Source organism: Ambystoma mexicanum, chromosome 2q (assembly GCF_040938575.1).
Source record: "Ambystoma mexicanum isolate Mex_15411 chromosome 2q, UKY_AmexF1_1, whole genome shotgun sequence".
NCBI lineage: Eukaryota > Metazoa > Chordata > Amphibia > Caudata > Ambystomatidae > Ambystoma > Ambystoma mexicanum.
Window position 1 is genome coordinate 27,107,666 of NC_090924.1, and position 576,716 is coordinate 27,684,381.

The following is a 576,716-nucleotide window of genomic DNA, read 5'->3' on the forward strand; positions in this document are numbered from 1 at the left end:
GGGAGCAAAGTTATAAGCCACCCAAAAAATGCTCTTCCTATGTAAACACCAATTTAACCACAACTACATGGACGCTACCTTGTAATATTTTTAAATGAATCCGAGTATATACTTTTAGGTAGACCACTGTATATATTAGAATGGATATGGATATGATAGCTCTACGATATCTCGTGCAAACTATATGTCAGCCCGAATAAAGTCTGCTGTCAGGTAAATACCATTTTAATAGCAGACGGACCTGAGTAAAATTACTCATACCGGGGGATACAGAACGCAGGTTTGCGGCTGGCAGGGTGTGCCCATAATAATAAGGTGCAGAATGCATTAGCTGGAAAATTAGCTAATGAGCCATGAATCGGAATGTATGTTTATGGCTGACCGAAAATTGAATAATTCAATAAAGTGCATAGTGCTCGAAAGTGCTAGGTGCTAAATATAGCATCTATTGCCATATATAGCAATGCTTAAAGTGCATGGTTATATTAAAACCATCTTTTACTGTCAAAGCTAAAAACATTGAATTCTAAAACATGGCTCATAATACGTAGGCAGCATTGTATATACAAATCATATTTATAAAATAAGGCTTAAAATCATGCACGTGTGATGGCTATCAATATATAAAGGAACCAGCTTTAGCATAGAGGCATCTTGTTTTAGACAACCATAGAACAGAGACTAGCCAATTAATCACACCCTAGTGAATTAAAATGATGACAATGTTTAATGCATATATATATATAAGAAATGTATGTGTGTTTTCAAAATAATATATTCGAAAAGAAATATAGAACAAAAAACATAGAACTCAATGCTATTTCATTCTCCTTTCAAGTGACAAATGTATGTATTAGGACGCCGATTTTACTGTTTTTCCATGTTTCAACCTTTAAGACAAAAGATGTTTTCTGAGCCACTGTTAACTTCCCTTTGTCACTGTTAGCGTTCAGTCTAAGTAGAAAGGTTGTTAATCTTCCCATCACTGGGCTGCTTTGGGTTAGCCAGGCACCCCTAATAAATGATGAATAAGAGCCAAGCATAGTGGGTGGAGTAGTGGAATTTCTCTTAATGCTTAGGTACTCTACACTCTCCATGTTCAGACAATCCATGGTTTCTTCTTTCTGAAGCCGGTAAACTTCAAAATATGGTCTGTGATCTCTTTGCTTTCGGCAGCTCAGAAACAAACACGGCCTTTTGCTATTTTCGGCACCCCTAAATTGTGCGTTCCCCACGCCATAGTCTCTCCAGGGTTATGACGTACACAACTGCTTAATGTATGTAATGTGTAAATTTAAGTCCATTTAGCATTTGCCTTAATGTATCTGTTGTTGTGGTGCTAGATGAGATCTCAATGGGCTGCTGCTTCCCCAGTTAATCTTGAACCACTGTAAATCCGGAAAGTAGATGCCTTATATCGAATATTTCAGCCCGTTTAACGCAAAATAAGTCACCTGAGGATTTCTTTGCCGGCACTTCACTTTAACCCAAAAAGGATTTTTTGAACTCACAGGAGAGAGATGCTATTTCTGGGTTAAAGTGGACTCTCACCCTGGCTGCGCTGAACAATAGCACTTAAATGCATTTTGTCATTGACCCAGTGTTATGTCAATCCATAAACCTCCTCTTTAAATGGGTGCATCTTCTGGCATGTATAAGCTCCTGCATGGTGAGCGTCTCTGCCAAGAACCGTGTTCCAGACATTTCTGAAACGGGTAGTGTAATGTTACCATGACGTATTTTTGGCAATGAAGGGGAAAGTCTGTTCTTTTGCAGAAGGTGGAGTCGAAAAATCCAAGTATTGTTTATTTATGTATTTATATATATTGCCATTTATATAGCACACCGAACCCGGCGGCATCTGGGTGCTTACACTTAAGAAGGTGGTACAGTAAATTACAAAGAACAGTAATGTTCAGGTACACAAGTTAGCAAGCCAAGCCTCATGTTGCAAGATGGCTACATCAAAACATTCAGTAACAAGTGGGCAAAGTGCAGAATTGTCCAGGTGCACAGTTGGCAAAGCCTGTCCTCATGTTGCAAGATGGCTACATCAAAACATTCAGTTACAAGTGGGCAAAGTGCAGAATTGTCCAGGTGCACAGAGCAAAGTGCAGAATTGTCCAGGTGCACAGTTGGCAAAGCCTGGCCTCAAGTTGTAAGGCACCTACTTCAAAGCATGCAGTTACTAGAATGCAAGGTAAGGTATTATTCAGGAATACAAATTGGAAAGCCAAACCTCATGTTGCAAGGTGGCGACATCAAAACCTGTAGTTACAAATAGGCAAAGTGGGGTAATGTTCAGATACACAGTTTGGAAAGCCTGGCCTCAAGTTGCAAAGCGGCTACATCAAAGCTGTACTGTACCGTGAAGACTTGCCAAAAAATATGTTGAGAAGGGACCTCCTGACCAAATTGAATATGACCATCTCTCCTTTACAGATAGTGTGCTCCACCCCAGGGGTATGTCCCGTAAGGGCCATGTTAATGATCATCACTATGACCAATATAATTGCAGTACGAGCGGTACCCATTGATATTGATATGTTCATTTATGGGATACGGGTACTTGCCAAGGTAATGCCCGAGATAACACGGAAGGAATGGAGAGTGCCGTCTGACTTTGTGTTCCGCCCCATTGTATACTCAGATGTTGTGCCAGGGACAATTATGTCCATTGATTTGGAAGCAGTGCAAGTTTCAAGCAAACATATTGCAGTAATAGGACTGGGCATGCATGGATGCGAGTGGAGAACAGTGTTGTGCATAGACCCAAACATAGCTTTGCGTGATTTGACTGATGAGGAATTGTTCACTGACAATGATACTGATGGGGAAATTATAATGGAAATAAGTGTACCTTGTGACATAATGATACAGCATAGAGAAATGCATAACCCTCTCATGGCTAGCATTAGTGCACCACCCACCATATTTGATGAAGATATGGAAAAGGTACTGCCAGAATGATGGACTACCGGCCCACATGATGTAGGGCTATTACAAGAGGTCACGCCCATAAAAATAAAATTGAAACCTGGTGCAGTTCCGCCTAGAGTAAAACAGTACCAATTGTCAAGAGAAGCAGAGGAGGGAATGAAGGAAACTATAACCGCATTATTACAACAAGGCATAATAGTGCCATCCAATTCACCTTGTAACACAGCAATTTACCTGATTAAAAAAGCAAGGGGTGGGGCTTGGAGGATGATACAGGACCTATGCCCACTTAATGATGTCATACAGAAAGAGTTCCCATTTGTGCCTAATCCTGCATCAATTTTGCGTACCATACCTAAAGAAGCCACTTGTTTCACGGTAGTGGAGTTGAAAAATGCCTTCTTCTCAGTACCCCATTACATTGGGGTGCAAGAGATATGAACATTGTAGATTGCCACATGGGTACTGTGTGAGCCCCAGCATCTTCAATAGAATTGTGCACGAAGACCTTGGTAATGTGGATGAAGAGAGCACAATAATTCAATATGTGGATGACCTCCTCATCTGCAGTAAAAGTGAAGAACAGTGCAGAGAGGACCCGATTTCATTACTAAATTTACTGGCCACAAAACGATACAAAGTGGACAAGGGCAAACTTCATTACTGCCTAGCGGAAGTGTTGTTCCTGGGACAGTTCATTTCAAAAGATGGGAAAAGAATAATACCTGACAGAGCGGCAGCAATATCCCATGCAATGATGCCAAAAACAGTGAAAGACATGCAGACATTTCTTGGCATATGTAACTATTGCCGTGCATGGATTTTGGACTATGCCGCATATACACGTCCATTTCTGCACACATTAAAAGAAGCACAAAAGAGCAGCACCCCAATAAAATGGACTCAGGAAATGATGACACAATACTTCAAATTGAAAGTTCTCATCACACACGCCCCAGTATTAGCGAACCCCGATTATGACTGGGAGTTCTACCTCTTTTCACATTGTAATGGAATATGGATGACAGCAGTGCTGACACAAAAAACATTGCTAGGTCACAATCCATTGGCCTACTACAGCAGCACATTAGACACAGTGATGCAGGGCCACTTCGCAGCAGCAGCCTTCATGATAGAAAAAAGTGTCACTATTGTAATGGGATGCTCAGCAACTGTATGCAGAGCATTCATTATTTGCCATTCTTGAAAGAACAAAATCGACACTCACAACACAGAGAGCAACAGCTTACAAAATAATAATCTCCAGCCCAAACGTTCATGTAGTTAGATGTAAAAGTGTGAACACCGCTACCTTCATTCCTGAGCACTGTACAGTAGAAGATATGCAAGAACACGATTGGGCCACGTACGAGGGGGAGGGAGATGATATCCGAAAAGTGAGCGAAAATGGACTGGAGGAAGGGGAAATGTACTTTGTGGATGGTTCAGCATCAATTGACAGCGAGACAGGAGAAAAAAATGCAGGAGCAGCAGTGGTAAGAATAGAAGGAGATGAGTACGAAGTTATAGTGCAGAAACTCCTCCCATCACACTACTCAGCACAAGCAGCAGAATTGATTGCGCTAATTGAAGCACTACATACAGCCAAAGGGTGTTCAGTGACAATATATTCTGATTCGGCATACGTGACAATGACAGTGCATTCAGGGTTGTCACGATGGCGACGAAGAGGGTTCAGGAGGGCAGATGGTTCACCAGTACACCAGTACAGTATGCAGCACTATTAAATGACCTAATTGAAGCACTAGAAGAACCGTCAGTGGTAGCATTGGTAAAGTGCCAAGAACACACCAATAACACAGACGTGATCTCGCTTGGGAACACGGCAGCGGACGCTGCTGCGAAAGAAGCAGCATACTTCAATGTTCCCCAAACACTAGAGTGCATTGTAAAAACAACACATTCAGAAGTACAGGAGGAAGGATACAACTGCACACCCATTCTACAAGTTATAGAATTGCAGAAACGTACACCATTAGAAGAACAGGAGTTATGGGAAAAAAGAGGATGTAAACAAACACCAACAGATTTAATATGTCGGCAAGAAATGACAGGGAATGTAGTGATACCTGTAGAATTGTTACTGATAGCATTTCAACAGCTCCACTTCCCAACGCATGCAACAAAGTAACACATTGCAGCAGACATTCAGGAGGAATGGTTCATCCCAAATTTACAGGAACATCTATCGAAATTAACAAATGAATGCACTACATGCCAAACATATAATTTAGGAATGACTCTCAGAACACTACGAGGAACACTGCCACATCCTGTGGGGCCTTTTAGAGAGCTCCACATAGGCTATGCAGACATGTCAGACAGGTGTAATGGGGCAAAGTATCTCATTCTAATAGTTTATTTCTTCTCACGGTGGGTGGAAGCTGGGCCATGTCCCCAACCAGACGCGAAGTGTGCAGCAAAGTTTTTAGTATGAGAGGTTTTCTCGAGGTGGGGTATATGCGATGTGATCAGATCAGACAGCAGCACCCATTTTGTGAATGACCTCTTCAAGGAGGTGACCACATTGTTAGGTGTTAAGCACAAATTATGTTTATCACCTGCAGGCTAACTGTGTGGTAGAAAAAATCAATGGCCTGCTCAAAAACAAATTGTCCAAGTTGTGTAACACACTTAAAAAGAACTGGGTATATTGCTTACCCCTAGCACTGTTCCAGCTCAGAATGCAACCAAGTAAGGACCATCATTTCAGCCCACACGAAATAGTGACAGGACGGCGCATACATACGCCATTGTCACCAGTAAGAATGGCATCATATGCACACAGAGCTGCCACAGTGCTAGGGGATGAGTTTAAGGAATATCTCACGTGCGGTTAGAAGTATAGCAAGACAAATAGAACCTGCATTCACACGGAATAATGAAACAAATACCACACACCAACACAAGACAGCCCCACAGAACAGTAAATGCCAGGATAAAATGTATATGTGCGTAGTTTCATGCAGAGATGGAACTCCCCATGATTCCATGGCTCTTACAAAGTTATTTACTGCACACCCACTGCAGTAAAGGTTAAGGGGTTAAAGTATTGGGTGCATCTCTCAAATGTGAGAAGAACACACGATATCACAACTCCGCAAAGTGAGCAACAACAGAGCCAAGAAGTTGCAAGTGATTAAAATAGAGATATAAAACATGTAATAAAATAAGTAAGAATTTTAAGAAGTATGAATCAAATAAAATTGTCTGATAAAGAAACATGTGTAAAGGATTGCGTTAAATGTTTACAGTATCTCTCTCTCTCTCTCTCTCTCTCTCTCTACATCTTTCTGTTACTTACTACTTTTTCATGTTTTATAAATAAGTTAATCTTTTCAAAGAATATTTATGAATTTTAATAGAAATGAAAGAATTAGAGGTAGAAAGAGCAAAAAGCTGAAATTGTGGTATTAATGCAGTAATGTTTGAAAAGAAAATGTGTATAGAAGTATGAAAAGTTTTTTGCAATGTACTTAACCGTTTTATATCGCCCCTTCAGGTGGAAATATGATGGAATGCAGGGCCCTCACTAACAATGATTCAAATGTAGATAGCGATCGAGTAGATAATAGAATAAATAAGTAGTATAACTACGAATGTGGATTATCGTTTGCAGCAATAGTATTTTCTGTGATGTTATGTTGTGTTGGCTTGTACTGGACATTTACTTTCATAATTGGGGATATGAGGGGGGGGTGTGGTAAACCTAATACTGGAAGGCTCAAGCCTCATATGGGCTGGAGTTACAATTTGGAAACTTAATGGCTCTGTAAATGATCATCTCACCACGCTGTGTAAAAACCTGACTGTCAAAATCCCTGTTTTTTTCACTTTCTGCTATGGGTTTGACAAAGATAATGAGACTAACAAATATGATGGTGATTATTCCTGGTTCAGTGAGTAAGACATGACATATACCAATGCACATGCAATGACAGAACCTACCTCACAAGGCACTTTAACACCGATACTCCAATTACACAAGACCCTCCAATACCACAGGTATGGCAAGCTGCTAGTGAATTAAGTGACAACATTTGGGCAGATGTCTTTCTCATAAAGTATCTGAGAGTGAAAATGATAGATAGTAGTGAAGGGGGGAGGAGGAGGCGGAAAAGGGTGGCGGGAGGCAAAAGCTATGATGCATACCATGGCCTGGCATTAGATGAGATTGAAGACCTCTGTCACCGGACCAATCAAACAAATGGTACTCAGACATGAGTGCAACAGCCAACCAAGCAATGAATGAGAGCTGTTATTTCTGCTCTCTCATTCCGCATGCTTCAGACACACCTAAAGTCCTTATACCTCAAGAATTGCCCTTGTCAGTTGCCCAATGTTTAGTTCATCTTGTATTATGTAGGATTCGGAGCACCTTCCAGTCACACACAGTTACAATAGAAATGCTGCAGAATGAAAAAACCTGCACGAGTAAGCCGCAAGGAGTGATTTGCATCAAAGAACCAATTTCTGTTATCAGAGGGACACGGTTCACAGAAAACAAATGGCATGATGAGACGATCACGTGCAAAGCAGAGGCGTTGCGAGGACTTAATGAGGAGAACTTTCAATGGGTCAAAGAAACATGCACTCCGGCCTGGTCCCAACACATCGCAAAGCTCGCATGGTTCACAGCTCTCGAGAAACCCATCCAAACACAGAAAGAAATTGAACATGAACTTTGTTTCTAAGGCGAGGGAAAGGTACACATGGGCTCGAAAATGCAACAAAAAAATCATCATTCCAGACATTAAAAAGAGTACAGCAGCACTCATGGACACGTATTGGGTATGTGGCAAACAAGCATACCTGCATCTTCCACCATCATGGATGGGTACCTGTGCCCTGACCACACTGCATTCAGTGCTAATGGTGATTCCAGAAAGCAATATCCAAGGGGGGGAAACATTTGGCTCACATATCGACAGCACCCCAGCCAGCAACAACAGAGCCTTCCACATACGACATTCTGTCTGAAAACCAACTACAAGACAGGATGTCTCGCAATCGGCGGTCATCCAACTATATCTCCAGCAAGTCATCAGACCTCCTGGCTGAAATTCCAAATAAATACAAGCTCCTCAACTCTGCTGAAACATTCTTTGCTTCCCTCCTGTTGCCAGGACTTCAAGCACGGACAAACGCCAAAATGGCTGCTGATTGTGCAGTGGGAGCTGATCCAACTGCCCAACGACACTGAAGAAGGTTTCAACATCATAAAAGTGGAGCGGCGAGCCTTGCGCCTAATGATGATGCAGAACCGGTACATCCTGGACCTCCTTACAGCTATGGATGCAGTGTTTGCCGCAAAATAGGGAGTGTCTGCTGCACATTCCTACCTTCTGAAGACGCAGACAATGGGACCCTCTCCCACATCATCTCAGCTGTGCATAGTCTGGGGGAGAGAATGCGGAAGGAAGGAGGAATAGGGCCAAGCAATTGGTTCGACGACATCTTCAACTGGATACTGTCTTGGCTCAGTGTGATGATGAACATTTTTGTCCCGCTCATCGTTTTTGTACTGCTATTTTTCTGTGTGTGCCAGAAGGGCCTTCGATGTTGTGCAAAATCAATGCCTAGTTCTGCAATGATGATGGTAACAATGGGCAAACCGACAATGGTAGCAAATGTAAAAGATGCTCAAATACAAACAGGAGAGTCAAATCCCCCTTAATATTGTGTATCATCAGCGGGAGATAGGGTGGATAACTTATACCATACGACCATCAAAGAGCCACGTGAATTAAAATGGTACAGGGAGGTGGACCTGGATGGGGATGGGGGAATATATATGACCTGCACTTACCAAGTGTTTGCAGGCCTTGGATGCCAATTAAAGGGACACCCACATGGGATGAAGCAGTGCAAGACTCCCAACTGAGATACCATCGCTCCACAGCCCAGCCCCAGGACCCAGTTGCCCACCCACACCTGCCTCTGGGGTTGCCATGTTGGGCACACCACCATCTGAACCACTGGCAACCCCCAGCCAGAGAGGCAGAGGGCCACCAGCTTCACTGCCACCGAAGTTGGTGTCCTGGTGGAGCAAATCCTGGGGCAGTATGATGCCCTCTTCGGAAGTCCGCGTGCCAACATGTCATCACAATCCAGATCCCTGGCTCTTATGGCCACACAAATCCCACCCCACAGCACCCCAGTCCAAACACCCAACCAAGCTTTACATCCACTCCAAATTGACATCCCCATTACATGATAGATCACAAATAAGCAGTATGCGCATGAGTACAAGTCTGTCTGACCCACACAATGGCAACACATGAATGAGAAAACCCACATTGTGACATGCATGAAGTACCCTGATGCTTGTGTTCTATGTCTCCCTCTACACAGCGGCAAGTGATGAAGAGGGCGGAGACAGCGCTGTGGAGCAAAGCTGTGGGGATGCCCCCACCGGCCGGCGACACAAGGCCCAGTCACCCTCCCAGAATTTACCATCGTCCGGGAGTGAGGGGACTGGTGCTGGGTCTGCCACTACGGCTGCAGCGGAAGGGGTGGGTGAGCCCCCACAGGGGCTTGCAACGGCGGAAGAAGGTGTGGAGCCATCCAGGTTGGTGGTTTCCACAGAGGAGGAGGCTGCTACTGAGCCGCACATGGGGCCTGGTGGGGGTGGTACCACTGGTGCAAGTGGTGCAGTCCAGGGCCAGGGGCAGGAGGCAGCACAGGTCACCACGGAGGGGCCTGTACATGTCGCTGTCCCTGACCCTGTGACTGCACCACCATGCACCAGCAGGGATGCCCCATCCCAGGCCCGTCCGCAGGTAGCGGGGATGTCCATGTCATCTGACACTCCTCTACCTGCGAACGAGGGGACCCGTGGCCGTATGGAGATGGTCCTGATTTGTGTCGCATTGTGCACGCGTGACATTTGTGATGACGTGCGTGCTTCCCGGGGGGAGCACGCACGTCATCACGAAGAGCAGCGTGCCAACGTGTCTATGGTCAGGGGTTTTGTACATGTGTCGGCCACTCTGGCGGCCCTCTCCTCCTCTGTGGAGACTATGCGCCAGTTGTTCTCCATGCCGTCTTCCAGCCCAGATGCCACCATGGCCCCCTGTGGACCTGCCCTGACCAACGCAGCCAGCTCGGTGGGGATCTCATCACTGCCACAGTCGGGAGTCGGCGGTCCAGCAGCGGTGGACACCACAGCAAATGGACCCCAGCAGATGGAGGATGTGTCGGCATCATCGAGCAGGGCACGTGCACGATGGTGTCGGTGGATTCCATCCGCCTGGATGCCGTCATGCTGGCAGAGGCAGTTGCGTCGGAGGCAGCGGCAGGCTCAACGTGGGAGGCATCATGGCTCGGGGCAATCTACATCAGAGGGGCAGGCATCGGCTGGAGGGCAGGAGGACCCTGGAATGGGAGTGTCTTCCGTGTGGCAGCGGTTGGGCCAGCAGATAGGTGCAGAGCGGCGGCGGGCAGAGGAGGCACGGCTCACGATGGTCAGGGCGGAGAACTCCATGCGCAGGGTGCTGAGGCGGGCTGAGTGCCTTGAGGGAATTCGCAGGGAGTTGGAGGTGGACATGGCATTATCCCTGGGAGACCTCGGGGCCAGAGAACAGGCCCGCCTCCAAGACATTGAACAGGAGTTCGATGATGCCCTGGCCCATGACATCAACAAGTGAGCCGTTGGACTTGCCCGCCGCCATTGTATATAGTTCCTTAGTGTTAAGTTTCATTTCTTTTTTCTTTCATTTGGGGCGCATGGACTATGCCCCAAATTTTTGTATATAGTTAGTAATTAGGCAGGTTTCATTGTAGGTTTCATTTATGTCGTTGGGCTCATGGACCCTGGATTTGCTATTTGTACATAGTTTTACAGTGGATTTTTCTCCTTCATCTTTATTTTTCTTCACCATGGAGCAATGGATATTATGTTTTTCTTTCCATTTGGATTTGCTTTGTTGGACGGTGACTTTGGACACATTTTCATTTGGATTAATTTGGATTCTCATTTTTTTTGGGACATGCTGCATTTTCATTATTATTGGCATTATTGTGTGTTTTTATTTCATTCCCTTCATTTTGACTTGATTACATTTTTGTTTCTTACTTCAATGTGTGGTCTTCTCTCATTGGTTTCATGCATTTCACAATGTGGGTTTTCTCAGTCATGTATTGCCATTGTGTGGGTCAGACAGACTTGTACTCATGCGCATACGGCTTATTTGTGATCTATCAAGTAATGGGGATTTCAATTTGGAATGGATGTAAAGCTTGGTTGGGTGTTTGGACTGGGGTGCTGTGGGGTGGGATTTGTGTGGCCATAAGAGCCAGGGATCTGGATTGTGATGACGTGTTGGCTGGGGGACATGTGTCAAGGCCTGCTGGCAGGTGCCTGTCAATGATGGGGGGGTGGGGGTGCAGGGGGACATGTGTGGGACATGTGTGGGGGCCTGCTGGCAGGTGCCCCTGACTGCTGGGGGGTGGGGGTGCAGGGGGACATGTGTGGGACATGAGTGGGGGCCTGCTGGCAGGTGCCCCTGACTGCTGGGGGGTGGGGGTGCAGGAGGACAGGTGTGGGACATGAGTGGGGTCCTGCTGGCAGGTGCCCCTGACTGCTGGGGGGTGGGGGTGCTGGGGGACATGTGTGGGGGCCTGCTGGCAGGTGCCCTGCACTGCTGGGGGCTGGGGGCGCAGGGGGACATGTGTGGGGGCCTGCTGGCAGGTGCCCTGCACTGCTGGGGGTGGGGGTGCTGGTGGACATGTGTGGGGGCCTGCTGGCAGGTGCCCCTGACTGCTGGGGGGGTGGGGGTACAGGGGGACATGTGTGGGACATGAGTGGGGGCTTGCTGGCAGGTGCCCCTGACTGCTGGGGGATGGGGGTGCTGGGGGACATGTGTGGGACATGTGTGGGGGCATGCTGGCAGGTGCCCCTGACTGCTGGGGGTGGGGGTGCTAGGGGACATGTGTGGGGGCCTGCTGGCAGGTGCCCTGCACTGCTGGAGGGTGGGGGTGCTGGGGGGCATGTGTGGGGGACTGCTGGCAGGTGCCCCTGACTGCTGGGGGGTGGGGGTGCTGGGGGACATGTGTAGGGGCCTGCTGGCAGGTGCCCCTGACTGCTGGGGGTTGGGGATGAAGGGGGACATGAGTGGGACATGAGTGGGGGCCTGCTGGCAGGTGTCCTGCACTGCTGGGCGGTGGGGGTGCTGGGGGACATGTGTGGGGGCCTGCTGGCAGGTGCCCTGCACTGCTGGAGGGTGGGGGTGCTGGGGGACATGTGTGGGGGCCTGCTGGCAGGTGCCCCTGACTGCTGGGGGGTGGGGGTTCTGGGGGACATGTGTAGGGGCCTGCTGGCAGGTGCCCCTGACTGCTGGGGGTTGGGGATGAAGGGGGACATGAGTGGGACATGAGTGGGGGCCTGCTGGCAGGTGTCCTGCACTGCTGGGCGGTGGGGGTGCTGGGGGACATGTGTGGGGGCCTGCTGGCAGGTGCCCCTGACTGCTGGGGGGTGGGGGTGCTGGGGGACATGTATGGGACATGAGTGGGGCCTGCTGGCAGGTGCCCCTGACTGCTGGGGGATGGGGGTTCTGGGAGACATGTGTGGGGGCCTGCTGGCAGGTGCCCCTGACTGCCAGGGGATGGGGGTGCTGGGGGACATGTGTGGGGGCCTGCTGGCAGGTGCCCTGCACTGCTGGAGGGTGGGGGTGCAGGGGGACATGTGTGGGACATGTGTGGGGGCCTGCTGGCAGGTGCCCCTGACTGCTGGGGGGTGGGGGAGCAGGGGGTCATGTGTGGGACATGAGTGAGGGCCTGCTGGCAGGTTCCCCTGACTGCTGGGGGGTGGGGGTGCTGGGGGACATGTGTGGGGGCCTGCTGGGAGGTGCCCTGCACTGCTGGGGGGTGGGGGCGCAGGGGGACATGTGTGGGGGCCTGCTGGCAGGTGCCCTGCACTGCTGGGGGGTGGGGGTGCTGGTGGACATGTGTGGGGGCCTGCTGGCAGGTGCCCCTGACTGCTGGGGGTGTGGGGGTGCAGGGGGACATGTGTGGGACATGAGTGGGGGCCTGCTGGCAGGTGCCCCTGACTGCTGGGGGGTGGGGGTGCTGGGGGACATGTGTGGGACATGTGTGGGGGCCTGCTGGAAGGTGCCCCTGACTGCTGGGGAGTGGGGTTGCTGGGGGACATGTGTGGGGGCCTGCTGGCAGGTGCCCTGCACTGCTGGAGGGTGGGGGTGCTGGGGGACATGTGTGGGGGCCTGCTGGCAGGTGCCCCTGACTGCTGGGGGGTGGGGCTGCTGGAGGACATGTGTGGGGGCCTGCTGGCAGGTGCCCCTGACTGCTGGGGGTTGGGGATGAAGGGGGACATGTGTGGGACATGAGTGGGGGCCTGCTGGCAGGTGCCCCTGACTGCTGGGCGGTGGGGGTGCTGGGGAACATGTGTGGGGGCCTGCTGGCAGGTGCCCCTGACTGCTGGGGGGTGGGGGTGCTGGGGGACATGTGTGGGATATGAGTGGGGGCCTGCTGGCAGGTGCCCCTGACTGCTGGGGGATGGGGGTGCTGGGGGACATGTGTGGGGGCCTGTTGGCAGGTGCCCCTGACTGCCGGGGGATGGGGGTGCTGGGGGACATGTGTGGGGGCCTGCTGGCAGGTGCCCTGCACTGCTGGAGGGTGGGGGTGCTGGGGGACATGTGTGGGACATGTGTGGGGGCCTGCTGGCAGGTGCCCCTGACTGCTGGGGGTGGGGGTGCAGGGGGTCATGTGTGGGACATGAGTGAGGGCCTGCTGGCAGGTTCCCCTGGCTGCTGGGGAGTGGGGCTGCTGGGGGACATGAGTGGGACATGAGTGGGGGCCTGCTGGCAGGTGCCCCTGACTGCTGGGGGGTGGGGGTGCTGGGGGACATGATTGGGGGCCTGCCTGCAGGTGCCCCTGACTGCTGGGGGTGGGGGTGCTGGGGGACATGAGTGGGGCCTGCTGGCAGGTGCCCTGCACTGCTGGGGGGTGGGGGTGCTGGGGGACATGTGTGGGGGCCTGCTGGCAGGTGCCCTGCACTGCTGGGGGGTGGGGGTGCAGGGGGACATGTGTGGGACATGAGTGGGGGCCTGCTGGCAGGTGCCCCTGACTGCTGGGGTGTGGGGGTGCAGGGGGACATGAGTGGGACATGAGTGGGTCCTGCTGGCAGGTGCCCCTGACTGCTGGGGGGTGGTGGTGCTGGGGGACATGTGTGGGGGCCTGCTGGCATGTTCCCTGCACTGCTGGGCGGTGGGGGTGCAGAGGGTCATGCTTGGTGATCAGTAGTTCAAGGTGACATGTGGCTTGGCTGGGGGGCATGCCCATGGTGGATGGGCTGCCTGCGGGACATGACCAGGGGTGCAGGGTAGTCCCCTGTGGTGGGGGCTGCCTTCAGGGGCCGTGGAGGGTGTAGAGGGAACACCTGGGAGGACCCACACTGCCAATTCACGTGTAGGACTCCCGGCACCCCCGAAATACACGTACCCTGCTGAAATTGCGTGTGAGACTTCCCCGAACCCCAGGAATACACGTACCCCACTCGCACAGGGCCTATCGCGTGTGTAACTCCACGCGTACCCCAGAAATACATGTACCCCACTCGCACAGGCCCTTTCGCGTGTGAAACTTCCTGCGCATCCCAGAAATACACGTACCCCACTCGCACAGGCCCTTTCGCGTGTGAAACTTCCCGCGCACCCCAGACATACATGTACCCGGATCCAATCGCGTATGAAACTCCACGCGAACACCAGTTATACACGTACCCCACTCGCCCAAGGCCTATCGCGGGTGAAAATTCCCGTGCACCCCCGAAATACATGCACATGCTATTTTTCACACAGCGGGTGTCCGTGTTTGTCGCGTACCCCTTTGTACGTCATTTGTCCTAGAGGGACACAGTATGGGACATTCATCATAGCTGTATGTACGTGATTTTTGTTAGCGCACATTTTTTTCATGCGCAGGGACGCTACCGCCTGCCTTCATGTGGCGGACGTGTTTAGGCCTGTGCACGTCTTTGCCCGAGCGCTGGTTTGCCCTATTCGATTCCATGAATACGTGTTGTAGAAAAGCGTGTGGGCGTTCTGCGCACTTGCCTCCTGTACTTCCCCCGTGACGCCCACATTTTCATGAGTTGTTCCCCATTCCACGTGTCACGCCCCCTGTTCCTCCTACTTTTGTTGTGTGCGCAGCGCTATGTGCGATTTCGCTGTGCGCTTAGCGCACGCTGTTTGGAGTCGTGGCACACATCCGGGAATTTCCTCGCGCACAGACTTCCATGAATCGCTGTGCGTGGGTTTCGCTGCGATTTTCGCACTGGCACTGCGATTTGCATGCTTTCGCGTGATTTCACACGCTTGCGCCAGAAATTTCAGCGCACATTAATTCCATGAATCGGCCTGAGAAAGTCCTCTTCATTGCCAGCAACCACCTCATCATCCCCCACAAAAGAGGAATTTACGGGGCAAATCATGCTTCCCTCTGAAAAATGCTATCAAGCACTAGGAAGATGGAACATTCTACCAACAAGGGATAATGTACACAGACTCCCCTTCCCCCATTCAACATAGCAAGATGTAGACACCTGCTATGCATCAGGACAAGAAAACCCATTGCAACATGTCAGAACGCCCATCACCAGGCCTCTAACACAAAGAACTGATATACCTCTGTAAGGGAGCCCCCAGGAATTCTTGGGAGACCAGTGTGGCACACCCAGAGAAAGAACGGGAAGGAAGAGTGCTAATGCGTAGAGTCACTAACCCCCATAGCATCATTGACGGTAAAATGCTGACAGTACACCCAGAAAATGGGTCCACAACATTTCTACTCTCTAGCCAGCCAGAGCTGAATTATATTGACTAGGACAAAGTAAACCATCCCACAGAAGAGCCCTTCCAAAGTTTAGGGCACCACAGAAAATCCTCTCCTGTGGTCATGAAGTAGGTGAGACACAGAACCCTTCACATTTATCTAAGTCCCCATAATGTCCACACTCGACATATTCTCCTCGAACATCAATGGCCTAAACAGCTAAATAAAAAGAACGCAAAAACCACAACCATAAATCTAAAAGGCCAGATGTGGTGTTCATTCATGAGACTTACCTGGCCACCACTGAGACATCAACACTCCACAGCAACTTAGTGGGATGGGTATTGTACAGCTACACCAAAGGAAGCATCAGGAACAAGCATGAAGTGGTCATATTAATACACAAATCTGTTTACCATAAACTCTTACTTATGTGACAAGATGGAGAAGTGCAAATTATTCTAATTAAGCTAGACCTCAGAATACATACAGTAATCTTTGGGTATATATATGCACCAACAGGAACCACAAATGCCGTCCACACCTATTTAAACAGCCTCCTAACAGAAACAGGGTCTACACAAGTCATATTGAGATGGAATTGGAACCCATTTGTGACCCTCTCCTAGACAAGTCATAAAGAAACATTTCCAGGTCACACAAAGTTGAAGGAGCTCTATGCACCATCGTGATAGAACATGGGATTATCAAACCCTGGTTCCTACCACACCCCAAAGGTAGAGAATGCATGTACATGTCATGCATTCACGGCACCTTGATGAGAATTGATTATTTTCTCATCTCAAACACTTTAGTGAAAACAACAGTGGACTGTGCTATAATCCTGGAAAGTCTCACAGAACATGCCATGTTAACACTCATAGTTTGTCTAATGCCCCCCCTAAACCAAGAAGTAAAATGAACACAAGAAAACGTCTGGCAGACAAGATATCCTTCAAAGAAAAAATAAAATAATTATTGGAAATTAATGAGCCAACATCACCCTCAATAGAGATTCTGTGGGCTACTACCAAAGAATACACACGAGGAATAATGATGAGGATCTCTTCACAGAAGAAAAGACAAATGGAAAGAGAAGTAGAAAATTGCTTACAAAATCTCACAGCCCAATTCATAGCATCCCCAACTTGTGATCTACTTAGCGCCAAATATGAGCAATGCTCATAATACACTGAACAGGGTCTTATTCCATCTAAAATAGAAAAACTACGAGCAAGGTGAAAAAGCCAGCACAATTTAATACCTCAAGGCTACATGGGGGAGGTACTGATTTACTCTCAGATCATGATCACACACCCATCAGAGACAATTAATAATAGTTAAGATAATTAATGAACCTGCTGCATTCAATAGCACCCTCTGCTCCAATGAGATACCAGCCTTCAGCCCAGCAGAGACTGACTTTATGGAAAATCTCCATCTTACTTCCCTGGATGAAAATGCTAAATTTAATCTAGGTGCCCTTTACACAGAACAAAAAGTAAGCAAAGCCCTACGAGGAATCCTCAGGGAAGTCCCTTAGTGAAGTTGGGCAACCAATGTAATAGATCAAATATTGTGAACCCACAATCCTAACTCTCTTCACTACCCTTTAAAATGAAGCAGATTAGAAAGGAGGCTTTCCCTTTGAACTCAACAGGGCATTAATATCAGGTCTCCTCAAAGCGGGCAGAGATGACACCAAATCCTGCAAATACATACGGATCTTGCTTATAAATGTCAATGTAAAAATGTTAGCCAAAGTACTGCCAATCCGGTGAAGCCAAACCTACCAGGCTGATCGACTGCATGCCAGTGGGCTTTATATCAGGCAGGTGGATACAAGATGGTATTGGGGAAATCCTGCACGTGCTCTGGAATAGGAAAGATGCCAAACTCCCTACTCTAGCCCTGTCCTCAGACATAGAAAATGCTTTTGTCATCATGTAATGTGAGTACATGTTTGGAACCCTGTCCAGATCTGGCCTAGAAGAGCAATTTATAAGGAAAGTGATGCTATTAAATGTTGGACCGACAGCTAGAGTATACTGCAATGGGCACTGCTCAGAAGAATTTTGCATCAGAAGGGGAACATAGCAAGGTTGCCCTCTCTCAACCCTCATCTTCATATTAGCACTAGAGTCACTCTCTGCCACCATATGGAAAAACAAGCGGATTAAAGCAGGGAATCTACACTCAGGAGAGACAACATTTAAACTAAACATGCATTATATCCTGCTCACGCTAACAGAATCACAGAACCCTACATAGGCTTTAATGAATACTATAAATACATTTTCCAGATTTTCAGGATGCAAATTCAACTGGCAAAAATATGAGGCAATACCAGTATCTAGTGTTAGCACGAAGACCAGCATACACTGGCTTCCCTTTCGCTTGGTGCCCAGAGGGCAGAAATATCTAGGCATCAAATTAAACCCAGGGCTAAAAGACATAGCAGCCAATAATCTTCGACCTTTGAGGAGTATGATCAGAACCGAGAGAATGCTGGAAAGGATTTAAGGGCCTCGTTATGAGTTGGGCGGTATTCTGGCAGTTAATCTGCCTGATTACGGCCCAATGGAATTACTGTTACCGCCACTTGGTCCGGCAGAGTTACTGCTGGATTACAAGTGACAGTGGCAGAATGAATCCGCATTTTTTGAGAGTCCTTTCGACTCTATGGGGCATTTTTGGCAGAATTACCACTGGCCGAATTACCTTTGCTGTAATTCTGCTGATTTTTGGCAGAACGTTGGAAGATCTACCTTCAGCATGATGCTGGATGTAAATCCCCCACTCCAGGGACATTCTCGTAGTATGGCGGTGTGGGAAATGTGGTAGTAATTCCGTTACCGCCAATTTTTCCGCCCCACCTCCATACTTCTAATGAGCCCTATCCATCTGCAGCAAAATACACAAAGTGAAAATGACTGATTAAACCAGAAAGATATTTATAGAAACAACTAATGGCAGAGATCGAACATTTCATTTGGACTCTTTGTCCAAAAGTCACTTCATCCAAGCTCTATGCAAAAGCATTGGCTGGGTGTCTGGCAGTGCTGAATGCAAAATTATACAGCTTTGATTTTCACATTGCACCATACACAACCTTGTTTCCGAGGGCCAAATGCAAACTGCCTTGGAAAGCTTTGGAAATAAAACTCCACTATACAAGAAGGTAGGGCACAGAGACAATCCTATCTTAGTGAATACGACATTCTGTTGGGAGAGAGCCCAACACAATATTGAAAATCAACACCTAAATACCTCTTAAAGCATCCATATGGATCAGCCAAGGCCTCAGATTAGCAGGCAAGGCTTTCCATAGGCAAGAATGGGTGGGTATGTGCATCAACTTCATAAAAGATAACTGGGAAAAAGATACACAGAGAATTATATTGTTCACCAAGCTACGGGCTAGTTTCCGACTCCTAAAAGAAAACATACTGGGCCTCATTAGGACCCAGGCGGTAAGGGGTTTACGGCGGCGTAAACAGCGCCGACCCTTACCGCCTGATTCCGAGGTCCCTTAGCGCCATGCTTTTAGCAGGTGTTAAAATCCATGGCGCTAAGGGACCTTGTTGTTAATTACGCCACCGTTAATTAATTACTAACGCCTTCCCCACTCCCATTATGCCCTATGGGGCAAAAATGGGAATGGGGAAGGGTAAATGGGTTAATGGGGACTTACCGCCCCACTCACCTCGGAATGGGGCGGTAAGTCCGCCAACCACCATGGCGTAAACATAGTTTACGCCATGGTGGTAAAGGTACGACCCAGGCGGTAACTTACCGCCTGGGTCGTAATGAGGCCCACTGTAAAATGTACAAAAAAGAAGTCTCAAGAGGGTGACATCAGGCTATGCATCAAATGTATTGAGCTTCCCACTCGCAGCAAACCTCATGAGGGACCAACTTCTAGATGACACCACCTTCTGCCGATCTTGACAGAACATTCAACAACCTCATGAGCAAAAGCAACAGAGCCAAATCTCCAGCATGCCACTGCCCACAAGACTTATACCAAACTATCCTCACCCAGTAAACACCCGCAGAATATTTCCGCAACCTCTTCAATCACTCACTAGCAACAGGAACCATGCCACAAGCCTTCAAATTGGCTTACATCAAGCCTCTCCTTAAACTTCCATCGGGAAACATGGAAGACCTAAGCAACTACCGACCGATATCAAACATCCCATGCCTGGCAAAACTACTAGAAAGCTATGTCTAAGAACAAACATTGGGACATGCAGAAAACAATTGGTTTCTAGACTAGGCAAAAGTAGGCTTTAGACCCATGAGAGGAACAGAAACTGCATTACAATCTATATGGGATAATCTAAAAAACAACACAGATCCCAACATTAAATCAGCATTAGTAACCCGGCGAGAGTGAGGCAGAATGCAACAAGCATTCTGATTGGCTCTCGCCAGGTCCCTAACCGGCCGGGAATCCCTCAGTCGGGATTCCATGGGCCTTTGTCCCCGGCAGGGGGCGTTGCAGCCCCTCAGCCAATGAGGAGGCTCGAAGTGGGGCCATCCCCGCTCTGAGCCTCACCGCGGCTGAGAGGCTGCCTTCGCCCCCCGCCAGGGACTCGGGTAAGTCTTTTTTTAAAAACATTTTTAAATCCCTTCCCTCCCTCACACCCGCCCCCCAACTTACCTTCTTGGTCCTATGTCCCCAGTAGGGGACGAGGGAAGCCTCCAGCTGTCTGGAGACTCGGAGCGGGGCCATCCCCGCTCCGTGCCTTCACACGGCTGGAGGCATCCCTCGTCCCCCGCCGATGACGCAGGTACCTTTTTTTTTTTCCTGTCCCACTCCCGCCCTCCCAACCCCACTTACCTTCTTTTTATCCTTTTTCGGGAGCGGACGCGTCTGCTCCCGATGGCCGCCATGGAAAGGGAAAACGGACTCCGTTTTCCCTTTCCATGGCGGCAGCCATTTTCTTTTCTTTTTTTCTCCCGAAACGCTGCAGCGCCAAAACGCCGCAGCATTTCGGGACAAAAAAAAAAGCTTTTAGTGCCCCGGTCACGCAATTTTTGCGGGCCGGTGTACTAATAACAATAGAACCCTTGCATCGGGGCATTACTCTCCCAGGTAATGCCCTGGGGCCTTCGGTAAGGCCCTCGCTTCGCTCGGGTCCTTACCTATGGGCCCCAAGGCATTACCTGGGACGGTAATGCCCCCGACGCTCGGGTTCTATTGCTTAATTAATACTGCTCAACTTGCCAGCAGCCTTTGACACAGTCCACACAAAATACTTATCAAAAGACTCAAAGGTATTGGAATCAGCAACACATCACTCCTCTGGCTAAAATACTTCCTGACAGAAAGAACGGAAACAACTTGGATAGCACTATACAAATCAGCACCTTGCAAAACAACATGTGGAGTCAGTCCCACAGGGTTTATCGTTCTCATCACTACTCTTCAACATCTACATGATCCCCTTCATTAACCTCATCAAAAAACATGGGTTACCTGCTACACCTATGCAGATGATACTGAAATCATCCACAAAATCAACACCAATCGAGAACAGGACCCAACACTCACCTACTGCCTCACTGAGATAAACCAGTGGATGAGCACAGCCTTAAACACAATCTGGACAAAACAGAAATCATTATTGCAGCAAATGATCAGTTAAATAACCACCACATAGCATGGCCTATCAAACTAGGAAACCCACCAGTATCATCCAAAGTGATAAAACAACTCAGAATACTAATGCACAACAAATTAACCCTAGATCCACAAGGCAACTCAGTAGTTAAGAAATGCTTCTTCCACTTACAGACAATCAAGATGATACTCCCCGTCTTCACCTTCCCACACAGAACACTTGCTGTGATATCTCTCATCATGTCAAGAATAGACTGGGCCAACACCATCTACCTCAGAATGCCAAAATCTCTTTTAAGAAAAATACAATTAATACAAAACACAGCAGCAAGACTACTCCTCAGACTCACTAAGACAGCACCCATCACACCAGCATTGAGAACACTACATTGGATAGCAGTCAAAAAACAAATCTCCTTCAAAACACTCCGTGTAACACACCAAGCAATTCAGGGCCAAGGAGCGGAATTCACACACGCAAAACTCTCCATCTATAAACCAACTGGAACACTGAGGTCCAACAACACCATTCACCTTGAACTGAAGCAATATGCAAAACACACATTTGGGGAATCAGCATTCTTCTGCATAACAGTGAGTCTCTGGATCTCGCTTCCAAAGGAAGATCACCTAAAATTCAGGAAACTGTTGAAGACATGGTTGTATAACTCACCAAGCTAAAGAGAGAGAACACTGGAAGAATATGATTAACCCAGTGGATCAGCTCAAAGCACATAAAAAAAACTCAGATGACCCCTTACTAATCCTACAAACGCCAGTAGCTACATGCAGTAAATATACATAAAAAACAAGCGGGAAAGAGAGCTAGTATGCACATACTCAGAGAAGCAATGGTCCCAGGAACTGGCCCAAAATGTTACAGAAAGACCAGACTGAAATCATATGCACTGAAGCCCATTTGGAAAAAAAGGCAAGATCAAGCATAGCCAGGTGGAAACAAGATGGAACTGTACAGAAGTGGGACTCACTATATCACATCACATATCCTTTGGTCATGTCCCACAATACACAAGTACTGGTCAGGTGCCTTTTCAGCGATAAACTACTCGGATCTACATGATCCAACCGTGGTTGATTTGCCCTTTGCCGTAAAGTTTGCATGAAAAGGGGCAAACCACCAAAAGTTTGTACCTTTCTCATGCGAACACACGTACATACCCACACCCCCACCCACACCCACAACACACCCATGACACTCCCCCAACCACATCCTTAACACACCCCCACCCACACCCCCAACATAAACAAACCCCACTTACCTTTTTCTTCATGCTGAGTCCCTGCGGCACCAGTTCCCTTTCTCTTCCTTTCCTTTTTTTTTCTCTTTTATGGGGCTGCAGGAGTTTCCCCCACAAACCCCGCTCACTATACCGTGAAGTATAGTGAGCAGGGTGTTGCGGGGGACAACCCTGCAGCCCCCGTTTTGTTATTTTTTGTTTTGTTTCATGAGTGGGCTGCGGGGGTGTCCCACGCAACACCCCGCTTACTATAACACACAATGCTACCACCAAAGGTTCGAACTTTTGGTGTTCAAACCTTCGGCGGTAGCATTTTTAGACCTTTTTGTATGTGCGACCATTTAGATACAGTCAAAACGTACAATACCAAACCCCTCTTTCATCACCCAATAATGGTGACCCAGTGATTGGTCCTCATACATGACTTTCTTGATCTTAAAGAGCTTCACAATCACAAGAAGCAGTGACTGGTCTATCATGCCCAACAGTGGCCCTTGGTCCCGAACCTATTCAAAAATAAGTAAATATCCAGAACCTTTGGACATTGCTTCACATTGATGTAGGATCAATAACTCTGTACTTAAAAGATTGTATTTATGATGTTAAATTGAGTGAGAAACTTTTTTTCTTAATAATCAATGTGAGCACTAATGTATTGTTCTGCTCATGTGCGGTTCTATCAGAAAATGTCAATAAAAACAAATGTAATTAAAAAAAAAGAAAGGGGTCAATTATCACAACCCACCATGGACATTTTGGCAAGTGTGCACAAAGAACTCAGTACTCCTTAGTGAGTGTATTGCTGACTCCTTTACTAGTCACTATTGTGCCTTGATTCCTCAACACAAACACAAAGAGAAGTATTGCCAGCATTTACTTGCCTTGTTCCTGAAAATGTGTCAATGATTGCAGATACCTGAACTATGGCCTGCATTCAACTGACAACTTCTTCAATATTCCTTAATAATCTCAACACAATGTCTTTTGATTTGTATTCTTCTTTTAATTCATATATTTTTTCTTCCTAATTTGAACCCTGGACTCCCATTGTTGTATTGGACCTCTTGGTTTGGACTATTTTCAATGGGAACTAAATAGAATCTCTTGTGGGAAACTTGTGTTTTGTGGACATTTATTTTAGGTCTTGAATTGGACCCTCTCCACCGATGCCCAACTGCCAGTGATGTCTGCTTGTTTCTGCATAAGCCTTCTGGGGGGAGGTAATTTAGGGGTGCAGTCTATTGATTTGGATAGGAGATGGATAGACTATGTCCATGGTCCCTATTCTGTTGGTCACACCCAGCGCTTCTATGGAGGCCCTAAGGTGTACATTTTTGTTGTCAAACAGTGCTGGCTCCCTTTCCAAGCTGCCACTTTTCCTGTCTCACTTTTAAATGCAGCATTCTTGCTGTCCCGTCTGGATGGGATTACTTCAGCCTGAGAGAATCCATTGTTGGAGTGAAATATTCTGCTCCCTTAAAATTTTGCAGCCCCCACATCTGCCTTGACTAGGATATTTGATACCAGGAATCATTCCGAAGCCACTGATCTAGAACTCCTGTAACTTCAGACCTTGAACTCTTCTGGTTGAATTGGACCTCATTGTTTGGACACTAAGAAGACTCTCTTGTGAGGAATTTGATTTTTTTTTAAAACTTTTGTTGTGATATTCCTTCCAGATTCTGTATCTCAGTCCTTATCTAGTACCCTTCTCGACCCTTCCCACCTTTGCCCATCGGCCAGCAACACCTTCTTGATTGTGCTTAAGCCACCTGAGCAGGTAATTTCTTAGCACACTCCACTCTTCCATTTTCTGCTGCTTTGCGGAGAAGTGATACTCGGTTTTTCCTTATTATCATCTGAATCCTGTATTGTGTTGTAGTGGTTATCATTTCCTTTATTCTTTCTTCTGTATTCAAGGTTGATTGTCTGTGGGACACAATGTTGGAGTTCATCCCCATGTTTTGAGACCCAAGAGATAGGTAAGAAACGGTTTTCAACACCATCCCCCTTTTGGTACTTGAGAGGTCTGTCAAGGCTTACTTTGGTCCATCTAATGTAGTTGAGCAAACCCTGATGGGGTCCTGACAACGAATGCCTAGAAGATCCCGAACCTTTATTTTAAAGTCATCTTGGCTCTGTAGGCACTTTCTCAGATGAGGCTATCCTATCGCTTGAGTTCTTTTTTTTTTTTTTTTTTAGTTTGACCTAGGAGGTACACCCTTTATTTTAACCTCAAAAATGTATTCCAATTTTTTTGCGGACAATATTTGTCTATTTTCATGGTATCAACATTACCTTTTGACTGCTTGAGTTGGGAGATCTTGGGAATTTGGGGCAAGCATGCCACCTAGCTCCAGATGTTTGGCCTCGTGCACACCTTTGGGCTTTTGATTGTGTAGCAGTAAATTACATACATTACTCCTGATGTCTAGCGACTTAATTCAGTCACTTACTCTTCCTTGCATCCCCACGGGAATGGTATCATATGCTGCACTCACATGTTCATTAATGTTTGCATGCCTTGCAAAAAGTATGTGTCTCCTTCCACAGTGGCAGTTAGTGGGCGTATATTTTTATTCACTTCTAAAGAATCACACACATTTTCTGCCTGATGTAGTCAATGTGCTTTGTTGACTTTATGGTGCTCTGTCTGGTTAACATATCATTATACATACAGAATTATGAATAGTCCACAACCCTGTCAGTGATTAATTTGAATCACTTTTCATGTGGATTTCAGTTCCTTGTGCATACTTTAAAAAAGGTTCAGTTAGTATAGTAAATGTAAATCTTCTTCTTTAGACTTCGTATTTGTCCTTGTACTCATATATACATACTATTCTCACAATAAAAAAAATAGAATAGGCCCTTATCTATGCCGTCAGGGATATGGGTCTTCAATGCAGATGGAAGCTTGTTTTTTCGCTCTGCCACTCCAATATCATCCATGGCTGTATCAGTGTTGCCTGATTGTCGGTTCCAGCGGTATCGTTCTGGCTCCTCCTACATGAAATCGAGGCATTGGATAGGGGCTATCTGTGATAGTATGCACATATTAACAGATATTTTCTCCTGATATAGTGACACCTTGTCCAATATGGTCAATGAGAACACAAGGAATACTGAGATCTGTAGTGCCAATGGGCTGTTATATTGTGGGGCATTATGTTAGCCTTATTTTGTTGCACTAATGCAAACTAGGGGACATGTTTAACAACCATGATCTTCTGGCAAGGCAGTGCCATTGTTGGTGATACCAAGTCAGTGGTGGTAGGTACGGCAATCTGAATCCTAACGCTTCAGAGCAATTGTACATTGTAGATTTTCCTAAGCTGCTAACTGACTCATTCTAGGGGGGCACTCATCCACTCAAAGGTTTTCTGGGCCCTTCCAAAGTCTCAACAATACCCTATTTTCCACCATCAGATGATTTAATATACATTGGGCCTCATTACGAGGTTGGAGGTAGCCATGCCCTTAATAAGGGAATGGCAACCCCCAAACTCGGGCCCGGCTCTGGGTCTCGTGAAAGGGGAATTAACGGGCCATTCTGACCTTGGAGGTCCCGGTAATTTCCCTTTCGTGGGACCCAGAGCCTGTACATACCTATATGGCTCAATGGGAATGGGGAGGATGGTAGCAGTGGTACCGTTGCTACCATCCTGTCCTGCTTGTGGGTGCCGCTCTGAACACCTGGTCTGACCAGGCATGCAGAGCGGCACCCGCAAGCAGAACTCATAATGTGGCGGCATGGTACACCGGCGCCGGGAGCACTACTGCCGCCGTTGTTGCCTTACTGCCATAGACGTAATGAGGCCCATTGTCTTTACCCTGTGACAAAGTCACAAGTGAACGGTTAGAGGGCAGGAATGGGATGACACTAAGTTCTAGGGATCAGACTGACACTCCATGCTGCGTGACCTGGAGACAAACCACCCAAATCACCAGTGTATCCATAGTCTCATATGTATGACAATACACACTATATTGGGAACATTGTGTCTGGGAAAACACAGACACAGTGAGGAAAGAGCACAAATCTGAACTAAAAGCAATGCACCTGAAGATCCTCCTTCAATCATGCTACCCTTTGTGTTAAGACTGATTTCTGAACTCTGTCCTGGAGGCGCAGAGGTTCAGAAGGCCAACCTAATTACTTGGAACAGGGTAACCTCTGGACAAGCCAGACCAATCAGGGTAGCGATCGCGGCGGTCAAGACTAGGTCTCAAAAGGGGTGAGGGTGACTGAAAGCCCGCAATGAGCACACAAAGCAAGGACACTTACAAATTACTCCAAGCAGGTGTTATATTAAAAATATATACACATTTATTCCAAGGCCTTTGCAACAATGACCGTAGCAAGAAATCACAATAAAACTCTAGTAAACCAACACATACCAAACCAATACAATATATATACAAATACAAACGAGTCTAAAGAGTTAGACGCACGAAATGTGTAGTCCACCTAGAAGGGGAGGAAAACAGGCAGTGCGAAATAATAATCAGACACAGTCTGCCTTCAGAGGCACCTAACTAAAAGGAGGTCCAAGCCCTACGAAGAGTGGAGCCTTGTGCTCAAAAGTACCTCCACACGCTGGTGCCAACGGGCAAAAAGGGGAGTCTCTTCGAGGGAATCTGGCAGTTCAGTTCGGCGCACAAAAGAAGATGAACAGAGTTCCGCGACTCAAGCGCAGCCTCCACTGTGGGCAGAAGCAGAGCGCGAGTACGGAAAGGCGTGCTGTTTGACACAGCGGGGAAAAGCTATGGGCTCCTGCAGGAGGGCGACCAGTTCCTAGCTATGCTACTCACCGGTCCCCGATGCAAGCGGACCCAGGCTTCTCCGCGTCAGTTTCAGTGCTGGCAGGTTCAGGGGAGCAGGGGAAGTCTCGTCGTCGTGTAGATTCTGCAGCAGCAGAGTTGAGTTGAGGGCGTCCCAAACGCAGTGAACCCGCACAGTTTGTTACCACAGCAGGGCAACGGAGCGGCCGTGTGTATTCCAGCCAAATGTACACTCCTCACTTCAGACCTGGGAATGCCAAGTGTACGAATCGGTGAGAGTGACAAGGACTCGAAATACAACACAACCTGACGGCGTTTACAGAGCAAGCCTCCTGGGTAGGCTGGTCAGTCTGCTGGATGGCCCAGAGACACTTCGATTGGCTTACGTGCAGGAGATGGTGAAGATGCCGAGAACAGCTGTCCCCGCTATTCCAAGGGTCGAAGTACCAGTACAGGCCTTCTGGTTCGATCAGAGGTAGAAAGGGTTTCACAAAGCGACAGCAGTGCAGAGGAGCAGTCCTTCAGTGGGTCACCAGCGATTCCTCGGTTCAGCCTCGTGGTTGCAGGATACTTGGCTCCTGTATTCCTTTGTTCATGAGAACTCAGGAGATCGACCTGGTAGTGGCGTTTCCAGCCCTCCACGGTTCCCTTCGCGCCAAAACGGAGGGGACCCAATGGGAGATCCGCTCATCAAACACTCACACCATTCATGGACCTATCACGGACCACGGTGGTCCCTTGCATTCATACCACACTAGACTCTCTGGCACCCAGGATGTGTATTGGGACCAGACATCCCAGCCCACATCCTGGAGGCACACAAAAGGCATGTAGAAGCCCGCGAAAGCATCTGTGTTTTGCGGGAAAGTACATGCCCAAATAAGGAAGGCCCCGGGTCGGCTCGACCTTGGGAAGGTGAAGGGGGCAAGACGGTCAGCGGACAGGACAAAGAGCCTCGTGGTCTGGCCATTTTGGGAGTCAGGCCACCATTTTGGGCTAAGCGCGAGAAACGCGCTTAAAACTCCAAAAGGAGCTCAAAAACACAAGAAACGATTGCTGCCACCATTCCCGTCCGTGATTCACTTGCACCGATCATTTACAATCCAAACAGAGTATCTAGGGCCTGTAGAAGACTAGAGACCCAAGAGAGCAGTAACTTAGCTTACAGTGCCCTCTTGTGTCATGTTGCACGAAAGCTGGAACATGATAAAGAAACTACGGAAAACAGCGTTTCCCGGTACTGACTGTCTTAAGGGCATGTCAGTTTCCCCGTAAGAATGGAGCGAAAGCCCAGAGGAGTGCGGCAGAAGGCTGCACTTCTCTGGCAAAGTCTAGATCATGGTGAAAACAACAGCAAAAGTGTAGGGGTTGCCACATGGAAGGAAAATTACCCACAATTAAGAAATCTTTCCTAACACTTTGCATTCAAGGAACCATACTGACAAAAAGAGAAGACTTTAGGCACATTGCTAGAGGTGAAGCCCCAAGCCTTTCTGGCAGCCAATTCCTTGGGATCTTATAGTGGTTGTGGCATGAGGAATCCCTATAGGGATGGTGACTGGCCCTCTGCCAGGTTGGATGCCCACCTAAACACGTTCCTATCAGTACATCTATGAATTATTCTTATACAAAGGAGACAACCTTCACTTTCTGCTGATAACCCTGCCCTATACATTGGGCAAATGTCAGAGAGACAAGGGAGCAAATGTGAATGTTCCAATATCAACATTTTCTGTGAACCTTCCCGTTGTGGTAGCACTCTTCAAGCATGCAGATGCCACTCAATTCTGCGGTGGCAAGCTATACCCTGAAGCAGAAGCAATTTTACTTTTCCTTTGGAGGCTTGAATCGATACTCTGGTGCAAACTGCAATGTATTGGCCAAATCTGGGTTCAGTTGTATGTCGTTAATCACTGATTTCAAAACGTAGGATTTCCAATGAAAATTCTGTTTCACCGCCATGGATAGTTACATGATCTTCCATCAGTGTTTGGGTCCAGACATAGCAAATAACACAATGTGTTATGCACATGTGAATATTTGATCAAACTGAGTGTTGATATGAACTTTTAAAGTTTCAGGGCTCCAAAATATTTAATTTCCAGTGCATATAAACTAATATTCAATGCTATTTGGATGATGTGTAAAACCTATTTCTACTGTACCTCAGTGGGTTTGATCAAACTTGTGTTCTTTTGTGCAAAGTATAAATAATAAAGTACCTACCAGATGATTTTAGTCAACATCTTTTGACAGTTTGCTTTATTGTTCATTTTCGCTGCTTCTAAATGGCTGGAACATAAGGGACATTATATACAAACATCTGTGTTTTTTCCTCCAGAAGCCGTCAATGATGAATGGCTGATGCAGAAATAAAATCAAAGTCATAATTGAGTGTTTTATAAAGTGCTGTCAAGAACTTTCATTTATCATTGCCAGCCAGCGCAGGGTTCCATTACTGCATTGGTGTACACAGATTTACTAAAAAAAAACACTACCTCCGTTATAAACATTGTGTAAGTTGCAAAACTTGTGGTGGTCGAATCACACCTGAAAACCCATCTTGGATTTTCTGAGAAGTAAAAATCTGGTTTTCAGTGAAGTCATGGGAGAATTGTGATGGAACAAACTTTTCAGGTGAGAGCGGGAAGGTCATATTCAGATTTGGAGCTCATCTTTGTATTCAGCTGAGATCATGAACTTCACATGGAATTCGGATATGCTTCAGAGGATTTAGGCAAGTTCCTAGAAGGAAAGCGAGTTTGAATGCCTCTAAATGAAATCACCAACTTCATATTTCCTTTGAGGTTTGAGTTTGGCTGAAGAAAGGTTTGGCAGGATTGATCCACCCCACAGTAGGTGAAGTTGGGCCAGTTGTGTGCAGAGATTAGGCACCAATTTGTGGTCTTGCCTGAGAAGATTGTGTGTTGTGTGTAACCTTTATAATTATAATTTTTGTAAAGAAACCTTAATTGTTTCTTTGTTTGGGAAGCCATTTTGGTTAGGGAATCTAGAGGTTTATAGAAGGCAGAATGAAAGCCCACCTTGGTATCATTCTGTAAAGACTGGGATTTGTTAAGGTGTCTGATGGGGGTATACCTAAAAAGGATGAAACCATAGAGTTCACCTTGCATCAGGTGGTATTGTCCAATTTGTTTGAATTTAATGGAACACATGGTAGATTTGTTTGAATTTGAACACATTGGGCAATGAATACCGAACATGGGGAGTGGGGTTGCAGGGGTGTCCCCCTGCTTCCTATGCTTGGTATTGATTCCTTAGGGGTTGGTGGGGTTGTCCCCCACTTCCAGAGGACGGGAGGTGGGGGACAGAAAAAAAGAAAAAAAGAGAAAAGCGGACCCTGAAGCATAAGATCTGACCCGCATAAGAGGGATGGATCCGACACTGCAGGGTCATAAAGAAACAAAAAAGCAAATGGTAAGTGTGGGTGGGGGAGAGGGGATCAAGGTTTTGCTGGATTTGGCCATGGCAAAATGGTATTCATGGAAAAATTGACCACAGTCAATTCCGCCTTGAACAATTCTACCATGGTCAAATCACGCATATCCGTACCAGGTAACCATCAAGAGGGGTAACATTTTTGGCATCTAATTAACTGGACACAATAGCCATCCTAACTCGCCTGTGATTCTGGATCAGAGAAGTTCATGACACTTTCCACATACAGCCTCACATAAAGCCTCAAGTACATGAGGAGGATAACCACTCAAAGGAAACAACATGACCATTGCAAGTGAAAGTGAGTGAGTCCTACTCCAACATTAACAGTGTCATTTACTGAAGAAAATTCCCCGAAAATGTATAGGCAGCATTCAAATATGTGTAGGTTCTGCACTAGGTGTACCAGGGAGCCGTAGCACAGACAGGATTGCCAGGCACCTTGAGACATGCTGCATGTGGTATGAGTTGGTTGCAAAGTTTTTGTTGGAGGTCAGTTTTGCTAGTAGTCTAGAGCCTCCCATTTCACATCAAAAACTCAGGGCATCCTGTCCTCACTCTCCTCCATTGCCATATCCACTCCCACGCCTGATCCCATGCCTCCTTTGGCTTCCCACATTCTACCCCCCTCACTCTCCTCCCTCCTGCCCATAGCACTGGACAAGATAGATATCTAAATGTGTCTGCTCTATGAAGGTCTCCTCCAACAGTTGCTTCTGTGCTCTTCTAGAACCATTAAGGGCAACATCTCCTCTCTCGCCGTGGTTCTCGTTGACTTCTGAAAACACTCCTTCACTACTGGTTCTTTCCCTCTATCCCTCAAGCGCTCCCTTGTGCACCCTCACTTAAAGAAGCTGTTTGCTGACCCCTCCTGCCCAGCTATCTATTGCCCTATCTCCACTACGCTCTTCCTGCGTAATCTCTTGGAGAAGCTGGTCCTCTTCCAACTGACCCTCCACACTGAACTTGTTGGTTGCCTCCATGACCATTGATCAGGATTCAGGGCACCCAGAGGCAAGGAAACTGCACTCCTGAACACCAGTGAAGTCAGGCTCGCAAATCGTGACTCTAACTCTCCCACTATTCTCATTCTCTTTGACCTCTCTTCTGCCTCTGACATGGTCAACCATTCTATCCTCATAAAACAACTCTGTGATACCATCAGCATCACTGACCAGGCACTGGATTGGCTAACCGCTTTCCTCGCTAATTGCCCTTCCCAGTTGCAACTGGGCCCTTTCTCCTCCACCACCACAGTTCCTACCTGTGGTGTCCCTCGGGGCTCTATCCTATCCCCATGACTCTTCAATATCTATCTCGCCCCTCTGGCTCACCTGATCTTCTCATTCTCTCCTCCTCTCCAATGCTATGCTGATGAAACACAGCTTTCCTTCAAACTTCCCTCACCTACCTCTTCTTCCTCCTCTCTCATCCCCGATTGTCTGTCCACCATTCAGGTATGGTGTGCAGCTAACAATCTCTGTCTTAATGCCAGTAAAATGGATATCCTTCTCCTTGGGACACCTGCACCCTCTTTTCCTCCTAACCTCTGACAAACCCTCTCTGGGCCCTTTACCCCCACCATCCGGTTTGGCCAAAACGTTGGGCTCATCCTCAAATCTGGTCTCTCCTTCACCCCTCAGATCATGGACCTTACCAAGAAGGCCCACTTCCAGATCCAGCACCTCAAAGGCATCCTCCCTTTCCTCACCTTCCGACCAGAAGGTCAATGTCTCCAGAGCTCTGGTCCTCTCAAGGCTGGACAATTGCAACAACCTCTTTTTAAATCTCCCTCTTTCCTCCCTGTGCCCCCTACAGCTAATCCAGAAAAGAGCTGCAAGCCTTATCCTTGGCCTCAAGCCCAGTAACCATATCTCTCCAGCCCGAGAATCTCTCCACAGGCTCCGTCGCTGCAAGGATCAACTTCAAGACCCTCTGCATCATCCACAAGACTTTCTGGGGTCTGGGACAATGCTACATCCCACTTTCCCTCCCTAAATGTTCCCCTGCTAGCGCCCTCTGCCCCTCAACCAGCAGCTATTTATTTGTCAAATACTTCTCCAAGCAGAGAGTGTGGGCAGGTCTATTTCCTCTACTGGTGCCTCCCTTTGGAACAGCTTCCTGCCCCTCTCAGACTCGAGCTGTACCACCTAATGTTCCAGAAAGTGCTCAAAATGTGGCTTTTCTCTACCTATTTCCCTCTCTCCCTTCCCTGCTAATAACTCCACTGCCGCTGGACCAGTGGTTTGGTCCTCATGAATCTCACAGGATACCAGGCCCTTCTACCCAGTTGATACCCAGTTGATACCAGCACCCCCCCACTACACTGCCCCGCGAGCCCCTGATTGGCGGCTCCACATCCCACCCTTGGAAGTCACCTGCACTAGCACTTAGTCTGAGGCACCCTCCTTGGCTCCCTTGGCACTTCCCTCCCAGGGCCCCCAATAGCACTTGTCCATTCCTTGCGCCCATGCATCCCTATATCCTGCACTTCTTCACTACAATTGCATGTCCAAATACCACAAGACCGTGTAGGACCACAACTGTATATTTGCTGTTTTGCCAATGTTTTCTCACCTCAGTTCCATTCCAATTAAACCTTGTGGTGCTTTGAAACACAATTTTGTTGTATAAGCGCCTAACAAATGCTCAATAAACTAAACTAAACCTTTTTTTAAACCCCTCAACAATTGCAACTTAAGATACTGCCTTGTTGTGGTGGCACTAAGGGGGAGCGGCCAATACATTTCATTTTGTGTATGAAGGAGTCAGATTTGCTGTTTTTCTATTTTCGTTCAGTTCCTTACATTTAAATAAAAAAATGAAAAGCTCAGGAAGCCTATTTCTGATAATAGTAAACCACTTACTGAGGATGTTATAGTCTACAATCTTCTGGGTAGTTATAACAACATTAACATGCCTATGAAGAGAAGGCACTGTAAATATAGCAAAGTATCTTTCCAAACACAACAGAGACTAATGCCTGATGCATATGATACTGTTGTGGGAGTACAATTCAGACAGTTGCAGAAATCAGTGAAGAGAGGCCAACTATACATCACCCATCCATTCTCTCTTGCTCTTGTCTCATTGGTATACTACACAAAAACATGTTGAAGTTCCTCCCCAATGCTAACATCTCTCTGTGCATGTGAATATATATATTACATAGTTATGGTTAAGTTGCTTTTTCCATAGGAAGAGCACTTTTTGGGCGGCTTATAACTTCGCTCCCCCTGGACGAATCCACACCAAACTGCACAAAAAGTATATGGCCCACTCTGAATTTGGTGAGGTTTGGTCCAGGGGGGGGCAAAGTTATAGGGGGGGTCCCACATTTTTTTCTTTTCCCATAGACTGAATGGGAAAAAAACTTTGCTCACGCCTACAGCCCAAACCGCTGGATGGATTTTCACCAAATTTGGACCAGGAGCAGCAGCCTGGTCCCGAAAGTGTGCTTTTGCAAATTTGGTGAAAATCTGTCCAGTAGTTTTAAAAAAAATGACCAAAAAGTAGGTCAGAAAAAATTTGTGATATCTGTGTCCGCTTCGCGGACACACTTCCCTGTTCGCTCCGCGAACAGGACGGGGATTGGGCAAGTGGCTTGCGTGATGTCCGCGGACATCTGACGTGCCCTCTCATTGGCTGCAGTAAAGCATGCAGTGCGTCTTATTTTCAGAGACGCCCGCCATCTTTGTTGATCGTTTCAGGAGCGGGATCTGCCGCCTACTTAGTAAGCTCAGGCCCCGTGTCTTCCTCCTGTTCCCCCCAACCCCCGCTCATGCCCGTGTCTTCCTCTCGTTCCCCCCACCCCCCACTCATGCCCCATGTCTTCCTCCTGTCCCCCCTCATGCTCCATGTCTCTCTTTTGTTCCTCCACCCCCCGCTCACCCCATCGGCACACGGTGGCCTGCGGAGGGCCAAGGAGCGGGATATGCTGCCTGCACAGTTAGATCAGGCCCCGTGTCTTACTCACGTTCCCCCCGCTCATGGCCCATGTCTCCATTGTTCACCCCCACCCCCCGCTCATGCTCCGTGTCTGTCCCCCTCCTTTTCCCCCCACCCCCGCTCATGGCCCGTGTCTCCCCTGTTCACACCCAGCCCCCGCTCATGGCCCGTGTCTCCCTGTTCACCCCGACCCACCACTCATGGCCCGTGTCTCCCCTGTTCACCCCACCCCCGCTCATGCTCCGTGTCTGTCTCCCTTCTTCCCCCCACCCCCTTTCATGCCCCGTGTCCCCATTCTTCCCCCCCCACCCCCCGCTCATGCCCCGTGTCTCCCTTCTTCCCCCCACCCCCCACTCATGCCCCATGTGTCTCTTCTTTCCCCACCACCCCGCTCATGCCCCGTGTCTCCCTTCTCTCCCCCCACCCCCCGCTCATGCCCCGTGTCTCCCTTCTTCCTCCCCCACCCCCCGCTCATGCCCCGTGTCTCCCTGTTAGGCAGAAACCTGTGCAGTTCCCTCTGGGACCACTGCAAAAGATTTAGGACTACAGGTGTTTGGCAGTAAACCCACTTGGTAGCAGTCTGTACCACACAGATTCACTTGGTAGCTGTAGCTGAGCAGTCAGACTTCCCTCAAGAAAAGTTAGGCAGTATGTGGAGCATACAAGATAGGGCAATTTACACAGTAGAACAAGCAGACACGGAACAGAGCTTCGGTGTAAAGATATATAATTATTTATTGTAAAAACACATCTATGAAAAACACACTGGCACTAATACGGCAAACAACTTCAATTACAATTACTATAAGTATATCGATCCCCTAACAATATTTCGACAAGTCTAGGTTCAACTGCACCACTTATTTGCAGACAGAGGTGAATGCTTTAACCTAGATGGCACTCTAATATTCGTTAGAACGGGAGAGAAAAGACAGGGTATGAAACCAACTCGGTACCAACGCTTTTACGAAGCAACTGCAAGGCAAGTAAGGCAGGGTCTACTGTAGATCACAAAGTTCAGAGGCCAGGCCCACTCGGAGAGAGGCAAGGCGATATGTCCCAAAAAATAATCAAAGTGGAAATGCACTTCGAGTCTTTGTAGCAAATTGTCACAGAAAGGTTGGACCAGTTTAGAACAAAAAGATAAGAAGGTCTGGAGGTGACCCAATGGAAAGACACCTCACGCTAACTGTCACAAGGGAAGCCAGGCGGACACAGTACCTTGTAAGTGAAGAGACAGCTCCGACGGGGGCAGTTGTTCCTGGTGGTGGATGCAAGTCGGGGCTTTGCCAAGAGATGAGATGGTCTCGTCGTCGAAGGAAAGTTGAAGATCGTTGCACCACCAGGGAAGAGACCAGCCGTGGAGTGCTCCATCACAAGGCACCACCTTTTGGTCGTGGTACGGGCTAGTGGCTATCCGGTTGCCGGGGTGCTCAGCACGGGCAATTTGACCACTACGCCCTGGAAGCGAAGAAAAAGCAAAGGGGACTGGTTTTTCCCACCAGTCAGGGGAAGAAGACTCTCCAGCAGGGAGATCTCCTCTGTCGTTGGGAAGTGGTGAGTCGGTTCAGCAGGGCTCCACCGGAGGTGTCGTCATTGCAGGTCGGCTCAGCTTTACCCTCGTCGGATTTTTAGGTCCTGTGGCGACTTCTGAAGATCCAGTCCCAAAAGCCCTGCTTTTATGCAGAAAACCCGCATTCATTCAGCCTAGCTGTCAATCAAACCACGCTAAGTGGTGAGCGGGGTGGCTCACCACTTGGGCCAATCACACCAGAGTGCGACTTGAGTTGGCAAGGCAACTCAGTCCAGGGTGCCTAAACCCCCTCCCACACCCCCTGTGGTACCCAGACAGAATGGCACCACTTTGGAGGGCTTCTCTGCAGATGCCTGCCAAAAGTGGAACAAAGGGCTCAACCTTTGGTTCGGAGTTACAGAGGCAAACACATACGCCATTTTAAAAACTGAGTTCTGGCAGAAAATACCAACCGGTGGATTTATTTAAGATAAATAAACCGGCGGTATGTTAGAGACTAACGTGAAAAGGCATTAGCCTCCAACAATGGGAAGAATCCCATAGGAATATATTCGGGGTCGAATATAAAAAGTAGTTTCCACTGCCACCAGCCAAAACTCGACGAGGGGGGACGGGACAGTGCCCCCTCAAACAACAGACCAGGGGTAATCGAATTACCCCTACCAGTACGTCCACAATAGGATGGTTTGTACGGGTTCTGTTAGTAAATTTAGGTCTAGAAAAGCCAATGGTGACTTTACATGCCCTGGGAGACAGTAGTCAGGCCCAGGGTATGGAGTCTATGGTGGGGGTCACCTAGAACACCCCAGTGTTACGGCACAGAGGGTGCTGTGTAACACACATAGCAAAACACATGAGGCCCTATGGAGTAAAAGACCCCATAGCCATCGAACACATTGACATTCAAAGCAATTTACCACAAATCATGTCCAAGAGTGGGAGAAAAGAGTCTCACTCTTGGCAGGATGACAAAAACAAACTCCAGGAATCCAGCAAAGCTGCTGGGGGACTCACTAGGTTAGGAAATTCAGCCTAAACAGAGAATTCTCCCTAACACTCCCTTCTCCCACCCACCCCCCGCTCATGCCCTGTGTCTACCTTCTTTCCCCCCTCCACCTCCCGCTCATGCCCTGGGTCTCCCTCCTGTAACCCCCAACCCCCGCTCATGCCCGTGTCTCCCTCCTGTACCCCCCACCCCTGCTCATGCCCTGTGTCTCCCTCCTGTCCCCCCCACCCCCGCTCATGCCCCGTGTCTCCCCTGTTCACCCCCACCCCCGCTCATGCCCGTGCCTCCCCTGTTCCCCCCATGCCACCCTCATGCCCCGTGTTTCCCTTCTTTCGTCCCCCACCCCCCGCTCATGCCCCGTGTCTCCCCCCTGTACCCGCCACCCCCCGCTCATGCCCCGTGTCTTCCTTCTTTCCACCCCCCCCACCCCCCTGCTCATGCCCCGTGTCTCCATTCTTAGCCCCTCACCCCCCGCTCATGCCCCGTGTCTTTCTTCTTTCCCCCCACCCCCCGCTCATGCCCTGGGTCTCCCTTCTTTCCCCCCACCCCCCGCTCATGCCCTGTGTCTCCCTTCTTCCCCACCCACCCCCCGCTCATGCCCCGTGTCTCCCTTCTTTCCCCCCCACCCCCCGCTCATGCCCCGTGTCTCCCTTCTTTCCCCACCACCCCCCGCTTATGCCCCGTGTCTCCCTTCTTACCCCCCACCCCCGCTCATGCCCCGTGACTCCCTTCTCCCTCCCACCCCCCGCTCATGCCCGTGTCTCCCTTCTTTCCCCCCCACCCCCCGCTCATGACACTGTGTCTCCCTTCTTTTCCCCCACCCCCACTCATGCCCCGTGTCTCCCTTCTTCCCCCGACCCCCGCTCATGGCCCGTTTCTCCCTTCTTCGCCCACCCCCTGCTCATGCCCCGTGTCTCCCTTCTTCCCCCCACCCCCGCTCATGCCCCGTGTCTCCCTTCTTTCCCCCCACCCCTGCTCATGCCCCGTGTCTCCCTTCTTTCCCCCACCTCGCTCATGCCCCGTGTCTCCTTTCTTTCCCCCTGCTCATGCCCCGTGTCTCCCATCTTTCCCCCACCCCCCGCTCATGCCCCGTGTCTCCCTTCTCCCCCCCACCCTCTGCTCATGCCCCGTGTCTCCCTTCTTTCCCCCCCACCCCCCACGCATGCCCTGTGTCTCCCTTCTTTCCCCCCACCCCCTGCTCATGCCCTGTGTCTCCCTTCTTTTCCCCTCCACCCCCTGCTCATGCCCCGTGTCTCCCTTCTTCCCCCCACCCCCGCTCATGCCCCGTGTCTCCCTTCTTTCCGCGGCACCCCCGCTCATTCCCGTGTCTCCCTCCTTTCCCCCGCTCATGCCCCATGTCTCCCTTCTTCCCCCCCATCCCCGCTCATGGCCCATGTCTCCCTTCTTTCCCCCCCATCCCCCGCTCATGCCCCGTGTCTCCCTTCTTTCCCCCCACCCCCGCTTATGCCCCGTGTCTCCCTTCTTTCCTCCCCACCCCCCGCTCATGCCCCGTGTCTACCTTCTTCCCCCACACCCCCGGCTCATGCCCCATGTCTCCCTCCTGTACCTCCCACCCTCCGCTCATGTCCTGTTTCTCCCTCGTGTACCCCCATCCCCCCTCATGCCCCGTGTCTCCCTCCTGTACCCCTCACCCCCCGCTCATTCCCCGTGTCTCCCTCCTGTCCCCCAGCCCCCGCTCATGCCCCATGTCTCCCCTGTTCACCCCCACCCCCTGCTCATGCCCCGTGTCTCCCCTGTCCCCCGAACCCCCGCTCATGCCCCGTGTCTCCCTTCTTTCCCCCCACCCCCTGCTCATGCCCGTGTCTGCCCTGTTCCCCCATCCCCCGCTCATGCCCCGTTTCTCCCTCCTGTACCCCCCACCACTCCCTCATGCCCCGTGTCTCCCTCATGTTCCCCCACCCCCAGCTCATGCCCCGTGTCTCCCTCGTGTACCCCCACCACCCGCTCATGCCCCGTGTCTCTCTTCCTCGTGTCTCCCCCACCCCCCGCTCATGCCCCCCCACCCCCGGCTCATGCCCCGTGTCTGCCCTGTTCCCCCAACCCCCGCTCATGCCCCGTGTCTCTGTCGTGTTACCCACCACCCCCTGCTCATGCCCCGTGTCTCCCTTCTTTCCCCCATCCCCTCTCATGACCCGTGTCTCCCTTCTTACCCCCCACACCCTGCTCATGCCCCGTGTCTACCCTGTTCACCCCCACCACCCGCTCATGCTCCGTGTCTGTCTCCCTCCTTTTCCCACCACCCCCCGCTCATGGCCCGTGTCTCCCCTGTTCACCCCCAACCCCGCACATGCCCCATGTCTCCCTTCTTACCCCCCCACCCCCCGCTCATGCCCCATGTCTCCCTTCTTCCCCCCCACCCCCCACTGATGTCCCTGTCTCCCTTCTTTCCACCCCCCGCTCATGCCCCGTGTCTCCCTTCTTTCCCACCTCACCCCCCGCTCATGCCCCGTGTCTCCCTTCTTTCGCCCCCCACCCCCTGCTCATGCCCCATGCCTGCCCTGTTACCCCCACCCCTGCTCATGCCCTGTGTCTCCCTCTTGTTCCCCCCACCCCCGCTCATGCCCCGTGTCTCCCTCGTGTACCCCCCACCCCCCGCTCATGCCCCATGTCTCCCTCGTGTACCCCCCGACCCCCCGCTCATGCCACATGTCTCCCTCCTGTCCCCCCACCCCCGCTTATGTCCCGTGTCTCTTTCCTGTTCCCCCGCTCATGCCCCGTGTCTCCCTCACAGTACGAAAAAGTCTGATACAGAAGCATTCACCCTTGTATTATATAACTTTGGAAAATTACAAATATAACACCTCTGTAGTGTATGCTGCAGCCAATACCTACATTTCTGTATGAGTAGGTTACTCTACTAGAAAGAACACTGCAGTGGAATGTTCTTTAGAACGCTATATTGTGTGATGAAGTATGTAATTTATTACACATCTCCCGATAATTCCTGATACTTTTTTGCCAACATTACATTCACAACCCCTTGTATAAAAAGTAAATGCACATGTGAAGTCATCAGTGATGTCATCAATGATTTTTGTGATGTCATCTTTGATGTCCTGGGTGTTAGTCTTAGCAGTGCACGGTGGTGGCGCGAGTTATGGTTGCTTAGCTTAGCATAATTGGCGAATTTCAAGGGTTTTTCGGTTTTACTTGGAACCATAACGTCCCTTTTACAAAGTTTTTTCACTGAATTTCATAGGTTTTTAGTAGCGCAACTTAACCATAACGTCCCTTTAACAAAGTTTTTTCACTGAATATATATTTATATATATATGGAGAAGGAGTACTGACAGTAGAGAATGGTGTTTTCAGGGTGCTAGGTAACTGAAAGGCTTAATCTTTTCTTCTGAGGCACTGGTTGTTACATCCCTGCCTTTTAGTCCTATACAATAAACAGAGCTGCTTCTTTGGAACATGTATGACACTTTCCACCTTCCGAGTGCTGCTTCTACGGGGCATATATGACACTTTCCACCTGCTGAGTGCCTATCCTAATAGCCCACCACCAATGACAGGGAGGAAAAGGAGGTGTTGTTGCTGGGACATGTAAGTATAATGGAGCAACACACATCACAATCTAGGTTGCACCTGGTTCAGGAACTGTATGACAGACCTATTCCCCTTACTCCCCATCCCATTCCCAAACTGTGGCTGTACATCACAGTGTAACTGTTATTGATAGAAAAGCCAATGAAAATAAACATTACGAAGCTATAGCAAAGAGAGATAGCTTAGTGGCAGTGGTAAACAAGAGCATCCACCCAGGTGTTGTTGATCAGCTGTTGTTGTCTGTCACTATACCCTCCTGCAACATTGTAGTATGCCTTGTTAATATTTGTTAATGGAAGTTTGCATTGTATGGCACCTTTTGTAGGTATATTTCTGGACTTGAAAGTGGGTTTATAAAGAAACATATCGTCATTCAAGCTCATGCCTCTTGTGTGTGTGTGTGTGTGTGTGTGCGTGTGTGTGTGTGTGAGAGAGAGAGAGAGAGAGAGAGAGAGAGAGAGAGAGAGAGAGAGAGACCCATCCCATTCTGGAGTGAAGTGCCTTCTTTCCTTATGGATTGCATGAGAAATTAGCTGCACTAGTTCCTTGCGGGTGTGAGAAACAAATAGGTTTTCACTTTAACTTCCAGTACTATGACCAAAAAATTGGGTGTGCACCCCTTTCCTTGAGGGAGTGTGACAAAGGCTGTATGTGCGCTCCTTTGCCTTTGGGAAAGGAGTAGACATGTGTTGTTCGCTACTTCATTGCAGTAGTGTGGGAACATTTGTGTGTACAGTCTCTTTCCCTTCAGGAGTGATGCAAACTTTGCAGCCAAAACTATATGTGTGAGTAGTTTATTAATTGGTAAATCTAGGTGGTTGGAAACATTCTCATGTACCCCGGTGCTACATTCTTATCAAATACATACAGAGTGCAGGCTTTTACTTCACACTCTCAAGCATTCACAAAAAATCAATTACTCATATCCTCAGTCTTTTTCACAGTATACATTAATTCTCAGAACCTCGGCCTGAGGTATCCAAGAAATCAGTAGCCACCAAATCACTACTATGCCCTGCATATCCTACCTACCACTAGTCATGGGGTCATCATTTACTGACTTCTCTATGATGAGATGCTGAATTTGAGGATACAGATGTTTTACTTGTAGATGCACTGTACATGCACTGTTTGGATTTGCTTGGATACAGTGCTCTTTCACAAGGAATTGGTAACCACTATCTTTTAGCAGTAAACCAAAAAGGAAAATTAGTTTATCTAACCAATTATTATTTAAAAGGCTGTTTTAGTCGTTAGAGAGATATGTTTATATATGTGTCTCCATTGCCACAACCTGCATGCTAACAAAGTTATTTGACTCTATTTGATGTGGATTTCCCTGTTATGGCATAACTTGACTGATTCAACAGCACCGATAATACTTCCCGTAACAATTCTAACCATGCTAGACCAAAGCAGTGCTTGAAATAGTGGGTAATACCATTTCCACTCAGCACCTGCCACTCAGAGCCAAAAATCTCATCGTCCGTGATAAAAATGTTCCCAGTCAATACTATCTGATTGCAGATAGAACTTGATACTTGCTTAGTTCACCTTTCTCCCTAGCATCAATCTCTGCATCGGCTCAAAATAATAGATAATGCTCCAATAGATATTTAACATTTAAACCGATCCTTCTCCCCTCACACCACCTGCACTAATACCCATACACAACGGACATGACAATATTGCTTTCCATCATGAACCATCAATACAAAATCCTTTCCATCTCCACGGGCCACCAATCTATTGAATCATCTGTTGTAATGCAATGTAACCTAATGAAATGTAAAGTTCTATCACTTTTTGGACAGCAGCCTAAAACAAAGTGCTTCAAAAAACAAGATCCTGGTCCTCCAAAACAAAACCTCTTTAACATTGTAATGCCATTGCTCTACTTTCATATTCTATTGCAAAACAGCAACCATCAAGAAAGAAACTGAGTATCATGTCCAATGGCGACTTAAGCATAAACCCTAATTTTTTTACTAATCATCAAATTGATATCCTATTCATTTTGAAGATAGCCATGCACATGGTCAGCCCAAAAATGTACCTCATGGTTGCTTTTGCCCCGATCAAGTCTCAATGTTGCTATGCCAATGTATTCTATGCTTGCCTGAGTACAGAATAAAACCATCTATCTGGACATTCCTTAATACCATAATCATCATGAACAAACATTATTCATTAATTAATATCCATACAAGCAGAAACCATAACAAAAATACAAATAACATCATTTGAAAAGATGATGGTATGGCAAGAGCATTCTTAATATCAAAGGTATATATTTGGCATCCAATCATGATCCAAGCGTTGAAGATACCAAAGTTGCTATGGAAAATAAAACTAGTGAAATAGAGTTCAGAAAGCCAAGTAGCCCTCTAACTGGTATTTGCCAACAAAAAGACAACACAGAGTGGATTGTGCTATGCCAAGTGCAAGGTTTAATGCAATATAAACTGGGGAAAAACAAGCTTAACAGCTAAGCTCTCACTCAATATTTTCTCTACATCTCAACAGGAAACAGCAGTTTTTATAGACATTTTGATGTCACAGTTATGAAAACCTATCACTCCTGCTCATTGGTTCCCTTTGCTAAGGTATATATATAATTCTATCGGCCTCATTACGAGTTTGGAGGCAGCCAGGGAGCTGTTAGCCTGGTGATGGAATATTCTCCTGTGATGGGCACCATGTTAAGTACCCGTTTGCTGTCACATTACACATGGGTCTGCAAAATAAATGTTCAGGGTTCGGGATAGCCTAGGTTTTTATACTTTACACATCATTGCGTTACTTTAATGAATTGTCTGTGCTTATTTCTGTTGTGCAAATATATAATGTATGATTAGAATACATGAGGGGTCAGAAATGAGAGACGGACACAGAGTTGTAGTTTTCTCAATGTTTGTTCACATTTATTAAAAGTAAAAAGGGGTGAGATAAATGCCTATCTGTCCCTATCCTAACGAGAATGTTTCTAACTAGCAAACCAACCTTATGTCTAAATGTGTCTGACCTTCACACTAGCATATACAAAACAAAGTTAAAAAGGTAAGTTTATCTGGTTTCAGTTTAACAAAAACGGTGCAAAAGTTCAAACTTGTAATTCTCATTATTTTCCTTATGACCAGGATTTGGTTCCCTTCCCCTGAATCAGTTCAGGGAGGACTTTGCAAAATATCGTATTCAACAAAGTATTATTTGGTTCAATAAGAAATGTATTTTTCATCCAATATGTCTTTCAACTTGTTAAAATAAATGTCTTTTTCCCAAAACACTTGTTGAAAATCCAAAGCAACTGGTCCTCCACTAAGTATCCTTCCCATGATGTAAAGCAGCTATGAGAATATAACAATGATTCTTCTAGTGGAATACTTTTGTCAGGACAGCACAGCAAATGTCTTTTGTTATACAACCGTTTTTTCAGGATGATAAAGCTAATAATTTCTTTCTACAGCACTTTTTCTTTTACCACAACCATATTCTTCAAAGCAATAGCTCGCCTGCCAGGATGAAATACTCCTACAACTCTAAATGATCTCTTCTGCTAGCGGCAATCTTTGGTTCAGGTGTCTCCACACCAATACCCCAAGTGATGAGGGTTGCCTGTTTTTAAAGTCTCTTGAAAGCTGTCAATGTGGGTTACAGGTTTCCCACACTGATATCTCACGGGAGGAGAATTGCGCCATTAGATGCCCTTTTATCTCTTCTTTATAATTTCTTGGCTGTTCGCAATATGGATTACAGGTTTCCCCAAACTAATATCTCATGAAAGGAGAATTGTGCCTGTGTTGCCCTTTTATCTCTTATTTATAGTTTCTTGGCTATTGGCAATGTGGGTTACATGTTTCCCCAAGCTGATATCTCACGAAAGGAGAATTGGGGCCGTAATGCCTTTCTTTTCTACTTGTTCAGCATTCAAGACTGTCTTTTACTTTTAAATGTTCTGCTTGGAGCACCTCAGGGTTACTATTTTCTCCAGGCCAACTTACTGGCTTCTTTCAGCATCTTTGCATCTCTCCTTGATGCTGGGTTGTAGTACAGTGAACGGTCAGACCTTCTGCGGTCTAGCAATACCGTTGATGGCTCTCCTGTGACAGCTGTTGCCTACACAGCCCTTCTATGGAGCTCCTCAGGCTCTGTTGGGTCTCTGGAACCTCCAGCGCACCAGAGAGACTCACATCAGGTTGGTAGCATGTCTCCCATACAGCAGGGCTTCTTTCCCTGCAGCCTTCTTCCAAAATTCTGTTTCCTGCAGCGCATACTCTGCAAAACGGCATGCCATCACTTCCTGCATCAGCTTCTGCTGGTGCTTACGCTTCTGCTTTAACTTCAACTGCTTTTTTGGCCTTCTGTGGCTTTCCTGACTCCAATGGTTTCTCCCCTGACTGTTTCTACCATTTATTCTCCTTCTCTCACCTGTGGATCATTCCCACATTTAAATGTACCGCTTAGTTGACATGAATTGAAACAAATAGACAGCACAGTCTTTTTAGTAGCACCATTGATCATCTTTAACTCTTTGGCCCTCTTTCGCATCCCAGTATCATAGGCATTATAGAACTTAAAGTCCATAGTGATTTTATGGTTATGGTGATTAAGTTTGGATTGATTTGTGAACTGAAAGTTATCAGAACTTGGACATATGTGCTGTGTCATTGTTAGGACTTTTACCTAAGATAGAATAATGACAATTAGAGGATGCCACATTTGATTTTTGAAATCCCAAGGTACTAAACCTATTCTCTTTAGGTGACTTTTCAGAGAATGTTGAGTTTTCTCGTGGGAGGGACTTTTTGGGTATTATAGGATCCTCCTCAGCATAAGACAAATACTGCATCTCTCCAAAGAGAGTCATCACTTTCCCCTAACAGTCATCTCCTCCCTTGTGACCCTCCCTATGATGCCACCCCCAGGGTTCAGATCAGGTAGCAGCTGCCTTCCCAGGCCACATGGGAGGAGATCTTAGGCAGGGGTTCATTGATGACTCTGCAGGATTCATCACAACTCACATTTGCTTCAAATTTGCATCATACCGCATTCAACAAAAACACATAATGAAAACACTATGGCCTTCGAGATTCTATATTGGCACAAGCAAAGAATTTGAATTATTGATGCTTAATATTCAAAAAGCAATATGCATTCAAATGCAAAAAATGCTGTCTTTAAATTGTGCCACTGAACACAAAAATGCTTTGGTTTAAGGAAATTCAATCTCACATGGAACTCAATTTAAATGGGAGACAGATGGTCCCATATTCAACACTAGACCTGTACCCTTGTCACATTTGAATTCCCCTAGATTTACAGACCTCTAGTTCCAGGATTTTACCATGGAAAGCACTATGGATAATATGGGGTTATATCGGGGTTCTCTTGCTTACGTTTTAAAGGTGACTTGTTATTTTGGGGACACCACTTTTACCCTCAATCTGGAGCTGCTGCCTCAGCAAGGTCCCTTTTCACCTGGCCATCTGTAATCCAGTTTCCAAATGGGCTGATCACCTCTTTCTGGAAGAGCTTCTGTCTCCGACCTGCCGAGGAAAGTCATCCAAATGTTGTCAGCTCTGCTCACACAACCACCATCTTCTAGTTGTCACCAGAAATATTCTTCAATATTAATCTACCAATATTTCTCTTTAGAAGTGTGCAAGCTATTATGTTTTCTCCAACTGTTCCTCTAGATCTTGTGACTGAGGTGTGGCTTCCACCTGCCCCAGGACCTAGGGGTGAGGGGTAACTCACCCTAATGTAAAATGACAATTTTGTATTTGTTACATTACTTTTAATTAACATTGCTAGTTTAATACAGTACAGATCACTATACTCTACAAGTCAGACAGAAAAAGATAATTACTTTTCCCATCTCTCTTCATTCTTTTCCATTACGCCACAGGTGATTTTCATATAGGTTACAAGTTACAATTGTTATTGAAAAAATTCAATTTCTTATAAGTTTGTTTAACTTGCTGTTCTAAATATATGAATTTTCAAATTATATATTTTTTAATTTAAATTGCACACACAGAACAGTTTGACAAGTCAAATACATATTGATGTGAGCCTATGTCACTCGTGGTGCATGGGAAATGGGTTATTTTCCATTTTACTGACATAGCTCAACATATTTTTTATTCAAAGAAGCATGGTCTTATTACTAGAGCCAAGAAAAAGAGTTTGAACAGGTGTTGCTTGGCATGGGATTCTTACTTGAACACAATAACAGCCATCAGGGTCTTATGACAAAATTCCTATGGTGGATGCTACTGAAGTAAGATTAATTTAGTTACTTGTTCAAGCATGTTCTATTTTGAGTTAAATAATTGCAGTGATATTCAAAGTTAAATGAAATATATAGCAAAATAAAATGAAGCCTTGAATAAGGACTCATTTCTAACTTACACTTCATATGATTTTAGATAAGAGGAAACATTTTGCAAAATACCATCATTTAAAAAACAAATGAAGGTTTGTAATACACCAGTTGATTTTTCTTCTATGCTGAAGATTCAGGAACATAGAACGTGTGATTAAATCCTTGAATTTCCCCTTGAGGCCTAAATCTCTGAATATATGTTCTTAAGACTGAAACATTTTCTTGGATGTAGTAAACAAACCTTTTTTACGTGTCTCACAGTTACAACTTTTGTTTGCTTGTCTCTACATTTCCTTAAAATGACAATAAACTGTATTGAAAAGGGCCTTCAAAAAGGCTGCTTTCTGTGAAAGTTTGTTTTACCTTCTAAAACATGTTTTGGGGGCACGCACTTTTATTTGCACATTGCAGCAAGCAAAAGGCAGAAATTACCTACACAAAAGAAACCCTTTCAGGCAATGCCTCTCTCACCCTACAGACACATTTCTGTTATCATCAGCACACTTTAATCATGTTTACATTAGGTACACCATTTCTTACACTCCAGAGTCTTTACAAGCAAATTAATAGAAAAGGCATTTCACTTAAGCACATGGAACATGATGCTTTTTGTTTTGGAAACATTTGTTGCAAAACCTGTCAACAGGAGGCCATGCAACTTGCATTTGCAAACCAGACAGCGTTTGTAACATAAGAGCGGTATTATCTGCTGCAAACAGAAGCAGTCTAATTCTTGATTTAACTAGCACAGTGGCCTCTTGTTCAGCTCATAGTTCATTTTTTTAAAGATGGCTTTACCAAACATGCTATAGAACAAGGATGTAGGACTGTGGTTAGATTGCAATGTGTGATGCTCTTTTGTTGTATGTTGGGATTTTCTTGTACTTTGCCAGTTATCCGTGGGTTTATTCTGATAAATCACTCTGTTAAATAGTTTGGCTAAGGAAGAGGCCCATATTGCAGAGCTAATCATTAAAAGGTAATTTTGAATGCTTTTGGGACAAAGGCCCATTATGTTTTTTCAGTGTCATAATATGATGATGAAATTCTAAGACCAGAATCTTAACATGGTTCCGAAACTATCCTCAATATTGGTAACAAGTTAATTTTGTGAGTCAATCCCACATTAGTTATAATTTGGCAAAATGTTAATTCCACCCTTAGATCTCCAAATGTTATTTCCCCAGGACCTCTACTTAATATATTTAGACATTTCTTGTGCATTAACATGACTGCTCCAGCAACATCATCCAATACTCGGGTAAAGGTTTTTTTTTAAATACAAAATCCGGCAATCAAACAATATCATTGATGAACTAACACACTACTGGCCTCATTCCAAATAGAAGATTATATCCCCTCTGATGCAGACTGAACAGATAAGATTTTTGATGAATGTTTCATGAAATCCATCAACACCATAATCAGAGCACAAACAAAGCTCAACTATGTGGTCTCACATTTATATTTGGTGAACTTCAGCCCTCAAGGAAACACAACTAATGAACATAATATTGGAAAATAAGTGGAGGGACAACCACAAAGAGAGGCCAAATCTTAATTCCTTCACCACTCGGAAATTAAGAATGTACAATTTAAGTGTTACTCAAATTATGTGAAACCAAATTCTCATTGAATTTGGCAACCCTGCATCTCATAGACAAATACTGTACCTTCCCCTTCCATAAGCAACTCACTAATTCCATATCATTGTTTGAAATACCCTAGCCTAGGTGTGAAAACTAAAGACAAGCCACACATTTCTCCTTACCCTATCACTTTATTCTAAATGTACACCCCTTTGAATTAGTTCCCTAGTATTTCATCCTCTTTCCTTATAGAAGTTCCACTGCATATGGCTTTGAGCAGGCCTGTATCCTCCTTCCTGTTGAAGTGTTTCTTCAAATACTTCTGGTGGCTGAAACAGTAAGAACACTTATCAATGGTTACTTCCTGTCCAGGATTTTCTTGATATAATTTAAAGAAGCATTATCTAAACTGTTTATTACAAAATCTGGCTTGTACTGGACCAATCTCAACAATGTAAAAGTCTGCACGCAATGTGGATTCCTAGCAAAGTTACTCTACAAAGCAACAGGGCGAACAGATGCACTTCACAAAGATAACAAGTTGCCAGACTTGACACAAGCTGTTTTAAATGTTGGCACAACACAGAATCATTCCTACTTTTGATTTGGTGTGACTTGGAAAGAAGTGGTGATCAGAATACTGTGAAGATGCAAATATTCCTCAAATGATCTGCGGCTTTTGATTTGGTCTTGAACAACATTCTGGAGTCCTGAGGCCTCATTATAAGTTGTGCGGAATGCGTTTAGCGGCGCCGGTAATGGTGCCAGCACCATTAAATGCATTCGCACTATTAAGAGGTCCCCTTGCGGTACCCGCTCTGGACATCTGGTTTATACAGACGTCCAGAGCGTGTCCCGAAGGGGACCAGGGAGCTAACAACGGGCCCTCTTGTAATGGGCCGTTGTTAGCTCCCTCCCTATCCCATTGAGGCCTATAGGGGCTCGAATGGGAATGGGGAAGGTCCGGGTTCCCTGAATGGGGAAATACCGGGCCCTCCATACTCGGAATGGCCCGGTATTTCCCCATTCAGGGAACCCGGACACGGTTTTGGAGGCAGCCATGGCACCAATAGTGCCATGGCTACCTCCATAGTCATAATGAGGCCCCTGGTTTTTGATTTAGATATCATTGAACAGGCACTAAATTTAAAAACTTCTGTTGCCAAAACCTGCTCACAATCTATCACCATGCTGTATTTAGCCCTAGGCTGCCTACTGCCTGGGCTGCCTACTGTTGCACTTAGCCTTATTCTGCCTACTACCTGATTGCTGCATTTAGCCTCACTTTGCCTACTATCTGATCGTTGCATCTAGCCTCACCTTGCCTACTACCTGATTGCTGTATTAAGCCATAGGCTGCCTATTATCTGATGGTTGTATTTAGCCTCACCTTGCTACTATCTGATCATTGCATCTAGCCTCACCTTGCCTACTACCTGATTGCTGTATTAAGCCATAGGCTGCCTATTATCTGATTGTTGTATTTAGCCTCATCTTGCCCACCACCTGACTGCTGCATTTAATGTTGCTCATTGTCCAATTTGTTGCATTTAGCAGTATGCTATAGCCTGACCACCTTGTTCGCTCTTTGCTCTACCTGCCACAAACACTATGTACCTCCATCCGCCAACCCGAGTCTATCCGGCCGCAATCACCAACCTGACAGTCTTACTTATTAGCACTGTCTATATCACCATGTCCTCCGTACTTCCTCTAGAGAATATAGGAGCCTAATCTATGCAACTTATCCTTAAATTCACATGCAACATAGCACTGAGAAATTTCAGACTCTGTGCACGATTACCCAAAATATTTGAACCCCTCAACAAATATTATATTAACCTAGATCATCTCCAACCTAAAACTTATCACCCTATGGAAATCATCCCACTTCCTAGACCCAAGCCTACCGCCAAACCACATGCCACTCCTAACCTACGACCAATGCCACAGTCAGAACCTGACCTTAAATGTGCATTAATCAATGCTAGATCTTTAGTCACCCATGCTACAGACATAGCAGAGACCATTTTGGAAGATTACCTTGACTTCATCGCCATCATGGAATCCTGGCTCCATGAGGCAGCAGGCCCAGCATTAACGTTAGCAGTCCCAGACAATTACACCATCCATAGAGCTGACAGACTAGATTCACGAGGTGGAGGATTAGCGATTATCGCTCAAACCAATCTCTCTATGAGAATGACCTCAACACCTAACATAAAATCCTGTGAGTCACTATCCATTAAACTACCTACCGCTAACTCCCAAGCGTTAAACATCCATCTCCTTTACAGTCCCCCGGGCCCGATCAGCACCTTTAACGAAGATATTACTATTATCACAGGCTAAAAAACTCCTCACAAACTATAGTGCTAGGAGATTTTAACCTAGTGTATGATGATACTAACGATCACCAGGCTACCTCCGTAGCTAACATCCTGACAGAATTAGGCTTCACTCAGAAAGTGATGATATTTTTTGGTGCATGTTACAAAAGATTGACAATCATCCACGCGGTGGGGACCGTGATTTGAAACTCAGCAGAATGGAACAAAAGTGGATATATAACCTTGACTCAGTGAAATATGGTTTAAATCTATACATTGAGTGGGGATTATTCATACGTAAATGATCACACATCATTACAACATCAATCAGTGAGGCACATGCCACACTGCTTAGGGACACATTGAGCAGCACTATATAGTATGTATATATATATACATACTATTTCTTAGATTGACCCTTGTGTTGTAATTACACACACCCCCTTTTGGTGTACATACATTGTTCCAGCAGCAAAAGTACATGTGTTTTTTCTCGCTGTACATTTATGTAATCAATGGTAGCCCCACCACCTGCGCTTATATGTAGCGTTTTGTGCACCTAAAAATCTGAGCTCTATAAGATGGCAGTGGTGACAGGACGAAAATATCGTCCTGCTACGAGCTAGCGTTTTCTGAGAATGGAAATCACGTGACCGCACCATAATATCTTGCAGTGGTATCACGTGACGCACAGCCTTCAGAGGAACATGTCAGTTCCCGGATACCGTGCGCAGTTCGCCTCCAATGCTGATCACTTCTCATACTGCCGAACGAGTAACAAGTAGGCCATTCAACCCACATGAATATGCACTCCTCCACGCGGAACGATACTAATTCCGTCCGCGTTCATCTCCCTTTCCTTTTTTGTGCCTTTCACTAGGTACTGGCGCATTTCAGCCACCCAATACGATACAGCTCTATCCAGAGAAGAGCACCTGGGGCGACAATAGGTAGGCATAACTAAATATAGAGTGCCCTCCTTCCTGCCAAATAAGGATTAAGTAATATATATCACATTTGACTAATAGAATACGTCCAATTCTTTTTTTAGTCGTAGGTATACTTTGAATACTTGAAAATGGCGGATTTTCCAGTAAGCACCGCGACATTCCGTGACTCATGAATTGACATATGACTTATAAGAAGCCATAATGGTACGTCCGAGTCCTAAAATCAATCTGATAGGTAACAAGATATGTAGGCAATCATTGGAAATGAGTAACCTACGCTTGTCTGTAGATACTTCTGTGTGCCCACCCTTTCCTCCCTCCCTTTTGTGTTTGCTTCCCCGGTCGCATCCCCTTGTTGTTTTCCCACATGTCTGGCACTTGTAACTAATCCATATTGTATATGGATGAGAAGCATGAAATATATGATACTCCTTGACGGAGGTAAAAATATGAGAAATCATGTCATGTATGACATAGAGTTGAATTAATTTCAAACAAACAACTGACACTACTGTATAAGCTAGATACTACAGTTATATTTAATAAAATGCCTGATGCGCACCGAAATAGATTATGAGGTTGACAATACGGCCTCTTCCACTGCCTGAAAAAAGTGCTTAGAATAAGAATGGGTTCTGGTTGTCAAATTTTGATATGTATGTCTCTGTTCATATAGATATTGTGAGACATCTCTGCAACAGCACTTGTGAAATTCTGCCCCCCCTGAGATGAGGGTTTGATGTGTCCTGAAGAAAGCCTTCCACATACGACTAATCAGTACAAGAACAAGCAACAGTCTATGTGCCTGTGTAGTATTAAGGCTGGAAACAGATTTACTCCTGTCGACACAATTTAGATGGGGATTTTGTATAAAAGCAAACATGCATGGGCTATTCTAAAGTCAACCACGTGTTACTAACATCACTTAATATATAATGTACTCCATGAATGAACACAAGGACAAAAATTGTTGAATAAGTGTCTCTATAATAACCAGTTTTATGTTGTTTTGATTTGCAAACGTGACCTCTTGGTCTTTTTTATCTATCATAGAACAATAAATATATGATATATTGTTTGTATAAACCTGAGCCCATCATCTTTTTGTATTTGCTAAAAAAGATGTTCCCACAAATGGATGTGGGGTGAGACCTAGTTTTGTCACCTTTGGTGTAGACATCGAAAGGTAGCTTGTTGGGATCCCCTTGTGTTTCCTTAACTCAGAAAGTGAATACCTCCACTCACACCAAAGGGAGAATTCTTGACTGGATTGCCAGTCACAATTGCAACCTCTCCATCACTTCCGTCTCTCCCCAAATATGGACTGACCATCACCTAATCGCCTTCACGCTCAATACTAAAAGACCTACTGCACGTACCCCTCCGCCCGCCACACCTACCTTAACTAGAAAGAAGAAAAACATCACAGCTGATAATATCTTACCCCACATCCTCCCTAATCTTAACTCCTTACCAGACCATACAGACCCAGGCTTACTACAGGAAGAATATAACAATGCCATGACTACCTCTCTTGACAGCATTACTCCGCTAAAACTTAGGAATAGCAAACGTAAAAAGCATCTCAACTCTTGGTTTACAGCTCACCTAAAAAACCTGAGACTACAGAAAAGAAAACCTGGAATCTACCTCCTAATATAGAAAATAAAATTAATTTAATACGTATCTCAACTCAATACAAAAAGGATATCATCATGGCCAAACAAGAAACGTATAACAACAGGATTACACAAGCTAACTCTAGCATGAAGGAGCTCTTCTCCATCCTAAAAGAATTGGAAACTCCAATTGTAGTACAGAATGACTCTATTAAAGACAAAACCTGGTGTACTGAAATTCAGTTGGTACTCACTAACAAAGTGGCCAAGCTCCAAAACAAAATAGCCCTAAAGAAAGCCTTACTATCGGCTCAAACTCAAGCTCCCCCTAGCAAAACACAGAAGCCCAAACCAATAGAACATACCCAATTTAACTTCTCTAATGTCTCAGTTATTGAGGTAGAGAAAACGATTCTTGCACTTAAACCATCCAATAGCAAAGGTGACCAATGCCCAGCTCAACTGATCAAGGACACTGCTAGAGATCTAGCCCCCTTCATCACCAAACTCATTAACGCCTCCTTCACGACTGGCACCATCCCGCGCAATCTGAAGGAATCCTGGGTACTCCCTCTCCTGAAAAAACAAACACTGGACCCGAACATACCCACCAACTACAGACCCATCACCACAGTGCCATTTCTACTAAAAATCCTAGCTAAGGTAGCATACACCCAAATTCAGAACTTCCTTGAGGTGAACCTACTTTAGGCACCCGCCAATCTGGTTTCAGACCACAACATGGCACAGAGACAGCCCTTATCGATTTAAAGGCCCAAATAGACTCACTAAGAGATGAAGGAAAACTAGCACTTCTCCTTCTACTAGACCTTTCAGCTGCCTTTGACTTGGTGGACCACAAAGTCCTGTGCAGTCACTTGGACTCAGCGGCACACTTTTCAAAGGAAGCTATAGTTTGGAAACAGTCTTTCCTTAGTGACAGAACTATGAGGGTCTTCTCACCATCGGCCGCAGCAGACCCGATACCCATTAGTTGCGGGGTGCCCCAGGGATCATATGTCTCACCAACACTCTCTAATATCTTCACCAAGCCACTCTTTGGCGATCTTGATAATCTGGGTATCACCTATACCAACTAAGCAGACAATAGCCAGATTTTCCTACCACGTACGGGGGATTATGGGGAAGATCTGGCTCTGGTGAATAGAGTTTATAGCATCATTCAGGCACGGATGGCTAACCATGAGCTATGTCTGAACGATGACAAAACTGAGCTCATCATCCTGGTCACCGCATCTCGCATCTCAAAACTTAACCTCAATCACTCGGCATTCATTATTGATGGGAATACTATGAAGGTCGCCAGAGAAGTAAAAACCCTAGGCTTTTACCTCGACTCAACCTTATCCCTCACCAAACAGGAAAATTCATCGGCTTCATCTACGGCCTACACATGTAAACTATTAAGAGCAGGAAAACAATTCCTGTCAGTTGACAGTTGCTTAATCCTTTCTAGAGCCCTCATCTTATCAAAACTTGATTATTGCAATGCTCTCTACATAGGGGCAAACAAACAAACCATTAACAGAATACAAGTGCTACAAAATAATGCTCTCAGGGCCGCCCTAAGCATCCCTAGAAGAGCACACATCTCCAAAATAAGAAGGAAACATAAATGGCTTTCGACCCAAGAAAAAATCAATCTCAAATTGGCTTCCCTCATCCACAAATGCTTAAATAACAACACCCCTCGCTACCTAACAGAATGATTTATCAGAAAAAAACGCCATCAGACCGCTAAGAATAGCCAACCCCAACTGTCTTCAATTGCCAAGATTCAAACTGTATACCATTGGAGGATCCAGTTTCCCAGTTAGGGCAGCACAATTGTGGAACTGCATGCCACACACACTCAGATCTGACCAAACCTTTTCCAAATTCAGAAAGAGCACAATCAAATGGCTCATAGAGAAGGATATGTAACCTACATTCCCCTACCGTACTAATGTAGCCCGCATGCATGTAATGTATTTTTGATATAGTTGTGTTAAATATGTAAATATCTGTAAATTACCTCATGTTGTCTACATCTATATGCTACTATGCTTGTTCTATGCTGCTCACCTTCATCCTGTAACGCTGAGGAAACCTGTCTTTACCTTGCTCCTAACTTCTGTAACTAAGCTGTAAGTTCTCTTTTCACCTGCACCCTGATACCTCTGGGTCCGGCGTGCATAACAAATAAACAAACAAACAAACTATATAACTATTCTTATCAGAACCTAAAGAACACATTTTTTTGTGTCACACATGGATCCTGCATCTGCCCTCTACTTTTCAATCTTTTTCTATCTCCCACTCAACTTTCCAAAGTTCTCTTAACATATTCTGCCACAATAAAAAAGATAGCACTCAGATGATACTCAAACAACTGAAATCAACATACAAAAGTGTAACCAGCTACATGTCAAATGGATGGCATCTACCTACATACTATTAAACCCCTTGGGAAAAAAGAAAGAGATCAAGATCACTGGTCATCATCTATTCCTTCTTCCATTCTTCACCTTGCTAGTTTGTCTCCAGTACTTTGCATTCTTCCTTGTCCTTATCCCCATGTTATGATTTTAGGAAATATCATGGACTCTGCCTTGCTGCTGGTCCCTCAGATTACAATAGTGAGGCGAGGATTGTATCATCTAAATACCCTGAGAAGAATCTTTCCTTTCCTAGCATTTCCCAAAACATACTCCCAATGTTTTAATCAACTTCTCAATATTACATTATACAGACAGTGTGTACTTTGGTGCTCTGGTGCATCTAATAGCAAGACTACAGAGAGTTGAACACACATAGAATCTTGTTTGAAGTTCACATTTCTACAGCTCTTTTCTCTTTATATCAGTTCTGAGTATGGAATAGAATTGCCTGCAAGGGCCTTCATTTTATCTTTAAAGCATTTGGAGGGAAGGTCTGTTTTCTTTACATGAAGCTAAATTAGAAAACCACTGATGACCTATAAACCCCATGTTATTCACAGACCTAGATCTAGTAGTTGTTTAATCTATTTCTAAAAAGCATCTGAAGTTCTTATCATTCTCAAATTGAGCACCGCAACTTTGAAACACCTTGCCACCTTTATCAGGCCTGGGGCCAGATTAAAGGAACTTTATACCAGTGCAAGTGCAAAGTTTGCACCAGTGCAAGTGCAATGTTTGCACAATATTAGCACTCGGGCAAAGTTTGCACAATTTTTAAAAACACTGGGACATATAAGAAAACAACTGCAACATGATAAGTACAGTTTCACATGGTATAAGCACCAGTGCGTAAATTGCCCCAGTGCAAAAAGTTATACTTTTCAAATCTTCTTAGTGTATTTCAGCTGTTTGCCCACCCTAGCATAATTATGAATTTTGTCACAATTTCATCGGCCTAAATAATTAGGCTCTATGTTTATTTTGAACCGTGGATGAATATATCATTTTGTATACTTCTCAACTCTCACCTCAAACTAAACATTTCTACCTGACAGAAATTATATTGCTTTCCCTAATTTAACTCAGAATTTAATATGTTCTGATGTGATCTGGTTATTTCATGTTTCCTATCAACTAATTATCAAAATGTTTGACTTCTCCTTGTGACTAGTATTAGGGATTAATCACATACAAGAAAAGGTTGGTTTATGATAAAAGTAGATATTCACAACCAATGAAATAACTCTATTCAAATCCAGCCAAAATGCTATATACACATATTTGAGTCAGCTAGACATTTCAGTTAGTGTTCCGTATTTAACAGCTCTTGAAACATTGCAAGGTATATCCCTGACTGGCCATTCAATCTCCAACATTGATTAGACTCACTGATACAATATGGTACCAAGAATTTATAGCAGACAGAAAGACAGAATCCTGCCCCATCCCTTATGAGTTTATACTTAATGTTCCCTTCAATATTCTCCTTTAACACAGTCTACTCATGACTCTGGGACTCTTGCCAGTCAGGTTTGACAGTTTCCTTAATTATTAATCTGGTGCGCATTTCCGGTTAGTAAATTCAAGGTTAAACAAATTACACTCCATACGTCATAGTCCAACTTGCTCACATCTTGAGTCTATCACACAGCCAAATACCACTATCAGCAATCTCAGCCAATCATTTCGAAACTGCCTCCATGAATATTTTCCTACTAGTACAGATTCATTATTACTCACAATCTTGTTGAATCAACATCTTCCGAACGTTTTCACAAACATTTTCCCCTTGCCTTATCGCTGATTGTATTATTTCAAATCTCTCTCTGTTCATCCCATCCTGTGCCGGTTTTGCCCCTTATACACCCTCTCTCTGTTCTTTGTTTCCACCCAAAGAGGCACCACACAAATGCAGGGTAGTCCGGATGTTCCTGAAGTAGCACAGCTTAACAAAAAACCCAGCAGTCTTGAACAATTTCTCATTCTTTCCTTTGTAGAAAGTCTGCCTTTAGTCAGGGCTAGGAGTCTGTAAAGAATAATGCAAGAGAGCCAAGTTACTGGAACACATTTTATAAGGGTACATGTAATGCTACTTGAAAATTGTGTTAGTAGTCTAATGATAGGCTGTATCAGCCTGGAGGTTCTTAACAGGTTAGCAGGTTCTTAACAGGATGTCGAAGTAAAGCCACCTATGGCTTACCCTACACAATATGACAGATTGTCACGCACTCCACACACTCGCCCCTCAGTGTTCCTAGTGTTCCCCTTGCCTGTCCTCGCACCTTCCCCCCATCCGTCCTCTTGCCCGGTTCCGGGACTCACTTGTGCTTGCCCCGAGTCCCCATGTGCCACCGCGCACGGTATGACATGCTGCCTACTCGCGGAGACGCCCGTTCCATTGGCGTGTCCCTTGGCGATTGCGAGACCGGCTTCTTCTGCGTCACATGACCAGCATCTCCCGCTCACGTGTTTCTAAGTTACGCTCACGTGATGCGGTTGCGGCTCATGTGACCGGAAGGTAATAGGCAGCGCCAGTATTTAAACAGCCGCATCGCAATACTTCAGTGCTTCACAGCTGTTTATTTGGACACCTGTTCGGCGCTACACTTATTCCTTCAGATTACTTGGACATTGACCTCGGATTATTACTACGGACTGCTATTGGATTTCCCCTGGCTTCTGGCTTTTGCTTCATTGTATTCCTTGTTATGATTCACAGACTGCCTTCTGGACATTCTACTTACTTAATCCTTTCGTACTACGTTTCGCTCAGCTTCCTTGTCCGGATTGTGGCATCAGATGGGCCCGGCACACGCATCTCAGTGTCATCTACTGCCCTGCAAAGGGAAACAGCCTTGCTGGGTCCCGGAACCTCCTCTATAGGTGCAGCAGAGACTCCACCGCCACTTATTGGTAAGACCATTCCACTTCCTTGTTGTCTGGTTTGTTATTGCTGTCTTAGGCTTGTTACTTAACCGGTGCTTTCTTTACAGTGGTTCGGGGTTCCCAGAGGTCCACGGTTCTGGAAGATCATCTCCCACCTGTGGCCTCAAAGGTTATACAGAGAGTGATTTAGATTCTCTCTGTGCAGCCCTTGTGGACAGAGGACTCTTCTGACTAAACGACAGTCAAGACACAACAGAGATGAGGCGACACACAAAAAGCCTACCACACAATCATAAGCAAATTATGTCTTAGCAAAGCCTTCTCTGCATTTGACCATTTGACAACAACTGAGAATCTCTTCATTTTATGACTATGATGTTAATGTCTCAGTAATTTCCTGTGGACGCTTTCTTTCAGAACTATGGTTTTCAAACATGTTTCCATATGTGTTTGGTATACCTGTCTAACACCCAGCAAATCCATAACCATTCAGATATTCAGTCTTACCAGTATTTATTCAGAGAGACTCTTTCTCATTCTTAGGATTGACATCTAGCAAGGATGTAGACTCTGTGCTATTTAATGTATAAAATGATGCAGGTAATTCCATCTCTGAAAGAGAAATCTGCTGATCAGATTCCCCTTTCATAAGCTCCATGCCAAAAGCACAGTGTACACCCGTTCACTACTGCATCAGTATCCTGATCTGCAGCATCTGCTCCCCAGTTGCACAGAGCAGGTTTGAAGATCACAAGATGCCCATCTACAACTGCAGTGACGGACAAGTCTCAACAGCAAAGTGGCTGCATTTAAGACATGCATCTCTGTTCCAAAACCCTATAATTATGAATTACTATTCTAGTGTCAGATACATCTTTACCTATAAGTCATGCCTTGGTTATGGTATGGTGGATGATTGTAAATCTTAGAACTATTAAAGCCACAACAGTTTAATATCGCACATATGTCAGCCCAGCTCAGCTGTGAGAGGGTTATGTGCCTTCTTCCCAGACACAGCTGGCCCTGCTGCTTTTAGCAGGACTGCAGCCAGGGGGAATGTCTCTCTTTGTTCTTCTGTGAGTGCAAGTAACATACTACCCAGAAAAATAGCAACTCCACAGGAAGCTGTCCTGGGAACAGGAATTAAAGGGCAGACCAATTCACACAAGGCTTTGTCTCAAACCAGGGTTCTGATAGCTAAAGGCCTTTGATTCTATTATGAAGGTTAGGGGAAGCGTTAGTGTACACAGTGGGAGCTCTTTACAGCTGGAGGAATGATCCATCAATTAGTTTCTTTCAACCTCTTCCTTTCCTTCCTTTCACCTCCACTGCCTGTAGCACACATATATTTGGGTGTGTTGTCAGAAGGCAAAGACAGCTTGCTCTTAAGACAGGGATTGGGTCCCTATAGCAGGCTAGTTTTACTCCAATAACCTGGGGGGTTTGCCTGTAAAATCAGGGGTATCCCACTACTTCTCAGATTCACTTTGGAACAAACATCTAAGAATAATTTTGTTGCATCTCTGTTGGGAGAGTGCCCAAAGCAGAGGTGAGCTATGTTCCCCACTCGCACATTGGGGTGAACCTTTAGCTAAAACAATACTTTTATCTCTGTCAATTACACTGCTGCCCAGGACCTCATCCTGATGAAAGACCCCTGACAATTTGCACCTGCCTACCTTGCTGGTATCCCAAGAACAAGGACTAAACTTGTTCCTAAAACTCCAAAGTGAAACTCAAAGCATCCTTAGAACTAGGCGCTCTCCTCCTCTACATTCCCCTGATCATTTGTTCTGTTAATTAGCCCTTGATCTGCCTGGTTGTTTCCGCACATTGTACTGCCTCCACTCCTGTTGTGTTCCTTTTTCCTTACATGTTCCCTTGGTCATTCGCTCTATTAACTGTGTTTTGTTACTCACGGCTGCTTGACCCTTTGTCTTCTCCTAAAGATGTACCACATTGTTTTGATTGCCTACTTTTTCGCCCTTACTTTCATCTAAGTCTATCTTGAATTGTATTATTTGCCTATTTATATCCTCTGTCTTGTTTATTTGGCCTGTCTGCTTGCACCCTTCCACTGTGTGCCCATCACTAGTGTCTCCTACCCCCACCTTTGTTTCCCCCTCCACTGCCCATTTCCTCCTCTCCCGCTCACCCTTTCCCTCTGCATCCTCTATGGTGTTCTCTGTCTCTCCTATATTCTCTAACTGTTTTTCTATTGACTATCCTGTCCTTTTTACTAAGTCTGATGTGAAGAAGTTTAAGAAGGATATGCTGGTCTCCAACCCAGGCCTCCCTGTCGCTGATACCTACACCAGCCCTTCCTATAGAAAGACCCTCACCGACATCCTCTTTGTCGTTCCCTCGCCAGGCCAATAGACTACACATGCTGTGCTCTCTATTTCCTCCTCTGCCATTAATGTTGGCACCTGGAGAGAGGCCCTCCTGGCCCCACTACATTCCTCTAAGACCATCATTAATGTTTATCTACATAGCACCGTCTTGGTCCAAGGCCCTCAGACCAACCTCCTCCTTTTTGATAGACGCTTCCCGTGCCTCATCAACTTCCTTCCTAATTCTGCTGTCCCTTCTTTCCTTTCTTTGGTTCCTCTGCCTCCTCCACCCTCTGCCACCTCTATGGCTCCTGCTACTTCTTCTCTCGCCGCCCTGTTGCTTCCTTCCTCTGCCACCTCTCTGGCGTCTTCATCCTCCTCTTTGGCTACCATGCCCTCTCCTCCTTCCTCCTCTGCCCACCCTCGGGCTCCTTCTAAACTTCTGCAGGATGCTACTCAGAGCTGTACCCTCCACGGAAGTCTTTCAAACGTGGCATCCTTCTCCACATTAATGCCAAAGTAGGTGAGTGGGCACCGCTTGTTTAATTCAAAAGATTGTCAGTATTGTTCTAGATAATGGTACTTTTTTCTGAAGTGTGCGTGGGGTGCAGCCACTTAAAATTGCCACAGTGTTCAGCAATATATACGATACAAAAAGGAGAGACCAAGGTCAGTTAGCCTTCGTTGTGGGCCGCACACTCTATTACCCACCAGGGGTTTGCTTGGTTTGTAATATATCAATAAGTTCAACATTGCTTGTGTGTCTTTAAATCACTTGTCCATCGGATTATATGTGATAAAGGATTTTATTGAGTAAATTTCAAAGTGAAATTAGTAGCAAAAAGAGAATTGGCCTACGCATTTCGAACCCTAGGTCCTTCATCAGGGTCTTTTATTTTCGCCTGATGCAAATTGTCTAAAAGTAGTCCACATATTGTAAAAAACAATCAAATTAATCAGTGAGTGCAACAACCGAGTTCTATTACAAGAAAACCATGTCATTTACAAAACCTGTTCATATCACATTGGTGTGAATTATAGCTAATTTGGTACAGGGCGCCCTCAACACACACAAGAAATACATTTACATAAAACATATATGAGAAGAAACATATATATATACATTTCAAATGTTAGTTCTTTCTTTCAAACTCTGGCAATTGTCACATTATTCGATAATCAGGCCTTTCCATTATGCGCCCATTCTACTGGCATGCTTATCGTTTATCTTATCTCGCTGTGTGTCCAAAACTATCTTATCATCAATGTGTGTTATTATCCTACTCTTTGGTGGGACCAGTTGCCATGCCTCTTGAGCGCTATGACTGTACACCCAACAGTGAGTGTTATACCATAGCTTAGTAACGCAAACGTGCATAATACTCCTGCCGTGTTTATCATGCAGGACTTGCATAAAGTGCCTAGTTGCACATTGATCTGAATATATTAGCCATGTCTGGCAATATTTGTGTCGCTACTGAGATCACGCAATAATATAGTCACATCATTTGGATGTCATTTTAGTGTCGGTTTGGTGAATTAACTCAATCATGAAAGGGCTGATATGTATTAGCTAGCTAGTTATGGCCTGGGTTTCTCCACAACAACCACATAGGACTCTTTCCAGGAAACTGCTCCTTTGATTCCCTAATTTAGGCCAACATCTTCCTATAAGGAGTAGAACCCGTCCTTGGGAGGTCCTCTGGAAACCGGTGCTTCAAAGACTGTACTGACATAACAAAGACACTCTCACACAAGGGTGATTTGCAATAGGAATACATGGAAGGGGTGGAGTTACAGTTGCACAGAGGAGAAGTTTAGGCTAAGAGAGGGGTTCCAACCTCTTAAATTCTGCTAGAGTCCCCTAAGCATCAAACCACCTCCTGCAGACAAATCACTATGCATATAGCATCAGAAGGGCAAAGGGCACTTGTTAAAGCAGCCTGGATTGGAAACTTTCAAGAGGCTTCATTTGGATAAATCCACTGAAACATTTTGCCTTTATAGGAGGAGGCGGGGGGCAACCCTGCTCTTAGTTGATTCATTATTGGACTACTACCATTGGGACAACTTCCAATGGTGCTAAATGCTTTTTCACCTACCAGGTTAACATATAATTCTGAAATCCATTTGCTGGGCATTAGACAAGCTATTAAAAAGGTTGAACTGGCACAATATGATTTGTAGGATGCAACACCAATTATGAGGCTGCCACATGAGTTGCATAGAAAATGTGGGTTGGTGGGTTTTAAAGACGATTATATAGAATATTTAAAAGACAGTCCATTTATTTGCAACAAGGCATAGAATGACTCCTTTCTTTCATTTTGAAAATCCTATTGTCTTGCAGGTAGGTGAAAATGTATTCTGCTCCATTAGTACCTGCAATTTCCTAAGCATAGGCCAAAGGTCACTAACCATCAGTGCCTTAGGACAGGAGCTCTTGAAATGCAAACATGTTGTTATCAAAATACTAATCAATGTGTTTAGGTTGTTTTTGTGTACAACGAGAAGGCAAACGCAGCTCTCTTCATAACACAGAGAATAGACATTTGACTGAGGGCATTGTAGGAGGGTTACAAAGTAGGCCTCTCTGATGTCAACCCTCGAAGCACATTGCCATATTTTGCATAAAAAGGTGTTAATAGAACCTTTGGTACATTTAAACAAAGAATAGTATTAGTATGAACCACTAGTACACAATAATCAATTGTATCATCGAAAATAGGTTGGGAATGGTTATAAAAATAAAAATAAACGTACAGCAAGTTGTTTTTGTGAGACACCTCTTGCTGTATTCCATCAGTACCTCCAACGTTACCAACGGGGCAGTGGCACATTTGTAAATGTGCATATTTTTTTCAAATAGCACCAGCAGAATTTGTGATTACCTCAAAAGTATTACTGCAAACAATCGGTCTGCCCATTTATAATGACAACAGAAATAGGTTTGGAGAGATGAGATGCTAGAGTTTTTATGGGAGGGCTGAGCCTCGACATTAATTTAGAAAAAAACATACAGACAAACCCATCCATTAACTCAGCACAGGTGGACCGAGTGCAACATACAAATGTATTCTTTTCTCAAATTGTCATCTTCATAGAAAGATATATAATGTGATTAAGACTACAAACATTTAATATAATACACATGGATACACATCCAATTCTCTCTTATCACATTCCAATATAACTATATTATCAATGTAAATACATCCCATTAGTAGTCATCTTTTACTCTGAAACAATTAGCATATCAAGTCATCATGTTGATCTTGACTTTTGTGTCACATTTTCTGAAACATTAACATCAACTAATTGATGTCATCTGTTACTCATTTACTGATCTACAATGGCTTCTAGTCCGTGCAATCTGTACAATGAGAGACTAGAAGTATTAAAAATATACTCAGATTTAAATCCATATGAAACAACATTAGATATGGAAGTGCTATATTGACAACGTTCCAGTTTTATGGACAGGAGCTAAGAATGAACTGAGTTCCTTTACTAATTGGCTGAAAAACCATGATAGAGATCTACAGTTTACAGCCAATTTTAGTAGTATGGAGATCGACTTTTTTAACATTACAATATGGGTGAATCTATTACACAGAACACACCAAGGGCTAAATTTGCTACAGACAATGGGCCTCATTAGGACCCAGGCGGTAAGGGGTTTACGGCGGCGTAAAAAGCGCCGACCCTTACCGCCTGATTCCGAGGTCCCTTAGCACCATGGAGGTTTTAACACCTGCTTTTAGCAGGTGTTAAAATCCATGGCGCTAAGGGACCTTGTTGTTAATTACGCCACCGTAATTTACGGTGGCGTAATTAACGCCTTCCCCACTCCCATTATGCCCTATGGGGCAAAAATGGGAATGGGGAAGGGTAAATGGGTTAATGGGGACTTACCACCCCACTCACCTCGGAATGGGGCGGTAAGTCCGCCAACCACCATGGCGTAAACATAGTTTACGCCATGGTGGTAAAGGTACGACCCAGGCGGTAACTTACCGCCTGGGTCGTAATGAGGCCCAATAAGTCTTTCATACTATCCAACCGTTAATGTTAAACGTTTTACCACAAAAGTACGGTGGCGGAGAAAAAATTGATTGCTTACGACAGCAAAATTACTCTTATACTATCTTGCACACTCCTACAGAATATCCCTACTGGAAGAACACTCTGTCCCTATCCTTATATGGGATCTCTCCCTGGGCAGCGGGTGGTGTGCCACCTATCTAAAAAAGATAGGAAAAAGAATATCCCTGTCGAACCTTCATTCATACATCAATATAGTACAAAACATAAAAGTCAGGTTAAGGTCAATGAAACACTTAATCTAGGGAGAACCAGTATCATATCCTTATGTCTCTATCATGGTGACAGTGTCCTATTCAAGTCTGGAATTTACATCTGAATTTCATTTACCAGTTTACAGGGATGGCACTGATCACTGAGGACCTTATTCTGATAGGGGCTTAAAAACTGTCTCTATAGATAGAAGCTGTCAGGACTTGAGGGTAGCATGGAGTATAAATACTTCTGTCCCTAAGCAACCAACAGTGACATACAAGATACTCGCTGTTCGAGGATTAGGGCCACAGGTGGCAGGAATAGGAACAACAGGTCCTCCGAGTGCCTGCTGTAAGGAAAACGAGCAGGGTTAGGTTAATGGCCAATGCAATTCTCTAAATACACAATCAGGGGTACCAATAAAAGCACCTACCGGTAGATGGAAGACTGGGCAGTGCTGTAGGATGTATAGATGGTCAAGGTATTCTAAATGAAGTTCTCGTTCCCTCAGTGAGCTATGTGGAATATAAGGAAAGGGGGTGTACCTGATGATAAGGGTAGCCCCTGTAAGCTCACAATCAGCACCTGTGCAATATTGTGGAAGAGCCTGAGGTCCGGGATCTATGAAGTACGTGGTTGCAGAAGCAAAAGGTCCAGAAATCAAGTCTGGTCTATGAAGGACCCAAAGGAAGCACCAAACAGTCCGTGGAACAGTCTGTGGTCGTAAGCCAAGGAATCAAGATGTGATGTAGCAGTAAAGGGTTAGGCAAAAGCAATCCAGAAAACACAGTCCATGGTCAAAGTTTCAGTAAAGCAGAATCCAGAAGTTCAGAACGCCAAACGCCAAAAGATCAGCTGAGAAGCAACGATTGCAGGGAAAGCCGCCATTTTTATGACGTGGCTGCGTGGTTACGTGATCTTGATGCGAGCATCATGTCGCGGGATCGCATTGCATGTTGCCATGGAAATGGACATGAAGCAGTCTGCAATGCCATGTCAGGTGATTGTCGTCCTCATAAGGAGCTCCTCCTGAATCTCGTTACTACGGGCGGTGTCCAGTCAACTGGTCGACAACAAACTGGTCGACTGCAATTTGGTCGACACCATTTGGTCGAATGCCAAATGGTTGAATTTTTTTTTTTTATATATATATATGTGTTTTGTGGGTTTTCGTGTGGGGAAAAAAAAAAAAAAGAAAAAATTCGACCATTTGGCATTCGACCAAATGGTGTCGACCAAATTGTCTGTCGACCAAATGTTTTCGACCATTTGACTGGTAACCGGCCCTGTCACTCGTGCATACAAACGCCATGGGAGTTACCATGAGCGACGAAATCCTGCCCGGAATCTTGGCGGCGCACCTCCAGACCTCCGATGCTGCAGGTGAGCAACAGGACACCCACAGGGGTGTGCTGTCTGGTTTTTTGTGAGGGGCCAAGCCCGGGACACAGAGGGCATACTAAGAGGGGTCTGTGAAGGAGACGATGTGTGCGTGACAGAGGCTTACTTGTTAGAGGCTACCAGAGCTATATAACACTAAAAAATCTGTTTATAAGCGTGTCCAAATAGCATGTCTGCGGACATCATCTTCAGCATGAGACCAGTCATGCCGGATGGGGTCGACCGGTTTCGATGATGTTGGCTGCTTAGATCATCGTCTTCAGGACCAATCAGATTTGATGGAATCTAATTCTTGTTGAATTCTATGTAGTAATTCAATAGATGCCTCCACTTCCTGCCGAGAAACATAAGGTAGAGGGCAGGGGGTAATTATCCCCCCTGAGGTAATCTAGTAGACATCTGGCTGCAGGTTACTAGTGTGCACATGCCTTAGATTTGATCTATTTAATAGTGGTGGTGCTGTTATTAAAAGGAACTAAATGCAGTATCCTTGTACACACCAAACGCGTGCAAGGTGGGTTGAAGGGGAAAAGGGGTGGGAAAGTGGGGGCTTTTTTATCATCTATGCCTGTGGTCAAGAGTCCATAGGTGTATCGAATCCCTCGGTCACCTTTTGTCCGTGTAGGTGAATGTGTTCTACACCACCTGCTTGCTTGTAGTGGTAGAGACATGAGGCACTCATCCATCTACATACCCTCAAGTCGTGTAGTACCTTCCTACCACGATACTGGCGGTTGTTGTGTCTAGTCTTTTCCAGCTCTGTAGCCCTCTTGTTGTCCAATCTGTACAGATGTGTACATATATATCTTTACTCATTAGCCACAAATGCCTGGGTTAATAAATAGCCTGCAATTACTTAATAGTTTCTACAGTAATCATCGCTTACCTTATGTTACTAATATAGTGCTTGCAAATGACGGATTTGTATGTTATACTCCGTCTAGGCTGAGATTAGCTGGGCTCCGCAGCAGCAGCTGGAACGCTTGTCTCAATGTGCGTCCTATAAGAAAATGGAAGGACATGCCTTAATGCCTCGGACCATACTGGTGTCCAGACTTCAAAGATTGAGCATTCTTTTGTGGAAAAATGAATCAATTACACCACATATTAAAAGTTAAACCTTTCATAAGCCAACTGATAGGAACTGTCTACCACTTTATCCTAGCTTCCAATCAAAACATGTACGTCATAACCTCCCCTTTGGGCAATTCTTAAGGTTAAAAAGGAACAGCTCAGGCATACAACCAAGGCGTTAAGGGTTTAACGGCGCCGTCGGCGCCGTTAAACCCTTAACGCCTGATTACCATTTTAAAGCCTGCTTTTAGCAGGCGTTAAAATGCAAGGCGCTAACCCGCCCTCTGGAGCAAAAATGGGAATGGGGAAGGGTAAATGGGGAATGGGGATTTATCGCCCCACTCACCTTGGAATGGGGCGGTAAATCCGCCATCCACCATGGTGTAAAGGTGATGAAGGTGAGAAACTGGGTACTAAACTAACTACATGAGGATACCCAAAAAGATTGATTCATAGGTCATTTAAGTAGTGCCTAATTTGTAAAACAATAAGTGCCGGGGCTCACATATTTACTAACATGCCCATGACATGTCAGGATGGGCAGCTCCCTACCCACTGTTGCCGCCACTCATGGCTGCTCCCCATGCTGGCAACATATATTGGGTTTAAACTGCAACTCCCACCAGTGTAGTGTGGTTGATGGATGTACTCACTACAGCAGATGTGTGATTTACAAATACCAATTGACATACACATAAAAGAACATATTTGTGTCTTGAAATTAGACAAATGTTTAAGTGTGTCTTTAAACACAATCATCATTTACATTTTGCTCTGATTCTATGGGTATTTATTATGTGACTGGCAGTTAAAATAATAAAGATGCCAAAACCAAATTATAATCGAACTGAGTCTGAGACAATAAGTTCTGGGGCTCCAAAATAAGTGCCAGGGAAACATAATGACAGGGAAGCACTTTTGGAATACAGCAATGCTCACAAAAGTAAACATTTTGGATAGTGTGGAATTTGCAAGCACATTCTCAGATTTGTTGAACAAGATCAGTAAAATCATACAAAACAATGGGGAAATACTAGAAGGACAAACTGCCAGTCTACTCCAAAAGTAATACCGTGCGCAGCGTGTTGCGTGTGAGGAGGTGGTTCGCTGCATTCTGCTATTGCAGTTTTTTTACTGTGCTCATTACTGAGGAGGAGGACCTTGTCATTTTTAAACTAATCCATGGAGCGGAGCGAGTCGGAGTTAGCAGAGTTTTGCCAGTGTTTCTGGTGGTTTCCGTTGACACTGTAAGCACTGTTAACTTTGCACATTATATAATACAAAGCCAGGCGTGCTAACTTTGAACCGCAATCAAAATAATGAATTTCAAGTAAAGTGAACCCCTATCTAGCTGCAATAAACCCAAAAGCACTAAGTGCAGCACGGGTGCGGTAACCCCCTGAAACACCGATTCACCAGCGAAACGGCAGAGCAGCGTATCAGTGCACTCGAATTCCAAGCAAGTTAGTGCTGTTACTAAGAGTACTTTACTCCAATTGACGGGAAAATTACTAAATAAAAATGAAATTGTTAAAAAACATCAGCATAAACCATATAATAAAATGCCAAACACACGCTCACATAAAAATGCAACAGAACCTTCTAAGGTAACAGGTACAAAAGATGGAATGCAACTGGGTTCAGCGAAAATAACTGGTGCTATACCCCGAGGAACAATTACATAATTCTTTCACCATGAGGTCGGTCCAAGTACCAAAGAACATGTGCTCTGAGGGCAGGAGCAAGGAGGTCGACCTGCGACAGCCAATCTCGAACTTTCTTGCAAAGATTCTGGCAGCATTGATAACAGTTCTTTGCTTGACAGGTCTTATTGACTGCACAAAACTCTACAACCAGGATTTTTTCAGATGCAAATGCAAATGGATACAAATACATTATATCAATATGTCCAGTCTGAGCAAAATCCCATTCCTTCTCTACCAAGTCAACCACCTGCAATATTACATTCTCCTAGAACGCCTACTACGCCAGAGCTGTACCCATCTACCGAAGATCCAGAGCCTTTGGAAATCTTCTAAACTACAAATACCAATTCTAATAGTCACTGTCAAATTGGGAACGGAGACACCAAATTGTGGTTAACATTCTACTGAAGTTATGTGGCACTATTCTTCAAGAATTACATTTACAGAGCAGTGGCTGACCAGATTAAAGAAAAATCTGTAGGGTAGTTTAATAGTAGGAAGGCCATAGCGAAATCGGCCAGGATTCTGTTGTCGACCTACCATGTTTTTAACTAGAAAACAGCCGAGAATGGCCAAACGTCGATCGCATGGACAAACAAAGTCTAATAAAGGAGACAGACGTGTGAATCCATTACCACTTACGGGTTCCTGTCCGATTGAACCCTTTAACTCAACTATAAATTTGGAACCTTGTCCTAAGAAACATAAAACAAGAATAGGGAAGCCAGATGCAGGAAAAGGATACAAAGAGATTTTGGGACCCTAACTAGCTTGCCATTAAAAGATAAAATAACTACTTTCATTGAGTAAATAGGGTCAGATGACACTGGAGGCTCACTAGAACCATTGCCGAACGACATGAGTAAGCCTACTGGTGCCCTGGTCATAGAAGCAGTGGTATGAGGAAGTGCAGTCACAGACCTAGGGACCAGTGATATAAAGGAGATACTTAACCCAGTCCCAAACATACAACCTCTGGTGGACCCTAAAACATTTAAAATAGCTGCCGATCAGATTGGCAAAACCCCAAAATTAATCAATCGTAGTTACTTGATTCACATCCTTCAGAGAGTCTTTTTCCTGAGCGTTTTGAACTCCACTGACTTTGAATTTGTGGAACCCCTACAAAATGTCAGCAGAAATGCATCCCACATACACTATCTCCTGCCAGAAATTGCGTTTGTGCTACACACTAGACAAAGAAATCACTAGAGAAGTTTCTAATGGGTGATGTGTGAAATGATATGATACGATAGGTTATTGATAACGTGCTTAATACCCAGAGGTTTCTATGGGGACCCAGGGATCAAAACTGAGCTATTCTCTCGTGTGTTGTAAATTCTAGGTGTGAGAGGCCTACAGTCAAAGCCGCTTCTCGGTCATTGATAATGAAGACGAAAAGAGATGGGCTTGGCTGAAGGGTGTTTTACGCACACAGGGAATTGTACCGAAGTGAAACATTATAATTGAATTTTGGAATACAAGGGGAAACTCGCATCTGTTGACAAGGAACGGTTCTATAAAAATGTTAACAGAACATGACATTTTTCTCTTACAAGAAACCTCGTTAACCTCAACCATTGTGGTAGATGGGCTTGAGATATACAAAGTATTGGCAAATAAGGGCACGCAGGGAAGGCCACTTGGTAGTCTAATTATTAGTTTTTCCGACGCCTTCAAATCTAAAATATTGCTCTTAGTACTACCAAATGGAAATGTGATGGCAGTTGAAGTGCAAATGGGAAATGCTAATATCGATGACAGAATAGTTATCATCAATGTGTATGTGCCACCAGATATTTGTAACGTTGATGAATTTTACAAAAATATAGAGGAGATTCTCTCCACATGAGAAGCTGGGGTGGGAAAAGATGCCATCTTGGTAGGATGTGACCTAAATGCTAGGTTTACAGACCAAAATAAGTGTGATAAGTATAAACATGTTGCAAGTGAAAGTGTTATGTTGTAAATCAATGGAAATGGTAAAGAAAATTGATGGGTGACGTTCATGCGTGATTGGGAGATGATTTTATTGAATGGTATCGCAAAGCGTGACATTGCAGGACAACTGAAAATGACCCCCTAATGTCCCAGTGGACCCTGACCTTACACAAGTGTGGCCAGTGAGGATTAACCCTAACCTGATGGTTGAGGCCATAACTAAACTGAAAAGCTCTAGAGCACCAAGTCCTAACGGATTGTCCAATTTTGTAATAAGGAACTCAACTGAAATATGGGCATTTATTTGCTCTGTATTATTTTTGAACATCTGCATTACGCATCAAATACCAGCATCTTAGCAGCAGTCTGTATTGGCCCCAATCTACAAAAAAGGAAATGGGAGACTCCCGGACAAATACAGGCTGCTATCAATGCTCGTTGTTGGTAAAGACAGTCCTTCCCTATATGTAACTTTTGTGGACTTCAATGCCGCATTCGGCCGCTGGACTGCGAGATATTGTGGAATAAGTTACATGAAATTAGTTGCCCCAAATGGTCAATATATGCAATTCAGCTTCTACATAATAACACCCAAGTTTGAGTCAGTCTGGATAACGAGGGGAGTACATTAGGGCTGATAAGTATATGCAGGGGAGTCAAATAAGGATGTGTGCTGGCTCCCATGCTATTTAGTCTTCATCTTGTGGACCTCCCGGTCCACCTTCTGGAGAGGTCAAATTGCCCTCCAAAATTGACATCTCAAGCTATTGGGAGCGTGGTGCATGCGGAGGATTTAGTTTTGTTCAACCACACACTTACTGGCATGAAAAACATGCTAAACGAACTTCCTGAGTATGCGGACGAAAACAAACTTAAGATAAACATCACAAAAACCAATTGTATGCTCCTAACAAGTAAAAAAATTTACAAGACAGATATTACTACTGATTTGGGTAAGATTGAATACCTAGAAAATTATATATACCTGGGTATTGAAATTAACAACAAGAATACATATTCAGGTATAATTGAGGCCAAAATGAGGAATGCATGCCAATTGATGTTTCTACTCCGGAAAAGTCAGTATATACGATGCAAGGGAACCTGACATTTTATAAACAATGTTATAGTCCCATAATTTTGTATGGGTTGGAAGCCATGCTAATGAGTGATCTCAGATGGTTAGACCATCTGGAAGGTAGGTACTTGCGAAGGGCACTAAGCCTACCGGCTGCTACTCCCAAGGAGTACTTAAAGCTCAAATTTGGTGTAGTGTCTTTAAGCACCCAATTGCTTAAGAGACGAGGGGTCTTATACGTGAAGTCAAAAATATCGCTTATATGCCCACTATTAAATGAGTTGGCCAAGAATTCTGTACGTGAACAGAGCACAGGTGAGAAGAACTTTGAGACTTTAAACTTTGAGTTCTTCCATTCTATTGACTAGATGCACAGGTCTGAAAATTGGTCTAATTGTGCTTCATTAAAGGCCTCTCTTTTTAGTAAGGCTAATAAATGGGATTGAATTAGAAATGTTACCAACCTGACAAGCCCACATAATAATGGCCTAGTCACTCAGGTTATCATCGGTTACATGAGGCTGCAAACTTATCTCCTCTTTAGCCTAGCTTTGCAGTACTTCACCTTATGTTAAGCCTGAGAATTAACCAATTGCTGATATTTTTAAGACTCACAAATGGCAATTCCTTAAGAGTTGAGGCTATGTCGGATATTTAAATCCTCTGAACATTTGGAAAATGCCAGACACGTCATGACAGAGTGCAGTTTGCTTGGGTCTGCTTACATGTGCTTATTATTATGAATATATCATATCAGATGCCTTTTGGGAATATTGTTTAAATTCGGATTCAACTCAAATGCACATTGCACTTTATTCAGTTTGGAAATTAATAGAAAAACGTTTGTGTACTAAGATATTGTAGAACTTAAACTGGTGCTGTTGAAAACAGACCAGGTTGAAGGGAATCCTGAAATTTTATGAATTTTCATGAAACTGGAGAATCCTGATGTGAGTTCCCTAAAAGTCAAGACACGTTGTAAATTCCAATTTGAGAAATTATTTTAAATAAGTGTTAAAATATTGTATTCTATACAATAGTTGTGTTTGTTTGTTTTAATGTTTGTTTTAATGTTTTAAATGATTCATATGCCAAACACCCTTAATTGTGTGTGGAAATAGTCAGAAGTGTTTTATATCACCAACTACAAGATAGAAATCATCCAAACCAAGAAATAAGTTTACAATGAAAGAATCTCCAAAGCATGTGCCAACACTAAGGAACTATTTGTGATTCTGCGAAAATTAGAATCTCCCATACCTCCACCGGATAATGTACTCAAAGATAAGCAATGGTGTACCAACATTCAAAATGCCTTAGCAAATAAAATAAAAACACTGCAAACCAAAATTGCAATAAAATAAGCCTTACTTGCACTCATGGAAACTCCTATTATTTCCTCTCCTATTAACAAACCCAACCTAGCACCATATAAATTGTCTAAGGTATCCATTCAGGAAACTGAAAAAATCATTGCCTCACTAAAGCCATCAAATTGCAAAGGCGACAACTGCCCTGCCCAATTAGTTAAGGATGCAGCCAGAGATTTGGCCCCCTTTATCTCTAAACTCATCAACGCCTCCTTTCTGTCTAATACCGTCCCAAGCAGCTTAAAAGAATCCTGGGTTCTACCTCTTCTTAAAAAACAAACCTTAGACCCCTCTATGCCAACAAACTACAGGCCCATTACCACAGTCCCATTTCTCCTGAAGATAATAGATAGAGTGGCCTATGTTCAAATTCAAAAGTACCTTGAGACCAACCAACTATTAGGCTCTCGCCAATCTGGGTTCAGACCCCAGCACGGCAGAGAGACTGCATTAATAGACCTTAAAGCCCAAATCGATGAGCTTAACGACAAAGGAAACACAGCTATGCTACTCCTCCTTGATCTCTCAGCGGTATTTGACTTGGTGGACCATGGTGTACTATGCAAACACATAGCATCGGCCGCCCACTTTTCAAGTGAAGCTATAGCCTGGGTCCAATCATTTCTTGCCAATTGAAGTATGCAAGTCTTCTCTACTTCAGCATCTGAAGACCCAATCCTGACAACATGTGGAGTCCCCCGGGGCTCATGTGTCTCACCAACCATGTATAATATCTTTACTAAGCCTTTATTTGACATATTGGACAGGCTGGGTGTCACCTACACCAACTACTCAGATGACACTGAGATCCTCATTCCCTTTTAGGGCAATTTCACTTCAGATACAGCCTTAGTGAATGCAATTTACATCCTCATTCAGGCATGGATGGCAAACCATGGCCTCTGCCGGAACGACGATAAAACAGAGATCCTGATCCTTGGCTCAGCCAACAACTTTAAAAAACTTGACACCAACTACAGCGCCTTTAACATCAACAGCAATATAATTACAGTTGCTACATAAGTGAAGACTCTTGGCTTCTACCTGGACTCCACGCTTTCCCTAAAAAAAGAAGTAAATTCCCTGGCCTCATCCACTGCCTACACTGGCAAACTTATTAAAGCATGCAGACCCTTCCTCTCACTAGCAAGCTGCATTATTTTAGCCAATTCCCTCATCCTATTTAAATTGGACTACTGCAATACACTGTATGTAGGAGCTAATAAATACATCATTACAAACTTCAAACATTGCAAAATAATGTGCTCAGAATGGCCCTGAACCTCCCTACTAGAGAGCATATATCTAACACCAGAAGAAACCACAACTGACTAAAAATCAGCGATTGGATCCTTTTCAAAACTGTTACATTAACCTTCAAATGGCTAAATAATGCAGCCTCCACATATCTGAAGGAAAGAATAACTAGAAAGTCCTCTGCTGGAAAACTTGAAGCTACAGTCTAAACAGTTAATCTAGCTAACAAATATATTCCCAACTTTTGGAGTGCTTGTTTGAAAAGCAATGGCAAAGCCTAAGTAATCAAAACGTTTCTAAAAGTTGCCAAACTTTTAAAAGGGAGTAAAGAGGTTCAAGTAAGTATTGCTACAAATCACCGGCCCCCTACCCCAATTCTTTGCAGGACTTGGCAGGTCGATGAATAGGGTGCAAGGTCACTTTTCCCACCATCAGTCTTAGCCCTTGATTCCCAGAGGTTACAGGTTCTAGCAGCTCTCCAGTCGCTGTCTAATGCTGGCACAAGGTCTCCCAGTTGAAAAATGCAGCAGAACTCAATGCAGGGCCTGTCTCAGGGCAAGAATGGATGCAGATAAGCAGTTTCAGGTGATCAGCACTGCTGCACAGTGACTCAAAGGGATTAACTTTCCGCGGGCAGATTGTCTCTCCTATCTCGGGTCCCCTTGATGCTAGGACCATGACATTTCACAGAAATAAGTCTGGTTGTACCAGCTGAAGATCTCCCAAGTTTGATGCCTCAACTCGGAACAGAGATGTCAGGGAATTCTGAAGACTGCCCCTTTCCCTGAATCAAAACCTAATTTAAGGCCTAGTTGAGGCATGTCTTATTTGAAAGGTGTTTCATCCAGTTCTCTTGGCTCTGAAATAATAATATTGATTAGAGTGCTGGATTAACAGCTGACAGAGAACAGTTGAATGTTGGATGACTCGCTGCAAATGAGGAGTCCGGTCATTTCCATCGAGCAGAGCATAGTCCTGTGCATGCAGAGATTGCCAATTGTTACCCCGTCATCTCCACTGCCCATCAGCTGTGGGCAGAAGTTTGTGCCCACATACTTGCCCACATACGTGCCCACATATGTATTAGGGGTTCCAGGTAATTGTGTCAGAACACCAAGTGTGCACTACTTATCTTTAGCTGGTCATTCTTGACTTACAGTGGTGCATGTTTTGCAATACAGGAATTGTCGTTTCTTAAACTCTTAAATGCCAAAGATGAGGTATCTCGTCCTTGACATTACGTTTGCAGTGCCAAGGACGAGATAGCTTGTCCTTTTTGGCATTCTGTTTTGTGGGTCACACAAAACTGAAATCCGACCCCCGGCCTATGTGAGGAGGAGGTTCATCTTCACGCGGGTTGGATTTCGGTCAGTTTAACATCAGTTTAACATCAGCATGCATAATTGACGTGAAACTGAAAGTAATTATCACTGTGGCAGCCATTTTGGATGCCTCAGTGCAAAAAAAAGGTGAGTTTCCACCATTATCTCCCTCGATCTACGGCACTATTGTGCCTTTCAGATCGTGGGAGGTGTTGTTGGAAAGGGGAGACTCTCACCTTTCCAACAACACCTTTTTTGAAGCCTTGCTGGCCACGGATTGCTCGATCCACGCCGAATAATGCCCACTAGACCACCAGGGATCTGTTTGTAAAGTGGGGGTTGCTTACATTGTACGTGGCCCTCTCCCCCATCCCCAAAAGGATGGGGCAACATGTATTGGCTTTTCTCCACCAGGGAGTTCCGGCAGTGTGCCAATACCCCCCGAAGGGAAATGTTGTAACGCAGCCCAGCCAGAACTCCAGGACGGTAGGAAGTGATGTCCCCGACCTTGGACATCCATTTACCATGTATGTGTACCGTCCCCAAGCACAGCGGCTGTGCCAGGGAGCCCCTGTCAGGGTCCCTTTCCTTGCTCTGTGGCAAATTATGTAACGCAGCCCAGCCAGTGTTCCAGGATGGGCGAGGGTGATGTCCCTGGCCTTGAGGGGCTGTCTCCAATGTGGTTTGACCGTCCCCAAGCTCAGCAGTGGTTCTGGTGAGCCCCGGCAGGGTCACCCTCCATTCCCAGAGGTAAATTCTGTAACGCATCCCAGCCAGACCTCCAGGATGGTCGGGGTGATGTTCCTGTCCTTGGCCGGCTGTCTCCCATGTGGATTGATCATCCACAAGTGCAGCAGCAGTCCCAGAGAGCCCCGGCAGGGTCCCCAAACTTTTCCAGAGGGAGAAGGTGCAATGCAAGCCAGTCGGAGGTCCAGGATAGTTGGGGGTGATGTTGCTGGCCTTGGATGACTGTCTCCCATGTGGGTCGACCATCCCCGAGTCCAGTGGGAGTTCGGGCAGGGTCCCCATTCTTCCCCGGAGGGAAAGGCCAGAGCTCCAGACAGGGCTTTGGGATGGTTGACCCACACAGGAGAAGGGTCTGCAAGGCCAGAGTCATCACCCCCGACCACCCTGGAGGTCTGGCTGGGATGCATTAAAGAATTTCCCTCAGGGAAGGGATGGGGACCCAGCCGGGGCTCCCTGGGACAGCCGCTGCACTTGGCGCTGGTCGCCCCATATGGGAGACAACCCACCAAGGCCAGGGACATTACCCCTGACTATCCTGGAGCTCTAGCTGGCCTGTCTTGTAGATTCTCTCTCTGGGAAAGGTTGGGGACCCTGCCAGTGCTCCCTGGGACGACCGTAGAACTTGTGGACGGTTGACACTTTTTCTTTTCCACCGAAGTAGGTGCACCCACACATGTGAGGTACTATTTATGTTGGGACACATGTGGGAATGCGGGAAGGTAGGACATGTGGTGTTGGTAGCGTGTTTCGGTGGGTGAGCAGAGGGAAATGTTGGAAAATTGTGTTTTTAGCACCAAATTTCGGACATTGCTGGGGATTGTGGGTAATACATTCTGGGGCGATTCACGCAAATCAGACATCTGTGGATTCCCACGGGTGTCTTCTTTTTGGAAATGTATGGGGTTCCATGTTTTCCTTAATGGCTGCAACTCCCCAGGCCCAAATCTGTAGGTTGTCCACATGAGCAAAATTCCTCAAAATTTGCTCTGCATAAAGGTTTGAGGTTAAAAGTGGTTTAGCCTTTTCCCTTTGTGACCAGGAACGTGGGAAGGTAGGACATGTGGTGTTGGCGGCGTGTTTCGGTGGGTAGGCACAGTTAAATGTCCAACAATTGTGATTTATTCACTAAATTTGGGATTTTGCCGGGGGTTGTGGGTTATAAATTCTGGGCCGAATCACACAAGTCAGACCTCTGTGCATTCCCACTGGTGTCCTCTTTTCAGAAATGTATGGGGTTCCCTGTTTTCCTTGGTGGCTTCGACACCGTAGGCCCAAATCTGTAGGTTGTCTCAAAATCTGCTCTGCCAAAAGAGTTACCAGTGGATTAGCCTTTTCCCTTTGCGTCAAGATAGGTGCACCCACAGATATGAGGTACCATTTTTGTCAGGACACCAATAGGAACGTGGGAAGGTGTGACATGTGTTGTGTTTGTGTGTTTTTCATAACATTTCGACACACTTGCTGCTGACGTTTGTCACACAACCCTTTCATTTGTCAAATCTGACCTACATTTAGTCACTGCTTTAGGCAGTGTACACTTTTGTAACCTGCACATGTCACCTACGTGTTAAAAGGTCTGCCTGTGCTCTTTCAAAAAATGTATGCTTGCCCTTTCTCACCACATTCGTTTTCCTTATTTACACATGCTAAGTACATCTATTTAGGGCGTAAGAATAAAAATCCTCTGTACCATGGCTCAGTTTTTGGCTTGTGGTTTTGCTTGTTTTGTAAAACATTACGAGAAATGTGTGATTTCCTAACTGGAAGATTCGGGAGAATGTAGCGGAGCATTGTTTTTCTCAAAATTCACAGAAGCCATGGCCTTACCGGGCCAACCATGTCCACCACAAATCTTTTTTTTCTGTCATTTTCCCAATTTTTCCCCAAACTATGACATTTTTCCCTACATAGTTGTTGCCTGACCTGCGCAAATCACCCCTACCTCTCACAAAATGGCTGGTTAGCATATCAAAATATGTTTTTTTGGTTCCCACTCAACCTGTTCTTGAAAACTCATGGCAGTTAAGGGGTGCCATTTTGTTTAAATAGATATGGCAAACAAGTAGTTTATCTTCATTATTTCTTAAGAAGACATGGGGTAGTCACATTTCGGACCAACATAGTGTCAGTTCCAAAGCAGATGCATGGGTTAAGTGCTCACCTGACATGGGGCATGCCTGGTCTCCACACATTTGAATCATGGCAGAAACGGGTCTGCCCTTCAGCCTGAAGCGAAGTATGATACACTGAGTACAATTAACTTGGATGATAACACAAACACAACATATTATCAACGCGGTTAGCAGTGGGGGGAATGCTGCATGGAGTGCAATATAAACATCTTGTTTAAAAAATATATGTCTTCCTTGCGACCCCACTGACATCAACACCCAGCTCTCCTACGCTGCTGTTCACTTTCTATCAATGCGAAAGAACCAGATAACTTTGTAAGGAATGTTCACTTGCCTTGTACGCGTTTTGAAAATGAGCAGGCATCTTTATTTTACTCACTGTTTTCATCTTTAACTACCCTGCTCCGATTTCGGAGTACATAACCGAGGACCAGAGTGTACTGGGCAGCAGTTAATGATTGTGGTTTTCGAGCATTACATCACATCACAAGACACAAGTTGTCCCAGTTGAACGTCAATTTGATGCAACTGAAATCATATGTATCGGCAGTGACACCAAAAACACAGTAAATGAACAAGGAAGCATTGTCTGTAGCTCGACACATTTGTATACATAAAAGTTGTGACTGATTGTCGAATTGACTGCTGACAGTGTCCCAGTTTCTTTAATGAGGGAATTTGACTGCCGTTTATGGGGCTATGGCAACAGTAAATCACAATTGGTCATTGATGGTCCTTGACAGTGTCAAGGCATAGTTGACAGGCACCTGGTCTAAGGGTCAGTGGCTTTAAAAACCCAGCAAGTGCAACAGCTGTCTGTTAAGAAGAGTTCCTTGGCATTTGATTGCTAATACGCGTGTGGAGAAACATGTTTGGGAAGAGAGCCATATATTTAATGGACAGTTTGACACACCCATGTGGCCAATTTATTTGTACAGTGGCGTGCCTGAGAAGAAGAACATGCTGGTTCGGGGCCGGAATTCCCTTCGGTTTCCGCAACGGGCACATTTAATCTACAAACAAATGGTTCACTTCACAGTGTCATTAATCACAGCTGAGCGTAGTGTCTTTATTTGGAGCTCTTTCCGACATCCGATGGGGTAAACGAATGAATTGGACCACAGGTCCCTTTTGTCTCTGCTCCTCTCTTCCCCTTCCAATCCTAGCATTCGTCAGCCCTATCGATTCCTGCACAGCCGTCCACCGCTATTAATGCCATGCTGTACGAAGTCAGTTGTACCTTCTCTCTAAACTTTTAATGTGCCTCTTCAATTTGCAATTGATCAGTGTTGTATGTTTACTTCATTGTAACGTCCAATGATTTGACTTGAGAGTTTACAAAATCCGCTTCATATGATTTCGCATAGAACCCAAAAAGAAGCCTTACCCTCAGAGAATCGCATGTTCCTAACATCTAGATGCCTTAAAGAAAACGTTTGCACAGAGTCACTAATGGTCAGCAAAATCAACCAACCTTAAGTGCATGTTATCTCCTTGTGTTGATAATTACATTTTCCTTGAATTGGGCTACATTTACATGTTGGTCCAGGTGTCTACAGTTGCATTGATATCATGGCAAATATACTTATCTTCAAGGGTTACCAAAGTGAGGCCATCACTGCAAGCATAGAGCAGAGCATTTATTTTAAGTTGGGGCCTGCGTTTTTCATATCCCTGCGAACTGTCCTTCTCAAAGGGGCCTGATTTACAAAAGCATTTGTCAAAGGGAAAACCATGTTGAAAAATGCTATGCAAATATGCCCTCAAGCCTCCCAGAAATCCACGTCTGGCACTTAGGAAAATCACTCGCCAGTCCGTGATCCTTGGTGCACAGTGTGAACAGTGCATTTTCTAAGGAGAGAGATGGAGGGAGAGAAAATTAAAGAGAAACAAAGTACTTATGTTCACAGAGCTTCAATCATCCGTCTTCCCATGTGCAACGCTTTGCTTTACTATGTTGTGATGTTTGCAACTTTGAGCAATGCTTGCCATGTTATATCGTGCTTGTGTCGTCTCACTACGACTGTGACATGTTGTAACATTTGTGAATTTATTCGGTGACTAACTGTTAACTCTCATCCTCATACCCAATAGAAGCCCAAATGCCTAAACCCATGTCTGGGAATACGTTTTTCAGCAAACCCACAGGTGGCCATTTTAAAACAAAGGGTAACTGAATGCAGGGGACCACCAACTTTAACACTTACTTGCTATTTGGGCCCGCACATGCAATTTTAAACATTTGGTATGGTATGCTATGATACTTTATTTGTATTGCGCCCACACACAAGTGTTTCAGAGCCCGGCAATGCAAGGGAGGCGATACAAGGGTAGACAAAACAAAGATCTTACTAGGCCCATTGACATTGAGAACGTGCAAGTGCTGGGGAGAGGGAAGGGGGACAGTGCAAGGGGCAGGAGAGGAGTGGAAAGGGCTGAACATGTGATAGAACAACATTAGTGCGGCCAGCATGTGGTAAGAGCAAGAATAAGGTGTAGACACCGGGTGTCTGATAGGTGCTGGAAGGGGACTTTAGTGTAGAAGATACAGACCCAAGTACAATGGTTGCCAGGAGGCAGTGCAGGTGTGTGGCTGGGCAAGAAGGGATCTGGGCCCGAAATCAAAGGGTAAACAGGTGCCCGGTGCCAAAGCAGACAGATAAGCAGAGCAGAAGAAGAGCAAAGGCAGAAGCAAAGACAAAGGTCTTGAGATGCTTCCGGAACCGAAGATGGTTCTCCTCAAGTTTCAAAGAGGTAGGCAGGCTGTTCCAGAGGGAAGCCCTAGCCGAGGAAAGGAATCTACCCCCAACTTGTTCCTTGGAGAAGAGGCTGACCCTGAGGGAGTTAGAGGTGAAGGAGTGGAGATCTTGAGTAGGAGGGTATTTAAGGAGGGACAGTTGAAGGTGTTGTGGACTCAGGCCCCAGAAAGCCTTGTGGACAATGCATAGGGTCTTGAATTGAATCCTTTCAGCCACTGGGAGCCAATGAAGAGATTTCAGGGCTGGAGAGATACGATCCAAGGGCTTGAGGCCAAGGACAAGTCTCTCAGTCCTGTGTTGGATAAGCTGCAGAGGGCGGAAAGTGGTTGCAGGCAGATTTAGAAAGATGCTGTTGCAATAGTCCAGCCTTGAGAGAACCAGAGCTCTGGAGACTGTGAGCTTCTGGGCGAAGCAGAGGAAAGTGAGGAGTTACAGTTGGCAGTTAGATTTTTTTGAGACGTCAGAGATGTATGGGAAAAGGAAATCGTGGAGTCGAAGATGACCCCGGGGTTCTTAGCCTTGCAAGTAGGAGCAGGGAGAGGGCCAATGGAAGCCAGCCAGAGAGTGACAGGAAAGGAAGGTACAGGTGTGTCAATGAGGTGGTTCACTACCTTACTGGCATTAAGGCATAGGTTGTTGGCGGCATACCACACCTGAATTGTATACAGACAGTCATAGATGAGAGAAGGAGATGAGGTAGGAGAGATAAGCCTGAAAACAAGTTGAGTGTCATCCGCATAGCACTGAAAGTTTGAGCAGAGAGCAGCAGTGCAGTGGGCGAGCAGTGCCAGGTATTGGTTGAAAAGCCAGGGAGAGAGGTTAGACCTCTGGGGAACACCATAGGTAGAAAGTGAGATAGAGGAAAGGAAGGACCCCAGTTGGACCTGGGAGGGTCGGTTGGAGAGGAAGGAGGTCAGCCAGGACAGGGACTGATCAGTGATACCCAGTTTAAGGAGTGATAGAGATCGGGCGCTAGTTAGCCAGGCAAGAGGGGTTGACTGTGGGTTTCTTGAGAAGAGGGTGCACAAGAGTGTCCTACTGAGGGGAGGGGAAGGTTCCAGGGGTGAAGAAGTGGTTGCAGAAGTTGGCCAGGGCAGGAGCAAGTGTGTCAATGTGGTCCTTGATGGTTTTGGGTGAACAGGGAAGAACCTGTTTTGATGAGACTTTCACAGATCAGACTTATCTGGAAATCTTGTTAGCGGGGAACAGAGGAAAAGATTACCATAAACCTTTATGTGTCAAAATCTCCAAACAGAGGGTGGGCCTTAACAATAAAACCAATATAGATCAACTGCATGCAACACCACTGTGTATACAGGGGACTGTCAAACAACGAATTAAGTGGACCGACCTTGACCTGACATTAGTCAAACCCAGGATATATAAGGATATAGTCCCATTAATAAATAACTTGATAAAGACAAATATGAGGGATGTAGACCTTATAGCTTCCTTCTCGCAAGTCATGGGCACTATTCGCCCCTTTGTGTCAAAGCCAACTAAAAGTAAAAAAAGTAAGGCACCCATATGTTGCCTCTGGTTTGAAAGGGAATGTAGACAGACAAAGACTGCGATCCTTAATTGTCTAAAAAGTACACAACCTAAGGACAAATTGCAACTCAGAGTGCTCAGGGCTGATTACAAAGCCATATTTATAAAGAAGAAAAATACTTTTTCCCAGACAAAACAGGAAGCCCTGCTGGAGACAGGATCCAAGGGGGATACTAGAACATTCTGGAGGTTAGTCAATGGCTTAGACGAGGACAGGGACAAGGGAGTGGTTATCGAAATAAGCCCATCCACATGGACCAAACATTTTGGATCGTTATACACAAAACAAAAAGATATGGAAGGGCAGTTGCCTTGCATGGTTTTAGGAGAGGAGGTAGATGTTAAAAGTAGGCCCCTCCAATTAGAAATGAAAGAAGTATGTGAGGCAATAATTAAACAGAAGTGGGACAAGGCTCCAGGCCCCAACCTTATCCCCACAGACCTCTTTAAGGATGAACTGACGAAATGGGGCTCCATGTTATGGCTCCTCTTTAATGCATGCCTGACATTGAATTGCTCCCCCCCATATGGTGTATGGCCATCATAATTCACATTTATCGGAAGGCAGGTAGGAGTGACCCATTCAACGTAAGGCCCATATCATTGCTGTATGGAGTGGGGAAAATTTTCACCAGATAAATTTGTATCCACCAGCATGAATGGGCAACTCAAAACTACATAATTGACCACCTCCATGCGGGATTCCAACCGAGAGTTAGCACATTAGATCAGGCATTAAGACTCCACCTTGTCACTCAGAAGTATGCGGTATTAAAGAAGATGAAGGTGTATTCCACCTTCGTGGACTTGAGGACCGCATTCAATTCTGTGTCAAGGATAGCCCTTCAGAAAATCTTGCCTAAAAGAGGAGTTCCCCGGGGCTGCTTCAAATAATAGTACAGCTTTACACAGAAAATAATGCAGCTGTAAAGATGGGGCCTTCTATGATGGGGAGTGAAGTAACAGAGCTGTTCGATGTCGAAAGAGGAGTCCGACAGGGTTGTATGTTATCCCCAATACTTTTCCTGTTATACATGGATGAGGTGGTGCCCCATGTAAGACCCCCCAAATTGAGTGTAGATAAATGTCCCCTACTGCTTTTTGCCGATGGCGCAGTTGTTTTGTCCATCTCCCCTCAAGGACTTAAGACCACATTGGAAGCATTCCAGGAAAAATGCACTGAGTTATCTTTGGAAATGATTAGGTTCAAGAGTAAGATCCTGATATTCCGTCTGAAGTTTTGTAAGTACACTAAAATGTTGGATCAGGTCAAGAACATTGTCCTAGAACAAGTACAGGAATATGACTATTTTGTCATGCATTTTAATGACCAAGGGAACTGGCCCCCACAAGTGAAGAAAGCCACCGTGCAAATGCAGAAATATTGGGGGAGGAGGGGTATAACGAGATTTTTTTATGGGCAAGGTGCGGTCTCAACAGCAATTAAAATGTTATCTACCCAGGCCAATGCAGCATCGAGTTATGGAGCTGAATTATGCTGATTGTCATATTTTGGGCTCAGCAGAGCAAGCAGTCCTAAAGAAATTACTAGGCCTACCCAAATCTGCTCCAGCTAACCAAATATATTTAGAAGTGGGACTTAGCCCAATACAACGAGAGGTTTATGTTAGACCTGCTCTTTTTTTGGCTCAGGATATGGTCAGTCAGGGAGCTTAATACCTACCAAAAAGCAAAAATCAATGTACTTGACTCTGAGGGTGGTAGATCCCTCCTGTGGGCACGACATGTAAAAGACTCATTGGACTTATGGCGCAGCCCACATTGTATAACAGAGGGACATCGAGGTACCACCAAGAATAAAGTAAGACAATTTATTGAAACAGAACTAGTTGACAATTGTAGTAATTCTACTGGGGGAATTTTATATCTGGAAAGCAAGATGGGCTGGGGTTTTGAAACTTACCTTGACATGGTAAGGCCACCTAGCACTTGTAAAATGTATGTTAAGTTTAGAGTCACCAACTTACCTCTGGCAAATGTCACAAAGAAAAGGTGTACACACGGTAATGGTACCTGTCCCTTTTGCTTATCAGTGCAAGATTCCCTAACACATTTTCTGTTTTTTAGCAAAGCCTATAGTGTGCGTAGGCACAGATGTTTAGTCCCATTGTTAATAGCAAGTGGCATGACAACAACATTAGATGCAATAAGGTACCTCAAAAAATGTTATGTGATCAAAGTGGTGTATTGTGTATCTACTTTTCTCACATGCCCTTGGTGGATAAGAGCAAAAAACGTCAACGAACGTGCCCTAATGGTTTGATTTTTTTTATCTGTGAACGTATGAACCTTTTAACAATATTATGTTTATTGGACATAAGTATTTGTAACTGGAACTTCGCCTGTGCTACATTTTATGATGTGGTGATGGTTTTTTACATCTGTAGAGGTGGCTGCAGGGGGGGCCAGAGATAGCGGAGAGAGAACGGGGAGGAACAGGAGAGGACGTGAGGGTGGACAAGATGTCCTGGGTTTTTGAGATGAAATGAGAGGCAAGGGCCATACAGAGTGCCTGGGGGGCGACAGGAGAGTAGAGAATGCAGCAAGCTGGACAGCTCCTTGCAGATTTTAAAGAGTGCACCGAGTTGTTTGATGACATCAAGACGCGGGCTTGGGTATCGGCTCTCTTCTTAGTGCGGACCAGAAACCAGTATTGCCTTTAGAGAAGGCGGCAGGCAAGTTTGTCAGAGGATGCACAAGATCCCGCCATTTCCTCTCAGCCACCCTAAACTTGCGTTTAAGGGTAACTAGGTCAGAGTCAAACCAAGAGTTGCACTTGGCTTTGGCAGATGACAAGGTCAAGAACATCAAATGTATCTGAAATAGAGGAGAAGAGCATGGAAAGGTCTGTGTCTTGATGTGAGTCAGTCAGAGGAGGAGAAGGAGGGGGAGCGAAAGTTGTAGCAAAAGCCTTAACTGACACGGGCTTCATGGGTCAGAGGCCCGAGAAGGTAGGTGGCAGTGTTGGAGTTGGTTTGGAGAGGGGCAGAGAGGGAGAGATGGGAGGAAAGGAGAGAAAGATCACTCCAGTAGAGAGGAGTGGTCAGAGGTATAGAAAGGGGGAGGGAGGTCTGAAGAGATCAGAACATCCAGACTGTGCCCTGCAAAGTGAGTCAGGCCAGAAGGGAGAATAGAAAGAGAGAGAGAATCGCAGAGGTCTTAAGAAAGTCCAGAGGAGGGACAGGAAGCTTCCAGATGGATGTTGAAGTCACCAAGAAGGAGGAGATGAGTGATCGAGGCCAGGAGGGAAGAGGAGAGGTCTGACTACTCAAAGAGGAAGGGGGTGATCTCACCAGATGGCTGATAGATAGTAGCCATGATAAGAGAGTGGTCAGGAGAGAAAGCCTGCAGACAAGGCATTCGAAAGAGGAGTAGGCCTGTATAGGAAAGACAGTGGCAGGAATCCACTTCGAGAAGATCAAGGCTACACCCCTCAAAAATGGTAGGATCTGGGCTCAGAGAGGATCTTATAGCAATCGTGGAGGAGAGTGCCAAAGCTCATGACAGAGCTGGCCGTGAACCATGTCTCAGTGAGACTGAGGAAATCGAGGACAAGTTCTTCCAGGAGGTGGCAGATGTCAAATGAGTGTTTCACAGCTGAGCGAGAGTTGGAAGTGGCAATGTGGAGAAGGTTGCCACCCTTGAAGGACTTCCGGGGAGGGGTACAAATCAGATGTATGCCCTGCAGAGGTGTAGAAGGAGCCCGAGGGGGGGGCAGAAGAGGAAGGAGGAGAGGGCAAGGTAGCCAAGGAGGAGGCAGAGGGGAGAGGCACGGAAGCCGAGGAAGGGCGGGAGAGGACAGCAGGAGAAGAAGGGAAATTGATGAGGCGTGGGAACCATAAATCAAAGAGGGGAAGGTTGGCCTGAGGGGCTTGAACCAAGATGGTGCAATTCAGGTAAACGGTAATGATGACCTTATAGAAGTGGAAGGTGACCAGGAGGGCCTACCACCGGGTGCCACCATTAATGGGAGAAGAAGTGAAAGGATAGAGCACAGAGACCATATGAAGAGTCCATTGGTCTGGTGAAGGAACGACAAAGAAGATTGGTTTGTTGTTGAGTGTCTGTCTGGAGGATGCGCTGGTGTAGGTGTCAGAAATAGGGAGACCAGGGTTGGAGACCAAGATATTCTTTTTCAACTTCTTCCTGACAGACTTAGTGAGAAGGGAATGATAGTCAATGGAGAAACAGTTGGAAAAGATAGGAGAAACAGAGAGCACCATGAGTGAGGTGGAGAAGGGTGAAGCGGAGAGAGAGGGGGAAAGCAGGGGAGGTAGATCGGGATAGGAACAGCGGGAGAGAGTAGAAAAATGCAGTCACTGGACACAGTCAAATTCACGAGAAAAACACACAGTATAGCCAGAAGGGCACAGCAAAGTGTGAATTGGTGGCAAGTGAAGAGCTGCCACATGTGCAAACAAAATTTGACTTGGCAGCAGGTGAAATCATCCACAAGGGCAGAACAAAGTTCGAATTGGTGGCAGGTAAAGTACAGCCACAGGTGCAAACAAAATTCGAATTGGCAGCAGGTGAAATCAGCCACAAGGGCACAACAAAGTTCAAATTGGCGGCAGGTAAAGTACAGCCACAGGTGCAAATAAAATTAGTATTGGCAACAGGTGAAATCAGCCACAAGGGCAAAACAAAGTTTGGAAAGTCAGGGAGAAAGTCAGTGGAGCAAACTCGGAATAGGCAACTAACCCATGGCTGTTACAGTGAACCGCATACCGTAGTTCTGGCTCCACCGGGGAGAGAAGGGGCGCAAGACCCATTGAGCTGGTGAGAGTGTGGTAGGAACTCCAGGAACATCCAGGCAGTGGACAGGGCCTTAGGAAGTGGGCCTGCCGGTCCCCAAGTATGTCAGTGTATGCTACACAGTGCCAAATCAGCATGCAGGGGGCAAGCTGGGAGGCACTAAACAGTCTTTTTTTGCTCGCTGAAGACGCCGGCTATCTTTAAATTGCTGCAAGGTCGGCAGGAAAGGGATACTGGATGCACATTTATGTAGTCAACAAACCAGAGAGATTATGGCCATGGAGAGAACATGCTTTGAGGCACAGCTGAAACGCACACATTTTCTTTTTTGCTTCCCAAAGGATTTCAGCCAAAAATTACATTTTACTTTTTGTTTTTCTTTTTTCAAATTGGTTTTAAAACAATGATTTTGCAGAACGTCAATATTTCCTCCTGGGTCCTCCTACCTTAAATAATGAATGATGGAAAAGCAGGAATTGCGATCTCCGGGGGAGGGGAGCAGCATCCACAAGAGTTCAAAAGCACATTGTAAATAAATCAAAATGTAAAACTAGAGAGGAAAACCAGGTATCTTTACTCTCCAGGTTTACGCCCTGCAGTTGTAAATAAAAAAAAAGTGTTTACTAATGGATTCCTATAGACCACTCCTGCTAATTAGCAGGGGCTAATCTTAGGTGGATTTCATAGCAATACATGTTTTTTATGTCTCCATAAATATGTAATGCTAGTGTAAAACCATGGTAAAACCATGGTGCTGTTCCAATAGGTAGTAGGAAAGCAGAGTGGAGATACAAATTCCTCTCCTTCAAGCCTCTCGTACACATTGGAAGGAGAACAAAATTGAGTTTGAGCACAACATGAAGGCTTAAAACCTTAATACATTTCTATTACAATTTTGTTTTGCCGGCCACTCATGTTAAAATGACCCCCACTATGTCTACAATTGTTTTCTTCTCAACTAGTGAATCAAACATATCAGTTTTCTCGAGGAGGCAATGGCTATAGGCATGTTGGTGGTCTGTCAGCTCACTTCACATCTTTGTAACTCCTACTGATGCACATTACTCTGCTGCTTAATGTACTTAGTTTTGCAGTTATTAATAAATTTGATAAATGCATAAAAACACATAAGCACAGACCATAAACCACATCGCCTATGGGGAGCAATCACATGCACCTACAGTTAGTTGTCAGGCAGATGCTAAAATGCAAATGGATATTTCCCCATTGGTAGTATACACTAAATATCTGGCTGTAAAATGTTTTTCAAAAGATTTGACTCTCAGATGCTGAAGCATAACATAGTCACCCACAAGAGCCTTGAAAGTAGCAAATGTCTTCAAAGAAATAACATGCATTTTTCATATTGATATTTACCTTCTAATAATGCCTTATGCTATGTTATGTAATGTTATAGTGCATTTATATAGCGCTTTATGTACCATTGGTATGATATCAAATTGCTGTTGGTTGAACGCCTTTGGGGACCGCGGTTGATATCAGTTGAGAGAGTAGTGTAGCATATAGTGGTTGGGTGCATTTGGTATGTGAGCAGCCAGAGTGGTTTTCGCGGGTTGTCTGTATTCTAATGCTAATTGTGGTGCGGCGGATGTGAGAGATCAGTGTAATCTGCACAGTGGTTTCCGAGTCTATATTCTCGCTGCCATGAGGCATGTGTCAGAGAATATGTGTGCCGCTTGACAGATTTTTTTCATGGGGTATAGCTGCTTTGTACCAGGTTGTTGAGGTGTTTTCTAGGCTGAATTGATTGAGGGGTATAGCTGAGTTCTATTGTGTGTTGATGTAAACAGGAGTGTGATAATAATGGTATGAATGAATGTGGTTATCAGTGGGTGGTGCCTTTGTAGTGAGGGTATTATCATTTATTTTGGATGGACAGTCCTTTCCAGTCCCTTTAGAGACGCTCTGTGGTTGGAAGTGGAGGGCCCATTTTCAGGGTCCTTGCAGGCATTTTGAGTTGGGTTGTTGGATACTTCTTGGGATATTCTGCAGTGATATTTTGTTTCAGGTTAGTGCGATTCTCCCAGGACAAACTCCTACCACCCAGATGAGGGCACAGTATTAAATGCAACAACACCTACATTTGGGATTCCTACAAATGGGGCACAGTAGCAAATGCAACAAAACCTACATTTGTGATACCTGGACAGTGGGAAAAAAAACACCTAAGATGGGGGCACGGTAGCAAATGCAACAACACCTAGATTTGCGATACCTGGGCAGTGGGAAAAGACACATAAGATGTAATTGTAATGTAATGGGTTATTTATATCGCGCTTAATACCCAGAGGTTTCTAAGCGCAGACACAGGGATCGAACTTGTGTTGCTGCACATCGTCTTCCAAGCCAATTGCATTGCCCCTGAGCTATCCTCCCGTATGGGGGCAGTTTACCTAAAGCAACAATACTTAGATTTGGGATTCCTACAAAATGGGCACAGTAGCAAATGCAAAATAAATCTAGATTTGTGATACCTGGGCAGTGGGAAAAGACACTCATAATGAAATACAACAACACTTAGATTTGTGATACCTGAAAAGTGGCAAACATCACCTAAAATGGGGGCACAGTAGTAAGTGTAACAACACCTAGGTTTGTGATACCTGGACAGTGGGAAAAAAACACCTAAGATGGGGGAACGGTAGCAAATGCAACAACACCGAGATTTGTGATACCTGGGCAGTGGGAAAAGACACCCAAAATCGAATGCAACAACACCTAGGTTTGTGATACCTGGGCAGTGGAAGAAAACACCTGAGGTGGGGGCACAGTAGCAAATGCAACACCACCTGAGATGGGGGCACAATATTAAGTGCAACAACACCTAGATTTGTGATACCCTGACAGTGGGAAAAACAACTAAGAAGGGGTGCAGTAGCAAATACAACACTACCTAGATTTGGGATTCCTACAAATGGGTCATAGTAGTAAATGCAACAACACCTAGATGTGTGATACCTGGGCAGTGGGAAAAGGCACCCTAAATGGGATGCAACAACACCTAAAATGGGGGCACAGTAACAAATGCAACAACACCTAAGATGGGGGCACAGTAGTAAATGCAATAACACCTAGATTTGTGATACCTGGACAGTGGGAAAACACATAAGATGGGGGCACAGTAGCAAATGCAACAGCAACTAAGATGGGGACACAGTAGTAAGTGCAACAACACCTACATTTGTGATACCTGGACAGTGGGAACAACACACAAGATGGGGGTACAGTAGCAAATGAAAAAACCCCTAAGATGGGGGAACAGTAGCAAATGCAGAAACACCTAAGATGGGGGCACAGTAGCAAATGCAACACCAACTAAGATGGGGGCACAGTAGTAAATGCAACAACACCTAGAGTTGTGATAGCTGGGCAGTGAGAAAACAAACCGAAGATGGGGCCACAGTAGCAAATGTAACAACACCTAGAATTGGGATTCCTACAAATGGGGAACAGTAGCAAATGCAACAACACCTATATTTGTGATACCTGGACAGTGGGAAAAGACACCCAAAATGGAATGCAACAACCCTTAGATTTGTGATATCTGGACAGTGGCAACACACACCTAAGACGGGGGCACTATAGTACATGCAACAATGCCTAGATTTGAGGAATCTAGATAGAGGAAGAACACCTAAGTATGGGAAGAGTGAATAACACCACTTAAAAGTTGGTATACAGCAGTGATAGAGGTCATTCTCCACTAGCTGGCTGATTTTTGTATGCTATGTTGTATAGGTAATAAGAGAGGCAGGGTGTTTTGGAGTACAGTGATTGCTGTACTCCCAACCCAGACCACACGTATCTTGTCAGTCGTTGCCGGTTTATGGCTGGCTGCTGGCTTCTCAGGCGAAAACGGGCAAACACAGCATGGAGCTGCTTCTTTGGGAGCAGCCTTTTGCCTGGGCCCCTAAGCCGAAGAGGCTGCACTGGCAGGGGACTGCCCTGGGGGATGTGGTAAAAAGCTTACTTCCTGGAGGGAAACAGTCAATCAAGGGCACAGGGTGGGGGTACGGAAGGGGCAGGGGAGAGGTCTCACAGGTGCAGCAGAAACATGGAAAAAATTCTAGAATGCAAGTGGTAATGGCTGCCAGAAAAAGAGGCAGAGACACCTGACTGTTTAAACCAATAGCTAGGTGGAGGGTGGGGACATGGAAAAGCCAGAAACAAAAAAGGACTACACTCCAAGGAACTGCATCCTCTAGATGCAGGCAAGCTCAGAAAATGGGGTGGGAGGCCATAGAAAGCACAAGATAAAACAACCAGAACAGCACAAACTAGTTAAACAATGATTTAAAAAATACACAAACCCTCCAGAGGAGCACATGAAACAGGCCAGAAAGGGATTGAAATCAACATTCAATTGTTTCCTTAAAGGATGCTTCTAAATTTCATCCAGAAGGCAAGTGAAAGTGGGTGCCAGGAACAGAGACAGAGAGACACCTGACTGTTCCATCCAATTTCAAGCTGGAGGGCGAGGACAAAAAGAGAGCCAGAAACAAACAAAGGACTACAGCCCCAAGACTTCACCCTCTAGATGTAGGCAAGCTCATAAAACAGGGTGGGAGGCACCAGGAAGCACAACATAAACCCACAAGAATAGCACAAACTATTTAAAAACTATTGAAAAAAACACACAAACCACTCCACAGGAGAACATGAAACAGGCCAAGAAAAGAGTAAAAACAATTTACACTACTCACTGCTCATCAACCAGCCCCTAATACTGCTACTCAAGTGGTTTCCTTAACAGATGCTTCTAGATTGCAGTCCAGAAGGCAAGTGGAAATGGCTGCTAGGAACAGAATCAGAGATACACTTGACTGTTCAAATCAATTGAAAGGTGGAGGGCCAAGACAGGAAGAAAGCTAGACACAAACCAAGTGCTACACCACAGGGACAGCACCCTCTAGATGCAGGCAATATCAGAAAACAGGGTGTGACCACAAAAAGCAAAAGATAAACCCACCGGAATGCCACAAACGTGTCCAAGAATGATTGAAAAAAACACACAAACCCTACACAGGAGCCCATGAGACAGGCCAAAAATAAATTAAAATCAATGAATCACTACTCACTGAGCACCAACCAGCCCCTAAGACTACTCCTCAAGTGGTTTCATTAAAGTATGCTTCTAGATTCCAGTCCAGAAGACAAGTGGAATTGGCTGCCAGGGACAGAGGCAGAGAGACAACCTTACAGTTCAAACTAATTGCAAGGGGGAGGACGGGGATGGGAAGAAAGCCAAAAACAAACAAAGGACTGTACCCCTGATAATGTACCTTCTAGATACAGGCAAGCTCAGAAAATTGGGTGGGAGGCTGCAGAGAGCACAAGTTAAGTCCACCAGAAAACACAAACTAGTCAAAAACGATTGAAAAAAACAGACAAACCCCTCCACAGGAGCACATGAAACAGGCCAAAAGGTGATTAAAATCAATGTATAACTACTCACCGAGCATCATCCAGCCCGTAAGACATCTCCTCAAGTGGTTTCCTTAAAGGATGCTTCTAGATTTCAGTCCAGAAGGCAAGTGGAATTGGCTGCCAGGGACAGAGGCAGAGAGATACCTGACTGTTCAAACCAATTGCAAAGGGGAGGACTGGGATGGTTAGAAAGCCAAAAACAAACAAAGGACTGTACCCCAGATAATGTACCTTCTAGATGCATTCAAGCTCAGAAAACAGGGTGGGAGGCACCAAAAAAAAATATATTAACCCATTAGAATAGCACAAACTAGTCAAAAAATGATTGAAAAAACACACAAACCACCCCACAGGAGCACATGAAACAGGCCAAAGCAGATTAAAATCAATGTACACTACTCACTGATCATCAACCAGCCCCTAATACTGCTCCTCAAGTGGTTTCCTAATAGTATGCTTCTAGAATGCAGACCAGAAGGCAAGTGGAAATGGCTTCCAGGGATAGAGGCAGAGAGACACCTGACTATTCAAACCAATTTCAAGAGAGGGCGACAGAAAGAAAGCCAGATACAAAGGGCAACACCCCAGGGACTACACCCTCCAGAAGCAGTGAAGCTCAGAAAACAGGATGGGAGGCCACAGAAAGCACAAGGCAAACCCACCAGAACAGCACAAACTAGTCAAAAACGATTGGAAAAAAAACCCTACCAAGCCATTTTCCCATGGACCAGATTGGACATTAATTTTCTCCCTACCTCTCTAGTCTCACCTCTGCCTGCGATAGGGCAAGGTTTTTAGGCGGTGCAGGTTTTGCATAATGAGGAAAAAGAGAGAAATGCATCTTTTTTAAATTACATTTGAAGTTGCATTTTTCTTTCTCAGAAAGTCTCAACATGGCAACTTTCTTCAATTTACAGATAACCACCATACAAAATATTTTATGATTCATCGATTTATGCCGGGCCTGGGGACACTACTTTGACCATGGCATGACCGTCCTAGAGTGAGCTATCATTCTTTGCAGTTTATTCATACACCCAAATAGTGATGAACATCAAAATTCACAAAACACATATTATTTTTACTTTAAATCACCTCACCGACTTTCAGGTTTCTCTGATTTATGTGCCAGAATCACAGTTTTCTTAATAACTTAAATTCTACACAGTCCTGAATGAACTCATTACTCCCATGGTTCTCCCAGTATTAATGAAAAGATGTCCCAAATTATTTAAATGGCAATACGTTAATATGACCATCCTTGAGTTTTCATCTCTCAAACCCCAGGCAGTTTCATTTTCTCCAAAGTCACATGACCTGGACATCTGCTTATCAATATTGGCTGTTTATGTAACAGTCTGTGAAGTTCCACTACCATTCTCTGTTTGAACAGTTTATTGGGGCCATGACAGTCCTGATAGGTCAGGCCTGTTTTTCCTTATCTGACCCTTCAACAATTTTGATCTGAAAACAGTGTATTTGTTTAGCATTTTGCTGAAACAGACCTGCATTCCTGGTAGGCCTCAGCCAAAGGTCTCTGGGTTCAGAGATCCAGCTGCACAGCCCAGAAGTTCAAAGGGGGAAGCTGCAAAAGCAACCTACTTGTATAATTCTATACAAAATGGCATTTTAAATCATTGAAATGCAGTGTTTTACATGTAACAATTTACATGTAATCTGGGCTTTCTGTCCATGTATGATGTATTTTCTCTAGTCTAACAGTTGAAAAGACATGGGTATCCCTTCTGTATTGTCCACATATAGGCCATTATTTACCATGGGAAAACAATGTCCACTTCAAAACTCCAATTAGGCCTTTCTATTTAAATGTTAATGTATATGTTGGAAAGTAAGTGTTTCTTTTATTGTCAAATTAAATGTGTTACTTGGCATCAATTGTAGATATAAGTTACAATGTCACTTAGATTTCTAGATCACAGTTTTGTATTGCATTTTTTGTCTTCCTCTGAAATGCTGTTGCGATATCAATCGCCTCCGCTAGAGTGGGCCTATGATGTTGACGTACCCATCTTTGCATCGCGGAGGGTAAAGCCTCTATGAATTGTTCGAGTTTAACTTTCTCCATTGTTTCCTGTACTGATCCGGAGGCTGGTTTTAACCATTTGTCACAGAGATTGTGAATTCGATAATACAGTTGTCTGGGGGTCTCACCGGTTCTTAGGCGGGTATCCCTTAGTCTGGCTCTGTAGGCCTCGTCGTCGACCCCCATTCGTTCTAATATGGTTTTCTTGATCTCCGCGTAAGTAACATCTCCTGTTGGATTTGCCGCCTGATATGCTCCTTGTAAGGGACCAGTCAATAATGGAGCAATGAAGTGGCCCCATTTCTCCAACGGCCACTGCGAATTTCTTGCCACTCTCTCGAAGTTGGTAAAAAAATACCCTGGATCTTCACCTTGCTGATATTTTTGTAGTACATTAGTTGGGGCTATGTAATTACCCCTTGTAGCTGTCATAGTCTCCGTGATGTGCATGATGGCATCTTGCGTGGCTGCCTGTATCTGTAGAGCCTGCTGTAACGCCTGTCGGTACGTTTGCGCTTGATGCGACTGCACCTGCATTGCCTGTTGCAGTTGTTGCTGACCATCTGTAAGTGCTTTGATTATGGCCTCCATAGCGTTCTCGATCTCACCGCTGCCACCACTGATGTAATGGATCACTATGAGCAGGAGTTAAGTGAACGAAAATTTGTCTTTATTGACTTCAAAAATCATAACAAAAGAAATTAAGTTGGGTAAAATCCCCTGTTTAGAGTCCAAAGTTCGTTATCAGCAGGCTTGGTTAGAGTATAAGGGAAAAACCTTAGTTCAGTCTTCGTATGCCCACTGGAACCTCTCGGCTGCTTCCTTACTCTCTGCTGGCCTCTGCAACAGAAAGGAAACGAATCCGTCAGTTTTTCCTTTTCTCCTCCCTTATATAGGGGCTTGGACAATTGCACCCAATCGAGATGCTTCCCCGCCCGAAAGTTTGAAAAGCCCCTCCAAGCCCGCCCCCTTCCCTGGAGGATCCTGGTCGCCATAATGGAGCCCGCACTGATGCCTCGCGGAGAACGCTGGTTTTCATTGTAAAAGTACACGGTATGTTCTGTGATACAGTAATGCTGTTTTCTACGGTTTTCTGTGGCGCGCTCTTTTGTTTATTAACACGCTCGTATGGTTTTCTGTTCCGGTCATTATAACTGCGGTTTGACTTCGAAAGGAACTTGCCAACCTTAAACTGGAAACAAGTTTTTCCCTCGGCTGCCTGAGCTGGCGTTGACTTCAGAGGGAATGTGTTGCCTTTGATGTGTAAACTATTTACATGAGTCATGTCTTTTCCCGAGGCTGCCTGAGTTGGTGCTTTTATGAAGTCTGTACTTGTACGGTCGCAGCCGTGAATATCAGGGCCTGTGTGTGTTTCGTTTTCATGATCCAGCACTGTTTTATTTTCTGTCTCTTGTCCCCACCAACCCTCCTTTGGGTTTTCCGTGTCTGGCGCTTCTGACAGGTTGTCACAGTAATACAGTACTATGGAGCAAGGAAACACTGACCAAAGTTTTGTATTAAAAAGAGAATATATATTTATTTTATACACTTCTAAGGCAACACATAGATCACAGTTAATAAAGTAAGTTAAGTTAGTCAAAAGAAAAGCATATACAATTCCCTATTCAATTGTAGACACGTTTGCGGTAGAGTGAAAACTGAGCAAAATGGCACAGTGAAAACCAACTACAAATGGCACTCTAACAATTCAACGAAAGGGAGGGAAAGTACAAGTTAAGTCGAAATATCTTCAGACACCCCCTAGCAAAACTTCCCTGAAGTTTGGTGGACATGTAATGCACAGTAACACTTTAACCAAAAGATAAGTGAATGAAAACTGAGCAAAATGGCACTCCACAGGTTAAAACAGTAGGAAGGAAGAGGGGTTTAGAAGATTTCAGTGCATCAACACATTTTTCATTGAAAACTAATCTAGTGAGAGGAGATCTAACAAATCAGCCAAAGTCAATAGGCCTGAGCCAGAGTCAGTGGTACAGGATCAAGAGTTTAGGAGCACAAATGTTCTTGTAGCTGCAGTCAAGTCTTTAGTAGAACACTTTTGAAGAGGTAGATGCAAGGCTAAAGACAATGTTAAAAGAGAGGGCGGCCGACCCCACAAGTAGTTAAAGGATTTCAAACACCTTTAGGGTTACCACGGAGAAAGGGCGGCCTGGCGGAACAATGTACCTTAAAAGTGGAGAAGTGGCTCCTACAGTGGCGGTTGTTCCTGGTAGTTCCTGCAGGTCAAGGGTTCCAACAGAGGAAGAGAGGCTCTTGTCGTGGAGAAAGGTTTGAGTCGCTGCACTACCCAGTGATGAAACCAGCCGCGGTGCTGCCAAACAAAGTTTAAAAGGTACGCTCCTTTTAATCGCAGTCCGGGTCGATAGCTGCCTGGCTATCCGGTCTCCAAGTGCGGGGCACTGTCGATTCGACCAAGGCAGGTCCGAGGATGCAATAGGTGAACTGGTTGACCCCACCAGCTCAAGGGAAGGAGGCTCCTCGCTGAAGATCTCCTCTCGTCGTGTGGAAGAAAAGTGGTGAGATGATCCGGCAGGGCTTCACTGGTGGTGTAGATGCTGAAGATGTCTCTGGCTTCTCTCCCCTTCGGTTCCGTAGTTCCAGTGGCGACGTCTTGCTCTTCCAGTCTCAGGACCCTGCTTTTATGCAGAAAGAGACCCATTCATACAGCCTAGCTGTCACTCACGCAGTGGAGTGGTTTTCTTGGCGGGAGGCCCTCCAGCCTATCAGGTTAGAGTGCATCCTGAGTTGCTGTGGCAACTCTGTCCAGGGGTTCTACTCCCCCTCCCAAACAACAGACCCACCCCAGACTCAGTGGCACCGAAAGGAGGGCTTCTTGGCAGAAGCCCGCCAAAAGGACAAATACAGGATCCCCGACCTGGGTTAGAAAAATGGAGTAAGACTCGAGAAAGAAGTTTTGTCAAAGTTCTGGCAAATAAAACCTACCGGAGTAATGTTAATAATAAAATAGACCGGCGGTATGTTAGAGGCTGTCAGTAAAGGTGGTAGCCTCGAACAATGGGAAAATCCCATAGAGAAATATTCGCAGTCGAATATAAAAGGTAGTAACCACTGCCACCAGCCAGAATCTTTGTAGAGGGGGACTTTAAGGTACCCTCTCGAAAATGAACATAGGGGAAAAACTATTAACCCCTTCCAGTACTTCCATATTAAGATGGGGTGCACTGGTTAAGTTCATAAAAATTGACTAGTAAAGTCAATGGGGACTTTAAATGCCCTGGGAGCCAGTAGTCAGTCCCAGGGTATGGAGTCTATGTTTGGGGGTCGCTACGACACCCCTGTGTCATGGCACGGAGGGTGCTGTGTGACACATGTGCATAAAGATGGTTCCTATGGGTGAGAGAAAAGATCCCATAGGCATTAAACACAAAAATAGCCTAGAACACACATAGCAAAAGTGCCTAAGAGTGGGAAAAAGAGTCTCACTCTTAGCAGGTAAAAAGAAACAAACCCTTCAAATCCAGCAAATCTGCAGGGGGACTCTATAGGTAAGGGAAATTAGCCATGAAATGAGAATTCTCTGTAACAGAACTCTGTCTCAGGAACTTCTCATCCATCTGCAAGAGGGAAAAGACACTCCAGGTTAGCGTGGAAACATCTAGAGGCACCGCATACTGCACTTACCCATCACATTTGTTCTTCATAACCGGCATCCACGCTGAAAACGTTGCGGCACCTAAAAGACACAGAAAAAGAACTCAGTTCAATACAAATACGACAGGGGTGCATCGCGCATCGCGCTCTCATTCACCTTCAGCGCTACTCATCTCAGCAGCACGCCGCCATCCCCGGACGCCAGCCATCATCCAAGGAAGGAAAGAAACGAAGTTAGAGAACTGTTCAAAAGACTCATTATACTTACCTGTCAGACTCTTGCCAGTGAAGTAACTAGGCAGCAACAAGCATGCATTAATCAACGTGCCCCTGCGCTGAAGGCAGGACGGAGAGCACACTATCCAAGAAAACAAGGTGAGCTGTGGATCCAGGGAGGGTTCAAGGTTGTAAGAGGTCAGAACAGGCTGAGTGACATCCCTGTGGATACCAGGTGAGCGTTACAGGTAGTGGATGCATTTAGCAGTTTCTGCTCTTGGGTTCTGTAGAGCAGATGCTGAGGTAGCACCATTTTTCATTCAGGCATGACTGAAATGGAGAAATGTTTGTTGCTGAAGATGGTGTAGACCTAATCATCATCAGGACAAGTAGTAATCAAATGTCCCAACTGGGTCCAGAGTCTGCCACAAATGTTTTCAAGATGACCACAGTAGTCAAGCTCAAAGCTGGGTGGTAGCCAATATGGAGTTTTCTTTTTACCCCTTAAATCTCCCATATCTTTGCCATCACCTCACTGGTAAAATTACTTCCTCGGGCTGAGTCAATCCTTTGTGTAAGGCCAAAATGCGAGAAGATTTGGTTGATCATTAGTGCGGCAGCTGTCTCCACCTTACAATCCGGGGCCAGGTGACATTCTACCCACTTGGTAAACAAGCGTGTTATTGCCAGCATGTACTTGTTTTCCCGAGAGGAGCGAATCAATAGCCTGATGAAATCAACATGCAAATCTGACCAAGGCAGTGTCATTCCCCTTTTCAGTAGAGGAGCTTGGTGTGTGAGAGAAATTGGCTGGAATTTAGCACACACAAGGCACCCCTTTAAGTAGATGTTGAGGTCCTGACCCATGTGGGGCCGGTATGCAACCTTGTGCAAGATTTCTAATGTTGTATGAAATGCCCTACGACCGGCAGTGGCAATGTCATAGGCGTGTCTCATCATCAGGCTTCAGAATGAGGTAGGTACCACCCACTGATCACATCAAGATAGGGATCTCTGTACCAAAAAACAATATTGGATTTGAAACATTTTGGAAAACATCATCAACACCTGGAGATCTTCTTTCCCTGTATAATCTGATTCTGTCAGAGGAAAATTCACGGGGTCTTCAATATGTTGATAACATTTCCCAATGATTGGGTCTTCTTGCTGTGCAGTGATCAAATGTGCATCTCGGGTAAACTTATTCCACTGGGCAATTGAGAATTCGCTGTTTGTTTGAGTTTGTGACCTGGTGACAGCAACAGCATGGACTTCACCCAGCAGGGATTCTGTTTCTATGAAATCCCACTGCAGAGCAGCGGTTTTAGCCAGCTTGTCAGCCAGGCCATTCCCAGTCCTATCTGGCCCCATTATTTTCTTCCAATAGATGATCATTTGATTGGATGCCACCAGACCGTCAATTGACTGAATCAGTTTGGCATCCTTTAAGGATTTGCTGTTGGCATGAAGCATGCTTAGTTTCTTCCATTTAATTAGGTGCTCCACAAACCCATATCTGACATGATAAGCGTCAGTAATTAGGACCAGTTCAGTGAGTTTGTGGTGCACTACAGTGAGGATGGCTTGATGAATCGCCATCAACTCTGCAACCTGACTACTTCAAGGTCCTTTTTAATAACCAGCAGAGGGCTCCATGGTATCATACACCCAGGTATTCCCAATGTCAGAAACCAGTTCTTTTCCCCCATTGCTATCAACATGGTAGGAGCACCCATCCACATAAACTATGGGTATCCCTGACACATGTCTTCTTCGTAGACCTTGTATGGGGAAGTTAAGTACACCTCCATGTTGTTGTTGGTCATTAGACTTTCGTTCTCAAGACAGTTTTCTTGAGCACAATCATGCAAGTCCACCAACCTTTGTATTAGGGGACTCTTCTTGTTTTGGCCATATCTGACCTCCACAGGAATGCCTTGCATGGACAAAATTCAGGGCAGTAATTCTGAAATTACTAACGTTCCTTGCCCGGATTCGGTAATTTTATAGCTATTGCAAGGGTTGGTGAGGTGTTTCAATAATGATGTGCTCCCACTGACATGAGTATCCTTTATGTATTGTCCACACATAGGCCATTATTTAAAATAAGAAACCTATGTCCACTTTAAAACTCCAAGTAGGCCTTTAAATTAAAATGTCAGTTTATATACTGAAAAGTAAGTGTTTCTGGTCATGTGAAATTAAATATGTCACTTGGCTTAACTTGCAGATATAAGTCACAGCTTAGATTTCTAGATCACAGTCTTGTACTGCATTAGAAGTCCATGTAACATGCTGCTGTTTGCCCCCCTCAGTCAAAATGTGCCTTTCCCAGGTTACATGAAGTCAGCATCTGCAGCACAATATGTCTTTTTGGAACCCATTGGACACATTTAGCAATACTGTAGCTCTAAAGCACACTTTACTTCACCCGAGTGCCTTTCCATTTTGGTAAAGTTGAGTGAGGCCCATTTTTACAAGGCTTCATTTTGGACAATAAGTGTTTTGGGGCAGCATGCATGTTCCAATGGGTCTCATCCCTCAGCCAGCTTTAATCTCGCAGTAGTGGCCGTGCATGGGCTCTCAGTTCATATCATTCTGGGGCTGAATTTACACCCCACAGACCTAATTCACCTTAACTGATCCTCAGCAAGCTTCTTTTCACTGAATTTAAATGGTTTTTGCAATGTTATATTTCACACCACTTCCAGTACTTAAGCTTTTCATTTTGATAGCAAAATTCATGTCATAAGTATGAGAAAGAGCTTCCTCCCTATTCCTCATCCTGGTTCCCTATTAGCGATTAATTACACCTCTGCCTCTCTTTTTCTCACCCCAGTACCGCAAGTCAAGATATGAATTATTAATGGGTACTGGAATTAGGGAGGGAGAGACTGGGTGCTAATGTAAGGATTACTAATGTGGCAATGGAACAAGGAAAAGGGAGACAGTTAATGTGATGGATTTAAAATGGGTTAACAGGACAAGGATGAGGGAGGCAATGGTGTGATGTAATATTTCTAATGGGGTATGGGATAGGAAGAGGGCAGTGTGGGTAATGTCATGGATTACTAATGGGTTATCAAGAAGAGAGAGAGGGAGAGGGGGATAATTTATTGAATCAATAATGGGGTACTGAGACAAGGAATAGAGCATGGGTGTATGGAAAGGATTACTAATTGAGTACCAGAACGAGGAAGATAGAGTCAGGTGTGATGTTATAGATTACTAATGGGGTCCTGAAATGAGCAAGAGGAGGCTGAGGTATTGTAATCGATTGCTCATGGGGTGCAGGGGCAATGAGAAGGGAGGCAGGGCACTGTATGCATGTCTAATGGGTATAGGGATCATTAAAATTAGGCAGGGGTAACAAAATGAGAAAGGAGGAGTCAAGGGTAATATAATACATTACTAATGAGCTACCAGTTCGAGGACGAGGGAGACAATGCTAATATAATGAATTACTAATGAGTTACCAGGATGAGGTAGAGGGAGGTTGGGATAATGGAATATTTTTCTAATAGGGTACTGGGACATGGGAGATAAGGGCAGTGGAGTGGGTTAATACTAGTGTTGTTAACACATATCAGCCCAGTAATAGTCATCTTCTGGCAGAAATGTGTATTGGGACTAGTTTCAATCAGTTAAGACACACAACACACTTGTCCAGGAGCCCTGCATAGGATCTTTTGAAAGTACGGGACTTATTTGTGAGTTTGCATCTTGGGAGGACTGAGAATGGGGCCAAAAAGCAACAAGGCCAAAGGACAAGACTTTGACCATGGGCAGAAGCCCTTTTGGGTATATAAAACTGGAAATGTGAAATTTGTGGAAATAAAAGATGTATGGTTTTGCACTGGAATGAGTTGTAATACACAGTTGCACTGCTACCAGCTTCTCCTAGGCACAAAGCAAACCTATACAAAATGTTGTCAGACAAAAAGGAATAAAGTATTCCTGTAACACTCCACTTGAATTGAATTGAATTGATATTTTATTTATATTGCGCTCGTACACCAGGTGTACACCAAGTACTTAAGGTGCTGTGTGTTAGAAAATACACCCACATGAAACATAATTTGGATTAAATGTCTTCCTGCAGTGGCAGCCTTTGGTATTGACCAGTGGTTCCAAAATAAATGAGTTGAGCAATTAAATGATACTAACAGTATTTATTTTCCTCAAAGGTCAGCGAGAATTGCAAAACATGTCAGATATGATGGGGTCTGGGGAAATCAATAGAGTCAAATCTGTTTAAAGTAAAATATGCCTGAGTCTGTCTACCGTGCTTTCTGTGTGAGGTGGAGCCTACATTTACCCACACCTACCGCGGAGCAGTGAGCGGAGTTGGGAAGCTGAGTTGAGAAGCAGTCTGCACCAGTCCAGCAGAGGAGTCTGTCTACCGTGCTTTCTGTGTGAGATGGAGCCTACATTTACCCACACCTACCGCGGAGCGCTGAGCGGAGTTGGGAAGCTGAGTTGAGAAGCAGTCTGCAGCATTACACTGCAGATGCAGAGTCGGAGCCGCATGGAGCCCGGCGTGAGACCACAAAAGTCTTCTAAACCCACGTGGCTGATGGCGCCAGAAAAGAAAGAGAGGAGCAAGTCGGAGTCAGCAATGAGACGGGCAAGGATGCCCCTCAACGAGTTCGAAGAGCTCAGTCACCCAGCTCAAACGAGCATGGCCTCGGTGACTGGAGAGCCCAGCGTGCCAAGAGCCAAGCTCCCTCCCCATTGAGGGTTGGTTGATGGAGACCCTAACGCCACCAGTGAGAGAGAGGCTGGTGGGCAATTGAAGTCGAACGAGAGGATCCCGGCTTTAGGAAGTTCTGCCGGGATTATGAGCACGGCACACTCGGCCCTAGCACAAGCACAAACAGAACCAGACTCTCCAGAAGTTGCAGTGTCTCAAACACCGATTACACCGATTACACTGATTACTGAGGGTGTACGGGTGGAAGAACTTACCAACATACCCTCCCTCGCAACCCTGGTTGGGCCCACTGCTGGATTCTCGCTGCCTGCCGGTAAGGCGAGTGGCGACTGTGCAAGCGCGGTCAGAGGACGGCACCCGCCTGACGCCAGGCAGAAGTCCAGTGGCGGTGAAAAGCAGGGTGCGGGAGGGAGGCGGAGGGGGGACACCCGAACCAGCACGAAGATACTTGGGAAGTTGAAGGCAGTGCCCCCACAAGTAAAAGTCCCCCTAGATCCACAGACTGCCCCGAGAGGGGAGACATAGAGGTGGAGTCGAACGCCAATACATCTCCCAGACTGGCTCTAAACCAGCAAAACTGCCGTGAGGGGACTACACAAGAGCAGTTGGGGCATGAAATGGCGAGATCGGAACCTGGAAGGAAGGGAGAGTCAGAGCCTAGTTGACAGTCAATAAAAATAAAGGCAATGATGCACATCGATACCAGTGGGAACTCGATCACCCCTCAAAAGAAGGAAAAGCTTTGCATAAGGACTAAAAGGAGATCTCATGAACATAAGCACATTAGGGGACCAGCGGCAGCGATACAGGTTCCAACACCAATATGGATGCGGAAGGTTGCAAGGAAACTGATGAGGGAATCATTGAAGTAGCCTCGCACTCGGAGATTACCGGGTCTGGTGACTCAGAAGACGAAATCAAGGCAACAAATGAAACTGAGGCAAATAAACTGAATCCTGAAGAAGAAGAAAAAGGGGAAAAAAAAGGACCAAACCATCAAACACTCATAAAACTGGGAAGGCGAGGTGCGAATCAAGGGGCAATAAAAACAGCAAGCAAAAGAGCCCTGAGTAGACAGCCACAGAAAGTACAGAAGGTAAAGAAGAAAAGGAAAATAAGAGGAGCCATAAGGAAAGGGCTGCCCATGCCTCTCCTGTCATGTCCATTAAAGGCTTTCTTTACCCAACACCATAAAAGAAAGCTACTCACAGAAGATGAAGTGTCCGACGCTGAAATGCTCGAAGTAGTGTGCGAAACATCACCAGCACTAAAGAAGAGAAGAACGGAAATGGATGCCACTGCACCTAACAGCCAGGAACAGGCTAAAGAGGTGATACCAGAAAAGAGGGTAAAGGACAGTGAAGTACCTCATAAGGGCGGAGGGGAGATGGTTGGGGATGTATTGGAGGAAAGGGGCCAGCTCAGCGCCCTTCCACCAAAGCCCCAAACACAACCCCAAAAAAACGGGATCCAGGAGATCATATGTTCAACGGAAGAACCAGGGGAGGACAACGACATAGCGACGGGTCCGGCAGGCCAGCCACCGAGGAACAGAAACCACCGTCCTGAGTGCCAGATTGATAGGGAGCAGCGTGTGGCTTGGACAAAGCCACATCTGGTGCTGGGCTCGCCTAACAATTCGTCCATCGAAGCAAGTGAGGTGTCCAAAGTCCTCTGGGAACACGTCCTACTGAATAAGGGGTCAGCGGGGCCCAAATCGAAAAAGGACAAAAGTCAGAGTCCCCGTTTGGATGTTTTACATACAGAGCCTCTTGCGGCTACACGAAGAAAGGAACAAATTCAAGAATCTCTGAAAAAGAGAAGACTAAGTGACATTGCAGCATCAATGTAGAAAGAGTCTCCAAATAAGAAACCAGACATGATAGCAATTATGTCAGCGATATCAATTGTGTTAGCTCCATTCTGCAAGTTATACGAGGCAATTAAAGAGGATGTCAAAGACAACACCGCAATCTTATCAAATACGATAAGCAAATTGGCCCATGTGGAAAGCTATATCACTGCTATAGAAGACCGAGTTGGCCCCCAGCCTTTCAATTGGGAAAGCAAAATCATAATGCTGGAAAAGAAGATCGAAATCATGGAAGCCTTAAATAAGGAACAAACGGAACAAATCAGTATTCTGAAGTCCAAAGCCCAGGTGGCGCAGCCACAGCCAATGAAAAAGGGAAACCGTCTGCTACACATTGCATGGAGAAAAGGGAAGTCAACTCGGGCCAAAGCACAAAGAAAACAGTCCAAGTGCTATTGCATCAGACAGAGGAAATAAGAAGCCCGATAAAAGACCTGAGCCAGGCCTGCGACCAATCAGAGATAATCTTCATCCAGTCGGGGCAGCAAGAAAATGAGAAACACGTCAAACCAACTGAAAGTGGGATGGACGATGGCACCGCTAGATCACCAAAAACCGCAGAGGAATTCATGGAGAGTTCTGATCTAATGAACATGTCCACACACGCAGAAAAGGAGCTTACAGAACCAAACAAAGATTCAAGAGACGTAGTGAAATCAGTAAACCAGTTAAGCAAACAAAGGATCTGGATGGAGTAAACAGGGTGGCAGAAAAAGAGCATGCTTCCAAAGAGCCTACCACGGCACGGCTGGCAAATCCAAAGGATTTTGAACCCAAAAATAGACACCAGTCAACGACGGAAAATATAAAGAACAAAGCAAAAGAAAACACCATAACAGAAAGCCTGCGGAAAGCGAGAGAGCAAAGATCCGAAAGGGTAAAACAAAAGAGCACTAAAGAGGAGATAAGAGTGTTCAAGCTGGAGCAAATGGACACAGAAGGAGGATATTTGATCCTTAATAGACCAACAGTTTTGAACATAACGAAGAAATGAAAACATTTGAAAAAATCAGAACGGAAGCTAGTACAGCCATATCACAGGGAAAAGAGGGCAAAGGCCTATCTACATCTTAAATCAGTGGGAATTGAACACATCGACCAACAGGCCTATGATGAAATTGAATCTTTGGGCTTCCGCCTGACGGAGTTAACCAGGATAAGGGATAAAAGGCCCCCCTCAAAGGAAAAGGCAGGAAGTCCTAAACTACAAAAACACTATAAATCTAAGACGGAAGAGCTATATTGTCAAAACCGCTAGAATCATGCCAAGGAGCGGGACTCAGCCCAAAAAGACCACCGCGATTTCAGATGGGAAGGAGTCCGAAAGAGAGATAGCAGCGGGAGTGGGAAAGAAACCCACAACGCAATTTGGACTGAAACACTAGGCAGAACCGGCACAGGGACCATGGACATACATGGGACTCCCCGAGTGAAGACAAGCATCGTTAGTCGCGGAGGGCCACAGTGGAAGAGCTAAGGAGAAGTGATGAAAAGAAAAGAGCCAGGGCAAACAGCGAGGGGGTTGTATCGACTGAACGTAAAACAGGCCCGTGGAAATGGTTAACGCAAAGTTGGAACAAAAACACCAGAAAATAGCAACGACCAGGGTCACCCAGCGTCCGTGACAAAAATTACAGCATTGGCGCGGAGAGGCCCGAAAAGGAATATTTCAGCTTGGGGTCGTGGAACACAAGAGGTCACGTACATTTGACAACAGTCGGAGAGGTAGACTTGGGCCTCTCTGACATATGTCTGCAAGAAACGTGGTTGGTGGATATACTGTGGAAATCTCATCCACGGTGAAAGGTCTGCTAGGTAGACCATCGTCCGGTCTCCTTGTGGCTATTAAAACAGGACAGGGGCTATCGGAACCAAAAAAATGTAAAGAGGCATTCGAACTGCAGGTGGGTCTGACGTCATGGAGAAAGTGGAATGATAGGAAGCAAGACTCGCACCGAAAGTCCCTAGCAATAGTAAACTGCTATTGGAACCTGCAACGGATGTCCACAAAAACGTTCTGTGCTAACATGAGCGCCACGATCGACCAGCTGTATGAGGAATTCGAGAGGATTGGAATCATAATTTGCGGCGATTTCATTGCAAAATGCATGGATCCGGAGACCACACAGCCGGGAATCGAGCAGGGGAGGGGGATAATAGAAGCAGCTGGAGAAAGAGGAAAGGCATGGAATGAAGTCATCAGAGTGAGGAACATACAAAACGCAGCCTCCCTCTTCCCTTCGCAATCAAACCTCCCAACGTGGGAACACAATTCCTCAAAAGCGACCCTGGACTACATTTTTATTTCAGAGGGTCTTACAAGTGACATGATGAGCTTCGAGGTCATAAAAACTCAACAAAGCGACCACAATTTACTAACTTGCACATGGCAAAGCAGCAGACCAAGCAAAGAATATTACGAAATAGTTATCGAAGCTAAAGCCCAAAGAACACGACTCAGGATAACTGAAGCTGACATCGCAAAAATCGAACAAGCTTGGGCCCAAAAAGTGAACAATAACCAGGTGAATAATATCGAGGACAGGCCAAACTACCTACCACTGTTACTGGCTTTTCGAACGCAGGCTACAAAAAACACCAGTAAACCAATCTCTGCAAGACACGCATTTGTCAAAGCTTTGGTCGATAAAAGAAAAGTGGTAGGAAGATGGAAAAGAATAGCCAAAAAAACTAATGCTCAGGAAGACTGGGAGAAATGGAAGCAGGAAACGAAAGGGTACAAAAATTGATGAAAATAGCACAGAGCATGCCAATACTAAAAGGACGCAGAGGAGATGATGGGCAAATTGCAATCAAAAAAATTCAGTGAGTTCTGGGGCCTAATAAAAGCAACGACCAGCACACCAAGCTCCGTGCAGAGTAACGCTGTGCCTGAAGCAAGCTGGATACGGTACCTAACCACAGAATTTAAGAGCACGGACACAGCTGTGGATATGGAGAATCAATGGTCCAACACACCCTGGATAGATGTATCCGATCCAGCTGATATTGAAAGGACAATCAACAAATTGAAAACATCCAGAGCCCGGTGCCCGGATGGCCTAACAAACGTGGACCTCAAACGGTGCCCGAAGGAATGGTCGGAAGTGATCAGTAAGATCTTCGAGGAGTGCGGCAGGAAAAAAATGATCCCGAAAACTTGGCTGAATGCGGTCATAGTTCTAATTTACAAGAAAGGAGCCCGAAGTGAGGCACAAAGTTACAGACCTATCACCCAATTGGATATATTAGGGAAGATTTTTGCAACACACTTGCTCTCACATTTCCGAATCTGGGAAGAAAACGGCCCATCGAAAGATTTCCTGCAAATGGGCTTCCAAAAAAAAGGCATAACCGTGATCAACATTCTATTTTTGAACATCTTGAAAGCCAAAGTAAAGGAAGGGGTGCCTACGATCTTTCTGGCTTTTGTGGACCTATCAAAGGCTTTTGACAGGATAGACCGGAACAAGCTATGGTCTAAACTTCAAAATTGGAATTGCCCGGAAGAGGTGATGGACCCAATAAAAGCTCTTCATGCTGAGACAAAAATCAGGGTGAAATTAAACCAACAGGGCACCCTATCTGAGGAGATTGAGGTTAACAGAGGCGTTAAGCAGGGGTGCCCATTGGCCCCGGCCTTATTCATACCGTTCCTGGGAGATTACCAGCACTCAGAAATTAAAATAAGAGCATTAAATCGGAAAAACTGAGATTCCACACCTGCTGTATGCTGATGACGTGATCCTGATCGATCAAACGAAAGTGGGGCTTCAACGGAAACTAGCCAATTTGGTAAATTACATCAGTGAAAATAATCTGGAGATAAATAAATCGAAAACAAAGATCTTGGTCATAGAAAAAGGCCCAAGTCAAACGAAAAAAAATCAGTCATTGTTTCTCGAGAACAGCAAAATAGAAAACCGTCAAGAGCATCAAATACCTGGGCGTTTTGATGGATAGTTCGGGAACGGACAGCGCATGGCAAAGTCAACTGTGGGAGAAAGCTAAGCGTCTGACCGCACAAACAAGAGCAGTGGACAGGAAGTACGGAAAATTTTCATTAACTCTGGCGATAACCTTTTAGAAAACAAAGGTAGTGCCATTGTTAGTCTACGGAACGGAGTCTTCATTGTACATACCGTGCAAGCTATGGACATAATTGGAGGGGTACGTATGGAAAACGCTGTTAGGTCTTCTGAAATCGAAAGCCAGGCCGGCGATCAGGAGAGAATTGGGCCTGGTAACCTTAGTGTCAATGGTGGATCAAAGCGCGATGAGACTATTCAGGAAAATAATCATGTCTGACACTCTACGCACCTATGACATCCTGAGAGAAGAAATCGAAGCAGGAAAATGCACAGCCTTAAACAAATGGGCTAAGGCAAGAAAAGACGACCTAACACAGATAGCCTGCTCAGAAAACGATCTGAGGGAAAACCCAGACCGAATTAAACAAAAAATGGAAGAGTGGGATTGGATCACTAAAGTGGAAAAAGCAGCTGGAAATAAACTTCTATCCCATTTACCTCCCACTTTCAACAGTCTGAAAAAAACACAAAATTACTGTGTAAAATTCCCAGACAAAAAAATGAGAATCTTGTTTCTGAAAGCCAGATTAAATCTGCTACCAACACGGGAGATCATAGCGATCCGCGACCCTAAGAGTCTCAAGTCGTGTCGCCTGTGTGGAAATAAAGCGGTGACAGAATCTCTGAAACATCTAGTGATGGATTGTCCGACAACCATGGAAAATTGAAAAACCTACCTCCGACCTCTGCTTGCCAACGCTTGGATCCTGGAGCCCGACGACTGGTGGAATAGACTGATCTCAGGCGAAAAAACGAATTGAACGGTGGCCATGGTGAAGCTAATAGACTTAGCTATGAAAAGAATCAATTTACCTGTGGCCTCAGAGCAAACAGTCCAAAGAATTGAACCAGCATAGGGAATTAGAAAAAGACGCAAATCCCCGGGACGTGTCTACAATATTTACCCCGACTACGAGAAGATGGGGGGGTTGTGCGTGAAGACGTTCCCTAATGAAGGAAAAGCAAGCGCGAGGAAGTTTTGGATAAAACTCAGTTCTTTTTTTTTGTATTGAGTAAAATTTCAAATAAAATAAATATGCCTGACATCTTCCAAATCACCACCATACCAGTGCACGTTTGCCTAGGCTTGTTTGAAAAATTGTGCATTGTGAATTAGGGTTTCCAGACTGTAGTCTGTGAGGAACCATAAAAGTGAAGAGCGTAGAGGAAAATTAAAGTGTCACAAATGTAGGACGAAATTGGGGAAGCAAATGCTAGTAAGTAAGTGAATGAAGGGAGAAGTGCCGGAAAAACAAGTAAGATCTCTGTAGATAAGGGCACAGGTTCTTGAGAGAAGGTTTAATATGGCGTTCTGGCTGTACCTGATCGAATCAATATGGTGCTCTCTTCCTCTCTCTCATTCTACCTCTACCTGTTCTCTTTCTCTATTTGTCTCTCTGTTGCTCTCTGTCGCCCACTATGTCTGTGGCCCTCTGTAGTTGAGTATCACGTTGTCAGATGCACGTTTGCTGAAGCCATTCCAGCCTTTTAATGATCACCTATAGAATATACATTATTCATTGGTGATTGTTTTTTATTTATTTTTTTTTTTAAGCGCTGGCGCTGTTACAGGAATTGTTTGTTATTGTTGCATAATTGCTTGTCTTAGTTGCATATTTATAACGCACTTAAATACCCAGAGGTTTCTAAGCACGGACCCAGGGATCGAAGCTGTGTTGCTTCATGTCGTCTTGCTTCCAAGGCGAGCACATTGCCGTTGAGCTATCCTCCCAGGACTGTTACATTTGTCTTACCGAGAAAAGGAAAATCACACAACCTAAAATAACCATATGAATCATTTTCTGATAAAAGGTTATCAGTCCAAGATAGATGGTCTTGGGCACTCCTATTGCACTCTTTCTACATATGCGTATTGGAAATATGAAGGGGACAAATAACAACACCTGTTTTGTCAAAATGTAAAAATAAAAATAGGAGTGTATTTTTGAATGCCCAAACATCATTATAATGAGCATGTATGTTTATGATAAGAAGTGGTTGTTTGCTTTAATCAGAAGTATAATTCTCATTTAATGTTTCACCTTAGCACTACAATGTTTATAACACTGACCCATATAGTCATATTCAGACAACCTCAACAATCGGATGTGAAGGCAGAATGGCTACATTATTTTCTCCAATGAGAGTCAAGGGCTAGAGGTAATGCTTCCTTCCCACGTGCAGAATTTTAGCTGTGCCTCAGCGAAAGGCCTGCGTGTACACGCTCAGTTGCCAAAGCACAGACATCCTAAATTAATTACATATGGAGGAGAATACATTTTGGTTTATAACTGTGTGATGCATTCAAGAAGTACTCAAAATTACCCCCTGATGCTTTGAGGCGTTTATTGTCTACGAATGCAGTTATTGTCTCTGGCTAAAGAAACACCAGCATAGTAATTTTGAGATGGCAGAGTCTGGACTGTGTGGTAGGTGAATGTTAAAAGAAATATGAGCCATGTCCAAGAAGAGAGTGGAAAAATGTGAGTGCTCCTGGACAGATGGGAATATCTGTGTAGTTGGATAGAAGACAAGGCATGGTGCTGGTAGGGTCTGCCTTTCCGCTTCTTCTTTTCTCATACCATCATCGTTCTTTAGGAAAGTATGGGCAGAACAGGAAAAATGTGATTGCTGCCCAGTTACCACACAATGGCACTATTTACTGATATGCAGACTTTCGGCATTACAATAATGTTGCCATGCGTACCGTCAGTAATGCACAACTCTTCCAGGCCATGTCATCTGTCTTATTGTGGAACGGAAACAGGACCATAGAGTTGACTCATAGGACTTTAAAAAGACCATAAACGAACATGAAAGATAAAACAAATAAGAGAAGGAACTTGAAGTGGCACATACCCAAGGGCTGCAAAATGTAAATTCGATATGCCATAGCGACCTAAATTGGAGAGTATGTTCAAGAGGGGTATCAGCATCATCGAGGAGAAGGGTGGGGGTGGGGGTTCATTTTGTTTCCGTTGATGGGAGGGGAAACAGATTTCCCAAGCACATTTTACTGCATACGATGAAAATAATGGAATGTTTCCTCCCTCTGGGCTTCCATGCTTTATCTCATCACACAGTTTGTATAAATAATCGCAGTGGAAGAGGGGGGACTTGGGATGGGAGCGCCACTGCAGCAATGTTGGCCAGCCTGTGCCAGCACAGAGAATCCATCTTCCCGGACTAATTGAGAGGTTGTCCTCCAGTGAAGCCATTATATCTTCTGTGGCGTGGCTGCCCCAATAAACAGCATACTTTACACTTCCCATAGATCTCTTCCCAGGACTTGCTAAAAAAATAAAAGCAAACGTTTACATCAAATTACCAGTAGTCCTCAGCCGAAGCAAAGGGAACGTGGTTTCGTCACACACCTACTTTTAAAAAGTGAAAGCAATTAATCAGCGTGACAGCATGCGTCATATGAATATTGATCTTAATCTACTCAGCCTGGCAGTTCGCTTTCTACCTAATGACTGCTGATTTCAGTATCAATTATAAAAATGCATTTGCAAATCCATACAAAGGTTGATTACTGGGCTGAATTTCTTTGGAGAAGGTTGACCAGAGAGCACAGGAACTGGAACTTAAAAATAAATGGAGTTGCATTCTAGCATAGAACTATAGGTTAGAATTGACAAGCCTGAATGCTTGAATCTCCCACCGATCGAGGATGCTTTATGTTAAAAATACAAAAACTTTTCCATTGAACTTTCTAACAATGATGACTCATTGCAGAAGAATTAAATACAATAATAATAATAATAAAACTCTGCTCTGGGCATGTGTTCGCTTTTGGGCAAACATCTATTTCAGAAACGTGTTCACATACATTTCAGGCAAGGGCATGTTCAGAGTGTGCTTAGTCCTCCGGATTGGCTACGTTTGCTGCTGGTAACAGAGCTCGATGATGTAATGCAGCTCCAAAGAGTTTCAATGCAAGCCCTCACTACACTACTGGTTAGAGTTTCGATTATATGCAAACCACTGCATTTCACATAGTATCTACATACAGCACGGGGAACTTGAAAGAGATATATTGTAATGCATGACCACATAGCATAATGTCTTCAGGCTCCACTATACGTTTCTGAGAACCCATCAACCATAGACAGATGCAAATACGAGACTTGCTGAAGCTCAGCGATTATGCCATTATGGTGCCAGTACATATGGAGAATGTATCATAACTTCAACGATGTTGGATTAGACCTTTCTTAAGATGGTCAGCAGAACATGAAAGACATCAAGTATAAGGAAGTACTTCTGACAACCGTTCAAACAAGGCAGAGAGAAAAAAGACAATACAGAAAACTAGAGAGGTACCAGGACAGAATGCCATCTGTGGGGGCAGAACAGCCTGAGCTTTTTTGATATTTAGTAAAATGATGCAGGTAGATCTGTCTCTGAAAATTATGACGAAACTGATGACAAGGAGCACCCTAATTTAGTTGTGTTAGGTATGGAAACCCTTTGATTAGGAAAAGTCAGGCATTTTCTTATTATTTATAATAAATACGTCTTGAAATGGCAAGCACTAGTTGTCTCCTTCATCTGAACCTCCACAATACATACCAATGAGGAATTGACACATTAAAAGCGTGATTCACTGAAATTCATACTAAAGGCAGGGTAACATAGCACAGCATAGCATACATAGTGCAATAAAACTCTATAAGATAACATTTTACAATGCCAAAAGGTAATCCCTCTGTGTCAGCAAAACATACAGATGGGGAATTATGCCTTAAAAGTGTGATTCAGTAAAGTTTGAAATTAGCCGTAAAAGATGAGAAAATTACATCATATAGCACATGGGGTAAGGACCAAGGCCGTTAAGCCAGCGGTGCGGGCTGCACTCCCAAACACCACTCGTGGTGTATAGATTCAATGTGGCTCAAAGCACAAAATAATTAACTTCTGTCAGTTTACTGCAAAAAATGATAGTTTAATACTTGATTTTCGTCATCAATTTAAGTAATTGTACATCTTAAAAAAAGCAGATGTGCAGGGCGAGCTCAAACAATTGGCCAATGCATTTCGGAACACTGTTCCTTCGTCAGGGCCAGCTCATTCACAAACTAATCAGATTCGAGTGCTAAAAATTGAGCAAACGAATCTGTTGGATAACCCACAATATGTCAGCAACATTAATTAATTGAACATACAGTAATTATAAAGCAAATCCACAGGGATCATAACATAGCAAGAAAATAAAGTCATCAACGTATACATCATCATCATCATGATTTAGGAGTTTTTCAAGTATGCCGGGTGTGGATACATTATGCCCAAAGTGGCCATATGGATGCACATGTTCAATGACAATAACCGCAATGAACAACACGATTTCAACACATACCAGGAGAAAGGTTACATGTAATAAAGAGTCCATACATGTCATGAACCATAAGATTACCAACGGATACCAATAGTAAAAAAGTAAAAATAATGTAAAAAATACATACGTGAAATCCCATTTTATGTGCATCATGATAAACCGTGAAATAACAGCAAAGAAAGAAGAAAAAAAAAAGGTAGAAAAATGACCACCAAAATGCCATATATCGTTTTATCTAATAGGCATAAAGTAATGACGTGACTATTTCAACACTGACCTTGCCAAAGATACAGCATGGACTTGAATTTCACACCAACACTTCCAAAGTAAACGTGCTTGACTGGCGTTTCTATGCGTGTGCCCGCGTTTCACTTTGCGTGCAGACTCTTGTCTGGAAGGGACTTGCAACGCGATTAGCAGTGTGTCAAAGTTACCATTTAACTAAAGACGCACGGATGCCTACGAGCATAGTCGCTCATAAGAGAGCCATGCAGCGCGGCACCCGGTGTGTCATTATTTAATCTTATAACAAAGGCTCTGAAGTTGACATGTAGCGCGGTGCGCGCCTTGTCAGAGTTCCATTCCATTAGAAGGGTTCAGATGCCTACGAGCACCATAACGCTCAATCTTGCTTCTTACCTGACAGTAGAAAGAAGGCGAGCCATGCGAAGACGGCACTAGGACGCGTTTGCGGTAGCCATAGTGCTAAATGTTGTGTTTGTGTCACGTTGCCAAGCAACACATGGAGCCGCGAGTACTGAAAAACGCCGACGGCCATGTTGGAAAGGCTGCTGGTGTGTATCCCGAGTATTACATGTCTTCTAAGGTGCACACTCTACGTGAGCTTGTAGTAATAATGGTTGAGTTCACATTGCGAAATAAAATAGGAGCGTAATTACATAACATTTCTACATGGATGAAAATAATGACAAAATAATAATATAGAATCATAAAAAAATCAAACTGGGAAATGTGAAACCAAGCATAATGAGGGAGAGAAAAATTAAAGAATAAAAAATAAATGAAATCAACACCATTTCTATAGTTAAAAATACGCCTACCTTGTCGTGAAACCTATCGCCACAGTGTGCACTGGCACAGGCGAGAGTAGTTTAAGCTGTAAGCTCCCCTGTAAATATCCTTAGTTAGAGGTAAAAGAGGTAAAAAGAGAGTAAAGAGCAGATCAACATTGCGAATGCCCCGGGTACTATATCTAAGATTATCATCAGATGAAATAATCCTATGAAAGCAAGAAGGAAGAAAAGAAGGAACTTAAGACAAAATTCTCCGACAGTATGGAGATGGTAGCCTGGATGAATCCAAAGCGAGTATACAGTACCTTATTGGTCATAAAGGCCATGTTGTATATCTTTAGAAATAAGTACATACTTGACCACACCCCTGTTGGCATATCCTAAGCGAGCCTAGGATTGGCTCAATGTCATGGTAAATTCTGACATATCATACATTATCAACTCCACAGTATATCATAATACAGTTACTCAAGCATCAAAGGAAACAACTGAGGTCCAGTTCCTCGTTCATTCCATTCAGTGACAGCGAGTCGAGTTTGTTGATCCAAAAAGCCTCCTTCTGCGCTCGCCACTGTTTGATGTCTCGAGATTGTCCTTTGGGAAACATAACTTCTAGCACGAGAAATCTCAATTGGCTCACCATGTGCCCATTGTCATTGAAGTGTCTGGCTACAGCTGACATCCTGTTGTTATTCCTGATGTTTGATTTATGCTCGTTTATCCTGATCCTGATTTTGCGTGAGGTCTCTCCCACGTAATACTTTCCACAGGGACACTTTTTCACGTAAATACCATTCTCAGAAAGGCATGTAGCATGTTGTCTTAGTGTGAACCTTTTGCCAGTTCTTGGATGTGTAACTGTGCTACCTTTGATGATGCTGTTACAATTCCCACAGATCATGCAAGATTGAGCCCCAGGGAATTTGTCTGGTCTCTTGGCGGGTATTTTCTCTTTGGTTTGTACTAATAAGTTCCGCAGGTTACTGCTCTTCTGATACGCAAATGTTGGTGGAGTAGGAAACAGGTCAGCAGTCCGTTCGTCGCTTGTGAGAACATTCCATCTGTTGTGTGTTATGGCCTTAATTTGCTTACTTTGTATTGAATATTTGGTAACGAAAACTAATTCAGGACTGTCTTTCACAGGTTTCTTCAACAACAGTTGCTGGCGTTCCTGTGCATTGGTTTTGTCACGGGCAATAGCTAAATCAGTCTCTGGATATCCTCTTGCTTGCAATTTCTCTTGTAGTTTCTGTAATTGCAAGCGGCAGTCCTCAGGGTCACTTACAATCCTTTTAACCCTTAACATCTGCCCATAAGGCAGATTCTGAAGAGTTTCGGGCGGGTGAAAGCTGAGCCGATGGAGCAGATTATTACGGTCTGCAGGCTTTGGGTACAGCGTAGTGGTAATTCTATTGGCTTGGATGACTGTTTGTACATCAAGATAATGTACATTAGTATTACCTATCTCAATAGTAAACTGGATACGTTGGTCGATCCCATTAAGGAATATCAGAAACTCTTGAAGATCTTGTCTACTGCCTGACCAAATGCCAAAAATGTCATCTATGAATCTGACCCATGTCTTCAACTGGTGTTGCCATCTTGGATTGGATAGCACATGCGTGGTTTCAAAATGATGCATAAAGCTGTTAGCATATACTGGTGCCATGGTTGCTCCCATTGATGTCCCCGATATTTGATTGTAAAACTTTCCATCATACCTAAAGCAGGAATTCTTGGAGATGAAGTCAAGAAAAATCATTAAGAATTATTTGGTAGCTCCAATTTCTGTTGTACTAAGCAATAGAGATTCTACTGCTTGTTGTCCAAGATCATGCGGAATGCTCGTATAGAGGCTGACTACGTCAATCGTAAATAGGATGTCTTCCGGGGCCAAAGAGATGGTGTCTAGTATTTGGAGAAAGTGCGTTGTATCTTTCACATATGTGCTTGTGGCTTGAACGATTGGCTGCAAAAAGAAGTCTATATATGTTCCAAGAGGTTGTAGCAAGCTGTTTGTGGCTGCTACTTTGGGCCTTCCAGGTGGATTAATCAAGCTCTTGTGGATCTTAGACAAGGTATACAGATGCGGCATTACTGGAAATGTGGTTGATAAGTACGCCCTAGTTTTCATACTGATCCATTCTTCTTCTACAGCGTTGTCAAGAACTTCATCTAGTTTCTTCTTGATCTCTGGAGTGGGATCTTGCAGTAGCAATTTATAGGTGTCTGTGTCTGAGAGCTGTCGTAGACATTCTGAATGATATTGTGATACATCTTGGATCACCATTGCTCCGCCCTTGTCGGCCGGACGGATAACTATAGTGTCATCGCTAAACACGGCCCGTATCTGTGAAAGTTCTCCTCTGTTGAGGTTAGTTCTTTTTGGTGCTTGGAGCTGAACCTTCTTGAGGTCACTCAGTACCATTTTTTGAAAAATGTCTATCGCTGGTACTTGTATTGGTGGACAAAAAGTACTGTTCGGTTTGAACTCAAGATACTCTGACTCCATTGTTGCAGCAGATGGTGCACTTTCAGCAAAAAATGCTTTCAACTTGAGCTTCCGAGTCAGTTTGAATAGTTCAATCTCCGTCTGAAATGTATTGGTACTGTAAGTAGGTACAAACTTCAGCCCTTTCTCTAGGGAAGCAGGATGACAGAGCAGCGACAGATCCTCAACCAGCCAGTACATCAGCCCAAGAAACGAGGCCAGCGCAACCCAAACATACTACTAACACTGTTTTTTTAGAAAGAGGAAGAGGACAAGGAGGGGGAGAAAGAGGAAATCAAAGGATGCAAACACGGTTTCAAGTGAATCGCAATTAGTGGTTAATCTATCTAAGCGAGCACTTTCCTCTCGTGAGATACAAACCCTAGAGAAAGGGCTGAAGTTTTTACCTACTTACAGTACCAATAAATAAAATCGTGCCAAAACGGAGGGGACCCAATGGGAGATCCGCTAATCAACACTCACACCATTCGTGGACCTATCACGGACCACGGTGGTCCCAGGCATTCACACCACCCTAGACTCTCTGGCACCCAGGATGTGTATTGGGCCAGACATCCCAGCCCACATCCTGGAGGCACACACCAGGCATGTAGAAGCCCGCGAAAGCATCCGTGTTTCGCGGGAAAGTACATGCCCAAATAAGGAAGGCCCCGGGTCGGCTCGACCTGGGGAAGGTGAAGGGAGCAAGACGATCAGCGGACAGGACAAAGGAGCCTCGTGGTCTGGCCATTTTGGGAGCCAGGCCACCATTTTGGGTTAAGCGCGAGAAACGCGCTTAAAACGCCAAAAGGAGCTCAAAACACAAGAAACGATCGCTGCCACCATTCCCGTCCGTGAATCACTTGCACTGATCAGTTACAATCCTAAACGAGTATCTAGGGCCTGTAGAAGGCTAGAGACCCAAGAGAGCAGTAATTTAGCTTGCAGTGCCCTCTTGTGTCATGTTGCACGAAAGCCGCAACATGATAAAAGAAACTACAGAAAACAGCATTCCCCGGTACTGACTGTCTTAAGGGCATGTCAGTTTCCCCATAAGAAAGGAGCAAAAGCCCAGAGGAGTGCAGCAGAAGGCTGCACGTCTCTGGCAAAGTCGAGAAAAAGGTGAAAAACAACAGCAAAAAGTTTAGGGGTTGCCACATGGAAGGAAAATTACCTACAATTACGAAATCTTTCCTAACACCGTCCGGCCGACAAGGGCGGAGCAATGGTGATCCAAGATGTATCACAATATCATTCAGAATGTCTACGACAGCTCTCAGACACCAACACCTATAAATTGCTACCGCAAGATCCTACTCCAGAGATCAAGAAGAAACTAGATGAAGTTCTTGACAACGCTGTAGAAGAAGAATGGATCAGTATGAAAACTAGGGCGTACTTATCAACCACATTTCCAGTAATGCCTCATCTGTATAACTTGCCTAAGATCCACAAGAGCTTGATTAATCCACCTGGAAGGCCAATAGTAGCGGCCACAAAGAGCTTGCTACAACCGCTTGGAACATATATAGACTTCTTTTTACAGCCAATCGTTCAAGCCACAAGCACATATGTGAAAGATACAATGCACTTTCTCCAAATACTAGACACCATGGGCCTCATTCCGACTCAGGCGTTAAGGGGTTTATGGCGCCGTAAACGGCGCCGACCCTTAACGCCTGATTACAAGGTTCCCTTTGCGGGATGGCTGTTTAATGCCTGCTTGGACCTTGGCGATAATTACGGCAACGTAATTTACGGTGCCGTAATTATCGCCTTTCCCTATTCCCATTATGCCCTATGGGGCAAAAATGGGAATGGGGAAGGGGCCATTGGTGAATGGGGAATTACCGCCCCACTCACCTTGGAATGGCTAATAGCACCATGGTCCTCCGCCAAGGTTGTAATGAGGCCCCATCTCTTTGGCCCCGGAAGACATCCTATTTATGATTGAGGTAGTCAGCCTCTATACGAGCATTCTGCATGATCTTGGACAACAAGCAGTAGAATCTCTGTTGCTAAGTACAACAGAAATTGGAGCTAACAAAGAATTTTTAATGATTTTGCTTGACTTCATCTCCAAGAATTCCTGCTTTAGGTATGATGGAAAGTTTTACAATCAAATATCGGGGACATCAATGGGAGCAACCATGGCACCAGTATATGCTAACAGCTTTATGCACCATTTTGAAACCACGCATGTGCTATCCAATCCAAGATGGCAACACCAGTTGAAGACATGGGTCAGATTCATAGATGACATTTTTGGCATTTGGTCAGGCAGTAGACAAGATCTTAAAGAGTTTCTGATATTCCTTAATGGGATCAACCAACGTATCCAGTTTACTATTGAGATAGGTAATCCTAATGTACATTATCCTGACGTAAAAACAGTCATCCAAGCCAATAGAATTACCACTACGCTGTACCCAAAGCCTACAGACCGTAATAATCTGCTACATCGGCTCAGCTTTCACCCGCCCAAAACTCTTCAGAATCTGCCTTATGGGCAGATGTTAAGGGTTAAAAGGATTATAAGTGACCCTGAGGACTGCCGCTTGCAATTACAGAAACTACAAGAGAAATTGCAAGCAAGAGGATATCCAGAGACTGATTTAGCTATTGCCCGTGACAAAACCAATGCACAAAAACGCCACCAACTGTTGGTGAAGAAACCTGTGAAAGACAGTCCTGAATTAGTTTTCGTTACCAAATATTCAATACAAAGTAAGCAAATTAAGGCCATAATACACAACAGATGGAATGTTCTCACAAGCGACGAACGGACTGCTGACCTGTTTCCTACTCCACCAACATTTGCGTATCAGAAGAGAAGTAACCTGCGGAACTTATTAGTACAAACCAAAGAGAAAATATCTGCCAAGAGACCAGACAAATTCCCTGGGACTCATCCTTGCATGAGCTGTGGGAATTGTAACAGCATCATCAAAGGTAGCACAGTTACACATCCAAGAACTGGCAAAAGGTTTGCACTAAGACAACATGCTACATGCCTTTCTGAGAATGTTATTTAGGAGATAAAGTGTCCCTGTGGAAAGTATTACGTGGGAGAGACCCCACGCAAAATCAGGATCAGGATAAACGAGCATAAATCAAACATCAGGAATAACAACAGGATGTCAGCTGTAGCCAGACACTTCAATGACAATGGGCACACGGTGAGGCAATTGAGATTTCTTGTGCTAGAAGTTATGTTTCCCAAAGGACAATCTCGAGACATCAAACAGTGGCGAGCGCAGAAGGAGGCTTTTTGGATCAACAAACTCGACTCGCTGTCACCGAATGGAATGAACGAGGAACTGGACCTCAGTTGTTTCCTTTGATACTTGAGTAACTGTATTATGATATACTGTGGAGTTCATAATGTATGATATGCCAGAATTTACCATGACATTGAGCCAATCCTAGGCTCGCTTAGGATATGCCAACAGGGGTGTGGTCAAGAATGTACTTATTTCTAAAGATATACAACATGGCCTTTATGACCAATAAGGTACTGTATACTCGCTTTGGATTCATCCAGGCTACCATCTCCATACTGTTGGAGAATTTTGTCTTAAGTTCCTTCTTTTCTTCCTTCTTGCTTTCATAGGATTATTTCACCTGATGATAATCTTAGATATAGTACCCAGGGCATTCGCAATGTTGATCTGCTCTTTACTCTCTTTTTACCTCTTTTACCTCTAACTAAGGATATTTACAGGGGAGTTTACAGCTTAAACTACTCTCGCCTGTGCCAGTGCACACTGTGGCGATAGGTTTGAAGACAAGGTAGGCGTATTTTTAACTATAGAAATGGTGTTGATTTCATTTATTTTTTATTCTTTAATTTTTCTCTCCCTCATTATGCTTGGTTTCACATTTCCCAGTTTGATTTTTTTATGATTCTATATTATTATTTTGTCATTATTTTCCTCCATGTAGAAATGTTATGTAATTACGCTCCTATTTTATTTTGCAATGTGAACTCAACCATTATTACTACGAGCTCACGTAGAGTGTACACCTTACAAGACATGTAATACTCGGGATACACACCAGCAGCCTTTCCAACATGGCCGCCTGCGTTTCTCAGTACTGGCGGCTCCATGTGTTGCTTGGCAACGTGACACAAACACAACATTTAGCACTATGGCTACCACGAACGCGTCCTAGTGGCATCTTTGCATGGCTCGCCTTCTTTCTACTGTCAGGTAAGAAGCAAGATTGAGCGTTATGGTGCTCGTAGGCATCTGAACCCTTCTAATGGAATGGAACTCTGACACGGCGCGTCTCGCGCTACATGTCAACTTCAGAGCCTTTGTTATAAGATGAAATAATGACACACCGGGTGCCGTGCTGCATGGCTCTCTTATGAACGACTATGCTCATAGGCGTCTGTGCGTCTTTAGTTAAATGGTAACTTTGACACACTGCTAATCGCGTTGCATGTTTCTTCCAGACAAGAGTCTGCACGCAAAGTGAAACGCCGGCACACGCATAGAAACGCCAGTCAAGCACGTTTACTGTGGAAGTGTTGGTGTGAAATTCAAGTCCATGCTGTATCTTTGGCAAGGTCAGTGTTGAAATAGTCACGTCATTACTTGATGCCTATTAGATAAAACGGTATATGGCATTTTGGTGGTCATTTTTCTACCTTTTTCTTTTCTTCTTTCTTTGCTGTAATTCCACGGTTTATCATCACGCACATAAAATGGGATTTCACGTATGTATTTTTTACATTATTTTTACTTTTTTACTATTGGTATCCGTTGGTGATCTTATGGTTCATGACATGTATGGACTCTTTATTACATGTAACCTTTCTCCTGGTATGTGTTGAAATTGTGTTGTTCATTGCGGTTATTGTCATTGAACATGTGCATCCATATGCCACTTTGGGCATAATGTATCCACACCCGGCATACTTGAAAAACTCCTAAATCATGATGATGATGATGATGTATACGTTGATGAATTTATTTTCTTGCTATGTTATGATCCCTGTGGATTTGCTTTATAATTACTGTATGTTCAATTAATTAATGTTGCTGACATATTGTGGGTTATCCAACAGATTCGTTTGCTCAATTTTTAGCACTCGAATCTGATTAGTTTGTGAATGAGCTGGCCCTGACGAAGGAACAGTGTTCCGAAATGCATTGGCCAATTATTTGAGCTCGCCCTGCACACCTGCTTTTTCTAAGATGTACAATTACTTAAATTGATGACGAAAATCAAGTATCATTTTTTGCAGTAAACTGACAGAAGTTAATTATTTTGTGCATTGAACCACATTGAATCTATACACCACGAGTGGTGTTTGGGAGTGCAGCCCGCACCGCTGGCTTAACGGCCTTGGTCCTTACCCTCTGTTTTCGTTGTGTGCTGTTCCACGGAGGCACCTTTCCCAGCGGGTTTGCACCCTTCTTTAAATTCCAAATTTCAAATTAGTAGTGATTTAACCATAAGAGTTATCTAACAAAGGAAAGTTGTGAGCGTTCACCACACACAATCATATAGCACATGACATTTTGAACGATGAATGTTAGAGGTCCAGAATGGAGTCTCTCACTTGGGAATATACCTTTCTTATGAGTATGGTCACTGGAATCCAAAAGGCTGTCCGCTGTATTTCTCGAAAAGAGAGCTAACCAGCCTCCTCACTTAAATCTAACAAGTCTGTATGAAAACCTAACCTACAAACAGGAAAGTCAACTACCTGTAACCCAAACCTTATGCAGACTACCCTACAAAATGTACTTATTGGGCAGATATCCATACAATTGCATTCTCTAACAAACATTTAGGAGGAGAACTATTGGCTCACCCACACAACTGAAAAATAAATAGCCTGGAAAAAGAGCCCTGCAGAGCTCAAGACAAATGTTGGCTGAAAGACGTGTTTCCACAAAGAATAAACATGACTGAAGTTGTCTATGTATATATACACTCTTATACTAAAATGTGATGTGAGCCCGTATGTGCTAAAAGTTAAATATCTATACATCTTTTAATTCCAAACCAATGTAAATGTATGGATCACTCCGTCCTTTCTTCCCCTCCCTCCCCCTCTACCCCCCAGGCCAAGCCTACCCCAACACCGCCACCTACCTTCTCGGACATTTGGCCCTTGAAGCGTATGTCAGTTGAGGCTTTTGCCGCCACTTTCTCCCCCCGCCTCCCGCTGACTCACATCCTGACAACACTTTCCATGCTCTACTCTTCCATCTCCGATACTCTTGATGGTCTTGCCCCTGCCATGAGGATCTGTTTGAAGCCCAAAGCCAAGTACAATTCTTGGTATGACTCTGACCTAGTTACCCTTAAAATTAAGTGCAGGGTGGCTGAGAGGAAATGGAGGGCTTCTTGTTCATCCTCTGACAAACTGGCCTGCCGCCTGCTCCAAAGGCAATATCAGCTCCTTGTCCATTTTAAGAAAAGACCCCACATCCAAGCCTGTGTCTCTGTGGCATCTAACAACTCAGCCAAACTCTTCAAATCTGCAAAGAGCTGGCCAAACCTGCTGCAGTCTCTACCTCTCCTGTCACCTCCCAGGCCCTTTGCACAGCCTTGCCTCTCACTTCATCTAAAAAACTGAGGATATCCGGTCCACCCTCTCATCCCCTCCATCTCTTCCCCTTCTCCTTATGCTAACTCTGTCCCTCCTGCAGCCACACCCACCCTCTTTCTCTTCCTTTCCTCTTTTCTTCCCTGACAAGGTTTCGAGACAAGTCCGATCTATGAAAGTCTTGTCAAAACAAGTTCTTCCCTCTTCTTCCAAAACCATCAAGGACCACTTTGACACTCTTGCTGTGGCCCTGGCAGATTTCTTCAACATCTCCTTCACCTCAGGAGCCTTCCCCTCCTCTCCGAAGCACTCTCTTGTACACCCTCTTCTCAAGAAACCCACAGCTGGCCCTTCTTGCCCAGCTAACTATTACCTGATCTCCATCACTCCTTTCCTGTGCAAACTTCTGGAAAAGCTGGCCATCTCACAGCTTATCCTTCACACCGATTCTGTTGGTTGTCTCCATGATCATCACTCGGGCTTCAGAGCGGCCAGAAGCACAGAAACTGCTCTCCTGACCATCACTGAAGACCTTCTCTCCAACCTTGACCCTAACATCCCTTCTGTCCTCATCCTACTAGATCTCTCTTCTGCCTTCGACATGGTCAACCATAACATCCTGCTCAACATTTTCCGTGACAAACTGGGTGTAACTGATCAGGCTCTGGCCTGGCTGGCTTCTTTTCTCTCTGATCGACCCTCCCAGGGCCAACTTGGGTCCTTCCTTTCCTCTATCTCCCGCTCTCTACCTCCGGTGTTCCCCAGGCATCTTACCTCTCACCCTGGCTTTTCAACCAATACCTGGCAACTCTCACCCATCGCATTGCCACTCTCTGCTACAATTTACAGTGCTATGTTGATGACACTCAACTCATTTTCAGGCTTCCCTTGGCCACCTCTTCGTCTTCTCTCATCTAGGATGGTCTGTCTGCTATTCAGGAGTGGTGTGCCGCCAACAATCTCTGCCTTAATGCCAGCAAGACAGAGATTCTCTTCATTGGCACACCTTCACACTCCTTTCCTATGACTCTCTGGCTGGCCTCCCTTGGACCTCCTCCTACCCCCACCTGTGAGGCTAAGAACCCTGGGGTCATCTTCGACTCCACGCTTTCCTTTTCTGCCTACATCTCTGATGTCTCTAAAATATCAAACTTCAAAATGCTCCTCCTCAGAGGTATTTTACCTTTCCTCTCCTTCCCCCAGAAGCTCACTGTCTCTCGAGCCCTGGTTCTCTCTAGGTTGGACTATTGCAACAGCCTCTTTCTAAATCTACCTGCTTCTACTCTCCACCTTTTGCATCTCATCCGGAACAGTACTGTGAGACTTGTCCTTGGCCTCAAGCTCTGGGATTTTATCTCTCCAGCCCTGAAATCTCTTCTCGGGCCCCCAGTGGGTACAAGGATTAAATTCAAGGTCCTTTCCATTGTCCACAAGGCTTTCTGGGCCCGGGTCCAAAATACCTTCAACTCTCCCTGCGTAAATACCTTCCCTCTCAAGCTCTTCACTCATCCACCTCCAAATCCCTCAGGGTCAGTCGTTTCTCAAAGAAATTAGCTTGGCGTAGATCTCTGTCTTCGGCTGGGGCCTCCACTCTGAAACTTGAGCAGAATCATCTCTTGGTCCGGAAGCACCTCAAGACCTTCCTCTTTGCTTCTGCCTTCTTTCTTCCTCTCCCCTGCTGATCTGTTCTGCTTCGGCATCATGTACCTGGTTTCCCTCTGATTTTGGGGCCAGGTACTTGCCCACCCTGCCATGCACCCACACTGCCACCTGTCAACCCTTGTACTTGGGTGTGTATCTGTAACCCTACAGTCCTCCGCCTTTTTATGCACTAATCAGACACCCCCTGTCTGTGCCTTGAAACTAGCACTTGCCACTTGCTGGCTTCACTACCACTTGTATTTTGATACTTGCTTACCACTTTCCACTTTTCCCTTCCCCCCTGCACTTTCCCCCTTCCCTCTCTCCTGCACTTGTGCATTCTCAATGTCACTGGGCCTATAAGATTGTTGTTTTGTTCTCCCTGGTTCCCCTCCCTTGCCTCGTTGCACTCTGAAACATGTGTGTATGAGCACAATACAAATACATATCCTCTCATATAATTACAATAACCAATCGTTTAATTTGGAAGTGCTGAAGCATTCCAGGTTTATGAAATTACAACTTAAAAGTTTGATACAGTGAACTTGGAAATTCACATACAATCTGAGTAAGGTACCATTACAAAACTTAAAGAGCACTTGGAATGCAATAAGATGACATTTCAAAGGTCCAAACTAAGTCACTTTGTTACTGTAAAGTTTATTGAATAAGAATTATTGTGTAATCAGGGCTATTTCCTTGAGTGTCATTTATAAAAAAAGAAATGAATACATTGTGGCAGTCTATGCATTGGCATCTATTCATACCCAACACAAAAGTCATGGAGGATGATGAGGATGACATTTTGCCCGGTTCATGTCAGACACGGGACCATGAAGTGAGTTGTTTTGTCTTGCATGCCAGTGGCAAACAGATCATTGTAGAAGTGACTGAGTGGTTCCGATGTGCTTCTGACTTGCTGATGACAATATACCATTTCCTTGTGTACAGTGCTGGTTTTCAATCCCACTATACTACAAATGCTACTTGCCAACAATTCTCGGTTACACACTCTGATGAATCCTGTGGAGTAATCACGGAACCCCAGCCTAAAGTCTCCTTCACTGTGGCCAGGGGAAGGCAGCCGATACCTGATCCTAACCCTTGGAGTGTTATCATGAGGGAGGATAACATGGAATGAAATGGCTGCCAGGGGGAAGTGATGACTCCCTTGGGGGAAATGCAGTATTGAACCTCTTATGAAGATGAAAGCCTTATAATCCCAAGTACCTAATGGATTACTGTTATTGTACCCTCCCATGAAGCTGCCCAAATAATATGCTATGAAAAGTTTGGGAGTTCAAGAACTACATCTGATATCCCCGAATTGCCATGATTCTGTTTTGAGTAAAGGTCCTCATCCCAATGGTAAATCACAAACTTCTTTTTATAACATTCCCTGACTCTAACAACTCTCAGCTCGCCAAAATCATCACAACCAATTACATGTCAAAGAATAAATGCCACTATGGACTTCAAGGTCCATACTGCATGTGATACTGGGACGAGGAAGATGTACTCAAAGGCAATGAAGATCAAAGGTCCCATTGAACATAATGATCCATCTAGTCATTGTAGTGTAACACACTTGAGTGGGACATTTAAATCCACAAAGAGTTGCACCTGAAGGAAGGTGTGGAAGTAGTAGAAGAGGCAGAAGCAGTACAAACTCCTGAGATTGCTGAACGAAGAACGCCAGCTGGAGCTGATGCAGACAGAAGAGGCAGATGGGATTGCAGAGTTCACGCAGCAGGAAGCATGCGTCGTGACCGCTGGGGGGAAAAATAAGCCTAGTTGCAGGAGAGACGAGCTACTAACACGACACAAACTGCTCTGGTGCAGAAGTGGAAGCAGAGAAGCTACATATCTGTCAGAGCTCCAATTAAAGAGCAGTACAGTCCGCTATACTTATGTGGGAGCTGGCAGCTAAGACAGCGGAATGCAACAGGTCTGCCAAAGAAGCAATAGAGACCTCACAGAGCACCAGTGAGTTGGCCTAGATAAAAGGTGACCCCGGGGCTCTTCAAAGAGGACATTGGGCCATGTCCAATAGATTTGAATATCTAACATATAAAGCAAAGAGGCAGCAAGGGTGAAATTCAAGGGACACCAATCCGAGGAAACCTGTAACCCACATTTCCAGCAGCCCAAAGATTTTGAAGGAGAAGTAAAGAAACAGTAAGGACCCATTTACCTTTTCAAGGGTCACCTATCTGGGGAAACCTCTAACCCGCATTGCCACCAGCAATTATGTTGTAAACGAGAAGTAATGAGACAGGAAGGGCACAATTATCCTTTCAATGTATACCTATCTGGGTAAACCTCTGACCCACATTGCCAAAAGCCAAGAGGTTGTGATCAAGAAAACATAAGAAGGCAAACTGTGCACAATCCTCCTTTTTCGGGCACCAGTTTGGGGGAACCCACTACCCTCATTGTTAAGAACCCAGAGACTATACAATTAGGCTACCACTGTGCAGCCTTCCTCTCCAGGGATACTGTTGGGGAAAACTCTGGAACAGTTAATGTCACTGAAATTACTTGTAGTTGTATGATTGTATCTTCCTGGCAGGAGAGTGAACCAGGAAAGGGATCATTAGTAATCATTCCTGGCAGGTGAGTATACCAGGAAAGACAAAGGCATTTTTGAAGAAGTGATCTTGTGACAAAAAGGTGTGGTGAAAAGAAGTAATTACTTATCATTTGACAAACCGGTACATCACCAAAGGCAGTTATTATGCTATCCTGCCAAAAGTAATTCAGCCGAAGAATAAGTAAGATGTGCTAAGAATTGGCTTTTTTGCAGTTTATTAGGTGGTCACACTCAACTCAGGGAGTCCCCTCCCCACACCAAGAAGGTGGTGTGCCCCCAGAGCGCTATTTCAGATTCACTTTGGTAAGGCCTCCAACCCGTCTCGCACCCACCCCAACAAATACTCTGTGTCTCCAATGGACTAGGAACCAGGCCGGTGTATACTAAGAATATACATGTATTTATTTATTTAAGGTTTGACAAAGAAGACTAGCAGCCAATATCAGCCATCAATGCTGTGGCAACACCCAATATCACAACTCCAAATTTGTTTCTGCTGTTAAAACAACACAGGTAACATTTTGAGACATGCAGTTACAATTTACAACACATTTAATTTCAATTTAACCAATAGAAAACATTCACAATACAATGGAAAAATTGTTTTGCAACATACATTCAAAGGACAGGCAGTCCTTCTGGATTCTGGTATCGGAAGCAAGGGAATCAATGAGATGTAAGGCTTTGTAATTCGGACTTTAGAATCACTGGGAATAAATGGGAAGTCTTGTTTTGTAGCCTCTACATTCACTTGAAAGGTAGTGTTTAGGATTATTTATTTTGGGATTATGGACACCCCCCTATTCAAGGCACAGGTCAGGGATTTCAGAAGGACAGTCACCCAAGCCTTTATGGTCTATAGAGGCTCTAAAACACTAGGCATGAAATTTGTTAGTTTTGAATTCTAACAACACTAATCCCGTGATTATATATATGGGAATTAATTGATTCAACTTCAATTCAAGGCACTAAGGACCTACACAGCTTCCCTCACCCCACAATGTAATGGAAATGATTAAGGCGGGCTGTTCCCAACACAATGCAATTTAAATGGATAGGTTGATTTTCTAACGTGTAATTAATTTGATTTGGCTTTCATACAATGTTGCAAGGGCCTTCCCAGTTTCACCCCTGCCCCCCACTAATGAAATGGGATAAGTCAGGTAGCTACCCACACAATTTATGGCTTTTGGATTGGTGCATGGGAGGCATTGGTCAGGTTGATCCTTGAACCACCCTTGCCATCCCTGTATGAAGATGTGGTGGTTTTACTACAGGGATCATTGAATACCTTTCTGAATAAGCTGAGGGAAAAATGCATTGACATATTGACACAATCGGGTAGTACACTAGAAGTTCACTAGAAGTATTGATCCAGAATCCCCTCAAGGTTAAAGACTCCATGAAATTAATGGATTGGATTGGGACCACTAAGAGGATGAGGGCCGCAAAAAATATCAGCATCCATGACCCCGACCGACAAACCAAGATCCTTTCTTCCCAAATACGTAAAGCAATCACCAGCCCCAGTGTTAGATCAGACTTCCTAAGATTCCATTTAAACCTTCTGCCAACATAAGAAATTCAACACATTAGAAATAGTTCCGAGATCCCATCTAACCTCTGCCAAAAATGTGATAGGTCTGAAAAACAGTCCATTGAGCATCTGTTATCTGTATGCCCAGGGACATGGGACCTGAGGGCGCAAAGAGTACAAATATGTGTGCACAATCTGTGGTCCTTGGAAACTAATACCTTCTGGTTAAGACTAGCCTCAGGGAATTAACCTTTCCTGATAGCAGAAGTGGTAACATTGTTGAAAGATTTGAAACTAATTGATTAACAATGAAAATGAAATAGTAAGCCATTGCCAAACAATATGACTCCCTTAAAGAAGTGTTAACACCTGAATAACTAAAAGTGTTGTATATCTTCCTCATGTAGATATTTCCAAGATACATACTATGAGTATCGTGAGATGAAAAACGTGTCACATTGTTGTCTGTATATATTAGCAATGGCTAATGAAATGGAATTATTATGCTGCCATGTTTCTTATTTGATCTTAGATAGATTATTTTATTGAGCACATTTGTAACTGCTTTATTTTCTGTTTTATTTGCTCTTGTTAAATGTGCAGTTTTTTTTCTTTTATATTGAATGTTTCAACTGTTTATAGAATCCATCTAGTTTAAAAATATTTTTGGGTGAAAAGTCACATTTTGACTAAAACACAATAAAGGAAAACAATATAATTGTCAGGGAAAAAAGCAAGGCTCCTCTGAGGACAGTGCATATCTGGTCAAGGGCTTTCAGTCAAGGATTTTCTCCTGCACCCATACTCCTTCAGCTCCTCTTAAGGGGTCCCAGCTAGCTTCTATATTTCCATGTCACTGTTTCCCTTGCAAGGATTGAGGCCTCTCTGCTAGTTGTTCTTTGCAAGGGTCCATCAGCAGGCTATCTCCCAGAATAAAGTGAAAAATCCCCTGTTCTGATGCAAACATGCCCTCTTATAGAGCTTATGACACTCCAACATTGTCATTATTCCCACGGTAATGATTGGATAGCACTATTCCTTCACCTCCCACCAAGACGCCCACTGGATGCTGAAAAGACCAGAAGTTGGGGGATGTGTATGATATAGACTGAGGGAGGAGAAAGATTTGTCATCTCAAAATGACAAGTGGGTTTAACCTTTTTGTGTTCTGAAAATCTCATAACATGACCGTTATGCTAATAATTCTGATAACTACATAAAACTATATATTTTTGTATCCTACACTTTATGGCAAGTCGTAAAAAACACAATTTTATTTTGGCACGCCCTTCCTGGGCAGAGCCACACTTTTTTTGTGGTTTGCTTCTGCGCCAAAATAGTTACATCTCTGACACTACATACTTTCAACAATAATTTCACTGTCTATTACTGTCAGGCATGGGAAGTTGCGAACGGGTTTTCGTGTGTCTTCAGCAGCAAGACAAGGCAAACAAAGGAAAGCGCTGGGACAACGGCATTTGGTTGCCAGAAACGCGATCCGTGGCGGAGCCTGGAGGTTGCCATGGAAGCTTGGTGACACGTTGCTAAGGAGGGGTAACGTTCGTGCACGATCACAACGTTGATCAGGTGATCCTGGGCATTTAGCCCTTCCTCCTTAGTTACTCAGCGCTTCTGATTGAGCATTTTGGCGTTTTGTTTCTTGTCTTGTATTTCTATGGTTTTCCTCGTGTTTTGACCCGGAATTGTACTTGTTTTTGGCGACTTCTCCTCATAGCTTTTCATGGTTTCTTGATCTCTGGCTTCTGTGACCTGGATTACGTTTTCGCAATTTCCTTGACTGTTTGTTTGGTGCCCGCAAGGTGTTTTTTTGGACTCGGACCGGCTTATGGATTAACCTTTTGGATTCTGAATTTACGTCTCGTGTGTTTTGTAACTTCCTAGTACGTTGTGCTGACTTTCATATTCACCTGGATTAAAGTGACTCACAAGTTTTTTCCTGCGCCATAGGACAGCCTCCGCTGCGCAGTGGGACAGCCTCCGCTGCGCCGTGGGACAGCCGCCGCTGCGCTGTGGGACAGTCTCCGCTGCATCGTGGGACAGCCTCCGCTGCACGTGGGAATACAAACTCTTGGAAGAACTGTTCCCCGCGCCGTGAGATTACCGTTTGTTATCAGGGATTGCAGAAGGTGGCTCGTGTTATTCATTCTATGGATTCACTCCTGGATATTCCCTGGTAAGAACATTCTTGTGGTATAAGCTCATTAGCTCAGTATTCTTATTTCTTAGGCACATAGTGATACTCATAGTGAATATTGTTTTGCAGAACTTCTCTGGGCTCTCTTCTTAACCTGATCGTGGTAGTACATTCCCTCCTATTCAGTTCACTCAGGTTAGTGTTATTGGGTTTAGATTAGAATTGTGATTTTCAATCATCAGTCATTTGGTACTAATTGTGTTCTATTTCCTTCTACAGCCACGTGGTCTCGTGGGATATCCATTCTTTCAATTAACTGATTCCTTTGCACTGTGTATAACTTACATTCAAAGGAGTACATTGGTGGGAAGAATTCTTCTTCTACACTACGGGTTCGAATCTGTGAAGAGGAATTCTGACAATTACTCTATCAAAATGTCCAATTCCTCAGATTTATGAAAATGCCAGAATCATAACCTAAGTTATGTACATTACTCACATTTTGTTTTTTTCATGGTCCCAACTGGCTTTTTATCCCCTTTACAAGTATCCCGACATGGGCCCAATAGGACGCACATACTCTTTTTATTGAGGGAAATATGTTCAATGTTTAATCAATGGCACTGCATGCTATGAGAGGTAGTTTCTTTTTTCCTCCAAGTTTTTATTTCTCCTTAAGCATGTGACCAGCCACCTGCTAAGGCCTATGTTTATGCTACCCTTTTCTGCTGAGTTTCAAAGGATCTTTGTTCAGAGCTAATGCACATTTTATGTGAAACCCAACCTTAAAGGTCATTTCTGTTGGTCATGTTATCTGTAAATCCCATAATTTCAATCTACTTCTTTGTATAAATTAGCATTTAAATTGACAATCAGACATGTTTCCTTGGTGGGCCCAGTCCCAAAGGTCTTGGGGTCAAAGTTCCAGCTCAAAGAGAAAAAATGTTGCAGTTCACAATTCTGAAAGACTAGCATATTGCACTGTGTGCATGTAACTTGCAATACTGCATCAGGGCCTGTTGTTCACAATATAATCTTTCTTTATGTACTGTATAAACAGAAATAAGTTTACTCTTGGTATGTTTCCCAAATATGCCACAGTTACATTGGAAACCAGTGTTCATTTATGCAAAAACAAAATAGGCCTTTCCTTATAAATGTTGTCATTTTTATGTGCTGAAATTGAGTCTCTTTATTCCTGAAACACAGGCAGTCATTCCTCCTTTTTAGCTTCCAGATGCACAGTATTTCAAATGTATTTATTATTTCCATGTGCACTGTTATAGTTTTGAATCTGTCAAAGGGGGCATTTACACAAAGTCAGCATCGGAAGTGCCCCATGTCTTTTGCAACCCATTTGACGCAGTTAACAATATTTCAGTTCTATGTTGCACTTTCTTCCGCTGAGTGCCTGTACATTGTAACAAACCTGAGGGTGGCCCATTTTTGCATATTGACTAGGCCTCATGTTGAAATCACTGTTTTGTACTGGCTTTTATGTTTTAATGGATCTCCACAATGAACCAGCTTCACTCTGACAATGGGGCCTAGAATGGCCTCCCCATCTCGGCCACCCTGGGGCTGTCTTTTTACCCCACACCTTTAACTTTAAAGAAAACAATTGCCTTGGTTTATGAACTTCTGTTTTTTTGGAAGAGACATTTTGCCTAATCAAGAAGGATACTGTGAAAGAGAACAAGTGTTTGATTTTATGAAGAAGAGTTTGTGGAAGAGACAGTTGCATCATTGAGTGGAAGGACGCAGTTGAAAGAAAAGACATTTTGTATTGAACTGAATCAAACTTGGTTGAATCTGAACTTTGTCAAGGATATTCAAGAACCTGGTGAAGCTAGTTGTAACCTGATCCCATGGAGTACGTGCTCATATCTATAAATTTGAACTTTCATTCATTCTGAAATCAAAGACAGCTAAAAATACTTTTTTTTTTGTTTGGTTGTATAAGTGTGAAGGTCACAGACCTTTTGGACACTATGGGCCTCATTACGAGTTTGGCGGTAGCCATGGAGCTGTTAGCTCCATGGCTGCCGCCAAACCGGGCTCCTTTACCGGGTTCCCTGAATGGGGAATTACCGGGCCATTCCGAGTTCGGAGGGCCTGGTTATTCCTCCCTCTCGGAACCCAGACCCGGACCTTCCCCATTCCCATTTGAGCCCCCATAGGGCTCAATGGGAATGGGAGAGGGAGCTAACAACGGGCCGATTACGACCGGCCGTTCTTAGGTCCCTCTTACCCTCGCTGGACCCGGTAACAACGCTGTGGTGTCATGTGCCGGGGAATAGCCGTTCACGTGACACTAGTAAACATGGAAGGAGGGGAATAAACAAATCCCCGGAACTGACGTAATAACAGCAGTCCGGGTCGGTTAAGTACCACAAACAGTCGTGTGTCTCTGTTTCTGCGCAGCAACGCGTTTCGTTATAATATTAAGGCTGAATTGCAGTCTGACTAGAAGACCGTTGGTGTGTGATGAAAACACCACATTGGCGACGAGGGATGGGATCAGAGCCCAAAGTCATGAACGTGAAGCAGATGATGTGAGAGGCTTTTGATTAACTGTGAACGCGTACGAACGCAGAGCCTCGTTGTCGTGCCCCTAACGTTCTGTCACACAGTTGACTGCATAACGAATATAATGCGCGTATGCAGCGTGTTTGTTTTACTGACTTCAACGTTCCATTTTTATGAACTGGGCATAAAAGAAGGAACACGTACATGTACAGAAAGTATTAGTGTGCCCAACGTTCTGTTTACATAACCTAAGGAAACAGATTTCACGCATCGTGTGGGTTCAATGTTTTCAACGTTCTACTTTCATGAACTAAATATCATAGAAAGAACGTGTGCATTTACAGAACTATTGTTGAATTCCCAACATTCTATTGACACGATTTGAAGGAAAATATTTCCATTTTTAACCAGCTGAATGATATAAAGCCACAAACAAAGAGGAAAACACATATACAGACACAGAGTTCAGTCAGAACTTTATATATCATTGGGCAAAGAGACAGTTGTAAAGGTTCAAGAAACTTCATATAGCACAAGAAACACCAACCCTAAATTTTCTTTTGGTGAAACATAACCAAAGCATTTTGAGGCCAGTTTTAGTTTATTTTATCATTCATTTATCTGGCTGTAACAAAATAAAGACTCAATTTGGGGAAATATCACAACGCCAACCATGTCCAGCAATGAAACAAGTCCAGTTAGGACTGATCCAAGCCCATCTACAAGAAGTGTCAACTCAGAACACCTAGACCCAGCATTAAACACACTATTGCCACCTTTTGACCCATTCACCACAGGTGTTGCCATTCGGTGGGTAATATGGTTACAACAATTTGAAATGCACCTGGATGCGAGAGAAATCACTGCAGCCAAGAAAAAACACACTTTCCTTCTACTCAATATTGGATCAGCAGCACTACGTCTATTCAATGTGACTCGAGACCGAGCAGCTGAAGATAACTATGATGCTGCAAAGAATGTGTTAACTAACATGTTCAAACCTGAACTCAATCGAGACTATGAACGTTTTCACTTCTGCATGGCTAGACAACGTGAAAAAGAAACAGTAGACAAATTCCATGCATGACTGCGTGAGATGGCAGTTGGTTGTGAATTTCCCAATGAAGAATTCTCTATATGTCTTCAAATTATAAATGGAATTTCTTCTGAAAAACTAAGGAGGGCCATCCTGTCAGAGAAGAATGTAAGCCTGTCTCGAATTTTAGAAATGGCACGCCTGCGTGAACAAACAGAAGACCAAGTAGCAGTAATTGAGGCGGCAATCCAAAGACTCCCGATTGACAACCCAAAACCAACAGAAGAAATTGCTGCTGTATCAAAAAATAAAAATACAAGAGAACAAGGAGAACGAAGAAGAAACTCCAACAGAAACCCAAGGCCACAAGGGAGAGATTCTACATGTAAATGGTGTGGAGGCCCGTGGCACAGAGGAGAATCCTGTCCTGCGTGGGGTACAACCTGCAGAAAATGTAATCGTCTTAACCATTATGCAGCTGTCTGTATGAACCCACTGAACAAAAGTGAAAGAGATCATACACCATGGCAAACTTATGGGCGCAGGAAGAAATTTGCCCCCCGAGAAACACCTCATCAAACAGGAAGGAAAGGAAGGCAAGAGCTGTAAATCATTCCCAGAGATCACCAGATTCAAGTGAAAGTGAAGACAGTGAGGATGATACATCCCCTGACGGAAGAGATCACGACAAGTGGAAAAAAAAACAGCAAACAAGTGCATCGTATACACCTCATATCCGCTGTAGAGCCAAAACGGTCTAGACAACGGAAAAGACCATCATGTACTGTTATTTCAGATGGAGAACCACTGCGTGTAGTCATTGATACTGGAGCAACTGTCAATGTAATGCCAGTGTCAGTATTTAACAAGCTTCATGTCAAGCCTAAACTTCAAGAAAGAAAGGTCCGATTATATGCCTATAGCTGTAGGAAACCTCTGCCTGTGCAAGGATCATTTAAGTCTGATTTTGCCCACAACAATGCCACGTACAGAGCCCGAGTTTATGTAGTTGATGCTGGTTGTGAAACATTGCTAAGCTGTAGAACCGCTGAAAAACTGAAATTAATTCATTTTGCTTTTAACATCCAGTGTGGAAAGATTGACAAGTTGATGAAGCAATATCACAGCGCATGTCAAGGAATTGGGTGTCTTAAGGGCAGATCCATTAAACTCCACATTGACCTCACTATTGAACCGAAAGCAGTGCGCCATCGCTGAGTACCATTTCACATGAAGGAAGCTGTAAGGAAGGAACTAGAGAAACTTGAAGCAGCAGGTATCATAGAGAAAACGTCAGGACCAACTCCTTGGGTGTCCCCCGTGGTGGTTGCAAAAAAACCAAAACAACCCAATGCAGTACGAATATGTATTGATATGCGGCTTCCCAATGCAGCCATTGGAAGAGAATGACAAATCACACCGACTATCGAGAACTTATTGTTGACCTAACAGGTGCGACTATATTCAGTAAACTTGATCTTAGATCTGGATATCACCAGCTCAAACTGGCCAAGGAGTCGAGATATATCACGACATTCTCCTCCCACCTTGGGCTACGACGTTATAAAAGGTTAAACTTTGGAATATCGTCAGCTGCTGAGGTATTCCAACATGAAATTAGGAAAGTCCTCACTGGCTTGGAAAGAACGATGAACATTAGTGACGATATCATTGTATAGGCATCCAATGAAAATGAACATCTTGAGCGCCTGGCAGCAGTGTTACAAAGACTGAGAGACTCTGGATTAACCCTAAATGCAGAAAAATGTGAATTCAGAAAAGAAGAATTAAGCTTCTTTGGGTACATTTTTAATGCACAAGGCTTGTCGCCAGATCCTGCCAAAGTTAATGACATTAAAAACACCCAACCTCCAACATCACTCACAGAAGTAAGAAGTTTTATGGGAATGGCGACTTATTGTGCGAGATTCATTCCAGATCTGGCCACTATAGCAAGTCTTCTCCATGAACTAACCAAGAAGGATAAAAAATGGGAATGGTTGCGTGTTCACCAACAAGCTTTTCAACAGATCAAGGATACCCTGTCGTTGTCTACAACAATGGCTTTCTTTGATATTAAAAGACATACAGAACTTCTAGTTGATGCTAGTCCAGTTGGCCTCGGAGCTGTACTTACACAAATTGACAAGGATGGAAATGTATACCCAATCGCTTTTGCCAGTCATGCATTAACTAAAACGGAACAGAATTATGCACACATAGAAAAAGAGGCCCTCGCTATTTTATGGGGATGCAGACATTTTAAAGTTTATCTACTTGGAAAACAGGCAAGAGTGTTTTCAGATCATAAACCACTTATTCCAATTTTTAGAGGGTCAGCACCTCATCCACCGGCACGCATTAAAAAATGGATACTTCAACTACAGCCATACAACATAAAGGTGGAATACTGACCAGGGACAGCCAACCCAGCTGATTATTTGTCTCGCCACCCACGACCTGCCACAGAAGAAGAAGAACATCATGCAAAGGAAACGGAAGAACATGTGTGTCACGTGGTGGCCTGCGCCCTGCCTCGAGCTTTAACGTTGCAAGAGATAGCCAGTGAAACCAAAACAGATACTGTCCTGAACCACACCATAACTGCCATCCAGTCAGGGAATTGGAAAAATGTCCTTGCTTCCATGACTCAACGCACTGCAGCAGCCCACGTCAAACTACAATCCCTTTTTGGTATTCGTCATGAACTTTCTATAGCTCCTGAAGGAGTAATATTGAAAGGACATCGCATTGTACTACCTACATCATTAGAAGAGCGAGCCCTCAGATTAGCTCACAGCGGACATCAAGGTATTGTGAAAACAACTGTAAATTTGAAATCAAGAATGTGGATGGATAACATACAACAGAGAGTGATGGAACTAGTAGGTTCATGTGCAGCTTGCCAGGCCACTCGGAAAGTGGAGAACCCTGAATCAATTATTAGTACCCCAAGGAGCAGTAAAAGGTGGGAAGCTGTTGGTATAGATTTTTGCACAATTGCAAGAGAAGGATACTTGTTGTAATTGATGACGTCCACTGACGCTGACAACATGATCCTTGCACTAGAGAAAATGTTTGCCATACATGGAATACCATCAGAAATCAAAAGTGACGATGGACCACCTTTCACAAGCCAAGAACTACGCCAGTTTTTTCAGAACCTTAACATTCGGCACAAGCGAATCACCCGATGGTGGCCACCGGCGAATGGTGACGCTGAACGATTTATGGGGTCACTCAACAAAGTAATTTGCATCGCCAAGGAAAAAAGACATTCATGGCCAAAAGCAGTGTATCGTTTCTTGGGAACTCATAGGCAGACTCCACACTCCTCAACAGGGATCAGCCCAGCAGCACTCATGTTTGGAGTACCTATACAAGCAGAACTCCCCATACACCCTCAGTGGGTAGCACCTGAACCAGACATTCCAACCATAGAGTCAAAAAGAGTAAAACGGAATGAACAAGAAAGCATTTCTCGACGAGCCAGGTATCGAGAATTAATACCTGGAGACATAGTTATGGTAAAGAACCGAGCCACTCCTAAAAAGATGTCACTTAATTTTGAATACCAACCTTGGACAGTCAGTGCTGCCAATGACAGTATGATTACAGCCACTCGTGGAAGTGAAACTGTAACGAGAAACATTTCGCACTTCAGAAAAAAGTACCGCCGGAATTATGGGAAGAAAGCCAAGAAACTGTAGGAGAGAGACCTGGATCGCCTCAACGACCTTTAAGTCAATCACCTTACCGACCGCCAAGTCAATTGAAACCTGAACTTCATAAGGCTCCAAGAAAACCGAGAACTCCAAGCCGGCAAGAAGAAGAGATACAATCTGAGAGCCCCATGGCGGATAGCCCTGAGAGAAGCAATACCTGATACCACTTGATGGAAAGACCAAAACCATTGTCTCGCTTACAAGGTTATGTGGTAGATGGAATATATAAACAAGTCAGCTTGTCCAGATAATGCCGAGAGACTGGAATTGACTAAACCTGTTTAATATATACTGTTTTAAATTTTGTTTTTCTTTAATTTGGAGAGGAATGCGGTGTCATGTGCCGGGGAATAGCCGGTCACGTAACACTAGTAAACACGGAAGGAGGGGAATAAACAAACCCCCAGAACTGACGTAATAACGCCAGTCTGGGTCGGTTAAGTACCACAAACAGTCGTGTGTCTCTGCTTCTGCACAACGACGCGTTTCGTTATAATATTAAGGCTAAATTGCAGTCTGAATAGAAGAGCATTGGTGTGTGATGAAAACACCACAGACGCCTGGCTTTACTAGGCGTCCTTACCGAGTCCCGCGAGGGGACCTTGTAATCGCGTGGAATGGTGTTAACGGGTCCGCATCCATTAGTGGAACCCGTTAACCCATTCCGCACGGGTCATAATGAGGCCTTATGTCTTCTTTATTTAGTTTACTTTGCTTGGTAGGGACATCCTTATTATACAGGGAAATGTATGTGTTTATCCCACCCCTTTTTATTTTAATAAAAAGGTGAACTTTGAGAAAACGATACCTTTGTATCCATCTTGTATTTTTGATCCCTCAAAACCCACAGAGCACAGCTGCTCCCTTGGGTTCTCTGGCTTTCCAAAAGAGTGTAGTTATCACATATAGTTATCTATATCTCTTACAGAGTGCAGCCACCACTAAGGTTCTCAGGCTCTTCCACCGGGTCCACAGAGTATATTTCAAGGCTTTTGCCACAGAGAGCTCTCACTCCTAACATGTGTGGAGTCTCCCTTAGAAGACATTTGCCCTGTCATGAATACCTCATTACTTCCTCCCCTGACTAAGCACCTCCAGGAGGGAAGGGATGAATGGTGGGCGTGCACCATATGCCTCTCTATGGCAGCCTCAATACAATGGAGCCCATCTCCACCCAAATGAGAAGCAGCAAGCAATTCCAGCAGTATCTGTATGCTTTCCTTGTCAGTTGGTCCTGAGATTCTGGCCTACTCAGGGCACTGCAAGTGCCATGAGGCCTTCAGTATTTGATTTCTGCACCAGCGACACAACCCTGCGGATGCTCACAAACATCGGTGCCACTGGCACTGGTTGGACAGGCTTTATGGGTGCTGAGATTGCCAGCTTCTGTACTTTAACAAGGGGGGTCCTGGGAGTCCCTCTGCCAGACATTAGTCCTGGTTACGGGAGACTTGCCCAGAGTCTTTAGCTCACTATCTTTCACAGAGAAGAAATATCTCAAACATATCAGTCTTTGTCCTGCCCTCGGGCAGTCCAGTACCGAAATGCTAGGCAATTCTCCTCTGAACAAGAGTACCAACAGAAACCCCAGACACGTGTTTCGGTCTGGTTGGACCTCATCAGTAGGGTGGATCTGTGCCTCTCTAAGAATAATGAGCAAGGGGTCCACATCTGGATTCCCCTACTAACTTAGGGTGAGACCCAAAGTTACTTAAATATGCAAATTAACAAAGGGGGTCCTGGGAGACCCTTTACCAGACATTAGTCCTGGATACGAGAGACTTACACAGAGTCTTTAGCTCACTATCTTTCACAGAGAAGAAATATCCCAAACATATCAGTCTTATATTACCTGCCTGGCCCTCTCTGTAATGCAGGATCACAGCAATGCTACTCCTTGCCTTATACTTTCTGTACTCTATCTCAGTTACATACAGTGCCTGCTGGGTCACCACCATCATCTGTAAGCAACCCTGAGTCTCTTCCTCAAAATGAGGCTCCTCAAAGACATCCCACTCATTTGCACCCTGGTTTTCCTGGCTCAAGACCACTTCTTCCTCAGCAATGACCTGCAACCAGACAAGAACCTTCTCTGAAATCTCCAGGGTGCTTGCAGCAACTTTGCCCTCTGCCACATGAGGAACATGAACTTGCCCACTTACTTTAAAGCACTTTTCTGCCTCTGTGGTGCTGCCACCACACTGCCAAACCTGCGTGAAATGTCAAGCCCTCCCCATATGACCCTACCCCTTCTTCCATTTTAATAAGACCACCCACAATGTGTCAGACTTCTCCCAGACAAAAGGAGGCCTGGCTATGCTGCATACACTCTACCCCTGTGCCAGCACAAACACAGCATCAAGTGAATACCCTCCGTATAAATCATAGGGGAAACCTTGCGAGGAGAACATAAGCTCTTTTTCTCTCTTACACCCCCTCTTTGCCCAGTACCACAAGCATGCCATTAACCTCCTTAGTTCCACCTCTGACTGATTTTAACATCTAGATGAGAATGAGAAAAGAGAACCATAGAATATGAACAAAATACATCCAGAGATCCAATGAAGCAAACATTCCCAAGGAATAAGACACAACATGGAACACTACAATACTCTCAATTGTCTACGGGTATGCAAACCAAAAAAACAAGGACATGGGGATAGGGCAACAAAAACATTCAGGGTGACACTGGAAATGAATAAGCAGCATTATATAGTTTATATGTATTTATTTTTATTTATTTATTCATTTTAATTCTTGATAGAGCAGCAAATAGCCCAAAGGCCTCATGGCACACAAAAAGACAATAAACAAAACATACAATCAGGTACAGTCAAGAAACCTAAGTCAAAAAGAAACTGAAGGAGAACTAAGGAGTCGTAAAGAGATGGGTCTTCAGACTCTTTTTAAAGTTAGACAGGGAGGTGGAGATCTTGAGATGAAGGGGTAGCGAGTTCCCCAGGACAGGAGCGATGACAATGAAATTTGTCTTACCAAATTTGGCCAGGTGAAAGCGAGGCTGGCAGAGCATAACCTATTCAGATGACCTGAATGCTCATCCTGGGACGTATCGTTGGATATGTTTAGCCAGATAGTTGGGTGTAGAGGCTTTCAGGCATGTAAAAGTGAGTGTTAGTATCTTGAAAGATATCCTGTTCCTTATAGGAAGCCAATGCAGTTTTTTCCGGGCTTCAGTAATAGGATGCCTCCTGGGCAAACCAAGAACGGCTCTGACGGTGCCATTTTGGGTAGTCTGAAGAGCAGAAATGTTGGCGACAGAAGTGCCAGCCAAAAGGCTGTTACAATAGTCTAACCTGGTGTTGACTAAGGCAGAGGCGAGGAGAGACATATTGTTAACAGATAGAAACGGTTGCATTGAGGAAAGTTGCTTGTTGATCCAACGACGTAAAGTGCAGGTTTTAGCCACCTGAGAGCGCATAGATAGTTTGGCATCAATGGTGATAATGAGCGTCTTAACGCTCTGAACAACAGGGATAGAAACATTACAGATTATAAATTATGCATAGTCTCCTTGGAGATTCTTTAACATGTGACTGGAGCCGGCTATACGAATCTCGGTTTTGTCGCCGTTCAATGCCATGGAGTTCTCATTCATCCAGGAATGGATGATAGAATAGATGGCTGAAATGGTCTGGGAATCGGTGGAATAAGAGCCAGAGAGTTCAAGGATGACCTGGGTGTCATCTGCATAATTGGTATACAGGACATCCAGGTCATCGAGCAGAAAAAGGAAAGAAAGAATGTAAATGTTGAATAGAGTGGGGGGATCCCTGGGGAACACCAGGTGTGAGCAGAGAGGGAATTGATGAGAAATTTTGAGAGACAACACGCACCTTCCTGGGCACCAGGAAAGAGGCTAGCCATTGAGTGGTTTGCTTAGTACAGCCGATGAGAGATTGGAGCCTAGATGCCAAAAGCTTGTGGTCTACTAAATTGAATGCGGCAGAAAGATCCAGCAGCCTAAGAAGTGCAGGGTGGCCGCAGTGGTTATAGCTGGCAAGTTTGATTTTAAATCAAGCATAGCTGTCTGTGTGCATTGATGAGCATGGTAGCCGGATTGACGAGGTCCCAAGATTGCGTTGTCATCTATGAATTCTTGCAGCTGTAGGTAGGCAACACGGTCCATAACCTTCAGCAAAAAAGGGACGTTAGTTATTGGTCAATAGTGCTTTGGTAGAAGGGGGGTCAAGATTAGCTTTCTTGAGCAAAGGTGTAATCCATACTTCCTTCAAGTTTGTGGGTACTTGACCCTCAATGAAGGATTGATTAATTAGCTTGGAAAATCCAGGGACTGGTGGTCTCTAGGGATTGCACCAATAACCAAGAGGCACAGGCATCACCCTTGCAAGAGGTGGGATTCATTTTGAGAATGATTTTTGTCACCTCGGCTACAGTACAAGGAGTGAAGGTAAAAGAGGGCTTTTGACAGAAGGAATGGTCAACTGAACCTTTACCAGAGGGGGTAGTGTGGCCGCTGAACAAGAGGATGATTGCTTGGTGGTCTCACTAGATAACAACAGAGGGCAAGGATGTTTCAGCATGCCAGTGGGTGGTGAAATAGACACTGATGGAGAGGGAGCAGATGTAATGATGTTGGGTGATGAGGTACTGGCCTCCAGATGTGAGGCGAACTTTGCAGAAAAGGTGTTGTGAATGGTCTGACACCAAGTGGCATCTTGTGTTATCTTGTGTATTTTAGGGAAGAAACAGGGACATGGTAGATATTTTATTAGCTTTTTAAAGGTTTGTCAGTTGTGAAGGCATCATGAAGCAGAAACATACAACAGGTCCAAGTTTGAGCCACAAGATTTTATTAACTCAAAATGCAGGGTTGAATAAGGCATAACTTGCCCTATTCTAAGGTGGGATTTCCCTACCTAAAGAAAACTAAGGATAATCTGTGTTAGGAAGTCGAAAGCAAAGGTCTGTCTGTGTCCAAAACCTATACTTGCCCTCACATCGACCGGTATACAATGAGTAGGGATGTCATCATCAAAACAAACAGTGTTCAAAGTAAAGTTCAGAATTTTTTCCAGCTCTTGTCTTGTAATCAGATTCCCCTTCTCCAAGTTCAAAATAGTTCAGAAAGTACTAGGGTTCCCTTCCCCAAGTGTTCAAATCATCAGGCTTTTCAAAACAACCCAATTCCTTGGAACACTTCTCAGCTCTTATGATATTTCGACTTTTCACTAGTTCACATAGACAGTTCAGTTTATTTACTTCAGAAACAAAAACGAGGTTGTTGTAAAACACAAGCTTCTTTATAGGTTCTTTCAGTGGACTTTACATACAGTGGTGCTTTCCGTCTAGGCACAGTTGTCGGAGCTCACAATCCACCCACTACAGGTCACGGAGCCTATACACCCTCTTGGCTGCTTTTCCATCAACACTATGCTACTGCTTCAAAGTGAGAGTGGTGATTGGTTTATTCAGCTATGTCACACTCTGCTGCCACTGTACCATGGTTTGTTTGGCCAATATGCCTTTGTTACACTTTCTTGCATTGTCTTGGCTGTTGCCAATATGCAGTTCTTTGGATCAGGCAGATTCACAAACTTTCTTTCACTCTATTTGGTATTCAAAAGTACTTTTATTAGCATTCACTTTGTAAGATGTTCAAAATTACTCATATTGACTTTAACTTCATTTGATACTCCAAAGAACTTAAATTTGCTTTCACTTTGTTTCGTCTTCAAAAGTACTTATATGTGCTTTCCCTTCGCTCTGTATTCAAAAAAGAACTTGCATTTGCTTTCATTTTTAAATCAATGTTGATTGCTTGTTTTGCATGTGCACCTGCCAGCCCGGTGTTACCCCTTCTAGGTACACTCACCGATTGCAGCTTACAGATCATCTGCAAGGTCCTCTTCACCACAAGTTCTCTTCTTCCCATGCAGTGTCTCCCTTTGTCTCCCAGTGACTTTCCGTGACTCCACTCACCCAGCTATGCTCCTCCTTCAGCTTGGGATTCTTACAACTGCTTTGCTTGGTCGTGCCTGTCTCCTGCTTGCGGTCTGCCACCTGCACCCAGCATCCTTCAGCTTTGCTTCCCTCTGCATAAATTCTGCATCTTCAAATGGGTATTGAGCACTCTGCTTGCCACACTGCCAATCTAGAGTGGTCTGAATGCACCCAGCAGTCCATAGCCCTGCTTCAACAGCTGACTCAATTTCTAAAAGAATGCCATCTTTTAAAGTTCCTGCCAGAAAAGTCTAGAGCACTCACCATTGGAACAGTAGTCCAGCCTTACTCTTGCTGTCTACCTCCTCATCTCAGTACACAGCTGGAGCTAATATGCTGTGTATTAACAAAATGAGTATGTGTCTTTCTAGTTTGTCTGTTTGTCGTCCCAGTGTCGAACTGGTGTTTCTTGGGGAATGTTTTAAGGGAAGAACAGGAAAATGGCTGACAATAGCCTAAGGCTTGAGGGATAGAGGGTTCATTTTGAAAAGGAAATGGAGGATACCATGTCTCACCTAAGGATGTCCTCTCCCCACTCCCCAAATCTGCTCCACCCAGGAAATCCTCCCTTGCATATCCACCCCTAGTGTCAGGATGCAAGAGATATGGCCTTTTACTGGCTGCCCAAGAGGAGGATACAGGGGGAAAAGAAGTGAGGATGCGATCAGGTTCATCACATACGCTTTCCCTATGCGGGTTGGACCTAGATGTTTCACAGGGAAACCAGGAAAGGAAGTTGACGTTTCCCTGATCTCAACCCTTCCTGTGTTACTGTAAAAGCAAAAGGAAATATTGAGGCTGAGTACCACAAAAGGAAATACACCAAACATGGGCTTATAAAGATTCACAGATCTTTATTCTACTGCACAGTTTACAAAAAAACAAAATCAGATAGCTACCTGGCCCTCAGTACACCACAATGAGTACCAGCCCTTCAGAGTGAGGAGTGAGAGGTACTGGACATCTGGACATTCGCTTATTTATACAGTTCCATAATAATGTCCAGCCCCTCTGGGCTTAGGACAATATACATTAGAAAGGAGGCACAATATGATTTCCCGTTTAACAAACCCTCCTTTTGACCTAAGCCAAGTGCTAAACTACTTCTAGTCACTTTACGAGTAACTCCACGTCTCAATGTCCATACACCCTGAATCACAATCATCAGAGATATCGATCGCCATAAGGTCTGAAACAGAAATATCTTTCAACACAAATGTGTTTGTCATTCTTTCCGGGGCACGTACCTTTTGTCCTAATGTTCCCATCGTCTGTGCACAACATCCTCCTAACACTGAACATAAGCCAGGAAGACATTGTATACAACAACAGAAAAACAACAGAATACCCAGAATTATCAATAAGACTGAGTAGCTGCCGTCCCCAAGATTGTAAGAAGCCCCAGAACCAAGTGCTAAGATTCCAGATTCCCTCTGGAACGTGCACTTCTGAACTAAGGACGTGCAGATTTTGCATAGCCTTAAAGATGGTTGGGGAGGAATCTGGTATGAAAACGCAACAAGCGGACCCCACTAATTTACATACTCCACCACGCTCAGCCAGGATGACGTCAAATGCCATCTGGCTCTGAAGTGCCACTAACCTTATCGCTTTCTGTTCTAAAGTCATGTTATAGGGCCTCATTACACGGATGGCGGAGAACCATGGCGCTATTAGCGCTATGGTTCATGCCGGTAAAATACCGGCACCGCCTTGGCGGAAAGGGGAATTACCGCCCCATTCCAAGGTTGGCGGGGCGGTAATTCCCCCTTCCACCATTGCCCTTCCCCATTCCCATTTTTGCCCCATAAGGCATAATGGGAATGGGGAAGGTGCTAATTACGGTACCGCAAATTGCGGTACTGTAATTAGCTCCCTGGGTCCCTTTGCGGGTTGGTTTTTAATGCCTGCAAAAAGCAGGCGTTAAATCCCCCAACCCGCAAAGGGACCTCGTATTAAGGCGGTAAGGATTTACCGGTACCGGTATTTTACCAGTACCGGTAAATCCTTACCACCATCCGTGTAATGAGGCCCATAGAGTATGTCAGTGGTCCGGTTGATGGTCCTCTCCAGTGCTCTCGCTAGTCTTCTGATATCCTCAGAGTTCAATATTTGTCCCCAAAAAGGTACAAAGGATTTAGCTACGTCACCCAGACCTTGTGATGAAGTATCGTCATTCTCATCCCGCCTTGGACAAGCCTTTGACATTTCTATGGTGCTTGCATGAATACCATGGGTAACAGAATTCCTAAATAACAGGTTCCCTGCCAATTCCTAGGTAACCACGGGAAAGCTTCATTATCGCAAACGAAATAGACAGGTTTGCCTACATACAAAGGTCTGTCCTCACTCGTCAAGTTCGCAACGTTGGTGCAGCCCTTGAAATCACCCATTGACTGAGTACCATTCCTCTGTATGCAGAAAGAAACTGAATCAAGGCTGTGGTTAACAGTGTAGGAAGGTGGAGTGGCATCCATATTGCCTATAGGAGCCATCTTAAAAGAGATCAAAGATTGAAAAGGACGAGACAGCTTATCAGAAGGCCTAATAGAAGCAACATTAAGCTTGCTCCTATTTGCGAAAAGTGAGCATCCCAGTGGCATTAGAACTTGGTTCTCAAAATCATTCACATTTTTTCCATCAAAGTTCCCCGAGATGCTCTTGTTCCATCGGCCAAAGAATAGTGCCCTTAAAGAAGCATAACATACAGTAGTCAGAGGTAAAGGATGAATATACCAGCCCAACCCCTTGTCTCAGTGTTGCGGTAAATTCGAGCAGATCCAACAATTAGACCTATTAAAAATGGCATATGTGGCATTCATTATGAGTAATAAAGTGTTATTGTGGTAACTCTGTCTGTGCTGAGAGTCTCTAGAAGATAGAGTGTGCAGATGCACGAAAGGTGTACAAGCAGTAGGTACATTTTCTGTGGGCAAAAGAATTTCAAGCGGATGTACTTCTTCCAAATACCAGAATCCCAAAGCAATTACTATTGTGAAGCCGGTTAACATGATTACAAGACAACAATATGTTTTAAGAGACCATGCATTCGATTGTCCATTGTTTCGGTCGGTCACACAGTCACTTATTTGTTCCGTATGAGTGAGAGCGATTGCAGGCATTGTTTCTTCAAACGAAAAACTCCAGAGTTTATTTGCTGGCGATCTCCAGATCGTGCGTTATCTTAGTCCTTCTCTATCCCTAGCAAACAGATTTCGTTGCGTGCAAAAGACAGGGCCAAAAGACAAGCCCTATGATGAATTTCCCATGGCACAGCCGAACCCTGCAGTAAGTCTAGCTCCGTGGACACAGATCGTACCTTGTGACTCCTGGTACTGCGTGATCTACGAACAACGTGTTGTCGCTTCCTGATGGAAGTGGTGGATACGTAACAGAACCTGACAATGGTGAAAAAGGATCTGTAGGAGAGCGTGGAGATAAAGCGGCTGTTTCCTCAGGCCCCACGGGCTCAGGGAGAGTCTCTGAAGCACTCTCGATGCTGCTCAATGCTGCGTGATCGCTGGGAGCAGAGCAGGTAGGATCATCTGTATCTTCTGTATCGTGTGGCAAAGGGAACGGAATCCTCTTGACATGTGACGTGTGGATCCAATGCTTTCGTCCAGTCACTCGTATGGCTGTCTGTGTGGCCAGTATGACCTGATGAGTGCCCTTCCAATGCGGTGCCAGACAGGATGCTCTTTTGAATGCTTTTATCAACACCCAGCTACCAGGCCGAATGCTGTGACCTGCGCCCTCGTACTTGACTGGGAAGGCTTCTCGCACCTGTTGATAAAACAAATACAGATTTTTAGTTAACCGGTCACAGTAGTTGGAAAGAAGTACATGTTCAATGTCCTGCAAGGATTTTGGCTTAGGTAAATTCCAAATGTTAGCTGGCCTACCCATAACCACCTCAGAAGGGGAGAGCCCAGTCCTAGCCTGTGGAGTTGTTCTCATTGATAATAACACGATCGGTAAGGCGTCTGGCCATTTTAATTTGGTGCCGGCACACGCCTTAGCAAGCTTGTTCTTTATGATTCAGTTGTGTCTCTCTACCAATCCAGCACTTTGAGCATGTCTAGCCGAATGGAACCGTTTATCGATCTGTAATCCAGCACATATCTGCAGAATTACAGCAGCGATAAAATGTGGACCATTGTCTGACCAGATGACCCTTGACAAACCAAACCTAGGAAAATATTCCTTAAGCATGGTTTTCTCCTTTGTCATTGCTGTAGCATCTTTAACAGGAAAGGCTTCAACCCATTTACTAAAGGCGCAGATAACAACTAATACATACTTATAGTTATTATAACACTCCATTACAATGAAATCAAAATGTATGACCTCGAATGGGACAGAAGGTGGACCAAAACTACCCCTTGGTGTTGATGTGCCCTTTCCCATAATATGCTGTAGACAGATCATACAACTCTGAACAAAACGTTCAGCTGTTTTCAGGATTTTATCATTCATCCAGACATTGTGTAACATTTTGGAAACCTTCCTTGCACAGATGTGGGTGGGCCCGTGAGCCATTGCGACCATCATTGTAATGTACGGTCTGGCAGCAACCATTTTCCTTATAACTTGTCCACCCAACACCCGTCATCATCCAATCTTGCCAAACCCTCAGCCCATTGCTTAGATTCCTCAAATGTGGCATTGGCTTGAATATTATTTACAGATTCGATACCCTCATCCATAGTACAAACATTGGTGGCTTCCCTTATAGTATAAATTTCTGAATAGAGATCAGAGGCAGTTTGTTTGGCTATCTGGTCAGCGAAAGCGCTCCCTTTTCCCACATCATCTATGATTTTCTGATGTGCTGCCCATTTCATGATCGCTAACTGAGTGGGGAGTGCAAGCACTGTACTATCAAGGAGCCATATTGGATCTTAGTTCCATGTGAGGTCAAGAAAACTCGTTATGCCTAAAGTTTACCGAAGTTGTGAACCACCCCAAAAGCATACTGGCTATCAGTATATGTATTTACTCTAAGCCCTTCGGAAAGTTCACACGCTTGAGTCAATGCTATAATCTCTGCGGCCTGCACGGATTTATGCGTGATTCTCTTGGTTTCCACAATCGTGCTTAATGTGGTGATGGGTTAAGCAGCCGGGGATGTACCATCCGGAAGTTTGACACAGGAGCCATCACAAAACAGCTCCCCTTGTGGGTTATTCAAAGGAGTATCTTTCAAATCGATTGTGCCTTTAGTCTCTTGCTCTGTGGTGTAGAGGCAGTCATGTGACGCTTCGTCGTGCAAGCAGTATCTTGCGGGAAAGGGAAAGGTAAAAGTTCAGCCGGATTCAATACACAACACCTCTGAATTTTGATTTGCGGTGCGAACAAGATCAATTTGTATCTCGTTAATCGTGCAGAGGTAAGGTGTTGCATTTGTGTTCTGTTTACTAGAACATCTACACAGTGAGGTACCATTAGGGTTAAAGCATGGCCTAGGACCATACCCTCGCTCTGTTTTACAGACGCAGCAGCAGCCTCGACAGCTCTCAAACATCTTGGCAAAGCGCATGCAACAGGATAAAGGGCGGAAGAAAAGTAGCCGCACTGCCTATTCTTCCCTCCATGTTCCTGAGTTAATACAGCCAAAGCACATCCATCACGTTCATGCACGTACAACACGAAGGCCTTTTCATAATTTGGAGTGCCCAAAACTGGTGCTGAACACAGTGCAGACTTGAGTAGATCAAACGCTTGCTGGTGTTCCAAGTTCCACGGCAATGGCAAAGAAATGCCCTTCTTTGTCAAAGCCAACATTGGTTTAATCGCTAACGAGAAGTTCGGGATCCACTGCCTACAGTAAGAAGCCATTCCTATCAAGGATCTGACTTCCTTCTGTGTATTTGGGACAGACATGCTAGAAATGATTTTAATCCATTCAGGCTTCAACCTTCTTCCCTCCTTTGACAGGAGATAGCCTAAATAGGTGACCTCCTGTCGACAATATTGAAACTTTTTCAGTGAAGCTTTGCGTCCATGTTTTGCTAGGTGAATAAGCAAGAACATGGTGCCCTCCTTACAGGCACTCTCTGAATCAGCAGCCAAAAGTAGATCATCTACATATTGAAGCAGTGTGCAAGTGGTAGGCAACTCGAATGTATGAAGCTGCTCTTTCAAAGCCCTACTATAGATGTTCAGACTTTCCGTGTAACCCTGAGGCGGACGGGTGAATGTAAACGAGCGTCCCCCTAAGGTGAACGCGAACAGGTATCTGCTATCCTTGTGTATAGGAATGCTAAAGAAAGCATTCTTAAGGTCTACAACACTAAAGTGAGTAGCAGTGATAGCGCGTAAATCAATGATAAAGCGAAAAGGAATTGCATTATCGCCTTTCTTATACACAGGCAAAATCGGACTATTGCACAAACTACCTGCAATTTCCTCAATTACCCCACGATGTACAAAATCGCAGCCTATGCACTTCAAAGCTTGCTCACCATCAACCGAAATCTTATACTGAGGAATACGTGGCAACTTTACTCTGTGTTTTAAAATAATCCTAACAGGCTCAATTTGTAGAACACCAACATCATTGTCATCAATTGCCCACAAACACTCCGGAACATCACTAAATTCCGGCAGCAAAGGTCTAGTCAAGAACTGAGAGACAGAAAGTTGCTGTGGTGAAATCATCAAACACACTCCATCGGAAGAACAATGAATTACCGCATTTAATTCCTTCAACAGATTCAACCCCAACAAATTCTCTCCACAGTTTGTAGTCAAAAGAAATGGACAGTGGTTCCTGAATGGACCCAATGGGGGTCATTACGACCCAGGCGTTAACCATGGCGCTATTAGCACCATGGTTGATGCCGGTATTTTACCGTTTGCGCCATGGTGGATCGCGGAATTACCACACCATTCCAAGGTTGGTGGGGCGGTAATTCCCCATTCACCATTGGCCCTTCCCCATTCCCATTTTTGCCCCCATAGGGCTCAATGGGAATGGGGAAGGCGGTAATTAAGGTACCGCAAATTGCAGTACCATAATGACCTCGAAAGTCCCTTTGCGGGTTCCTTCCTTAACGGCTGGTAAAACCAGCTGTTGAGGTGGGACCCGCAAAGAGACCTCGTTATTAGGCGGTAAGAGGTTAAGGGCGCCTCCAACTTTTACGGCGCCATTAACCACTTACCGCCTGGTTCGTAATGAGGCCCAATGTAATTGGTACCGGCTAAGAAACCGGACAAACTACTGGTGTACCAGAAAACCCTACAGAAACATCGGTTTGCCCTGACAGTGGAATGTTTGGAACCTGTGAATGGTCAATGGAAAACTTCTGTGCTCCTGTATCTATCAAGAATACATGTTTCCTATTTCCCACTATCATTTAAACGTAGTGACCTTTCTGATTAACGGGAATAGGCGTTTGTTCCAAACCCTGCTTCGGGCAATCCTAGCAAAACAAAATGCCATCAAAAGAAATGTCTTCATAGAGATATGCAGCAGAAGGATGATCAAAACTGTTTCTATTATCCACACTCAATGCCTGATTATCCTGTGAAAAAGGTTGCAGATTTTGAGAAAACTGACTTCTACCAGTACGCCCTACCCCGGGGCGGCCTCTGGATCATCTAGCCATGTTACCAAATGTGTTATTCGACCTCTGCTGGAGGATCGGGCATTGTGCTCGCCAATGACCCACTTGTCTGCAATAAGCACATTGGTTTATGTGTAAAGGACCCAACGGCACATTACCCTGTGGAGCATACTGCCCCCTAAATTGTGAAGTACCGCCTCTAGGGCCTCCAACAATTTGTTGTAATAGAACTTTAGTTTTCAAGTCTCCCTTTCTCTTTTCAATTCTCTCTTTCTCATTATTGGCTCAGTTCCCATAGTACTAAGCCATATGCAATACTTCAGACTGAGATTTAGCTTGCCTAGCGCTCTAAGAAGACATAATTTTGCGACTGGATGTCAGGCAACAATCCACGCACAAATTTGTCTACAAATAGTTGTTTTCCGACTCTGTGCTCAAATTTTGTCCACTGAAATCTGAAAAAAATTGTTCAAACCGATTAAACCGATTAACAATTCGGTAGCACCCTCAGGCTTCCCTTGGAAACAAGCAGTAAATTTGTCCGAAATAATCCTTCTTTCTGGAATGATGACTTTTAGTTTTGTCACTATTCTGTCAGGCAAAGTCAGTATAACATGTGGCGGTCTCTCACCAGCTGGCCTTTCTCTATCTAGTCTAATATATTAACCCATGTGTCCCCCAACCCTGGTAAATCATCCACAGTCCTAATCTGTTTCCACAAATCAATAGGTAGAAGCACAGGAAATAACAAATCTATGTCATTCAGAGTAAATACTGACGACTGCAAGACAGAGTCTATCTCTTTATAGAACCCTGTCGGATTCTTCCTAATATCGGGAATGGATTGTTTAATGGTGTTCACTTCCTGTCTTGAGAATGGGACGTAAACAAACTGTGATACATAATGTGCAGGAATGTCATAAGCAGCGGCGCCCATTCTGGCATCAGCTGGAACCTCGACTTTTGGGACAAATGTTGGCAGAACCTCCCTCATAGGCAACTGAGAGATTGGAAACTCTGAATGCTTACTGAGCAACAGAGCTAAATCGAGCACTAAAGTAGCTAAAGGAGTGTCAGACGAAAAAGCTCTCTTATAGCTTTTCAATAATTCTGCGGGACAACAAATCTTTCTTTTTATACATTCATCGTGCAGGTATTCTACCATAACCTGTATCACTTTCCTCTGCATTTCTTGCGTATACTAACTATACGTGTCATATACTTCTACGGGAGATATCGACATATCTGAAATCCATCTAATCGCATCCTTTGTGCAAATTCAAGGAAGGAACCGTTTCTGTACAAAAATAGTATTCAAACTACCACCATCAATTTCTTCATTCTGTAACCTTTCCAACTCCCTTCTATACTCAAAAAACCTCTCGACGTGCTCATATACTTTCTCCGCAGTATCTCTTGAATATGCTAAAACATTCAGATCCCTCAACCCTTGTGGGAGACCTATATCATCCAGTCTATTCCACATTACACATAAATGAATTCCCAACCCTTCGCTAAAAACATTTTTCTCAGGAAAACTTTCTAAATTAGAGAGTGTGGCAAAAACATCAGATTGTTCACCCTTCTCCATGCACTGTCTAGCCCATGCATTCAAATCGCGCTTTCTCTCTTTAGACACAGTATTACGAGTTACAATCTTTGATTCCGTTCCCTTATCAACTCCAAGCGAAGCAGAACCACTCGGAAGAGGAAGAGTAGATAACATATTGTACAATTGGTAACACATGTGCTATCACTGGTGCAGAAGACAAATCTACCAAACCCGTAACAATAGGCAAAGGCAGAGGTTCAGGTGGAGGAGTAACGATAGAGGAGGTACAACAACCGGAGGAAGAGGAACAATAGGAGGAATGATAGGAGGAGCAGGAATTACTACGGGAGAAGGAACAACAGCATGAAGAGGTAAAACAGCAGGAATAGGTACATATGGAGGTGGCGCACTGACAACAGGCCTTCGTTCATTTAGAAGCTTGTCAATTAATTCATCAGATACATGAAAGTCTTTAGGCGGATACATTTTCTGAATACCAAGTTGAAAAGCCCTATCCATATTTCTAACTAACTCAGACTGTTTATTTTGATCGTACAACAACGCTTTTTCGACGTTGGACATGTGACGGCGAGCAAGTTTCTCTCTATTTTTAAGTTGCTGCAGAGCTTCTTTCTTCCAATTTTGTAATACATCAAATGCTGCAGGTCTAGCCTTTTTCTTTAACAATATAGACTCTAAATATTCTATACAAGGAATTTCAAAACTACCATTGGTTGGCCACTGAAGTTCGGAAGCATGTCTAGTTTGTCTGTGCCAAATATCATTAAACACTACACTACCAATGTCTTACAATACATAGTACATGCCAGAGACCCCTCATGTCACGCCGGTCGGCCGAATTCCAAAGATTGTCTGTCACTGCAGAATAACACACTGAAGCAGGCAGACAATTTCTCAGGCATATCAGATTCCTGGTGTTACCTGGCCAATAATTGTACTTCCAAGAACAATACGCCAAAACAAATTATCAGGATACTTAAGAATCGGGTCATGAGTCACCTGATCAAAGGACAAAGGAGGTTGATTGGATTACAAAGGACTACAAAGTACCCATGTGGTTGGTGATTTTGGCAAAACTGCCCGCCTCGATATATGGACCCTCGTCAAGATGCCGTCTCGGACTGCGGGCTCACCATCCAGGGATCGGGTCGTGCAGTACTGTTGAGGTATTGCGTCTCATCCAAGAAAGGGGCCCCCTTTTTCACCGTCCGATCGCGGTCCGATAGCCACTTCAACCTTCAACGAGATGGCATCAATCTTGAGGGTCCCTATCCGGGCGCCATCTGTAAAAGCAAAAGGAAATATTGAGGCTGATTACCACAAAAGGAAAAACACTAAACACAGGCTAATAAAGATTCACAGATCTTTATTCTACTGCACAGTTTTCAAAGAAACTAAATCAGATAGGTATCTGGCCCTCAGTGCATCACAATGAGTACCACACCCTTCAAAATAAGGAGTGAGGGGTCCTGGACATCTGGACATTCGCTTATTTATACAGTTCCGTAATAATGTCCAGCCCCTCTGCAAGTTAATAATCTGTGGTCTAAAGTTCGTGCTAAGTTCACTTATGGCTCATACAACAATATGCACACGGATTACATTTGGTTTACATTACAAACAAGTTATAATGGCAAAGTGTATTCCTGGATGTAGCAGTAAGCCTTAGCACATATCCCTTCACAATGCATTACAGCCAGTGTCCACGCTCGATATTTGTATAATATAGTCCTCGATGTATGTTCGTGGATGAGGCTTGTTGGTGCAGACAATCCTAAAACCACAAGTCATGTATGGGACAAGGTCTCTTTACCCAGGCTAAACATTCGGCCCGCGGACAGTCTAACCATTAACTTTGGGCACAAAAGGCCAGGAAGGCTTGGTTTCAAGTTGGAAACACAGTCCACCATTTTAGTACACAGAATTACAGATGAACAGAAATCAAAATGGCGGATGATCCCAAAATGGTGGTGAAGTCGATCTAAAATCGAAACTTTGCAACACGGTTTTCTACGCAGAGCGAGTGGGTTTAGGCCAATATACATTAGAAAGGAGGCACAATATGATTTCCCGTTTAACATTACAGTATGGCTAAAGGTCCAAGAACCATTGCATAATTCTCAGATTTGTCTCTTTTCGCTGACTTATCCACACTAGAGGATAATGATCGGTAACTAGTCTGAATTTGTGCCCCAGCAAGTAATATTTCAGATGGAGTATGGTCCACTTGACTGCAAGGGCCTCAAGTCCAATAACTGAATCATTATTTTCTCTGGGAAATAACTTTCTACAGATGGACAGTATGAGGTGTTCCAGCCCATCATGATCTTGAGAGAGGACAGCTCCTAATCCGATTAAAGAGGCCTCCGTTTGCACGATGAAGTCTTTTGAGAAATCAACTACCTTTAACTTGGGTCTCTAACACAGGGGTTCCTTCAGTGTGGTATAACATTTTTGATCCTCTTCATCCCAACTGATCTTTTCGGGCTCAGCATTTTTCAGTTTATCTGTAAATCTTGCAATTTTACTTGATAATGTAGGGGTAAACCGGCGGTAGTGGTTTATCCTTTCTAAAAATGCTCTACGGTCTTTCTTTGTTCTTGGTGTGGGGTTATCGAGGACAGCTTTCACGTTTTCCTGTTGTGGTTGTACGGTGCCATTCCCCACGAAAAAGCCTAAATATTTGATTGCAGATTGAGGCACTTTTTTACATTATTTGGATTGGCTGTTAATCGTGCCTTTCTTGAGACTTGCATGACTGTGTAGAGGTGATAGACGTGATCTTCCCAAGTTTTACTGTGTATTACAATATCGTCTCTATAGTCCTCACAGAAATCAGAGTATGGTTGTAAGATCTTATCCATTAACCATTGGAAAGTTGCAGGGGCCCCATCTAGCCTGATCGGAAGGACTTTAAAATGGAACAGACCTATGGGTGTGGCAAAGGCAGTTTTGTCTTTGTCAGGACCGTACAACAGAACTTGCCAATAGCCCTTTTTAAGGTCTATGGTAGAGAGATAGACAGTCTTACCAGGCTGGTCAATCAGATCATCAACGCGTGTCATCGGGTGCACATTAAAAGCAGATATGGCATTGACTTTCCTGAAATCAATGAAGAATCTCCATCGGGTTCTGCCACCAACATGATGGGGGAAACCAGGGGCTAGTAGATGGTTCAATAATGTTAGCCTCAAGCATCTTCTTGACTTCCTGGATGACGGTTCGTTTTCTGGATTCAGGTAATCTGTACAGTTTTAAATGCACCTCTTTGCCTTCAGGAGTGCGGATTTGGTGGTAGATATCTTTAATTCTCCATGATTCCATCAGTAAATTGGAATGTGAAATCATATAGATCTTGTTTCTAGTTATGACTAAGTTCAGGTAGAATCAGAACTTTGTTATCAGAGTCTTCAGGCAACAAACATGGCCGAATTGTGGCAGTAGACTCCATAGGGTTTTCTTTCAATTCCTTTAAAAGGTTAAGTGGCTGTAAGGCGACTGATGGTGGTATGTGTTCTGGTCTTTTGTCAGATTGCACAGGACTGAACAACGGTTTTAATGTCAGCATGAATTTCCGGCCCATGTAAATTGTGTTGAGGATTTGGGCCTGAATTTTTGTTTGTCCCATATTACCTCCTGCCAGATGCTAATGAGCTATCTCCAGGACTTCTTAGTTATGACTTTTAAGGATGACTAGCTGGGTTTTGATGATGCCCTCTGAAGTAGTGTCTACCCGCTACATTAAACCATGTTTTAGAAAAAAATAGTCCTCCTCTTTCACGGCCCTCTTGTTCAGGTACAATTTGCAAAAAGGCGTCAGCTAACAGTGGGCCGTTCCTTTGGGCAAAGGCTTGGTCAGGAAGAGCTTTCTTTTTCTTCTTCAATGACCTTTCTGGGTTCTGGGTTTCGAGGGGTGTCAGTTGCATCGTCCGCATCCCTGAAGCCGAAGATACCGCAATCTGTTAATTTCTTCCCGGACTCATCCTTTACCCTTGGAAACACTGCTCTCGCGAGCACTCCTTGTGCAATTGTATCCCCCTGATGGATCTGAAAGGGGCTCTTTCCATGATTTTGTAATAACACTTTGATGCCACCCCTGAAGTCTGGATCTATAACTCCTGCTAGCACATCAATTCCATAACTCCATTCTGAATTGGGAGCCAATCTAATGTAGGTATTAGGGGGTCAAAGTAGAATCAGATCAGTGGGTATTAATCTTCTTTAACCTGGAGGAATATCTTCCCTACTGCTGCAGATATCAAACCCAATGGAGCCTGCTATGGCTACTGAGGGGTCTGATGTTTTGGGATGTACCTTCACAAACTTTAAGTTTGCTTAATTTGTATCTGTTAAACTGCATCCAACTTCTGACACCATGTGTGAAGGCATCATGAAGCTGACAAAGACCATAGGTCCAAGTTTGGTCCACAACATATTATTAACTCAAAATGCTCGGTTGAATAAGGCCTAAATTGCCAGATGTAAAGGTGGGATTTCCCTATCTAAAGAAAACTAAAGATAGTCTGTGTCAGGAAGTCCAAAGCAAAAGTCTGTCTGTACCAAAATCTTTACTTGCCCTGAAGTCTAACCGTATACAATACGAATGGATGTCAGCATCAAAATAACATGTTTTCAAAGTAAAGTTCAGAGCTTTTTCCAGCTCTTGTCTTGTAATAAGCGCCCCCTTTTGTTAGGGAGAATTCTCATAAAAGTGCTAATTCCCTTCCCCTTAGAGATCCCCAGCAACTTTGCTATATTTTTAAGACGTGATTTGTTTACCTGGCGAGAGTGTGAGCCTTTTTTTCCCACTCTCTCATGTATTTTGATGTGTGTTTTACTCTTGTGTTCTTTGATTATGGAGTTTTAGACGACTCCATAGGCATCATATTTTCATGCGTGTCACACAGTACCCTCAGTGCGGTGACACAAGGAAGCCTTTTAGGCTGTCCCAAGGTTTAAACACCTTCTCTTGGATAAACGTATGTTTCCCAGAGAATATAAAGTTAAATTGGCTTTACTATTCTTTTAAAATTCCTATACCCAGCCCACCCTATCTTCCAATAGAGTGCTGGAGGGGTTACCTAGTATCCCCTATGTCTAGAAACTCATGTAGCAGTCACTTGATACTCTTTCCTATTGAAGTGGCTGGTGCCAGCAGTTTTACAACAAACTACCATGATTTTTCCCGACCGCAAACACCGGTAGCTAAGAATCACAGGAGCCATGTTTTTCAAGATGGCGTCAGAGCCCCCTTTGTTTAAATAGGTCACAATCTTTTTTCTTCTGCCATTTCTTTTTGGAAAGGTCCTTCTAGAGTTTGTCTCTGCGCTCCAAACCAGGTTTGGTCCTTTTGTTCCTACACCTTTGGCAGGCTTCAGGATTGAAGAACGCCTTTGGCACCTGAGTGTCTGGGTGGGCAGGAAGTGAGGGAGGTGCCCAAAACTCCCTGTGCTTAGTCTCCTAGGTGACCCAAATGTACTTTGGCATGGTTGGCTGGCTGACTGTCCGGCATGGACAGCCACTCTGCTGGGTGAGTGGCACCTAGGCTGGAATAAATGGGAGAAAACTGTTTAAAAGGTGAATCTCTTGGCTTGGAAGGCAGAGTCGACCACTGGAACGAAAGAACCGAAGACCAGCTGGAAGATGACGGCTGCTGCAACTCCTGGACCATTGGTTTGCCCGGTGAAGCCCTGCTGCAGGTCCGAATCGCCAAGTTCATCTCGACAGAGAAGCCCTTCAAGGACGACTTCTCCCTTTGAGTTGGTGGGACCAATCAACTCGTAAGCCACCTGGACACCATTCTCGGAGCTGGTTTTATTTTCCTGAGAGTGCTGCAGGAAAGCAAATAGCCAGGGAGAAGGACACCAGTCTATGTGCTTTAAGACAGTTACCAGAATTTAAGATTTGCCAGTTTCCCAGCTTTGTGACCAGTCTCTGTGCAGTGCAGGAGTCCCCCAAAGTCCTTCCTCTTGTCCCCACGACTGAGGCTCAGGAACAGCGAGATCTGCAGGAACTGCCAGGAACAGAAGTCTTCAGCTGCATCTTTATCTTCAAAATAAGGTACTGTGAAAACCCGACCGAGAGAACTTACCTCTCTCTGCGAAAGTGCGTACAACTTTGGCAACTTGCAGGCCTAGTCAGCTTGTGACCCGACATATGAACCTTTCTTCTGTGAACTGCTTCTGAGAACCGTGGCAAAGACTTTTTAAATCCCAGAACCGTTTTTACCTATACAAGACACAAGTCCATTGACTTTGGCCTACCTATTGCATTGAATCAGCTCCTCTGGTGAACTCAACCTATTTGTACTGTTTTAAAGTAACTCTATTGTTCGTTTAATTAACTTATGCCTTTTTGCTCCTACTTCAAATGCTCTGAATGCCATTTTGCTCCTACTTCAAAGTAGTTTAAATGTTTCGGAACTGGTTAGTGTGAAGTACTGTAGTATATTTTTGTGTGATATTGATTGCCTCCTTTTAGTGAATGTTTTCTAATTGACTGTGTAATCTATATAAATAAAAATGTAAATGTTTGTTAGTTTAAAATCTTAAATCTCCAAAAGTTCTTCACCGATTGCTTTGACATTTTGCCACAATGTTGCATTTAAATAGGCGCGTGTTTTTATATACCTGCTATACATAGATGACACACCTGTGACAGGTAAAAACATGCTTTTTCTGAAAAACAGCACCATCTGTTGGACGTAAAAGCAGCACACGCTATACTTAATATTTTACTGAAAAACAGCACCATCTGTTGGACGTTAAAGCAACACAAGCTATACTAAATATTTTATGATTCCATTTCAATGTTTCCGATTTAGAATGGCTCAAATACGTGCCTAGGAAGCAGCAGAGCGACGTGCAGCCAGACTTCAGGATGCACGGTTGCAAGCACAGTGATCACGTTCTGCAGCTTTAGATCTGCTTCGTTCTCAACAGAATGAACGCGACAGGCTGAGAGTGGCTGAAAGACGTCAATGAGAAACAGCAGATCAGCATCAAACATGACTCCATGCTCAGCAATCACGCGATTACAATCACCTTTCATTCCAGTACAACCCATCTGATAATTATAGTTTGAGCAGGCATGTCCTCACCGGCACCATGACTGAATTTTGTCCTTATTGCAAGGCTCTGAAATTTAATGGAGAAACAAAAGGAATGTGTTGTGCCGCCACGGAAAATTAAACTGGCTCAACTTGGAGAACTGCCAGAGCCATTAATAACTACCCACAAGCATTGTGAAATTAGACATTTCAGAAGCGTGCACTTTCTCTTTTCTTTTTTTTTTTCCATTTAACCAGACTGAGCCACAGCAACGCGTGGCCAGGCACAGCTAGTAAATTAATAAGTGTTTTACCAAGAAAGCTTGAGTATAAGTGTCTATCTAAATACTTGTAATTATAGACCTCTGTGTAACACCCTTACAAGCTCACATTCCCTCTTGAGATAAGCCATGCTGCTCAGCATTACTACCAAAAACTGTGTGGTGCAGACTTATAGCAAAGGTTGGTTTTGCTTACACCTGTAGTCCTAGTTGTGTGTAGTGGTCCTAGAGGGTACTGCATACAAACTTTGCCTAACACCTTTCCCAAGTTCACAATAGTTCATAAAGTACCAGGGATCCCTTCCCCAAGAGTTCAAATCTTAAGGCTTTTCAAAACAATACAATTCCTTAGGACATGTCCCCCCTTATGATATTGTGGCTTTTCGTAAAATCACATAGACAGTTCAGTTTCTTAACTTTCAAAACACATAAGAGGTTGTTATAAACACAAGCTTCTGTATAGTTGCTTTCAGTGTATTTCCCATACATGGGTGCACTCTGCATAGGTGCAGCTGTCGGATCACAAGGTCTACCCATTACAGGTCATGCAACTGATACGCCTTCTTGGCTACTTTTCCATCAACACTATGCCATTGCCTCAACTTGACAGAGATGCTTGGTTTATTCACCTGTACTACACTCTCATTACACTGTACCATGGCTTGTTTGGTCACTTTGCCTTTGCTACACTTTCTTGCAATCTCCTGGATCTTGCCAAAGCATGTTTCCTCATAACCTACAGTTCCTTGAATTCTCGTAGCTGTTGCCAATGCTTGTTTCTCATCTATTACAGTTATTTGTATCAGGCAGCTTCACAACATTTCTTTCACTCTGCTCAATATTCAAGAGTGCTCAAAACTTGCTTTCACTCTGTTCGGCATTCAAAAGCACTTACATTTGATTTCACTTTGTTCGGTATTCAAAAGTACTTATATGTGCTTTCACTTCTTTTGGTTTTCAAAAAGTAGATATATTTGCTTTGACTTGGTTTTAAATGAATGTTCATTGCCTGCTTTGCATAAGTGCCTGCTAGCCCTGTGTTCGCCCTTCCTGGTACACTCACCAGTCAGAGTTTACGGCTCTTCTGCGAGGTCCTCTGCCACCATTAGTTCTTTCCTTCTCATGCAGTGCCTTTCTTTTTCTCCCAGCGGCTCTCTGTAGCTCCGCTCACCCAGCGATGCTCCTCCTGCAGCTCTGGACTTTTACCACCACTTTGCTCGGTAGTGCCGATCTCCCTCTTGCGGTCTGCCACCAGCTTGCAGCATCCTTCAGCTTTGCTTCCCGCTGCATAAACTATGCATCCTCAAACGGGTCTCGAGTGTTCCACTTGCCACCCCGCCAATCCGGAGAGGTCTGCCTGCACCCAACAATCCGTAGCCCTGCTTCCCAAGCTGACTCCTAACCAAAAATACATTGGCTTTTAAAGTTCCCAGCACATTGATAATTGTCGAAAAGTCTAGGCCACTCACCATTTGAACAGTATCCCTGCGTTACCCTAGCTGTCCTCCTCCTCGTCTCAGTACACAGCTTGGGCTGAGATGTGTGTGTATTAACAAAATGTGGATGTGACTTTCTAGCTGGTCTGTTGCTCATACTAGTGTCAAACTGGTGTTTCTTGGAGAATGTTTTAAGAGAAGCACAGGAAAGGGCTGACAATAGCCTACATAGGCTTGAGGGATAGAGGGTTCATTATAAAGAGGAAATGGGGGATACCATGCCCCACCTAAGGAAGTCCTCTCTCCACTCCCCAAGTCTCTTCCGCCCAGGTGATCCTCCCTTGCATAACCACCCCCCGTGTCAGGATCCAAGAGCTATGGCCTTTTCCTGGTCACCTGAGAGGAGGATACAGGGGGAAAAGTAGTGAGGATGCCATCAGAATCCTCACTCAGTGTAAACCATGGAAAAAGCACCAGAGAAAAGGGTGTTAATTTTAGAGGAAACTAATAAGAAAACAGACCAAACAATAAACAAAAAAAGCAGAAGGGCGCAAAACACAAAACACACGACACTCCAAACTACTACAGAAAAAACAGTCACCAATGGGAAAATAAAGTATTAAACTGCTGTGAACACTCTCTAATTGTGTACCTTCCCTACTTTTCTCCCTCTCTCACAGAATAAAAAAACCCATAAAGGACCATGAATTGATCTGGGTCTTTTGTAGAGCACCCTTTTCCCTTAAGGAGTGTCAAAGCGTCTGATTGGCTGATTGAACTATGGTTTGTGTTGTCATTTCTATGCTGATGACTCTTCTTTTCTGCTACCCTCATGGTAACGTTTCTTATTATTGTAGTGCTACAAAACGCAGCCTGCTTTCCCTCTCATACACCCCAACTCATCTGAAAACGATATTCTATACTTCTCTTACTTTTCTACCTGTAATTATTTCTTCCCATCTTCCATCCTTCCCTTCTAATCTTCTGGCCACAATCTCAGAATCATCCTTGATCCTTCTTCACTTCCTACATTGCATATGTCTTCTCTTGCCCACATCTGTTGCTTTCATCTCTACAAATTGCTAAAACAGCAATTTTCTCACTTTTAATACACAAACTCCAACTTTTCTTTCTTTGCTTATGATTATGTCTTTTTACTCAGTTTGCCTTGCTATGTTCTCACATCCTTGCAGTCAATCTTTTCCATCTTCCCCAATGCTCTCGCATTTTGCTTCCCCTGCTATTCAATTGCTGTATTTCCAACCTAGTTCCAATGTTGCTATTTTTGTATTGTGTTTAAATGTGTACAGTGTTTCACTTCCCCTTCTATCTTCTCTTGTCAGTCTTTATTCTCTCACTCATCTTTACATCATCTGTTAACTGTACCTCACACCCCTGTGCTTAATACCATTTCTGCTTTTTCTTTACTAGCCCACAAACTTTGAAATGGTTTGACCCCCCTCTCCTTCATCCCTTCTTTACCCTTATTAAGTCTAATTATCTTCCTTGTGATCTTCCATTAAGGTGGCTAGTCAAGGACCATCGCTTTTGGATCCCGAACCTTGGGGTGGACAAGGAAGGCAGGATCACCTGAGTGAAGGTTCACAGGGGATTGGGAGGAGGATACCAAAGGGTGAGACATGATATTCCCCCAGTTCCAAAAAATACCCTAACCTACTCTCCCACAGCCTTTTTGAAGCATCTCCAATCTCATCCCATCTCCCCCTCCCCATTTCCAACAAATACTGAGACGAGGAGGCAACTAAGATCAGTAAAGTTTGCCCACAGGAATAATATGGGGAAAATAAGCAAAACCTACCCTAGAAAGAACTCAGGTTGTCCCACTAATAGAGTCAGACATGTTATAGTGACCACCCACACCTGACTCTACTTGAGTCGTTTGTTCACTATAGAAGGTGTGGTCTTGCACAAAGGGATGAGCGAGTTGTGTAAGTATATTGGACCAGAGAAGCCACTAAGCTGTGAGCTACAGAAAGAAGGATCCAGAGTAGAGCGTCATGCCGCAATACTAGCCCAGTATTGGTGAAGGGCTGCAGCATGACTGGGGAGCCATGCTTCCGAAGTGCCAGAGCAAGGCAGCTCTTACCCTTCTGGTGGTGTCCATGAACTTGTGTGTTGCCTTGGGCAGTGTGCTGGGCCCAAGGGTGTCTGAAAGGCAGGTGGTGAGACTGTGACCTCGACTCAAAGCATCTTGGAGAGATCACTCACCCGCGCTACACTACCCAGTGAGTTTAGCATGAGAGAGAGAGAGAAACTTGGGAGCGTGCGGGTGGATGGAGCGGGAGAGGGGGAAAAAGCAAGATTCATAAAGCAGCACAGAGCAGAAAGCAAGAAGGACAGTTTTAAGAAAACAGAAAATAAGAAAGAAGGAGAAAGTGTGGTAGTGGCACAGAAGGAAGGAAAAAAAAGTACATTAGCGGTGCAGAAGTAAAGTTATATGTTGTGTTTATGTGGGGTCAGTTAGCATTGCCAATAAAAGTGACACAAGCCCATATCCACTAAATCAACTGCAAAAAACAAAAAGGGCCACCCCCCGGTTCTTTAGATGCTAGGCCTTAAATCAATTTAATTCAGTAAAAATGACTAGTCAAATGTTCTTGTGTCTGTTCTTTACGGATTAGACAGCACATGTTTCGACCTTTTAACTCAGGTCTTCCTCAGAGCTTCACTATGAAAATCACATTTGAATATCACATAGGAACATCATACTACATGATAATTGGTACGCCCCCCAAAAGAAAATGGACACTTACATGATTTTTCTGTTCATTACTGCAGATGCAGAAGATGCCTAGAGACAATGTTTCGGCAATTTGTGCACATCCATGCCTTATTGAAAATGGGAACGATGTCAGAAAATGTGCTCTGTGTGTTTTTCCTCTCTTGGCATGCACTCTGAATATGCCTTCACAACACTACTCTGATGCCTGGCAGAGAGAGCACTGGTCTCTACAGCATTTTCTACCGAAGGAAAAAGTTGGGCAACTTAGCCTCACTTGTGATTTATAATACTATTCAAAAGAATTTGAGGTGAAGATGGGAAAATAAATTCTGACGAATGTAGGAGACAAATTTTGATGACTAGATTTAGGGGGTAATTCATGGATTATTTGCGCCAAAAAAACAGGATTTGTGTGCCATTCTGCCTGCAAATCCCCATTTATTAAACAGGGTTTTGCGGGCAGAATGGCCACAAATCCTGTTTTTTTGGCGCAAATAATCCATGAATTATCCCCTTAATATCCTCCATTTTAAGGCCTGTAGGAGATGGAGAGGGGGACCATGTCTCTGAGGTGCCACTTTCAAATTGTGGTGCATGAATATAGGGGTAATTTATTACTAATTGTTAAAGATATATTGATTTGGCTAAAGCCCCATTTTATGACATTTAATACCAGATTTTTCGGCCTCATTATGAGTTGGCGGTAAGTGGTAAAGTTGGCGCTAACTTCATTACAATACATTCCTAGAGTTAATTCCTCCAACCCACCACCGAAAAATCTGCAGAATCTGCGGAATTTCCACAGTGGAGATTGCACCATGTTAATTCAACCAAAAAAGCCCCATTGAGTCCAATGGATTCAAATTAAATGGGGAATTACACCGCCAACACCACTTGTAATCCAGTGGAAATTCTGTTGGACCAAGTGGCAGTAACGGTAATTCAGTTTGGTGGTATCTGACCAGATCTACTGGCCAAACTGGTAATGAGGCCCATATGGAGGCATTCTTTTTAATAATAAATTGCAATAAGACTAATTGTTTATGTTTATGTTTATGTTTGTTAATTTGTACCATGCTCCTGGTACTCGAAGGCTTATGGGCACAAACAAAAAACAATACACGACAAGACAGAACATATCATGAAGCATTGGAAATCAGAGAGCTTAAAGAGATCTAACAGAATAGTAAGGTCTTAAGTTTCATCTTCAATACTTCTGTGGATTCAATTATTCTAATATCTGGGGGCAAGGCATTCCAAACTAACGGGGCTGCTATGTTGGCTGCTCCATTATAGACTATAGTAGATTCACAGCAAGTGGCTTTTAAGACGTTCGTATTGTCCGATCTTAGGGATCTGATGTTTTGCTTTTTTACAATCGCTTCCATCAAGTAGAGTGGCATCTGACCTTTAAGGCATTTATGGGTGATAAGCATCATCCTGCACTCTGGCCTGTACAGGGAGCTAGTGCAGGCTCCGTCTTGCATCCGATACATGGTCCCTACAGCAAAGTCCTTTCACAGCCCTTACTGCTCCAATCTGGATTACCTGAAGATGGCGGAAGTCTGCTTGCAAGATACCAACTAGGAGACTGCAGCAATAATCCAATTTAGAACCAATAATCGCTCTGGCTAGGGTCTCAGAATTCTTTGCCGAAATCGGTGGGCGGAGGTGACAGAGCAACTTAATGAAATAGGATGAAGAGGAAACTAAACTGTTCACCTGAGCTTTCATGTTCAAGTTGTTATCCACAAAGATGCCTAAAGTCTTCACCTTATTCTTGACCTTGATATTGCAATTATCTATGTTGAAATTATTATACAATGTACCTAACTTTGCAAGCCTGATATCACAGCCGACGATCAAGAGCTCTGTCTCGGCACTATTCAGTGCCAGACCATTCAAAACCATTCAGCATTGAATGTCTCGGTACGACTTGTTGACATTTGTTTCATCATCACTATGTGAACCTGAGATGGGGATGATACATTGAGTGTCGTCAGCATAGTTGACGAAAAGAATCCCTTCTTCTTCTAGCATATGGAAGAAGGGTATCATAAAGATGTTATAAAAACATGGTGACACACAAGCTCCCTGTGGAACCCCGAACTGCAAAGGTGTTGGTTTTGCCTCTGTGGAGTCACTGGCCACTCTCATCTGTCTGCGCTCAAAAACAAAGCAACCTATCTGGGGGCCTGAGCAGAGAAGTGGGCAAAATCCCTTAACCTGGTGGACAAGATGGAATTGTCCACCAGGCCAAAAGCTGCAGAGAGTTCTAAAATCATGAGTAGGGCTGTTTGGCATCCGTCCAAAACATGGAAAATCTATGATTTTAAGGCCAAAATAGCGGTCCTTGTCCCATGACATTGACAAAATCACGACTGATATTTGTGGAGGATCTGAGTGGTATCAAGGTGGTGTGAGATTTGATTGTACGCAACCCTATCTAAGATCTTCAAAAGGAAGGCAGTATTAGTAATAAGTCTGTAGTTGGTAGGCATCATAGGACAGAGATTTTATTTTTTTCAATAAATGAGTGATCCAAGCATTCTTAAGTTCAACAGGAACACCGATTCTGCACAAAGGAAGCATTGACACACTAAGTGAGAGCTGGAATAAGTATGGGAGAACACTCTTTAATGAGAATAGCTGAGCAGGGATCCCCTTACAGCTGGTGGTTTTTAACTGTGCAATTATTTTCGATAGTTCTACTTTTGACACAGGCGAAAATGTAAAGTCTGAGGCTCCTTAACCTTTTTAGGTACTATATGGAGATTAACTTCTGATTTTTCTTTGCTCAATAGCAATTTATTTTCCTTAATGCAAGCTTTTATCTTTTCCAGTTTATTACACATCGCTATTTGAATGTTTGTATACCAAATCTAATTTGTTATTATAGGATCTTGATTTGGGACCTTTGGGTGTTCTTGTTCTTTTAATATTTTAAATAGCTCTTTGCTATTCGACGTGGCATTTATTATTCTGAGATTCAGTGATTCCTTTTTGGCTCAGATGGTTACTGTGGCGCTGCCCGATGACGGTGCGCGCACGCGGCAGCGTGACGTTGCACGCCGCCGTGTGCAGCATAAATAAACGGGGCGTTTCCTGGCCACGGCAGAGCGACCGGGAAGCCCGAACCAAGAGGATGTGTGAGCGTGAGTCCTTGGGGGCTCGGGGCTTATGGGCAGTGCTGGAGGGACTCCAGTAACCCCCAACAGTGGCAACGAGTGGGGGAGACGATGTCTGGGCCCGGCGGTGAATATTTCTGCAATTTTTCACCGACACGAGGTCGGACTAAGACTTTGTTTCAAGCCGCAGGCAGTGCGTCACCCACGTGGCTGGCGGCCATTTTGTCTATCAGTCCGTGGAACTTCACGGAGCTCCGGTTCGAGCTCTGAAGTACATCCAAACCTAATTTTTGGAATTCCTGTCAGCAGGCAGCTATACCTGCCTACACATGTGCCCAATTTGTGATTTCTTTATTTTCTTGGGTCTCCTACATCGAGTGCAAGCAAGGAGGAGGGCTAAAATGGCTGGGCCTGCATAGCCCATTATTCTTTCTTGTCTCAATTTATGGAACAGTGGAGGGCTGGAGCATTCTTCATCCTCTTCATCATCACAGAGGTGTGCTGCAGCGATCTTACTGTTCTCCATCAGGCTGGAGCATTCTTCATCCTCTTCATCATCACAGAGGTGTGTTGCAGTGATCTTCTTCAGTGCGACTGCTGGATGCCCTACTGTTTTTCATTCTCTTCATCATCACAGAGGTGTGTTGCAGTGACTGTTCTCTCCTGCCTGGAGGTGGTTCTGAGTCTGAGTTGCGGCCCCCATCTTCCACACTGGGGGTGCCTGTGCGCATGAGCTCATGAGTGATACTGAGGATCAAGATGGTGCACAACCAGCAGCAGCAGTGCAGCAGCCTCCACGTGCTCAAGTGGTGCTTCAAGCCCCATTGCCTCCAGTGCAGCCGGTGCAGCAGCCTCTGGCTGTGCAAGCAGGTCCTCCAGGTCTGTTGCCTCCCACGCAGCCGGCGGTAGTACCGGCTGTCCAGCCAATTCATCCTGCTATGGCCCAGGCACGTGAACATGCAGCCCTGCAGCCCATCCCGGAGTTTGATGTCTCGGGCCCACCTTCCAGTTTGGGGCCCAGATGGAAGAGGTGGGTTGACCGCCTGGACATGTACTTTCGAGCTGCCCAAGTGGCTGACGATGACTCCAGGCTGGCAACCATGTTATACTCAGCAGGGCCCTCAGTTCAGGACATTTTTTAATCACTCCCGCCGGGGGATGGATCCTACGGTCAGGCAAAGGCCGCCCTTCAAGCTCACTTTCTGCCTCTGGCAAACGCGGACTTTGAACGTTTCATGAAGCTGTCCACCAAACAGAAAGAGGACGAGACTCTGGACACTTTCTATAAGTGCCTGAGGCGCCTGTCGCTGGCCTGCGCATGGGGTGATGCAGAAGATATGATCAGGACTATGCTCATACAGGCGTGTTCTTCAGGAAAACTTAAGCGACAAGTGTTATGGGAGCCCGGAATCACACTCCCTTGCATCCTTGAACTGGGGAGGTGCCATGAGGTGTCCGAGGCGAGGGCAGCGAGAATGGAGGCTGGGTCGCGCTCCATCAAGACCGAGGAGGTATGTGCGATGTGGCGCGGTGGCAGGGGCACCAGAAGACCTGGCGGCGGTCCCCAGGACAGAGCCGGGAGGGCAGGAGAGTCTTGCCAGAAGTGTGGATATGACCTGCCCCACCCAACGGAATGCCCTGTGGCCGGAAAGACTTGTGGACGGTGTGGGCTGCCAGACCACTTCTCAAGAGTGTGCAAGGCAGCAATGCCTGTGTTGGTGCCACGAGGCCCGGCCCAGCCCATCTTCATTTGCCTGGGTCGACCGCCCAACGTCGCTCAAGTGGACCAGGGCAAAGAGGATGCCCAGGCAGAAGAAGCTGACGAAGAGGAGGAAGAGAACATTTTCTTTGTCTCAAGTGTGGAGGTACTGAAAGGAAAGAACAGGAGACAGCCAAGATGTGTGGTGGAGGTAAACCATTCTCCAGTCCCGGTCCTGGTTGACACGGGGGCATCCGTCAATGTAATGACCCATGTACACTATGACGCCATGAACCGGCCTCCCAAGTTAGTCGCACCCAGGGCCCGCATTTTCGCGTTTGGTGGTCTGGACCCTATCCCATTGGACGGTGCTTTTGTGGCGAAGGTGGAGCATGATGGATCCCAAATCACTGCACGATTCTATGTGACACCGGTGAGCACCAATACCTTGCTGAGCCCCGCAGCGGCGGAGGCCCTTGGCATCGTCAGTTTTGCATACTCCGTCTACCTTGAAGACATCAAGGTTTTGCTTGAGAAGTATGCCGCACTATTTAAAGGGATTGGACAGATGGCTGGTGACCCAGTGAGGTTACACATTGACGAATCCGTGCAGCCCATCGCCCTTCGTGAACATGTCGACAAGGAGCTGGACAACTTTGTCGATCTCAACATCATAGAGGAGGTGGAAGGTCCGACTCCCTGGGTGTCCCCAATTGTGGTTGCACGAAAGCCGAAACAACCGGATGCTGTCAGGATCTGTGTGGACATGAGGTTGCCGAACAAAGCAATTAAGAGAGAGAGACACCTCATCCCGACGATAGACGACATCATTGCCGAGGTACAAGGCGCTTGCTTCTTTTCAAAGTGGGACCTCCGAGCGGGCTACCACCAGGTTGTCCTCCACCCCGAGTCGAGGTATATCACCACCTTTACTACTCACCGAGGTCTGTACCGTTATAAGAGACTGAGTTTCGGTGTATCCTCGGCGGCGGAGGTGTTCCAAAACATTATCCGGGGCGCCCTAGCGGATCTGGAGGGCGTCGTGAATATCAGTGATGATAGCCTGGTGTTTGCCAGAACGGAGGTAGACCACCTGAGACGCCTAGCGAAGACGTTTGAGAGGCTGCAGTCACGGGCCTCACCCTCCACAAGGAGAAATGTGAATTTCTGCGACCATCAATAGAGTTCTTTGGCTTCGTGTTTAAAGAAGGGCGGGTGTCACCTGATCCGAAGAAGGTCCAGGACATTAGAAGGGCGCAGCCTCCTGAATCTGTGTCGGATGTGAGGAGTTTTCTGGGTATGGATACATACTGTGGACGATTCATCCAGAATCTTGCCTCCAGTTCGGAGCCGCTAGGAGCACTGACAAGAAAAGATACCACCTGGAACTGGGGCCCGCTTGAACAAGCGGCCTTTGGTGATATCAGGGGCGCCCTGGCAGCAGAGGACACCATGGATTTTTTTGAGCCTGCGTTACAATCAGAGATCATTGTTGACGCCAGCCCATTTGGCGTGGGTGCTGTTCTGACGCAGATCGACCATGATGGGGGTGTCCACCCGGTGGCCTACGCCAGCAAGGCGCTATCGGAGGTGGAGCAACGGTACTCGCAGATTGAGTGCGAGGCGCTGGCCATGCTCTGGGGCTGCCGGCACTTCCAGCTCTACGTTCTAAGACGCCCGGTAACGGTGGTGACAGACCACAAGCCGCTGCTTCCCATCCTGGCGGGGTCATCCAAGCCGCCAGCAAGAATTGAGAGGTGGATGCTCGCCCTCCTGGAATATGGAGTCATCGACCGGGGGCGAACAACGCAGCAGACTATCTCTCCAGACACCCGGGGGCGCCAGGAGTGGAGGACTATGACACCTATGCGGAGGAGGCCGAAGAGCACGTCCGGGTGGTGGTGGAGGCGGCCATGCCGAATGCCAGGCCCTTAGTGGAACTTGAGACAGCTGCAGCGGACGATGAGTGTTTCAAGATCTTAAGGCACTCAATGCAACAGGGATCCTGGAAGTTGGTGCTGGAGGCCCTGGTGGGGCGCACTCAGGAGGCCAGAACTGGACTTGAGCAGTTATGGAAGGTCCGGGAGGAACTATCGTTTTCAACATCTGGCCTTCTACTCCGGGGAGATCGAATTGTTGTGCCCCAGCCGAAGGTTGGAGACGTGATCACTCTTGCACACCGTGGTCACCAGGGCGCTGCCAAGACCAAAGCACGCTTAAGGCTGAAAGTGTAGTTCCCTGAACTAGAGCGGAAGGTGGACGACTTTGTGGTGGCCTGTGTTTGGTGTCAGGTGATGTCTCCCCTGCAACGTGAACCTGTCATAGAGGCGATGCCTCGGGGGACGCGTCCGTGGGAAGTCGTTCATGCAGATTTTGGCTCAACCACGATGGGCACCCACTTCCTCGTGCTGGTTGACGAATACTCAAGGTACCCCAAGGTGGAGTTCATCGAGTCAGTGGCGTTTGAGCACGTCGTAGTGGCCGTGGAGAAGGTGTTTGCGGCCCATGGTTTCCTACACATGGTGTGCTCGGATAACGGGGCGCCGTTCCAGAGTGAATGGTTCTCGGAACTGATGGAGAGCTATGGGGTGGTGCACAGGAAGATCATGCCGCTCTGGCCAAGGGCCAATGGTGAAGCTGAACGGTTGATGAGGACTCTAAATAAGACCTTTCAGATCGCCCAGGGCCTAGGGCCGTCCCTCCAGAGAGCCCTCTATCATTTTCTAAGGGTGTACTGTACCACGTCGCATGCGTCCACCGGAGTGGCCCCGGCAGAAGCGTTATTCAAATGGTGCCCTCGAGGGCTGCTACCAGAGGTGGGAGAGAAGCAACCAGGGGTGATCGACAACCAACAGGTCGAGACAGACCGGCGAACAAGGATTGAGTAGGAGAACCTCCGGAGGGGGCTTCGCTCGCAGCGGCTGGAGCTGGGTGACGAGGTTCTCATTCGAAATAGACACCCCCATGGAAAGCTCTCCCTACCGTATGAGCCGGAGCCGCTGGACGTCGTTGCAGTCAAGGGATCCATGGTGACTGCATCGGATGGCCGGTCTGAGGTAACTCGCAGCGTGAGCTTCTTTAAGAAGTTGTGGGATCCAAGGACTGATCCGCCCCCTGACCCGGACTTAGCGGTCGTCCCTGAGGACGAAGGAGAAACACCATGTCTGCCTGAATGCCTATGGACCGATCACCTGTGCCGGAGGTGAGTAGGAGGTACCCCCAGAGGGCTGGGCGAGGGAAACCTGCTCACCTCAGCGACTATGTTTTGGGATAGTTGTCTGATCATCCTGACAAGGGGAATTGTTAAGTAAAGGGACCCGGGTGGATGGCAATAAAGGGGCTGTTCAGAATGTGGAATGCAAAAGTTTATAGGTGTAATGTGTTTTGGTTTGCAGTGTATAGTTCTTGGATGTTTGTTGTTTGTCCTCCTGAAAAAAGGAGGAGTGTGGCGCTGCCCGATGACGGGGCGTGCACGCGGCGGCCTGACGTTGCACGCCGCTGCGTGCAGCATAAATAAACGGGGCGTTTCCCGGCCGCGGCAGAGCGACCGGGAATCCCGAACCGAGAGGACTTGTGAGCGTGAGTCTTTGGGGGTCTGGGGCTTATGGGCAGCGCTGGGGGGCCGCCAGTAACCCCTAACAGTTGCCATTGTATATGTGGTTGTAGCTTTTGTATAGGCATCCGAGCTAGATGAATCTCGGCACTGATGACATGCATAGAATGATTTAATGTTTTCAACCTTACGTTCTTTAAGTTCTTTGAGTTATTTGAGTGTCTTGTTGAACCAGGTGTTATTTTTGTGTTTCTCCTGGTATATTACCTGTATTTTTAGTTCATTTGAGTACATAAGAGAAGCCTTACTGCATCGTTCTAAATCAAGGTCTGTTTCCTTGGGGGTAATATGAATAGCAAACAGCTTGGTGTGATCAACTTTGTATTTTTATTTTATAAAAAATGTCATCTTTTTGCCAGGATTGTAATGGTGTTATTTGTATATAATCCTGTATGTATCTGATGTTAATGTGGAAATCCGATTTAATAAAGATTGCTACTACAGAATCTGTCTGCTTAGCTAAAAGCAGCCACATTTCATAAGGACACATGATAATGATGTTTGCTATGTTTTACGGAAGCATACATTACATATCCCTGCCTTGTGTGTGCATTTGTTTCTGTGTGTGACACACGTCAAGGTCCTAGTCTAATTATCCATGTTAAGTCAATGAATAGTCAGCCATGGACATGCCTAACGTGGTCTCAATAAATTTTATTTGTTTTCCAAGCCTAGCTTTGAGTATGTTGGGGCCACAAGTGAGCCGGACAAGATCTGTCATCCCGTCAGAAATATTGTCCCAGCAACATCCATCTCAATGACAGAACTGGCAATACGTTGATGGCCTGTTAAGGCTAGGACGTGCCTGTCTGAGTGCTGACACTGAGTGCTGGCACGGTGGGGGGTTTGGCAGGGGGGGGGGCTCTGAAGGCTATTGCAGAAGATGTGAAAACTGGAACAGGAGGTCACAAGCGCTGGCATACGGGGTTCACAAGAGTTCTGTGGGTTGCACGTGTGTGTGTGTGTGTGTGTGTGTGTGTGTGTGTGTGTGTGTGTGTGTATTAGTGTAGGCATGAGGGATAGTGAGGCTGGCACAAGGGAGTGTTTAAGTCTGGGATGGTGAGGGCTGAGACACTGGCTATGACTGCTAGGAATGTGTGTGATGGCACATCGGTTATGGGAGCTGTCACATGGCACAGCACAGTGGCCTGTGTGTTAGCACAATGGGCATTGAGGGCTGACACAGAGGGTTGTGAGGGAGGGGACTGTGAGTGGTGGCACAAGGGGCTGTGAGTGATGGCACAGTGTGTCTGGACTGTGGACATTGAGGGCCTGACCTTTGTGTGCTGCTCTGGGGTTATAAGGGTTTGCACAGGGGGCTTTCAGATATGTCACAAGAAGATGTGAGGTTTGGCATAAGGGGTGACATCCTGTATCTTAATGAATATTGCTATGTTGCTTTAGCAACATTCATAACGCTGTTTTGCAGCACCGTAAGGTGCTTTCTGATTTGAGTATCTTCAGAGTATGCAATTGAAGAGAGTTCGCGAAAAGCTGGATAAAGTTGTAGCCCTCAGCACCATGCTACCTTAACAAAAAATGAATGTAAAAAAAAAACTATTTTTAAGGCTGTGCAAAATCTTTCTGTGACAGCTATTCGTAGTGTGAAAGGTTGCATTATAAATGATGTGAATGCCTTCATGCTAGCTGTGCCGTAAACATGCGAGGTTAGCCTCTGATAACCATCAAGTTGTCTGTAATATAATTCAACTCAAAACCCTCTTTAGTGATACCGTTGTGGCTATATCCTTTCCTGCTGAGAAGGCGTGTGATCTTGCTGAATTTTAATTTATGTCAAGAGTCCTTCCATGCATGAAATTTGGCCCCTGCATAATCTGCATAATGTTCCCATGTTAATTTCCTAAATTCTCAACCTAAGTTAAAGAGACCCGCTTCTAGGCAAGACTGCCCATTTTGCCAATTCATATTCCTTCTCACATTGGAGCCACTCTTGATGCATGATTAAGACATCTCTGCACTGGCATCAGGGGTGTGGAGATTGCAACCTCCCACCTAAACATTTCAGAGTCTGCCTTTGGTATTATAATGTACTATGCCATTTGCCAAATCATTGCCAGCTTTAATTTCCCTAATATATGAACATTATTTTCTCTTGGTCTATACAGCCAATTAGGAAAAGTTAGACATTCTTACTCAAAATATATGTGGTCTACCCTCCCTCATTTCCTAGTGTGGATTTCCATGGAATCAAACACACTGTTATGTATGCGCCACGTCACCGTGTAATGCGAGACATGGCGGAATTAAAGAGCCGGGGTCAGTAAATTCCCGGCAGTCCCGTGCCATCCACTAGGCCCGGTTGACGCGTCCATTTGTTCTTGCTGGCCCCGCTGGCGTAACGGGGGCCCCAGCAGACCCCGCGGTGCGGCAGACCCCGCTACCACATGTCCTGGGAGGAGGCCCCACTTGGAGAAAAAAAATTGAAAAAAAGATTTTTTCAAAACATTTTCTTATACTTTTTGAATTCCCTCTGCATTCATAAAGACATTATTTCTATAACCTAAATAATTTCTTTAGGAAGGCACAGTGAATACAAAAAGAAACATTCTTTTTGAAGTCCAAGGGCTCCCCCCATCGCATCACATGGAAGATCCCAGGCTGGAGGCTTACATGTCATGGGGTCGGGGGAGCCCTATGACTCCGAAAAGAAATAGTTTATATTTTAATTCACTCTGCCTTCATGAAGACATTATTTCCATTATGATTCGGTCCATAACGGAAATCATTTCTTTATGAAGTCAGAGTGACTCCACTCAACCCCATGATGTGTGCATGTGGGAGTGTATGGTGAAAGGGTGTACACTTAAATGTGCAGGTGGCTACCTGTGTGAGTTTATGGTGAAAGGGTGCACACAAATGTATGGGTGGCTGGGTGTGCATGTGTGCATGTACGGTGAAAGGGCGCACACTTAAATTTACAGTTGGCTGCCTGTGAGTGTATGGTGTAAGGGTGCACACTTAAATGTATGGATGGGTGCCTGGGTGTGTGTGCCTCTATGGTGAAAGGGTGCATACTTAAATGTACGGGTGGCTGCCTGTGTGAGTGTATGGTGAAAGGGTGCACACTTAAATGTATGGATGGGTGCATGGGTGTGTGTGCCTCTATGGTGAAAGGGTGCATACTTAAATGTACGGGTGGCTGCTTGGGTGTGCCTGTATGGTGAAAGGGTGCACACTTAAATGTATGGATGGCTGCCTCAATGTGCCTGTACGGTGAACGAGTGCACACTTAAATGTATGGATGGCTGGGTGTGCATGTGTGTATATGGTGAATGGTGTGTGTGCTTGTGTTCAGGGGCGCAACAAAACCTATATTTCGGGTGTGCTAATCCTTTAAATGTTGGGAGAGGCGCTCAATTCACGGGCGGTGGGGAAGGAGCAAACTTATTTGTGTGGGGGCATCTAAATTCTTTGCGCATTTTAATGAGACTTTTCTAGTGCAAATTCAATGCTACAAGCAGTTAACTTTCTCCTTTAAGTCTGAAAGCACCCGCTTATGGAGTGCTGTGAGAATGAGTGGTCTCCTGTTCCCTCTCTACCCTTCCAATCACTCCCCTGGCATGTAAGTACTAAATCCACATCACAATTTAAATTGCCTAAATAATTTGGCATTTACATGCAGGGTCTAACAGTGAAATTCTTTATGTTAGTAATTGCTGGGCCCCTGTTAACAGCGAAACCCAGGTGCCGTTTAACATCTGTGTCCTGTTCTGTCCGGCAACTGCTGTGAAGGTCAGCCAGGTCGAGTCAACATAGCCCAACATTTCAGTGGTGGAGTGCTGAAGCCCAGTCAACTCAATGGTGTTACGCTACTACTTGTGTTTAATGCCTTGATTACCTATTGGTAATCGTCATTACTCCTAGCCCATTCTTCCTCGTCCCTATACTTGTGTATGAGGCAGTACTTGTGTATGAGGCAATATGCCACATACACAAGTACTGGGATGAGGTAGAGGTACATGAAGGTAATGCCTGATTTAGCTAGCAGTACTCTTCATTACTCCTAGTCCCTCTCTTCCGCATCCCAGTACTTACCTATGAGGCAAGGAGCGTCATATGTAAGCTCTGGGACAAGGAAGATGGACGTGAAGGTAATTCTGGGCCAAGGAGCTGAGTTGGAGGTTGGGGTATGGGGTGGGATAGAGAGGGGATGTGTGTGGGGGGGATTGTGTGATAAATAATAATTGTTGTCCATATCCAGGCTAAGCATACATCATATGTGGTATTAGTGGCTAGTGAGACATTTTGGTGCAGCCAGTCTAGTCATTCCTCACTTTGGTATGACTTTTTTTTAACTGGTCATTTCTGATAAAGCAGTCCTGCTAAGTGTAATTTACCTGAGTAGACTGGCATTTGGGTGCTGCCAGTCTAGCCATTTCTTACTGTGGCATTGTATATTTTTCTGGGCATCTGTGAGAAGATGATATGATATGATATGATATAAGTCACCTGTACACAGGTGTTTCTAGTGTGACAAGACAAGGGAGGGAAGATAGAGGGAGGGCAAGACAAACATTCTTACTAAGCCTTGTGTCATTCAGAAGTGCAAAGAAGAGGGGAGGAGAAAATATGGTAGTAATGCTCTGAGTAAGTTCAGCAGGGCAGTGCGGCACTGGGTAGGGCAAGGAGAACAAGGGACTGTAGGGTTACATTTACAGCCCTTAGGTGCGTGGTAGGCCCGGAGGCAGTGCAAGGGTGACTGATCAAGAAAGAGCCTGGACTCAGTGAGACTCTGAGGGTAGCCAAGCAACCAGTCAGTACAGCAGACAAGTTGGTCAGGTATGACAGCAAAGGAGGGAGAGAGAGAAAGCAGAGGAGAAGAGGAACGTTTTGAGCTGCTTCCCAGATCTTCAGTTGGTCCGCTCAAGTTTGAGAGGGGCAGGGAGGCCATCCTAGAGGGAGGCACATGCAGGGGAGAGAGGTCTACCCCCACTCTCTGCCTGGAGAAGGGTCTAACCCTTAGAGAGTTGGAGGCAGCTGGGGGAAGGGCTTGAGAAGGAAGGTATTTTGGAAGAGAGCGTTGGATGTGATGTGGTCCCTGACTCCAGAAAGACTTTAGGACAATGCAAAGGGTCTTGAACTTGATCCTTGAATCCACCGGGAGATAGTGGAGAGATTTCAGGGCTGCAGAGACATGATCTCTGGGCTTGAGGCGAAGGATAAGTGTCACAGTCCTGTTCTGGATTAGTTGCAGACGGCGGAGAGTAGAGGAAGGCAGATTGAGAAAGAGGCTGTTGCAGTAGTCCAGCCTAGAGAGAAACAGGGCTTTGGAGACAGTGAGCTTCTGGGGGAAAGTGAGAAAGGGAAGAGTTCCTTTGAGGAGGAGCAGTTGGTAGTGGGACTTCTTGGTGACCTCCAAGATGTGAGGAGAGAAAGAGAGAGTTGAAGATGACACCAAGCTTTTTTGCCTCACAGGAAGGAGAAGGAAGAGGGCCCATTTTGGGCGGCCAGAGTGAGAAAGGAGAAACATGGACAGAGGGTCCCATTGAGAAGGATCTCTGTCTTAATGGCATTAAGGCAGAGATCATTGGCGGTGCACCACTCCTGAATTGCGGATAGACAGTCAGAAATGAGTGAGAGAGGAGAGAAGCCTGAGGGAAAGCGGGGTGTCATCCGCATAACACTGAAAGTTAGAGGAGAAGTAAGAGATCAGGTGGGCCAAAGGGTCCAGGTAGAAGTTGAAAAACCAGGGTGAGAGGATAGAGCCCTGGGGAACACCACAGGTAGAGAGAGAGGTGGCAGAGAGAAATGGACTAAGTTGGACCTGGGAGGGGCAGTCCAAGAGGAAGGAGGTCAGCAACTCCAGAGCCTGATCTGTGATGCCCAGGTTCTCACGTAGTCAATTGCTCTGGATGGCGTGGTTGACTGTGTTGAAAGTAGAGGAAAGATCAAGGAGGATTAGGACATAAGGAATGCTGGAATCAAGGTTAGAGAGCAGGTCTTCATGCTTACGTGCCTCTGGCAGCTCTCAAAGCAGACTGATGGTCATGGAGACAACCAACAGATTCAGTGTGGAGAGTAAGCTGGGAGATAGCCAGCTTTTCCAAGAGTTTTCCCAGGAAAGGGGTGATGGAGATGGGGTGACAGTTTGCTGGTAGAATCGGCAGATGGCTTCATGAGGTGTGAGTGCACAATGGGGTGCTTAAGGAGATAGGGGAACGTTCCTGTTGCAAAAGAGTGATTAAAGAAATCGTCCAAGGCTGGAGCAAGGGTTTCAATATTGTCCCTGATGGTTCTGAAGGAGCAGGGGAGCACCTGTTTGGATGGCACTTTCATAGATCGGTCTGGAAACCTTGTCAGGTGTTGTCAGAGAGAAAGAGGAGGAGAGGTAGAGATGGCCAAGGGGGGGGGGCAGAGAGAGGAAGAGTGAGAGGAAGAGGAGTTAGAGGACAAGATGTCCTGAGTTTTAGCAAAGTGAGAGGCCAGAACCATACAGAGGGCCTGGGAGGGAACAGGAGAGGGAGATTTTAAAGAGTTCAACCGAGTAGTCAGAGGCCACAGAGACCCAGGCTTGAATGTGTGCTCTCTTCTTGATGAGTGTTATTGCTTTGACTGCCATTGTGGTGCAACCAATCTAGGTATGTCTAAATGTGGCCTGGCATGTGTTACTGTAATGTTATTAGGTGTCTACATTGTGCAGCCAGTGGCACATGTTTTCAATGTGGCACGCCATTCTTAATAGCAAAGCATTAATGTTCCTGTGCACTGTATTGGATAGGTGTTACCCTACAAAACAATTGCAAACGCTCTGAATTTTTAGCCACTTTTTCTCACAAAGTGTGTTGTATATTGTATTAAAACACATATGTATATATTTCTCCTAGTACAGTGTGTGGCATACCCCTTCAGCAGCACGTTTGTGTGTATTGTGCAAGCATGATAATCTAGGTTGGCCCAGCGTGTACGACACGTGATTTCTTGCCGAGTTGGGGTGGGGACCCTCAGCATGGCTCACAGGAGGGCTACCACATTTTGTGTTACGCCACAGTCCTAGACAGACTCAACAGCTTTTAGATTTCGTCGAGGGAAAGCAGCAGCAATTCTTCTTCTTCCAGCTGGGCTTCAAGGATAAACAGCTTCAAGTTTCAACTTCAGCTTCTGAACAAATTGGGAAGTGAGAGGTCCCCAAATATACACATCTGTCACTCATTCACTCTGCTTAGCCAAGCTCAGTCAGACAATCAGATAAAAGGGCATTCATGCAGGCAGGCAGGCAGCCAATCAGGATATCACATACATTCAGGCTATTCACTTCCACCATAAACACCCATAACAAGGAATTTCGATTGGGACAATCATCCAGCCTTTCAGTAAACCACATTGCATTGGTATCAGGCAATATTATCCCCACCAATGATATTGCCATATATATGGTCGTGGGGTAAGGCCATAGGCAATATTATTAGTGGGGATAATTTATGGGATAATTGGGACAGGGGGTTGTGGGGGTGTCCCCCACTCCACAAAAAAAAATATGGGGGTTGGAGGGATGCCGCCCAAAGGTTCCCTGGCTTAATATCACAGCAAATAAATGGCAATATTATTGTACGGTGATATTTTTTGTGGGGATATTAACACATTGAACCACTGCATTCATGTTAGTTTCAGGCAGGGCTGTCTCATTCATTTTGTCACTCACACAGAATCCAGACACCCATAACATAGAATGCATATTGGTCACACACTCTATTCACACAGGTCCCACCCCAAGGGTGTACCTACAACATACAGTCACTGGAAAGGCTCCAGCTAGTTGGCCTGGACTTCCCACAATACCATATATGGTTCTTCCACCAAACAGCCAATCATGGGAAGGGACAGAGTCAGGGCTTCCGAGGGCTTTGGGAAAACAAAGTAAAAGGCAATAGAAACCAAGAGGCCACAGGGGCCATCTTGCCTTCTATCAGGAATCCACTGATTCCTATTTCAGGGTCTGGGTATCCAAACATGGATGATGCTCAGAGCACCGGTCAAATTCAGCATGGAGCCACCACTAGCCCATACCCTGCCTTGTGGCCCACACACAAGTGCCCAAAAACATACACTAAGCGTTCAGGGTTGTATCCCACCCATCATAAGTATATCCCAAGGGTCTCTGTTCACCACAACCATAAAGAGGACGAGCTGCAAAGCCAGGAGTCCCAAGTGGACTCTGGTGCAGAAAATGACACAGAACACACATGATAAGGGAGTACAGGACAAGGACATGGAGTCCCTGCTCCGCCATTTCATTTCCAGAATCACATTCACCCCCCCAGACTGAGGTTAGGATAGTCTAATCTCCCACGCGATTGACACCCTCATCCAGACGATCAATATACCTTCTGGAAAAGCCATCCACATTATCATGACTCTTCCCTGGTCTTTGCTCAATGGTGAAGTCTATCCCTCGCTGGCTAATGGACCACCTGAGCAGTTTAGGGTTTTCACCCTTCATCTGCATAAGCCACTTCAAGGACGTATGGTCAGTTTTGGACCTTGAAGGTAGACACCATGAGGTGAGGCTTAAACTGCTTTAGGCTCCAAACTATACTGAAACATTCCTTTTCAACAGTAGCCCAACTAAGTTCTCTACCTTTGAGTTGCCTACCGATGAATATGATGTTCCCTCCCTTTGTCATGTAACTGGGACAAGACAGCTCTAATTCTGGTGTCACAGACCTCAGTTTGAACAATACAGTGTTTGCTGTAATCAGGTGCACACAACACAGGTGCCCTACACAGACTTTCCTTCAAGCCAACAAAAGCCCTCTCACAGTCTTCTGTCCAATTAACCTTCGTTGGTTGCTTGGGAATGTCAGGGCTGTCAGAGGGACAGCTAGGGTACCATAGTCTGCTATGAAGTTCCCGTAATACCAAGGGAGGCCCAAAAAACTCTCACCTGGGTAAGAGTAGTGAGAGTCTCCCAGTTATGAACTTTCTGTACTTTACTGGGGAGGGGTTGGATTTGACCCCTCCTATCTCATGAACATGGTAAGGGGCTTTCCCGTGAGCAATCTGGCACTTGGTGGCCTTGGTAGTGAGGTTAGCCCTTCGCAAGGCCTGCAACACCTGATCCAAATGAGTCAAATGATCTTCCCAGGTAGAACTGTAGACAGCAATATCATCTAAATAGGCCACACAAAAGGACTCCAGGCCACTGAGCTCATGATTGACCAACCTTTGGAAGGTGGCAGGTGCATTCTTCAACCCAAAAGGCATGACTCTAAACTGGTAGAGCCCCTCAGGTGTTGAGAACACAGTTTATTCATTGGGCTGGTCCATCAGAGCTCTTTGCCAATAGCCTGTGGTTAGGTCAAAGGTGCCTACACATTTGGCTGCACCTATGGTGTCCACAAGCTCATCAGTCATGTGCAATGTGTGGGCATCAGTATTTTCTGATGTCATTGTCTCCGCTGTAGTTCACATAGAACCTCCAATCCTTGGTACCTGCCTGTGGACTTGCCTTGGGGACAAGGACCACTGGACTAGACAAGGGAATGGTTGAGGGTTCAATTACACCCAGATCCAACATCTTGGTAGCCTCAGCCTGTATGTGGTTCTTAACATTATCTGACATCCGATAGAACCTGCTTTTGACAGGTACACCGTCATCAGAGTGAATTTGATGGGGTGAGTCCTGGTGTCAGTGGGAACAGAGAGGCATACTGCCAGAGCAAAGCCCTGCAGGTCCTCTGCTGCTCTGGTGTCACATCTGAAGAGAGATGTACTCCCTCCACTGAGCCATCCTGAGGATTGCTATGCAGTAAATCAGGAAGGGACTCACTCTCATCCTCCTCTTGCTCTGAAGCTAGCATAAGACATGAGACATCCTCTCGACCTGTGGAAAGGTTTGAGCCTGTTAACATGGAATACCTTAAGGGCTACCCCAGGGACTCCAATGTCAACCAGATAGTTGACCTTGCCTATCTTGGAGATTATGATGAAGGGTCCAGTCCACTTATCTGCCAGAGTCTAGGCTTCATAGGCTCCATCACAAGGATCTCCTGTCCTGGACTCTAATCCACTTGTGAGGCCTTAAGGTCATTCCAGAACTTGTTTAATTCTTGGCTTGCCTTAACATTTGCTGATGCCTGGCCCATCATCTGTGCACATAGTGCTTGGCAAGACCTGGAGGCGTGGCTTCCAAACCTTCTCTGATTAAGGCAAGGGGCCTCTTCATGGGATGTCCAAAGAAAAGCTCAAAGGGGCTAAAACCAACAACCTCTTGAGGCACTTTTCTGTATGAAAACATCATGCATTATAGGAGGAGAACCCATTTCCTCCTTAGGGTCTCTTCCAAAGCACCCATCATGCCCTTGAGAGTTTTATTAAACCTCTCAACCAGACCATTGGTTTGGATGGTAGGTGGTGGAGAACGTAAGGGGTACCCCACATTAATTTCACATCGCTTGCATGTAACTAGACATTGTTGTGCTCTTACATGGCCCTCTTTGTTGAACACCTCAGACTTACCAGTTCCCGGCCATTACTGCGCAATAAACAGTTGGACTTAGATAGGCAAACAATAAGACTGATAATAACCAATGAAGATAATTATAAAAGGCCTGTTATAGACTGTTTATTATACCAGACACAAGTTTAGATATTTCTATACTTCGGTATACTTAGAAACTCATGAATAAGAATATAAAACAACAAGTCAACATGTAGTTAGTTATATTGAGATAAAAATAGGAATGTATGTCACCGTCAGCCCTGTTACTGAAGACACCTTCATCTTGGCCCCTACAACACTGCTTAGTCCCAGCATGTAGGCAAAGAGATCACGCACAATAATGGGGTCTTGAGCGGAGCGTCCTCCCTTCCAGCGAGACTACTTCACCCGGGGATCCAAGTTCTGACTGCTCTCCATGCCTTGGACACTCATTTTATATAATCTGCAGGGGAACACTCAGGAGGCACCCATAATCGTGTCAGCATTCTCCATAAATGTGGGACACAAGAAGTGCAACAACAAAGACTTACTAAAATAATCGAAGCATCAGAAATCCAAGCTAAGGCTGCCCGCAACGCTTCAGGAACCCACGCAAACAATTCCTCCCACCAACTGACAACCCTACTCTGTGTAACTCGGGCTGCCAATTCTTGCAGTGTCTTGATATGCTTTTCAATAGACTGCGAATGGTCATCTAAATCAAAACAGCACATGCCTTCCATTGCCTCACAACCCAGATTATGCTTCAAAAACAAATAATCTATTGCTGCCCTGTTTTGTAAAATAGCCTTTCGAAAGTTTCTATCATCTAGTAATAGTTCAGTGAAAGCTTGCAAAGTCTCATTAAGACTCTTAACTAGAAGGCATGCTAATTTAATGATAGATTTATAACCCCCAGCTACCAAGCCCCAAATCCAGATTATAGAGATTGCTTATGCCAATATTTCAGCTTCAGAAAGTAAGTGTACCTCTGGGTTACAATCTGGTGAAAGAGCAGTACAAGAGGCGGAAAGTATAGAGCGCTTAACTGCAGGCTGCAAAGGGAACATCATTAGACCGAGGCGAGTTAGAGTGCAAGGACCACCTGTAATGTTAGCAGGAATATATGAATAAGTAAAATTACCACAAGAAAATAACCAACCCGGAGGAAGTTTTACATGATTTAAGTGACTAGCCGCTAAAATAGTAAAATTACAACACATGTTATTCAATACATCCATACAAACACGTGTTGGTCTTGCACATAATCGTTGATCAAATATTGACATATTTTCATCCTTCGCTAGCTTTCGTTGCTGGCATTTCCGATCAAACATTAGGTCAAAACTCATTTGATAGCAAACGTCCACCGGGCGCAATATCATGAGTCAAAAAGCAAGTCATATTTTTCCATTTGTGGGAGGTTTCCACACAAGATTTGCAATATTCGTATACAGAGAAAAGACTCTGAATATCAGAATGCTCCACCAAACAATCGTTATGTAATACTCCAATTAGTACTTGTAAAACTGAAGCAGGTGTTGGAATGGCTATCAGGCAAATCATGATCAAGTTAGTATAATTATGCACGTGTGCAAAACAGAAATGTGAGATGTTCAAAACTTGTTTCGCCAAATATACCCAAACATTTTCTGGTTGCTTGACAGAAGCCAAATAACCATGATGTGAAAAGGATGTTGAAATCCTCGAAGGAAGAGAGATTCTGTCGCCACTATCATCTGTTCCTCAAGATGCTGCGATAAGTTGCCACAGAGGCATTGCACATCACTGTCACCTCTGTTAATGAAGACACCTCTACAGCAGGTAGGCAAAGAGATCACATGCAATAACAGGGTCTGGAGAGGAGCGTCCTCCCTTCCAGCGAGACTACTTCACCCAGGATCCAAGATCTGACTGTTCTCCTGCTTACCAGCCTCTTTATTCTTATGGGGTCTTTTCCCCGCCTCCCTCCGTTATGGCTGCCCTCGGCCGGAGAGCAGATCATAAGTGAAGGATGCAAAGAGTGGAAAAAGCATGTCAGAAGTGGAAATACCCAGCTTTCTTCTCCTCGCATTCATTCCCAGGGCTCCTTATCACTGCACCTGCAATGCACTCCTACTCCCTTCCAGTTCTTCCTTCAGTGGACAATACCATAACTATTCCCTGCAGTGAGCTCCTTCGATAATAATGTTTGTGTGAACTTGCTCTGACTTTGCTACCATTTTGTCCCTGTGTTCTGCTGAGCTTGCAAAGCTTGCCAAAAGGCTATGCTTTGTTAGTCTGATTAAAAGTAAGTGTCCAAAATGGCCCATGTTGTTTTGGCTCATAAGCATCACAGACATGAAGTTGGATCCTTTGTCAGAGACCACCTCTTTAGTGAAACGAACTCGGGTGAAAATGCCCAGGAGAGCCCTGGCAACCACCTTGGCAATAATTGTCTGAAGGTGTATAGACTCAGGGTATCTGGTGGCATGCTCAACCAGGACCAGGGTGAACTGGTGTCTACTTGCTGTGGGAGGGTCCAAGAGCCGGCAATGTAGATGCCCACCCTCTCAAATGATGTGCCAATCACTGGCAAAGGCTGCAGTGGGTCAATGACACTACCTCCAGCCTTGCCAGTCAACTGACAAGTGGGACATGTTCAGCAGCGGGACTCCACTTCTACTCCCATCTGGGGCCTGTCGAAATGTTTGTTTTTTATTTTTATTTTGTTTGTTTTATTCGTATTTATATAGCGCACATCAGCCCGAGGACATTGTGGCACTTGTTATAGTACAAAGCTTAGTTACTTAGTTACATGGTCATTAGCAATATATATACAGGTTGCAATATAGTTATATTACATTTGTGTTATATTACAATATACTACAGAGAGCCTTTGCTTAGTCTTTTTAGTACCAAGATGACCATCTAAGGGCACCTCATGTGCCAACTGCAACAGGAAGGGCCTGTAAACCTTGGATGCCACCTACCTCTTGGAGGCCCCAGGTTTGGGCTTAGTGGGCTCACTACAAAGGAGCTCACCCTCCCAATAGATCTTGAAAGACCTAGGCACTTCACCTTTTGCCTGGACCTGTTTTCTTAGACCCCTCGAGGGAGTGGCACTCTCTCTGATCCTTACGGAAGTCTCCTCTACAGGGCCCCACTTCAGCCAGCAGGCATTGAAGGTCATGGTGATCCTCCGGGTTGAGCACCTCTCCTACAGGAGGGTCTTCTTGCTCTCCCCCCTCAGGAGTTGAGTCTCCTGTTACCGCTGGACCCAGCACGTCCAGAGCCTGAATCCCAGTGAGTGCTGCTGAAACAGCAGGAAGATAAGAATCCCCCTTCACAGAGGTAGTCCTCTTGCTCTTCCGTCTCACCTTAGGTTTCCCCTTTGGCTTGGGTAACTGACTAGCAGTCAGACCCTGAGTGACCTGAGACCTAGTGACTACAGCAGCAGTCAGGGGTAGTCCATCCGAGATCAACCCCAAGTCTACTAGATAATTCACCATACAATATGTTTGTAGTCACATTGTTCTGAACATGGACGGGAAGCTTTACTGTCTTGTCCGCAATCGTGCTGGTGACTAGGGCTACAGGAGATAATTTGGGAGGCCCACCAGCTAACCTGGTAGTTCTCAGCAACTACATAGTCCTCTGGCATGAGAAGGGTCCTGTCCACAACTGTCATGCTGGCCCCAGTGTCTCTCAAACCAGTAGAAGGCCGGACATTCAGGAGGACACTTCTTAAAAATCTACGGGGGTTCTGTGGGATAGTAGCCAGTATTTCTGCATACTGTTCCCAGGCCCAAAGGGACACTAGGGAAATCTCTGCAGGAGCACTGAATGCGATTCCTGTAGAGGAGGGGAGGACAGTGGCCTCCACCTCAGGCATGGAGCAAGGGTAGGTCAGGCTGTCGGCCTGGACTCCAAGTGCCTTACCTTTACACATTGCCAACAAGTGTCAGGAATGTGAGATATGGAACTGGGTCCACTGGGAGCATGCTTTCGAGCAGGAGAACTGCTACTCTTGTCCTCACCACCATGAGACTTATCCCCACTAGAAGTTTGATTCTTAGGAGAGGAAGGTTTAGGTTTGCTCGACTGACGGTTTTTGGGGCTCCTCAGCCTTCTGATAAATCCCTATCTCTTCGTCCTTGAATTTCCCACTGGGTTCCTTAGGGGACACCTGGTGGGAGACTCACTTGTCAGCCAGCATGGCCAGCTTAAAGGGATCCAAAATGTTCTGGTCAACAATGTAATGACGCAGCTCTGCTGAACAGGCTTCAGAAAAATGCTCAAAATCAAGAGGTGGGACAATTCAACAAAAGTTTTCACCTTGTATCCCTCAATCCCACCCCATCATGTGCAGCACTCAACCAGTCAACCCAAGACACATTGGGCCTCATTATGAGTTTGGAGGTAGCCATGCCCTTAATAAGGACATGGCTACCCCCAAATTCGGGTCCCGCTCCGGGTCCCGCAAAAGGGGACTTACCGGGCCATTCCGACCTTGGAGGGCCCGGTAATTCCCTTTTGCAGGACCCAGAGCCGGTATGTCCCCATTCCCATTTGAGCCCCCATGGGGCTCAATGGTAATGGGGAGGATAGTAGCAGTGGTACCATTCATAACAGTACTGTTGCTACCATCCTGGTCTGCTCGCGGGTGCCGCTCTGCACACCTTTTCTGACCAGGCGTCCAGAGAAGCACACGCAAGCAAACTCGTAATGTTGTGGCATGGCAACAACGGCACCAGTGTTGCCTTACCGCAACTGTCGTAATGAGGCCCATTCCCTCTATTTTTATATTCCCTGAACCTTTTAAGATATTGGGTAGGTGTCTTGCCAAACTTGGCAATTAAAGCAGCTTTCAGGCACTCATACTAACTCCTTTCTTCCACACTCAGTTTCATTATACAGTCATAACCAGTCTGAAGAACTCTAATTAACAGCCACTTAGCCCAATCTCTTTTATCAACATCATGGATTCCACAAGCCATATCACATGCTTCTATCCATTGGAGGATATGAGAACCCTCCACATACATACCAACCAATTCTTTCATAAACTTGGTGACAGGGAACCTGACACTCTCAACTCGTTTGGCTGAAGTCTCCACTCTAGCTCTCTCTTGCTGGATTCTCTGACATTCATTGTCCTTGTTTTTAAGTTCAAGATCCCTGTCTTTGAGTATCACTTGCTGTGCCAACTCTTCCTTCTTTAGTTAAGCTTCAGTTTCCAAATATTACATTCAAAGGCCAATTTCATCCTTAATAATTCAAGTTCCAAGGTATTCCCATAAGAAACAACGGTGGGTTTAGGAATAGAGGTAGCAGGAGAGGTGACAATCCCAGAAACAGATTCAGCAATAACCACACGGGTAGGGTCCACAGCAGTTCCACCCAGCCTTCATCAAGAGCATCACAATCAGTCGTCTGGTAGTCTACCAGGGCAGCTATCAGCTCAGCCCTAGACTTATCTTCAAAGTCTAACTCCCTGGCTGAACAGGCACTTTGGAGACCCTCTAACTCATCGGGGTCAATTTGCCATTTGCAATAGTTTTCATTGATGGTGATGTAGTTATCCTAGTACACAGCTAACAACCTCAAATTAACATTATGTGGATATTTTTAGGTGGCAAGGTTACACACTGATTCTTAAAACCTTTAGAATCCCACTGCTGCCACCAGTGTATCTGTACCCCAGCCCTGGCCGAGTAGAAGCACAGATCACCCCAGCCAAGGTTCTCTATTGTGGTAGCAATGGGCAAGCAACCGAGGCTTAAGCTCTCAGGAGGTGATGCGGGCTGGTTCTTAAGTACAGTGTGGTCCCAAAGCCCCCACAAAAGAATGTCCACACACTATGTTATATGCTAACACTGTTCTTTATATAAAAAGAAGGTTCAAGATATATATAGCAATTAATAACACACTTTGTACTCTGGCAGTTGGAATATGGCAAATATTTACAATGGGCCTCATTCCGAGGTTGGAGGTAGTAGCACCATGGCTGCCCCCTTACAGCATACCGGGTCCGGGTTCCCTGAATGGGGAATTACCAGGCTGTTCCAACCTTGGAACGCCCGTTAATTCCTCATTCAAGGAACCCGGACACAGTATTAACGGGCCCGTTATTATCATGCTGGTCCTTTAGTGGCTCCCACTAAGGGCGCCTGGAAAAACCAGCCGCCCTTAGCCGGACCCGCTAAAGGACCTCGTAATGCAGCGGTAAGGGGTTTACGACCCTGGCACCATTACCGGCGCTGTTAACCCCTTACCGCCAATCTCAGAATGAGGCCCAATGTCTATGTGGTAGCACACTTAGCTAATGATTCCTTTAAAATGTATCAACTGCTGGGAGTTATAATGGCATAGATGACTTTTGAGGAGGACATCCATACCATACTCTCCAATAATCTTAAAACTACCTCACAACTACTACTATTAGGTGATTATAACTTGGGCTTCAATGACCCATTGGATAAACATGCCACATCTACCGCCAACATCCTATCCGAACTCGGCCTAACCCAAAAAATCAGTGTACCCACTCATAACAAAGGAAGAACCCTTGACTGGGTGGCTGATTACAACTGCACTGCTAACATCACCTCCATCTCACTGCAACTCTGGACGGACCACTCCCTCCTGTCTTTTGCGCTCACAACTACAAAACCTCTCCCCATAGTCACCCCCACTGCCCCACCGTGCCTAACGAGGAACAAAAAGAATATCATGGTGGAAAAACCTATTGTAACGCTCACCTGATTCCCACGGAGGCGCGGGTCTTGGCAGGAAGCTGTCTGTGACTCGAAAAGTGATGTGCAGGACTCGATTGGCTTCTGGGGTTGAACCTCTTCGCACTGTGTCTCGGACTCGAAGAGTGAGGTTTCTGCAGGTGAAAGAATATGGGGGTTAATGGCCTGGGTAGTTTAATGTCCCTCTCTCCCTCTCTCTTCCCAGCTTTTTCGTAGAGCCCCCAGGTCAACGTGCTCACCTTATATAGGTGAATGCTGGGCTCTCCATCTGCGTCTGGTGCAGGGTGCCGTTGCCAGTTCCTTCACTGGTGAAACATAGGCCTCTTGAATTCAGAGGATGGTTACCGTCGTTGTCGGCACGAGCGGTGAGTTTCTGGACACCTTTTGTCTTTATAGTCTTTAAATGCGTGGCACGTTTATATGCAGACTCTATATAATGCTTTTCCCTTATGTATTGCAGGGCTCTTGAGATGGAAGATGAAGTAAAGCGCCTGGAAGTTTGTAAGTATGGCAAGCGCTCTAATTGTCTCTTTCCTTGCAGCTTAGTTCGTGTTAAAGAGACGCCGGAGTATTTGCAGGCGTTTTGTTGTGACGAGCGGGATGGACGTAAGTAAATACCTGCTTAATGTCTTTTCTTTTGCCTTTCAGATGTTGGTTTGCAGCGCCGGAGTCCGCGGAATGCCAGTAAGTTGTTAACGATGCTTTGTCTTTACAGGCGGCGATGCAGAACGAAGAAATCCGAAATCCCCAGCGTGCCGGTAAGTATGGCAATACTTTTGCCTTTGCAGGTGGGGATGCGGCGTGACGAAGCGGCCGCAGCCGATGGATCAGGTGAGATCAGTGCTGCGTGTAAAGTTCGCCTTGCTAACCTGTTGTTTCTGTTCCTTGCAGGTGCTGATGATGTCTGGATACTGAAATGGTAAGTAAGATTCTTGCAGGTCCATGATCAGAAGAAGAAAAGCCGGAGCAGACTCGGTGAGCGTTCTGCTGCAGGGTGTGGTTTAAATAGCCTTGGAGTGATGAGGCGTCTTCTTCCACGGCCCCGCCTAGGTAAGAAAAGAGTTCCAGTTTCCAGAAGAGTTCCAGTGCTGTATCCAGGGAGTGGAGCTGCCCCACCCAGGTAAGAAAGTAGTCCCTGTTCTTAGATAGCTTCTAAGTGGCTGGTAAGTAAGCAGCATGGTCTGCTGCAGGTAAGTCCACCCAAGCATCCTCACACCTATTATGAGCCCGGCGCTTCCAGTGCCGGGACCAATGGTTTTGATGAGCCTGGTGCCACCGGCGCCAGGACAAGGTCCAAAAGGTCCCAGTGGGGACCGGCTGGTGCCTAGGATTAGGGTTAGGGGCCTGCTTCCAAGGACGTTGGGCTGGTCCTGGCTCCTTGGAAGCAGTGATCATGACACCTATTCCCGCTATTCTCCCCACCCTCAACTCACTTGCGGATAACTTAGATCCAGGAACGCTTGTCAACGAGTACAATAAAATCATGCTAACCTTGCCTGATGCTATTGCCCAGTCAAACTTAGACCAAGTAAGCCGAAAACCCACCTGAACAAGTGATTCATCCCACAGCTAAAGAATGTACGTTAAAAAAAGGAACTACAAAACTTCATGGAGATTATCCCCTTCAGAAGCCAATAGAATCAAACTGACGGAAATCTCATCCCAAAACAAAAAGGAAATCTGCCTGGCAAAGCATAACTCCTACAACATACCTATCTCTCATGCGGACTCCAGCATGAAGGAATTGTTCACTATCTTAAAAGAATTACAGTCTCCTAACCTCAAACCTGATATTTGTACCAAAGACAAAACCTGGTGCTCAGACATTCAACAGGCACTCTCCAAAAAAGTAACCACCCTCCAAGACAAAATAGCCCAAAAGAAAGCATCCCTAAACTCTCTATCACCACCCAATAACACGACTCCTGATTTCCCACTTAAGGAAATAACATCTGACACCTCTCCTGCCTGTTTCAACTTCACCAAAACCTCTACTCTAGAGGTAGAAAAAGTTCTTCTCTCACTTAAGTCATCCAATTGCCAGGGTGACCCTTGCCGAGCCCAGCTTATAAAGGATGCAGCGAGTGAACTTGCCCCTTTCATCTCCAAACTTATCAATGCCTCATTTGCATCTGGCACCATTCCCACCAACCTCAAACAATCATAGGTGCTCCCACTGTTAAAAAAGCAAACTCTAAACCCACTTATACCAACCAACTACCGCTCCATTACGACAGTGCCCTTTCTGTTAAAAATACTTGACAAGGTTGCTTATCTTCAAATCCAAACATTTCTGGAGCTTCACAAACTCAGAGGAGCTCGAAATCAGGCTTCCACCCCAACAGGGAACAGAGACTACCCTTATGGACCTGAAGACCCAAGTCGACAAGCTCAGGTACAATGGAAAACAGCCTTCCTTCTCCTCCTCGACCTTTTGGCTGCATTTGACCTCATGAACCACAAGGTCTTATGAAGCCACCTAGACTCAGCCGTCCATTTCTCCAAAGAGGCCATAATTTGGATCGAGTCCTTCTTAAGTGACAGGACCATGAAGGTCTTCTCCCCCTCAGCAGCAGCAGACCGCATCCCTATCACTTGCGGGGTGCCCCAGGGTTCTTGTGTTGCTCCTACATTGTACAACATATTCACTAATCTCCTTTTCGACGATCAGGACCATCTTGGTATCACCTACACTAATTATGCAGATGATACTCAGATTCTACCCTCACTTTCTGGGGATTACGTTAAGGATTTGGTCTTGGTGAACAGAGTGTACCTCATCATCCAGGCAAGGATGGTGACCCATTGTCTATGCCTGAATGATAATAAAACTGAGCTCATCATCCTGGGTACTCCCATTAACATCAATAAACTATGTCAGGATTATTCATCCTTCATTATCAATGGTAACCTCATCAAAGTGGCCAAGAAAGTAAAGACCCTTGGCTTCTACCTTGATTCCACGCTCACCTTCACCAAACTAGTGAACTCTATGGCCTCTGCCTCCGCCTACATCTGTAACTTATTAGAACCGGCAAACCTTTCTCTCTGACGACAGCTACATTATCCTGGCCAGAGCCCTCATACTTTCTAGGCTAGACTACTGTAACCTCCCTCTATATTGGTGCCAACAAATCGATTATTCAAAGGATCCAAATCCTCCAAAATAACGCCCTCAGAGCAGCCCTCAGTGTGGATAGAAGAACCCATATATCTGAGATTAGGAGCCAAAATAACTGGCTCTCAACCCACAGCAAAATCTAGCTAAAAACTGCATCCCTCCCCCATTTGTTTATTTATTATCCATATTTTTAAAGCGCACATCAGCCCATGGTCATCGTGGCACTGTTACAGATATTCATTGCTAGTTACAGAGGGAGCTTAATAGCTTAATATTTATATAGAATTTGCATTTAGTTACAACTTAGATTCAAGCTAAATAGTTACATCGAATTTGCATTTGCATAAAGCCCTGAACAGCGCTCCCCCTAGTTATCTCACAGATAGATTCTGCCGGAGAACTTCCACCAGACCTATGAGACTAGCTAACACCAACTGCCCCACCGTCCCCAGATTTAAGCTGTCAAAGGTTGGTGGCTGCAGCTTCCCTGTCAAAGAGGCCCAACTTTGGAACTCCTTGCCACTCCCAATTAGAGAAGATCAATCTTACCTGATCTTAAGACTTAACTACATCAACTAGCTTAAGTCTACCGATCATTAAGGCCTGCTGACCCCTCCTCCTTCCATACCGACCAGACAACTTACCCATGGCTAACACACAGTTTGCCGGTTTGCCGGTTTTCGCTTGCTCCTCAGTGTATTTTACAGATCTATATTTGTTACTGTACCTGTATATGTCCACTTGTGTATTTATTGACCTATATTTGTTCTGTACCGGTACCATTTATGAGCTTCATGTGTAACTACTTGTAATCTAACCCTTGTATATTCTTGTAACCACTGCGCCCTGATACCTCCGGGTCTGGCGCGCACTACAAATGAATAAACAAACAAACATACAAATCATGTAGCAATGTGTGACAGCATAGATCATAGGAAGGAAGGCAAGTTAGGTTAAACAATGGCAGAATGCTGACACCAGCTACCTAGATACAGTTCTGAGTGAGGATCCCCCACCTGGGCTACCTGTATAAAGTGTATTAACAAGCCCAGCCCATTCATGTTTAAAGAGTCTTCTTTCCTGGTTTAAATGTTCAACAACCCCAATGTACCTGAGATAGAAGAGTTTCTTTGATGGTTCGTTGACAGATCCCTCGATAGTGGACTCCCTTTAAAGCAGGAGCCACAGGGGTCATCAAGATTCCTCTAAGAAAAATGAACACTAGCGTTGAGACTGCAGCTTCAACCTTCGTGACGCTCTTCGACGATCAAAGTCGTGGAAATCCTGTGAAGACGAGGCATGCGGTGCACCTCGAGATGGATATAGGCCCAGCAGTGGGCATCGAGATAGCTTTGGCAATTGGGACTCAACCACGAGCTGGACTTCAGATCTTCACTCTGTCAGTGTCTTTGTTCGCTTTGTGTGCGGGAAACCCACCAGCGGATTCTCTTCAGTCATCAATGACCTTGACCTTCTGGTGATGGCAAGGGAGTCCTTTGTTCAATGTTCTTAGGCAAGGTGGAGCGTTGCAGCACTGGCTGTCGAGCAGCACAGCGTCAAGCTGTCCCAAATTCTGGGCAACATGACTCAACTGGCTTCCAGCAGTTATGGAAAGCCTCCGAACCCCGGTCGACAGCAATGGACTGCGATGGTCTTTGTCTCCTGGTGCTTTACTTCAAGATTCTCTGTGAACCCCTTCTCGGGTCAACAGCCTTTTGGGACTGGCTTCCAAAGTACCTCGATGAAGATCAGCTGCTACAGGATGTTTCATAGTAGCTCGGGGAGAGGTTTCCTAGTCAGGTCCTCTCTCAGATCTGTCCTCGATTGACTCGGCAGCTTTTAGATTTCATCGAAGTAAAGCAGCAGCAATTCTACTTCTTCCAGCTGGGCTTCAAGGATAAACTTTGTAATTGTAATTGTTTATTCATTTATAGTGCTCACCGGGCCCATACGCATCAAACAGCTTCAAGTTTCAACTTCAGCTTCTGAACAAATTGGGGAGTGAGAGGTCCCCAGATATACACATCTGCCCATCATTGACTCTGCTGAGCCAAGCTCAGTCAGCCAATCAGACAGAAGGGCATTCATGCATGCAGGCAGCTAATCATGCTCACATGCATTCAGGCTAATCACTTCCACTCAGACACCCATAACAAGGAATGTTGATTGGGGCAAACACGCAGCCTTTCAGCACACCACACTGCATTCATGACAGTTTCAGGCAGGGTTGTCTCATTGATTGTGTCACACATACAGAAACCAGTCACCCATAACATAGAATGCATACTAGTCACACACTCTATTCACACAGGTCCCACCCCAATGGTATACCCACAACATATAGTCACTGGGAAGGCTCCAGCCAGTCTGGCCTGGATTTCCCCACAACACCATATGTGGTTCTTCCACCCACCAGCCAGTCAGCAGAAGGGACAGATCCAGGGATTCCCAGGACTTTGTTAAAACAAGGTAACAGGCAATAAAAACCGAGGGGCCAAAGGAGCAATCTTGCCTTCTATCAGGAATCCACCGCTCGATTCCTGTGCAGAAAACAGCACAGAACACACATGATAAGGGAGTACAGGACAAGGACATGGAGGCCCTGTACCCCCAATGCATTTCCAGCATCACAGCGGCGACAGCCTGGTACATGCCAATAGCAGAGAAGAACACCTACGCCGATTGGAAGTGATCCTCGAGAGGCTAGAGAACACTGGGCTCATGATCTATAAGGAGAAATGTGAGTTCCTGAAAGAAGAGCTAACTTTCTTTTGCCACATTTTCAATAGCAGAGGAGTGTGAGCTGACCCCCTCAAAGTCACAGACATCAGAGGAGTAACACCACCTAATATGCCCACAGAGGTATGCAGCTTCCTAGGCACAGCCATGTATTGTGGCAGGTTCATACCCAAGCTAGCAACCATCTCAGAACCCCTGAGAGAGCTGAACAACTCCAATACCAAATGGGACTGGAGCACTAATTATCAAGAGGGATTTGCGCAGATCAAAGACTCACTGTTGGTGGACACGACCCTGGCCTACTACAACACCACGCGGCAGACTGAACTCTATATGGATGCAAGGCCCTTAGGTCTGGGAGCGATCCTCGTACAACCATCTCCAACTGGAGAAGAAAAAAAACATTGCATACGCCTCGCACGCCCTGATGCCTACAGAGCAACGATACTCGTAGATAGAGAAAGAGGCCATGGCAGTTCTGTGGATTTGCAGACATATCCACCTCTATCTCTACAGTCGGAAGTTCAAGGCTTACACAGATCATAAACACCTAATACCAAATATTTACTGGCTCGGGCCCACATCCTTTAGTGCAGATCGAAAAATGGCTACTGCACCTCCAGCAGTATGAACTTGTCATGACCCCATACAGGCGCTAGTCTTGGTTAGGCCCTATGAGGGTGCACTGCATTTACTCTCTTCCAGGTTTCCCTCCCAAGATAGCAACTGCTTTACCTCCCTTTGCTAGTACCATATGCATGCTAGTTGTTCGAGAGGTACACTCATGGCGTTCACCACTTTGGGTTTATCAACAGTGGGGAGCTGTGGGGCAGTGCATCGCTACTCCAGCAATTGACGCTACGAAGTACGTGCTTAGACTGTCAGAGAATTTCTGTACTGTTTCCTCCTTTCTCCTCGCCTCACTACGAGGTTATTCTAGTTACTTACCTTTTGTTCTGTTTTGTTAGGAATCTTACTTCTGTTACACAGCGAGATCAAATGGCTATAGCAGACACCCACGTTTTGTCTCCTTCTGCCTTTCGGACTTCCTACAGAAACCTCCACCTTCACGAACCGGTAAGCATTTCCCCACGCTATCGGCACACCCCTCTGAAATACTTTTCATATTAACCTTTACTCCTTTTCCGATGGCAGCATGATCCTGTCCTCCTGAACGTGATACAGACACTAATTCCTGCAGATCATATCAAGGCAGGCACTAGCACCTGTACAGGTTAGGATTACCCTTCCCAGCTCCTTCTATCCAGTCTCTCATCAGTTCTTTATACCAACTTACTGTCTCCATACAATTTAGTGAACCGCTGACTTAAAGGCTATTCCGGACATCTTCCATCAAGGTGCAGGGATTACTCCAGTGACTTCATGACGTTTTCTGTCTGCTGAAAATCAGAAGACTGCACACTCAACTCCAGTGTCCAGGGTTTTTTACCCCAGAGGGTTTCCTTGCAGCCCCTGTAACTCTTTGTATCTTTTATATAGGGCATAAGAAACAAGGGTTACGGGGCAATATCTCAATAACTGCTCCTTCATTTGATTCAGGTTGGTGGGTTTAATTTTTCACATATCAGTTGATTACAAGCATATCCACATTCATATGACAGATAGTGACGCCAGCATAGCCAAAGGTATGGATCAAATGCAGCAGCTGATACAGGGGATGCAGTCCCTAAACCTAGAAGTACAAAAACTAAGACAAGAAAATAACTACCTCAAACAACAAGTAGCCCGTCTGACTGTAGGTCCTGAATTTCCCCCTTCTTCCTTGCCAGGTGGCAAGTATGACGGTAGTCCCCATAAATTAAAGGAATTTTTGCACAGCTGTACCGTCCAATTTTACTTTAAATCAGCATATTTTCCCACAGACAGAGATATGGTGGGGTTTTTGATTTCTCATCTATCTGGGGATGGACTCGCTTGGGCTACTCCCCTAGTGACCTCCAATAACCCTATTCTTGATGCCTATCCTGCATTTGTGAACAGTCTACAAAACATGTTTAGTCATCAAGAAATAACAGTTACTTCTCAAGAAAAACTCTTACATCTCCGCCAAGGGCAACTCAGTATATTAGATTACATAACCAGGTTCAAACAGTTATCTGCAGAAACCGCCTGGCCCGATGATGCTTTGTTAACCGTATTTCGGCAAGGATTAACTGAGGACCTGAAAGACCAGATTTCTCGTGTACCCTGATCCGCCAGTCTAGCAGATATGATCACTCTTACAATGCAGATGGACTATCGGATACAGGAGCGACAATATGAGAAACGGAAAGGGAGACCACCTCGAGCAAGAGTAGAAGGCATGTCAGCTGCACCCAGACCTTTTCCTCAAGAAGAACTCATGCAATTGGGTACCGCAGGAGGACCCTTAACTCTGGAAGAAAAAGACCATTGGGGATCTAATGGTTTATGTATGTACTGCGGTTCATCGGATCATTTGCTCCGGGAATGCCCTGTCACTCCACCAAGACAGTATGATTCTCGGAAACTAGGAAATGCCAGAACCCTGTCTTAAGAGGAACCACAACTGGGGAACACATACCTGGTTCCCCAAACCCTTCAGTGGTTTCTCAGAACACCAAAACCTTGGAAACCCCAATGGTAGTAATTCTCGTTCAATTCCTGATGAAGGACAGAATTGTCCAGAATGCTCCCACCTTAGTGGACTGCGGAGCCGCTGGTAACTTCATGGAGGACCAGTGGGCCAAAGAGAATGGCCTTGACCATTGCACCAAACTGGTGTCTATCCCCGTTCAAGGATTGGACGGTATGTAAAGACTGTAGAGGGGTCTGTACTTCTGCTCTCTATATGGTCGAGGAGAGGCACAGAGGACCCCAGCCAAGATACTCTATTATTGGTACGTGGTCGATCAATCAAGGCCTAACTTCTCAGGAGGTAATGCAAGCTGGTTCTCAAGTACAGTGTAGTCCCCAAGCCCCCACAAAGGAATGTCCACACACTGTATTAGTTAAAACACAGTCTTTATATAATTAAGTTCAAGGTTATGTACACTATCACAATAACTCACTTTGTGCTCGGAAAATCTACAATGGCAAATATATACAGTTCTAAAGTGGTACCACACTTATGATCAGATCTCATTAAAGTGCATCAACTATACTCTGGTCCAATGTCACACAGATCAATTAATAAAGGCAACCAACAATAGACATAGGGCCTCATTACGAGTTTGGAGGTAGCCATGGTGCTATTAGCGCCATGGCTGCCTCCAAACTTGGGTCTGGGTTCCTTGAACGAGGAATTACCGGGCCATTCCAACCTTGGGGGACCCGGTAATTCCTCATTCAAAAAACCAACCCCATTCAAGCCCCCAACGGGCCTGTTATTAACTCCCTGGTCCCCTTGCGGGACCCGCAAAGGACATTTGGTCTGACCAGACATTCAGAGCGGGTTCCGCAAGGGAACCTCGTAATAAAGCGGAATGGGTTTTCCCGGCACCGGCACCATTAACGGCGCTGTTAAACCCATTTCGCCCACCTCGTAATGAGGCCCATAGGAGGAAAGCAGTTGGTTAAAACAATTGGCAGAATACTGGCCCTACCAACTAGAAACAGTTTTGTGAGGAGATCCCCCCACCTGGGCAACCTGTAAAATAAAGATATATCACAAACCCAGTCCATATATTGTTCACAGGAATCTTTCCAATAGTTCAGCAACCCCAAAGTACCTGGTGTTGTAGAGTTCCTTGTCGGGAAATCGACTGCCCCTTTTGAGTGCACTCCCTTTAAGGCAGGAGCCACGGGTCGTCGAACATCCGGCGATGAACAGGGTGAACTACGGCAGTGAAGTGGCAGCTTCGTTCCTAGCAGTGCTCGGCGACGATGGAGCTTTGAAGTCCTGCAAGGAAGAGGCGTGCGAGGCACCTCGATGTCGATAGTTCAGGACCGCAAAGAGTTTGAAGAACTGTGGTTCAACAAGGGCGTCGAGTCATCGGCATCTTGGTGGTTTTTAGGTGGCGGGGAAACCCACAGATGGATGCTCATCTGCGCATCGGCGGCCTGGCCTTCTCCGGCAGGATAAGGCGGGCGACGGTGCAGGCAAGAGCATCTTTGGATCAAATGAAGTTCATAGGCAACAGGAGCATGGCGGCTCCGGTCGGCGACAGAGGTCATCAAAGGTGACGGACAACAGTCTGGGTGCTTCTCTTTGAGATTCTGAGGCAGTCCCCGTCTCCAGTCAGCAGCCTCTCGTAGGTCTGTCTACCAGGGAGCTTTGGCAAAGATCAGCTGGTGCACGATGGTCCCTCATAGCCTCGGAAGAGGGCGCCTTACCAGGTCCTCTCTGGATCAGTCCTTGGAGACACAGCAGCATTCAGACTGATGAAGTAGAGCAGCAGCACAACTTCTCTTCCAGCCGGGCTTCAAGGGTAAGCTTCAGTTACAGCTCCAGTTTCTCTTCAGCTTCTGAACACGAATTCTAGCAGTGAGAGGTCCCCAGATATACTGGTTGATCTCCCATTCATTGTGCTGTGTCACACTCAGGCAACCAATCGGTCAGAAGGGAATTCAGGCAGGCATCCAATCCGGTGCATAGTGCATTCAGGCCATTTACTTCTCTCCAGACACTCACAACAATTTATGTGTATTGGGACAAGTACCTAGCCATTCAACATTCCACACTCCATTCATACCAGTTTCGGGCAGGGCTGTTTCAGTCATTGGCCCTCATTACAAGGTTGGAGGTAACCATGCCAAAATTAGCGGCATGGTTACCTCCTTACCGCATACCGGGTCCGGGTATCCTCAAATGAGGACTTACGGGCCATCCTAACCTTGGAGGACTCGGTAATTTCTCATTCGAGGAACCCGGACCCAGTACATCCTCATTCCCATTCGAGCTACCATAGGGCTCAATGGGAATGGGGAAGGAGCTAACAACAGGCCTGTTAACAACGGGCCCATTGTTTGCTCCCTGTTCTCCTCGCGGGACCCGGTAAGGATTCCTGGTTTTACCAGACACCGTTTGTGGGTCTCGCGAGGAGACCTCGTAATAGGGCGGAATGGATTTACTGGCACTGGCACTATTACCGATGCCGATAAACCCATTCCACCAACCTCGTAATGAGGCCCACTGTGTCAAACACCAGATACTAGACATCCACAACACAGAATGTGCATTCGTCACACACTCCATTCACCCAGGTCCCACCCACAGGAGGTCATTCCAACATTGGTGCTAAGTGCACCAACTTTACCACCATGGTGTAAACTCTGTTTACACCATGGTGGATGGCGGATTTACCGCCCCATTCCAAGGTGAGTGGGGCGGTAAATCCCCATTTCCCATTTTCCCTTCCCCATTCCCATTTTTGCCCCATAGGGCATAATGGGAGTGGGGAAGGCGCTAATTACGCCGCCGTAAATTACGGCGGCGTAATTAGCACCATGGCGGGTTAGCGCCATGGATTTTAACGCCTGCTAAAAGCAGGCGTTAAAATCAGAATCAGGCGTTAAGGGTTAACGGTGGCATTAACCCTTAACGCCTGAGTTGTAATGAGGGCCACAGTGTGTACCCACAACATACAGTCACTGGGAAGGCTCCAGCCAGTCTGGCCTGGACTTCACAACAACACCATATGTGCAACTTCCACCCAACATCCAGTCAGGGGAAGGGAAAGAGTCAGGGCTTCCCAGAACTTTGGGAAAACAAGGTAATAGGCAATAGAAAGCAAGAGGCCACAGGGGCCATCTTGTTTCCTATCAGGAATCAACTGATTCCAATGGCAGGGCCTGGGTATCCCAAAATTGAGGATACTCAGAGCACCTGTCAAATTCAGCATGGAGCTGCCACCAGCCCATACCCTGCTCTTTGGGCCACACACAGGTGTCCAAAAACGTGCACTAGGGGCACAGGGTTGCACCCCCACCTACGGGTGCCCTAAGGATATCCCATGGGTCTGTACAGCAAACCAAAAACAGGAAGAGCTTCACTGCCAGGAGACCCACATGGACTCCTGGGCAGAAAAAAAAAACAGAACACAAATGAAAAAGGACTACAGGACAAGGACAGGGAGGCCCCTTCCCTCCAATGCATTTCCAGAATCACACGGTAGCCCTCTGATTTCAGGTGCCATCAGAGAACAAACCCAGGAGCTCTCATGTAAAATTGCATCACATATGGAACAGATCAGCTTTGACATTATATGAGCAGCACATTTTCCTGTTATTCTGGGATTGCCATGGCTCCGACTTCATAATCCCTATGTCAACTGGAAGGCGGGAACCCTATTTCTCGGCTCAGAGTATTGTGTGCATCATTGTCTCACCCAAGGAGCCATTGGTATCCGAACTGTACCCATTTGTCTTCACAAGAATAGACCCAAGATACTGAGTCACATGAGCAACATCCCTCCATGTTGCTCATATTTCATGGAAGTTTTCTCTTCACCACAATATACTGATTTACCACCTCATCGAAGCGACGATTGTCACATTGAAATCATGCCAGATCAGCCTATCCCCTTGGGACGGATGTATATGCTTTCTCAAAAAGAGAAAATGATATTAAAGGAATACCTTCAGACGAATCTGCAGAATGGCCTGATATCTGAGTCCACATCTCCTGCGGGTGCCTCTTTATTTTTTTATACCGAAGAAGTACACTGATGAGCTTCATCCTTGTCTGGATTACCGTGGACTCAATAAAATTACCATTCCATTCCGCTATCCTATGCCCCTCATACCGGACATTTTGGAGGCAGTGAATGGGACCACGGTTTACACTAAACTTGACCTACAAGGAGCCTATCATTTAATACGCACAGCGGAAGGGGACAAGTGGAAGACGGCCTTTCGCACCCCGTTTGGACATTATAAGTATCACATAATGCCCTTTGGTCTGTCCAACGCTCCAGCCGTATTCCAAAGGTTTATGGATCATTTGTTTGCTGACATTCTTCTACATTACGTGGTAATCTATTTAGATGATATTCTGGTCTTTTCCCTGAATGAAAAGGGGAACACATTCATCATTTGCATGTAGTGTTGGAGCGTCTACAGTCTAACAACTTAAAAAAAATGCGAATTCCACCAAACCAGTGTGTCCTATTTGGGATATATATTATCAGCCGAAGGCATCGCCAAGGATCCATTCAAGGTATCTGCCGTATTAGATTGGCCACAGCCCACTTTGGTTAAGGAAATACAATGATTTGTGGGGTTCACAAACTTTTACAGAAGGTTTATTTCTGCCTTTTCAGATATTATTTTGTCCCTAACACGACTGTTAAAAAAGGGAGTACATTTTCAGTGAGACTCTAAAGTCCAAGCGGCCTTTGACTATTTGAAACAAGCCTTCTCCAGAGAACCCATCCTTATAACCCCCAACCAGAACAAGAAATGTTTCATGGAGACTGATGCATCACACCATGCGATAGGGGCCGTTTTATTACAAGAAAACAAAGCCGGAGTGGAATCCCCAGTGTCCTATTTATCCAGAATGCTAAATACATCTGAAATTAACTATTCTGTACTCCAAAAAGAGCTCTTGGCAATAAAAAAGGCCTTTGGGGAATGGAGACATCTTCTGCTGGGATCTCACTTCCCAAATGAGGCCCGTACCGATCACCAAAACTTGAAAGCTCTAGAGTATGCTCACACTACAAATAGTAGACAGTCCAGATGGGCTCATTTCTTCTTGCCTTATAACATTTTATTCACCTTCCTGACAGGTAGACAGAACCTGAGAGCAGACGATGTGTCCCGCAAAGACCATCCTACCATCAATTTCCAGTCAGAAAAGATCTTTCCCAAGGCCAGATTCATATACCTTATTACCGACTTTCTTCAAGCCGTTAAACTTGACACACAGTTACATCTAGCCAGACCCCAAGATATAGCTATACAGTACAGTTTGTCATCTGAAAAGGGGTATTTCTTTCACGGTCACCAAATGTTTATTCCTACCCCAAGACTCCGGTTGGAAACCTTGCACATGTGCCACGATTCTTTAGCTGCAGGTCACCAAGGCATTTCCAACACTCTTGCCCAGGTTAAAAGACATTTTTGGTGGCCCAATATGACTAGGGACATACGTGACTACGTGTCCTCTTGTTCCGTTTGCCTTCAGGCCAAGTCTCCCCGTCAGCACCCTTCGGCTCTATTGACATGCATGCCTAACCAGGACAAGCCCTGGCAAGTCATATCTACTGATTTTATAGCAGATCTACCATTGTCTGAACACCACACTGCCATCAAGGTGGTCGTGGACTACTTTTCAAAATTGGCTCACTTTATTTCACTGCTACGTATTTCCTCTGATGCCCACATGTCTAAGATCTTTATTAGTTCCATCTTTGCCCGTCATGGCCTGCCTGAAGTCATTGTCTCTGACCGAGGCTCTCAATTCACATCCCAATACTGGAAAGTAGTCTGTGCCCATTTATACATCAGACGTGCCCTCAGGTCGGGATTTCATCCCCAGACCAATGTACAGACCGAGCGTTTGAATCAAACACTAGAGTGTTACCTGTGTTGTTTTGTTTCTACAACCCAAGATAACTGAGTCGATCTTCATCCCTTGGCCGAGTTCACCTATAACAACTCACAGCATACAGCATTGAAAGCTAGCCCTTTTACTGTACCTACAGTTTCCATCCGCCTTTGCTCCAGCCCTTTTATCGTCTCCTTTTGGATACCCGATGTTGAAGCTCTCATCAACGACATTCAGCAGGGCCACCGATCAGCCATATCACTCTTCAGGATGCTCAGGACCATATAAGAAACACTATGCGGATCACCGGAGATCGTCTGCTCCTTCATATGCTTTTGGGGACCATGTTTGGTTGTCTTCTAAATTTCTACCACGCCACCTAGTTCTGTCTAAACTGTCTCCCCAATATTTTGGGCCTTTCAGGGTCCTTCAATTGGTCAGTACTGCAGCCCTACGTCTTGTGCTCCCTCCTTCTTGGTCTCGTATTCAACCTCTGTTTCATCTATCCCATGTCAAGGCTGCCCCACCGGACCATTTTCAGTGGAGGGTTTTTTCTCATCCCCCTCCAGTGTCTACTGATATGGTCTGGTATCGAAGTCTCGGGAATCTGTGACTCACACTACCACAGAGGTTGTCTTCAGTATTTAGTGGACTAGCGAGTTTACTCTCCGGCGGATAGGTCTTGGTAATGCACTTCTGGGGTTCATGCGCCCCGGCTTGTTCACCGATTCCACCGGCTCCATCCTGGCAAGCCTGGCGGGGCGCCTCTGCGAGGGGGGCATACTGTCATGACCCCATACAGGCGCTGGTCTTGGTTGCACCGTATGAGGGTGCACTGCATTTACTCTCTTCCAGGTTTCCCTCCCGAGATGGCCACCGCTTTACCTCCCTTTGCTCGTTCACCGCTTTCAGTTTATCAACTGTGGGGAGCAGTGGAGCAGTGCATCACTACTCCAGCAATTAATGCTTCGAAGTATGTGCTTAGACTGTCAGAGAAGTTCTATACTGTTTCCTCCCTTCTCCTCGGCTCACTATGTGGTTATTCCAGTTACTTACCTTTCGTTCTGTTCTGTTAGGAATCTTACTTCCGTTACGCAACGAGATCAAATGGCCATAGCAGACATCCACTTATCGTCTCCCTCCACCTTTCGGACTTCCTACAGAAACCTCCACCTTCACGAACCGGTAAGCGTTTTCCTACGAAATCGGTCTAAACGCCTCTAAAATACGTCTCATATTAACCTTTCCTCCTTTTCCGACGGCAGCATTATCCTGTCCTCCTGAACGCGATACAGCCACTAATTCCTGCAGATCATATCAAGGCAGACACTAGCACCCATACAGGTAAGGATTACCCTTCCCAGCTCCTTCTATCCAGCCTCTCATCAGTTCTTAACCTACTGTCTCCATACCATTGAGTGAACCGCTGACTTAAAGGCTATTCCGGACACCTTCCATCAAGGTGCAGGGATTACTCCACTGACTTCATGATGTTTTCTGTCTGCTGAAAATCGGAAGACTGCACACTCAACTCCAGTGTCCAGGGTTTTTTATCCCAGAAGGGTTCCCTGCAGCCCCTGTAACTCTTTGTACCTTTTATATAGGGCATGAGAAACAGAGGATAAGGGGAGATAGTTAGTGGGTTTAAAATTTCACATATCAGTTGATTACAAGCATATACACATTCTTATGATAGAACCTGACCTGCTGTACCAAGTAGGAGCAGACAACACAACATATTTTCTGTCCAGGCACCTGAGAGCGGTGACAGCAGTGGAAGTTAGGGAACCCAAAGATACAGAAGAGCGCTTCTGCCAGATTGTGGGCACCATAAATCCAAAAGCAGTCAGCATCGCACACATCCTGGAAGGAACCAACGCCGACCTGTGCTGGGAAATAGTGAAAAAATTCAATACTTGCAGAGGAGTGGAAGTCATTCCTCCACAGCATCCACAATCGCACAGTGGCCACCAGAGACTTCCTGCCAGAAACTGTTCATCACAACTGATGAGCTGATATTGAAAGGCACATACATCCTTATCTCCACCAGCCTACATGGCTGAATCATCACCCTGGCAAATCAGGGGATGGGCAGAACCAAGGCCCGGATACGACTCAGGGTGTGGTTCCCTCAGATAGTTGCAAAAGTCAAGAATGTGATTTTGTCATGCCACCTATGCCAAGTGATCAGCGCACCACCAAGGTCTAAACCAATCCGATCCACCGCGAGGGGCACAGCACGTTGGGAGGCTATTAGTATTGTCCTTTTAGTCACCATAGACGACTACTCACGCTACCCAGAGATAGATATCCTACAGTCAACAGTGGAGGAGGCAATGATTCCAGCCCTGCTCTGAAGAAGATAATCACCACACATGGGCTACCAAAGTACATTAAGAGCGACAGCGGGACCCCCTTTCAGGGTGTAGAATCTGGCGAAATACTTAGACGATTTGCACATCTACCACCATCACATCACCCCAGGATGACCACAAGCTAACGTCGATGCCAAACGCTTTATGAGGACAATAAACAAGGTACTGTGCATAGTTAAGGCCCAGAACAGCAAATGGAAAGTAGATCTATACCGGGTTGCTATGGAACGACCGTTTAACCCTGCGCACCTCCGCAGACATGCTTTCTCATTTGATGTATGGGACCATCCTGAGCTCATCAATACCTCACCACCCAAGCAAACTGGTGAACAACCTGGACCAGGGGTGTGAATGTTCCAGATGAGTGGCAGCCAATGACCACATGAGCGTCAAACGCTGAGCTAGAGGAACTCGGAACAAGATCAGGGATCAGGTGTTGGTGTTGCAAAATGCCTTAGAAGCTAGCCACCCAATATGACCCCACCCAATGGAGGCTGGCCAGGAGGAAAGGGAAAATGACAACGGACAGCCGAGTCCATGAGACAATTGCAAGGAATGCATTCTGTTTTAAATGAGTCCCTGACACCATGTGGAAGGAAGTACAGGAGCAGCCACAGACAGAGGACAACGAAGAGACAGCCACCATGAGACGACTCACACTGGAAGAGTCGGAGCCTGGCCCTGATGCCATGGACCAAGCAGAGATGGACAATGTGCCGACCAGCACCATCACTGAAAACATTGCCATGCTCAACACTCGCTTAGCTGTCACTCCTCTGACATCTGCAACCTCCTTGAACTCCTCGATATCGATGTTCTTGCACTCACTGAAACCTGGTTCAAGGATAGCTCTGTTAGGCGTTTTGATAAATTTCTCCCTGAAGGCTACAAGATACTCTCTCTGCTTGGACCAAACAGACAACTTCTACTCCTGCGGCTGATTCCCACCCTGACACAGCCCTCTCTAACTTTCATCTCTCCATTTCCAATACTCTTGATATTCTTGCCCCTGTCATGAGGGTTCGACTGAAGCCTACCAAAAAGTGCGACTCTTGGTACATCTCTGAACTGACTGCCCTTAAATGCAAGTGTAGGCCAGCGGAACAGAAATGGGATTTTTCAGGCAAACCCTCTGATAAACAGGCCTGCTGCCTCTTTCAGTGGAATCTTTATTCAAGCCTGCATCCCTCCCACATCCAACAACACGGCCGATCTTTTCAAAGTCTGCAAGGAACTTGCCAACCCTTCTGCAGCCTCCTCCATCATTGCCCCCACCCAGGGCCTTTGCTCGGTCCTGCCCGCACACTTTACCTCGAAAACACAGGATATCCTATCCTCTCCTTCTTCCTTACAACCTCATGCACCAACATCTCTTGTACTGCCCTTGGCCACCCTCACCACTCCTCTTTTTCTCTCTTCTCTCTCCCTTGTCACACCTAAGGAGGTCACTCGACAAGTCCAGTCTATGAAAGCCTCCTCCAAACAGGTGGACCCCTGTCCCTCCAAAACCATCAAGGACAACATTGACTCTCTTACTCCAGCCTTGGCCGACCTCTGCAACCTCTACTTCGCCACTGGTATTTTCTCCACTGCTCTTAAGCACTCTTTTGTGCACCCTCTCCTCAGAAAACCTTCTGCTAACCCTTCCTTTCTGGCAAACTATCACCCAATCTCTATCACTCCTTTCGTGGGCCAACTCCTGGAGAAGTTGCCTATTTCTCAGTTTACCCTCCACACTGAATAAGTTGGTTGCTTCCATGATAAACAGTGTGTCTTTAGTATTGCCAGAGGCACAGAACCTGCTCTTCTGAACACCCATGAAGATCTGCTCTCAAACCTTGATTCTAATTCTCTCTCCATTCTCATTCTACTCAACCTTTCCTCTACCTTTGATACAGTGAACCACAACACCCTTATGTCACATCTCTGTGATACCCTGGGCATCACTGATCAGATCGTGGCATGGCTAAAAACCTTTCTCTCTGACCGTCCACCCCAGGTGGAATTGGGGTCTTTCATCTCCCCTATCACTCTCGTGTGGTGTCCCCTAGGGATCTAACCTATCCCCCTGGTTTTTCAATGGCTACATGGTCCCTCTGGCCCATCTGATAGACACCTTCACCTTGAACTTTCAGTGTTACGCAAATGACACCCAGCTCTCCTTCAGGCCACCCTCAGCCTCCTCCTCTCATTCACTCATACCTGACTGTCTGTCCACAATTCAGTCGTGGTGCTCTGCCTCACTGTCAGCAAGACAGAGATTGTCCTCATCGTGACCCCTGCGCCTGCCTTCCCTCTTACTCTCTTGCCACCCTTCCTTGGCCCTGCGCCTCCACCTACCAATGAGGTAAAAAAATCTGGGGGTCATCTTTGACTCCACGCTCTCCTTCTAGTCTCATATCGAGGACATCTAAAAAAGTCCCACTACTAACTGCACCTACTCAGAGATATTCCACCTTTCCTCAACCTGCCCTAGAGGCTCACTGTCTCCAGAGCCCTGGTCTCTCTAGGCTGGACTATTGTAACAGCCTCTTTCTCAACCTTCCCTCTTCTACCCTCCATCCTCTTCAACTCATCCAGAACAGAACCGAACAGAACCGCAAAACTTATCCTTGGCCTCAAGCCAAGGGACTGCATTTCTACAGCGCTGAAATCCCTTCACTGGCTTCCTGTGGCTGCAAGGATTACGTTGAAGACTCTTTGCATTGTCCACAAGGCTTTCTGGGACCTGGGTCCTCTCTATCTGCAACATTCTCTTCCTAAATACTCACCTTCGTGAGCTCTCCGCTCATCTTCCTCTAACTCTCTGCGGGTGAGCTGCTTCTCCAAGAAGAGACTTGGTGGGAGATCCCTGTACTCTGCAGGTGTCTCCCTCGTGGACAGCCTACCTGCCTCTCTCTGTCTTGAACAGATCTCCTTAAGTTCTGGAAATTCCTCAAGACCTTCCTCTTCACCTCCTCTTTCTCTCTCCTTCTACACTGATAACTACCTCATTCTGCTCTCTTGCTCTCTCCTCTCTACTTCTTCTCAGTTCACTTACTGGCTGCATGGTGTACCTTCAGAGCTTCACAGGTCCCAAGCTTTCCTCGCCAATCTCCTGCACTTGCCCATGGGCCTTGCACTTGCCGCACCACTACTGCACTTTGGTGATGACCGATGAGAGTGGTATCCCTCTGCACTTAACCTGTGGTCTGATGGAACTGGGCGCACTTGGTCGCAACCCCCCCCCCCCACGCACTTCCTTTTCTGTTCGCCTTCATAATCCAAATGTACCATGCATACTAACATGGTTTGTTCTGTCAGTCCCTATGTCTTCCCGTCCCTTGCATCGTTGCGCTTTGAAACACTTGTTTCTAAACTCATAATAAATAAACAATCAATCAACAAAGACGAGGCGGGCGCTTGCGACAGACCACTCCAGTGACACAGCCAATACAACCTGAGGGTGGCCCCAAGGCCCCCGGGTAAGCTGAGAGACTTTGTATGTTAATGAGGACTGAAGTTATAAAGATTACAAACTATGATAAAGTTGTGACTGTTAATGTGTGTTTTGTTTTGGGGAAAGAAGAGGAATGTTACCTATGCGCTACGTCACTGTGCAATGTGGGACGTGACAGAAATAAAGAGCAGGGGGCCGGAACTTCCCGGCAATACCACGCCAACCTCTAAACCCGGATGATGCGTCCATTTGTTCTTGCGGGTCCCCCAGGCCATTTATTATTGCTGCAGGGCTCCTCTCTTTCACGGGGAGATAGCAAGAATGCAACACGCACCTCAAGAATGTAGGAATATAACATCCATTTTCTCTCACAAAAAAAAACAACTCTGAACAACATAACCATTCTAAGCTTTTTAAAAAGTGCTACTAGGCAGAGGTCTTCCTGCCATGGCAGAGTAGGCTTCAATCCATAAGGAAGATGCTTGTGTCAGAATTCCTGCATATCTTGGGTATTTTCCCTGTTCCCCTACCATCAACATTTTTTAAAAAAATTGGAAGAACAGCTTTCTTGAGTTTCTTCAGGCCACAACTGACACCTCACATCTAATGAAGCAAACTTCATTTAGAAACCAGGAAGCACGTCTGGATCACTGTATTTCCTAAATACAACATTGCATTATTGTTGCACCCTGTCACAATGGCTGGCAGATTGTTACCTTATTCTTTCTCAATGGCTCCTCGTTCGATCATTAGTGCTCTCTATGCCCGCCACGCCACTTGACATTTGTGCCTCCTTCCGATTATTGCTTTTGGGAAAGGACTCTCTTAAATAAGGGTTGCGTACATAACGTAAACAATAGAGGAGACCCCTCCTGGAATATTAAAGAAAACGAAAATTAATGGAGCGAATCATTTTACCCAATTGTTTACGACTGCTATCATTTACTCTGAGATCAATGAAAAGAGAATCCGACTTAATTGTAATCGAATAATAAAAATATACAATGGACAAAGACTAAGCATATGTGTTCTCTTTCAAAACATGTATATAACATAAAAGACAAGATAAAAAAGAATCACAATACAAACTACGTAGGGGGAAACATCGGTTCAAATAAGTTAATCATCCATTCATAAATCAATGAATGGGGGTATTAAAACTTCCATTACAGTCAAAAGGCCGTATTTCAATAAACATTTAATTATGTGACCAAATCAAGAGAAGTGATCCACAAAAAGTGAGTTTTGTTCCATAGTCAGCTGCTTTTTAATCATTAAAAACACTGTTTTTTCAATAAACATTGCACTAAAGCGACCATTAATTTGACCATACAGGTAAAGGTAGGCAATCACCGTAAATTAATGAACACAAAGACCAAATAAATTATTCAAAGAGCCTATGTGTTTACTATTGTGTAGTCAAACAAATCTGTAGTTGACTGCAGTGCTACTACTTCTGTGCAGCATTATTCTGTTTTGGATTCATGTTTCAGTATATTCCTATCCAATATCTTCCTTAGGACAACAATGTTATGTACGGGTTAAATAATTAATCAATCTACAGAAACATGGAAAATGGGACAACAAAGCAACGCAATGAAACAGAGTGACAGTAGTATTTTAGGTGGATTTTCATGAGAAACAAAGCTTAACTCACTTCTATCAATAATTACAGTACAAAGGTTGAGTATGTTAGACCAATATAGGGTTCATCCAAATTCAGAGTCCTATGAGATGATCTAATCAAAAGTATTTAGAAAATATAATATGCATGCATTTTTTGTGACTATTACTATTATTAATGCTGTGAACACACAATGTGGAGGAGGTGATAGAGAAAGAAAAGGATAAGATTGGTGAACATCAGGTGACCACACAACATCAGGTTTGCTAATGGAAGACAAAGAGGAGGTTGGAGAAGAACAAGTGGAACAGTTAGACAGCATGGACAGTAACATTCAAGGAGTCATAGTGGACCAAAGGCACAGACTATTGCAAAAGCCTAATCTGAAGGGAGGGACAGGACCTATGCTGGGAGGAGGAACAAGCATATGGTAGAACATTGAGGAGGGAGAGGAACAGAGGAGGAATACAGTGGTGCTGTAAATGGTAACGTTCAGGACCTGGTGAGAAGGAGGTGACATGGTCCTAATCAAGTTCCCTGTTGCAGTGGGGTAAGAGCAGGCCCCATGGTTCTTTCTGTGCCTTGCTGAGAATTTCATCCTATGTCAGCAGCTACTAGGAGAAACACATTGGCATCTACAGGGGAAATACAAATGAGGCCGGGTTCAGGAAGCCCTAGTCTGACCAGTCTTTGTAAATCGAAAGAAGACTTTTGAGCTGGTTTGAAGAGTTTGTTGTAAATAAAACTTATTGTGGCAATATTCAGGTGTACTATTCCTTTATACCACCCCCATGGCTATATAACAGGAGCATTTTGCAACACAGTTTCATGATCGCTGTGCCCACACAATATGCCAGCATTGCCAGTATAAAATACACTTTGTATGCATGTACCAACATTGCATGCCATTACTGCCTCTGCAAAGTACCTTTTCTTGATATAATTTCCAGAATCGTATGCCGGCATTATTACTGTAAAATAATGTTGTGATCCTGTGTCCATATCATATGGCAGAATGTCCATTGAAAAATACGTGTGCATGACAGCATAGTCCTTTAACCAATTTTCATGATGTCTGTGTACACAATATATTTCAGCATTGATGGTCTTAAACCAATGTAGGATGCATATGTCCAAAATATATGACTGCACTGCTACAGCAAGCCACGATTTAATGATGCATACTTCCAAATCATGCAAGCCAGCATTGCCATTGTAACATACTTTCATGGCACCAATGCCCAAAATATATGGCAGAATTGCCACAGTAAAACACGCTCATTCAGGCTGTTCCCAATATCTGGTAGTATTTCCACTGTAAGAAAATAATCACGCTCATTTTGGCTGTACCCAATATATGTCTTTATTGACACTTTAATAACTAAAACATACTAATTCTGGATGTTCACAATATATGCTACACTTGCCAATGTAAGAACGTATGCATTTACATATGTATGGGATTTATAAAGCACAACAATAGCCTGAAAGCAACATAACACAAAAAATGGAATACATTTTCATCCAGGTTGTGTCCAATATGTGTCAGTATTGCAAAGGGCAGCACACAGATGTATCCAGGCTGTCACCAATGTATACCATTATTGCCATTGAAAGAACACAGTCCACAATATAAGTGTGAATTGAAATGTAAAGTCAAGATTTCAGATTGCATCCCCCTCTGCCCCAACCTCCCTACATGCATACACACACAGAGACACATGCATACACATATGCATTTTTATGTGTATATTCTACTCCCCTCTGCCGGAACAGTTTGTACCGGATGCAACACCACACCCATTTATTTAGGCAGAATCAAGAATCATGGAGATGTATAAATAAATATCTTCTCTGCATTAATGCTTTCAGCACATGTGCTGATGTCATGAGGCTAGTGCCCTGTACGCTTTCCTAAGGTAGCAATGGTCCAGATAAGCCGATGCAAGTAAAGATGCCTGAAGTACCCCAGCCAGCATGCTCTAAGATGTATACCAGGATGGGGAAGCACACCGCTATGACTCTTTGTGGGCCTTGTGATTTAGATTAATGGTGGGATACCAATTATTTCCTAACATAGGTCCATTTAGGAGCCCCCCCCTAGGCTTCTTGGTGCAACCAATGGAGCACTCAGGTTTTACTGGTCCCTCCCTCAGGCTCCTTTATAATCGGAGGTAGTGCATAGTACCATGTATGAATATGCATGAGCAACCATGTAAGGCTAATGGCCTGATTCTTAAAGTGATAACTATTCCATTAACATTTGAGAAATGAAAACATAGTATTCATGAACCATACCTGCAGCACTTTAATTGTCAAGTATTTGCAAAAGCTGAAGTAATTGTCTGAGGAAATATTGAACATTGATAATGAACTGAGAACACATAGGAGTGATGATGACACCCGGGGTGGGGACAGGACGTTACAACCTAAATGAAGGCCCATACCCACAAAGCAATACATTTCACAAAGACAGCAGATGTATAAACATGTTTGCTTCAATTGTGCTGCCAGATATGCCTGGCTCAATATAATCCTAATAATGGACTAAAGTGGAAAAGGACCCAGCATCATGATGGTTTTTGCAAAATGATGTAGGAGGTACAGGCGAGAACTTTTGGGATTGCTTGTGAGATACTGCCATTGGAGCTTCAATTCCCAGTATATGTGATCCTAGATCTGACCAAGGAGCTGGTAGGTGATTTACCCTCTTGAACTGCCCATTCACATACTATTTCACAACATGCCATATTTATGGGTTGTCATTATTAGTCTGATGGAGGAGTACAAAGCCCTGTTAACCTGAACAGAATTAGTTGTTTCTGAAGTCTTGGATTAGTTTGACCATGGCTTCACAAACAAGCAACAAAAAGTAGTTAAGATATTTAGTGCATAATGGCAGGGTCACAGAAGAAAGCCCCTTTGTTAATGGAATATCAAGAAGAGAGTTAATTGTATAAAACTGATTTCCCTGGGGATTCAGCCCAAAGCATTTGCACTTTAGAGACAATGGCCATCCCTGTTACAATGGCAGAGCTTTTAGTAGCGCTATCTTTCCAAAAACAGACAAAGCACCAGGGCCAGCATTCATCCGAGTCCATTTTGCCAGTAGTTTCAATCCACAAAAAACGTGCACTCAATCTCGTCCAAATAATCCTCTCACCAATCCTTTTTACCATTTACATGGAGCCTTTGGGTCTCTCCTCAAATATCTGAATATAGCCATCCACTAATAAGCAGAATTTACTCAGTTGTACATGAGATTAAATAGCATGCAGGACATCATTCCCCTAAGCGATTACCTAGCAGTCGACGACCGCCCTCAAACAAGACCTATCCAAGACTGAATTCATCCTCATTGGTCCACCCGCTAAACACAAATTTGTCCAACAATGGCTCCATGATGTATGCCTAGAAGGATTTGATCCACAACTCTCTGACTCATCGAAATCCTTAAGCTTCACCATTGACAGCAGGCTAACCTTCCAGAAACACATAGCTGAGAAAGCCCAAACAGCCTGGCTCTGAATCTCCACCCTTCGCAAAATCCCTCATAAAAGCAGCCCAGCTTCTGCAGCACATCTTAAGGGTGCATAGAAATGTGACTGAATCACCCTTATCATATGCAAACTACATTGGCTTCATCTCCAGGGCAGGATACTGTTCAAGATTGAATGTATCATCTACAAAGCTATCATGAGTACCAGACTAGTGTACCTGGTGGCTAAGCTCCACATATCTGGTGGCACACAATCCTCTTGCAACAAAGTGACCACCTGACTTGAATCACAAGTCATCAGCAAAGAGGGGACCCGCCAACAATCGTTCCCTTCTCATACACCCCCCTGGTTTCTGCTCAGAATGCCCCCACAATTTTCCAATGTCACAAATCTCTCAAAACACTGGTTTTTCAACAACACCTGACCAAGGACTAATTCCATTGAGCACACAACGATGCATTTATGTATTTGTTTATTTATATATGCTTCTATAGTGCCGTAAACCCGCAGGCATCAGGGCGCTGAGACACACAATAAGTACATGGTGATTTAGACATCCAGATCTCTGGTTCCAGTGGATATCGGAGGACTATTTAAATAGGTGGGTTTTTAGGAGTTTTCGAAATTGGAGGTGATTTTCTTGGCTTCTCAGAGTTATCGGAAGGGCATTCCATATCTGAGCAGCCTTTACTGTGAATGATCTGCCCATACCGGATTTGAGCCTGTATTTCTGTTTGACTAATAGGTTCTTACCAACTGAGCGAAGATGTCCCTTGGGTGTGTAAATTTCAATATTTTTCTTCAAATATTGGGGTGCTTTGCCAAAAAGGCATTTATGTACCAAGGTGAGGGCTTTAAATTCAATCCTGTCTTTGACTCTAAGCCAGTGGAGAGATTCTCTCGCTGTGTTGACATGGTCTCTTCTAGCCAATTGTTTTACAATCCTGACAGCGTCATTTTGTATGACTTGACAAGTATGTATGTCTTTGGCGCTCCCCCCTATCAATAGGGCATTGCCATAGTCCAGCCTGGATAGCACTACTGCCCTGGCAATGGTAGCCATGTTGTTGTCATTCAAGAACGGTCTGATGGTCCTCATTAATCGCAGATAATAGGCAGTTTTCTTACGTAAGAGATTCGCTTGAGCCTCAGAATTAACCGAGGAATTCATCATCATACCCAGCGTCTTTACTTGACTGGAGACTGTAATGATGGCTTTTTTAATCTGGAAAGTTTTATATTCCCCACCCAATTTTTCCAATTGACGGCTGGAGCCAAAGAGCATCAGCTCCGTTTTTGAGTCATTTAGGCACATCCAGTTGGATTGCATCCATTCATCAATGTTGCTATATATTGCGCCTAGTTTCTCGCTGTCTTTCTAATGTGATCCCTCTATCTCTATTACAAGTTGTGTATCATCTGCATAATTGCAGAAGAACACTTCCAGTTCTGTCAGTAGGTCACACAGTGCTCGCATTTATAGGTTGAAAAGCATGGGTGAAAGGCTCGCGCCCTGTGGATAGATCTCAACTCACGCCACTGTGCTACTATTAAAGGTTGCCAGCCCAAATGCTGTCTATGCACATTCTGTACAGCAGGCTACTGCTGTCGAGATAGGGCTGCACTTTAAACAATAATATATAATTTTTAAAAACCAAGGCAATTTCAATGTTGGATCCCACCAGAAAGATTTAGAAACCCACAGTGGAGGAAGGGCACAGTGAGGTGCTCCATTGGGAAGGATTTTCTTACTGTCTACTGCTTTAGCCAAGCCCCCAGCCCTTGAGCCACTCTGCCCGACCCGGAGCAGTAAAGCCTGCGGCAGAGGAAGGGCGTAGTGTTGGCACTGCTGGTGTTTGCACCAAGGGGTCAAGCACCCGAGAAGTGGTTCATTTATCTAACGTGACAAATCGCGATCAGAGAAAGCTGTCACAGAAGTTGAGAAGAAACAAGAAAACCCCTCAGGCGCAAAAGGTATTGGGCATATTAATTGTGGATTAAGGACCAGCAACAAGACAGCCTCGCAGTTCTGTGGAAGGGGTACGAACCGGTGCACTGGACACCATTGAACTTGGCTCTGGTTCATTGTTGAAGACGATTATCTCTGGGAACTAACTTGGGAATATTAACTTGATACAATTATTTTATTTGGGGAGTAAAATCCCTCAAAGCTGAATTGCTGTTAGCTTTGGGGTGCAGAGGGATTGCTTGCTTATTGAATCTCAGGATGCGAGGGGGGAGTCAGAATCTGGGTGCCTCTTGAGCCAATCAGGCTTTCCTCTCTCCTCAAAGTTGTAATCCTTGTGCACTATCAGATGAAAGCTGGGACATCTTAGATCTTGAGACTGTAAAAACCTTAAGATTAAGCTACCTTAATAACCCGCAATGGGTTTCAGACTGTTGGGCATGCTGCAGCTAAATGGACTAGGTCCAGACCGCTTTAGCATTGTGGCAGAGGTCGTGCAAACCCCACTTTGAACTGTTATTTCACTGTCATACTGTGCATTTTAACTATTTCAATAGCTAGTTTTATAATTTGTATTCTGTGGTAGTGATATATGTCTGCACATTTTAAGTATATTTGAGTGTATTTGTCATAGCAAGTTGCTTGAGTTTATTTGCACACTCTAGGACATATGGGGACTGTTGTACCTTGCACATTTGCACTTTAGTAAACCTGTATCCTTTAGTATACCTGTGAGCATTGGACATTTTGGCACATTTGCACTTTAGTAAGCTTGCATGCAATTGTATACTTCTGAGCACTGATGAATTGTAGTACATTTGGACTTTAGCTTATTTACACTTCTTGGTATTTAGGGGGGAACTGGTCAAATCCAGTTAACGCGTACCAATTCCAAGTGGAAATGTTCAAAAGGAAAGCAGAGGGTTCTGACCTACCCAATCAACCAAAAAATAAAATCTCAAGAGTTTTGCAACCAATAAAAGATGTTAACCTCCTGATATCCGAGATTAAAGTTGGGTTGCACGATTGAGACAATATCGAGTGCTTAGATGATAACGGGAAGGAGGAGGGAAAACAGAAAGGAAGCATGACCCAGGAGAAAAAATGAGCTCAATAACCCCATAAAGTGTTGCTATGATTAAAAACCTGGATCTAATAGATTTTTGTGACCCAGTCCCGACGTCTATAACAAAATCCCTGGCCAGTGCTAGAAGATGCATCGAAATGGAAGACAAGCTTGCCCGATTTGAAGTTTTATAACTGCCAGGCCAAGAAGGAGGGGAAAACTATCAATATCCGTTATTAACAATGACATGGCTGTAGAACCTTGAGATGACAATATTATAGAAATCTACCACCAAAATAATGGAGTGACCAAAGCCATACAGGGGCTAAATGAAGGGGACTCTGTCCAACTAGTCAAAGCCGAGTGAGAGAATATTATTAAATCCCTGAAAGAGAGTAAAGGGGAAAAGGTTGGTGGCAGAGGCGTTTATGAGATAGCACCTTCAATAGTGCTTTCTGATCATTATGGGCCCCACCCTGATCCAGCACCCTTGCTGATGCACCCCGCTGCCCTGGCTAATTTAACTGTGATTATTAACAGAGAGAGAGGCCATGAGGTCCATAAGCAGAGGCAGTATATAAAATAAGATCTTCAACTAAGGGGAAAGAGGAACCGGTTGTGTAAAGGAACTTGCGAAAACTAGGCCCTACTAAGTCGCAAGCCGTTGGCACTCAGTCTGAGTTTATGAGTAATGCAGCAGGGTCAACAGCTAGCCCAGAACCCGATCAAGCAAGTCTACTGGCAAAAGAAATAATCATGGAGCTGGAAGAGACTATCAGAACCAAATTAGAAAAACGTTTGAAAGAGTTAACAGGGGAAATAAAAGAGAACAAAATCAAAGTGGCTGATTTCGGAACTGCGACATGAGCTAGGAACTGCTGTAGTTGTGACACTAATAGAGCTAAAGAGAAATCTCAAGCACAAAATATTGTCCCCCTGCCTCTATCTGTGAGAAATGCACCAACTAATGGAAGGGGACACATCAGCCCATGGAGTGGGCAATATTACAACACCCCAAGGGGCCCTAGAAATTTGGACTTTGCACATGAAAGTATGCAAGTTAAAGTGGCTCCTCCACTAACATGCCCCAATACTATAGCCTTGAGGAAGCCACCAGGTTATGATCTAATAGGGAATGGCTTGAATACATCTGCGAGAGACCCTCGCCACTCTGTTGTCATGTCTAATATTCCACACTTGGGGCTGGGAATTTACGAGGACAAGGGGAGATTTCACAAAAAATGCCCTTATTGGATCTGGTACAAAAAAGGATATTTGTCAGTAATTAGATATGAAATAATGTTTTGTCAGAGGAGTGGATACCAAACTGTCATTTTCACTATATACATGTGTTTCTTCATTCATGGTCACAAGTAGAGGGTCTTCTGAGTGTAGACTGTAGGTCCTTGTCATTGGGTAAGACTATGGTCGCTCTAAGATCCCCAGAGTTCGTACAGCTTATGGGGGTGAGACATAATATCTGCAATAGGGCAAGAGACAACATCTGCAATAGGACAAGCAACTGATAAAAGAGAGGGAGCCGCTTATGCAGGAAGTTGGGTACCCAGGTGATACAGAAGATGTAGATTGACTAAGAGTTGGGGATAGTAGCCCGGGCAAGGGGGCATGGGGTTTTACCTTATTGTCCCAGAATTTAGTCGGTTTCAAGAGACTATTAGGTGATGTGAATTGGTGTGCCTTCATGAGAAATGTTAATGTAATAGTGCTACAGGAGACATGGGCTTCAAAATCTGTCTTCTTCCAAGGGTACCAAACATTTCATGTTCCTGCTATAAAGGGGCCAAAGGGAAGACTGAGTGGCGGTCTGATGATTTGGGTGGAGGTCAGCCTGGGGTGGAGGGTGGTGGCTCAGCAAACTGGCACTGTAAATCTACAATAGTTATCCATATCAACTGATGGTAATAAACCAATAGAATTATTTAATATCTACAATACACCTTCTGCCCAGCTGGGTACAGTGACATTGTCCTGTCTAAAGTACATTTTAAATCCTTCTCAAAGAGGAAGAAGATCAAGTAACATGACACTGGTAGCAGGAGATTTCAATCTTCAGATTGAACCATTGGGAAAATTGGATGGCATGTGAGAAGATCATGGCTTGGGACATCCCTGACCTGATTGCAGCCCCCTCCCAGTGAGATTGCATCCTTTTGCATTAGAATCAGCCTGCACCTTGTATAATGAAGCTGAATGTATGTATGTCTACGTCTGCCAAATTTAGCATACATTCCTCTTTTGTCTGGGGCAAGATCATAGTCTATGTTTGGATGCAAAAATCTTATATGCAAAAAAAAATGTATCTGTGGGTGTATGTTTATCTGGCTATACAAATCCACACCCTTCAACCCACTGCTACTATATTTTGCATGGATTCATCATTTGTCTGGGGCAAGATTGTACTCTATGTATGAATGCAAAAAATGTACTCTATAGACACCCTCATTTACTGATGCTCACCCTGATTCACTACAGTAGGCGCTAGAAGCAGGCAGATTTTGGAAAAGTGTCTATAGCAAAATGTTCAATATGCTAGTTATTCCTTTAAAATGTATTACTACTGTATACCGTTTAAAACTGTTTATTAACGCATTTTTAAAGGGAATGAATAGAAAAAGAATTTTGAATGTTTTTTTTATCACTCCCTTCCTAATATGGGAAATGGCAAGGTTAAAGTTTACTTACGTTCATTCACGAGAAGAGAGCACAATCAATCAGTCTTTCGTGGACATTTTCTCAAATGAGCTGAAGCCATTAAGTGACTGAAACATGCACACAAAAAATGAACATCACTTGGAAAAGCTCCATCTGGTGCAAAGCGAAAATCAGTATCAAGAGCTTCTGAAACATAAAAACAAACAGCAGCATAACCTGCCGACCAGAGGACAAGAGCAACTTTCTACAGGGAAAATGAGATGCCAGAGAAAACTGAAGCAAGACTTGCTGACATGAGGACAAGAGCAACATCCTCCAGGGCACATGAGACACCAGAGCAAACTGAAGCAATACTTAACAACAAGAGGACAAGAGAAACATCCATGGCACATGAGATACCACTCGATCAGGACACGGGCAATGCCGCGCACCCCAGCTAGTAGATTATATTTTCATCTCAAGTGCTGCATGGGTTCGGGTAGAGGATTTAGAGATTTGGATAAGAGCAGAAAGTGACCACTAACCCTTGATCGCATGAATCCGTGACCACTGGTTGAAGAGGGCTAAACACAGAGGTCCAACACATGGCCAAAGTTTGACCATAGGAGGCGACGCACACAAATCGGTCAGATGGGCTAATGTGTTGGAACAGGATGTTAAGCCATTGCTGTATACATCAATCATTTTTATTATAGAAGTCATCTGTGGCTAGTCCAGATGTAGAAGTTCAACGATTTCCTTGTATTGGGACTCTATGAGAGGTTAAAAGAAAATCTACTCCCACATATTTTCGTATCTTAGGAATGATTAAATAGAAAACCCTTCACAAAAAATGAGTGGTACGATGGAGATTGCTGAGAGACCAAGAAGAAAATCATGGCCTGTACAGACATTAAGGAGAGTGTAGACAAAGACAAGTTGTGCTGGGCTTGTTCACAATAGAAAAAAATACTACTCTCCAAAAAGAATGAATTTGTGCAAGCTAAGTGGAGATCAATGTCTGAAGCCCTCCAAAATAGAAATAATGTACTCTTCTGGTAACTGGTTACAGATAATGATTTGGAAGGTGACCAAACACTCAACTGCTGCATTGGCGCAGAAGAGCGGAGACCCCATTTTGAGAGCTTTTACGGGGGTCTGGAGTGTAAAGTCCCCCTACCATCAATCAACCTAGGGGGTGTTCCAATGATTGTTGATCAACTGTTTATTACTATAGGCAATGTAGAACAAGCAATCATCTCTCAAAAAGGTGGAAAAGCAGCTGTTTTTTGTATTGTATTTAATGCAATTATAAGGAAAGGTGCATTTCCAGAATCATGGCGTAAGGCCACAATAATTCCCCTGTACAAAAAAGGTGAGAGGAATCACACCGGCAGTTATCGCCAAATATCTCTCCTTGATAGTGCAGACATACTCTTTGGGAAGATCAATTCAAGGTATTTACAAGACTGTGTAGAAAGTAATAATATTATAAGCGAACATCAGGCTGGCATTAGAAGGAATAGAGGCACCATAGTTCACTGTTTTATGCTCCATATTTTGATCCAGAAATAGACTGTTTTGAAATGATTTAAACTATATGCTGCACTGCTCGATCTGAGGACAGCGTTCAATTCAGTATCCAGGGAAACTGTGGAAAATGCTAACTCTATGTAAAGCTCAGCACGTTTTGATCTGGATAATTAGGCTTCTCTATTCCTGGAAACAGTACCTCTGTTCATTATGGTCTAGGAGAAGAGAAAACCAAAGCTTTCGATATAAAGAAGGGGCGAGGCGGGGGTGTGCCGTGGCACCCCTTATATTTAGCTTTTATATGCAAGAGATAATTAACTCTACTAGAATGGGTATACAGTCTTTATAATGAAAAATAAACAACACATGGAATTTATAACAAAAAATAAATAAGGAAAAAAATAATTAAAATATATGTGGGGGTGGGGTAAAGGATTAAATTGTGTGGGGAAGCGCTTGGGTTGGGTTTTTAGCCAGGGTAAACAAGGGGTTTGGGGGGACTCCTGAAGGTGCTCACTCCCCACATCACCAACAAGAACTCAGAATAAAGGACACATATCAGTAGGGAATGAGACCAAGAGTTTGGTATGGAGATTCAGCAAAGGTTCATATAAGATTCAGCATCCAGAGAACTCTGCTGCCTTGAGAGTGGTCTGCCAAACAATACAGAAACAATACATTGTTTAAAGGGTTACAAAGTCATCAGTGACAATTTCTATACAGTCTACAAGTTACATTTCCATTGGTTAGGGAAGGGGTGCGAGTATATCGCTGTAAGGGCCGGCTCCACGAGATTGGCTGATGACTTGGCGGGAGGTTGGACATCACGTGGTTCAGCTGGGCTGGTTCGTGCGAGGTGAAGGTTGGGTCAGGTCTGGTGAGGCGGCTGGTTCTGCCTAATTAATCTACACACTTACCCTAGACATACAGTAAATGATCATTACTACACCTTTTAAGTTTGAGGAGAGGCCTATAAATTGTACACGTATGTTTGCATTATCTCACTTTGGGTCACTGGTGGGGTGAAGGATGTGGGGGCCTTGCCCCTAAGGTAACCTGTGGGGGGCTGGGATTGATAGCTATTATGTCAGATACATCAGAGCGGGAAGGGGGTGGAGTGCCACATGTTAGTTTAGGACAGAATATACTGTGACAGGAGTCAGGCTTTATTGGGGACATTCTAGGGTGGTCAGCAAGGAGGGTCACACTTCTGGTACATCAAAAGAATAGCTTTGGAGGGGCACAAGGTTGAACAAGCAGTAATTTTCCAAAAGCGACTATGAGAGGTGCAGGAGCAGGTTTGGTGAGATGACATGTTGAGATGGATGGTTTGGCACGGACAGGACAGTCATCACAGCGGAAGAATGAACTGAATAGATTGTTTGTTTGCAACGTCTTGTCTCATGGCATTTGTGAGAAAGGGACTTGGGAGGCACAGGCCTGGGAGGAAAAAGGTGGGACTGTCAGTGCTCGCTGTATGCGCGGTGCTGCTGAGGGGAGAGGAGACTTCGCAATACCAGAATGCGGCCTAGTCCAAAGATGGAGTCGAGGGTACACAAAATGGAGTCCAAGTGTGTCTTGCAATAGCCCCACCTCTGCTTATGCCAGGGCCTTGTCCCCTATGGCCTCAAAAGGGCACGGAAGGCGTCCCTCCATGAGTGCAAGAGCAAGTGGTCCCTTTTGTGTAGAATGTACGAGGGGCTCAACCGACCCCCTCCTTCCTAACACTTCACAGAAAAAAAGAAAAAAAAAGTTATTTTTTGTCGTTAATTTTCTTTCGTCATAGATGAATTCGTTAATAAGACATGTAACTGATAGAAGGGTGCCAAGACTGCCCTGAAATGGCTGTGGATAAGTAGCCTGCTTAATTTTACGCAGATGATGTGATATTACTGGCCACAGCCCTGCAAGGTTTGGAAAAATCCCAGGCGATGTTCGTGTCCAAGTGCAAAGAGTTGAAATTGCATCTGAACATTTAAAAATCAAAGGTAATGGTGTTCAAACCTCGATTTGCTAAATCTAGGCCCTTGGTGTTAAAGGTGAATGAAACCCAGTTAGATCCAGTTAAACATTTTGATTATCTTGGGGTACAATTTAAAGAATCTGAGATATGGGTTGCCCAGGTGGGATGCTCCGTTTCTACATTGGAAAACTTTGGGGGTCCATTAAGGCTTTTCACCCAAGTCATGGACGAGGAGCAATCTCACTAGCATTGGATTTATATGGAAGGCAGATGGTTCCCGCTGCTTTATATGTGGCTGAATTGTGGATGCATGCTAACCTTGTAGAATTGACATCAAGTGAATCAAAGTTTATTTTAAAAAAATGGTTTTGTTACCAAGAGTACTCACTGTGCCTTGGTACTTCTGGAACTTGAGGCAGCCCCTCTGGGCTCCCTGTTATCCCTTAGTCCCTCCCTTTTTTGGTTAAGACTGTGGAATCAGGAAGCATTAGAAACGCATTATGCCATGTGATGCCATGTGTGTGTCTATGGATGGAGGGAAGACAATCAACTGGCTCTGCCATGTTAAAGAGGCCCTCTATGAAATAGGGGGAGGGAATCTATGGGAAAATCCTCACAACCAGCTGATTGGAATACGGAAAGTTTTAAGGAATCGTGCGGCTCAAAGAGCGAGAGTCCAGTTAGAGGCGGGTGCCGTTAAGTTAAAACTAGGAACCTGCTTACCTTCAATTCATGAAAACTGGCAGAAACCTCTAGCTAGACCTAATCACACCTTTATATGAAAAGTCCCTATATGTGCGAGTGAGATTAGGGACTCTTCTTGTGGCTGTCTTCACGCACTCCTGGAAATCTATGATGTGTGGGGAGGCAACCGAGTCAATGATGTATTTCATGCTGATGTGTGAAAAAACAAAGCAGCTGCGGCTTATGTATCTGAAGCCAAAACTAAAGGAGACTGGGATGAGGGACATTGGAATAGAAAACTAAGATGAAGTTTGCACTTAGTGAAACTGCGTATACGTTAAGACTAAGGCCACTTACATATTGTATCAGGATATGGAATTGTCAGAATTTGATAGCTGCAGATGCCTAAGGAGCAGAGGCTGTGTGATCTTCACTGTGGTTTAAATATATGAGACCTGTGCTAACCAACCTACATCTTCCTGAACTATGGAGCAATCACTGCTGCAAGCCAAAGCTCTACTAAAAGAGGCATACAAAGATTTGGCAATGAGCAAAACTTGTGCTAATGAAGAGAGATCTTGTTTAATTTTTTATTTGAAGTTAAAAAGTGCAATAGGGTTTGAAAGCTATTTGGATCGACTTGGTGTAAAGGACCAGGACCTGTCACTCAGAATAAGACTGGGAATCTTCCATATTCGAACATTCACAGTGTCACGGTGGTGAGGTAATTCCATGAAATAGCCCCATTGTGCTCAACAGGATGAAACACTAATACATTTCTTACTGCTCTACACCGTGTATATAAAATCTAGCATGTGTGTACTGAATCCAGATTTTAAGAACAAGAGAATAAGGAATATTCGAGTAGTATTAAGATTCTGTTTGGCCCCCAAAGACTGGATAGCAATAAAAAATATTGCAGCATTTTTAACAGTAGCATGGTACATGCGATTACAATATTGCTTGCCGTTGCAACTGTCTAAGAGGTTTTTAGGGGCTGTGGTCCAACACCAAGGGGAGAATGATATATTTAATGTACGTTTCGGGCTCCAACAGGAAGGCTGCTAGACTATGGGCCTCATTATGAGTCAGGCGTTAACGGTTTTACGGCGCTGTAAACGGCGCCGGCCCTTAACGCCTGATTACAAGGTCCCTTTGCGGGATGGTGATTTTAACACCTGCTTTTTGCAGGCGTTAAAATCCATGCCGCAAAGGGACCTTGGTGCTAAGTACGGTGCCTCAATTTGCGGCACCGTACTTAGCGCCTTGCCCATTCCCATTATGCCCTATGGGGCAAAAATGGAAATGAGGAAGGGCCATGGCGGAAGGGGGAATTACCACTCTGCCAACCTCGGAATGGGGTGGTAATTCCCCATTCCGCCATGGCGGAGTCGGAAAGTTACCGGCATGGACCATGGTGCTTTAGCACCATGGTCCATCCGCCAGGGTCGTAATGAGGCCCTTTATGTCTTTTTAAATAGTTTTCAAACCGTGTTTACACTGTTCATTCTTTCTGTCATATTACTATTGTACTGGTTTATTATACAGTAGTGCAAACTTAACTGCTATTTATTTGTCTGTAGTGCATGTTATTAGAGGTCCAAGTCATTTTAATTCTTTCACTTAGCACTTTCTCCCATGAATAATAGTAAGATATTTTGTAATAATCTACATTATGGTGTGGCAATGCTAGGAGTACTGGTTTTGTTTAACAACAGACACTAAGGTATAGTGAGTTCATTCCCTTAAACAAAAGGGTGCTAAGATATAGTTGGGCTATTTCCCACTTTTGTCTATAGAGTTTGTCCATGCATCTGGAAGACTGCAAATCTTTGTTGCAGATCGACCCATGGGAGATTTGGTGTTGTAATTCATTATCACTGTTTTGAGAGATATTTAAAAATTAAAATCAAGAATGGGATTTGGAGAAAGATCAAAAATATGTCATTTGTATATGTATAAGTCAGTCAGATGAATCATGTATGGTTCTAACTTTTCTGTGTGTATGCTTTTAAGGTCTTAGCAAAAATAAATCAATCTCATCTGTTAGGGTATTCAATGTAACTGAAACATGTGTTGAATTAGTATGATATATTGCGCACAGCTTTTTCACCTCTATCAAATGCAGCTCACAGAAATTGGGTCTCATCACGAGTTGGGCGGTAACCCGACGGTATTACACTGGGTTACGACCCGCACTAATAGCGTTACCGCCAACTGTTCTGGCGCTATTAGCGCTGGATCAAGGGTTGGCCGGTAACTGTAATTCCCCATTCCCCATTGGGTCCACTGGACCCAATGGGGAATTTTTGGAGCAATGAGTGCGTGCTAATAGCGCAGAGCCAAAATGCGCCTGGAAATGAAAAAGTTTCCTACACGTTTACCCCCTGCTCTGAGCTGGGGGTAAACGTGCCAGAGCCATGTTTGGGCGCACCCATAAATGCGTCAGTAATAACGTTACCACCACATTTAAGGGCCACCGCCCAACTAGTGATGAGGCCCATTGTCTTAATCAATGTGTATATATATATATATATATATATATATATATATATATATATATATATATACATATATATATATATATGTATAGATATATATATATATAGATATATATATATTTATTTCATTATTTGCGCATACAGTTATAAAAAACGTTTACACATCTTAATGTTAATGTTAATGTTAAAGGACATTTGTACCGTGCGCTATCACCACTTGAGTGGTCCCTTTGCGCTCTGGCGGCTCTAAAAGAGGAAGGGAGGTTGAGTTAGTGGGAGGAAGCAGGAAAAGTGCAAGAGAGCAGTGATGTGCTCTTGGCGGCCTCAGCCCGGTGGGTCCGTTTGCTGGGACTGGGGTGTTTGCGGCCGGTAGTCGTTGTGCAAGGCTATGTGTGTTTTTGTTTTGTTGTTGCAATGTAGTGAAGTGTGTGCGGTTTGTTGTGCTGTAGGTTTTGGCTGTGTTTGGTTTGGAATTTGAGAGGTGTATGCAGAAAGGGAAATTGTTAGTAGGGTTGGTTAATTTGCGTCTCTATCCTGAATTTAAGCATATAAAAAGATCATCTTCATTATTACAAATATAAATAGATATCTTATAACACACAACAAATTCATGTAATATTGAGTCTCCAAGAATAACCATATGTCAAAAATAGTTAAAAATGAGCAAAAAAAGAGATTAAGGGGTTGATTCATGGAATTATTTGCGCGGAAAACGGGGATTTGTGTGCCATTCTGAACGCAGATCCCCATTTGTTAAACAGGGATTTGCGGGCAGAATGGCCCACGAATCCCTGTTTTTCGGCGCAAATAATTCCATGAATCAGCCCCTAATTGTTTCTGCAATGTTATACAACAAGAAAATTAAACTGGTTGAAAGGGGAACCTGAGTGTCAATAAGCATATAAGTAGACAAAATAAAGCATTATCACAAGTAGGCTCATAGTTTAGAGCTCGGCTAACAGTTTTACATCATCCTCAAACTTTCTCAAGAGCTTATCCGTGCATTTCCAAACTTGCGTGAAAACAGACCCTGTTCTGACCTAACAAGCACTTCAACCAGAACGATTTACAGGTTATACGTTCCATGTCTTCGACACATTTGGAGAAATACCATTCATAAGTGTATCTCATAGCGCGGCATTTGGTAAGGATATGTCTTGCGGATTCCACTTCCTTTTTTATGACATATTCTGCAAGATCTTCATTTAAAGGAATGCCCGACCAAGCACCTCTCATTTCCAGCACATTTAGGCGATTTGGTCTGAAGTTCAAAAATATACATTGTGTTGTTAATGATGGAAAAGGTTTTAAATACTCTTGGGGTTCCTTATATCTGTAAAACATCCTAGAGAAGGTGAGTAGAGATTTCATTTTAGCATCCTTCTCATGACTTTTTACCCAGTCGAACTTTTCGGCACAGTTTTTTAGAGTTTTTAGCAAGACACCCTCACCTTGATTCCAGCATGGGTCCAGCATATTCTCTCAAAAAAATCATAATTTGTGGCCTTAAATCTATTTGTAACTATACCTGTGCCATTGTCCAAGGCAGCATGTATAGCAAAAAAACAGGAATTAGGAATAGCATACATAATCTTAAAATAAAGTTCAGCTCTAGTAAGATTAATTAGAGTATATAGTAATATCAATCTCATCTCCAATCTGAGAGCCTCAATTGGTGTGTAGTTACTAAGACCCAATATCCTATGCCAAATTATTCCTTGAGTTTTATCTGCCCAACCTGTCAAGTCTGTGTATGATGACTCCAAGGCATATAAGAAAGCCGCAGATAATTTCTGTTTGTAAATCGTGCAGATCCCATATAAGCTTAGCCAGCTGTCCGTTTGGAGAAAGATAAAACCGTGCCCATAGTGGACAACACCTTGGCTCTCTTATTCAGCTGTAATGGCTCATTTGCGCAGGCCTTACCAGAACTAACTTCATATCCCAGGTACTTATATAAAGTCATCCTTATGATGTTACCTAAAGGGCAATAAATAATGGTCTTCTTGCACTGCTTGGGGCCAAAAGCCATAAATTGTGTTTTTGCAAGATTTATTTTCAGATCATTTTTTTCCACATAAGCACAAACGGCCTTTGCACTGTTACAAATTCCCCTATAGGTATTGTCAAAAATGACAATATCGTCAGCGTAGCAGATCCAGCCCACCTTGTTCATGCCGATCCTGTGAAAAGCATTCATTTTATCGATTAATAGTTCCCAGAAATCTGCCATAAACAGATTGAAAAACGTGGGGGCCAGAGCACAACCCTGACTTACTCCCATTCTAACAGACATCCGTTCAGACATAAGGCCCATATTATTAAGTCTAACCCGTGTGCTATTATCTTCATATATTAGTTTACAAATATAAAGGAGATGTGCTGGCATTCCCATACTCTCGAGCTTAGCCCAAAGCATACTTCTATTTACCATATCAAATGCGGATGCAAAGCCACAAAAAGAATATAAAGAGGCAGACCAGATGACAGTTGGCCTGCTCAATAAGAGTATTAACCAGGAAAATATTATCAGTAGTAGCACATTCTTTTCGGAATCCTGTTTGGGCTTTATACAGAATGTTAATATGGGATATCCACTGATTTATTTCCTGTAGAATAAACGTGCAGAATATCTTACTAGGCACGTCTGTAACGGCAAATAAACAGTAGTTATTGGAAAAATCCCTCTGTCCATTTTTAAATATAGGGATAGTAATAGAGGTATTCCATCAGTTAAGTATTTTTCCTATTTCTATAATTTTGTGATATATGATAACTAAGATATCAGCCCAGATGTCTGCGTTTTCCTTGATTATGATATTACACAGACCATCCGGGCATGGGGCTCGAGATGTTTTTAATTTCTTGATGATGATCCCAACATCATCGCAATTTATTAATAGGTTTTTAATAGGCTTCTTTTCCAACTTTACTATATCACCTTTAAATTTCTCATCCAGGAATTTGACCCATATTTCGCTATCAATACAACACACTAACTTAATCAAAATATTTTAACCCAAAAACTGTTCCCTTTTGCACCCATGTTATACAAAATTACCCCAAAAGGGGTTTTTAAATGTGCAAGAACTTCAAACTGTATTTTAAAATGCAATAGACAGTATATATATATTGAAATAAATTACATTACCAACTATCAAATTGTACAAAAAAGGTAGCTGGCACCCCTCTCTAGAAAGAACATGGTATCCTAACCGGTTCTGTGTTTTTTTTCCCACTTTGAGAGTCTGCAGCCTTTACGTTTTGTCCACTGTACTTTTCACAAAGGAGGAATGGCCGTTTGCACATCATTCTTTGTCCCACCCACAAGGGCAGTCCAGCAAAAAAAGCCAGACAAACGTCCTTGAACTCTTGCCCTGAACCCTGTCCAATTTAACTGTTATCCGTGGATACCATGAATACCAAAATTGACCACGGACTCAGCGACACCACCACACCCTTTTTCTACCTATAAAAACAGTTCCATATCATCTTTATTCCACTCCCCACCCAGTCCTGACCCTCTTTCGGTTGCCAAATAACTCCATGTGTTTTCCAGACTTTTTCCCCACAGTGTTTTCCGTGGATACAACCAGTGCCTGTCCGTGGATCCAGTATGGCGATAGAAACAACATCACCAGAAATGTCAATAATATTCATGTTCATCCTCATGTATACACATGAATTGTGTGTTTGAGGCCTGCTTATTGCCCAGTGTATGTGCACCAAAAGATCATATTAAACCCTACTTTAAGAACAGACAACAAGTTTAACGTCTAGATACATAGAAACCTTTGAATTTTAATATTCTGACTGTCAGTGAACAAAAACACGTTGCCTAGATAAGTGATGTCATCAGGGATGTCATAATGACATGTGTGATGTCCTCTTTGATGATCTGGGTGTTAGTGTTAGCAGTGCACGGTGGTGGCGTGAATTATGGTTGCTTAACTTACTATAACTGGAAAATGTCTCTAGTTTTTCACTTTTACTTATAACCATTATGTCCCTTTAACAATGTTTTTCACTGGATTTCATAGGTTTTTATTAGTGCAACTTAACCATAATGTCCCTTGAACAAAGTCTTTTGACTGAATATATATATATATATACATATGTGCATGCCATAAATACTACATTGGCAGCACAAAATGCAAGTTAAAGATTCGAATACAACAACATGTGCGAGCCATCACACATAACGATGTGAACTACCCCATGGCTAAACATTTCTATGAATGTCACAACAAAGAAATAGACAGTTTTAAATTCTTTGGGGTATACAAAATAGAATTGGGCCCCCGGGGAGGTGACAGGGAGAAGCAACTGAGACAAAAAGAAACAAGGTGTATACTAGATTTTGAAAGTAAACATCCCAACGGGCATAACATTGATGAAGAGTTATACACCTTTTTGGGCAGCTAAAGGAATATTCTTGTCCCTTTCTTTCCTCCTAGTGCTCTGTAACGATATAAGAGATCAAATAGTTGGTTTTAAAGTTTCTGTGTTTTTAACAATTTTTTATGATGTTGGTAATGGTGTGTTTGTTTCGGAGCACATTTGTTGCTCTGCACTATTCTTTCTATACATATGGTAATGGGGGAGTAGAGAAGGGGAGAAGAAGAGCAAGGAGAGGCTAACTGGGAAGTAGATTTAACTAGAAAAACATAGTCTGCAAACTGGATATCGATTTATTAGTGCTGTTATGCATCTGGGGATAATCTTCCATTTATGGTTGGATATATCTAGAATATTATCTCAATTTCGATTATTATGCTGGAATTGGGATTTCCCTTGCACTAAGTACTTCATTAAACAAATAGATAAACAAGTGACCTAGCAGAGATCTAATAATATAAACAATTATACCTGGGACACCAATATTACAGTGACTAAAAGACCTAACAGATTAAGGGTATGCTACAGAGATCCATATTTTGGGGTTTTAGATACTCATTTATATTCTATTAAGGCAGGTATAGATGTTTTTAATTATGCACTAGTCACTTTAAAATCGGAAGAAATAAAGTTAAAAACTTGGGTGGTGAATATTCCACACCCCCCCCAGCTGCTAATGCACAATGCACTTTAAAATTACCTCTAAGAAAAAAATGATCATTCGTATGATTGTATGTCTGTCAGGCAAACTCACTAGGTAAAGGTGTCTGCCATGGTTTTGCATTAAGTACAGATAAACAAGTGACCAAGCAGAGATCTAATACTATAAATGATTATACCTTGGACACTAATATTATAGTGACTAAAAGACCTAACAGATTAAGGGTGAGCTACAGAGATCCATGTTTTGGGGTTTTAGATACTTATTTATACCCCAGCAAGGTAGTTATAGACGTTTTTAATTATGCACTAGTCACTTTAAAATCGGAAGAAATAAAGTTAAAAACTTGGGTGGTGAATATTCCACACCCCCCCCAGCTGCTAATGCACAATGCACTTTAAAATTACCTCTAAGAAAAAAATGATCATTCGCATGAATGTATGTCTGTCAGGCAAACTTACTAGGCAAAGATGTCTGCCATGGTTTAGGCATGTAATGCAGATCACTAAATGAGGCCTTCTTTGATTTCTATGTTGCCTGCCGTTCTACCCCCTCCTTTCCCTCTCTACTCCTCCTAGCTTCGTGTTTTAAAGTGGTGTATGGTGGAGAGGTTGTTTGTTGTGAAAAAGCGGCGAGTTGGCCGCGAAACGCGTCACGCCTCGAGTGCTGCACTTGGGAGGACCCACATTGGGGTCATACTTTCTACTTTCTGAAATGGATTTCCATGATTTTTAAATATTTTTTCCCGTGTGGATCAATAAAAGAAGAAAATTAACAAAACGGAAAGCGGTTGGTGTGGAGTTTTACTTCCCCCCCCCCTCCTTTGTTTGCTGTTTGGTGGAAATTGGGCAAGCATGGCTTTATGGAGAGTGCAGCTCGACTTGGCTACCCTAAGGTAGAATTGACAATATATATATACATATATACATATATATATATATATATATATATATATATATATATATATATATAAATATATGACGCGTCCATGTAGTTATGGTTAAGTTGGTGTTTCCATAGGAAGAGCATTTTTTGGGTGGCTTATAAATTCGCTCCCTTTGGACGAATCCTCACCAAACTTTGCAAATAAAGTATATGGCCAACTCTGAATTATTTTGCAAAGATTGGAGAGGTTTGGTCCAGGGGGGGTCCCAAAACTTGTGTTTTCTCCCATAGACATAATTGGAAAAAACTTTGCGCACGCCTACATTTGTGATGTCATCTTTGATGTCCTGGGTGTTAGTCTTACCAGTGCACTGTGGTGGCGGAGTTATGGTTGTTTAGCTTACCATAACTGGCGAATTTCAAGGGTTTTTCGGTTTTACTTGGAACCATAAAGTTCTGTTAACAACGTTTTTTTTTACTGAATTTCATAGCTTTTTCGTAGCGCAACTTAACCATAACGTCCTTTAACAACGTTTTTTTACTGAATTTCACAGGTTTTTCGCAGGCCAACTTAACCATAACATCCCTTTAACAAAGTTTTTTTAGTGACTATACACTTTCATCATATGAATTTGGGAGATATTTACTATGATTCCCTTACTTTATATGCATGTAACATAGAACATACTGAACCCCGTTGCTAATGATATTTGAAGGGCACGGACTGAGCGCCAGTCCACGGGCGGGCGTGATCAAGATCAACACTTCCCAAACAGTCAGGGAGTATCTGAAATTCTTCTATCATGCCATATAAAAAATGCACAAGTTTAAAAAGAGGCACATAAAACATAATAAGTAGTAATAAATAACCATTTGAACCTATACATATCACACATAACCCATCCATTTAATTACCATGTAGAATGGAATGGATTATACCATAACATAACAAAAAAAGATATGCCTCCAACGTAATTACCTCACAGAAACTGTACAGCTAGGAGCGACAGTAGACGAACACAACACAACAAAGACAAATTACAAGAAAGTAGTAGGTGAACTTCATTTTTCTTATATGTTTGTATACTTTTTGTATGAGGTGCAGAACAAATAATGTATTTCTGTTGTTTTCACACAGAAATGTGCAGTACTTTGGAGTGGCTGGAGGAGAATGTTGGAAGATAGCAATAATAATGATACACACTTCTCTGCATAACAAATTAATAGTCATTATTTTATGAGTACTTAACATATATATATATTTATTTTTAACAGACCAGGTAAAAATTGAAGAAAGTCCACCAAAAGACACAGTGCAAGACACCTTGAAATGCATAGAAGACAAAGTAGACATGTTAAAAGATAATTTTAATGGGTTAAGGCAATTTGTGGAGGACCATCTGAAAGGAAAAATCAGATATCACTGTCCTACCTGTACCTGTCCCCCTTCTCCATTTCCCAGTGAACTATCCCCAAACCCTCAAGAACAACATACATGTTTTGATGAAACTTCCATCCCTTCATACCCTCACAACCATCCTGTCCCCTCTCCATGCTGGATTTTCTGTTAAACCCTGTATGTGGAATGCCCTACCCGTGGACAAGCGCGGTGTCCGTGCGTCACATAACTCTTAGCCAGCCCTTTTACCCTTTCCACATCTCTCGCAAATCCATACCCTCATTGGACACAGCTAAGCAGTCACACAACCATCCGCCAATCACATCCAAAACCTCTACATCTAACTCTGTCATCAGAGTTCTGCACTTCAAATGTACTGTTGATCACTCTGAATACAAGTCTTATATCATTGAAAAACACCTACTACAAAATTTACTGTACAAGTGTCGAGGATTTCTACTTATGATATGACATTTGTAACTTACAGCTCCATGCATACCCACATGCATGATTACAAAGTACAGGTATGCATATTTTATTCAGAGTACATGTGCAACTCTTATCATTCCATTTATACAAATTAATGCCACTAAATCTGCATAGCCAATACATACATACCAACGCTCCCGCTTTAAGCGCAAGACTTCCGATTTTTCATTGAAAAATTGCACCACTTCTTACTATCTCCAGCATAACCTAAACATACGTACCAACCCTCCCGATTTACATGCAAAACTCCATTTTCCATTAAAAAATGTCACAATTTTTACTGTCTTCCACCTAAATTAATGCTACTTACAATTCAATCGTATGAGAAAAATAAACGTTCCCGATTGCTGTGGTGACATCTCCCTCTCAGGTGCTCCCGATTTTTTGCATTCCTACTTATAATATGCAAGTATTCACATTTTTCCCATCTACTACAATGACCTATCACTTCCAAACCTCTCTGCTATGTACAACACAGCTGAAAAAAAAACAAGAGAATTTCATGAACTCAAAATTGTACTCATTTGCAAGCAGGTTCAACTAATTTACTGCAAAGAACATATAAAGGCTGCACATAATCAAATGAAATGCACGCATACACTGTGTTGAGATATCAAACAAGAATACTCCCATGAAAGCTGAAAAATGTATGTGTACATTAATATCACTGCTTTAAACACACAGAATTAATAACTTCTTCCTTTTACAATTGCAATGAAGACCACTCTCCTGAAAATCAACAGCATCTACACTACAAACAACATATCCAAAGAAACCTGATCATTCCACAAAAACAGCAAGTACAGTACTACCTTTATATTCTTACTCTTCCTCAAAGAGACTGTGTGGGTTATTTATGTAATTTGCGCACCAAAAAAAACCCATCGATTTCTGAACCATTCTGCCCACAAATCCCCATTTATTAAACAAAGATTAACAGGTAGAATGGCAGACAAATCCCTGTGTTTTTGGAACAAAAATAACATACACAAGCCTTAGAATGTTAGTACTACAAAACAAATAGCTGTTGTAATTTTATACCATTACGTTTACTATTAATGCTTCTCCTCACCACTAGCTCACTTTCTACTCTCATCTAAAGCACATTGTAGTAACATACAAACAGAAAAATAGCCTCCCCAACTCATTGTAACTGCCCAATGCACATTCACACACCACCACAAACATCTTCCCCATCAAACTCATACACGCATCCACACAGCACACATACATTGTAAAACACACCAACCCATACCTTCTTTTTTTTCAACAGACCCCAAAGAATGACTACCAAAAAGCAAGTCCATAGAAAGGAACACAGAAATAGAGCAAATGAAAATAAAAGTGTCAAAGGAAACATCCATCTCTACCAGAGTTTGTACAAAACGTTCAAACAAAACAGCTAATGCAGTCATTTAGCGAAACAAAGGGAGCTTCAACTACAGATATTTTGCCTCCTGTATCAAAATGTGGCACGAAACAGAAAATGCTTTACAAGAATTCGGCTACCACTACTGCTAACACTGCTAATATAAATCCTGATATATTAGCAAGAAACCATAGCAAAAAAAGTATTTTAGCAAAAATGTTCTGCCAAAGAGTCCTTCAGAAACTAATAAGAAGAGGAGCGAAATCATTCTCAACCCTTAAAACCTACTGTAGAAAATTAATCCTAGAAGCTCTCGTAGACAGTGCAATCCTTCTCAAAAGGAAGTTATTTATTTTAGTGTTAAACAGGATGAAACCACCGACGAAACTAAGTACTAAACTACAAAAGAAACTTCTCAATAAACGGAATGTCAACAAAAATAACTTCTTAAATATTTGTGGAGGTGAATGGAGTCACACACCGACCACAGAACCATATTTTAATGAAGAAGCATACAAACAAAATCAAACAAACACAATTGCCATCCATAGCAGTGGACGAGGAAATGAAAAAATCAATAATACCATCATGGAACAAGAAACACTGCTTACAAAAGTATCACCAGAAAACTCAGAATTACCTCTCCATTCGATTGAACCAGACCGTCCAGTATACAAATGGCCATGCATGTCAAAGTGTAACATTCCTAACAAATCTTTCAAATATTTACACCAGTTCCTCAATCAGTATGTGAAAGGTAAAGCCAAAATGAAAATGAAAGTGCTGCAAAATATGGAAACCTGTCCAGTGCGCAAATACACAGGACTACAATGACATTCATTAGCCTGCATTTCAGGACCTACTTGCAAACGCACCTTCCAAGATATCAAAATGGTATCAACACATCATTCAAATGTAAGAGATCTAGTGTATAAACTGTACTATGCTAAAAGTCCAGCTTTAGAACTAGCCAATTTAAATAACACTCTCCTGCATGGTACACCCAAATACCTACAAGAAATAATCGACCTTATCCAGAGAAAATATTTTGGAAGTGAATGCCACTTACAAAATGCAATAGTTTTAGAACAGACCAGCAACAATTATGCACATAGCAACCTTCTATTACACACATACAAAAATTAAATACTAAAATTTAAAAATACATCCGCTGAAGTACCAAGCCATGTGTGTGTGTGTGTTGCCGCAGAACAAAAGTAATACAAAAACTATAGACATAACATACAAAATAGAAGACAATGAAGATTCCAAATGGTTTGAATTAGCTCTCTACCTTTTAGCACAAAACAAATACGAAATAAGTGGACCCTAAATATGTTGCAGTTAGTGCACTACCACACTCTTTCATGTGCTATCACAAATAATTTGGAATTATTCCCACTACCAAAACCCCTGCAACTCAATTTGTATGAGAGCATCATAATTCAAACAGTACACCCATTTCAAGCAATAATATGCCTTCAACAAAAAACAGCAAAATTACCTTCCTCTGAATTGTTGAAAGGCATTCATGGCAAAGTAGTTTATTTGCCATTAGAACTGACAGAAAATGTCCACACTCTAGGAGTGCAATGTGCAATAGAGTATTATTTAATTGTCTTTGTAAATGATGTACCAACAAAAGACAAAAGAATTTGGCAAAAACTCCTGGACTTACATAAAGTTAGACAAGCCTTGCAATATCTGAAAGACAATAATGAATACTACAAAGCAATAAATATTGAAGAAAGCTTAAGGGAAACAACTGAAATAATTCAAGAGTCATCAGAAACTGGTCAATTTGAACTTCTGGATCCCGCTGCAGTATTCATTCTTTTGGACCATTATACAATTCATCCATTGCACTCTAATGAGAGCATAGATGATGCACTAGAAACTTAACAAATGCGACAAACCAAAGGGTCACCAATGAGCATATGGGAAAAAAGTATAGAAGCACATGCTTTTCCACTACTATTTCCTACTAGCAAAGGAGGAAGATACAACGATAGACCCACTCAGATAACAGCATCAGAATACCGCTCATTACGAATGTATTCTGAAGAACCCAGATTTAGACAAAATGTGGAATACATATTCCACTCTTGAAAGTGAACTAGCAACCCTATGATATGGAGTTGAACACATATTGAAATCTGTAATCCACTTTCAAAATATGTCAACTATGCAATTAATACAAAAGTGCAAGAAAAAGATGTGGTTTTACAATCAAGCATAACAAATCTGTTTGCAAACATGCGCGGTACGAAAGAATACTGGTTTCGATGGCATGGAAATGTACGTTGTATGATCAGAAACCTTGGACCACCCACTTGGTTTGTTACATTAAGTTGTGCAGAATATGCATGGGAAGATTTACATAATTTCCCATGCATATCAAACAACAACAAAACCAACATAGATATACTAACACCTGGAGAACTTTGCTTTCTAGATCCTGTTAATGTTTCAAGATATTTCCACCATTGTTTCATTGCTATGCTACACTTTATTTGTAATAAAACTGTTCCTCCCCTCGGAGAAGTGCAACACTTTTTTTGGAGAAAAGAATACCAAGCCAGAGGAGCATCACATATCCACATGCTTTTAAAGGTGCACCTAAATTTGGTCAGGACAGTGATGCGTCACTTGTGAAATCCCTTCACAAAGGACACATAGTGACCTTCATGGACAAATTGTACAATTTTAAAGACACACATGTGGCAAATATTGTCGTCACACTTACAAAAACGAAGGGAAATAATACAACAAATGCTGCTTTGGTTTCTCTAGACCAGTTACAGAAACAGGTGAAGTGAGCAACTTCATGTCTTCAGTTCGACAAAGTGTTAAAGAGAATGTGGTGCCTATGAAGCTGCAGATCATTTAACCGGTACTGCTTTGTATGGAAAATCTGAAAATATAGTATGGCTAAGTCTTGGTCCTGTTTGTGCCCTCCCCAACTTATACGTGCACGAAAATAAAACAAACACACCCCAAGCGGGGAATAAGGCAAGGAGAGCAGGCTGCGAGAGTCCAATGAAAAGTTTATCTAGGTCTCTGAGAGCGTTCTGCCAAAATTAATGTTACATTCCATTATATAGGTATAATGACACGTCTAACATATGATGCCATGTTGGACCCGGATTGGTCAGCCAGGGTGGTGTCTTAGGTGTGGGCATCATCTCGTCCTCCTGGTTGGTTGCTTGGTTGGTGGGAGGATAGACGTCAGACATCTGTGCTCCGGATGGGTGAAGGTCAGGTCGTTGTGAAACAGGGTGGTCACTATCTAAGCTAACATAACACATTCTCTACAATGCATGCACTAAATAATAGTTGTTTCAAAGACTCTCAGTAGTTTATCATGTCTCTATACGAATCACTCAGGTGTCTATGTCATCAATAACATTTGGATTATACAAGTCATAGGTTTGGGGTCTTGACCACTATACTACAATGTCCGGAGTGTAGGTTTATGCTTACAAGAATCTCAGGTATGTGGCATTTGTTACTACTGGGCTCTATTTCTGCAGCAGGGGTCTAGTGTTAGTTGGGAGTCTGCTGGGTGTGCAGCATGGCATGGTCAGTGGGCTGGCACATGAAAGGAATATCTTGCAGGGACACAGGGTCAGAATGGCAGTAAGTTTCCTCTGGCGAGGGTGCAGAGGCAAGGAAACGTTTGTGGAAATGGACGAGCTATGGGCTTAATTCATGGCGGTTCACATGCAGGATATTGATCTCAGAGGAAGAGTGATGTGTTACATTTATTAGTTGTTGCCAAAACCCCTGGCTTCAGCGTGAGAATGGAGCCACAGAGTTTTCCAGTCAGAGTGGGAACGAAGGTGGGGGCCATGTGCTCTGTGTGCCTGACCGCAGTGAGGAGAGGAAGAGAAGCGTTTCGTACTATCGCAGTGAGGCCTGGTCACCAAGATGGAGTCGAAAGGGGGTACAAAAAATGGATGCCCTGTGTACTGCTCAGTGGTCCCATCATCACGAAAGTCAACGAAAGTTAACATCGCATAAGGGCAAGGGGCGAACCCACCACTGGAGGCACTTGGTCCACGTTTTGTACTGAGAAGTGAAGGCAGAGAGGGGCCTGCTGGCCCCTCGCTCCCACACTGTCCTGCTAAATCTAGAAAAAGAGTTCTCAAATCATATGAGGACATAGAAACAATAGCCAAAAATGATCCCAACAGCCAAGACATTTTAAAAAACAATTTACTGCACACATACTACCCAAACAGGAGTACCACTTTGGAAACTATGTGTCTATACCACATAGCCCAAAACTTTGCATACAAAAATAATATAAAACCCAATGAAAGCAAAGGTAAATATAGAGTGACAGATTGTGAAGGCAGCTTAGTGAAACTTACCAAACGAACCTTAATTAATCATGTCAAATTGTCATTAAAATCTCCAAAGCAAATGAAAGCGCTATCACTGATGTGATCTTTAAGCAGTACAAAACAATGTTGCACAATGAACAGCAACATGAAGAAGAACTCCAGGCCCAAATAGATAAGGACACTTCCGACAGTAGTCAGTCTTCTGTAACAGGAAGTCAAGAACCACTAGGACAGCCACTAATAGGAAATGAGGCAGAATTAGCTATGACAGAAGGGGAAAACACCTTGTGTCACTATGAAGACGATACAGAAGACTTAACTGTACTACAATCAAAACTTAACAAAGACCAGCATACCATTTTTGAAGAAGTAACAAAAGAAATTGCACATAGTGTACAACATGAAAATAAAGAATGTACCTGCCAAAATTACAAACCTATACTGCTGTACGTCAGTGGTGAAGCTGGTTCAGGCAAAACATTCTTAATGAAAATCATCAGCAAGTTCCTTCAACAGTTGACAAACAACAAAATGTCAGCTGTTGTAACTGCCTCCACAGGTTTAGCTGCCTACAACATAGGTGGTGTCACTTTACACTGATTACTACTCCTACCAGTCGAACACAAATTAGACTATTATAAACTTTCTACAGAAGCTGCAATGGAACTACGCAGAGTATTAAAACAAATGAAAATGCTACTAATAGATGAAGTGAGCATGGTCTCCAGCCTAATGTTGGCTTTGATTCACCTCAGATTGCAAGAAGTACTTAAAACAAACTACGAAGAACTCTTTGCAGGAAAACACATTATCGTTTTTGGAGATCTTCTACAATTGACACCAGTGAAACCTTAGGACACAAACTCTGCCGTAAAACTGTTAGCAGCATAGGAAATATCAACCTTTGGCAACATTTCCAATAGAGACAATTAACAGAAAACATGCGTCAATCTGCAGACCCCACTTACGCCAACATTTTAAAAAGTATTAGAATTGGTGTACTCAATATTGAAAAACTGGCACATCCATGCACTTTATGGCGATAACGCATTTGCTACTGATGTTATGGAACAATTAGCGCACAAAAATGTCAATTGTATGGCCTTAATGCCAATTCTTGCAAGCTGTTCCAAATTCAATGAAACAATGTTAAAAAAAGAAATGCAACCAATAATTGAAATTTGCTCCACAGACCAACTGGACGTAAATGGCATGACACTACCCATGTGTCAGCAAGCCACAACAAGTCTAAATACCTTAGAAAATTCAATCTCCAACACAGCTGGGTTGGAAAAAATATTAAAATTATCCTTAAATTGTAGAGTAATGCTTAAACGTAACCTTGATGTGGAGCAAGGACTAGTTAATGGGGCACTGGGTACAGTTGTTGGCTTTCAAACATACCCACGTGACAACAACATTCAATTTGTCAATATTCTCTTTGACAAACTTTCAGAAGTAAAAAGGATAGGGCGCTCAACAGCTCGATTCCTTCTCTTTAAAGACATGTATGTACGTAGAGAACAATTTTCTCTAAGTCTTGCACATGCAGTCACCATTCATAAATCCCAAGTTCTTACCATAGACCAAGCATTGATAGATATTGGAAACACAGGGCCTCATTACACGGAAGGCGGTAAGGGTTAACGGACACCGGTAATCGTACCGGTGACCGTTAACCCTTACCGCCTTACTACGAGGTCCCTTAGCGGGTTGGTACTTTAACGCCTGCTTTTAGCAGGCGTTAAAAACCAACCCGCTAAGGGACCTTGGTGCTAATTACGGCACCGCAAATTTGCGGTACCGTAATTAGCACCTTCCCCATTCCCATTATGCCTATGGGGCAAAAATGGGAATGGGGAAGGGCAAGGGTGGAAGGGGGAATAATTCCCATTTCCACCAAGGCGGTGCCGGTATTTTACCGGCATGGACCAAGGTGCTATTAGCACCTTGGTCCACCGCCTACCGTGTAATGAGGCCCACAGTCTTTAAAGAAGGCATGAACTACGTAGCATTATCAGGCTTACATACACTTGACAGTCTATTTCTAATCAACTTTGATGCAGTAAAGGGGGGGCGTGGCCAACTAGCCATGTAACAGGACGTGCTTTCCTGCGCAGCTCCGGCTGATCCGACAACGATCCTGGAATCAACGCTCAAAAATGACCTGGGCGTTCCAGAAATGAAGCCATAAGCGTTGGAACCAATGCTCTGCAGTGACCTCTGCATGCGAAGGAATCGAGCCGGGAACTTCGGTGAAAATACAATATCAAGCGGGCGGCTGCGCAGATACATTGTGGCAAGATGGCGGACATCAAAGGGATTGTCCCCGCGGCCATGAAGATGACCGAGGAAAGCTGAGCTGCCTTGCAGCATAAAATAAGTCAGCCGCCGCGGTACGTGTGACGCCTGCCCCTGAAGCCTGTTGCTTCCTGATGGTAACAATGTTGCGGCGCCCCGGAGCCTGAGTGGGGAACTCACTGCCATATGTGATACAGTTGCCTTCATGAAGATAGGCAACTGAAGCGTACGCGGCTCCCTGCTGCTCGCGATGGAGGTTGGAGGGGGCACAGACTGCGGGCACCGGTAGAATCCAAGTGTCAGACACCAGCTGCGAGCGGCCGTGCATAATTACGGGCCCCGGATGCTAATGAGCGGCAACAAAGCACCCGCGAGCACAGGCTGAATGGGTGAAGGATGTGAGAATGGCATTTAAAGCAAGGGAAAAAAAATAGTAAATAAACATTACAAACGAAAACGGGACTGCATGGGTTGAAAGTGCATGGAATCAACAACGAACATCCTTGTACTGCAGTGGCTCACAAACACTGATTTGTGTGCAGCACTGTTGCACTTTTGGTTGGGAGCTTTGTCCCATGGGCTTTGGTGGTGGAGTAGTGCCTGGAGTGCGCCAGAAGCCCTACCTCTTACGGGAGAGGGCCCAGGAACTGTAGTAATACAGGGGGCAGTGAGAGAAGCCAGAACCTACACCAAGACATTCGGGGTGCACCCGGGTGCTGCCAGGCGAAGTGGCTGCTTGGGTGTACCGCCACTTCAGTAGCAGGGCCAGTCTGCATGCTAGCTCCTCTTGGACATCTGCTGGAGGCTTTGACAGCAAAGGAATAGGTGGCAGGCATTGACGTGCACATGTAACATTGGACATATTACAAACTGGAGTTGCATGGGTTGTGGAGAAGGAGAAGCACCTAGCTACCTTAAGGAATAAGTGAAAAGGGGGCCGACCACGACAGGCGGAGAAAGTACGTGAGAGGACACGACCCACTCGGAGGATTTGGAGACATAGCCAAGACCGCACAATGTCAGTAAAAGGGCCCAAGGCAAGGAGTAAGCAGTCCACAATGGAGGTCTTTGCTAAAACACAACGGACCCCTACGGCTCTGGCACAAAACACACCGTTAGCCCCAGTGGACGTTGTCCCTGAAGTAGAAAACGACTTGGTCCTGGCAGCCATAACAGAGCTGAGAACCGCATGGACGACAACAATGGCGGATCTACGAACGGCCTTGGAGAATAAGATTGACGCGGTTGGAATTGAAGTCACACTGCTGCGACAGGATGTCAGAGCGCTGGCGGACAGGACAAGCAACCTGGAGAATGCCGTGAAAACCAATACAGACACTAGCACGAATAATGCAAAGGAGGTACATTTACTAAAGCAACAGGTGGCAAACCTCGAAAATCGAGTAGAGGAGGCGGATGGGAGGGCTAGACGGAACAACATCCGCGTGGTGGGCCTTCTGGAGGGAGAGGAAGGCCAGGACCCAACTGATTATGTGGAAACCATGATCCTGCAGGAGATAGGCGCAGACAAGCTCTCACAAGGGTTTGCGGTTGAACAAGCACACCGGGCCCTCATGAGGAAACCGCAGCCGGGGGCCCCCCCAGAGCGATCATCGCGAAGATCTTAAACTATAAAGATAGAGAAAAGATACTCAAGTATTTTCGTAAAGGTGGTACGATAGAAAGGGCTTCAACCAACATCACAACATATCCTGATTACACCATGCTGGTGCAAAGACAACAATACAGTTATGTGGCGGTCAAGAGGAGACTGCGCGCAGCAGGGATCAAGTACATGCTTTTGTACCCCACAAAGCTTAAGGTGCTGCACAAGAGCAGAGTGTTCTTCTTCGACACCTCAGAGGAAGCGGCTGCATGGTTGGACTTGCAGGGTTGCCCGGAGCGCAATGAGGAATAAGATCAACTGGAATGTGACAAGTGAGATGGAGGTGCAGGGAATTTTGCGGGGATAAGGGAGGGGAGTCTCAGTAAAAGATCAAGGGACAACTGTATGACACTGTGATAACTTTGGGACTTCCTGACTCTGTTGGACTAGAATATAGAGGATTAAAAGCACAAGTAAATTGGATAGTGGTAGGCGTAGTGCGCTTGACGCAATCTGGAGCAGTAATATGGAAGCAACCTACCCCCAAGAATTAGTAGTAAGACAGCCATTAGGGCTACTCTTTTACCCTGCTGAGCTGCGAGCACAGGCTGGTGCCAAAAAAGGGCTAGATGTGGGGTGCCTGAGATCCAGGGATGGATCTGGGCAACAGTTGGGGAGGGGGTTGTTGGGGCAAGGAGGGTGGTGCAGGGAGAGGGTGGGGGAGTTTGTTGTGTTGTTAGTTAAGGGGAGTTTGAGTTGAGAAACGAGCCCATATAGACGAGTTAGGTAGTCGGAGTTGGACTGCACGGGGGAAGGGAGGAGTGGGACTTTGCCATGCCATGGTGGACTTTAAAATAATCACCTGGAATGTCAGGGGGCTCAATAGTTATTTGAAGAGGAATAAGTTGATGTTATACCTACGTAGGCAGAAGATAGATATAGCCCTTCTGCAAGAAATGCATTTGACACGGAACAAAACGGAGATGCTTGGGAAGAAATGGAAGAGGACGGTTGTGGGATCCTCATATTCGGCGTATGCTAGGGGTGTGATTATCTGGGTGGTGCCACATGTCCCTTTTCAGCTGTTACAAACACAGGCTGATACGGACGGGAGGATGGTCATGTTGAGGGGATTGGTGGAAAATAAAGAGATAAGCGTAGTAAATACGTACGCCCCAAACCAAAATACGGCGGCATATTTTAAGACATTGTGTAACAACCTTAGCATGTGTGTGGGAAGTGCGGTGATTTGGGGGGGGGATTTTAACTGTGTATTAAATCCAAAGGTAGATAGATCAGATGGGAAAATGGACAGACCTACCCCAGCTGCTAGAGCGCTGCAAATACTACTGAGCGACTTTGGGTTTGAAGATGCATGGAGAGTGCGACACCCCCAGGAGAGGCAATACTCGCATTTTTCTGCCCCGCAGCAGCTACATACAAGGCTAGACTATGTTTTTTTTACACCAGGGATACTAACGGAGATAGCGCAGGTTGAATATAAAGTGAGAGTTCTTTCGGACCACTCGCCTCTGATCGTAGGTTGGCAATATCTTCCCCCGAGGGCGAGGATACCAACTTGGCCCCTCAGAGCAGAGGCTCTGAGAGACCCCCTCTTTAGAGAAGACATGAGAGAGGAAATTATCAACTATTTTGATATAAATACTGGCAGTGTGGACTCAACATGCACATTGTGGGAGGCATTTAAGGTTGTGATGCGGGGGGTAGCTATAGCGAAATCCAAAGGGCTGCAAGGGGGATCCTAACTGATCTCCGGGAAACGGAGGGTGATCTGGAAAAGGCACTAAAGGGAGGAAACAACACTAAAGAAGATGCAGAATTGATACTTAAGTTGCAGCAGAAATGTGCTTGGCATTGGGAGAGACTGTGTAACCTCAACTATAAAAAAATAAAAAGAGAGACAGCATGCGGGAGGGGATAAACCTGGGAGCGTTTTGGCATGGCTATACAAGAATGAAACCCTGAGACCCCTGATCAGGACGATAATAAGGGAAAACGGAGTAGAGGTTGACACCCAGGAAGGAGTCAACCAAGAGTTTGCAAACTATTATGGGCGGCTATATGACGATGATGGGGAGGATAACCACGTGATGATTACAGAAACATTGGAAGACATAGGATTACCGCAGATCAGTGCTTAGGAAAGGGAGGAATTGGATGCGCCGATCACCTTAGAGGAATTAGAGGAGGTGGTAAAACAGTTGCCCACTAGTAAGACCCCGGGGGCGGATGGACTCCCAAGCAAATTCTACAAAGCATTCAAAGAAGAAGTGCTTCCCCCCCTGGTAGATATGCTAAATGAGGCATACTAGCTGGGCAGACTGCCAGAGTCACTCAGAGAAGCGGTCATAATACTGCTACCCAAGCCTAATAAGTCCGGGCAAAGCTGTGGTTCATACAGGCCCCTGTCAATGTTAAATCAAGACAGCAAAATACTGACGGCTGTTTTGGCAAATAGACTAAGAAGGGTTATCGGTAAACTAATACACCCGGACCAGACAGGCTATGTCCTCAATCGGAATATAACTAATAACCTCAGAAGACTCCACAGAGTCACTGAATATGGAAACGAGACTGATGGTGAACTGACAATTGTGTCCCTAGATGCAGTAAAGGCTTTTGACTCAGTCAAATGTCCATGGTTGCTAGCAGCCCTGGTTGGCTATGGGATGGGTCCTGGATACTTACAATGGGCCAAAATGTTGTACAGTGAACCGCTGGCCAGAGTTAAGACTGGATCAGTGATATCGGAGAGGTGGCAACTCCGCAGGGGCACCAGACAAGGTTGCCCGTGGTCCCCATGCTCTATATCCTGGCTCTGGAACCCTTGGCAATCTACCTGAGAAAACAGTACGACACGATAGGCATCGCAGTGGGGAGCGAACGACACTTGATATGCGGACGATGTGCTGCTGTATCTGCGGCATCCGGAGGAAAACCTCCAATACATCTTGGAGGTAATGGACAAATATGCGGAGATGTCAGGCATAGCAGTGAACCCTCAGAAGTCCAGCATGTTCCCATTGGGTGGGTATAAAAGTACCCCCCTGAAACAATTGCCGGTGCTCCAGGTCCCGTGGGCGGTTAGCACATTTCGCCATCTGGGGATAGATGTATACCATACGGTGGAAAAAGACCATAAATGCACACTGAGGTAGCCATTAAGAACATTGAAAATTGCATGAGGTTCTGGGAGAAGCTGCCCTTGGCAATGATGGGACGGGGAGCAATGTTAAAGATGGTGGTCTTGCCTAGGCTCCTGCACTACTTTGGAAATATCCTGCACTGGATACCAAAGAAGTTCTTCACTAGACTGGATAGCATGTGTAGGGACTTTCTGTGGCACGGAACACGAAACACAGTGGCTCTCTGGAAGCTGCAGAATTTTTATGAGAGAGGGGGGATCAAGCTGCCTAATTTTGAAGTCTACTATGTAGCAAGCCAGCTACAATACGTGGCCAAATGGCTCTCCGAGGAGAGCACCTCGGAGTCTAGGTTGTTTGGCTAAGATTGCTCCCCATTTTACTTGAAGGAAATCATGTGGTTGCCCGGGGTAGAGGTGGAGGGGCATCCCAGGATGCTGGTGCTCGGAAGGAGGATGTGGCATATTGCTTGTCAAATGATGAAGGACCCGTCCCCGTGTTCTGCTCAGGTACCATTGGTAGCACTGGCGGGTGGGGAAAAGCAATTACAGATGTTAATCAGAAACCACTGGGAATCGGTTGGGATAGCGACAATGGGAGATGCATGGTTAGAGGGGACCATAACGGACTTCGAGACTTTGAGGGAGGATACAGGGTTGCACTTAGGCCAGTACATCACGTACCATAGATTGGTACAGAGAATTAGGAAAACTTGGCCGGAAGAGGTACTGGAGAAGGAACCAGAGGATACCATAGACTTGATATATGACATAGCAGAAGGTGGCCACGAGATATCCAGAATATATGAGATGGTGATGTTCAAAGTGGGGAAAGAGGTGGTACAGTTGAGGCGAGAGTGGGAAGAAGAAGTGGGAGCCCCGATGGACGATGGGATGTGGGAACGGGCCCAGGGTTACAATAGGAAGGTATCTAGGAATGCTAGACTGAAGCAGATGCAGCTGTATATCACGCATAGAGCGTATATGACACCCCAAAGGATATCTAGGTTTAAAAATGTGGGACGGCAAGCATGCCCTAAGTGTGATGAAGAAAATGTGCGTATGACGCATATGTTTGGTCATGCCCGGTCGTTGAACGCTATTGGAGTGAAGTGGCGCTTAAGCTAGCAGAAAGAAGTATTAAGATCGTAGTGGATACTGTGTGGGCCTGCTTGTTAGGGGGGTTCCCCAGGCCGCAGAAACTTAAGATGTGAGCAAACTAAAAGACCTGATATACGCACTTGCGAAGAGAAGGATTGCCATGGGTTGGAAGACATGTCACATGTCAGTATGGTGGAAGGATTTACAGAAATGGGCAGAGGCAGAAACCATGGTATGACAGGAAGCCAGCAATGTGGGTGGGGGGAGGAGGCAGAGACCCTGGTGGCATGGAAATCATTGATAGCAAAACTGTTCGGGTCAATGTTAGACCCAATGGAACCTATGGAAGAGAACACCCTGGCACTAGATGCTGGAACAGAGCATTAGAGAGAATGGGTTTGTAATGGGGGGTGGGATATGGGGAGCAGTGAGTAAAATTAAAATGATGCATAATGAAAATGTAAGCGTATGCACTGCAAGTTTGGTTTTGTATTGTTTGTTAAATATTGAATAAAATAAAATGAATTTAAAAAAAAAAAACGTTGATGCAAGTAAGGTAAATGCTGATATTCCTTGCATTTTAGAATACAATAGATTGTGTTCACTGTACACACCCCATCTGAAATCATATCCTGTTCCAGAAAAAGGAAAACGTTGTAAAAGAAAACTAATTCAAACAGAAATGCAACAGGACCTGTCTGTAAATCCTTCAAAGAAAGTAAAAGAAGCTAATACTTCATCAATTACCACAAGCACAGAAGACCCTATTAGTGAAAGTAAATCAGGTACTTCTTCAAAGAAGGAACAGAAACTCTGAAAAAATCACTCAGACACAGAACTATCTCGTCCATTCAAATTTTCAAATGAAACTGGTGTAAGTTGCTATGCAAATGTAGCAATGAATATTCTATTTCAATTGCCATCAATTGTTAACAACATTTACTTACGCTTTACAGACCAATTGTGTTTGCAAATGTTAGTCCTTCATAGAAACGTAACAAACAATCCTGAAAACACGTATAGTGTTCACGGAATAAGACAAGAATTGGACTACTGTGCTGGAATGATGAGATTCACTATAAACTCACAAGAAGATCCACAAGAATGTCTAATGTACTTACTACAAGCACTCGAAAACAAAAACATACCTATAAATTAAATCTTCTAGATTTCATACATGTGGAAACATACATGCACTATCTGTAACAATGTGACACAGGATCAAATCCCTAATGAGAGATTTGTGTATGTATCCATACCTAATTATGAATCCATTCCATTTCAGCAACTTCTACAAAATGCAAACCATGGCAGATTATGTACTATCTGCAATTCAGATAATCGCTCCACCTTACTGATACAAACACATAGTAACTACATAATACTAATTCTTTACGTTACAATGCAAATGATACCAAAAACAACTGCAAGCTTACTGGATTCACACACGGTCAAGTGTCACTTGGTAAGAAAACCTTCACAACAATAGATATACTCTACCATGCAGGAGCCACAACCAATGAGGGTTCCTACACTGCATATGTTAAAAAGAAATGTGGATGGTTCGAATGTAATGATAGTAGCATTACTCTAAGGCAGAGATTACCAGCAAATCTTACAAACACGTATTTAATCTTCTTAAAGCCAAAATTTAATAACTAATGTGTACGTCAACATTAATAAAAATTAAATTAAAAGTCTATAAACAGTTAGAATACGCCAACAGGTATCTAACTGTTTAGAAAATCTGCAACAAGCCAATATACAGAACATTAATCAGAAACAACAAGTGAACACTCAAAGGAAACAAATAAATAGTTTGTAGAATACCAAAGAAAGGTTTTTTTTAATCCAATAAGAATTTTTTTTTCCAGACCCAATTATTTGAAAAACAAACACAGAAACTGAGCAAAATGCACAGTACACTGGTTTGAGGATAAAAAAAGCTAAAATGTCTATTATACAATGTAATAACTCTTTACAAAATATAAACACTAACATGCTCTTTTCTTTTATCACAGAAATTGAAAAAGAATATTTCCTCCAAGTACTAAAGTCATGTAAGAAATATATCGAATCTCAACAAATTAGACAGTAAGTATAATTTCACACATGTCATACATATTTGAATCTATACATTTTATCTATGGCTGTAATATGGTGCAGTGGCTGTGGGCAGGGCCTAGAGTCTTGGATGTATAATCTACGGCCTACACCCTGCGGCCATCCAACCAAGACTGTAGGTCCTAGCCACAACCACCTCAGCATATCGCACCCATTGTAGCTTATAACTTCAGTACATATAAATTTGGTCTTGGGTGCATGGCCTTCAGCCATGCACCCAAGACTCTAGGCCCTTCCCACAACCACGTGAACGATGTTCGATAATACGGGTGTATCTATAGCTGTGATATAATGCGGTGGTTGTGGCCAGGGCCTAGAGTCTTGGGTGTATGGCCACAGATATTTAAATATATGGGTGTGCAGTATATAAAACCCATGGTGGCTTATAACTCCAGTGCTTATAACTTTGTTTCGGCCATGCACCCAAGACTATAGGTCCTGGCCGCAACCACCACAGCATATCACACCCATTGTGGCTTATAACTTCACTACGTATAAATTTGGTCTTGGGCCCTCCCCACAACCACCTGATTGATATTTGATACTACGTGTGCATCTATTGCTGTGATATGCTGCAGTGGTTGTGTCCAGGTCCTTGAGTCTTGGGAGTATGGACTACAGCCTACGGCCATGCTCCCAAGACTCTAGGCCCTGGCCACAACCACCGCAGCATATCACACCGATGGCGGCTTATAAATCAGTACCACACCCATAGAAACAAACATTTTAACTAGGGCATGTACTCAATTTTAATATTTACTAACACCACGCGTGTCCTTAGAACAGTTTCAACTTGCCTGCACACAGCACGGACGGAAGTACCATCCTTTGAGACCCCTCATTTTCAGTAATTACAAACATCCTGGACAGGGCGGGCATGGCAAATACATCATTAGCACCTGCCGCCTCAACAAATACAGTATTTCACCCATCTCTTACTCTCTGAACCTCCCCAAGCACTCTGACACACCAAAACACTCCCCGAAACAGCATTTCACCTCTGGTCGGCGCCGTGCTGTTGGCGGATCCAAGATGTCGGGTGCATCAAAACAATCTGATGCACATCATGCCTCACTCCAGCCAATTGGAGGACATGTTGCGTGTCTGTGGTCATGACGCAAGTCCCTTAGCCAATCGGTATCTTGTCCGCAGAGCGAACAGGGAAGGGTGTCCGCAGAACGGACATAGATATCACTAATTTTTTCAGATGTACTTTTTGGTCATTTTAAAGAAAACTACTGGACGGATTGGCACCAAATTTACAAAAGCACGGTTTTGGGTGGTGGTGATTGGCATGGAGTGCATCATTGTTTTGGAAAACCCCCATGTTGGATCCGCGCACAACACACTGGGAAAAAGGTATGGAAAACACATTTTGGGTCATTCGGTGGTGGAAATAGGGGGCAGGGAAGGGTGGGGGAGTTGAAAAAGATGATATGGGTCTATTTTTGTAGGTTGGACAGCTTGGAAAAGGCATTTGAGTTTATTTGAGGGCTAGAAGAGGGCATATAAATGGCTGGGAAGTGGAATGAAGGTAATGCGGAGCTGTTTTATAGGTGAAAAAATGGTTTGGAAATGCTGCCAAGTCCGTAGTCAATTTTGGTATCCGCAGACATCATTTTGATTGCAGCTGGTCAGGTGGTCAGGGTGAGTTTTATTAGTTGACAGAGTATGGTATGTACTTGTTATATAGTTAATTGTATTGTTGTGGTTGAGACCATTGGCCAGATTCTGGGGGGAATGGCCACAAGCCATGGCCCAAGAATATGTGAACTGAGCACAATCATCACAATAGTAATACGTGTATATCTATTATAGGTTATGTAGTAGGAGTATGGCTAGACTCACCATAGTAGTAATAGGTGTATAGTAATTGTAGGTAATTTAGTGGGTGTACAAAGTGTTTATAATATGGAAGAACTATGTAATTGAAATGTATCCAGTACTTATGTTTGAATTACAATTGAGGATAGTGCTCATAGAATATGTATTTGAAAATAATTGCTGTGGTTACTTAGTTTTGTAGCGTTATGATGCTGGAATCTCGGGTTTATTTTCTGTGGAATAAAAACAGTACAATTGGTTAAGCAGGATAGTTCAAAAACTGTAGTTGTATACAATTTTACGTATACATTTTCTTTTTTAGAACCTCTTAATAAGTACATTCTAAGATCTTTGTTTGGTACCACAATAGTGTATGACACACTGCTGTTGTTTTGACATTGAATAACCATTGTTTCATTGGGCAAAAACATCCTTACTGGATTAAAAAAAAAACCTGATTAAAGTTAAGTGAGTGTAAGGGTGATAGTATGTTTGTTTGAAGTATGTTGTGATTAAGGGAATGCTTGAAGTATTTAGATACCTGTTGGCATATTCTAACGACATTAGACATTAGAAGATATTTTGTCATATAAGAATTGAGATGGCATATTTGAAGTGTGTTTCAATGAAGGGTGTTTTTGGAGTAGTTAGATACCTGTTGGCATATTCTAACTAGATTGACTTTCAAAAGTACTATTGGAGTATTATGTATGCAGACAGATACCTGCTGGCATATTATAACTGTTAATTGTTCTACAGTTTAGTGACTAAATTTGGGTTGAAGGAATATTAAGGAGGTATTTGTTAAATTTGCTGGTAACCTATGTTTCGGAGCTAAGGAGGTATTGTTACAAGTCAAATCAACTACTTCTTTTTTGACATATGAACTGTAGTGCCCTGAAGTGGTTGTGACAACAATGTTGTTTTCTGCACCTACTTCTTTAAGGTTTTCTTTAAGGTTTTCTTTGCAAGATATACTTGGCCTTGTCTGAAGACTGTAAGCTTACAATTATTATTGGTACCATATACATGGTACCTTAGACTCATTAATTTGATATATTGGCAATCTATGTTTATTTATATGGTGGAATGATTGTCTGCATTGCAAAAATGGCATATTATGCCATGATTTGCATTCTGTAGACAGTGGTGAAATGGAATGGATTCAGAATTTGGTATGTATACATATACAAATCATTCATTAGGGATGTGGTCTTGTGAAACATGGTTGCAAAGAGTGCATGTATGTTTCCATGTGTATGAAATCTGGAAGATTTCATTTATAGGGAGGTTTTTGGTTTCCAGTATTTGTAGTGAGTACATTTGAAATTTGTGTGTATTTTCCCATGTGTTTACGGTACATTTTACCATTCCTGCACATTAGTCCAATTCTTGCCTTAAAGCCAAGACACTGTATGTGTTGTCAGGATTATTTGTTGTATTTCTGTGAAGGACAAGCATTTGCAAACACAACGGATATAAGCCTTTTAAGTAAATTTTGAGAGCAATTTGTGGCAATTGAAAGAGAACATTCATTGTCACATTAGCATAACAATTTACTCCAGTTATGTTGTTGAATTTAAATGGACCAGAGATTTCTGTTTGTGGATAGTTTGAAGGGTGTGCAGTTCTTTCTTGTTAGAAGAGACATTTTTGTCTTTCTTTTCTGATGTATGCTCAGTTGACTTTGTACTAGATAGTATTGTGGTTGTACGGTTTGATGCAGAAGGAGTTGGTTGTTGTTTTTTTAGTTTGTATTGTAGGGAGATCTGCTATAGCTTCTGTTTGTGTTACTCATCTTTTTGAAAGGTTTCTTTTTTTGAGGTAGTGTACATATCTAGATGGGGGTGTATGGGACTTTGCAACAAAGTTATCTAGGAATATACCATTTAGTGTATGCAGACGTGAAAGTACTTCGTAACTCATACCTTCATTAAAGACTGTGCTGCCAATCTCAACAAATGCTTGATCTAGGGTTAGATCTTGTGATTTGTGAATAGTGACAACATATACAAGAGATAGACAACATTTCTCTCTGCACATGTCTTTGAAAGGAAGGAAACATACTATTTTACAGCCAAATTCTTTTAACTCTGGCAACTTTGTCAAAGTGGATGTTGACAATCTGAATGTTGTTGTCATGTGGATATGTTTTGAAGCCAACAATTGTAGCAATTGCTCCATTCACTAAACCGTGTTCTACGTCAAGGTTATGTTTTTGAAATAACTGCAGTTCAGACACAAAGGGCCTCATTACACAGACGGCGGTGGACCAAGGTGCTGTTAGCACCTTGGTCCATGCCGGTAAAATACCGGCACCGCCTTGGTGGAAAGGGGAATTACCGCCCTATTCCAAGGTTGGTGGGGCGGTAATTCCCCCTTCCCCCATTGCCCTTCCCCATTCCCATTTTTGCCCCATAGGGCATAATGGGAATGGGGAAGGTGCTAATTACGGCACCGCAAATTGCAGTACCGTAATTAGCTCCCTGGTCCCTTTGCGGGTTGGTTTTTAACGCCTGCAAAAAGCAGGCGTTAAATACTCCAACCCGCAAAGGGACCTCGTAGTAAGGCGGTAAGGATTTACCGATACCGTTAAAATACCGGTACCGGTAAACCCTTACCGCCGTCAGTGTAATGAGGCCCAAAGTCAATATTTTCTCAAATCTGTCTGTGTTGGAGATACATTTTCCTAAGCTATTTAGTTCTGCTGTTTCTTTTTGACACATAGGAAGTGTCATGCCATGCACCTCTAGTTTAATCTGTGGAACTGATATGCAGTATGGGTTGCATTTTTTTTTTCAACATTGTATCATTGAATTGACTATAGCCTGCAAGGGTTGGCATTAAGGAGATACATTTGAGATTTTGTTAATTTAAATGTGCCATGACATCAGGAGCAGATGGGTTTCATCCATTTAGCTCATGGATTAGTCTACTACTTAAGATTGATTTTGTATGTTTAGTAAGCAGACAACTTCTAATGCTTTTTAAAATGTTAGCATATGTGAGGTATGCAGACAGACACATGTTTTGAGTTAGTTCTCTGTAGTGAAAATGTTGCCAGAGATTTACATTTCCAATGCTGCCGAGGGTATTACGGCATCATTTGTGTCCTAATGTTTTGAAAATAGTTTGACCTTTCACTGGTGTTCACTGCAGAAGGTCTCCGAAAACAGTAACAAGTTTTCCTCCAAACAGTTCTTTGTAGTTGGTTTTAAGGACTTCTTTGCGCTTTGAGATGAATTAAAGCCAAAATTAGGTTTTAAACCATGCTAACTTCATAAATCCGGAGCACCTTCATTTGTTTTAGAATTCTGCATACTTCAGTAGCAGCCTTTGCTGATAATTTGCAGTATTCTAATTTGTTTTGGTGTTCTACAGGGATGAGTAAGCTCCAATGTTGTAGGGTGCTAAACCTGTGGGGGCTGTTACTAAAGCTGAAAGGTTGTTGTTTGCTAAGTTTTGTAGAAATATGCTGATTATATTAATTAAAAATATTTCACCAGAACCAGCTTTTCCACTTAAATACAGGAGCAGATGTTTATATGTTTTACAGCTAAAGGTGTTAGTTTCATGTTTAAAACCATGTTCAATATCTTGATTGACTCTAGAGATATTGTGTGAGTTGTTCATCATTTAGCTGTGATTCCAGCACTGACACGTCTTCTAAGGGAAGGTTAACTGCCCTCAGGAGTGTCTTTGTCAAGCTGAGCTTCAATTTCATCGTCTTGCAGGTTTTCATTGTCCACAATTCCTTTGTATTGTTTGAAATTGTCATTTCTTACACTGCTTTCATTTGCTTTGAATGCAGCTTTAAATGAGTCAAAGTCACCTAATAAATATTATTCTTTTCCCCAAGGTTTAAAAAAATGGTGTAGGGCCATGTAATACAGTTCTCTATGTTGTGGAGATTTAAATGATTACTTTATATGATTATTAGACTGGGTTTGGTGAGTTTACTATGCTTCCTTCACAAGTTGAAACTAAATATTTGCCTGTTGTCTCATTTGGTGTAGTGTTGGGCAATTTTGTACAGACACATATTTTCCACAGCAATGCTTCTGTTTGGGTATTATGTCAATTAATTTGTTTTCAAAATGTCCTGGCTATTGGGCCATTCATGGCTATGTTGTCTCTCTCTTGGTCGGATTGTAGTACTCTTTTCCGGGCTCAAGCTGGTCCAAGGTTCAGCCAGACTCTGGGGGTAATTCATAGAATTAAGCGCACAAGTGGCGCAGCACGCGGCTGGCACACAGTGTGCACGTGCGATAGTCTGCGGCAGCGGCATGCGCCAAAATCCATTTAGGCGCACAGCATATTCATGGATTTTAGCCACCAAAAGCAGCCGTAGCGCAGAGAGGGGCAGCGACCCTGCAGCAGTGCCAGTAACGCCCCTCGCACAAGGAAAAGCCATCAAAATCCCCAATCCAGCGCAAAGGGCTGCCCTAACCCTGGACCAGTATACAGGGCCGCCGTACAGCACACGGCAAGCAGGGAACGTGTATTCCTGGGGTTCGTGGGAAGTTTCACCTGCAATTTCAGCAGGGTACGTGTATTCCTGGGGTGCGGGGAAGTCTAACACGCAATTTCAGCAGGGTACATGTATTTATGGGGTGCGGGTAAGTATAACACGCAATTTCAGCAGGGTACGTGTATTTCTGGGGTGCGTGGGAAGTTCCACACGCGATTGCAGCAGGGTACGTGTATTTCTGGAGTGCGGGCAAGTTCCACACGTAATTCCAGCAGAGTACGTGTATTTCTTGGGCGCGGGAAGTTTAACATGTGATTTCAGCATGGTACGTGTATTTCTGGGGTGCGCGGGAAGTTCCACACGTGATTGCAGCAGGGTACATGTATTTCTGGGGTGCAGGCAAGTTTAACACGCAATTTCAGCAGGGTACGTGTATTTCTGGGGTGCGGGGAAGTTCCACACGCGATAGGCCCTGTGCGAGTGGGGTACGTGTATTTCGGGGGTGCAGGGGATTCCTACACGTGAATTGGCAGTGTGGGTCCTCCCAGGTGTTCCTTCTACACCCTCCACGGCCCCTGCAGGAAGACCACACCACAGGGGACTACCCTGCACCCCTGGGCATGTCCCTCAGGCAGCCCATCCACCATGTGCATGCCCCCCCAGCCAAGCCACATGTCACCTTGCACTAGTGATCACCAATGCATTACCCCCTTGCACCCCCCCAGCTGTGCAGGGCACCTACCAGTAGGACCCCACTCATGTCCCCCTGCACCCCCACCCCCCAGCAGTGCAGGGCACCTGCCAGCAGGCCCCCACTCATGTCCCCTTGCACACCCACCCCCCAGCAGTGTGGGGCACCTGCCAACAAGCCCCCACTCATGTCCCCCTGCACCCCCACCCCCCAGCAGTGCAGGGCACCTTCCAGCAGGCCCCCACTCATGTCCCCTTGCACACCCACCCCCAGCAGTGTGTGGCACCTGCCAACAGGCCCCCACTCATGTCCCCCTGCACCCCCACCCCCCAGCAGTGCAGGGCACCTACCAGCAGGCCCCCACTCATGTCCCCTTGCACACCCACCCCCCAGCAGTGTGGGGCACCTGCCAACAGGCCCCCACTCATGTCCCCTTGCACACCCAGCACTGAGGGGCACCTGCCAGCAGGCCCCCACTCATGTCCCTTTGCACCCCCAGCACTGAGGGGCACCTGCCATCAGGGCCCCACTCATGTCCCCTTGCACCTCCACCCCCAGCACTGAGGGGAACCTGCCAGCAGGCCCCCACTCATGTCCCCTTGCACCCCCAGCACTGAGGGGCACCTGCCAGCAGGCCCCCACTCATGTCCCCTTGCACCCCCACCCCCCAGCACTGAGGGGCACCTGCCAGCAGGCCCCCACTCATGTCCCCTTGTACACCCACCCCCCAGCACTGCAGGGCACCTGCCAGCAGGCCCCCACTCATGTCCCACTAATGTCCCCTTGCACCCCCACCCCCCAGCAGTGCGGGGCACCTGCCAACAGGCCCGGACACATGTCCCCTGCCCCCCAATTCCCAGCAGTGCGGGGCACCTGCCAGCAGGCCCTGACACATGTCCCCCAGCCAACACGTCATTACAATCTCGAACCCTGGCCCTTATGGCCAGCCTCCACATGCCAAAGACCCACCCAAGTATTGCATCCACCCACATAGAAATGCCAATTACATGACACAACCCCAATGGCAAGTATGTAAATGAAGACATGTCCCTCACACACACAGAATGGGTGCAAGTGAATCTCAAAACCCATATCATGACATGCATGAAACCAATGAGATAATACCACACATCGAAGTTTGAAGAAAAAAATGTATTAAAATCAACATGAATGGAATTCAAATGAAACAATCGACAATGGAAATTAAAAAAGAAAAGCTGCATGTCTGTAAAATAATGAAAAACAACAAATCATAATCAAAAGGAAAGTTGTCCAAAGTCACAGTTCCAAAAGTCAAATCCAAAGGAAAAACAAAAGTGAAAACCATTGCTCCATGGGGAAATCCAAACAAAAAGGTAGAATCCCACAGTTAACTATATACAGATGACCAATCCAGGGTCCATGATCCCAACTGAAGAAATGAAACCTATCAAAAACTCCTACCTAATAAAAAAAACTATATACAAAAATGTGGTCCATTGTTCAAAAGGTCTAAAATCAAGAAAAAACCAAAGGAAACCTAATACTAACCAAATAACTATTTACAAGGGCAGTGGGCAAGTCCAACGGCTCACATGTTGATGTTCCGGGCCAGGGCATCATTGAACTCCTGTTCGATGTCCCGGAGGTGGTCCTCTTCCATGGCCCCAAGGGTTCGCAGGGACGATGACATCTGGAACTCCAGGTCCCTGCGAATGGCCTTGAGGCACTCGGCCCGCCTCAGGGCCCTACGCATGGAGTTCTCCGCCCTGACCATCGTGAGCCGTGCCTCTTCCGCCCGCTGCCGCTCTGCATCTATCGCATGGCCCAACTGCTGCCACACGGAAGACACTTCCTGTCCAGGGTCCTCCTGCCCTCCGGCCGATGCCTGCCCCTCCGATGATGAAGGCCTCGAGCCATCATGGCTCCCACCTTGTTGCTGCTGCTGCTGTGCCTCTGCCTGTGCCCTGGCTCCTGCTGCCTGCACATCCTCCTCAAGCTGGGGTGCAGTTGTTGAGGTGGCCACCCCTGCTGGACGTCCGACTCTGACTGTGGCAGGGATCTGTTGTCCACCAGCCTGGCCGCAGGGTCAGAGGCAGCTCCACAGGGCACCCAGGTGATACATGGGTGGGAAGATGGCATGGAGGACGACTGGAGCATAGGGGTTCAGTTGAGGAGGGGGTCGGAACAAGGTCCAGGAAACGGAGGAATCCGGCCCTGGGCAGCTGTCCCAGTGGGTCACCGCGGTCAACGAGCCATGCAAGAAGACGTGCAGTCTCCTCATGAAAAGAATGCAGGTCACCTCACATGGCACGTTGACGTAATGCCACCCCACCCAGGACAGGCCCAACCTGGTGCCGGATAGCCACATCCGCAGGGAGAGGAAGGCCAGTTGGTGTAAACCAATCCCCTCCCTGAGAACAGGTCTGGAAGTAGGCATCCCTGCTGGTTCAAGATGATGCAGTGACAGGATCAGGGACAGGATTGCACACAGGCACCTCCGCGGTGGCCTGTTCTGCCTCCTGTCCCTGGTCCCGCACTGCACCACTAGCACCAGTGGAATCCCCACCTCCAGACCCCGTCTCTGTCCCTTGCACAGCCTCCTCCTAAACCAAACCCCCCACCAACCTGGATGACTCCATTCCATATTCCCCCGTTGGGCCCTGTGGGGTCTCAGATGCCCCTTCTGCGGCCGAGGAGTCCAACTCCGACCTCCGCCTCTTGGACCTCCCCTATGCAGCTGCGTCCTGGGACGCGGCACCGGACTCCTCACTCCCCGACGAGATGACAACCTGGGAGGGGAGCCGGGCCTTGCGTCTCCGGCTGGCGGTGCGATCCCTGCCGCTGTGCTCCACAGCACCTTCTCCGCCCTCTTCATCAGTTGACGTTGCAGACAGGGAGTAATAAAACACAGGCATCAGGGCACTGTACAATGGACTCATACACACATGACAGTTGTACATGAGTGGCATTGTCAAACTTCAGACATGGCATCACAATCCCCAACACACTTGTCATTTTGACTCACACACATGAGCTATTCGACAGCCATATTGCAACAGCCAGCACCATCCATATACATACAACAGCATGAGCAGCCAAAGGTGAGCCAGACATTGTATGAAACACTGGGAGTGCACTACAAATGCACACACACCACCACACTTACATGCATGTGTACACCTCCGCCAACTGTCACAGTGTTGAGATCGGCATCCATGTCACATCTGCCAATCAGTCTTCCACATATCAGTGTCACATGCATCCATGTTGCATCACTGTTGCACCCTTGTCAAATAGTCACACATGCACATGTACACGGTGCAGATACATGCAGCTGGAACCAATATCCATGTGTGACACCACAACCATGCCAACTGACATACACAATAATCCAAACATGTGTGCTCACACATCTGCATTTGGCTTGCATGCTTACCCACACATATACCATCCATGTGTGTCACACATGAAAGGACTTGCATGTGTCAGCCTCACAGCCCTGTACATACACATCCATACATGGCCCTAGAAAACCACATGTACAACCTGCACACTACTGGCACACAACCACACGCACAGCTTCCAATCAATGTGCATGTACACTTACCGCTCGACTCCAGACGGGTCTGCCTCTCAAGAACCTGGACATGGAGCGCTGGGCATATGCGTTCCAGGACCCTCATCTGATGTTCCGACATGTGGCCCCGGCGCCCCTTAGTATCTGCTGCCTTCAAGAGGCGCCGGGCCTTGTTGAGGGTCCTGGACCTGAAGTCCTCCCAGCGCTTCTTGACATGTTGGAAGTCGCGGACTGCCACCCCATCCGCGTTGATAGCAGTCACGATGTCCGTCCAGATCGAGTCCGTCCTTCCTTGTTGGTGTGTCTTGTTCTGAAGAGGGCATCATACTGCCCCAGGACTTGCTCCACCAGGACACCAACTTCAGTGGCAGTGAAGCTGGTGCCCCTCTGCCTCTCTGGCTGGGGGTTGCCAGTGGTGCCAGTTGGTGTAGTACCTGACATGACAACCCCAGAGGAAGGTGTGGGTGGGCAACTGGGTCCTGGGGCTGGGCTGTGGAGCGATGGTAAACCAGTCGGGAGTCTTCAGTTCCAGCAGGGGCGGTCACAGAAACTTTACCCCTGGCTGATGTGCAGGCAGCAAATAGCAGGGAACATGGGCAGCAGGCAGTCAGGCAGCAGCAGATGGCAGGTGGGAGCATGCTCGGGGCTCTGGGGGGCAGTGATTCAGCCTTTTGGGCAGGAGTGTGGTATTCCATGTGTTTTCGCGTTGCCAGCTTGATACGGAGTGATTTCGCATGTGAAAAATGTGCACGTCAGCATGCGATTCGAGGAAAGGCCCATAGCGCGTAAGCGCGCCAGCACTCGTACGCGCTTTCATTGGACCAAAGGCCCTTCAAGCGTAAGCGCCTCTGTGACGTGACGCGCGCATAGTGGTTCAGCTTGCATGAAAAAACTGCACGTCCACGTGTGAATGCATGTAATCCGAGGAAAGGGCACATGCGCGTAAGTGACGTGACGCGCTCGGGCGTTTCCCTCAGCACGGGTTAAAGGTGAGCGGGGGCAGCAGTTCACTGTACGTGCCTTTCGTGGAGACCGACGTGTGTTTCTGCTTCCTGTTGTTTCGCGCGCCATCACAACTTCACAGCTATCAGGGACGTATCTCTTCTTTTGGCAGGGGTATTGGCTACACGTGTTTTTCTGCATCGCGCTAGTCAGGCGGAGAGTCGCACACGCTATTTTTCCCACTGTGGGTGCCCCTGTGTATCACACCCCTTTTCGAGGTCATAGTAGCCTGCGTGTTCCCACGCGTATGCGTTATTCGTGTTACTGGGTGCCACCGCGTACTGCGGGAGGTTGATTCCATGCACGTAGGCTTCAGGGTTGCATGCATGGTTTTACTGCAGTTTTGGGGTGCCTGAAAGTTGCATGACCCGTCACTACATCACCAGGGTCGCATACAGCCTTGCAGGTGCAGGGTGGCTGTTAACATCTTGCTTCCCACCCCCTTCACCCCAATTGCCCAGGTCAATTGTGCTCCCATTGGCACTACTCCATCTGTGCCGGCACTACTACATCTGTGCCATGGTTGGGAGGCCAGCAAAGGTGAGGGGCGCCTCAGCTGGGCATACTCCTTGTGGCGGGCGTGGTCGGGGACGTGGCCATGATGACCAGGGAGTAGGGGGACTCCAGGGTGTCCACGGCGGCCACAGAGGGGGAAGAGGCAGGGGTGCACCACTTGAGCACAATGTTGTGCCATGTGTCGGTGCAGTCATGCCACCACCCCCTGTGGTTCCGGGAGATGCAGCTTCTGCATCTGGCACTGGCGCTCGTGTGACCCGGCAGCCCGTCCATCAACTGCCACGGGCCCAAGGGTAGTGGTAGCTGCAGGTGCAGCTGTGGGCACTGCCACCCAGGTTCAGGGTCTGCCAGCGCAGGCTGCGTTGGCACTTGAGGAGCTCTTGGAAGAGTTCCAACAGGCCAGGAGGGAAACCGTAGGTGCATGCAGGGCTGCTCTGACCAAGACACGTGTCCCTGGGGCAGTTATGTCATCTGCTGTCCCGAACAGCAGGGTTTTGGCAAGTGCAGGGGCAGATGCACCCACTAACAGCACGGTTGTGAGTCTGCCAACCAGGACCGTTGTGGTCAATGACCCTGCCACAGTGGATGTTGCTGCGCAGGGTCCATTAGAGGGCACCCAGCTGCCACTGACACAAGTCAGGCCTTTGGGCGTCCCTCCACCTGCCACTCCCTTGGCTCAATCCACCAAACCCACTGGCCACACTGGTCAGGGCGGCATTAGCCAGCCAGGGTCTGCGCCACAGTCCAAGAGGAGGAAGGTTGCACCTGCAGCACAGGCTGGGACCCCACACACAGCCACGACCTCCTGCACGTCGAGGAAGAAGCCTTTCTGCAAGCAGGAACTGGACTTCCTCATGGACTACGTGCGGGGCCACAGCCGTGACATGGTAGTGGGTGCCAATAGTCAGACTACGGGTGCCCACCGTGACACCCACTGGAAGCAAGTTGCGGAACATGTCAGTGCATTCGGCCATGAGGTGCGCACAGCGCAAGAGTGCAAGAAGCGTTGGAATGACCTTAAAAGCAGCGCTAAGGCTAAGCGTGCCTCAAATTACAACTTGACTCTGGTGACTGGCGGTCGCCCTGCGCCAGAGGAGGAAGAGCTCACTCCGCATGAGTCACTCATTGCGGAATTCATACGACCTGAATCGGTCAAAGGAGTGGGAGAGATGCTGGACTTTGATGCCCAGTCCAGTGAGTGTTGATGCGTGTTTGTTGAGGACGTGTGCGTTTTACTTGTGGGTTGTGTTGTGCATGATTGCCACTACATGTGACGTGTACATGGTTCTGATGTGCAAGTAATGCAATGCTTCAGTGATGCATGTCTGCTCTGCTGGATGGTGGACATGTGAAGCAGACGGGGACTGTCTGCATCACCACTATTGCACCCTACTCACATGCTGGTTACCAGAATACCCCTCCGGTCCATGCTCCAGCTCACTGGCCCTTCTGCATGTGGCCCTTCTGCATGTGGCGTGGGGTGACCTTCCTCTCAGCCCAGGCACAATGTCATAGCATGACTGATGTGCATGTGTCCTCTGCCTGCATGCGGGTACTCCATGTAGGCATGCCCCCTTGCCCCTCCTCTGCCACTCTGTACCCCAGTTCCACCTTTGCACTGGTCTGCTTCAATCTTGCCATTGGGTACTTTCCTGTTGATGCGTCCTGTGTACATGCTAACTTCCAGCGGACAATCTGCCAGACATATGCTGTGTGGTACAGCCTTAGTACTTGATGCAGGGTATCTCACTTGTACTGTGCATAGGTCAGATGCCCCGCAGGGACATGGCTGCCCATTCATGCTCCATGTGCATTGCACGCATGCCCCTATGTGTCCTTGACTGGATGATCACTGTAATACAAGTCTTGGGTGACATACATTGCTTGGCATCTCATCAGCCTTCCCATGTCAACTGTGGCTCAGTACTGCGTTGCACACATATTTAGGGTCTGACAATCTGTCTGGGTCACAGGCCTCAGCCTGTTTAATGGCCAATGACTCTGTCCGACTGTTGTAGTGTTTTCTTCACACGTGGGCGGCCTCCAGATTTTTCATCATGTGTCCTGCTATTTGCAGTGTTGTCACTTGAATCACATTAAGCTGTTGATGCCAGTCAACACTGCCTGTCAATACACAGGTCTATGGTCAGCCTTTTGATACCATGCTAGGCATCCCTGCATTTGCACTTGGGTGGAGGGGTGCTTGGCTTGTAGATATGCTACCCATTGAATGCACATTGCACGTGATGCCTGAATTTGACCTTGCACTGCCTTCACATTTCCTGCCACACACCATGAAGTCCTTGTACATGTAGGTAGTGAGTGACATACACATTTGCTGCACTGCATAGACCCACTTCTATGCAAACTGCCATCTTTCAACAGGTCTGATCACAGAAGCAATTCAAAGTTGACCCAGCATGCATGTTGTGTGCTTCTGACATGTGTAGTGACCTTTTTTCTCTATATTTTCCAATTGATGATGCAACGGAGCTGGAGGATGATGTTGTCATGCCAGACACAGGGTTGTTACCACTACATCAACCCGGCACAAGTGGGGGTCGTGGGGTGGTAGGCCACGAAAACCCCCAAGTGCTACAGTCCATCTTGTCTCTGGCTGCCTATGAGTCCAGCCCTGATGACGACTCTGACGTCCATGTCGAGTTGGATGAGCATCAAGTCCATGTGTCAGGGGTGAGTGATTCTGATGTGGATACTCCTCTGTCCGCGACACCTGAACTGAGGGGTCAGACAGTCCTAGTACCTCCGCCCGTGGTGGATCGGGACGCAGGGTCACCCTCCGCACCAGTCACTGATGTGCCTGGGACATCACGTCGACAGGGGCATGCAGTCGTGCAGCCGCGGGCATGGCCAACACAGCGAGGACACCTGGTCCTTGGGTCCTGCAGGGGTCAAACCCAGCAACGCGGTTGCTGCGCGCAACCGCAGTATACTGAGTGGGAGCAAGACATGACTGCCAATTCAGAATGTCAGGGGGCAGCAATGGAGAACATCACTGAGAGCATGGAGTGTGTGGCCCGGTCTGTGCTCCCCCCTGCTAGGCAGGTGCTTCTCCAGAAGCAGGCGGCTCGGTCCACGGTCCGCTCGCTCAGGCTGGGCATGGCGGCCACAGACAGGGCACGCCAGGCTGAAATGTCGTCTCTGCGTCAAGCAATTGCTGCTCACGCAGAGGCGCACATGCATGCCCTGAGGGAGGAGTATGCTTCCCTCAAATCCACTCTGGATGTCCTTCTGATGTCCCAGAGGCAGTGGGCAGAGGAGAGGTGTGCACAGCTTGAGCGTACCATCTCGGCTGAGCTACAGGTTTGCCGGGAGGTGCAGCGGTTGTCCAGCCAGGCCTTGCAGGAGGAACTCCATGTTACACGTGCTACCTTGCAAGAGGAAGCACGTGTGTCACTGAGGTTCTGCATGCAGACCTACGTCACATCGCCACACAGAACCAGCCTCACCCGTCCGGCAGACTTGCTGCCGTCGAGGGGCAAGCTGCAGCTAGGCGTGGCCAGGCTACTGTGCCACGTCCTCCTTTCCAGGATGAGCCAGACTCGGACAACCATCTATCTCCCACATAGGTCGGGCTGTGCAGGCGTTGAGCCCATAGATGTTTTTTTTTTTGGCTCAGCATCATCGCATGTGGGTGTTGAGCAGCACCCTGTACCTCCCCCCTCCTGAGTGCCCCCCCCGGGTCGTATGTGGCCATTTTTGATTTTTCTTTTATTTTAGGTAGTTAAGTTTCTGTTTGATAGTTAGTTTAATTAGGTAATGTAGGTTTTTCATAGTTAGTGTAATTAGTTAATATAGTTTAAAATTGCTTGTCTATTGTGCTTTCATGTGATGGTGCGGTGCTTTGTGGCTTTTGAAAGCATCCACTGTCTGTTCCAGCTGGGCCCTTCAGGCTTGTCTTGTATATGTGTTTGCTGCTTGGGGTCCTTGACTCACACATGCCACTCCTGCTTCCCTTATCCATGGGCTCGCAAGCATGGTTCGGTGTAACAGCCTATTACACACGGGCTTTGGACTGTCATATCTGTGGCATGTCCGGTGCTGTGTAACTTGTGTTGACACCCCTAGTGGGGATGATTGCGGTGTTATTGACCACTGTTCTGCTTTTGCTAGATTGGGTGTTTCATGATTAATATGTACATTCATTGCTATGCATTGTGTAGTATGTTTCTTATCTTTACTGTACATGTGCTTGTTGCAATTCATGCCGTAGATAGTGTGTTCTACACGTTGGATGTGAAAGACTGATGGTGTGATTTCTGATGTACGTCTCTGACATGGTCCAGTAATGAGATGCCTGAAGAGACACACACAGATGACTCTAAAGCATTAATCATGTGTTTCATGCCCTTTCTGCAGGGGGATGAGCCTCCAGACCACCTTTGCCAGCAGACATGGCCCATTGGACATCTGGATTCTGGACACGTCTGTTGGTGCCCACATGCACATGTGTGCGCACGCAGAGGCACAGGGATTGCAGACATACATCCTAGAACTACTGACGTGTTTCAAGGAACTCCAGGCAAGGTGAGCAGCACAGGGGGGCCACAACACAGAAAAGCTTCCACCAGGCCAGTTGCACATGCATGCTTAGTAGCAGCACTGACGGTGAGCTTGGACGAATATTGGTGTTGAAGCGCACAATACAGCTCAGATGTGTTGGTGGACTGATGGCTAGTTGATTGTAAGGTTGTCTGGGGCACCTGCAGGGGCAATGGCACAAACCCTCCGGTCCACCATGGGCCACTGAGGCACTTGTATCATCTATGTAGCCTTCCGAGACATGGAAAGGAGCAGCTCACAGGGACATACAGCAAGGGACAGACTCGGGTGCAGTGCATTTCATTTCCATGTACATTTTGAAACATGCACTGCCTATTTTTTTACGGTCATGGTGGGACACGATTTTTCTGAACTCATACCTTGCTATATGCGTCTGTCTGCTTACCCAGGGAAAATTGCATGTTGTGTGAATCGTGACACATTGGTGTTCCATTTGCCACGCACCCACCGGCGCCTGACTTACTGCATTGACTGTGTATGAACCATCACAGGGGGAATGTTACGAATGGGAACGAAGCATCCACACCGATTGTCTATTTGTAGTTTGTTGCTATGGGGCATATTTGGTGGTGTGTTTGTGTGTTATGGGCATGCACAGATTATTAACTGTGGCTCTCTTTGCAGCACTGAAATGCTCCTGTAACCGGACCTGAGAGTGCGCAGGCAGGAGGCCAGCACTCAAAACCAGAGCTGAGTGTCTTGTTGTTTTTCTTTCAAACTGCTCTACATAGGCTTGCTGGGGGGGGTGCACTGATGCATGGATGAATGTGTAATTCAATTTGGTATGTTTTTTTCTCCATAATCACCCCGAGTCCTATCCAATTCTAAACCCTGTTCCCTCTACCTGGTGTTCCTGCTTCCCGTACCTATCCAACCAACGTTCTCTAACCCTCTATCCCCGCTGGGGTTGCAGATGCCTGTGTAAGCCCCAAGCTTGCTGGTGCCAAAACCCTAGAGGGGGTGGTTGGTTCGTGCCACTCCTGCGCCTGGACTCCGGAAGTCCCTGTCAATGATGTACAAGTTTGTTATGATTGTGTATGTGTTAATGCAAGTACTCCATTTTAGTGCATTCCCTACTTTCACATGTCATTCCTACTCCCCTCTCCTGCCCCTCATTCCAGTTATCCAGTATGCCAACAGCTGTCCCGACTGCATATCCCTGACCCTCCTTCCCCACCAGGGTCTCAGAGGCCTTTGTGAGTTTCACCTTGCAGGCACCCAGGCCACGGTGGGGGTGGTTGGTTCGTGCCACTCCTGCGCCTGTACACGGGAGCTGTGACAGTACACATCCGTTCGTGGTGCATCATTCTATGTTATGTACCACACATGGTTCACATCCTGTTGTGACATTGTTTTACTGTGCTACCTTGGTTGTTACATCATTGTGGTAGTAATTGGTCTTTGTGAGGTACTGCTACTTCAAGTCATCTACTGGAGGCTGTTCTGGTTCGTTTTTCTGCCTTGGATTTTGTGTCTTTGCAAATGAAGGTGAACTCTGAGGGTGCAGGCAACTTTTAACACACAAGGTGGGAGATGGTGACGAAGGGGAAGTGTGATCCTGTGGCCAGGTGAAATTGAGGGTTGAAGGCTCCATGACCCAGGTGCAGTTGTTCAGTGGGTCATGGTCATTTTTGAGGGAGGTGGGTGTTTTGTTGTTGATAGTTGCCTTGCCCTGCAGTGTGATGGGAACCCTGACATTGTAATTGTGGTATCCTATGTACATATTGTGTTCTGCTGATCAATGCATGTTCATGTGTTGTGTTTACCTTTCAGGTGTGAGGGGATAGTTGTGGTTTGACATGCTGTGGTGTTCACATGGTGAATGTTCACATGTGATGTGTAGAGGACACTGATGGTCACGTGATTGCACATGCATATGATGCACTACATGTACAGCCACCCTTCCATATCCACATGTACACTCTGTTTTCCTTCTGCTGCCCACTGTGTCCCTGCAGCACATGTTCTGTGACCAATTATGGATCCTGTACATGCCTATTTTGCTTTTTGATGTGGTTTGTCGCTTAGATGTGATACTCAGGGTGTGCATCACACACAATGGCTGTTCACTGTTATGTGCACGGAGCAGTGTGTTGCAGGAGTTGGACACAGCACACAGACGCTGCAGTGTTGATTTCGCAATGCACAATGTGCATGTAGACAGGCATTCATTGTTATGTTGCGGCTACTACTTTGTGATGCATTTGGGAATTACTTATTTTGGGTGGGAGGTTGTTGGTCAGTCATTTCATCTGATTCCATGTCAGGCATCATTGTCTGATGCCAATTTACATTTTTTACTTGGCAATGTGTACCTTATTGGTACTGTGTTGGTGTATGGCTATTGCTTGCAATGTCATATTGTGGTTTGGGAGGGTTTGAGTGACATAACAGTGATGGTCATGGCCTGTTTTGCAGGTGTGTGTGATTCACACCTTGCATGTCAGGGTCAGCCGCTTCTCGAAGCAACGAGCTGGGGGTAGATCTCTCTCTGTGGCAGGGGCCTCCCTATGGAACAGCCTTCCTGCCTCCCTGAAACTTGAGGAGAAACATCTCCGGTTCAGGAAGCACCTCAACACCTTCCTCTTTTCTTCTGCTTTCTCTCTCCCTCTCCCTTGCTAATTTCTTCACTGAAACTGCACTGAATCTGCAACTGGGCCACTCTCACCGACCTCGGTCCCTGCCCCAGCCACTCTCCACTTGCACTGCCTCCCTGGCAACCCCTGCACTGCGGGACTGTCTCTGTATCCCTACAGCCCCCCCTTCCCGGCACATGTCTGCACTTACCTTTGCACTTGCCACCAGCTGGCCTATTTATTTATTTTTTATTCTACTTACCCTGTACTGCACTCCCCCCCTCCTCTTCCCCTTGCACTTTTCCCTTCCACCTACCCCTGCACTTGCGCGATCTAAATGACACCTGGCCTAGTAGGATCGTTGTCTGTCTTCCCTTGTTCCCACCTCCCTGCCTCGTTGCGCCTTGCAACACTTGTGTATAGGCACGTTACAAATGCCATATCATATCATATCATATATCATATGTGTGCCTTATGGTCACACAGGATAGATTGTGTTTAAATAGCTAGGGATGCACTCAATGTGGCACTTCCATGGCAACAATCTCAGGGTGGTAAGGTTGTGACAGTTGACTGTCTCTTTGTCATCATCGATTGTCACCTGGTATGTGCCAGGCCTGTGTGCACTCCGCAGGGTGGGAGTTTAGGTGAAAAATGTGGCCACAAGCTGGGTCTGGGCTTCCTCGCCACGTACCCTATCCCCTCCCATGGGCAGCGCCTGTGCCTGTGGTTGGAGATGTGGGGGCACCACCATGTCCACCAGTACGCCCTGCCATGTTGCAACATTGTGCAGGACACATGCTGCCACAATGATCCTGCACACTACTGGGGGTGCATAGAGTTGCTGCCCGCCAGAGCGGTCAAGGGAGCAGAAGCGTGACTTGAGCACTCCGAATGTGCGCTCCACTATGGCCCTGGTTGCAATATGGGCCGCGTTGTATCTTACCTGGGGTGGTGTGGTGGGGTTCGGATTGTCTTCATCATGTGGTTGCTCAGAGGGTAGGCACTGGGTAGGTGATAATATTTGAGATTATTAGGGTTTGGGTATTTGTCTGTGTGTGACTTGCATGCATGTGCACAGGCATTTGTACTCACCTAGGAGCCATGTGTCACCATGCTGCCCAGCTTCCAGGGCCCGGCTCAGGGCGGACATTCTGTATATGAAACTGTCATGGGTGGAGCCAGGGTAGTTTGCATAGACAGAGGTGATGATTCCCTTTGCATCGCATACCACCTATACGTTGATGGAATGCCAGTGCTTGCGGTTTCGGTAGATGTGCTCAGTGGCCCTAGGTGGACGTAGGGCCACATGGGTGCAATCTATGGCACCGAGCACTTTGGGGAAGTGTGCCACCCTGTAAAAATCCAGGACAACGGCCTGCCTTTCTGCGGGTGTTCTGGGCATGTATATGTGCCTGCGGACTGAGGGGCTCGCTGTCATGATTGCCAAGACCTGGTGTAGGCAGCGTGACTGCGTGGCCTATGAGACCCCCCCCCACTATGGCAGTGGTCCGCTGAAATGACCCAGTGGCCAAAAAATGCAGGACATTGAGGACCTTCTCCAAGGGGCTCAATGCTTGGGAGCAAAGGGTGGGGGATGTAAGATCATCTTCCCACTCCCTGACCAAGTCTAGGATGATATGGGGTGGAAACCTATACCTGCCGTAGACCTGGTCGTCAGGAATCCCAAAAAGGCTTGTCCTGGCTATTCTCCTCCTCCTGCGGTGTCTCACGATCAGTGCTGCGAGAAATGGGGCATTCATCGTAGCTGTATATACGTGTTTGTTGTTTGCACGCACTTTTATACTGTGCACGGGGACGCTTCCGCCTGCCTTCATGTGGCGGACGCGTTGATGCCTGTGTGCGTCTTTTGCCGTGAGCGGGTTTCCCGTATTCGAATCCATGAATACGGGTTGTTCACGTGCGTGTGGGCGTTCTGTGTAGTTCCCTGCAGTACTTCCCCAGTTACGCCTTCTTTTCACACGTTGTTCCCCATCCTGCGTGTTACGCCCACTGTCCCGCCCACTTTTGTTGTGTGCGCCGCACTATGTGCGCTTTTGATGTGTGCGTAGCGCACGCCGTTTGATGACGTGTGTGCCCGTGTGCGACATGCATGAATTTGGTGCACGACCAGGGGGAAACTAAGGCAGCGCCTTCCTTGTATCGCACGCGTGCATGTGCGCTTGATTTCTCACGCTTGTGCCACCTTGTGCCTGCTTGCGCTGGGATTTTTGGCGCACGTTTGTTCCATGAATCGACCCCAATGTGTTCAGATTTGCCAGATAAGTCTGTACCTGTTAAATGGTCCGCAGCTTTGTATTACTTGCATTCTCTATAATAATAATAATTTTGCGTTTATATAGCACTACAAACCCTCAGGCATCTGAGCGCTCCTTATTATTACCCGCGGTGTGTGGTACTCATTTATCAACCTCGAAAGAATGAAGGCTGAGTTTGGCCTGCCAGGATTTGAACCTGCATCAGCAGGCTCTTCACAGATATGAAAGGACGTGCTCTACTTGCTGTGCTATCGGACCGGCTGTGGGAGAACATTTTGATACCGAAGCTGTACACATTTTATGATAGTGTTTTGTCAGATGATATGTCATCCCAGAGGTCTTTTAGATCTGTTTACTCAGCTTTGGTGAGATATGCCTTTACATATCTTGCAACTACAGTAGAATTGTCTGCAATGTATTGTATGTCTAGGTTTTTGCATTCCACAAGAGGGCAATGATTGCATTCTAATCATTGATGCACTTGGATGCTTCATCCCTTTTAATGTTGTATGCATTTTTATAGGATTTACCTTTTACGCTGTGTCTAAAAGAAGACATCAAGCAATTTCCTTTTCCTTTTTTTAAAACTGGTCTAGGGAAGCCAAAGCGACATTTGGTATAGTATTTCCCTTTGTTTTCATATCTACATCGGCAGTGTTTGCCACATTTATGTTTTTGGAAGAGTAACACTTGTGTATATAGGTCACTATCTATAGTTTTTGAAGGGATGTGGCAGGTAATGTATTTTTCTATAAACTGTAAAACAGTAGCATCACTATCATGGCCAAATGCAGGAGCATGTTTTATCCAAAAACGCATGTGGATGTGTGGTGTTCCTTTGGATTGATATTCTTTTCTCCAAAAGAAGTGCGGAGTGGTAGTTTTATTGCAGATAAAATGCAGCATGGCAATGAAGCAATAGTGAAAGCCTTGATACATTTACCCGTCATCCCATGTCTACTCTGCACAACAAACCGTATGGGTGGCCTAGGTTCCTTAGCATACAACGTACATCCACGTGACATAGAAACCAGTATTCTTTTGTATTATGCATGTTTTCCAAGAGATTCATGATATTTGACTGCAAAATTTAATATTTGTCTTTTATTTTTTGAAGCAGTTGAGTAGCGGATATGTTTCAAAAATTAGAGCCTGTTTTTAATGTGTGTGCACCTCCAAAACATAGCGTTGCTAGTTCACTTTCGAAGAGGAAGAGGAAAATGTATTCGACATTTTGTCTGAATCTGGGGTCTTCAGAATACATTCTTAAAGTGCGATATTCTGATACACTGATTTGTGTGAACCATTCAACATATCTTCCTCCTTTTCCAGTAGGAAAGAGTAGAGGAAAAGTACATTTTTCAACACTTTTCTCCCATACGCTCATTGGGGATCCTTTGGCTCGATGCATTTGATTTGTTTCTTATGCATCATCAATGGTGTCTTTGGTGTGTAGTGGGTGAATTGTATACTGGTCTAAAATGTTAGTTTCACTAATATGATCTACATGTTCAATTTGGCCAGTTGTTGTGAGTCTTATTTGGGTGGTTTCTCTTAAGTTTTCCACTATGTTTATATCTTTGTAGTATTCATTGTTTTATTTTCGATATTGTTGGGCTTGTCTAAATTTGTTTAAGTTGACTAGTTGTTGCCAAATTGTGTTGTCTTTTGTTGGCACCCAATTAAATAGTATAATCAAAGATTGCTCTATTGACAGTTGCACTCATAGAGTTTGTATATTTTCTTTTAGATCTAATGGTAAATATACTACTCTGCCACGGATGCCCTATAGTAACTTGGATGGATGTAATTTGGCTGATTTAGGTTGAAGGCGTATTGTAGCTTGAAATGGGTGCACTGTTTGTATTAGAATGCTCCTGTAACATTTTAGCTGTCTGAGATCTTACGGAAGTGGGAATATTCTTTAGTTATTAGTTATAGCACATGGTGGCATTTGGTCATTGTCAAGCTTTGTGTTTCAGTACATGCAAACTGTTGAGGGGTTAGTTATTTTGTATTTAGTTTCTGCTGTTAGATATAGAGCTAATTGGAAACATTTCTTCATTGTCTTCTATTTTGTAGGCTAGATCCTCCATTTGTGTGCTCTTTTTATAAACCGTTCTGCAAAAACAGACACATATTTTGTCTGGTATTGCAGCAGATGTGTTTTGAAACTTACCTATTTCTTTTTTGTATGTCTTTATTAGGACGTTGGTGTTCATGAGGATTTCAGTAATGTTTTCTACACCTACTGAGTTTCTAAGTCCCCTTCAGTTCCAAAGTATTTACATCGGATGTGCTCAAGTTCTTGATGCTGTTCTTTGGCTGTTCCATGTAGGAGAATGTTATTAACATTTTGCAGTTCTCGAGCAGGACTCTTTGCATAGTATAGTTGATGCACAAGATTCCGTATAGTAACATGTGTCGCTAACATTTTGATTTGGTCGAAAGTGCAGTGGGTAGAAGTTCTTAAAATGCAAGCTAATGAATGTCCTCATGGAGCAGTGTGGCTGAGCACTGGACAGGAGTCTATGGTTATTCATTTTACTTCTGTCTTTTAGTTTCACATAGTGATTTAGGAATTGTTATAAAGATTTAAAGGATTATTCACGTACATTACACATTGAGCTGCATGCCCATTTATACACTGGGTTGTTTGTTTGGGTGAAAGGAGCATTTGGTTCAAAGTTTGTTGGGGGCTTCTTTTTCAATAAGGTTCTTTTGCCATAATGGTGTGTTCCACCATTTCATATCCTCAACAATTATTGTCTATGAAAATTGTTTTTGGTTGGTTTTGTTTATAAGCCTCTTCACTGAATTATAATTCTGTGCTCCTTGCATGAATCCATTCACCATCACAGAAGTTTGAAAAGGTCTCTATATTGACACTCCACATGTTCAGAAGTACTTTTTGTAATGTATTGATTCATTTAGCTAGTGGTTTCATTCTGTTTAAAATCAATCTAAACAATGTTCTCTTCAGCAGAAAAGCGCTCTCAATTATAGCTTGCAGGATTAGTCTCCTTCAGTACTTTTTAGGTGTAGATTGTGACTTTTCAGATATTTTTAAAAGATTTTGAAGAACTCTGTGGTGCATTATTTTCTGTGACATCATTTTTTAAAATTGCTTTACCATGAATATGTTAACACTGGTAGATAGAGGGTTAGGTTTGTTAGTAGGTCTGCTTTTCTTTTCTATATTTTTTTTACTTTTTTGTTTTTGAACAGAGTGAGTGGCCTTACCTTTTTCAATCATATGTGGTTTAGCTTTGTTGAGCGAGGTTACTAGTTCTTTTGTTTTAATGTTTTCTATACATTGTTTTAGAGGTGGATGACTATATGGTGCAGTTTTAGAAAGTTGTGCAATGTATATGCATGTATGGTGCATGTGTGTGATTGTAGAGATGAATAGAGTGTTGTTTGATTGTGAGGTGGCATATTAGATGTGGTTGGGAGGGTTGTGAGAGTAAGAGTCTATAGAGGTGTGAGGCTGTTAGGTTAGTGAGTAAGGAAGTGGTGACGTGATGGCATTTGTAAGGTGATTGTGCTGTTTTGAGCAAAAGAGTGGGTGTTTTAATGTTGGTGTGTAGATGGGAATAGTAAGAGTGTGTATCTTATGTTATGTTATGTTACATTTATTTATATAGAGTGCACGATCGGTCATGGGCATTTTGGTGCTGAAAGGCAATGGAGGGTCAGCAGCACAGAGGGAGCCGAAAAGAGCAGTGTTTTCAGCGAGCAACGGAAAGTGAGATGGTCAGCAGTAGCTTGAAAAATGAGTGGAAGCTTGTTCCAGGATCTCGCTGCCACTACAGAAAATATGTGACCACCTGTCCAGGAAAGTCTGAACCAAGGAACTGAGAACTAAGTGGACGGGAAGGAACGTATTGGGAAAACATTTCCTGAATATATTCTACTCCCTGCTTATAGAAGGCCCAGTGGACGATGCACAGAGACTTGAACAAAATCTGCTTCTCCATCGGAAGCCAGTGCAACTGTCTGAGCAAAGGGGTCAAATTAGCCCGGGAGGGGGGCAAAGAATAGCTCTAGCTGGGGTATTCTGAAGCAGCTGGAGTCTATTTATTAGGTAAACAGGTGCTATATATGGTAAATATATGGTGTATGGTGGAATATAATGGGCTACAGTGAAAGAAATGTTGGTTTGAAAAGAGTAGTCTGGTCTAATATATAGTGGAACTGTGCTTCTGTAATGACATACATATACATGATATATTAATGTACTTACATTTTTGGATGCAAAGGGTATTCGTTTTTTGGTTGTTGATTTCATTGATGTGCTTCTTTCCTGTAATTTTAAAAGAAAGTTAGTGGGGATATGTGGTAATGGTGAAGAACCTTTAACAAGCAAGGTTCATATTTATAAAGGAAGTAGAAGGGTGGAAAAACAGTTAATACAATTGGTGGACATTTAAAAATGGTTGCTTTTAGGAACATTTTTATGAAAGGTAACACATGCGTATGTGCATGTATACACGCTCTGTAACATTTTGTAAAAGAGAAGAAAAGTTGATGGAAAAGATTTTTAGTACACTTTTAAATGGCAGTTGGTGTGTGGAAGTTTAATATATATAGAGTATATGCATATTTGGAAACATGATGCTTTCTAATATATAGGTGTTTATGTAGTGCTAGATTTTATATATGCATTCTGGGACTTGTAGTCCCACTTTTCCCATTGTGAAAGTTGGAGTACAAGTCACAGAATGTAGAGAGAAAAGTAGGACTGCATAAGCAGCTGAATACTGGCATGGGTTATGTTATGAACTATACATGTACTGTCAATATATTAAACTGGCACACACTGAGTACCAATTACAAATGATTTACACATCTATTGTATCTGCTTTTATTTTCTTTTATGAAAAAGTGACACAGTGCTGCTGTAAATGTAGATATCTATTTTTTTTACTTTCTTAAAAATGCTTCCAAACAATATTTTGAAAAGCACAGCATTTTAGATTTTTATTTGATATGTATGTCACAGTTTTGAATCTTGAAGTTCCGTCAGGTTTTTTCTTTACATTTACATTATGGGACTTGCAGTTTGAGTTTTATAATGGGAGAAGTTGAATTGGAAGTGACAGAATGCAAAGAAAAAAAGAAAGGCTTAATAAGCACCTATATATTGGAATGGAAGATGTTGGAATGTATGCATGTGCTGCCAACATATCAAACTGGTAGACACTAAGTGCCACTCTATTTGATCTGTTTTTCCTTTATTTTATGAAACAGTGACACAGTGCTGCTATACATGCACATATGCAATATATTCACTAACAAAAACATTGTTAAAGGGATGTTAAAAGTTAAGTTGCACTAGTAAAAACCTATGCAATTCAATTGACAAACGGTGTTATAGGGACGTTACGGTTAGAGGTAAAACAGAAAAAAAACTGAAATTCACCAGATTTGGTAAGCTAAGCAACCATAACTTGCGCTACCACTGTGCATTGCAAGGACTAACACCCATGACATTAAAGATGACATCACAAATGTCATTGATGACATGACTGATGACATCACATGTGTGGCTCCCTCGATTTTTTCTGTGATATATGTGCACTGGGTGCTTTTCTTCAATGGGAGTCAGGAACAAAAAATTGAATAGGTACTGTATTTTTTTAGCTTACCCTTCTCAGATGGTCTTACACTACTTTCGTTAGGGTTCACGCACATGATATGATCAATATACATAGGGGAAGAAGTAAGCTTGAAACACAGCAATAATTTCTGCTACTGTTTAGCTAACTGTACTTTCCTTGTATATGCTCATATTTGTTTGCGTTGTTGTCTCTTTTTATGTTTTGTATACATTAGTACCATTATGTAGTAAGTGAGGCATTCATAGCTAATTTTAACATGTTTTATTTTATTTATTTTAGTTGATTTAATCAAATTAATGATTTTTACAAAACATTGTAGAAGAAGAAGAAGAAACTGTATATCAAAACTGTTTATCGAAAAAAAAACAAGCTGCATAACAAAGGAAGAGGAAGAGATTCATGTGAAGGACGATCAGTGTTTTCAAAATGTAACAGAAAAGAACCAAGGAAATCAAGAAGAAAAACGTTTTTGCAGACGTTTTGTCAGCAACAGCGCTCTAGTGGCTAAGTTTGTAGTTTGAGTAGTGGTTTAGATTTCATAAAGATAGAATAATCTTAAGAGTCTGTGTTGTGGCGATTGTCCAAGTGTTCCTTTCTCCGCTCATTAAGCGGCTCCACCACAGTTCCTCTTCCTTAGTATATGATGCCGAAAGGTGTGGTAGCAGGAATTTCTTGAATATTTCCCTCGTTCCTGGACAGTTTAAGAGCAAGTGGTGTATGGTTTCCACCTTTGTGTCATTCATACAGAAGCGGCATGTGTCTGAATTACTCTGTCCTCTGAGTTTTAAGATCGCTTTGGTTTCTAGTAAATTTAGACGTGCTTTCAAGAACAAGTTTCTGGCTGCTTTTCTGGGGAAATTGCTCAGATAGTTTGGAACAGTGTTCAATTTACTTTGATGAGGCGGAAGATGACTGACTGATTTTGCTTTTGCTGCATTGTCCAAGGTTTTAATCCAGTCGAGCTCGCCCATTTTTCTTTTTATTTTTGTCGGATTACAGATGAGGTCTTGGTCTGAGGAGTGAATTTCCAGTAGTTTCGCTTTGCACGCTGTTTCCCAAGATTTTAACACACTACAGCGTGCGGCCAGGGTTTCAGTACGTATGATGGCTAACAGGTGCGGGCAGTCCGGGAGCAGCGTTTTCCTATAAAGTATCATGGATTTTATCTCCGTAATCCCTTCCAGGGAGAGAAGGCCTAGCTCTCTTCTGATGAGTGGGGCAGATGTTGACTTCGGGAGGCCTAGTACCATGCACCAGAAATTGCCCTCTAACTTCAGCCACAAATGCACTGGCGTGTGAGGAAGAACTTCTGCTGCGTAAGTGAGTGACGGAACCACCTTCGCACGGTAACATTTGATCATTGGTAGCAAGGAGAAACATCCAAATTTCTTATCCAGAGCGCGGGCTTGTGCCGCTAGTTTCTTTACTTTGTTCATTAAGCAGCTCTGGAGGGTTGCGTTTATACTGGAACAGTTCAGTGTTACTCCCAAGTATTTGAAGCTCGAGACTTTTTCTATTGCGACCCCCTCCAGGTACCAGGATAGTTTTTCTTGTGGTTGTTTTGTTTTTTCCATGATCATGATCTTAGTTTTGGAAACATAGATGGTTAAGTCATTTGCTTGGGTATAAGCGGCCAAGTTATCCAGCTGGCGTTGGAGGCCAATCGGGGTCATGTCCATTAGAATTAAATTATCCGCATATAGCAGCCTTGTGGTTTTTTGCTTCCCCATCGACGGTGGAAAGGAGCGAATAGGTAGTTCAGAGTCCTTGAAATTGCCTAGATAAGCAATAAAGAGGGCCGGGGCTAATGGGCAGCCCTGTTTCACTCTTCTACCAACTGGAATTTCTGCTGATAACAAGCGGGTTTGATTTAGCCTCACACGCAGCTTGGTGTCTTGATGTAGTGCTTGAATCGGTTGAAGAAATTCTGTAGGGCATTTCCAAAGACTCAGTTTTCCCCACAGTTTCTCTCTATTTACTCGATCAAAAGCTTGCGCCAGATCTATGAATGCCAGGAGCACTGTCGGGCCTCCTCCGAGGACTTTGCTTTTCATGGCGCTGAGGAACATGATGTTTGTCATTGTGCCGTTGTTTTTAGTAAATCCCGTTTGAAACGGGTCAGCGCACTCTGCGTTTCTTGCCCATCGCTGAAAGTGTTGCAGTAGGAGTGAGCCAAAGACCTTGCCAACAGTGTCCAGAAGTGCTATAGGACGGTAATTCTTTGGGTCTTCTTTGCGCCCTTTTTTAAATATGGCACTACAATTGATGTGGTCCATGAAGACGGGATTCGCCTGGCCTTTTCACATTGTTTGAAAATTCCACTAATCAGCGTGGCCCATTCTGTTGGATGTTGTTTGAGGTCAAGGTTAGTGATTCCATCTGGGCCAGGGGCTCTTGAAGTTTTATGTCTTTGGATAACTTTGGTGATCTCTGCTTCGTTTCTCAGGTCTACCCAGGGCTCCTGTTTAGTACTGGTCACTGGAGGACTTGAGGCTGCGGGGGTCTGGAACAGGTTTGAATAGAAGTTCATCCAGTCTGTTTCACAGATCGGGTTTTTTGTTGATTCCTCTAAGGGAGCAGATGTTGATCTGTGGAGGGACCAGAACTCTCGTGGATGACGACCGTAGACCAACTTCAGCATGGCTTCCGCGTCTTGTTGGTATAGGTGAATCCGATGTTGTCTGATCCAAGATTTGTAGATTCGCTGGACCTGATTGAAGCTTGCTTGGTTTTCTGCCAAGAGAAAAACGCGCAGTTTTCTTCTCGCTTTCCTCACTAGGCACCTTTTCACAACCAATTCTTTGCTGTACTCATGTGAAGGGGGTTTGTTTCTCCGTCTGGATCCATTGGATTGAGAACTGAATGGTACCAGGAGAGGTTGATAGTCTGGTAGTTGCGGGTTGTTCTGTTGACCAGGCTCACTTCCTTTTCTTAAGTAATGGTACTTTATCTTCAGAATGGAAGCTGTCAATAGTTTTAGGTGATTTTGTTGGTTATTTGGCTCCACTTGCGAAGGCATGTATGAATTGTGAGTCGGACTAGTCTTCCATTTCAGGACCAGGAAGTTGTGATCGCTCGTGGTGGACTTCAGTACTTCAAACAAGATGGTTAAAGGTGCCAGATATCTGCTGATGAAAATGTGATCAATGTCCGCATGAGAGTTGCATCTTTCCCAGGTTGGTGGCCTCCTTTCTCTAGAGAATAGGTCGTCAGCACAGAGCAAGTCTCTGGACGACATCAGGGACAGCCACGTTGCTCCACGTTTGCTTCTGGGTGATGAAGAAGGAGGAGGGATACCAGTCATTTCTTGTGGGACCAAGTGGCATTTAGGTCACCGCAAATGATAAACAGGGCCTCTGGACAATTCACAAGAGCTTCATCAATAGTCTCTCTAGTCAAAGCAAGGAAGGACAAATCACTCATGGCTACAGGGTTCCAGTAAACGTTGATGATAATTAAGGGCTGCGGTTTGAACTTGCCCTTTTCCTCCTCAAAACTCTCCCAGCGTACTTCCATGTCAAGCAGGTACGTAGTAGATCTCAGAGTTTTCTTGAGCTGTAGTCCACAGCCACAGCGAATGGTCGTTATGAGGCCGGATGAGGGGTGGCCAAAAATCCCTTTAGTTGCTGGAGCACATGCCATGTCGTATCCGTCCATGGAGGGACGTTCAATCATCCAGGACTCTTGTAAGCAGATTATATCGAAGCACCCAAGATTTAGGTCCCCTTTCTTGGTCAGGTGTAAGAATCCACGGGTGTTCCAGGACCCCAAAGACAGCTCTGCTTTTCCAGGGGTTTGTCTGATGGAAAGGGGTATGCAGAGGTGCTTGGCGAGTTGCTGTTTGTTCTTACTGAGCATGAGGGCCTTCGGTAGCCAGGCCCATAGTTGCGATAGTGGGACTTGTTTGAGAGTTTGTTGAGAGCCTAGATTCTTTGAATCGAGGGATTGGTTTACAGTCCATTGAATTTTTGCCATAAGACCGCCAGGGCATCTGCCTATTCCTAGGGGATCTCTATAGTGGCATCTTTCGTGGGTTGAGTCTCTGCTTCACAGTGAGAACCCGGGGACAAACCCCATGTATAGAAATCCTGTGAAGGTGGTTCGTTGAATTGAACTATCTGTTCAGGGCCCCTCAAATCCGATGTTTCCCCAGACAATTTTGGTTTACTGCTGATGTTTGTTGCGTGGGAAGATTTCTTAGACCCAGCCGTCTCGGATGATTTTCGTGGTGAGGCCAGTAGTGCACTCTCTTCGAGTTCGAACAGGTCAAATCCCAGCTTAGTAAGTGTTCTGCTGCCTCAGAGATCCTAACTTTTGCCCAGTTTGTATGCACATGCAGGTAGGCACAGGCGATGTTACCTTTGTGAAACGGTTCGACCCGGGCTAGGTCTTTTGTTTCAACTCTATGGAGCGTTGGCACACATGTGAAAAGTTGTAGTAGGAAACCTCGGTTCAGTATCACGTATTTTTTGTTATCTGGCAGTTGTTCGATCTTAAAGTTGCGTTCTGTTTTAAGGCCAAGAGCCGAACTCCTAGGAACTTGCTTTGGAATAGGTTTAGGGCTGTTCCTCTTTTTCTCTCCCTTGTTAATGGTTTCAGAGAGTTTTTCGCATTTCTGGTAGCCATTTGGACCATGTTGCATGCACCCATCTAGTCGTTGGAATAGTTCTCTGTCCGGGCGGGGAGGCGATTTTTTCAGTCCTTCATCTTGGGGGGGAGTACTGTAAGCTGGACTGATCATTTTCAGCTCCTTTGTGCGGGTTTCGATGTGGTTCCTGACTCTGAAACTTCGGAGGTCCCAGCCCCCAACTGGACTTCTTTATAAGCTTCTTACAGCGATTTTCTAAGGTTTCGAAGGGAGAGGTCTCCTCTTCCGTATAGTGGGGATTACTGGTTTCCTCCTGATCGTCAGTTAGCGTATAAACGCTAAGTTTTAGTAGGTCCTCATCCACTTGTAAAATGTTCTCCTTAGTTACTGGTAGGCTGCCCACGGCGGTGTCGCCACTCTTCTGTTTTGGGTATTTCTGCTCGAAGAGGGTTCTCAGAGATTCCGCGTACAAGGGTTTCTCAGTCCATATGCGGGGCCCCCCTTTCTCTTTGGAGGGCACCTCTTTACTAATTTTCGCTTTGGGGGAGAAAAAATTGTTTGTTTTCAGATTTTGATGGGTAGCGAGACATTTCATTGCAGGTACATTTACCTTTACATTTGAGTCGTGAGTCGGCTCACAGTAAGGTAAGATGGAGATGATTTCGTTAAAGATTGCTCCATTTGCATTTGCGGTTGCCGGCTTGGCTTTCATCTTCGTGGGGCCCCTAGATGGGGGATCTGGGCCAGGGTCTTCCGTATGCTCCTCGGGGTGGGGGGTCGACCACAGCTCTAGGGTCTGAGGGCTCGAGTCAAGAAGTGAGACTCGCGTGGATGGTGCAGCATTTTGGGGTTTCACAGACTCCTCGTCCATTTGGCATTTTTCCATTTTGTTGTTAAGTGCATTTATGTAACCTTCCAAGAAGATCAGGCGACTGTTCATCATTGCTCTGATGGAGGTATGATCTTTCAGCGAGTCATTTATCGACTCATACAGTTTGCAAAATGGAGCCATAGCCAGAGTTACCGTGGACATGATTAACCTTAGGTCTGTCTTCTTTGGCGAGGAGTCTTTCAATGGATTTCCTGTTATCTCACTAGAGCGTCGGGTTCTCGTTGGACTGAATGCAGTTTGGGAGCTAAAGTTCTGGGTCCCAGCTGAAGCTCTGCTAGTCGCAGGGCTCGCTGAAGCAACAAGGACCGGTCCCACACCTCGCCTTGAGAGTTCTCTAGTAGCCGTAGCTTGAGCTGTCGAGGATGTTGGGGGTCCTCGGTTCTCGCCCAGGGTTCTCCCACAGACGCTCCTGGGTGAGGGGTAGTTTGTGTAAGGTCAATAGTTTCCAGTTCTTCTGCGTAAGCCTCTCGTACAAGTGAGGGCGAGCCAGGCGAATGATACTCGATGGCACTTAGTTCGTCAATGGCTTTCACCGTAGGTCGTTGAGACCCCCAGTTCCGCAGTAAAGGCTTAGATGTGGGCAGTGTAGCCATGGGGTGAGAGACAAAGCAGCAAACTCCCCTGAATGAAGTCCCAAAATTGAAGAGGCCTTTGGGGCCACCTCGAGGCCCTTTGAAAACGGGGGGTTTGTGACCTCCTCCGTGTCATTTGAAGTGGTGGTGGACTGAGTAGGTGGGGGGGCACCAGGGACCATTCTAGTAAATGAGAAACGTGCTGGTTCTAACGAAAATACTGGTCCCGCGCCGGTAGCCCCTCCGAGGCTCTTAACTGTAGGAGTTTGGTCCGAGACCACTTTCAGGATCTCAGGGTCGGAGAGTTCTTCCGAGACTGTTGATTTCTTTTTTAAGAAGTTTGCGAAGAACCTGTTGTTTCCAGACAGCTGAGTCGTGTCCTCCTTCTGGGATGGTTTCTGGAGCCTGTCAAGCGCATTTGGGAGTCTTTGGCGTTTAGTCGGCTGAGCTTTAAGCCCCGACTTTTGTTGTTGGTGGGCGCATCGTTTCCTACGCGCCGGCACTCCCTTCTTCTTTTGGTGAAGGGAGTTTGCAGAAGCGTGTGAGGGTTTGGTATAGATGTCCTTTGAAGTGGCTCCTGTGGGGGTTTCAGGCGAGGCAGGTTCAGGTTGTTCAGCCTCGACTGGTGCTATATGCGGCTCACCCTCGACCGAGTCAGACAGGGGTAGAACCCCCACCGTCTGAGCCTCCCAGGACTCGGGAAGAGAGTGGTGTAGAATAGGAACCGTTATACAGTGGTTCGGACTTGCAGCACAGTTCTGGAGTTTTGGAGTTTTGGAGTTCACCTCCCCACCTCGGTCTTTAAGCCCCTCCGCAACGGGGGGAGTGGTGGTTGGTTGGGGGGTAAGGATGCGGGCTCCCAAGCTGCACGCCCGGCAGGCAAACGATCAGGCAGTTTAATCAAGTCAGGGTCCCCTCTCCCCCCCTCCCCGGCCTCCTGCCCCTCCTCACCTTTAGCGGGCGGCGTTTCCTCTCCTCCGAGGGGCGACACTGCGTTCGCTTCACATGGCATGGGGCGGCAAGCGGAAGGGAGGAGCTCAGCCGTAGTAGATTGAAGAATGGTTGGGTGAGTCTCCGGCGGGCTCCGGGTTCCGATCCAAATGCACATCCAGGTTCAATGGTTGCCAGCCTCACCTCAGGGGGATCCACCTCTTGATCCAACAGAAACGATGATAGCCCCGAAAGGGCCATACTTGTTTTTGCACTCCGTAGTCGGGGCCCCTTCGTCACAAGCTGAGTAGGGGCGGGAGCAGGGTGGGTTGAATCAGATGGTAGAATCTTTTTGGCGGAGGCAAAAGTGGAAAAAGCGCAGGCTTTTCTGGTAGCATGTTTTGCTGCCCTAGCTGCCATAGACTGCAGAGACTGCCACTCTGCAGCCACTCCGCGGCCGCTCCGTGGGAAAGAGGGTTTTTAAGCAAATGTCCCACCCTCACTGCTGAAGACACTGCAAAAAGACTCCAAAGCACACAGTGATCGGGAAACTCGTAGTAAGTTCTGCAGAGACAGCCACTCTGCAGCCGCTCCGCCTGTTGCCCAGTATACAAAACTTTGAAACAAAAGCATTCATCATTTCACTATCCAACATGGGAAGATTTTAAATAGTGCACCTGTATGATGCATGCTGCAGACAGTGGCTACATTTCTACATGAGTTGGGTCATGTACTGGAAAGGACGCTGTAATGCAATGGTATTTATAGAAATTCATTGGTTGATGAATTGTTTGTCTCATAATAGTTCTTCTAATGATCTCTGATAGTTTTCTGCCAACATTACAATGACAATCCCTTGTGGAGGCTTTTCATGAAAACTAAGTACACATGTGATGTCATCAGGCATGTCATCAATGACATTTGTGATGTCTTCTTTGATGTCATGTGTGTTAGTCCTTGCAGTGCACAGTGCTAGCGTGAGTTATGGTTGCTTAGCTTACCATAACTGGCGAATTTCTGGGGCTATTCAGTTTTACCTCTAACCATAGCGTCCCTGTAACAATGTTTGTCAATTGAATTGTATAGGTTTTTACTAGTGCAACTTAACCATAAAGTTCCTTTAACAATGTTTTTGTTGGTGAATTTCATAGGTTTTTAGTAAGGCACTGTAACCAGAACGTTGGTTTAGCATAGGGTTTTCTCTGAAGATGATAGCTGTTTGGTACTGCAACGCAATCATAACGTCCCGTTGACAATGGTATGTTACTGATCCCTTGGCTGCTCTCATGATAAATGTGTGGAAAGTCTAAATTGTCTGGTGTATGTATCCATTTGTGCTACCCCTTCCTTTTCGAATGGTGTTGGTGTATCTTAGCAATTATAGATGTACATGGTAAATGTTGGTGAGTGTTTGAGTAGTTTCCTTTTTGTGTTAACAATGCAGAGGGTTTTGAACTTAATCCTTGCAGCCACTGGGAGCCAGTGCAGAGATTTCAGTCCTGGAGAGATATGATCCCTGGACTTGAGGCCAAGGACAAGTCTTGCAGTCCTGTTCTGGATAAATTGCAGAGGGCGGAGAGTAGAGGCAGGCAGATTTAGACAGAGGCTGTTACAGTAGTCCAGCACGGAGAGGACCAGGGCTCTGGAGACAGTGAGCTTCTGGGGGAAGGAGAGGAAATGAAGAATACCTCCAAGGAGGTGCAGCTGGTAGTGTGATTTCTTGGAGACATCAGAGATGTGAGGAGAGAAGGAGAGTGCACAGTCGAAGATGACGCCAAGGTTTTTAGCCTTGCAGGTGGGAGTGGGAGGAGGGCCAAGAGAGGCCGGCCAGAAATCTGCAGGGAAGGAGGGAGTGGGTGTGCCGATGAGTAGAATCTCAGTCTTATTGGCATTAAGACATGGTCGTTGGCGGCACACCATTCCTGAATTGCAGACAGACAGTCAGAGATGAGGGAAGGCAAGGAAGAGGCTGAGGGTAGCCAGAAAATGAGCTGGGTATCATCCGCATAGCACTGAAAGTTGGGACAGAGAGTGGCGATGTGGTGGGCAAGGTTGAACAGCCAGGGAGAGAGGTTAGATCCCCAGGGGACACCACAGGTAAAGAAAAAGATGTCGGAGAGGAAGGACCCAAGTTGGACCTGGGAGGGTCGGTCGGAGAGGAAAGAAGTTAGCCATGCCAGAGCCTGACCAGTGATACCCAGGTTATCATGGAGACGGTTGAGCAGGATGGCATGGTTGACTGTGTCAAAGGCAGAAGAGAGATCAAGCAAGATAAGAACGCAAGGGGTGTTAAAGTCGAGGTTTGTGAGCAGGTCTTCACGGATGTTCAGGAGAGCAGTTTCCCTGCTTCTGGCAACTCTAAAGCCAGACTGATGGTCATGAAGACAACCAGCAGATTCAGTGTGGAGATTGTACTGGGAGATGGCCAGTTTCTCCATTAGCTTTCCCTGGAAGGGAGTGAAGGAGATTGGGCGATAGTTAGCCAGCCAGGAGGGGTCGGCAGAGGGTTTCTTAAGAAAAGGGTGCACAAGGGAGTGCTTCAGGGGGGATGGGAAGACTCCAGTGGCAAAGGAGTGATTGCAGAAATCTGCCAGGGCAGGCACCAGGGAGTCAATATGATCCTTGATAGTTTTGGAGGAACAGGGGTGAACCTGTTTCGACAAGACTTTCATAGCTCAGACTTGTCTAGAAACCTCGTCTGGAGAGAAAAGGGGAAAGGCAGAGAAGGAGGTAGGAGGGTGGCAGCAGAAGGGCCAGAGGAAGAGCAGGGAATAGCGGGAGGGGGGTGAGAGAGGTAGAGTGATGACAGGATGTCCTGAGTTTTTGAAATGAAGTGAGAAGCCAGTGCCGTGCAGAGGGCCTGGGAGGGGACAGGAGAGGTAGAGACTGCAGCAGGATTGGCCAGTTTATTGCAGATTTTAAAGAGTTCAGTTGAATTGTTAGATGCCGCAGAGACGTGGGCTTGGATATGGGCTCTCTTCTTGGTGAGGACGGAGAGCCGGTATTGCCTTTGTAGCAGGCGGCATGCCAGTTTGTCAGAGGATGAACCTGAAGCATGTTATTTCCTCTCGGCAACCCTACACTTGCGTTTAAGGGTGACGAGGTCTGAGTCATACCAGGAGTTACACTTAGCTTTGGGCTTCAGGCAGATTCTCATGCTAGAGGCAAGGATATCGAGAGTATCAGATATAGAAGCGTAGAGCATGGAGATGGCTGTATCAGGGTGGGAGTCAGCCAGGAAGGGAGGAGGGGGTGAGAAGGTGGTGGCGGAAGCCTCAACTGACACACGCTTGATGGGTCAGGTGACCGAGAAGGTGGGTGGCAGTGAAGGAGGTGGCTTGGCCTGCGGGGTAGAGAGGGTGAGGTGGGAGGATAGGAGAAAGTGGTCACTCCAAGAGAGAGGAGTGGAGAGAGGGACAGAGAGGGAAAGGTCTGAAGAGATCGGAACATCGAGAGTGTGCCCTGCAGAATGAGTCGGGCCAGAGGGGAGAATGGTGAGTGAGAGAGAGTCATAGAGGTCACAAAAGAGTTCAGAGGGGGGACAGGAGGCATCCAGGTGGATGTTGAAGTCTCCAAGAAGGAGGAGTTGAGTGGTTGAGGCCAGGAGTGAGGAGGAGAGGTCAGCCCACTCAGAGAGGAAGGAAGAAACCTGACCAGGTGGCCAATAGATGGTAGCCACAGTGAGGTAGTGGCTAGGCAAAAGAGAGAGCCTGCAGATGAGGCATTCAAAAGAGGACTAGGCCTGCGTAGGGATGACAGAGGCAGGAATCCACTCAGGGAAGATAAGGGCTACACCACCCCCAGAGCGATTGGGCCTGGGTGCAGAGAGGATCTTGTAGCCATCAGGTAGGAGCGTGTCAAAGCTGGTGACAGAGCTGGCCGTAAATCATGTCTCAGTGAGATCGAGGACATCGAGGTTAAGTTCTTCAAGAAGGCGGCAGATATCAGAGGAGTGTTTGACAGCGGAGCAAGGGTTAAAAGTGGCAATGTGGAGAAGGTTGCCCACCTTGAAGGACTTCCGAGGAGGGGCACAAATCAGAGGTACGTCCTGTGGAAGTGTTGAAAGCGCCCGCATGGCGGCAGAGTGGGAGGGGGAAGGTAAGGTAGCCAAGGAAAGGGAGGAGGGGACAACAGGAGAGGAAAGGAAGTTGATGAGGTGCAGAAAGTGTCTATCAAAGAGATGAAGGTTGGCCTGAGGGCCTTGGACCAAGACGGTCCCATTAGAGTAGACATTAAGGATGACCTTAGAGGATAGGAAGGAGGCCAGGAAGGGGCATCCCAACGGGTACTACCATTAATGGAAGAAAAGGAGAAAGAGAGAGAACAGAGACCATATGGGGGGTCAATAGATCTGGTGAAGGAATGACAAACAGGATGTTGGTGCAAGTTTCCTTGGAGGAAGCACTGATGTAGGTGTCGGCGATAGGGAGGCCTGGGTTGGAGACCAGGATGTCCTTTTTAAACTTTTTCCTACCAGACTTAGTGAGGAGAGCAGGATAGTCAATAGAAAAGCAGTTTGAAAAAATAGGGGAGACAGAGAGCACCATAGAGTAGTTTGGGGTGGAGGGGGGTCAGGGGGTAGACAGACAAGACAGCGAGAGGCAAGTGCGCAGGAGAGTAGTACAAGACGATGGCACTAAGGAGGTGCCGTAGAAAGGCACAGGACATTCAAGACAGGAAAGACGACAAACCTAAATTTGAGAATTCTAGAGAGGGAAAAAATGTCTAGGTTTCAATAGTGCAGATACAGTGGTGGTAGCAATACAAATAGTTAGGTTAAGCGCCACCTAAATTTGAGAATCCTAGAGAGGGAAAAAAGGCCTAGGTTTCAACAGTGCAGATACAGTGGTGGTAGCAATACAATAGTTAAGTGCTACCTACATTTTAGAATCCTAGAGAGGGAAAAAAAGCCTAGGTTTCAACAGTGCAGATACAGTGGTGGTAGCAATACAAATAGTTAAGTTAAGCGCCACCTAAATTTGAGAATCCTAGAGAGGGAAAAAAGGCCTAGGTTTCAACAGTGCAGATACAGTGGTGGTAGCAATACAATAGTTAAGCGCCACCTAAATTTGAGAATCCTAGAGAGGGAAAAAAGGCCTAGGTTCAAACAATGTGGTACTAAGTCAAGCGGATCTGTCCATGAAGAACATCAGAGGTTAACAGCTAGTGGGCGAAAGGAGGGGTGAGCAGGAGGACGAAGGGAGAGGGCTGGTGCCTGGCGTCCCCTGCGGACACCTGCAGACACGACAGGAGCCGCAGCAGTTGGAGCCGCCCTTTGCCTAAGGGGCCCTTAGCCGAGGGGGCTGCCGTGCAGTGGGGCTGCCCAGGAGGGTCAGTTAAACCAGGAAGGTACCCAATAGGAAGGGGCGAGGGGGTGGTGTGGGCCGGCAGGGAGGCGGGAGGGAGGGAGGATCAGGAAGTGGCTGCAGGGGGAGGGTGGAGGGGGGAGAAACAAGCGCTCGGAGCGCGGGCACAAAATAAATCAAAAATACACAATTCCCCCAAGAAATACTCACTGGAGGTGCACGGGGGCCATGCAGGGGTTCACCTGCAGGCTGGACACTGCAAAAAAGGTGACTGCTCACACCCTCTCAGCTCCACAATTAGCGAGCGGGGAGAGCAGCCATCGGGTAGTCCTGGAGAGACTACTGTCGGCAACCAATCAGAGGGGGGGTGGGCGGGCAGGGAGGCGGGACGGGGGAGGATCAGGAAGTGGCTGCAGGGGGAGGGGGGAGGGGGGAGAAACAAGCACTCAGAGCGCAGGCACAAAAGAAATCAGAAATACACAATTCCCCCAGGAAACACTCACTGGAGGCCCACGGGGGCCATGGAGGGGTTCACCTACAGGCTGGACACTGCAAAAAAGGCGACTGCTCACACCTGCTCCGCTCCACAAGAAGCGAGTGGGGAGAGCAGCCGTTGGCTAGTCCTGTAGAGACTACCTTCAACAAACAATCAGAGGGGGGGTGGCCTTAAGGGAGGCGGGAGGGAGGGAGGATCAGGAAGTGGCTGCAGGGGGAGGGGGAAGAAACAAGCGCTCGGCAACCGTCTCTCGGCAAATACCCTATGGTATCCATGCAGGTGCTGTCCCTTCTGTACCGGGCCTTTCCTGCCATTCCTTCTGTGACATGTGTCAGAAGACCATAATAAATGGAAACTAACTGTTAAATGAAAAAAGGAAAATAAACAAAGCACCTTTCTGAGATGATCAATGTAATTGCCAATGAACGGATGCAGGGCGGGAAGCGTGGCACTGTGCAAATCAGTGTAGTTGAATCACTTATGAAGGGGATTTCTGTAGAAAGAGGTTTCTTTACATGTTGCACAGCATTTTGAAGAGTGTCAGTGCGCAACACTTACTACGAAAAATGTTGCGCTAAATTTAAGAAGGTCACCAATGCAATTTGAATGGGGTGTGCAGAAATCATGATGGCAGGCACAGTAAGATGAACGTGTTAGCTGGGTAAATCTGTTTGAGCTCCGAATCGTCATATTCCCATGTGTGAAGTATGTCATTGGCACATGTCGTACAAAGGCACAAATACAGTTCTTCGCAATGTACCGCGTTTTCTCCATTTGCGGACCAAATAAAAAATTATGCAGCCACATCGGTGTCTGCATAATGAGATAGAAAGTTATGCAAAAGATTGGAAACAAACGCATGACCTATGCAAGTGCCTCCTTCATTGCAAACGGCACTGAAACATGCTGTGCAATTTTCCCTCCACAATGGCCAACAATAATATCGGCATGATTGCGTGTGAGTGGAAAGAGGGGGCATTTTGACCCCCCCTATTCCTACACTTCGTGGGTAGGCCCAGCAATGGCTGCTTTGGGTTCAGGGCCCCGGCCCCAGAGCACTTGTGCGGGAAGACCTTTAGGAACTGTGACCCCCTTGCAAACACCCCTTTTAACAGTATAAGCCCAGAGGTTAATAAGACTCAATTTTGTAAGTCACCGACTCCATTTTGAAATGCTAAAACAGCCGTTAAATGTTCACACAAGCCTACATCTCTCCCCGTCAGGCGAGTTTCTCCCTCCACCTTCTCCTCTGTGCCGTTTCCACAACTGCTCGGTTCCCATCAGAAGGCTGGCTGCGAGAATGCAACAAAACCTACACTGTGGGCCTCATTATGACCCAGGCGCTCGACCATGGTGCTAATAGCACCATGGTCAATGCCGGATTCCGCCATGGTGAATGGCGGAATTACCGCCCCATTCCAAGGTTGGTGGGGCGGTAATTCCCCATTCACCATGGGCCCTTCCCCATTCCCATTTTTGCCCCATAGGGCTCAATAGGAATGGGGAATGGGGAAGGCGCAAATTGCGGCACCGTACTTAGCATCAAGGTCCCTTTGCGGCACCCTACTTTAACGGCTGGTAAAAACAGCCGTTAAGGTCGGGTCCCGCAAAGGGACCTCATAATCAGGCGGTAAGTGTAGCCTTTTACGGCGCCGTTAAACACTTACCATCAGGGTCGTAATGAGGCCCTGTATTTTCTGCCTTCCGTCTCACTTCACTGACCCAGATACAGGTCAGAGCAGAGGCCAGAGCAAAAGCTATCTATCTCTATTAACCTGGCCCACACCCCACAGACCCTGGCCATAAAAACATAATCCCCGTCCCCCTAGGGCAGAGTCAACAGTTAAAAAGACCCTTGATCCTGTGTGCCTACTTGTGTTTTAATATGGACAGAGTCAGCACACCTTTTTTCTATGCAAGATCATATAAACTTAATGGTGGGCGTATGGGCCTATGAGTGAACAATATAAATACATACACATGTGTAACTAGAACTCCCTATGTTAACACGCCACGATGGAAGCATGATGCATGTTAACCTATGATACAGAAATGCTCATAATATTAGTTTGTAACAGCACAACACATAACCAAATGTAAAACTGTACACACCGGCACCACGCTACCTCACTTTTTGTAAGTTCAAATGTAAGAACATGTGTAGTATTGTATAAGCTTAACACAGAAGTTAATCGCTCCTAGAAAGCCACACTCCCATGTTAAAGACGCTCCTGCAGATCCCGGGCTGTAACCTGCATTTTTATCAACAAATGAACCTCGAGTCAAAGATATGTTTATTTCTTGATTATTTCTTGATAAATTCTTTGTTTCCCTTTTGTTAAGATGAGAGTGCCTGGTTAAATGAAAAATATAGCATGTCCCAAACCAGTGTGATTTAAGTGTAATATAGCCATCCACATGTAAAAAGCCTGTATGTAAAATTGTGTTCTAAAAGGCCCTGATCTATTGTACAACAAGGAACCAGACAGCAAAGGAGCCTCAATTCTCTCCAGTCTATAATGGTGTCAAAATAGATTAACAAGAGAGTTAGTGATGTTTGGACATTTGATCACTGAATCCCCCACAGTGAAATATATGCCTGTAATGATATGTACTTTTTGTGACCTAGTCATTTCAGCTATCTATTCTGAATCCTCTTTGCTGTTACCAAATGGACATCTCCGAGCATACAATGCCCCCATGAGCTCTACCCCCTAGTCAGTATATCCAGGAGCGTTTGAACAAGGGGATCACTGCATTTGATGGGAGACGCTTAATTCATGGCTAGTAATAAATAACCTGCCTCTGAACCATGTTTTCACAAGTGTTAAGATACAGGCCTTAAGTTTCCACCAGACAAACAGATCAGAGTACTGAATGAATGAGAATGTGTGGCCACAAGGGCACATGTTACATGGCTAGAATGTCCGAGGATACATAAGAATCAACATGGCATACCAATATGATGAGCCCAGCTGACCGATTGACCCAGGACACTACGTCATCTCATCACGTACCCTCAAACCAACCAGATGTCTCTGACCTTATAGCACCTATAGCACCTATAGGTGTCTACTCTTAGTGTCCAATCTCAATTTTTCTTGTGACCCCTAGGCCTTCCCACAGCTGATGACGTTTTTCTTGTATATAACTAAATTGTAACATGTTTTCTGCAGAGCACTCTCGGCATGAGCATAGTAGATTCTGCTTGCCCTAATTTTAGATAAAAGTCTTTGATATCACTCTCACTTGGTCTTGGTCTCAATCCCTCCTGGGATGTACTTTTATTGACTCCATTGGATGATTTACCTGCATTTTTGGGGGCCTCACACTTACATTGGTGACCCCGACGCGATAGCGTTCTTTCTCGTCCTTCTGGCTTCTGTCCTTTGACCCAGAGCGTGCTCCCTCAAGAGCTACCCGCCTATGGCAAATGGTACAGCTAGACATGCGCACGCAGTAGGGTGAAAGGGTACGGATCCCCCTTTACAAAACCCATCGTACCACTCGCCGGAGCCGGGTGTGGTCTTTGAGCGAGGAGTGGCGTACTGACTGATCGGGTCCAGAGGGTCTCGGATCAAGACGGACACGTGAGTATCAAGTGCGGGTGATATTGAAAGCACGGGTGGGAGTCAGGTTAGCAGGTCTTAAGGTAATCAGCATCATTTGGGTGAAAAAAAGGTGTCGAGATTTGTAGTATAAGGGGAAAAAAGGGCTTGAGAACCTGGAGGGTCTTTCTTCTCTACATTCCGTTCTATTTCTATTCTATCACATGAGGCCATTAGGACAGTGACAAAGCACATGGTGAAAAGCTAACAGGGAACCTATCTCCGGTGGGGGGTGGAAGATGGCGCTGCGTAGTGCTATCTCGACTAGTACAGGAAATATGAGTATGGGAATTGAGGTAAAAGAAAATAATGTAGGGGTCTGAAAGGAAGACCCGGAAAAGTGTTTAGAAACACTTTTTTTCAACTTCATTTTATCTATCTCATTTCTCTCCCCCTTGGATGTACCGGAGCAAGGTGACGGGATTTAATAGATCCGGGGGAGGGGTAGCTAGGCAAAAGTGGAAAGGGGTATTAAAGACAGCGAAATACAATTTATGTTGTTTATGTTTTTTGTTTTTCATGTGAATTGTTAAACGTCCGTTTTTGTGTGGGAAGGAGAGTATTTCTTGTGTGTGAACATTAATGAATTAATTTGACGTTGTATAGAAAGAGCTGCTTGTATGTTAATGCAGTTTTAAGATACTGAAAAGTAAGCGAACAGTTTATTTTGTTTGAGAAAGATTGCATAGTGCATTGAATTGGTCATATGTGAAGTGCACAAATATAAGTTAGAATTGTCAGTTAAGGTATACTGATAGTAAAGTACAATGGGTGCAGGGACGCCCTTTGCCCATATTTGTAAAACTCTACCAGGGTATGCAGAAAGATTAACAAATACCATGACCAATGAGTCATGGAGTTGAAGGGAGAAGGATTGCCCCAAGTATGGCCGGAGGGAGGGTCCTTTGATAAGGTGGTATTGGACATGGTTGCCACCTGCCTGTCCATAAAATATAAGGGGAAGCAGTTGCAAAATAGGAGAAAGATATTAGACTTGTGGCGTCTATTTGAGGAAGTGCCCCCGGAGAAAGGCAGCAAACACAATGCGTCTCCCCTGGCAGCAACTTGCAGTAAAGGGCCACCCACACAGGATGAGAAGACAATAGAGGTCACACGTGTCTATCCTTTATTATCAAATCCAGTACCTGCGGAAGGATATAGCGACCCTGTATATGTAGCACAACCCACAGCACCACCTATATTTAAGCCAGCTGCCACGGCACCACCCCCGTATGAGAGCCAAGGCGTAACAAGGCAACAAGATACACCTACAATCGACATTGGAAAGCTTGCACAGGATTTATTCTCACGACTAACAATGGCTCGAAATGAGCTGTCCCGCCTAAGGGCCATGGGAGATGGAGGGGGGTTACCCACACCCCGGGTGGAACGTGATGAGACACCTCAGACAAGTGTAGAGAAGGGGGAAGATGGATGGAAGAAGGGAGAGATCCTATTCAGAATAAATGACACCCCACGTGAATCATAGAAATAAACACATCTGACAGTGAACGGGAGTCAGAGGAAGGAGGGGTAGCGTCAGACAGAGAGGAAGAATATTGGAGTGACTTAGAGGAGCAGGAAGAAGGGGGAAGAAGGCTAGGAATCGCCACTGGTGGGGCCTCGTTTGGAGAGGGGTTGTCTCCCATGGAAGAATGGAGAGGAGTCTAAGAAACAGAACAGGGCGCATGGCTGTGGTTGGGAAGAAAGGGAAGAAGGTGAGTACTAAAAAGTGGGGATAGAATTTGCAGCTGCCACTTATACATAGGGGGCGGTGAGGCCAAATTACATACCGTGGGATCAAATGGACAAGGCTAACTTGCACAAACAGCCCTTGGTGGTGGGGGATGTTAATAGCCTGCTGGTATCTGCAGTGGGAGACCAAGCCAACAGGGTTTGGGCGAAGGCGGGGTTCCCAGGAATAACGTTAGATTGTGACCGCCACAATGGGGCCTCATTCAACACAGTGCGAGCGCGCGTGTGGGATGCATTGAGGGAAACATTCCCAGGCACTCCAGATTTACAGTCAGTGATGTAATGTACAATGAATGGTGAGGTAGATGCAATGTCCTTCATTCTCCGGGTGCAAGACATGTGGAGAGCGGAAACGGGTACAGCCTGGGACCAATCAATGTCCCTGTTCTACTTCATTATAAAAAGGGGGCTCCCAAAGGAAGTGCAGAAGGCCCTTGATAAAATAGCTTGGATAGAAGCCTAGGGGTAGCCTGAAATTCAAAGCATCATAGTACATCACTGCAAGAGGATCAAAGATAAGGAAAAGGAGATAGCTCAGCGGCAGTTGGCAGACGAAGCTAAGTTAGTGCAAAGTAAATTGCTGAAAGTCAGTGCAGCGTCAGCTACCAGCATGGCAGGAAGAGAGAGGGAAGAAGCAGATGGACAGATTGGAATACAAATGCAGATAGTGGCAAACTGGACAGGTAACGGCCAGGGACCAATGGTCGGTGGAAAATCAATATGAAGGACCACAGTGGCCATCGAGAGGGGGCGGGGCAATAGAGGAGGATCCAGGGGATCAAGGGGAGGGGGTGCAGGGTATGGAGGGCCCAGAGGGGGAATGCATGGGCAATGCTGGAATTGTTGGAGGTGAGGTCATTTTATGAGAGAATGTCTAAGTAGGCCTAACCATTCATATCCAAATGAACACCAGATCGGATACCCCCACCCAGGAAGCCCCTACAGGCTACCAATGGGCAGAAATAGACGTGACAGCCAGCCCGACCCAAGATACATAAAGGAGCGCCCAATGCCCCCACAAAACGCATCTTCACACCCCCAGTGTCATGACAGTACTGCCCCCATGCGCAATAATACTTATGCCACCACGGCGAATGGGGCACCAATGACACCGTGCAGGGGGACAACAATGGTCCCAGGGAATGTTTTTGATGTTGATGAACTCCCGTGGCTTTCAGCATAGGACAGCCAACAGAGAACACTTGCTTGTCCAATACTGTTCACAACCCTTAACGCAGCAGAAGAACCACTGGTGGGGGCGGCGATAGGAAACAATTTATTTTTATGGTAGATTCGGGAGCGGGAAAATCATGCCTCAAAGAAGGCAGGTTCCCGCTTTCTAATTGGACTTTGGAAACGCAGAGGCTCTCTGGGGCGGTGGTCGAGGTTCCATATACTGAAGAGCTAGATATAACGGTGGGAGGGAAAACTGTACGTGCACCCCTGCTGTACTATGAGGAGTCACACATCAACTTGCTGGGAAGGGATCTTCTTAGCAAGCTCAACATACCAATCTCTTTCACTGACAAAGATATAGTGTTCTTCACACCAGGCATATGTGCAATCTGTGCCATGTTAGTGATAGACACCTAAGCAGGTTTTCCACAAACACGCGGCATACCTGTAAATCCAGACATGTTTATACAAGGTTTGAGGATACTAGCGAGAGTAGTGCCAGAATTGAAAAATGAAAAATGGAGGGTGCCCTCAGAATTCATTTTCCGTCCAATTTCAGACCCAGATACAAGTGTCATCCCAACGAATAACAGTAATAGCAATGGATATGCAGGAATGCCAGTGGAGAACAGTGCTATGCATTGACACTAATAAAGCCCTGCGAGAAGTGATAGATGAGGATCTTTTTGTGACACAGAAGACGATGGGGAAATAGTGATGGAAATTGCAATCCCCTGTGATGTCATGATCCAAAGACGAGAGGTACCATTACCCCTCGTAGCAGTGATCAGAGCCCCACCAGTATATTTTGAAGAAGACATGTCCCAAGTGCCACAGCAATTATGGACCACAGACCTGCATGATGTAGGGCTACTACATGAAGTGACACCAGTAAAGATCAAACTCAAACTCAGGGCCATTCTACCTCGAGTAAAGCAATACCCCCTATCTAGGGAAACTGAGGAAGGAATAAAAGACATGATTCATGCATTAATGATATGAGGAATAATAGTGCCTTCCAATTCACCCTGTAACACTTGCATTAACCAATCAAGAAAGCAAAGGGAGGGGTGTGGAGGATGATCCAAGACCTACGCCCCCTCAATGACGTAGTACAGAAGGAGTTCCCTCTTGTCCCAAATCCTGCCTCAATTCTATGCAGTATGCCAACAGAAGCAACTCATTTCACGGTAGTGGACGTAAAAAACACTTTCTTCTCAATCCCACTTGATCAGGGTTCATGGTACCTAACAGCATTCACGCTGGGGGGGGGTGATATGAGCACTGCAGCTTGCCCCAAGGGTACTGTGAAAGCCCTAGTATTTTCAACATGATATTGCACAAAGACCTTGGAAACATACACACAACGAGTCACATAATTCAGTGGGTAGATGAATTGTTAGTCTGCGGGAGAAGTGAAAAGGAGTGCAGAGAGGATTCCATTACATTGTTAACACATCTTGCACAGAAAGGGTACAAGGTAGACAGACAAAAGGTGCAATACTGCTTAACAGAAGCACTCTACTTAGGCCAATTGATTTCCAAAAACAGTAAAAGAATCATACCTGAAACAACAGCAGCAATAAGAGCAGTGAAAGAGCCCAATTCAGTCAAAGAGATGCAAAAGTTCCTCGGCATGTGTAACTACTGCTGAGCTTGGATATTGGACTATGCAGCATATACCAAACCCTGCTAAAGGCACTTAAGGAAGCACAGCGGGAAAACACCAAGTTACAATGGACACAGGAAATGAACACAGCTTTTGACACACTTAAAGAACTGATATCCACTGCCCCAGTTCTCGCGACCCCCAACTATCTACTATGAGTAGGAATTTTATTTATTCTCACACTGTAATGGCACACTCATGACAGCACAGCCGTGCTGACACAAAAGACATCCTTGGGCCACACGCCCTTAGTGTTTTACAGTGGCACAGTCGATGCAGTAATGCAGGGACATTTTGCGTGTGAACAGGCTCTCACAGCCACCGCGTTTGCAATAGAAAAAAGCTCTATGATCGTGATGGGATGCTCTGTCACGTTATACGTAGAACACTCTCTGTTTGCCATCCTAGAAAGATTGAAAAGATTTCCATATTGTGCGGTGTAAAAGCGTAAACCCGGCCACATTTATAACAGAGGCATGCACAATAGAAGACATGCAGCAGCACGACTGCACCACATACTCAGGAGATGATGATGACACACCCAAAGCACATGAAACTGCACTGTCAGAATGGGAAATCTACTTTGTAGACAGGTCTGCCTCCATAGATTGTGAGACGGGAGAAAAACATGTAGGAGCAGCAGAAGTTCGGGTGGAGGATGGGGAATTTTAAGAAATTTTGCAGAAAAGATTACTGCCCCACTTCTCGGCCCAAGCAGTAGAACTAGTAGCGCTTATAGAAGCGCTTCACACCAGAAAGGGGTGCATAGTCACCATCTACACAGATTCTGCCTATACGGCAACAACAGTACATGGAGGATTAGCAAGGTGGGGGAGGAGAGGATTATGAAGGGCAGGCGGGTCCCCAGTACAACATGCAGCACTACTAGGAGAATTGAGTGATGCATTTAAAGAACCTACGCTTATAGCAGTTGTGAAATGCCAGGCCCATACACGAGGTGATGACTTCATCTCATTGGGAAATGTAGCAGCGGACGCTGCTTTGAAAGAAGCCTCCTATTTACCAAAAGCCAGAACAGGTGAGTACATACTAAAGAAGACAGTAGAGGAAACACAACTAGAAGGCTTTAACTCGCTACCAGTCTCCCAGATAATTGAGCTTCAACATGATGCACCCAGCGAGGAGAAGGAGACGTGGGTAAAAAGGGAGTGCAGCCAATTGTCCACTTATTTACTATAGAGACAAAATAACACTGGCAAGATAGTGATGCCTGCAAAATTGCTAGAGGTAGCAGTCAAACAGTAACACTACCCAGCTCATAATGCAAAGCAGCACGTCATTGCAGACATACAGGAAACTTGGTTTGCCCCCGGAATACAGGAAAACGTCACAAAACTAATAATAGAATGCATCCCATACCAAACATACAACTCCGGCATGACATTACGAACTCTCAGAGGAACATTACCAAAACCAGAGGGGCCCTTCAGCAAACTGCATATAGATTATGCAGACATGGGAGAGCAGTGTAACAGGGCCAGATATGTGATCGTTGTTGTGTGCCCCTTTTCCCAGTGAGTGGAAGCTCTCCCAGATGCACAGTGTGCCACCAAATTTTTAGTAAGAGAGGTATATCCCCACTGAGGCCTCTGTGATGTCATACGTTCCGACAATCGAACACACTTTGTAAATGACATGTTTAAGCATATCACTGTAATGCTGGGCATAACCCACAAGCTCTGCATGATTTATCATCCGCAATCGAACGGAGTAGTGGAGAAAATGAACGGATTGCTCAAGAGTAGATTTTCAAAACTGTGCCACACACTCAAAAAGAACTGGGCGTATTGCTTACCCCTGGCACTTTTTGAGATAAGAAATCAATGCAGCAAGGACACCACCTGTTGCCCCATGAAATTGTAAAAGGTAGAAGGAGGCACACAGCCCACTCTTTCTTGAGGAGGCAATCAAATGTGCACCAAAGCACCACCATTTTAGGAGAAGAATTCCATGAGTATTTAAGAAATTTGACAAGAGCAGCACGAGCCATAGCCAAGCAAATAGCACCCACATGAACACAGGATAATTCTACTGACACAGTAATCCCAGCTACAGAGAGCCCAGACTGCCAGTTGATGACAGGTGACATGGTATATGTGAGAAGTTTTGTGCGGAGATGGAACGGCCACGATTTCATGGTCCACATAAAGTAGTATACTGCACGCCCACGGCAGTCAGGATGCAGGGCCTGAAGTACTGGGTATATTTGACAGATGTTCGTAGAGCCCATGGGAGCATGGGTGGCACAGAACCCGAAGGAGGTGAGGACCAGAGTAGCACCCAAATGTAAAAATAAGAAAGCATAGATGTACAGGGACAGGTGACAGGAATAAAACAAGAGAAAAACCAGGACTGGTAAAAACATGTAAATAGCTGTACAGTGTAATAATGTTTTGGTGTTTGTATGGAAGAGTGGAATAACAATGAACTCTCTATTTCTCTTTCTCTCTCCCCCTCTATATTTTCCCTTTATTCTTATTTTACAGTTGGACATGTGCATGATAATGACATTTTTTCTCCCTTAGCAATGGATCTAACTGACAGTAATTTGCCTCTATTGGTTCCCCTCCCCCAGACTCGAGGTGTGGAGGAGGGAAACGGAAGGATGTGTAGGGACAAAGTGTGTATATACAAGGATGATAATGAAACTCGTCTATGAATGATAAAGAGAAATAATCATGACCCGGGAAAGCTAATTTAAAATGTACAAAATAATTACTGTGAAAAACACATGCGAGTAATCTGCATGATTAACAAGTGATCACATTTCATTTATTAGGAGCTTCAATGGGCATGGATGAGGCCCCAGCTTCAGCAAACGATAGTGTAGATAGGAATAGACGGAGGAGATATGTTTATCCCAGTTATTCATATGTGTGCGTGTTGTTTGTTTGTGCAGTAGTATTCTTTTCAACCTTGTTCGGCCTGTTCCTGTATTGGGTCATTTTGTATATTTAAATTGATGTTGGCCAGGGGGGTGTGGCTATGGAAACCCATCTAATTTGGGATGGTGCAAAGTTAATATGGGGCCACGGGACTCCCGATGACGTGCATAATAATACCACAAGTGGTGTACGTGTCACAGCGATGCAAGTCACCCCACAGTCCCCACATATAAATGAATCCCACTTCAGTGTGTACACAATGAATAACAGAAACCCTTCAGAACTCACGTGGGTGTAGAATCACCTGTACCCAACAACTATGCCAGTTCCAGAAATGGCAACGTCTAACAGCCCAACCTCCAGAGAAGGGGAGAGTAGGAATTAACACGTGGCAAGCACTAACTACAGTTTATATACACAATGGGAAACTAAGGAGAGGGACAGGCAGGACCAGGGGACTGAGAGAGGCAGGCCCAGGAAGAAGAAGAGGGAAACACAATGGGAAAGTTGGGAAGAACACTATAAATTCGGTCTAGACACAGTCGATGATCCCCAGAACCCCCATCAGACAAATAAGTGGTATGCAGATATGACCAATACGGCAAAACAAACAACTAATGTGAGTTTTTATGTATGCTCACATATACCCCATGCCCCAGTAACTCCCAAGGTACTATTGCCACAAGAAATTCCATTTGCAGAGGCCCAATGACTCCTACATCTTGCACTGTGCTGAATTAAAAACACTTTTCAAGCACCGTAAATTGCCACCGGGTACCACAGCATAGTGGAATTATTGGGATATTAGCAGTCACCACAATATATGAGCTGTGGACATGGGCAGGTGTACTAGCCGTATCAGTGTGAAGGGAAGACTGGGGAGGAGAGGGCCAGATGTGAAAGTGACCCCGAAGGCCGGTCGGACGAAGATCTAGACAGAGGCGCAGAGGCACTCCCGAACCCCACCTGGGGAAATTACAGAAGCCCAGCAACTCAATTCAGGATAAAGATGCCAACTATCCAATTGCACTAACAATTCCCCCCTCTGCATACACCTCTCAAACTCCAAACCAAACACAAACACAAACCTACAGCACAACAAACCGCAAAAACGTCACTACTTTGCAACAACAAAACAAAAAAACACACATACACTCCACAACAGTACAAGATGACTAACGGCTGCAAAACACCCAAGGCCCAGCCAACAGACCCACCGGGCTGAGGCCACCAACAACACATCATTGCTCTCTTGCACTTGTCCAGCTACTCCCCACTAACCACCACAAGCGCCAGGGGACCACTGCGGTGGTGATAGCGCACGGTACAAATGTCCTTTAACATTAACATTAACACACACCGTCTCATTTGAACTTTTGCAGAACAAGCTGACATGTTACTCCAGGCTGCAAGGAGTAATTTGTGTAAAAGAGCCATTCCTGGTGATAAAGGGGACATTGCACGTGGACAACAAATGGAGAAGGAAGAGATACTGTACAAAGCAGAAGCATTGCGAGGACTGCGAGGACTGTCTGAAGAAAAACTTTCATGGGTCCAGAGAACATGCGTTCCCATATAGACTGAACATGTAACCAAACTCACTTGGGTCACCGCCATGGAGAGACTCTTAAGTTGCAAAAAAATATTTCCTATGAACTGTGCTTCAGTGGAAAAGGGAAGAGGGACATGGGGGAAAACAAAAACTGCAGCAAAACTCTCATAATACCTGACATGAAATGGGGAACGGCTGCGATGATGGACACATATTGGGTTTGCGGCAACATGGCACACCTGCATCTCCTGCAATCATGGACAGGCACGTGTTCCCTGGCAATGCTGCATTCTGCGTCAATGGTGATCCCTGAGAGCCACATCCATGAAGAAAGCAAACATGCAGCAATCCAAGAAGAACCGTCTCCAACACCGCTTGAAACAGTTCCTATGTATGCCATAGATGAGGAAGGTGTACAAAATCCACTCTAAAGGAAGGAGCGATCCTCAAACTACATTTCAGCCAACTCCTCAGAACTTCTGGCACAAATACCAGATTGATTCCGATTGTTCAGCTCTGTAGAGATATTGTTTGTGTCCCTCGTTCCCAGCATCCAGGCGAGAGCGAATGCCAAATGGCTCCAAATCACAAGGTGGGAGCTCATCCAATTGGCCAACGACACTGAAGATGGGTTCAATGTCATCAAAGTAGAACTTAGAGCCTTGCGTTTAATGACGCAGAACTGATATGTGTTGTGTCTATTAACAGCAATCGATGGAGGTGTTTGCCAAAAACTCTGGAGTGCACGTTGCACATTTGTACCTTCTGCAGACGCTGAGAATAGTTCCCTCTCACATGTGATAGCAGTAGTGCACAACCTTGGTGAGCGGATGAAGGACGAAGGAGGAGCACAGCCCAGCACCTGGTTTGACAACCTTTTTTCATGGGTACTGTCCTTGCTCGGAATGACGGTAAAGCTCCTCATAACACTCATCGTATTTTTACTCCTCATTTTTGTGTGTGTCAATTGGGACTCCGATGCTGCACAAATGCAGTACCAAATGGTGCACTGATGATGGTAACAATGGGACGTGCAAATGGTGTGGCACAAATCAGACATGAGGCGGAGGTGCAAACAGGAGACAGCTCAGAGCCCAAATATAGAATGACTGCCATATATAACAAAGGGCACCGAGTGGATAGTCTATACCACACCACCATAAAAGAGCCTAGAGAGTTGCAATGGTACAAGGAAGTATGGGTGGTCCTGGAGGGTGAGGGAGTGTGCATCTAAATGACATGCACTCCTGATGAATATGCTCAGAGCGGTATGCAGGGCATGGATGCCAATAAAGGGGACACCTGCGTGGGATGAAGCAGTAGCGGAGGAGGAAGAACGAAAGTGATTGGGACAGTTACAATATTCGTTACTTAAGTAACACAAGGAGGAAATGAGTGGAAGGAGGGGGCATTTTGAGCCCCCCTCCCCTATTCCTACACTTCCTGGGTAGGCCCAGCCACAGCTGCTTTGGGTTCAGGGCCCCGGCCCCCGGAGCACCCATGCGGGAAGACCTTTAGGAACTGTGACCCCCTTGCAAACACCCCTTATAACAGTATAAGACCAGAGGTTAATAAGACTCCATTTTGTAAGTCACTGACTTCATTTTGAAATGCTAAAACAGCTGTGAAATGTTTGCACAAGCCTGCAGCTCTCCCCATTAGGCACACACAGCGAGCAAGTTCCTCCCCCACCTTCTCCCCTGTGCCGTCTCCACAACTGCTCGGTTCCCATGAGAAGACTGGCTGCGAGAATGCCACAAAACCTACACTGTATCTTCTGCCTTCCGTATCACTTAACTGACCGAGATACAGCCCAGAGCAGATTCCAGAGCAAAAGCTATCTGTCTCTATAAAACTGCCCCACACCACACAGACCATGACCATAAAAACATAATTTCCATCCCCCCTAAGGCAGAGTCAATAGTTAAAACGACCCTTGAGCCTGTGTGCCTATTTATGCTTTAATATGGACAGAGTCAGTCAGCGCACCTTTTTTCTATGCAAGATCGTATAAACCTAATGGTGGGCTAATGGGCCTATGAGTCAACAATATAAATACATACACGTGTGTAACTAGAGGTCCCTATGTTAACCCGCCACAATGGAAGCATGATGTATGTTAACCTATGATACAGAAATGCTCATAATCATAGTTTGTAACAGCACAACACATAACCAAATGTAAAACGGTACACACCAGCATCACGCTACCTCACTTTTTATAAGTTCAAATGTAAAAACATGCGAATTTGAATTTGAATTTGAATAATGTATTACGCGCACCAGGCAGAAAACTGCATTCGGGTGCAGATGTTAACTAAAAAGTTGAATATATCATAGTGGGAGCCTGAAATGACCCTAAGGGAGTAAGTTCATTTAAATAAGAAGGTTTTCAGTTCTTTTCTGAATCTTGCCAGAGTGGTGCATGAGCGAATGCTGAGGGGCAGCTGGTTCCATAGTTTAGGCCCAAACACAGAGAACCCCCTGTCACCTTTAGAGATCCGTTTTGTCCTTGGGACACATAGCAGAGGTTTGTCTTCAGATCGGAGATCTCTGGATGGGTAGTAGTGGCGAATTCTGGTGTTCAGGTATCGGGTGCAAGTTTATGATAACATTTATACACCAGACATGCCACCTTAAATTTAATACGATCCTCCACCATCAGCCAGTGCAGTGCTTTCCTGGCTGAGGACACGTGATCTCTTTTACCCAGATGGGCTGTTAAGCTAACTGCCGCATTCTGGGCCCTCTGTAGTTTTAGCAATTGTTTCCTGGGGATGCCTGCCATAAGACTGTTACAGTAGTCAATGCGGGAATTTACCAAGGCTCCCACCACTACTGGAAAGTCTTGAGGTTTTAAGAATGGGAGCACATTTCTAAGCAGCCGCAGAGAATAATATACTGGTTTTTCTTTGGCCCCTACCTGGGCTTCACTGGCCAAGTGTACTTGCCAAATACACCCATGGTTTTTCACTTTCTTTGAGAATGGAATACTCACTCTCAAAATCTGTGGGGTAAAATTTGTGTCTTCCTCTCTATTTTTCTTCTCTGATCTAAATAAAATTATTTCCATTTTGCCTGCATTAAGCTGTAATTGATTGCAGGCCATCCATTTTTTATATCTTACATACAACGGTCTATCATCTCAAATGCCTCCGGAAGGTTGTCTGTCTCCATGTAAATCTGTGTATCGTCGGCATATGAGTGAAAACGTAGACCGTGTCTCCTCAGGATGTAAAACAATGGTCGGATATATAGATTAAAGATCAGAGGTGAGAGTGCTGACCCCTATGGGACTCCGCACCACAGTTGTATTAATTCTGAGAGAAATGCTCCCATTATCACCTGCTGTGTTCTATCCTGTAGGAAAGAATCAAACCAGTCTATCACTACTTTGGCTGCTATACCGATGTGTCTGATCTGTTGAAGAATAGTCTTATGGTTGATTGTATCAAATGCCGCTGACAGGTCAAGCATCAAGAATATTGAATTGCTTCCCCTGTCCGCGGCTTCCAGTAGGTCATCCTGGACTGCTAATAGGGCAGACTCCATCCCATGGTTAGGGCAAAATCCCGATTGATGTTCGTCCAGGATGTCTCTACTGTCAATGAAGTGTTGAAATTGATTGCAGACCATTTTCTCCAGGATTTTGGTAGGCCAGCATAAATTGGCTAACGGGCGATAGTTTTTAAGTACCATAGGGTCTAGGTTGGGTTTTTTCAATAAAGGTTTTACCAGCGCGCCCTTAAGTGCACATGGAACGTAGCCTTCTGTGAGTGATTTGTTCACAAATATTGTCATGAATGGGGTAAGATTAGTTGCCAAGCGGATAGCAGTACAGGCTGGCATAGGAAATGCTAGATCTTTTGTCGGTTTTAATTGAAGTATTAGGGCCTGTATTGTTTGCTGCTCAATCGGCTGTAAACTGGAGATCTCCACAGTTTTCTGATTTTCTGTCTCTGCTTTCTCTTCTCCCACATCACCCCATTATTCTGCGTCCATAACTTCATTAATGCTCTTCTGAATATCCGCAATTTTTTGTTCGAAAAAGTTGTTAAACTTATTGGCCTGTTCCTGTGAATTGGCTGTCGGTACTAACATACATTTAGGGTTCCTAAACCCTGATACTACATCAAATAAAGCCTTGGACTGATTACCTGCAACCTTAATTTCTTCTTGGAGGAAGTCTTTTTTTGCCACAAAGATGGCATTTTTTCTTATTGCCTCAGGCGAACTCTCGCCTTCTCTGCGTCTTCCTCCAATTTAGAGGATCTCCAAAGTTTGTTGGCCTGGCGAACCTGTTTATGCATTAGGCTCAGTGCTGGATTGAACCATGTGTAGTATCGTGTAAGCATAACACAGAAGTAAATCGCTCCTAACAAGCCACACTCCCAGTTAAAGACGCTCCCGCAGATCCTGGGCTGTAACCTGCATTTATATGAACAAGTGAACCTCGAGTCAAATATATGTTTATTTCCTAATTATTTCTTGTTAAATTCTTTGTTTCCCTTTTGTTAAGATGAGAGGGCATGGTTCAATGAAAAATATAGATATAAATATGTGATTTAAGTGTAATACGGCCAGCCACATGTAAAAAGCCTGCATGTAAAATTGTGTTCTAAAAGGCCCTCATCTATTGTGCAACAAGGAACCAGACAGCAAAGGGGTCTCAATTCTCTCCAGTCTATCAGGGTGTCAATTAACAAGACAGTCAGTGATGTTTGGACATTTGATCACTGAACCCCCACGATGAAATATATGCCTATAATGATATGTACTTTTTGTAACCTAGTCATTTCAGCCATCTATTCTGAATCCTCTTTGTTGTTACCAAATTGACACCTCCAACCATACAATGCCCCCGTGAGCTCTACCCCCTATCCAGTATATCCAGAAGTATTTAAACAAAGGGAGAACTGCATTTGATGGGATACGTTTAATTCATGGCTAGTAATAAAAAACCTGCCTTTGAACCATGTTTTCACAAGTGTTCAGATACAGGCCTTGAGTTTCCACCAGACAAACAGATCAGAGTACTGAATGAATGAGAGTGTGTGGCCACAAGGGCAAATGTTACATGGCTAGAATGTCAGAGGATACATAACAATCAACATGGCATACCAATATGATGAGCCTAGCTGACCGATTGACCCAGGACACCACGTCATCTCATCACGTGCCCTGGAACCAACCAGATGTCTCCGACCCTATAGCACATATAGGTGTCTACTCTTAGTGTCCAATCCAATTTTTCTTGTGCCCCCTAGGCCTTCCCACAGCTGATGACGTTTTCCTTGTATATAACTAAATTGTAACATGTTTTCTGCAGAGCTCTCTCAGCGTGAGCAGAGTAGATTCTGCTTGCCCTAATTTTAGATACAAGTCTTTGATATCACTCTCACTTGGTCTTGGTCTCATTCCCTATTGGGATGTACTTTTATTGACTCCATTGGGTGATTTACCTGCATTTTCGGGGGCCTCACACTTACACGTGTCACCAAAGTGTCACACAGACAAACCAAAATCAGTCACTTCATTGTAGGTACTCCATAGCACTACACATCCACATGATATATTCCAAAATGAGCAACCACTGCACAGTGTTTTCCGTTCACTTTCAGTCAATGTATTTCGAACTCCCCTAAAACCTGCATGCTGTGGCCCATAAAAAAGCACAGCCATAACTATGCCCTCTGCAATTCTGTCAACAAATACACTGTGTACTACAGTCTGTGCGTACACACCTACACACCACACCCAGAAACCTTATTGACCAATCCTGTAGCCTCTACAGGCCCACTTCTATGGCCGTCATCTGCAAAAGGGGCGTATCTAACAAGTGCCACCCTGCAACTATCAAGATATTTGTTGACTTTTCGTGCTGTGTGCATGCAGAGTGGGGGAATACATTTCAACCAGGGTAGGGGACGTTGTTAGTTGTGGCGGCTCTTAAAAGAGCCTTTTCAATTTTACTTTTTTTAACAATGCTTCCATAGAAACACCTTTTTTGCAGTTTTCATAACTAATGTTGTGTTTTCAACGTCAGCTCACAATCTTAGAATATGGTCTTCAGTGCAGCCTGTAGATTGTGAAACGAAATGTCATTGCCACTGGTCAACAAAGACATGACATTTCCTATGAAAAGGCTTATATATCGAGTACCAATGTTCTCCTGCTCACAGGAGAACATCCCAGCTGCACTCAAGAAGTCACACATGCTTCTTTTGATGAGACCCCTTCCGACCTCTGGCTAACAAAAGTAATCATTGGAATACTTCATGCATGGAAACCAAAAAGAAGCCTCCAAAGTGCACCACCACAACATGTACAGTTCCCAAAGAGGCCATGCGTCGACATTCACAAGCACTTTGCTGAAACAGCACCCTTCAGCACTGCACCACAAAGCGTCCACTCCCTCCAAACCGAAATTGCCACAAAAGCCTTCTTGGAGGGCATGCATGAACAGATCATCCACAAATGCATTATCCACAACAAAAACTGTGTGTCTTGCCATGTTTTCTAGCCGCACTACACAAACAAATGGAAAAAATGATTGCCGCCCTTTCCTGTGATGCATATCCTGAGCACCTGATTGGACATTCCCCACAGTCCCATTTCCATTGGCCACAATGGTGAGAAGCACAGAATTTGGCACGTGCCTTTCTCCAAGTACCACGAGGGCTGCACCCCAGTGAAGCAGGAGGAATCCTCCCTATTGTTGCTCTTGCCTGTGACGCACGCCTTGAGCACCTGATTGGCCAAAGGCCATAGTCAAATTTCCATTGGCCAGCATGGTGAGAAGCACACAACACGTCACCGTACACTGCAGTGCAATCACATTTTTCACTGCACGACGAACAGGGAAAAGGGAAAAGGGATGTCCGAGCGGAGGCAGATATGCCTACTTTTTGTGGCCACTCAGTTACATACAAGAGGCCCAGCCATGAACACATTGCATTGGGTGCTTGGCACACACACCACAACACTGTCCTCCGATATACCATGGTGGCAATTCCCAAAACCTTTGACGCACAGTACGTTTCCCTTCAGCCAAGCCCTGGCCATGTCCATTGTTCGCCAACAGCATGGCGTACTGAAGGCCAATGAGACTTCGATCCACAGAGCAAATAGGGAAATGGGTCCGTGGACACAAATATCACACATTTTATGGGATGTACATTTCAGTTCTTTGCAACAAAAGTACTGGCCCCATTTCCACCAAACACACAAAAACATGCTTTCTGACCCAAACCCCCACTCCTGCCGCATATTTGGTGAAAATCTGTCAAGCCGTTTGGGCTGTAGCTGTGTTCAAAGTTTTTTTTTCCCCATTCAGTCTATAGAAAAAAAAAATGGGCCCCCCTCCCTATAACTTTGCCCCCCCTGCACCAAACCTCACCCAACTTGGTGAGAAAATTCAGAGTTGGCCATATACTTTTTTTGCAAAGTTTAGTGAGGATTCATCCAGGTGGAGCGAAGTTATAAGCCACCAAAAAGTGCTCTTCCTATGAGTTTAGCAACTTAACCATAACTACGCAGCCGTTACCGGGGGCCGTGTAATATATTCGGTGAAAAAACATTGTTAAAGTGATGTTATGGTTAAGTTTTGCTACTAAAAACTTTTCAAATTCAGTGAAAAAACTATGTTAAAGGAACCCTCACCTGCACGCATACCCCTTCCCCATTTCCCAGCCTGCCATCCCCGCAAAATCCGTGTCATCAGTGATGTTACGATGAGACCTCAATCCCTTCCTCCCCTCACGGACAACTTGTACAAATCCCCAATTCACCTGTGTATGTATCCGTTTCCCTTTTCTAATAGTATCTATGAATATGTGGAAATAATGGTTCATATGTAATTGTTGCTGAGTGTACATGTGGTTTTCCTTTGTTTTCAAAATCCCGTTATGTCTCCGCGGGGCACAGTACTCGTGGGAATGACCCCAAGTAAGGAAAATGGAAGTGTCCTATGGACACCACACCTGTCCGGCCTATTTGCAATCACAATGGAGGCTTCCATAGGACACCACTACAGACCGCATGTCCGCATTTTGTGAACCAACTGTAATTAGGTGTGGGAATTCACGTTTGTTCGTTGCACAACTAGGTGCCTGCATATCTCTTCCTCGTTGTACTGGTAACACTGCCCCTGTGCAACATATCCAAAGAAACTTCTGACATACTTTTAGTAGTTTGAGGCAGCCACCCACGTCCTGCGAGTAGCTGCGCACCTCAACATCCCACCTGCTATACCCTACAAACACCCAGCTTGTTTCAAAATGTTTGGTGCATGTGTGTAGCACTGTGAATTAGTCTGGGGATCCCATAGTATCTGTAGGACACCTATGCACATGCGCACAAAGTATTCTGCCTAATATGCGTCCGGCAGACAGCTATTCCAATAGAGAACATTTGCAACATCACCATGGTACTGCACCCACGCTGCGTGTGGGTTCTTATTTGACGGACATGATCCGGGCCCCTGGACATTGAAAAATTACTGTGTTCTGCAATGTATGGAGTGTAACTATGACAGTGCACTGTTACAGAGGTTCTACACTCTGCCCTTGTACGTGTAATTATTTTTGGGAGCGATTTAGGGCCACTTTCCCTTTTCCAAGTGCTCCACAGCAGCCCTATAAAAGGCCACACCCCAGAGGTCAAGTTCCCTGCATTCTGTGTTTGGCTTTATGGAGCACAGCAGCAAGGCACAATGCTTCATGGTCAACTTGCTTTGTGAGAAATTCTGTCCTGCTATATTACCTTTGCAACTAATAGCAGCCATGGCTGCTGCTATTGCCTCCAACTCAGCAGCACCCACACTGTCTCCCTCACCACCACCACCACCGTCTCTGAAGGGCCTGGACAAGGGAACAGGTTTGGTAATGTAGACAGAGATCAAGAGGAGAATGAGGATAACGCAGAGGAATGCCCCATTGCCTGCAGCCAGCGTGAGTCATGGGTGTAGAAACTATCACCGTATGAGAGGTGCCCAAATCTCATGCGAACCAGGTCAAATGCACTGAATGCAAGATAGTACTCAGTCACGGAAAACCTGGCTTGTACAGCTAGAGCACCACCTCCATGCGGCAGCACCTCAAATCAAACGAGACAGTAGTTTGGAGGGTTGTCCCCTTCCAACAAGGCAGTATGTTAATTCCCTCTACAGCATCCTCTGCATCTGCTCCTGCCACCACTAAGGACACTCCAGTGGGGCAGTGGATCCCTAAACCAGACTTGCAGGCCATACGCACCGCAGCAGACCTATACCTTTCAAAGGTGACTGTATTGCGCATATACTGCAATGCAGTATTCTGCACGAGAGAGCAACTTTGAAGTGCTTTCGAGGCTTCGGTCTGGGAGCATAACAAGGAGTGGCCCCTACCTAAGTAAGGACCGCCCAACACCTTCCTGTCTCCATTTGCCCTTTCTTATCCCGGTGGTTGGTGCCTTTTCCCTAACCTCCCCTCCCTTCCTTTTCTTCCGTGTTGTGTGTTATAAGAAAAAGAGAAAAGCAAAAACAACCAGAAAGGGAAAAACAAAACAAAAAAGGCTCTTTTCAGAGTCACCTTTAACAGTTAAAAAATAGAATGCCAATGAAATGATCAACGTCACTGCGTAACCTATAAACTCTGCAGATAGCGCAACAAAAAATGTGAGGCGTGGCTCTCTCACAAACATTGCACGCTTTCCCAAAAATAAGTGGTGGCTCTTAAAAGAGTGTTTTTGTGCTGCTTTTGTTTGGAAGGTTTCAAGTGGTGAAAACCTACTGAGGAAATGTTTGCTATACTTGTAAGAAGTGCTGCACTGCATTTTGCATATTACCCAGAAACAGCTCATTGATAGCATTGGTAAGGTAGACTCCATCAGAATGAAAAATGTTGGTACAACGAAACTTAATGTTTTCATTGTGAAAGGAGAACATGCCAATATCACACAAAAAGGCACAAACAGCCTTGCTTTCTCTATTTGTGGCCCAAATCATGAAGAACGCAGCCACACCTGTCTCTGACTAATGCGAGGAAAAAATTACTTGCGACTTTGGAAACATTTCATGACTTGCCGAAGTGTTTCCTTCATTGCAAACTGCAGTGAGATGCTGCTAACATGTACTAAACTGTTCCCTCCACAATGAATAATAATAATGTCTGGATGATTGCGCATCACCAAACTGGCACAAAGAGGAACCACATGCAACCACTGCATCCCAAGTACTCCGTACTATTGGACATCCACATTATGGAACCCAAGGTGTGCAGCCACTCCACAGCGTTCTGCGTACACTTTCACCCAATGTATCCAAGAGTCACCCAAAAGCCATAAACTCTGCCTCCTGCACGCCTCAGCCATGTGCAATCCTATCTGCAAAGACACCTTCTGGCACAATCTCTCCTTACACACCACACTCAGGAAACCTTTTTGACCAATCCCCATGCTTGCTCAGTCACATTTCCATGTCAGCCACCCGGAAAAGAGACGCATTTGGCACATGCGCATCTCCAAGTGCTCGGGTGCTGCCGGACATATTGTCCTTTGTGCATGGGAGCCGGAACACATTTCAAGCTGGGTAGAAGATCCCCTCTTTATTGGTAGCTATGAAAAGTGTTTTTTTAAAGGTGCTTCCAAACAAACACCTGTTTTTGTATTCATTGGGTATTATTGTCTTCTTCTCTTCCTTACATTATTACACAAACTTCTCCAAAATAGCTTTTAGATTCGCAAACACAAGAGCCTTTTCAATGGGGCACAAAACAAATCAGCTCCAATGAAAAACCTCACATTAGAAGCACTACGGTTCTCATGGCCACTAAAGGACATCTCTGCATTGAACAGAAACGCAGACATGCCACCGTTTACATGACACCTCTCCTTCTCTACCTCTGAAGAAAGTACATTGGGATTGTTTGACACTAGTCTTGGTGGTATACATGAGAAAATCACTGTTGCAGTGGGAAGAAGGCACATCACTGCTTTCAGCACCTCCTTCAGTTCACCGAACAAACTTGCAGCGTTTTGAAAAGCCGCGTGCAGTGCTCTACAATCAGAACTAACTACTATGTCAACAGTAGTCCAAGTGTCCACATCTCTGCACTCTGCAAGCACAGCTTGTAAACTCGGTAGAGGCAGACTGCGCCACAAAGTGTGTACTCCTTCCACACCAAAATTTTCTTTAACACCGCTACGCCGGGCATATGTGCGCAGGTGACCCACAAACGAATCAACAACGATGAGCACTCGCACTCTCTGCATCTCTGCCATCATCACGGTACACAGCAATACAACATTTTTTTTACCATCCCTTCCTGTTAAGCACACCCTCAACACCTGATTGGATATTCTGCAGTCCCATTTCCATGACAAGCATAATAAGAAGGACAGCATGTAGCATGTGTGCTTCCAAAACTACTGGGAAGGCTGTGCTCCCGTAAAGCAGGGGCAGTCCTTTCTTTTTTAGGACTCTTGTTCCGGCACTCCCTCATTCGGTACTATTAAACAGTCACACACACATCCACCAATCACATCCAAGACCTCTGCATCTAACAGTATCATCTCTGTTCAACACTCCATACTAACCATTAAACACTCAGAGTACAAGTGTCCTGTGAATGAAAAGCACCTCCACTGGAAAGTACTGTAAAGCTATCTACGAGTTCTGCATCCAGATTCATCCACATCGCCAACAGAGCACATACAAATGGCAATGTCACCACAAGCAACCATTCCAAATAATTTATTTTACAAAAAACACAGAGTCCTTCAGAACCTTTTTAAATAGAGGGGAGAAATCACGCTCAAACCTTAAAACTTACAGAAGAAAATTAATCCTGGAGACTCTCATAGACCGTGCAATGGACCTGAAATGGAAATTATTTATATTCATTTTAAACAGAATGAAACCACTAACAAAATAAATTGGTAAGCTACAACCACTACTTTGAAACAAACACAATGTCAGCATAGATACCTTGGGCACCATTTGTACAGGTGAGTGGAGTCACACCACCAGCACAGAGCCAAACTTCAATGAAGAATCATACAAACAAGAGCAAAAAAAAATAAACTGCCATACATAGCAGTGGACGAGGGTATGAAAAGTTACGCAATACCATAATCGAAGAAGAAACACTGCTCTCACAAATATCCCCATCACACTTCGATGGCAATGTCCATTCCACCGAACCAATATGCCTCCCCTACAAATGGCATTGCAATTTAATGTGTAATGTTCGACAATACTCGATCAAATCTTTGCAGCAGTTCCTCAACCACTGTGTGAAAGCCAACGACAAACGGAACATGAAAATACTACAAACTATGGATTCCTGTCTTGTTCACAAATACACAGGACTACGAGGACATTCCTTAGCCTGTATTTCTGGACCTACTTGCAAAAGCACCTTCCACCATATCAAATTGTTAGTGGCACACCATTCTACTGTAAGAAATCTCGTTTACAAACTGTACTATGCAAAATGCCCAGCTTTAGAACTGCAACATTTAAATGATATTCTCCTGCACGGTACAGACAAAGAACTGCTTGAAGAAATAAGAGTACATCCAAAGAAAATATTTTGGAACTGAAGAGCACTTACAAACTCCAGCACTTTCAGACAGTAATAGTGACAACTTTGCAGATGTCAACTTTCCATGTCACACATACAAAAAAGAAATACGAAACCTGAAAAGCACATCTGCTCAAGTGCCAAACCAAGCATTTTTGTGTTGTTGTAGAACTTTATGTAAAAAGAGCATCAAAACTGTAGACATAATGCACAAAATAGAAGACAATGAAGAATCCCAATGGATTCAATTAGCTCTGTACCGTATAGCTGAAAACAAATACGAAATTTCTAACACTTCCATACTGTGCACATAATGCACTGCAAAACCTGACAATAACCAAAAGACTTCACCGGCGATCAGTAATTATTTAGAATTATTTCCACTGCCAAACGCACTCCAGCAGCTTAATTTTTATGAGAGCATTATAATCCAAACAGTACACCCAGTTCAAGCAATAATACCACTTCAACCAAAAACTGTAAAATTGCCGTTGGGAAAGTAGTTTATTTACCATTAGATCTGAAACAAAATAGACACTCTATGAGTTCAAAGGCCAATTGAACAATCTTTGATTATCCTGGTAAATGGTGTACCTACAAAAAATGTTTATAAATTGGCAGCCATTACTGGATGTAAACAAAGTTAGGGAAGCCTTGAATTACCTTAAAGAAAACAATGAATACTACAAAGAAATAAACATTGAAGAAAACCTAAGAAAAACCACCGAAATAATTAAAGACTCCTCAACCGCTGGCCAATTTGAACTTCTAGATCATACTGCAGCCTCCAATCAATTCACCCACTGCACTCTAAAGAGACCATAGGCGATGCACTCGAAACATATCAAATGCAGTAACCCAAAGGATCCCCAATTATTATATGGGAAAAAAGCATAGAAGTTCGAGCCTTCCCTCTACTCTTCCCAACTGGAAAAGGTGGAAGATACGTTGAAAGATGCACACAAATAACAGCATCAAATTACCACTCTTTACAAATGTTTTCTGAAGACCTTAGATTTGGACAAAATGTGGAATACATATTTCACCACCTTTTTGAAAGTGAACTAGCAAAACTATGTTATGGAGTTGCACACACATTGAAAACCAGTTCCCATTTTCAAAACTTGTCTGCTTACACAGCTAGTTCAAAAGGTGCAAGACAAGGACAAAGTTTTACTGGCAAGTATTACAAATCTCTTGGCAAACATGCGTGATATGAAAGAATACCGGATCCAACAGCACGCAGATGTACAGTGTATGCTACGCAACCTTTGCCCACCCACATGGTTTGTCACTTTAAGTTGTGCATAGTATGCGTTGGAAGACTTTCACACTTTCCTATGCATAGGAAACAAAAACAAAACAGGTGTAGACATGAAAACACCAGGAGAACTTTGCTCTCTAGATCCTGTAAATGTATCAAGGTACTTCCATCATCGCTTCATTGCCATGCAGCACTTCATTTGAAATAAAGCAATTCCTCCCCTCAGAGAAGTGGAACAATTCATATGTGGAGAAAAGAATATCAAGCCAGAGGAACTCATGTTTTTGTGGATTAAAAATGCTCCTAAATCTGGTGAGGACAGTGATGCAACTGTTTTGCAGTTAATTCACAAATATGTCACTTGTGACATTCCTTCAGAAAGTACACATAGTGACCTACATGCACACACTTTGCAATTTCAAAGACACAAGTGTTGCAAGTATTGTTAGCCCAAATAAAAGAACAAAGGCAAATACTACACCAAATGCCGTTTTGGTTTCCCTAGACCAGTTTTGGCAACAGGCCAAGTGAACAGCTTCATGTCTTTGGTTCGACACAGTGTGAAAGGGAAATCTCCTAAGAACACATACTTCATAAAAAGAACTGAAGCATCAAAGTACATCAATGATTACAATGCAATAATTACCCTCCTATGAAATGCAAATGTAGATGTACAGTACATTGCAGACATTTCCACTGCAGGTGAACCATATGTCACAGCCTACTCAACCAAAGCAGAGAAAACCAAGCTGAAAGACCTCTAGGATGACATATCTGAAAAAACAATGGCACAGAAATTCTACAGCTTTGGCATAAAAATGCTGTCCCATAGAGAATGCGGCAGCTATGAAGCCACCAACCATTTTACCGGCACCGCCTTATATGGGAAATATGAAAACATAGTGTGGCTAAGACTTGGTCCTGCTGCACCCAGAAAAAAGAGTTCTGAAATCGTACGAAGACATAGAACAAATAGCCAAAAACATTCCTAACAGCTAGGACATTTTGAAAAACAACTTATTGGATACATACTACCCAAACAGGGGTATTACTTTAGAAACCATGTGCCTGCACCACATAGCCCAAACCTTCTCATACAAAAATAACATAATACCAGATGAGATAAAAGGTAGATACAGAGTCAAAAGTTGTGATGGCAGCTTGGTAAAACTTACCAAACACAGCCTGATTAATCATATGAAATTATCATTAAAAGCTCCTCAACACAAATAACTGTACTACATGGCTCTACTGCAACTTTTCAAACCATGGAGAAAAGAAGAATAGTTATTATCCACTCACGCCTCCTATGAAGATACTTTCAATGCAAGTGAAAGTACCATAACAGATATAAACTATACACAGTACAACACAGCATTGGACAATGAACTCCAACAAGAAGAAGAACTTCAAGCACAACTAAATGTAGACACTCCTGAGAGCATTGAACCTTCTGTGAATGGAAGCCAAGAACCACTTGGACAGCCACTCATAGCATATGAGGCAGAATTAGCCATGACAGAAGTACAGACCACCATGTTTCAGTATGAGAAATCTAAAGATGAGTTTCCAGCACTAAAATCACCACTAAACAAAGAGCAGCATACAATTTTTCTAGAAGTTAGTAAATAAATTGAACGTGATATAAAGCATGAAACTAAAACTTGTACCTCTGAAACCTACAAACCTGTATTGCTATATGTAAGTGGTGAAGCTGGTTCAGGAAAAACGTTCTTGATAAAAAGTATCAGTAAATTCCTCCAACAATTAATAAACAACAACCTTTCAGCTGTTGTAACCATGCCCACAGGTTTAGCTGCCTACAGCATAGGTGGTGTCGCTGTACACCGATTGCTGCTGCTTCTAGTAGAACACCAAAACAAATTAGAGTATTACAAAGTTTCAGCAGAAGCTGCTACAGAACTATCCAGAGTTTTTAAACACATGAAAATGCTCCTAATAGATGAGGTGAGCATGGTTTCCAACCTAATGTTAGCTTTGATTCACCTCAGATTGCAAAACAGACTACGAAGAACTCTTTGGAGGAAAACATGTCATTGTTTTCGGAGATCTCCTTCAATTAAAACCAGTGAAAGGTGGACCTATCTTTAAAACCTTAGGACACAAACTGTGCCGTAAAAGTCTTGTAAACATCACAAATGTAAATCTATGGCAATATTTCCAATACAGAGAAGTAACTGAAAACATGCATCAGTCTGCAGACCTCATCTATGCCAACATTTCAAAAAACATGCAGTTTGGTGTACTATTAAAGGAAGCGCAATCTACCCTAAATAGCAGATTCATCCATGAGCTCTACGGACATAATACATGTGCTACTGATGTCATGGAAAAATTAGCTCGCAAAAATGGCAACTGTATCTCCTTAATGCCAACTCTAGCAAGTTGTGCACAATTCAATGCAACAATACTTAAGACAGAAATACAACCACTAGTGGAAATTCACTCCACAGACAAACTGGGCATACACAGTATGACAATACCTATGTGTCAACAACAAATAGCATGACTAAACACCTTAGAAAACTCTATCTCCAACACAGCTGGTTTGGAGAAAATGTTAACATTATATCTTAACTGTACAGTAATGCTAAAATGTAACCTTGACATAGAGCAAGGTTTAGTGAATGGAGCACTTGGAAAAGTTGTTGGATTCCAGACATACCCACGTGACAACAGTATTCAGTTTGTGAAACTTTCAGAAGTTAAAAGGATAGGCCGCACAACAGCTCGATTTCTTCTTTTCAAAGCCAGGTATGTATGCAGGGAACATTTTTCTGTGTCGCTAGCTTATGCAGTAACTATTCATAAATCGCAAGGTCTAACCTTAGATCAAACATTAATTGATATTGGTAGCACGGCCTTTAAAGAAGGTGTGAGTTATGTAGGACTGTCACGCCCACGTACACTTGAAGGACTATATCTAATCAATTTTGATGCAAGTTCAGTAAGCGCTGACATTCCTTGTATCATAGAGAACAATAGAGTATGTGCAGTCTGCACACCCCATCTCAAAATGTACCCTGTTCCTCAAAAACTGAAAGGTTTTAAAAGAAATCTCACAGAAAAATTGACTGAAAAGGAAGGAAAAGGACAACACATACCCAACTCCACACATAAAGAAAGTGCATGCACATCCAAAAAAGTACTCAAACACAGAACTACCAGGTCCCTTCATATTTTCCAATACAACTGGTGTAAAAATTGCTATGCAAATGTTGCAATGAATGTTCTATTCTAAATGACCGCAATTGTTGGAAACATTTATTCAAATGGCTCAGACCAGTTGTGTTTACAAGTGCCAATCCTTCACAGAAATGCAGCAAATAATCCTGACAACACTTACAGTGTCTCAGGAATAAAGCAGGAATTGGACTATTGTGCTGGAATGGTGAAATTCACGTTAAACAGACAAGAAGATCCACATGATTTTCTAATGTACTTACTACAAATCCTGGAAAGCAAAAACATACCCATAAATGGCATTTTTCAGATTTCCTACATGTGGAAACAAACATGCACTCTCTGCAAGCATGCCATTCAGGAACGAGCACTTTGTCTATGTATCAATACCTAACTGTGAATTCAACAACTGGTGAAAAATGCAAACCATAGCATATTGTGTACTTCTTGCAATTCCAATAATCGTTCCACGTTACATATATAATCACATGGTCAATATGTAATATTAATTCTTTTCTTTTAAGATACAATGCAAGAGGAACCAAAAATAACTGCAAACGTACTACCTTCACACATAGACAGGTATCACTTGGCAAGAAAACCTTCACATCAGTAGCCATAATCTACCACACAGGCGACATCACCAGTGCATGCCACTATACTGCATACATTAGAAATCATTCCTCATGGTGGGAATTCAATGATATTTCCATTATTCCAAAGAAGAGATCACCTGCAAATCTTACAAATGCCTACTTAATATTTTTTAAGCCACAATGTACTCATTGATGAACAAAATTAGAATACCCTACTCTCCTACACCCACCAGTACATAATTGCAGAAAAAAAGGAATTACCTTCTACACTGTCGAACTAGAACAATTTAGCATACAGTAAGTATCCAACAAATACATCAATGTGTCTGTTGTACAATGTTTTCCCCATTGAACCCAATGATTTCACTCAGAGAAACAATACGTTTACAAAAATTACACTAATATTGTTTCCTACATGATACGTAAAAGAAAAACTACTAAGTATGAGGGTTCAAAACTATCCTCTGTAACCTTTGAAACCACCAACTATGCAAATGCGTCACCACCAGTCTAACCATGGCCAAACAAATGCCATTCATATTCAAATATCAGTACGTAAACCCATAAGGGTGCACCACCACTTCAAAATGTGGATAGATGTGAAACTACCGACAGAAATGCACAAGCTTTGAAATGTCCCCTATAGAAATGGGATACTGTAAACAGTTATCATATGCCAACTGGTATCTAACTGCAACCAGAATACTGCAATATTACTTGCAGCATTGGAACAGGCCAACTCAACCTTCAGCAACCACTGTACTACAAACATATCGTCAAACACTTTCCAAAGTATGAACATCACCAGCAACCAAACGCATAAAGATACAGTGCTAACAAAAGGAAGCAGGTAAACAGTTACAATACACCAACTGCTACATAACTGCAACCATACAACCAAGACATACAAAACAGAAATCGTACACCATTGCAATTCCTCCTACTAAAACACTGCACCTTAAACATTGCTATAATGAGTGCAAACATTACTGTAATTGACTGTGCAACGTAACAGCAAATACATTTGGAAGTTTTTTTTATATCAAAAATGGATTTCTTTTTTCCCTACAGACCCAATGATTATGCAAAGAAACACAGGAACTGCACACATTGCACAGTACACTTATTTAAAGAATAGTCCTTATGAAGTGCCCATTATGAGGGTCTACAAAGTGTAAACATGTCTCAATGTAATGAACTGCAAAATGATGACATACCTGCTCTAACATATTATGTTCTCTTTTTCTATAGATAATGAAGCAAGGATTACTACAACATTTTACAACCCATACACAAAAAACTGCACAGGCCCTCCACAATAGAAACAGTAAGTATGGCATTATTGGTATCATACTTCGTAATAATCTGTAAAGGGTAATGTGTCCACATACTTCTGCAATCCACATACGAATGCCACAATGTTCAATGTAGAGCTATATTACACTGTGCTGCTTGTGCCCCTGGCCTACATGCTTCATTACACAACGTACAGTGCACGGGCTCCAGCCATGCACTCACTGTTCTAGACTGTGGCTACAACTACCACAACGCAGTACAATCATACATAGAAACATCTATCCACTTACCACAAACCCGACACATAACACCGCCACCTACCCCTTAGGCTCTTCAGTTCAAATCGTATTACATTACTTCCACACAATGGACAACCTCTTTGTTGAATACCCTCTTCACCTAAGCCTGTAATAAGTGGACACATTGAATGCACTATAGTACACTAACCTACCCACCAATGTGTACATTCACAACAACCCAAACAGCAAAATGCATCCATATGTCTTATGTTACTGTCCCGTCTTCTGTAAGATTTGCATCCTCACACACCACTGGCACCTTTTAGGGCATTAGCTCATCTTTGTTGTTATGTATACAATTTCCCTGGAAGGTATAGAACATAGAATAGAGTGTGGCACTTGGTGCACAACTCAGCAACCATATCGTAAAGTCTACGGTACTCCCTAAATGTCAAACTTCTGCTTCTCTTTTTTAATATGTAAGTGAGACACAATTTGAAAACCGTACCGCCCTTAAAATGTTTAAAGAAGGTATTTAGTAATTCCTTTTGTTTGATGAACGTGAGCCCCAAATATTTTACTGCTAAAAGACACCAAACAGCGTAAAATGGCCGTGCCACCCACATATGTGGAGCCATCGCACACACAATGTGCCATTGTACACCATGGCTTTGTAAGACACTGCACATATAAATAGTACATAGGGCCTGTAAATTTACATTTATGAATTTTCTTATCTGTGCAATCAGTGCAGCATGTGTAAGGTACCATCATCTCCATGTATGTTATACTAACTTCAACGTAACCACCCTACTGGCATTGGGAGGCATGGTTTGCTCCAAGGGCAGACATTGTATGAAATGTTACAAAAAATCAAAGATAACGACCAGTATAGTTGCTGTGCACATGTTCATCAAAGTTAGTCTTCAACTGTTCAATACGCTGCACAGAGCAATTTTCCACCCACACAGTATACATATGGAATTTGCAGAAGTTATGTAAGTACAACTTTACGATACATGTGTAGTGTGATAAAATTTTTGAAGTATACAGTTCTGTATGCATAATTATGAAGTAACCAGACCGTAGACTTTGTCTGTGTGCACTGTACGGGGGTTTGTAACAGCACTGGTCATGCAGCGTTACAGTGCCATGTCTCCACCATTTTACGTAAATGGCAGATATGAGTGTTCCTTGTTTAATTGACATGCTTCTCTAGCCCATGCCAATGTGTACATAAAGTACAACACTGAAAGTGAACGCACCTCGTGCACTGAAACAGCACACCATATGCTCAATCGTGTGCTGCTAAATTCCCTGTGTTGCCCTTACAATTACCTTTGAAGCACTTAAGAGTTGTACGTACCTTCATTGTATTAAAATGAATAACGCCCAGAGATCCATATAGCACTCGACCGGCATACAAACGATGACAGGTAATATGTTTTTGGCAAAACAGCTCCTCCATAGTCCTGAAATTGGAGGGGACCCAAATGAAGATTTTTTTTTTTTAAATGTTTCTTTAGACACACACGTAGAGATTGTGCCGTGGGTCTGACGACACTCGCTGCCACTGACATCTTTTGTGAAAAGCCAACACATAAAAAAAGCATGTGTTGGCAACGTTTGAAAGACGATTCACATGTGTGTAGCCGTAGACAGAGAGTGGCACCTACAAAACAGAGAGCAAGGCAGTGGGTGCACATATGACGCTACTCAATAACACACAGTAGATCACCTAAAGGTCCATAACCCAGCCACCTAGCGCCCGTTTACAACATACTTCCTGCAGTCCCTTGTCCTTTTACGCTGCCACTGATAACGGCTACTTAAATGTATTCTTATTCCTGTTTGTTTGCAGATATCTTGCACCTTACACTTCCTGCCACGCCTTTCATGTGCCAAGAGACGAATGGTGGAGAAATCATTGCAAGATTACCATAAGCAGTGTGTTTTCGCTCATTCTTATCTGGGATGACCGCTATGGGCCTGTGTGTCCATTTGCGTTTCCAGCAATAAGAAGCACCCTGCCAACCTTTATGTTGTAAAGCATCACAGAGACAACAGCTGATACCTTTCCTAAATTACTACGAAAGTGTGTTCTCCCACACGAACCACCAAGTACCACCAAGTACTGTTGGGGTGGCCATGCACCCAAGAGGCTAGGCCTTGGCCACAACCACCACAACACAATGCAGCCATGCATGGGAACATGTGGCCCCTTACCACAACCCACAAACATAACACAAGCACCAGCAACCCTGCAACATAATACAGCAATGCAGGCAAACATGTAGCCACTTATGAGAACCCACAAACATAGCACAACTTCCAGCACTCCCACCCACTTACGATCACATAATCTTATTTTACTTCCAACCAAATCACAAAATCTTGGGTAAATTGACTCTGCATCCCCAACTGTACTAAAGTACTGATAACCAATACATTATACTATAGTAAAGTACTCAGTCAACTGGCCAATAGGCACAGCCCAAACACATAATCCATCCACTGGAACCCTATCCATTTCTAAACAGACAGTATTGCCACACTTCACCCAGTGGACACACTGCAGGCCTATTGACTCCTTCACCTCCAGGCATAGACCGAAAACTGTAGGATGTGCTAACAATCATCACAGGAATGCAACCAACAATGTGTACACTGCGCACAAACAACACACACAAGGCAAAAATGTGAAACATACCAGTAGGCATACTTTTCGGTGCAAGGGCTCCGCCCATGCACCGAAGCCGCTAGGTGCTTACCAGAGTAAACACAGCATACTACACCCAAGTGGAAAATCCCAATATTATCTGCAAAGCACTTCCCATCCCCAATTCAGCCTCCCTGCAGTCACCACAGAAGCTAGTCACCTGGCTAGCTACCCACGGATTGCCAAGGACTCACGGACACCACTCCCATACCACCATCTTCTTCCACCTAAATAGATATATCATATGAACTTTTTTCACTCACCCACCCTTTTCATACACTCATCCCACCACCAGATGCCGCAAGCCATGTTTTCCAGCCCCTTTAGGCTCTGCACTATCCTCTCATACAACATGGTAACGTTTCCCAAAATTTTGACGCACATCAGGCAACCACCGGCCACGTCCAATGTTTGCTGACATCACGCCACACTCCAGGCCATTGAGACTGTTGACCATGGAGCAAACAGGGAAATGGGACCGCAGAGTGGAGCCAGATATCACTATTTTTTTGAGATGTGCATTTCAACTGTTTCTAAAGAAAGTACTGGATGGATTTTAACCAAATTTACAAAAGCACGCTTTTGGAACCAATCCACCAATACTGGGCCGAATTTGGTGAAAATCCATCCAGCGGTTTGGCCTGTAGGCGTGCGCAAAGTTTTTGTCCATTCAGTCTATGGAAAATAAAATGTGGGACCCCCCTATAACTTTGCCTCTTCCATGCAACTTCACCCAACTTCCCAAAAAATTCAGAGTGGGCCATATAGATTTATGAAAATTCCTCCTGGGTCAATTAAGTTATAAGCCGACCAAAAAGTGGTCTTCCTTTGAGATGAGCAACGTAACCACAACCACACGGCCGCTACTGGGGGCTGTGTTTTATATATATATATATATTGTGACTGTAGGGTCTTTGTAAGTTGCCTTCAAGGAATTCTTTAAAAGCCTAATGCAACAGTTTCCTGCTGCTCAGATAATTTTTTCTGAAAAAAGGAAATTGTAAAGAAAGACGTAGAGTGTACAGTACTATGGTACATAAAAGCAAAACAAAGGAAAAAAGGTGTTTTCAAAGCTACCACTAAAGATTAAATACACCTTAAATTGTGTTTAATTTTCCCCTCAACCACTTTGAGTGGCTGCGGCATCTGTGGTCACTGTGGTAGTCCGCAGATGGCATGTGCCACATCCACATCTTTTTAGGATGACTGGCATGGAAAGGGGTCTGTGAGGATTAGCCAATGAGGTGTTCTGGTTGTGGCTGAAAGGAAAAGAGGCTAGTATGTGTTTTGATTGTTATGTGTAGGGAAGATGGATGTGTGTAGTGCTAAAATAAAAACTCACTGTGTGGATGTTGGGAGATTGTGGGGTGCATAATTTGAAAAGGTACACTGAGTTGTGTGCCATCTCTGATACTATTGGTTTGGAGGGAGTGGAGGTTTTCTGGTAAACAGTGTATTGGCATAATTTTGTAATACTATGGCTCTTTTTCAATGCCAACTTATTATTGTTGTTCATTGTGGAGGAAAATGTTTGGGGTACGTTACTCCACTATATTTGCAGGTTGCATTAACAGATATGTTCTGAGGCTTGATGGAACTATTTCTTTGTGCAATTGCAAAAGAAAAAAAAAACAGAACTATATCCAAGGGAAGTGTGGAGATGCCCAAATGTGTTTTGCGCATAACTAGAACAAGGTAGGCACCTTGTAAATCAAGGTGTATGTGTTTTTTAATGCTGTAGGCATGGCATCTTTTGAAAATTAAAACATCAAGTTGGATGGTGCAATTTCCAGAGTGATGGAGTGAATTTCACTGATTTTGGGAATCATATGTTTCTTTCAAATATTCACTGAGAATGTTTATTTGAAAAAGATGTACGATGCATATGAAAACATGTGTAAGTAGTTTAAGTAAATACAAATCAGAAAAGCAAAACAAAAATAAAAACTGAAAAAACACAAAGAAAAGTCTCTTTTAAGAGCCATCAATGTATAATAAATTGTCTAAATTAAGATCATCAAGTTGGATGGTGCAATTTCCAGAGTGATGGAGTGAATTTCACTGATTTTGGGAATCATATGTTTCTTTCAAATATTCACTGAGAATGTTTATTTGAAAAAGATGTACAATGCATATGAAAACATGTGTAAGTAGTTTAAGTAAATACAAATCAGAAAAGCAAAACAAAAATAAAAACTGAAAAAACACAAAGAAAAGTCTCTTTTAAGAGCCATCAATGTATAATAAATTGTCTAAATTAAGTGTGAACTTCCCCACCATTCAATTGGATGATCTGTCTGCAGACAGAGCAGTAGTCCGCGGATGGCACCTGCCACATCCAGATCTTTTAAGGTTGCCTGGCATGGAAAGGGCACTGCACCGAATGTGGACAGTGGTTGTGTCTGCGGACATCGAGGCATTAGCTAAATCAGGTTTCCTGGGTGTGGTGTACAGGAAGAGAGGTTAGCAGGAGCTTTGTTAATGGGTCTTTCAGCAGGCAGAGTGTTTGGATTTTGGGGGACTCTTGGGTCCATTGCTTGAAGGTCTATGCTGAGCATTGTGGAATAGCCAGAAATCTTAAATTTCCACAATTGGAAGTGTTCTGGTATGGAGTGCAAAAAATGAAGTGGGATGACTTGCTCCCATTTTTTGCAATTATGGTTCATTTCAAACATCCAGACATTATTAACATTCATTGTGGTGGGATCACTTTGGGGAACTTGATTGGAATTTCATTGCAAAAATTATGTTTTTACGCATTTGGCAGAGACAGATGTGGATGCGTTACAGTTCATTTGGCTGCAATGGAAGAGTCGAGGCGCAACTTCAATAAAGCTGTGTGTGATTTTGTTCGAGAAGTTGGCATGACATTTTTACATAATGGGCCAACATTTTTCAGAGAGATGGAGTCCATCTAACTGATGTGGGTAATCAGATTGTTGTGGAAAACATTCAAATGCTTTGAAGCCATTTTTGTGAAAGTGAGAAGAAATAATGAAATCCAGTGAAATGTTTTCTTGCTTCAGTTTGTAAAACCAAACATTAAAAAAATAAAAAGTTATTTTAAGAGCCACCCATTCTGAATGCAAAACAATAAAAATGATTTCAATTGTCCCATGCCTGGAATTTTTTAGATGTCTGCAGACTATGCAGACAGCACAGGGGCCTGTGACTTCTTTTCTCACTTCTGTTTTTCAACTGTGGAAGGTGGCTCCTAAAGGAACGTACTTGTTGTGTTTTTTGCAATTTTGTATTTTTTTGTATTTTTCTTCAGGAGAGGAAGGGTAGGGAAGGGAAGGGGCACCAACCGCAGGGAGAAAGTGGCAGATGGAGAGAGGAAGATGTTTGGCGTGCCTTAATCAGGTACGTGGAAGTGTTTCTCATGCTCCTTGACCGCAGCCTTGAAAGCATTCCAAAACTGCTCCCCTCTACAGATTGGTGCTTCACAGTACACGCATATCACTGAAAGCCTCGAAAGGTAATGGTCAACAGCATTCTTTATGGCCTTTGAAGCGGCCGCTGGGATCCTCTGCCCGAAAGGAGTATCCTTTTTGGTGACAGGAGCAGGTGAAGGTGTTGAGGTGGAGGAAGTCAACCTGCTCTTATCTGAGAAAGGCATAGCCTTTCTAAGAGCAGTCAGGTGGGTCAATTTGGCGTGGCGCCTAATGGAAGTAGTTCCATAGAAATACAAGCCAAGTTTTCTGTGACTCAGTACAAGTTAGCACTCAGTGCATTGAACTTTCCTTGCACAAGCTTTTGGGAAATTTCCAACGGTTGTAAAAAAATTAGACACACCCAGGACTCCCACTGAGTAGTGTGACAGGGACTTCCTGCACTTCATCCTCTTCTTCCTCGCGATCCTCCTCTTCTGTGTCAGCATGCCTTTCCCCTCTCCAGGTCCTCCAGATGATGAAGGTGGTGGTAATGGTGGTGGGGTGGCTGGGCAGAAGCATTGGCCATAAGAGATGCATGGTCTTGTAGAGAAGGAGCTAAGTAACCCCACCTCAAACAGTTTACCCAGAATGCCTATATGTTGGAAACCAGAGTATGTGACCTATGCAGAACAATAGAAACAACAGATGCCAAAGGAAATCCTGGAGGCAAGGTTCCCATTGTGAAAAACATACTTGTATTCAAGACAGTATGATGGCTGTCTAAATAAAATCCCAGAGGAAGCAGGACGTCTGACTGACAAAGTGGATTGGTAATGTCATGTGATAGTCTAGCTGACGCACACAGAAGAGATGCAGAGACAAGAGAATTTGTATATTCTATAAGGCATCAAGAACGTGTCAAATATGAGCAACATCTTGGGCTCAAGATAAAGAGGTTTATGCTAAAGAAATGATGAAATTATTAAAGTCCATTCACACGTGTACAGATGCAAAGTAACACAAGCAGACAAAGTTTTCATGAGGCTAACTTTTTAGTAAAATAGATTGTGGCAAGCACCAATGTATGGATACATAGGAATGAGAAATAATGCATTGTCCCAATATGAACTACAAGCTGAGCTGAGCTAAAGGAGGAAGGCCATCTTTTCCACGTATGGTGCAGTTAGAAAACAAATGAATTACAGGTGAATTTCAGAAAGGCGAGGTTGAGCGAGTCAAGAAGCCAAGGTCGTATTCGGCTGAGAAGAACAGAAATTATGTACAATATTGTGAAAGAATGAACCTCCTGAATGAACAAAGAAGATGTCAGAGGCTCATTGGAAAATAGTATTTTTAATACATTGAAAGCTTAATTTCATGGTCTCCAATCGCCTGGGTAGAAGGTGTTGGACGAGCATGATGGTCACACCTATGATGAGGGTAGAGCACGCCTCTTCTACCCTGTATCTTCCAGAGAAAAAGAACACTTCCAAGGACAAGGACAAGTTCAAAGGCTCTAATTGACAACCAACCCCTAAGGTGATGATGGATGATGTTCTAATTGGTGGGAAGCAGATGTTTAAGACAAACACAGCAGCACCTGGAAGTCTGGCCTGCATACGGATAGCGTGGGCTGAAGGATACTGACGGAGGTTAGAAGCCAACCGATGATAGAGGATCGCATGATTGGGGGTCCTATAGTTACGTAGCCAATAGGACATCGTGTATTTAGAGATGTTCATAGTGATCTGTTTTGAGGGAAGTGCTTAGTTGCTCCAACTGATGTTAAGAAACCTTTCTCACGCCCATTAGACAAGTATGGATTGTATACTTAGATGTTCCCTTAGACCCTATCCCTCCCTTCAGTAGGGTTTTTTAGTTTGCCAAGTAGGATGACGTTAGTAATACGCAGGTTGTAGGTCACCTTTGACGAGATTTTTGTATAAAGGTGTGCTTTTTTTTAAGTTCGTTGAGAGACCTTACTATGATATGTCCGATGACGTTCGTTGTGCTCCCTGTTTTAGATAATTGATATTAAAACAGTTATCTTTTTGCCAACTTCCTTAGTCGTTTTGTTTATTGATGTTTGAGTAACCTCTGCATCCCCATTCGTCTTAAATGCATTGCTGACCCATCTTAAAGGGCTGTAAATTCTCCAGTTTACTTGGTAGCAGAGAGAGTATGGTTAGATTTCCATCAAGATAAGTAAGCTTTGGGGTCCCCGGCAATATTGAACGACCTCTGCCATTCGGCTGGAACGAAGTGAAGCTCCCTGTGGATAGCGGTTAGAATAAGTTATGGCTTGCACAAGCGTGGGTGTGACGGGTTCCCTGGTTTCAATGATAACCCCTCCCTGTATCTACAGGAAGCTGAACAGACAGAAGGTTGGAGAGAAGGAGGCATTGCAATCCTGAGGGTTGGAAGCCGGACATACGAATGGTGAGTACAAACTGAGCAATGTGGCAAAAAGTATGAATGGGCAGTGGGAAAGGAGAGTCATAAGGGGAAAAATTAGTAACGGTGGGTTGGAAAGGGATGGTCAACTCGAGACGATGAACGTTGAGTTTAATCTGGTTAATTGACTTGAGATAATAAGGGGGTAATTCATAGAATTCAGCGCACAAGTGGCGCACGCGGCTGGCGCACAGTGTACGCATGCGAATCCCTGCGCCAGCCGCATGCGCCAAAATACATTTCCGCGCACAGCATATTCATGGATTCCAGGCACCAAAACCAGCCGTGGCGCACAGTGGCACAGCGACCCTGCAGCAGTGCCAGTTACGCCCCCAAGAACGCCTCTTGCGCAGGGAAAAGCCATCAAAATCCCCAATCCAGCGCAAACTGCTGCGCTAACCCTGTACCAGCACGGCAAGCGGGGTACGTGTATCACTGGGCTGCGCGGGAAGTTCCTCACGTTATTTCAGCTGGGGACGTGTATTTCAAGGGGTTCGCGGGAGGTTTCACACGCAATTTCAGCGGGGTACGTGTATTTCAGGGGTTCGCTGGAAGTTCCACATGCAAATGTCCTGGGTACATGTATTTCGGGGTGCGCGGGAAGTTACACAATTGCATTCAGCAGGGTACGTATATTTCAGGGGTGCGCGGGAAGTTTCACACGCGATTTCAGCTGGGTACGTGTATATCAGAGGTGCGCTGGAAGTTCCACACGCAAATGTCCTGGGTACGTGTATTTTGGGGTGCGCAGGAAGTTACACACGTGAATTCAGCAGGGTGTGTGTATTTCAAGGGTGCGCGGGAAGTTTCACATGCGATTTCAGCTGGGTACGTGTATATCAGGGGTGCGCTGGAAGTTCCACACGCGAATGTCCTGGGTACGCGTATTTCGGGGTGCGCAGGAAGTTACACACGTGAATTCAGCAGGTTACGTGTATTTCAGGGGTGCACGGAAGGTTCTACACGCGATTCCATCAGGGTACGTGTATATCAGGGGTACGCTGGAAGTTCCACACGCAAATGTCCTGGGTACGTGTATTTCGGGGTGCGTTGGAAGTTACACACGTCAATTCAGCCGGGTGCGTGTATTACTGGGGTACATGGGAAGTTTCACACGCGATTGGCCCTGTGCAAGCGTGGTACGTGTATTAATGGGGTGCGCGGGAAGTTTCACACGCAAATTCAGCAGGGTACGTGTATTTCAGGGGTGCGCGGGAAGTTTCACACGCGATTGGCCCTGTGCGAGCGTGGTACGTGTATTACTGGGGTGCGCGGGAAGTTTCACACGCGATATCAGCAGGGTACGTGTATTTCAGGGGTTCTGTGGAGTACTACACGTGAATTGGCCATGTGGGTCCTCCCAGGTGTTCGTGCCACAACCTCCACGGCCCCTGCAGGCAGCCCACACCACGGGGGACTACCCTGCACCCCCACTCATGTCCCCCTGCACCTCCACCCCCCAGAAGTGCAGGGCACCCTCCACCAGGCCCCCAACTCATGTACCCTTGCACCCCCACCCCCCAGCACTGTGGGGCACTCTCCACCAGGCCCCCACACATGTCCCCCTGCACCCCCACTCCCCAGCAGTGCAGGGCACCCTCCACCAGGCCCCCAACCCATGTCCCCCTGCACCCCCAGCCCCCAGCAGTGCAGGGCACCCTCCACAAGGCCCCCAACTCATGTACCCCTGCACCTCACCCCCCAGCACTGTGGGGTACCCTCCACCAGGCCCCCACACATGTCCCCCTGCACCCGCACCCCCCAGCAGTGCAGGGCACCCTCCACCAGGCCCCCAACTCATGTCCCCCTGCACCCCCACCCCGCAGCACTGTGGGGCACCTGCCAGCAGGCCCCCACTCATGTCCAACTCATGTCCCCCTGCACCCCACCCCCCAGCACTGTGGGGCACCCTACACAAGGCCCCCACACATGTCCCCCTGCACCCCCACCCCAAAGCAGTACAGGGCACCCTCCACCAGGCCCCCAACTCATGTCCCCCTGCACCCCACCCCCCAGCAGTGCAGGGCACCCTCCACCAGGCCCCCAACTCATGTCCCCCTGCACCCCACCCCCCAGCATTGCAGGGCACCCTCCACCAGGCCCCCAACTCATGTCCCCCTGCACCCTTACCCCCCAGCAGTTCAGGGCACCCTCCACCAGGCCCCCAACTCATGTCCCCCTGCACCCCCACCCCCCAGCAGTGCAGGGCACCCTCCACCAGACCCCCAACTCATGTCACCCTCCACCCCCACCCCCCAGCATTGCAGGGCACCCACCACCATGCCCCCAACTCATGTCACCCTGCACCCCCACCCCCCAGCACTGTGGGGCACCCTCCACCAGGCCCCCACACATGTCCCCCAGCCAACATGTCATCACAATCTAGATCCCTGGCCCTTATGGTCAGCCTCCAAATGCCAAACACCCACCCGAGTATTGCATCCAGCCATTTAGAAATGACAATAACATGATAGAACCCCAATTGCAAGTTTGGAAATGAACACATGTCCCTCACATACACCCAATGGGTGTCAGTGAATCTCAAAACCCATATCATGATATGCATGAAACCAATGAGATGATACTACACATTGAAGTTTGAACAAAAAATATGTATTAAAAGCAACATACATTTAATCAAAAATAAACAAACAAAAATGGGAATTTAAAAAAATAAAAACCAGCATGTCTGTGAAATAATGCAAAACCACAAATCATAATCCAAAGGAAAGGTGTCCAAAGTCACAGTCCACAAAAGTGAATCCAATGGGAAATTAAAATCGAAAACCATTGCTCCATGGTAAATCATAAAAAAAAATGAAAATCCAACTGTCAACTATATACAGATAAGCAATCCAGGGTCCATGATCCCAACAGAAGAAATTAAACCTATCTAATAACACTCCCTAATAAAAAAAAACTATATACAAAAATGTGGCCCATTGTCCAAAAGGTCCAAAAAAATGCAAAACCAAAGGAAACCTAACACTAACTACAGAACAATTTACAAGGGCAGCGGGCTAGTCCGACGGATCACTTTTGGATGTCCCGTGCCAGGGCATCATCGAACTCCTGCTCAATGTCCCGGAGGCGGTCCTCCTCCGTGGCCCAGAGGGTCCGCAGGGCTGTCGACGTGTCCACCTCCAACCCCCTGCGGATTGCCTCGAGGCACTCGGCCCTCCTCAGGGCCCTCCGCATGGAGTTCTCCGCCCTGACCATCGTGAGCCGTGCCTCTTCCGCCCGCTACCGCTCCGCATCTATGGCGTGGCCCAACCGCTGCCACACGGAAGACACTTCCCGTCCTGGGTCCTCCTGCCCTCCGGCCGATGCCTGCCCCTCCGATGTCAAAGGCCCCGAGCCATCATGGCTCCCACCACGTTGCTGCTGCTGCTGTGCCTCTGCCCGTGCACTGCCTCCTGCTGCCTACACATCCTCCGCTGGCTGGGGTGCAGTCATTGATGTGGCCACCCCTGCTGGACGTCTGACTCCCGAAAGTGGCAGGGATGCCTCCTCCACCAGCCTGGCCGCACCGCCAGAGGCAGCTCCACAGGGCACCCAGGTGACTGATGGGTGGGAAGATGGCACGGAGTACGACTGGCGCATAGGGGGTTCAGTTGAGGAGGGGGTCGTAGCAAGCCCCATCAAATGGAGGAATCCGGCCTGGGTGACCTGTCCCAGTAGGCCGACGCGGTCAACGAGCCATTCGAGATGACGTGCGGTCTCCTCATGAAAAGACTGCAGGTCACCTCGCATTGCCCATTGACGCAACGCCACACCAGTCAGGACAGGCTCAACCCGGACCTGGATAGCCACGTCAGCAGGCAGAGGAAGGCCAGTTGTCGTGAGCCCATCCCCTGCCTGAAAACGGGTCTGGACGTAGGCATCCCTGCTGGTGCAAGATGATGCAGTGACAGGATTGCACACAGGCACCTCCGCGGCGGCCTGTGCTGCCTCCTGTCCCTGGTCCTGCACTGCACCACTAGCACCAGTGGAATCCCCACCTCCAGACCCCGTCTCTGTTGCTTGCACGGCCTCCTCCTCCACCAAACCCCCCACCAACCTGGATGACTCCGTGCCATCTTCCCCTGTTGGGCCCTGTGGGGTCCCAGCTGCCCCTTCTGCTGCCGAGGAGTCCAACTCCAACCTCCGCCTCTTGGACCTCCCCCCGGCAGCTGCGGCCTGGGACGCGGCACCGGACTCCTCACTTCCCGACGAGATCACAACCTGGGAGGGGAGCCGGGCCTTGCGTCTCCGGCTGGCGGTGCGATCCCCGCCGCTGTGATCCGCAGCACCTTCTCTGCCCTCTTCATTAGTTGACGCTGCAGACAGGGAGAAATAAAACACAGGCATCAGGGCACTGTACAATGGACACATACACACATGACAGTTGTACATGAGTGGCATTGGCAAACCTCAGACATGCCATCACAATCCCCAACACACATGTCATTTCAACTTGCACACATGAGCTATACCACAGCCATATCGCAACTGCCAGCACCATCCATACACATACAATAGCATGAGCAGGCAAAGGTGAGCCAGACATCACATGCAACACAGGGAGTGCACTACACATGCACGCACATCACCACACTTGCATGCATGTGTACACCTCTGCCAACTGTCGCAGTGTTCAGATGGGCATCCATGTCACATCTGCCAATCAGGCTTCCACATCCTGCTGTCACATGCATCCATGTTGCATCACTGTTGCACCCTTGTCAAATACACACACATGCACATGTACACAGTGCTGATACATGCAGCTGAAAACAACATACATGCGTGACATCACGAACATGCCTACTTACATACACATTAATCCAAATATGTGTGCCCACACAACTGCATTTGGCATGCAAGCCTACACACACAAGCACCATCCATGTCTCACACATGACAGCCCTCGCATGTGTTAGCCTCACGGCCCTGTACACCCCCACCCATACTCGGCACAATACAAACAGATGTGCAACCTGCACACTACTGGCACATCACCACACACACAGCTTACAATCAGGATGCATGTAAACTTACCGCTCGACTCCAGACGGGTCTGCCTCTCAAGGACCTGGACGTGGAGCACTGGGGATATGCGTTCCAGGACCCTCATCTGATCTTCCAACAAGTGGCCCTGGCACCCCTTAGCATCAGCTGCCTTCAAGAGGCGCCGGGCCTTGTTGAGGGTCCTGGACCTGAAGTCCTCCCAGCGCTTCTTGACATGTTGAAAGTCACGCACTGCCACCCCCTCCGCGTTGATGGCGGTCACGATGTCCGTCCAGATCCGAGTCCATCCTTCCTTGTCGGTGTGGGAACTTCCGAAGAGGGCACCATACTGCCCCAGGACTTGCTCCACCAGGACACCAACTTCCCTGGCACTGAAGCTGGTGTCCCTCTGCCTCTCTGGCCAGGGTTGGCAGTGGTGCCACATGTTGCAGTGCCCGACATGACAACCCCAGAGGCAGGAGTGGGTGGGCAACTGGGTCCTGGGGCTGGGCTGTGGAGCGATGGAATCCCAGTCGGGAGTCTTTGGTTCCAGCAGGGGTGGTCACAGCAACAGCACCCCTGGCTGATGTGCAGACAGCAAATGGCAGGGCACATGGGCAGCAGGCAGTCAGGCAGCAGCAGATGGCAGGTGGGAGCGTGCTGGGGGCTCTGGGGGGCAGTAATTCGGCCTTATGGGCAGGAGCGTGGTCTTCCATGTGCTTACGCGTGGCCAGCTTGATACAGAGTGATTTGGCATGTGAAAATGCTGCACGTCAGCGTGTAATTCGAGGAAAGGCCCTTAGCGCGTAAGTGCGTTTGCACGCATATGCAATTTCATTGGACAGAAGGCCCTTCAAGTGCAAGCGCCTCTGTGATGTGACGCGCGCAGGCGTGCATGGGCGTTTCAGGGCACGTGAAAAACTGCACATCTGCGTGTAATCCGAGGAAAGGGCCCATGCGCGTAAGTGATGTGATGCGCGGGCATTTCCCTCAACATGGGTTAAAGGTGAGCGGGGCCAGCAGTTTGCTGTACGTGCCTTTCATGGAAACCGACGTGTGTTGCTGCTTCCTGTTTTTTCGCATGCCATCACAACTTCACAGCTATCAAGGACGTATCTCTTCTTTTGGCGGGGGTAATGGCTACGCATGTTTTTCTGCATCGCGCTAGTCAGACGGTGAGTCCCACACGCTATTTTTCCCACTGTGGGTGCCCCTGTGTATCGCACCCATTTTCGATGTCATAGTAGCCTGCGTGTCCCACGCGTACGCCTTATTCGTGTTACTGGGTGCCACCGCATACTGCGGGAGGTTGAATCCACGCATGTAGGCTGCATGGTTGCGTGCAAGGTTTTACTGCAGTTTTGGGGTGCCTGAGCATTTCGTGAGCCATCACTACATCACCGGGGTCACATACATCCTTGCAGGTGCAGGGGGGCTGTTAACATCTTGCTTCCCACCCCCTTCACCCCAATTGCCCAGGTCAATTGTGTTGTACACCTCCCATTGGCACTACACCATCTGTGCCGGCACTACTACATCTGTGCCATGGTTGGGAGGACACCAAAGGTGAGGGGCGCATCAGCTGGGCGTACTCCTCGTGGCAGGCTTGGTCGGGGACGTGGCTCTGGTGACCAGGGAGTAGGGGGACTCCAGGGTGTCCAGGGCGGCCACAGAGGGAGAAGAGGCAGTGGTGCGCTACTTGAGCATAATGTTGTGCCATGTGTCGGTGCAGTCATGCCACCACCCCCTATGGTTCCGGGGGATGCAGCTTCTGCATCTGGCACTGGCGCCCGTGTGACCCGGCAGTCCGTTCCATCGACTGCCACGGGCCCAAGGGTAGTGGTAGCTGCAGGTGCAGCTGTGGACACCGCCACCCAGGCTCAGGGTCTGCCAGCGCAGGCTGCATTGGCACTTGAGGAGCCCTTGGTAGATTTCCAACAGGCCAGGAGGGAAACCACAGGGGCAGGCCGGGCTGCTCAGACCAAGACATGTGTCCCTGGGGCAGTTATGTCATCTGCTGCCCCGAACAGCCGGGTGTTGGCAAGTGCAGGGGCAGATGCAACCAACAACACCCCAGTTGTGAGTCTGCCAACCAGGACCGTTGCGGTCAATGACCCTGCCACAGCTGATGTTGCTGCGCAGGGTCCATTAGAAGGCACCCAGCTGCCACTGACACAAGTCAGGCCTTTGGTCGTCCCTCCACCTGCCACTCCCTTGGCTCAATCCACCGAACGCACTGGCCATACTGGTCAGGGCGGCATTAGCCAGCCAGGGTCTGCGCCACAGTCCAAGAGGAGGAAGGTTGCACCTGCAGCACAGGCTGGGACCCCACACACAGCCACAACCTCCTGCACGTCGATTAAGAAGCCTTTCTGCAAGCAGGAACTGGACTTCCTTGTGGGCTACGTGCGGGGCCACAGCCGTGACATGCTAGTGAGTGCCAATAGTCAGACTACGGCTGCCCAACGTGACACCCACTGGAAGCATGTTGCGGAACATGTCAGTTCATTCGGCCATGAGGTGCGCACGGCGCAAGAGTGCAAAAAGCGTTGGAATAACATCAAACGCAGCACTAAGGCTAAGCGTGCCTCTAATTACAACTTGACTCTGGTGACTGGCGGTGGGCCTGCACCAAAGGAGGAAGAGCTCACTCCGCTTGAGGCACTCATTGCGGAGTTCATACCACCTGAATTGGTCGAAGGAGTGGGAGAGATGCTGGAATTTGATGCCCAGTCCAGTGAGTGTTGATGCGTGTTTGTTGAGGACGTGTGTGTTTCACTTGTGGGATGTGTTGTGAATGATTGCCACTACATGTGACGTGTACATGGTTCTGATGTGTAAGTAATGCAATGCTTCCGTGATGCATGTCTGCTCTGCTGGATGGTGGACATGTGGAGCAGACGGGGACTGTCCGCATCACCACTATTGCACCCTACTGACATGCTGGTTACAAGTATGCCCCTCCGGTCCATGTTCCAGCTCACTGGCCCTTCTGCATGTGGCGTGGGGTGACCTTCCTCTCAGCCCAGGCACAATGTCATTGCATGACTGACATGCATGTCTCCTCTGCCTGCATGCAGGGACTCCATGTAGGCATGCTCCTTTGCCCCTCCTCTGCCACTCTGCACCCCAGTTCCACCTTTGCACTGGTCTGCTTCAATCTTGCCAATGTGTACTTTCCTGTTCATGCGTCCTGTGTAGATGCTAACTTCCAGCGTACAATCTGCCAGACATATGCCATGTGGTAGAGCCTTAGTACTTGATGCAGAGTATCTCACTTGTACTGTGCATAGGTCAGATGTCCCGCAGGGACATGAGTGCCCATTCATGCTCCATGTGCATTGTACGCATGCCCCTATGTGTCCTTGACTGGATGATCACTGTAATACAAGTCCTGGGTGACATAGATTGCATGGCATCACATCAGCCTTCCCATGTCAACTGTGGCTCAGTACTGCGTTGCACATATGTTTAGGGTCTGACAATCTGTGTGGCTCACAGGCCTCAGCCTGTTCAATGGCCAATGACTCTGTCCAACTGTTGTTGTGTCTTCTTCACACATGGGCGGCCTCCAGAGTTTTCATCATGTGTCCTGCTTACTGTCCCATCATCGTTTGCAGTGTTGTCACTTGAATCACATTAAACTGTTGATGCCAGTCAACACTGCCTGTCAATACACAGTTGTATGGTCAGCCTTTTGATACCATGCTAGGCATCCCTGCTTTTCTACTGGGGTGGAGGGGTGCTTGGCTTCTAGATATGGTACACATTGAATGCACAATGCACGTGATGCCTGAATTTGACCTTGCACTGCCTTCACATTTCCTGGCACACACCATGGAGTCCTTGTACATGTAGGTAGTGAGTGGCGTACACATTTTCTGCACTGCATAGACCCACTTCCATGGAAACTGCCACCTTTCAACAGGTCTGATCACAGAAGCAATTCAAAGTTGACCCAGCATGCATGCCAGGTTATATGTTGTGTGTCACATGTCTGCCTGATGCGTTTGTTGTCGGTGTGTGTGTGTGTGTTGTGTGCTTCTGACATGTGTAGTGACCTTTTTTCTCTCTATTTTTCAGGGGATGACGCAATGGAGGCGGAGGATGGTGTTGTCATGCCAGACACAGGGTTGTTACCACTACATCAACCTGGCACAAGTTGGGGTCGTGGGGTGGTAGGCCACGAAAACCCCCAAGTGCTACAGTCCATCTTGTCTCTGGCTGCCTATGAGTCCAGCCTTGATGACGACTCTGACGTCCATGTTGAGTTGGATGAGCATCAAGTCCATGTGTCAGGGGTGAGTGATTCTGATGTGGACACTCCTCTGTCTGCGACACCTGCACTGAGGGATCAGACAGTCTTGGTTCCTCCGCCTGTGGTGGATCGGGACGCAGGGTCACCCTCCACACCAGTCACTGATGTGCCTGGGACATCACGTCGACGGGGGCATGTAGTCGTGCAGCCGCGGGCGGTGCCAACACAGTGAGGACCCCTGGTCCTTGGGTCCCGCATGGGTCAAGCCCGGCAACGCGGTCGCCGCACGCAACCGCAGTATACTGAGTGGGAGCAAGACATGACTGCCAATTCAGAACGGCAGGGGGCAGCAATGGAGAACATCGCTGAGAGCATGGAGCGTGTGGCCCGATCTGTGCTCCCCCCTGCTAGGCTGGTGCTTCTCCAGCAGCAGGCGGCACGGTCCACGGCCTGCTCGCTCAGGCTGGGCATGGTGGCCTCAGACAGGGCATGTCAGGCTGAAATGTCGTCAATGCGTCAAGCAATTGCTGCTCACGCAGAGGCGCACATGGATGCCCTGAGGGAGGAGTATGCTTCCCTCAAATCCACTCTAAGTGTCCTTATGATGTCCCAGAGGCAGCGGGCAGAGGAGAGGTTTGCACAGCTTGAGCGTACCATCTCGGCTGAGCTACAGGCTTGCCGGGAGGTGCAGCGGTTGTCCAGCCAGGCCTTGCAGGAGGAACTCTGTGTTACACGTGCTACCTTGCAAGAGGAAGCATGTGTATCACGTGAGGTTCTGCATGCAGACCTACGTCACATCGCCACACAGAACCAGGCTCACCCGTCCGGCAGACTTGCTGCCGACGAGGGGCAAGAAGTGGCTAGGCGTGGCCAGGCTACTGTGCCACGTCCTCCTTTCCAGGATGAGCCAGACTCGGACGACCATCTATCTCCCACATAGGTCGGGCTGTGCAGGCGTTGAGCCCATGGAGGTTTTTTTTTTGGCTCAGCATCATCGCATGTGGGTGTTGAGCAGCACCCTGTACTTCCCCCCTCCTGGGTGCCGCCCCTCTCCCCCAGGTCGTATGTGGCCATTTTTGATTTTTCTTTTAGTTTAGTTAGTTAAGTTTCTGTTTGATAGTTAGTTTAATTAGGTAATGTAGGTTTTTCATAGTTAGTGTAATTAGTTAATATAGTTTAAAATTGCTTGTCTATTGTGCTTTCATGTGACGGTGCGGTGCTTTGTGGCTTTTGAAGGCATCCACTGTCTGTTCCAGCTGGGCCCTTCAGGCTTGTCTTGTGTATGTGTTTGCTGCTTGGGGTCCTTGACTCACATATGCCACTCCTGCCTCCCTTATCCATGGGCTCGCAAGGATGGTTTGGTGTTACAACCTATTACACAAGGGCTCTGGACTGTCATACCTGTGGCATGTCTGGTGCTGTGTGACTTGTGTTGACACCCCTAGTGGGGATGATTGCGGTGTTATTGTCCACTGTTTAGCTTTTGCTAGATGGAGTGTTTCATGATTAATGTGTACATTCATAGCTATGCATTGTGTAGTATGTTTCTTATCTTTACTGTACACTTGCTTGTTGCAATTCATGCCGTAGATAGTGTGTTCCACACTTTGTATGTGAAAGACGGACTGATGGTGTGATTTCTGATGTAAGTCTCTGACATGGTCCAGTAATGAGATGCCTGAAGAGACACACACAGATGACTGTAAAGCATTAATCATGTGTTTCATGCCCTTTCTGCAGGGGGATGAGCCTCCAGAGCACCTTTGCCAGCAGACATGGCCCATTGGACGTCTGAATTCTGGACACGTTTGTTGGTGCCCACATGCACATGTGTGCACAAGCAGAGGCACAGGGATTGCAGACCTACATCCTAGAACTGCTGACGTGTTCAAAGGAACTCCAGGCAAGGTGAGCAGCACAGGGGGGCTACAACACAGCAAAGCTTGCACCAGGCGAGTTGCACATGCAGGCTTAGTCACAGCACTGAGGGTGAGCATGGACGAATATTGGTGTTGAAGCACACAATACAGCTCAGATGTGTTGGTGGACTGATGGCTGTTGATTGAGGGGTTGTCTGGGACACCTGCAGGGGCAGTGGCACATCCCCTCCGGTACAACAAGGTCCATTGAGGCACTTGTATCAACCATGTAGCCTTCCGAGACATGGAAAGGGGCAGCTCACAGGGACATACAGCAAGGGACATACTCGGGTGCAGTGCATTTCATTTCCATGTACATTTTGATACATGCACTGCCAACTTTGTTTCGGCCATGGTGGAACACGACTTGTTCTGAAGTTATGCCTTGCTATATGGGTCTGTTCTCTTATCCAGGGAACATTGCATGTTGTGTGAATTGTGACCCATTGGTGTTCCATTTGCCACTGCATTGACTGTGTATGACCCATCACAGGGGTAATGTTATATATGGGTACGAAGCATCTACCCCAGATTGTCTGTTTGTAGAGTAGTTTGCTGCTATGGGGCATGTTTGGTGGTGTGTTTTTTTGTAATGGGCACGTACAGATTATTGACTGTGGCTCTCTTTGCAGCATTGCAGTGCTCCTGTAACCAGACCTGAGAGTGTGCAGGCAGGAGGCCAGCACTCAAAACCAGAGCTAAGTGTCTTGTTTTTCTTTCAAACTGCTCTGCATAGGCTTGCTGGGGGGTGCACTAATGCATGGATGAATGTGTAATTCAATTTGGTATGTTTGTTTTCCCCTAATCACCCGGAGTCCTATCCAATTTTAAACCCTGTACCCTCTACCCGGTATTCCTGCTTCCCGTACCTATCCAAGCAACGTTCCCTAACCCTCTTTACCCGCTGGGGTTGCGGATGCCTGTGTAAGCCCCAAACTTGCAGGCGCAAAAACCGTAGAGGGGGTGGTTGGTTCGTGCCACTCCCAAGCCTGGACTACAGAAGGCCATGACAATGATGTCCAAGTTTGTTCGGATTGTGTATGTGTTCATGCAGGTAGTACATTTTCGTGCATTCCCTACTTTCATGTGTCATTCCTCCTCCCCTCTCCTGCCACTCATTCCAGTTATCCAGTGTGCCAACACCTGTTCCAACTGCATATCCCTGACCCTCCTTCCCCACCAGGGTCTCAGAGGCCTGTGTGAGTTTGACCTTGCAGGCACCCGGCACACGGTGAGGGTGGTTGTTTCGTGACACTCCCGCGCCTGTACACGTGACCTGTGACAGTACACATCCGTTCATGGTGCATCATTCTATGTTATGTACCACACATGGTTCACATCCTGTTGTGACATTGTTTTACTGTGCTACCTTGGTAGTTACATCATTGTGGTAGTACTTGGCCTTTGTGAGGTACTGCTACGTCAAGTCATCTACTGGAGGGTGTTCTGGTTCGTTATTCTGGCTTGGATTTTGTGATTTTGCAAATGAGGGTGGACTCTGAGGGTGCAGGCACTTTTTTACACACAAGGGGGGAGATGGTGACGAAGGGGAAGGGTGATCCTGTGGCCAGGTGAAATTGAGGGTTGAAGGCTCCATGACCCAGGTGCAGTTGTTCAGTGGGTCATGGTTATTTGTGGGGGGGGGGGGTTGTTGATAGTTGCCTTGCCCTGCAGTGTGATGGGAACCCTGACATTGTAATGGTGGTATCCTATGTACATGTTGTGTTCTGCTGATCAATGCCTGTTCATGTGTTGTGTTTACCTTTCAGGTGTGAGGGGGTAGTTGTGGTTTGATATGCTGGGGTGTACACATGGTGAATGTTCACATGTGATGTGTAGAGGGCACTGATGGTCACTTGATTGCACATGCATATGTTGAGTGCATGTCCTTACTGACCCACACACTTTCACTATGATGCACTACATGTACAACCACCCTTGCATATCCACGTGCACACTGTTTGCCTTCTGGGGCCCACTGTGTCCCTGCAGCACATGTTATGTCACCAATTATGGATCCTGTACATGCCTAATTTGCTTTTTGATGTGGTCTGTCGCTTAGATGTGATGCTCAGAGTGTGCATCACACCCAATGGCTGTTCACTGTGCTGTGCGCTGAGCAGTGTGTTGCAGGAGTTGAACACAGCACACAGAAGCTGCAGTGTTGATTTTGCAATGCACAATGTGCATGTAGACAGGCATTCATTGTTATGTTACGTCTATAACTCTTGTAATGCATTTGGAAATGACTTATTTTGGGTGGGAGGTTGTTGGTCAGTCATTTCATCTGATTCCATGTCAGGCATCATTGTCTGATGCCACTGTACATTTTCGACAAGGCAATGTGTACCTTATTGGTACTGTGTTGGTGTATGGCTATTGCTTGCCATGTCATGTTGTGGTTTGGGAGGGTTTGAGTGACATAACAGTGAGGGCCATGGCCTGTTTTGCAGGTGTGTGTGATTCACACCTTGCATGTCAGGGTCATCCGCTTCTCAAAGCAACTAGCTGGGGGTAGATCTCTCTCTGCGGCAGGGGCCTCTCTCTGGAACAGCCTTCCTGCCTCACTGGAACTTGAGGAGAACCATCTCTGGTTCCAGAAGCACCTCAAGACCTTCCTCTTTGCTTCTGCTTTCTCTCTGCCTCTCCCTTGCAAAATTGTTCACTGGAACTGCACTGGATCTGCAACTGGGCCACTCTCACCGACCTCGGTCCCTGGCCCAGCCACTCTCCACTTGCACTGCCTCCCTGGCAACCCCTGCACTGCGGGATTGTCTCTCTATCCCTACAGCCCCCCCTTCCCGGCACTTGTCTGCACTTACCTTTTCAGATGCCACCAGCGTGCATATTTATTTGTTTTTTAGTCTACTTACCCTGTACTGCACTCCCCCCTCTCCTTCCCCTTGCACTTTTCCCTTCCCCCTACACCTGCACTTGCACAATCTAAATGACACCTGGCCTAATAGTATCGTTGTCTGTCTTCCCTTGTTCCCCCCTCCCAGGCTCATTGCACCTTGAAATACTTGTGTATAGGCACGTTACAAATGCCATATCATGTCATGTCATATTTGTGCCTTTTGGTCACACAGGATAGCTTGTGTTTAAGTAGCTAGGGATGCAGACAATGTAGCACTTCCATGGCAACTATCTCAGGGTGGTAGGGTTGTGACAGTTGACTGTCTCTTTGTCATCATCGATTGTCACCTGGTATGTGCCCAGCCTTTGTGCACTCCGCAGGGGTGGGAGTTTAGGTGAAAAATGCGGCCACAAGCTGGGTCCGGGCTTCCTTGCCACGTGCCCTGTCCCCTCCCATGGGCAGCGCCTGTGCCTGTGGTTCGGGATGTGGGGGCACCACCATGTCCACCGGTACGCCCTGCCGTGTTGCAACATTGTGCAGGACACATGCTGCCACAATGATCCTGCACACTAATGGGGGTGCATAGAGTAGCTGCCTGCCAGAGCGGTCAAGGGAGCGGAAACGTGACTTGAGCACTCCGAATGTGCGCTCCACTATGGCCCTGGTTGCAATATGGGCGGCGTTGTATCTTACCTGGGGTGGTGTGGTGGGGTTCCGGATTGGCGTCATCATGTGGTTGCTCAGAGGGTAGGCACTGTCCCCTGGGGAGGTGTAAATGGTTGTGATTTTTGGGGTTTGTGTATTTGTGTGTGTGTGTGTGACATGCATGCATGTGCAAGGGCATTTGTACTCACCTAGGAGCCATGTGTCGCCATGCTGCCCAGCTTCCAGGGCCCGGCTCAGGGCGGACATTCTGTATATGAAACTGTCATGGGTGGAGCCAGGGTAGTTTGCATAGACAGAGGTGATGATTCCCTTTGCATCGCATACCACCTGTACAATGATGGAATGCCAGTGCTTGCGGTTTCGGTAGATGTGCTCAGTGTCCCTAGGTAGACATAGGGCCACATGGGTGCAATCTATGGCACCGAGCACTTTGGGGAAGTGTGCCACCCTGAAAAAATCCAGGACAACGGCCTGCCTTTCTGCGGGTGTTCTGGGCATGTATATGTGCCTGCAGACTGAGGGGCGTGCTGTCATGATTGCCAGTACCTGGTGTAGGCAGCGTGACTGCGTGGCCTGTGAGACCCCCCCCACTATGGCAGTAGTCCGCTGAAATGACCCAGTGGCCAAAAAATGCAGGACATTGAGCACCTTCTCCAAGGGGCTCAATGCTTGGGAGCAAAGGGTGGGGGATGTAAGGTCATCTTCCCACTCCCTGACCAGGTCTAGGATGATATGGGGTGGAAACCTATACCTGCCGTAGACCTGGTCGTCAGGCATCCCAAAAAGGCTTGTCCGTGGTGCGTAAATGCGTGCCCTGGCTATTACCCTCCTCCTGCGGTGTCCCACGATCAGTGCTGCGACAAATGTGGCATTCATCGTAGCTGTATATAAGTGTTTGTTGTTTGCGCGCACTTTTATACTGTGCGCTGGGACGCTTCCGCGTGCCTTCGTGTGGTGGACACGTTACGCCTGTGTGCGTCTTTTGCTGTGCGCGGGTTTCCCGTATTCGAATCCATGAATACGGGTTGTTCGCGTGCGTGTGGGCATTCCGTGTAGTTCCCTGCAGTACTTCCCCAGTTACGCCTTCTTTTTCATGCGTTATTCCCCATTTCGCGTGTTACGCCCACTGTTCCGCACACTTTGGTTGTGTGCGCCGCGCTATGTGCGCCTTTGCTGTGCACATAGTGCACGCCATGTGTGCCTGCGTGCGCCATGGCAGGATTTGGCACACGAACAGCAGGAAACACGCGCAGCATCTTCCTTGAATCGCACACGTGCGCGTGCGCTGGGTTTCTCACGCTTGCGCCACCTTGCGCCTGCTTGTGCTGGGATTTTCGGCACACGTTTGCTCCATGAATCGACCCCTTAAGAGCGTTGAGTAATTTAGAGAAGGTTGACTTGAGACGATGAGCGTAAAGCAAAGAACCCTGTGAGACGAGGAGCGTCACAGTGGGAGACGCCCAGTTTCCTGAGTTTTAAAGAACTTTAGCAGGATCTATTCCCTAGAGCCCTATTATGGGTTACGGAGGAGACAAACTTGTTTTAAAGAACAGGTTAAAGAGGGAAGATCACACTCAACCAGAGTATTTTTTAGGGGTATAACGAGGATGAGTCTTGAAATATAGACTGATATATGTGACCGTCAAGTATGTCTGTCTGTTTGTTTTAAGTGAGTATGTCAATGGTAAAACATTAATGGAGACATTGATAGATAAGGAAATTAGAGAACAAGTAAGTGAATTAAAACTATTCATTTATGATGTTGTATTTATGGTGCGTAGTAGAAACATAGAGTAAAAAGAGAAAATGTGGCGTAGAAAGGATTGGAGCATGTGACGACTAGTGTAAGCTCATATTATGTTATTTTTTGGAAAACTGTATTATTTTTTATGAGATTGCAAAGTGTACAGGTGAATATTGACTGTCAACATGAGGAGCATTGCTCCGTTTATACATTTCTGCAACCATACACTCGAGTTAAAATAGTGTAGTGGAAAAGAGGTAAAAGAGACCGCAGACAGAATGTTTTTTGCAACACATGACACCATGATTGTTTATTGAGTATATGGGACGAAGTTAGATAAGCGACTAGCGAGCTTAGAACTCTGGGAAGAATGAATGAGGAGGAGGAGAGAGAATAGCCGCCTCTTATGGATGGGTTACTTACCCATGCGCAAAAAAGAAGGGGGTGAAGAGCGTTCTGCTCCATCTGCCACCCCTGACGTAAACGGCGATAGCACGGAAGATAAAGGGCTGTGCCCATTGAGAAGGGTTAAGGTAGCAACAAGGTATAACTGACCTGGCCCATAAGTCGCTCGCGTAAAGCGGCAGTGAGAGAACAGATAAAGTTCCTGAACAAAGATGTTATCTCCAAGATCCCAAGTCGCACAAATGAAAGGGAAATAAAAATAAAATTGTCACGCCACCCGAAATATGGGAAATGGCAAGTTTGCAGTTTACTTAAGTTCATTCAAAAGAAGAGAGCAGAATCAATCAATCTTTCTTGGACATGCCTCACAGAAAACAAACATCACTTGCTCCATCTGATGCAAAGCGAAAATCAATATCAAGAGCTTCTGAAGCACAACAATAAAAAGCAGCACGACTTCCCGACCAGAGGACAAGAGAAACTTTCTCCAGGGAAAATGAGATGCCACAGCAAACGGAATCAAGACTTGCTGACATCAGGACAAGAGCAACATCCTACAGGGCACATGAGACACCAGAGCAAACTGAAGCAAGACATGCCGATAAGAGCAACATCCTCCAGGGCACATGAGACGCCACTCGATCAGGACATGGGCAACGCTGGGTAGCCCAGCTATTCATACATACACACAGGCAATGGCTGCAGCATGCACTATAGAAGTACAATATTTTTATTTGGTAATTTTGGATAGTAAAATAATGAATGGTACCTTATCAGAGTTTTCAGTAATGATAAACATGGAATAAATATCTAATAGTTAATAATTAAAGACTTGTGTTAGTACAAACAATACATATGAAGACCTACAATGCATAAACATCTGAGGCGCATACAGGGAAACTTCAGTAAAGAGGAAAGAAACAACACCACCAAAAAATGACAGTAACATTAGAATTCATAATCAAGTACACAAATGAATTGTGTGTTTGAGGCTTGGTTATTTCTTCATGTATGTGTACCATGAACTGAGGCCAAATCCAAAGGAAAGTGCCTTAACAAAATACAGAAAGTTTAATGTATACATATGTAACACCTTTTGATTTTTAAAATTGTCTCTATCAGTGAACAAAACCATGTTGCCTAGATATGTCATTAAACAAAAAGAAACTTTGTAAAAAAAATCATTGAATTCATGAAATTCAATGAAAAAACGTTGTTAAAGTAAAATCGAAAGCCCCCAGGCTTTCACCAGTTATGGTAAACTAAGCAACCATAACTCACCCCACCACCTTGCACTGCTAAAACAAACACCCTTTACAAGAAAGATGACATCACAAGTTCAAGCAAATCCTTCAAATAATTTGTTCAATTTTTATCACTAGTGTAAATGTTAGATAATTTCACTCCTTGTACACATCAGCATCACGTGTCAAATTGCTGATTTAAAGAAAATAAATCCTGTTGCCTTATGCGGGGGCTTGCTCAGAAATCAGCACCCAGGTAAGATGTAATACATACTACACCGATGAAATGGACAATGTTCTACATGTGTGCCAATGTACACGATGCATAGAATTATCAGTATGATGCAATTGTGTGTTTTTTCAAGCAACTTTTTTTTGTGCTCTCTGATAATGCACTACTAATTAGCATATGGGATTCATATGATAATTACAGAACCATTTTTCACAGATCTCTTCAGAGCATTTAAAACCTAATTTCATGCTCAGGCTGTGCCTCAGTGTTTGTGCCATTTTTAGAGAGCAACAATCCAAGGGCATGTGCGGCACTGCATATGAATGTAATGACACAATTGGTTCAACTCCTTTAGAGTCTAGGAGCAATGTTATAAACAAAAATAGGTTTTCCTGAATAAAATAGTGCAAAAGGGATCTGAACCCAAAAGCGGGGTTCTTTACCGGTATTTATCACCTTAATAATTGCAAGGACCACATACCAATAAGGGGGGTGAATCCCTTTGTACACGTCTACTTTGGACACTAGGGCCCAGGGATTTGTGGCTATGACCCATATCTGGTACGCCATGTTTAATCCTGGGCCAGTGGGGACAGTTATGTGGGTGCATGATGCTTGGGTTAGCAAGGCCACTCTGTAGCATCTTGATTCTGAAGCCAACAAAAATGTGCCAATTTTTTTGTGGCCTTTCACCAAATTGCTCAAGATCTCCGAAAGTATCACAAGATTTCTATAGGATTTTGAAATTGGCTGTCATCTTGGATCTCATGGCAAACAATAACTCCTCTCACTGCTAAGCATGTAGATTGTCTGCAGAATGCTTACCTTCGCTTGCAATTTGGGCTGCCCATGCTTCTGGGCACATGCCCCATGGCTTCTGGACATCTCCCCTGCAAGCATCACACATGAATTTCCTGACAAAGACAAGGAAAGAAGTGAGTTGTGGGATAAGGAAAGCAGAGCATTCGTCAATGGGTTTCTTGGGGAACATTCTCACTTTGCTTTGACAGTCTCACCTAACAGACATTGTACCACATTGTGTCTAAATATGAGAAACTTGATACCCAACTGACTATTGTATTTTGGTTGCATAATGGAAACACCTGCACAGAACATTTACTGGTTCTCACAGATTTCCTGCAGGCTATATTCAATTTACCTGCTGAAACACTTTTCCAGACATGTTTCCAAAGCCCAACACCTGCACGGCTGGTCTGCTTTGTTCCCAAGTTAATGTAAGATCTGGAGGACCACTTCTAAAACTCATTGCCCAAAATCACAGGTATATTGGGGTTTACACGTGTGAGGAAAGGCAACAGACACTAGAGAATATTGATTCTGAAAGAGGGACTAACACTGACAACTCATATTCTCATTGCAGGAATGATGCAGGAAGGAACCAAACATCTGGCCAAGCAAGATTAGATGAGCATACCACACCACATCAACAACCCTGTTTCCATTCTGGGGCTCCACCTTTCCTCCTGAACATCTGCCAGAAGAGGTGGGAATTGAGGGATTCCATGGTGCTCCCACAGAATACACTTGTAAGTTATAGCATCATGCAGGAGTATACTAAGGCAATGTTCTTGTAGCAGTTACTCACAGTCTGATTCATGCCCCTCTTCTTTCAAATACTTGTTAAAGGCTTAACACCAGGGTTTCAAGTTTCTCATGTCATTCTCTTGTCAGCCCTTCATTGGTTTTTCCACATTTCCTTAAGTATTTTATTTATTTATACAGCGCTTATACACAGGTGAAGTGCTTCAACGCGCTTCAAAGTCGGAAGGGAACAAGGGAATACAGTAATCATTCTTAGGCCTTGAAGATTCCGAATGATTAAAACAGAGAAAGAAAACTAGAATACTAGGCCTGATGACATTTCTCCTAGTGTAAGTGCATGAAGTTTTATAATTGCGACCAAGCTCGGGATGGGGAGATGAGGAATGGTGGGGGAGGGGGGCACAGGACAGACAATTAACTGGTCCTAGAACATTTAGGTAATGCATACGCACATACAGAGGTGCTGGGACGGGGAACAAAATGAGTTCGGTCCAGCAGGGCCATGGTTAAGTGAAGATAGGTTGCCCCACTCATGGAGCGTAAACTGAAAGTGCAGTAATGCTGAAAAAAGTGCAGTGGTCCGGAGGCAAGTGCAAAAGACTGGTGGGGGAGCCTGGGACCTGTTAGGCTCTGGACGTGCACCAGGCAACCAGTCAGCAGAAACTGGACAGAGTTAAGGGGGGAAGGAGGGAGGAGAGAAGGAAAGGAGGTTAGCAAGGGAGAGGCAGAGAGAAGGATTAAGAGAAAAGGAAGGGCTTGTGGAGTTTCAGGAACTTAAGGTGTTCCAGTTCAAGAGGTAGGGAGGCTGTTCCAGAGGGAGACACCTGCAGAGGATAAAGATCTACCCCCTTCCTTCTCAGCTTCCTTCAGCCCTTTGGTTCCTCAATGGCTCTTAACAGATATCTCTTTGATCCTGAGCAACTCCGATCATGGGGTAGGACCATGATAGATCTTGACTCTCTCAGGTTCACAGCTGGTCCAGCATGGACTTTGGTTTTCTCTTTAGCTTCAACCAGGTTTCTCTTCTCTCTGGTATCAAAACAATTCCCTTAGGCATCTTATCTTTCTCTCAGGCTTCAAACAGGACCCTCCTTGTACCTTAGCTTTCTCTCAAGTTACCAACAGATCCCACTTGAAGCTTGTCTTTCTGTCAGAATTCCAACAGGTCCCTCCTGGTACTTCATTTCCTCGCATGGTTCAAAGAGGTCGTTCCAGGCTTCACAACGAGTGGTATGTCTCCCTTTCACATGAGAGTCTTTGTCAGGCATTCAATATTATTTACCTTCTAGCCACTGGTTCAGGTTTTCCCTCTGATCCCCTTAGGACAGTGTTCTTCAAACCTTTTCATCCTGGGGCTCCCTTGAGCAAATTCTGGGCAGGCCCACCCCCGCCCCCCAAAGTGCCAAATGGCTGGTAAATCAGAAATCACAATGAATGTATGACACGCTGGTGCACAGTCACAGGGCTAGCTCCACCCTCCCCAGTCCCTGGGCTCCCCACCCCACTCCTGGCATATTCCCTGGGATCCTCCACTCCTCTCCCTGGAGTCCCTGGGTACCAGATCTCCCCCCACTCTCTCCCAACACAGTCCCTGTGATCCTCCATCCCTAGCAGTTCCATGGCTCCCTTAACCACTAGCCATCCTTGTGTGCCCCCAGCCCTCTCCCAGGGCTCCCACCGCCACACCCAGCAGTCCATGGGTGCCCCATCACACTCCCAGCAGTCCCTGGGCTCCCTCGCTCCTCTCCTAACACAGATCTTGGGCTGCACCTATCCCACTTCTCACAGTGCCTGCGTGCCCCACCCTCTTCCAGCAGTCCCTGGGTTTCCCCACCCTCTCCCAGCGGTGGCATCGTCTCCCACTCCCAGCAGTCCCATAATGCCTGCACCCCACTCCTAGCAGTCCCTGGGCTCCCCCACCCTGCTCCTAGCACAAATCCTTGGCTGCCCCCACCCTGCTCTTAGAAGTCTCTGCGTGCTCCCAACCTCCCCCCAGCAGTCCCATAGCACCTCCCACCACACTCCCAGCAGTCCCAGGGACACCCACCCCACTCCCACACAGGAGTAGGCACCCCTGCTCCCTTCCTTACCTGATGCCACAGCCAGCCCACATGCCTTTCCAACGTTCCTCTGTAGCAGATGAAAACACAAACAAATGGAAGCGCACTCTCTCATGCTTCTATTTCTGTTTGTTTCCTGGGTCAGCCATGCCTGCTGAACATGAGCCTGGCCCTCATCACACAGAGAGTGTGTGGTGGGGCCATGTTGGGATGGAATATGCACAATAATGCACCCATTTTGCGTCGGTTTTTTTAGACAACTTTTTTTTTGGGCTGATTTTTTGAGGCGTCAGGCGCCCCCATCCCGCCTCCCCCGCCCCACCAGTGGATCGCACCCCACAGTTTGAAGTCTAGTGCCTTAGGGTTACTGAAGAATGGCCTCTTGCTTTGGGCTTTCAATTCCCTGTAAGTCTGGGAGCAACTCTGCACACATTTTAGTGATCCATTCTTTCCAGGTTCTCTAAGCCTTCAGTCCACTTGTTTCAAGTCTATTCTAGAACACTCTTGCTCTCCTCCAAGGAATAGTGGTCCACTGACTCTTCCATAAATGAATCTTGCCTAGTATCAAGGGAGCATGGTTAGGCAAGTCTGCGTCCTCAGGGAGTCTCTCCTTTTCTAACTTTCCCCAGTCTCCTATATACTTACTGATCTGAGTCCTGCTCCTCAGCGCTGGTGCTCCAATCTCACCCCTGACAGATTATTCCTCATTGCCATTTGAATTTTCACTGCAGATTAATTATTTATGGAATTGGTTTAAGTATCCATCATTCAAGATGTATTAATCGTTTATTTTCATATTGGCTAATTGTGTTATGGTCTTTAGGGCCATTGGCACAGAAATGCAAAGGTTTAATGGTAGTCATGGTATGCAACAATATCTTGGAATCCTCAGTTATGTGGCTTCTCTACAGCTCCTCTACACGGATCTGACATGCCCTGCATTGTGAACCTCTGCGCTCAAGATCTGCAAGGTGTTGTTTGTTCATTCTCATGATATTAAGAGTTTCTCATTCTATATGACTCGCAAACTCGGTGGGTTTGTAAAATGCTTCTTCTTTGCCTATTACCAATTGTTCTTGTAATCTCTGATTTAGCATTGCGTGCCACAATGTCCATTGAGAAATATAGTGTTCCATACCTAAACTCTGCATCGGGATACCTGTTAGGGTAATTCCACATCTCGTGGGGCAGGGAGCCAGCAGAATCCCTCCTCTTTCACCCTCTGGGAAGAACAATAGGTGCATCCAGAAAGGCCCAGTCAGTCCATGGTGTATTGCAAGAATGGGGAATTAAGGAAATACACCTCACATATTAAACTCTTTCTTATGTGTTTCTTTAGAAACAAATATCCAGATTCTCATATAGCAGCGCATATGAGAGGTGCACAGAAACTGTGCTCCTCTCATTTGTGCTGCTTTCATATATGCTCAGTTCACTTTATTCGCAAAGGTGACCTGATCATTTCTGGAGCGGCTGGACTGTGGCGGTAACATGTGCTGTTCAACCCCCTTTCATACATTAGTGTCGGATGCATGCTTCCTGACACTAATGTATGACAGGCTCCTAGCAACCACGTGGGAGCCAGGAGTGCATTTTACCGAGATGGCCCATTAAAGGGCCTGACTTGGTGAAATCACCAAAAAAGAAAAATAATGTCCATCTATTTCTGCACTTACCCTTGCACCTGCCACCAGCTGGGTGCACTTCCTATTTATTGTTCCTATTTATTGTGTCTATTTATTTACTCTTGTCCTATGTACCGCACTTTTCCCCTCCCCCACCTCCCCTGCACTTGCGCAATCTCAATGTCACCTGGCCTAGTAAGATAGTTGTCTCTGCCTTCCCTCTGTTCCCCTCCCTTGCCTCGCTGCGCCTTGAAACACTTGTGTGTAGGCGCATTATAAATGCCGTATCATATCAAATCATATTCCCATTTGAGGGATGGAAATGCTAGTGTGACAGCTTTGGTTTAATCTGCGGTTGTCATACTTAAAAAAAAATAAATCATGAAATGACTGCCTTTATTTATGCCTCCGCCTGCGTCTGTTCTGAACAGTAACAGGGTAAGACCTTCATTTGTAGGCATTTTAAACTGTAGCCATTTTATGAATTTGGGATGTGCTGTAAAATTCCCAGCAATGACCACTTATTTGCGTAAATGCAGAAAGCGGAGAAAAAAGGGCCTCTGAAAGAAGTGTTCTAATATGCGCTCATTCAGATAACCTTTGTGAACTGGCCCGCCACTTTTGTTTAGCACCAGTGAGCAGATGCACTAACACATCTCCTCAAATGTGCCAAAATAAGTTTCGAGAATCTGAACAGGAGTGATTAGCTTCTGGAGGAAATATAAGAAGATCAGAACACTAAGAACACTAAAACACTTTCCCCTTGACAACAGACACAATTTTTTTAAAATATTCAAAGTAAATCTGACATGCACGTGGAATAGCCTGACCTGGAGATATGTATGGAGGCATTCTCAAAACCAAGCAACGAAAGGACACCTTGCTTTTCACTTCCTCCTGGAGATTCTGGGGATCCATGTCGATGTGTGACACCTACTCGGCAGCACACCTTCAACACATTCTTCCTAGGTTTAATTGCTCATATGCCTTATGGCAAGGGTGTAGTAGTCCCGACTTTTAAATGTTTTAATTAACAATACAATGATTCAGCAGACAAAGGCGGTTATTATGAGTGCAGCGGTAAGGGGTTAACGCAACCGGTAAGGATGCCGGTGCCAGTAACCCCTTACCGCTGCATTATGAGGTTGCCTCGCGGGACCCGCTCAGAACATCTGGTCAGACCAGACATCCTTTGCGGGTCCCGCAAGGGGACCAGGGAGCTAATAACGCCCTGTTATTAACGGGCCCATTATTAGCTCCCTCCTCATTCGCATTGAGCCCTATGGGGGCTTGAATGGGAATGGGGATGGGTATTTTGAATGAGTACTTACCGGGTGCTCCAAGGCTGGAATGACCCGGTAAGTCCCCATTCAAGGAACCTGGACACGACTTTGGAGGCAGCCATGGTGCTAATAGCACCATGGCTACCTCCAAACTCATAATGACCCCCAAAGAATTCAAAGCAACAGGATTCCTGTTTTGTGCCACTTGGAAACATCCATTAACACTAGATGCCCACATACAAACACCTTAAAACCATCCAGGACCCTCAAAGCTGCCTTTGGCACTTTTATTGTAACTGCTGTGTTGCTGCATTGCCACATTCAAATTCGGTTTCATCCACTAACACAGCACTGAGAAACCCACTTAAATGTTGTCGGACCATAAAGAAGAAACTATGGTACAGTTGAGAGGTCCAAGCACCCCATATGCATTTTTGGGACACAACTGACTGTTAAGCCACCCTTTTGCACCTCTTTCTCAAAAGATATATCCTTTTAAAAGTGACACTGTTGCAATGTCTTGCTCAGTGAATCCCTGCTACATTTTCCAGAATGTGTTTATCTCCATGCTCGGCATTTTCTGTGTTCTTTCAACAGAGGTCAGGTTTGCTGGTGTTTTTGTAGTCAGTTATTTGCATATTTTTAAAGTATATATAGCTTGATTGGACATTTCTTTATTTTGGACTCTTGTGATATTGATGTTTTCTTTGGGCTGCTAGTTGTATGATATGTGCACCCCTCTTAAGAGTATAGCCTGCCCTTGGGCAGCCTCAACACAAAAGGTGAAGGAGGTATATCACTTAACAGTGCCCATTTCACCTTTATGATTGAGACAACTATTGGTTTGCAGTAGTGTAAGTGCTGAATAGGCGGTTTAGCCACTTGTAATCCTAATACTCCTTCAGGGAAGCAGTCAGTTCATTACACTCACTCACAACAGGTATACCCACATTTTCATGGGGCATACCATCATAAACAGGGGTACATTAAGCAATATGGAAAGAACCAATTCTGTTTGAGTCTTATCGCCAATTAACTCGAGTCCACTTTAATAAAGCCACTGTCATGTCTTTTCTCACTATATGTATTGTTTTATGTTCCCCCCTGTGGAAGTGTTTAATGTCAGTCTCTTCAATTCATGATACAATGTGGAAAAGCTCCCAACACTGCAACCCGTGCTATCTATTTTCAGTCAAGCACTAAATGTATTTGCCTCAAATGACACAGAAACTTCATAAGGTGGTTCAGTTGACAGTATGTCATTTAAAGCCTAACTCACAGTGACGCAGTGTTGGTACGTATGATATATATTAAGGCCTCCTTTACGAACGAAATGCTGGTTAGGAGTTGAGCAAAATTAGCGACATCATTTGCAAATGCTACAAAAATAAGAGAACAACCTAACAATATCCAGAGCTCACTTTTCCTTTCACTTGTACACCCTATTCCTGGAATGAATAAACCTTCGGTGATGCATCTTGCTTCTGGGTGAGTAATAGGCTGCAGGCTTTCCTTGGGCGGCCCTTTTGGCCAGATGTACCGTGCTAATTACATCCTATCTGACAACCCCCCTCAGGCCCATGTTACCTGCTGGCTGCTGACTGAAACGCACTGTTACACCTCAAGAGTCGAATTGTTTTTGCTTCTACATTCGCACGCAGGAATACAAATATCTCCTGTGATCAGTTCAGGAGGGGTATTTTCTGTCTAACTCTACACGTAACCATATTTGCACATTAGATATTGATCTACGGGCCATTAAGCTCACATCTCAGCACTTTGGGTAAGGCCATGAACACAGTTAAATAAGCAGCATCCGATTACCTACTCATGTAACAAAAGCCCTCCTATAATACAACCGTCCAAACACTTCAGAAGGCATACACATGAATTCATACGCAATGGAATAATTCATTTAACATAATGTACATTTTATTCATATACAATAAGACATCCTCATAATTGTATGCAAAACTCACTCTTACTGTCTATTACAGGGCCTGCGTTAGCGGCCCAGTAGTTATGGTTAAGTTGCTCAACCCATAGGCAGAGCATTTTTTGGGCGACTTATTACTTTGTCACCCATGGACGAATCTTCACCAAACTATGCAAACTACGTATATGGCCCAGATGAAATGATTCTGCTAACTGGTACATTTTTCTGAATGGAGGGCAAAATTATAGGGGGGTCCAAAAAGTTGTGGAACTCCTCATAGACATAATGGAAAAAAACTGCTTACGCCTGCAGTCCAAACCGCTGAACGGAGTTTCATGAAATTTGCGATGGGAGTGACTGCTTGGTCAGTAAAGCATGCTTTTGTAAATTTGGTGTAAATCGGTCTACCATATTATTTTTAAAATGGCCAAAAGTTGGTAATAAAAATTAGTGATATCTGGGTCTGGTCCGCGGACTCATTTCCATATTTGGACCAATCAGGATCCAGCGTGATCTCTGCACACATCAAACACGTCTGCTGATTGGATGGTGAAAAGCATGAGATACGTCATATTTTTCAAAACTGTCACCATGTTTGATCTGCGGACAGTGGGCAGTGTCCACGGATAGCATGGTGTGGGACAAATCAGGAAAACACATTTGGGGTTATTTGGTGGTCAAAAGAGGGGCTGGAGAGGGTTGGGGTGGAATAAAGATGATATGGAGCTGTTTTTCTAGGTGAAAAATTGGTACGGGTACTGACCAGTTGGCGGACACCATGGAAGTCCATGGAAAGTGCTGAGAAAGAACAATTTGGAAAACACATTTGGGGTTATTTTATGGCTGAAAGAGGGCATGGAAAGGGTAGGGGCGTGCAATGGAGCTGTTTTCCTAGGTGAAAAATGGGTGTGCAGGTGCTGCCGAGTCTGCTATCATGTCTTACTGTCCGTGGAAATTATGTGAATGACAGAGTGTTCTGGGTGAGTTTTGTTATTTCAAGGTGTATTATATGTACTTGTTATATGGTTGAAATCTATTGTGGTGGTTGTGGCCAGTGGCATAGCAAGCATAGTATTGTAATTTGTGTATAGTGATTATAGGTATGCACAGCGAGTGTGTAATGTGTATGTGTAATATGGGGGAATGATATGAAGTGTTTATAGTTTTTATGATTGCACTACAATTGAGGATAGAGTGCCTTGATGTCTTGTGCACCTTTCATACAGTGAACCACTGTGTCATTATTACACGGTTATATTAAATATTTAATATGATGTACCAGGCACTGGACTGGCTTATCTGTTTTCCCTACGAACCGCCCTTAACATCTGCAACTGGGCTGCTTGTACTCCACCACCTCACTTTGTACTTGCAGAGTACCCCAGGGTTTCATCCTATCATTGTGGCAATTACATATCAATTTCCTCCTTCTGGCTCACCTGATGTGTTTCTTCTTTTCTCATGTCCAGTGTTATGTTTATGACACACAGTTTTCCTTAAACGTTCCTTAACTAGTTTGTTCTCTTCATTTTCATCCCTGATTGTCTGACCATCATTAAGGCATTGTGTGTGGCTAACAATATCTGTCTAAATAGTGTATATGCAATTCATAATTGTAGTACAATTGATGATAGTGCTCCTTGATGTCTCATCCACCTTTCATACAGTGAACCATTTTATCCTTATTAAATGATTACATGATACATTTGGCAATAATGGAACAGGCACTGGACTGGCTCATTTGTTTTCCTCACTAACCGGCCTTCCCAGAAGCAACTGGGCTCTTTGTACACCACCACATCACTGTTTACCTGTTGACTACCCCAGGGTTTTATTCTATCATTGTGGCAATTACATATGTATTTTCACCCTCTGGCTCACATGATGTTTTTCTTCTTTTCTCATTTCCAGTGTGATGTTAAAGATACACAGCTTTCTTTAAACTTCCCTGAAATAATTTGCTATCCTCGTTTTTTATCCTTGACTGTCTGGCCGCTATTGAGGAATTGGGTGCAGCTAAAAATATCTGTCTCAATGACAGTAAGATGGATATCTTTCTTATTATGAGACCTGTACCCTGTTTTTGTCCTACCCTGTGGCTGCTGTCTTCGGGCTGTCTACTCATACCATTCGGTGAGGTCAAAAATTCGTGTGATTATCTTTAAATCTTTTTCTCTCTTTTATTGTTTACATTTTGGAGATTGTAAAGAAAGCCAATAGTTTGAGCTTGACATATTTACAGGCATTGTACATTCCTTACCTTCCCCTAGAATCTCAATATCTGTAGAGCCCTGGTACTGTATAGGCTGGACTACTGCAATAGCCTCTTCTTTAACCTCCCAATTCTTTGTCTATACCCCCTTCATGTAATCTAGAATAGGGCTGCAAGACTTATCCTTGGCGTGAAGACCAGAGATGGTATTGCTGCAGCCTGAAAATATGTACATTGGGTCTTGCTAATTGAACTATATGTCCAACTTTGTTTCCCTAAATACTGCCCTGCTACAGAGCTCTGCTTCTGTAACTCCAATACTCTGCTTGTGAAATGTTTTTTGAAACAGAGCGTGGTAGGCATTTCTCTGTCTTCAGCCAGTGCCTCTCTTTGAATCAGCCTTCCTACAGTTGGACTTCTTAAGTTCTGAAAACCTCTGAAAACTGTACTTGTGTGTTCCTGTTTTACTTAATCCCTTCCCTGCTAACTCATAGCACTGCCACTGACATGAGTGGCATGGTTCCTCATGAACCTCAAAGGTTCCAGGCCCTATATCTAGTTGGTTGTATACTAATTGACCTTTTCACAATTGACCTCGGGAGAATTGACCTCGGGAGAATTGACCTAATTTAGAAGAAATTTAGAAGAAACCCCCTGCAATCCCCCACCCAATACAAACCCCCCCGGCAATCCCCCACCCAATCCCCTTATATTATTTATAATACAAAACCAACCCAATACATATATACAATAACTAAAATAATATAAAGGTCAATTGTGCAGAAGGTCAATTAGGAAAATTATAATTAGGTCAATTGTGCAAAAGGTCAATTGTAAAAGGTCAATTTGGGTAATACAATCTAGTTGACACCAGTACACCCCCTCCACCCTTCACCACTGCCCTTGCGGTTGTACTACCTGGTGGCTGTGTACCACACCCTTGGGACTGCTTTACACCAGCAGGTAGTTAGTGGCCTCCCACTTGTTCATGTCTTTGTATTTCCCTTTTGGGCTTCTATGAGCACTTGGTAATCCCAACTCCTCTTTCATTTATGCACTTCTTTTACTGCACAATGCATATGTGCATTTATACTTCAAAAAAGGTAGCAGGCGCTCCTCTCCAGAAAGAACATGGCATGATAACCTTTTCTGAGATGAGAGCTTGCAGCACACGCTTTTTGCTCACTGTACCTTTCACAGATGGGAAATATCCATTTGCATATCAGTCTTTGACCCGCCCAAATGGGCAGTCCAGCACCGAAATGCTATGGCAATTCCTCTCTGAACAAGAGTACCAACAGCAAACCCATACACGTGTTTCAGCCTTGTTGGACCTCATCAGTGAGGTGAAGCTGCACCTCTCTGGGCACAGTGAGCAGGGAGTCCACATCTGGTTGCCCCAGGTAACTCAGGATGACCAAATATGTGTATTTACAGCAGCAGTGTATACACATTTCTTGGATAACCAAGGGAAATGCACATGAAAAGATTTGTGGCAGTTTGTGTGTGGAAGTTTAATATGTGATAGGATTATATGTAGACTTTTTTGAGCTAATTGGTGGATATATGTGTTACTGTTCAAAGCAGACAATGAAGGGGTGGTACAAACATAACAGTAAAAAGGGTAGAAGGGCTGTCTTGTACGATGGTGCATGTGCAATCCAGGTTTTTTAATAAAGCATGGCCCAGAGAGGTGACTGCAGAGACTGCAGCTAGTCATTAAGGGCCATGGATTATTGTCCTTATTGTATGCTAGAGAAAATTATTTGGGACTGAAAATGTCTGTCCTTTTATATTTGCCTCTAGTATACAATTGTCCAATAGCACCCTGGGTGGGGTAGCCAGCCAATCAGGTGGCTAGGAATGTGGGCTTGAACCTGCGTTCCAAGGTCCCTGACGGATGGCTCTCCCTACGGCTACCCCCCAAATGTCTGAAAATTGTACTCAGGTATTCAATGTACTGCAACTAGATGAACATTTAAGGGTAGCCAATGTATTGCACTTAGATTAATTATGAGATGAGCCAATATCATGCACTTACATCACTTTTTGAGGTTAGCCAAATGTATTGCACCTAGGTGCATTTTTAGGATAGCCAATGTATTGCACTTAGATACATTTTGAGGTTAGCCAATGTATTGCACTTAGATACATTTTGAAGTTAGCCAATGTATTGCACTTAGATTAATCTTTAGGCTAGCCACTGTATTGCACATAGATTCACTTTTAAGGGTAGCCTATGTATTGCACTTATATGAATTTTGAGGTTAGCCAATGTGTTGCACTGAGATTAATTTTTAGGATAGCCAATATATTGCACATAGTTACATTTTGAGGTTAACCAATGTATTGCCCTTAGAGGAATTTTGATGTTAGCCAATGTACTGCGCTTAGATGAACTTTTAAGGGCAGCCAATGTATTGCACTTAGATGAATGCAGAGGTTAGCCAAAGTACTGCACTTACATTACTTTTTGAGGTTATCACATTTATTGCACTTAGAATTATTTTTAGTGTATCTACTGTATTGCATTTAGAGGAATTGTGTGGTAAGCCGATGTAATGCACTTAGATGAACTTTTAAGGGTAGCCAACGTATTGCACTTAGCAGAATGTTATGGTTACCTAATGTGCTGCACTTAAATTAACTTTTAGTGTGTATTGTGCTCAGATGGATTCTGAGGTTTTCCAAATTACTGCACTTAGATGAATGTGTAAGGTTAGACAATATATTACACTTAGATGAAATTTTAGGGTAGCCCATATATTGAACTTAGATGAATTTTGACGTTAGCCAATGTATTGCACTTAGACAAAGTTTTAGGTTAGCCAATGTTACTGCACTTAGATGAACTTTTAAGGGTAACCAGTGTATTGCAGTTAGATAATGTTTTAGGTAAGCCAATGCATTGCACTTAGAAGTATTTTGAAGTTAGAAAATGTATTGCACTTAGATGAATTGTAAGGTTAGCCAATACACTTCCCTTATATGCACTTTTAAGTGTAGCTCATGTATTGCACTTAGGTACCTTTTTGGGGTATTCAAAGTACTGCACTTAGATGGACATTTAAGTGTAGCAAACATATTGCACTTCGATGAATTCTAAGCTTAGCCAATTTACTGCACTTACATGACAATTTGAGGTTGGCCAATGTATTGCACTTAGAGGAATTTCGAGGGTAGCCAACGTATTGCACTTAGAAGAATGGTATGGTTTGCTGATATACTGCCCTGAGATGAACATTTAAGGGTAGCCAGCGTATTGTACTTAGGTGCATTCTGAGTCTAGCCAAATCACTGCTATTAGATGCATTTTTGAGGTTAGCCAATATATTGCACGTAGATTCATTGTGATGTTAGCCAATGTATTGCATTTGGAAGAAATTTGAAGTTAGCCAAAGTACTGAGCTTAGATTAACTTTTAAGGGTAGCCAGTGTATTGCAGCTAGATTATTTTTAGGGAACCCAATTTATTGCACGTAGATGAATTTTGAAGTTAGAAAATGTATTGCACATAGAGAAATATTGAGGACTGTTAGAGAGAATTCTCAGAAATGTGCTAATTCCCTCTACCTTAGAGACTCCCAGCAACTTTGCTGGATTTTAAGCATTTCATTGTTTTACCTGTATAGAGTGATACCCTTTTTGCCCACTCTCTCATGTATTTTAATGTGATTTTGAACACTGTATTTATTTTGGTTATGAGTCTGCCAAACTCCATAGGCATCATCATTTACATCGTGTCACGCAGCACCTTCAGTGCAGTGACACAGGGAATTCTTCCAGATTTCCCAAAGGTTTAAATACCTTCTCTGGGATAAACTATGGTTTTCCAGAGTAGTAAAGTGAAATTAACCTTACTTACATTTATACATTTCTAGACCCAGCACATACTATCTTACAATAGGGTGCTGGAGCGGTTACTTAGTAGCCCCTTTGTCTAGCTTCTCATGTAACATTTGTCTGTTACCTTTTCCTCCATGAATGGCTGGTGGCAGTGGTTTACCTTTAACTACTGTGGTGTTCATTTACTACGGGCTGCGTTTGCAGCTGCAGTAAAGCACCCAAGGTGCCATTTTTGTCAAAATGGGCCGATCTTCTTTTTTCACCATTTCTTTGTGGAAAGGTCCGTCTTGAGATTTACTCTGCATGCCAAACCAGATTTGGTCTCTTAGTTCTCTTTGTCTTTGGTGGGATTCATGAGTGAAGTTTGCCTCTAGCTCCAGGGTGTGTGGGGTGGGCAGGAAGTGAGGGAGGTGCCCGAAACTCCCTGTGATTAGTCTCACAGGAGACCCAAATGCACTCTGTAGTGATTGGCCTGCTAACTGTCCCCTGCTGGGTGACTAACAGCTAGGTTGGAATGAATGGGAGAGAACTGAGAAAAAGGCGAGGCGTTTGGCTTAGCAGGCAGAGTCGACCACTGGAAGAAGGAACCGAAGAAGTACTTGAAGAGGAAACCTGCTGCAACTCCTGGACCGTTGGTTTGCCCGGTGAATCCCTGCTGCTGTGCTGAAACTCCAAATTCATATCGACAGAGAAGCCCCTGCAAGGACAACTTCTCCCCTTGAGTTTGTGGGACCAATCAAATCCAAAGTAAGCCACCTGGACATTCTCTCGGAGCTGGTTGGCTTTCCTCAGAGTTCCTGCTGGAAACCAAAATGCCAGGGAGAGGAACACGAGATTGTGTGCGTTGCTTTTAAGCTGGCCAAGAACCGCAGTGTTGCTATTTGCAGTAGACACAAGGAGCTGAAACACCTAACAGCCACTTGTTTGAAGATTGTCAGTTACAAGCGGTGACCGTCCGACTGCAGTGCAGGAGTCCCCAGAAGTCCTCCCTCTTGTTCCCACGACTGAGGACCAGGAATGGTGAGATCTGCAGAGCTGCTCAGGAACAGAGGTCATATGCTGCACTTTTTCTTCAATACAAAGATACTGTGAAGGTCTGAGAGAACTTGCCTCTTGCTTCTACTACTCACAAGTCTAACAGCTTGTGGCGCTACATTGATTCTTCTTTTTCTTCAAAGACTTCTAAAACATTGTGCAAAGACTTTTCTCGCTTACCTGCAAAGAAGTGCTTCAGCTCATATAGATATTTTGCCCATTGACTTTGGTTTAGCCAGTTCTACTGAATGATTCTTATTCAGGTATCTGCAAGTATTTGCCTGCCTAGGAATAATTGTGGTCTCTTGTATGTTCTAATAACCTTTTCCTTTGACTTACTCCTAAATGATTCTAAATGCAACAGTGATAAATTAATGTCCCAAGCACCCTATCTACAAATTAATAATTATTTAGTCAAGAAACCTTGTGTGTAAGTGTTTAATTGAATACTTGTCACTGTGAATCCCTGTGTAACTCCTATACAGCTCACATTGACCCCTCTTGAGATAAGCCTGACTGCTCAACACGCTACCAACGTGTGTAGTACAAGCTTATACCAAAGGTTGGGTTCCTATTGCAAGGAGGTCAGGGTTGTTGTAGTGCACCCAAAGGGTATTGCATACAATCTTGCCTAATATTGGTGGCAGGTGGTGAGGATATATTGTAGAGTTGTTACACTAGGAATTTGCTTTGCTTTTGTTCAACTAAACCTTCACAAGGCTAAGCTCCAAGAGAAAAGCAATTGTAACATACCAGATATGGATAACTTCAGGCAGGAAGCCCTGATCATTTTAACAGTAGAGCAACTGAAAGAAATGTATAAAATCAGGAATCTCCCTGTTAAAGGAAAGAAAATGAATTGATTGCAAGATTGTTGAATAATCAAAGTCTGGGTAGTAGGGCTGTCAAACCTACTAACCCAGGAAATGGGGAAAATGATGTGGATGATCATTAAGAGTATAACTTTAATATTGTTGAATAATCAAAAGAGTCAGGGGAGTCTCAGGAAGAGATCCCCTCTTTACCTCAACAGGCCCTTTTGCCTCAACCTTTACCTACAGGGACCCCACAGGGTCCAACACTGAGTCCAGAATGTGTGTCTCTTGAGAAAATGAGACTTGAGTTAGAGTTCAAAAGATTACAAATCCAAGCTGAAACCAAACATCAGGACATCAAACAAAGGGAAATGGAAATGCAAAATGCTCTTGAGTCTTCTAGGTCTTCCAGTACAAAGAGACCTCACATGCCTAAAGAAGCAGTTAGTATGTATGATGTCAAACTTGATATTTTGGATTGGTTGGGTGCTTTTGAATATAACTATGGGATTCAGGGTTTCACAGGGAATCAGTTGATTCCTTGGCTTTTGTCTAGGCTCTCTCAAGTTGCAACTGATGCTGTAATGGAGGTGGGGGAACTTGAACGTTTGGAGTATGTACATGTGAAGCTAGCTTCGATAGCTAGATTTGGGAAAACACCTTCCCAGTACTTTAAGAGGTTTAGGACCCTCAAAAGGACAGATGGTACCCCCTGGGCTACCTGAATGGGTGAATGTTTGAAAAACGTAGATGGTTGGGTTAAGGGTTACAGAGTGAGCTCCTTTGATGGGATGAGAAATCTCTGTTTGTTAGAATCTATTTTTGATGTCCGCTCTCCTGAGCTGAGACAGCATTTGGCTGACTCAAAAGAGATTGATCCCAAGAAGCAAGCAAAAGATGCTGACTTGTGGGTTGCGAACAGGGCTAATCACAAGGATTCTGGGGCCACTCACAAAAAGGATGAGGGAAAACAGCAAAAGGAAGATGACAAAGCTCGCCATCCAAAGAAGGGCCACACACATAAGAAGGGTAAGCCATTTGGGAAACCACGTCAGTCTAGTGAATTCTATGGTGCCAAACCAGAGGGAGGTCAGCAAAAGCCCCTATTTGTCAAAACATTTGGAAAATGTTATGCTTGGGGGTCAACTGACCATGTGAAAGGGGATCCCAGATGCAAGGGTAAACCTTCAGGGGTCCACACTGCCTCCTTAGCCTTCATGCCTGGGGGAGAAGTACATATGGCAAGTGGAAACTTTCAACTATTGGCTGAAGACCCCATTGGAGTCTCTGCCAGTGTTTCTTTAGTGTCCCTGGGTCTGTGGGAACAACAGAATATAGATGTGCATACCTCTATACCAGATAACACAAAAAAATACTACAAGGACAGTGTGCTTGTGAATGGTCAGGAGACCCCTGCCATCATAGACACTGGGGCCAGCATTACAGTTGTGGATTAAACCTTTTTTCAAACCTGAGGATGTTGCTAAGCCACCCAAAGGCCCCACTAATCTTGCTGGACCCCTATCCAGATGGTTCCAATGCTACCATCTCTCATCCAGTACAACAATATAACTGTAAGAATACCTGTAAGTTTACCACACGAGGTGCCTGGGAGTGTCCTGCTGAGGAATGACTTAAACACTCTTGGAGTTGTATTAAGCACCCCCAGGCCTCCGAGTCAAAGGAAGCAGGAGCAGACTAGGAAGGCCAGAGAGCTCATTTTGAATGACTCTCAATGGGTTGTTACAGAAGAAACATTACAGCTGGTCTGATAGCACAGTAGTAAAGCACTCCATTTGACATCTGTGCAGAGCCTCCTGACACAGGTTCAAATCCAGGCAGGGCCAAACTTTCATCCTTCTGAGGTCGATAAATGAGCACCACACACCGTGGGTAATAATAAGCAGTGCTCAGATACCTGAGGGTTCATAGTGCTATATAAATGATAAATTATTTTAAAAAATTATTATTGTTAACACCCAGTCCACAGGAAGAACAAACGTCTATTTCCAGGCAGGAAGAGACAAAGGGGAAACCAAAGGTCTCAGGAAACAAGAAAGATAGCACTCTTGTGCATCAAACCAGAACACACCTGTGACTACTCCACCAGCTGAGGCTGAATGTGAGGTCCAACCAGAAAGGTTGAATCAGCTACTGATGACACAGAGGTGGAAGAAGACCATCCCCCTGTTGGAGATCTGGATCCTAAAGTCCATCCTGAGCTGCAGACTTTGCTTACAGAAGGTGTCCCCTGTAGGTCAGACTTCAGCAGAGGTCAAATAGAGTTTCCTACTCTTGAAGGGCTTTGCCAAAAGGCAGCTTCCCAGCTGGAAGGGCAAGAGCTAGTGAAGTACAGGTCGTACTGGGAGGATGGCCTCCTCTACAGTGAACCTATTGAGTCTACCCCAGGAGACTACAGAAGACTCATAGTTCCCCAGGAGGTGAGACCTCAGTTTCTACAGTTAACCCGTGAGATTCATTTGGCTGGTCACTTAAGATTTAAGAAGACCAAGGAAAGGTTTTCTCTTTATTTCTACTGGCCTAAAATAGGGTCTGATGTAGATAAGTTCTCTAGAAGCTGTCACACTTGTCAGACTTCCGGCAAGATTGGAGCAAAGAACGTGGCACCATTGGTGCCTCTCCCAGTGGTGGGAGTCCCTTTTGAGAGGGTAGGAATTGACATTGTTGGTCCCTTAGACCCCCCCACATCTTCAAGCAACCAATTTATATTGGTTGTGGTAGACCATGCTACCAAGTATCCTGAAGAAATACCTATGAGGACTGTTACTTCTCAGGCAATGGCTAAGGCCCTACTTGGTATTTTTATCAGAGTAGGTTTTCCTAAGGAGGTTACCTCTGACAGGGGATCCAATATTATGTCCCACTAGATGCAAGCCGTGTGGAAAAACTGTGGAGTGACCTACAAGTTCTCAACAGCCTACCATCCCCAAACCAATGGATTGGTGGAGAGGTTTAATAGAACTATGAAGAGCATAATAGGTGCTTTAGAAGAGCTCCTTAGAAGTAAGTGGGACCTTCTACTGCCATGCCTTCTCTTTGCTTATAGAGAAGTCCCTCAAGAAGGGGTTGGCTTCAGCCCCTTTGAGCTTCTCTATGGTAATCCGGTTAGAGGTCCATTGGCCCTAATCAAGGAGGAGTTGGAGAGTGATCCTTCCCACAAGCCACTGAGAGTCACTGACTGTGTGTTAGGTCTCCGAATAGAGAATGACACATAGATGACAGAAGCTTCAGAACTAGAAAGCATGTCAGGCTCTGGTGAAGCATTGCCATGACCAGAACGCCAACATGGATGGGTTTACTGAAGACCAGCTAGATCTAGTGCTGGTACCTATAAGGCAGGAGGCCTTACTGGACAAATGGATTTGACCATTCAAGGTTGTGGGAAAACTTGGAGAGGTCAATTATTTGGTGGAATTAGGCAATCCTAAGGAGGCCCCCAGGGTCTTTCACACCAACCACCTAAAGGCTTATGTCTCCAGACCAGAACTGGGAGCTTTGCTTCTTGCCTCTGCTCAGGAGGAGTAGTAGAGTGAGCCTCTACCTGACCTCCTCAGGGGACAGCCTTTAGATGGAAAGATAGAAGGAGTCAATTTGTCTTCTGATCTGACACTGGAACAACCGGAGGAGTGCAAAATCCTGTTAAATCAGTTTGCCCCTTTGTTTTCACTATCACCAGGCTTGACCGCAGCATGATATTCACACTGGTAACTGTTTACCTGTTAAAAGCAGAGGTTACAGAATGTTACACCATGTAAGGGCCGACACAAAGGACGAGGTCAAGAAGATGCTTGATCTTGGGGTAATAGAGCCATCTACAAGTCCATTGTCTAATTCTGTTGTACTAGTAACAAAGGCAGGATCCAAGGAGTAGAGATTCTGTGTGGACTATAGATCCCTTAATGCAGTCAACACAACTGGTCCCCATCCTTTACCAAGGACAGATGAGCTGGTGGACAAACTTGGTTCAGCCAAGTACCTCAGTACATTTGACCTAACCTCAGGCTCTTGGCAAATAGCTCTGACAGACCATGCCAAGGAGAAAACTGCATTTCAGCCCCAGGAGGCTTCTACCATGTTAAGGTTATGCCATGTGGACTAAAGAATGCACCTGCTACATTCCAAAGGATGATGAATCATGTTCTGAATGGGATGGAGGACTTCTGCATGGCATACTTGGATGACATTGCAGTGTTCAGCTGTACTTGGAAAGAAAATATTGACCACTTGGGATATGTATTGCAGGCTCTTGAGCAGGCCAATATGACCACAAAGGCAAGTAAATGTCAAATTGGTCAGAGTAAAGTGGTCTACCTTGGACATGAGGTAGGAGGAGGTGAAATAAGGCCATTGCCTAGCAAAGTACAAGCTGTACATGACTGGGCCACCCCTACTACTCGAAACCAAGTGAGAGCCTTTTTAGTTCACACAGGTTACTATAGGGACTTAATTGATAACTATGGGACCATAGCCTCTCCCTTGAATGTGATCTCCTCACCCAAATTCCCCAAGAAGGTCAGGTGGAATGAGGAGTGCACTAAGGCATTTGAAGGACTTAAGAAAGCCCTTTGTCAAGCTCCAGTTTTAAAAGCGTATTGTAAAGACAGATGCTTCCAATACAGGTATATGTGCAGTTCTGAGTCAACTGGATGAGAAAGACAGGGAACACCCAATCTGCTTCATCAGTAGAAAACTGAAGGACCCTGAAACATGGTGGGCAACCATAGAATGTGAATGTTTTGCCAGTGTGTGGTCTTTGAAGAAGTTTAGACCTATTTGTATGGATCTACTTTTGTGATTCAAACAGACCACCAACCCTAGAGATGGTTAATGCAGATGAAGGGGGAAAATCCTAAATTGTTAAGATGGTTAATCGGCCTACAAGGATTTTATTTTACCACTGAACACAGGTCAGGGTGTAAGCACCAAAATGCTGACGGTCACTCCAGAAAGTATGAGCGATTAGAGGAAAGAGATTCATCAAGGGGTTGATTAAATACTCCTGTCCCTTTGTCTGGGGGTGGGGTGGGCGAGTTTTAGGGAGAATTCTCAGAAATGTGCTAATTTCCTCTACCTTGGAGACCCCCAGCAATTTTGATGGATTTTGAGCACTTGATTGTTTTACCTGGCGAGAGTGAGACCCTTTTTTCCCACTCTCTCATGTATTTTAATGTGATTTTAACACTGTATTTCTTTTGGTAATGCAGTCTGACAAACTCCATAGGCATCACCTTTTACATTGTGCCACACAGCACCTTCAGTGAAGGGACACAGGGAAGTCTTCCAGATTTCCCAAAGATTTAAATACCTTCTCTGGGATAAACTACTGTTTCCCAGAGTGGTAAAGTGAAATTAACTTTACTTACATTTATAACTTTCTAGACCCAGCACACACTATTTTACAATAGGGTGCTGGAGGGGTGACTTAGTATCACCTTTGGCTAGCTTAACATTATCATTTTTATGTTACCCTTTCCTCGATGAAGGGTGGTGGCAGTGGTTTACTTTTAACTACTGTGGAGTGCATTTACTGTGGGCTGCATTCGCAGCTGCAGTTAAACACCCTAGGGTGCCATTTTTGTCAAATGGCCCCGGTCTTCTTTCTTCGCCATTTCTTTGTGGAAAGGTCCTTCTTGAGATTTACTCTGCGCGCCAAGCCAGGTTTGGTTCCTTTGTTCACTTTGCCTTTCACAGGATTCACTAGTGAAGCCTGCCTCTGGCTTCATGGTGTCTGGGATGGGCAGGGAGTGATGGAGGTGCCCTAAACTCCCGGTGCTTAGTTTCCTAGGAGACCCAAATAGACTCTGTAGTGATTGGCCGGCTGACTATTTGACAAGGACAGCCACCCTGCTGGGTGACTGACAGCTAGGCTGAAATGAATGGGAGAGAACTGAATAAAAGGTAAGGCTTTTGGCTTGGAAGGCAGAGTCGACCACTGGATGAAGGAACCAAAGAAGAACTTGAAGAGGATGCCTGCTGCAGCACTTGGACCGTTGGTTTGTCCGGTGAAGCCCTGCTGATGTGCTGAAACTTCAAATTTGTATTGACAGAGAAGCCCCTGCAAAGACGACTTCTCCCCTTGAGTTGGTGGGACCAATCACCTCCAGGGTTGTTGTAGTGCACCCAAAGGGTACTGCATGCAATCTTGCCTAACACGGACAGCCAATGTATTGCAGTAAGATTCATTTTTAGGATAGCCACTGTATTGCACATAGACACATTGTGAGATTAGTCAATGTACCATCATTAAATTAACTTTCAATAGTAGCTAAAATATTGCACTTAGATACAATTTTAGGGTAGCCAATGTATTTCACTTAGAGCAATTTTGAGATTAGCCAACATACTGAATTTAGATAAACTTTTAAGGGTAGCCAATGTATTTCACTTAGATTAATATATAGAGTATTTAATGTAATGCACTTAGATGAACATTTAAGGGTAAACAATGTATTGCACTTAGATTAATTATGAGCTGACTCAATAAACTGTACTTACAGGACTTTTTGAGGTTAGCCATTGTATTTCACTTAGATACAGTTTTAGGGTAGCCAATGTATTACATGTAGATGAATTTTGAGGTAGGCCAACATTTTGAACTAACATGTTATGGTTAGCCGATCTACTGCACTTTGATGAACTTTTAAGGATAGCCAGTGTATTGCACTTAGATTGCATTTTCGGGAATCCAATGTATTGAACTTAGATGAATGTTGAGGTTAGCCAATGTATTGCACTATGGTGAACATTTAAGGGTAGCCAATGTATTGCACTAAGATAATTTCGTTAAGGAAGCCAATCTATTGCAATTAGATGAATTTTGAAGTTAGACAATGTACTGTGCTTAGAGGGATTTTTAGGTTAGCCAATGTACTGCACTTAGATGAATTCAGAAGTTAGCCGATGTAATGCACTTAGATGAATTTTGAGGCTAGTCAATATATTCCATTCAGAGAAATGTTGAGCTTAGCCAATGTACTGCATTTAAATGAACATTTAAAGGTAGGCAATCTATTGCACTTAGACGAATTCTGAGCTGAGCCAATAGTCCGATATTCCGCACTTGCATGACTTTATGAGCCAAATGTATTGCACTAAGAGGAGCATTTAAGGGTAGCAAATGTAGTGCACTTAGATGCATTTTTAGAGTTGCCGATATGCACTTAGATTAATTTTGAGGTTAGCCAATATATTGCATGTAGAAGAATTTGATGGTTAGCCCTGTACTGCACTTACATTAGGTTTTAAGGGTAGCCAGTGTGCTGCACTCAGATACTTTCTGATGTCAGCCAATTTACTGCACTAAGGTGCATTTTTGATGTTAGCCAAGGGTACTTAGATAACATTTTAGGGTAGCCAATGTATTGAACTGAGATGAATGTTGACGTTTGCCAATATATTGCACTTTGAGGAATTTTGAGGTTTGCCAATGTACTGCACTCAGATTACCTTTTAAGGGTAGCCAATGTATTTTACTTCAATTAATTCTGAGCTTAGCCAATGTACTGCATTTACATGCATTTTTGAGGTTCACCACATTTTTAGGGTAGACAATGTATTGCACTTAGAGATATTTTAATGTTAGCCAATGTACTGTACTTAGATGAACTTTTAAGGGTTCTATTTATTGCACTTAGATGAATTCTGAGTTTAGCCAACGTGTTGCACCTAGAAGAATTTTATGGGTAAACAATGTACTGCACTTGCATTACTTTTTGAGGTTAGCCATACATTGCACTTACATGAATTCATAGGTAGCCACTGTATTGCACTTAGAAGGATTTTGTGGTTAGCCAATATACTGCACTTAGATGAACTTTTAAGGGTAGCCAGTGTATTGCACTTAAATGAATTTTGAGGTTAGCCAACGTATTACACTTAAAAGAATTTTATGTATAACCAATGTACTGCTCTTAGATGAAATCTTAAGGGTAGCCGGTGTATTGGACTTAGATGAATTTTTAGTATAGTCAATGTTTTGCACGTAGGAGAATTGCATGGTTAGCCAATGTACTGCACTTAGGTTAACGTTTAAGGGCAGTCAGTGCATGGCATGTACATGAAATGTTAGGGTAGTCAATGTATTGCACTTAGAAGAATGTTATGGCTAGCCGATGTACTGCAATTAGTGGAACTTTTAAGGGTAGCCAATGTATGGCACTTAGATGAATTTTAAGGTTAGCCAACATATTGCACTTAGAAGAATGTTATGCATACCAGATGTACTCCACTTAGAAATACTCTTAATGATAGCCAGCACATTCCACTTAGATTAATGTTTTGTGTATTAAGTATATTGCACGTAGAGGAATTTTATGGATAGCTGATGTGCTTCACTTTGATGAACTTAAAAAGGGTAGCCATTGTATGGCATGTAGATTAATCTTTGGGGTTGCCAATGTACTGCACTTAGATGATTATTTGACGTTAGCAAATGTTTTGCATGTATATGATATTATAGGGTAGCCACTCTACTGCACTTAAAAGAATGTTGTGTTTAGCCATTGACTGAACCTAGAAGAATGCTATGGTTTGCCAATGCACAGCAATTAGTTGAACTAGTTGAAGCGTAGTCAATCTATTGCACATAGATGTATTTTGAGCTTAGCCAATGTACTGCACTTAGATGAATTTTTGATGTTAGTACATGTTTTGCACTTAGATGACAGTATACAGTAACCACTGTATTGCACTTAGAAGAATGTTGTGGTTAGCTGATGTGCTGCGCTTAGATGAACTTTAAAGACTAGCCAATGTACTGCAATTAGATAAACTTTTAAGGTTAGCCAATCTTTTGCATTTAGATTGATTCTGATGTTAGCCAATGTACTCCACTTAGAGCAATTTAAATGAACTTTAAAAGTATCCAATGTATTGCACTTAGATTCATTTGTAGGGTATTCAATGTACTGTAATTAGATGAACATTTAAGGGTAGTCAATGTATTACACTTGGATGAATTCTGAGCTGAGCCAATATGCTGCACTTACATTAATGTTTGAGATTAGCCAATGTATTACACTTAAATTGATTTTTAGGGTAGCCACTCTATTGCACTAAGAAGAATGTTGTACAGTAGCAAATGTAGGGCACTTAGATGAATTCTGAGTTTAGTCAATGTACTCCACTTATATGAATGTTTGTGGTTAGCCAATAAATTTACACTCAAATGAATGTATAGAGTTGCAACTGCATTGCCACTTAGAAGAGTTGTGTGGTTAGTCGATGTGCTGCACGTAGATGTACTTTTAAGGGTAGCCAATTTGACATGCTCAGATGGGTAGCCAATTTATGGCACGTACATGAATTTTGAGGTTAGCCAACGTATTGCACTTAGAAGAATTTTATGGATAGCCAATGTATTGTACTTAGATTAATTTTTAAGGGTAGCCATTGTATAGCATGCAGATAAATCTTTGGGGTAGCCAATGTATTGCACTTAGAAGAATATTATAGTTATCCAATGTACGGCACTTAGTTGAACTTTTAACGGTAATCAGTGTTTTACACATATAAGAATTTTGAGGTCAGCCAATATACTGCACTTAGGGGAATTTCGAGGTTGGCCAATGTACTGCACTTAGAACAATGTCGTGGTTAGCTGATGAGCTTCACTTAAAGAATGATCTGATATGATTGTTTATTTGTATAGTGTGTATACACAATGTGTTTCAAAGCGCTTCTAGGCAAGGGAGAGGAAAAAGGAAAAATACAAACAGTGAACATTCTTACATGGCCTTGAACAATAGGAATGTGAAATTAACTATCGTACTTGGTCTGGCGACATTTCAGATAGTGCAAGAGCTAAGACACAGAAATGAATGGAGGAGGTGGGCTGGATGGGAATGGGAACAGACAGGCAACTAACGTACAAGGCCTGATGACATTTCTTATAGAGCCGGAAGATTACAAGAGGAGAGGGTGAGGGGGAGGAGAAGGACAAAACAAGCAACAATTGTACTAGGTCTGGCGACATTTCAGATAGTGCTGGAGAGGGAGGGGGAGACGACAAACAATGTAGCTATCATACTATGTCCGAAGACAATTCTGATAGAGAAGGAGAAGGAAGAAGGGAGAAAGGAGAGAACAAGAGTAAGCAGTGAAAAGAGTGGAGAAGCAAGAGGGGAGAGACAATACAGTTCAGGAGTCAGTAACAAACACAGGGTTGCAGGGAAACAGCAAATGCAAGACAGGATTCAGGAACAAGATGGGCACAGGATGATACAGGATCACCATGAGTATGTGATGCAGAGGATGTCCGGCATGACAATAGAGACAGGAGAAGCACCAAGGGTCAAATGAGTCCATAAAGTCCAAGTCAAGCATTTGCAACAACACAGTGATGGTAGAGGAATAGTGTATCAAGACTACTCCTGGAGTGGAATGTTGAAGGGGGCCAGAGGTAGAGGGCTAACGGGAACAGGCGTAGGATAGACAGGAATAAGCAAGGCAGGAAACACATGCATACAAGAGGGAGTGGCAAGGGAAGGACATACACACCACAGGCAGCCAGGGGGGCAAGGGAATGGCAGACAACACCACAGACAACCATGGGGGGCAAGGGAATGGCAGACAACACCACAGGCAACCATGGGGGAAGGCGAACAGCAGAAAACACCAGAGGCAAACATGGGGGGCAAGGGAAATGGGTAGCGTTATGGTAGCAGAAAGGGAGCAGATAGAGGCCTTTGTCATGGGCCTTAATCATCAGGCTCCCACCTCCCGGTTGCTGTGATTGGTCTATCTAGGCCAAGGAATCCAATGTGAGGGGGAGTCAGGCCAGACAAAGGAAGAAGCAAGCCTGAAATATTGCAATCCGAACGTTATGGTTAATCAATGTGCTGCACTTAGATGGACTTTTAATGGTAGCCAGTTCTGTGCACTTATATTAATTTTGATGTTAACCAATGTACTTCAATTAGATTCGTTTTTGAGTTTAGCAAATATATTGCATGCACTTTGATGACATTTTAGCAAAGGTTAGCCAATGTACTGCACTTAGATGATCTTTGAAGGGTAGCCAATGTATTTTTTTCATTAAGTGCTTATGGTTAAATACAATCAACATTTTACATTATACTCTACAGAGCACAAAACAATTATTAAAAAGCACATACATAAAATCATATTAAAAACACATATATTACACATGAAAGAGCACTAAATTAATTCAGCATATCAACCTACATAATTGCACTAGTTGCAAATTTCTACGTCTTCATCAAACAATGCCTCAACAGGTTGTTAAAAAGCAAACATTTATGAAAAACAGAAAAAGATCTGCAGTGGATATTATTATTCGAGTCACTGTGACCGTAAGTATCTCAAGCAGTAAAGAACCAAAACCCCAAGCTTTGTCCAACCTCACCCATGTGTTGCCTCTTGTGGAGCATTAGTGCAATACAATTGCAAATTATTTTCAACATTTAATCTGAATTTCATAAAAATTGGTTTTGACCTTTTGCCAAATATGATATACTGCAGATATAACCATAAAGGATTTGACACTATATAACATGGAGCAAAACTGATCTGTGTGAAATAATACAAATTTGTTATGTGCCTTCAGATACAGAGGGCCAAGAATTGTACATTCTGTTAAAATGTGCCTAGGACTCTCTACCTGCTCCTTACATAATCAACAAACATGCTTGGCCCTAGCGATACCTCTCCAGGGACCCATATTTGACAGTAGAGTTAAAATGTCAAAAAACATAAATAAATTATAAAACAAATCAGTGCTAGTAGCCTTAGTTTTATCAAGTAGGTATGAGGGGTTTCTTTAAACATTCCCTGTTGCAAATACATGGGGTCTCATTACGAGTGTGGAGGTAGCAATGGTGCTATTAGCGCCATGGCTGCCTACATACCAGGGTCTGTGAATGAGGAATTACCGGGTCATTCCGACCTTGGAGGACCCAGTAATTCCTCATGCACAAAACCATTCCTCATTCCCATTTGAGCCCCCATAGGGCTCAATGGGAAAGCGGATGGAGCTAATAACGGGCCCATTTACAACAGGCCCGTTATTAGCTCCTTGGTCCCCTCGCGGGACCCGGAAAGGACGTCTGGTTTTACCAGAAGTCTGTTCCGGGTCCCGCTAGGGCACCTCGTAATCAGGCATCCCACAATGAACAATGCCGGTCCCGTTCTGGCACCGTTCATTACGGGACCGCCAGGGTCGTAATGAGGCCCATATTATACTCACACAACGTGGATAAATGTGCGAGTGAGAGAATTCTATCGTAATCTTTTTTGTGACAGCTTATTTATGAAAATAGGGACATCCAGAGCATGATCACAGACTAGGACAATATTTGAGCAGTGTGTCTTTATGAAGGTCTCCATGTCCCTATAGCTAGTGCTCTGTTTGAATTGCCTTGAGTGGGGTATCATGTGTGACAACAAAGGGCCTCATTACACGGTAGGCGGAGGACCAAGGTGCTATTAGCACCTTGGTCTATGCCGGTAAAATACCGGCACCGCCTTGGTGGAAAGGGGAATTACAGCCCTATTCCAAGGTTGGTGGGGTGGTAATTCCCCCTTCCCCCATTGCCCTTCCCCATTCCCATTTTTGCCCCATAGGGCTCTATGGGAATGGGGAAAGCGCTAATTACGGTGCCGCAAATTGCGGTACCATAATTAGCACCCTGGTCCCTTTGCGGGTTGGTTTTTAACGCCTGCTAAACAGCAGGCATTAAAGTACCTACCCGCAAAGGGACCTCGTAGTAAGGCGGTAAGAGTTTACTGGTACCGGTGCCCTTACCGGTACCGGTAAACCCTTACAGCCGTCCGTGTAATGAGGCCCAAAGTGTCGTCGGCGAGCAGAGCACATCTAATATTCACTCAACATCTGTATACTGCTTACTTCCAAAGCGATATCATAGATTGGAGGCCAAGTTCCCATCTAATTGCCTGAACTGGAACTGATCTTGGCAGTGATATAAAAATCGAAGAATTTCACCTTCCAATTTGCATAGCCATACTACTGCCTTTTCAGGCAGAGTTTCTAATGCATGAAGGACGGCAGGAATGCTAGAGGTTCTGTATGCTTTAACCTTTGCTTCAAGTGAATCACCCTCATATTTAGCTATCACCTTCCTTAGGGTGAGCCATTTCGGCCAGGCTTTGGAAGATATGGTTTCGGCATAATGAACACAAGATGGGCTGGCCTTTATATAGATCCCGAGGTACTTAGAAATACCAGTCTGTTCTAGTCTGACATCATCCATTTTCCACTGATAGTTCTTAGATCGATGAGCGTTGCTCCCTATTGCCATCATTTATTTTTTGTTGCCAAGTTAATATGTAAACCATTGACTGCATGAAACTCATAGAGAGCAGTCAGTGATCGCTGCAAGCCTACTGGCGTTCTGTCCAGCACGGGGGGAAGGACACTGCCCTGTTTAAGTCTGATGTTCATTTTAATAGGCTGCATTAATACTCCCTCCTGAGATAATTTAATGCGGACCATGGTATCATTGTACAACAATTTTATAAAATATAAGAGGAAATGATTGATACCCCACATGGTCAGTTTTTCCCATAGTTTGGTGTGGATGACAATGTTTAAAGGAGAGCTATAATCCACTTAACACAGATACAAGGACATTTGCCGATATGCATAAGTGTCAGCTATTAAAGTTGAAAGAGCCCAGATAGAATAGCTAGTAGCCTTTTCTAAAGCCCATCTGGCTTCGATGTAATATGCCCTTTGTAGTCACCCATTTAGATAGCAGACTTAGCAAAATATTAGCAAAATGTTTAGCCCCACAGTATAGCATTGCAAGGAGATGATAGTTTTCTGGCATTGTTCAGGGGCCTCTCTTATGGATTGTTACCCATCTCGATTCCTGCCAGAAAGGAGGGATGGATGCTTGTTCACAAATGTGGAGAAACTGTTCCTTGAACAGTGCAGCCCATACATCCAGGTCTTTCTTAATAACAATATTACATAAGCCGTCCTGTCCAGAAGCTCTGGATGCTTTAGCCTTTTTAATGGGTCCAACAATGTCTGCCTCTGCAATATACTGCCAGACTGCCGAGTCAACCATACTTACCTATGACTCCTTGCTTTTTCTACCTTGGGATCCCAAAATCTTTAATTTATATGGGATCCCCAGATTGCTTCTCAGATGCACACACTTGCGTGGCACAGGAGTTTTCTCTCTGTGATCAAAGAAAATAGCCAACATTTTTTGAATTGTGTGTTTTGATCAGAAGATTAATATAATTTCATATGGCAGATGTGTCTAGAACTTGATGATTATGGAGCCAATGTTCATAGAGAGATCTAGCTTTTGCTGCACATTTCTTTTTCTCTATGTCATACATAGCTAAATTATGCCATATTCTTTGTAGCCCTACGCTAAGATCTTTCTTTCTCATTGCAATAACTATGTCGAACGTACCTCCTCCATTCCTGGGCCCAGAGTGGGCTATCAAACATCTGTTTGAGTTTTGCCATACTACATTCATGAATGTACTCATATCCCACACAATCAGTGCCTTTCCATATTGGGGAAAAGAGATGTTATAACTATTTATATTTCTTGTGATCCACATCAACTGATTCCTCTGAACGTTAACCATGGGGGAATGCCTGAGGAGGTCATATTGGCCATTAAGGCGATTAGAGTTCCTTTTGTGAGCATGGCATGATCACTCATGTCCAGCCAGTTTTTTTTCATATTCGGGGGACAAGTTCATAATTATGGGGTTAACAAAAACAAAATCAATACGGTAAAAGCCATTGGACCAGGTGGTGTTTTCTATGTTGTTCAGCTCGTGCAGTGGGTATAGCTCAAATTCAACCAGCAGTGACAACCATGCTAGGCCATTTTTCCCAGAGCATGTGGTGTAAATTGACCAATCAAAGCCATTTAATCCTAAAATGCCCCTGCTGATAGAAAGAAGAAAGCAATTTGCCAACATGATGAACACACAGAGACCCACCTATGGAGAAAAAGAAACGTGGCTCCAAATAATATCTGGCACTGATCGGAAATTGATAACCATCATTATACAATTTTGGACCTGTATTATGTCTAAAGAATAATGCCAAAAAACAATATTAAGAAAATGGAATTATAAAGATATGTCATTACCTACATGCAAATCTTGAAATGTCGTTTAAGGAAATAAACACTACATCAAAGTTTGCGAAAAAAACAAACATGTTTAAAAAAAGAAGAAAAAGAAAGCCATATAAGTCCAGACTGCAGTGACCATTGAAATCCCCTGTGAGGACTATACCCCCTTTAGAATTCTGTACGGACCATTCTCTCAGACCCTCTGACACTACTCCCATCATTTCCCCAGTCAACCAACCCCTAGAGATCATAGATCATGGCAACCAATGAGTCCCCTGACACTCTGGGTCAACACAAAGGGAGTCGCGTGCAACCCAGCCAAAGTGGCAGATGTCAAATTCACCCACTCGCCAATGACAGCAAAATAAATCTGGAACTTCATGGGGATGCCATCATACAACAGCAGATGTATGGCCCGATCTGGCAACTATCGCAGCCCCACTCCGAGAACTGACTAAGAAAAGCACTCTATGGATGTGGGGAAAGCAACAAGCAGATAAAGGGTCCCTCACAACCAACAAGACAATGACATTTTTCAACACAGCCAGAAAGACAGAGCTGCTAGGGGATGCCAGCCCTGTAGGGCTTCGAGCCATCCTCAACCAAACGGATCAGAGTGGGACCACGCGTCCCATTGCATTTGCCAGCCAGGCACTAAATAAGACTGAACAGAATTATGCCCACATCGAGCAACAGCCTCTTAGCATCATGTGTGGGTGGCAACAAATCCAAGTTTACCTTTTAGGCCACCACACAACAATATACACAGACCATAAGCCACTCGATCTGCCTGCACCCCGCAGCAAGGCTGGAGCACTGGATGCTCCAGCTACAACCATTTGATATCGTAGTGCTCTACCGGGCGGGTGGAGACAATCCAGCCGACTATCTCTCCCGTCACCCGCGACTAGCCACCCCAGCAGAACAAGACGCAACATTTGAAAGCATTTGCCCGCCCGAGGTGCATGAAGTTGGAAGAGATCCAGACTGAGACAGAACAAGTTCCTTGTCTACAATGTGTGAAAGAATTAAACATATCAGGAGATTGGAAGAATTTCCTGGCAGAAGCAACCCACTGGATGCCTGGAGCCCAAGAAATGTTACGAAGCCATTTCAGCATGTGCAACAAACTCTCTGTCTCCTGCCAGTGACCCTTGAAGAACGAGCACTGATACAAGCCCACATAGGCCATCAAGGCATTGTCAAAACACAGATATTTCTCAAATCATGTGTGAGGATACCAAACATGCAGCAAAAGGTAATGGTCCTAGTGGGAGCCTGTGCTGCAGGCCAAGCATCTCAACGACAAGGAACGCCAGTGCCGATTGGGAATCACTCACGGAGTCGGCAGAGGTGATGCACCATCAGCGTAGACTTCCGTTTGGTTGCAAATGAGGCATATCTACTTGTGGCGGTCAATGAGTTCAGCAGGTATCCTGAAGTCGAACCAGTCCAGTCCACCAACAGGATGTCCATCATCACCGCACTCGAAAAGATGTTTGCTGTAAGGATATTTGGCGTGTTACAGTACACAGTACAGCAATACTGCACAAGTAGCATTTTTTTTTTTGCAGCACCACCACAAGGGTGCGGTGCATTGCTATATGGGTTAGCAGATTAACAAGGAAAGACAGACTATTCAGTCAAAAACGATTTTAACATATAAGATGCAAATCTATTTTTACAGTTAAAAGCACACGTGTTCATTTAAAAATGCACACTATTTTTCACCTGAAATGCCTATATTGCTAGAGACACATTTGAAAATTAACAGCTAACATATTAACCATTAACCTGACTAATAAAACCTTATTTTAATATAAATCACTAATAAAATGTGTTCTCTACTGCAGAATTAGGCATACTTTAAAAACCATTTAAATGAGTGTGCAGATTTTTTTTTCTTCTCTTCTCTGCCTGATTATCCGTGTTGTTGTGCACAGTAACGGCAGGAAGGAGGAAGTCAGATTTGCAACAATTGCAAATGTATAAGCGAAGCTATTGTTGAAGAATAGGAGGATGAGAGATGATGGATTTCATTGGAACACGTCATAAAGAGGGCTGAGAGGAAAGTTTTAGTGGGCAGTATCAGGGAAAAAGACAGGCAGACATCTTTCTGCACTACTGGGGAGAAGACCTGGCTGTGGGGGTGTACTGCTGCAGTCGAGACTGGGGAAAGCTGAAAGAATTACCTTTCCACTGGCAGAGGCAGTCCTATCTGAAAAAGCTGAGAATTCCAGGCAATGACCCCGGCTTGAGAAGGCAAGCGTTCATTTTTGCTGGAGTTAAGCCAAGAGAGCCACATTCACAGAGAGAAGCCTCTGAACAGATAAGGTAATTACCTAACTGGGGGAGCTGTGTGTGTGCACGAAAGTATGCAGTCAGTGTAGAAAAATGAAAGTCCCGTGCGTGTCTTAATCAAGTGCTAATGTTGCAATTTAAGTTCTGTTCTCCGCCACTATAATTGCAGTGTGTCATTGAAAATGCTTTGATTGTTCCATTTTATTGCTGTAAAGAATGAGATCATGTCTAAATGCAACTTTTATAATACAGAAAATATTTGAAAACAGACGGGTGGTTTATTTTCTATTTACCATTACAATGCCAATGATGTGGGGAGATTTTTAAACAGTGCAATGGTCATTTTAAGACAGATGTGTGTATGTCAGAATCAGTATGAATAATTGTGAGTGACTGTAGTATAACTTGTTGGAGGTACATGAGCCAACGGGAAGAGAGACTCTCTGAACATAGCTCCCTACCGTATATAAGGTAGTGGAAATTACCACAAGACTACCACATATAGCTCTCTGTCGTAAATAAGTCAGTGAGTTTGCCCATGGTGGCGCACCAACACTATCACTGGAAATTGTGGTATCTCTAGAATGCAGGTCTGAGGTCTCTCTAGTGATCACACGAAAAATCTAAGCGAAGATAAGGGATTCTGGACATTGGGGCCACAAATAAAACAAGGGAATTATGCTCACCAAAATACCACCAACCACGTATACCAAATATGCAGGTCTGGGTGCTGAAATAATGCATGTCCATTGTATTATTGTTGCACATGGCCAAATCTGAATACAAAGAGTGATTATTGCTAAGTTATTTTTCGGCGGTAATAAAATACCGTCAGGCCCCAAATCTCCACAAAATACCCTACATATTTATGGTGCGTTGCAGGCCGGGAAAGTGATCACAGAGTACCTACTGGGCGTGGCAAGCGTGTCTCACACTGCCATTTGCACATTAAAGGGAACCCATTTTATAATAGCAGTGTGCCACTAAAAACGAATTTCAGAATGTCACAAAGGGAAACCACATTCTCAGATCTAGTGCAATATTTAGAGGCAAAGTTATTTGCACATGGGAAGTGGTCTTCGAATACCACGTTAGAATGGAGTAACCGCATTCAAGGTGAGGTGCAGAAAGAAAAACTAGACAATATTTTTGCAGAAGGCAGCATAATTCAGGTCTGCCTTACAAGATTATTGAATGCAGCCGATAAAAGTGCAGAGAAAGACTGTTTAATACGGCTATGCGGCAAAATATGGTTTATTTTAAACAAGTCCATGCGAATGCAAGAGAATGATACTCAGCTAATTAACAGGTTAAAGACTGAATTAGATGGGGCAAGTAAAAATCAGGAAATGTTGAGAGCAGAATTGGATGTATGCCAAAAAGACATGCAATTAAAATGCAGAGACTTTGATACTCAGTTATCCAAAAGCAAGAAACAATTTGAAGATAGTGAGCAAGAATTGACACACTTAAAAGCCTTAGTGGATCACATTAGGCAGGATAAAGATGAGGTTGTTTCAGAAATGCAGATTTTACAAAAAGAACATTGCGAAAAAGAAGGTGATCTCCAGAGTGCAGAACAAGAAATGATTAAAATGATTCAAGAAAGAGACAAAAGAAATAAAGAGTTCAATGAATGCCAAATTCAAATGTGTGACATGCAGGAGGCGATTAATAAAATGAGCGATGAAAATAATTATTTACAGAATGAAGCAACCAGACTCCTTAAAAAGTGTAAGGACTTAGAACAGCAAATGTGCATTCCCAGGTCCCAGGAGAGGCGGCAGGGTACCACATTCAATGGAGTGGAGGTGAATTCTAGCTCTGCCCAAAGAGCTAGTGCCCCAGTGACTGGGCCGGTGACTGAACTTGGTTGCAGCGCCCTTGGGGGATTTGATACTCCCATTGGGGGCAGCCACCAATCTCATACACCTGAAAACAGGATTGAATCACAAAATAGTGCAATTCCATGCATTGCAACAAGTAGCCCCATAAAAATAATGAAATCCATTAAAGCCCTGATCAAACCATTTAAAAAGGGAGGTGAATGCTGCATTGAGGATCACTTAGAAGCGGTGCATGACATTTTTAAAGCGCTCCAGATACCTAAGGAACAGTACAGACAATATTTTCATTTAACTTTAGATGCCCCGACGGCCAGCATCATAAGGGGATTAAATGAACAGCAGAATATGACATGGCTGGAGTTTGAAAAAGAAATTAGGCGTCATTTTTCTCCTTTTCAGTCATTGCAGGAGGCAAAGAAAGTCGCGTACACTATTACTGCTGGACCTAATACATCACCTCGCCAATTTTTACAAGACTTAAAAAGAGCATTCTCTCGCTTTGATGTATCTTTTGACTCAAATTCCAATGAGTTTAAAACCGCATACTTCTATGGGCTACAGAAAGACATCATATCCCAATTGGTCCGTGAATTTGACCGTGACAAGTCCCTTGAATGGATTGTACATCAAAGCACCAAGCTATATGAGGTACTCTATTGTCAGGGTAGAGAAAGTGATAAAATGAAAGATACTAGGCCTAAATCTAAAGAACCCTCAGCCACAGTAATGGAAATCAGGTCAGCCAAAATGTCCCTTGAGTCTGCTCAAAGCCAAGGTAAAAATAATGTGACACCTGAACAAAGGGGTAATCAACAAAGATCGCCATTTCCTGTACCAATGTTCCAATCACATGATCCTAGTAATAGAGAGAGCTACATCAGCCCTAGATATTTAGGAGATAGACCCCGGGTAAGGTACCGGTCTGATATGGCAGGTATGAACAATAACCAGAGACAAAATCAAGATCAAAGAAATGATGGTCCCTACCAGTCATTGGGGACACAGAGCAGATTTGATCCCAGCACCATGATATATGGTAATCAGGATAGGCCCCGATATGTGGATCGATTTACTGATAATGGAAATCAATATAGGGGCCAGTACCCACAATCTGAGAGACAGGACATGAAGCAAAACGTGAACTACAGTCCACGCCAGTACAATGATTCCCCACCAGGGGACTATAATCAAAGGATGGGTGCAACCCGCTCCCCTCCACAAATGAATCAAGAGTTCAGAAACCATCCCAACCGGTATCAATCACCTGAGAGGTATCAGAATAGATCCAATCAGGGGGAAAACAACCAATATCGACCTAGGCCACAGAAAGAGGATCCTAGAGAGGTGGAAAGGTTCCAATGCCTTGAGGCCCAAGTGAAAATGTTAGCTGAGCAAATAGGAAAGCTCTATACAGCACAAAAACAACCTTCCAAAGAGGGGGCTGATGGCCATAGCAATGACCGGGGGGCTTCCGAAAAGTGACTAAGTACTCATGATAACTGCAGTGCCAAAATGACAGATTGCTCTGATATAACTTTGCATAACGACTCTGAGATGACTAATGGATTAAAAATGAAAGTACCAGTAAATGAAATTGTGATAAAAAGTGCAAATACTTCTAAAAAAGAGGTACGGTTTAACTTAGAGCTAAATAAAACATTAAAGATTTGCACAAATGAAAAAGAAACATTAGGAATTCCAAAAGAACAAAGGGACAGATTTAAGAAAAATGACTCATGCATGGGGAATACCAGTGAACAGGGAGTAAGTGGGGATGCCATAGCTCCTTCCCTGGGCAAGCAAAACAATGACCAAACACAGACAGAAAAAGGAAATACTCACAAGGAGGGTACAAGTCAATCACCTGAAAAATTCTTTGAGCCACATATTTTTGAAGAGGCTGAAAGGGCTGGTATTACACTAAATGATCACAAATGCACAGAATTAAAAAATGACAAATTGCTGAATGACGTTGTTACACATGTTCAGTTGGAAGGTTGTAATGTGGTCTCTGATGTTACCCAGATGGATGGGCGAACGGTGGCCACACTCCAAAAAACCTCTGAACATGGAGAAATGAATAAAATATCTCGCACAGAAATGGGTAAAAAGGAGGGAAAAATGTCTTTTCATTTACCAATGTGCTTAGCCAAAAGTGAAAAAGACCTGAGAAAGGTGAGCCCTGAAATCAGTAAGAATTCACATTTCTTATGTGTATTAGAGGAAGTTGAGGACAGATATTATGCACCCATCACTGTAGAAGAAAAATGCCACACCTTTGCTATGATTGATACTGGCGCACAGGCCACAATTATGTCCAAGGAGCTGGTAAAGAGTATCAATGAAGGGAGGCCTCCACAGAGTCAGATCACAGTGAAGGCAAATCAAGGCCCAGTGCATAACTTTAATGGGGAGGAGGTGCCCATCATAGGTGTAACTGAGGTTGACATAAAAATAGGTAAGCACAGAATGAAACAAGAGGTATTGATCACATCTATTTGTGAAATTCCATTTCTGATGGGGACAGATTGCCTGAAAAGATTGTCTCCTCTCATAGATGGGGTGAATGGAGTGCTGTGGTCCTTAACCAAAAAACCATTGAGGCCTAAGAAACTAAAATCACAAAACAGCAATATAAAAGAATGTCACACCGTTGCCAAAACAAATGATGCTGTGGAGGTATATCTCCAGAATAGCTGCATACCTAGTGTCACTGTTATATTAATGTGTCAAGACAAAGATCAGAGCGACAATGAAAAACTACCTGTACAAATATACTTGGACCCAAGGAAAGATTGGCAGACTGCTATAGATGAGTACACATTACGTTTCTACTTAAAAGAGAATACATGCAAACAGAATATTGTTCCTAAAACAGATTCAGAAAAACACATTACCACTCTGGCAGAGATACACATGGAAGATGAGCAACCATGGGTTCACGCTGGTATAAATGATTATCTTAAAACAATAAAAGCCACTTTAGCGCTTGAACATGAAAGGAGTTTCATTAATGAGAAATTGTTGCAAAAAATTATGGAGAGGGAAGAAATTCCGAAATTTAGGATTAAAAACCAATATGTTTCTGGGTTGGACAGTCCAGACTTTGAAAACCGAATTACAGGCAGATGCATGCTTAAAATTAGCATTGGGCAGAAAACAATTTACCATAATGTATGGATAGTGAATGGAGCACAAAATGAATTTTACATGGGCAATGACATCATGCACAGAATGTGTATGGTGTTAGATTTCCTTAATCAAAAAATATGGTCACGCCTAGGTGGGCCGGCGCCTGAATTTGAAGACAAAAGAAGGGCTTATCATTGTGCACAACTAGTTCCTTATGCAGTCGAATTACAAATGAGGAAAAATACTATTGTTCCTGCATTTACAAAACAGTTTGCAATAACACTGAAATGCAAAAATGGACAGCAGATGAAAGGCTATGATGCATTTGTATGCCTGAATGAATCCATAAAACAGCAAGGCCTGGATTATGAATACATTCCATTGGTAGACATTGGTGAGGGATCTGTAAAAATCATGGTAAATAATAAAGGTTGTCAGGACGTTCATTTAGAGGAAAACTCCCCATTAGGAATGGCCATACAAAAATCACATTATACGGCAGATTTAAATAACATGGTGATTGGGAATATTCCTGAAAAATATGTAGATGCCAAGGGCGAGTTGCCAGAACACCTGGACTCTCAGCCCAAAGGAATATTTAAAATTCACTCTGTGTATCCTTATGATTCAAATGAGACAGTGTGCTGCCATCAAGAGGATTGCATAATATTTAATTTAAATGAAAATGAAACAGGAAATCAGCCCATTGAAGTGGAAGCTGATATGCCAAAATATTTGAAAGTGGCAGCTCTACAAAAAGACACAGCCACACAGTTAGAGGAAAGCGCTGAGATTCCTTTACCAGAAGAGTTTCCAGAATTTTCCAGAATGGTAGAAGAGCAGATCTCCTTAGCGGATGCATGTAACAGCGATGAGGATCGACGCAATCTGAGGGAAATATTTATGGAGTTTAAGGATGTATTTGCAAAAGATGCTTATGATTGTGGTTTAACTGATTTACATGTGGCCACACTACCAGAAGGTTGTAGCAGAAATCCAGTGTTTGTACGCCAGTATAGACTACCGCTGGCATGTTTAGAATCATTGGCAGAGATTATTAAAAATTTGGAATCACGGGGAATAATTAGGCCCATTCATAGCACATCCAATACGCCTATTTTAGGTGTGTTAAAGCCAAATGGTCAATGGCGGCTGTGTGCAGACTTAAGAGAGTTAAATAAAAGAGTACCAGTATCTAGATGGCCACTACCATTCATTGATCAGGGCCTAGCTCAGATACATGGTTCAAATGTATTTACCACGTTAGATCTCACATCTGGATATTGGTGTGTGCCATTGGCAGAGGAGATACAACACCTATTTTCCTTTACATTTGACAGGACTCAATATGCCTGGCTTAGAGCTCCGTTCGGGTACATCAATAGTGGGAGTGAATTTGGCATATTTTTGAGAAAGGCCATGCCGGATGCAGCGGAAAGAGGGACAATAGTTTATGTGGATGATGTCTTGATAAAAAATGAAAACCTTAAAAGCCATTTTGATGAAATAAGACATGTGCTTGGCCAATTGCAGAAAGCAGGCGCCAAAGTATCTTTGCAAAAAGCACAATGGTGCAAGAAAAAAGTGAACTTTCTAGGGCATGAAGTGACTGAACATGGGCTAAATCCACAAAGGAAGAAAATAGAGGCCATACAAAGATTAAAAGATCCTAAAAATGTGAAAGGAGTAAAAAGTTTATTAGGGATGACAGGCTATAACAGAAAGTTCATTGAGAATTATGCAGAAATCACTCAACCATTGACTAAACTGCTTAAACTAAATACTCCCTGGAGATGGGAAAGAGAGCAATCTGATGCAGTGGCTAGATTGAAGGAATGTCTTGTAAAGGCACCATGTTTAGCATACCCCATAAAGGACAGGGATTTCTTTATAGAAATAGGCTTTTCTGAACATTGTATGTCAGCAGTGTTATCACAAAAACACGATTTGAATCACAAAACCATTGCATATGCAAGTAAGGCATTTTCCCAAGTTGAAATGAAATTTAATGAATGCGAAAAGGCCCTATTAACCACTGTGTGGGCGCTACAACATTTCCGCCCCATTGTTCAGGGAGAAAAGGTGATTATTGAAACAAATCATCAACCGTTGCAATTTTTAGAGAGTAAAAGAATTAGATCAGGCAATCTAGCGCAATCCAGAATCACTTCATGGACGCTGGCATTACAAGGTTTTCCCGTAGAAGTAAGATATGGACAAAATAAAAAGAGCCCAATTGCTCAAGGGTTAGCTGACTTACATGACTGTGCAGCTGAACAAATACCAAATGAAATGGAAGTGGAAGCTAGTTTACAGGGATTTGAACAATCACCACACAAAGCTTTTGATGAAAAAACATGCAAGGATTTGCCAACTGTATATGTGGATGGTTGTGCTTTTCACATTGAAAATGACAGTAATAAACAATTAGTGGCAGGAATAGGAAATGTCTGGTTGAAATGTGAAGGCGTTCCTAGTATAGGGATGAGGATTGGAGATAGGAGCAGTCAGGTGGCGGAATTGGCAGCCATCTATAAAGCAATTGCTACTGCAGTTGATAAAAAGTTCAGTGAAATTGTCTTGGTGACTGATTCTGACTATGCACGGAATAGCTTTGTGGAGTATTTGCCTGGTTGGAAAGCAAGAGGCATGGTTACATACAACAAAAAGCCACTTAAACATGGAAAAATGATACAAGCCATAGACAAATTGGTGTCAGAAAATAATTTAACAATATACTGGAGAAAAATTCGTGGGCATTTAAAAACACCAGGAGAGGATAAGGAGGGAAATGATAAGGCAGACCATCTGGCTAAGATTGGGGCTGTGATGGGAGAATTGCTACCTATTGATTATTTAATGGGTGAAATACAAATTGATGCAGTCACACGTTCTAAAGCACCAAAGGAGGTAGATCAACCGGTGGTGCAGTGGAGTCATGACACGCCAGACCAAGATTTGATTGAGGCACAAAAGAATGATCAGATTTTGGGAATCTATTATAATCATTTGATAGATCCTGAACAAAATCCTTTAACAGAAAATGATTGTATGGGAAAAGAAGAGTTGAGGGTGTTATTAAAGAACAAAACACGAATTAGATTACAGGACGGGCTCATGATTAGAGAGTCCATAACAGGGCAAATACAGTGGGTAGTACCCCTTTCATTCAGAGGACTAATGCTACACCATGCACATGATGCCATAACTGCAGGCCATAGAGGTTCACAAAAGACATTAGAAATACTAAAAGATTATGCTTACTGGCCACATATGTCCCAAGATGTGGAATTATATACTAGAGGATGTCTAGTATGCGCCCAATTTAAACCTGCTTCACCAATGCATAGAGCACCATTGATGAAAAGAGGCCTAACTCTCCCATGGTCAGATTTGCAAATAGACTATGTAGGTCCTTTAAAAAGGTCGAGCAGGGGACACCGCTATATTTTGAGTGTGGTATGTTTGATGTCAAAGTGGATTGAGTGCATTCCCGCACCAGATTGTAGTGCGCAAACAGCAGCCACATTGCTGGTGAACCATGTGTTCTCAAGGTTTGGGTTGCCACAAAGAATTGAGTCAGACAGAGGAAGTCATTTCACAAGTACTCTAATGAGTAAGGTATGGCAAATACTAGGTGTGAAAAGGAAACTACATATCGCATATCGGGCGGCGTCTTCAGGTACAGTTGAAAGAAGCAATAGGTCTGTTGTGGACATTTTAAAGAAATTTGTGGCAGAAGCAGGTTCCAGCTGGGATTTGCGTTTACCATTGGTTTTGATGGCAGTCAGGTCGACTCCTGCCAAAGCAACAGGTGTTAGCCCCCATGAGGTCTTAACAGGTAGGAAAATGGTGTTACCACAACACCTACTATACAGAACACATGAGCAAACTCTAGTGAGTGCATCCACAGTTCATGAATATATTGATGAACTGAGGAGGCATTTGCAACATGCATTTGCTTTTGTGCAGAGAAATCTGGAAAGAGCTGCTGACAGTGCTAAGTCATATTATGACAAAAAGACATCAGTAAAGGAATACAATGTAGGGGATCAGGTGTACAAGTTTCATTTTGGAAAAAGTAAACAGAAAAATTCTAAATTTCTGGCAGCCTGGCAGGGGCCATTTCGAATTATAGATAAAGTCTCTCCTGTAGTGTATAAAATTTTGAAAAATGAAGGTGAAACAGCAATAGAGCAGTTTGTCCATGTAAATCAAATCAAACCATGCCATCCCAGACATGAGATCAGGCAGCTTGAGCATGTGGAAACGGATAGAGTCCCTTGAGAAAATAAATGGGTGTGATCAGGAGGCAGTGACAAAGAAGTTAAAAAAAAGTTGATTGTTAGGATGGCACATAAACACTGTAATATATGTGAAAATATATAAATAAATAAATAAATAAATAAATAAATAAATAAATAAATGCACATATAACGGAAGCTCGTGGTTGGTGTGCAGAGAGAAAGTGTATTAAATATTGAATGCTGTCTTATATGTGTTTGTTTTCTTTTAACTTGTGTTTAATTTCAGAAAAAAAAAAAAAAAAAAAAAAAAAAAACGAAGTATTTTTACCAAGCATGTTTTATTTTTGGCAAAAGGATGAAGTTAGTATTGTGCTATGTACTTAATCTGTTTATTTTCTATTTTGATTTAGACAATTAACATTATTTGGTCGGAGGTTCTGGGACCAGAGGCCACGGGAGACGATGGAGTCCTGGAGACCGCGAGGACGGATTCCGGGAAAGCCCCAAAGAGGGGTGAAGACCAAGGCTACAAAGCGATCAGCATTGAAGATGATACCGATGACATGTTTAACGATGGTGATATTTGGAGGGATCTTCAAGAATTCAGAAGCACAGGTTGTCATTGAACCTGGACCAGCATCTGGTATCGCGGTGGAAGAGGCACCAGGATTCATCATGAGTGATAGAAGGATGATTTTCCAAAATATATACATTCCATTAAATCCTGAGATTTTGATTGAAAAACACTTGAACAATACCGGAATTAAGATTGAACAGACTAAAGAGTGGCTGGAAATAAGAAAAGAGGACACTAAGCAGTCAATAAGAGATATATTAATGCAATTGGAAAAAACATTCGTGAATTCAGCAGACATTAAGAAGAAGAGAGGAAAGAGAGGTGCGGTGATGCTCGCGATATCAATGGTAATGTCTATAATTGGAGCAATAATAGGTACTACAATATCAACAGCCAATTCTATTTCGGTAGGAACACTGAGTACTAAAGCACAACAACTGAGTATTGACCTAGAAATAATACAAAAGACATTAGATGGAATTAGAGGGGGACTGGATGAACAAGTAAGATTCATAAATGAAACTGCAATCATTCTAAATGAACAAGCGGATGTGATGCAACGGGCGACTAAAATAATACTTAAGCATGACAGAACTTTAAATGAAATATTGAACATAATGAGTCCTGTTGATAGACTATTAACGAATTATATGAGAGAAGTTCAAACTGCAGTTTCACAATTGATTCAAGGACATATTCCCTTGTATTTTGTTTCGCAGGATATCATTCGTCAAATGATAGAAAGATTGACCAGGAGGGAAATTGACCTTATACAGATAAAAATTGCATTCGAAATGGGGAATGCAATGCCGTTATATGTGGACTTGGAAAGACTAGAGATCGGATTTTTGCTATGCATCCCATTTGTAGCCCCTGAACTTATTTATCAAACGAAGTGGGTACACAACGTGGGATTTTGGCAAGAGGACAAATTCATTAAGATTAAGACTCCAGAAGTGGTGGCATTTCAGTCATGGGAACCTGAAGTTTATTTAATACCAAACCTGGAAACATGTGTAACATTTAAAGAACAAAATTATATGTGTCCAGGTAAACCGTTTGTTCCTGATGCCACAGATGCTATTTGTGGATTGAAATCTGACCCAAGTATATCAGAGGGATGTGAAGTGATTATTAGTAATATGGGGAGTGAAGAAATGGCACAGGCTAAGATGGTCAGAGGTAAATGGTTGGTCAGCACCTGTTTAAAGAACATGACGGTAGTACATTTAAACCATGGAACATACGTGGTTAAACAGGTAAAATATAATGTTTTTTATTTACAGGTTCCAAAGGATGCAATTGTGTCAATTGGGGGATTAACATTGTTCCATGTAACAAATGATGTTTGGGAAAGCCAAGTGGAAAATATCGATTTTTTTCAAAGGGATACTTTTCCAATAGATCCAGATGTGGAATATTTATTGAATCACAAAGAAAGACATGTTATGAAAATGAATTTGCGAAAAAACAATATTACAATTAGTAATCTGGGCATAATAGAAGTGGAAAGATTTAATTGGGGAACCTGGGGGGAACGCTCAATAGTGGGTTTGGCTATCCTGGTGCTAATCATGGGTGGATGGTTGATTGTGCTATCAGTAAAAATGAAAATGTTACTGATTTTACTGACTACGTCAGGAAGAGAAAGATATCCCAATACACATGCATTTTAAGAGAAAAAGAAAGAACAAGTTGTTTTTAGGAATTGGCTTGGATTATAGCCAAGTTCTAAAAAAAAAAGGAGGGTATATGTAAGGATATTTGGCGTGTTACAGTACACAGTACAGCAATACTGCACAAGTAGCATTTTTTTTTTTGCAGCACCACCACAAGGGTGCGGTGCATTGCTATATGGGTTAGCAGATTAACAAGGAAAGACAGACTATTCAGTCAAAAACGATTTTAACATATAAGATGCAAATCTATTTTTACAGTTAAAAGCACACGTGTTCATTTAAAAATGCACACTATTTTTCACCTGAAATGCCTATATTGCTAGAGACACATTTGAAAATTAACAGCTAACATATTAACCATTAACCTGACTAATAAAACCTTATTTTAATATAAATCACTAATAAAATGTGTTCTCTACTGCAGAATTAGGCATACTTTAAAAACCATTTAAATGAGTGTGCAGATTTTTTTTTCTTCTCTTCTCTGCCTGATTATCCGTGTTGTTGTGCACAGTAACGGCAGGAAGGAGGAAGTCAGATTTGCAACAATTGCAAATGTATAAGCGAAGCTATTGTTGAAGAATAGGAGGATGAGAGATGATGGATTTCATTGGAACACGTCATAAAGAGGGCTGAGAGGAAAGTTTTAGTGGGCAGTATCAGGGAAAAAGACAGGCAGACATCTTTCTGCACTACTGGGGAGAAGACCTGGCTGTGGGGGTGTACTGCTGCAGTCGAGACTGGGGAAAGCTGAAAGAATTACCTTTCCACTGGCAGAGGCAGTCCTATCTGAAAAAGCTGAGAATTCCAGGCAATGACCCCGGCTTGAGAAGGCAAGCGTTCATTTTTGCTGGAGTTAAGCCAAGAGAGCCACATTCACAGAGAGAAGCCTCTGAACAGATAAGGTAATTACCTAACTGGGGGAGCTGTGTGTGTGCACGAAAGTATGCAGTCAGTGTAGAAAAATGAAAGTCCCGTGCGTGTCTTAATCAAGTGCTAATGTTGCAATTTAAGTTCTGTTCTCCGCCACTATAATTGCAGTGTGTCATTGAAAATGCTTTGATTGTTCCATTTTATTGCTGTAAAGAATGAGATCATGTCTAAATGCAACTTTTATAATACAGAAAATATTTGAAAACAGACGGGTGGTTTATTTTCTATTTACCATTACAATGCCAATGATGTGGGGAGATTTTTAAACAGTGCAATGGTCATTTTAAGACAGATGTGTGTATGTCAGAATCAGTATGAATAATTGTGAGTGACTGTAGTATAACTTGTTGGAGGTACATGAGCCAACGGGAAGAGAGACTCTCTGAACATAGCTCCCTACCGTATATAAGGTAGTGGAAATTACCACAAGACTACCACATATAGCTCTCTGTCGTAAATAAGTCAGTGAGTTTGCCCATGGTGGCGCACCAACACTATCACTGGAAATTGTGGTATCTCTAGAATGCAGGTCTGAGGTCTCTCTAGTGATCACACGAAAAATCTAAGCGAAGATAAGGGATTCTGGACATTGGGGCCACAAATAAAACAAGGGAATTATGCTCACCAAAATACCACCAACCACGTATACCAAATATGCAGGTCTGGGTGCTGAAATAATGCATGTCCATTGTATTATTGTTGCACATGGCCAAATCTGAATACAAAGAGTGATTATTGCTAAGTTATTTTTCGGCGGTAATAAAATACCGTCAGGCCCCAAATCTCCACAAAATACCCTACATTGCCATACATGGCATATCAAACAAACTCAAGAGCGATAATGGATGCCCCATTCAAGGGGCGGGAGCTGTGGGGTTTCCTGGACAACCTGAACATTCAACATCACAAACTCACCCCCTGTTGGCCCTAGACAAACAGGAGGGAGAACATTTCATGGCATTGATAAACAAAGTGATCTGCATTGCAAAAGACCAACAAGTCCTGTGGCTACCAGAAATATATAGATTTTTGCGAACATATAGGCACCTCACTTGTCAACTCATGTATGTCCAGCAGCCCTCATGTTTGAAACCCCCATTCACGTGGGGCTACCAATACACCCCAGATGGACCAAGCCAGGTGTAGACCATGAGCAAATTGAAGAGGACAGACGAGCTCAGAATGAGTGAGGAAGTCAAGCTCGTTGAGCAATGCCCAGCTGTATATCCCCATGGGACATGGTACTAGTCAATAACATGTCACCGCAAAAGAAACTAGCACTATCCTCTGATCCATCCCTGTGGACAGTGGTGGACAAGGACCATGGGATGGTAACGGCAAGGAGAGGCCCAGAGACAGTGACATGGAACGCCTCACACTTCCGACAAGTGCTACCCACAATGCAGAGGGAATAATCCCCCCAGCTGGTGGGGCAATATCCAACCAAGATGAACCCCTGAGATGCAAGGGCGGACAATAGACCATGATGACGAAGAGGCAACAAACAGCCAAAGTCCCCAAGGCAGTACCAACTCGACCCCTGCCTAAATCCGCGAGAAGCTCCAGCAGATTCTTCGCTGGTGCCATCTAGGACATCAATGGTTAATAATGAACAGGGCAATCTCTCCAGCATTGACACGAAGGGTCTAGTTAAGGATACGCCCCCTGTAACTTTAGCATCGGACTAAAATCAAGACAAGAATTGTAAAAAACAAGCCAAAGACAGAAACATTGTTCCTAAGTAAACATCTATGCGGAATGCAAGGCAAAAAAAATTAACAAATGTCACGTATCAAGGACAGTAGCACATATGCTTTCATTATGGACCAACATAATTTCGTCATCTCGAATATCCAAAAGGTAACAGTAAGCGAGTCCAGAGAAGCCCTACGCAACAAAGTTCTGGCATGGTTGCATCATCGGACAGTACCTGGTGTTGTTAGACTCTCTGATCTTAAGGTCATTCGGCAAGTCGACCTGAGTGAGTGGTGTTCCACGCCAAATAGTGACTGTGTAATTGTGGGCTGCAGGACTAGCACTCTTCCACAGTATCTTGACAAGTGCAACTATTTCCCAAGAGGGGATACCAATTGTAAATTCATGCTTTAAGTGCATTGTGTGGTATAATAATAAGCCATACTGCAGCTCCTTATGAATATGGACATATTATTGGTTCGATTTTTTTTTATTTAGTGGGATCACCTTGGTTTTTAAGATGTACTATAATTTGTTCTATGTTGCATGTTATTTGTTGTCGCTACCATTGTTTGTCTGTATGCACCATCATGCCTATGGGTCCAGTGAGCGCAATATAAATTAAATAAAGTAAAGTAAAGCAACCACTCCAGAAACCCCACAGAGGAGCAAGTCCAAATACTCGCTGAAAGAGAGGCCACAGCCATCCACAAAGCTAAGACGTTTTGTCCTGCATGGAAAATACCAGCAAACTGTGAGATGACATTATTTTCTTTTAACTACATGTACCTGCACCCCCGGGCACAGATGGTCAGGTGTTGCCATTATTCAATTTGGGGAGGGATTTGGTGTAGAGGAAAGGTTATGTCATTGTGCAAGGAAAGTAATAAAAGATCGGGATGCTTGCCAAAAGGGGACATCCCGAATGGCCAGTGACCAGGCGTCCATGTATTTTGTTGACTCTGTTGGACTGGGCATTCACACACCACACCAGGCCCTGCAGACCTCACAACTATTACTCCACTCTCAAACCTGATTGCTTACCCTGATGAGTCTATCACGAACATCTCACGCTTACATCTGAGATGCAGGGTAGTTACCAACCTGGCATTTCAACCCTGATGCTTAACTACTCCCGGCCTTGCACATGAATAGGTGTGGGGCCCTTTTCAGTTTGTACTTGCATGAGCAAGTGAGCTCAAAGCATTTACTTGGCAGCCATCTTGGCTTGCCCAGGTACCCTCAATCAAATAGACAGAAACTGCTGGCTGTGCACCACATACTGAGCATGTGTAACCTGCAAGTTAATTATGACAAGCACCTTGCTCTGGATATGAACACATATCTAAAATGCACAAAATGCAACAATGCAAAAAGCTCTGTTGATCACCACTAAAATCTTCCTGGTGCCTTGATATACAACAACATATCACACATTTTGTATTTTCATTTTTTTATTATACACCTAAATTATTATATTGCATATTCCCTACTCATAAACATCTGTGCCACTGATGTAAAGTACCTCAAGCCAATATTATGGATATGTTTTTTCTATGTTCTAAGCTCGATACTTACTGGAGGCATATTTTGGAAACATTATCTATTATCATTACAACCAGGATGGAATTAAGTGGGTTTGTGCTAGACTTTCTTTCAAAGAGATCATCATTTTGATAATTCTTTAGTGTGTTCCTTTGTAAAGCTAAATCGTTTGCCTGATTAATCATTGCTCAACACAAGAAGCATATTTGTTTACCTACTGGGCTAAATGGTATGCAGAACCTTTGGATAATATATGCCTTGAAAAACGATTTTGTCTTGCAAGATTTCAAGTTCAGAAGTTATGTAAATTCTAGGGTCCTTTTAGAGACTATTTGGAAGATGATTAAGATAAATCTGGCGCTTGTTTTGTTTGCCACTAGCAAAGATGAAATGTGTATTGCTACATGTAAGAAGGAATTGTAATATTTATTGGGAATGTGTCATTTTCATAATATCTGTATTTTGAGAGAGCATTGTATTTTTTACTGCTATGGAAACAATCAAAAACTTGATGTGAAGTACAACTTTGAACAGATTTGCCAGTGAACATATATTAAATGGTTTGTGTGTTATACACTGTGTTACTCGTTTGCCTTACCGCCTGTCAGCCAAGGAAACAATGGGCCTCATTCCGAGTACGGCGCTAACCAATGGCGCTATTAACGCCTTGGTTGACGCCGTACCCGGACCGGCAGCGCCTTGGTGGATGGCGGAATTACCGCCCCATTCCAAGGTTGGCGGGGCGGTAATTCCCCAATCCCCATTTACCCTTCCCCATTCCCATTCTTGCCCCATAGGGCATAATGGGAGTGGGGAAGGCGTTAATTACGCCACCGTAAATTACGGTGGCGTAATTAACATCAAGGTCCCTTAGCGCCATGGATTTTAACACCTGCTAAAAGCAGGTGTTAAAACCTCCATGGCGCAAAGGGAACTCGGAGTATGGCGGTAAGGGATTACCGCCACCGCTCTCGTTAGCGGTGGCCGCTATCCCTTACCGCCATACTCGGAATGAGGCCCAATGCCTTTTTCTGCTGTTTAGGTTTAGAAGGTGCCCAGTTTTAAATTGTACACAGCATTTAAAAAGATGGTTCTTCACAAGCAATGTAAATGTGCAGAGAATGTTGTAACTATTTAATTTCCTCTATATGCATAATGGGGGATTTAAATAGATTTTTTTTTGTTCTTGAATTGTCATAAATATATCGATAACTTTATCACCATCATCAAATACATTCAAAAAGAAAAATCTTTAAAACATACAGTAAATTCTTGAAAAAAATGAAATCACAATGTTGTACATGTCATAGCCTAAGATTCTAAAAAGGTGAATACAGGTTCTGTGACTTCAAACTACAAAATGTAGATCACCTGCATTCCCAATTGAATAACCAGATTGGTCATAATAGACAGTTGTTAGATGGCATTGTGGCCCTCAAGCAACAAATCAAGACATTGGAAAGGGAAAATAGTCCATTCATCATCAAAGATTTGGACTCACAAAAGGAGTTTGGTGAAATGTGGCAGAATGTAAATATTCTGAAACAACATCATTTACAACTGGTCAAAGACCAAGGTGCATTCAGGTTGAAAGGGGATGCAGAAAAGGAACAGTCAGGTTCTCAAGAACTGGCCAGAATTTTTATTTTTTATTTTGTTATTTAAAATTTGTTTTTGATGCATACACACCTTTACAAATTATTACAAAATCAAATAAAACCAATTAAACAATTAACATAATACCTATTTAAAACATAATACTCTTATTTTTGTATCTAAAAGAAACAAGACATAAACAATATTTCCTACATAAGGAACCTAAGCAACTTTCCTCCTTCACTCCTGTGTAAATGAGTGATGGTTAATACACAAAATGTCAAGCAATTTTTAAAAAAGTACGATAAACAACATTCCTGGCATTCAATTAGAGTGAATATCTGAAACTAACAAACAGGCCTGCTTCAATATACCCTCTTCTACTCCAAGGATGCAATCCTGCTATAACAAAAGAAACAATACTCAGGTAGTTATGGTTTGAGATTCAATGCATTTCCTCTGGACTTCTAGTTCTACTTTGATATGACATACAAGACATACATTGCTCCTGCCCCCCATACATCTAGTCCAAATTAAATTTCTGGCTAGAAGGGTATTTGCATTCTCAAAGTCCTTCAGCATAAGCAGTCAGATTACCTCAAAATGCGGACAGAAGTGAAACAGATGTTTTATAGTTTCATTATAATCATTTCAAAATCGGCATGTTGTGTCACAGCTCAAACTTTCACTGTGAGACCAATGTGAGACCAATGTTTCGTTTGTGTCTTAGTATGCAGTAAATCCAAACGGAATCTCATATATCATATATATGTTACGAGATTGATTGCATGCAAATAACATCAAATATGGCGGGGATGTTGAGTGTGTCTAAATTTCGAATATTCTATAAAAGAACCATAAGAAGAAATTAGGTCAGTGTTATCAGCCCAATCATTTAAAAAATGTCTTTTTTTCGCGAGTCCCATCTGCCATTTGAGGTCTTCAGGCTGCATGTTAATCTTGTCAAGCAATCCAAGCATGCAATGTTTAAATTGACGGATAGATTTAGGCTGGGTTTTAGCAAGCATAGATGAGAAGTCCTCATAAAGAAAGTTTGAGGGCGGAAAGAGCATTTTTGTAAAGTTGGATAGGAGTCTCCAATTATATCGGGAAGCTAACGAGTTGAGCCCAAGTTCATGTCTCACGATGGCATTGGGCCAATAGTAAGGCAGCCCAAGCGGGGATTTCCAAATGTTTCCTTTGAGCTTGTTTAGCTATGTATCGATTTCAACCAAGCATAGATCTAATCCATACAGAACAACTGCAGAAGAATTCAAGCAAGGGTATTATTGAAAATGTGAAGTGTTTGTGATAGATTAGTTTCATTTGGCCCATTAAGGGCAGAACTTTTTCAGTGAGTGTTGATTGCCATCTCGTCAATGAAACATTGTTCGACACATTGAAGCCCAGATATTTGAGATTTTGAACAAGATTTATTTCATTTAGGTTGATCATACATTTGAATTTACTCAATTTTTTGTGATTCGAAAAGATGATTATATTAGATTTTGAGGGATTCACCGAGAGATTGTTTTGATTGCAATACAGTAAAGTAACGCTCTTGCTTATTTTGCTGTCCCGCTTGAGTGCGAGCAAAAATCAATACATCATCCGCATAAGCTAACCATGAAATTTGGGAAGCACCCCGACGAACCGCAAAATATTTTGCTAAGTCCCAGATGTGATCGATGTCAGCAAGGTAAAGATTAAACAAAACCGCTGCAAGGTTGCATCCCTGCTTGACACCGATCGCACTGGGAATTAAGTCTGTGAGCAGGCCTTCATAGTTGATCCGAACTTTAAAGTTAGTATTATGGTGTAAAAGAGCAACAAGTGCCACTAGATACGGGGGGAATTTAAATTCAAACATGTTCCGCCAAAGCACCCCTCTAATCACACTGTCAAAGGCTGATGTGAGATCGAGTGAGGCTAGAAAAATAGGACCATTGGCAGGAAGATGAGTGGATGAAGTAAGATGAGCTAGAATACTAGCGTTCAGCTGTGTCCCCATGGGTTTACGAAACCCCACTTGGGCTTTGGCTAAAATGGCATTTGTTGTAATGAAGGCTTCTATTTCAAGAAGAATCAATAGGGCAAATATGTTTACGGCAACATCAATAAGCGCTATTGGGTGAAAACTTTTGGGGTCATTAATAGGCCCCTTTTTGTGTAGCGGAATGATAATGGTGGTCAGCCACGATGCAGGAATGATTTTGGTTCTGAAAATGGACTGAAACAATTCTAAGAAATGTTTGCTCAAAATCTAGGGTCATCCTTAATAACACAAGGTGGAAGACCATCAGGGCCTGCACATTTGGAAGGTTTAAGTTTGTGAATTGCGTACATGATGTCCGCATAAGACCAAATACATGAATCAAGAATGTAGTGAACTGAGAACGCATCATAGGGCTGAAAGGCAGGAGAAAGAGAGTATTTATCCTTGAAGAACTTGGTCCAAAATAGACCATCAATTGAGGATTCTAAGGAAGAATTAGTAGGTTTGCCAATAGTTCTTAATAATTTCCAGATATCCTTGGTTTAATGTTTACACAAATAAGACACCACCTTTTGCTTGACTTCTAATAATTTGTTTTGTCTCTAGTTTGTAGTGCGAGAGGGCATGTTTTTTTAGCACAAATATACACCTCCATATCAGTTCTCATTAGAGCTCTCTTTGACTTTCGAAGTTCCTGATTTTTGTTTTTTTTCAAGAGAGCTATAGAAGGGGAGAAGGTCGAAGTATGCGGACAATCTGGCGGGGTGGCTCAAGAAGAGGAAACAATGGTACAAAGAGGAGAATGTATCATCCTTAAATTCCATTCTAAGTGAGGAGTATGATCATTAGAAATAACCCATAGATCCCGATTCCCTAGAAAGGTCAGTCTTCTACAAGTAGCCATGTTCCACTCTATGGAGAGCATAACATGATCTACCTGTATAAGAGCCAAAGCAGGATCTAGGACAAACTGTTTGCGAACAATGTTCAAGGAAGACACTATCAGGAGATTGTCTCCAAACCCAGGTATAAGTGTGTCAATGGGGGAGAGAAGGCCGGATAACTTCCAGGAGGCTGCTATGTAGTCAATTGTTGGCCAGAATTAGAGAAGAAAAGAATGAGCTAGAAGAGCATGTGCAAGAAATAAAAGCTGAACTACCAGAGGCAGGGAACTGTAGAGATGCACAAGAGAAAGAGATTAATCTCCTGAAAGAAAGGTGCATTGAGTATGCATGCATCATCCAAGGAACACAGAGAGAGGTTGAATCACTTCAGCATGAGGTGCAGCAAATACAAGATTGGTTGGTAGCTCAAAGAAGGGAGCTTCAAACTAAGCAGGCCTTAGTGTCAGAATTAAAATGCCAGCTCTATGAATACCAACAGGAAATAAGGAAAGAGAGACACAGGTGCGATAGTTTGACAAACTAAATTGAAAAACATAAATAAGCTCTGGGGCACCCTGACCAATCAGGATACAGGATCAAGGTGAGACGCTCCTACCATCAGGGGCCTCAGGCCAGTCATCTACAACCTACCAAGTACAAAGGGGAAGTGACCTCATGCATGCCACAGATAAACAACAGTGGAACATGAGGCAGTTGGATTTACCCAGGTTCAGCCAAACTGATCGAGACGGGCAATTCTTGTCTTATCCTGATGAGTATTCATCTCTAACATACAGAAGGGAACGGGGCTGAAACAGCATGTCCTTGGTGGGCAGAAAAGAATATTGTGACTACTTTAGATCATGAAAACTCCTAGGATGAGAAAGTCAGGGAGTTAGATTGGCTGAAGATGAAATTGCAAAGGGACCACTTTGCCCGCTTTGCTGAAAGAGAAAAGACAGAGCTTCACCCTAGAAAGGGCATTCTAAAAAACCAGGTAAATTCAGGGGAATGTAGTACAAATAGCAGCTCTGAGTCTGGAACTGAATTGACTCAGGTGCAGAGAAAGTATAAGACAGCAAAACCTAGCAAGGTTTTTGTTAAAGACCCTAAAAGACAAATCAAGACAATAAAGAGCTTGCTGATGCCAGACCACAAGAATGCCAAGTATTCCGCATGGGAGCACCTGGAACTTTATGAGCAGATAATGGCATCATTCCATATCAGAAACTATTTGAATTGCATCGCCTTTGCAAAATGGATATTCTCACCTGAGTACTCCAGTTTCTTTGCTGGACTGGAGGACCAGGATCATTATAAATGGTCCACATATAAGGCAGCCATTAAACAAAAAATGCATAGAAACCCACAGGAGGCCCTTTAGGCTGCATATATTTTGCAATGTGGGGAGGATCAGGCACCTAGGGAGTTTGTGCAGGAATTAAAGGCTGCATTTGCAAAGACTTCCCGGCGGGTGAACAAACATAGTAGAGAGTTTGTGACAACCTACGTCCATGTGCTCCCCAAATACATAATAACTCAGCTGGTGCACAATTTTAATGGGCATAGGACCCTGGAATGGGTAAATGAACCAGCCACTAGGATCTATGAGGTCCAGAAGCTCAGTGAGAATAGAAAACACCCCCAAAACCCTTAAGCCATCTACCATACCTGCTGCTGAGAATGTGGCAGGGGTGAGAACTACCCCTCCCTTGGACCTTGAGATGGGGCAAAAAGTAACCCTCCTACCAACAAGCAAAATGGAATTCAGAAGGCAACCCCCCCACGGCCCGATCGAATGGTATTTAGGCAGGCGCCCAGAATAATGATCTCTCAGACCCTGCCACCAATGTAAGCTCTAGGTACAAGGGCACCAATACAATCCTGGGATATGTATACACTGCCCAGGCCCTAGGGGCTCAACCAGGTGAGTACTTTCCCGAGAAACGTCCCTCCAAACTTACCTCAGGAGAAAAGTATCACTCCACCTCCCAACTACAACATTTTCTTCAGATAGCCCCGAACCAGAACTTCCAAAATAATTCTCCTCTCTCACCCCAATTCAAAGGACAATGGATCCCTGAACCAGGGAGCAGGGAGATTCAGGATGGAAAATTATGGAGGACATTTTCAGTACCCAAGCTACTCCAGGAGATGGGACAGTTACCCTTTTTGGGAGACATAGAGGTATGACTTTGAGACCTCCCTACAACACAGAAAAAGTCTTTCAGCTGGACCGACAGGTCCGGCAACTGACAGACGATCTGGGGCAGATATTGAGGGCTCAGTACAACCCTCAACCTAGCCCTGCTTCTCAGAATTCCTCAACACCCATGTCTGATGCCCCAGGGGGAAATGACAGTAGGAAACATCCAACAAACCACAGATTCCTGAGGAGGGGTCCCACGTTGATAGGAGATGTCAAGCTCTAGAGGAAGCTTCCTTTCTCAACCAGACAACACCCTTGAAATGTCTCAGCATGAAAGTGACTCTTCTACCCCCAGGAGGTTAGAACCCAAAGAGCAAAGGCTAAGTAGTAGAGACCAAAAAAGAACCCACTTTGTGGAGGAGCTCAAGATCATCCCCTTTGAAAGAGAAGAACCCCTGGAGAATTCAGGTAAGTAAACCTTCTATTTCAGCAATGGGGGAATCCCACCCAAAGAAGGATGGTTCCAAAAATACCCTGCATTGTACAGGGTAAGTATGGAGAACGACCCAGAACAAGAAACTATTAAACCCCAAAAATATCAGCCAGACAAGGTCAGAACGGCATAGGTTCCACCCACACTGGTTCTGGTAACTGCCATCAGTTCATTTGTTGGATACTAAGGTAACTAATTTAGTAGCTTTTCTTTGAATTGACTTCTTACAGCTTGTGTACTTTTTGTATGAAATGTTTAGAGACCCCCTCACTAGCTGTACCACATTTGGGGCAACCCCCTTTTCATGTTTATCAGTTAAGGGGGGACAGCAAAAAGTGGATTCCCCAAATCTGCCCATTGTTAGCTGCAAAATGTTCCTTACAGATTCCCAATCTCCAACAAAGAAAATCACCCAAGATCACCCAGTACCAGAGTTCAATATCAAGAAAATGACCAGCAGGTTATCAAATAACTCAAACTTTCTTTGCACACTTGAGCAGAAAGAAGGCAGAATGTATATTGCAGGGTAATTGTGTGCTATCAGCTCTGGTGGACACTGGAACCCAAGTCACCCTCCTGTCCAAAAATGCCTTTGACCAACTCAACTCGAGAAGGGGGGAAGGCCATCAAATACTCCTCACACCTCTTCCCGGTCACCTCCAAAATTTTGACAGAATTACATTTCAATTTAAGGCCCTTCGGATCTGGAAATTAAAATTGGGCAACATTGATTAAACATCCAGAGAGCACATCTTGTTTAATGGGGAACTATCTCCTGTGGAGGATATCACCTCTTATTGACTGTGCGAACAAGGTCCTCTGGACCCAGACTAACCGACCTACAAAATAAAAAAGCAGTACAAATTATGTCAACTTGAATGGTACCTGTCATTTAATCAAACAATATTCTGAGAAAGTAGAATTCGATTTCAATAATAACCAGACATCACCATCATCCTGTAGGAGAACAAACTGGTGATGAGAAAAGTAACCTTCCTCCCAGTTTTAAATTGTACACCAGTCCAAAATCAGAAGAATCATTGAGTCCTATTAAACAAGACAATTAAGAACCAGCCCAAAGTCTGACAGACATTCTCAAAAAGGGCAGTTGTTTTTCCCCATTCAGATGAATGAGCGGGAGCAAGAGTGTTCCTGTATAATAGAAGGAGCTTCCTCAGCAAAGCATTACTCCGGAAACTCCAAAAAGATCAGACCATTCCCACATTTAAATTGATTGACAAATGGGTAGTAGGACTGAAAACCACAAATTCCAAACATCTCCTGCCTAGAAAGTGTGCGCTAAAAATGTCTCTAAAAATGTCTATTTGCAACAATAGCATAGAACATAATTGTTTGGTTGTGTGAGATGTCCCATCTGCTTTTTATTTACTCAGTGACATTCTCAACCGATTTGTAATCAAGTTGGACCTAATTAATAATAAAGCCTGGTCCTGACATGGGTGTAACCCCATGGGCTTTGACAACACTAAATAAACAGTTCCGGTCAGTTCAATTGCTGCCTTACATGGTTCAAGTTCAGGTGTGAGAAAAGTTTACCATCCCAGGACAGGTGTGGCAATTTACTATTCCCATCCAAATTAATCGAGGACAGAACCTTAAACATCAGGATGCCTATATAATTTTTAATTCCCATCTCCAACAACAAGTTTTGTATTTAAATCTGATACCTTTAGTAGACCTAGAACACAACACCGCTTGTATATTGGTGGATATCAGCAACCCTCAAAGTATCCCTTCTGGCGCAGACACCTTTATTGGAATGGCAATTGATGCCCAACATTATTCTATTGATTATAGTAAATAAATCATGGGACCAATCCCAAAGTCGTCTTGTATACAAACAAAACCTTGTCCTCTGTGGATGAAAAATGCAATGACTGCGAGAAGGCACTCCTGGCAACTGTGTGGGCATTGAAAAATTAATGCCCATTCATCCAGGGAGTGCACATCATTGTGGGAACTCCTCACAAACCCTTGCAATATTGAAAAAAGAACAGAATCCAGAACAGAATCTGGGTGGGGAACGCTAGTAATTCCAGAGTTACTTCCTGTATTCTGACCATGCAAGGCTTTCCAGTGTAGGTCAGATATAGCCGAAACAAGAAGAGTTCTCTAGTACAAGTGTTACCACAAAAGGTGTATGAAGAAGGCATGTGTCAGGGGATACTCCCAGTTCATGTTGATGGGTACTCTTAGCATGTTTATTTTATTTTTTTAAATGTTTAGTGAATCGCGCCACAAGCCCGCAGTTCTCAGGGCACGCAAACAACAAAAAGATGGACAAACAATCATAACCAATGAAGTACATGGCAGAGTTCTAGGGGAGCCAGGGGCGAAGCTCAAAAGTCAGAGAGGTGGACCAGCGAAGCAATGTAATACTAGTCAGGTGAAAGATTGAAGAGATAGTTTTTCAAATCCTTCTTGAACTTTAACGCTGTGTCAATCAGTCTAATGCTAGGTTGCAGTGCATTCCAGGCACATGGACCTTGAGAATTAAAGCTGTGTCCGCCTGCCCTCACCAGCTGAAACCTTGGTTGGATTAGTCTCAGGTGCTGTTGTGATCTGAGTGAACGATTTGGGGCATATAAATGAATGCGCGCGTTAAGATATTCCAGGGCAGCATTTACCACACATTTATGAGTTAAGGTCAACATTGTGTGCCCCAAATCGTTCACTCAGATCACAACAGCACCTGAGACTAATCCAACCAAGGTTTCAGCTGGTGATGGCAGGCGGGCACAGCTTTAATTCTCAAGGTCCATGTGGAATGCACTGCAACCTAGCATTGGACTGATTGACACAGCGTTAAAGTTCAAGAAGGATTTGAAAACCTATCTCTTCATTCTTTCACCTGATTAGTATTACATTGCTTCGCTGTTCCGCCTCCCTGACTATATATTAGGGGTGTTTCTTTAACAGTCTTTTCTTTTATACAAGTATTGTCTTTCTGTCTATTGCCTCCACCTTGGCTATTGAGTTGTTGATCTCTTGTGTTTGAGAACTACTTTGTTGGAATCTTGTAGCCATCTCTTTCATCTGTTGGGCACATTCTATTTCATCTTGCACTATTTTCTTGACTCGTAAAAATTGGCTGTAAGGAAGACTTTTTAGAGGGTTTGGAGTATGAACGCTCAATCAGTGTAAAAGATTGTTGTGTTCGCTAGATGTGTGATAAAGAGTCGTGCTGAGATTGGAGTTTCTGTACATCACAGTGACATCTAAGAAGTTAACCTCCTGTTGGCTGTGGGTTATGGTAAATTGCATACGCTTATCTATTGTATTGAGAAATTCTGCGAACTGATTGAACTCATCTTCTGTTCCTTGCCAAATTCCCAAAAAAATCATCAATATACCTGCCCTAATAATGGAGGTGTTGTCTCCAAGTTATGTGATTGAGAATGTTTTCGGTTTCAAACTTTTACATGAAAGTATTGGCGTAACTTGGAGCCATGGTTGCTCCCATTGAAGTACCGCTAGTCTGTAAATAGTACTGTTCTTTGTATCGGAAGTATGAATTCTGAGAGATTAATTCCATTAACATCATTAAGAATTCTTTGGATGCTCCAAATTCTCTAGCCTGTAGAAGAAGCCATTCTACTGATTCTTGTCCTTGATTATGGGGTATTGAAGTATATATTCTCTGTAAATCAGCTGTGAAAATTATAGTGTTATAGGGCCTCATTACACGGATGGCGGTAAGGATTTACCGGTACCGGTAAAATACCGGTACCGGTAAATCCTTACCGCCTTACTACGAGGTCCCTTTGCGGGTTGGGGGATTTAACGCCTGCTTTTTACTGGTGTTAAAAACCAACCCGCAAAGGGACCCAGGGAGCTAATTACGGTACCGCAATTTGCGGTACCGTAATTAGCGCCTTCCCCATTCCCATTGAGCCCTATGGGGCAAAAATGGGAATGGGGAAGGGCAATGGTGGAAGGGGGAATTACCGCCCCGGCAACCTTGGAATTGGGCGGTAATTCCCCTTTCCGCCAAGGCGGTGCCGGTATTTTACTGGCATGAACCATGGCGCTAATAGCGCCATGGTTCTCCGCCATCCGTGTAATGAGGCCCATAGTGTAATTTCAATGGGAGCAACCATGGCTCCAAGTTACTCCAATCATTTCATGTATAAGTTAGAAACCAAAAACATTCTTAACCACATAACTTGGAAACAACACCTGCATTATTTGGGCAGGTATCTTGATGATGTTTTGGGAATTTGGCAATGAACAGAAGACGAGTTCAATCAGTTCACAGAATTTCTCAATAGATGAACGTATGCAATTTACCACAACCCACAATCAACTGGAGGTTAACTTTTTAGATGTCACTCGTATGTACAAAGCTACAATCTCAGCACGACTCTTTATCACAGATCTAGCGAACACAACAATCTTTTACACTGATTGAGCTTTCATACTCCAAACCCTCTAAAAAGTCTTCCTTACAGCCAATTTTTACAAGTCAAGAAAATAGTGCAAGATGAAATAGAATGTGCCAAACAGATGAAAGAGATGGCTACAAGGTTCCAAAAAAGTAGATATCAAACGCAAGAGATCAACAACTCAATAGCCAAGGTAGAGGCAATAGACAGAAAGACAATACTTGAAAAGAAAAGACTGTTAAAGAAACACCCCTAATATATGTAAGGAAGTACTCTACTGAAAGCAACAAAATAAAGAAAATCATTGTAAAACATTGGCACTACTTGACACAAGACAGAACTCTGGGTAGTCTGTACACATCCCCACCCATGTTTGCATACACCAGAAGTAAAAACATTAAAGACATGTTAATAAGGGGTGACGCTCAAGCGCAGAAGAAGAAATCCAAAAGAAAGGGGACCAGTGTTCCCACTAAGCTGTGCGCATGTGTGCTTGCCCAGCTAGCTTCTGGGTGCCGCTCAGAAGATTTTCTGCAGCACACACAGAAAATTCTCATCTATTCTAAAATATTTAACAAGGTACAAGCCACAAAAATTATCTGATATTTGCTTGCTCTTAAAATAAACTAATCTTGATATTCTGGTCATCATTTGCATTACCTTACTATGCAAGTGTGACATTAAAAATGTAAAAACCCCAACAACAGAATACACAGACAAGAGGTAAAAAACGAATATGAAAAAAGGGCTCCGTAAACAGAAGAATCTAACTGGATATGCCTGGACACATTAACCAAATAATGTACCCTCCCACCCAAGACTCTGATACTTGACTCTACCATGCTTTTACTCTGACTAACTTATGTCCTACATCCACTTGTTTTATATTTGTTGTAATATGGAGAGGGTTCAAGGGCCAGAATTTCTGTTGCTCATGGTGCCTTACCAAAAGCGTCACCCACACTATGTACCCACACTATGTACCCACACTATGTATCCCATCTATCAGCCAAATATTAGATACTGACTTTAAGCTATCTACTTGGATGTGTAGCCTCATCCGATGCGTCCTCTTTTTTTGTACATATGTCACGCAACTGCTTTGCAGCAGTCCTCTTGCAAGTTAGCACATTATTAACTCAAATATTAATTTGCCGTCTAAGGATTTTGATTAGACAAATGTCATCTGAGCATCTCTTACTTTAGTATTGCTAACATTACCCTTTAAGTGGAGATAAACATTGCAATGTCATTTACTTGGCCTGCAAGAGATAACGGGTATGGACTATGCCTGGCATTACTCCTCTATAATATTAGGGTAGTAGATATTCAGATAGTAGAATGCTTTTCACACAATCTGCATCCTTTACGAGAGTTCCATTGGGCAAAACCCTTAACAAATTGTATGGTAACTTGCTGCTATACAAAATCAGCTTCACTGAGAACTTGAATAATGCTATGGGGTTGAAGGGGTATGTTGCAAGAAATCCTGTATGCACTGCAAAATAATTCTTTACCTGCATATGCATGACATTGCGCCTCATTACATGTTGGCCGTTGCGGAATTCCCACAGCTCCCTTCCTATCTCCTATGATTGTTGTATCTGATGTCACTTGATTGAAGACTATGTATATAGGAGCTTACATAACCTACCTGCTGCCTCAAGTGTACTTTCAAGCTTAACAATTCCTCGTGAGATCGGGCAGCAATCTTATTAGAGTTCTTTCCTATGTCACTGCTCAGCTGGTAACTACACTGAACAAATATCAGTGCAGCTTTGTGGGTAGAACCAGGGGGTAGGCTCCCATGTGTTCATTGTTTGCCATATTTGTTGGGCACATTTTCCTGTTTTCAGAGAGTAAAAATGGATGGTGTATTTTTCTCTTAGCTTTAAGGATTGTTATGAGTAGGTGTCATAATTCACAGGAGAACATAATGTAGATATTAAGCAGAGGCCCAGGAATTTGACCATCATATTCTGAGGCGCAGTTATTATGATGCAATCATCACTATTACACATTAGACATCCTTACACAAACTATTCATGTTCCCCTCGCCCTTGAATTACTTAATTAAAGTGGCACATGAACTCCTATTGGCATGTTTTCAACACATTTCTTTTAGTTGCCATTATTCCATCTGCAAATATTGTATTCTGCCTGATTGTTCTGACAGCCACATGAATTATAAGTGATAATTGTTTTCTGTACTACATATGAGTGTTTTTTTAGTGGCATAAAACACATTTTACTCTGCACAGGAGCACTTATGCTAGGTACTGTGGTAGATCTTGAAGTCTTGGACTAGTTGATGATTACCTTTATAATAACATATAAAATATTATTTTAGCCTACATGTTTGGAAAAAGTGTTGCAAGATACAACGTTCACATAGATTTATGAAGAATTGTAGTGGATGGGAAACAGAAATTCCTTTCCAAGCCCTATTCAGAGGCAGTAGCTCACTAACTACGCATTCTCACAAAGTAGCTTCGCTCATTAGTCAGTTGTGCCAATGGAAAAATAATTTGCGCACGACAGACAACCCGTTCCGCACATAGAGAAATATAAATAAAGGGAACATTGAAGGGGACATAGCCCTGTTTGAATTGGTCCAACTGCAACATGGTCCAAAAAGGAGATACCATATTTCACCCAAATTCGGGACAGAAAATCCACCTGAGGAACTATGCAACGGGTGACACAACAAACATCGGGCTAATTCATAGAATTTCACGAACAAGTGGCGCACGCGGCTGGCGCACAGTGTGTGCGTGCGAATGTCTGCACCAGCAGCGTGCGCTAAAATCGATTTCCACGCACAGCGTATTCATGGATTTTAGCCACCAAAACCAGCTGTGGCGCAGAATGGTGCAGCGACCCTGCAGCAGCGCCAGTTACGCCCCCAAGAACGCCCTCGCGCAAGGAAAAGCCATCAAAATCCCCAATGCAGTGCAAAGGGCAGCGCTAACCCTGGACCAGTTTACAGGGCTGCCAAACAGCAAACGGCAAGCGGGGAACGTGTATTATTGGGGTTCGCGTGAAGTTTCACATGCGATAGGCCCTGTGAGAGCGGGGTACGTGTATAACTGGGGTTCGTGTGAAGTCTCACACGCGATTGGAGCAGGGTATGTGTATAAAAGGGGTTCGCGGGAAGTTTCACAGGCGAAAGGGCCTGTGCGAGTGGGGTACGTGTATAACTGGGGTTCGTGGGAAGTTTCACATGCGATTGGAGCAGGGTAAGTTTATTACGGGGGTTCACGGAAAGTCTCACACACGATTGGATCCGGATCCGTCTATTTCGGTGGTGCGTGGGAAGTTTCACACGCGAAAGGGCCTGTGCGAGTGGGGTATGTGTATAACTGGGGTTCGCGGGAAGTTTCACACGCGATTGGAGCAGGGTACGTGTATTACAGGGGTTCGCAGGAAGTTTCACACGCGAAAGGGCCTGTGCGAGTGGGGTACGTGTATAACTGGGGTTTGCGGGAAGTTTCACACGCAATTGGCCCTGTGCGAGTGGGGTATGTGTATAACTGGGGTTCGCAGGAAGTTTCACACGCAAAAGGGCCTGTGGGAGTGGGGTACGTGTATTACTGGGGTTCGCGTGAAGTTTCACACGCAAAAGGGCCTGTGCGAGTGGGGTACGTGTATTACTGGGGTTCGCGTGAAGTTTCACACTCGAAAGGGTCTGGGCGAGTGGGGTACGTGTATTACTGGGGTTCGCGTGAAGTTTCACACGCGAAAGGGCCTGTGCGAGTGGGGTACATGTATTACTGGGGTTCGCGGGAAGTTTCACACACGATTGGCCCTGTGCGAGCAGGGTACATGTATAACTGGGGTGCGCAGGAAGTTTCACACGCGATTTGAGCAGGGTACGTGTATTCCAGGGGTGCGCAGGAAGTTTCACACGCGATTTTGCTGTCAGAGTGGTGTACTGAATTTCGGGGGTGCGCCCGTGGAGTCCGACATGTGAATTGGCAGTGCGGGTCCTCCCAGGTGTTCCCTCTACACCCTCCATGGCCCCTGCAGGCAACCCACACCACAGGGAACTACCCTGCACCCCTGGTGATGTCCAGCAGGCAGCCCATCTACCATGGGCCTGCCCCCCAGCCAAGCCACATGTCAGCTTGCACTACTGATCACCCACTCATGTCCCCCTGCACCCCCACCCCCCAGCAGTCAGGGGCTCCTGCCAGCAGGCCCCCACTCATGTCCCACTCATGCCCCCCCCTACACGAAATAAAGATGCACAGTCATGGCCGACTTCTACACCAAAAAATACCACATCACACCACCCCATTCTTGAGACGCAATGATTTCCCAATCCACCCCACACTGACATGCCTAACTCAAGACACAAACCAAAACTCAACTATGTACATCAACACATGTCCATCACACACATACACTGGTTGGCATTGCTTGTGTAAACCCACAATTTCACATGCATCAACCCAATGAGAAAATCCCACACATGGAACTAAAATATGAAAATGTATGATGTACATAAATAAATAAATGAAATGAAAGCTACCAAAATATCAAACATGAAATGAAAAGCATGTGAAAAAGATGAGTGAATGAAAATGATAAGCAATGCAAAAAAAAAAATTGAAAGAAAAACAGTCCAAACTCTCCCTCCACCAACACAAATCCAAAAAAAGGTTAGAAAAAGATATCGATTACTCCATGTCCATAATGAGAAAAAAATCCAAATGAATCCATGATGTAACTATATACAATCCATTGTCCAAAATAAAAATCCATTAATCCATGTGCAAAAATCCCAAAAATAAATCAATCCATTGTCCAACGATGTAAAGGGTCCATGAGCCCAACTAAACAAATGAAACCTACCTAAGAAACTACCTAAAAATATAACTACATACAAATGGGTGTGGCATTGTCCATTGACCACAAATAAAAGGAAAACGAAAAGGAAACCTAACTCTAAAAACTATTTACAATGGCAGCGGGCTAGTCTGACAGCTCACTTTTGGATGTCCCGGGCCAGGGCATCATCGAACTCCTGCTCAATGTCCTGGAGGCGGTTCTCTTCCATGGCCCCGAGGGTTTGCATGGACGATGACATGTTCTCCTCCAACTCCTTGCGAATTGCCTCGAGGCACTCGGCCCGCCTCAGGGCCCTTCGCATGGAGTTCTCCGCCCTGACCATCGTGAGCCGTGCCTCTTCTGCCCGCTGCCGCTCCGCATCTATAGCATGGCCTAACCGCTGCCACATGGAACACACTTCCAGTCCTGGGTCCTCCTGCCCTTTGGCCTATGCCTGCCCCTCCGATGACAAAGGCCCTGAGCCATCATGGCTCCCACCTTGTTGCTGCTGCTGCTGTGCCTCTGCCTGTGCCCTGGCTCTTGCTGCCTGCACATCCTCCTCCCACTGGGGTGCAGTTGTTGATGTGGCCACCCCTGCTGGATGTCTGACTCCCAACTGTGGCAGGGATGTGTCCTCCACCAGCCTGGCCGCATGGTCAGAGGCAGCTCCACAGGGTACCCAGGTGATACATGGGTGGGAAGATGGCATGGAGTATGACTGGTGCATAGGGGGTTCAGATGAGGAGTGGGTCAGAACAAGGTCCAGCAAACAGAGGAATCCGGCCCTGGTGAGCTGTCCCAGTAGGTCAACGCGGTCAACGAGCCATTCGAGATGACGTGCAGTCTCCTCATGAAAAGACTGCAGGTCGCCTCGCATGGCCCGTTGACGCAACGCCACTGCACCCAGGAAAGGCTCAACTCAGTCCCGCATAGCCACGTCCGCAGGGAGAGGAAGGCCAGTTGTTTTAAGTGGATCCCCTCCCTGAAAACGGGTCTGGACGTAGGCATCCCTGCTGGTGCGGGATGATGCAGTCACAGGATCGGGGACAGGATTACACACAGGCACCTCCGTGGTGGCCTGTGCTGCCTCCTGTCCCTGCCCCTGCACTGCATCACTAGCACCAGTGGAATCCCCACCTCCAGACCCCGTGTCTGTCCCTTGCACAGCCTCCTCCTCCACAAAACCCCCAACCAACCTGGTGACTCCGTGCCATCTTCCTCCGTCGGACCCTGTGGGGTCTCAGCTGCCCCTTCTGCTGCCGAGAAGTCCAACTCCGACCTCCGCCTCTTGGACCTTCCCTCGGCAGCTGCGGCCTGGGATGAAGCACCGGACTCCTCACTCCCCGACAAGATGACAACCTGGGAGGGGAGCCGGGCCTTGCGTCTCCAGCTGGCGGGATGATCCCTGCCGCTGTGCTCCACAGCACCCTCTCTGCCGTCTTCTTCAGTTCAAGCTGCAGACAGGGAGAGATAAAACATAGGCATCAGGGCACTGTACAATGGATTAATACACACATGACAGTTGCACATGAGTGGCATTGTTTAACTACAGACACGGCATCACACTCCATGACACACATGTCATTTTAACTCACCACACACATGAACATTTCAACAGCAATATTGCACCAGGCAGGACCATCCATACACATACAACAGCATGAGCAGCCAAAGGTGAGCCTGACATCACATGAAACACAAGGAGTGCACTAGACATGCACACACGCCACCACACTTACATGCATGTCTACATCTCCTCCAACTGTTGCAGTGATGAGATGGCCATACATGTCACATCTGCCATTCATCCTTCTACATATCAGTGTTGCGTGCATCCATGTTGCATCACAGTTGCACACTTGTCAGATACACATACATGCACATGTACACAGTGCAGATACATGCATTATGAACCACCATCCATGCCACAACCATGCCAATGTACATACACAGAAATTCAAACATGTGGGCTCCCACACCTGCATTTGCCCAGCATGCTTACCAACACATACACCATCAATGTGTCTCACAACTGAGAGGACTCACATGTGGCAGCCTCACGCCCATGTTCATACACATCCCTACATGGCCCTACATAAGCACATGTGCAACCTGCACACTACTGGCACACCACGACACGCCAGCGCACTATCAACATGCATGTACACTTACCGCTCGACTCCAGATGGGTCTGCCTCTCAAGGATCTGGACGTACAGCGCTGGGCATATGCATTCCAGGACCCTCATTTGATGGTTCGACAGCTGGCCCCGGCGCCCCTTGGCATCCGCTGCCTTAGCCCTCCCTGAAGTCCTCCCAGTGCTTCTTGACATGATGTAAGTCACGGACTGCCACCCCCTCCACGTTGATGGCAGTCACGATGTCCATCCAGATCCTGGTCCGCCCTTCATTGTCGGCGCAAACTTCCAAAGCGGGCATCATTGTGCCCCAGGACTTGCTCCACCAGGACACCAACTTTGGTGGCAGTGAAGCTGGTGGCCCTCTGCCTCTCTGGCTGGGGGTTGCCAGTGGTGCCAGGTGGAGATGTGCCCGACATGGCAACCCCAGAGGCAGGAGTGGGTGGGCAACTGGGTCCTGGGGCTGGGCTGTGGAGCGATGGAATCCCAGTCGGGAGTCTTCGGTTCCGGCAGGGGTGGTCACAGCAACTACACCCCTAGCTGACGTGCAGGCAGCAAATGGCAGGGCACGTGGGCAGCAGGCAATCAGGTAGCAGCAGATGGCAGGTGAGAACGTGCTCGGGGCTCTGGGGGGCAGTAATTCAGCCTTCTGGGCAGGAGCGTGGTCTTCTGTGTGTTTTCGCTTGGCCAGCTTGGTACGGAGTGATTTGGCACGTGAAAAAATTGCATGTAATTCGAGGAAAGGGCCTTAGCGCGTTAGCGCGTCAGCACACGCACGCGATTTCATTGGACCAAAGGCCCTCAGCGCGTAAGCGCGTAAGTTACATTACGCGCACTGCCGTTTCCCTCATAGCACGTGATGACAGAGCACACGTGGAAAAACTGCACGTCCGAGTGTCATCACGTGTAATTGGAGGAAAGGGCCCGTGTACACGCGTATCTGATGTGTACGTGTGGGCCGGTTTAAAAGCTACGTGTAGGACGCCATTTACTTGTACGTGCTTTTCATGGAGAGCGAGTGGGTGAAATCTGTACTTCTTGTTGGTTCACACGCGATTACTTCACAGTGTTTATAGTTCGTACTCCCTGTTACCTATGACAGCTCTTTTCTGATTTTTTGTTGGGCCTGTTTCCTCAAACAGAGTTCACTTCTCCTTTTGTCCTGTCTCCTCAGACAGTGTACAATTCTTCTTTTGGTGGGGGTGTTGCCAACGCACACATGTGCGCATTTTTCACGTTCTTTTTCCAGGCAGACGATGAGTTCTGCACGTACTTAGCAACTGTGCTTGCCCCGTGTGTCGCGTTCCCCTTCAGAGGTCATTGTAGGCTGCGTGTATTACGCATATGCTTATTTTTGTGTTTCTGGGTGCCACAGCGTAGTGCGGGTTCATTTTTTCACGCACGTGGACTACGAGGGGTTGCGTGCGCGTTAATTTTTGATTTTGGTCTGCCTGTGCATTGCGTGACCCGTCATCTTCCCCCAGGGGTCACAGACAGCCTTGTTAGGACACTAGGGTACAAATTCATTCTAGTATCCTACCCCTTTGACCCCAAATTGCCCAGGACAATAGTTTAATGCAACTCCCATACACCCAACAACATCAGTGCCATGGTTGGGAGGCGACCAAGCGGTAAGGGAGGCAAAGGTGGCCGACCTTCAAAAGGTGGGCATGGTGGGTGCGGTAGGGGACGTGGCCAGGATTTGCAGGGTGCCCCTATACCCACATGTGTGGAGGAACAATCAAGAACACCCATGCCCTCCCATGGTTGAGGGAAACGTGGCTGACACCATCCCAGCTCAGCCCCTGTTGGACCAGCCCATTGTGGCACCGACCTGGCACAGGATGACTCCCAGGCTGACTTCCAGGTCAGCAAGTCTAGGCCACATATGGCAGTGCAAGTTATTGTCACCAAGCCACATGGATCTGGGGCAGCTATGTCATCTGCTGCCCCAAGTATGCAGGGTGGGGAGGCTGCAGGGGCAGCTGCAGCTCCATCCACCCCAGCTCTGTCTCTCATAGCCAGGACAGTGTCAGTCCAGGTCCATCAAACTGACGTTCCCCCTGCCAACATTACCCTGCAACCAATTCCTGCATCAAGACCTATGGTCATTGTGCATTCCCACACTCCTACTACCCAGTCCACCGGTGATTCTGCCCCTACTGACCAGAGCGGCGTAAGCCACTCTGGCTCCGCTCCATCTTTAAAGAAGAGGAAGAAGGGTGCTCTGGCATGACAGGCTGAGACCCCTGACACGGCTACACACTCCGGCACGTCAAGGAAGCCTTGCTTTAATGACGCAGAACTTGATGCACTTGTGTCCTATGTGTCGCACATAGCCGCGAAATGTTGGTGACTGCAGGGTGCAAGTCCACACCTGGTCAACGTAGGGCACACTGGCAGACCATCGCCGACCTCATAAGTGTCCTTGGATTTGTGAGGCGCACAGCTGGCCTGAAGCGCAGAGCAAAGAACAAGCTGGCCTCAAATCATGTTGCTACTCTGGTGACTGGCGGTGGGTCTCCACAAGAGGACAACGAACTCACTGAACATGAGTCTGTTGCTGGGGCGTTCGTCACAGAGGAACAGATCCAAGGTGTGGGAGAACTACCTGATTATGATGCATTGTCCGGAGAGTGCCCATGCATGTGTGTGTATTGCATGTGTATGTTGTTTGGGTGACGGGTTCTGATTGAGTGCCAGGTGAGGGTGTGTGTGCCTGAGTGGTATGGGTCACCCATGTGCTTCATTCAAAATATTCAGCGGCCTTGGATTTGGGTGTGACAGTATCCCTTCTGCCCACAGTAGTAATTTAGCGCAACATTACGGCAGTTGCCCTTGATGTGGCATCTTGCAACAACATTATTTGTATTTTTCAGTGTTCGTTCAGGCTAATTGTTTCAATTCTCCCACTTTTGCTATGCATTCCTCAGCCCTATTGTCACATTTGTGACATGCTTCTGTCATTGATGAACCCCACATTGGCCCACATGTGTTACCTTGTTAGGTGAATGATTTGACCATTCAGGCTGATTGACTATTGGCCTGATCACATAAATGTTTGGGGCTTGTTTGCATGTGGAACATGATAGTTGTTTCCTGTCATGTTGAAGTGCACAACCATTGATGTGTACATCGGCCTGCAATCACTGTATTTGTGTACACTGGATGTGTTGCAGTGTGTGGCACATGCGTATTTTGTCACACTATGTAGCATTTTTCATCTCATCATGTCCATCTCACATGGATGGCTGACAGTACTCATTCACTGACATATGGATGTACTTGTGGAATGTACCATGGCTATGGTACATGCCATCTGTGTGATGGCATGTGTCATGTATGTGTATTGGACATGCCACTCACAGGCCAATGTGTGATGGCAGTGCTACCCAGCATGCAACAAATCTGTTGCTCTTCCATCTTGGTGTCATCAGTGTCTGCCTTTTGCTTCCCCTTCCAACTCAGTGACAGTGCATGCATGGGAGAGTTATAGTCATGTGGGACAAATGTAAATCATGTACTGGTTCTGTAGCTTGTCAGGCCTATTTGTGTGCTATGGTGCTAATGCCTGTTTCCATTTTTTGTCTTTCATGTTTTTGCAGCGGGTGACGCACTTGATGCTGTTGAGGTTGAGGAGATGGTGCAGACCCAGGAGGTATCTCAGGCATGACCGGGCACCAGTGGGTGACGTGGTGTGGTGGTGGGTGAGAACCCAATCTTGCTGCAGACCATTCTGTCCAGGGGTGTCTCTGGGTGCACCTCCCCAGACCTCTATTCAGGTGCTGATTCGGATGATGAGACCTATGTGCCGTCGCAGGTAAGTGTTTCTGGCAGGGATTCTGTTCTGTCCAACCCACCTGCACCAGGGGTAGAACCCTCTATGGGGATGTCAGTGTTGGTAAGTCTGCCTTTGGCGGTTACGGATGCAGGGTCACACTCCACAACATCTGATCCTGTTCCTGGGCCAGCGGATCAGAGTGGGAATGCAGTCCTGCAGCCTCATGCAGTGCCAGCACAGCAAGGCACAGATCGCCTTGCCCCAAACAGGTGTGGTGCCCGCCGACACGGTGGCCGTACGCCACCAGGCAATACCATATGGGATCAATCCATGTAAGGTATGGCAACCCAACAGACAGCATCAGTTGAGATGATGGCTCAAGCAATGGAGAGTGTGGCCACTTCCATTGTCCCCCCTGAAAGGCAGATGGAGCAACTACAGCAGGCAACAGACTCCATTTGCCAATCACACAGGGAAGACATGTTGGCGTCCAACAGGGACCGACGGGCGGCACTGGAGACTCTACGCCAATCAATATCAATAGAGTCCCAGGGCCACAGGGAAGCCCTGAGGGTATAACCCCATCACCTCAGGGAGACTCTTGTTGACCTTGAGGCTTCCACTAACTTGAGGACAGAACAGCAACTGGAGCGGCTCACACGTTCGCTCTCAGCTGAGATGCAGGCAACTCAGGAGGAGTTCCGGGCATCACGTCAGGTTCTGCATGGGGATCTCTGCACTATAATCCTCCAGAACGAGACCTTCCACACCTGCATGCTTGCTGCCATGGAGGACCATACCAGGGCTTTGCGCGGGCTGCCTCCCATAGCGCCACCACCTCCTGATGCAGCAGCAGAGGGTGATGAGAGCGACATCAGCAGTTCTCCCACATTGGCATAGCCGTGCAGGCCATGAGCCCATGGAGGTGTTTTTTTTCCCCAACATCCACACAGGTGGCTGTTGATGCGCACCTTGTCCCCTGACCTCCTGGGTGCCCCTCCCCCTGGCCCCCAAATGGCCATTTTTGATTTTTGATTTCTTTTACAGTGTGTTTTCTTGTGTGGCTCCCTTGGGCATCCACTGTATTCCGGCTGGGCACATGCAGGCTTGTCCTGAGTTTGGGTTAGATGTTGGGTTTGTGAGACACACACCCCTCCTGCTTCCCGTTTCCATGGGCTTGCAAAGGGTGTGCCCAAGTAACAGTGAATTACACGGTGACGTTGGACTCCCATCAGCTGTGTGGGCAGTCTGTAGTCAATACTGTCTATACATTCCTAGTGGATATTGTTGTTGTATTGTACACTGCATGGTGTATCGATATGTGCTTGTGCATCCATGTCTTCCTCCTAATTTGCAGGTTCATTCCTCATGTCTTCACAAGGCCGTCTACTTTGGAGATGGAGTTCATGTTCTAAGCAGTGCACTTACACATTTGCGTGGCAGCAATAATGTACAGTTGGAAGGGGTCGATGTGCTGGCATAATCAGGTTGTAAGACTACCACTACTTTAACTTAGTACTGTCATGTTTTTGCTATGTTTGAGGTTGTGTAGCTGCATTGTATTGTTGGTAAGTATTTGGTCATGTGTGTTGTTAGTTCTACAGTCCCCACCACCCTCCGGAGGAGCAGGAGCTCCAGATCGAGTCCCTGCAGGAGCAGTGGACACTCGGAGCCAGCCACCTCATTTACCATGACCATCAGAGGCATATGGTAAGCGCCGCTGCCCCCACGCTTCGCTCCGTGTAAAAAGCGCCACGGCAGCATATGCAGTGAATTAATCGAAACACTGCACGGAATTGCCCAACCTCTCCATGAGGAGCACCAGAAAGCTCCAAGAAGCCCAAGCCACCATTAAGGTACACGAGGTACCTGGAAATTCCAAGATGGCCGCCCGATCGATTCCCGAAGCCCCTCGACCTAACTGAGCCTTCTGCAGCCTTTGCAGCCATCTGATTGGCCACCGGCCCCTTCTCTTCCCCCACTGGCTGCCGGCTGGCGAAGCCGGCCCACTCACTCTAAGGCCCACGGGAAGTAAGGCCAACACCTGTTTGTGCCTGTTTGCTGCCGATTCTGCCGCTGCCAGCCCCCCTGGCTCACACAGGAGAGCACCAGATCCTGAACACAGACACACATTCTCCCTATACCATGGAAATACCTCCTCCGACCAATGCTAAGTATGCCTGAATTGTACATTAAAGTTCTGTATTAGTAATGCCAACCTTAAAGTGGAATTTAGATGTTCTGTTAGTCGCACTCTACAACTGCATACTTTTAAAACTGCTTTTAGTTGGGCTTTGATTCACATTTTGCAACTGCCTCTTTAGATTGACTGTTAAAGTGGAATTTAGATGTTCTGTTAGTCGCACTCTACAACTGCATACTTTTAAAACTGCATTTAGTTGGGATTTGATTCACATTTTGCAACTGCCTCTTCAGATTAACTGTTAAAGTGGAACTTAGTTACACAGGCCCTTTGCCATATCCTAACTGTAGTGCGCTATTGACACTTGAACCTGCATAGAGCTGCTGATATTTGAACTGAGATGAGATAAAATTACACCTAGTCACGTCTGACGCTCCTAGCCTGCCGCACCAGCCACTAGCGCACCTTGTATCTAAACTGGTCTGCTAGGCGTAGCCAGCCTGCTTGGACTAAGTCCGCTAGCATGTACTCTCTAAAACTAAACAATCTAAATATCGCTGCACTAGATAGGACAGCTAAGCTACCTCTCTACGCCGCCTCCCTCATCATACTAGCGGCACTATCAATCCCCTACCTTATCATGTCCATCTCTCAACAAACCATAGGACCTATAGCAAACCAGTATCAAGAAGATACTACTACATATAGGCCTTGTAGTACCGCAGACAGAAACCTCAAACTTCGTGCACGCCTAGCGAAATTGCACGAACTACCAGCAAAGCAAACTGAACAACTAAACTTCCTTAAAAAGAACATGCAGCCGATATTAACTGCAGAATACCCTAGGAAAGTCCATACCCCTAAAAGACCTGCGCAATAATGCTCCAAACCTACCATTATAGCAAGTACCACGCTCACCAATCATCATCTCAAAGGCGCGCTCATAAATGCTAGGTCCCTAGTCGCCCATGCTACAGAAATTTCAGATATTATTCTTGCAGACCAACTAGACTTCCTGGCCATATCAGAATCATGGCTGCATCATGCAGCGGGTCCCGCCCTCTCATTAGCAGTTCCCGACAATTACACCATCATACGAGCAGATAGACACACCTCCCGAGGTGGAGGTCTAGCCATTATAGCCAAGATCAGTCTTGACATGAGAATCTCTACACACCCTATCACGAAATCTTGTGAATGCCTTTCGGTCAAATTCGCCACCACTAGCTCCCAAACACTAAACATCGTCCTGATCTACAGACCTCCAGGTCCTATTGGAACCTTTGCTGAGGACCTCTCCACCACCCTGTCCAACAGTTTGAAAAGCACCTCCCAAACAATAGTGCTAGGTGACTTTAACCTAGGCTACAATGACACTAAGGACACCCAGTCTATAGCTACTGCTCTGATCCTAAAAGAACTGGGTTTCGCCCAAAAAGTGAACCTTCCCACTCATAACAAAGGTCGCATCCTTGACTGGATAGCTGAACACAATTGTGGAGTAACCATCACAGACTATATCCCCCAGATCTGGACAGACCACTATCTACTACTATTTACACTTGCTACAAACTCAGTCACAGCCAAGTCCACACCTGCCCCCCCCCTATACCCACGAGGAACAAAAAGCTGATGACCACGGAAAAATTGTTGCCCATCATACTTCCACAACTAAACGCGCTACCAGCCAACACTGATCCTAATGTGCTAGTTGATCACTTCAATGAAACTATGAACACAGCCCTTGACCACATAGCACCACTCAAACTACGCACTAGCAAACCAAAAAAACATCTTAACTCATGGTTCACCCCTCATCTAAAAAATCTCAGGTTAACCAAAAGAAAACTAGAATCCATATGGAGACTCACTCCGACAGTAGAAAACAAACTGAACCTTGCAAAGGTATCCTCCCAATACAAAAAAGATATTCTACTAGCCAAACAGGATACATATAATACCAGAATATCCCAATCCAAATCAAGTGTCAGAGAACTTGAAAGAGCTGGAAACCCCTATCATTCCCCAAGAAAACTGCACCAAGTACAAAAAATGGTGCTCAGACATACAGCTTGCCCTTACCAACAAAGTAGTCAACCTTAAAACTAAAATCGCCCTTAAAAAAGCATCTCTCACACCACATGGCGCTCTCACCTCAGCACCTTTACCTAAACCTATACAAATAACACGCTTCTGCTTCTCCAAGGTATCTACCATTGAAGTCGAAAAAGTTATCCTGGGACTCAAACCGTCCAACTGTAAAGGCGATCAATGCCCTGCCCAACTAATTAAAGATGCTGCGAGAGAATTATCGTCTTTCATAACCAAACTCCTCAACTCATCCTTCACCACCGGCATTGTACCAAATAACCTGAAAGAGTCGTGGGTCCTACCACTCCTAAAGAAGCAAACCCTCGACCCGGCCATTCCCACCAATTTTAGGCCTATCACGACCGTGCCCTTTCTCCTAAAAATCTTAGACAAAGTGGCATACATGCAAATACAAAACTTTCTTGAATCCAACCACCTGCTCGGAACCCGCCAATCTGGATTCCACCCACAGCATGGTACCGAGACTGCCCTTATCGACCTCAAGGCCCAAATAGATCAATGTAGGGACAATGGCCAAGCAGCCTTACTCCTCCTGCTAGACCTTTCAGCAGCTTTCGATTTAGTCGACCATATAGTCTTATGTAGCCACCTAGACTCGGCTGCTCACTTCTCCAAAGAGGCCATAATATGGATCAAATCCTTCTTGAGTAACCGCACCATGAGAGTCTTCTCTCCATCAGCCTCAGCTGACCCGATCCCCATACCGTGCGGCGTGCCCCAGGGATCCTGTGTTTCACCAACCCTCTACAACATATTCACAAAGCCACTCTTCGACGAAATGGATCATTTGGGTATCGCCTACACCAACTACGCAGACGAAACCCAGATCCTCCTCCCGCTCTCAGGCGATAACGTCGTGGACCTGGCCTTAGTGAATAAAATCTACAGCATCGTTCAGGCATGGATGGCCACTCATGGCTTATGCCTGAACGACGACAAAACCGAGCTCATAATCCTAGGCACCCCGACACACATAACTAAACTCAACCCCGACTATGCAAGCTTCATCATAGACGGTAATAATATCAAGGTGGCAAAGGAAGTCAAGACCCTAGGTTTCTACCTTGACGCCACCTTAAACTTTGTCAAGCAAGTTAATTCCCTAGCCTCAACGACGGCATACACTTGCAAACTCATTAGAGCCCACAAACAATTCCTCTCCACAGACAGCTGCATCATACTTGCCAGAGCCCTCATACTGTCCAAACTGGACTATTGTAATGGTCTCTACATTGGGGCTAACAAACAGACCATCCACAATGCCCTGAGAGCTGCTCTCAAGGTAAACAGAAAAGAGCATATCTCCTCTATAAGAAGAGAACATAAATGGCTATCCACTCAGGACAAAATCCAACTCAAAATTGCCTCCCTTACTCACAAGTGTCTTAATAACATGGCACCACCCTACCCCATGGACAGGCTACACTTGAGAACTTCATCTAGACCTACAAGAATGGCCAATGCGAACTGCCTTCATGTCCCTCGCTTTAAACGCACCACTATTGGAGGTCATAGCTTCGCAGTCAAAGCAGCTCAGCTATGGAACTCATTATCACATGACATAAGAGAACCCCAGCCCTTCCGGAAATTCAGGCAGAATGTGACCAAGTGGCTGAGAGCCAATGACAACTAATTACTCTGACCTACTGGACCCGACTGTCCCCACTGGCGATCCACCTTCATGCCCCAGTACCTTTACCTCGGTCGGCATTTACACCAATGTATATTACTGTATTTATTCCACTGTATATTTCCTTTATATTTTTAAGTATACCCTCACCTGTATCACCTGCTTGTTGATCCTAGTTCCTGCCTTGTACATATTTTGCTTTGTATATACTGTATTATGACCACGCACATGTACTTGTACATATTCTTTTCTTTTTTTTTCTATTGCATACTGTACTATGACCATGCAGATGTACCTGTAACGAAGTTGAGAATATTCTTGTCTTGTGCGCCCTGATGCTCCAGGGCAAGGCACGCCTTACAAATAATAAACTAAACTTACAAATAATAAACTAAACTAAACATTGCTGGGAGCATATTGTGTGTGGCCAGTTTCCATTAGGCACACTGTACTTTGTGACACTTGTGTCAGGTTTTGGGGATTGCTTTGTTTGCTCTCACATAGCATGACATGCCATGGTGTGTTGGGTGGCGGTGCTGGGGAGGGGTTGAGTGACATGGCACTGTTGTCATGTTGTATTTTGCAAGGGGGTAATGAATTTAGCAGCATAGAAGTGTGTCTTTTGATGACACAGCATTGGTGGTGTTTGTGTAGGTAGGGATGCACACAATGTAACACTTCCAGGTGACCAATCTCAGGCTGGTATGGTTGTGACAGTTGACTGTCCCTTATGTCATCATCATTGATTGTCAGCTGGTATGTGCCAGGGCTGTGTGCACTCCACAGGGGTGTGATTTTAGGTGAAGTAATTAGCCACCAGCTGTGTACGGGCTGCCTCACCCCGTGCCCTTTCCCCTCCCATGCGCAGCGGCCGTGCATGTGGTTGGGGATGTGGGGGCACCACCATGTCCACGGGCAGGCCCTGGCGTGTTGCAACGTTGTGCAGGACACATGCTGCCACTATGATCCTGCACACTACTAGGGGAGCGTATAACAGCTGCCCGCCAGAACGGTGAAGGGAGCGAAAGCATGACTTCAGCACTCCGAATGTGTGCTCCACTATGCCCGGGTTGCAATGTGGGCTGTGTTGTATCTTACCTCGGGTGGCGTGGTGGGGTTCCGAATTGGCATCATCATGTGGGTGCTCAGAGGGTAGGCACTGTCCCCTGGGGAGGTGGTGATGGGTATCATTAGTGGGGTTGTGACATTACTCAGTATCTGACATGCATGCATGTGCAGTGGCATTTATACTCACTGAGCAGCCATGTATCGCCATGCCGCCCAGCTTCTAGGTCCCGGTTTAGGGTTGACATTCTGTACATAAAACTGTCGTGGGTGGACCCTGGATAGTTGGCATATACTGAGGTGATGATTCCCTTGGCATCACATACTACCTGCACGTTGATGGAATGCCAGTGCTTGCAGTTTCTATAGATGTGCTCTGATGCCCTGGGGGAGGAGTAGAGCCACATGGGTGCAATCAATGGCACCTAGGACTTTGGGGAATTGTGCCACCCCATAGAATTCCTGGAGGGCAGGCTGTCTTTCTGCAGGTGTTCTGGGCAGGTATATGTGCCTGCAGACTGATGGGCATGCAGTCATGATTGCCAAGACCAGGTGTAGGCAGCGTGACTGCGTGGCCTGTGACACCCCCCCACTATAGCACTTGTCCGCTGAAATGATCCAGTGGCCAAGAAGTGCAGTACATTGAGGATCTTCTCCAGGGGGCTGAGTGCTTGGGAGCACGGGGTGGGTGATGTGAGGTCATCCTCCCACTCACTCACCAGGTCGAGTATTATGTGAGGTGGAAACCTGTACCTCCCATACACCTGGTCATCAGGCATCCCAAAAAGGCTGGTTCTGGGTGTGAACATTCTGGGCCTGACTATCCTCCTCCTCCTCCTGCGGTATCCCACGACCAATGCTGCTAGGAACGGTATATTCATCCAGGCGTCTGAGCTTGTTTGTTGTTTGCGAGCACTTTTATGCTGCACGGGTCCACGTACGCCTGCTTCCTGCTGGCGTACGTGTTTCCGGATTAGCGTGTCTTTTTTGGCGCACGCGTTAGCCCCGTTAGAATCCATGAATACGTGTTTTGAAAGTGCGTGTGGGCGTTCCGCGCATTTGCCTCCTGTACTTCCCCCGTGACGCCCACATTTTCACGTGTTGTTCCCCATTCTGCATGTCACGCCCCCTGTTCCTCCTACTTTTGATGTGTGCGCCGCGCTATGTGCGATTTCACTCTGCGCGTAGCGCACGCTGTTTGGAGACGTGTGCGCCAGCGTGCGCCACGCAGAATTTTGGCGCACATCTTGGGATTTATACGCGCACGGACTTCCATGAATCGCTGTGCACGGGTTTCGCTGCGATTTTCGCACTGGCACTGCAATTTGAACGCTTTTGCACACTTTTGCACGCTTGCGCCAAAAATTTCAGCGCACATTAATGCCATGAATCGGCCTAAATATATGTAGCATTAAATGCTCCTGTGGCCAATATTACGTGGTGGAATGAACATCGGTCAAATATACAGACCAGTAATATTAAATCTCTGGTGTCTAGACACTTTAAAGAAGCGAGACACCAGATAGCATAAAGAAGATTCCAAATACTGGATGTGATTGAAACAAGAAAAGGAATGAATGTAGACATCAATAGACTTCTGAACTTAAAAGAAACTTATTGGATTGAGAGACTCAATTTGTTGTATCCAGGAGGACTTAACGAAGAATGCAACTACACTTGTTTTCTTTAAACAATCTTTTGAACTTTCTGAAAGAACAAAGAAACAAGAACTGGTCAATGAAGAAATATCATCATAAAGATCAAAAAGTAGTGCTACAATCACATGTTACCTAATATAAAGGCATTTAGCCAACCTGATGCAATATAGTATGTTTTTATATTTTCATCTTTAATATACTGGTAATATAACAAGAACATCAATTGAATTTATCATACGATATATTGTAAGTATAACATCCATTCACTAATACATGTTGGACTATTAAATGTGATCAATGATATAAAAGGTACAGGGAGGTCAGCATGTTATCTAAAGGAAATGCTTTCACAATCATTATTTAATATCCATTATTTTCTTGTCTAACATCATTATTTTGTGGTTAAATGTTCGCTCCCATAGATTTAGCTCCAACACAAGACAAACCTCAGTTTCATGTTTTCATAATTAATTTAATATTCATTATTTTGTTGTTCAACATCATTAGCACATGGATAAAAGTGTGCTCTGATAGAATTAGCTCAAACACAACATAACTATCAGTGGCAAAAATGAAACCAGTAATCATTGGCAATTCCAATAGTTTTAAGTGATCTGTCATCAAGGAAATGACATAAAGTTTGTTGTATTGACGAAACGTACTCAAAATGGCCGCCAGCATGCAATGACATCATCACGTTGCGTGCCAGTGCCATTTTGACAAGTATAAAAACAGACGGGGATACCAGCAACGCGTGTCTGCGTGTGCGAGGTGCCCCGCTGTTTAGAAATTGGTCAGAAACAGGTAAGACTCTCCTTTTGGGGAGAAGAAACTTTATCCCTCTGATTTTTAAACAAGAATCCTAGAATATAAGATAGAACTTAGAACCTTGAACATTCTTTTGATACACAGGTTGACAAACAAGAGAGAAAACAAAGAAGAAAATATATTTAAGATCAGCAAGAATGTAGGATCTTTATTAAATGTCATCTAACAGAGTGAGAAACTCAGCAAATATGACACCAATTTGCAGAATGAAATTATAATGTGTGTTTAATACATTTTTACACAGATTGAAAAGAGTAGTTCGCACAGAGTGGATAAAACATTTTTTGGATTTACTTTCCAAAAACACAGAACATGAGAGCAAGGCCAACAAGATAAGCAACATTACATGTGCAGGTACTAACAACAATGGTGTTTTGAAGTGATAAAGTTGAATTTTGTCAAAACAGTAACACATTCATTGGAATATTTGTTGCAGCTTACTTGACTATTTAGTTATTTTTATCCATCTATTTTTTCTATAACAGTCCCTGAAGAAGGTCAAATTACTGACCAAAATGCATTGGACACGAAGCAATTACTGCAACAGGCCAAAGACAGATCTAGCAGCATCAGAGCTGATAAAAGCCCCATGTCCATATTCTCAAGTAAATTGTCCTTGAGATCCATTTTAGCCATCTCAGTGCTGAAGCCTTTCCTGAACCCAGATTGACAGGGGAGAAGAATGTTATGAGCTTCAACATAGTTCTGAAGTTGCAAGCGTGCCACTTTTTGTCCAGAACCTTCAACAGAAATGGCACATTTATAATGGGCCAGTAATTATCTGGGATGCCGGGATCCAGAGATTGCTTTTTTAGTAAGGGAGTTACCCAGGCCTCTTTTAAAAAGAGGGGACACTACCTTCAATGAAGGAATGATTAATGAATGTAGTGACCCACTGGCTTAGGGTTTCTTGACATTCTATACACAGGCTTGCTGGACAGGCGTTGGTATTACATGAGGAAGGCTTCATGGTGGTGATGGTCTCTAACACTAATGACGAAAGGGAGAGCCTGTGGGGAAACCACTGTTTTGTGAGCTAAGGTTGCTATTTCATGTGGTGAGCACACGTCCCTAACCTGTAGGGTGTTAGATTGATGCATAATAACCTTCTAAGCAAAGACATCATGAATGGCCTGACACCAATGCTTATCTTTTACCAGAGTGGATGCAGATGGAGGTTTGCTTTTAAACTCATATAATATTGAGAACAGTTCCTTAGAGTCGGACTTAGCATTCTGAATTCTACTATTGTAAGAATCAGACTTTGGCTTTTGTAATGGTCTCCTTGCATTGTTTGACAAGGGTCTTATATGTGGCCAACATAAGAACGGATGGATTTGTATGCCAGTCACGCATTTTGATAACAATGGGGAAAAAGAACTCGTGAATGGCATTGGAATGCCTGGGTGGAGGATGCCCTGGAACCATCTGCCGGTTGCAAAAAAGGAGCACAAAGTAGTCAGATTGCAGAGTTGATGGCCGTTCATCAAGCCATCCTCATTGCAGTGCACCACCAACTCAAAGAACTGGTCATAATGACTGACTATTATTATGTCAGGAATGGGTTTGTGGAGCACCTGATTAACTGGAAGAATCCAGGCATGCTTTGTACCAACAATAAACCCTTCAAGCATGTCAAACTAATACAGTCAATTGATAATCTGGTGACCTTCAATGAGATGACCATCGATTGGAAGAGGTCATCCCAAAATAGAGGTGGCAGATATGACTGGGAATGACCTGGCTGACCAGCTGGCCAAAACTGGAGCTCTGTAGGTGTATTTCACAGAAACTGAATCCTTGCTGGGTGAAATCCAAGTGGCTGCAAACCTGTGCAAATGGTAAACTGTCAACTGCCCAGTGGAGTAAAGATACCCCAGATGCAGATTTGATCACTGCACAGAAAGAGGATCCGATTATCAGAAGATTCTATAGGCATATTGAAGAGCCTGTGTATTTTCCTCTAACAGAATTGGATTATGCCGGTAAAGAGGTTCTCCAGTTGATGATGAAGTTTTCAAAGAGGTTCCGGATCAAAAACGGCTTGTTGGTACGGAGAGACCAATCTGGATTTGACCAATGGGTGGTACCTACCTCATTCCGAGACCTGATGTTGAACCACACCCATGACACACCCACTGCTGGTCATAGGGGGTTTCATACGACATTAGAAATCTTGCGTGACGTTGCCTACTGGCCACACATGGGCCAGGACCTCAACATTTACCTAAACAGGTGTCTTGTGTGAGCTCAATTTCAAACCAGTTCACTCACACATATAGCTCCCCTACAAAAAAGGGGAATGCCACTGCCTTGGTCAGATTTGCAAGTCGATTTCATCGGGCCAGTGATTCACTTCTCTAGAAGCAACAAGGACATTTTGACTATAACAAGCTTGCTCACAAAGTGGGTAAAGTATCTTTCAGCCCTGAATTGTAAGGAGGCAACATCTGCCTCACTTATGATCAGCCACATCTTCTCTCGTTTTGGCCTCCCGCAAAGAATTGATTCGGATCGAGAAAGTCATTTTACCAGTGAGGTGAAGGTAAAGATATGAGAGATTTTATGGGTAAAAAGAAAACTCCACATTGCCTACCATCCAACTTTGATCGGGGGCTAGAGTTATACAATAAGACAAGTGTGGGCATATTAAAGAAGTTGTGGTAGACTCTGGACCCAGTTGGGACATCCGATTAAAGCTTGTCCTGAAGGCTATATGGTCTACACCGTCTTCTGCAACAAAAATGTCTCCATTTGAGCTTATGAATTGGTGAAAAATGTTGTTACCTCATCATCTGCTCTACAGAACATAGGAACAGACACTGATCAATGTGTCCACCACGCATGAGTACATTAAAAGTGTAAGGAAGCACCTTTGGCATGCTTTTGCGGATGCTCACTGCAATTTAGAAAAGTCAGCAGAAGGGATGAAAACATAAGGGAGTACGAGGTAGGTGACAAGGTTTACCTGCACAATTTTCAAAGTAATCAGACCAAGGGGCCGAAAATCCTTTCCTCTGGGAGTTATGTCTTTGAAATTGGAGATACAAGATCACCTGTTGCTTAAAAGATCTCCATCCCAAAAGGAGAACAGAGGGAAGAAAAATGAGTCCACATCAATCGGTTGAAAAGCTGTCATCCCAGACAAGATGTACAACTGATTGAGGAGACAAATGAAAGTCGAGCAGAGGAACCATCCAAGGAGTGAAAGGAAATTATGAAAACCCCCAGGTGGAGACTTATAACACGTGAATAATGTAGGGTAACACCACAACAACCAGACCTAGTACCTCATTACGAGTTTGACCCAATATCAGTGATAATTACTGCCATATTACAACCTGGTGGAGTCACACAAACACCATTGGCGGTAACAGTTATTCAGCCCAGCAGAGATATCGCTAATCAAGCCATGTTATGATGAATTTCCATGAATAATTGGCGGAATTACCATTACCACCATGTTGATCAGCAGAAATTCAGCCGGCGGAAATTCATTATCGCTACATAAGGAAACACTGCAGTGGCCATTTTGGAAATAATTGAATATCTCAAGATAGCAGTGCCGTCCAGACACCCAGCAAAGGCCAACCATTTCATGAAGAAAGGGCAAAATCAGGGTGCCCGAAATAAGGCTTTGGAAGCCTAAGTTAATGGAGTTGAAGCCACAATGTTGACAGAGAAAATGTTTGCCCACTCTGAGGAGCTGTATGGGACGCTAAATAATAAGACCAGCCAACAACGCAAGAACAACCTATGGGCGGAAATCCAGGACAATGAGGTGGCCGTAGGCCATGTCGAACTTGCGGTGGATGACATGAAAAAGAGGTGGAATGACCACAAGGTCAGGGTCAGGAGCCTCATCTACACCCGCTGGGAGACAGCTGCCACTGGAGGAGGGTCAGTGGAACCACTGCCACTGACACCGTGGGAGGACATGGTCAGTGGCATCCTGCATATGGTCATGATCAAGGGCGTGGGCACGGCCCACTTAGGATCCAGCAGAAAAGCTGAATCTGGTGAGTTCCACAGTGGAATATGCTCACATACATGGACAACCGAACATGCATTCATGAACACCCACACTGCCATAATCACGCAATGTGAACCCCAGCAAGCATTCACCATTCATGTGGGGCATCAGGCCACAACTACATGATTCAGTGGTGACAATAACCCCCTTACATAACACCCATTCACAGGCAACATAGCCACTATGCAACCATACGTCATGCACATGCTCATGGATGCACATCAGAGAATAGTAGTGTCAGTGCCATGAGCCCCTCAACTGTAATGCTCCATTTAGATACATATTGAGAAGAAAATGTCTGACAACATGGCCACCTAACCCACACACAACCAAATGCACTGCACCCACCTGACTGTACCTCTGGAAACCTGACATACCACTGGACAGGACTGCCTAGAGCCCAACACATCCCAGGGATCAACAACCAAAGCAAGCCAGCCAACGCACATCTGGCCAGCCAGATGCAATGCATATCATGTCCACAGTGGCTGACACATGGTGGTAGCCCCCCAGGAGGCCAAACACACAGTGATGACATAGTACAAATGACAGCGAATGTTGATTTGCCATGCACCTATGCACCAATGTGGTAATGTACATATCAATTTGACCCAACAGGAACACAAGGCACCCAGGACAAAAGGAAGTTGGCTGACCCCTCCACGACACCCGTACCAACCACTGCCAGCAAGTAGCCAGACCAAGACAGTTTGGGGAGTGGGAGTGTCCCACTCAGGATGAGGCACCAAGCCATCAAATGGACATGCCCATGGGAGCTTTACAGACTCGAAATGTGGAATCAGTGCCTTCAGCAACAGGCTAGGGCATGACCACAGTTGGTCAGACTGTGGACAAACAGGTTGGGCAGAGTGTCGACAACAGCCTTTAATCTGAGCAGGCCACTGAAGGCATGACAGCCGAGCAGTCTGAATATGCATCCCCTTCATCAGCCCGCTGCATTCCCCTGTCTGTCAGTTTCCACCGGAATGTTCCCTCCTGCGCAGCCTCTCCCCACTGCACACACTGTCATCCCATTGTGCATCCCACCATGCTTTACGCTATGCAGAAGAATCTTCTGATGAGCAGGCTGGGAATGCTCACCATCAAGGGTAGCATGAGGAACATGACAGTGGACATTCCCCATGGGCAGTGCATGTCCCCACACTCCAGGCCATCTGGGACCGTCTGGGCTGGATGGAACAGAGGCAGGCAACGATGCATGCCATGGCACAGGAAAATTTAGGGCATTTTGAGGTCATGCATGATTTCATCCAGGGGGCATCTAGACAGTTGTGCAGGTCCATTGACCGTTTTTTCAGCAGCCAACTGACATGCCTGCATGCATCCCATGAGTCCATGGCAAGAGCCATACACCTTAGCATGGACTACCCATGGGAGAGCATGCAGGGGAGCCCACAGTCTGCTACCCTACTGAGGGATCATTGACAAGCACCCGTGCCCAGGGTCAATAAATAAAACAAAATTCTTAGTTTCTGACTGTTACTGAAGAAAACCATGTGGCCTAGATATGTCAGCAAAAGAAAACATAGTGAGCCAGACATGTGATGTCATCAGTGATGTCATCAATGACATTTGTGATGTCATCTTTGATGTCCTGGGTGTTAGTCTTAGCAGTGCACAGTGGTGGCGCGAGTTATGGTTGCTTAGCTTACCATAACTGGCGAATTTCAAGAGTTTTTCGGTTTTACTTGGAACCATAACCTCCCTTTAACAAAGTTTTTTCACTGAATTTCATAGGTTTTTAGTAGCGCAACTTAACCATAACGTCCCTTTAACAAAGTTTTTTTCACTGAATTTCATAGGTTTTTAGTAGCACAACTTAACCATAACGTCCCTTTAACAAAGTTTTTTCACTGAATTTCATAGTTTTTTAGTAGCACAACTTATCAATAATGACTTTGACTTTATATGCATGTCATATGGAACTGACTAGATCTCTTCTTATGAACTTGATGTCCGCAAACTTATTTAATGTTCACAGACATGTTCGGAGAACAGTACCACTACCTAAAAACTGTGTGGGGGGGGTGGGGGGGTATGTTTGATTGTTATATCATAATATAGGAACATTTAACAAATTCAAAAAGCAGCACACAAACACATTATATATAGTAATACATAAGAAATGTAACCCATATATGTAACACACTAACCATTCATTTAAATACAATATGTTCTGAAATGGAATATACCGCAAGAAGATAAATTGGCTTCCAACATAATTACCTCACAGACACAACAGAACTGAGAACAAGACCAGACCCACTGAATACATAGGACTTATCTTACCAGAAATAGTAAGTGTACTTCATTTTACTCATATATTTATAAACTTTCTGTATTAGATTAAAAAATATATCATATTTTTTTTTTTTCTCACAGAAATGTCTAGTACTCTGGAATGGCTAGAGGACAATTTCCCACATGAAGAAATGTCACAAGATAGTGAAACTAATGGTAAACACTTTATAATATAAACCATTTATTTATTATTTTTTTATATACATTTAACATATATATTATTTTTTTGTACAGAGCATACCAGAATAGAAAAAACTTCAGAAAACCCTGTTATGGTTAACAGTCCTCACAATATAGAAGAAAAAATTGATGTATTGTTGGCTAATTTTAATAATTTAAAAACTTTTGTAGAAAATCATTTCTAACTAAAAACCTCGTATCATTGCCCCACATGTACTTGTCCCTCCTCACCATATCCCAGTCAATTATCCCCAAACCCTCTCCATAATCCAAAACGTTTTGATGAGATTTCCATCCCTTCTTCACCTAATACCAATTATGTTGAAACCCCAAATTCTCCTGTTTTTGTTTCTGTTTCTGCCTCACCTTCTCTGTCATAAATTATTAATATATGTTAAATAAAGTTTAATTTTTATATTGTATTGTGAATAGTTTCCGTTTTTTTTTTTTAAACAGTAAAAGTGTCCGCGGACAGTGCAAGTGTTCTGAAATGTTCGTACATAAACGAAAATGGAGGTGTCCTGAAGAACACCACACCTGTTTGTACTGTTCGCTAGCAAGTTGAAACTGTTCTAAGAACAGACGTGGTGTCCTGAAATGTTCGTAAAGAAACAAAAATTAAAGTGTTCTAAAGAACACTATATCTGTCCGTAATGTTCGCTATCAACTTAAAACTGTCCTAAGAACACAATTGGTGTCCTGAAATGTTCGTAAATAAATGAAAATGATGTGTCCTGAACAACAGTACAACTGTTCGTAGTGTTCGCTAGCAACATGAAACTGTACTAAGAACACACGCGGTGTCCTGAATTGTTCGTAAACAAACAAACATTAAAGTGTCCTAAAGAACACTATACCTGTCCGGTACTGTACGCTAGCAAGTTCAAACTGTTCTAAGAACGCTATGGGTGTCCTGAAATGTTCGTACGTAAACGAAAATGGAGGTGTCCTGAAGAACACTATACCTGTTCGTAGTGTTCGCTACCCAATTGAAACTGTTCTAAGAACACAATTGATGTCCTGAAATGTTCGTACATAAACTAAATTACACGTGTCCTGAAGAACACTATATCTGTCCTTACTGCTCACTACCCAAATAAAACCCACTCTACATCTTCCTCTCTCAGCTCGCCCTTTCTTATCCCTGTGGTTGGTGTCCCCCCCTTTACCCTCCTTTACCCTCCTCTCCTAGTGTGTTGTGTCTGAAAAACCAAAAAAAATACAAAATTACAAAAATCAAAAAAAAAAATAAGGCTCTTTTCAGAGCCGCATTTCCCAGTTAAAAAATAGAAGTGAAAATAAATGAAGCAGGGCTCTTTGTATTTTTTATAAGTCCGCAGACAGTTCGCAAACATTAAAAAAATTGGGTTGCTACTCCATCACAAACATTGTAATTTTCTATGGAAAGAAGTGGTGGCTCTGAAAACAGCCTTTGGGTGGTGTTTGTAAGTCAAAAATTGCAAATGCTTAACATCTACTTCAAAATCGTTGTTTTAATTCCAAAAAAGGTCGCAATGCATTTTGTACATTTCTCAGAAAAATCTGATTGCCAGCATAAGTAAGATGGACTCCATCTCTGCGAAAAATGTATGTACTACAAAACATAATATTTTCATTGTGAAAAGAAGACATGCCAAAATCTCTTAGAAAGCCACAAACAGCCTTATTAACATTGCGCCTTGCTTTTTCCATTTGTGGACCAAATGAAGAAGAACGAAGCCACATTTGTCTCTGCGCAATCCGTGAAAATATCACTTGAGAATTAGGAAACATGTCCATAACCTTCCTAAGTCCTTCTTTCATAGCAAATTGCAAAAAAATTCCAGTCACATGTCCTAAACTGTTCCCTCCACAATGAATTACAATTATGTCTGGATGTTGCTCTGTCTCCAAAGTAGCACAGAGAGGTAGCAAGTCCAACCACTTCATTCCACGTACTCCATGCCAGTGTACATGTGGGAATCCAAGATCTACAGCTACTCCACAGCTATCTGAATGCACCTTCAACCAATGTATCCACGAATCTCCTAAAATCCAAACAATCTGTTTTCTGAAACACAAAGCCATAGCTATCTTTTGTTCTCTCAGCAAAATAAGTATCTGAGAAAATCTCTCCTGGCACAACACACCCACCAAACTTTCCTGACCAATCCCTTTCAGTGCTTATTCTCATTTGCATGACTTCTGAACCCAAGAATCCCCGGATGTAACTCCTGATGTCTGCGAACTACCTCCATGTCCGAGGACATATCGTAACATGAACAGCCCTTCTACCATTTCCACTACACTCTCTCTGCCATTCCCTCATTGGATGTACCTCAAAAATCACATGACCATGCACCAATCACATTCAAGACCTCTACATCTAACTACATCATCATAGATCAGCACTGCAAATGTACTCTGAATCTCTCTGAGTACAAGTGTCATATCATTGGCAAGCAGCATCTACCAGAAATACTGTACAAGTCTTCAAGATTTCTACTTGCAGCTCCATGCATATCCATATGCATGAACACAAACTTCAGGTATGCATATTTTATGTATAGTAGATGAACATATTTTCAAACAGACTTTTACCTTGTAAAATCTGTAAAATGAATTTACTGTACTTTTTTCAATTTCCTAAAATCAACTATCACTTATAAACCTTTATACTTTTTACTTTCTTTATACACCACACTCAAATCATGTTAAACTAACATTTTTTAAATGAAATATATAGACTACATATACTCAAACAAAATTGCATGCAAACACAATCTATGTTTAAACCTTTATAAAAATACTTATACAATTTCATATTTTTTGTTTTTATTTATTTATTTACTTAATTACTTTAAATTAGACATGACATTGAGGCACTATTACCTAGAACAGTTTACTTACAGAAATAGTGGTATTCACTAATATATTATAAATTTCACAAGACATAGTAAAGATATTTTTTTGCTACAGTTAGTCATTCAATACAATTTGTTCATTAAGAACATATCATATGTACTGAACTGATGCAATGTATCTTATGTAAATAAATGAGTTTAATGGTTTTACAGAAGGCACTGAGGATTTCAATTATCTAAATTAAAAACAGTGCTATATACAAACAAAGTTACTAATTTGAAGCTTTTACAATTGCAGTGAAGACCAGTTTCCTGAAAAGAAGCAGCCGAATTCGAAGAAGAAAGAAAAACTAAGAAGTTACCTGTTAATTTTTAAAAAAAGTAAGTAAAATATCACCATAATATTTGTATTATTAATCAAATATACTATAACATTAATACGAGCTATTACGGTTTCTAAAAATAGAGATTTTGTACCATTTTATCCAAAAATGTCCATTTCTTAAACAGCGATTTACAGCCAGAATGGCCCACAAATTTCTATTTTTGGACACACAAATTACCCAACTGAACCACTACAATTTTCATATTATAGAACAAACAACTGTTTAAATTGTATACATTAGATTTACTATTTGTACTTTTCCACACCACTAGCTTACTTTTTTTTGTCATCTGAACCCCAGTATAGTAACACATAAATTCAAGAATACCTATCCCTACTAGTTTTAGTTCCCAATGCACAATCACACACCATTACATACATCTTTATCATCTTACTCAAACGCTCATACACACAGCACACATACATTCCAGAACACCCCAACCCATATCTTCTTTAGTTTTTTTCAACAGACCCTAAAGAATGCCTACCAAAAGTCAAGTCCGTAGAAAGCAACGCAAAAGTAGAGCAAATTAAAATAAAGGTGTCCAACATAAGTATCCATCTCTAGCAGAATTTGTAAAAAAAAGTTGAAACAAAACAGCTAATACAATCATTTAGTGAAACACAAGAAGTTTCAAGTACAACAACTTCGCTTCCTCTATCAAAATGTAAAACAAACCAAAAAACAATTAACAGAAAATCAGCTATCAGTACAGATAAAACTACTTCTTCAAATTTTAATATAGTGCAAAGTAAGCATACCAAGAAAAGTATTTTAGCCAAAATATACCGTCACAAAGTCCTTCAAAATCTTATAAAAACAGGAGAGAAATCAGGTTCAAAGCTTAAAACCTATCGTAGGAAATTAATCTTAGAAGCATTGATGGACAGTGCAATTCTTCTCAAAAGAAATGTATTTATTTTACTGTTAAACAAAATGAAACCACTAACAAAACTAATAACTAAATTACAAAAAAGACTTCTCAATAAGCGAAATATCAACAGAAAGAACTTCTTAAGTATCAGCGGAGGTGAATGGAATCACACTGCAAGCACAGAACCATATTTTAATGAAGAAGCGTACAAACAAAAGCAAACGAATACAATTGCCATACATAGCAGTGGTTGAGGTCATGAAAAAGTGAATAATACCATAATGGAACAAGAAGTACTTCTTACAAAAATATGCCCTGAAAACTTAGAATTACCCCTCCATTCAACTGAATCAGAACGTCTAGTGTACAAATGGCCATGCACGTCAATGTGTAACATTCCCAAACAATGTTTCAAATCTTTACGCCAATTCCTCAATAAATATGTAAAAAGCAAAGACAAAATCAAAATTAAATGACTGCAAAATATAGATACCTGTCCAGTGCGCAAGTACACAGGACTACAAGGACATTCATTGGCCTGCATTATAGGACCTACTTGTAAAACCACTTTCCATGATATCAAAAGGATATCAACACATCATTCAACTATAAGAAATCTAGTCTATAAACTGTACTATGCCAGCAAATCTTACAAACGCTTATTTGATGTTCTTAAAACCAAAATTTGATAAATAAACTGTATTTAAACCTTTAAGTAAATTTGTGTTAAAAAATATAAACTGTTAGAATACTCCAAAAGCTATCTAACTGTTCAAAGATTCTACAACAACTAATCAGATAAATGAATACCACTAAATTAGACCAAAAAATACATAGTTAGAATACGCCAATTGGTATCTAACTGTCCCAAAATTATAAATTTGTGTTAAAATAATATAAACTGTTAGAATACTCCAAAAGCTATCTAACAGCTCAAAGATTCTACAACAACTAATCAGATAAATGAATACCACTAAATTAGGCCAAAAAATACACAGTTAGAATACGCCAATTGGTATCTAACTGTCCCAAAATTTAACAATATCCAAATAGATAAATCAAAACCACTAAAATATATTAAAACAAATAGACAGTTAGAATACGCCAATTGGTATCTAACTGCTCCAATATTTTATAATATCAAAACAAATGAAGAATCTGTTACTGCTCCAAAAAAAATACAACATAAACATTGTATAAAGCATTAGCCAGAAACAACAAGTGAACACTGAAAACAAACAAACAAATAAACTGTAGCATAACAGAAAAAGGTTTTTTTTTTAATCCAACATGGATTTTTTTTTCTCCCACAGACCCAATGATTTTAGCAACAAATACAGAAACTGAGCAAATTGCACAGTACTCTGATTTGTACTCTACTAAATATGAGGGTCGAAAAAAAATAAAAGTATATTGCTTATACAATGTAATAAGTCATTACAAAATACTAATACTAACATGCTATTTTCTTTTATCACAGAAATGAAGAAGAAAAACATGGACTCCCATTACTAGACCAAACAGTAAGTATACAATAATAAGGACAACCATAGCAGCATATCACATCCATAGTATCTAATACCTTTGTTCCTTATACATTTGTTTTTCACCCAAAGTTATAAGCAAATATGAATGTGATATGCTGCGGTGGTTGTTGACAGGGCATAGAGTCTTGGGTGCATGGCCAAATGGCCATGCACCCAAGACTCTATGCCCTGTCAACAACCACCGCAGCATATCACATCCATAGAGTCAAACATTTCAACTATGATCTATGGGAAACTTTTAATGTCCGCGAACAATGTGAGTGTTCTTAGAACACTTTGAACTTGCCAGCGAACAATACGGACACCGTTTTCAGGACACCCCCTACGAACATTTCAGAACAACGCGATAGTTCTTAGAACACTTTCAACTTAACAACGAACAATACGAACAGCGTCCTAAGGACACCCCCTACGAACATTCCAGGACACCGGGAATGTTCTCAAAAACGTCTTCAGAACACCCCCATTTTGTTTATTTGCGAACATTTCAGGACACCGCGGGTGTTCTTAGAACACATTCAACTTGACAGAGAACAATACGGACAGCGTCCTCAGGACACCCCCTACGAACACTCCCCGGACACCGCAAGTGTTCTTAGAAGCGTCTTCAGAACACCACCATCTTGTTTATTTGCGAACATTTCAGGACACCGCAAGTGTTCTTAGGACACATTCAACTTGACAGAGAACAATACGGACAGCGTCCTCAGGACACCCCCTACGAACATTCCAGGACACCGGGAGTGTTCTTAGAAGCTTCTTCAGAACACCACCATCTTGTTTATTTGCGAACATTTCAGGACACCGCGAGTGTTCTTAGGACACGTTCAATTTGACAGAGAACAATATGGACAGCGTCCTCAGGACACCCCCTACAAACACTCCCCGGACACCGCGAGTGTTCTTAGAAGCGTCTTCAGAGCACCACCATCTTGTTTATTTGCGAACATTTCAGGACACCGCAAGTGTTCTTAGGACACATTCAACTTGACAGAGAACAATACGGACAACGTCCTCAGGACACCCCCTACGAACACTCCCCGGACACCGCGAGTGTTCGTAGAAGCATCTTCAGAACACCCCCATTTTGTTTATTTGCGAACATTTCAGGACACCACGGGTGTTCTTAGAACACATTCAACTTGACAGAGAACAATACGGACAGCGTCCTCAGGACACCCCCTACGAACATTCCAGGACACCGGGAGTGTTCTTAGAAGCGCCATCAGAACACCACCATCTTGTTTATTTGCGAACATTTCAGGACACCGCGAGTGTTCTTAGGACACATTCAACTTGACAGAGAACAATACGGACAGCGTCCTCAGGACACCCCCTACGAACACTCCCCAGACAACGCGAGTGTTCTTAGAAGCGTCTTCAGAACACCACCATCTTGTTTATTTGCGAACATTTCAGGACACAGCGAGTGTTCTTAGGACACATTCAACTTGACAGAGAACAATACGGACAGCGTCCTCAGGACACCCCCTACGAACACTCCCCGGACACCGCGAGTGTTCTTAGAAGCGTCTTCAGAACACCCCCATTTTGTTTATTTGCGAACATTTCAGGACACCGCGAGTGTTCTTAGGACACAGTCAACTTGACAGAGAACAATACGGACAGCGTCCTCAGGACACCACCTACGAAAACTCCCCGGACACCGCGAGTGTTCTCAGAAGCGTCTTCAGAACACCCCCATTTTGTTTATTTGCGAACATTTCAGGACACCGCGGGTATTCTTAGAACACATTCAACTTGACAGAGAACAATACGGACAGCGTCCTCAGGACACCCCCTACGAACATTTCAGGACACCGGGAGTGTTCTCAAAAACGTCTTCAGAACACACCCATTTTGTTTATTTGCGACCATTTCAGGACACCGCGGGTGTTCTTAGAACACATTCAACTTGACAGAGAACAATACGGACAGCGTCCTCAGGACACCCCCTACGAACACTCCCCGGACACCGCGAGTGTTCTTAGAACAGTATCACTTTGCTTGCGAACAAAACGGACACATATTGAGTCCTTAGAACACCCCCTAGTCAGTTTATTTAGAACATTTCAGAACACCCGTGATGTCCGCAAACAAATCGAACACAAAAAGAACGTCTAACACATAAAAAACACAACTTTCATCCTATCTCATACACTCCCACCCTCCCCAAACACTCCTACACACCAACACACTCTACAAAATACACATTTTGAACAAAGTTTCACCACGCTGTCCGCGGACGTCCGCAAATTCAAGATGGCGGGCGCTACCGAAAAATCTGACACGCTTCACGCTCCACGCCGTCCAATCAGCGAACATGTTGCATGTCCGCGAACATCACGCAAGACGATTGGCCAATCAGGACACTGTCCGCGGAGCGAACGGGGAAGTGTGTCCGTGAACCGAACACAGATATCACTCATTTTTTTTTACCTACTTTACTTTTTGGTCATTTTAAAAAAAACTACTGGACGGATTTTCACCAAATTTGCAAAAGCACGCTTTCGGGACCAAACCGCTGTTCCTGGTCCAAATTTGGTGGAAATCTGTCCAGCGGTTTGGGCTGTAGGCTCGAGGGAAAAAAAAAAGTTTTGGGACCCCCCCTATAACTTTGCCCCCCCTGGACGAATCCTCAGCAAACTTTGCAAAAAAATTCAGTGTGACCCAAATACGTTTTTTGCAAAGTTTGGTGAGGATCCGTCCAGGGAGAGCGAAGTTATAATTCACCCAAAAAGTGCTCTTCCTATTGAAACAGCAACTTAACCATAACTACATGGCCACTACCGTGGCCATGTAATATATATATATATATATATATATGTGCGGTCAATTGTGCAAAGGTCAATTCGGACCCTCGACTTTCGGTCAATTCGGTAATTCGAACAATTGTGTTCGAACAATTTGGGTAATACCGTCAGGGTGCTTGGCCTGTTCTGTGCATTTGTGTTGTTGCATCATGGGACTTGTAGTTGATTAATTTTTCTAATGCTTACGAACCTCAGGTGTGTGTCATTGAATTTGGCAGTCAGTTATGAGTGCTACATACCCACAAGCCAGGTGTGCTGTCCCCTGTACCTCTCCATGTATACAGGTAGGGTGCTGTTGCACATTATCATCGAATCATGTGAGGCTACAGGATATCAGACATTGCACATTTATCGAATGGCATTGGGTTACCAATGCAACATGGGTGCAATCCAATGCTGCAATGATGTTGGGGAAATGGGCAATGTTGTAGAATCTTGCCTTTGCTGCCTGCACCTGAACCTGGTTGATGGGCATGGAGATGTGCAAATGTGCATGCCTCATGAGGGCATCCAGTACTTGGTCCAGCATCTTGGAGAAGGTGGACTGTGAAAACCCACAGTGTCCCAACTGTGTGTTGCAATGCGCCCATGCCACACAAGTGTAGGACTGCCCCAAGCTTCAGCAGGGGTGGGATGACAGTTTGCATGGCAATGCCACTCTGCCGTTCATCCTGTGTAAGGTTGAGCAGTTTGGTGATGGTTGGTCAATCCAATAGGTATTGGGTGACTAATTGTCTTGCTGTGAATGTCCATGGGGATGGGCGAGCATATGGTGTGGGTGCCCCCCACAGCATGCGTCTGTTGTGCCTTTATGGTGCCTGTTTACTTTCCTGCTGTGGTCCAGAATGCTGCTGTGGCTGGATATAGATTAGCAGTTTGTGGAGCACATCATGTATGTCTGTTTGTTTCGCTGCATATTGCTTGGATGTATGTTGGGGTGGGTGTGGCCCTTTTATACTCCTCCTGAGTGTTTCTGGTGCACCTGGCCCTTAATTTGTGACACTTACCTCCAACCTATTTTTGGAGGAAACTGTGCTGTGGATTTGGTGGAATTCCCTGCTATTTCTGGAGGTAATTCTGCTGTTTTTGGACTTGTAATGTGGCAGTAATGGGTTTTTATTTTTTGGAGGTAATTCCATCTCTGAAATTAGCCCTGGTGCAGATACTGCTGATTCTTGGCAGAATTACTGCTGGAGGTAATTCCGCCAGAGGTAATTCTGCTGGTGGATTTACTGCCAATATGTTGGGCAGTCTTAATTTGGCATAGTGGTGAAGTTGGCGGTAAAAGATTTACTGTCAATTTTACCACTTCTCGCCTTGCTTGTAATGAGCCGATAAAAAATTAAATGCTGGGGGAAAAAGCTAGGTGCACCCTTTTCTAGCAGCTTTATTTTATATACAAAAAGGAAAATGGGGACGGGGTATTACAAGCCCACTGCTACAGAGCTCCCTCTCTTCATCAAAGTACCCCTTGCATTATAAACTTAGAAATTGTCATTCATGACGCAGTCAATATACAGCAGTCATCTCCCACCCTCCCACCACATATTTACATTCTAAAAGCCACATAGGGGCCCTTCCCCAATTGGTTGAGTCGTCTTCTCCTCCATCTTTTCCACACGTGTGTAATGCCCTGTTCACCTTGAAGTGCTGCAAAGTAATTGGTTAACCTTAAAAAGACACCACTGTGTCTCATTCCTAACGACATGATGTGCACTTGGTCGTCAAAATGAACTTGGCAGATAACTTCAAGGTCATGCTGGTTGTTGCAAACAAAGCAACTCTTTTCTCATCCCAGACACACATCATGCCTGCCTGCTGCAATCTTAAAAACATTAGAATCACCCTTTGCTCTCCCTGGTACAAATCACAGACCTTGTTGTTCTCTGCTCCCTCGTGTATCAATTATCCCTCCCAGGAGGTGGCCTGGTGTCCTACTAATCCACCCAAATCATTAAGGATTTAAGAGTCTTATTCCTGCTCATCTGGTAGTTCAACAGTAGAATTGCCATTATTCCGGGGGCGCGGGGGCGCTAGTGCCCTAAACCTCAGTTCATGTTTTGGCAGCTCACAACCTCTGCCCCAACACCCATGAGCATGGCCTTCATACTAGGCTTCAGCCATTCTCTCAATTAGCTGCTCACATTCCTACCTAACTGTTCAAAGGTCTAACTAGATACATTTATATGTGGGTGTGCATGCATATTCCCTACCGTGCCTGGGAATTGGAAAGCGATAATCAGGCAAAACATGGGGCCTCGTTGTTCTGTGTTTCCAATATGGCCTGCGAAGATTCAGGCCTACTTCTTAAATGCAGCGTAATTTCATGTTATTAATGTGGTGCGCATGCAATGTGTTCTGCATAACCCTATCGCAAAGTAAATGGTTAGATTCCCCTATATAAGTTTGAAAATATGTCTCCCACCAATTGCTCCCACCCATAAAGTTTTCCCCTATCCCCTAGACCACCCTCTACATGTACTCTGCATACCAAAATATTGTCTGCAATCTAAATCGCTTCAGAAGGGTGGTGATTTGAACATGCATTCCAACATTCCCCCTTTAGTTAATCCTTCATTAACTGACTTCTCCCTTTCTCTTACTCTACCCCCTCCAGCCTTGGGAAACCATGTCCTACATGCATAATGCAAACTCCCCCCTTCCCGTGCATATTTCTCTGGGGTGCACGTGAGAGATAAATGCAATCCCCATCACCCGCTAAATCGACCCAGTGTTCAGTGTAGTTTTTGAGATCTGGTGGGGGGGTGTTAATGTCCCTGGGGGGTATATAGGCCTTTGAATCCTAACCATACGTGGCTTATTTGGATTCTCAGTTAGAGCCTACTCATCTTTTGTGCCTGGGAGAGACATTCCTGCCCCAAAAGTAACCATCATCATTGCACTGTTTGGGATAGTCTTTGCGTTGCATCGAAGCATCATGTGGCATGTTGGAACTAACATCTTCACCACTGCCCCAAGCAATGATGGTGCCCATGAGAACAACGTGACAAACCAATCTTCGGCCTGCACGCCTACTTCACTTTCCATACCAGTCTTTAACTTGTGCAAGGCGCCTATGATGTGCGTTAGGGACCTGTTTTCTTCATCATTTGGGGTGTTGTACGTGCAGCAACATAACCCTATATTTTGTAAATGCACGCTTCCATAGCTGTCAGGAGATCTATGACATACTGGTTTTGGAGCATCATCAACCGGATCGCCCTCAGATCGCTCTTAATAGCATTTAGGCATTGTTCAGTATCATCTGCCAACTGAATCACTTCCTTTGAAAAATTGGCAGCCATTTTATATTGGCTCTTGTTGTACAGCCGGTATTTATCTGGGATTTCTTTGAGTAGCTTGGATAAATCATCCGACAGATAGTTTGATCTCTTCCTTCACAACTTCACTGACGGCTTCTTCTTGCTTTCCTTCAGGGGTTGCATGCAAGTTGGGATAGGGTGCAATACCCCATGCTTGGATGCTACTGTCAGATGACCACAAGGAGCTACAAGAATAGCAGAGTACAATGTTGTCAATTTATTTTTCTATTTATGTATTGATTTTTGTATTTGTTACAGCGCACAGCACCCTTTGGTATCTAGTTGCTAGTTATATTATGGTCCAAAGTTACATGTTAGATTAAGGTAAAAAAAAAAGAGAGGAAGGGAAGGGGGTGGGGAGATGCAGTAGTGGGATCGGATAGTCTTAGGAGGAACATAGTTAGTTGAACAAACAATATCTTTAAGTTACTGGGGAAGGTCCAGTAGGCCTGTTCTTTTCTGAGTGTTGGTGGAAGATTATTCCAGAATTTGGCAGGCATAACCGGGAAGCTCTTGCCCCTACAGGAGAGGTGGTTGAAGTTGGGGGTCTTCAGGAGGTGAGAGTTCGATGATCTCAGAGGACGGGCAGGGGTGTATTTCTCTAGGCAGCATGAGAGGTAGGTTGGGCAGTGTTAAGGAGACATCGGTGAACCAGGGACTATGTTTTGAATGTAATCCTTTCCAAGATGGTGTACAGCTCTTCTGGCCTTGGAGATATGGTCAGATTTGGAGAGGCCAATGGCTGCTCAGAGGGCACAATTCTGAACTGTCTGGAGTTTGTTACGGTTGTGTTCAGAGGTGCCAGTAAATAAGGCGTTACAATAGTCGAGCTTGGCTCCTATGATAGCTCTTGCAAGTGTTAAGCAGTTGGGAATGGAGGAAGGGCCTCCTAGCATGAAGCAGTTTGGCTGTGTATGCCGCCGCTGAGGCGATCAAGTTCACTTGATGTGATAGGTGGAGGTTGGCATCCAGGTAGATGTCAAGAGTTTTGGCAGCAGCAGAGGTGGTGATAGAGTTACCATCAATGAAAAATTCCTTGTATGCTGGATCAACCTTGCAAAGTGTTGAGTTTGAGCCGACAACAAGGATTTAGGTTTGGTCCTCATTGAGACAAAGTAGGTGAGAAGCCATCCAATTTTGTACGACCTAATTTGCAGAGTTCATGGTGGCTGAGTCCAGGATGTATGATCCAGAAAGGGGGATAAGTAGCTGAGTATTGTCAGCGTAGTTCATGTATGATATGCTTATTAGGTCAATTTGGCAAAGAGGAGTTTTGTATAAATGTTGTAGAGGGTGGGTGAGAGGAAGGAACCATGGGGGACTCCACAGGTGACAGGAGTAAGTTCAGCAGAGAGGTTTTCAATGAAGACACGTGAAGATTTGTCAGCTAGGAAGGACCTCACCCAATTGGTAGCTGATGAGGAGAAGTTCGCTGTTGAGGCAATTTGAGAGCAGAGGATTTGGTGGTCTACCAAATTGAATGCTGCAGAGAGGTCTAGCATCATTAGGAGGGCAGGTTTGCCAGTGTCTTTAATTGCATTGATTTGTATTCTCAAATCAAGTAGAGCAGTTTTGGTTCCATATTTGGGGCTGAATCATGATTGGCGAGTGCCCAAGATGTTGTTTTCCTCAAGATATTGTTGAACCTGGATACAGGCAACACCATCCAGGATCTTCAAGAGGTAGGGTACCGTAGAAATTGGGTGGTCGTTTGTGGGGATGGTGGGGACGAGGAAGGGTTTCTTGAGGAGCTGTAGGACCCAAGCTTCCTTCAAGAAAGTTGCCCTTGAGTTGGTGGAGAAGGATGCATTGATGATGGCTGTGAAGTGGGGAATGAGTGACTCAGCACAATCTTTGATGGCTGGAGCTGGGCAAGTGTCACCATTGTAGCATGTCGGTTTGAGGCTCTTGACTATCTTGGTGACGTCCATGTCTGAGACAGGGTGGAAGTTGAACAGGGGTTGGTATGGGTCGGTAAGGGGCTGGGTGCTCAGGGCAATGGTGGTTTGGTTAGCATAGCAAGTTGTTTGGCCAGGATTCTTCCTTGGAGGGACTTGACCTTTGCAGTGAGGGTGTCTTGAAGTTTTTCACACCAGGTGCTGTCTACTGTCAGGTATGGCTGGGACGGGGGGTCTCTAGCTCCTGTAGAATTGTGAAAAGTTCCAGGGAGTTGGATGAGGCAATACTAATTCTGAAAATGTAGCTGTTGGCTTTGGCAGCGTGGATTTTCCTTCTGTAGTTTTTGGTGAGGGAGGAGAAGCGGGATTGGGAGGCAGCGGAGGTTTTCTTTTCCAAGCTAGCTCAGCAGCACGCTTGTTGGCACAGAGTGAACCAAGCATTTATTTTAGCATGGGTTTGGCTTTCCTGAGTTTGAGTGGTGCAAGCGTGTTGACTGCGTGTGCAATAGAATTCTTGTAGAGGTAGACCAGTGCTGCTGGGTCTGTTACTGAGGGTGGAGGTGCGCCAGGGTGGTAAGTAGTGGTGCAAGGTTGGTAGGGTTGAGGTTTTTTGTGCACCGGGCTATGCATTCAGGTTTGGCTGGGTGAGCTGGTCTGGGGCATTCTGAGTGGGGGATTTTGAAGGCAATAGTGTGATGGTCAGACCATAGACAGGGGAGGCAATGGGCATGTTAAAATTGAGGTTACTCAACCAGTCTAGGGTGTGGCCTTGGTTATTGGTGGGCTTGCAAATGTGTTGTGTGAAGCCGACATGGTTAAATGCCATGGCCACGCTGGTGGCCGATGTGTCTGCTGGGTTGATGAGGCCTAGGTTGAGGTCCCCAAGAATTATGACTTCAGAGCTGGGTCTGATGGACGTAAAAATGGTTTGCATTAAGTTGTCTCTGAAGGTAAGGCTTTGGCCAGGTGGACAGTAGATAAGAAGGACAGTGATAGAATAGGTCGGCGACATGGAGATCTTGGCGAGTAGGGATTCACAGTTGGGAAGGATATTAGTTTGCATGACTCTAATAATGAGGGTGTTTTTAAAAATGAGGGCAATGCTGCCTCTTGTTTTAGAGGATATGTCACATCTTAGGATGACAAAGATAGGGGGGATGGCATTGGAGAGGGCTGGGCCTGCAGTGGGATGATTGCCAAGTTTCTGTGATGGCAAGCAGGTCGAGGTCGTTGGAGGTTATAAAGTCAACGATTTTAGCTGCGTGTACCGGGACTGATCTTGCATTGATTAGCGTGCAGTTGGTGGCTTTGTGGATGGGTCTGGAGGGCATGCGTGTTTGTGGAATTTGCAATGGTTGGGGAGCAGGGAGAGGGGGGAGTGGAATGCTGGGTGCGGAATCTGAGGAGCCTATTCCTCATTAGAATCGGAGGGGGAGAGGCAATGGCCAAATTGTTTATTTCAGTTGCGTGAAGCCTGGTCTGTGGATCCACATAGGCGGAGTGATTGTGAAGCATGGTGTAGAACGCACGCAGTGAGCCGAGTGTGGAACCTGATGAGGCTCTTCCGGGTGTCGCAATGGAAGAGTCGAGTATTTTAGGTTGCGTGGGGCCAGGTCTGTGGGTTTGCGGTGGGCAGAGTGATTATGATGTGTGGTATAGGACACATGCAGTGAGCTGAGTGCTCAGCCTGAGGAGGCTGTTCCTTGTAATTATTGGTGAGGGCTTAGCAATGGCAGAGTGGAGGAGTTTGGGATCCATGGAGCCTCGTCTTTGGGTTTGCGGTGGGCGGAGTGATTGCAAAGCACGGTATGGGACGCATGCAGTGAGCCGAGTGCTCAGCCTGAAGAGGCTATTCCTCATAAGAATTGAGGGGGACATAGCGACGGCAGAGCCAAGGGGGTCAATCTGATAGGGGAGTAGGTGGGGTGGCCTTGAGACGCGGAGGAGGAGTGGCGAGGTGCTGAGGAGTGAGGCAGCAGGGCGCTTACCTGCAGTCTATGTGGAGTGGGTGTCCTAGAGGTTGACTGGGCTTGTGTGGAGGGGTTCTTGTGTTGCTGGCTGAGGTCTCTGGTCTGGTTGGGGTAGTTACAAGTCCAAGGTGATGAGGTTCAGCTGAAATTATGAGGCAAGGTGCGTAGCAGCCGTGTTCTGCGGCACCTAACAACTGCAGCGCTCAACACAGTGCCCTTGGCCTGTGCAGGCTTTGTCACAGAGGGTTCGGCATGCATATTTTAAGGCAGCAGAGTCGTGCTTCAATGCGTAACATGTAGTGAATATGGATCAAGCAGCATGTTCTGCGGACCTGCGGCACTCAACACCACATCCTTGGCCTGCGTGGGCTTTGCTGCAACAGGGTTCAGCACGCAGGTTTTATTTCAGCAGAGTCGAGCATCGATGCAGAGGATGTGAACATGGATCGAGCAGCATGCTCTGCAGACCTTCAGCACTCAACACCACACCCTTGGCCTGCGCAGGCTTTGCCACAGAGGGTTTTGTACGCAGGTTTTAATGCAGCAGAGTCGGGCGTTGATGCATATCATGTAGTGGACGTGGGTCAAAAAGCATATTCTGTGGACCTTCAGCGGTCAGCACAGGTGTTCGGCATGCAGGTTTTAATGCAGCAGAGTCGGGCATCGCTGCGTAATATGTAGTGGACATGGTTTGTGCAGCGTGCTACTAAGCAGACCTGTGGTGCTCAACACCACGACCTTGGCCTGTGTGAGCTTTGCCGCAGAGGTTTCGGCATGCAGGTTTTAACACAGCAGAGTCGGGTGTCGATGTCTAGCATGTAGTAGATGTGGATCAAGCAGCGTGCCCTGCGGACCTGCAGCACTCAACAGTGCACACGTGGCCTGCACAGGCTTTGCCACACAGGTTTTAACGCAGCAGAGTCGGGCATCGATGCGTAGCCCATAGTGGACGTGAATCAAGCAGGGTGCTCTGTGGACCTGCAGCACTCATTGCACATGTGGCTTACCAAGAAGGAGGAAGATGCAGATATGCCTGTTGACTGACACCCCGTACAGATCCATCAGTGCTGCTGTTCCTTTTGCAAGATCTGGAATGAATATTGTCTTACTGCACTTAGTATTAGTGCCCACATGAACAGTCCCATGCCCTTGAAAACAGAACTGATATTCTTCTGCTGGCTGCAATTTTACTGTGGTGCTTAACACCACTACCTTGGCCTGTGCGGGCTTTGCCGCAGAGGTTTCGGCATGCAGGTTTTAACACAGCAGAGTCGGGTGTCGATGCGTAGCATGTAGTAGATGTGGATCAAGCAGCGTGCCCTGCGAACCTGCAGTGCTCATCAGTACACCCTCAGCCTGCACAGGCTTTGCTACACAGGTTTTATTGCAGCATAGTCGGGCATCGATGCGAGGCCCATAACGGGCGTGAATCGAGCAGGGTGCTCTGTGGACCTGCAGCACTCATTGCACATGTGGCTTACCAAGAAGGAGGAAGATGCAGATATGCCTGTTCACTGACACCCCGTACAGATCCATCAGTGCTGCTGTTCCTTTTGCAAGATCTGGAGTTAATATTGTCTTATTGCACTTAGTATTAGTGCCCACAGGAACAGTCCCATGCCCTTGAAAACAGAACTGATATGCTTCTGTTGGCTGCAATTTTACTGGGGTTTCACGTGCTTCAATCCATGTTAGCTTTCATATATGCAGTTCATGTTCTAAAACCATTCTTATTGACGTTTCATATCACTTCTTCTTTGAACCCTGCCAATCCCCCTGCTCCACAGCTCACCACCGCATTTTCGCATCTATGCGACACAAACAACACGCCATCCAATTTTAACATGGGCTGTGGCTTGCATTGGGGTGCACTGTCATCTTTGGCACACTTTTCTCCATCGTAGTCCATTAGTACAACTTGCGTCTTATGCCCCTGGGACAGACTGCAAACCCGGCACATCATTCAGTGCACCAAACACTGTATTTCCAAGGGCAACATTTCCTGGGGCTCTAGCATTTTGGGTGCTCCGGACGCCTGGGTGATGAGGGAGCAGACATAACAACACCCGTTTTAACACTGTTTCCCTAACAAGTTCATGTGACTGTTCCACATGTTACTAAATTCTGGGTGGTGCAATCAGACATTGGCCCTCATTACAAGGTTGGAGGTAACCATGCCGCATTTAGTGCCATGGTTGCCTCCTACCGCATACCGGGCCCGGGTTCCTCAAATGAGGACTTCCCGGGCCATCCCAACCTTGGCGGACCCGGTAATTCCTCGTCCTAGGAACCCAGACCCGGTCCATCCTATAGGGCTCAATGGGAATGGGGATGGAGCTAACAACGGGCCCGTTAATAACGGGCCCGTTGTTAGCTCCCTGGTCTCCTCGCGGGACCCGGTATGGACGCCTGGTTTTCAGGGTGCCCATTGCGGGTCCCGCGAGAAGACCTTGTGATAGGGGGGAATGGGTTTACCGGCACCGGAACCATTACCGGTGCCGCTAAACCCATTCCGCCAACATTGTAATAAGGGCCATTGTATTGAAGACCACACTTTTGTATTGATTTCATTAATTATCCACATCTAAACTCTGTTTAGCCAGCAATTTTAAGTTCCATATTATTGTATCTTCTATTCTCATTCGCTTAAATTCATTACTGTGGTTATTTAGTTATCACAGTGTTGTAGCATCAAAACATTTTCACTTCCCCGTATGTTACACCCCCGCCCTCCCTTTATATGAACTAACCATATCAACTTACTTGCCAAGAAAAAAGGCAAAAAACTTGGAAATTAATATTAGAAAAAGACATTTTAAATATACACAACTAAATATCAGAAAAACTTCCTCAAAAAGAAGCACTGCACATATTGTTTTCACATAAAAGGGAATACCATATTAAAAACACTCTGATAAACTACTTGTTGTTGGAGGCAATGTTTGCAGATCTTTTCTATCATCCGACAAGTGCACACAATACCGTAATTCTTTCACTTTGACCGCAAACGGAATATCATACACCACTGTGTAAGATCTTTTGTATCCGGGCTTAGTCCGCCTGCAGACAACATTCTTTACATAAACCCTCTCACGAGGGAACAACTGTAATGGCGGCGAGCAAGTAGATTCTGGAGCAGCGCAGTTTCACCCTCTTCTGTTTGACGTGGAGCAATCTGTTAAGAGAGCTATTTGATACACTAAGTTAACAGAGTAAAATATGAATGCAATTCATCACCGAAAACTGATGCATCCCTGTGAGCAGCAGATGCACTACGTCTCCCCGTGATTATGTCATGCGGGGAGAGGTGATTGTCCTTGCAGGGCTGAGACCTTAAACTGAACAAAGCCAGAGGAAGGCAGTGACCCAGTTCTTCTTTAAGGTGACACACAGCTTAGAACGTTTTACCTTCAGCAAACCGATCTGCCTTTCCATAATGCTTTTGGCCTGGGGGTGATAAATAGAACACATCTTATGTTTAATTCCCAAAAGAGCTGCCAGTTCCTTGAACAGCTCATTAAAGAAGTGAGTGCTGTTACCACTTTGCACACTCACCATCTATGGAACACTTCTCACACTAAAAATCGGTCGCCAACTTGGCATCAGGATGTGCACATGGAGCAGCCACAATCCAACAGGAGAAAGGATACACCACAACTATGAGGTAATGAAACCTATTACATCTTTCACCATATATGCAAAGTCTATATGAAGATCTCGAAGGGGCCAATTGGGAAGGACAATGTGAATCTCAGAGTTTTCAATGTCTGCCCAGTACTATATGTCTGACAAGTACTATATGTCTGACAGACAACACAGTTGGAAGTAAACATAGACATCAATTCCTGGATGTTATGTACATACCAATCCTCTTGCATGTCCGCAGCAATATTCTGTTTGGATGTGTGCGGTAATGAAGCTGATCAAACACCACTAAAGGCAAATCTTGGCAAATCACTACCTTTCCAATAATAGTCTGTCTCCAGAGCAAATCAGTTGGGGACTGTGCACACCCCCTTCTCTGCCACAACAACTTCTCACTCTGCAGCGTCTGACCTTGTATTTTAGTAATCTCGGTGACAGGAAGCACAGTATATGGGAGATGCAACTGCAGCTGCATATTTACAAATTCTGGGTGCTCAGGAATGTCTGGTACTGGCAAATACACAGTCAGTTGTGCTGCTGCATCTGCTGCTATATTCCTGAGACAGACAAAATCTCTGCCACTTGTATAGGTGGCACACTTGATGACTGTGGCAAGTGTGAGCTGCCAGATGGCATGAATCAACTGATCCAAAAGGGCTGCATGCTGCGCTGGACACCCATATGCTCTAGAAAATCCTCTCCTCATCCATCTCGACGACACTGAATGAACAGTGGTTGTAACATAAGCCAAGTCAGTGTAAATTGTGAGATGGCACCCTTGCGCTGCCTCAAGTACTTCAATGAGAGTTATCAATTCTGCTGCCTGTGCTGAATAATGACCAGGTATTCTTCACAGCACAGAAACCTCATACTCCCCATTAACCTGTCTGACCACTGCTGCACCAATATGTCACTGAACAGTCTCCTGATCCATAGTTGAGGTCCCATCAACAAAGAACACCTCTCCATCATCTAGGGCATAGTCAAGTGCTTTAGGAATGTCATCCTCAGGATCCTCATGCGCAATACAGTCATGCACCTCGTCATCATCAGTAAAAGGTTCTGTCAAAAAGGTGGTTGAGTTCACTGTTTGACAATCAATAATATGGATAGATGGGCTTGAAAGAATAACTTTGTATCAAGAAGTCCTTTGTGTAGTCAATGTAGGTGTGACACTTTCCAATATGGTAAATACAGCGTGTTTGATGTACAACGTTAATGAACATCCCATAACGATAGTAGCAGACTTTTCAAAGGCAAAAACAGTGGCTGTCAATGCCACTATAATATTACAGGGTCCAGCATGCCACTATAATAAGAAAGGGTTTTGTGACCCATAGTACTGTGTTGTGTCAGAAATTATGTCATCATCTGGCCATTGAAGTGTGAAAAAGATGAACCTGTTTAGTGAGGTCAGGAGTTGCCAGTACCGAAGCAGTGGAGATGACATTTTTCAGCTCCTGAAAACTGTTAACCATTTCATCAGTCCAAACAATAATATTGTTTGTCCGTTTTGCTTCCTTAAGGGCCTGTAGCAATTGTTGAGTGTATGACATGTAGTCAAAGATCCATGCTCTACAGTAATTGCACAGGCCAAGAAATGTTTGCATATCTTTAAACATCACGGGCTGAGGAGTGCAAGCACTGATGTGTTGCATTCTGTGGTCACTTCTACCCCGTTCACTGTAATCAACTGTGCTAGGTACAGCACCTCCTGCTGGCAGTATTGCAACTTTGCTCTGTCCACTGTATATTCTTTGTCAGCTAACAATTGTAACCAAGCAATGGAATCCTCTCTGCACTGCTGTTTGGTAGTGCTACACATCAACAAATCTTCACTATATTGAATAATAGTGCTGGGGACATTAATATTCCCTAAATCGTCATGCAGAACCTTGCTACGTACCAATTAGAAAGCCTAGTATGTTGAAATCAGCTCCCGGCAAACGTAAATGCTGTGAGGTATTGTGAGTCTGAATGCAAAGATATTGAAAAAAAGGCATTCTACAAATCCACCACAGTAAAGTGGGTTGCCTCAACAGGTATATTGCACAATATTGTAAAGGGGTTTAGAACCACAAGGAACTCTGCCAGTACTACATCATTGAGAAAGGCGCAAATCCTGAATCATCATCCAACTAGCCCCCTTTGATTTCTTCACAGGGTAGATAGCAGTGTTACATATGGAATAAGATTTTACAATGATACCCTGATGCAAGACGACCATTATAGTGTCATATATCCCCTCCTCTGCTGCCTTTGATAAGGGTAACTGTTTAACTCTGGGCAACACAGTGTCAGGTTTCAATGTGATATGTATTGGCGCAACACTCTGTAAAAGCCCTACATCATGCTGGTTACTCATTCCCAATTTAGCCAGTACTTGAGAAAAAGGTTACATGTGATTATTGCGAATTGAGAAATAACGAATGCAATTTTACAGAAAAAAAGAAAATAGCAAATACTTTTTTTATTTGGGGGGTTCCCCCAAATCCCCCATTTACCCATGCATTTAATCCCACCCAAACCACCCCCACACCTTTTTACCCCTTACCCCCACCCCTATATATTCATTATTCAGTATTTCTTCAGTAAAATTGCAATTGCTATTTCCTATTCGCTATAATCACTGCATACCGAGAACAATCTTCTGAAGCAAAGGAGGGGGCATTCCCTACTAGTAATATAGAAAAGGCTACATGCCTATATTGTATCATTATCTCACAAGGAACACACACATAAAATATGATCTCCCTCCCATTATCTTTATTCTCAAAGAGATCTTCTTCTGAAACATCTTTCATTGGTATGGTAGGGCCAATGCACAAAACTGTGCTCCATTCCCCATTATCAGAGCCTACGGCTATCAACACAGGTCTGCCCTTTAACACTAGAACTCCTTCTATGTCAAGCATGATTATCATTCCTACAACTACTTCTTGGGGTTGGGCAGGCCTGAACAAAAATTCAAATGGTACTTGCCAACACATGTTAGCCACCTGTGGCACTGCCCTAAGGAGTATGGTGATGCTGTATATGAACAAATCGGGGGCAACTGGTATTCCTCTCACTGCTGAATCAATGCCTAATACATATAAGGTCAACATCACGCTCATAGTGCACATGCTAATGTATGATTTGGATGCACCTGTTCCCACCATAAAAATAAATGGATCATTTTCACAACCAGCAAGGGTTCCTCTTCTGGGTTGCTGGTGACCGATAAGAATGGGGATGCTAAGACTCTCTGTGGGCTGTCCTAGTCTGGATATGTATTTGTCCCAGGCAAAATAATGGATTTCCCGGACCACTGTGGACCCCTGATAATGTGTCATTGTGCCATTAGTTATGGCATTACTGCACGGTATCTGAGGGTCATGCTGTTGTCCTTGATGCACTCAATACGATTGCATGGTACTGGGCCTAGAGCTGACAAATGCGGAAATGAAGGTGTGGGAGTGGGTAGGGCAACAGGCAATGGTACACCATAGAAAAGAGTCGGGCGGCTGTCCGTAAGATTAGGGGTATGGGGCCAGACCTCCCTGGGTATAAGGATACATCTATTGCTGGGGATATTGATAATTTATTTCTATTGCGCTCGTACACAAGTGTTTCAGAGCACGACAAGGCAAGGGAGGGGAACAGGGGAGAACAAAACAACGATCTTACTAGGCCCAGTGATATTGAGAACGCGCAAGGGAGAGGGGCAGGGGAAAAGGGCATGTAAGGTGGGAGAAGTGCAAAGTGCGGAGCAAAGGAGAAACAGATAAATAATAATAAATAAATAATAAAGTCAACAAACAGTGTCAATGCATCCAGCAATCGGCAATTGCTGGGTTTAAGGCAGCAGGCAGGGTAGGTCTGATAAGTACAGGAAGAAAAAGGGGGGGCTGTATAGGTACAGATACAGAACCCAGTGTAAGGGGTGGCCCGGAAGCAGTGCAGGAGGGTGGCAGGGTGTGCAGGTACCTGGGTCCGGAGGACAGAGGGTGGAAAGGTGCACGATGCCAAGAGAGAACAGATCAGCAGGGGAGAGGGGGAGTGAAGGCAGAAGCAAAGAGGAAGGTCTTAAGGTGCTTCTGGAACTTAAGATGGTTCTCCTCAAGTTTTAGAGTGGCAGGGAGGCTGTTCCAGAGGGAGGCCCCAGCCGAAGACAGAGCTCTACCCCCAGCTCATTTCTTTGAAAAACGACTGACCCAGAGGAAGTTAGAGGTAGAGGAGTGAAGAACTCGAGAGGGGAGGTATTTGTGGAGGGATAGCTGAAGGTATTTTGGACAAAGGCCCCAGAAAGCCTTGTGGACAATTCAGAGGGTTTTGAATGTAATCCTTGCATCCGCTGGGAGCCAATGGAGAGATTTCAGAGCTGGAGAGATATGATCCCAGGGCTTGAGGCCAAGGACAAGTCTTGCAGTCCTGTTCTGGATTAGTTGCAGAGGGCAGAGAGTAGAGACAGGTAGGATTAGAAAGAGTCTGTTACAAAAGTCCAACCTAGAGAGAACCAGAGCTTAGGGGACCATGAGCTTCTGGGGGAAGGAGAGGAAAGACAGAGTACCTCTGAGGAGGTGCAGTAGGTAGTTTGACTTTTTAGAGACATCAGAGATGTGGGCCGAGAAGGAAAGTGTGGAGTGAAAGATGACCCAGAGGTTCTTAGCCTTGCAGGTGGGGGTAGGAGGAGGGCCAAGTGAGGCCGGACAGAGAATGAGTAGAAAGGATGGTGAAGGTGTGCCAATGCAGAGAAACTCTTGCTGGAATTCAGACAAACATCATTGGTATGCAAACGTTTGTCTAGTTCTACATACTCTTGAAAAATCACCCATTTGCCATCATGTCCAACACTGACCTGCTCCTCCTCCTCCCCACAGGCTAATTCTGCAAAATCTCAGAGCCCCCAAACCCCCCCTCTTCCTCACTGAAATCCCCCTAGAAATCACCCTTGATACTGGGGCTTATACCCACCTGCCCAATTTGTTCACCTCCCCACACAGGTGCTGCTCGCACCTCAGCCTGAAATGCTCTAAGCTCTACTGGTCCTTTAGTATGCACTGCCAATACAGCCCCTTCTAACACAACTTTCGTTAACTTCTTTTGGACCAGTGTTGTGTCGTCGGCTTGAGCTTGCTGCACTGCTTCCTTCTCCTTTTCTTTCAACCATTTACAGTGTTTTATAATAATAGACTGAATTTCCACCCAGCCCTTTTCCTGAATCCCCACTATCTTATCAAGTGCTTTCTGTATTTCCTTCGGAGGTCCCCTTTTTACAACAAAATAAAAGAATGGAATCGCTTGATCCCAACAATCTCCGATTTCTGCCTCCACATTGCCTGTATTTGCAGTATATACTGAGCGGAGTCCTCATCATCTCGCAACACCACATGGTTTTTTAACCTGCCTATCCAATCTTCCCATACCACAAAAACACAAACCTTTCCTCGCACACTCATACTCTCCTCCCGTACAACACTTGTTTTTTCTCAGAAAAAGGTGCACTTACATCTACATGTTTACCCAAAGTCCTCCGTCATGGGTTCCCATTAACAGGCTGCACAATCCCGGGACAGTGCTGCTCTGCAAAGAACAGACAGGAATTTTGATAAGACAGCTCCTGTAAACCTGTCGACATTGCATACAATCAGGGGCTAGTCACTGCAGGTGGGTGCGGCCCCTCTGATGTGTGACCAGGAATCCTACATCTTTGAGGGAGTCTGGGACCCTGTTGGGGTTACCAATAATGTAGGGTAACTCCACAACAACTAGACATAGATAAAACAACCCGCTAGGGAAAAAAGACAGGTGCACTCTATTTCGAGAAGAAAGAACTTTATTTTGTATACAAAAAGGAAAATGGCGACAATGTATGTATTAAAATTCCACTGCCACAGAGCTCTCTCACTCCATCAAAGTGAACCTCACATTATAAACTTAGAATTCGTCATTCATGGCACACTCAAAATGCAATACTCATCCCCCACCTTCATTGGCTACCGCCTATTTACATGCTTATAGTCCCATATGTGCCCTTCCCCAGTTGGTCACGTCGTCTTCTCCTCAATCTTCTCCACATATGGGTAACAACTTCTTCAGCTGGAAGCGCTGCAAAGTAATTGGTTAAACTTAAAAAGGCACCACCATGTCGTATTCCTAACCACGTGATGTGTACCTGGTCATCAACATGAGCTTTGTAGATAACTTCGAGGTCAGCCTGGTCCTTGCGAACAAAGTAACTCTGTTCTCATCCCATTACAGGCACGCCCATCATGCCTTCCTGCTGCATTCTTATAAGCATTAGCATCACACTTTGCTCTCCCTGGTACAAATCGTGGACCTTGTTGTTCTCTACTCCCCTGTCTACCAGTTACCCCTCCCTAGAGGTGGCCTGGTGTCCCACCAATCTACCCAATTCATGAAGGATTAAAGAGTAGAATTACCATCATTGTTTTGGCAGTTCACAACCTCTGCCCCAGCTCCCATAAGTGTGACCTTTGTACTAGGCAACAGCTGCTCACATTCCTACCTGATTGTTCGAAGGTCTTGGTAGATACATTTATATGTTGGTGTGCATGCATTTTCCCTACCGTGCCTGGGAATTGGAATACGATAATGAGGCATGAAATGGGGCCTTAATGTTCTGTGTTTCCAACACGGCCTGTGGGGATTCAGGCCTACTTCTTAAATCCAGTGGTAGTTCATGTTATAAATGTTGTACACATTGTTAGAATGGATATCTTAATTCTACTCTGGTGAACAGATGTTCAGGAGGCCACCATGTACTCCTATCAGCATCTACTATTTCTTACACCAAGCATACTCAAAAGCAGTCAGCCACTCCATGATGCCCCCTTTCTCATCATACAGTGAGCAAATCTTTAGGAAATCTAGGATGTGAGGAGGAGCCAGAACCATTTTTCCAGATCCCCTTGAGGAGCTTTTGAGAGCTTGAAGCTTGGCAAGCTCCAACTGATGTTCCCTAGCTTTTTGTTTTTCCAATTTTCCCATCTCTAGCTTAGCCATGTTAAAGTCAAGCTCTTTTTCTCTCAGCCTAAGCTTTTGTCTTTTGAGATCTAACACAGCTTAGGCTTCAGGGGAAATAGAGGACACCTGGGATTGGGCATCATCATAATCCTTATCCGCACTCTCTATGATAGCATCAACAGACACATCATGACTGTTACTGGGAGCCGCCCCAGTACCTTCTGCATTATCATAAGAGGGAAGAGGTACAATCCTACTTTGTTGCTAATGTATAATCTTCTGGATTAGCTCCTGCATGGGTTCCACGGTACCAGCTGGCCAGTCCACTGGAGGGACAGCGGACATTTCTGAGAAGGCTCGTTTGCCGGGTGCCAAGGAGGCATTGAGAGTACATTTTCCCACCACTCAAAAGGGTTGGAGCACCTTTGCAGGTCTTCAGAGATCATGTGCAATGCAGGGCTTTACCTGGACAAAAGTAGGCTCAGTGTGCCAAACCTTCTCTGTGCTGTTCTGTACAGTCCTTAGATCTGCTTTGCTTCTCAGGATACTTAGCTCTGTGTATAGGTCAATTTGGACCTAAATGTGATCTGCGTGTATGCACTCAGAGCACCTCCTCATATCCTAAACGTCCAGGGAGGGCTCACACACGGCTGGCCAATGAGGAGATCTGCCCACTCTTGTCCACCAACAGTAGTCCAATCAAGGACTACTGCAGCTCTCACATACACAGGCACACCCGCTATGCTGGCAGCAGTAGTGTGGACTGGGGCCAAACAGTCCCAGCCCACTTCCTGGGTAACCACCCATGTGACACGCATTAGCCCACGAAAAGCATCGGCTTTCACGGGTGAATGCATGCCCAAATAAGGACTCCCTGGGTTACAAAAAGTAAGGGGAAGACAAACGGACAAAATGGCCAAAGGAGAAGACAAAAGACCTTGTGGCACGGCCATGATGGACAATGGCCACAGTCATGAGCCACACGTGGTAAGTGTTGTATGGCTCAGTAAAAGTTCATAAAAGTACATGAAAAAGCTTCTGCTGACCCCAGTATACTCCTAACCACATTGTTGAGTAACCAAAAAATCCTTAATGGATGTCTCGGCCCCAGTGTGCGGTTCTGTAATGTACTTTGCACACTGCAATACAGTTGACAATAGTGACAACAAAGTCATATGACTAAGGCAAACAATGTTTTCCTAGTACTGACTGTCAGAAGGATAAGTCAGTTTCCCCAGAATGATGAGCAAAAGCACAGTGGAGCACACCTGAAGGTTGTGCTTCACTAGCAGAAAGTCAGGACAGGAGGCTGAAACAAAAGCACAACTTTGGGGGGTTCACAAATATAGAGGTAAAATAGCACTAAGTGAAATTTTACCTAACACGCATGCAATGTGTTCTTCATAACACTATCGGAAAGCAAATGGTTTGTTTCCCCTATATAAACTTCACAAATACGTGTGTCTCCCACCAATTGCTTCCACCCATAAAGGCCCCCCACATACACCACCCTCTACAAATTCTCTTTGAACTAATATATTATCCACAATCTAAATCGCTCGGGAGGGGTAGTGATTTGATCATGCATCCCAACAGTAGTTTAATTAATGTTCTGTGGAAATGTTAAGGGAAAAAATGTGTCATTTCTTTGTTCTGAAATGTTTTATCTATTTCTATGTAATGTTTTTTTTCTCAAATGCTATGCCCTATCTTCCGGGGGAAATATGTTGTGTAAAAAGTACTGAACCTTTCTTTTCTTTCTATTTCTAGATAATTGACGTCCTTCACTTTCAGCCTGGGTGCAGATGGGGATTCTGGGGAAGACACCAGGGACCTCGGGAAGTAGAAAGGGAGGGGGGCTCCATCCCATACCCCCACGACCAAACAGACGAAAATGGAGGAAGAAGTGCCCACTCCCTAAGGAATGAAAATGATCCAGCCTCCAACAAAGATAAAAGGGACTTCAGAAGTAATCCCTACTCTCCCCTGATCTTTCCCACAAAGGAATCACGAAAGATCTGGGGTTTGGGGGCTTGTGGGGTTTAATCACAGCCCAAACAAATATAACTGAAAGGCCCACTGGAAAAATTAACTGCCAGCCTTCAAAAACTTCCACACTGAAAATGGGCCTAGTAATTCAGACTGTGGCCCTCATTACGACCCTGGCGGAGTGGGTTTACGCCAGCGGTAATCGTGGCGGACCCGTCCACCTTACTACGAGTTCCCGTAGCGCCATGGAGCCTTTTTCCGCCTGGTTTTTCCGGGCAGAGTAATCCATGGCGCTACGGGACCTTGATGTTAATTACGCCACCGTAATTTACGGTGGCGTAATTAACGCCTTCCCCACTCCCATTATACCCTATGGGGCAAAAATGGGAATGGGGAAGGGTAAAATGGGGATTGGGGATTTACCGCTCCGCCAAGGTCGGCATGGGGCGGTAAATCCGCCAACCCCCATGGCGGTATCGGCAGCTTTCCGCCATGCTCCATGGTGCATATTGCACCATGATCTCCGCCAGGGTCGTAATGAGGGCCTGTGTGTTTTTCTGCAAGTAACTCAAGGAACAGTTGTAATAAAATGGAAATGCCTATCTTTCACAACAAAGGGAAATATAGAAACTGAAAGAAAGCAACATTTAAGTCGCCTTTGCAAGAGAAAATTAAAGGCACCTCCTAAATAAAAAGCAGGGTTTTCAAATAATGAAACTAAAATGGCCTTGCATGTGCATTTTGCAGTTTTAAATCAAGACATGAGAAAAATGTTCCCCAGCTAAATCAAATATATCAGAGAACAGACCTTGTGTTTGTTGCCAAGATGCCATCTATTAAAATGTGTAATATGCTTCACATGCAAGATACCGGCAACAATTGAAAAGGCTACTTTGTTTCCATGGGTCACACGTAAATCTCATTTAGGCCCGAGCAGACCCTGTTTCCTGTTGTTGGGCAGATTTTCAAACCTACCTGGCTCCTTATCTGCAAGGGAAATCTCTGTGTATCTGATGTACACCCAAAGCATTTACGAGAAGGCCAGATCAACACAGACCTAGCCCTGGATGGGCAAAATGCTTAGAAACATAAGGTTTAGGATTAAAACTGTGGTCAACTGCAGATTACAGGACAAACTGCTAAATCTCAGCATGACATTACAGGGCAGAGGTGAACTGTCTGCTGCATGATAAGGATCTCCTCAACCCACCACCTTTCAAAACAAAAAGGCTAATAGCTTTTACCCTGGCCTTAAACCAAAATGCATCCCAAATGATTCTGGTCAGATGCTTGCAGAGAAATTAAACTTACATGGAGACTTCTTTTATTTATTATTTATGAAAGTGCATTTGGTTACACTGTAGCCTTATACACTGATACATAGTACGTGAAAATCATCTACACAATCTATAATTAATGACAAAAAATTTAAAGGACATAAAATGAGCCCATACAATCAGTTTTAAAATAACTGTTTCCAAGTTATACACTTCAATAACAAAAAGAACACTATTTAAATTCCCTTACCATTTCTCTGAAATTATAGTTAATCTGCAAGCAACTAATTTCCAGATATAATATGCCGTGGTGACCAAAGTCTCAGCTCAGAAAATATTGCTCCACAGTTGGTCAGATGTGGTCAAACTAAATTTACTGTATGCTCTCTCGTAGGAGCTATCAAGTATCTCACATTGAGTGAGCACGTGGTGGGGGGATTCAATGTGTTTATAACAGAGTCTAGTTATTCTATCACTATGGGGGGATGCCCAGCCATGCCCCAGTAATTTTCAGAATCAAAAGGGTTTGCATCGTAGTGCAAGGATACATCTAGAAAGAGCTGAAACACAAAGTTTTAATGGGTATGACTTGGGGGCTTCAAGTACAAACACTTGCTGTGAGTACTTGGCAAATATCTGCAGAGTAGTTAGATGGGTCAGTGCCTGGCTTGTGTCATAGGATGGAGCTTTTTCTGTATCTTTGCCAGATGGAAATCAAGCCAGGATTCAGGCACTCGGGACACCCCAATCTCCCCCAGATAAGCTCTCACTCTGATGTCCATATTCCAATACCAGATGTTCCTAGAGTATCTCAAGGAATGTTGGGTCGAATGGCCTAAGAGGGAGCCCTTTCCCACCAGATCATATTGAATCCTTGCCCATAATTTAACAACTGCTACTGGCCGTAAAGATGTTAATGAAGGAAGGACCAGTTCAAACCTAATTGCCTCCACCGGGACACAAGGCGATCAACAATCTTAATATCGTACCTTCTAGTTTACCTAAAAACACCACCACTCTTGTGGGTTAGACCTCTACGGCATACAGCAGAGCTGGCACAATTGATACTGTGTATGTTATGATTTTTGCATCAATACATCTCCCCACCTGAGTATCTATCATTTTCCCGAGTACCAGCCACTTGTGCCAAACCTTGCGGGTAATATCATCAGCCATGTGAACAAAGGACAAATTTGTGTCACAGTTTATTAGGCGGACACACTCAACTCAGGGAGTTCTGTTCCCCCAAAGCAAGGTGGTACACAATAAAGTGTTTTTTATTTCAAGTTCACTTTGGTGAGGCCTCCAACCTGTCTCGCACCCAACCCCGACAAATACTCTGTGTCACCAATGGACTAGGAACCAGACCGGGGTATAGTACGACTATTTAATTATTTAATTAACGTTTTAACAAAAAGGACTATCAGTCAATATCAGCCACCAATGCTGTGACAACACCCAATATCACACCAATAACTCTTTTATTCAAACAACAAAGGTACAATTCTGATACATGCAGTCCCATTTACAACACATTTTATTTCAATTTAACCAATATAAAACATTGACAATACAATGGAAAAATAGTTTTGCGGCACACATTCAAAGGACAGGCAATGCTTCGGGATTCAGGTTTTGGAGGGAAGGGGGTCACTGGGGAATTTAATTTTGCAACCTCCACACTGACATGAAAGGCAGTGTCATGTGGATTACTTCTTTTGGGATTCAGGACACCGCCCCACCCTCTTCTGTATAGAAGTCAAGGGTTTCAGAAAACTGTCAACCAAGTTTTCATGGGCTATACTGGCTCTAACACACTAGGCATAAACTTTGTTAGTTGCAAACTCTAACAAAACTCATCCCATGATGTTTCTATATGGAAATTCATTGATTTACTCTAGTCAAATATGCTAAGGGTCTACACAGTGTCTTCCCCTTCCTACAATTACTGAAAGGATGAAGGCAGACTGTTCCCAACACAATTCACTTTCAACAGAGATGGTGGTTTTCTATGTGGAGATAATTTGAATGAGATTTACTGCATTGTGCGAAGGACCTACCCAGTTTCACCCCCACCCCATTTTACCCACTAATTGAAAGGTATAAAGGCAGGTGGCTCCCCACGCAATTGATGGATTTCGGATATCTACTTACATCGAACTCTCTGCTCTTTGCTCAGGATGCCAGCCAGATTTTTAGGACCCTCTTTTCGTAGGCAGCTCACACCAGGCCTCTCCCAAAGCAAGGTACCTCCAGACAGGCCACTCTCAGGTAGGGATCCCAGGTCTCCATGCAAGGTTTACCCTGATGGTCTAGGTATCTCTCCTTGCCTCTCTGCTGGTTGTTAGTCGCTATAGCCCAGCAGCAGGCTATCTCTCGGAATAAAGTCAAAAGGCCTTTTTCTGATGCAAACATACACTCTTATAGCATACAACCATGTTATAATTCCCAGCATTGGCTTGCTTGCTCCCTGCATCTCCCTCACCACACCCCCTGGCTGCTGATAGGACCAGGAAATGAGAGGAGTATATGATGCAGGCTGAGGAATGAGAAAAGATACATCATTTCAAAATGACAGGGAGTTTCACATTTTGTGTTCTGAAAAATCTCAGTATGTGACAACTCCCTTAATCTTTCAGGTAACCAAATGAATATAGATATTTATGAATTCTATATTTTATGGCGAGTGGGACAATACTAATTTTATTTTGGCACACCCTCCCTGGGCAGAGCTACTGTTTTTGCAGTTTTCTGCTGCTCCAAAATAGTGAAAAATGGGACGATTACCAATTTAAACTTTGCTTTCATGATCTATCACTTTGCTAACTTTAGACGTTTCTCAGATGTATGAAAATGGCAGAATCATAATTGTTCCCATAACTGAATTTGTGTACATCACAAAAATTTCATTTTTATAGGGTCCCAGTGGACTTTTCATACTGTACTGCAATAGAAACATATCTCGATTATGTGACGTGGCTAAGTACATGGCTAATGATGTTTGGTGAATCTGACAGTATGGGGGTCATTACGACCCGGGCGCAAAGGGATACCGGGCACCGGTAATGACAGCGGTGCCGGTAATCCCTTTGTGCCCTATTCCGAGGTCCCTTTGCGGATCCTTCCTTAACATCTGGTTTTAGCAGGCGTTAAGGACAGGACCCGCAAAGGGACTTCAGAGCTAATAACGGTACCGTAATTTACGGTACTGTTATTAGCACCCTCCCCATTCCCATTGAGCCCTATGGGGGCTCAAATGGGAATTGGGATTGACATTTTCAATGGGGAATTACCGGTCCCACAAAGGTCAGACTCGATCGGTAAGTCCCCATTGAACCAGGGCGGACACGATACCGGTAATGGTGCTAGTCATGGCGCCATGACTAGCACCAACCTCGGCATGAGGCCCTATGTCTTGCAATTATTTCCTTGCTTCCTAATATTCAAAATATATTTTTTTCATTTTTTCATTTTTTCTGCTTTTTCATAACCTTCCTTACTACCCTACCCTGACCCCCTCCCGCATCTCTGTGGACTCTTTACAAACACTTGTTGAATTAATCTGTCTCCAACCATTCTTTCACTTTATGACATACTAACATGAATGGAATAATATGATGGATGAATCTTTTGGGCTAAATTGTTACAAACTGTGGCACTAACTTATGTAATCAAATTGATGTTATTCACATTTTATCAATGATGAAATGCAATGACATTAATTGTGTTCTTGAATTTTACGTTACCTATTGTTTGTTTTAGATTTGCGCTGATTTGACAAAGGCATAGGGCATCATTACGACCCTGGCTCTGACGGGAATGAAGGGGGCCGGTACGGGTCCGGCCCCCTTCATTCCGTCAGGGCCGATTACGAGGTTCCCTTTGCGGGACCCGGATCAGACATCTGATAAAACCAGACGTCTTTTCCGGATCCTACGAGGGGAAGAGGGAGGTAACAACGGGACACTTATAATGTGCCCCTTGTTGCCTCCATCCCCATTCCCATTGAGCCCTAGGGTTCCTGCAAGGAGGAATTACTGGGTCCTCCTATGTTGGAATGTCCCGGTTATTCCTCATTGCAGGAACCCGGTAATGTAGCCCGATTTGGAGGCAGCCATGGAGCTAATAGCACCATGGCTACCTCCAAACTCGTAATGAGGCCCATAGTGTTTACCGAAACATGTGTAATCATAGAGGGCCAACAAATGTTTTTGAATATTAATTAATATTAAACACAAGTTGGTACAATTACAATTGTGTAGCAGCACAGTCCTTTATTTGGCGCATGCCTACATGTGAAGACAACCCAGCTTTAATTGTGCTATACGGAGCAGAGGAACCATTGTCTACGTTTCCATCTTCACATACATGCGACAACATCACAAGACTTTGAGCAATACAAGGGTGCTGGGGTCGTGAAGTTGGTATCCCCTGAATAGTTCCTCAAACCTTTTTCCTTAATATATAGGGTACGTCACAATGTTATTCTTACAGCTTACTCTGGTCTAGCTTGCATTTACTAGAACAGGTAACTAGTGCTAGAATGCAGAATATTTATAGATGACTTGATGACTTTGACAGCTAACGAGCTAGTACCCGCAAGGAACCTGAAGCAACAAAAACTTTGCTAATACAAGTTATGGTAGTACAAGCACAAGATGCAGAGAGACCATATGTATTAATCCCCCAAAAACTTAATTATGCAATACAGTATATGGTACATTTGTGAGCAAAAGTGAAACACAGAAATACAGTGGATTATTAGCACAGATTGGGAAATGACTAGCAGTGACAGGGAACATAGCTAAGGTGCTGCAGTTGGCAGTGTAGCAGGCAAGTGGCTTATGGGGCAGTCTGACCTCAGATTGGCAGGCAGTAGGAGGCTGCAGCAAAATTGCGAGGAAATGGAGAGTTGGCAGGGAGTGTTGTGATCCCGGCATTGCAGAAATTACTTTATGATGTTGTGATAGGCTATCTGACGCATTGATGTTCAGCGGTGGCAATGACATAGTCACAAACTATTAAGAGCTGTTGTGTGTTTTTACCGGATGTTCTGGATAATATGTGCAGGTGGTGGCAAGCAGGATCAAAGTCAGTGAAGAAGAGCACATAGAGGCAGCCCCCAGCCCTCCCGGCTCTGACATGCTCGGGACAGGGCCTTAGATTGGAAAGCGAAAGCGAAATAGGCCTTTCTCTTACAAATGTAACTTTAATAGGTTGAAATCAAGTCTCTTATTACTGTATAAAAGCAGTCTGCCATTCGACTTTATTTCTAAATTGAAAAGGCATTATGCCTCCTTTTAGCTTCCAAATGCACCACTATTTCTTTTCATCCCATGTGTACTGCTGCAGTTTTTAAATCTGTACATGTGTAATGTGTTTCTTTAATATTACAATTAAAATAACATGAGTACCCTTTCGATATTGTCCACACATAGGCCATCATTTACTATGGGAAACCGATGTCCAATTTAATACAAAGAGTGGGACTTTGCCTTTAAATGTCAGTTCATTTTGTGAAATGTAAGTGGGCCTCATTACGAGTCACCCTGTATGGAATTGACGGTGGCGGTAAACCCGCCGCCACCGTTGTTTCCATACCGAGTGATCTCGAGTCCTGCAGGTGTAAGTGTCATTCCCGCCAGGTCTGACCTGGCGGGTTTAACACCACCTGCCTGCAGGCGGACGTGGAAACACCAGCACCATCATGAGATGGTGCCGGTGTTTCCACTTCTCCATTCCCATTGAGTCCTATGGGACTCAATGGGAATGGGGATTTACCGAATTCCGTCTCCGGAATTCCCGGGTCTCTGCGGTCGTAATGCCCCGGTAATTCCGGGAATCACAGTGGCGGAATGGTAATATGAGTCCGGCGGTAATTTGCTGGAATTTCAGGCACAGTAACGGCCCGACTCGTAATGAGGCCCAGTGTCTTTATCCACCTGCACACTTTTCCATTTTAGTGGAATTTAACTAGGTCCATTTATTTCCATGTCACTAGGCCTCAATTCAGAAACAGAAGTGGTTTGGACTGGCCTGCATTTTCCAATGGATAGCACCAGCCCACTTCACTCTTAAATACTGGCCTGGCTTCTTTATTTCTGACATTCAGGGGCTATATTTTACCCCACAGATTCCCCCTTGCCTCTTTGCTTCATGTGACTTAGAGAAAAGAGCAAGGAGAGAGTGTGGTTTTGCTTCCTTTTGGCTCTCGGTTCATTGCATCAACTTCCTCGTCGCAGCATGCCCGCTCTTTGTCCCATAATGAGAGAGTGGCACTCTAGTTTGCACTCCACTCTTATCAGATTTTGGGGTTTTGGTCCAGTCCCACTTCTTTTCCGGTAACTCTACCCTCCGATCTGTGGAGTTGTTTAAGCTGCCAAGAGTAAAAGAGAGTTTACATAGTTTAAACAGTACTAATTTCCCCAGTATTATTCACATACAAATTGACAAGAAAACAATAAGTCATACATTGTTTTCATTTGACATATCCAATTCACAACCTTTTGTAATTTTGATACATTCCAAGTATGAATCGTTTTACTCCCTTTAAATGTGTGATTTTCTCTATCCGATTTCCATTCTTTCCTTTCATTCTACTGATGGTTCCAGTGTTCTACCCTCACTGGGCTCTTCAATCAGTCCTAGCGCCTATCTGGGGCGACAGCTCTTCAACTGATTTCTATGGACCCATTTCTCTTCCGTCTATTCTCCTTTAGGGATTCAGATCTTATAGGCAGCAGGTGAGATTGAACTGCATCAAGGGGGGAGGTACTTCTGCTCTTTGGTCTGGTTCCTTTGGAAATTGTACAGGTAGACCCTGGCTCCTACTTCATACTCCTTCTTGGTAGTCTTTATGTCATAGTAGGCTTTCATTCCTTCTGCCGACTTTTCAAAAAGGTGCTAAGCGAAAGCATGCTGAATGTGTTTCATACATTTTCGATGTACTTATGGGTCCTGGACAAATTGATCAGGGTCTGCTCTTGAGTTCTGTAGAGCAGATGCTGAGGTAGTACAATTTTTCGTCCAGCGATTAGCTCACATTGAGACCTTTTGGTTGCAGAGACCTTTGGCCAACAGGACAAGTGGTAATTGGATGTCCCAAATAGTTCCAGAGTCCACCACAAACTTCTTGAAGATGCCCACAATTATTTTATCGTACCTCTCTATTCTTCCATTCGAGGCTGGGTGGTAGGCAATGTGGAGTTTTCTTTTTATCCCTAGTATCGCCACCATCTCGGTCATCACCTCGCTGGTAAACTGACTTCTTCGGTCTGACTCTATCCTTTGGGGAAGGCTGAAATGAGAGAAGATTTGATTGAACATTAGTGCGGCAGCTCTGTCTGCCAATTCTGGGCCAGAAGACATTCTACCCACTTGGTAAACAAGCATGTCATGGTGAACATGTACTTGTTTCCTCTAGAGGAGCGAATCACTGGCCCGATGAAATCGACTTGCAAACCCAACCAAGGCAGTGTCATTCCCCTTTTCTGTAGGGGATCTCTCTGTGTGAGTGAACATGGCGGAAACTGCACACACACAAGACACCCCTTCAAGTATAGGTTTTGGTCCTGATCCATGTGTGGCCAGTATGCAACCATGTGCAAGATTTCTAATGTTGTATGAAACCCCCTATGACCATCAGTGGCAGCGTCATGGGCATGATTTAACATCAGGATTCAGGATGAGATGACCCACTGGTCACATCCAGATATGGATATCCATACCAACAAACAGTCTTGGATTCAGAACATTTTGAAAAACTTCATCAACACCAAGAGATCCTCCTTCCTGATATAATCAGATTCTGTCAGAGGAAAATTCATGTGGTCTTGAATATGTTGATAACATTTCCCAATAATTTGGGTCCTCTTTTTGTGCAGTAATCAAATCTGCATCTGGGATTTCTTTACTCTACTGGGCAGTTGAGAGTTCGTTTTTGGCATGGGTTTGGGACCTGATCCCAGCAGCAACCTGGATTGCCCCCAACAGGGATGCAGTTTCTAGGAGATCGCTGTGGATGGCTTCAGTTTTGGCCAAATGGTCAGCCAAGTCATTTACACTTTTGTCTGGTCTCACTATTTTGGAGTGACCTCTGAGCTTTTTCCGATAGATGGTCATCTAATTAGAGATTACCAGATCATCAATTGATTGGATTCATTTCCTGTGCTGGAGTGGTTTGTTATTCGCACACAGCATGCCTGGATACTTCCAATAAATCAGGTGTTTCAATTCTTTGAGTTGGTGTTGCACGGCAGTGAGGATGGCTTCATGTACCTCCATCAACTAGGCCAACTGTCTACTACGGGGAATTATTTTGTACCCAGCAGAGGATCCCGGGCATTATTCACCCAGGCATTCCCAATGCCAGCCACTAGTTCTTTTTCCCTGGGGTTGTCAAGATTGTGGGAGCACTCATTCACATAAACTGTGGGTATCCCTGACATGTGTCTTCCTCATAGCCTTTGAGCAGGGAAGTAAGGTACACCACCAGATTGTCCTTGGACCTTAGACTTTCATCCGTGAGACAGTTTTCTTGAGCACAGTTGTGCTAGTCAGCCAATACTTGTGCTAGAGGACTCTGCTTGTTTTTGCCATATCTTACCTCCACAGGAAAGCCTTGTATGGATAGAATCCAGGAAATAATTCTGGAATTACTCACGTTCCCTGTTGGGATACGGTCCCTTTGGAGATTTTGCAAGGGTTGGTGAGGAGTCTCCATGATGATGTGCTCCCCCTGGATGAATGGGCGGTAATTCTTCAACGCCCATACCATTGCCAGGAGTGCCTTTTTTGCAACTGTTGAATTTTTTCTCCACAGAGGAAAAAGTGTTGCTCGCGTACAAGATTACTTTGTTGACCATGTCATGCTTTTGGTACAATACCAACATTAAGCAAGTATCTGAAGACCCCGTCTCCAAAACTAACTTCTCGCTTTTTATGGGATAAACCAAACAAGGGACTTGGAAAAGGCTTCTCTTTAGTTGTTTTACTGCCTCAGATTGTTCTGGACCCCACTCCCACTTGACCCCAGCCTTTAATAAATGGACCACGGGTTGCGTGACCTCTGCGTTGTCTTCAAATATCATTCTACTATAATTATTGAGTCCAAGAAGTCTTACTTCTCGCAGAGTAGTGGGGTCTTTCAGTTTCAATAATGCTTCCACCTTTTTTGCCTAGGAACTGGGACCCTCAGAGGTGATTTCATGCCCTAAGAAGTTCATGTGGGTCTTAAACCACTGTGCCTTCTGAAAGGACCGTTTTGCTCTGGTTTTCTGCAACTGTGTAAGAACATAGCATATCTCAGCTATGTGTTCCTCCACAATTGTGCTCTTCATTATGACATCATCTACATAGGCTAGGTTTCCCCTTTCGCCCAAGTCGGGCATTACCTTATGTAGGAAGGTATTAAATTAATTGCCAGACTTTATATATCCAAAGAGGGTTCGGGTCTACATCTATTGCTGCCCCCCAAAGGGGACAAGCTTGTACTGGTCTCCCCTACTGAAGGGGTACTATCCAGTATCCGTTGGTCAGGACAATGGTGGTATGCACTTTTGACCCTTGGATCTGGGCCAGTCCCTGATCGATGTAGGGAAGGGGCCATCTTGACATGTGGACCCGTTTATTTAACTCCCTAAGGTCTGCGCAAAGTCTCCATTGGCATTTGGGTTTGAGTATCCCCAGTAGCAGTTTGTTAAAGGTACTGTGGATTGGACAAATTATCCCATGGGATTCTCAGTTTTTAATAATCTCTGTGAGTGACTCGATAGATATGAGAGGCCATCGGTATTGCTTCACAAACACTGGAGCCATCTCAGGTTCCGTCGATACGGTGGTTGAATGTATCTCTGTCTGTCCATAATCATAAGAATTCACTGCAAAGATATCCTGAAAATCCTAAAACACCTGTTTCAGCTTCTGTCGTTGTTCCTCGGTCTTACAGGCATCAGCAAGATTGATTTGTTCTTTGACCATCTGCTTAAAGCCTGGAAAGACCTTGGGCATGGCAATATCAGCGGTATCCTCGAGATGGGTGGAGAAATCTCTTGTTATAATATTGGCCTGGACGTGAGTTTTCGAGGATGGTAGGTAGTCACTGTTGACTCGGAATACCACCTCATCCTTCCTGATGTCACAGGTTACCTCTTCCACACCATAAGGGCAGGAAGTGTACACCAAGAAATTCCCCATTTGCCTGGTGAAAAACTTTTCGGGAGGGATATCATTGTTAAAATTGTAGCAGTCATTTGGAATTGGTACAATGATCTCATTACCCAAATCAATGGAATAATGTTGGGCATCAACTGCATTTCCAATAAAGGTGTCTGGGCCCAAAGTGAAACTTCGAGGGTCACTGTTATCCACCAATATTCCAATGGTGTCATGTTCTATGGGCCTCATTACGAGGCAGGCGCTCTTGGAATAAAGGGGGCGGTATGGGACCGGCCCCCTTCATTCCGTCAGGGCCGATTACAAGGTTCCCATTGCGGGACCCGGATCGGATGCCTGGTAAAACCTTGTGCCCTTTCTGGGTCCCGCGAGGGGAAGAAGGAGGTAAGAACGGACACTCATAATGTGCCCGTTGTTACCTCCATCCCCATTCCCATTGAGCCCTGTGGGGGCTCAAATGGGAATGAGGAATGGTTACTGCAAGGAGGACTTACCGGGTCCTCCTATGTCAGAATGGCCCGGAAAGTCCCCATTGCAGGAACCCGGAAAAGGAGCCCGGTTTGGAGGCATCCATCCATGGAGCTAATAGCTCCATGGCTACCTCCAAACTCGTAATGATGCCCTATGTTTATTTTTTGGTTCTGTCCTCGTTTAATTGTAATATTACATTTGTTGCACCTGTCCTGGGAGGGTAACCTCTTCCCTCACTTGAAATTCAACCACATACGGCAGCAATTGTGCTGACCAAAATGCTTTCTCAGTGTTGTCAAAGCCCATGGGGTTACCCCCCAGTCAGGACCAGGCTTGGTTATTAATTAGGTCCAAATTAATTACAAATCGATTGAGAATGTCACTGCCTAAGTTAAAGGCAGAGGGGTGATCTCTGACAACCCAAAAATTATGTTCTATACTTCAGTCACCAATGGACAATTTTTGCATGCACCTGCTAGGCACGAGATGTTTGTACTGTGGAGGTTCCAGGCCCATTTCCCACTTATCAATCAATTTAAATGTGGGAATGGTCTGATCTTTTGGGCGTTTCTTGAATAATGCTTCATTAATGAAGCTGCTTCCTTTATTCAGGCATACTCTGGTGAGAACAGGCTCCTCCCCCTCATTTAACTGAATGAGGAAAAACAGCTGTTCACCCTTTCTCTGGAGGTCAGTCAAAATTTGAGCTGATTTTCCCTCATCGTTCATCATGGGATTTGGGTTTTCTTCTGATTATGGATTGGTATAATGTTTCAGAGCATTTCCTTCCAGTGCGATTGTTCCTAAAATGGAATTCTGTTTTGTTCACATAGTTGCTGCTTTGTTTTAATTTGATTGGCCGGTTAGTCTGGGTCCAGAGAAGCTTTTTCACTCAGTCAGACATGGGCGATAACCTTTAAAGGAGGTTATTTCTCAGTAGACAAGGTGTGCCTCTGGAGTGACGACTATCACCAGGTGTTTCACCCTATGTCGCCTAATTTATATCTCCAGATCCACAGTCCCTTTGATGGAAATATAATTCCCATCGAAGTTTTGGAGTTGTCCAGCAAGAGGTGTGAAGGGAATTTGATGACTCTCCGCCTTCCTGAATTTAGTAGGTTGAAGGCCTTTTTGGACAAGAGGGTGGCTTGGGATCCAGTATCCACCAGTGCTGATAATGACACTGACCCTGTATGTTGACAGAAGCATAACAACTTCCGTCTCTCTGCTCAAGGGGGCAAAAACATGTGCATTCTGTGCCACCTTGGCAATTAATTATTTGTATATTGAACGCTGACACTGTCTGATCTTGGACAGTTTTGTGTGTCGGAGTCCAGGAATCTGTAAAGAAGATTTTGCACCCAGAAACAGTTGGGATTGGGATGTCCTCTTTATTCCATGATTATTTGCTGTCCCTCTTTCCCTGGATATGGTTCCCAAACCTGTTTGGGGAAGGATACCTCAGTGCTTTCAGGGTAATCTGGGTGACATTGTTGTGGTTTGCGAATGTGTTGCTCTGGGTCAGTGGCCATACTTACCCAGTCTAAATCAAGGTCTTTTGTTCCCCATTTTTCCTTGGGAGAGATCCCTCCATCCCTGAAAGAGAAGATTGTTTTCCTTGAATCTTGCAGCGATTCTTCTCTTTTGAAAGTGATGATGCAGCCTTCCTCCACAAAGTGGGTTTTCTTTTGCCTTCTAGTTCTCCTACTTACCCTCTATTCTCTAGATTCCAGCTTTTCTGGGTTAGAAGATTTATGTTCGGGTTCAAAGGTTTCCAGGGATTTTGCTCTGGTGGGAAAGGGAGCTTCCTCCAGGGCCTCACATCTCTCTTCCATCCAGGCCCCCTCCTCTGGCACCTGTTGGTTGTCGGAGGTTTCTTTTCCGTCATTGCTCCGGGGCACCAGAACCGGATGTTGAGTTATTCTGGGCAGCGGTTTCTAGTTGAGGGTTCTGCTGAGCCATCAACATGCGACCAAGGTCCTTTGTTAAGTGTTGGACGTGTTTCTCCAGTTGAGACATCCTTTCTGGTTGGTAGGGAGGTCTTCATTCATACCTTGCTCTCGGAAAGGGTAGCTGTCCCTTCTCCCAGAGTAGCTTGGGTATTGGGAGTTTCCCTGATACCCTTCCATCCTAGTTATCCCTTCTCCCTGATTCTGCAATCTATTGTCCTGAAAGCAGGGAGAGAGAGAAGGATTATTCTGGAAATTGGGGGTTGAAGGGTATCTGGGAAAGAAACTTAGGTTGGGGGATGGAGTATTTCTTCCATTGTGAGGGAAGTTCTGAGGGAAGTTTTGAGGGAGGTTTCCTGGGGCCGTAGTTACCTGATGGGGCCCCCTTTGTGCCGGGGGAGTCCATACATACCCCACGATGGGTCTGTCAGCCTTGTATCTTGGGCTGATATAGGTGGCAGGGTCAGATTCAGTGTTGGTCTTGTACCCTGCCTGGATACCACCCAATTGGTTTCCTTCTAAAGGTCTCCTCTACCTCTCATTCTGCTTGTTAGTGTTAGTTGGAGAAGTATTTTTATGCTCCTCCCTTTTACAAATCCAATATCCAATATGGGAGTATTTTTCACCTTTGCTACCTTTGCAGTGGAGGGTATGTTTGATGGTTTGGTGTTTTTAGGGTTGCTTTTGTTTTCAGAGGGCTTTTGGACCTCATAAATCCAGGTGGCCTGTTCTACCACCCAATACAGTGTCCTACACTCATGGAAATCCCTTACTAGTTGGGTCATAATGTATTTCTGGAAAGCATGGAAGTATGTGTTGATGAACTGCCAGCTGTTGTTGTTCACCCAACTAGAGGTCTGTGCAAATGCTCGCTTAAGGTCTTGCACAAACTCTCTAGTGCTTGGTCTTCTGCACACTGCAGGTTGTAGGCCACCTGTGGGCCTCCTAGGGGTTCCTGTGAATAGAGAAGTATTTTAAGATTTTTGGAGATCCTGGTCCTCCAGCCCTGCAAAGAAGCTAGCGTATTCATGGTAAAATATCCTTTTGACAAACTCCATGGAGTTTCTATCATAATATGAGGTCATCATTTGGTCATAAAGCTCTAGATGCTCTGCCACTGAATGTTTGGCCTAGTCTCTGGTTTTTCTCTTACTGCAAAGTTGACCAGGTGGTCCCTTTGTAACTTCAGTTTCTGCCAGTCCAACTCCCTTATCATTTAATTATAGGAGCCATTCTGGTCAGAAATACATGACAGGGTATTTTTAAATTCCCAGAGTCCACTGGTCCAGCCCGTTCCCTTCTACTGGGTAGAGATGAATATTCATCAATGTCTGATAAGGACTGGCCTTCTGGCTCAGTTGGACTAGGCCTTGTTGAGTCCAGATGCCTCATGTTTCCCTGTTCTTGAAAACTGGCAATTATGAAGTCAGCTGCACCCTGTACATATGAGGTGGTGAGTTGGCTTGATGTCCCTGGTAGAGAGGTCATCACTCTGTGATCAGAGGGTGCTTTCCCATACCATGACTGGTTGGTGTGCCTCAAAGACTGTTTGTATTTGACTATTTCATTTTCCAACCTCTCACATTTGTTTTTCACAGTCCCTATCTCTTGCCGATGTATAGAGGCCTGAGTTTTCAATTCTGACACCAGTGCTTGGGTGGCTTCTAGCACTTTATTTTTACCGGTCTCTTAGACCCTTATACATCTCACAATGGGACTAATTTTCCTTCTGTGAAGCTTGTATTGTCTGGGCCTATTCAGACTGCTTCTTTTTCAGGAGACTAATCCTCCCCTTGTGCAATTCTGGCCTGTGTCGCCTGCTCTACATCAACCTCTGCGTGCGTCACATGTTCCATTAATTTTTCATTTTCTAGCCTTATGTCAGTCAGTTCCTGAGAGCATAACTCACTTTTCTCAACATCTGTCCGTAACTGATGCACTACCTGAAACAGGGCACTCTTCGCTTGACACAATTTGTTATTTTCTTCTCTCAACGGCCTTGTCTGCGATTTCAAAGTTTTCAGATCTTGGTGCATCTGATCAAATTCACCCTGAGAATTAACATCCCTAATGACTAACTGGCCGTTTTCAGCTTTCAGTTGTTTAATCTGTGCTTGAAATGTAAAAATGTCCTCTAAGGCTCTGTTGTTAACAACCAGCTCATTTGAATTGTGTTAACTTGCACTCAGGTTTTACACACATTCTCGATTCTCCCCTTGCTCTGCCGAAAATGTAATCTCTCGCTCTGCATGTGCATGCTGTTGTGCCACTAACTCATCTTTTAGTTGCTGAAAAATATTAGACAATTTTGACTGTGAATTTTGGCTCTGTTGCTCTTCTTCTTCTAATTGTTCCAACTCTATCTAGGCTTGATTCAAAAGCTCAGACTGGTCTTGCACAGAGGCTACAGTATCCGCGTATCTTTCTTCCATGTGAGCAGAGCCATTTTAATTTGCTCCTCTTTGCTGGTCTGTGTCATTTAAAAGTTGGTGAGATCTTGATGTAACAGCCCATTATTTTGCCAAATATCAACATTTGCAGAGGTAACCTCTTGCATCATTCTAGCTTGCCACATTTCATGCTTTTCTTCCACCCATTCACCTTTAATAAACAATTTGGATAGGAGGTGCTTCCTAGCCATATTGATTTCTGCAGTGCTCATTCTGAAATGTGTTCTGCACCTGATATACTCTCTACGCAAGCGCGAAAATCTCAATCCTATTCCTGCTTAGTTTCCACTCACAATGACAAAATCAACACTGTTTTATCTATACATCGCCCTGGAACCCATGGCACAAGCCCGAATGGCACCTTCAGAATGCAACACAAGTTTCCATCCACTGCAATTCAATTCCACCAAAATTAATAGCCTGCTGTTACTACACTGTCACAAGTGGAGACTCTCTACCAATCCCCAGCCATGAACCCCCATCTTTGTCACAGTTTATTAGGCGGTGGCACTCAACTCATGGAGTTCCTTCCCCCCCAAGCAAAGTGGCACACAACAAAGTGATTTTTCTTTCAAGTTCACTTTGGTGAGACCTCCAACCCGTCTCGCACCTAACCCTAACAAATACCCTGTGTCACCAATCGACTAGGAACCAGGCCGATGTATAGCAAGAATATTTATTTGCATATTTATTTAAGGTTTAAACAATAGGACCAGCAGTCAAGATCAGACACCAATGCTGTGGCAACACCCATATCACAAAAATAACTCTGTTATTCAAACAACACGGGTACAATTCTGAAACATGCAGTCACATTTACAACAAATGTAATTTCAATTTAACCAATAGAAAACATTCACAATACAATGGAAAAATAAATTTGCAATACACATTCAAAGGATCTACCCAGGAAAGGTTGGCAAATTTAGAACTGTGAAGATGTATCAGGAGGAGAAGGAGGATCTCTTACCTTGTCTGAGATTAAGAGTGCAACTGCAGAAGAAATAGGAGTCTATACTTTAAAGGAACAAAAAGCAATGGCGGGGTATTGTAACCCAACATATGAGCCCCCCGCTTACAGTAGTGATGACATTCCAGAAGAGAGTAAAAGAAAGGATGACACTTGTACGTTTATACAAGATAAGGAAGAAAGAGGTGAGAGGTTGACTCTGTCTACAGGTATAGACCGAGATATTAAGGGATGGAAGGGAGAAATGGACAGGGCTGATGAGGTAACGCGCTTACAGAATGAATGGATGGGAGGACAGATATTACTCAAGTTAGATGAGAAGAGCATTGAGGAGGTTTGGCAGAGAGAAGATAAGGACAAGCAAGAAAAGAAGGACAATGAACGAGAGAAGAGGTTGAGGAAGGATGAACAATGAATGAAAAGCAGCAATCCATGGCAACAGATATATAGGGAGGAACAAGAAAAAGACAAAAAAGGGGCAGAGTAACAAAGGAAGTATGACAATAGACAAAGGGCGATGGAAGAAAGGGACAAGGAGGAAAGAAAGAGAGAGAAGGAAGAAGCATATAGAGTGAAGAACAAAAGGTTACAGGGAAGGAGAGAAGAAAAGGAACAAAGACAAGAAGCAAGGAGGGAAGAATGAAGGCAGGAGGAGAAAAAGCTAGAAGAGAGGCGAGAAAGCAAAGGGAAGTAGATGAAGAAATGGAACCAAATAGGAGGCAGCAAGGTCTGGATGCCACTCTCATCGTTAAGGAACATGTGAGGCCGAGCTCAGAAATACGATGGTATAGAGTGAGAGAGATTCTCCCGATAAAGGAGGTAATGCCAGCAGCACCGAGAGTAGCGCTAGAAGAAGAAAGATATGATGTGGAAGGCATCGGAGAAAGGATCGATAAAGTCTATCTGCAGTTAAGATGATATAGCGAGTATGGAACTCGAGGGAGCAATAATAAATCCCCAATACTGCAACCATGAATTGAGGAGGAAAACATGTTTAGTGATGAACGCTGAACACTGTCATTAAGTAGACAAAATATAGATAAGGGCAAGGAGGATGATAGTCACACTAGTTGCGGTTGGGAAATGTCAGATGAGGAAAGAGAGTCAGGTGGTGAGACAGAAGGAGAGGGTGCTTGCGCCCCCCCAGGAAGACAACAGATGGATAAAGAGATAAGATGGTCAGATCTGGAACATCATAAAGAAAGGACTCCAGATCCCATAGCATATCCTGAGCTTCCCCGAAGACAATCATGTAGTTAGTAGGGAATGTCTCCACCCTATGTAAGCAGGTTAAGGTCACCACCAACAAGAAGACGGATAGGGACGATTACCCCTGCCATCGATATAGTAATAGTGTGATCCGACTATGGGATGGGGTTCACACAGTTCCCCCTGCTAGAGAAGGGGGGAACCAGACTTCAATGCATTCCATGGCCACAGATGGATAAGGATAACTTAAAACGCAAGCTCCCTAGTTTAATCGTGGGGGCTGGTAAAAGGATATGATTTGTAGAAAATGACAGGAAGAAATACGGTGGTGATAGGTGACATAAAAGGTCTCCTAGTAGTCATTCTTGGGGGGAAGGCAGATAACATATGGAGGAGAGCGGGGTATTCAAGAGTGACTGCGCAAAACACAGCGCATGACGGTGAACCATTCAATAATTGCAGGGCAGATGTCTGGATAGCTATCAGGGTACAGTATCCTAACACATCGGATATGGGTGGAATTACATTCAGGATACTCAGGAGAAATGGCAGTTTGAAACGCACGAGCCGTGGGAAAAAAACTATGGCCTTATTTATCATATTCTGTGTCAGGAAATACCAGAACAAGTACAGAGACAGATGAAAAAACATTTGGGGATGGAAGCGAAGCCATGGGCTGAGATACAGTTGTCTATAGTACATCACTGTTGGTTGTTACAAGAGAAGAACGAAAAGAAGGATGAGAATAGAAAATATTGCCATAGAAGTGGCAGTATTGACAGGCAGAGAAGGAATGGGAATACAGGAAGTAATAGGTACATTGCAGGCAGATCATTCACGCCTGATGGATCAAGGTGGTTATGGGCTTGCGCCACGAGGCAGAGGTATAGGTTTCAGGGGAAGAGGAGGTGGACTTCCCAGGTAGATTTCAAAACACTCAGAATGAGAACCAGAGTGCTCAGGGAGGATATAAACAAGGAAGGTTTGCCAGAGGGCCACACCCAGTGTGTTAGAATTGTGGAACAGCAGGAGATATTGTGCATATTTGCAGGATCCGAGGGAGTGTACAAAACAGCCAGTTTTCAAGAGGGGGGAAGCTTAACCACCGCCATACAGCACACAAACAAAAGAGGGATTTGCCCAATACAGAAAGCGCAACAGCAGGGACAAGTACAAAGGCAACCACAGCAAGGGAAATCGGAACAAGCACTGATGCTGACACAACAATATGCAAATACAGGGCACATACTCACACCAAGGATAGGGGATATCACTGTGTTGGGAGGAAATAGTTTCACAAGGACAGGGATGAGCTTGCACCCTCAATAGGACAGCTCACAAGGTGACCTGATGTGTTCAGTACTATATGTGACACCAGACCCACAAGAGCAACCAAGGGCTGATATGACGATAGGGGGCAAATCTTTTTCTTGCAGACACTGTGGCAACCCGTTTCTGTATACGGGAGGGAAAATACCCAATGTCAAGTATTGCCATGAATGCTCAAGTGTTCTCTGGAGCTACGAATTTAGTTCCTTTTATTGATAAATTACTGGTCTCGATAGGGGAATGTGACATTTCCGTTCCTTTGTTATATTCACGACAGACACCAGTTAACATTTTGCGAAGAGATTTAATGACAAAACTTAACATGACATTTTCATTTACGGATCAAGGAATAGTGTGCTTCATTCCATGAATACACTATTTAAATGTAGGAGAGTACATACCAGCGTTCACAGGGCAAGTGGCTCTGCAAGATGTAGATCCAGAAGTCTTCCTATATGGACTAAACATTCTATTGACATGGCTACCTGTGCTAGTAGGGAAGATTGAGAGAATACATGACACATGTTTATTTAGACTATGAATACCTATGCGAATGGTGATAATGCAGTAAAAACCAGCATTTTTCGAGGAAGACCTTGAAAAAGTGCCAAGTGTCACATGGACCATGGGCCCCTATGATGTAGGTCTATTTAAGGAAATAGAGGATGTTAAAATAAAACATTTTTACCCCGATCAAAATAGTACCCCATGTCCAGAGAAGCTGATGAAGGTATATTTCAAACTATTTCAGCACTGATGAAACAGGGGATCTTAGTGCCATCGGAGTCATTGTGTAATACCGCATTGTATCTGATTAAAAAACTAAAGGGTGGGCGTAGAGATTTATCCAGGATTTGTAACCTCTTAACCAGATTGTAGAGGCAGAGTTTCCTTTAGTTCCTAATCCTGCCACAACATTGTGCAGCATCCCAGTTGAAGCTCATTATTTCATGGTGATTGATTTGAAAAATGCCTTTTTCTCGACCCTGTTTCATAAAGACTCACAAGGCCTGACTTCATTTACGTCTAGACAAAAAAGACTAAAACATACTCGGCTCCCTCAAGGGTACTGTGAGTCCCATTCAATATTTAAGAGAGTCCTTCAGATGGATCTAGGCCATATTGATCTTAAAAGTGCAGTGATACAGTATGAAGATGACATATTTATTTGCAGTAAAACAGAAGATGAATGTAGGCAAGATTATGTCCAGTTGATGACTATTTTAGCAGGCAAAGTATATAAGGTGGAAAAGGAGAAATGACAGTATTGTCAGGAGGAAGTGTTGTACATAGGTCAGTTAATTTTGCATGAAGTTAAGAAAGTGACACCTGAAAAGTCTGAGGCAATTATGAAAACACCAAAACCGAACACAGTGAGACAAATGCAGCACTTTCTGGGTTTGTGCAATTATATTAGATCTTGGGTGGTTGATTACGACACATACAAAAAGCCAAATCTTGAAGCATTAAAGAAGGCACAAGTAGCTAAGACAAAGATAGAATGGACTAAATAAACGGAGGAAGGATTTGAGGAGTTAAAAAGAGCAATTTGTATGGCTCTAGTTTTAAGGATTCTCAAGCATAGTGAAGAATTGTATTTATTTTCACACAGAAAATGGGTTAGTAATGACAGCAGTGCTTACACCAAGGACAACATTGGGGTACACACCTTTGGCTAATACAGTCGGATCTTTGACCCAGTTATGAGAGGACACTTCCCTTGTGAACAATATTTGGTGGCTGCCACATTTGCAATTGAGAAGTCCACATGCTTTGGCAAAGAGCTTCAGCTTGTGAAGTAATGATTTCCAATCCAGTGATTAAAATCGTAAGATATAAAATATTGACTCAAGTCACATTTGTAGCTGAGCCAGTAGAAGAAGATGATCATGTGCATGACTGTGCAAATTATGTTGAATTTTATGATGATATATCCCATGGGAAAGAGAATACTTTGGCAGGAGGAGAGATTCATTTTATTGGTGGTTCTTAGAAAATTAGTAGGGAAAGGCCTTCAGGTTCTGCATTAATAAGACACAGATTAAATGGTGAATTTGAGGTAGTGGCGAGTGCAAGACTATGTCTCACTTTTCAGTGCAAGCAGCAGAATTAGTTGCGCTTATTGTTGCACTTGAGAAACATGAAGGACAGGAAGTGACTGTGTACAGTGACTCTGCCTATGTGACGTCAACCATACATGCAGGGCTGGCACGTTGGAAGAGGAGGGGCTATCTCTGTACAGACGGCACCCCAGTACAACATGCGTCCTTATTGTACAGGCTTGTTAAGGCACTACAACTCCCAATAGCCATAGCTGTCGTAAAATGTGCAGCCCATACTAAACAGACAGACTTCACCTTTCATGGAAATGAAGCCGCAGACAGAGAAGCCAAAAGGGTTGCATATTCCCCAGATATTTCAAGTTTCGATACTGAAGATATTAAAGAAGATTCCACTAGAAGCATGTTAGTATGAGAGGGGTTTAATATGCTGTCAATCACACAACTTTTTGAGATTCAGGGGAGAGCCTCACAGGAAGAGCAAGAACAATGGAAAGGAAGGGAGTGTTCTTTTTCCCCAACGGAAGCATTATGGCGACAGGAAAGCACAGGAAAGCCAGTAATGCTGACAGCATTATTGAAAATCGAACTTGAGCAACTATATTACCCCGTGCATATAACCAGAGAAAGTCTTGCTGCCACTATTGCAGAAGACTGGTTTGTTCCCAATTTGTTGGAACATGTTGCACAGTTCATGGTGAATTGTATCGCGTGTCAGAGGTTTACTGCTGGGCATACACCGAGAACAATTAGATGAGTTATACCACAACTGAATGGTCCATTTAAGCATCTACATATCGACTATGTGGATATGCTGCAGACATGTAATGGATACAGGTATCGATTACTGGTGGTGTGTTCTTTCTCTAGGTGGATCGAAGCTAGTCCATGTTCACACACTGACACCACTTGCGTGGCAAGGTTTTTAGTGTGTAAAGTTTTCCTGGGTGTGTACTAAGTACTAAGATCTGATAATGAACCACATTTTGTTAATGAGTAATCTGAACAGATAGGGCTTCTATTAAGCATAAAGCACAGGTTTTCTTCTGATATCACACGCAAGCAAACAGTCTATGTGAGATACTGAATGGCCTCCTCAAGGAAAGGACCGCCAAGATTAAATTGACTTTAAAGATGAGATGGCTATACTGCTTACCCCTAGCCTTATATGCCCTTCGGTATCAGCCAGGTTCTGACCACCACCTCACCCCTCACAAACTAGTGACAGGCCGTTGTATAAGAATGCCTCTTATACCCCCATATAGGGTCAGGAGTGCCCAGTGTGTAGCAAAGACTCTAGATGATGAAATGCATGATTACTTTAAATGTATGACTACCAGTATTTCTTTTATTTCAGATCAAGTAAAGCATCTGGGAGAGGTCTAAGAACATGGAAGAGGATGATCCAGCAACTAATCCAAGTGAACTATTGCCACCAGCAAAGTTATATTTTGGGGACCTGATACTTATAAAGAACTTCACTAGTAGGTGGTGCAAACCTAGGTTCAATGGTCCCTTTATTGTTGAGGAAGTCTCCCCTTCTGCAGTTAAGGTATCAGGAAGACGAGCTTGGCTGCATTTGATCAACATGAAGGTGTATGAAGGCGAGACCCACCCTCCAATGGTTGCTGACCCAGAAGCAAGACAAAAAGAAGAATTTCCACATGTGCAAACCCAATCAATGACCAAGAAGAAGGACAATAAGGCAGCAAGTGATTAGAACGTATTTTCTTTGGACTGGAATTCAATGGAAACTCCTTATATATTTAAGCAGGAAGTGCAAAAGACTTGCAGAGGAATTCCAGTGGGTGAAATTAAATTTTAGAAACAGTGTTGAAAATATAAATGTTGAATTGATATCATGACTAAACGTCAGTTCTTGATTGGAAATTGGAAAAGGAATTAGTATTCAGATTAATTTTTTGGAGAATATTAGTTCTAAAATAGATGAATTACATGATACCTGCTGAAAGTGACACACATCATCTTGTGGTTGCTATTTTTCTATTTATACTTGTGTCTTACCCTGTTCCTGTTAGAAGGGACGTTCATATCCATACTTTTTTTACAGATCCCAAAAATGATACAGTGATAAGAAGACTCCTTGTCGCTATAATTGAACAGATTGTACAGTTACAATTGTCAAGGAATTATTTATTTGTCTTAAAAATTATTAATGCGGAAGAACATTTGGTTATAGAGAGAGCACTAGCTCAGCAAGCATTAGGATGGCACAACATCCTAATGCTTGCTGATACATCCTAATACATGGTTCTACAGACTTCTATGCATAATGCACATTTGTATGCGTATTCTCTTTATTTTCCTGTACCTTACATTTCGCAGCCTCTATTATCCTACTGGTCCCATTGAAGAAAAAGCTCCTATGATTTTCCCTACTATGAGTACAAACAATGACAATGGGGGTCATTACGAGGTTGGAGGTAAGGGATTACCGTCACCGGTAAGGACACCGGTACCGGTAATCCCTTACCACCCTATTCCGAGATCCCTTAGCGGGCCCCTTCCTTAACACCTGGTTTTACCATGCATTATGGAAGGGACCCGTTAAGGGACTTCAGAGCTAATAACGGTACTGCAAATTGCAGTACCGTTATTAGCTCCATCCCCATTCCCATTGAGCCCTATGGGGGTTCGAATGGGAATGGGGAGTGGTTCCCGGAATGGGGATTTACCGGGTCCTCCAAGGTTGGAATGACCAGGTAAGTCCCTATTTCGGGAACCCAGACTCAGAATGCGGTGAGGGGGTAGCCATGGTACTAATAGCACCATGGCTACCTCCACCCTCGTAATGACCCCCAATGTGTTTGATCTCTATGTGTATGTTAGACAACATAAAAGAGATGCAGAAGAAGATAACCTGGGGATAAATACCTATCTAGATAATTCAGCTCACCTGGGGAATAATATGTGGTATCAACACATGAAAAAGGTGGGGGAAACAGTATATAATGAGAATTGCTATGTCTGCTCTCTCATCCCCTATGCCATGAATACAGTAAATACTTTCATTTCAATGGAGGTGTCAGCATCTGATGCAAAATGCCTCTGCCATCTTGCAGCATGTGCTAAGCCAGGACAATCCTGCTATGGAGATCAAGGCTGTTGTTCCCATATCAAGATGACTATATTAAGACTACTCAGATGGAGAAGGAGCCTGGGTGGACAGACAAGATGCTTGTGTATCCTGCTGCAGGACAAGATAAGGTGATCATCAAAGAAATTAAGAGGATGAACTGTTCTGATATGACAGAAAAAGCTTGGATGCCTGGATGCTGGGAACAATCACAGCTGTTGATCTATGGGTGAGTTAGTACAAGCAAAGGGATGGAATGTGCAGCTCATCTGCTGAGGAAGGAAGCAGTACAAGGAATACAGAAGGTGAATGATGAATGCCTGAAGTCTTGGCCCAAATACTCCAAATTATTGGCATGGGTGGAAGACGAATCAGGCCCAGTGACTGTAGTTCAATTGGTTAATGCAATGATGTGTTTCCATGGTTATGGAAAGAATTACATTGGACAGATAAAAGGGTGCAAAATGACAATTGACAGTCCAGGAATGCGAAAAAAGGATTCCTGTTCTGATGGATCGATATTGGGCCTGTGGATCAAGCGCATATATGAAGTTGCCCAGGAATTGGGGCAGAGTGTGTTCCTTGGTGTTCATCCATTTTACAGGATTGGTGATTCCTTAGAGCGATCTAAAAATTGATGAGTTTCTGAAGGTGGATGACCTTTTCAGAAAAAGAAGAGCACTTGAACTCTGACGGATGAAAAGGGAGAATTATTTCTCATCCAAGTCAATAAAGGCCTATGAAGCTATTCCTGATGAACACAAGTTGTTCAGTAAGAATGCTATGTTAATGACATCTATATTTATGCCTGGACTTCAAATAGCGGTGAATGCCAAACAGCAATAGATCACCAGTTGGGAACTCCTCCAGACAATCAATGCTACTATGAAAGGGTTTAACACCATAAAAGTAGAACTGAGGGCCATATGATGGATGACTCTCCAGAACAGGTATGTCCTTGACATGATCACAGCAATGAAAGGAGGTGTTTGTGCCAAGATCGGGCTATAATATTGCACATTCACACCTTCCCATGATGGTGAAAATGGGACCTTGATGGAGGTCATATCTATGTTGACAGACTTGCCCACAAAGATGGAGGAAGGAACAGATGGCATTGAAGATGATAATTGGTTTGCATTCCTGTTTTCATGGATTCCTCATTGGATGGCAAACTTGTTCAAGTTCCTTGGAGCAATACTGATGCTGATCATGTTTGGATTCTGTGTGATCCGGATAATAATTGTACAATATCAGATAACAGCAAACAAGGCAATAGGAATGAAGATCATGATTGATTCCAAGATAACCTGCAGGAGGAACTCCCTGAAGGAAAATGTAAAAGCAGCAAAGAAGAGCTAGTGACCTCATAAGAAGGTGTGCAAGAATTCTCAAGACACTGGCTGAAGAATAATGTATGAATCCTAGAAGGCCAATAGTGATGCAAGAATCAAGTGAGCTCACAAACATAAAAGAAGAAGATTACATGCGCATGCAGTGTAGCAGAAAACAACCATTCTATAAATGTATAGACGCTGAAATGCAAGGTAGATTAGGTCATCATAGAAGATATCAATCAATAGTGAATAAAATGCAGCCGAAACCGCCATTGAATAAAAACTAGACATTGGTATCATGAATTATGTGAGTCACACCCATGAAGTGATAATGGAAAAGCTGTTTCACAACAAGAATAATAGGCTCATGGAGCTGTGTGGCGTGGCTGCCTGGCCTGGAGTCAAGATTGTAGAAATCGAGGTCAGCTATCTACTCTGAAGAAGAACAAGTATGCAGAGGATAAACCTTCTCACGTTAGGGTTCAAGAAAGAACACAAAGGATGTCAAGCTTTAATTCATTTAGAGCATTTAAAAGCTGCAAAATCACCAGGTCATGGTCTTCTATCACAAGAGTCAAGGATGGAAATAGACAGTGAACTTGGAGTTCCAGACACAATAGCAAGTTCCTTCACTCCTTTGCATTCTCAAAGACAAAGATACTCTGCATGGCCAAGTATAAAGACAATTTCATGGCAGAAGGCATGGGCAATGAGAGATGCAGGGCTAATTGGGTGGTGGGGTATTTTCATGCCCATCTCCTCTCACCTGGGTCTGGATTTACGTGCTGCTAAATAAACCGAATGTTCCAGACATGACACAAGCGTGCCAACCAATTGAATTAGTCTATATAACTAAGGACCTTATAGTTTGAAGACCAATGAGAAACTGTGTACAATCCTAGCTCCTATAGAAAAGTAAACTTAGATGTCCCCCTTAACCAATACCAAACCTTCATAGGTTTTTTCACTATTGCAATGTAGTATGACATCACTCTGACATATTTCTCATTAAAAAAACATATTTTGTGTAAAGATCATTGAGAGTCTGAGCGTACGTTCGTTGATGTCTGTTGTAACCTCCTTGTTTTAGATAATTGTTGATAAAACAGTACTTTGCCATCTTCCTGAGTTTGTTCCATTATTTGTACTCAGAACTATTCTGGTGTGATTCCATCCATTATATATGCACGCTCCTAAAGGGCCTTATGCTCAGTAATGTATTTTTTTAATATTACGGTTCAAATGACATGAGTATCCCTTCAGTATTGTCCACACATAGGCCATAATTTACCATGGGAAACCGATGTCCCCTTTAATACTCAAAGCAGGCCTTTGCCTTTAAATGTCAGTTCATTTGTGAAACTTAAGTGTTTTTCTCCACCTGCACACTTGTCCATTTTAGTAGAATTTATCTAGTCCCATTTCCTTCCATGTCACTAGCCATTCATTTGCAAACAGAAGTGTTTTGGACTGGCCTGCATTTTCTAATGGACAGCACCAGCCTGCTTCACTCTTAAATACTGGCCTGGCCTGGCCTCTTTATTTCTGACATGCAGGGGCTATATTTTATCCCACATTTTCCCTGATGGAAATACCCAGTTATTTATATTCTATGATTCACTCTAACTTGACCCCACCGACCCATCAGTTAAAATGGGCCCTAGTATGTGCTCCCCTGCCACATAACATCACTTTGGTATTATTGATGTTTGGCTAAAACCCAGGGCACTTGAAAACCTATGGAGAGCAAGGAGAGAATGTTGGAGACCTATCTGGCTTCGGTCCAAGATGATGACATCATCCGCATAGGATAGACAGAGAAGGGATTCTCCAGTGTACAGCAACGGATTATCCTGGACCTGACTCAGGCTCTGTGGCAGTTGGGAAATGTAAAGGTTAAAAAGCAGGGGGGCAACATGCACTTGCTTGGAGGAGAAAGAGGCAACTAATTCTCCCTCCTGGGATATTCTGACTCTAACCTCTGTATCACTATAGAGCACCCTACTGAAATAGAGCCTTGATGGGTCCATGTGCCAGGATTCTAACATGGCCCAATATTTAGTACTTACCATGCTGTCAAAGGAAGCTGAATAATCAATTAAACAGACAAATAATGACATCCCAGGATAACACTGGGTGTCCAATATTAGGGTCAGGAGGGTAGAGATCGAATGAGCAGTAGAACACCCATTCCTGAATCCTGGTTGTTGATAATTCAGCAAGCCCTTTTCCTCCACCCAGGCTGACATCAGCTCTATTAGTAAGTTAGCAAAAAGCTTTGAGCTAATGCCAAGCATTGCTAACAATCTGTAGTTGAATGGCAGATATCAGAGTCTTTTCTTAAAGACTGGAATTAGGATAGAACCTTTGCATTTTCTGGGGATTCCTCCAGTAACACAGACATGCCAGAAGATTTGGTGTAAAATGTAAGCCCACTTTTGTGGATCGGCATTCAACACCAGGTTGGAGAGGCCATCTGGGTCGACCACACTTGAGGATTTAGCATTACATATGGATGCCACCATGCGACTTATGGAATTGTAACAGCAAGCTAAAATGTATTTCTGGCTGTCCCGAAAATGTCCTGAATTTAAAAATTGGTGGGTTTATGTGCATAAAATAAGTTATCTGGAGACTAAATTGCATATTCATAGGTAAAACACTTTTTGTGAAAAAGGAAAATAATCATAGTGCGCCTGTGTAATGAGCTGCTGAAATTAAAGTAAGCTTCTCCAATCCATTATGAGGTATGAGGAGAGAAATATTATATATATATATATATATATATATATATATATATATATATATATATATATATATATATATATATATATATACACATATACACACATATGTCATGGCATTTATTGGGCAATTACAAAATGTTGCCATGTAGGGAGTTTTTGGAGAAAGTTGGACATAGAAGAAATTGAAAATCGCAAAGGGGTGGAAATATTTCTGTTCTAAACTCCTCAACCAATCCTTAGAGAGGGGCTGGACTTGGGAGGTGAAGTGAAATGTAAATGTCCAATCCTGTTGCAAGATCATAAGTTAGTGTGCTGTAGAGCATAACCCCGGAATGCCAAAAATAAAGAGGCCAGGCCCGTATTTAAGAGTGAAGATGACTGGTGCTACCCATTGGAAAAAGAAGGCCAGTCCAAAACATGTTTCTGACTTAAGGCCTAGGACATGAACAGAAATGGGCCTCTTTCAACTTTACCAGAATGAACAGGCGCTCGAGTGAAGGAAACTTAAAAGTACGGGATATGCCCAATGCATGGTAAAAGACATGTGTGGCTGAAAATGCTGTTTTACTAAATACATGGAAAGCTACCCTTTCTACTTAAAGAGAAAGATAGCAGCGTGTACATTGTCTTCATCAGAAACTTGTCATGATTGCTGTGGAAGGTATTGGTTGGTTCGCTACACCCACCTCCCCCCTGTGTGCTAATATGACAACGAGTTGGGGGGTGGCTTAGGAAAACTAAGGGAGGAAAAAGCTTTTTCATCCCAAACAGACATGTGGGTTTTGCATGTTTAAACTCTGAAATCTATCAACATAGCAAGTACCCTGATTTTTTAAATCAGGCCAAGGGGACTATCCTTGACTGACACCCTTCCTGTTCTAGAGGTACCAGGCTGTTCCCTTATGCCCACTACAAGGCCTCTCCTGTAAGTAAAACTATCCCAAAGCCATAGATTGTGTAGGCCCTGCAATTTGTCAAGTCTTGCTCTAGTTATTTCCCCATAGCAAGATGCCCTGTTTGTCTGTTTAGATCCTTGGCATATTTAAAGTGCATCAATCAATTCCTCTATAGAAATCACGGGATGTATTTTGTTAGCATTCAAAACTAACAAGCTCTTCCCAGTGTGTTGCGAGCCAGTATAGACATCAAGATTGTATTGACTATTTGTAAGAAAACCCCTGACTTCAGTACAGAAAGGGGGGTCCTGAATCCAAAATAATTAATCCCCCAAACCCTGTTTCCAAGTGAGTGTGCAGGGTGCAAACAAAATTCCCCATTGATCCCATTTCATTTTAAACCCGAAGTGTGAAGCCTTGTATTTCCTATGCATGTGTGGTGAAAAAATTGCCCCTTTCTTCTCATTGTGCTCTGACCCAAACCAAAAAGCCCTGCCTGTTTATTTTTGTATGTGTAGCAAAATGATTTTCCCAGTGCTTTTCCTTTCCTTATATTGCATCTTTACTCATAAGTGTAAAACGATTTTCCCCATTTATTTTCTTTCCCTCATGTTGCATCTCTCGTAATAATTGCACCACGATTTTTCCCATTGAATCCCTTTTCCAAAGCATGCATTTTTCTATCAGAACCCAAAACGATTTTCCCATTGTGTTCCTACTCCCTGCCACTGGCCTTCAATTCAGACGGGTCAAGTATAATTGATGTTTGGAGGGTGAGGGTTGCGGGAGACAAAAAGTATGATAACCAAATAAGCAATCACTGCGTGCCTTGAATTGTTCTTTTTCTTTATTGGTGAGTGATTTGAATAGAAAGATGTAGGAAATTGTGACTGCATATCCTAAAATTATCTCTGTGTTGGTGTCATTATTGAAATCATTTTTGTTCTTGTGTTGCAACAGTATTGGTGGTTGATGTTAGTCTGTCAAATCTTGATTCAATAAATTAATACATACATATTTCTACTACATACTGGCCTGGTTCCTAGTCCATTGTGACACCGGGTATTTGGTGGGGTTGGGTACGAGTGGGGTTGGAGGCCTTACCACTGAATCTGAAATAACAGTGCTTTATTGCACGCCACCTTGCTTGGGGGGAAATGAACTCCCTGAGTTCAGTGTGACCGCATGATAAACTGCGACATTAGCATGCCTAATATTCCTTTTCCATGGGAGGGGTTTAGAGAGTGAAAATGTCTTGCACTATGAAAGAGGGGACAGCTGCCAAAAATCACCAAAGGAAATCTGCTGATACCACATCTGGGTGAAAATATTGCAAGAGGGCTGGAGATTTCCATTGCTGGGGAGACTGGAAAACAGAGGCTGTGGGATCCCATTGACTGAAGTTCTGGCCAGAATCCTGTTTCTCCCTGTAGGTGAAGCCCTGCCCAGTCTTCATGAGTACCAAGCCCAGAGATTTCCAAAATTAAGTAGATTGTCCTACAAAATGTCAGCATTGGGATTTATTTAATTAACCCGTTCCCTTTCATTAGAGGGTTGTCTTCCATTGGTGGGTGTGGGGTAAAAGTGTGTAGACCCTTAGCATATTTGACTGTATATTAATTTAATGAACTCCCAAATATATTAATGGATGGGGGAGCCTGGAAGAATGCAAAACTTTCACCTTCTCTTCTAGGGGGAAGATGCAAGATAGTCATTTAAAGTAATTGGGGTGCCTTGATTTTTCCTCTTTACCCCGAACTTCTCTAATGAAAAGGGATATCCTTGCCTAAAATTTAATGTCCAACTGATACGTCTTACCAAAACTTGATTTTAAACAAACGATATACTTGCCACCAAAGATGTATAATTGTCACCAACCCCAGTTCTTGTCTTTAAAACAAAAAGGTGTTTGTCCAATTTCCCCAACACAGGCCTTTAAGTGAAGGGGAGTCTCAAAAACACAATTAACCATCATCCCCCATTTTACTGTCCAACTTCCCCAACACTGGCCTTTATGTGAGGAGGGCTCTGAAAAATGAAATGTATAAACGTCCCCACTCCCTAGACCTGGTATTTGAACAGAAGGGTGGTGCATGTAATTGATGCTTGGGCTTTTGGGGCTGCCGAAGATGTTTTTTGCAAAGTGAAACTAGTGTAATTTCCAGTGAATAATATGCACACTCTCCTGAGAGTAAATGACTCTGATAGCAGAAGGGTTTTGCACTGCTTTGGGGTGAAAAAGAAACAGAGTTCTATTTACTACATGCATTTTTACAATCTGTAATTTCAAACTGTTAGCATTTTGAGTGTGCAGGGAACTCCATGTATTAAGGTGAACTAGTTTTCATAAAATGAAAATTGTGCTTATGTTTTAACACAAGAACCATTGAAGAATATGTTCTAGTATTGTGCCACATTATAATTAATGAAATTAAACATACAATGGAGTTCATGGGAAAAGAGTTTTGACTAGCTTTTTATGCCTGTGCTCCATGTTTGTGAGACAAAAGTAAAGTGTAGAAAAAGTGTATTTAAAAATACCATCCTACCGAAAAGTGTGTTTTGTAATTGAAGCTGAGTTTTCTGTCACGGACAAAGCGGCGTACCTAATTAAACAAACATATTATTCATTGAGCTTATAATTTAAATAAATATATATTCTTTCTATACCCCAACCTGGTTCTGGCTCACTGTTGATGCGGGGGGAGGAGGGGTGTATGTATATATAGGAGTCATCAATAGGGCCAGCACTTGTAAGCAAATTGTTGTTGGGCTCCTTTTTTGGGTGGGGGGCTCCGACTCCCCAGGTTAATGGTGGTCTCTTAATTTAACGCTTCATTTTAAAATGTGTGAACCACCTTCAATTTCAATGTATTGTTTTAAATATAAGCTTATTTTCCTAGTCGGATTGTAAAGCACTGCGTTACTCCCCAAAGCTAGGTCGACGCTCAATAAATACCGGAATAATAATAATACTAATGTATTTGGATTAAAAACAGCCTGTTTCTTGTCCCAAATTTTTTGGTGGGATTGCCAAGGGTGGGATTTTGATCCCATATTGATATTGATGTTGATATTGATATTTTATTTCTATCGCTCTCGTACACAAGTGTTTCAGAGCGCGACAAGGCAAGGGAGGGGAACAGGAGAGAACAAAACGATCTTACTAGGCCCAGTGACATTTATAATGCTCAAGTGAATGGGAGAGGGGGAGGGGAAAAGTGCATGGAAGGGGGAGAAGTGGAAAGTGCGGAGCAAAGCAGAAACAGATAAATAATAATAAATAAATAAATACATAATATAGGCAACAAACAGTGGTAGTGCAGCCATCACGTGGCAAGTGCTGGGTTTTAGGCAGCAGACAGGGTAGGCCCAATAAGTGCAGGAAGAAAAAGGGGAGACTGTGTGGGTACAGATACAGACCCCAGGGCAAGGTGTGGCTGGGAGGCGATGCGGGAGGGTAGCAGGCTGAGCAGGTACCTGGGCTCAGAGGACAGAGTGTGGCCAGGTGCACAGTGCCAAGAGAAAACAGATCAGCAGGGGAGAGGGGAGCGAAGGCAGAAGGAAGGAAGAAGGTCTATAGGTGCTTCCGGAAATGGAGATGTTCTCCTCAAGTTTTAGGGTGGCAGGGAGGCTATACCAGAGGGAGGCCCCAGCCGAAGACAGAGTTCTACCCCCAGCTCGGTTCTTTGAAAAACGACTGACCCTGAGGGAGTTAGAGGTAGAGGAGTGAAGGACTCGAGAGGGGAGGTACTTGTGGAGGTATGCAGTGATAGAATCGCGGCAAACATGTCGCCTGTACAAAAATTTGCAGCAAAAATGCTGTGGTTTGACCCGTTAAAGGTGTACTCCTTTACACCATTTAAGGGGTGCGGGAGTAGCGGGGGTGTCCCCCGCTCCCCTTAAATGGTATAATCGGTCCAGGGGTTGCGGGGGTATCCCCTGCATCCTTTACATGGATTGCGGTGGCAAAACCACTGCCTTTTTGCCGCAATATTGTGGGTCCACTGCCATTTTTACCCGTGATTTTAACACATGGGACCCTTGTGGAGGGATAGTTGAAGGTATTTTGAATCCCATAAAATCTTCAATTCGTGAATACATCCCATATATTAAACTTATTGCACTAGTTTGTTCTTTGTCATCTAAGCTGCTAGCATTGTTGGTGACCCTCATCATTACGTCACTGAATACCTTATGGTAGTTATGTTTTGTTATGTGGTAAAACATAGACTCGCATGGTTCAAATGGTTGTATGAGGAATGCAGAACAAAAAGTCTGAATTATGGCCTATGCATTGAGAACAGATTGTTTGTTATGAGTGCCAAGGTGCTATTCAAAAAATGCACTTAACGGTCTACAACTATTATGGCAACATGTTTGTTTACGTTTTGTACTTTCAAACATATACCTTCTAAAAGATCATTTAGGAAGGCTAGGGTTGCAAATGAGCAGGACCTGTAATAATTCATTAGCTGCTGCATGAAAGGGCGGCCATGCTGTCATATTGTTTACTAAATGCACACATGCAGACAGTCGTGTGCTCTGTCTGATGCTGCTGCTATACTTTATGACTGGACGTATTTTCGATAACATGCTACACTGTATATTCACTTGGTTTTGCTACTCTGCTACGATGTACAGTATGTTTTGTGTGACAGCTGTTAAACTCAATTCAATAAAAATATTTAAACACAAACATATATAAATAAACCATTTCCAGCTCTGTGTTTAATGTACAATTCCGCCTCTCACTCAGCAGAGGCTGCCAAATCCAGACATCTCGCATCTGCCAACGTTCCAGCGTTTTGATGCGCGTGGCACTATTTTTAATGTGCTTCTTTTTACCGAGCCGCATCCAATTATCAGATGGCGAATTAGGCAGCTCGGCCTGGCTCTTCCACACAGCGGAGTTAAGAGTGCACACGTCAAATGATCATTTTTTGTTTGCAGCCTGGGCGGCCCCTGTGGATAGCGGCCTATCCGGGACCGCTGCGCATAAATCGCTGGGTCGGCAATATAAATCAAAACACTGTTTGCATGCTCATTAGCTCAAACCTGGCACCTCCATTTCAATCTGCGTATTTATCGTGCTTCTTCGGAGATTGAATAATGGCCTCGTTTAAATGAAAGCTGCCGCACCTCTTTGCCCCGCGAATTGTGTTGGATTGAGCACACGGAATCCCCCGGGGTGTCGGGACATCGCAGTTCACTGAACAAATTATGCATTCAAACACCCAAATGCAGTTGCTCAATTAGAGCATTTGGTACTTGACGGAAGGTTATTAAAATGCTTTGGATGGATGTTTCACCCCTATTTCAACGTTCGCTTTTTTAACTGAGCTGCTGCTGCTTTTTTGGGGGGCGGAGGGCAGTGACACTGTTGGTGAAATGATACTGCTTGTATTCACATTGCTTGTAGACATATGTTAAAGCATCTCCGACAACAATGTTTCGACCTACCCGTTCACAGGCCTCGGTGCAATGCATTCGTGGAAGAATGTGGTGTTATCGCACTGGGGTGAACACAAAGTGAGTGGGGTTCAATTATTGCACGTTGTGATGGTGATATCTGATGGTGACTGGCAGGTTGACCACGGCGACTCCCCAATGGCACTGAAGAAGATGAAGAGCTGGCAGCTGGTAATCACTTCAGGACACCAGTGACCTGAAGAGAATTGAAACACTGACCTGCTGGTGAACAGCTCCGTATCACGCAGCCAATAATCCACCCAGCCAAGAAAACCCAAAGGGAGTCATTTAAAAAAAAGTAATTACAATTTTAATGGGAAATTAGCATGTGTTAAGTTACCACAGGCCATTCTGATAAGGGTTCCTTGTGAGAGCAAATTAATCTGCCGTTTCTTTCCTGTGCATTTACGTGTGGAAAATGTTCTGAATAGGCAGCCCTGTAAGCAACTGTGGTTCATAGTTCCGTGTGCCCATGGTCAAGTTGGCTGATTAATAAGCAGTGTGCATTTATTAGGTTAAGAAATAGAAGAAGGGAGGGCAATGGGAGGGTAACGGGTCATGAAACAATATTTGAGGGTGGGATTTGAGAACAGTCTTTCATGGCAGGAGAATAACATCTACTAAAGAACATTTTAAAACAGGTCTGGCTGTGTGATTAAAAGAGTGACCCTAAAAGACGTGGCCGAGTTTTCGTAGTTGCCATGAAATGGGGCAAAACCTATTTAAACAGATGTGTGCAAACATCATTATTCAGGAGTGAAAAATAGCATAAGAACGGTCACAATTAAATGCAAAATAAATTCAAATGTGGTTAATGCAGATTGCAATCCCTTAGCTCTTTAAAGGAAACCCTTGATACGTGTTTCTTCATGCACTTCATCCAATCATTCTAATTCCAAGTATTCAATATAATACTCTTTTGCAAAAATCAAAAATTGTGTTCTGTAAAATATGTTTTCCCTTCAGAGTATTGCAGACACAATAATTATAATAATCTAACTCCACAGTATGACACCGCTGTGATTGAAAACATTGGGTTTAGGGGCAACACGTTTGTCTTGGAAGCAAGACAATGCAGCGCAACACAGGTTTGAATCGTGATCCTGCGCTTAGTAACCACTCGCTGGTATTAAACGCATTATAAATGAACAATAGAATAAGATTGTGTCATGTGTTGAAATTTTCACTCACCATCTATTCCTTGGCTGTTATCACTCAGTGAATTCAGGTTGGGAAGACCCTGCTAGAAACCATTTTGGACCCTTCTAGGGATGAGGCCATCAATAGATGTGGCCTACATATGCCCCGAGTAAACTACTCCAGGCAGAGGTCCACATGACCTCAAAAAGCCACATCTTTTTTTTTGGCTCTCGACTGTATATATGTATATGCTGACTTATAATTACTGTATGTTAATATGTAAATATGTGCCTATCCTGTAACCAAGTTTTTATGTAACCTTATCTTCCTGCCCTCTGTTGCGCCCTGTTACCTCTCGGTTTTGCGCACCATACCAAATAAAGAAAGAAAGAAACAAACAAACAAAGATACAACATCACAAGATAATATTCTGTTAAACCAAAATGGTAGCAAGCATCACACGATCGTACTGCATTTGCCATACATTGTTCATTTGCAATATCTGCGACTATTCTCATTAAACACAGAGGTAGATTATAGGTACATACTGAAGGCTGGCACATTAGCATGCACGTGTCCCAATAGACAGAATTACTTAGGATGAAATATTTGCCATTGTTGGCTTGCACAGGAGTAATACATGCAGAACGCTACTGCCGACTTTGTAAGAACAAGTCAATTGCAGAAACAGGGAAACATGTGCTGACAAACTGCCCTAAATTATCCATGATATACCAGACCCAATATGGTAGATGCATCCACCGATTTGACTGTATAGCAGAATCGCTCTTCTGGTGCAATAGCATTAATACATTGAATATTAGGCTCTTGATCGCTATGTACAATGTTTGGCTAGTGATAGAGAGCCTATTGGGAATTTCCATTTGAAACAACGCTGTTACTTACAGAGATGCTAATTCTCCTTGTCTTCCTTATGTATTTACTTTCCTTATTGAATCCCCAGGTTTACTGATTGGTAGAAGGATTACGCAATGGATACTATCTGTTATACATTCCTCCTGAATCATGGACATTTGTTAGGTAATAATGGTATTGGTTGTATGTAAATGTATTCTATTAGGTTAGCTTATGTTATTTTATCTAAGGATGCTAGATATTAGGTTTTATTTTTTGTATTTCTGTATTGAGAAACTGAGAGATAAGTATGTTGCATCTTTCTCTATGTTATCTTATATATTTTACTATGTAAATTTTTTATGTGTAAAATGTATTTCTAAACTACATCACATTAAAAGTTAAATAAAAATAAAAATAAATAAAATATACAGACTAGAGTACACACCTCACTACGAAATGAGACCAGGAGAGTAGTTGCAAGGGAACCAAAATGGATAGAAGTAAAATAAATGCAAGCAAAGAGCTCTGCTGCCCAAGAGCGTTCTGCCAAATGATGCATGGGCAGCACATTAAAAAGGAAGTGAGCGTCATTGATTACATCATGTATAGGCAGAAACCTAACACATTCGATTGGCTATACATGTATACTAATCCCAGCTCCATAAGGGATGCCTGGGTTCCATTGGCTGCTGTCTCTCCATCAGTCACATTTCACGTGGTCAGCTGTGCTCATCCTTGCAGCGTGGAGGTCGGGCGAAGTTCACAGAGATGAGGTAGGGCTATCTGACTAAGCTAAATAGCAGGACTTGGAATACAAGAAATAATGACTGGTATAAACTGTCACATAAAAGAGGCTATCGGTGTGAAATAGGTACATTCCAACTCGTGTCTTTTATGGGAGCAGGGGTTAGGGGCGTTCCTTCAGGTGCCTTATCAAAGAGGGCGATCCCTGATCTGTGTGCCCTGGGCCATCACATGTTGAAACATGTTGGTGATAGAAGTTAGTGTTAATATAATATATGACTACTCTGGATTAGATATATGGTGGGTGATTTGAAGGTGGTCCAGGGGAAGGGTCTGGTGACCAGATGCATTCAAATTGAATAGGGGGCATGGGTTCAATGGACTGTGGCTTGGCATGGAGGGGGTGGAGAGGGCATGAGTTGGTCAGCAGAGATGGATGGGGCGCTCGGTCTGGAGCAGGCCTTGATCTCATGTTCGAGGATGAGCACATCTTGACAGTACTCGATAATTGCTAATGGCAACAATAAATGGCTGTGTTTCCGTGAGAACAAGAGTCAAGCTGAGCTGGCAGAGGCTGGAGGTGGTGGGGGTTAGCTGTGTGCAGCGCTGGGAGAGGGAGAGTGGGCATTTCGGCAGAGGGGCAGAGGTCCTAGAAAAAGATGCCGTCTGGAAAGACACAAAATGGAGTACAGACAACAAGCTTTAACATGGCATTTATGAACTTCCACACAAAATGGAGAATGCAAATAAGTACAGGAGGGTTGGAGACATCTCCCCCCTTAGATCACACTACATTTATCTGGTGCAGGAATTGAGCAGGGTGTGGGATATACCACCTCTCCCCCAACATGCCCTATTCTGTTACTTCTAATGTGACATATACTTAGTTCCATCCCTTCTAAGTTCCTCTGCCACTCTTACTGCTTCATCCCAAGCTGCGGTACCCTTTATTGGTATCCAGGCTCTACAGACATTTCTTACGCCCCCCAGCCATTGAGCATATTCTTCAGGGTTACAGGACTTAACCAGGGAGAGGGACACCAGCTTGTGTTCTTGAATCTACAGCTACTGGAACTGAAGTGAATCCATCTTGTTTGCTTTCTTCAAGAATCCCGTGCAGTGCAGGAGTCCCCCAATGTCCTCCATCTTGTTCCCACGACTGAGGCTCAGGAACATTGAGAACTGCAGGAACTGCCAGGAACCAATTGCTTCAGCAGCATTTGTTTCTTCAAATTAAGGTACTGAGCCAACCCGATTGAGAGAACGCCACTCTTACGGTGAAAGTTCGTGAAATGTTCCCAACTTGCAGGCCTAATCAGCTTGTGACCCAACATATCATTCTTTTTTGCCTAAACTACTTCTGAGAACTTTTGTTAAGACTTTACCGTTTGATACCAGAACTGTTCTTCCCTATCCAGAACACTAGCCCATTGACTTTGCCCTAGGCCTATTGACTTGAATTGAACTCTTCTGGTGAACTGAAACAATTTGCACTGTCTAACATGTATATGGGATCTATTCTACTTACCTTTGTCCCTTTTGCTCACTTCTAAGTAATTGAACTGCTATTTTGCTCCTACGTCAGGGGAGCTCAGACTGTCTCAAATCTTAGAGTTTTGTATTGAAGTGTATTAGTGTAATAGTGTATCCTAGTGTTTTGGTGTATTAAGTAGCCTCCTTCTAGTGAAATGTTTTCTAAATAATTGTGTGATAAATTAATAAGTGTTTTACCAAGAAACCTTGAGTATAGGTGTCTAGTTGAACCACTGTGATTGAAAGACCTCTGTGTAACCTCTTGTACTGCTCACATTGACTCTTGAGATAAGCTCATTTCGCTACCAAAAACTGTGTGGTACAAACTTATACCAAGGGTTGGTTTGACTTGCACTTGTAGTCCTAATTGTATGTGGTGGTCCCAGAGAGTACTACATGCAATTCTGCCCAACAGCCACAAAGCTCCTTCGGCCTCTTCAGATGTTGAGATATTTTGTAGTCTTTCATCATCCTGGATACATGAGCCATTCACCAGACTTTTGGTAATCTTGTCTCCCTTCTGTGCAGGTTTGGAGGTACCTTGGCTTTCGGGCTATTCCCCTGTCAGGTGCACCAGAAAAGACACATTGGAAGTCTGGACCAACTTCGAACTGCTAGCGCACTGTTTTCAGTGTGTAATGTTGTCCTTTTCACATTGAGAGTTCTTCCCTGAATTCCGTTCTTTGTTAGCAGTAAAAAAGCCTTTCAAAAAGCCAAGTTTTGAATGAGTCATGGCCAATAAGGTGGTATGATCTTTAAGTGTATCGTTTAGTTGTTCATATAGCTTAGTGAACGAACAAGGGCTATGGTGATCTTTGACATGATGGAAAATAAATCAAGTTTTCGATGTAGTTGTTCTTTGTTGGCCAGACAATGAGTTAACCTTAGTCCCAGGAGCAATTGGTTGATCAGGCACCGGTGTGGGAGGACTAGGTCCTGCCTTCACGATTTCATCAGAAATTCAACTTAATTTTCCATGTGATGGCAGGTCTTGGCCAGCTTCTACATCCGACAGGATTAATTCCAAACTGTCCGGTTTGAAGCCAGGGCTTGCCTTGTCCTCTACAGATGTCCTCCTCAGCGATGTTGATCGGGGTAAGTGAAAACTCTGACCCCGTCACCCCCCCTTAGAAGAAACACTTATAGGAGGCGATGGCCCACGAGCCAGGGACTTGGTCCCCAGAGCTATAGGAATCATCAGGATTGGGGTCTGTGACCTAGCCCGATTGTTACCCGATATCGAGCCAGCAGTTTGTCTATTCAGCACGGGCAGCGGGGGTGGAGATAGCAGGCGATTAGATGAGGTGGCAGGTGCGTGAAAGTTAAACTGGGTGGTGGGGTTAGGGGTCACTGGGCCCTGAGAGTCACTGGGGAACCAGCTCCAGACCGCCACACCCTCCAAGATGTCTACGTCAGACAAATCACCAAGGTTGATTCTGAGGTAGGTAGAGGGATGGCCGTCCCAAGGACAAGCTCTCCCTCCTCGGCCAGATGCAAGGGGCCAGGTCTCTTGTTGTTGGTGGTTAAGTCCGACATGAGGGGAGTGGGTACTAAATTAACATTTAGTTTGTTATTTGCAAGCTCCCTCGTAGAGTGCAATGGGGGGGCAAAAGTTGTCCTATAGGTGACAAGTTATTGTGCACTTGAGCCTCAATCAGGAAAGTTGTACCCATGGCACAGCTGGCCGAGTTAGCTGGCTCCAAAAGGTTTTCGTTCTTGCCAGTGACGGTCCACAGTCCCTTAAGTGAGGTAAACATAGAGAAAAAACTAGCAGGGGACACCGGACCTGGAGAACCTACGAAAGCAATGCATTTAGGATCATCTAAGTCAGCGGGTGGTTGAAGCGCCAGCCAAAGCTGATAATCTACACCTGACAAGTTATCCGCCGGGGATGGGAGGCTGCACTGGTGAGCATGGCTGTCATCCCCTTGATCTTTGGGGATTTCAGCTCACTAGGTGTAAAAGTGGACGAGGGGGCAGCTTTTGTATCTTTTAATATATCGCATGGCGTTTGAACAGATGGCACTTCCACCGTCTACTTGGTGACAGGAGGAGCTAGGTTCTGTGAGTTCCAAGTGGCAGGTGAAGGAAGCATTGTAACGTTCAAGGTGGTAGTCTTAGATTTACTCACTGATTGGCCCTCAAATTCCCAATCGGGTTGATCAATGGAAGATCTTGTAGTCCTTGCCGAAAAGGACCACCCAGGGTCTGAAGTTTTCCGTGTTTGCAACTCCTTAGCAGCTTGCCCTCATCCTTCGACCCCTGGACACCAGACATTCTCCAACACTTCACTACGCTTCGCTACTCATGGTGGATCAGAGAGCGAGCGTGAGCAGGAAGAGGAGCATCAGTGTGTAGACAGTGATGAAAGACTCAGCGAGTCTGCAAGTTCCTCAGCAAGGTCCTCAAACGTAGAAAATGAAACACAGCAATTCACAGCTAATCATCAGCGAGGTCTGTGACACACCAGACACTGTGCAACACTCCTATTATTTATATAAAATATATTCAGTATATGTAGGTTTGTAATTTAGTGGACATCATAGGTTTTACTTGGAAAGTACGGTTATCCATATTTAATTTCATTGTTTACTGAAAAGGGTTCAAGCAGTAGTACATGTTATGCTATGGTTATGTATAAAAAAATAAATTTGCCATATTACGGCCCTGATTCATGGAATTATTTGCGTGTAAAATGCAGATTTACGCGCCATTCAGCCCAAAAATCCCCATACGTCAAACAGGAATTTTCGGGCAGAATAGCGCCCAAATCTGCATTTTACATGCACATAATTCCATGAATCAGGGGCTAAATGTCCTTCCTTCTTTCTCTATACATATGACCTGGCAATTCCCTTAGTTGGTGCATATCTTTAATTTCATATGTGCATCCCTTATCATGATTTCTAAGGCTGTAAAGCAAATGGTAACTATCATCAATACAATTACCGCAGGTTTCATGCAGTTTTACCATCTTGAAAATGTACTGTTCCGACCACAAATGCATCACAAACTGAGCAACTCGGTTAACATCCATTCCAACTCTACTTTGCTCATCTTATTTATACTACATGCAATCCTTCACACACTTTATCCAATCATGTAAGGCTAATCTACAAGAGCTATATCTGCCTATAGGGCAAACGGCATACCTTCACCAGAAATTTGAAGGAAGGACACAGGGTCTTCGCCCTTTACATTCATTCATCACATAAAACTGAACATTCAAAGTGCAGATCTTTGTCTTGAACACAATACGCATGGTAATGAATTAGCATAACTTGTTAATTTCCATACATAACGATGTGACAAATTACTCTGCTACATTTATTTGGTTTGATGTGGCAACTTGCCATTCAATAATCTCTGGTGTGTCCTCAAATCATGAGGAAGGTGATGAGGTAGGAGACCTGGAAGGTAAAGCTCTGCAACTCAGTTTCTCCACCCAGCTTCTGCTTTGCCACCTTACAAATTTCTACCTAAGGACTGTAGCTCAACTCAAAGCACACAGCATTGAGTCGGCTGCTGGTGAAATGACTGGAACTTGCCACTCACCTAATCCTCCCACCACCTATTTAATCAATCCTCCTTAACCGTCCTCATCAACTGACATGCAAAGACAAGGGCCTCACCTGTTTGTACCTGTTCAGTCCTGATAAGGCCAATGGCCTGACCCACTATCCTGCATTTCACCTTCAAACTAATACCTACTACTGCTACTCAACAAAATATATCAGGCTGTATGTCTTCCCTCCAGTACCCATCACCAATAACACTAGGGTTTGAGTGGCTAAGTGCCATGGGCAGCCCCAGAATGCTACCCTAGTAAACCTCATCAATAATGCCCCTGCACCATGTCTCACTTCTAAATGCAACTTGTTCTCTTTTTGTCTTTCTTATTAATGATACAATGCTTCTGGTGACACGTGCATACCATTTCTACATGTTGAACTGCCATCAATTTTTTATTTAATTATGTTAATGCACTGGTGACTGCAACACCATCATGATGTCACATATTTTACACATAATGCTTTTCGATATGTATCTTGCAAATATGAATTGCTGATGCAAACTGGTTGCTTTGATGCTTGTAACGTTGACGTTGGCAACTATTAATATATTGATTTGTGATTTATCTGATAACAATTACTTAGGCCCTGAAGAAGGACAGTGTCGTCCGGAATGCATTGGCCATTTATGAATAAATCACTGACTTATAGTGAAAAAATCGAGTCTATTTTCATGAAGTATTACTAATAATTGTTGAAATACAAAAAAAGCCCATTGTGGCAATTGGAAGTGCAGTCCACACCGCAGGCTCATCAGCCAAGGTCTTCTTTTTTCAGTTTATTTGCGTGCCCTGACATGGAGGCACCATTTACTGGGCTTGCACCCCACGTACGGACATCTATTTTGATATAACAATCAATATACATTTCTCGAATATTGCTGTGCATGCTCACTCCTCCCTCATTACATAGCATGACACTTAAATAGCATCCTGCCCTTTCAAAGCATACCATTTCCAGGCAAATTATGAAATTGCCAAATATGGTTGCTGATTATTATTTCTAAATTACTACCAACAATTAAATGGGAGTGGAAATACTGCAGTATATAAGAATGCCACATGTAGATCTCTCCTCTAAATACTTGAGTAATAGGGGATGTTATTCAGCAGCTAATATAGCATCAATAAGTTGAGAAGAGTAGAGTTTCACTAGGTGGGCATTAAGTTTGTTGGGTTGTGATATATCTGTGGTTGGCATAGTACATTTTATTAAATGATAAGCCTAAATAAAATAGTGAGCTAATCTTATACGCCGCAGTACCAACTTCTTTCATTACCTATAATACATTATAAAGCATGCACATATTAAGAGAAATATATGCATAAACATGTCAATTTCAAACTTATGCCTAAATAGAAAGAGTCAAACACATTTGATATATGACTGCATTAAAGCTGAAATGTAAACTATCAGACCCTACCTACTTAGCCACTAGGGATTCACCTTCTTCACTTTGCTTCATAATTTTTCAGAAACCATTTGCCTGCTGCATTTTGCCTGTAATGCCAAAAGACGTCAATAATACCTGACATACACTTGCATCAACTTCACAGTACAATTCCCATACCACATCTGAAGAGAAAGAAAGTTACCTCCAAACTTACCAGTTCAAATTAACTTTCACAGTAAACTAGCATAATGCTCTAATCACCACACATAAGCAAAATAACATTGTTGAACATCATAACCAAGTTAGCATTCATCAGGTGCACTGCCTCATAAAACTTCTCAAATTTAAAGGCACATTAAAACACTTCCACAATTCTAACACAGTAGAACATCACCTTAATATCCAACTACAAAGCACATACACAGATGCAATATTTGTCAAGGGTAGAGTTATGCTGCTTGATTGACACCAGGGATTCTTTTACACCGCCATTCATATCACATTCTCCAATGTCAGTGAGAAAGAAACTTTAATTACAAATATATATTTTTGTCTAACACAACCATGGCACGACATGTAATACTATTTAATCACTCTCCTTAAACATTTAACTAAAATATGGAAAACCCTACTCTCCAAACTTGACTAAATCAGACATGTAAACATACTTAATTTATCTTATAAATACAACAATTCATAATATACATACAATATTGAAAAAAACACAATCACTCACCTTCAGCTGCAATCACTCACTCTTCTTCACAATAGCCAAACACAGAATATGTGCAAACTCTGAGTTCTACTATCAGAATGTAAAAAGTTCAAGAATTTCTTTTCATTTTCATAGCTTTCAGAAATCAATAACACAAAAAGAGGACTGTAGAAGCAAACAAATAAAATGCCCAACACAATTTTATTACAACCTATAACAGTCAGTAAACCCCAACACAATCCTTCCAAAGAATACTTTGTAGAACAAGGACAAACACAATTAAATAAAAAATAGTTTTTCTTTATTTGACAATTTACATAACCCTGGCTATAACGCCGGTTACGCAGCAAAAACCCTCCCATAGACTCTCACACCTGCTGTTACACCAACATAATGTACGGTAGACGTAAATCTTTCAAATGCACTCGAAAACACATATTGCAGTTTTCAAATTTAAATCACACATGCCATGAGTGAGAACATCCAAACATAAACCCATTTAAGAATCTGTGCTAAATCATCCATGAAATAATATGATCACTGCCCCAAAATACAAACACCCATATCCATGGGTACAATGAGAATGCTCATGACTGTGGCTACCAAAGCCTGCCCCTAATTACGAGGTACATCTGGAACGTTCGTAGCCGCGGATCGGGTCTACCTCCAGTAGTCGCGGCTTCCTGTAACATCTTTACAAATTCAAAAAGACAAATTAATAAGGTGTAACATTTCAACATAACAGTATAAATTAGGACATAGAATCAGGAACACATGTAAAATTGTGTTGTGTAAAATCAATGAAACAACTTGATCAGTTCACAGAAATTGGAATTGCCATACCTGCAGCTAAGGCGTTAGTCATAGACGTGTCTTCACCCTTGCAAAAATAAGCAACGTCCCATTGTCTTAGAGGTAGCCATGGCTATAATCCATCTCAGAGGGCACAACGTTTCATTGGCTGCTGTCGTAACCATGGCTATTTTTTTTAAAAAGGCATCAAAGGTATTTTCCTTTTCCAATATACTTCAAATGTTTTCTGGGTTCTTTTACCAATATGTAACCAAAAATGTATTTTCAATCAGAGAAAATCTCTTCACCTCTATTACAATTAAAGAAATCTTGGAAAATGTCACTGTGCTCTTTCTTTAAATGATTAATTCATTTTCTTTTCCCAAAGAGAAAACAAAAAAAACTGATACTAGCTGTCAACAATTTTTTTCCACAATTGCAGCATAAACATCTAATTTACAACACTCTAAAATAATATTATAGAACCAGAAAAGCATTGTAAGCCAATGCTTTGACAACACGTTACCTATGTCCTCAACATCACTATTAAACCTATTCTCAAAATTCTGAAATTCTCCAGTCTTCTGAACAATGAAAATCCTCTCCTTCTGAAATTGGCTGCATATTTGAAATATCCAATCAAGCAATAAATATACCCCAACAGTAGCACAATCTCCCAAAACTACACCTCCATCCAATCAAGCAATAAAATGTACTATGTGGAAAAACTCTTAATACAATGATACAATATAATCTACAGTTTTATTGGCATATATAAACATCACTCAAAAATAAAATTCTGAAGAGCGGGTCCCTGAAATGCCCATCCTCACCACCTTGAACATGACAGCCCGAAGAGTGAAGAACGCATGAAGCAACTCAATGTTTGGACAGCCCCCAGGAGGGCCAGTAACATCCACATATGCAAACAGATATTCTCTTAGACAGCCAGTCAAACCTTATCCAGTCAATGGGCCTCATTACAAGTTGTGCATAATGCGTTTAACGGCGCTGGTAACGGTGCCTGCGCCGTTAAATGCATTCCGCACTATTACGAGGTTCCCTCGCGGGACCCAATGTGGACTTCTGGTTTATCCAGATGTCCATAGCGGGTCCCGCGAGGGAACCAGGGAGCTAACAATGGGCCCTCTTGTACTCATAGGTTTTTGGGGAAAGAGCTCCATGTTGTCACATAGACATTGAACAAAATGGCCTGAAACAAGCTTTGGAGCTGTGAGTCTGGGGAATTTCAATGCCTTGCATTATCCCTGTCTGTTTGTGTAATAAACAACAGTTGTAACTTGCCCTTGACTGAGTCATATGTCTGTGCACTGGGGGAGGGTTTGTTGGGCCCTAGGAGCTGGAATGGTGAGCTCGTATTGTCACCCCCAGTTCCTCTCGTATACCTAAGCCAACAAGTTGGTAGCAGAGGATGGTTGACTAAGCCCGTTCGGCATGAGCCACCTCTTCCGCCGCAGCGCCTTGAGGGCTGCAAGTCACCTCATGGAAAGTGCGACCCACAGGAGATGCACCGCCGTGCAATGGCCATGAGGAGCCAGTTTGGAGAATATCCTGCCCGCGGTCTGTGAGGAGCTCAGGAGACCAGAGGGGTGATGTGGCAGCTTTGGGGGAGCCGGTAGCCGAGCTGCATCAGTGGATCATGGAGCACAAGTATTGACTCTGCCACACTGCAACTGAGGGGAGGTAAAGTAATGTCAGATGTGGGGTGGTGATGAGTATTGTTGAGTATATTTAAATATTGTTGAGTATCATTTAGTAGTGTTGAGTAGTGTGAAGTATAGTAGGGAAAGGAGCAGAGTAAGATGTCATTTTTGTAGTTAGGGAATGTAGAGAAGGAGCCAAGTACCCCCACCTCAAGCATCTCGCCCGTATTGCCCATATGTTGTGAACCAGAGAGTGAAACATATGCAGTACCAGTGAAAATACCAATACCAAGGAGAATCCTGGTGGCATGGTTCCCATTGAGAAAGTCATACCTACATACAAGACAGTATGATGGCCATTTTAATGAATTTCCAGAAGAAGCAAGAAAAGAGAGCAAAAGAGCGGATTGGTGACGTCACGCAAAATAATACTGACCAACCTATAAGAGATGCAGAGACAAGACAATTTAGATAATCTATAAAGCATTAAGAAAATATAAAAATTGGGCTCAAGATGAAGAGGATTATGCTACAGAAACGATGAAGATATCAAGTATTTTTACATGTGTACTGATGCAAAGAAATGCAAGCAGATGAAGTATTCTTGAGGCTAGCTATGTAGTGAATAGACTGCAGCAAGCGCCAACGTATATGTATATAAGAGTAAGTAAAGTGTGGATGATTCCACTACATGTTATAGCAGAGGTGGACCAGGAAAGGAAGGACTTTTTCCTGTGTGTCGCATTTGAAAAGCAATTGAATTACAGAAGTAAATCTCAGAAGGGTGAGGCTGGACGAGCCCCAAGAAGCCAAGGCCATGTCAGGCAGGGATGAGCAGACATTAGTTACAATTGTGTGAAAGTACACAACTCCTGTTCAGAAGACGTGCACGAAAACAAGGAAGATGTTAGAAGGTTCATAAAATAATAGTATTTTAAATGCACCAGAGCTCGAATTTGTGGTTTTCAGTCACGTGGAGGAATGGAACTGAACAAACTTGATGAATCACACCTATGCACGGAGACAGAGAGTGCCTCCACTCCCTTGTATTCTCCAGAGGAAGAAATATTTCCAAGGCCAAGTTCTAAGGCTAAATTGAAGTGCAGACCACCTAGGTGATGATATATTGTGCTATTTGACGGGAAGCTATGGTTATGACCAACCAGCCAGCACCTGGAAGTCCAGCTTGCGTGCTGCTAATATAGGTGGAAAAATGCTGACAGATTTAAGAGTGCCAACCAATTATAGTGGACTGCGTAGTTAAGGGCCGTATAGTTTGTATAACCAATGGGACGTTGTGTATTTAGTGACATTCGCAAGTGACCTCTTTGATGGGAGGGCTTAGTTGCTCCACCTGACGTTAAATACCCTATCACTTTTTTTAAACTAGTATGGAACGTATACTTGGATGTTCCCTCTAAGCCTAATATTATTTATGAACTTCGTTGAGATCATGTTGTGAGACGTCCGTTGATGTCCTTTGTGTTCCCTGTTTTAGATAATTGACATTGAAACAGTCAACTTTGCCAACTTCCTGATTTGCTTTGATTATTGATGCTTGAGTATCTTCTGCATATCCATTCAATCTCAAAGTATTGCTACGTTGTCTTAAAGGGCTGGGTTGGCTGTCCCGGTTTAGGAACATTCGGTCTGAAGGTAAAAGGTTCTGGTGGATAACCTAGACTATTGATTTAAGGGTATGGATGATAAAAGATACATAAATATTGGATTCCCTGTGGATTGTGCATTTTAGCTCGGGTCATGGATGATGGTATCCCTGTGTAAGGGCTTAGCATAGGGACCTTGCTTAAATTGCGGAAGGTGTTGTTCTGTTCTTGTGGAGGAGTTTTATCTACAAGGCGATGCGGTAGGTACAGATTGAGCATGAGAAATATTGATATCCCCTGTTAGGAGGCAGGAAGATGGCTCTGGGTATATGTCGGGATCGTAAAAATGGCCGTGTGATGGAGCAATAGTGTTTTGAGCTCTATTAGTGATTTCTATCCTTCCCTTATATAGTGAAGTGGTGACATCACACATAGGGCCTGTGCATAGGACTAGGACAGCAAGTGAAGGTACAGAATTTGGTTGTCGCAGTTTGCAATTGACAGAGTAAGCTGTTCATTAGCTATGCACAGACGGTGCACGCGCAAGATTGGTGGACGTGCCTGAGGAGACAGAGAGTTGTAGAAGGGTGGTGCACAGAGCATGCTTGAAAGGTTGGTTGGGAGCCAGAGAGGCTCAAGATAATTGACAAGAACAGTTTTTTGTGGAATTGAGAAAAACAGAATTAAATGCATTTAATAATGCGTAATAATGGAAGTGTTGAAACCCTGTAGTTGAGGTCAAGTGAGCATAAAGTAATGCATCACGGGAAATTCAGGGGGTTATGCCCCTACAGCACCTATGTAAGGGTCTTTCCCGATGTAAAGGCAAGATTTGTAAATATAGCACGCAATGTAAAAAAAACACAGATGGTAAATTGATGAAGTCATGGCCAAAATGCAGGAGTTTCTCCAAATATGTGCAGCAATAATTACACACATACATACACAAGGCCTATAAAGGGAAAGCGCTGAGTAGTCATTGCATATTCATGCTCCGGAAAATCTTTCAGGAGGAAGAGGGGAAAGAAGAGATGTGCCAATGGGTGCTGAGCCAGGAGGAAACCCTGGCCGCAGCACCCTCTGGCCCTGCTCTCCCACCTCCTCCTGACCATGAGAACAAGGGGGCTGCAACAGAAGCATAGGGATTATACCCTAAACCGGAATTAAACGGGGATTGTACCCTATATGGGAATTAAAAGCATCAGAGGGCTACACAAATCCAACATTCAAATCTCCACCATATACCAAGGAGGAGGGGCAGAAAGGGGCATGCATTGAGGCCCAGATGAGCTCCAAGGAGCAGCTGGGAGGAATATCATTGAACGAGTGGGTAGGAGGGCAAATACTATTGAAATTGGGTGGGAAACCACAGGAGAAAAAGGAGGACCAAGAAGTAGAAGTAAGAAGTAGCTGGCTGTAAGGAGAACAGTGAAGCACAAGAGTGGCCAGAGATAATGGAAGAAGTAGAAGGGAGTGAGAAGGAAGAGAAGATAGAATGCGAGAGGGTGCAACAAGACAAGCAAAGAGAAGAAGAGAAAGAGCGAATGCAGAGAGAGATGAGGAGAAAGAGGAAGCTCGAGGAGCTAGAGAAGCAAAGGGATGCAGACGACAAGGAAAAGCAAGTGTTGTTAAAAAGCGAAAGGAGAAAGTGGGAACTTTAGCGGCTTGCAAGAGAACACAAACGCAAGGAGGAGGAGGAGGAGAACACAGACTAAAATGCGGGCTGACCGCGCCATATGATACCATGGGAAGGGATAGGCAAACAGAGCAGCACTGCAGCATAAAACATGATAAGGCACCCACGCTGTCAAACAAAACCAACACAGGGTCCTCTGTCCGGGGAGGCCGCAGGAACCTGATTGATCTATTAGGGGAACAACAGGGAGAGAAGGTACTGAAGATACTTAGCTTCCATTTTGATTTTGGCAGTGATTTGGGAGACACTGAGTCAGATGATGACTCATAGGGAGTGAGGAGGAAGGATTAGGGCAACCGGATCGTCTGGGGGGACAAAGAGACAGGGGGAATGAGCATAAGAGACTGCAGAGTCCAGGGCTGTGTTACACATCATGGATAATATGTGATATGTGCAAAGGCTCAGAGACCTTACAGCACTGAGGAGGGGGAACTGGCAGGGGCATTCACATCCACTAAGGACACTGGGAGAATAGAAGGGGGACAGGACTTTCACAGATGCCCTTATGGGAAAAGGGAGGGGGACGACCTCAGTACATACCATGTAAACACATAGAAAAGGAAAACTTGAGGTGTTGGCTACCCTCAATGACCATAGGTGTAATAAAATGGATATACAATATGGAGAGAATTATGTCAGGACAGAAATGAGCAGTAGGGGATGTAAAAGATTTACTCTGAGAGGCCGCTGATGATGTATGGCAAAGAGCGAGGTACCCAGGAGTAACAACCAAGAACACAGCGCACAATGGTTCGCCGATCGCTAATGGCCGAGCAGCTGAATGGCAAGCTCTGCAGATGCAGTACCCACACACGTCAGACATTATTGCGATTATGGAATGCAGAATGGGAGAAGACAAAGACCCACTACAATATATGCAGGCTATTCAAGTGCTCTGGCACCTTGAAACATGAGAACCATGGGATAAAACACTGGCATCTATATACTTTCATATACTATAATATAAATACATATATATATATATATATATATATATATATATATATATATATATATATATACACATATATATATATATATATATATATATATATATATATATGTATATATACATACACATATATGTATACTATATATATATATGTATACATATATATTACATGGACGCGGTTGCGTCCATGTAGTTATGGTTAAGATGGTGTTTCCATAGGAAGAACATTTTTTGGGTGGCTTATAACTTCGCTCCCTCTGGACGAATCCTCACCAAGCTTTGCAAAAGAGGTATATGGCCCACTCTGAATTTTATTGCAAAGTTTGGTGAGGATTCGTCCAGGGGGGGGAAAAGTTATAAGGGGGGTCCCAAAACATGTGTTTTTTCCTATAGACATAATGGGAAAAAACTTTGCGCACGGCCACAAGCCAAACCGCTGGACGGATTTACACCAAAATCAGGAGCGGGGGCTTGGTCCCAAAAGCGTGCTTTTGCAAATTTGGTGTAAATCCGTCCAGTAGGTTTTTATAAAATGACCAAAACGTAATGCAAAAAAATTAGTGATATCTGTGTTTGCTTCGCAGACGGACTTCCCTGTTCGCTCCGCGGACAGCACCCCGATTGGCCCATGGCCTTGCGTCATGTCCGCGGACCTGCGACGTGTTCGCTGATTTGACGGCGAGGGGCGTGGAGCGCGTCATATTTTCCGTGGCGCCCGCCATCTTGTATTCGCTGTTGACCGCGTACAGCGCGGTGAAACGTGGATAAAAAATTGCATTTAGTGCCGTGTGTTGGTGTTTAAGAGTGTTTGGGGAGGGTGGGGGAGTATGAGATAGGTTCAATGTTTTGATTTTTTATGTGCTAGACGTTTTTGTTGCGTTCGATTTGTCCGCGGAGAACACGGCTGTTCTGACATTTTGTAAATAAACTAAATGGTGGGGTGTTTAGAGGACGGAGTATGTGTCATTTTTGTTCGCAAGGAAGGTAAAAATGAGCTATGAACACTCGCTGTGTACTTAATTGTTCGTAAATACAAAAACTGGGGGTGTCCTCAGGACGCTGTCCGTATTGTAATCTGTCTAGTTGAATGTGTTCTAAGAACACTCGCGGTCTCCCGAAATGGTTGCAATTACACAAAATGGGCGTGTTCTGAGAATGTTGTTTGTATTGTTCGTTGTCAGGGTGAAAGTGTTTTAAGACCACTCCTTTTGTCCGCTAATAGTACAATTTCCTATGGGCGTCAACCGACTTTTTGTGCACTAAAGAAACGATAAATCCGGCTGGTGTGCACCGACATTATGTGATAATCCTATGACTGGCGCTATTGACCTGGCTGACTTGCTTTTGCGACACTAAATCATATCTCTCACCCCTAAGCCTGATATTATCAAAGCATTCATATTCCCCGCCTCTCTCTGTGACGTTACAGGGTGCAACATCAAACGCGCCCAGTCCTCTGCAGTCCTAAGTGACTTTACACAGAACCCAGAAGACAGCACATATTATGTCACAACACAGCGCGCCACAATTCGGAATATGAAACAGTGATTTAAAAGCAAACAGCAAGATTGTAAATTTTGTAAAGTACATTTATTTGACATCAAGGGGGTAATTCATAAATTCAGCGCACAAGTGGCGCACCGGCTGGCGCACAGTGTACGCGTGCGAATCCCTGCGCCAGCCGCGTGCGCTAAAATACATTTCCGCGCACAGCGTATTCATGGATTCCAGCCACCAAAACCAGCCGTGGCGCACAGTGGCGCAGCGACCCTGCAGCAGCGCCAGTTACGCCCCCAAGAACCCCTCTCGTGCAGGGAAAAGCCATTAATATACCCAATCCAGCGCAAAGGGCTGCGCTAACCCTGTACCAGCACGGCAAGCGGGCTACGTGTATCAATGGGGTGCGCGGGAAGAACCTCACGCGATTGGCCCTGTGCGAGCAGGGTACGCGTATTTCAGGGGTGCGCGGGAAGTTCCACACGCGATTTCCGCAGGGTACGCGTATATCAGGGGTGCGCGGGAAGTGCCACACGTGATTCCACCCCCACCCCCCAGCCACAAGGGGCAGCCTCCACCAGGCCCCCACCCATGTCTCCCAGCAGCCCCACCCCCCAGCAGTGCAGGGGCAGCTTCCACCAGGCCCCCACCCATGTTTCCCACCACCCCCACCCCCCAGCCACCAGGGGCAGCCTCCACCAGGCTCCCACCCATGTCTCCCACCACCCCCACCTCCCAGCAGTGCAGGGGCATCCTCCACCAGGCCCCCACCCATGTCTCCCACCACCCCCACCCACCAGCACTGTGGGGCACCTGCCAGCAGGCCCCCACCAATGTCCAACTCATGTTCCCCACCACCCCCACCCCCCAGCACTGTGGGGCACCTGCCAGCAGGCCCCCACCCATATCCAACTCACGTTCCCCAGCACCCCCATCCCCCAGCACTGTGGGGCACCTGCCAGCAGGCCCCCACCCGTGTCCAACTCATGTTCCCCACCACCCCCACCCCCCAGCAGTGCAGGGGCACCCACCACCAGGCCCCCACCCATGTCTCCCACCACCCCCACCCCCCAGCCACCAGGGGCACCCACCACCAGGCCCCCACCCATGTCTCCCCCCACCCCCACCCCCCAGCAGTGCAGGGGCAGCCTCCACCAGGCCCCCACCCATGTCTCCCAGCACCCCCACCCCCAGCCACCAGGGGCAGCCTCCACCAGGTCCCCACCCATGTCTCCCACCACCCCCACCCCCCAGCACTGTGGGGCACCCACCACCAGGCCCCCACCCATGTCCAACTCATGTTCCCCACCACCCCCACCCCCAGCACTGTGGGGCACCTGACAGCAGGCCCCCACCCATGTCTCCCAGCACCCCCACCCCCCAGCCACCAGGGGCACCCTCCACCAGGCCACCACCCATGTCTCCCACCACCCCCACCCCCCAGCAGTGCAGGGGCAGCCTCCACCAGGCCCCCACCAATGTCCAACTCATGTCTCCCACCACACCCACCCCCCAGCACTGTGGGGCACCTGCCAGGAGGCCCCCACCCATGTCCAACTCATGTTCCCCACCACCCCCACCCCCCAGCACTGTGGGGCACCTGCCAGCAGTCCCCCACCCATGTCTCCCAGAACCCTCACCCCCAAGCCACCAGGGGCAGCCCCCACCAGGCCCCCACCCATGTCTCCCAGCACCCCCACCCCCCCAGCAGTGCAGGGGCAGCCTCTACCAGGCCCCCACCCATGTCTCCCACCACCCCCACCCCCCAGCCACCAGGGGCACCCTCCACCAGGCCACCACCCATGTCTCCCACCACCCCCACCCCCCAGCAGTGCAGGGGCAGCCTCCACCAGGCCCCCACCAATGTCCAACTCATGTCTCCCACCACACCCACCCCCCAGCACTGTGGGGCACCTGCCAGGAGGCCTCCACCCATGTCCAACTCATGTTCCCCACCACCCCCACCCCCCAGCACTGTGGGGCACCTGCCAGCAGGCCCCCACCCATGTCTCCCAGAACCCCCACTCCCCCAGCAGTGCAGGGGCAGCCTCTACCAGGCCCCCACCCATGTCTCCCACCACCCACACCCTCCCAGTCACCAGGGGCAGCCTCCACCAGGCCCCCACCAATGTCTCCCAACACCCCCACCCCCAGCCACCAGGGGCAGCCTCCACCAGGCCCCCACCCATGTCTCCTACCACCCCCACCCCCCCAGCAGTGCAGGGGCAGCCTCCACCAGGCCCCCACCCATGTCTCCAACCACCCCCACCCCCCAGCACTGTGGGGCACCTGCCAGCAGCCCCTCCCCTGTCCTACTCATGTTACCCACCACCCCCAGCCCCCAGCACTGTGAGGCACCTGCCAGCAGGCCCCCACCCATGTCCAACTCATGTTCCCCAGCACCCCCACCCCCCAGCACTGTGGGGAACCTGCCTGCAGGCCCCCACCCATGTCCAACTCATGTTCCCCACCACCCCCACCCCCCAGCACTGTGGGGCACCTGCCAGCAGGCCCCCACCCATGTCTCCCAGAACCCTCACCCCCAAGCCACCAGGGGCAGCCTCCACCAGGCCCCCACCCATGTCTCCCAGCACCCCCACCCCCCCAGCAGTGCAGGGGCAGGCTCTACCAGGCCCCCACCCATGTTTCCCACCACCCCCACCCCCCAGCCACCAGGGGCACCCACAACCAGGCCCCCACCCATGTATCCCACCACCCCCACCCCCCAGCCACCAGGGGCAGCCTCCACCAGGCCCCCACCCATGTCTCCCACCACCCCCACCCCCCAGCAGTGCAGGGGCAGCCTCCACCAGGCCCCCACCCATGTCCAACTCATGTCTCCCACCACCCCCACCCCCCAGCACTGTGGGGCACCTGCCAGGAGGCCCCCACCTATGTCCAACTCATGTTCCCCACCACCCCCACCCCCCAGCCACCAGGGGCACCCACCACCAGGCCCCCACCCATGTCTCCCAGCACCCCCACCCCCCAGCCACCAGGGGCAGCCTCCACCAGGCCCCCACCCATGTCTCCCACCACCCCCACCCCCCAGCAGTGCAGGGGCAGCCTCCACCAGGCCCCCACCCATGTCCAACTCATGTCTCCCACCACCCCCACCCCCCAGCACTGTGGGGCACTTGCCAGGAGGCCCCACCCAATGTCCAACTCATGTTCCCCACCACCCCCACCCATGTCTCCCAGCACCCCAACCCCCCCAGCAGTGCAGGGGCAGCCTCTACCAGGCCCCCACCCATGTCTCCCACCACCCCCACCCCCCCAGTCACCAGGGGCAGCCTCCACAAGGCCCCCACCCATGTCTCCCAGCACCCCCACCCCCAGCCACCAGGGGCAGCCTCCACCAGGCCCCCACCCATGTCTTCCAGCACCCCCACCCCCTAGCAGTGCAGGGGCACCTGCCAGCAGGCCCCCACCCATGTCCAACTCATGTTCCCCACCACCCCCACCCCCCAGCACTGTGGGGCACCTGCCAGCAGGCCCCCACCCATGTCCAACTCATGTTCCCCAGCACCCCCAACCCCCAGCACTGTGGGGCAGCTGCCTGCAGGCCCCCACCCATGTCCAACTCATGTTCCCCACCACCCCCACCCCCCAGCAGTGCAGGGGCACCCACCACCAGGCCCCCTCCCATGTCTCCCACGACCCCCACCCCCCAGCCACCAGGGGCACCCACCACCTGGCCCCCACCCATGTCTCCCACCACCCCCACCCTCCATCAGTGCAGGGGCAGCCTCCACCAGGCCCCCACCCATGTCTCCCAGCACCCCCACCCCCCAGCCACCAGGGGCAGCCTCCACCAGGCCCCCACCCATTTCTCCCACCGCCCCCACCCCCCAGCACTGTGGGGCACCCACCACCAGGCCCCCACCCATGTCCAACTCATGTTCCCCAGCACCCCCACCCCCCAGCACTGTGGGGCACCTTCCAGCAGGCCCCACCCATATGCAACTCATGTTCCCCAGCCAACATGTCATCACAATCTAGATCCCTGGTCCCTATGGTCAGCCTCCAAATGCAAAACACCCACCCGAGTATTGCATCCACCCACTCATAATTTGCAATTACATCACAGGACACCAATTGCAAGTTCCGAAACAAACACATCTCCCTCACCTACACCCAATGGGTGTCAGTGAATCTCAAAACACATATCATGAAATGCATTAAACCAATGAGATACCACACATATGTATTAAAGGAAACATAAATAGAATCAAAAATGAAGAAACAGAAATGTGAATGTACAAAAATTAAAAGAAGTATGTCCGCGAAAAAAAGCAAAACCAAAAATAAAATTCCAAAGTAATGTTGTCCAAAGTCAATGTCCACAAAACAAAATCCAATGGGAAACAAAAAAGAAAGCCATTGCTCCATGGTTAAAAAGTGAAAAAAAATACAATCCAACAGTGAACTATGTACATGGGAACAAGCCAGGGTCCATTATCCCAACAAAGGAAAGGAAACCTATCTAACTACACTAACTAATAAAATAAACTATATACAAAAATGTGGCCAATGTCCGAAAGGTCCAAATAAAATCAAAACAAAAATGAAACCTAACACTACCTACATAACTATGTACAAGGGCAGTAGGCTAGTTTCACGGCTCACTTGTGGATGTCCCGGGCCAGGACATCATCGAACTCCTCCTCAATGTCCCGGAGGCGGTCCTCCTCCATATCCCCGAGGGTCCGCAGGGCCGTCGACGTGTCCACCTCCAAACCCCTGCGGATTGCCTCCTGGCACTCGGCCCGCCTCAGGGCCCTCCGCATGGAGTTCTCCGCCCTGACCATTGTGAGCCGTGCCTCTTCCGCCAGCTGCCGCTCCGCATCTATGTCGTGGCCCAACCGCTGCCACACGGAAGACACTCTCTGTCCTGGGTCCTCCTGCCCTCCGGCCGATGCCTGCCCCTCCGATGTTGAAGGCCCCGAGCCTTCATGGCTCCCACCATGTTGCTGCTGCTGCTTTTCCTCTGCCCGTGCACTGGCTCCTGCTGCCTGCACATCCTCCGCCGGCTGGGGTGCAGTCGTAGATGTGGCCACCCCTGCTGGACGTCCGACTCCTGACTGTGGCAGGGATGCCTCCTCCACCAGCCTGGCCGCACCATCAGAGGCAGCTCCACAGGGCACCCAGGTGACTGATGGGTGGGAAGATGGCAAAGAGGACGACTGGCACGTAGGGGGTCCAGTTGAGGAGGGGGTCGTAGCAAGCCCCATCAGACGGAGGAATCCAGCCTGGGTGACCTGTCCCAGCAGGCTGACGTGGTCAACGAGCCATTCGAGATGACGTGCAGTCTCTTCATGAAAAGACTGCAGGTCACCTCGCATGGCCCGTTGACGCAACGCCACACCAGCCAGGACAGGCTCAACCCGGACCTGGATAGCCACGTCCGCAGGCAGAGGAAGCCAGTTGACGTGAACTCATCCCCTGCCTGAAAACGGGTCTGGTCGTAGGCATCCCTGCTGGTGCAAGATGATGCAAGGACAGGATCAGGGACAGGATTGCACACAGGCACCTCCGCGGCGGCCTGTGCTGCCTCCTGTCCCTGGTCCTGGACTGCACCACTAGCACCAGTGGGATCCCCACCTCCAGACCCCATCTCTGGTGCTTGCACGGCCTCCTCCTCCACCAAACCCTCACCAACCTGGATGACTCCGTGCCATCTTCCCCTGTTGGGCCCTGTGGGGTCCCAGCTGCCCCTTCTGCTGCCGAGGAGTCCAACTCCAACCTCCGCCTCTTGGACCTCCCCCTCGGCAGCTGCGGCCTGGGACGCGGCACCGGACTCCTCACTCCCCGACGAGATCACAACATGGGAGGGGAGCTGGGCCTTGCGTCTCCAGCTGGCGGTGGGATCCCCGCCGCTGTGCTCCACAGCACCTTCTCCGCCCTCTTCATCAGTTGACGCTGCAGACAGGGAGAAACAAAACACAGGCATCAGGGCACTGTACAATGGACACATACACACATGACAGATATACATGAGTGGCATTGGCAAACCTCAGACATGTCATCACAATCCCCAACACACATGTCATTACAACTCGTACACATGAGCCATACCACAGCCATATCGCAACTGCCACCACCATCCATACAAATATAACAGCATGATCAGCCAAAGGTGAGCCAGACATCACATGCAACACAGGAAGTGCACCACACATGTACACACACCACCACACTTGCATGCATGTGTGCACCTCTGCCAAGTGTCGCAGTGTTCAGACGGGCATCCATGTCACATCTGCCAATCAGGCTTCCACATACCGCTGTCACATGCATCCATGTTGCATCACTGTTGCACCCTTGTCAAATACACACACATGCACATGTACACAGTGCTGATACATGCAGCCAAAAACAACATACATGCGTGACATCACGGACATGTCTACTTACATACACATTCATCCAAACATGTGTGCCCACACAACTGCATTTGGCATGCAAGCCTACACACACAAGCACCATCCATGTCTCACACATTCCAGCCCTCGCATGTGTCAGCCCCACGGCCCTGTACACCTCCACCCATACTCGACCCCATACAAACAGATGTGCAACCTGCACACTACTGAATAATCACCACACGCACTGCTCACAATCAGGATGCATGTACACTCACCGCTCGACTCCAGACGGGTCTGCCTCTCAAGGACCTGGACGTGGAGCGCTGGGGATATGTGTTCTAGGACCCTCATCTGTTCTTCCGACAATTAGCCCCGGCGCCCCTTGGCATCCGCTGCCTTCAAGAGGCGCCGGGCCTTGTTCAGGGTCCTGGAACTAAAGTCCTCCCAGCGCTTCTTGACATGTAAGTCGCAGACTGTCACCCCCTCCGCGTTGATGGCAGTCACGATGTCAGTCCAGATCCGGGTCTGTCCTTCCTTGTCGGCGTGGGAACTTCCGAAGAGGGCATCATACTGCCCCAGGACTTGCTCCACCAGGACACCAACTTCGGTGGCACTGAAGCTGATGCCCCTCTGCCTCTCTGGCCGGGGGTTGTCAGTGGTCACAGATGGTGTTTGCCCCGACATGACAACCCCAGAGGCAGGAGTGGGTGGGCAACTGGGTCCTGGGGCTGGGCTGTGGAGCGATGGAATCCCAGTCGGGAGTCTTCGGATCCAGCAGGGGTGATCACAGCAACAGCACCCCTGGCTGATGTGCAGGCAGCAAATGGCAGGGCACATGGGCAGCAGGCAGTCAGGCAGCAGCAGATGGCAGGTGGGAGCGTGCTCAGGGCTCTGGGGGGCAGTAGTTTGGCCTTCTGGGCAGGAGCGTGGTCTTCCGTGTGCTTACGCGTGGCCAGCTTGATACGGAGTGATTTGGCACGTGAAAAATCTGCACGTCAGCGTGTAATTTGAGGAAAGGCCCTTAGCGCGTAAGCGCGTCTGCACGCATACGCATTTTCATTGGACAGAAGGCCCCTCAAGCGCAAGCGCCCCTGTGACGTGACGCGTACAGACGTGCATGGGCATTTCAGCGTGCGTGGAAAATTGCACGTCCGCGTGCAATACGAGGAAAGGGCCCATGCGCGTAAGCGCGCGTGAAAAACTGCACGTCCGCGTGCAATACGAGGGAAGGGCCCATGTGCGTAAGCGCGCATGGAAAACTGCACATCCGCGTGTAATACGAGGAAAGGGCCCATGCGCGTAAGTGACGTGACGCGCGCGTGCGTTTCCCTCAGCACGGGTTAAAGGTGAGCGGGCCCAGCAGTTCGCTGTACGTGCCTTTCGTGGAGATCGACGTGTGTTGCTGCTTCCTGTTGTTTCACGCGCCATCACAACTTCACAGCTATCAAGGACGTATCTCTTCTTTTGGCGGGGGTATTGGCTACGCGTGTTTTTCTGCATCGCGCTAGTCAGACGTTGAGTCGCACACGCTCTTTTTCCCACTGCGGGTGCCCCTGTGTATCACACCCATTTTCGATGTCATAGAAGCCTGCGTGTCCCACGCATACGCGTTATTCGTGACGCTGGGTGCCACCGCGTACTGTGGGAGGTTGAATCCACGCACGTAGGCTGCAGGGTTGCGTGCACGGTTTTACTGCAGTTTTGGGGTGCCTGAGCGTTGCGTGACCCGTCACCACATCACCGGGGTCACATACAGCCTTGCAGGTGCAGGGTGGCTGTTAACATCTTGCTTCCCACCCCCTTCACCCCAATTGCCCAGGTCAATTGTGGTGTACACCTCCCATTGGCACCACTCCATCTGTGCCAGCACTACTACATCTGTGCAATGGTTGGGAGGCCACCAAAGGTGAGGGGCGCCTCAGCTGGGCGTACTCCTCGTGGCGGGCGTGGTCGGGGACGTGGCGGTGGTGACCAGGGAGTAGGGGGACTCCAGGGTGTCCAGGGGAGACACAGAAGGGGAAGAGGCAGGGGTGCGCCACTTGAGCACAATGTTGTACCATGTGTCGGTGCAGCCATGTCACCACCCCCTGTGGTTCCAGAGGATGCAGCTCCTGCATCTGGCACTGGCACCCGTATGACCCGGTAGTCCGTTCCATCGACTGCCACGGGCCCAAAGGTAGTGGTAGCTGCAGGTGCAGCTGTGGACACCGCCACCCAGGCTCAGGGTCTGCCAGCGCAGGCTGCGTTGGCACTTGAAGAGCCCTTGGTAGATCTCCAACAGGCCAGCGGGGAAACCATAGGGGCACGCCGGGCTGCTCAGACCAAGACACGTGTCCCTGGGGCAGTCATGTCATCTGCTGCCCCGAACAGCCGGGTGTTGGCAAGTGCAGGGGCAGATGCACCCAACAGCACCCCGCTTGTGAGTCTGCCAACCAGGACCGTTGCGGTCAATGACCCTGCCACAGCTGATGTTGCTGCGCAGGGTCCATTAGTGGACACCCAGCTGCCACTGACGCATGTCAGACCTTTGGTCATCCCTCCACCTGCCACTCCCTTGGCTCAATCCACCGAACCCACTGGCCATACCGGTCAGGGCGGCATTAGCCAGCCAGGGTCTGCGCCACAGTCCAAGAGGAGGAAGTTTGCACCTGCAGCACAGGCTGGGACCCCACACACAGCCACAACCTCCTGCACGTCGAGGAAGAAGCCTTTCTGTAAGCAGGAACTGGACTTCCTCATGGACTACGTGCGGGGCCACAGCTGTGACATGCTAGTGGGTGCCAATAGTCAGACTACGGCTGCCCAACGTGGCACCCACTGGAAGCATGTTGCGGAACATGTCAGTTCATTCGGCCATGAGGTGCGCACGGCGCAGGAGTACAAAAAGCGTTGGAATGACATCAAGCGCAGCACTAAGGCCAAGCGTGCCTCAAATTACAACTTGACTCTGGTGACTGGCGGTGGGCCTGCACCAGAGGAGGAAGAACTCACTCCGCATGAGGCTCTTGTTGCGGAGTTCATACCACCTGAATTGGTCGAAGGAGTGGGAGAGATGCTGGACTTTGATGCCCAGTCCAGTGAGTGTTGATGCGTTTTTTGTTGAGGACATGTGTGATTCACTTGTGGGATGTGTTGTGCATGATTGCTGCTACATGTGACGAGTACATGGTTCTGATGTGTAAGTAATGCAATGCTACCGTCATGCATATCTCCTCTGCCTGCATGCGGGATTCCATGTGGGCATGCTCCCTTGCCCCTCCTCCGCCACTCTGCACTCCAGTTCCACCTTTGCACTGGTCTGCTTCAATCTTGCCAATGTGTAGTATCTTGTTCATGTGTCCTGTTTAGATGCTAACTTCCAGCGTAGAAACTGCCAGACATATGCCGTGTGGTACAGCCTTAGTACTCGATGCAGGGTATCTCACTTGTACTGTGCATGGGTCAGATGTCCCGCAGGGACATGAGTGCCCATTCATGCTCCATGTGCATTGCACGCATGCCCCTATGTGTCCTTGACTGGATGATCACTGTAATATGAGTCCTTGGTTACATACATTGCCTGCCATCTCATCGGCCTCCCCATGTCAACCGTGGCTCAGTCCTGCGTTGCACATATGTTTAGGCCCTGACAATCTGTGTGGCTCGCAGGCCTCAGCCTGTTCAATGGCCAATGATTATGTCCAACTCTTGTGTCTTCTTCACACGTGGGCGGCCTCCGGAGTTTTCAGCATGTGTCCTGCCCACTGTCCCAGCATCATTTGCGGTGTTGTAATTTGTATCACATTAAGCTGTTGATGCCAGTCAACACTGCCTGTCAATACACATGTGTATGGTCAGCCTTTTGATACCATGCTAGGCATCCCTGCTTTGGTACTGGGGTGGAGGGGTGCTTGGCTTCTAGACATGGTACACATTGAATGCACAATGCACGTGATGTCTGAATTTGACATTGCACTGCCTTCACATTTCCTGGCACACACCATGGAGTGCTTGTACATGTAGGTAGTGAGTGGCGTACACATTTTCTGCACTGCATAGACCCACTTCCATGGAAACTGCCACCTTTCAACAGGTCTGATCACAGAAGCTATTCAAAGTAGACCCAGCATGCATGCCAGGTCATATGTTGTGTGTCACATGTCTGCCGGATGCCTTTGCTGTCGGCGTGTGTGTGTGTCGTGTGCTTCTGACATGTGTAGTGACCTTTTTCTCTCTATTTTTCAGGTGATGACCAATGGAGGCGGAGGATGGTGTTGTCATGTCAGACACAGGGTTGGTAACACCACATCAACCCGGCACTAGTGGGGGTCGTGGGGTGGTAGGCCACGAAAACCCCCAAGTGCTGCATTTCATCTTGTCTCTGGCTGCCTATGAGTCCAGCCTTGATGACGACTCTGACGTCCATGTTGAGTTGGATGAGCATCAAGTCCATGTGTCAGGGGTGAGTGATTCTGATGTGGACACTCCTCTGTCTGCGACACCTGCACTGAGGGATCAGACAGTCTTGGTTCCTCCGCCTGTGGTGGATCGGGACGCAGGGTCACCCTCTACACCAGTCACTGATGTGCCTGGGACATCACGTCGATGGGGGCATGTAGTCGTGCAGCCGCAGGCGGTGCCAACACAGCGAGGACCCCCGGTCCTTGGGTCCTGCAGGGGTCAAGCCCGGCAACGCGGTCGCCGCGCGCAACCGCTGTATACTGAGTGGGAGCAAGACATGACTGCCAATTCCGAACGGCAGGGGGCAGCAATGGAGAACATCGCTGAGAGCATGGAGCGTGTGGCCCGCTCGCTCAGGCTGGGCATGGCGGCCTCAGACAGGGCACGCCAGGCTGAAATTCCGTCTCTGCGTCATGCAATTGCTGCTCACGCAGAGGCGCACATGGATGCCCTGAGGGAGGAGTATGCTTCCCTCAGATCCACTCTGGGTGTCCTTATGATGTCCCAGAGGCAGCAGGCAGAGGAGAGGTTTGCACAGCTTGAGCGTACCATCTCGGCTGAGCTACAGGCTTTCCGGGAGGTTCAGCGGTTGTCCAGCCAGGCCTTGCAGGAGGAACTCCGTGTTAAACGTGCTACCTTGCAAGAGGAAGCATGTGTATCACGTGAGGTTCTGCATACAGACCTATGTAACATCGCCACACAGAACCAGGCTCACCCGTCCGGCAGACTTGCTGCCGACGAGGGCAAGCTCCGGCTAGGCGTGGCCAGGCTACTGTGCCACGTCCTCCTTTACAGGATGAGCCAGACTCGGATGACCATCTATCTCCCACATAGGTCGTGCTGTGCAGGCGTTGAGCCCATGGAGGATTTTTTTTTTGGCTCAGCATCATCGCATGTGGATGTTGAGCAGCACCCTGTATCTCCCCCCTCCTGGGTGCCTCCCCTCGCCCCCGGGTCGTATGTGGCCATTTTTGATTTTTCTTTTAGTTTAGTTGGTTAAGTTTCTGTTTGATAGTTAGTTTAAATAGGTAATGTAGGTTTTCCATAGTTAGTGTAATTAGTTAATAGTTGAGTTAGTTTAAAATTGCTAGTCTATTGTGCTTTCATGTGACGGTGTGGTGCTTTGTGGCTTTTGAAGGCATCCACTGTCTGTTCCAGCTGGGCCCTTCATGGTTGTCTTGTGTATGTGTTTGCTGCTTGGGGTCCTTGACTCACATATGCCACTCCTGAGTTTTATCTACAAGGCGATGCGGTAGGTACAGATTGAGCATGAGAAATATTGATATCCCCTGTTAGGAGGCAGGAAGATGGCTCTGGGTATATGTCGGGATCGTAAAAATGGCCGTGTGATGGAGCAATAGTGTTTTGAGCTCTATTAGTTATTTCTATCCTTCCCTTATATAGTGAAGTGGTGACATCACACATAGGGCCTGTGCATAGGACTAGGACAGCAAGTGAAGGTACAGAATTTGGTTGTCGCAGTTTGCAATTGACAGAGTAAGCTGTTCATTAGCTATGCACAGACGGTGCACGCGCAAGATTGGTGGACGTGCCTGAGGAGGCAGAGAGTTGTAGAAGGGTGGTGCACAGAGCATGCTTGAAAGGTTGGTTGGGAGCCAGAGAGGCTCAAGATAATTGACAAGAACAGTTTTTTGTGGAATTGAGAAAAACAGAATTAAATGCATTTAATAATGCGTAATAATGGAAGTGTTGAAACCCTGTAGTTGAGGTCAAGTGAGCATAAAGTAATGCATCACGGGAAATTCAGGGGGTTATGCCCCTACAGCACCTATGTAAGGGTCTTTCCCGATGTAAAGGCAAGATTTGTAAATATAGCACGCAATGTAAAAAAAACACAGATGGTAAATTGATGAAGTCATGGCCAAAATGCAGGAGTTTCTCCAAATATGTGCAGCAATAATTACACACATACATACACAAGGCCTATAAAGGGAAAGCGCTGAGCAGTCATGGCATATTCATGCTCCGGAAAATCTTTCAGGAGGAAGAGGGGAAAGAAGAGATGTGCCAATGGGTGCTGAGCCAGGAGGAAACCCTGGCCGCAGCACCCTCTGGCCCTGCTCTCCCACCTCCTCCTGACCATGAGAACAAGGGGGCTGCAACAGAAGCATAGGGATTATACCCTAAACCGGAATTAAACAGGGATTGTACCCTATATGGGAATTAAAAGCATCAGAGGGCTACACAAATCCAACATTCAAACCTCCACCATATACCAAGGAGGAGGGGCAGAAAGGGGCATGCATTGAGGCCCAGATGAGCGCCAAGGAGCAGCTGGGAGGAATATCATTGAACGAGTGGGTAGGAGGGCAAATACTATTGAAATTGGGTGGGAAACCACAGGAGAAAAAGGAGGACCAAGAAGTAGAAGTAAGAAGTAGCTGGCTGTAAGGAGAACAGTGAAGCACAAGAGTGGCCAGAGATAATGGAAGAAGTAGAAGGGAGTGAGAAGGAAGAGAAGATAGAATGCGAGAGGGTGCAACAAGACAAGCAAAGAGAAGAAGAGAAAGAGCGAATGCAGAGAGAGATGAGGAGAAAGAGGAAGCTCGAGGAGCTAGAGAAGCAAAGGGATGCAGACGACAAGGAAAAGCAAGTGTTGTTAAAAAGCGAAAGGAGAAAGTGGGAACTTTAGCGGCTTGCAAGAGAACACAAACGCAAGGAGGAGGAGGAGGAGAACACAGTAAGAAAAATAAGACTAAAATGCGGGCTGACCGCGCCATATGATACCATGGGAAGGGATAGGCAAACAGAACAGCACTGCAGCATAAAACATGATAAGGCACCCACGCTGTCAAACAAAACCAACACAGGGTCCTCTGTCCGGGGAGGCCGCAGGAACCTGATTGATCTATAAGGGGAACAACAGGGAGAGAAGGTACTGAAGATACTTAGCTTCCATTTTGATTTTGGCAGTGATTTGGGAGACACTGAGTCAGATGATGACTCATAGGGAGTGAGGAGGAAGGATTAGGGCAACCGGATCGTCTGGGGGGACAAAGAGACAGGGGGAATGAGCATAAGAGACTGCAGAGTCCAGGGCTGTGTTACACAGCATGGATAATATGTGATATGTGCAAAGGCTCAGAGACCTTACAGCACTGAGGAGGGGGAACTGGCAGGGGCATTCACATCCACTAAGGACACTGGGAGAATAGAAGGGGGACAGGACTTTCACAGATGCCCTTATGGGAAAAGGGAGGGGGACGACCTCAGTACATACCATGTAAACCCATAGAAAAGGAAAACTTGAGGTGTTGGCTACCCTCAATGACCATAGGTGTAATAAAATGGATATACAATATGGAGAGAATTATGTCAGGACAGAAATGAGCAGTAGGGGATGTAAAAGATTTACTCTGAGAGGCCGCTGATGATGTATGGCAAAGAGCGAGGTACCCAGGAGTAACAACCAAGAACACAGCGCACAATGGTTCGCCGATCTCTAACGGCCGAGCAGCTGAATGGCAAGCTCTGCAGATGCAGTACCCACACACGTCAGACATTATTGCGATTATGGAATGCAGAATGGGAGAAGACAAAGACCCACTACAATATATGCAGGCTATTCAAGTGCTCTGGCACCTTGAAACATGAGAACCATGGGATAAAACACTGGCATCTATATACTTTCATATACTATAATATAAATACATATATTTATACATATATATATATATATATATATATATATATATATATATATATATATATATATATATATATATATACACACATATATATATATATATATATATATATATATGTATATATACATATACATATATGTATACTATATATATATATGTATACATATATATTACATGGACGCGGTTGCGTCCATGTAGTTATGGTTAAGATGGTGTTTCCATAGGAAGAGCATTTTTTGGGTGGCTTATAACTTCGCTCCCTCTGGACGAATCCTCACCAAACTTTGCAAAAGAGGTATATGGCCCACTCTGAATTTTATTGCAAAGTTTGGTGAGGATTCGTCCAGGGGGGGGAAAAGTTATAAGGGGGGTCCCAAAACATGTGTTTTTTCCTATAGACATAATGGGAAAAAGCTTTGCGCACGGCCACAAGCCAAACCGCTGGACGGATTTACACCAAAATCAGGAGCGGGGGCTTGGTCCCGAAAGCGTGCTTTTGCAAATTTGATGTAAATCCGTCCAGTAGGTTTTTATGAAATGACCAAAACGTAAGGCAAAAAAATTAGTGATATCTGTGTTTGCTTCGCAGACGGACTTCCCTGTTCGCTCCGCGGACAGCACCCCGATTGGCCCATGGCCTTGCGTCATGTCCGCGGACCTGCGACGTGTTCGCTGATTTGATGGCGAGGGGCGTGGAGCGCGTCATATTTTCCGTGGCGCCCGCCATCTTGTATTCGCTGTTGACCGCGTACAGCGCGGTGAAACGTGGATAAAAAATTGCATTTAGTGCCGTGTGTTGGTGTTTAAGAGTGTTTGGGGAGGGTGGGGGAGTATGAGATAGGTTCAATGTTTTGATTTTTTATGTGCTAGACGTTTTTGTTGCGTTCGATTTGTCCGCGGAGAACACGGCTGTTCTGACATTTTGTAAATAAACTAAATGGTGGGGTGTTTAGAGGACGGAGTATGTGTCATTTTTGTTCGCAAGGAAGGTAAAAATGAGCTATGAACACTCGCTGTGTACTTAATTGTTCGTAAATACAAAAACTGGGGGTGTCCTCAGGACGCTGTCCGTATTGTAATCTGTCTAGTTGAATGTGTTCTAAGAACACTCGCGGTCTCCCGAAATGGTTGCAATTACACAAAATGGGCGTGTTCTGAGAATGTTGTTTGTATTGTTCGTTGTCAGGGTGAAAGTGTTTTAAGACCACTCCTTTTGTCCGCTAATAGTACAATTTACTATGGGCGTCAACCGACTTTTTGTGCACTAAAGAAACGATAAATCCGGCTGGTGTGCACCGACATTATGTGATAATCCTATGACTGGCGCTATTGACCTGGCTGACTTGCTTTTGCGACACTAAATCATATCTCTCACCCCTAAGCCTGATATTATCAAAGCATTCATATTCCCCGCCTCTCTCTGTGACGTTACAGGGTGCAACATCAAACGCGCCCAGTCCTCTGCAGTCCTAAGTGACTTTACACAGAACCCAGAAGACAGCACATATTATGTCACAACACAGTGCGCCACAATTCGGAATATGAAACAGTGATTTAAAAGCAAACAGCAAGATTGTAAATTTTGTAAAGTACATTTATTTGACATCAAGGGGGTAATTCATAAATTCAGCGCACAAGTGGCGCACCGGCTGGCGCACAGTGTGCGCGTGCGAATCCCTGCGCCAGCCGCGTGCGCTAAAATACATTTCCGCGCACAGCGTATTCATGGATTCCAGCCACCAAAACCAGCCGTGGCGCACAGTGGCGCAGCGACCCTGCAGCAGCGCCAGTTACGCCCCCAAGAACCCCTCTTGTGCAGGGAAAAGCCATTAATATACCCAATCCAGCGCAAAGGGCTGCGCTAACCCTGTACCAGCACGGCAAGCGGGCTACGTGTATCAATGGGGTGCGCGGGAAGTACCTCACGCGATTGGCCCTGTGCAAGCAGGGTACGCGTATTTCAGGGGTGCGCGGGAAGTTCCACACGCGATTTCCGCAGGGTACGCGTATCTCAGGGGTGCGCGGGAAGTGCCACACGTGATTCCACCCCCACCCCCCAGCCACAAGGGGCAGCCTCCACCAGGCCCCCACCCATGTCTCCCAGCAGCCCCACCCCCCAGCAGTGCAGGGGCAGCCTCCACCAGGCCCCCACCCATGTTTCCCACCACCCCCACCCCCCAGCCACCAGGGGCAGCCTCCACCAGGCCCCCACCCATGTCTCCCACCACCCCCACCCCCCAGCAGTGCAGGGGCAGCCTCCACCAGGCCCCCACCCATGTCTCCCACCACCCCCACCCACCAGCACTGTGGGGCACCTGCCAGCAGGCCCCCACCAATGTCCAACTCATGTTCCCCACCACCCCCACCCCCCAGCACTGTGGGGCACCTGCCAGCAGGCCCCCACCCATGTCCAACTCACGTTCCCCAGCACCCCCATCCACCAGCACTGTGGGGCACCTGCCAGCAGGCCCCCACCCATGTCCAACTCATGTTCCCCACCACCCCCACCCCCCAGCAGTGCAGGGGCACCCACCACCAGGCCCCCACCCATGTCTCTCACCACCCCCACCCCCCAGCCACCAGGGGCACCCACCACCAGGCCCCCACCCATGTCTCCCCCCACCCCCACCCCCCAGCAGTGCAGGGGCAGCCTCCACCAGGCCCCCACCCATGTCTCCCAGCACCCCCACCCCCCAGCCACCAGGGGCAGCCTCCTCCAGGTCACCACCCATGTCTCCCACCACCCCCACCCCCCAGCACTGTGGGGCACCCACCACCAGGCCCCCACCCATGTCCAACTCATGTTCCCCACGACCCCCACCCCCAGCACTGTGGGGCACCTGACAGCAGGCCCCCACCCATGTCTCCCAGCACCCCCACCCCCCAGCCACCAGGGGCACCCTCCACCAGGCCACCACCCATGTCTCCCACCACCCCCACCCCCCAGCAGTGCAGGGGCAGCCTCCACCAGGCCCCCACCAATGTCCAACTCATGTCTCCCACCACACCCACCCCCCAGCACTGTGGGGCACCTGCCAGGAGGCCCCCACCCATGTCCAACTCATGTTCCCCACCACCCCCACCCCCCAGCACTGTGGGGCACCTGCCAGCAGGCCCCCACCCTTGTCTCCCAGAACCCTCACCCCAAGCCACCAGGGGCAGCCTCCACCAGGCCCCCACCCATGTCTCCCAGCACCCCCACCCCCCCAGCAGTGCAGGGGCAGCCTCTACCAGGCCCCCACCCATGTCTCCCACCACCCCCACCCTCCCAGTCACCAGGGGCAGCCTCCACCAGGCCCCCACCCATGTCTCCCAACACCCCCACCCCCCAGCCACCAGGGGCAGCCTCCACCAGGCCCCCACCCATGTCTCCTACCACCCCCACCCCCCCCAGCAGTGCAGGGGCAGCCTCCACCAGGCCCCCACCCATGTCTCCCACCACCCCCACCCCCCAGCACTGTGGGGCACCTGCCAGCAGCCCCTCCCCTGTCCTACTCATGTTACCCACCACCCCCACCCCCCAGCACTGTGAGGCACCTGCCAGCAGGCCCCCACCCATGTCCAACTCATGTTCCCCAGCACCCCCACCCCCCAGCACTGTGGGGCACCTGCCTGCAGGCCCCCACCCATGTCCAACTCATGTTCCCCACCACCCCCACCCCCCAGCACTGTGGGGCACCTGCCAGCAGGCCCCCACCCATGTCTCCCAGAACCCTCACCCCCAAGCCACCAGGGGCAGCCTCCACCAGGCCCCCACCCATGTCTCCCAGCACCCCCACCCCCCCAGCAGTGCAGGGGCAGCCTCTACCAGGCCCCCACCCATGTCTCCCACCACCCCCACCCCCCAGCCACCAGGGGCACCCACAACCAGGCCCCCACCCATGTATCCCACCACCCCCACCCCCCAGCCACAAGGGGCAGCCTCCACCAGGCCCCCACCCATGTCTCCCACCACCCCCACCCCCTAGCAGTGCAGGGGCAGCCTCCACCAGGCCCCCACCCATGTCCAACTCATGTCTCCCACCACCCCCACCCCCCAGCACTGTGGGGCACCTGCCAGGAGGCCCCCACCTATGCCCAACTCATGTTCCCCACCACCCCCACCCCCCAGCCACCAGGGGCACCCACCACCAGGCCCCCACCCATGTCTCCCAGCACCCCCACCCCCCAGCCACCAGGGGCAGCCTCCACCAGGCCCCCACCCATGTCTCCCACCACCCCCACCCCCCAGCAGTGCAGGGGCAGCCTCCACCAGGCCCCCACCCATGTCCAACTCATGTCTCCCACCACCCCCACCCCCCAGCACTGTGGGGCACTTGCCAGGAGGCCCCACCCAATGTCCAACTCATGTTCCCCACCACCCCCACCCCCCAGCACTGTGGGGCACCTGCCAGCAGGCCCCCACCCATGTCTCCCAGCACCCCCACCCCCAAGCCACCAGGGGCAGCCTCCACCAGGCCCCCACCCATGACTCCCAGCACCCCCACCCCCCCAGCAGTGCAGGGGCAGCCTCTACCAGGCCCCCACCCATGTCTCCCACCACCCCCACCCCCCCCAGTCACCAGGGGCAGCCTCCACCAGGCCCCCACCCATGTATCCCAGCACCCCCACCCCCCAGCCACAAGGGGCAGCCTCCACCAGGCCCCCACCCATGTCTTCCAGCACCCCCACCCCCTAGCAGTGCAGGGGCAGCCTCCACCAGGCCCCCACCCATGTCTCCCACCACCCCCACTCCTCAGCCACCAGGGGCAGCCTCCACCAGGCCCCCACCCATGTCTCCCACCACCCCCACCGCCCAGCACTGTGGGGCACCTGCCAGCAGGCCCCCACCCATGTCCAACTCATGTTCCCCACCACCCCCACCCCCCAGCACTGTGGGGCACCTGCCAGCAGGCCCCCACCCATGTCCAACTCATGTTCCCCCGCACCCCCAACCCCCAGCACTGTGGGGCACCTGCCTGCAGGCCCCCACCCATGTCCAACTCATGTTCCCCACCACCCCCACCCCCCAGCAGTGCAGGGGCACCCACCACCAGGCCCCCTCCCATGTCTCCCACGACCCCCACCCCCCAGCCACCAGGGGCACACACCACCTGGCCCCCACCCATGTCTCCCACCACCCCCACCCTCCATCAGTGCAAGGGCAGCCTCCACCAGGCCCCCACCCATGTCTCCCAGCACCCCCACCCCCCAGCCACCAGGGGCAGCCTCCACCAGGCCCCCACCCATGTCTCCCACCACCCCCATCCCCCAGCACTGTGGGGCACCCACCACCAGGCCCCACCCATGTCCAACTCATGTTCCCCAGCACCCCCACCCCCCAGCACTGTGGGGCACCTGCCAGCAGGCCCCCACCCATGTCCAACTCATATTCCCCACCACCCCCACCCCCCAGCACTGTGGGGCACCTGCCAGCAGGCCCCCACCCATGTCTCCCAGCACCCCCACCCCCCAGCCACCAGGGGCAGCCTCCACCAGGCCCCCACCCATGTCTCCCACCACCCCCACCCCCCCAGCAGTGCAGGGGCAGCCTCCACCAGCCCCCACCCATGACCAACTCATGTCTCCCACCACCCCCACCCCCCAGCACTGTGGGGCACCTGCCAGCAGGCCCCCACCCATGTCCAAGTCATGTTCCCCACCACCCCCACCCCCCAGCACTGTGGGGCACCTGCCAGCAGGCCCCCACCCATGTCTCCCAGCACCCCCACCCCCCAGCCACCAGGGGCAGCCTCCACCAGGCCCCCACCCATGTCTCCCAGCACCCCCACCCCCCCACCAGTGCAGGGGCAGCCTCCACCAGGCCCCCACCCATGTCTCCCACCACCCCCACCACCCCAGTCACCAGGGGCAGCCTCCACCAGGCACCCACCCATGTCTCCCAGCACGCCCACCCCCCCAGCCACCAGGGGCAGCCTCCACCAGGCCCCCACCCATGTCTCCCAGCACCCCCACCCCCCAGCAGTGCAGGGGCAGCCTCCACCAGGCCCCCACCCATGTCTCCCACCACCCCCACCCCCCATCCACCAGGGGCAGCCTCCACCAGGCCCCCACCCATGTCTCCTACCACCCCCACCCCCCAGCACTGTGGGGCACCTGCCAGCAGGCCCCCACCCATGTCCAAGTCATGTTCCCCACCACCCCCACCCCCCAGCACTGTGGGGCACCTGCCAGCAGGCCCCCACCCATGTCCAACTCATGTTCCCCAGCACCCCCACCCCCCAGCACTGTGGGGCACCTGCCAGCAGGCCCCCACCCATGTCCAACTCATGTTCCCCACTACCCCCACCCCCCAGCAGTGCAGGGGCACCCACCACCAGGCCCCCACCCATTTCTCCCACCGCCCCCACCCCCCAGCACTGTGGGGCACCCACCACCAGGCCCACACCCATGTCCAACTCATGTTCCCCAGCACCCCCACCCCCCAGCACTGTGGGGCACCTTCCAGCAGGCCCCCACCCATATGCAACTCATGTTCCCCAGCCAACATGTCATCACAATCTAGATCCCTGGTCCCTATGGTCAGCCTCCAAATGCAAAACACCCACCCGAGTATTGCATCCACCCACTCATAATTTGCAATTACATCACAGAACACCAATTGCAAATTCCGAAACAAACACATCTCCCTCACATACACCCAATGGGTGTCAGTGAATCTCAAAACACATATCATGAAATGCATTAAACCAATGAGATACCACACATATGTATTAAAGGAAACATAAATAGAATCAAAAATGAAGAAACAGAAATGTGAATGTACAAAAATTAAAAGAAGTATGTCCGTGAAAAAAAGCAAAACCAAAAATAAAATTCCAAAGTAATGTTGTCCAAAGTCAATGTCCACAAAACAAAATCCAATGGGAAACAAAAAAGAAAGCCATTGCTCCATGGTTAAAAAGTGAAAAAAAAATACAATCCAACAGTGAACTATGTACATGGGAACAAGCCAGGGTCCATTATCCCAACAAAGGAAAGGAAACCTATCTAACTACACTAACTAATAAAATAAACTATATACAAAAATGTGGCCAATGTCCGAAAGGTCCAAATAAAATCAAAACAAAAATGAAACCTAACACTACCTACATAACTATGTACAAGGGCAGTAGGCTAGTTTCACGGCTCACTTGTGGATGTCCCGGATGTCAGGGCATCATCAAACTCCTCCTCAATGTCCCGGAGGCGGTCCTCCTCCATATCCCCGAGGGTCCGCAGGGCCGTCGACGTGTCCACCTCCAAACCCCTGCGGATTGCCTCGTGGCACTCGGCCCGCCTCAGGGCCCTCCGCATGGAGTTCTCCGCCCTGACCATTGTGAGCCGTGCCTCTTCCGCCAGCTGCCGCTCCGCATCTATGTCGTGGCCCAACCGCTGCCACACGGAAGACACTCTCTGTCCTGGGTCCTCCTGCCCTCCGGCCGATGCCTGCCCCTCCGATGTTGAAGGCCCCGAGCCTTCATGGCTCCCACCACGTTGCTGCTGCTGCTTTTCCTCTGCCCGTGCACTGGCTCCTGCTGCCTGCACATCCTCCGCCGGCTGGGGTGCAGTCGTAGATGTGGCCACCCCTGCTGGACGTCCGACTCCCGACTGTGGCAGGGATGCCTCCTCCACCAGCCTGGCCGCACCATCAGAGGCAGCTCCACAGGGCACCCAGGTGACTGATGGGTGGGAAGATGGCAAAGAGGACGACTGGCACGTAGGGGGTCCAGTTGAGGAGGGGGTCGTAGCAAGCCCCATCAGACGGAGGAATCCGGCCTGGGTGACCTGTCCCAGCAGGCTGACGTGGTCAACGAGCCATTCGAGATGACGTGCAGTCTCTTCATGAAAAGACTGCAGGTCACCTCGCATGGCCCGTTGACGCAACGCCACACCAGCCAGGACAGGCTCAACCCGGACCTGGATAGCCACGTCCGCAGGCAGAGGAAGGCCAGTTGACGTGAACTCATCCCCTGCCTGAAAACGGGTCTGGGCGTAGGCATCCCTGCTGGTGCAAGATGATGCAGGGACAGGATCAGGGACAGGATTGCACACAGGCACCTCCGCGGCGGCCTGTGCTGCCTCCTGTCCCTGGTCCTGCACTGCACCACTAGCACCAGTGGGATCCCACCTCCAGACCCCGTCTCTGGTGCTTGCACGGCCTCCTCCTCCACCAAACCCTCACCAACCTGGATGACTCCGTGCCATCTTCCCCTGTTGGGCCCTGTGGGGTCCCAGCTGCCCCTTCTGCTGCCGTGGAGTCAAACTCCAACCTCCGCCTCTTGGACCTCCCCCTCGGCAGCTGCGGCCTGGGACGCGGCACCGGACTCCTCACTCCCCGACGAGATCACAACATGGGAGGGGAGCTGGGCCTTGCGTCTCCAGCTGGCGGTGGGATCCCCGCCGCTGTGCTCCACAGCACCTTCTCCGCCCTCTTCATCAGTTGACGCTGCAGACAGGGAGAAACAAAACACAGGCATCAGGGCACTGTACAATGGACACATACACACATGACAGTTATACATGAGTGGCATTGGCAAACCTCAGACATGTCATCACAATCCCCAACACACATGTCATTACAACTCGCACACATGAGCCATACCACAGCCATATCGCAACTGCCACCACCATCCATACAAATACAACAGCATGATCAGCCAAAGGTGAGCCAGACATCACATGCAACACAGGAAGTGCACCACACATGTACACACACCACCACACTTGCATGCATGTGTGCACCTCTGCCAAGTGTCGCAGTGTTCAGACGGGCATCCATGTCACATCTGCCAATCAGGCTTCCACATACCGCTGTCACATGAATCCATGTTGCATCACTGTTGCACCCTTGTCAAATACACACACATGCACATGTACACAGTGCTGATACATGCAGCCAAAAACAACATACATGCGTGACATCACGGACATGTCTACTTACATACACATTCATCCAAACATGTGTGCCCACACAACTGCATTTGGCATGCAAGCCTACACACACAAGCACCATCCATGTCTCACACATTCCAGCCCTCGCATGTGTCAGCCCCACGGCCCTGTACACCTCCACCCATACTCGACCCCATACAAACAGATGTGCAACCTGCACACTACTGAATAATCACCACACGCACTGCTCACAATCAGGATGCATGTACACTCACCGCTCGACTCCAGACGGGTCTGCCTCTCAAGGACCTGGACGTGGAGCGCTGGGGATATGTGTTCCAGGACCCTCATCTGTTCTTCCGACAATTAGCCCCGGCGCCCCTTGGCATCCGCTGCCTTCAAGAGGCGCCGGGCCTTGTTCAGGGTCCTGGAACTGAAGTCCTCCCAGCGCTTCTTGACATGTTGTAAGTCGCAGACTGTCACCCCCTCCGCGTTGATGGCAGTCACGATGTCAGTCCAGATCCGGGTCTGTCCTTCCTTGTCAGCGCGGGAACTTCCGAAGAGGGCATCATACTGCCCCAGGACTTGCTCCACCAGGACACCAACTTCGGTGGCACTGAAGCTGATGCCCCTCTGCCTCTCTGGCCGGGGGTTGTCAGTGGTCACAGATGGTGTTTGCCCCGACATGACAACCCCAGAGGCAGGAGTGGGTGGGCAACTGGGTCCTGGGGCTGGGCTGTGGAGCGATGGAATCCCAGTCGGGAGTCTTCGGATCCAGCAGGGGTGATCACAGCAACAGCACCCCTGGCTGATGTGCAGGCAGCAAATGGCAGGGCACATGGGCAGCAGGCAGTCAGGCAGCAGCAGATGGCAGGTGGGAGCGTGCTCAGGGCTCTCGGGGGCAGTAGTTTGGCCTTCTGGGCAGGAGCGTGGTCTTCCGTGTGCTTACGTGTGGCCAGCTTGATACGGAGTGATTTGGCACGTGAAAAATCTGCACGTCAGCGTGTAATTTGAGGAAAGGCCCTTAGCGCGTAAGCGCGTCTGCACGCATACGCATTTTCATTGGACAGAAGGCCCCTCAAGCGCAAGCGCCCCTGTGACGTGACGCGTACAGATGTGCATGGGCTTTTCAGCTCACGTGGAAAATTGCACGTCCGCGTGCAATACGAGGAAAGGGCCCATGCGCGTAAGCGCGCGTGAAAAACTGCACGTCCGCGTGCAATACGAGGAAAGGGCCCATGCGCGTAAGCGCGCATGGAAAACTGCACATCCGCGTGTAATACGAGGAAAGGGCCCATGCGCGTAAGTGACGTGACGCGCGCGTACGTTTCCCTCAGCACGGGTTAAAGGTGAGCGGGCCCAGCAGTTCGCTGTACGTGCCTTTCGTGGAGACCGACGTGTGTTGCTGCTTTATTTCACGCGCCATCACAACTTCACAGCTATCAAGGACTTATCTCTTCTTTTGGCGGGGGTATTGGCTACGCGTGTTTTTCTGCATCGCGCTAGTCAGACGTTGAGTCGCACACGCTCTTTTTCCCACTGCGGGTGCCCCTGTGTATCACACCCATTTTCGATGTCATAGAAGCCTGCATGTCCCACGCATACGCGTTATTCGTGACGCTGGGTGCCACCGCATACTCTGGGAGGTTGAATTCACGCACGTAGGCTGCAGGGTTGCGTGCACGGTTTTACTGCAGTTTTGGGGTGCCTGAGCGTTGCGTGACCCGTCACCACATCACCGGGGTCACATACAGCCTTGCAGGTGCAGGGTGGCTGTTAACATCTTGCTTCCCACCCCCTTCACCCCAATTGCCCAGGTCAATTGTGGTGTACACCTCCCATTGGCACCACTCCATCTGTGCCAGCACTACTACATCTGTGCCATGGTTGGGAGGCCACCAAAAGTGAGGGGCGCCTCAGCTGGGCGTACTCCTCGTGGCGGGCGTGGTCGGGGACGTGGCGGTGGTGACCAGGGAGTAGGGGGACTCCAGGGTGTCCAGGGCAGCCACAGAGGGGGAAGAGGCAGGGGTGCGCCACTTGAGCACAATGTTGTGCCATGTGTTGGTGCAGCCATGCCACCACCCCCTGTGGTTCCAGAGGATGCAGCTCCTGCATCTGGCACTGGCACCCGTATGACCCGGTAGTCCGTTCCATCGACTGCCACGGGCCCAAAGGTAGTGGTAGCTGCAGGTGCAGCTGTGGACACCGCCACCCAGGCTCAGGGTCTGCCAGCGCAGGCTGCGTTGGCACTTGAAGAGCCCTTGGTAGATCTCCAACAGGCCAGCGGGGAAACCATAGGGGCACGCCCGGCTGCTCAGACCAAGACACGTGTCCCTGGGGCAGTCATGTCATCTGCTGCCCCGAACAGCCGGGTGTTGGCAAGTGCAGGGGCAGATGCACCCAACAGCACCCCGCTTGTGAGTCTGCCAACCAGGACCGTTGCGGTCAATGACCCTGCCACAGCTGACGTTGCTGCGCAGGGTCCATTAGTGGACACCCAGCTGCCACTGACGCATGTCAGACCTTTGGTCATCCCTCCACCTGCCACTCCCTTGGCTCAATCCACCGAACCCACTGGCCATACTCGTCAGGGCGGCATTAGCCAGCCAGGGTCTGCGCCACAGTCCAAGAGGAGGAAGTTTGCACCTGCAGCACAGGCTGGGACCCCACACACAGCTACAACCTCCTGCACGTCGAGGAAGAAGCCTTTCTGTAAGCAGGAACTGGACTTCCTTGTGGACTACGTGCGGGGCCACAGCCGTGACATGCTAGTGGGTGCCAATAGTCAGACTACGGCTGCCCAACGTGGCACCCACTGGAAGCATGTTGCGGAACATGTCAGTTCATTCGGCCATGAGGTGCGCACGGCGCAGGAGTACAAAAAGCGTTGGAATGACATCAAGCGCAGCACTAAGGCCAAGCGTGCCTCAAATTACAACTTGACTCTGGTGACTGGCGGTGGGCCTGCACCAGAGGAGGAAGAACTCACTCCGCATGAGGCTCTTGTTGCGGAGTTCATACCACCTGAATTGGTCGAAGGAGTGGGAGAGATGCTGGACTTTGATGCCCAGTCCAGTGAGTGTTGATGCGTTTTTTGTTGAGGACATGTGTGATTCACTTGTGGGATGTGTTGTGCATGATTGCTGCTACATGTGACGCGTACATGGTTCTGATGTGTAAGTAATGCAATGCTATCGTTATGCATATCTCCTCTGCCTGCATGCGGGATTCCATGTGGGCATGCTCCCTTGCCCCTCCTCCGCCACTCTGCACTCCAGTTCCACCTTTGCACTGGTCTGCTTCAATCTTGCCAATGTGTAGTATCTTGTTCATGTGTCCTGTTTAGATGCTAACTTCCAGCGTAGAAACTGCCAGACATATGCCGTGTGGTACAGCCTTAGTACTCGATGCAGGGCATCTCACTTGTACTGTGCATGGGTCAGATGTCCCGCAGGGACATGAGTGCCCATTCATGCTCCATGTGCATTGCACGCATGCCCCTATGTGTCCTTGACTGGATGATCACTGTAATATGAGTCCTTGGTTACATACATTGCCTGCCATCTCATCGGCCTCCCCATGTCAACTGTGGCTCAGTCCTGCGTTGCACATATGTTTAGGCCCTGACAATCTGTGTGGCTCACAGGCCTCAGCCTGTTCAATGGCCAATGATTATGTCCAACTCTTGTGTCTTCTTCACACGTGGGCGGCCTCCGGAGTTTTCATCATGTGTCCTGCCCACTGTCCCAGCATCATTTGCGGTGTTGTAATTTGTATCACATTAAGCTGTTGATGCCAATCAACACTGCCGGTCAATACACATGTGTATGGTCAGCCTTTTGATACCATGCTAGGCATCCCTGCTTTGGTACTGGGGTGGAGGGGTGCTTGGCTTCTAGACATGGTACACATTGAATGCACAATGCACGTGATGTCTGAATTTGACATTGCACTGCCTTCACATTTCCTGGCACACACCATGGAGTGCTTGTACATGTAGGTAGTGAGTGGCGTACACATTTTCTGCACTGCATAGACCCACTTCCATGGAAACTGCCACCTTTCAACAGGTCTGATCACAGAAGCTATTCAAAGTAGACCCAGCATGCATGCCAGGTCATATGTTGTGTGTCACATGTCTGCCGGATGCCTTTGCTGTCGGTGTGTGTGTGTGTCGTGTGCTTCTGACATGTGTAGTGACCTTTTTCTCTCTATTTTTCAGGTGATGACCAATGGAGGCGGAGGATGGTGTTGTCATGTCAGACACAGGGTTGGTAACACCACATCAACCCGGCACTAGTGGGGGTCGTGGGGTGGTAGGCCACGAAAACCCCCAAGTGCTGCATTTCATCTTGTCTCTGGCTGCCTATGAGTCCAGCCTTGATGACGACTCTGACGTCCATGTTGAGTTGGATGAGCATCAAGTCCATGTGTCAGGGGTGAGTGATTCTGATGTGGACACTCCTCTGTCTGCGACACCTGCACTGAGGGATCAGACAGTCTTGGTTCCTCCGCCTGTGGTGGATCGGGACGCAGGGTCACCCTCTACACCAGTCACTGATGTGCCTGGGACATCACGTCGACGGGGGCATGTAGTCGTGCAGCCGCAGGCGGTGCCAACACAGCGAGGACCCCCGGTCCTTGGGTCCTGCAGGGGTCAAGCCCGGCAACGCGGTCGCCGCGCGCACCCGCTGTATACTGAGTGGGAGCAAGACATGACTGCCAATTCCGAACGGCAGGGGGCAGCAATGGAGAACATCGCTGAGAGCATGGAGCGTGTGGCCCGATCTGTGCTCCCCCCTGCTAGGCAGGTGCTTCTCCAGCAGCAGGCGGCACGGTCCACGGCCCGCTCGCTCAGGCTGGGCATGGCGGCCTCAGACAGGGCACGCCAGGCTGAAATGTCGTCTCTGCATCAAGCAATTGCTGCTCACGCAGAGGCGCACATGGATGCCTTGAGGGAGGAGTATGCTTCCCTCAGATCCACTCTGGGTTTCCTTATGATGTCCCAGAGGCAGCGGGCAGAGGAGAGGTTTGCACAGCTTGAGTGTACCATCTCGGCTGAGCTACAGGCTTGTCGGGAGGTGCAGCGGTTGTCCAGCCAGGCCTTGCAGGAGGAACTCCGTGTTACACGTGCTACCTTGCAAGAGGAAGCACGTGTATCACGGGATGTTCTGCATGCAGACCTACGTCACATCGCCACACAGAACCAGGCTCACCCGTCCGGCAGACTTGCTGCCGACGAGGGGCAAGCTGCGGCTAGGCGTGGCCAGGCTACTGTGCCACGTCCTCCTTTCCAGGATGAGCCAGACTCGGACGACCATCTATCTCCCACATAGGTCGTGCTGTGCAGGCGTTGAGCCCATGGAGGTATTTTTTTTTGGCTCGGCATCATCGCATGTGGATGTTGAGCAGCACCCTGTATCTCCCCCCTCCTGGGTGCCTCCCCTCGCCCCCGGGTCGTATGTGGCCATTTTTGATTTTTCTTTTAGTTTAGTTGGTTAAGTTTCTGTTTGATAGTTAGTTTAAATAGGTAATGTAGGTTTTCCATAGTTAGTGTAATTAGTTAATAGTTGAGTTAGTTTAAAATTGCTAGTCTATTGTGCTTTCATGTGACGGTGCGGTGCTTTGTGGCTTTTGAAGGCATCCACTGTCTGTTCCAGCTGGGCCCTTCATGGTTGTCTTGTGTATGTGTTTGCTGCTTGGGGTCCTTGACTCACATATGCCACTCCTGTCTCCTTTATCCATGGGATCGCAAGGATGGTTCTGTGTTACAGAATATTACATAAGGGCTTTGGACTGTCATATCTGTGGCATGTCTGGTGCTGTGTGACTTGTGTTGACACCCCTAGTGGGGATGATTTAAGTGTCATTGTCCACTGTTCAGCTTTTGCTAGATAGGGTGTGTCATGATTAATGTGTACATTGATTGCTATGCATTGTGTAGTATGTTTCATATCTTTTCTTTTCACGTGCTTGTTGCAATTCATGCTGTAGATAGTGTTCCACACTTTGGAGGTGAAAGACGGACTGATGGTGTGATTTGTGATGTGACTCTCTGACATGGTCAAGTAATGAGATGCCTGATGAGACACACACAGATGACTTTGAAGCATTAATCATGTGTTTCATGCCCTTTCTGCAGGGGGATGAGCCTCCAGAGCACCTTTGCCAGCAGACATGGCCCATTGGATGACGGAATTCTTGACCCGTTTGTTGGTGCCCACATGCACATGTGTGCACAAGCAGAGGCACAGTGATTGCAGACCCACATCCTAGAACTGCTGACATGTTCCAAGGAACTCCAGGCAAGGTGAGCATCACAGGGGGGCCACGACACAGCAAAGCTTGCACCAGGCGAGTTGCACATGCAGGCTTAGTCACAGCACTGAGGGTGAGCTTAGACGAATATTGGTGTTGAAGCACACAATGCAGCTCAGATGTGTTTGTGGACTGATGGCTGTTGATAGTAGGGTTGTCTGGGACACATGCAGGGGCAGTGTCACATACCCTCCGGTACACCAAGGTTCATTGAGGCACTTGTATCAACCATGTAGCCTTCCGAGACATGGAAAGGGGCAGCTCACAGGGACATACAGCAAGGGACATACTCGGGTGCAGTGCATGTCTTTTCCACGTACTTCATGATAAATGCACTGCCAACTTTGTTTCGGTCATGGTGGTACGCAACTTGCTCTGTAGTCATGGCTTGCTATATGGGTCTGTCTGCTTACCCAGGGAACATTGCATGTTGTGTGAATTGTGACACATTGGTGTTCCATTTGCCACGCACCCACCAGCGGCTGACTTACTGCATTGACTGTGTATGACCCGTCACAGGGGTGATGTTATATATGGGTACTAAGCATCGAGCACAGATTGTCTGTTTGTAAAGTAGTTTGTTGCTATGGGGCATGTTTGGTGTTGTGTTTTTGTGTAATTGGCACATACAGGTTGTTGACTGTGGCTCTCTTTGCAGCATTGCAGTGCTCCTGTAACCGGACCTGAGAGTGCGCAGGCAGGAGGCCAGCACTCAAAACCAGAGCTAAGTGTCTTGTTGTTTTTCTTTCGAACTGCTCTGCATAGGCTTGCTGGGGAGTGTACTGATGCATGGATGTATGTGTGGTTCAATTTGGTATGTTTTTTCTCCCTAATCACCCGTGATCCTATGCAATTTTGAATTCTGTACCCTCTACCCAGTGTTCCTGCTTCCCGTGCCTATCCAAGCAACGTTCCCTGACCCTCTTTCCCCACTGGGGTTGCGGATGTCTGTGTAAGCCCCGAACTTGCAGGCGCCAAAACCCTAGAGGGGGTGGTTGGTTCGTACCACTCCTGAGCCTGGACTACAGAAGGCCATGACAATGATGTCCAAGTTTGTTTGGATTGTGTATGTGTTCATGCAGGTTGTACATTTTCGTGCATTCCCTAGTTTCATGTGTCATTCCTCCTCCCCTCTCCTGCCACTCATTCCAGTCATCCAGTGTGTCAACACCTGTCCCGACTGCATATCCCTGAACCTCATTCCCCACCAGGGTCTCAGGGGCATGTGTGAGTTTGACCTTGCAGGCACCCGGGGCATGGTGGGGGTGGTTGTTTTGTGACACTCCCGCGCCTGTACAGGGGACCTGTGACAGTACACATCCATTCATGGTGCATCATCCTATGTCATGTACCACACATGTCTCACATCCTGTCGTGACATTGTTTTGCTGTGCTACCTTGGTTGTTGCATCATTGTGGTAGTACTTGGCCTTTGTGAGGTAATGCTACGTCAAGTCATCTACTGGAGGGTGTTCGGGTTCGTTTTTATGCCTTGGATTTTGTGATTTTGGAAATGAGTGTGGATTCTGAGGGTTCAGGCATCTTTTTACACACAAGGTGGGAGATTGTGACGAAGGGTAAAGGTGATCCTGTGGCCAGGTGGAATTGAGGTTTGGAGGTGCAGTTGTTCAGTGGGTCATGGTCATTTGTGAGGGAGGGGGGGTTGTTGTTGATAGTTGCCTTGCCCTGCAGTGTGATGGGAACTCTGACATAGTAATGGTGGTATCCTATTTACATGTTGTGTTCTGCTGATCAATGCCTGTTCATGTGTTGTGTTTTCCTTTCAGGTGCGAGGGGATAGTTGTGGTTTGACATGCTGGGGTGTACACATGGTGGATGTTCACCTGTGATGTGTAGGGAACACTGATGGTCACTTGAGTGCACATGCATATGTCGAGTGCATGTCCTTGCAGAACCACACACTTGCACTCGGATGCACTACTTGTACTCCCACCCTTGCATATCCATGTGTACACTGTTTGCCTTCTGTTGCCCACTGTGTCCCGGCAGCACATGTTCTGTGACCGATTATGGATCCAGTGCATGCCTAATTTGATGTTTGATGTGGTCTGTCACTTAGATGTGATGCTCAGGGTGTGCATCACACACAATGGCTGTTCACTGTGCTGTGCGCTGAGCAGTGTGATGCAGGAGTAGGACACTGCACACATGAGCTGCAGTGTTGATTTTGCAATGCATAATGTGCATGTAGACAGGCATTCATTGTGATGTTAAGTCTACGACTGTTGTAATGCATTTGGAAATGACTTATTTTGGGTGGGAGATTTTGTTGGTCTGTCATTTTATCTGATTCCGGGTCAGGCATCATTGTCCGATGCCACTGTACATTTAGGACATGGCAATGTGTACCTTATCGTTACTGTGTTGGTTTATGGCTATTGCTTGCCATGTCATGTTGATGTTTGGGAGGGTTTGAGTGACATGACAGTGATGGCCATGGCCTGTTTTGCAGGTGTGTGTGATGCACACCTTGCATGTCCGGGTCATCTGCTTCTCAGAGCAACTAGCTGGGGGTAGATTTCTCTCCGCAGCAGGGCCCTCCCCCTGGAACAGACTTCCTGCCTGACTTGAACTTGAGGGGAACCATCTCCAGTTCTGGAAGCACCTCAAGACCTTCCTCTTTGCTTCGGCTTACTCTCTGCCTCTCCCTTGCAGAATTCTTCACTGGAACTGCACAGGAGCTGCAACTGGGCCACTCTCACTGACCTCGGTCCCTGGCCCAGCCACTCTCCACTTGCACTGCCTCCCTGGCAACCCCTGCACTGCAGTACTGTCTCTCTATCCCTACAGCCCTCCCTTCCCAGCACTTGTCTGCACTTACCTTTGCAGTTGCCACCAGGCGACCTATGTATTATTTTTTTGGGCTACTTCCCCTGTACTGGACTCCCCCCTAACCCTTCCCCTTGCACTTTTCCCTTCCCCCTACCCCTGCACTTGCACAATCTTAATGACACCTGGCCTAGTAGTACCGTTCTCTGTGTTCCCTTGTTCCCCCCTCCCTGCCTCATTGCGCCTTGGAATACTTGTGTATGGCCCATATCATGTCATATGTCATATGTGTGCCTTTTGGTCACACAGGATAGCTTGTGTTTAAGTAGCTAGGGATGCAGACGATGTGGCACTTCCATGGCAACTATCTCAGGGTGGTAGTGTTGTGACAGTTGACTGTCTCTTTGTCATCATTGATTGTCACCTGGTATGTGCCAGGCCTGTGTGCACTCCGCAAGGGTGGGAGTTTAGGTGAAAAATGTGGCCACAAGCTGGGTCCGGGCTTCCTCGCCACGTGCCCTGTCCCCTCCCATGGGCAGTGTCTGTGCCTGTGGTTGGGGATGTGGGGGCACCACCATGTCCACCGGAAGGCCCAGCCGTGTTGCAACATTGCGCAGGACACATGCTGCCACAATGATCCTGCACACTACTGGTGGTGCATAGAGTAGTTGCCCACCAGAGCGGTCAAGGGAGCGGAAACGTGACTTGAGCACTCCGAATGTGCGCTCCACTATACCCCTGGTTGCAATATGGGCGGCGTTGTATCTTACCTAGGGTGGTGTGGTGGGGTTCCGGATTGGCGTCATTATGTGGTTGCTCAGAGGGTAGGCACTGTCCCCTGGGGAGGTGATAATAGTTGTGATTATTAGGGTTTGGATATTTGTCTGTGTGTGACTTGCATGCATGTGCAAGGGCATTTGTACTGACCTAGGAGCCATGTGTCGCCATGCTGCCCAGCTTCCAGGGCCCGGCTCAGGGCAGACATTCTGTATATCAAACTGTCATGGGTGGAGCCAGGGTAGTTTGCATAGACAGAGGTGATGATTCCATTTGCATCACATACCACCTGTACATTGATGGAATGACAGTGCTTGCGGTTTCGGTAGATGTGCTCAATGGCCCTAGGTGGACATAGCGCCACATGGGTGCAATCTATGGCACCGAGCACTTTGGGGAAGTGTGCCACCCTGAAAAAATCCAGGACAACGGCCTGCCTTTCTGCGGGTGTTCTGGGCATTTATATGTGCCTGCGGACTGAGGGGCGCGCTGTCATGATTGCCAGTACCTGGTGTAGGCAGCATGACTGCGTGGCCGTGAGACCCCCCCCACTATGGCAGTGGTCCGCTGAAATGACCCAGTGGCCAAAAAATGCAGGACATTGAGCAGCTTCTCCAAGGGGCTCAATGCTTGGGAGCAAAGGGTGGGGGATGTGAGGTCATCTTCCCACTCCCTGACCAGGTCTAGGTTGATATGGGGTGGAAACCTATACCTGCCATAGACCTGGTCGTCAGGCATCCCAAAAAGGCTTGTCCGTGGTGCGAAAATGCGTGCCCTGGCTATTCTCCTCCTCCTGCGGTGTCCCACACTCAGTGCAGCGACAAATGGGGCATTCATCGTAGCTGTATATACGCGTTTGTTGTTTGCGCGCACTTTTATGCTGTGCGCGGGGACGCCTCCACCTGCCTTCGTGTGGGCGGACGCGTTGACACCTGTGCACGTCTTTTGCCGTGAGCGGGTTTCCCGTATTCGGATACGTGGTAAGACTGTAGGTCCGAGTGTCATCGCGTGTGATCGGAGGGGAGTGAGCGTACAGGCGATTGGCCTGGGTACGTGTGTTCCGGGGTTCCGGGAACTTTCACACGCGATTGGTGGAAATCCACATGTGTTCTGTCATCACGTGCAATGAGGGAAACACCCGCGCGCGTCACGTCACAGACGCGCTCACGCACTAAGGGCCTTTGGTCCAATGAAATCACATATGCGTGCTGCCATGCATACGTGCTAAGGGCCTTTCCTCGTATTACACGCGGACATGCAGTTTTCCACGCGCGCTTACGCGCATGGGCCCTTTCCTTGTATTACACGCGGACGTGCATTTTTTCGCGCGCTGAAATGCCCATGCACGTCTGTACGCGTCACGTCACAGGGGCGCTTGCGCTTGAGGGGCCTTCTGTCCAATGAAAATGCATATGCGTGTAGACACGCTTACGCGCTAAGGGCCTTTCCTCGAATCACACGCTGACGTGCATATTTTTCACGTGCCAAATCACTCCGTATCAAGCTGGCCACGCGTAAGCACACGGAAGACCATGCTCCTGACCAGAAGGCCGAACTACTGCCCCCCAGAGCCCCGAGCACGCTCCCACCTGCCATCTGCTACTGCCTGACTGCCTGCTGCCCACGTGCCCTGCCATTTGCTGCCTGCACATCAGCCAGGGGTGCTGTTGCTGTGACCACCCCTGCTGGAACCGAAGACTCCCGACTGGGATTCCATCGCTCCACAGCCCAGCCCCAGGACCCAGTTGCCCACCCACTCCTGCCTCTGGGGTTGTCATGTCGGGGCAACCACCATCTGAGACCACTGACAACCCCCGGCCAGAGAGGCAGAGGGGCACCAGCTTCAGTGCCACCGAAGTTGGTGTCCTGGTGGAGCAAGTCCTGGGGCAGTATGATGCCCTCTTCGGAAGTTCCCGCGCCGACAAGGAAGCACGGACTCGGATCTGGACTGACATCGTGACTGCCATCAACGCGGAGGGGGTGGCAGTCCGCGACTTACAACATGTCAAGAAGCGCTGGGAGGACTTCAGGTCCAGGACCCTGAACAAGGCCCGGCGCCTCTTGAAGGCAGCGGATGACAAGGGGCGCCGGGGCCACTTGTCGGAAGAACAGATGAGGGTCCTGGAACGCATATCCCCAGCGCTCCACGTCCAGGTCCTTGAGAGGCAGACCCGTTTGGAGTCGAGCGGTTAGTGTACATGCATCCTTATTGTGAGCAGTGCGTGTGGTGATTATTCAGTAGTGTGCATGTTGCACAGCTGTTTGTATGGGGTCGAGTATGGGTGGGGGTGTACAGGGCCATGGGGCTAACACATGCGAGGGCTGGATTGTGTGAGACATGGATGGTGCTTGTGTGTGTAGGCTTGCATGCCAAATGCAGTTGTGTGGGCACACATGTTTGGATGAATGTGTATGTAAGTAGACATGTCCGTGATGTCACGCATGTATGTTGTTTTCGGCTGCATGTATCAGCACTGTGTACATGTGCATGTGTGTGTATTTGACAAGGGTGCAACAGTGATGCAACATGGATGCATGTGACAGCGGTATGTGGAAGCCTGATTGGCAGATGTGACATGGATGCCCGTCTGAACACTGCGACACTTGGCAGAGGTGTACACATGCATGCAAGTGTGGTGGTGTGTGTACATGTGTGGTGCACTTCCTGTGTTGCATGTGATGTCTGGCTCACCTTTTGCTGCTCATGCTGTTGTATGTGTATGGATGGTGGTGGCAGTTGCGATATGGCTGTGGTATGGCTCATGTGTGCGAGTTGTAATGACATGTGTGTTGGGGATTGTGATGACATGTCTGAGGTTTGCCAATGCCACTCATGTACAACTGTCATGTGTGTATGTGTCCATTGTACAGTGCCCTGATGCCTGTGTTTTGTTTCTCCCTGTCTGCAGCATCAACTGAAGAAGAGGGCGGAGAAGGTGCTGTGGAGCACAGCGGCGGGGATCCCACCGCCAGCCGGAGACGCAAGGCCCGGCTCCCCTCCCATGTTGTGATCTCGTCGGGGAGTGAGGAGTCCGGTGCCACGTCCCAGGCCGCAGCTGCCGGGGGGAGGTCCAAGAGGCGGAGGTTGGAGTTGGACTCCTCGACAGCAGAAGGGGCAGCTGGGACCCCACAGGGCCCAACAGGGGAAGATGGCACGGAGTCATCCAGGTTGGTGTGGGGTTTGGTGGAGGAGCAGGCCGTGCAAGCACCAGAGACGGGGTCTGGAGGTGGGGATCCCACTGGTGCTAGTGGTGCAGTGCAGGACCAGGGACAGGAGGCAGCACAGGCCGCCGTGGAGGTGCCTGTGTGCAATCCTGTCTCTGATCCTGTCCCTGGCTCGTTGACCACGTCAGCCTGCTGGGACAGGTCACCCAGACCGGATTCCTCCGTCTGATGGGCCTTGCTACGACCCCCTCCTCAACTGGACCACCTACGAGCCAGTCGTCCTCCGTGCCATCTTCCCACCCATCAGTCACCTGGGTGCCCTGTGGAGCTGCCTCTGACGGTGTGGCCAGGCTGGTGGAGGAGGCATCCCTGCCACAGTCGGGAGTCGGACGTCCAGCAGTGGTGGCCACATCACGACTGCACCCCAGCCGGCGGAGGATGTGCAGGCAGCAGGAGGCAGTGCACGGGCAGAGGCACAGCAGCAGCAGCAACGTGGTGGGAGCCATGAAGGCTCAGGGCCTTCAACATCGGAGGGGCAGGCATCGGCCGGAGGGCAGGAGGACCCAGGACAGAGAGTGTCTTCCGTGTGGCAGCGGTTGGGCCACGCCATAGATGCGGAGCGGCAGCGGACGGAAGATGCACAGCTCACAATGGTCAGGGCGGAGAACTCCATGCGGAGGGCCCTGAGGCAGGCCGAGTGCCTTGAGGCAATCCGCAGGGGTTTGGAGGTGGACATGTCGACGGCCCTGCGGACCCTCGGGGCCATGGAGGAGGACCGCCTCCGCGACATTGAGGAGGAGTTTGATGATGCCCTGGCCCGGGACATCCACAAGTGAGCCGTGAAACTAGCCCGCTGCCCTTGTACATAGTTATGTAGGTAGTGTTAGGTTTCATTTTTGTTTTGATTTTATTTGGACCTTTCGGATATTGGCCACATTTTTGCATATAGTTTATTTTATTAGTTAGTGTAGTTAGATAGGTTTCCTTTCGTTTGTTGGGATAATGGACCCTGGCTTGTTCCCATGTACATAGTTCACTGTTGGATTGTATTTTTTTTTTCACATTTTAACCATGGAGCAATGGCTTTCTTTTTTATTTCCCATTGGATTTTGTTTTGTGGACATTGACTTTGGACAACATTACTTTGGAATTTTATTTTTGGTTTTGCTTTTTTTCACGGACATGCTTCTTTTAATTTTTGTACATTCACATTTCTGTTTCTTCATTTTTGATTCTATTCATGTTTCCTTTAATACATATTTTTTTTGGTGAACTTCAATGTGTGGTATCTCATTGGTTTCATGCATTTCATGATATGTGTTTTGAGATTCACTGACACCCATTGGGTGTATGTGAGGGAAATGTGTTTGTTTCGGAACCTGCAATTGGTGTTCTGTGATGTAATTGCAAATTATGACTGGGTGGATGCAATTCTTGGATGGGTGTTTTGCATTTGGAGGCTGACCATAGGGACCAGGGATCTAGATTGTGATGACATGTTGGCTGGGGAACATGAGTTGCACATGGGTGGGGGCCTGCTGGCAGGTGCCCCACAGTGCTGGGGGGTGGGGGTGGTGGGGAACATGAGTTGGACATGGGTGGGGGCCTGCTGGCAGGTGCCCCACAGTGCTGGGGGGTGGGGGTGGTGGGGAACATGAGTTGGACATGGGTGGGGGCCTGCTGGCAGGTGCCCCACAGTGCTGGTGGGAAGGGGTGCTGGGGAACATGAGTTGGACACGGGTGGGGGCCTGCTGGCAGGTGCCCCACAGTGATGGGGGGTAGGGGTGCTGGGAGACATGGGTGGGGGCCTGGTGGTGGGTGCCCCTGCACTGCTGGAGGGTGTGGGGGGGTGGGAGACATGGGTGGGGGCCTGGTGGAGGCTGCCCCTAGTGGCTCGGGGGGGTGCTGGGAGACATGGGTGGGGGCCTGGTGGAGGCTGCCCCTGCACTGCTGGGGCGTGGGGGTGCTGGGAGACATGGGTGGGGGCCTGGTGGAGGCTGCCCCTGGTGGCTGGGGGGTGGGGGTGGTGGGGGACATGGGTGGGGGCCTGGTGGAGGCTGCCCCTGGGGGGTGGGGGGTGGGGGTCTGGGAGACATGGGTGGGGGCCTGGTGGAGGCTGCCCCTGCACTGCTGGGGGGTGGGGGGGTGGGAGACATGGGTGGGGGCCTGGTGGAGGCTGCCCCTGGTGGCTGGGGGGTGGGGGTGCTGGGAGACATGGGTGGGGGCCTGGTGGCTGCTGCCCCTGGTGACTGGGGGGTGGGGGTGGTGGGAGACATGGGTGGGGGCCTGGTCGAGGCTGCCCCTGGTGGCTGGGGGATGGGGTGGTGGGGAACATGAGTTGGACATGGGTGGGGGCCTGCTGGAAGGTGCCCCACAGTGCTGGGGGGTGGGGGTGGTGGGAGACATGGGTGGGGGCCTGGTGGAGCCTGCCCCTGGTGGCTGGGGGGTGGGGGTGCTGGGAGACATGGGTGGGGGCCTGGTGGAGGCTGCCCCTGGTGACTGGGGGGTGGGGGTGGTGGGGGACATGGGTGGGGGCCTGGTGGAGGCTGCCCCTGGGGGGTGGGGGGTGGGGGTCTGGGAGACATGGGTGGGGGCCTGGTGGAGGCTGCCCCTGCACTGCTGGGGGGTGGGGGTGGTGGGAGACATGGGTGGGGGCCTGGTGGAGGCTGCCCCTGGTGGCTGGGGGGTGGGGGTGCTGGGAGACATGGGTGGGGGCCTGGTGGCTGCTGCCCCTGGTGACTGGGGGGTGGGGGTGGTGGGAGACATGGGTGGGGGCCTGGTCGAGGCTGCCCCTGGTGGCTGGGGGATGGGGTGGTGGGGAACATGAGTTGGACATGGGTGGGGGCCTGCTGGAAGGTGCCCCACAGTGCTGGGGGGTGGGGGTGGTGGGAGACATGGGTGGGGGCCTGGTGGAGCCTGCCCCTGGTGGCTGGGGGGTGGGGGTGATGGGAGACATGGGTGGGGGCCTGGTGGAGGCTGCCCCTGGTGACTGGGGGGTGGGGGTGGTGGGAGACATGGGTGGGGGCCTGGTGGAGGCTGCCCCTGCACTGCTGGGGGGTGGGGGTGGTGGGAGGCATGGGTGGGGGCCTGGTGGTGGGTGCCCCTGGTGGCTGGGGGTGCTGGGAGACATGGGTGGGGGCCTGGTGGAGGCTGCTCCTGCACTGCTGGGGGGTGGGAGGGTGGGAGACATGGGTGGGGGCCTAGTGGAGGCTGCCCCTGGTGGCTGGGGGTGGGGGTGGTGGGGAACATGAGTTGGCCATGGGTGGGGGCCTGCTGGCAGGTGCCCCACAGTGCTGTGGGGGTGGTGGGAGACATGGGTGGGGGCCTGGTGGAGGCTGCCCCTGGTGGCTGGGGGGTGGGGGTGCTGGGAGACATGGGTGGGGGCCAGGTGGAGGCTGCCCCTGGTGACTGGGGGTGGTGAGAGACATGGGTGGGGCCTGGTGGAGGCTTCCCCTGCACTGCTGGTGGTGGGGGTGGTGGGAGACATGGGTGGGGGCCTGGTGGTGGGTGCCCCTGGTGGCTGGGGGGTGGGGGTGCTGGGAGACATGGGTGGGGGCCTGGTGGAGGCTGCTCCTGCACTGCTGGGGGGTGGTGTGGTGGGAGACATGGGTGGGGGCCTGGTGGAGGCTGCCCCTGGTGGCTGGGGGGTGGGGGTGGTGGGAACATGAGTTGGACATGGGTGGGGGCCTGCTGGCAGGTGCCCCACAGTGCTGGGGGGTGGGGGTGGGGGTGGTGGGAGACATGGGTGGGAGCCTGGTGGAGGCTGCCCCTGGTGGCTGGGGGGTGGGGTGGTGGGCAACATGAGTTGGACATGGGTGGGGGCCTGCTGGCAGGTGCCCCACAGTGCTGGGGGTGGGGGTGGTGGGAGACATGGGTGGGGGCCTGGTGGAGGCTGCCCCTGGAGGCTGGGGGGTGGGCGCGGTGGGAGACATGGGTGGGGGCCTGATGGAGGCTGCCCCTGGTGACTGGGGGGTGGGGGTGGTGGGAGACATGGGTGGGGGCTTGGTGGAGGCTTCCCCTGCACTGGTGGGGGGTGGGGGTGGTGGGAGACATGTGTGGGGGCCTGGTGGAGGCTGCCCCACAGTGCTGGGGGGTGGGGGTGGTTGGAGACATGGGTGGGGGCCTGGGGGAGGCTGCTCCTGCACTGCTGGGGGGTGGGGGTGGTGGGAGACATGGGTGGGGGCCTGGTGGAGGCTGCCCCTCGTGGCTGGGGGTGGGGGTGGTGGGGAACATGAGTTGGACATGGGTGGGGGCCTGCTGGCAGTTGCCCCACAGTGCTGGGGGGTGGGGGTGGTGGGAGACATGTGTAGGGGCCTGGTGGAGGCTGCCACACAGTGCTGGGGGTTGGGGGTGGTGGGAGACATGGGTGGGGGGGCTGGTGGAGGCTGCCCCTGGGGGGTGGGGGGTGGGGGTGCTGGGAGACATGGGTGGGGGGGCCTTGCGGAGGCTGCCCTTGCACTGCTGGTGGGTGGGGGTGGTGGGAAACATGGGTGGGGGCCTGGTAGAGGCTGCCCCTGGTGGCTGGGGGGTGGGGGTGCTTGGAGACATGGGTGGGGGCCTGGTGGAGGCTGCCCCTGGTGACTGGGGGGTGGGGGTGGTGGGAGACATGGGTGGGGGCCTGGTGGAGGCTTCCCCTGCACTGCTGGGGGTGGGGGTGATGGGAGACATGTGTGGGGGCCTGGTGGAGGCTGCCCCACAGTGCTGCGGGGTGGGGGTGGTGGGAGACATGGGTGGGGGCCTGGTGGAGGCTGCCCCTGGTGGCTGGGGGTGGGGGTGGTGGGGAACATGAGTTGGACATGGGTGGGGGCCTGCTGGCAGGTGCCCCACAGTGCTGGGTGATGGGGGTGATGGGGGTGGTGGGAGACATGTGTGGGGGCCTGGTGGAGGCTGCCCCTGGTGACTGGGGGGTGGGGGTGGTGGGAGACATGGGTGGGGGCCTGGTGGAGGCTGCCCCTGCAATGCCGGGGGTGGGGGTGGTGGGAGACATGGGTGGGGGCCTGGTGGTGGGTGCCCTGGTGGCTGGGGGTTGGGGGTGCTGGGAAACATGGGTGGGGGCCTGGTGGAGGCTGCTCCTGGTGGCTGGGGTGTGGGGGTGGTGGGGAACATGAGTTGGACATGGGTGGGGGCCTGCTGGCAGGTGCCCCACAGTGCTGGGGTGGGGGTGGTGGGAGACATGGATGGGGGCCTGGTGGAGGCTGACCCTGGTGGCTGGGGGGTGGGGGTGGTGGGAGATATGGGTGGGGGCCTTGTGGAGGCTGCCCCTGGTGACTGGGGGGTGGGGTGGTGGGAGACATGTGTGGGGGCCTGGTGGAGGCTTCCCCTGCACTGCTGGGGGGTGGGGGTGGTGGGAAACATGGGTGGGGGCCTGGTGGTGGGTGCCCCTGGTGGCTGGGGGGGTGGGGGTGCTGGGAGACATGGGTGGGGGCCTGGTCGAGGCTGCTCCTGCACTGCTGGGGGTGGGGGTGGTGGGAGGCATGGGTGGCGACCTGGTGGAGACTGCCCCTGGTGGCTGGGTGGTGGGGGTGGTGGGGAACATGAGTTGGACATGGGTGGGGGCCTGCTGGCAGGTGCCCCACAGTGCTGGGGGTGGGGGTGGTGGGAGACATGTGTGGGGGCCTGGTGGAGGCTGCCCCACAGTGCTGGGGGGTGGGGGTGGTGGGAGACATGGGTGCGGGCCTGGTGGAGGCTGCCCCTGGTGGCTCGGGGGTGGGGGTGGTGGGGAACATGAGTTGGACATGGGTGGGGGCCAGCTGGCAGGTGCCCCACCGCGCTTGGGGGTGGGAGTGGTGGCAGACATGGGTGGGCGCCTGGTTGAGGCTGCCCCTGGTGGCTGGGGGGTGGGAGTGCTGGGAGACATGGGTGGGGGCCTGGTGGAGGCTGCCCCTGGTGACTGGGGGGTGGGGGTGGTGGGAGACATGGGTGGGGGCCTGGTGGAGGCTGCCCCTGGTGGCTGGGGGGTGGGGGTGGTGGGAGAAATGGGTGGGGGCCTGGTGGAGGCTGCCCCTGGTGACTGGGGGGTGGGGGTGCTGGGAGACATGGGTGGGGGCCTGGTGGTGGGTGCCCCTGGTGGCTGGGGGGTGGGGGTGCTGGGAGACATGGGTGGGGGCCTGGTGGTGGGTGCCCCTGCACTGCTGGGGGGTGGGGGGCTGGGAGACATGGGTGGGGGCCTGGTGGAGGCTGCCCCTGGTGACTGGGGGGTGGGGGTGGTGGGAGACATGGGTGGGGGCCTGGTGGAGGCTTCCCCTGTACTGCTGGGGGGTGAGGGTGGTGAGAGACATGGGTGGGGTCCTGGTGGTGGGTGGCCCTGGTGACTGGGGGGTGGGGGTGCTGAGAGACATGGATGGGGGCCTGGTGGTGGGTGCCCCTGGTGGCTGGGGGGTGGGGGTGCTGGGAGACATGGGTGGGGGCCTGGTGGTGGGTGCCCCTGCACTGCTGGGGGGTGGGGGTGCTGGGAGACATGGGTGGGGGCCTGGTGGAGGCTGCCCCTGGTGGCTGGGTGGTGGGGGTGGTGGGAGACATGGGTGGGGGCCTGGTGGAGGCTGCCCCACGGGGGTGGGGGTGCTGAGGGACATGGGTGGGGGCATGGTGGAGGCTGCCCTGGTGGCTGGGGGGTGGGGGTGCTTGGAGACATGGGTGGGGGCCTGGTGGAGGCTGCCCCTGGTGACTGGGGGGTGGGGGTGGTGGGAGACATGGGTGGGGGCCTGGTGGAGGCTTCCCCTGCACTGCTGGGAGTGGGGGTGATGGGAGACATGTGTGGGGGCCTGGTGGAGGCTGCCCCACAGTGCTGCGGGGTGGGGGTGGTGGGAGACATGGGTGGGGGCCTGGTGGAGGCTGCCCCTGGTGGCTGGGGGTGGGGGTGGTGGGGAACATGAGTTGGACATGGGTGGGGGCCTGCTGGCAGTTGCCCCACAGTGCTGGGGGATGGGGGTGGTGGGAGACATGTGTGGGGGCCTGGTGGAGGCTGCCCCTGGTGACTGGGGGGTGGGGGTGGTGGGAGACAAGAGTGGGGGCCTGGTGGAGGCTGCCCCTGCAATGCCGGGGGTGGGAGACATGGGTGGGGGCCTGGTGGTGGGTGTCCCTGGTGGCTGGGGGTTGGGGGTACTGGGAGACATGGGTGGGGGCCTGGTGGAGGCTGCTCCTGGTGGCTGGGGTGTGGGGGTGGTGGGGAACATGAGTTGGACATGGGTGGGGGCCTGCTGGCAGGTGCCCCACAGTGCTGGGGTGGGGGTGGTGGGAGACATGGGTGGGGGCCTGGTGGAGGCTGACCCTGGTGGCTGGGGGGTGGGGTGGTGGGAGATATGGGTGGGGGCCTTGTGGAGGCTGCCCCTGGTGACTGGGGGGTGGGGGTGGTGGGAGACATGTGTGGGGGCCTGGTGGAGGCTTCCCCTGCACTGCTGGGGGGTTGGGGTGGTGGGAAACATGGGTGGGGGCCTGGTGGTGGGAGCCCCTGGTGGCTGGGGGGTGGGGGTGCTGGGAGACATGGGTGGGGGCCTGGTCGAGGCTGCTCCTGCACTGCTGGGGGTGGGGGTGGTGGGAGGCATGGGTGGCGGCCTGGTGGAGACTGCCCCTGGTGGCTGGGTGGTGGGGGTGGTGGGGAACATGAGTTGGACATGGGTGGGGGCCTGCTGGCAGGTGCCCCACAGTGCTGGGGGTGGGGGTGGTGGGAGACATGTGTGGGGGCCTGGTGGAGGCTGCCCCACAGTGCTGGGGGGTGGGGGTGGTGGGAGACATGGGTGCGGGCCTGGTGGAGGCTGCCCCTGGTGGCTGGGGGGTGGGGGTGGTGGGGAACATGAGTTGGACATGGGTGGGGGCCAGCTGGCAGGTGCCCCACCGCGCTGGGGGGTGGGAGTGGTGGGAGACATGGGTGGGCGCCTGGTTGAGGCTGCCCCTGGTGGCTGGGGGGTGGGAGTGCTGGGAGACATGGGTGGGGGCCTGGTGGAGGCTGCCCCTTGTGACTGGGGGGTGGGGGTGCTGGGAGACATGGGTGGGGACCTGGTGATGGGTACCCCTGGTGGCTGGGGGGTGGGGTGCTGGGAGACATGGGTGGGGGCCTGGTGGAGGCTGCCCCTTGAGGCTGGGGGATGGGGGTGGTGGGGAACATGAGTTGGACCTGGGTTGGGGCCTGCTGGCACGTGCCCCACAGTGCTGGGCGGTGGGGGTGGTGGGAGACATGGGTGGGGGCCTGGTAGAGGCTGCCCCTGGTGGCTGGGGGGTGGGGGTGCTGGGAGACATGGGTGGGGGCCTGGTGGAGGCTGCCCCTGGTGACTGGGGGGTGGGGGTGGTGGGAGACATGTGTGGGGGCCTGGTGGAGGCTGCCCCACAGTGCTGGGGGGTGGGAGTGGTGGGAGACATGGGTGGGGGCCTGGTGGAGGCTGCCCCTGGTGGCTGGGGGCAGGGGGTGGTGGGGAACATGATTTGGACATGGGTGGGGGCCTGCTGGCAGGTGCCCCACAGTTCTGGGGGATGGGGGTGGTGGGAGACATGTGTGGGGGCCTGGTGGAGGCTGCCCCTGCAATGCCGGGGGTGGGGGTGGTGGGAGACATGGGTGGGGGCCTGGTGGTGGGTGCCCCTGGTGGCTGGGGGGTGGGGGTGCTGGGAGACATGGGTGGGGGCCTGGTGGAGGCTGCTCCTGGTGGCTGGGGTGTGGGGGTGGTAGGGAACATGAGTTGGACATGGGTGGGGGCCTGCTGGCAGGTGCCCCACAGTGCTGGGGGGCTGGGGTGGTGGGAGACATGGGTGGGGGCCTGGTGGAGGCTGACCCTGGTGGCTGGGGGGTGGGGGTGGTGGGAGATATGGGTGGGGGCCTGGTGGAGGCTGCCCCTGGTGACTGGGGGGTGGGGGTGGTGGGAGACATGGGTGGGGGCCTGGTGGAGGCTTCCCCTCCACTGCTGGGGGGTGGGGGTGGTGGGAGACATGGGTGGGGGCCTGGTGGAGGCTACCCCTGGTGGCTGGGGGGTGGGGGTGCTGGGAGACATGGGTGGGGGCCTGGTGGTTGGTGCCCCTGGTGGCTGGGGGGTGGGGGTGCTGGGAGACATGTGTTTGGGCCTGGTGGTGGGTGCCCCTGCACTACTGGGGGGTGGGGGGTTCTTAGACATGGGTGGGGGCCTGGTGGAGGCTGCCTCTGGTGGCTGGGGGGTGGGGGTGCTGGGAGACATGGGTGGGGGCCTGGTGGAGGCTGCTCCTGGTGACTGGGGGGTGGGGGTGGTGGGAGACATGTGTGGGGGCCTGGTGGAGGCTGCCCCTGCAATTCCGGGGGTGGGGGTGGTGGGAGACATGGGTGGGGGCCTGGTGGTGGGTGCCCCTGGTGGCTGGGGGGTGGGGGTGCTGGGAGACATGGGTGGGGGCCTGGTGGAGGCTGCTCCTGGTGGCTGGGGTGTGGGGGTGGTGGGGAACATGAGTTGGACATGGGTGGGGGCCTGCTGGCAGGTGCCCCACAGTGCTGGGGGGTGGGGGTGGTGGGAGACATGGGTGGGGGCCTGGTGGAGGCTGACCCTGGTGGCTGGGGGGTGGGGGTGGTGAGAGATATGGGTGGGGGCCTGGTGGAGGCTGCCTCTGGTGACTGGGGGGTGGGGGTGGTGGGAGACATGGGTGGGGGCCTGGTGGAGGCTTCCCCTTGAGGCTGGGGGATGGGGGTGGTGGGGAACATGAGTTGGACCTGGGTTGGGGCCTGCTGGCAGGTGCCCCACAGTGCTGGGCGGTGGGGGTGGTGGGAGACATGGGTGGGGGCCTGGTAGACGCTGCCCCTGGTGGCTGGGGGGTGGGGGTGCTGGGAGACATGGGTGGGGGCCTGGTGGAGGCTGCCCCTGGTGACTGGGGGGTGGGGGTGGTGGGAGACATGGGTGGGGGCCTGGTGGAGGCTTCCCCTGCACTGCTGGGGGTGGGGGTGGTGGGAGACATGTGTGGGGGCCTGGTGGAGGCTGCCCCACAGTGCTGGGGGGTGGGAGTGGTGGGAGACATGGGTGGGGGCCTGGTGGAGGCTGCCCCTGGTGGCTGGGGGCAGGGGGTGGTGGGGAACATGAGTTGGACATGGGTGGGGGCCTGCTGGCAAGTGCCCCACAGTTCTGAGGGATGGGGTGGTGGGAGACATGTGTGGGGGCCTGGTGGAGGCTGCCCCTGCAATGCCGGGGGTGGGGGTGGTGGGAGACATGGGTGGGGGCCTGGTGGTGGGTGCCCCTGGTGGCAGGGGGGTGGGGGTGCTGGGAGACATGGGTGGGGGCCTGGTGGAGGCTGCTCCTGGTGGCTGGGGTGTGGGGGTGGTTGGGAACATGAGTTGGACATGGGTGGGGGCCTGCTGGCAGGTGCCCCACAGTGCTGGGGGGTGGGGGGGTGGGAGATATGGGTGGGGGCCTGGTGGAGGCTGACCCTGGTGGCTGGGGGGTGGGGGTGGTGGGAGATATGGGTGGGGGCCTGGTGGAGGCTGCCCCTGGTGCCGGGGGGTGGGGGTGGTGGGAGACATGGGTGGGGGCCTGGTGGAGGCTTCCCCTCCACTGCTGGGGGTGGGGGTGGTGGGAGACATGGGTGGGGGCCTGGTGGAGGCTACCCCTGGTGGCTGGGGGGTGGGGGTGCTGGGAGACATGGGTGGGGGCCTGGTGGTTGGTGCCCCTGGTGGCTGGGGGTGCTGGGAGACATGTGTTTGGGCCTGGTGGTGGGTGCCCCTGCACTACTGGGGGGTGGGGGGTTCTTAGACATGGGTGGGGGCCTGGTGGAGGCTGCCTCTGGTGGCTGGGGGGTGGGGGTGCTGGGAGACATGGGTGGGGGCCTGGTGGAGGCTGCTCCTGGTGACTGGGGGGTGGGGGTGGTGGGAGACATGTGTGGGGGCCTGGTGCAGGCTGCCCCTGCAATGCCGGGGGTGGGGGTGGTGGGAGACATGGGTGGGGGCCTGGTGGTGGGTGCCCCTGGGGGGTGGGGGGTGGGGGTGCTGGGAGACATGGGTGGGGGCCTGGTGGAGGCTGCTCCTGGTGGCTGGGGTGTGGGGGTGGTGGGGAACATGAGTTGGACATGGGTGGGGGCCTGCTGGCAGGTGCCCCACAGTGTTGGGGGGTGGGGGTGGTGGGAGACATGGGTGGGGGCCTGGTGGAGGCTGACCCTGGTGGCTGGGGGGTGGGGGTGGTGAGAGATATGGGTGGGGGCCTGGTGGAGGCTGCCCCTGGTGACTGGGGGTTGGGGGTGGTGGGAGACATGGGTGGGGGCCTGGTGGAGGCTTCCCCTCCACTGCTGGGGGGTGGGGGTGGTGGGAGACATGGGTGGGGGCCTGGTGGTGGGTGCCCCTGGTGGCTGGTGGGTGGGGGTGCTAGGAGACATGGGTGGGGGCCTGGTGGAGGCTGCTCCTGCACTGTTGGGGGGTGGGGTGGTGGGAGACATGGGTGGGGGCCTGGTGGAGGCTGCCCCTGGTGGCTGGGGGGTGGGGGTGGTGGAGAACATGAGTTGGACATGGGTGGGGGCCTGCTGGGCGGTGCCCCACCGTGCTGGGGGTGGAGGGAGACATGGGTGGGGGCCTGGTGGAGGCTGCCCCTGGTGGCTGGGGGGGAACATGAGTTGGACATGGGTGGGGGCCTGCTGGCAGGTGCCCCACAGTGCTGGGGGTGGGTTTGGTGGGAGACATGGGTGGGGGCCTGGTGGAGGCTGCCCCTGGTGGCTGGGGGGTGGGCGTGGTGGGAGACATCGGTGGGGGCCTGATGGAGGCTGTCCCTGGTGACTGGGGGGTGGGGGTGGTGGGAGACATGGGTGGGGGCTTGGTGGAGGCTTCCCCTGCACTGGTGGGGGGTGAGGGTGGTGGGAGACATGTGTGGGGGCCTGGTGGAGGCTGCCCCACAGTGCTGGGGGGTGGGGGTGGTGGGAGACATGGGTGGGGGCCTGGTGGAGGCTGCCCCTGGTGGCTGGGGGTGGGGGTGGTGGGGAACATGAGTTGGACATGGGTGGGGGCCTGCTGGCAGTTTCCCCATAGTGCTGGGGGGTGGGGGTGGTGGGAGACATGTGTAGGGGCCTGGTGGAGGCTGCCACACAGTGCTGGGGGTTGGGGGTGGTGGGAGACATGGGTGGGGGGGCTGGTGGAGGCTGGCCCTGGGGGGTGGGGGGTGGGGGTGCTGGGAGACATGGGTGGGGGGGCCTGGCGGAGGCTGCCCTTGCACTGCTGGGGGGTGGGGGTGGTGGGAGACATGGGTAGGGGCCTGGTGGAGGCTGCCCCTGGTGGCTGGGGGGTGGGGGTGCTGGGAGGCATGGGTGGGGACCTGGTGATGGGTGCCCCTGGTGGCTGGGGGGTGGGGGCGCTGGGAGACATGGGTGGGGGCCCGGTGGAGGCTGCCCCTTGAGACTGGGGGATGGGGGTGGTGGGGAACATGAGTTGGACATGGGTGGGGGCCTGCTGGCAGGTGCCCCACAGTGCTGGGCGGTGGGGGTGGTGGGAGACATGGGTGGGGGCCTGGTAGAGGCTGCCCCTGGATGCTGGGGGGTGGGGGTGCTGGGAGACATGGGTGGGGGCCTGGTGGAGGCTGCCCCTGGTGACTGGGGGGTGGGGGTGGTGGGAGACATGGGTGGGGGCCTGGTGGAGGCTTCCCCTGCACTGCTGGGGGTGGGGGTGATGGGAGACATGTGTGGGGGCCTGGTGGAGGCTGTCCCACAGTGCTGCGGGGTGGGGGTGGTGGGAGACATGGGTGGGGGCCTGGTGGAGGCTGCCCCTGGTGGCTGGGGGTGTGGGTGGTGGGGAACATGAGTTGGACATGGGTGGGGGCCTGCTGGCAGGTGCCCCACAGTGCTCGGGGATGGGGGTGGTGGGAGACATGTGTGGGGGCCTGGTGGAGGCTGCCCCTGGTGACTGGGGGGTGGGGGTGGTGGGAGACATGGGTGGGGGCCTGGTGGAGGCTGCCCCTGCAATGCCGGGGGTGGGGGTGGTGGGAGGCATGGGTGGGGGCCTGGTGGTGGGTGCCACTGGTGGCTGGGGGTGGGGGTGCTGGGAGACATGGGTGGGGGCCTGGTGGAGGCTGCTCCTGGTGGCTGGGGTGTGGGGGTGGTGGGGAACATGAGTTGGACATGGGTGGGGGCCTGCTGGCAGGTGCCCCACAGTGCTGGGGGGTGGGGGTGGTGGGAGACATGGGTGGGGGCCTGGTGGAGGCTGACCCTGGTGGCTGGGGGTTGGGGGTGGTGGGAGATATGGGTGGGGGCCTGGTGGAGGCTGCCCCTGGTGACTGGGGGGTGGGGGTGGTGGGAGACATGGGTGGGGGCCTGGTGGAGGCTTCCCCTGCACTGCTGGGGGGTGGGGGTGGTGGGAAACATGGGTGGGGGCCTGGTGGTGGGTGCCCCTGGTGGCTGGGGGGGTGGGGGTGCTGGGAGACATGAGTGGGGGCCTGGTCGAGGCTGCTCCTGCACTGCTGGGGGTGGGGGTGGTGGGAGGCATGGGTGGCGGCCTGGTGGAGGCTGCCCCTGGTTGCTGGGGGGTGGGGGTGGTGGGGAACATGAGTTGGACATGGGTGGGGGCCTGCTGGCAGGTGCACCACAGTGCTGGGGGTGGGGGTGGTGGGAGACATGTGTGGGGGCCTGGTGGAGGCTGACCCACAGTGCTGGGGGGTGGGGGTGGTGGGAGACATGGGTGGGGGCCTGGTGGAGGCTGCCCCTGGTGGCTGGGGGGTGGGGGTGGTGGGGAACATGAGTTGGACATGGGTGGGGGCCTGCTGGCAGGTGCCCCACAGTGCTGGGGGGTGGGGGTGGTGGGAGACATGGGTGGGGGCCTGGTTGAGGCTGCCCCTGGTGGCTGGGGGGTGGGAGTGCTGGGAGACATGGGTGGGGGCCTGGTGGAGGCTGCCCCTGGTGACTGGGGTGTGGGGGTGGTGAGAAACATGGGTGGGGGCCTGGTGGAGGCTGCCCCTGGTGGCTGGGGGGTGGGGGTGCTGGGAGACATGGGTGGGGGCCTGGTGGTAGGTGCCCCTGGTGGCTGGGGGGTGGGGGTGGTGGGAGACATGGGTGGGGGCCTGGTGGAGGCTGCCCCTGGTGACTGGGGGGTGGGGGTGCTGGGAGACATGGGTGGGGGCCTGGTGGTGGGTGCCCCTGGTGGCTGGGGGTGGGGGTGCTGGGAGACATGGGTGGGGGCCTGGTGGTGGGTGCCCCTGCACTGCTGGGGGGTGGGGGGCTGGGAGACATGGGTGGGGGCCTGGTGGAGGCTGCCCTGGTGACTTGGGGGTGGGGGTGGTGGGAGACATGGGTGGGGGCCTGGTGAAGGCTTCCCCTGCACTGCTGGGGGGTGCGGGTGGTGAAAGACATGGCTGGGGGCCTGGTGGTGGGTGGCCCTGGTGACTGGGGGGTGGGGGTGCTGGGAGACATGGATGGGGGCCTGGTGGTGGGTGCCCCTGGTGGCTGGGGGGTGGGGGTGCTGGGAGACATGGGTGGGGGCCTGGTGGTGGGTGCCCCTGCACTGCTGGGGGGTGGGGGTGCTGGGAAACATGGGTGGGGGCCTGGTGGAGGCTGCCCCTGGTGGATGGGGGTGGGGGTGGTGGGAGACATGGGTGGGGGCCTGGTGGAGGCTGCCCCAGGGGGGTGGGGGGTGGGGGTGCTGGGAGACATGGGTGGGGGCCTGGTGGAGGCTGCCCCTGCACTGCTGGTGGGTGGGGGTGGTGGGAGACATGGGTGGGGGCCTGGTGGAGGCTGCCCCTGGTAGCTGGGGGGTGGGGGTGCTGGGAGACATGGGTGGGGGCCTGGTGGAGGCTGCCCCTGGTGATTGGGGGTGGGGGTGGTGGGAGACATGGGTGGGGGCCTGGTGGAGGCTGCCCCTGGTGGCTGGGGGGTCGGGGTGGTGGGGAACATGAGTTGGACATGGGGGGGGCTGCTGGCAGGTGCCCCACAGTGCTGGGGGGTTGGGGTGGTGGGAGACATGGGTGGGGGCCTGGTGGAGGCTGCCCCACAGTGCTGGGGGGTGGGGGTGGTGGGAGACATGGGTGGGGACCTGGTGGAGGCTGCCCCTGGTGACTGGGGGGTGGGGGTGGTGGGAGACATGGGTGGGGGCCTGGTGGTGGGTGCCCCTGGTGGCTGGGAGGTGGGGGTGCTGGGAGACATGGGTGGGGGCCTGGTGGAGGCTGCTCCTGCACTGCTGGGGGTTGGGGGTTGTGGGAGACATGGGTGGGGGCCTGGTGGAGGCTGCCCCTGGTGGCTGTGGGGTGGGGGTGGTGGGGAACATGAGTTGGACATGGGTGGGGGCCTGCTGGCAGGTGCCCCACAGTGCTGGGGGTGGCGGTGGTGGGAGACATGTGTGGGGGCCTGTTTGAGACTGCCCCACAGTGCTGGGGGGTGGGGGTGGTGGGAGACATGGGTGGGGGCCTGGTGGTGGGTGCCCCTGGTGGCTGGGGGTTGGGGGTGCTGGGTGACATGGGTTTTGGGCCTGGTGGAGGCTGCTCCTGCACTGCTGGGGGGTGGGGGTGGTGGGAGACATGGGTGGGGGCCTGGTGGAGGCTGCCCCTGGTGGCTGGGGGTGGGGCTGGTGGGGAACATGAGTTGGACATGGGTGGGGGCCTGCTGGCAGGTGCCCCACAGTGCTGGGGGGTGGGGGTGGTGGGAGACATGGGTGGGGGCCTGGTGGAGGCTGCCCCTGGTGGCTGGGGGGTGGGGGTGTGGGAGACATGGGTGGGGGTCTGGTGGAGGCTGCCCCTGGTGAATGGGGGGTGGGGTGGTGGGAGACATGGGTGGGGGCCTGGTGGAGGCTGCTCCTGCACTGCTGGGGGGTGGGGGTGGTGGGAGACATGGGTGGGGGCCTGGTGGAGGCTGCCCCTGGTGGCTGGGGGGTGGCGGTGGTGGGGAACATGAGTTGGACATGGGTGGGGGCCTGCTGGCAGGTGCCCCATAGTGCTGGGGGGTGGGGGTGGTAGGAGACATTGGTGGGTGCCTGGTGGAGGCTGCCCCTGGTGGCTGGGGGGTTGGGGTGCTGGGAGACATGGGTGGGGGCATGGTGGAGGCTGCCCCTGGTGACTGGGGGTGGGGGTGGTGGGAGACATGGGTGGAGGCCTGGTGGAGGCTTCCCCTGCACTGCTGGGGGCTGGGGGTGGTGGGAGACATGGGTGGGGGCCTGGTGGTGGGTGCCCCTGGTGGCTGGGGGTGCTGGGAGACATGGGTGGGGGCTTGGTGGAGTCTGCTCCTGCACTGCTGGGGTGTGGGGGTGGTGGGAGACATGGGTGGGGGCCTGGTGGAGGCTGCCCCTGGTGGCTGGGGGGTGGGGGTGGTGGGGAACATGAGTTGGACATGGGTGGGGGCCTGCTGGCAGGTGCCCCACAGTGCTGGGGGTGGGGGTGGTGGGAGACATGTGTGGGGCCTGGTGGAGGCTGCCCCACAGTGCTGAGGGGTGGGGGTGGTGGGAGACATGGGTGGGGTGGCCTGGTGGAGGCTGCCCCTGGTGGCTGGGGGGTGGGGGTGGTGGGAACATGAGTTGGACATGGGTGGGGGCCTGCTGGCAGGTGCCCCACAGTGCTGGGGGGTGGGGGTGTTGGGAGACATGGGTGGGGGCCTGGTGGTGGGTGCCCCTGGTGGCTGGGGGGTGGGGGTGCTGGGAGACATGGGTGGGGGCCTGGTGGAGGCTGTTCCTGCACTGCTGGGGGGTGGGGGGGTGGGAGACATGGGTGGGGGCCTGGTGGAGGCTGCCCCTGGTGGCTGGGGGGTGGGGGTGGTGGGGAACATGAGTTGGACATGGGTGGGGGCCTGCTGGCAGTTGCCCCACAGTGCTGGGTTGTGGGGGTGGTGGGAGACATGGGTGGGGGCCTGGTGGAGGCTGCCCCTGGTGGCTGGGGGGTGGAGGTGCTGGGAGACATGGGTGGGGGCCTGGTGGAGGCTGCCCCTGGTGACTGGGGGGTGGGGGTGGCGGGAGACATGGGTGGAGGCCTGGTGGAGGCTTCCCCTGCACTGCTGGGGGCTG